At 46.5% G+C, this 576,716-nt stretch overlaps 6 protein-coding genes and 1 long non-coding RNA gene across 9 annotated transcripts; 5 read left to right on the top strand and 2 right to left on the bottom strand.

Annotated features, from left to right (window-relative positions):
* The first annotated feature begins 1,017 nt into the window (after positions 1-1,017).
* SPRYD3 (SPRY domain containing 3) lies at positions 1,018-138,862 on the top strand. Its single transcript, XM_078604164.1, has 11 exons — positions 1,018-1,104; positions 5,207-5,406; positions 8,566-8,641; positions 9,416-9,540; positions 14,761-14,911; positions 34,739-34,924; positions 71,579-71,728; positions 103,077-103,134; positions 131,474-131,593; positions 133,303-133,565; positions 133,863-138,862. The coding sequence occupies exons 2-11, from the start codon at positions 5,243-5,245 to the stop codon at positions 133,995-133,997; spliced, it is 1,428 nt and encodes a 475-aa protein (XP_078460290.1). The 5' UTR covers positions 1,018-1,104; positions 5,207-5,242; the 3' UTR covers positions 133,998-138,862.
* Positions 138,863-151,196: 12,334 nt separating this feature from the next.
* AK9 (adenylate kinase 9) lies at positions 151,197-183,433 on the top strand. Of its 2 annotated transcripts, none has more exons than XM_078604148.1 (37): positions 151,197-151,246; positions 153,054-153,242; positions 155,802-155,865; positions 156,677-156,729; positions 158,128-158,224; positions 158,802-158,914; positions 159,369-159,542; positions 159,839-159,964; positions 160,217-160,291; positions 161,505-161,600; positions 162,436-162,575; positions 163,225-163,405; positions 163,934-164,078; positions 164,472-164,899; positions 165,629-165,785; positions 166,133-166,247; positions 166,889-166,968; positions 167,267-167,356; positions 168,040-168,246; positions 169,039-169,166; positions 169,761-169,979; positions 170,816-171,019; positions 172,630-172,760; positions 173,348-173,567; positions 174,122-174,190; positions 174,786-175,010; positions 175,267-175,488; positions 176,581-176,794; positions 178,347-178,548; positions 179,062-179,208; positions 179,428-179,645; positions 179,974-180,167; positions 181,075-181,244; positions 182,074-182,172; positions 182,302-182,404; positions 182,619-182,733; positions 182,948-183,433. In XM_078604148.1, exons 2-37 carry the CDS (start codon positions 153,117-153,119, stop codon positions 183,184-183,186), a joined length of 5,586 nt encoding a protein of 1,861 aa, XP_078460274.1. In that variant the 5' UTR covers positions 151,197-151,246; positions 153,054-153,116; the 3' UTR covers positions 183,187-183,433. The 2 variants fall into 2 exon arrangements, with proteins under 2 accessions (XP_078460274.1, XP_078460280.1); XM_078604154.1 differs by having other exon boundaries at positions 151,203-151,246; positions 153,070-153,242.
* A 2,271-nt stretch (positions 183,434-185,704) lies between these two features.
* Positions 185,705-375,129, top strand: LOC144724743 (triple functional domain protein-like). The gene is made up of 62 exons (XM_078604129.1): positions 185,705-186,396; positions 237,961-238,035; positions 240,747-240,861; positions 244,926-245,121; positions 245,583-245,756; positions 248,719-248,887; positions 252,040-252,221; positions 253,130-253,252; positions 254,670-254,864; positions 255,573-255,704; positions 256,292-256,519; positions 259,309-259,431; positions 260,548-260,739; positions 261,506-261,675; positions 262,155-262,314; positions 263,332-263,527; positions 263,864-264,030; positions 264,440-264,559; positions 265,486-265,677; positions 266,414-266,563; positions 267,639-267,753; positions 268,734-268,849; positions 270,819-270,932; positions 271,706-271,888; positions 272,232-272,347; positions 273,194-273,260; positions 274,286-274,395; positions 275,121-275,190; positions 276,763-276,852; positions 284,981-285,073; positions 285,991-286,102; positions 286,410-286,600; positions 287,331-287,432; positions 288,416-288,564; positions 289,272-289,377; positions 315,026-315,269; positions 331,054-331,198; positions 333,608-333,779; positions 335,634-335,804; positions 341,218-341,313; positions 342,341-342,489; positions 344,029-344,095; positions 345,775-345,878; positions 348,152-348,221; positions 349,107-349,196; positions 350,658-350,750; positions 351,364-351,414; positions 352,527-352,604; positions 353,485-353,676; positions 355,025-355,205; positions 355,966-356,615; positions 362,251-362,549; positions 363,174-363,309; positions 364,075-364,102; positions 364,812-364,977; positions 365,785-365,894; positions 366,367-366,540; positions 367,040-367,207; positions 368,447-368,525; positions 369,600-369,824; positions 370,798-370,936; positions 371,728-375,129. The coding sequence occupies exons 1-62, from the start codon at positions 186,330-186,332 to the stop codon at positions 372,265-372,267; spliced, it is 9,477 nt and encodes a 3,158-aa protein (XP_078460255.1). The 5' UTR covers positions 185,705-186,329; the 3' UTR covers positions 372,268-375,129.
* On the bottom strand, positions 259,294-261,292 carry LOC144724751 (uncharacterized). The gene is made up of 3 exons (XR_013586574.1): positions 260,557-261,292; positions 259,962-260,084; positions 259,294-259,467 (listed from the first exon to the last, which is right to left on the bottom strand). It is a non-coding gene; the product is annotated as an uncharacterized LOC144724751 (long non-coding RNA).
* A 2,853-nt stretch (positions 375,130-377,982) lies between the features above and the next one.
* Positions 377,983-401,414, top strand: LOC144724737 (transmembrane ascorbate-dependent reductase CYB561-like). 2 transcript variants are annotated; one of them, XM_078604115.1, is made up of 7 exons: positions 377,983-378,118; positions 390,479-390,610; positions 391,790-392,049; positions 392,330-392,428; positions 393,113-393,216; positions 395,236-395,393; positions 396,442-401,414. In XM_078604115.1, exons 3-7 carry the CDS (start codon positions 391,836-391,838, stop codon positions 396,629-396,631), a joined length of 765 nt encoding a protein of 254 aa, XP_078460241.1. In that variant the 5' UTR covers positions 377,983-378,118; positions 390,479-390,610; positions 391,790-391,835; the 3' UTR covers positions 396,632-401,414. The 2 variants fall into 2 exon arrangements, with proteins under 2 accessions (XP_078460241.1, XP_078460232.1); XM_078604106.1 differs by lacking the exon at positions 390,479-390,610.
* A 242-nt stretch (positions 401,415-401,656) lies between these two features.
* On the bottom strand, positions 401,657-409,825 carry LOC144724733 (plasma membrane ascorbate-dependent reductase CYBRD1-like). The gene is made up of 4 exons (XM_078604092.1): positions 408,963-409,825; positions 405,394-405,602; positions 404,147-404,301; positions 401,657-403,451 (listed from the first exon to the last, which is right to left on the bottom strand). Exons 1-4 carry the CDS (start codon positions 409,147-409,149, stop codon positions 403,181-403,183), a joined length of 822 nt encoding a protein of 273 aa, XP_078460218.1. The 5' UTR covers positions 409,150-409,825; the 3' UTR covers positions 401,657-403,180.
* A 109,710-nt stretch (positions 409,826-519,535) lies between these two features.
* LOC144724728 (corticotropin-releasing factor receptor 2-like) lies at positions 519,536-551,133 on the top strand. The gene is made up of 10 exons (XM_078604076.1): positions 519,536-519,620; positions 520,823-520,908; positions 525,398-525,501; positions 526,382-526,502; positions 532,657-532,810; positions 533,832-533,892; positions 534,488-534,560; positions 535,601-535,686; positions 547,646-547,781; positions 548,975-551,133. The coding sequence occupies exons 2-10, from the start codon at positions 520,843-520,845 to the stop codon at positions 549,155-549,157; spliced, it is 984 nt and encodes a 327-aa protein (XP_078460202.1). The 5' UTR covers positions 519,536-519,620; positions 520,823-520,842; the 3' UTR covers positions 549,158-551,133.
* Positions 551,134-576,716: the final 25,583 nt, after the last annotated feature.

Below are 576,716 nucleotides of genomic sequence, written 5' to 3'. Positions count from 1 at the left end.
AAGAGCCGAATGGCTCACAGGGCTATACCTAATATAAATGAAACTGAAAAAAACTGCAATGTCAGAACAGCGGCGCGAGAACTCGCGATGAAAAAAAAACCTCTTAAACAGCGTTTCGGATCATTCCGCCCTGCGGCGTTCAAACTCTCGTTCACTCGATCGTTGTTATAATAAAGCCGGATTGTTTATCACGCCATCGATTCATCGTCATCTCGCGAAGAGAGTCGCTCCTATCGCCCGGGTACCACCTCCTCCTCCTCCCCCCCACCACCACCTCCTCCCACCACCTCCTCCCCCCACCCCCCCCCCACCACCTCCTCCCCCCACCACCACCTCCTCCCACCACAACCTCCTCCCCCCACCACCACCTCCTCCCACCACCACCTCCTCCCCCCACCACCCCCCCACCTCCTCCTCCCCCCACCACCACCTCCTCCCACCATCACCTCCTCCCACCTCCTCCCCCCACCACCACCCCCCACCTCCCCCCCCCCACCACCTCCTCCCCCCCACCACCTCCCCACCCCCACCACCTCCTCCTCCCCCCCACCACCACCTCCTCCCACCATCACCTCCCCCCACCTCCTCCTCCCCCCACCACCACCCCCCACCTCCCCCCCCACCACCTCCTCCCCCCCACCACCTCCCCACCCCCACCACCTCCTCCTCCCCCCACCTCCTCCCCCCACCACCTCCGGGTCTCCCCCCACCACCACCACCTCCCCCCCACCACCTCCCCCCACCACCACCTCCTCCGGGTCTCCCCCCCACCACCACCTCCCCCCCCCACCACCTCCTCCTCCCCCCCACCACCTCCTCCTCCCCCCACCACCACCACCTCCCCCCACCACCACCACCTCCTCCTCCCCCCACCTCCTCCCCCCACCACCTCCGGGTCTCCCCCCACCACCACCACCTCCCCCCCACCACCTCCCCCCACCACCACCTCCTCCGGGTCTCCCCCCACCACCACCTCCCCCCCCCACCACCTCCTCCTCCCCCCACCACCCCACCAGGTCGAGGCGGCGCCGGGAGCAACGAAGGCGGCGTGAGGACGCCGGGACGACTTCTACCTCCCTCCCTACCCCCCCCACCTCACACACAGTGAGTCGCTTGCATCGCCACAATCACTGTCGTCGTCGTCACCATCATCATCATCGTGGTCGTCACGATCATTCATCGCCACTGTAATTCATCACAATTGTACAAGAGCAGCGTGGGTCGGGAGAGGGGGGGGGGGTCTGGGGCAGGGTCGGCTACCGGGGATTCCCCGGCTTCGGCTTCTATCCGAGGTCGGGCGGCCTTGTGTAAAGGCCTACCTCGCTACGCAACCCGCGTCGGTTGTGTGAAATAACAATGCCGTCACGCGGCGACTTAAATTAAAAGTGGCACCCCTGGTAGGTGCGCTAATGATAATGGCAGGGCCAACATTATTGACGTAAGGCGATAAAAGCGCCGAGTTTCGTGTCTGTATCCAAGTGCACGGGCCTAGTGATGGTACTGTACTCTTACAGTACGGTACGAACGACGCTTCTTGTTTGTATTTAACAAACTCGTTGAACGTGTCGACGACTTCTTAAATTTGACTGCTGTAGTTTGTGTTCAAGCCGCCTTATTTACAATGTCGTGAGAGAAAACAAACACGATAACCCACGTATATGTTTATTTGAGCGACCGATGATCGATCCACCACTTCTCAGAGTTGCTAATCCTGAGAGGTGTCCAAGCTCCAGTGCTAATCTGTAGAACGTGTGGGGCTCTAGAGCTAAATAAATGAGTGGGGATGTTTGCCCGAGGTTATAACTGTTAGGTTGCTCACGGCTAGGTTGTCTGGGCCAGGGGTTTATGGGTTCGCATAGCCGGCAACCCATTCGGTTTACCCCGTATTCTTATACAGGGAAATTGAGTGTTCAGGTCCATACGGCGGCATACAGCCGTTTCAATAGGGGCAACAACAATGTTTTTGTCTATTTGTTCGTGTTTCTCCTTTGTGATGGGACTTTGTAGGATGAACGTTGAGATTTATAAGGGCACGGGGTAATGAATAAGGTCGACATGTGTGGGTTAGTTGTGTTAGGTTGTTTCGGCCAACGTGAGTAATTTTCGCACTCGTACCCTAAAACGAATTTAACATGATGATGATGATGTGCCGGGGAAGCACCTTCAAGAGATGAGGAGCAGAAGCTTCAGTAGATTACACTAATTATTTGGTGACACTGCATTGGTTGTCAGTCGTGCACAAGTACTTTACCAGAAAGAAATAAAACCTCAACACATTCATCAATAACACTGCCTCGAAACCAAAACGTTAAACCATGTGACGTTTTGGGCAGTGACCCTTCAAAGCACTTGACAAGATAGTGGGCAGGGAGTTGGGGGCAGCGCCTACTTAAGACGAGGGCAGAACCTTCAATAAATGGGGGAGGGAGGGTGACAGTAACAGCAAAATATAATTTTGTCTGGTTCCGTTCAGGATATGAGGACCAATACTTACAGATGATAGTTGGTGGTTATAATGTTTCAGGCATTGTGGGTAGAACCTGCAGCAGGATACAATGGGGGGGGGGGGGGGGGGTCGTACCAACTGGAGGTAAAGACAGGGCCAGCAGAAAGAGATGGGGGGGGGGGGGGCAGAAGCTGCAGGACAAAATAGGGACAGCAATGGACAGCACTTGTAGGCAATAATAGAGGGGAAGCACCGGTAGAAAACTACGAGGCAGGAGATGAAGCAGAACTTGGCGGTGAGGGATTTTGCCTTCAGCAGGGCAGGGGTCAGCACTTCCAGTGATGGATGTATGAGCATAATTGAGCATCATATTGATTTAATATATCACACTTGCGGTGTGTACCTCCAACAAGAGTGTGTTTGTATCAGCTCCCATGCAAACACAATCAAATTGTGGGAATTTATGACTCTGAGACTAGCCAGAATATGCCATGTGACTGGAGGGCAGTCTAAACAAGGGTGAGTGTGGCAATGTATTTCTTATATATTTTTAAACAAGCACCTGACTGCACTTAACACTAAATCTAGCCCTTACCCCTTGCCCTAACATCTAACCCCCGGTGATTCCTATAAATAACAACCCTTTTAGTTGAAGTATAGCTGGTTCAAATACACGCGAGGCATGGGTGCCACCTGGGGCCAGTTTTTGAACTTATGGAATGAATTTATTTAGTTATGTGTCTTCACAGTCACATACATTGTAACAGCAGTAGTGTATATACAGTCGTTTTGCACTCTTTTGTAATTTTACATGCGGTAGTCTGTGTGGAATCAAGCTTCAATCAACTTCAAATCTGCTCTTATTTGGTTACCTTACACTGTTTATTGCCATATTTAAGTGAGAGCATGGTGCACATTTATGGTTAAAGTTTAATGTACAGAAAATAGATGTAAGAGTTTGATGAAGGATTACATGGCAAAGGTTAATGTATAATCTTGTAGAATGTGGTGAAATGTTTTTATCTAAAAATATATATATTTAGGTGTTTTTACTTTTCTGTTAAAGTACTGGAGAATGTAGCTTATATTTTAAGAGTGGTGGATTAAGTTTTATTTAGTGTGGTATGATGTCATACAATGCTGTTGTTTTCCTTAAGTTTAAACATACCAACAGTATGAGAGTTCAAACTTTTATATTTTGTCTTGATGGTGGCACTTCAGCAGCCTACTCTTTACGAAATATGTCGTGGTATTTTAATGTTTACAACAGACAACGTGCTTTGGTGACGCGTCGTAGTATCACCGGATGGCTGTGGGATTCAAACCTTTGACCCCGTACAAACTGTGGCTGAGTGTCGAGTGTGCTGACCACTTGTTCGTTCTGTCTGCGTGCTATGGAATATGGCCACGGACTATCCCAAAGCCTCTATCAATAGCCCTTTTCCCCGTACCCAAGAAATCTGACACCTGGCCTTTTCAGTGCACACACGGATGCCGCAACAGCTCTCGAAGGGAGCCAGCGGATGCCGCCGGATACTCCCAAATGGATTTTTTTCACTTTTATTTTAGCCCCTTTTAATGGTTGTGCCAATGTGCTTACTTTACTGTGTGCAGAGCAAAGCTTTTTATTTTTCTGGGCCTGGCACACCTGCAAAAGCTTACCTGGAGATGCATCTCCGCTTAAGTTCTTTTGTGTCAGCAGCATGCATAGCAGTGGCTATTGACTTTTAAGTGCTGATGGACCTACCACATTCCAGGATATCACTGTGGGCCATATCCTCAATATGAATCCAGGGTATCAACTGTGTAAGTACACTAAAGACAGTCCACATGGCACAAGTATATTCATTTCTTTTGGATGGAAAATTTGGCGATTCAAGGTTTATGGGAGCTGGAGGTTCAGAAGCACTGATTTTAAGAAAAATAAAAAGTATGAATTTAAGCTATGTGACTGGGCAGATGTGTCGGTGTTTTGTTAAAATTCTCATATCTCACATTCGCCCATTGATACTGTTGTCAGGTTTGGCAATGAAATACCAAGGTTTACCAAGGTCTTTATTTCTTCTCATTAAAACTACTTTCTGGTAGTTTGGATTAAATGTCAAAACTCCTAAACTCATGGCTAGCAGTTAACTTCCAAAGTTGTGTCTTGACTTCATAGGGGTCTCTAAATTATAGTCGGCAGCTTTTTGTTGTCACAAGATGAATATCTGTCCAACGCAACATACAGCACACCAGGTACACAATACCCTTCATTGACCATTGCATTATATGATATTATACAGACGATATCTTAAATAGAGGCTGCACACTAAACTTCATGTATATTCACGTGTAAAAACACCCCGCTTTTTGTAGAAATTATCGGGCAGGATTCTGCTCGTTCGTTCAAATCCCACCATAGCGACTCTTGGCATTTCCATTTTTGTCATGGATCTGACAGAAAAGACTATTCTTATTTGTCAGTGAACCTCTTAATTTAGTTTATTGGTATCTGCTGAAGATGTAAATCATTGGTTTGGAGACCTCAAAAGCATCCACTGTTTTCGTATTTTCTCTTGCATTGGATATGAATACAATTACTAACTCTAAACCTTTTACAACATATGTGGTGGCTATATCCTCAGGCATTGGATAACTATCGTGTTTACAGATGTTCTTGAACCTAATGGGAAGTCGGCGCCACAGAATGCTCGAGTAAGACATATCTATGTGTCTGTGCAACCCCTCCCCCCCCACCCCGCTGGTCCCATTTGGCAGGCATGTGTGCGCGAACGTGAGAGAGTACGTGCGTGCATGTGTACGCGTATATCGGGTGGGATGGATGACTTGGGACTGGGCGAGCGAGGGCTCTTGGCAAGTCTGCGTGGGGGTCGGGGACGCGCCGGCCTCTGGGAACCCCTGCCACCGCGCTTCCGTGCGCGCTTTGAGCACATTCAGGTGGATGGTGACATCCTAAGGTGGGTTTGTGTGGGCTTTAAGGTGCAAGATTAACATGGTGAATCCTTGTCAAAGTCGGTCATAATTTTCTGTTATCTCTACCTCTTCTGGGCTTGCCGTTTATCAACTTTGGTCTTTAGCAAGTTCACTTCTGGTTACATCCACACTGTAGCACGCATTAGATGCGGGCGGCCTGGTGCGGTGCTGCTCATACCACCTTGTCATGTCCCCTGTCAACACTTGCTCTTGCAGTCTATATGGCTTGGTGATGATCATTGTCTTTTTGTTTAGTAGTTCCCTGTGTAAGTTCAGGTTATGCTTTGTATGCCCATTGCTCATATATGTGATTGTGTTACCGATACAAGTGATCATCTGAGTACACTAAACTTTCTGTAACAATTTTTTTTTTGTTCCTGGGTAGTAAGTGTTATTTCATAATTGCTTATTCCTCACAAACTTTGCTTTTGTGACCAGGACAGTGATATTTTGAAGTTTACCTATTTTTCCAGAACATTCCAGATAGATTCAGTGCTGAGTAAACTTGGAGTAACTTCTAGAACATTCCAGAACTTTCCAGTAATATAAATAGGAGTATACATAAGCCCACCAGTTCAGTTAAATTTTTTTTATACAATTTTCAATGTTATTGAAAAAATATGTCATATATGAAAAATGTTGCGAGAATCTCTTACACATTAGTCATGTGTGAAATAAATGTATTTTTGTAGGATGGTACAGAGGGGAAAAGAGAGCTATGAAATTCGCTATCCCAAGAATTTGGCGGGAACCCACTGACTACTCAAGCAACTGCTACTTCTGCATGGTGTAGACCCTTCAAAACGTCGGACTGGCAAGAATGCACCGGCTATCACGTATCCGGACCTTCCTTCATCCATCACCTCGGTGCCACACTGCCATGAGCTCCCCGTACCCACTCCTCTGGAGAGAGAGCAGCCGTCTTTAGAAGAGAGCAGCAAGTCAGAGAGCGAGGAAAACGTTGTAGATCCAGATGGCAATTTCAGAGGTAGAGTTGAGAGAAACCCATACTACCCCAACCAAAAAGACATCAACGACTTGATCAGTGATATTGGTCTCACCAAGTCCAATGCCGAGCTTTTGACATCTAGGCTCAAGCAGTATACCTTGTTGGATAAAAGTGTGCAAGTTGCAGATCAGAGGAAGCGTAACCAACCTTTTTGCATTTTCTTCATCCGTCAAGATGGGCTCTGCTTCTGCCACAATGTTACCGGTCTGTTCGAGGCAATCGAAATCGCCTGTAACCAGAATTAGTCGCACCTCTTCATTGATAGCTCATCCAGGAGCCTCAAAGCCGTACTGCTCCATAATGGTAACAAGTACCCATCTCTTCCCCTGGCTCACTCAGTGCACCTCAAAGAGGATTACAACAGCATCAAGACCTTGCTGGATGCCTTGAAGTATGATGAGTACGGCTGGCAGGTCATCAGAGACTTCAAAATGGTCGCATTCTTGATGGGTCTCCAAGGCGGTTTTACCAAGTTTCCCTGCTATCTTTGCCTTTGGGACAGCGGAGACACCAAGGCGCACTTCCACAGGCGGGACTGGCCACAGCATACCGAGTTATGTGTGGGGAGGAACAGCGTCAAGTGGGAACCACTGGTGGACCCCGGAAGGTGCTGATGCCACCACTGCACATCAAATTTGGCCTTCTTGGTTCTTTCGGTAAAGTCACATAGAAGGGAAATAATAAAATAATAAAAATAAAACATAATAAAATAAAATTATCACGACGTTTCGGCCACAACACAAGCAGCCGTCCTCAGGTGAAGAAACAGAGCTGTCGGAAAGACAGCGCTCCAATGGACACTGCTATGCTTGGCAGCGTATTTAACCTGGGTGGGAGGAGGAGAGCGCCTTGACAAAGGAGTTTAGATATCAACAGAGGAATTTAGCATAGAAGTAGCTATGATAATGTGAGAGATTAGCATGATGTTAAAGTGAGAAATTACCGAAAGAACCAAGAAGATGAATCCCTGCAGTCACGGAAGCTTTAAATCGAAATTTGGCCTTATGAAACAATTTATCGGAGCTGTAGATAAGGAGTCTGCAACCTTCAAGTACCTTCAAGATTTCTTCCCTAAGCTGTCTGAGCAAAGGTCAAAGCCGGTGTCTTCTTCGGACCACAGATAAAGAAGATCCTGGAGTGCAAGGAATTCCCCAAGAAGCTCACTAGTAAGGAGAAGGAGGCTTGGGACAGCTTGGTCGCAGTGGTTCGTAGCTTCCTGGGCAATCACAACGTCGTAAACTATGTGGAGCTGGTTGAGACTCTGTTGAAGAACTACGGCACAATGGGCTGTAGGATTTTCCTCAAAGTCTGTATCCTTGATGCTCATCTTGATAAATTCAAGGAGAACATGGGAGCGTACTCAGAAAAGAAAGGCGAGCGCTTCCACCGGGATATACTGGACTTTGAACGCCGCTACCAAGGACAGTTTCACGAGAACATGATGGGAGACTACATTTGAGGGCTGATTCGTGAAAGTGATTTACAGTATAATCGTAAAACTCGAAAAACTACTCACTTTTAAATCTTTTGTAGTAATTTTTGTATTACTTTAGTAAAAATACATGTTAATTTTGATTAATATGTATTTTTTTCTGACTTTATGTGAACGAAAGGACACAAATTCCCCCGTTTTCTCATTGAAAATAGGTAAATTTCAAAATATCACTGTCCTGGTCACAAAAGCAAAGTTTGTGGGTAATAATAGCCATTTTCTATGCTTTTTAGGCATTAGCAATTAAGAAATAACACTTACTACCCAGGAACAAAAATTGTGTTACATAGTGAATTATCACAGCTTCTTAGAAAAATCATAATCTAGGCATTGTATGGAAATACCTTTGGTTTCAATTGTGTAAATGGAAAGTATTCGGACACACAGATATATTAAAAAAATAAAACACATTTTCAGATGCGTTTTTGCACATATAAATTAGTACAGTAGTGTAAAATTTACTAGATTCAGATAGAGATTAAACTTATCTTCGTAGTTTTTTTAAACATATCTTTTTGATGTTGCTCCATAGCTTCTGCATCTGAATGAAGCACAGGCGCTGATCTGTCATGATTGAATGGAGACCCATCTGCCGCCCATTTTACTTGATGGATTCCTGCACATGTTTTGCGGCGCGTGCAGTTACCACGGAAATTCGGACGACGTGGGATGCTACATTGCAGCGCAGCCACTTGGGAAGGACAACAGCTACTTCGAGGTATAGCAGGCCAGCGGAAAAGCTGGCGAGTCCGCAGTTATCCTTTGCTTACCGACATTGGGTATTTTTGAGCAAGGGACACACATGGCAGTGTTAGACGAAGACTTGCATTTTTGAGGATGCACTGGGTTTTTATGCATTCTTGTCCATCATGGATTTTCTCTTGGATGTGTGCCAAAGCGTCTTGGCCTACAATGAGTACCTGGTGTGGTGCGTGAACATCCGTCAATGGAAAGACAGGCAACATGGTGTCTTAACTGCAAATCCATGGTTTTTGTCTTTCCGTGTGAGTGTGTTAAAAGTTGGTGCATGTAATTTGTTTCTTTGTCTTCCATTTTAGCGTCAACTCTATTGTACAAATACCTTACGCTTATGTGAAGTTGGTTAACATGCTGGACATGTATAAGGCATTCAGACCATATGAAAATCTAAATCTTACCTAAGTTAACTGACATAGAGGTCTGCGCAGGAGTGCTTGCTTGTAACAAAAAATCCAGCCATTTTCCATCTGCCAATGGACGAAGGCCTCCTCATGCTTTGTCAGTCATAGGATTTTATTTCACATGCTTCATCACGCTTGTCAGTGCAGGTTCGTGAATGCGGGAGAAGGGCATGGTTGATATGATTTGCCACCGATGTTAGCTGTGACCGGGAATCGAACCTAGTGGGTCACTAGGTTTATAGCGCACCTCGCTAACCACTGCACCAGTGCTACGCCCGCTTTATATATGTACCATAAAATAGTGTGTGTGTGTGTGCGTGCGCGTTCCAAAGGTGTGCATTATGGATGGTGGTGTACGGGGAAACATCTCAGTGGGACTGGTACCACGGCGGTACCGCCTTGACCTGCCGCCCGGCCTCCTTCCAGGATCTGTGGCATTCCACGCAGAGCACGGAGAGTATGGCACGCACACACACTATCCAATTTCGCACAGGCTGTAGGATCCTCGTACTTTGTTCTTGCTTGCGTTGTGTGAGAGTGATTTTTTTTTTATTGTGATTGAACGTAAATACAGTCTTTGAAAATAACACATTACCGAGTTGCGCCGTTGCTATAATCCCACTCCTAAACTCTGGTAAGCTGTAATCAAGTAACTTTAAGTTTGTGCCCATAATTGAATTAGAAATATATACTTAGGTGATTAGAATTTTACAGATATGTTTGCAGTATTCAGGGAACTTAAATGTGTATCTTTATTTAGTCATATATGTAGCATGGTTAGCCTCTAGATGGTTATCTTGTGTCAAGCAAACAGGGAGAGTGATGCAGGGAGAAATCACAAGGTGGTTTATATAATGTCCAAACTGATAAAAAAAATCTATTACCTTGTCTATATTAATATAAAAGATGACATGATGCATTATTGAAGCTTCATCATAACTAGCAATAGTAAAGGAATTGCATTTTAAGATAGTTCTCCTATGGCATCAGTCTGACAGACAGAAGGCCTCCTTTGCTGGGATGGAGGCTATGTGTCGTCGGCTTACACATCATTGTTTATGCATTCCATTAACTAAAGACTTTTGAATTAAAAAAACCCAGATAAATAAAACATATCAGTGGTAGATGCGCCTTTGTTGGCTGCGTGCTGTATGGCTTGGTTTTGTTTAGCACTCGCTCTAGTCAGTTTGGCCTCCGGTTTATTTTCGTTCCGTTTATCGCGGGGCGAGAGCGACATTGAAATCCCGTCCGCCGCTTGCGGCATTTGCCTGTGTGGTAACTGGCCATCTCTAGGTCACATGCCCCACATGCTTTTAATTATCGACAGATAGTCTAGAGAAATGAATGTCTGACTTTGCAGAGAAAATCTCAGATTTTTTGTGAGGTGGCCTTGATGTGGGCGGAAGAGTGGCGCATGAAGCGACCTTCCCACAGCGAGCATAGGCAGCCGGGTGGCTTCCCACGTAATCGCGGCCGATAGGTCTTGGCAGAGAATATTTTTGGTTGTAGACATTACTGGCACCAGCCTTGGGGTTTATATTTAACAGACCATCTGGAATTGCAATGTTCAGACAAGTGTGGTATTGTGTTGGCAAGGTTTTTATTTAAATATGTGTGTGCACGAATGGATGAACTTTGTATATAAAGTGGTTGTGATGGGTGAAAAGTATGGAAACATTTGCTCTTTCATTTACATATTTGCATCAGTTAATTTGGAGTTAATGTTTGTTATGTTAAAGTAACATTTGAATGCTATGCAGATTTGGTGTGTTTATGAGATACAGGGGTCATATCTGTGGAATTTGTTCTACTTCCCTAGTCTCGCTATGCTCAGTAAATGTGGTGAATGTATAAAAGTGATCCCAAGTCCATGTTGAGGATGGGAAAAAAATCGGAAAAAAATTGTTGCTGTTATATGACAGTAATATTAACCTAAACTGGTAGTATTTGTTATTGCTGACATAATAACCTTCTTTAAATGTGCCTCAATTTACAGGGGAAATAATATTTAACTTCAGATTCTCCGTTTCCTCAGGTTAAGGTTAAGTAGACCGTATTTTGGCAATGGGCTCTCACAATGCTTAGAATGCATGCTCATTTGATTGCAACGGCAAGCTACTAATCGGCATGCAATATGTGAAAAAAAAAAACATTTTACACTATGGGAACCTCATTTGCCAGTAAAAATATGATAATTGGTTTTTTACCCTTCTATCTGGCAACAAAACTGACACCTTTTTACAAGGAGTCATGTTTGCATAGACCGCAATACCTGCAGTCATAATACAAACAAAAGACATAACTCTGATAATGTGCACTGCCCTTGAAGTTGATTGGTCCACACCCGAGACAGCTTTCCTTAGAGCCTAGTCTCACATGGGTTGGACGTGCGCCTTTTGGCGTCATCTGGTCCAACCCATGTGAGACTAGGCTCTAAGGAAAGCTGTCTCGGGTGTGGACCAATCAACTTCAAGGACAGTGCACATTATCAGAGTTATGTATTTTGTTTGTATTATGACTGCAGGTATTGCGGTCTATGCAAACATGACTCCTTGTAAAAAGGTGTCAGTTTTGTTGCCAGATAGAAGGGTAAAAAAACAATTATCAACCATTGTACTGTTAATCACGAACTGCAACATGTAATTTACTTATTGCACGTATTTCTATTCATTATCCAGTTTTTACTGTTGTGCAAAGTGTATGTACATAATCTATGCAATAATATGTTTTTGCATATTTTTTATAATATACAGACCGTATGTGTTGTATATTTTGTGTATTTAAGCATGCACGTGGTGTATTTTCACGCTTGTAATTGTATACTGTATTCGTGTATGTGGGTTTGTGACATTTGAGAAGGAAAATTCAGGCCACGTGCACATTAGTTTTCCAAGGCCGTGAAAGTAATCTGCATATATTCTTTGGCTCTTTCGGTAAAGTCACGTGGATAGGTAACATTTTTAAATTTACGATCGCAACACAAGCGGTCGTCATCAAGTGGAGAATAAAGAGAAGTTAGCCTTTAAAGGCAAACTGTTTAGAAAGGTTTAAAATGGGTGTAGCCCAAGTGTCAGCAGCATGGACGGAGGAGCTTATGTTAATGTTAGGGATTAAAAACGGTGGGCCTCCGCATGTAGGGCGGAGAAGGTTATGTTAATGTGAGGGGTTAAAAAAACTGGTGAGCAACGGACAGTGCTAAAATGGAAACATTACACCCAGTAATGACTTGAACTGGTTGATAACGTCCTTGCAGTGATTGCTGAGTTTGTACCCATCCTCTCGGTTGAAATTGTGTCTATGTCTGTATATATGGATGGCTTCGTGAACGAATCTTTGTTGATAGCCAGTGGGTTTGCAAAGTACCTTCGTCTTAGAGAAATCAATTTCGTGTGAGCCAACTGCATTAAAACAATGATCAGCCACGGCCGAAGTATTGGTCCTACCGTGTTTCAGATCTGGCTTATGCTCATGAACGCGGTCCGAGACATGTGCCTTAGTTTCCCCAATGTAACTACTGCCGCAGACACAGCTTAGTTTTTGGCCACCCCCATAGTGGCTTGCCATCCTTTCCCACCTCCATGTGGCGATGTTCCTTTCCGAGCTCTCTCTAGCTTACATCTACAAGCAAATCTCTTACATTGACATGCTAATCTCTCAATACAATGGCCACCCCCACAGCTTCGTTTATCGAGATTTCTCTTATCTTACATTTACATGCAAATTTCATCTCTAGCCCCGCCCACTGACCCTTGGGCTACACCCATCTCAAACCTTTATAACTCCCTGCCTTAGCAGCGCTCCCACCATATATTCGTTCCTGCTTCAGCAGCTCTCACCTGATAACGATTGCTTGTGTTGCGATCGAAATGTCGTGATATTGTGATTTTTATTTTTTGTATTTTTCTATCTACGCGGATTTACCGAAAGACCCAAAGAATATGAATTCCTGGAGTCACGAAAGCTTTAAGTCAAGATTCATGTACTGTGTTAAATCGAACCTGGATCTTGTGTTTGTGATTTTGGAAATATTTTTGGTGACCCCTGCTATGTATGGCAAGGTGATGGTTTTGATTGGGTCCTCAGATGGTTCTTTCCCAACGGTTGGGGTGATAGCTTTAACTGGCTGTAATGTTTACATTTTAGTACTGTCCATTGCTCACCAGTTTTTTTACTCCTCATATTAACATAACCTCCGCCCGACAAGTGGAGGCCCACCGTTTTTAATCCCTCACATTAACATAAGCTCCTCCGCCCATGCTGCTGACACTTGGGCTAAGCCTATTTTAAACCTTTTTTAAACAGTTTTCCTTTAGAGGCTAACCCCTCTTTTTCTCCACCTGATGACGACCGCTTGTGTTGCGATCGAAACGTCGTAAACATTTTTTTAACCTATCTACGTGACTTTACCGAAAGACCCAAAGAATATGAATTCCTGCAGTCACGAAAGCTTTAAGTCAAGATTCAATGTGCATATAATTGCAATGTTTCGCCAGTCCATTTCATTTGCTTTTACGGTATTTTAATATGGCCTGTGTTTCAAGTAACCATACTTCACGTGTTCAAAATGCTTCCGTGTGGGTTATTTTCAATCTCCCATTTAACACTTCGCCTCTCCTCCTTCAACTTCACTGGCTTACCGTTTAATACACCGCTGACTTTTCAAATACCTTTACACTGTCTTTAAAAATCTAGGATGGTCATACCCCAACGTCGTGATTTAATTTATTTTATTTTATTTTTTACCTATGTGACTTTACCGAAAAAAGAGTATGGTCATACCCCACCTTATCTTGACTTGCTCATCTCTTTTCATGACCCCTCTCGGACCTCTTCGTTCACAATATTCTCTTGTCTCTCTTTCTCCCTCCCTCCCTCCCTCCTCCCTCCTCCCTGTGCCCAATCTCGTTTTAGATCTTTCTTTCTCCTTGCACCTCTCTACTGGAATAAACTTCCCCTATACATTAAGAAATCTGCCTCCTTAATCTCCTTTCGTTCCACTCTTCAAGCCTCACCTCTTCTCCATTGCCCATCGCCTTCCTCTTCCCTAGCCCCTCCACTGCTTCCCATCCCTCCCCTGCCCTTTCATGACACCTGTGTGCCTTCTCTTACGGTCACTCATTCCTAGGCCCTTGTACACCCTTGTCATCAATATCACTCCTGTTTTTGTTACTGCTTTTAAACTATGTAAAGCGCTTTGAGCTAAGGATGCTCTATAAATATAAAGTAAGATATGATGCTGAAATCGCACTGAGATAGAAAGAGGAAAATATGGATAGATGCCCACTATTTACTGTTAAGAAAAGTAAGTAGGCTTATGCAGGACACATCTTTAGAAGGGGTGATTGCCGATTTTTGAGACTAATGATGAAATGGCAGATAAAGGAGGGAACATGCCCGAGAGCATGTCGACAATGGAGATGGAAACAAATAGGCTTGTGTGCAGGAGCTAGTTGGTTTTTGTTTTCGGAGACTGTGAGGTATGGTAACCGCCTGAGGAGGCCTTCATCCAACAATGTATAACTCATGAATAATGATGTTTCAATTGCCGAGTCTCATCTGTGTAAAAAAAAAACATTTTACAGGGAGAAAACTGCAAAATGTGATGAGCTCAATATCAAGCAGATTATCTAACCCCCTGTTCATTTTCCTTCTCATTGTCCTCCCTCATCCTTGCTAGGCTTTACCGTGGACAGGCCGTGGGCCAGCAGTTTGGGCCGCGCTGTGAGGCCGGCGACCGTATTGGCTGTGGTATTCGAACGACCACCGTTGACGGCCGGGGGGTGGCCTACGGGGTTGCACACATCTTCTTTACACGCAACGGCACGGAGGTGAGAGGGGCCCTCGACCGACGGTATCCTGATTGGGAATGGGTGGCATCATTTCTCGGCCAGGTTTATGCCACGTGCTATAGCAATTGCATGATTGTTTCCCACACTGTTGCTTAGTAATAATTATATTTAGCTAATGGTTTATTTTTGTTGAGAAGATTCTCAGTTTAAATATTTTTGGGGGGCAGACATCATTGGGATGTTTGGCCAAGGTTTTATTACGTTTTATTTTTATATCAGAGGGAAACAAACCAGGAATACGAGGGGATAATGCTCACAAACCCATACATTAAAGTTAGATGGGCTAGGTATTTTAGGCACTTCAGTTATGCATGTACCACCAATCCTGCCTCCAGACTGGTGAATTACAGGTCTCTGCCAGCATATCTGGCAAACTCTTCAATGTTGAATGGTTATGTATTGTGCGGTGCCTACCTCGTTCTCATGATTGAGTGAGCTTCATAATTAATTTACTGTTCTGAGATTGGATAATTAATCAAATCGTTATTTATGCACTCGCATATTGTGTCACTGTCACCATCTGATTACTCTTTTAACGTCTTCCTGCCTTTGGTCATATACTTTGTGACTCAACTCTTAAGGTGAGCTTTGTCCCCCCCTCCAACTCCTCCCTTCCAATTTGAAAGCCACTGAACTATTGAAAATGCATCTGGTGTGTAGGCTGGCCCAGGTGCATATGCGTCATCTGGGTGTCTTGCTGTAGAGGGATGGAATGCACAGGCCACCGACTGCGCTCACCGTGGGCAGCTCATAAAAGTGTTTTCTTTTTACATGAACGTAAATTCTCGTCCCCGCAGCTGCCTGGTAATATATGTCTTGCGGCATTCAGCAAACAGAAACTATGGGGCCAGTTTATATACTAACTAATTAAACCTCACTCTGCTCTCCCTATATGACCCAGGGTGGGTACCACGATACGTTTGAATGGCCAATTTTGTATTCGTAAATATGGAAGATCGTAGCATATTGCATAATGTAGTTCAGTATTATCCCGGTGACCCATTCCGAGCCATGATGCATAACAATCGTGACTTTTGTTATCTATACCTGGCCTCTCGTAAGTCAACCCGTCACATAATGAGTACTTAATGCAGTGTGAACAACGTCAGCTTTTGGGATACAAGGGTTGTTGGGTGTGGTGCTGACCCCACCACCCCCTTGTGTGTGATGCTGACCTCAAGTGCTCATGAACAGCTTAATCCCCTGCAGTGTCCCAGGCTCAAAGGGGATCTTTGTCTATTTGTATATAAGTACATACGTGTTAAATATTTGGGTGGTGGCTATACATTTGGGATAACATACCAGCATTGCACGTTTGATTCCTGATCAAGGACATAATCAGCACAGTCATGCACTCTGAAGTTGTCATGGATTGTGAGCTCTCATTCTTTGCTCACATCCCCAACAATTTAGGACATCCTACTTTCACCTATGCAACATCTCCTGTTTCTGTCACTTCCTTTCCCTAGCCACTGCTAAGGTTCTGGGACTCGACTACTGCACCTCCAAATTCCATTTGATTCAAAATGCTGTCGCCAGACTTCGCATCCACAAACGAGCTCCCAATCCAGTCTTAGATTAATTATAACTTCACCTTCACTTTATCAAGATCTTCCATGAACGTGCTCCTCCATTTCTTTGCCATCTCATCTCAATCTACTCCATTCCACCTGTCCTCTGTTCCCTTAACCACATTCGCTTGTCTAAAGTATCAGTCAGCCCCTTTAAACAATTATCGGTTGCTCCTCGGAAGATGATTTTGTAGTTCCTCTAGATATCTGCACTGCAGAGACCCTTCCCAAATCTATGCTTAAGACTCTCCTCTTCTGCCAAAAATTTACTTTAATATATCATATTTCTCTCTCTCTACCATGCTGCTCCGTACTCTCTCCAAAAATAATTTAAAAATACCCTCCTCTCAAGTTTCATATTTGCATTTGCTCTATTTCTGTGCAGTTGCACTTAGATGCTTACAATGTTTATATTATTGTACCAAATAGCATCAATTTTTGCCTGGGGAAACCATCCTAACATGATAATCTTTTGCAAGGATTTAACACCAGCACTGGTTGAGACTAAAACAGCTGTGAGTGAGTCTTGCTGTTGTATCTACCCAACTTTTAGTGTTATGTGCTGTCCACTGTCGGTGCTCACTAACAGTGTGTTGTGCAGCACATAATTTAAACCAACTACACACAAAAGTTGCTCGCCACAAATGAATCACAATACCTTGCTAATCTCTTCAAGGAGCATAAAGCATCGTGCAAACTCCAGTCATCCTCGCATCGGATTTTGGCTAGCCATCGAATGAAGATGGTCTCTCCATAGTGCGCTTTCAGATGGGCTTCTGCGGCCATCTGGAACGCTCTTCCGTCTTATATTAGGAAGCCGCTGGAGCTATGCACTTTTAAATCTAGATTGAAAATTAATTTCTTTAGAACTGTTTTTTGTATTTCTTGTCTTTCCCCCGCACCTCTGATTAGCACAGTTGGCTACGTATGGTGCGAAAGAGGTTCAACATACATACATTACCACCATCAAAGTGTTAAAACATCCTCTTGCACCACCAATATAAACCTACGTGGTAGGTGTGCAGCATATACTTACATGGTGCAGCTTGCATCGTACTGCATTTCGACATAACGTAGTATGCTTGCATTGCAGTCTGTTTTCTCTTTTGCAGAACATTGTTATTTTAAAATTGTCATTGCATGGCTTTTTAATTGATTGTTTACGTTTCGATAAAACCACAGTGTTTTCATTTCACAAGTAATACGAAAATAAAAACAGAACAGTTTGTAACTTCAGCATCCAAGCATGTTTGATATAATCATTTGGCTTTTGTTTATTCTTATATATCCCTCCCTGAACAAAATGCGGGCGCATAGAACACACGGGGGGTTCAAAGAAGTACGTGGGAGAGAAAAGTTTTTTCTTTTAAGAACCCAACCTTCATAACACACTCATTTTCCACTCATCGTACAGGCTTTATAAAGACTAATTCTAGATTTGAAGCTTTCGTGACTGCAAGGATTCATACTCTTAGGTTTTTTCGCTAAAGTCACGTAGGTAAAAAAGACTATGCATTTTGTGCTCTATAACTTCCAGCATATTTCATTTTTCCATCTCTTGTTCATTGCATGGCAGTGGTCCCACGGCCTGTTTTTGGCTACACGGTTTTGGCCGGCGCCTCACTCATAGGCATTTTGACCGACGCCTGCACGAACCCTCCCTCTCGTCGGGTGGGCGTGCTCGATAATGTCCGTGCTCTGGTGTTGTCCTTGTTTCCCTGGTAAACGGGCGCTCGCAAAATGGGCACATAACCCCCCCCCCCCCGTGCAAAGTAAATCATTTCCCTCCCGTGTTCCCACAAATGGTCCACATTCATGTCCGGGAAGACACATGAGTAGTCCAATGTCACGGGATCGAGCAGTGTCACAGAAGGAGGAAGTCCCTTACATTCGTGTGGGATGCCGACCCATTTTAATAACTTCCTGACCTTTCTGGCAACTGGCTTTTTTTATTTATCTAAATATAACTGAACTGAAAACAAACAAATGAAATAAAGCATGCCCTAAAATGTAATTTACTCTAAAATCTAGAGAACAATGAGCTAGCCAGCAGTTTGGCTAGTACCTCTATGGGATATAATTTGACGTTAGCTTCAACATTAGAGCCACTCAAAAAGGGGCCATTGTTTGATCAAATGCTGGTTTGGACGGATGTACTAGAGTGCTTGGGAAACCCTGGCATGGTTGATTTTGCTTTTGCAACCTGTGACTTTAGCGTTGAGTGGTTTTGTAAGTTGTTTTCATCATAAACCAATAACTTGTGGTTGTGTTCTTTGGTATAGATCCCAAACCTTGATTGTTTTATAGTTTCTTTAAACTTGTACCTAAAGTATTCTGTTCAGCTTTTGTGGTACTGTGTTGTATGGCATGGCTTAAGATGTGTGTTTTTTGTTCCTGTCACTTCCCATTACAACACTGTAACATGTGGCATGGCTTTGTGGCAATTTTCTTTATTTGTAATTCTGTTCAGCCCTCTAACACCACACCACGCAGTAGCTGTTATGCAGCGATGATGCTTCAAGGGTCTTTGCAGTCAATGTGTTTCTCCTACAATAATTATGTACGAATGCCAAAAAAGATTGGGCTGCACTTTTTTTTTCTCATGCAACAAAAACAAAAGATGTGAAATTGAGAAATCCCTTTTACTAAAAAAAATATATTGTCATTGTCTATGTAGCGCATTTCCTATCAATGTGTTGAGTTGATGTTAAGTTAGTTTAACACGTAGGCTTATGTTAAGTTGTGGAAGATTGGCCAGGAGATGAGTGTTTGCCATGCGGAAAGGAAGAAAGCTCTGAGTTCCAATCCCACCACGTGTCCTGGGTTTTCCTTGTGAAACGGGGAGTGCAAGTGCAGCTCAATGGGCTCTTAGCTGGTTATAAATAACATTACAAGGTTAGTTGAAAAAGTGCATTGTTTTGTCAGTGTCTGCAAGCATCCAGAGCCATTCTTCATGTCTGAAAATGTTAAGGGTAGCTAAATTGTTGCTTAATGGAAGGCACAGTTCAGATTAACTGTCTGAGACATGATCATTGCATCCTTCCTGTTTGCCCTAAGGGTGTTCTTGTTGTGGACAGTCTTGAGGCAAGGTGCAATAAGTAACAAACCAATTGCACTTCATAACTTTGACATGCTATCACACCCCCATCACCATTCCACTTTTGCTCTGTCCACTTATTTGGCTATTACACAACTCGTAGCATTGACTTGATGCATTCACATACCCATACCACCTCTCCTGTATCCTTGTGTACAATGTACACATGTATTTTGTTCAACCAGGTAAGAACTCAAGAGCAAAGGATAGTCTTAATTTGTAACCTCGGTGTGCTTTTGTGTCTTTGTTCAATATGCCGTGTTGTCTGCTTGCACCTGGCTTCCTCTGCATGGGGACTGTCCATTCTGTAAGTAAATCCATTTGATGGAATGCCACCGTCCAGTTGTGAGGGCTGTGTGCAAAAAGATAGACTTATATTTACCCTTCTGTCACACTCGCCACCCCCAGTGTTGTCCACGTTACCCCTTCCTTCATCCAGCACAAATCGCAGTCTCGTCAACAGTGGTCCAGGTCCCCTCCTGGGAGGGTGGCAGATGGCATACGGGGCCCATTGTACTGCTAGCATAAGGGCAGTACGCTTGTGGGCAGCACACTGGATTACACGATGTCCTTTGAGCTTAGCAGGGGGTAAAGAATGCCATTTTAACAATGGCAAAGGAAGCATTAACTTCAGCAGCTGGGTCCGTTTGGATAAAAATAATAATACAGTTCCCAGCAGCAGGTAGAAGCCATGCACTAAGACAGCAGAAACAAGGGTACATTTAAGATGTTTTTTGACAGTCGGTCGCATTAAAATTGGGTTCCAGGATCCATTATGGAATCATAACCTGCCCCAAACGTGCACTTGCAGATGAATTGAAGCACAGCAGAAACTGACCCCCAATGTGGCCATTGGCCTTTCCATTGCAGACACACTTAGAGCAGCACGTGCTGCAGCACACAGTGTCGCAAGTATCACACAAAGTATACGAGCACATGAGAGCTTTTGGTAAGGAGTTGCAACGGGGAAGCTGACACGGAGGGCAGCACACACGAGCTCTCGCCTTCCCACTTTTATAGGACATGTGCAAACACAGTGGCTGTGTATAAAAAAAATATTTATCCTATGTAAAATTACTGGTTGGGTTTAGAAGCCATCGTGGTCAAGGCTCTTGTCAGCACTCTTTCCCTTCACTTTGATCCTTCTGAGGGATCTCACAGTGCTTGCAAAGTTGACACTTCGCTTCCAAGGACCGCTTTTGTTGTATCCAACCGTATGGCTTCAGGTCTTTCCTTTGGTTACCAACCTCTGGATGCTCACCCGAGTGCCTTTCTCTGTCAGCTGCGCTCTTCCATACTGACTGATATACTTAAACGCCAACGTTTGGGTCAGGCTCCGTGCTATATTAAATGGCATTTTTAGAAAGAGGTAAAGAAAATAACTCCGGAAGTATACAATAAAAAAAGTCCAATAAGCTATCAATCCATTGACTAAAACAGTGACACTACTAATGTCCTGCAGACCTCATTAAGTGTTATATATTCATAAATGCAGAAGAAATGTACTGGTTTTAAGACTATACCGCCACCTAAAGCCCAGACCTTTGGTGGGTGAGGTGATAGATGGGTACTTTGTAAACCACAGATCCCTTGGCACGCTGTAGATGCCCTGCAGCTGCGTGTTTCCTACATCTTTTCAACCGCCCAATGATGGCTGCAGCCCCTCAAGGGCTCCTAAACCACATTTTACATCTCCTGGATGAAGCAATTAAATGTGTTGATTTCGGAATTTTTCACTGCTTTTTTTTTTGCTCTTTACCCCCTCCCTTCACTCTGGTTATATTCATATTGTGCTATTGAAGCCATCTTCTGAGTCGAAAGTGTTTCCATGCGAGACTCTTCACAGCTCAGAGTGTACCACCCTGTTGTGAGAGAACCGCATCGCAAAACGACTTCCGAAATCTTTTTAAAAGGCCTCTTCATCCATGCTAGGGACATACCTTTTATATTCCTAGCAAAGATTGTTCAGAATTTTTTGTCAATCAAACCAAAGTAAAACTTTCTCAGAGGTAAAATTTGCCAAAATATTTAAAAATATATTTTTTCTATATATTTGAAACTATCAATGAATGGGGCTGAGACTGTCAAATCCAACCACTTGAGAAGCCGGTTTCATTGTGTGAGAATCCCAGGGGTGTCAGCCCAGTGCACTGACATGCTATTAGTCCGATGAGCCACCTCCTGTATGCGTAGTTTTTACGACATCTGCCCCTAGGAGTCCCCAGGAGCCAGGATGTGGCTTTTTGCTGCAGCCGGTGGTGAATCTGTATGGGAGCCTTGCGATTGCTCAAATAACCAACCGTGCTGGCCTCACCTGACGCGCGGGATTTGACTCAGCGGTGCCAGACGATGGCTTGTCGCCCATCGGATGTTTGAGAGGCGCCTACGCCCATCTGTGTTTGTTCCTGTTTGCGTATTTTCGTTCGCTTATATTGTGTGTTGAAGGTTTTTGGCAGAAAGTAATGGCGTGTGTTTTTTTGTGTTTATGCGAACGTGCCCACTTGCGTGCGTGCGTGTGCGTGCACGCCCGTGCACGTGTGGCCTTGATAGTGAGAGCAATACTCACCCATTGGACTGTTAGTACACTACTTACTAATAGTTTTGCCAATTAAACGTATTAATTAATGATTGGCAAATCAGAACATGTATAACTCGTACATGTGTTTTGCGGCTGCTTATATTTGGATGTGTGCATGCACATATTGTAAGCATGCATTTTCGGTAAGCAGTGACAACGTATTTAGCACACTACTATCGAGGCTATCCAAATTCGATTCCTGGTTATGCACTTAATTGTAAAATAGACTTCAAACAATATCTGGGGACACTGCCGAGTCAGCCCGGCCTAAAACTAGAACCCAGTGTGGTACTCATGGTCAAAGCCAGCCAGGTATACATACTAATCCCTCACATTAACATAGCCACTTCCGTGCCCTCTAATTTCTCACATTAACATCATGCTAATCTCTCACATTAACATAGCCACTTCCGTGCCCTCGTCCAGGAGGCCACTCTCCTTCTATCTTACAGTTACATGCTCATTTCTCACATTAACATCACTAGCCCCGGCCACTTCTTTATGACCCTTGAGCTACACCCATTTCAAACCTTTTTAAAACAGTCTGCCTCAGCAGCAGACCATGCTTTCCCACCTGATGATGGATTCTTGTGTTGCGCCCGAAACGTCGTGATTTATTTAATTTTATACCTACGTGACTTTACCCAAAGAACCAAAGAGTATAGGTATACATAGTATATGAAGGGAGGTCTCTTAACTGAGCCACTTTACCTGCCTGGCCGCTCTGTGAGCTGAAGGACAGCCATTGCCCGAAATGTTGCCCATTATATATATTTGTAAAACAGTGTTATTGATGAGTGTGTTTTTCAGGTATACATGGTCCTTGCTCCACCATTCCCTTTTTGTATTGCTTCTAATATATGTGTGCTCGCCACGTATGTGCATTTGTATGCATTAACATGCTGTCGGTGTTTTATTTCCTTTGCTATTGCCTGTACGGTGTGCCATGGTCTCAGAAAAAAAAACCCTCCCTACGCGTCTGGAGTGTTCCAGACGAGCTCATTAGCTAACTAATTGGAATTGTTGGAGTTGACATGCAACTTCTGGGCTGGGTGAGGGTCAGAGTGGCAGAGTAGGAGATGGCATGGCAGCTTGGGTTGCAAGGGTTTTCAACAGTGAAGTATAGAAACCTTTATGGTTGTGGTTTCAGTCAACTGTTGTGGACCATGATGCATGTTTAGAGAGCCTTGTTATTGGGTTGCGCTTGTTAGCCGACTGGGTTCAATGGTAATTGTGCAGTGCTTAGTGGTAACAGGCTAGAGGGAAGGGAGAAGGGAAGATTGCGAACTGCTTATACAAAGGTTGAGTAGGATAACCTGCATGCAAATATATTCATAAAATGACATTAGTATGCACGCTTCAACAATAGTCATTAAAACTGATTTTGTCTACATTCTGTGTGCATGGTCTGGAAATTCAGTGTTGCTCTCAATATGAAGACTTCAAATTATTCGTTCGGCAGCAGCCAATCACAAGGCTGCTTCATGCTACAATTGCATTCCGAATTCGAATTTGTTTTGGTTCACAAATAAATACGAGTGTGGCACACGGCTTTTTTTTTTGGCCTCCTGGTTACACATGTGACCACAATCGGTGGCACCACGGTCAGATATGTGGCCAGCGTCGTGAGCCTGTGTGCCGATTGGGCCTCCAGGGCTACAGCTGGGAGGTGGTGGTGAACTGGTTCGTTTGCTGTGGATGGGTTCAGAGAGTGGATGTCGTGTGCAGCAGCAGCAGCATCTAGGCTGATTAATGTGGGATTGCCAGAGGGAGAGGGCTGGAGGGGGGGGGTAAGATGGGGGAATGGGGTGTGGTCGATGTTCCAAAATGAACGCTCTCGTTATTGGCTCTCTTTGCAATTACAAGTAACGAGCAAGGACCTGCTGACCTGTGCGTTGCACTCAAACCAACTGTGCGTTGGTGGCTGCTGTTGAACCCTGTTTTTTTTTAAATGCACCCAGTGCCCATTAAAAAGTAATCAAGTAGAATTCAGGAGGTGCCCAAATGATGTCTCTCTCATAATTTTTCAAGTTGTCGATTACACCCATTTGAATTGTAAAATCAATCTGGCCATTTAATCATGAACACTCAAAAGCGTACATTGAAGGCAGTTTAGGATACTGAGCATAATTTGGAAATAAACACAAAGGGAGGAGAGATATTATAAAAAGTAGGTATCTTGTCATGGCCTCGTCTGCATATCTGCTAATTAAGATGAAAGTGGTGGACAAAAGGCTGCTGTCTCCTTGCTCTGACTCCCATGGCTCCCTATGGAATCTGGCTGGGGTCACTGGCATCAAAATATTTACCTTTTGCGGGCTTGCGATTTCAAGGGGTGCTATGCAAGCAGGCTTTGAAGTGCGGGAGTATTTGTACCGGCCGGAATGCGCGGATGCTTTGAGCCTCCCAGGAGAGGTAGTGAGGCTGCGTGGCTCAGAGACTTGTTGGCTGACGGATATGGATAAGCGAATGTTAACAACGCTGTGCTAATTAAGGCAGTGTCACGATTGAACAACGGTGTTTATTTTGGTCCCTTGATGAACTTCTTGATCTGCCTCGCCATCTTGGGCCTGCTCATCAATTTTTTCCCCCTTTTTCAACGTTCTTGTTGCGCAGGGAAGTGCTGTGGAGCTAAGTGGAGCTCATGTTGATCTGTGTGAGAGAGTTTTTTTAAAATATATATACGTGATTTGTTTATAGAATGAGTGCAATTAATGACCACTGCTCAGAATAAATGGCATTGGCATTTATTTCCATCCTTGAAAAAGATGACGTCCTCTTAAAACACACGGCACACGTTTGTAAAAGAAATTGCCACGGCACATTACTACAGCGGACTTGCAGTCCAGACCAATTGCTAGAATTAAGGTTACCAAATCTGAACCGGAGGATGAGAAATGGACCATGAGACCACCCAATCATGTCTCGATTGCATCTGCTTGGGTTAGGGTGAAGGTGAAGGGTGAAGGTGGAAGGTGAGGATTGGGGTCAGTGTAGGGTGTTGTGTTTTCTGCTGTGTTTTTATTGCTCTGCAGAGCACGTTTAGGGGAGATCTGAAAGGCCAGAAGGTTGTGACTGCCTCAGGGAGCCTGATTTTCTTCTGATAGACCATCAAACCCCACCAATAAGTGCACACCTGGCTCCCGAGTCCCATGTGCGACTTGAGCAGCACTCAGGGATTTATTTATTTTATTTTTCTGACCGGGCCCCAGCTGATAAAGTTTGCTGCTGTTGTAAAAAAGAGCATTCCTTACCTCCTGCTTAGCTCCCAAAGGACCCCCTTGTAATGCCCAAAAAAAACCCAGTGTCCTGCTATGCTGTATGCTGCTTTTGTGAGTCCTGACCTTCCTGGTAACCATCCTGGGTACCAATCGTCTTCTTGTCCACCAATGCTGAACCCCTCATTGTATCTACAACGTACATTGTAGATACAATGATTTTGAGCAATTTTGATCTTGAAATATATGTTTTACTGTGAATGGTGGTCCACGCATCCAGAAAGATTTGGAACCACTGCTGTACCCCGTATGATGCCATCCAGTTGCGGGATGTCGGAAGTTGTTGATGGGGCTGGATCCGGGTGGTGGCTGACACGAGTTATGGGGGGGGGGGGGTGCGTAGGGGTAGCGCGATACTTGGAGCCATCACAAAAAAGCGTATATATCGTCTGTCGGAGATGTGTGCGGCGCCATGTGTCTGCGTACACAAACGCCGTGCAAGGAGTTGGGCTTCGAAGGCTGGAGGAGTGTGTGGTGGACGTCTTGCCCCCTTGTTCTGTCAATGCAATAGGGCCAAATGTTGTTTTATTATGGTTGGAGGGGCTGAGGTGGGGGGAAATGATTCTCGTGTCCAAAACTGCAAGGCCCATACCAAAACACGAGACACACAATTATCGTTAAGGCTGGCTTGTGGTTAATGGCATCAATGCTGTCTCAATGTAATAAACACAGGCTCAAACATTTTAATGATGGCTTTTTAGGAAGTCGTTCGTTGACAGAATTTTACTTTCTGCTGCTTCTGCTCGGAACAATATTATGTAACTTTTATTTTCTTATCTTATGTAGATTTATATAGTGCCCTATTCAATTCGTTATCTAGTTCCCATTCATCTCAGTTTAAGTTATTTTTCTCAAACTTATTTGATGTTGCCAAACAACCCAAATTGTACCCAGAGTTAGTATAAATTGTATGTTCCATTTACATTGTCTTCTGTCCAATGGTTCATCATAACGTGTTTATGTTACTGCCATATTTCTCAACTGGCATGATGGACATTATATTCTGAGGTCGTTTCAACAAGGGTCAGTCATTCACGGCATGTACCTATGTGTACATATACTATGCGACAAGTGTAAATGATATCGAAAATAGGCTAACATTTCCACATCATTTCTAGTGGGGTTAGTTATTTTAGAGGCCCCCTAATTATAACTTAGTACATTTTCAACTTAAAATACCACATTTCCTTGAGAAAGTGCCAGGTGCTCGGGTTTTGCCATCATGAAAAATAATAAGGAGTCAGGATGTAGTCAAGGAAGTATTAAATTCATAACCATGCCCAGGGTTTCACTGGAGAGGAGACGTGCGACTTCCACCGAAGGCACTTTTTACACCCGTGTTCCTCATCACATGATCAAGTGTAGTTCTTAAACGTAGTTAAAAATAAGCTTTTTTTTATAACTACTTGTACAGCTCTTTGTCAATCCACGACTGGATGAGGGCCAACCCAAGCTCCACAATGTCATGGGGGTTATTTCACCCGACTTTGTCTGCATTGGTTTGTGCTGGTTGGTAAAGGCCGAGCATAGTAGCACAGTACAACAATGGATTCTGCTGCAGTGCCCTCTGCTGGTCACCAGATAGCCTTGCAGCAGCCTGTATTAACCTGCTGTGGATGGTGGTCATCCATCGTACAAGCACTCTCCAAGGTCAAATCCTGCTTAGCTTCTTAAGTCTTATGAGATTGGGCATCTTCCATGGGGATTGGGTCAGCGGCTTTTTATAATTTTACGAAATCGTTTTCACTCTTGCATTAAGTTTCAAGTGCGTTAAGAATTCCAAATGGAAATTAAATGGTTTTCTAACGATTGTTCAAATGATGATTAAATAAATCATGGTAAGTATACATTTTACACTGCGCACAGAAGATGAACAGTACGCATAGGTCTAGATGCTGCACAACAAGCTGCACATTTCATATTCACGATTCCAAGTCTGCAAAACGTTTTACTGTGCAGCATCATGTACCAGGGCCTTCACAGATTTTTCCACGCATAGCTCAAAGTACTGCAGTATTCAAAGCCTCGATTACTATCTGCTTCACTATAGACACTGCTTTGAACCGTAATATAACTGTAATCATGACTGTGGCTGATGCCCCGTTTCTGCACTTAGTTTTGGGAATTACCTGGTGCCTCTTGCAAAAGAGACGTGCTGTCTTCGTGGGCTCTGAACAGAAAGAATTAAGTAAAATAAAAGCTTTCGATGTTCATCTGAAATAGAACAGCCCTCCAATTGCTGTCATTTGCAATTTTGTACTTTCATTTTTGATGTTAACATTTTTTCCCATTTTATTCCGTCATTTTATCAGCATCCCCTGGGCTGTAACATCCCTCAACCCTATTATGAGGTTTTCGATCATCGTTAAAATAACTGAACCAGAAGATGAATCCTTTACTCACTTTATTATGGAAGATAAGGTAAAGATAATACAATTTTCACAATGACATGTTTATTTCGATAGTTTTATCCATCTAGTGTTATCTGCCGTGACGTCATTGTCGTTTTGTTCATAAAGCGGGCTTCACAAATGCCTCTAATAACGTGCGTTCTCATGCTGTCACTAGATGTTGCTTGAAATGAGATGCTTTGTCTCGGCTGTGTGTCTTAAACATTGCACACATGCAAGCAAGTCTACACCCACCCTCACAAAAACAACTGCATGTTTAGTTTTATACAGTGTTTCTGTTTGCGAGCACCTAAGATCAACAACATACCATATGACGTGATGGGGCCAATACCATGCCTGGCTGCTTTTGGGTCTCCTCGTGGCTGATGTTGCTGACACAGACTTTGCACCAGATTCATACTTTTAAGGCGGAGTTGACCGTTAGGATGCCCGGGGCAGAATTAGACTGCTATGTCTGACATATTAGGACAGTGTTTTACACACACATATATCCCCACACATGCGTATGTTTGTTTTTGACATTCTTTTGCTAAAATTTGTATTTCTTAAATTGCCTTTTAATTTTGCCAAACATGACCTTTGTTAATTCCATTCTGCAATAGAGCAAATGTCTATTGTGCAATCAGATAAATAATGTGGCTCATTCATTTACCACATTCTGGAGGATTTAGCTGTGTTTTTTCCTGGATTTTTTTGTTTGCTCATAGTTACTTTAAGATGTTTTCTTGTTCATGTTATTGTTTTTTGTTTGTTGCGGTTGCACCCGATTCAAGAGCCAAATGGCTCACAGAGCTATACCAAATAAATTAAACTGAAACATACATTTCTATAAATACCTTTGCATTGCGGCATTAACACTTCAATGGTAATGACGCCGTTGTAATACTGAAAATAAGTACAACTTTAATTGAATGTTCTTTAACATAGCAATAAGTCTCAGCACTTTTAAGTTAAATGCTTTACCTTTTCTGTCCAATTTCATATGATGGAGACATTTAAATGGTTAATTTTTGACAATTGCTTACCTAAATTTTGCCCAGTTTTTGTACCTTTTGGAATCAATGCGGTGGAGTCTCCCGCCATGACTGACAACTTGCAAGAACATTCAACCTTCTGAGATCACACCATGGAAAATGCCAATAGCATATTTTAAGTTTAAATATTATCCAACAAACTTAACCTTGTCAATTTCCCACTGTTTTAACTCCACAATCAAGTTCTCACAGTTTTGGGTCATCATTATAAGTTAGTTTCAACAATAATGTATGTACAACATTTCTTGGAATGCCATCCTTCATTTCAGCTAAGTTGTGTCCCTTTAACTACCAGATTTATGTCATGTTTTGAGCATGTAATGGTTGACAGATGTAATGGCTGTGTAGTATGAAACAGGCAAACATAACTTCACATTTCCTCATTGCTATTGTGAAGGTTTTTTGTGAAAAGATTTGCCCAGCGATGTGACTAATATTATTTTGTATAGTATTGGTATCTTCACACATGTGCAATGGCCGCATCTCCTATTAGCACGGTTGGCTATGTATGGTGTGAAAGAAGTTCAACATACATACAATGTAAACGATACTTTTTTAGTCCCAATTGGGTGTGACATAGTTTTAAGTGAACAAAAACTCAACATGTTCTACATTGGGGCAGGCACACAGCATCCCCATAATGGGTTACCTGCGCTTGGTGCACAGCACATGGCCACTATCGAAGTGGGCATGCTGACACGTCACATCAGCGGAACTCCCTGGCACTGGCCTCTGGCTTGGCACTCACGTATTTCACAAACTGTCGTCTTCTGTTACTCACAGTGGATGGCTCTAACTCTGAAACTAAGCTTGATTGGGCCTAGTCACTGCCTGGATGGTGCTGATAGTCCAGTGGGGAGATCATACTCTCTTTCCACAGCTCAGCTTTTTTCCCATCGATGGAGCAAGTGGGGTCACATTTCTGCTGGAGGTGCTATCTTTCAGTTGAGGCATTAAACCGAGGTCTCGCTTGCTTCGCAGATGGTAAAAGTGACCGTTTTGATATAGAACAGTGTGTCTAATGCTGCTCTCCTGGCTTGAATTATTCCAGCATTATATAGCAATAAAATCCGGTGCTTGGTCATACACCCTCGTTTGCCGAATTAAATTCCTCATTAAAAATCTTAAATGCAAGGGAGGTATCTTGAATGCTCCTTCACCGAGCTTGTTCCGAGCTCGCTTAGTGACAGAAACGTAGATGGCAACCTCGTAGTTCTGCAGTCTTCAGTGTGCCCTATATAAATAAATAAGTACTAAAATTACGCTGAGCTAGAACGCTGTAATTAGCTGGGATTAAGATGCGGCCACCCCGTGAGCACTGTGAAGGCGGCACCCAGTTAGGATTAGGAAGTTGCTGGGCAGAGACTGCCTTATGCAGCCGACATCCTGCACAGCTTTACAGAGGAGGCATCAGCATTTCCCGTTAGGGGCAAAATGAACCGGTCATGATGGAAGCCAAAGGTTCCGCTACTCACAGCCAGTGAAAAGGTGCCCATGTAACAACGGATTCGGAAGTGTGTTTCTACAGCAGAATTTGTAAAGAAAAAACAATATATATGAAAAGATGACACAGGAGGGAGGGAAATCCTTATGGAAACATATTTAAAGAGGAAAAATATATATTGGACATTTTAAGTTGAGTAGTACACTTGGGATGTTTGTGCATGTTTTGCTGGGTGAGCCCACGATTACACAATGTTGCCTACGGTAGTGGATTTCACGTGTCGTAACGCTATCTTTATTAAGTGTGTGTAGCGTGCGAGCGCGCACAGTGACCGCCCGTTACGGCAGAAAAAAAAATCGCAGCTCCAGACTTGTCGTCTCTGCACTCGAGAATAAACAGGGCTGTTTCAGAGCCACGGTAATTCCAGACTCAACCCGAGTGTGAAGCGTGGGTGGCTGGACATTACCTGTGGTACAGTGCGTGTGCGTGCGTGCGTGGGTGTACGCATGGTGCTGGCTACCCAACCACTTCATGTGCCGTGCTGGCCTTTCTCGGTGCTTGCTAACAACACTTGCCCCTACAGCCTGTTAAGGCTATACAGGGGATTTTTGTATTTGTGTATGTGTACATGCGGGCAGTAGTGTAGCAGTTAGCTCGCTGCGCTACGAACCCAGCGACCCGAGTTCGATTCCTGCTCACGGCCAACATCGGTGATGAATATTTGAGCCGGTCCTTGGCCTCCCCTAGGTCGACTCGGCCTCAAATGGTGCTGTGTGTAAACATCGCCACTATGGAACAAGGCGGCTGGGCGTGGTGCTGGCCACCCACCCCTTCGTGTGCCGTGCCAGTCTTCATAGGTGCTTGCTAACAGCAGTTGCCCCAACAGCCTATTAAGGCTATATTGGCGTGTGCACGTTGGCGTGAGAGTCGTGTGCCTTGCTGGCCTTAATAGAGACTTCCTAACAGCTCTTATTCCCCAATAATCTTTTCAGATAAATAGTGGGATTTTTGCCTTTCATGTATGAATGGAGTAAGCACTGTGTATGTGCATGTAGATGGACATTGTGAGTCCATATGTGTGAGAGTGCATTTTAACTTCCCCCGTGTTAGTGTGCACACGTATATGGACAATTGTGTATGCGTGTGTGCGGGTACATTTATGCGTGTGTCTGGGTGTGGTCCTGGCACAACTGTGTGTAGTGTCCTCTGCTGTCTGTGTGTGCACGTGCATACATAGGCGAGGACAGCCTCTGAATATGTATCAGCATCTACAGTATTTGTACCATATGATTGATAACTAGAATTCTCCGGGCTTGGTCAAATGCCCCATTTCCAGGCAGCCAAGCTTAGAACACGGGAAGAGATCACGTGAACTGTATCATCTTTGTGACAAAGCCTAACAGGCCCATTTCTGTCCTTGATGCTTGCCATCCTATTCGGCTAGTTGTGTGCTTAACTCGCATTCTGTTCACCTGTCTATTCATGGGGTGATTATTTAAATGACTTGCATGAGTACAGTCGTGTTGTGTGCTTGAAAAACCCAACTGAGCCTTTATTGAGAAATGCAGCCCCACCATGCTTTGGAGCAGGTTCATTTGAAAATATTGAAAATTAATCTGTTTTTATTTAGTAACTTATTTGATCTGCAGGCTTTTCTTTTTCTTGTGGGATTTTTTGACACGTGCTTTTGATGTCACACGGAGTGTCTGCACTTTTATCTGATGTTGGCGTAATGCGTTTTCGTAATCTCAACCACAATTTTTAGGGTTTAAGTTGGTTTCATTGGAAATTCCTTGGGCTCAAAGGCAATCTGAAGAACCTTGAGAAAAAAACAGAGGTGGTTTTATTACAGCATTTATGGAAGTTACACCATGCATCATTTGATAAACTTGGCTAGTTGATTTGTTTTTTAAATTGAACACATTTTTACTGTGCTCCAACCATTATATTCTCCAAAACACAAAGTCTTATCATGAATAACTGTGTCAGTGTAAATCCTGGAACAGTTGCAATACAATATTGTGATGTTGTACACATTAACCAGTGTGGTATGACATTTAATGTATCCCTGATGCTGCATATCTACCAGTGGGTTATATTTTGACACTGTAATATAATAAACACGATGGGAATTTACTGCACCTCCCTGTTTATACATGCATCCATCTACTCATTGTTCATTCATTCCAATACTTTATTGCATGGAACACATCCACTGAGGTGCAAGCAACTTGCTTCCAGGATTTTACTGCTGGGACTGCAAACAAGTGAGAGATGTTGTACATGTTAAGCAGCTGTTCAAATATTTTTGGTACAAACCAGCTGTGAATCACTGAAAGTGCACAATTTGTGTGTATAGCCTTAACTTATGACTAGATGAGAGAGCATTGCAAATTTATCTTTTGCCATGTAGCTTTTGAGGAAAATGCATTTGAACAATCGAACAAAGATGTCACTGCGTCGCACACTTTCAGATGCGCTTCTGTGGCCGTCTGGAACGCCCCTTTTAATATTAGGAAGCCACCCGAACTATGTACTTTTAAATCATTTAGATTGAAAACGAATTTCTTTAGAACTGATTTTTGGGTTTAGTTTTGTTGTCCTTCCCCCACACCTCTGGTTAGCATGTCAAGGTAGGACAACTACTTGTCGTGCAATTTCAAGAAATTTTAATTTAAACATTTCACTCGGCAGTATTCATGTTAATTTGTGAAAGGGGCCATATCACATCAGATACATGTCCACCACTCACTCGGGGCTCAGGTCCACCAGTGGTGATATGTACTGCCTCCTCCGGTGCATATCTGAGCATGGAGACATTTTCACCTTTACTTGAAAGATGATTTCACTTTGTGTAAAAAAATGTAACCATACCAAGGCGAAAATAATGGCAATGGATGTAATGTTTATGCTGTACCGTTAAATCACGAGTAAGGGGATGCCCTCCAAAAAGTTACATGAAGTTATAGTCTGATAAGATTCCCCTGCCACATGTGCTCGATTATACTAAACAGAAAAACTTAAACTTTTTATTTTACCAGATTAAGCCCACTGAGTTATTAGCTTATTTTTCAGAAGTGACCTGGTCACAAATGATAGCGCGACAAAAGTGGCTTATCATGTGGAAATGTATAGCAGCCAAATACTATAAATGTACGTTTCTAAATGGAGAGGGAAAAACCAAAGGACCCGGAGAAAAATCCACACGACCACGGGGAGAACCTGCAAACTCCCAACATATAGGCATCGGGGTCGGGATCGAATCCACGACCACCATGCATACCAGGTGAGGTAGTTAACATCTCGCCACCGTGGTGCCCCTAAATCACAGTAATCACAGACGGGAACAATGCGAATGGAGCGGACTCCGCCTGAAACATTAAACCCTCTCAAGGGCTTCCAGTGGGGGCACGACCCTGGATTGTGTGTAGGCACACATCCTCTGGGTCATCAAAGCCACCCATCCTCGGGAACGCCGCACTTGGATGAAATCAAAACAAGTCCTTATTATCAAAGGAATGAAATACGCCATTCGTTTAAACTTGATCAAATTTGTAACTGCGGCTTGCTGGAATTCTAAACGCATTTTTTTGGAAACAAATATTACATGTGTATTTATCCCTTTTGTGTTTCGCCCGTGCTCATTTTTCCTCACAACGTCACCGCAACAGCTCTTATTTCGCAGCGAGTTCCCACCTCCTCCACCTCAATTAAAATTAGATCATTCTGCCTCCCTTTAATTTTAAATGTTGAAAGGCTTTGTGAAGTCATCCCTTTCCCTCTTATGTTCAAAGAATATTTATTGTACATTCAAAAGCCACTGAACTCGACTATTCCAAAACACTTAAATGCTACAGTACATATAACTTTTTGTAGACCATGAAGATTAAGTTATTATAGAGGTTTTTTTTTACGTGAACCTCTGCTCTTTGTAATTACAATGCTTATCAAGTGTGTGCAAAATGCTTGCGTGGGTTTCTGTAACAAGACCTGCTTACGTGTGAGTCACCATTTGATACGGGGATAGTAGTAGCAGTCGACCTTTATAGCTTTGTAAGCCCATTGAGACCAGTTGTCTCTTTTTAAAGGGAGACCTGGATTTAAATAGGTTCATGCAATCACCTTATGGGTATGCATGTGGCACGGGGAGCAGTGGCATTGTGATTAGATCACGAAGCTGCGATCCTAGCAGCTCGGGTTTTATCTCTGTGCAGTGATGTGCAGTGAGGCATGTAACTGGGCATATATTGAGGTGTAAAATGAGACAATGCGTGCCTCCGCTCTCAGCGGAGCTCCCTCTGATGACATATGGATGTTCTTGTAATGAGGTGCAAAGCAAGCTGATTAATAATGTATGCATATCTACCCCTGGACTCCCTGCGCTGCCTTTCAGCTGGGCTCCCTGTCGGTGCCAGTTCCAGAGGGGGGCCTCTTTCCAGCGGTGGGGCTGGGCTCGGCGGGCGAGGAGGTGATGCTTGAGCTCACAGCATCGTGGCCGGGCGAGGAGGATGACTCCATGCTGGTCGACAGTCTGGAGGATGAGTGGGGGCGGCTGCATGATGTGCGCATCGCTGGGCCGGTGGGTGATACGGACATGGGTGGAGAGCTCACCCGGCCATGTGCGGGCACACACGGGCACACTTCAACCGCATCTAAATGCACGTGTCCCATATACTTTACAAGCAAATTGGGGCCACATATCCAAAAGGTGACGATCTCAGCTTAAGGAGAGTTTTTCCAAAGTGTACTGACCAGCACCACACTGACCAGCACTATGCAGACCAGCACCACGCTGACCAGCACCATGCTGACAAGCACCATGCTGGTCAGTGCAGGTTGGGCAACGGAGGAGCCGAGGACTCATTCAGGACTCATTCAGATATCAAGTACCACTGATGTCAGCCATGGCAGGGAATCGAATCCTGTTTGCCAGGTTCGTGGTGCAGTATGTGAACCATTGCTTCGCATCACCGCTCCGCAAGCCTGAAGATTGAAATGCCCAAGGTGTAGGACCAATTGGTATCACTCGGAGCATCCCAAGGTCAGGCACGGTCTCTAGTAGATAAGGAAAAACAACGGCGGGAGAAATGTCTGACTTGTGGTGCGTTTCCATGAGCCGCGTTACCTGCGTTTGAGCTCGAGTTGCCATCTCATCAGCGATGCTGTCCCAAAAGGTACATTTCCATGAATATTTTCATCAGTTTGAGTGGTCCTTCAAGTGGAGTTCTGGGAGAAATCAGGCCAACTCAAGTTGACTAGAGTTGACTGTCACATGAGAATAATGTATTCATGAAATCTAAACTATTTCAGAGTTTACCTTATTTAAATATCCCACTGGGATATATGTATGCAGTTGGCCCATTGGACGTTGGGTTAAATATTATTTCACTTTTACCATTAAACCGCCTTACCTGTTTATTTATGCTATATGATCCAATGCTCATTATCGGCATACAATACTCAGTTTGGAGGGGGGGGGAATAAATTAAACCCAGGACGAATATACATTTGTAAACACTTTAGAAAAAAAATATCTTGAGATGTTTCTTATCATTTTAAAACCTGTCAAGGCTGTGACAGCCAAAAATAAAGTGGCAGCAGATGCAGTAAATTCCAACAAGAATAGCCATCTCAGTAATCCACGAGCAGAATTGCAACGCAGCACAGTCCATGTAATCTTTTCATTATGGATTAAGCCATTCATTATTCTTAAGCCAAAAAATGCCTTTTAGCTAGCAAGGCAAGAGTAGCATAACTGAGGTTCCCTATTCTTAAATTGTTCCTGACAGCCCTTTTTCTGTTGTTGCAGGCCAGCATATTTGTTGAAAGTACATATTTAAAAGCACAAGTAACATCTAAAGAGTTCAACATTTTACACAAGTATATTCAGCACTAAAATCGTTAGAATGAAACATTAATTGTATTCAGTTGTGAGTCTAATCAGATCCACATATTCTTAAAAAAGAAAAATGTAGGCAAACTTTGAAGGCCAGCAGCAAAATAAGGCCAATGCAGAGCAGCAGCTCTTAACCCAGTGCACAGCCCACTTGATATGCCAAGGCTCTTAAATTCACAAAGACTTACATTTTGCTAACAATGTTCATGCACTTCCATGCATTCTTGAACAAACTTCAGCACTCATGAGATACACAGGATATTGAACATATTAAACTTATGGCGGTACCCCGGGGTACCATAATACCCCTCGGCTCTCGCATAATGTCCGTGATGCAGTCATTTTTAGTCTGTTGATGGTCGGCGATGCGGCAATCGACTCATCTCGACGAGCTGTACACTACGATGCACCACTATGGTGCGTACCGCGAGCGTTCAGGGTTTCGGCGCAATCGTCCTCGCTGCGTTTCGACATCGCGGAGTGGCACTGATTTCGGATTGATTGGTACCCCAGTCACGGAGTGAAGTACACCCCTGGAAAAAATAGTGTCCCAGAAATAAAGTATTTAATTGCCTCGGCCATTTTGTATTATTTGGTACCCGGGGTACTGACATAAGGATCATATGGCATGAGAAACCCATATTAGCAGCCTCGCAACCTGATAAGCAGTGTAATGGGGCTATGATGAATTATTATTTGTGCTTTTTTAATTCGTGAATTACATCAAATGTGTTACCGGGTTTCGCCATGTAAAGTTATAAGCAGTCTGGTCGATGTTGCATTTTTATCCTGTGTCACTGCCACCTTTGATAATTAATAATATAATTCGAATTAATAATTATTGTATCAAGGATTATGTTTTTTTTAAGTACGCACGTTCATTGGCCCTTGCAGACCTAATGCAGCTTTAAACATAAACTCTAGTCTCAACATTGTGCACATATCATCGCCCTCTGACCAGTGTGAGTGTATTTTGTGTGTACAAGCTCAATCGCCATTGGTGCAGCCTCTCATCTCCTCTGTAGCCCTAAAGCCATACATGGTTATGACTGTTTTCTGGTGACCTCCAGAATAAACTTAAGAAATTTGATGCAGCAAAGAAGGAACAGCTGGCGGCTGGGAAGGGGCACCGTTTTCACCAGCCAGGGAGGAAGAATATTCACCTTCCCGTAAGGGGCCTGACAACCAGTGTGGTGGTAGATCAAAAGAAAAGGGCTTCAGAGTGCAGTGGAAGCAGGTTCGCTGCTTGTTGCAGAGGTTCTAAATTAGTATCCGGCAAGTCGCTCAGATGATTACTGTGGGGTGTAATTAACCATATAATACATGCATTTTGCTTCACAGTGGGCATTAAAGATGCCTTGATCTATTTCGATTTAAAGCTTTCGTGACTGCAGGGATTCTACTTCTTGGTTCTTTCGGTAAAGTCACGTAGAATGGAAATAATAAAATAATAAAAATGAAACGTAATAACATGTTTTATTATTTCCATTCTACGTGACTTTACCGAAAGAACCAAGAAGATGAATCCCTTGATGTGTTTTAACATTAGGAGGATACCTACCGCCAGATTCCAATGGTGCCACCCCAAAGAAAGTTTCGGAAGTTTTGTGTGGGAAGTCGGCAATTTCATTCATTGGAAGTATCGTTGAGGGAGCAAGGAATTAGTGCCGTCCCGTATTTGGAAAATATTCTCATTGGAGCTCCCTCAAGGCCAGCTGGAGCTGTTTGTTGTGCGAGTCTCTGCGAGTTTCTGTCAGAACACAATTTGGTACTTTCATGTTCCAAAATGCCAGTTGGCTCCATCCTCCAGGCCTATTCACTCTCCATTTCCCATAATACCCCAGGTCTTGGCTGAGGAAGGTTCATGGTTCCCAGACCTTCTCGTTGCTGGTTGGTGATTCGTGGTCACTTCCTTGCTGCTGCGATTCCCTGTCTCAGGGAGGCGCCGTCTGGAAGAGGGTTGACTTGTATTACTTAAGTGTGTCGATATTCAGAGACGATTCGCATTCTTGAATGTAATTTTCGGGCATACAGTACTTGCTTCTGAAGTCTGGACATTCGTCAACAACCAAGGTGTATGGCAGCCACTAGCCTTTCTTCACCTGTTGGTGGGTCAGAGGTTCGGTGGACCGAATTGGTTGTTTGATTGGGAAGGTGGCACAGGCTTGAACGCAAATATCTTCCCTTCTAGGTAAGAGCTCTTTGAATGTTCTTATACGGAATTGGCTGGCTATGAAACAGTGGGAAAAATGCTTTTTTCCAGCACTAACATTTGTAAAAACTCGTATTTCACATTAGTCACTGCCACCCTTGTATTCTATCCACTTCTCTCGGGGGGGAGGGCAGGAGTGGGGAGGAGGGAGGGTTCTGGAGGCGCGAGACTGCACCATTTGTTAGTGGCCCCAAAGCGGTCAGGGTATATCTGAATGGTCGTGTGACTAGAATGTAGGTCCAAAAGTGAATTTTTTTCTACATTTATCCATGGCATTTGAACTCATCCAAATTGACGGAGAAGTCGTCTCTTGGAAGTGCATCATGAATGAAATTATCTCTGCTTCATTGCAGAACAAAGGAGTAACTCAGAAATGGTGGCATTCATCCTATTGCTTGCACTTATCTTTTAGATGTCACCTAACTAGAATTGACTGGGAAGTGGTTTCCCAGAAGTTTATCATTTTATTCTAATATCTGCACTCAATCGCAGATAAGAGGTGGAATTAAAGTAGCAGCAAATGCATCCCATTATCCGCATTTCTCCACACTTCTTCGAACATACGAGCAGTAAAATGGGCGGATAATACGGTCCACCATTATTAGCACCCCCGCACACCATCGTGAAGAAGAGACATTTCGCCGTGTTTAAATAATTGTGTTGATGAAACGAGATTTGCTGACAAACATACTGAGACGCTTCGTTAAAAAAGTCTCACAAGATTGGATAAATGACGAGGCTTTTATGGTTAGATCGTGTAAATATAAATTTGACGTTAAACCCACCACTACCCAAAGAAACCTCTTATGGATAATATTGGTCGTGATACCCTTGGATAAATGGGTTGGATCAACGAATGTTAAGAATGGTAGGCATTGAAGGATGGTCAAAAAGTAAAGAATACAAATCATGAATGATCGTAGTGGGTGGAATCAGTGGTTTAAATTAGGGTTGTTGAATATTTTTTAATGAAGACATACAGTACATCTTAAAGCTTAAAAATTGCACAAGCATTGTCAAATACTAAGGCCATATTCTTTAAATAGATACAAATTCTGTGGAGAAGCAATGGCAGACACGAAACAAAGAGTGTTACAGACATGACCTTAGGAACATGTGAATAAGCTTTGAGTACATCCTTGGCTTGGCTGTTAAAGGGGAGATGGAAGAAATGAGATAGGAGTTCAGTCAAATGATTATTTCCAGAACATGGAAAGGTTCTATTCAATAAAATGAGAATGAGAGTTAAATGAAGCTTGGCATGCCGATCTTTTTCCAATCTGTCAAAAGGCAATTGTCAGTGCATAATGAACACAATGAAATGGACACACGATACAATTGCAGAAAAGTAAATTTTCTAGCACTTGCATGCTTGTAAAAATTCTGTTCCCACAGGTGTCACCACTACCCTCGCCAATCCCAGGACAGAAATCGGCCATTTTACTCGCCAGACCTCATGAATGTTTCTTTTTCGACATTACACACATAATCTTGCTACCTCAAGACGAGGATGAATTTACATCGGCTTCTCTGGGTCACTTCTCTTGTCGACGCAAAAACAGATACCTGGCGGAAGATATCTCGACCAATTTGTGGTTTAGATAACAGGAATAGCGAGTAAGAGAGGATGAGCATCGCACGAGTGGAATTTGTAACGAAAAGGGGGTTGCTTGAGTCTAATTTGCGAAGCTGCTGAAACTACGGGAGCCATTGGGGGGCCTGGGGACACTATACTGTGCACGTGAAATTTTGGGGAAGCGTGGGGTAGTTTGTCGGGAGGCGACTCGACATTCAGGATGTTATCTGTGTTATCTCATGCCGAGGAAGGGGGGGGGGCGTTGTTGGTGGGAACGACAAAAACACAGACGGCAGCCAAACACTTCTCTCCCTCTCCTCTGTCGAGTGCTGGGCGACGCGGCGTGACGCAGTGTCTGAGTGTGAGAATAAGTGACAAACACACACTCATCAAATTACCCACTTTACAATTACACGCTCACGCGTGAGTTTACACTCTCATACGCCCGGCACGCTACATTGAGCTGCCAAAACAATTCTTTTTGGCAAACAAAAAAAATTATGCGTGGAAAAGTACACTTTTTTCGACCTGTTTCAATAATATAATTATATAATTATGACATTTTATGAGCTTTATTGATTCCTGTGGCTTTTAGACGTTGAGCCTCTGCTGGCTCTGAGTTCACCATGGGTCTGTGGGGGAAGCTTTACAGAGTTCCACCACGTTAAGGTGAACCCTCGTTTGCTCTCTTAGTTTGCACAGGACACCTCTGGTTAATTTCAACGAGGGGCACCCAACTGACATGATGTGGCTGTGCCTTTTGATGAATTGCCTCTATGTAACATTTTTAGTCTTCATCTTAGAAGCTGCAAAAAAAAGTCTCACTTTATAAATGTTGGCACGCACACGTACACTATGTATATATGGAATACTAGTAAAATGCTCATCTCCCTTCAATAGTTTTTCGCCCTTTGGCTTTTAAAATGCTAAACAGAAATTTCTACTGACATGCAAAGACAAAGACCCCCGTATAGCCTGATCAGACTGTTTGGGGTAAGTGCTGTTAGCGAGCACCTACGAAGGCCAGCATGGCACACGAGGGGATGGGTGGCCAACACCGAGTCCGTCCTGCTTTGTCTGCATAGTGGCGATGTTTACACTTCGCCTTAGGTACTCTTTTAAGGCTGAGTTGACACACACTTTTTCTCTCTCACAAAATGTGTCCCATTGAACCTGACGTGTTTTGTTGAAGCAGTGTCTGTTAGTAACTTTTTGACTGACATAGCAAGTGAAGTGGTGACCACAATACCCAGTCACCTTTGTCTGCCCTGTGCTGATGTTGACCACACCACTGCTGTAGCACATGCCCCTGTTATTGCTGAGTTGACCGAAGTTCAGCCGTGCCTGGTTCTGGCTCGCATTTTTTTTTCTTTCATAAAAAACATTTTACCTGGGTAATGCCTTGAGATGGCATATCTCTGTTTGCCACATGGCCAGGAATTGAGTTTGGATCTGAAGGGATTGTATAACAACTGCACCACGCACGCATGGTCGAGCATGTGCGTGAGGAAGCCCATCTTTTTTCCCGTGTCTTTCATCTGGCATTAGTTCTGTTGCACTCATCCCAAACACCGATAACACTGGCGATTCACTTGAATAAAATAAAACACTGCTGCTGGTTTTCTCTTCATGAAAACCACATTGAATAAATAAATCAAACGAAAACAGATTGCGTGTCACCGCACCTACTCCTTGCCGAGCTGACTCGGCCACCATCACTACCGCCGTCTCCCCCACTGCCTCACAGCCTCCACCACAACCGAGATCCGAGCACCTGACATAACCCGGCGCCCAGTGTGCGCCCCATCCCTCATCTGCGCGATTGCCCCCGAGCGCAGGCAAGGTGATGCCAGCTGGCCGGGTGCCACGAGGTTGGCCGGCTTCGAGGTTTAGTGCAGGTACTGACACGACTCGTTGGCCTTGCGCCAGCCACTCCATTTTAGGACACCCGTGGCTCATGTCACACATGCTCCTACGCTTTAATACGTAAAGGCGCCCAGATCTCCCTTCGAAGAGCTAAAAGCCAAATCAAGGGCAACGCTCGCGGGAGTTTGCGTGCGAGAGGCAGTCGGACAGATCTAGTGGGTGCGTACGGTTATGTTACGCGGTCTGAGATTGAACAGTTTTGCTGCACATGCTACTGAACCAGTTGAGTGTGTGTACACATGCACACACACGTGTGTATGTATACCATGCACTTTTCTGACAGCCATTTTGTGTCCCCACTGGAACCATAGCCTAAGGGCCTTGCTCATTTAAATGTGGTACAGTTACAGGTTACAGAGTTACACCAAGACATGCTGAAATCAGATAGGCAGGGATGCAGCCGCAAAAGTCTGTGCGTAGGAAATATATTCTCACCGTATCTGACTCAACGTCTGTGCTTGTCTATGTGTATGTGTGGGTTTTCCGTGTATCTACCATTTCTCTGTAATTTATCAAATTATACCTTGCTTAATTTTACTATGCTTTGTTCTATTTTGCAAATGCCAGTACATTTGCATGTCTCTGTGTACATATGTCTGTGTGTTGGCCTATGCTTATGTCCATAGATATTTGTGTATCTTATTATGTCCGTGTTGATTCTCTTATATTTAATATGTACATGAGTTAGTGCATGTATGTGTGTATGTATGATTGGCAACAGTAGCGCTGTGGTAGTGCATTGCACTATGAACTCGGCGACCTGAGTTGGATCGCCCGCTCAAACCAATAACAGTGGCGTAAATTTGAACTAGTTTTGGGCCTCTGCTAGGTCGACTCAGCCTTAAATACATATCTGGTGGGGTATCCTCAGCACTGGGGAGACAAAGGCGGCCGGAAATTGTTGTTGGCCACCTACACCTTCGTGTGCCATGCTGGCCTGCATAGGTGCTCGCTAACAGCACTTTCCCTAACAGCATGTTAAAGGCTATACGAGGGATTTTCGTCTTTGTGCATGTTAGTCCATGTGTGTGCACACAAGTAAGAGTTGCCAGTGTGCTGGCACACAATCAAAAGTATACTTGCTCATGTACATGTTAATGCAGTATGTGCATGCATACGTGCATACGTGTATGTGACAGGTTTGTAGTAACATGCGCAAGTTTGTGTGAGCATGCGAGTGTGTGCGCGTGTACGTGATGTTCCTATCAATGGTCTCAGTGTTCCGGTCATGGCTGGCTGACCGCTCTGCAGAGCTGCACGCTCATAATCTTGGCCACACAAGTGTGCTTTATTTGAAACCTGCAATTATATCCGCTTGTATCTGTAATATAGCATAGGCTGGGTTGCTCTTGCATGCTCTGTGTGTTTAATGAAGAGTCCTTTTATCTGTGAGTTGCTTGCGTACTTTAAAGGAGAAGGCAGCATTCAATGTTTTGAGAAAACCACTGACGCTTATTAGGCCCTTTTGCACTTTTCTCGCACCGTTTGTATAAGTTCTTTTGGAAATGTTTTCCAATAAAATATTTATTTTGAAAAAAGCAATGGTTTCCATATATAATAGCATGTTGAACATTGGCACACAGTGGCAAATCGTGTCTCATACCGTGTCTCGTGCATGAACCCTGTGCCATGCCATGCCACGAAAATGTTGTGCTCTTTAATGTGCCACGTGTGTGTGCGTGTTCTGCATTCCTTGCGGTGCCACGAATTTTCCAGCTCGGCAATGTGGCACCATGCCAGTGGGATGGATCATGTTTTGTCACAGGCCTTCTTCCGGGCTTTGAACCTTTACTGTGGCTGGTATGATTCTTTTCCTCTGCCCACAGCCACACCATGGGGTCCTCCTTTCCTCCAAACTACCTTCCCTTTTTCCTCATTTCTTGGAATTTTCTTATCTGCACCTCCAACACTGAAGAGTAGCCCAGTGGTCAACTCACTTGCCACGGAGTTTTTTTTTGTATTCAAAGTTGCTGCTGGTTAATTTCTTGCTGGGAATTACCAAAGTGAACTGGCTCCTCGAAAGGGGATATTTAAGACCCTGTGACATAATTAACGAGACAATCCACAGCTGAATTGTAACGGCAAAAAGTGTAATATTTTTTATGTAACTTCTAATGTCCCTATTTTTTCTTAACGAGAATTTCGGCGGCCTACTTATTCTAGCTCCTGCGGAGGGCTTCTCGCGCCTCGCCCATTGCCCCCACTGTTGTCCTCTTCTCCCCTCCCCCCCCCCCCCCAATGTGAGCAGATACTACTGACTCTATTGTATGTTGGCATATTTTCCAACAAAATACATTTCTTTTTTTTGGCGGGGGGAATGAAACTTTTTTTCTATAACCTTTGGATTCGGGCCTTCTGAAAGGCTCTCATAATTTAGTTGATGGACAAACGGAACGTGGGGCTTTTATCATAGAAAAGTGATCATCTCAAATAATAGTAGTTTAATGACTGCCATCTATTTATCCAGGATAGCTTTGCGGAGTATGAAGACTTTTTTCATGACTGCCCTGCATTTGGATATTTGGCCAGTTTAACTGTTTTATCTTGTTTTGCATATGAGAGGAAATTACAATACCTGATTAAATACCCACGCATACTTTGGAACCCATTCACTCATCTGCCATCTCGTCGTCACCTCGCAGCTTTGGAAGTTTCACAAAACTATATAATCCACCAGTTCATGTCTCCATGGTGCCGTTTTTACAACAATGCGCCACCACACCTGGGGCCCTTATCTGGTGAAATAATGAACAATGGGGTTTTTGTTCGTACTCATGAGCATGCATTCGCGTTCTTTAATTTACGTCTGGGTGCACGCTTTTGTATCTTTGTGCGTCCACCTGCGTGCGCATGTTTACTTGAGTTGCGTCAGTGCCGGCGTGCTAGTGTGTGTCTTTCTGCAGCCCCCTTGCGCTTGCAACAGGGTCAGGTTAAGCTCAGGTCCACCCTCTTGTCTACTCGCCCGTGAAATGGAAACTCACTGATGGAGCTTCTCAATTATCCCTCCCCCATGCTGGCCTTTGGTGCATAGCAAGACCCCCCCCCCCCCCGCTTACTCACCCTAGGGGGGCCATTGTAGATAAACTCGCTATGGACACAACAAACACCTACCCCTATGCTACTGACCTTACAAGGCCTTCCCTTATCCTGTCCCCTGCCACTTATGTTTTTATTTTAAAAGTTCGTATTTTTTAAACTTTTCACGGTGGAGGCAACGCGGCAGGGGCATCATCGTGATAAGTAGAGCCACACGGTGCGACCATAGCCATCCCAGGGAGGCAGTAGTGAGTGGAGCACTGGATTGGATAACTTCAGAATATAGGAGTATCAGATCCAATCGTTAAGCTTTCTCTATTTAGAAGCTAAGTATTCTGCATACTTGCCTTCTTAGTCGGCAAACTCGAGGTTTTCAGGGGGTTGTGACTCAGGTCTGTGGTTGATATGTTGATGTCCCAGATCTTGTGTCATCGCTCACTAGATGAGTCGATTCAAATTCGCTAAATTTAAAGCTTCATGCCAATTTAGTTGTACATTTTCACCATGCAAATTGTGGCACTGTTTCATGTGCATTGATGGATTGTGTAGCTTTCATTATCCTATTTTTGTCAAAAGTTTGTAAGGTACACTATAAATGTGATGGTGACTTTTTATTGTTATGGTTAATAAAATCAGTCGTGGAATTTTTCCACAACATGGGTTATGTGGGAAATCAGTTCCGTAGGATTGTCATTGTTAATGAATGCGGCTTCCAGAGCCACAAAGGCTACTCATGCTTTAATAGAGGTGTAACGATCCACTCCCGCAGAGGTTGAATGAATTGCTCCTATTCATGGGTTCAATTCGATGCGAGATTTGTTTTACTTAATGGTGAATGGTAGCTCCTTTAGTGGCTGCAGGGGTCACAAGAACCAATTTCAACATGCACAAATAAAACATTTTATTGATTCTCACACGTGAAATTTGATGCATATGTTGTTAATGTTACAAATCTTTTTGATTGTTAAATCTCTTGGGTTTAATCACAGAACAACGAAAATCAAATCTTATGGGACCCAATGGGAATGGTTAAACTGGATGGAACTGTCATCTCGTTTTTTCCGCAAACGAGAACAACTTATGGTGAAAGGTGACTATAGCGAGTTATATTTGGTCCCTGTGATAGTTGAGCATTGTTTTGAAAACTCTAAATTAATGAGAGACAGAAAGGTCTGACAGCCACACAAAGTTTTATCGTCTTTAGCTGCAACTACACGACACGGCCTTGCTCCGAATGACACGCAGCGCATCCATCAGCAGTGCTCATCCGCACACTCTGTCACCTCCCCATCAGCTGGCGCTGGAGATTGCGATCGATCGAATCACGCCCAACTAAACACACCGCTCTCATTTCCTCACATCGTTTCCAATGATCCACCTTGGTGTGAGAGTGAAGGGTACATGTTATGGCGTGGCGCAGCTTCGTGTGCAACTTTGCCGTCCTGTAATTGTCCAGCACAGCTGCGCTAATGGGGGCGGGGGTGTGTGCGTGCTGCAAGGCTGCAGCACAGCTGCATTCACGAGTGCGGCATTGGTGCAGTAGTCACACGCATCTGCCCAAGCGAGGCCCTCTTGTGAATGGTGAAGTATGTTCATCGATTCTAGATTTGAAGCTTTCGTGACTGCAATGATTCATATTCTTAGGTTTTTTCGGTAAAGTCACGTAGGTAAAACATTAAAATTAATGAAAGTAAAAAAAAAAATTCACGACGTTGCCTCCGAAACGTCGTGAATTTTTTTATTTTTATTTTTTTACTTTCATTAATTTTAATGTTTTACCTACGTGACTTTACCGAAAAAACCTAAGAATATGTTCATCGAGGCTAGTATGGCACGTCGTGAAGGTCTCTCTCAGCTCTGATAATGAGCGAGGCATACTGCAGGGATTTGGTAAAACCGTGTGGCCTGAACGCCTGTCTTGCAGCTGCGTAGGCAAGCGTGTCGCGCTGAAACAAGCAGGCATGGCAGTGCGGGTGGGTGAGTGTGACTGCGTGTGTGCGTGTGAGGAGCGGTAGTGCTACACACCCGGTGACTCGGGTTCAATTCCCGCTCACGGTCAACACCAGTGACGATTATCTGAACTGGTCCTGGACCTCCCCTAGGTCGACTCATCCTCAATTGAGTACCTGATGCAGTGTGTTTAAACATCGCCACTCAGGAGATAAAGGCAGCCAAGCGTAGTGCTGGCCACCCACCCCCTCGTGTGCCGTGCCGGCCTTCATAGGTGCTATTCGTCAACAGCACTTTCCCCAACGGTCTGTTAAGGCTACACGGGGATCTTTGTTTTGTGTGTGTGCATGAATACGCGTGCTGGCGACCGCGTGCCCGCCGGCCGGCTCCGTGGGATGTGGCCTCTCTCCCAGCGGGATGGCGACATGCTGTCCTCGTGCGTTGCCTAATGGACGGCGGACTGCTGTGATCCTTTCCATCGCGGCAGAGGCGTTGGGGTGCATGCGCTGTGTGAGGCTCAGGCGTTGTGACACGCACTGTCTGTTGTGATGGGGTCATTGTGCAGTGGTTTACTGTGCGTGCGTGTACGTGTGGGTCATGTGCTGTTGTGTGTGGTCTGTGGGTTGTGGTCTGTCTCGTGTATGCATGTTTACATAACCTCTCATGTTTATGTATTTCCAGCTATCATGACTGCTTTGATTTATCTGTGGTATGCTATTTGTACAATGCTCTCAAATCCCCAATACCTCGGTTCAATTTCCAGATGCACGTTTAAGTAGCAACTGATATCTATACTGGTATAAGTTTTCCCTCGGACATCATCTAAAATATAACTATTCAGTACCAATATCATCTCAAGTACTAAGAAATGCATACGGACATCATGAGTGATGCTGGCCCCACAACCAATTGGTGTTTCGTGCTATACATATTCGGTGCTCGCTAACAACGCCTGCTCAACATTCTAACCATACTGTGAGAGTGTGTGTATGGTTGGACATGCTGGGTCCCAATTTCATTTCCTATAGTGTTTCTGCGTCATGAAGGAGAAGTTGCTTCCACAAAACGTCGTTCCATTGGTGGCCGTAACCTCAGCAAGGGCGGAAGGAGCTGGAAGGGCAGGAGATGAAACTTAGTTTTGAGGTTAAGAAGAAACTGGGCAAGAAGAGATGGGAGCATTGCGTGCAAAGGCGTGCGCACGTTGTAACGAAGCATGCAGTTCTCCTGCTGCTTCCCTCCCAGGCCCGTCATCAAGATTTAAGTTTCAATTGAACAAAGTAAATAATTAAAACAGAGCCAGAGCAAGTTAAAAGGGGTTACAGTGGGTTGAAGAAATCGGCATGGGGGGGGGGGGTGATGAGTTGGGAAGGGCACGTGCATCATCCCGCTGTCGGGGGGCCGTGTTTAGAAGGGAACAGGGGGTTCACTTGTACCAGGACAACCCTCCTGGTGGGGCAGAGATGACCTCATTCCGCTGAGACAACTGGCTGGGCACTACACGTTTCGAGTTGTTCACCGCTGCGTGACTCTTCGATGCACATTTTGCACGCCAAGTTGTTGGCGTGCAATGTATGCATTGCCTGAGTTGTAGTCGTGCGTTGCTTTGCATGTCGTATTTGCGCACTGAAGGTTGTACTTTGTGCATTGCATGCCGGGTGCTGGGTGTAAAGTGAGGGTTGGGACACGTTGTTCTGTGATCGTGTGTTACACGCAGCATGTTGTATCGCACATTGCATGTTTCATGTTGGATGCTGCTCGCTGTGCATTGCACATTTTTATTGCGTGTTGCATACATAATGCCTCATGCTGTGTTTGCAAGTTGTGCACTGCATGTCGAGTTCTGCTTGCCACGTATTGCACAGTGCGCGGCGCATGCCATCTTCCTCGTTATATGTGGCTTGTCGCATGTGGCGTGCTGCAGTGTTGTTGCAAAGCGCAGTGCGTTGGCCGTGTAAAGTCTGCGTCTGAGCAAGCTAAGACCCACTGGCTGCACGGCCAAGTGTGACAATGACCGCTTGCCTGACCAGTACACATTGCCCTCTGTGCCCAGCACTGGCATGTCTTGCTGACTCTGAACAATGCAAGCCTGTGGGCTCAGTGGTTTAACTTTGGAAACAACAGTAACTGGGTCAGACTATTGCAACAAACTCGAAGGCTGCGGGATTCCCCAGTGGCTGTGAGGGACCTTTCGATGACCCGCAGAGTTGTATTTAACCATCAAGCCAAATGCTTGTTACACACATTATTTTATTGTACTTATTTTTTGGCAATTATTAATATATTTTTCATAAAGTCAAAGTATTGGTGGCCCTGAGTCGGTGGTGGAAATTCAACAATCCTGTGTTGGGCGACCGTTCTCCCTAGGATGACCACTGTGGAATTCCAACGAAGTGATACTCACTTTATCGACCTCTGGTGGATGGTGGCTTTAGTCGTGGGCCCGACTGATTTTAGCAATCATCTTATTGTGAATAAAGTGCCCTTTCTCACGGCCACTTTGCCAGAGAGCGTTTGACTGGTAATGCCTATGTGGAGATTCATTATAAAGAAGACTTCAGTGTATTTTCAAATGAAACTTCTGCCATGCATAAAACTTTTTTTGGTGGGCGCTCATGCGTAACAAATACCATTTCGCAGCAGAGTAGGCTTGGCTGTCACGAGGCTCGGATTGGTGTTTTGACAGTGGATGCAAGCAGTGTGAATGTGTGTGTGATTGTGAGTCCAATCAGTGTTTCACAGGAACTGTGCAACTCTTGAGCGCCAGCACTGCTTGTGACCTGTAAATTATCCTCGTCGAGAGCTTAACTGCTGGATAAGCACTTTTGTCTTGCAGCAGCCGCGGACGCTTGCATGAATGTGCTGCTTTTTGCATCGTGAGCAAATGTACAAAATAATGTAATCCGCTATGTTTATTTATTATAAAACATGCTTTTTGAAACTAAATCAAGTTGTGGGAAATGCCTCTAAAATGACTTTTTTTTATATATAAACGCTGTCCAAGTGCCAAAACCTCCCCACCCCCCCAAAATTTAAAAATGTTTAAAAGGTAAACTTATGAATGGTATTAATGGGTGCAGGGTACTTGGGCTTGCTTGCTGCTGTCTCATTCTGCGTAAGATTGGAGTGCTGGGTGATACTTGAGCGTGTTCTGTGACTTGAAATTTCTGTAGTTTATATTTGAATCCATCGTGCCTTTGATGAAGCTTCAGTCAGCAGCAGGGTCAAGGTAAAGAATTCATCTCAGCCAAAGGCGATGATATCACCACGATTTACCATTATTTTTAGCTTCATCATAAATCCCTCCGTTGTTACAGATTTCACACGTGACCTCCAAGTTCTCTCTTTCACTCCACCCTACAGTTTTAAACACAAATATACAACTGTGTAAAGCTATGCAATAAACCCGGAGACGTGAATTTGATTCCTTTCCATGGCTAACATTCGTGGTGACGAATACCTGACCCAGTGGTCCTGGACACTTCTCTTCACCAATCTGCAACTGACCACCATGGTGAAGTATCGTAAAATAGTCCGCATGACTGTCGTTGCGTTGGGGAATTTTGTTTATTGGCAAAGGGGTGTAACTAATTTCATTATTATTTAACACTGCTCACTATGATGATTGGGGCCGTGGGTTTCGTAGTGAATTTGATAGCAGTTGCATGTGGCCATCAGTTGATAAAATGTTGATAACCACGTTCTGAGAGAACATCAAGCAACTGAGACATTGCACCAGTATTTAACACAAAGCAGACTTTGAGAAAGCGTACAGCAAGAAAGGTTGACAACTGATAGACCAAACAAGCAATGCAATAGTTGGTGGGATCAATTGCATGCATGAAAGAAGGTCCATATAGTGATTACCTGTCGACACACACCTTATAAAATTAACACCATCAAGTGATCCTCTCCTTCAGCAATCTAAACACACACACACACTCACTCCCAGGGGGCAATATACATCGGTTTTTTTGTTATTTGTGCATTGTCCTAGCTCATCCGTTTAGTCACTTCTGGTCATCACTTTGATTCTTGGGGCCGTTGGCCAGAAATACTCTTTAGTTCCAGTATCAGGAAAGAGATATTTGTGTCGTTTTCATCGGCAGGCCCTGTTTTTTGAATGAGCAAGGTCTGTCAGTGCCCAAGTGCATTCCAGAGGATCGCTAGCATTCACTTGGCGTCCGTCAAATGGAATAAGTTGGTTCAGCAAGGCTCGTGCGATCAGTTTGGCTGCGGAACGAACCTATGAGGACATTGGTCTTTACAACAGATGTTGGCCCGTATATTTTGAATCAGGAATCAAGGACCACCGGCACTGCGGATTGTCACGAGGCGGTTGCTCTGGCAGGATAAGTTCTGGATGCCTTCTTCTCTCAAGATGCCCTTTGAGTGTGGGTGTGGTTTGCATATTCACATGGTGGTCTCTGACATGCTCTGGCTAGACACATTAGAAGAACCATTCCAGTGACCAGCACTCGGGAAACTTAATTAATGTATTAAATCAATATTAATTGAAGTGATACATACGAGCAGGGCAGTTTGCTGTCCTCCCTCCTCTCCAGCTTGGAATTAGCCGAACCGAGCAGAGCCACGGGCAGTGCCCGGTCTCAGAGAAGGGCCTTGAACAGGAGATAAGCGCTGCTACAGAGCACAAACCGTCAGGTGAGGTGCGGACACCCGTCCCAGTTGGGAGAAAACACGTCAGGTGTGTGAGTTCAAGAAACGGTGGGGTATGGCTTCAGGTTGCAGTTGATCATTTTTATTTTTGAGGGTGTGGCATTCTTGAGGGTTCCCATGGAAGAGTGGGGGCTGAGATATTTTTTTCCTTTAGGTTCTTCATGATTCTAAATGTATTGGGAGGCTTAAGAGCAGTACCAGATTTCACAGGCATGAACACATTTCTGCCCCAGAGAATATTCAAAATCAAGTCTCAACTATCTAATGTGGGTGCTGGAGAAAAATCGGACTGGAAAACTTCGGTTGACCTCGGACACCTATCTGTACATTCAAAACTTAGAAAGGCCATTATTGCCACACACACTTTGTATCTCACGTTAGGTGATCAGCACCTACAAATCCACATCTCATGGGTTGTTGAATTCACGCATGCCCCTAGTCGGGGCGCTTTCAAATGCGGAGTTGACATGGATGGTCTCGATGGTGGGCCGTGTGTCAGCTGACCCAGCAATGGGTTATGCTCAACCTTCCCCGGCATCTCACCTGGGGCCGACCGAGAGGCTGAAGTTCTTGAGCATCTTCTTTGACACCGTGTGGTAGGATCGTTTTCTTTCTGCATGAGAAGGGACGGGGAGGGAGATCATAAATTAGCAGGCAAACAAGTGGTTGACTATCATTTGCCTGTTGTTCCTGGCATCGTTATGTGACTGAAGTGACGATGGGTGGAAGTAAAGTCGGGGGGCCTAGCCATGCTCATGCATAATTATCACTCCAGTTAGCGTTGGTGTTTATGTTCTTGGAGCGGTGGGCCCCGCTTTATTGGTGGTGCTCCTATCGTGAGAAACATGTCGACAGCCGCCTCAGGAAGCCAGGCTTAATGTAAGTACTAAAGCCTAGTTTATGAGATCACGGTGCGTGCGGGACTCTTGGACTATGTCCAATATAGCCGCAGCGGGGTGGCTGTCTGCACTTCACATTCAAAATGCTGATATTAATATACAAATAGTGTACCATCATTTATGTACCCTGGAAAGCATCACTTATTCTCAAGCCTCTTGCAGGATTCCTCTGCTGTTTTGGCAGTACATTGGGTTTCTGGGAGAAGACCCTAACACATAATGTTGTTGAACTTCTTTCGCACCGTACGTAGCCAACCAATGGTAATCGGAGGTGCGGGGGCGGGGACAACAAGAAACTGGCATGCAAATAGCCTATTACTTTTTTTGTACTGCCTCCCGCAGGTAACTTGCTGACCAGCCGATGGGTTTCTCACTCGGTTCCATTGCTGGATTACGGAGGCATAGTGCACATCACAGTCACACACACTCAGGTGGCGTGATAATGGTGAAATAGTAGACAGAGTTGTGTAAAAGATGGGGAATTGGCATCGAAAGGGACACTGCTGTGTGTGTGTTTGCTCGCTCTTTACTTGTGTAGTCGGGCGGCATGATTCGCGTGGACAAGCCACGTGGAGGTGATAAGTAATGTCTGGCGTGACGCGCACACAGTCCGCGCATTCCGTCTTGCATGCTGACACCTCCGCTCGTTAGTGTCCGATCGAAGCCACTGGTCGTTAGCTGCTGCCGGGACACATCTACTCAACAAGTGCAACGGTTCTCTCCTTAAAGCGTATTATTTTTACATTCAAACCTCTGTTTAATGCTGTCATATTATTGGGTGGCTTGTGAGCCACGCTTGCTGGTTTAGAAGGGTAACGTTTGCTGTCAAGTGCATTCACTATGATCAATATTGTCTTCATCCAGTCTTGATACGCTTCTTGATGAAGACTTTTCCTTGCTGACGCAGTCAATGATGCGTGGTTACGCCTCTCTGAATGTTGACTTTTGGTTTCTGGCTGGCCACTCATATGATGACATTCTATCATTCAGAATCCTTTATTTTACCAGGTGAGATTCCAAGTATATGACATTTTTTTCCCTTGCAGACCTTTGAAAAATGGATTGCAATGTAGCGTTCACCATATAATGCCGCCTAACACTTGTGCATACACACATGTAAAATCCAAACAAATTGTGTACAGCCTTATGTGAAATAATTCTGAAAATGTTGTTAGTGAGCATCTATTAAGACCAAAATGGGCTGTAAAAGAGGTGTGACCTTCATTCTGCTCATTCACACCCCCCCCCGTAGTAATGTTGACTTTCAAAAGCAGGTATTTATTTTAGGCTGAGTCAACCTAGAAGAAGCTCAGGTCAGGTTCCGATAACACGAACAGCTGGTCTTGTGCATGGCCAGCAATTGAACCTAGAATTCCAGGAATTCTCCATTATGTGTGAACTACTCCACTACTGCTCCCCAAACAAAGACAAAGATCCCCCGTATAGCCTTTAACATACTTTTGGGGCGAGGGCTGTTGGTGATCACCTATGAAGGCCGAAACAGCACACGAGGGGGTGGCCAACACCACGCCTGGCCGCCTTTGTCTTCCCAGTGGCGATATTTTTTAAAGACCGCACCAGGTAATCAATTGAGGCTGAGTCGACCTAGGGGAGGCCCAGGACCTGTTCAGATAATCGTCACCGGTGTTAACCGTGAGTGGGAACTCGGGTCGCCGGGTTCGTAGCGCGGCACGCTAACCGCTAGACCACTGCTCCCAAACACACACACGCAAAAAAGCACGCGGGCTCGCGCTCGTTCACTCCATAGTCCTCCTGGGGGGTGCTGAGCAAGCCACCTATGACTAATTACATAACGCAGTGACCGGCCCGCACTGCACCTATTCTTTTACATTGTACGGAGCCAGCGGCCTGTGTTTATATTTCACATTTTTACAATAACAGTTGGGAACTATTTTTGGGCGCAGCGCATTCCAGAGTGAACCGCTAAACACTTGGTGCTTTTGGAGGAGGCTGAGAAATGTTTTATTGCTCCCTCCTGTGTGACCAGGCTACCGGGTGAAACGTTACACTGCAATGCCTGCGCCTGTGAAAATCACGCCGTGATTAATTTGATTAATTTGCCAAATTAATATGATTTAGAAAGCACTCACTTCTGAGCGTGTTGAGGCTTTCTCTTCTGAGGGAACTATGTGCGTGCTCGTGTGTGTGCTCGTGTGCGTGCTTGTGCGTATGCACACTCACGCGGACGCAGGGGTTCAGGGCTGCATGTGACGTTTCGGGTGTCCGCTGATGCCTTTGTGGTTATCCGTCTTGCTGAGTGCACGCAGTCAATACGGGGGGGGGGGGGGAGGCGTGCTTGTGTATATGCACAAACCCACTGCGTACATGATTTTGCATGTACGTACGTGCCATAGTATAGGTGTGTTCGTGAAACATGAATACCTAGATGTAATGTTCAATGTGCTTATTTGGATGTGTTCGTATTTGTTTGTATACTCATGCGCGTGTTGTGTGTGTTCAGTGTATGGGTGTGGAGGTGTGTGCATTGACTAGCATTCCATCATCTTTGGATAGCCTCATAATAATAATACAGAATATGTAACGCACACAGTTTTCGTTCACTGTCAGAGAGAGAGAATGATACAGAGGTGCGAAAAATCACAGACATGAAGAGAAGGCAGCCAGAACATTCAGCAATGATTGTGAAAGCTCAGTGGTCCTATTTTGGGAATGTGGCCAATTCATCGCTGACTTATATGCGGTGAGTTATTTTCGAATTTTCGAACCTCTGTCCAGCTCGTATTCATGGTTGTACACAATACAAGCAGCCACCGGTGTTGTTGAACTTGACCTTGACATTTGCGTCAAATCATCCTTAAATGAATATTTGGTGCAGTGTTCCGCATTTGATACTGGTGAGAGACAGTGACAACTTTGTCGAATGTGCTCCATAATTTCCTGATATGTTACGCTGACCGCAATGGATGTTTTCTAATAGCTTTGTGATGCTAGTAGGGAATATGTTTGTCTTGTGTGTGTGTGCGTGTGTGTACATAGTTGTGCATACACGTCTGCAGGAAATGTATGCTCGTATTTTTTTTATGGACAAACATAAACCCCCTGTTAATGAAGGTTAAACAAATAGCATGTTTAACCATATGGGGGAAAAAATGCATTTGTATGATTCACATTAACACTTGACATAGTGGGTGTGTGTGTTCGTATGTACGTGTGCACGTATGTGTAACACCTAATGGAGCCAGAAGCTTCCCGGTATTTTTACTCCGCTAGGCACGGACTGTACACGGCTGCAGACTGTAAACTAAATATTGGAGTGGGTCTTGTTATTTTTGGACCGCATTGTGCATCCTTGTTTAACTTTTTGCTTAAGAACCTGAGCGGCCGTGTTTGTGTCTGAGACCTCTCGGCTCAGGAATGCCTCGGAATGTGCAGCGGGCAGGGCGCACAGCACAGGGCTTGAGCGGAGCCACACAGTCATGCCATAGCTGGGCGGCACAGCAAGGAGGTGACAGCACAGAGTGATCCAGCAAGACTCAGCATTTGCTGGGGGGCAGCAAGACATAGGCAAAGCAGAATGTCACGAGGCGTGGAAGTGCGCCACGACTGCGGGACACTGCAGCAGGCTTGTACAACAAGGGTGCACCTTCGATTAATAAGTTGTTGGCTACGTACGGTGCGAAAGAAGTTCAACATATATACATGTAGGGTGGTGGCTCGTGCTGGTGATTGAAAATATTTAAGAGTCTGAATTTCCTGTGGTACTCATGACAATTATTGAAGGCCACCCACAACAGTGCAGAAAGTTGAATAGAAGAACACTAACGACACAGGGAGCTTGGTAGTCTGTGCTCGTCGCCGAGCCACTTTGTGCAGTTGCTGGTTTTGATTTCCACAGTTGTGCAGTAACTGCTGGGATTGATCATTGCACAAATGACTGTAATATTGTTTTCATACGGCAGCCGTCAGCAAGGTACCTTACCCTTTTGCACAGTCTGTTGCCTGGACGGCTCTCAGAAACTTGATAATTGTAGTTTGTGTCCCAGCGTGCTTTACTCGCCATACAGCGCTGAGTCTCAGGATCCTGAGTCATTATTCTCCGAAGCAGGTCATTTTATATCAGAGCCACAGCCAACATTCGCAAAAAAATTATTATATTTAAAATGCTAAATTCTATTATTTTCTTCGCCATTAACAGAGGTCACTCCTACACAAGCAATTTGAAAAATATAACTTTGTCTTTGGAAAGTGGAAAATTTTGCCCTTGCATACCACTTTTCTATTCCCCCCCCCTCTTTAATATATCTATTGTAATAAGCACTGAGGGTCTCCTGGGAACAGCACTCTAGGTGTGTTGGTCCTGTCACAATGATGTGTTTAATGAATATTGATGCTGCAGTCGACGAGTGTTGATGCTGTGTTTATGTCTAGCCCGAGGCGCGATTATGGTGTCAACTTTATGTGATGTATGAGGCAACCATCAGCAGGCATCCGCAAGATATTTTAATGTTAATTTATCCACATCTAGGCTTGCAGAAAGTGGTTTAAGTCTGCCAACGTTGTCCGATACATGAACCTAATAAAGATACTTGTCCGGTCATACCTTCTCGTGCTGTCATCAGCTAGATGCCAGCATACTTTGGAGTGATTCAATAAATAAATAACGAGCTGAAGGAACAGACTACTATCCCCAGGACATGCTCAGAAATGTGCCACTCTCCCTTGGCAGTCCTTAATGCTGGAAAAGCACAGGGCTTTTTTTTTATGTCTTGCCATGATTACAAGTGGTACTTCTTGAGTACGCTGATGTAGCATGCGCTTGTATGTGTGTGTGTATCTGTACCCTTGTGTGAGTGGCTGCCTTATTGTTTGTTTTTAACTATTTCGTTTTTCTTGTCTTGTAGGCGGTATAGTTGCATGGCATCGAGTGCACCACAAATCCACTGGAGCAAGTTTTATAACTTATTGTGCATGCCAGAGACGATTAGTCATTGTGCAAAACAAATATTGTTCTTCGTGGTTATCTCAGCCTGCATTGTGTACCTGATGCGGGTTTTGGAATAGTGATCATTTGGAGGTGGCTTTGGGCTTGTGTACTGCTGGCCAATATAAGCACTCATTGACAACTCTGTCCCCAACAGTCGAGCTTAAGGGAGTGCTCAGTGCAGAGGCGATTATTGGCCTCTTGGGTAAGAGATGCGTATGTGCACGCTTCTTTGTGTGCCGGCGTCTATGCGTGCAAATGTTGCCGTGTGTCTGTGCGAGCGCAAACGTACGCACGAAGTGCTGAGCCCATGCCGTGCTTTCTTTGGCCTCTGCAGGATACAACTGGCACAGCATCGCCTTGCCCCGCCTCACATCACGCCCCCCCCCCCCTCTGCAATAATGGCTTTTTCCGCACTTCCCACACTCTCCCGCTCGCCGTCTTATTTCTTTTTCTTCACTCTTCATTTCTCAGTCTGTTTCATACTTTCCCTTGGCTCACAACAGTTGAATTTGTATCGTTGCAAAATTCAGGAAAGCCTCACTAAGGTTAAGGATTATTTTAATTGTGATGTTTTTGGCAATTCGGATGTTTGGCCAATTCCTGAAATGAATGTTTGGTATGTGGGAGGAAACTGGAGAACCTGGAGAAATCCCACGCACACGAGGAAGATGAGGCTCAATTCTCTGCACAACCAGAGGTTCAATTCGCAAACTCAAATCAGTGAGCGGACCAAACCATCTATGGACTGCATCCATTGCTGTACTGCCACCTCCTGGTACCTTGCAGTGCTTGTAGTCTTCTGCGTACAACACTTGCCTCATACTCTTTGTTTTTTTCGGTAAAGTCACGTAGGTGAAAACAAAATAAAAGAAAAATAAAACAACTAAATTAAATCACAACGTTTCGGAAGCAACACAAGCATCCGTCATCAGGTGTGACTGCTCCAGCAAAATTACTGTAGCGTATGAAGAGTGCTATTTAGAGACACGTGTTTATATACACGTGTTTTATACATATAAACATATATATACACATGTTTATATATATAAACATTTATATATATAAACACGTGTCTCTAAATAGCTCTCTTCATACGCTACAGTAATTTTGCTGGAGCAGTCACACCTGCTGACGGATGCTTGTGTTGCTTCCGAAACATCGCGATTTAATTTAGTTGTTTTATTTTTATTATATTTTATTTAGTTTTCCCCTACTTGACTTTACTGAAATAACAAAGAGTATGGATCCTTGCAGTCACGAACACTTGCCTTACCAGGTTTTTTTTTTATCTTCCTTAGCTTCTGAGATCCGATGGTTATCAGGCACATTCAGGGTTATTTTATCGTAGGTATAAATATATTGGGATGCTGTATAGGAGAGGGAATGTGAATGGCATTCCAGGTGAGGGAGGTATTATAGGGAGATAAATATGGGCACTCGAAGACATGACGATGACATGGCATCAAGCACATTCATCGGGGAGGAGAAGGATACAATAGGCTGGAATGAATAGTAAAACTAAACCAGAGGCAAAGTGTCATTTGCTAAACAAATATTTGCTTTCTCCAGTTTCCTCGCTTTGCTGCCCAGGTTCATGAAGTTGTTTGCATGGCCGTCATTAGATGTTTACCAATTACGAGTCAATAAACTCCCTTCACACCCTTGAATAAAGAGATATTCAATTTCAAGCGATTTTCCAGGTGAAGTATTGAAAGGTGTGCCCTTATAATAATTCGGAATAAATCATACATTTCAAATCGGACCCTCCTCCTCATGACTACTATTAAGTGGCAGCACTGCATAGTGATGTGAGCCTGCTGTCACCAGCCTTTTGGGTTTTGAAAATATCACATTAAACAGAATTAATTGTTGAATTACTTGATAGGAATGCAACGTATTAAAAGTCACAATATCGCCCTCTCTAGCCAACGCACACGAGAGTCCATGTCTGGTGCCGACTGTAATTACGTTTTGTGCGCATCGCAAGGAAGGCTCGCAAGCATGAAAGTTTCCATACTGTGCATATTGGAATGGTATCTTGAATACAAATCTAAGTAAACTAAACTACATCATGGGACATACTCTTAGGTTTTTTCGGTAAAGTCACATAGGTAAAAAATAAAAATAATAATAGAAATATTTTATTTCTATTATTTTCTATTTTTTTTTTTACCTACGTGACTTTACCGGAAAAAACCTAAGAGGTTGAATTCTTGCAGTCACGAAAGCTTACAATCTAGAATACATCATGGGACCTCCTTTGCCAGTACCAAAATATAAGAATAGGTTTTCTCCTTTTTTCTGGCAACAAAACAGGTGTTGAGATGTTAAAACACCAAACTGAAACCTTTTACAAGGAATCATGTCTGCATTAACCACAATACTTGTGGTCAGAATGCAAACCAAAAACATACTCTGATAATATGTGCATTGTCAAAATGCGTCCTCTGGTCTAACACCATTTGATACGAGGCTCCAAAGAAAGCTGTCTCTGGTGTGGACCAATCAGTTTCAAAGACAATGCATATATTATCAGAGTATGTTTTTTGTTTGCATTCTGACCACAAGTATTGTGGTTAATACAGAGATGATTCCTTGTAAAAGGTTTCAGTTTGGTGTTGTAACACCTTAACACCTGTTTTGTTGCCAGAAAAAAGGGGAAAACCTATTCTCATAAACTAAACTATTTTTATTTTACCAGATTAGGCCCACTGAGCTATATAGCTCTTTTTCAGCAGCGACATTGCCACAAATGATAGCCCAACGAAGTGGCTGATCATACGGATGTTGATTCTAAGTGTGGAGGGAAAAACCGGATCTCCTGCAGATAAATCCACGTGACCACGGAGAGAACATGCAAATTCCAAGTATACAGACATCACGGTTGGGATCGCATCCACAACCTCCTGCATACCCGGTGAGGGAGTTAACATCTCGCCACATTTAATAAGGTTCCATGGACAAAGCAGACTAAATTGATTGATGACCCTGAAGGCAGCCTTGTTTTATGAGGTTGCAGTCACTTGCTCCAGGCTTTAGCAGGGAGAAGGATTAACGGAGCTTGCTACCAATACAGTTTCTATCCAGTGTATGTTTAACGAGCACTAACTCTCTCTGAGCTCTCTTGTCCCAGGCTGCCATGCCACCAACTCGAACGTCTGACTCGGCACTAACAGATACCCTTGGGTTTTTTTTAGCAACTTCAGGTGTCTGGTGATATGATCCCTTCGTGTTTCGCCTGCTGATGCTGTTGTTGTTTTGAGTAAAGGGGTGTGGCGATGTGTGTTTCTTTGTGGGGCTTAAGTGCGTGCATATGTAGCGAGGTGGTATGGGGTTTTTGTGTGTCTCGTGAGGAGTATGACATTGTTTACATGTGTTTTTGTAAATGGTGGCATCGTATTTAGCATACTGTGCTATGACCACCTGAGTTTAATTCTTGGCTATGCATATCAGTGGTAAACTTGTATCTCGACCTCGTCTGAGTCTCCCCTTGGTTAACTTAAGCTAAAATGAACCCTTGTTTTGCCATCAACATCCGTAAAGGGAGGAAAAAGTATCTGGCCGTCCATGATACAAGCCTCTTTACCAATGTTTGTGCTCGCCTTTACAGACATTTTGTAATAGCCCAACACCAACAACCTGAAATGTTATAGGGCATCTTTTGTCTTCGTGTGGGTGGAGTGGAGGTATAGGTAATAAAAATAAGGAGTGTATGCAGAGGTAAGCGTGCATTGCCGTGCGAATGCTGGGCATGCAACAAATCACCACCTCGCACAAATTGTTGAACTGTCACGAATTGTATTCAATCATCCATTTTCTTTGTTCCACGTGGACTCTCCTCTTTGTATCGTATCTCTCATACGTTCTGCCACGTTCATTCCGTTTGCCGAAAGGTAACATCGTCATATAATTGTGATAGATATTTTTTTGCAACGTAACTAACTGCTGTGCCACGAATCTTGAGAATGCTTGCATGCGTAGTGGTGCGAGTCATCCTTGGTGTCTCGTGTGCACACGAGTGGCGGATGGGTGCGTGCCGAGAGCCTGTTTGTCAGGAAAGGAGGACCCTGGGATTGCCGGCGTCGGCTGTCTGCCGGGTTACCTAGTTCTCATCTCCAGCTGCCGCACTTCCATTCTGGCTGGCCTGCAAGGCGCTTTCGTTGCTGATTGTGGTCGCCGTTGGGTCTTCATTCACACACCCCTGGCTTGGAGCCTGGTGCTCTTAATCTGTCCATGACCTGCCCAAGTGACTACTGGGCTAAAGGTCAAGCACAAATGAACTGGATGTTTGAGCAATAATCTTATAGCTGTGATAAATGGACATTTGACAGGTGTGTATTCATAGGTAGGCAGTACAAGTATCTTGAGTGTTTGAATCATCCGGTGGATAGCAACATGTAGTGGTTGGTGCAATGCACTATTATCTCAACGGCCTAGGTTTGATTCCTGGCCATGCGCATGAGTGGCTGGATCTCAACCTGGGTGGCATCCTTCATTGGTCATTTGCGTATATGACTGGAGGTCATCGAGTGGCACAACATGGAAAGAGCAGCAAAAGTATAATCAGATTATAATTTCTCAACAATTGTATTCCGCCAAGGTGGACAATTAGATTGGGTAACGTTGCAAGAATGGAGGACGACACTGCAACATGCGGTGGCCTCCGACTGTCCATCCAGAAATAGAGCGGATCAGGTCTGACTCGATCATGGCGCCGTTGAGTTGGCCATCCAAGGGGCTCGTGGTTTCGTCAGATCTGTCGTGATCCCGGCCTAACCTTGCAAGAAGCCTCCTTCTAGAGTGCGGTAAAACGTGGACACTCTGGATGGTGCTACGGGCCTTCGTTGCCTACGCGTTTATAATGATGATGATGATGGATAATTAAAACCAATACTATTGCAGCATGGTCGTCACGGGGTGCTGTAGTACTGGAAGCAAAAAAGTTCATTTTGGACGTGCTTACGTGTTGGGCAGTCATTTGTCCCCACAAATGTCAAACGCTTAACCCATTGACGCAAGTCTGTGGCGGCTAGGCGTCTACCGCTGCATGACCGCATAAAGGTTTTTGTTGCTGTTGGGTGTGCTGTACGGTACCACGCGGTGTGGCTTGACCTCGTGAAGAACGAAAGGTTTGACCGACGGAACGATGACATCGTGCACCGCCCGTCCGGAGCACGGGTGGAAGGGACACATTTTGGCAGGGAATTCAATCCAAGCCCAAGTGATCCACTCCCCTCATCTGCCGATAACATTGTGGACCCACCGGCACTCCTTCCGCGTGTATGCTTTGGTGTGTGAGCACGTTCCTCATTTGACTGTGTCTTTTGGCGCACACCGCATTCTCTTTCCCAAGCGTATGATTGCACATGCGTCTTTGCTGGCGTGTTCACGTGTATGTGTGTTACCCACACACGTGTTCAGAGTTTGCGCACGCAATGTACGTGACGCGTACGTGTGAGCTTTGCAGTTGTACGAGTATATGAGTGTGTATGCGTGTGTGTTCGCGCGTACGCACATACGCAGTACGCTCGTGTGTTTGAACTATACCGGGTGCGCGTGTGCGCACACAGATGAGGTCTCACATTGAATCTCGTCCCACGTTCTCTGGGAACGGTATCATTTCCTCCGACCGGTTCCCAAGGCAGGGGGCCCAGGCAGCCCGCTGACATTCTCGCTGAAAGGTGTTTAAACAATCGCTGGATAAATTGTCAGAAACTGGGAATAAATAAATAATTGCAAACACATCCTCTTCCTTTTCCTGCTGGACTCCTCGGTGAGAAACTCTCCTCTCCCGTTTGCTTATTTATTTGTTTACTCGGGTATATTTTTTTCGACGTGCCATGGCTCACGCTGCGAGAGGAGGAAAAATACACATCGGCTTGCCAGTGATTGTGTTAATGAAGAGCAAGAGTGTCCTCCCTTCAGCACATGCAATCAGGCTGTGATCTAGACGTAGTCGACCCAGCATACCGTTGACCTAATGCAGTGGTTCTCAGAGTGTGCTCCCCGGACCACCGGGGTGGTCCGGGACTGTCCTCCAGGTGGTCAATGGGGCTGCTGATACAAATGCAGATTTATCCGGACAATAATGACAATGTTTATTGTACCTTTTGCCTCGGACAGTAATGAATATTATAGTGATATTTTATTTTTTTTAAATGAAGTTAGGTAAACTACCCTGATTGAACTACCCTAACCCTAGGAAAAACCTTATAACTGCATAAAAAAACATGTTTCGGTAATATGAATGATTTTGTACTACTGGTATTGAGAGAGATAAGTGAATGCGCTTTGTCACCAGGGGTGGGGGCTGAGTGGTCTGCTGGAAATGTTTGCATCGACTGAGAGGTCCGCGGGCCTAACAAGTTTGAGAAACACTGCATTAATATTACGACAATTGAGTACATACCCACGCCACACCTTACCATCACCTGCACACAACCTTGGTTCTGTGGCAAAGTCCCATAGGAATTTTCCCTTAATTAAATTCTTTTAAAAAACATAACGTATTTTCAATTACTACCAGGCTTACAGTGCATCATCGTTTCCATAACCATGTGACTCATGCATGTTATAGGAAATGTGTTGCTGCTATTTCGGTAGTACATATATAAATTACAAAAACTACTAGATTTTTAACTCACCCCAACTGTGACAAAAGTCTCTTGGGGATTGCTTATTATAAATTCCACATTGGCAGTAAGACTTGGAAAACCCTTATTATGCTTATTGGTAAAGTAACAAAATAACATACCAATGCGCCTAAATAAGACAGTTTGTAATCAGTGCAATACTTCCTGCTATGACACGTGGTTCAGAAATGTGGTCATTCACAAAAAATACGGAACAGAAATTTAAAAGCACGCACAGAAGCATGCAGATGCATGCTTGGAATTACATTGAGAGACAGGATTGGAGAACTCATGTAAATTAATGATATCATCCAAACTAATCAAGCAAATTCAGTGGGCTTGTACAGGACACACCGCTAGCTGGGGTGATGGCCGATGCATCCAGCAGCATCATTTACTGTGGCTGATGACAGGTGAGATCATAGTCACTTAGACTCTGGGAGATGTCCTGTGCAGTATTGATTCTGGTTCCCCCGGAACAATGGGATGTTCGCTGTTGCTAGGAGATTCTCATACTGGAAATAAGCTTTTTGTTTGATAAAAATAATAAGTTGTAAAATTGTCAAAAATGTGTACAAGGATAAAGAAAAGGAATGGGATCGTTCACCTCGAGTTAGTCCTGGTGACAAACTTTGCAACTTTTTTTGGCATGGCTGCATGTACATCCTGAAGACTTTTCATTGCGGGACAATGACCTCATGGATTTTACAGAACTAATGAAAAAAAAAGTTAAATTCAAAGTCATTTACTTGGACTGTTTCCAGATTCGCGTTACCAGTAGTTACGTTCCCCAAGTTTTCTCCCATGATGTCAAAAAAGTAACAAAAAAACTGAAGGGATAAATGATGTCGATTACGGGGTAAAATGTTAAAGCAGGAAGTAGGGGAGAAACAAAGAGTGGAAATAAAGTGCCCAAGAGAGCCTTTGCGAGGTTCAAACCGGATCTAAAGTAGCTGCTACTGCCATGAGACTTGCCCTGGGGCCCAGCTGTTGTATGGGTTGCATGAAGCGGTCAAAATGTTCGTGACGGTGATGCTGGTGCCGCCAGGTGTGCTGCGTAAGTCACATTTGCAGTCTGTTCTGGGTCCTGCACGAGCCACTTGTGGGCCAAGCTCCTCCACGTCAGTTTCTCCCGTCAATCAAAAAGAGGAGATGTGCGACACTTTGCTACAACCTCGGCGGTGTTCGATCGAAACAAAAGCTAGTCTTGCGTGTTGATGATTGACAAATGAAAAAGTAATCTGGTCTGCATTGGGGAATTGTTAAAACGGCCAAGTTGAGAATCATTTCGGGGCATGATTAAGCAGAGCGAGGGTTTTTCGTCGAGGTTCCTAGTCTCTGTTGAACGTTTTGGGACTTTAAAGGCACAGTGTTTTTGTTTTTAGCAATTGCACTATGTGGGGGAACTTTGGGTGGCATCATTCATCAGTCTATTCCATGGCTCGAGAGGCAAACAATAGCAATGACATCTGCCAAAGAACGCGCTGTTCTCTGCGAGTTGGGCACACGAAAAAAAACAAGGCACGAATGTCAGTCACCGCAAATTTGGACAGGGCCACGCTTGGCAAACCGGTCGAACACCTTTACACTACAGGGAACCGCACTCGAGGGTTATTCCTAGAAAAGCTCGAGATTTTGGCAAGTTTTGAAATATAGATGTTGAAGCAGAAGCAAGGTCGTTTTAGGAGATTACAAGTTCTCACGACCCAGACAGTGGCGCTTTTTAAGTGCCGAGAGGGTTAAAACGCATGGACAGTTGCTGCCTTCAGACAGTGTCGGCTTTATTTCAAAGACTGGGGCATGTTAGCCGCTGGTTGTTACGACACTGCTGTGCCAACGCGCCGCCATAAGCTGCAGCCGCTACTTCTCTTTGAAGGAAAATGTTTTCCCTTCATTCTTCTGGAATGCACAGCCGCCATCTAGATTGATGTGTTTTAAAGGAAAAATAATATTACAATAATAATAGAAGTTAAAATGCGCTTTATATAAGCTATTTCCTTCGTGTTTTATGATCTGTCAAATTGAAATACATGGACCATTGCCACACTGGGTTTGTGGGGGGTGTGCAAGAGGTTATGTAACGCTGCACCTTATAGGAGGAAATCGGACACTTGTGTCGATCTAAACATGGTGGCTACATAACATGACCCGGTAATCGCTGGGGACTTGCGAGCTTCGTGCCACACAAACAAGTGTAGCCTCGTGTCAGATTTGGAGCCTTTTTGGCCATAGTCGTGGCCAAAAAAAGCGAACACCATCTGTAGATCTGTAAATGGCCTCGAGGGTACGGTGTGGCCACTGGTACACGCCAAGATGTTTTGTGATTGTTGTTTCTCAGCGCATCTTGTGAGCATTAAAGCCTCTAAAAATTTACCAAGCGTTGTTTCGGTCACATTGGCACGAGCACGTCCGATATGTTGTGTTTTGTCGCGAGTGCTTTGTTTCGCGTGCGAGTATTGTATTACCTGGAAGTGTGTGTTGTATTTCTCCCGTGAATGCATGCGATTGAGGGTCGAGAGTGGTCGACTGCTTGAGGTGTGTAGAAAACCCCAGAGCTGTCTGTGTGTGAGGGTTCAGTGATTGTTATTGCAGCGTGTGCGTGTGTGTACGTACCGCAAACATTTTCTTGTAAGCGAGTGACATTGTACGTGTCTGTATACGTGGGTAGAGTGACCAGAGTTCGATCTGTGGCGATTATCTGAACCGTTTCTAAGCCTCCCCTAGGTCACCTAGGCCTTAAATGAGTACCTGAAGCAATCTAACCATCAGAGCTGGCGAGTCAAAGGTGGCCATGTGTGGTACTGGCCACACCACCCCCCCTCATGCTCCGTACATTCATTAATAAGTGCTTGCTAACAGAAACCTGCACCAAGAGTGGATATAGGGGATCTTTGTCTCTGTATGTATGCCCGTGAGCTTGTATGTCTGTGATTATGCTTATGACTGGGTCTGTTAATGCGTGTTTTAGCTTGTGTGTTTAGTGTGCGTTGGTATGTCTGTTAGCTTGTGTATGTTTGTATGTTGAACTTCCATTGCACCGTTCTAATCCGAGGTGTGTGTGCGTAGCGTGTGTGGGGGGGAGTGGTGGTGCAACAGTTAGCACTGCGCTACGAACCTGGCGACCAGAGCTCGATTCTGACTCACGGCCAATACCAGTGACGGTTATCTGAATTGCTCCTGGGCTTTCCCTAGGTCGACTCAGCCTAAGTTGAGTAACTGGTGCGGTGTGTAAATATCGCCACTAGGGAGACAAAGACAGCCAGGAGTGGTGCTGGCCCCCCATCCCTTTCTGTGTCATGCCAGCTTTCATAGGTGCTCGCGAACAGCACTTGCCCCGACAGTCTCGTAAGGCTACATGGAGGATCTTTGTCTTGTGTGTAGTAACTGCATCTTAATGCATTTGTGTTTAGGTCTGTGCGTGAGAGAAAGTGTGAATAGTAATGTTTGTTTGCGTTTGTAAAAGTCCATGGGGAAAGCATGAGGTTGGGGTGTGGGAAGTGTTTAGGTGAGTTTTCAATATCATTGCCAAGTGTTGCTTCTCAACATAATGAATATATTTGCATAAGCATACGCAATAAAACAAATGTATGTAAATAACTATAGCTCTTAATAACCAATTGAAATACAATATATTGCACGTAACATATGACTTTACTAAGCTGTACAAATGCACAGTTTAGCATTACTTCACTAATCGCACCTCCGATTAGCACGATTAGCTACGTACAGTGTGAAAGAAGTTCAACTTACCAACGTACGAAGAACAATTTAAGGCATGCAGCTTGTTTACAAGACTAACAATTTTTGGTTTCAGTGACTTGTACTGATCTCGAATTTGTGCGGTTCAATTGGTTGCCGCACTATCACACAGTTGGCATGCCCTTACAAAGCGCGAGTCGGGCGATCTTTATCGCTGCTGATGGATGATGCACCCCAGTAAGGTTCCTCGAGTGAAGGGGGGCATTGCGGGGTTAGGGTCCGGGACCCGCGGAGAGGAGGGGCCAGCGGGAGAGGAGGCGACGGACGAAGGGAAACCTGGGACCCGTGTAGACCTGCACGCACCGAGATTAAGATGCGGGATTGAATTTCCGTTTGTGCAGGCGCTCTCGTTTCTAATGAAACGGCCGGGGGAGGAAAATGACACCGGGGGGGGGGGGGGGGTTAGACAAATGCAAGGTAGGCCACAGCCAAGCAGTCAGTGGCCCGAAGAATTTCCATAATGAGAACGTCGTGTTTTCCTGCTGTCACGTCGCGCATGCCAGCGAGATGCGAGCACATGCGTGTGCATCTGGAGCTGCTGCAAGGGCAAGTGGGTGAAAAAATCGGTCAGCCCCCAACTCCCATTGTCAGCAGGACCTGCAGCTGCATGGGCCTCTGTGGCTCTAGGTTAGCCAGCATGTGAAGGTTAACTTGTCTATGAAAGAGTCAAATGTCCTGATGCTTCTGAGCCTACATTGGAATTTCCACATATCCTCTAGTTTGGGCTCAATATCTGCATACGTACATGTGCAGCACTGTTATCAAGCCACTGCTGGATAAGGGTATCTCACACACCGTGTATCTGTACATACACGTGTGCCAATGAGTGCATTCGTTACTAAAATACCACTCATTTATTACTGATTCCTGACTTTCAGAATCAGTCATCAATTTTGAAAATGGTTACCGGTCATCGTTTAACAACACTTGTATTTGTCACTTTCATAATTATGTGCACAGACGTGTACGCACAGTCAGGTACATGTCAACCTGTTATAAACATGTATGGTGTGGCCATTGGACCCTTATTTGGTGCACTGTGCAAGCCCCCAAAGTCTTATATTCTATCCAGAGGTGTTAGCGGGTTCTCTGGTTTAGTTTAGGTTGATTTTGGCACAAGTAAGAGCCATTGGGAAAAAAATGCTCATCTTCGATGATGGGAATGACATGGGATTTGGGTCTATGTATGTATACGGCTGTGGTGGTGTGATGGATCTCAAAGTAAGCCCTTGAGTTGAGCCTTGTTAAAAGTTCGCAGCAAATAAGTGGCCATGATTCAGGCTTCAGACAGAAAACGGTGTCATCCGTTTTTTCTTTGTGTTTTTTTAAAGTTATTATTTCAGCATTGTTATCGCCTGTTTAATAATTTTGTTGGCATAACAGTGTGACGTCGGCGCATTTGCCTACGCAGCAGGGAGAGAGAGAGAGAGAAAGTGTGGGCCCCAGTGGGGGGGAGCTGGGCCCATGGCTGGCGGGGGCCTGTGACCGTCATGACGCCACAGGTGCAATGGGCCATCCCACAATTACAGCCATTAGACCCTGAGGGCTTGACGAGAGACTGAGTCCCCCACCCCCAAGCCCTGCTTGAGGCTATTGTTTCAGGGTCTTGTCTAACGATTGTGGTGGAAGGTTAAGGGGGGTGCTGGGGTAAACATAGACACACGCACACACATTCACATACCTACACGCACGTATGCAAGAGCATTCGTGCGCCAGTCCATGCGCGCACACATGTTCTTACGTAAGAAGCAAATATCTCCTCATTCAGAATTACGTACTGTTCGGTTAAGTGCTGTATTGTTGAGCTAGAAACGAGAGTGGTGTGGTCTGTGTCTATGTATGTTGAACTTCTTTGGCACCGGATGTCGCCAACCGTGCAAATTGGAAGTGCGATGGAAGGACAACAAACTAACACACAACAAAAAGCAAGTTCTATGCTGGTGTTGACCACACTCTGAGTTGGGTTCGAATTTTAGGTTAAATCTACCTGGGGTAGGCTCAGGCCATATTCATATTACATGGCCACAGGTGGACATAATAAGGAATTGTGCCCACATCACCATGATCGTAGCGCAGTGGACCACGTCTTCTACACCGGGCTGATTTAGTCGCGAACACCCCGTCGTAGACATGTAGGAGCAGGTACACACACATGATGCACATCGACATGAATTCACCTACCCCTACACGACAATGTCACGAGTGTGCGTGTGTGGCAACAAGATGATGCACGTGCAAATAAAAATACGGCCAAAAGCACATGCCAGTGCACAAATACGTTTCTTACGTTCCAAAGCATAAGTGCACGTGTCCGCACAACATCGGTCACAGATTTGTTTTGTCCATTTGCGTATCATCAGTGTGGTGCAGCTGTGCACTGGCCAAACGAATTATTCCATGACGTCCTTAGACGAAGTGTGACCCTTTAGACAATCAGACACAATGCCTTTCCCACAAGTATGGAAATCAGCATACCGTATTCATAGAGTAGACACGCTCGCACACGAATACTGGGTTATGTAAACATACAAAGTGGTACAAAAGTGATTAAACAGCATTGTGCAAATGTACTTAGATACGATGTTTATTGATATTCAATTAAAGAAGAGTTTATCAGTTATATAATGTGCTGAACTTCATTACAAACGATACAGTAAGATGATTATAATTATTCACCCTTGTTGTTTGGTAGCTGCTGTGTGGCAGAAGTAGTTGCTTGTCAGTGTTTTCACAGTCACCAGAGTTGTCAAACTAAGAGCCTGTGAGTGCTGTGACTAGAAAATAATGGGTGGCTTCACTAACTTGGCACTAATGTTACAGCATCTCTGTTCGTGTGTGCCCTTATGTAAGATTTACAGGGGTTGTGAGAAATGTAAGGTAGATTTTCGCCAAAATTGATTGTTATATTAATTATGATGTAAAATGTGCACAAAGGTGTTTGGCATTTCTTTGGCGGTCGCCTGGGTTTATGTGCGGCTTTCGTGGGTTTTCCCTTCGGTCGACCATTTTCTTTGTTTCGTATTTTATATTTTTATCAACCGTTTTATCATAGTATTGGTTGCCATGGGTTTTGTTATTTTTGTTTTGACATCAAGCGTTATTTTAAAATGCAATTTTTTCCAACAAAGTCCCAATGATTATAACATGACATACTTGGTATAGGCATAATATATAAATATTCCAAGTGGCTTTCAAATTCCAAATGACTGCCGATTAATTCACAATTAATCTGTCTCCTACAAAGGAAGATAGACATGCTAACATATCAGAAAATGTGCTCCACGCTTAGCAAAATATAATCCATATAATCCAATATGGCTACCAAACATTATTTTGCAAAATATAGATGATTATTTGTGTAAAAGACTGGAAGCATTTACCAGAGAATGTTCACGAATGCTGATGCTCACACAATATCAGATGCCTCATGTAACAAGGGCAACGGGACAAAGACACCTGAGCATGGCGATAGCCAGCTCTTCCGCTTGTAATCCACGACAGATTTAATAGGTGCTCGTTAACACCACATAGAATGACAGTCTTATGTATGTTGAACTTATTTTGCACCGTACTTGGCCAACAATGCTAATTGGAGGTGCGGGGGGAAGGCGAAAAGAGCAAGCACAAATAGCAACAAGATCTCGACGCTTTGACAGTCCAGAAGGGTGAATGGGAAACACCTTGCCCTTTGTGCCCGTGCGCAGCTGCTGGAGTATGTGGGGCGAGGCCGGAGCATCATGGATGTGGGGCTGGCTCAGGCGAGGCATCCTCTCAACACCACCGGACACTACTTCGAGGTGGAGATTATCGACCCTGGCGAGAAGTGCTACATCGCCATCGGGGTCGCTCGCAAGGTATCCTAGTCACGTGCACATGTGCGCCTTCAAAGTACAACATGTGCATCACGATCGCCGATCGTGTACGTGCGTGCACGTGTGCGTGCGTGTGTCTTATGTTTTGGGGAACGAAAGTGCAGCGGTTGGCGCATTGTGCTATGAACCCAGTGACCGGAGTTTGGATCCTGCTTACGACCAACAACTGTCCTGGGCCTCCCTCTAGGTCGACTCAGCCTTGAATGAATACCTGATGTGGTGTGTTATCTTCAACATAAATGCGGCCGGGCGAGGTGTTGGCAACCCACCTCCGCATGGGGCATGCTGGCCTTCATAGGCGCTGCTCGCGAACAGCACTTGCCCCGTCAGTCTGTTAAAGGCTATACGAGGGGATCTTTGTCTTTGTGTGTGTATGTTACCAAAAAGAACATATACATGTGATTGAAAATAAATAAATGTTGTAAATAAATAAATGTTGTTAATCTGAGAAGTAGATCTCGACGCTTGGACAAATGGCCTTTGTCAAGTGTGTATATATATGTGTGTGAGTATAATGAGCGGGTGTGTTAGTGAGATGAGAACCATAATGTCGGCTGGGTGGGAGGGAACCATTGCACGAGCCTCCCGGTGCTCGCTGCTAATTTGGGAAGGCGCCAGCGTTCTGCTTGTAACGGATTAATCAGCAGCAGGCCTTGCTGGGCGGCCTCGCTACCTTTGACCAAAATGTTCGTTGTATTTGGAGCGGGAGTCCATTCCCCGGGTGGATTCTGGCCCAGGGAGAGGCGTGCACGCGCTTGTGCGCATTCATCCGCGCGTGTGCACGTGCCCGTGTGTCCACACACCCCCCGACGTGCAGCCTTGATTTCACGGTCTCTGTGTAGGCCCATCACGGCAGTGTTGGAGAAATAAGTGTCGCCATTTGATGAAAGCAGATCCTACAATTATTCCCATTTATTCTCGTACGAGGACGTGTTTAGGGTCATGGGTGTAGTGGCACCAGGCTCTCTCACCTGCCAGTCCTCACCACATGTCCCGGGTACTCGGTGGCCTGACGAGGCCTGTTTGTTGCGGTTGCACCCGACTCAAGAGCCGCATGGCTCACAGGGCTATACCTAATGAATGAAACTTGAAACTTGTATACCCAAACCCGCTTGGCACTTTGGGAGGTTAATGGTACTGCGAGATGTCTTCACAATGTACGTGTGATAATGATGTTGTGTGCCTGCGTGATGTACAGCGCCGTGTGCTGGAATAAATTGTGACGTCACCCTGTGAGCATTGAGGGTGCAGTGGTTATCCTGGTTAACCCTCCAGAACTGCCGAAAGCATACGAACCTAATGGCGGGACCCAGGGATCCCATAAGCCCCCGGCTCTCGCATAAACTGCATTGCGACGTCATTTTATGTCTGTTGAAGGCGAACGATGCGGCACCTATTCCTCTCGACGCGCTCTACACGATGCGCTAATCAAAGTTTCAAAGTTTTGTTTCTTCTGCACATTCGTCCTCGCTGCTGCGCTTGGACGACATGACAACAGAATGATCCTTGCCAGGTGGGTCGCGGTGTTTATGTGTGCGGTGGGACGGAGTCGCCAAAAGTAAATAATTTAATTACGACATTGACTTCCGTTTATTCGGGACCCCGGGGTCCCGCCTTGAGGTTCATATGTAAGTAAAGTGCACATTGATGATAATACTATCCAGAAACACTGATGTGCTTGCGCTCAAGTGTGCTTGTACTTACTGTCGTGAGGAGTGAGCTTTTTTGCATTCTGTGCACGTTGTAAACGTTCCTTGCACGTTGTAAACGTTCCTTGCATGAACCCAAAGACGCGTGTGAATTAGAGGGGCGTCGACCCAGTCTTTATAAATCCATGTCACCTCCACCCCCTAGCCCATAACTCTCAAACATGTGTGCACGGTGGGGAGAGGCTGCGCCCTAGACTGCCTGAGTCATCTCAAACGCAGGTGTCCCATCGGTGTTGCACAAGCCCTGTTTCATTTGGCTTGTGACAAATCTTCTGTCGGGAATGGCACAATCTGACCCGAGTTTTAACGGGATTGTGTTTCTCATCGTTTAAAAAAAAAAGCGACCTCTTTACGACAAATGCGTGCTCGTGGAGAAGGCAAGGCAGGTGGCTTGTGCACAGCAGGTAGATCAACATTGTATCTTGAGAGTCGGGCTTCATTTATTGAACAAAAATTTAAAGCAAAGGTCAAATACATTTGATGATGGCCACTGTGCAGATGGAGCTATGAAGTCAGCCCATGTGCAGGTGCTTGATAGATTATTACATCACAGGATCGTGAGAGGTGGCGACGGTTTAGGGAGGCCTTCCACCAGCAGTGGATTGATCATGGCTGATTATTGGAGGGTGTGGAGGGTGTTTTGTACAGCACTGCACTGGGTTTAGGGTGTATGGCACTTCGAAGAGTGCAGAGTACTGTGCAGGGTGCAGTACATCGTGTAGGGTGCTGTGCATGGTGTACGATGATATGTACAGGGTGATTCGTTGTATGGTGCTGTGCAGAGTACAGGATGTCAGGCAGGGTCTATGTTTCGATTTAAAGCTTTTGTGACTGCAGGGATTCATTTTCTTGGTTCTTTCGGTAAAGTCACGTAGAAGGGAAATAATACGTGACTTTACCAAAAGTCACGTATTATTGTTGTTGTAAAAGGTACATAGTGTTTTTGTAGGGCTTTATTTAGGATATGAAACTCATAGGTTCAGTGCAAGGTGTGGTATATTGTTGGCTGTCGGGTATTCTTTGGGGACGCCACAGTGGCGAGATGTTAACTACCTCGCTAGGTATACAGGAGGTCGTGGTTTCGATCCAGACCCTGACACCTGTGTATTTGGAGTTTGCATGTTTTCCCCGTAGTCGTCCTTTGGATTTTCCCACCACATTTACAAACGTGCGTTTAGAGTATTTGACTGCTAGAAATTTGCACGTGATTATAAGCCACTTCGTTGAGCTATCATTTTTGGCCAGGTCGCTTCTGAAAAAGTGCTATACAACTCAGTGGGAATTTCCTGATTTAAAAAAAAAGTTATTTTCTTATTTTTAGTTTATTGGGCAGAGTGCTGACTTGCATTTTTATTGCCTATGTTAGAAGTTTGCTTTGGAGAGATTATACGCCCCATGGTTTATTTTAACTTTGTTTACATATTTATATTTGTTTGTGCATTAATTAACATGTTTATTTCAAACTGGGTTTGTTGTTCCCGAAGGGAGTCTTAAAGTGTTGATATATATAACTCGTGTCCGGCTAGTCAAGACGCAGAAAGCTGGTGTGCTAGCTACTTTTATTAGTTTGTTCAATAACCGATTTGATTAGCTGGCTTACAAAGACGGGGCTCTTCTGCTTAATATGCTGAAGGGACATAAACAGAATTGATAACTTTCAGCATGATCGCAATCCTCCATTCTTTTATTTCCACTGTTGGATTAGACACTTCACATTTAGGCGGTCAGCCCCGGCTGCCGTGTGCAGCTCAAAACTGTCTCGCACTATTTTTTGTGTTCTGCTGGAATCGGTACGTCTCGTCTTCCCAGCTTCATCCTTCGGCTGCCTCACCGTTGCTTCCAGTGAGCGGATTCTGCCATGTTACTACGCTGAAGAGATGCGTGTGTGCCCTCCAAGCCAGATTCATTTCTGAAGCATGCAGGATTGATGTGGAAGATGAGCACATTCATCTGAGCGTTAACGTAATAAATATTTATTTGTCCAATTTGTATTGATATCCAAGGACAGTCATGAGCAATAATGTATGAGATGTGATGTGTAGACACAGTTTCATGAAAATAAACTGTATAATTTAGAATCCCAAACAGTTTAGTTGTCGCCTGTAATATTTCCACAAAACATCACTTTGATTAAATTACCATCACTTCATTATCCATGGGTAACTCTATTGAGCTGTATTTTCTCATTTTGTAAGTTGACTTGCGTCCCTCTACTGGGTAATTTTAGTAATTGCTTCATTTGGCCACGCTTCTTTGGCCATGACATCGGCACACAATTGGACACCGTACCATTGAAAAGTGTCCTTGCGGCTCTTATGTCCACAAGTCAGTGAATGGAAAACGCGCGCCGGAAAGCAGCATGACCCGACTTGGATAAAAAATTTCCTGCGGAACATTTTGTCAGCGGGAAAGAGATGGGGACACGTTGTGAAGAACTGGTATGGATGCGAGACCTCCAGACCACCTGTTCACGTTTCACACAGCTGGAGCACGTGTGAAACGAGCTTCACAGCGGCCAAGCATGGTTCTTTTGTGTAATGTTTCAAAGAATGACATTTCCCGCATGCTGGGCAGTATCTTCTAAAGGTCAGTGAAGAATTAGCGGATTAGTGAATAAGTGAATTATTTTTTCTTTAAGCGTGTGAGCTTGTCTCGCGTTATTATGTTTCCCTTTGTTAGGCAAACTCGGCTCGGAATATCAAAGGACTATAAGGTGTTAAAGCAGGACAAGATAGCTCAAGTCGCCTGTCTTCGAGACGGTTCTTGTTCCGTGCATAAAGTGTCGGCGTGTTGCGTATACCGAGCCTTTTAATAATGCAGCCGCAATGCCAGTAAAAGCCGGTGGTAATACGATGTCTTCCTGGCTTCACGAAGCGCTCATTAAAGCACCGTCCAAAAAAGTTTGAGGTTATTTGGGGTCGAGGGGAGATGAAGAGGCCCGAGGACATGTGCTCCTATATTTAATTAGACTCAAACTGCTGCACTGAGCTATGGCTAATGCCAAAAAAAAAATCCTACAGTTAAGGAGGAAGCAGGACTTGGGACAAAGATTTGCACTTGGGCTAATATGTACACGTGTCCCTCCTGGAGAACTATGTTAAGTTGCAGCGGACAAGGGCAGGTGAATGTAGCCCATCAAGTGCGAGTCGGCCGCTGAGATGGAAAAGTTATTAAAACGGTGCAGGTGTCTCGTGGTTTTGAACCGACGGACACGCGGACTAGGTTTGGCAATGATCCTGCGTCGGTTTTCCATCGTTAGGCATGCAACAGATGCCTGCTCGTAAAACACACGGACACGTGCGCACGCAGCCTTGCACGCAAAAGCAGCGGACGCACTTGCACGCGAACAGCCGCGTGCACACACACATCCACACGAGCGGCTTTGTGCGCGCACAAAATGTGAACAAAGAATCCCCAATTAGTGTCTTCTACTTCTGGGGGCCAAGTGAACTTGGGGCCAACTCGTTTACCTTGATCACAATGCGGGGTTCGAACATCTCGCCACTGCTTCCTACATATATGAACACTTGGCGCGTAATTCTACGCAGGCCTACAATGCTATTGGCGGCTATTTTTACATCCGTGCGGCCACTCGTGTCAACTTATCAAATGTATAAAAAGTACCACAGTGATATTTATAAACACTGTTTTCACAACATTGCTGCATATTTGTGGCAATATAATCGGCACTTCATGACTTAAAGGACACCGTTGGTGATTGATAGATCAACTTTGGCACCGCGCGACTCGGTGGTGACAGCTCACAAACAGGTCCCACGAGGCGTTTAATTCCCGATAGCCTACAATTCAGCACTGCGGTATGTGGCTTGAGTCAGAGTGTAAAGGTCATTTAAATGCCACGCTAGGAATGCCAGGTCAGAACCTCAAGTGCATTACATCATAATAGAATGCAGTGCCTGCTGGTAACGTGGGGTGCGGTGATGCCAGAAAAGAGGGATCGTTGGCTGGTCCAGACTGGATGGAGATGTGCATTACGATGTGGAGCCTGAAGTGCGATGTTGAAGAATTCCCCGGAATAGGTGACAGAGATTGAAAAGTTATAGGCTACAATGGAGGTGAACAAGTTGATTGAGAAGCTGTTACAGAGATGACGTGTGGAGGTAATACAATTATGTGGTGGCTCATTTAAAGGTGGAGTAGTTGATGGTGAAAATAATAGTGTGGAGGGGGAAGGCATGAGATAAATCGATAGTGGAGGTTGTGATGAAGGAGCTGATGGCCGAGTTTGCTGGATGAGATAGGTGATGAAAATGGATCGGGTTATTTGTGAATGCTAAGGTAGAAGACTGCTGGATAATGAAAAGTGTGATGGAGATTGGTCCAAGAAATGGGGATAGTATTGAAACAGCAAGAGTTAATAAAAAAAAAATGTTACTTGATAAGAACAGTGAGATAAAAAAAAATACTTGATCTTGCACCTCTGTTCAAAAGATAATGTAATACAGCTGATATCATCCAGCCGCGCTAATGAACACTGCGAACAGAAAATCAGTGTCACGGACTCTGATCATGTGTTTCTAAACTAATTCCCCCTTCTGATCCAAGGTACACATGGCTTCATAGCTGTGGATACCTGGCACACAGCTACTGTTTTCCTTCTCATAAAAGCCACTCTTCTTTGCGTCACCGTGGCGGGAGGGGAGCGGCCTCTGTCCCTCTTTTGCCCCCTTTCGGGCGGTGCCCTATGTCTGGTCAGGAGCCCGGCTGGCGGCTGCCCGGCGGATAGGGGTGCGTTTCCTTTTTTTCAGACGAACGCACATGGTTGTACGTGCGCGCGGGTGTCGCTCGTTAAATCTGGGTGTCGCTCGATAATCTGGGTGTGTGTCGCTCGATATTTTCCCCGAGATAAGCTCGCGTCTGTCATCGCCTCGCGGCCTCGCGGCCCGGTCCATGTGCCGCCCTCATCCGCCGCCGCCGCCGTCGCCCTTCACCAGCCGCGGCACGGTCACGCGCGGTGGAGCGCGCCGGTCTTGCCGTCCCACGCCTCGCGTCTCGCACCCCCGAGCCAAAAGTGCGCGAACTTGATGTTTTTTTTTCATATTATTCTTGAGACTTCAGACAACACCTCTGTGACGTGCGTCGGGGTGGGGAGGGTGGAATCAAGAGCGCTGCTGCCACCATTGTCATCGACCCCATCCTCACCCACTCCGCCCCAAATTATCACTGACACATGCAACATCACCTCTGTGCTTCTATGCCTGATCCTGGCCCACCCTTTAATTTAGAAGTGTACCAAATATGCTATAATGCCGAACACTGTGAATGCATTGTATGTGCGTATGTTGAACTTCTTTCACACCGTGTCTAGCCAGGTACTTTGGTTAGGTATCTGGCTGGATACAAATGCTAAGCCAAATAGTTTTGTTCCTGTAATTAGAGTTGAATTACAAACAAATATGGTGAGATAAGATAGCTTACATACGCATGCAAATTAAGAGGGCCGTTAATACAGTGATGTAGTGGTAAGACACTGTCGCGAGAGATGCAGTAATAGCTCCGACGAGATGCAATTATGAGAAAGATGTCGTGGGTTGAGAGATGAAGGCAAGAGAAGGAGATGCTTCGATTTAAAGCTTTCGTGACTGCAGGGATTCATATTCTTGGTTCTTTCGGTAAAATCACGTAGATGATGATTGCTTGTGTTGCAATCGAAACGTCGTGAGAATTGTATCGTTTTATTTTTATTATTTTATTATTTCCCTTATACGTGACTTTACCGAAAGAACCAAGAAGAAGGAGATGCTTTGAGATGATATAAGAAAGTAGTGGATGGGACAGAAATGTAATGAGATGAGAAAGTCCAGCATACATTTATTCAGACAATAAAGAAGAAAGAGAATAGTAGCATTTTCCGGATGAGATAGAAGGAGAGGGCTGGTAGGAGATACACATATTCCTGCATGATAAGAGGTGATTGTAGATGTATCTAAATGGGACAGCAGAAATGCATTCAGATGAGACGGAGGAGCAGAACAAAAGAGGACGTCGTCATTAAAGGATTCACGACCCCGTGTGCCCGCACATCGTGCGGCCACAAAGGCTACATGCCGAGAAAGTCAGTTAAAGGGTGTAGCAAGAAATACTGTGACAATTCTGTTTTTCTACCTTCACTACACATATGCATAACTTCTTGTAACATTTAAGATGTAGATATTTCTAAGTGTTCACTCATTCTGCTGAATCCAATTAGTGGAGAGAAAATTTGTTTGCATGTCTACCAACATGATTCAAATTTCGTATTCTGTGCACGCATTTCATGCAGAGGTTGCGGGAAGAGCCATTGACAGATATTGATGGTGGGGGGGGGTGGTAGTGACTCATGGTTGGAGAGTTTTTAAGGCGAGTCCCGAAGAAACTCGACCATCTGTCCCCAAACCCCTCCGGCCCTACCTGTCCAGTTAGAAAAATGGCTCTGTTTTAACGATGTTTTATTTACTACTCACGCCACGTGCGGCTAATTGAATGCAGGTGAAAACAGTAAAAGGTCCATTCTTCGCGAAGGTAGCATTTCAGTTTGAGGACAATCTGCACGGGGACAAGCAGTGAACGTCAAACGTTGATGCATAGTGACGGAGAAGCCGGTGTGCTGCTGACGAGCTTTTGGAGGAGATGGAGACCAAATATTTTAATTTTTTGAATTGATTAATACTTTTAGAAAATGCCCACTGTCAAGGTGTCTCAATGCCATGCTCTAATCCAGTGTTGGGAATTCCTTCATCACAACAACGACGACCAAAATGTCGTCTCTTGAGCATCATTTATGGCTTACCTGAATAAACAATATAATTCTAGTAACTCCAGAACGATCGTGAGCGCACAGGCAGGTGTGTGAATACGGCACAATAGTTAGATCGTTGCACCAATGTCTCAACAGTCAAAATTCAATTCCTGTCCATGCGCACCAGTGTCGTCTCTCTGTCTGGAGTCCGAACTTGGCTTGGACCAATGTTAGGTTAACTTAGCTTAAAATGAGCTTGTAATAATTATCATCATCAATGCTCCAGACACAAAGGCGGCAGCCGGGCTTGGTACTGCTCGCAATAACCAATCGCGCATCATGCCTGCCTTAATACACGTTCATCTAATGGCAGTTGTGCTCACAGTCTGAACAGCTTCGTGGAAACCTTTGTCTTTGTGAGTTTGTATGCACACATCTTTGCACCCATGTCTCATTACTCGTCCATTGTGACTGTGTTAGTTCTCCTCCCTTAATTTAATATGTGATGTGTCGGCATATTAAGCTAATGATCAGTGAGGGATTACGGAATCTTGGCTACTTTTGTTGCAGACTCTGCATTTTTTTGTTGAACTCCTTCTCACTCACACTCCTCCCTCCCCCTCTTGCCTCTCTCTCTCTCTGTCTCTCTTGCCACTTCCACCAACCAACATACTCTCTCTCTCCCATCACATTTTCTGTTTCTTTAGCTGCCGTTTTTCCTCTCCCTCCCTCCTTCTCTCTTAATCATCCTCTCTGTCTCCATCACCATGCCCATCTCTCCCCAACTCTCCCTGTCTGTCTTCTCCCACTGTGCCCTTTGAAGTACAAGGATTATAATGTGATATTGAGGTGGGTTTAACCTTCCACCGTTGGGGTCACATAATCCTGCATTCCATGACTGGTCAGGGTTTCGGACAACCATGACCCAATGCACAGTGTCCTCTTTCGCTGCTATCGGCAGCGACACAGAAACTTGGCGCCCGCTTGAATAGGTCATTCCCTCTCCTGGGACAATGAGCACCATCCTATGGCAACCTGTAAACACTTGGCCCCACGATACCTTATGTTAAGTGGCAACATGATGCACCTCGCTCAATATTGATGGGTAGCCCATCTGAGCTGGGCAATGCTCGGCACTAAAGAGCAGTGTACATCCACACTGAGCATCAACCCCCCCTCCCCACCAGCACCCGGGCTTGCGTGCCCTCCTCCTCCTTCCCACCCACTCTACCTTCTCCCCCCCCCAACCCAAACCATTCCAGCCCCAGTGGGGGAGGGGGGTTGGGTAGCATTTTAGAGTGTCTCTTTATTAAAATCCCAGAGCGGGGCGCTTGCTGGTTTTGACGGCCAAAGGGCAAGAGGGGGTGACCTAAATGCATAGGTACATTGTCCGTTCATGTGTCCGTGCATCACCTGTCGCTGATAGGCATGCGGTATTGTCCGCAGGCGTCAATACCCCCCCCCTCCCCTTTTTCCCTCTCGCTACATTTCCCACTGGTCCAGCAGGCAGCCTATGATGGCAATGCGTGTGTTCTTCTTGGTTCTTTCGGTAAAGTCACGTAGAAGGGAAGTAATAAAATAATACATTTTATTATGTTTTATTTGTATTATTTTATTACTTCCCTTCTACGTGACTTTACCGAAAGAACCAAGAAGATGAATCCCTGCAGTCACGAAAGCTTTAAATCAAAATTTAATGCGTGTGTTGTATTAGAGCCCAGATAACTCGTTCTGTTGCTATACTCTTCGGGGCATATGTTTTAGTTGCGGCTCGGCTGCTCTGCCTTGGCCTCTCACTGAAGCCCCAAGGCTTGAGCCGCTCATTTGCTTCCAAAGACGTACAATAGGCTCAGCCATGGTCTAGGCTCAGGCTCCGCTACAATAAAAATACTGAGCATGGCTCGGACCGTGTTCGGAGCCAGCTCAATTTAAGCGTGGCTTTGAGCTGGCTCACTTGAGACCGAGCCAAGCCTGAGCTGAGCCATGCCAGAGTACATGCCTCAGTACCGTGTCTTACTCTGGGTGTGCGTTACTGCACAGCATTCATTGCCATCAGGTGGAGATACCCTGCAATTAGTGCATGGCATGTAACGCATTCAGATGTGCCCTGCCCTGTGCATAGTTTGGGCTGTGCCCTGCACTGTTTAGCCGCATTTTGACTTGCTAACCTGAAAATTCCCCCAAGAGCAATACTGTTGCCCAGGTTAGCTGTACGGTGCCCAGTTTGTCTGTGCTCAGCCCAATTTAGCTGTACTTTTCCAGTTTTATCGGTGCCGCGTCCAAGGGTGCTAAAGGTAATATTACACTTGAAGCTTCCCACCCCTGCCTTCCACAACCATGCAGGCACTGTTTGCTATCAAATAACCATCACCCTCGATATAACCCTGTTCCCCAGAACCCTGTCATGCCACCGCTGTGTTGGCATAACTGCGGCTGCTTTAATTGCAGCGCGTGCTGGCCGGCCCGGAGCACTGTTACACAGGCGGCGGCCTTTACCACTCCTCCATTCAGTGGCACGCAAGGACAGGGCACCTGTGAGTGCAGCCATGTTAGCTCTAGGCCTTTTCAGAGTCCGAACTAAAACAGTTGCCTCCCGGCGCGCAATTCGCACGCGGATTTAATAAAGGCGTGGGCATTTAAAACTGATTGGTAAGCAAATGTGCAAATGCAAACAGTTATTTCCGGCGGTAAGTATATGTGTAAATATATATTAAGGGCGAATAATGTGAGTTGTGGACAGCTTGATTTTTTCTGGGTCTTTTTTCCCCCCACCGCTCCATCAATAGACTACCACGACCGCTGACCGAGAGCTCATCTGTTTAATCGATGGGGGGTCACCGCCACCAGCGGTGGTCAGACAAGCCACGGAGCGGCCCTTGGCCTTCGTGTCCATGGCGGCACACGCCTTGCCCACGGCAGTCGCTGCTGGGTGTTTCTTACGAAGCCCTGCAGAGGTCTCTTTTATTTACGGAGGAGGCCAGTGACCTTTTAACCCCACCTCTGTCGCCGATTTGGTGAGTCCCCTCTCGGCTGATTGCTGCCACATGAACTGTAAGGAGGCAGTTAAAATGTGTTTAAAGTTTCATCGCTGTCCTCGCTGAATGGGCTGTGGCTAAGGAGGTCACTGATGAACTCGTCCAGAGGCTCATCTTGCCAATAATTAGTGTACAGTTCTTCACCACTGAAAACACACTGTACCTCCGCAAAACAGCTGCCCTTTGGGAATGCTGATCACAACCCCGATGAAAGCTCTGCTTGCAGTGCCACTTGACACTGCAATTCAGGACCATTTAGAGGCGTCGCAGTGCAGCAGTGTAGAGATCATGTGGTGTAGCACTGTAGATGTGGCACTCTGGATACGGTTTGCATTGATGTATAAGTACGGCGCTGTCCATATATCACGCTGCAGAGATACAGGGTTGTCTTATAAAGCTGTCATGATATAGACATGTCAGACTTGAGAGACGCACAGCTGCATATATGCCAGCTTTTAGAGATAACGAGCCTGTATGTTACTGTACATAGGGGAGCTGTAGACACGGGGAGATGTGGCGCTGAGCGGGTGGGCGAATGGGGGGGGGGGGGGACGCGAAACTGCGGTGCCGTGGGAGCAGCGGCGGCTGCGTTAAAGGCGTCTCTTGTTGGTGCCACCCCGTGCCGCGTGGCCGGGGCCCTGTGAGGCACCCTTTGTGCGGGCGCGCACGCGGTCGCATGCCTCCGCCGCCGACAAACTCGCCCTGTGTCTCGAGCTCTCGGCGCGCGCTCGGTGCCACGCCTCGCCCGCGACGGCCGACACAACGCAGGCAGCGCGCACTACGCTAATGGGACCTGACGTTCCCTTCGAGTGCGTGCGGGCGGGCTGGCGGGCGGGCGAGGGTGAACCGAACGAGCGTGTGCGCACACGTTGGCCATAATTACCGCGTTCAGCCGGCCGGCCGTGTATTTTAGCAGGCACCGCTCACTCCCTTGCTTTCCCGACGCTCATTCTTTCACACACGCTCGTGCCTTCTTGTCTCCGTATTTTTGTGCATCTGTAGTTGCGTGCGTGTGTTTGCAGAGCATTTCTATGAGGTCTTGGGGGGAGGGGAATTTCTTCAGCCCAGATAACATAATTGGGCAAGGTGGGGACGGCCCTGCTGGGGCTGCGGTGCCTCAAATATTGTCAGAAGTTGCCACCCGTTGTGGGTTGCTGGCTGAGGAACCATCTGTGGAGGAAGTACGAGGGGTGATTCGGAGTCTTGAAACAAGGAAAAGTGCCGGGCAGAGATGATCTCCCAAGCGAACTGTTGAGGGAGGGTGGTTTCTGTGTGCAGACTGCCATACATTGACATCATCACAACTGTCTGGGCCACAGGACGGGTTCTGCAGGATTGGAAGGATGCCCTGGTGGTCCCCCTCTTAAAGAAGGGTGGCCGCACAGATTGTCACAACTACAGGGGTAATCCATCTCGATCCTCAATGTGCCGGGAAATGTGCTGAGAAGGATTATTCAATATCGCCTTGCCAAGAACGCAGAGGAGAAGCTTGCTGAGCCCCATTGTGGTTTCAGGGCAGGGCAGTTCTGCACAGACGCTATATTCTCAGTCTGCTACAGTAGAGTTGTAGTGAATTCCAACAGGACCTATATCGCTGCTTTATTAACTTGGTCAAGGCCTATTATACTATCAATAGGTCAGGGCTCTGGGTTGATCTTCGTACTTTTGGAGTCCCTGTATGGAAGCTACCTGGTCTGTCACTCCACACGAAGCTTCGGGTCTTCTCGGCCACAGTCATGCCCTCTCTTCTCTGTGCTTGTGAAACATGGACCCCTTTAATAGAACATCTGCACCAGTTAGAAACTTCAGGCTGGCCTGTCTATGATCAATTCTGGGTTTAACCAGGCTGTATTGTGTGAGGAGCTCACAGATCCTTGAAAGATCTGGACACATTCCCATCCATGAACTCCTCCGGCGGACAAGGCTATGGTGGTTCATTTAGCAGCTTCTGTTTGGTTGGATAGAGGGTGCTAAACGGGCGTGGAAAGGGCTGGAGAAGAGATGGACTAATACGGTGCAGGAGGATGTGGATCTGAGTGGAAATGCCGAAGACTAGTACCAGCGGTGTCAAGATCGCCCTCTATGGAGGAGGCTCGTGAAGGATGCTACTGGTCAGTTGGAGGCAGCCGCCTTCCAGCAACAACGGAGGACAGAGGAGCGATGCTCACAACAACAAACAAAGTGACGGGCCGCTAAAATGCAGCAAGTTGTCACAGTAGGGGGCACAGGTGGTGCATCTTCCCGTCATCTTAGTCAGTCAACCCACAGCACCTGGCTCTGTCCCATGACCTGTCAGCGAGCCTTCGACACTTCACGTGGCTTCGGGAGTGCACCTGGCTTGGCACAAGCGCCGTGGTGACGTCACTGCCACTTAGTGGCGAATGGCGGCCGTTGTTGTGCGCCGCTGGCTTGCGCTGGTGTGACCCCTTCTAGGGGCATTCCGGGATAATGCCCCCTCCGCTACTGCCACGCACCCAAGCAGCAACAGTCACAGTGGGAGCAGTGGCTGCAGCAATAGCGGCAGCAGCAGCAGCAGCAGAGCAAATTGCCTCTAAAAATAATGTTGGATAAATAAACCGAGCATTTCTGGTGCTGTTTATCGAGCTCACAGCCACAGGGTGGAAATCGCCCGCTAGCGTGGCCACTTATGCCAATTGGGCGAAACACATAATGGCAGCATTCACAAAAATAGCCTGTTGACAATTAAAACAAAAGCAACACTCTTATGGCCTGAATTTCTGTAGTTTAACATTCTGCTCTTGAAGAGCATCTGGCACGTAGCCATGGTTCTGCATTGCGGCTTAGCATGGCGCTTCTCTCTATCAGTTCGACATTGAATACATGTTTATGAAATAGATACATTGAATACACAAATTAAAGAAACTTTGTATTCGATGGGCAAAGCTATTTTTCAAAGAATAATCAATATGCTTTTCAGGTGGAAGTGCTGGTATAGTGTCAGGAGTGCATGGAGGGGTTGAGGTGTCGTGTTCTGTTGGGGGAGGTGCGTGCGGAGTGGTGATACTAACCACATGACATGTGGCTATATTTGCATTATCTGGACCACACGTATAAATACGCACCCTCTTGAATGTCTGCAGACTAATGCACACTGTCTAATTCATATAAACCCACAGTGTAGATGTTCTGCATGCCTAGAAAAAATAGATATTGTGCCTCACTGGGCTGTCGGTCGGATGGGTCACCCGTTCACTATCCAGCTTGATGTTCACCCATACAGGCTGCTATACGCAGATGGGTTTACCCCATGGCTATATCAACACACTCTCACCTGCTTATGCATGTAGGAAATTGATGCACACAAAAACAGACGCTCCACTTCAGCTGTGAATGGAGCTCGCATTTCTACGGCCACAACTTTTGACCAGTTAAACTCGATAGAAGCTGAATAGCGGTAAAAAAAAATTATTTGGCTCGGCTTCCCTTGAGAAAAACCTGTCTCTGCAGAATGTGTTATTTTTTTTTCATCAGACGCTTTGTGGTTTGCAATATTAAGCCTCACCGATGGCTGCCCACCGAATTGAAAAGTCTCGAGAGGCTGAGAAGACCCTCCGTCCTTGCCTTGTAGTCGTGTAAGAGTTGACGAGAGACGCCTTTCCTTTCTCCCTGCCCCCACTGTGAGCACCCTCGCGGTGGCCTGCCCTTGCTTTGGACGCCATAAACCTCATTTCCACGTGCCTGCCTTTGGCTGGATTTTGTGCCAGTTGTTATAACTTGGACTAAGCATGCTAGTGCCTGGCCCACAACGTGGAATATCCATTGCTGTTTCAGGACCTATCATGGTAGAAACGCATCGCCCAACACTCATTTTCATTTTGATAAGTATTTATCGCTAACCAGCATTGCTTTTCTTTGGAAAATCATATCTAAGCAACTTTGAAATTACCTTACAGATATTTCCCAAAAATATGACCTTTGGCTGGGTGCAGTTGGCAGAGGTTGACATGTTGGTTAACCTTGAACACAGCAAACAATAAATAGGAATTTTATACCATAAGTAGTAGGGATGAAGGAGGTGGTATCGGGAGGCCCTCTGAAAACGTTTAATCCCAGATGTCTGGTGGTTGGATTACAATTGCAGTGATTTCTAATTCTTGTCAGCCCAGGTCATGGCATCAGAAATGAAAATGTCTTGGCCCCACATTAATTATAACAGGGTGTGAGATACAAGTAAAACGGAACTGAAGATACATGTTATGAAAAAGAAAAGTAATGCAATACAAGTTCGCTGAACAAATTTCAATTATTGTTTGAAAGACAAAACTGAAAACATAACAAGAGTATATATATCCAGGGCAATGAAGGTGGACCAAAATTACAATGATGATATAAACATATGAGAAAGAATAGAATAAAGTGCTTTTGTAAAATTAACCTAAATGAAAAGTGACAACTCAACAAGATACTTAAAAAATAACTTTTAGGTTTGGAAGCATGGACTCTGAGAATGTGCATGAAACAAAAAGCTTCACACAAAGAGTTGCGTGCCGCGAATTACACTTGTAAAAAGAGGAGCATGGAACAAACGCGGATAAGATACATCGCCCTTGACCTTTGAATAAAGTGAACGTGCTTTGACTGGATATACATCGCCAGAGGGGGACGATGGCTGATAGATGAGACTGGTGACATAATGGCATGCCTAAGAGGGCGACCGCCAGTGGAGGTTGAGCGATGGAATCGGCTCAATGGCAGGGTGCATGATAGCTTGTGGCATTGCAGTTTTTTTGCATGTTTAAAACTGTCCTTGATAATGGTATGGAATACCTATTTTACGTTGTCATTTTTAATCCTGTGTGCTGCAGGAGGTTCACTTCATAGTCTGACCCTGTGCGGTGCTGTTTTGACCTTGCAGAACATGCACTGCTTTTGTGACTCGGGCCTTACCTTGAAAATTCGACTTTTGCTCTCAGTGAGCTCTTACCTGACTTCAAGGCAAGAATATTCCTTGATGGATTCCATTGTATTACTGTCATAAATGAGTTGATAATTTTGGGAAATTATGGACAATCACATCGGGCCCCAACTTGCTGAAACGGCCCCTTATAGGCCCTTTAATCTACCCAGTGGATGGTGCCCAGTGCTTGCGTGAGCCTCTGGCTATGTGCGCGTGAGTGTATACATCCGAGTGCGCGCGAGTGTGCTACAGATGAAGCCATTTCCGCTCACATCTGCCCCTTAGCCCATCTCCCTTCAGTGAGTGCTGCTGTGTTGAGGTCATCGCCCTTTGGTAGCTGAGTTGCTTGCTGGCAAGCTATACATCCATCACTCGCCTTAAGTGCCCGGACGTATGTGCACGCGTGTCCATCTCACCCTTACGGACGTGGGTACATGCGTGGGATCGCTCGCACAGTGAGTAGGTAGGTGTGTGTGTGCGCGCATATATCTGGTTTTACTTACATGAATGTGTGTACGTGCATGCGTGTGCGACGGTGTCTCATGGGTGTGTGTGTGTGCGCGTGCGTTCGTGTGTCCTGTCTGGCTCGGATGTGCGCAGCTGTCCTGAGGGCAGGCATGAAAGTTGAGGTGGGGGAGAGGGGGTTGGGGGAAAACCTACAACTGTTGGGGGCTCAGACAGAGAAAAAAAAATCAAGTCACAGACTCTCTTACACCCTCCCTCTATCCCACCATCTTCCTTTCCTCCCACCACAGCCTGCAACAGTATATGTCACTACCGAGAAAGTATGTTATATTACCACTCAGTCAAACACGCAGGAATCTGAAAATGACGCAAAGGAATGAGCATCGCGCGCGCATGAGTCAACGTTTCGGCCTATAGGCTTTCATTGGGAAGTGGAAACGTGGACTATTTTTAGTCTTCTTTATTACCGGATCAGTCCCACTCCGTATTCATTGAACCCTACCACTTATTTCAAAAACATTCCTTAAAAAAAAATCCCCTTTCTTGTCGATGTGAGCACCTCTCGTTTTAGGTTGTTCCGTCACAAATGGCAAACATTTGATTGATGATCGAGGCCACCGGAGCCATATGTTTGGCGTTAGAGTTCTTGCTGTCATTTTGAGTTTATTTATGAAATTATTTGATGGTTGGGTTACGCGAGCCAGGCACAGGCGCAGGGCATCACGTTACGGCCAAAATAGCACGCGAGAGGGTACAATATGGGCAGCAGTGGCTGCCCCTCTGCAAAGAACACTCCTCCTCACCAGGAAGCATCTATAGATAGAGCATATATTGTTGGTTGCTTAGAGCCTGGCATAGCGTTCCATGTGTAAGCGTGCCAGCCCTTGCCACCTTTTGCCCGTGGTGCTACCTTTTTCGTGAACCTTGACTCATCCGTGACCTCACCTGGCATCTCCTCTCTCCCAGCTGACTTTCTCGTGTCGGGGATGATATATTGTTGTGTACCTCGACGAAGCCACATGCCTTGAGGAAACCCACATGAAATTCACAGCTTGGGCCATGGATTGCGCTTCTGAGGTTAATGGTTTAAGTATGCAAAGCATGCAGCCATTACTGGTGTTCTGGCACATGCCTGTAATTCAGTACCTGGGGTTGGTTGACCACATCGACATGATGTGCTTGACACCAAACCTTCTGTGCTATGTGATGGTCCGTTGTATGGAGTGTAGCAAAGTAGGCTGTTAATATGTTTACACATTATTAATCACAACATCGTCGTACGGGAACATGTTTTTCTTTTCCAGGTTACTTGTGTTTCCTCCCATACTTAAGAAAAATGTTCATAAAAACAAGGGGTATGAAACTATCGTTATATCAATACTCATATATGGCTGATTGCTAGGTTATGAGAAATCCATGAAACAAAAATACCAACTGCGGGAATGAGATCGCTCAGAAAAATACTGAGCGTCTCTCGCCTACAGAATATAAGAAATGAAGCTAAAACATAATGACTGGCGCAACGTCATGGTTTGGACATGAGTTTAGAATTTTAGAATGGATCCGGAAAGAATACAACACATGGTGTTACGTACAAAGGTTCACGGAACAGATAATAGAGGATGACCAAATGTGTGCTGGACTGACGCGATGACACGTTACCTCGAACCAAAAAGGGACGACAAGTGAAGGAAGCCGTGAAGCCGCTGCAAGTCAGGAACAGGTAACAGCACCTCACATGTCCCCATCGTCTAAAATGAGACAGAATGGGACTCGAGAAGAAGAAGGAATCGTTTTTAGAGCCACTTGAGACTTTTCCTTGGTGAATAATCAATGTTGTTACATAAGTGGTGACAACCAATTCACAAAACCCTTGACCGAACTGTTAATTTGTTCACGCTGTGCCCGACGAGACAGCGGGGAGATGGTGCCATGACGTTGTGGGATATACAGCAATAAAATGGAATGTAGCTGGTTGGAGCCAGACATGACGGTATGCATCATCACAATGAGGCCCTCAACCAGCAGTGCGCTGAACACGGCCAACATTGGCGATCGCTGATGATGGCAACGAGAATCTGCTGAGTGAAGTGCACAAGCGTGCAGGCTCCACAGGAAGCAGTCTGAGCAAACGCACTCGAGATCTGAAGCTACGCTTGGTCCACTCGGAGGCCTGTCTTGCATCTATCGTCTTGGGTCTTGTTCAATGGAGAGGGCGGCGGGTGTGGAATAGAGCTGGGGAAGCGGGGGCGTCGTGAATTGAGGGCACGGGTTTACAAAGGAAATGGCTCATCTCAGTCCCAGCTGTGTTTACTGGGCGTTTACATGGGTTGTATGGGAATTATTTTTTATTTGCGGGAAGAAAAAAATGTGCCTTTTCAAAAGGGCTTTGGGGTTTTTTTGTTATGTCAGACTTAAAGTTTGCGTTTTTTATTCTTTGTCCAACAATGCCATGTCTTGCCAGGAAACTGACTGTGCCTTGTTATTGCCACCCGGGGCCAGAGGGACCAGGATGCACTGTGGGGTGACGTGAACTGTGCCTTTGTGCCGGACAGGCGCCGTGGCTATTGTGTGCCCATTTCTCCCAGGTCACAGCACCCAACTGAGAGTTAAAAAAAAAATTGGAAGCAACCGGACATACACTGTCGAGGTGGATAAGGTCACCTCCTGCGTTAGAGTTTCTGTGCATGCTTGCCGCATGCACGCACCAGTGCTGGCCGGGTATGCGTGCGTGCGCTCCGCACAGTGTTTTGGAAACCCGGAGTGGCGCCAAGTCTTTAAATGGTGCTTACCATCTGGGCCAGAACAGAATCAAATTATTTCATTGCAGGACACCGCTCTGCATAATGCATAGGTGTACGCACGTACAATATTTTTCCGCTTCCAATCCAGATGGCGTGCAGCCTCCGCTGTGTCTTGTGAAGGTGAAGTGAGGAATAAGGTCTGCGTATCCCTTACCTGATTTCCCATGAGCTGTAAAATTGTCATGAATATTACGTGTCTAGAAATACCCAAAACCACTTGTCTTCTCGTGTTTAAAATCGTGCTCTTTGGTGAAATAATATTGTGTATTTGTTTTCTTTGTTGGTGTTGGTGTCCACATCAGCCCACATTCGTTGCTCTTATTATTTATTCCCCCGTAGCACCAACTGCTTTGGGGGAATATGTTTCCTACGCCCGTGCTTACTCAGAAGCTTTATTTCTCTGCATCAGCCGCACGGCCGCAGAAGGGCATTGTCCTTGCAGCTAGAAATCATTTCTTCGTAATCTTTTCATATTTTCCTTCGCATTTATCTCAATCAGATTTTTTTTTTACGTGTGGTTTCGTAGAGCCTTGCTGGCTCACGCAAAGGCGCAGTGCTTGAAAGTAAAGGAACGCACTATTTACAAGTTAACACACATGTAGCTTGTTTTTTTTATACATATATAAAAACCACATACCAGTTTTTATAACTGCGATATTTCTACCAATTATCTGTCCCCCTAGGTATTTTCCATCACTCAATCCAAAGGATAAATGATTGCTTTTTATCAGGCAGTGGTCTCCCTTTCAGTGGCTCAAAGCAGACTGGCTTGTCAGGCTTGCCAACACTCAGCAAGTTTTGCCCACTGGCCCAAGCAGTTACCGACAAAACTAAATCTAAACAAAGCAAACTTTTAATAGAGCCGAAAAGATGACGGGATGTTTGGTTATGGATTGAGCGAAGGCCACACACGTGGGTTCCGATCTGTTGGTTTCCAGGCCCATGAGTGCCCGACCCACTGCTGTGAGTGTGCTTCTACGTCGTCAGTAGAGATGGAGATTGTTCAGAGTGGTTGGCTTGCATCTTGTTGTTGTAGTGGTTTGTGCTGTCCTGAGTATAGGCTATCTAGAATGTGTTTATTTTATTATTACGGAAGGCCTTGCTGAATCTCAATTTTTTCTTTCAGGAGGGTCCTGCTTGGAATGTTTAACCAATACCTTTCGAGTATTTCTTATAAGGTTGAAGTGGCTGGAAATTGCATTAGTTCAGAGCAGTGTGAGGTGTGGCGAGGGTCATCCATTGGGCTTGGAGATATAATACATGCAACACATATAGTTGTGTGGTGGACATGTCATTGCAATACTGATATGATATCTGTGATGGGTGGCATTGGTAAGTTAGAGCATAGTATCTGCTGCATTTTAGTTCTCCGTGTGTTTGTGATTGTCCACGATTTTCTTCCATTAACGTTCAGTACCCATGCATCCATAATGAGCATATTCTCCCTGGCACTGCAGATAACCCAACATCTTTTCAAGCACTCCCTTGAAGTCGCCGGGCAGCTATCCAAACGGGAGTGTGCGCAGGACCCCGCGGAAAGGCTCCACTCATTTTTTGCACCGAGTCGCATGCAGGCGATCAGAAGTGCTGTTCCGGAGACACATTTCTTTCTGGTGTGACGTTTATTCTTTGTTCGGCAGGCTTGCAGCAGGGGCGACAATGTTAAATCGCAAGCCACACTGAACCCCACAGGCAGGGCTATCGCGGAAGAGTCCAAGTGAAGTTTCACGAAGCCGCAGTCGCGATGAAAATCACCGCCTGCAGTGTCTGCGTGGCTCAAGAGACTTGACAGCTTCGGCTGGGGTTGACGGCTTGCAAGCGCTGTCAGTAACTCGTGCCCACTGGCCAAGCTTTCACTCGACACGAGCCTAGGGCACCCTCTCTCGTTATTGGCCAACGCACGGCGCCTGCGTTTGTCAGCCGGACAATTGTATGGCAGTTCTCGTCCAGCTCTTGTCCTTTCTCCGCATCTCCGATTAGCACGGTTGGCTACGCACGGTGCGAAAGAAGTTCAACGTACATACAAAAGGTCGTCACCCGTCAAGGGTTTCCTCAGAGGTTTCTTCTTTTCGACAAGGACCTTCCCTGAGAGACTGAAGAATGTGGAGGAATGCCCTAAATGAGGGGAATAATCTTTTGTCGCCCGTTTTGCTCCGAATGCTGGGGTGGCCGCCATCAGCGCCACTCGCAGCAGTCAGGATCCTTCACAGATCTCCCCGACGAGAGGTTGCTCACGTGATGAGAGGGGATGGCCGTCAACATCAACAATGCACGGTGGCAACCTCCCAGGACAAACAATCACGATGAGGGGGTTTCGGGTAGCAGTACCAGCCACATCTCTCTCAGTAATAGCTCTGGGGGTCCGTATATAAGACATGTTTCAGATGTCAGGCGTGCGACAACCATAGAGATGCCTGGGTTTTTTTCAGTGCAGGCGACAGGATGCAGGCTCCACTTCCAACACGTCGCCGCAATAGTGGTCACAGGCTGCAATAGTGGTCACGCGCCTACATTCCGACCTGTCGCAGAGAGTGGTGCAACTGTGCAGTGCCCAGGGCAGTGGCCTGCTGTGTTGTATTGTCGAGAAGAAGCTATGAGGTCTGATTCCACTTGCGTGTTTATATCGCTACACGTCAAGCAAAGGGGTGGAAGATACGTTATTAAAAAAGTGGCTCGTCAACGCATGGATCCCACACGCGACGGTTTGGATTGTTGTCTAGGAACCTCGGCGGAGTGCCTGGGAGACTTTGGATTCTCTGCAGTGTGGCAGCAAATGCCATGGAGAAATGGGCTTACATATGTACCCGCATGGGTGACCACATTAATTCGGAAGTGCATCTATTAGGTGAATGAAAATCTTCCTTTCGTGCACGTGAGTGCTCACGAGTATCGTTTTTAGACCGGCTGCCCCCATCCGGCCTCTGGGCCACCCCCTCCAGTAAACACAGCCCTAATAATAGCCTCCCCTTAACTAGCCTGCGAACATGTGGGTGCTAGTGTGTGTGTGCTGTGGCATGCGAGTCAGCGATGGTGTCGCGATTACCGTGCCGCGCTACGAACCCAGCGAGACGAGTTCAATTCCCGCTCTCGGCCAACACCAGTGACAATTATTTAAACTGGTTCTGGACGTCCCCTAGATTCACTCAACCTCCGATTATATTATTTGAGTACCTGGTACGTTGTGTAAACATCGCGACTAGGGAGACAAAGGCGGTAAGGAATGGTGCTGGCCACCCACCCCCTTGTACGCCGTGCCGGCCTTCTTAGGTGTTCGCGAACAGCACTTGGCCCAACAGTCTGTTAAGGCTACACGGAAGTTCTTTGTCTTTCCTGCGGCCTGTGCTTACAAGCTTTCTTGCATGCATGCTGCAACATGTGTGCACATGTAACCTGCATGCATTTGTGCAAATGCATTTTAACGCTTGTACTTGTGTATCTGCTCGTTTCTGCTGTATGAATATGGGACATGTACGTTTTGTGTGTGTGCACACATCGGCTGGTACATGCTTTTGCGCATGTGCGTTGGTCTTGAAGTGTAGATGTGTGTGCACAGCACAGGCATGTCCACTTTTACTGTGAGAGGGAACGGGGGGGGGGTGATAGGAGTTTATTTTGATATTCCCTGTTTATCAGTTGCACTTCTTGGTAAGCCGAGCCAAAGGCACTCAAGAAAATTGGAATTGGTCTCATTGATAAACACATCACGTGCACATTTTCTCTTGCTGCCACAAACCAGTCTAACATGCTCACACTAATGCATACATAATGCACGCACACATACAACAACATGCATCCTCCTCTAGCCGTACACATTTTTTGAGGACATGTGCTGTTTGTGAGCACCTATGAGGAGCTGGCGTGGCGCACGAGGGTAATGTGGCCGGCATGACACCCGGCCACATTTGTCTCGCTAATACTGATGCTTACACATTGCATACGTTACTCGATTAAGGCTCAATCAATATAGAGGAGGCCTAGAAACAACCAGATGTTTGGTTGTGGCTAGAATCGACCCCTTGACTGTTGGAATTTGTAGCGCATGGTGTCAACCACTGTGCCACACCCTAACACTCTGACACACACCGAAGGCTGGGGCAGTGTGCATCCCTCCTCCCCACCCCCTTTGCTCCCATCCCTGTATCCACTGCTGGAAGAAAAAAATTAACTCGGCAGCCCAACCACGCTGTGAGAACGTCTCCCGTGTACGTGACCAGGAGCGAGTGCCATCTCTGGAAGCAATGGGATGGATCCCAGCATTTCCCTGAGGCTTTGTCTGGTGTTGTACAAACATTTACTGAAGCTGACAGATGTATTAAATAAGGCAACTTGTGAATAATTTAATCTGTTTATGTGAATGAATATGGGCACGTATTGTACATTTCATACATGCTTATGCTTGCGGAAATAGAAAGTATGTGTTTGACTTTGCATCTAAATGGTGTGACATCTGAGAGGCCATTGCAATGCTCATCTCTTGTTATAGAGACCTGGTAGAGAAATCAAAGGAATCGAGGCACAACAGTACAAGGATTAAAAATGAAAGGCCCACAACAAAATCTGTTAAAAAATATATATAAGTATTCAGGTACTAAAATACAAACATTGTAGGGGAAATATTACAAAAAACGTACAAATTATGCATATGTGCATGTGCGTCCAAATGAGCGGGCGAGTGGGTGGGAAAGCGGGTGGGTGAGCAGGCGGGTCAGCGAGTGGGATATCGGGTGGGAAAGCGGGTGGGCGAGGGGGTGGGCGAGCGGGCGGGCGTGCGCGCGCAAACGCACGCCGTTGCGCATCTGCTCACAAAGTGTGCTCAGGAGCTGCCTGTCACCACAAATGACCTGCGCCAAGCATGGGGTCTCGGCGCGAGCACGCACGTGTGTCTCCGGGCTCCGCAGCTTCCTGTGCAGCACGCCCTGGCTGCGAGACATTTTAGAGACGAGCGTAGAGTGGGAATAACACTGAAAATATTTAATTAACCGCAGACCTTGCAGATAAAACAAACGGACAGCGCGGGGGCTCGGGGAGAGCAGCGGGCTGCAGGTGGCCGGCCCCTTCGTCCGCCAAGCCCAGCGAGATTTTAAGAGATCGTGTTCCGACTTGGTTTGCTCAGCTGGGCCTGCCGACTGTCACGTGGAATTGATATATGTTCGCGTCAATTAGAGCATCATATGTTTCATCATTTATATAAAAGCTGTGCATTGCATATGTAGATGCTATTAAATATACATAATGGGACCTCCTTTGCCAGTACCAAAATATGAGAATAGGTTTTTCCACTTTTATCTGGCAACAAAACAGCTGTGTTAAGTTGTTAAAACATCAAACTGAAACCTTTTACAAGGAATCATGTCAACATTAACCACAATACTTGTGGTCAAAATGCAAAAAAAACTATTTGATAATATATGTATTGTCTTTGAAACTGATTGGTCCACACCAGAGACAGCTTTCTATTGAGTCTCGTCTCTCATCGAACACCGTTTGAGACGAGGCTCAAAAGAAAGCTGTCTCTGGTGTGGACCAATCAGTTTCAAAGACAATGCATATACTATTAGAGTATGTTTTTTGTTTGAATTTTGACCACAAGTATTGTGGTTAATGTTGACATGATTCCTTGTAAAAGGTTTAAGTTTGGTGTTTTAACAGCTTAACACCTGTTTTGTTGCCAGATAAAAGGGGGAAACCCCTATGCTCACTATTAAATTTGTTTTGCATGCAGTAGACCTTACTTGCATCGGCCGGAACAAACATATGAGTCGCCCAACTCGCCCTTATCATAATTTTGATGCTGCTTCCTTTTTCCTCCTCCACATAAAATTCCACGTTACCGTACTTGAGACCAACATACCAGCCTCAAGGCCACTGAAATGAACATTGGGTGCATGTTTAGCCGTGATGAAGATGACGCAAACGGGTTTCATTATTAAACCCATGGTCACGTCGTGGAAAAGTTCACCACCATCATTGTCATCACTTTGGTATTAACAAAAAAAACGTCGCCACTGTATTCATGACTGTGGATTTCACACACAGTGCTGGGGAACAGGTTGACTAATGCACACAGACGGATAACATATCATTTTAAATACTAATGAAATTGCTACCCTAAAGCAAAAATGTACTTACGCTTGGCCCTTTATATGCTGCATATAATTCGCCACACAATGGGCCCACAATTTAAAACAAATGTTCGATTTATATGAAAGCACAATGACACTTCCTATCTTTTTCTTCTCAAATATGCTATCTCTCAAATGACAATCTGGTTTCGTCTCTGAGTGTACAACCGCTAACTAGCTCAGTAACTCCCTGCCATCAGTCCTTGCTGGGCGCAGGAATCTATTTCCACAGCACTCACCAGTGCCTTGGCATCTCTCAAACAGGCAAGCACTGCAGAACGACCACCATCAAAATCTCGACAATATTCAAGAAATACTTCCCCCCATAACATCCGTACAGAAAAAAACACCATCACAGCCATGCGCAGCAGTCCAATGCGCTCTCCATGCGTTTCACGGAAACATAAATACGTCCAGTAAATGTTCAATTTTCATAGCTTCAGAAGCTATGAGATATAAAAATGAAATGAGAACATTGCTATTACTTTTTTTGTACGTTTTATATTTTACAAAGATCATTGCTTTTTCGGGAAATGTTCCATCTTGGAAAAAGGTGTGGTTTTCGAGGTTTTTTACAGTAAAGTAGTAATCTTTTCCCGATCTTTTATTTATTTTGAAAATGATTTGTGTTTAACTTGTCCGCTGCATGTTGAAGTTATTTTTTATGGATATACATCCCCTGCAGCGGAAGAGTTTTCTTTTCCGTAATTGGTCTTTTATAGCAATATTTGTACAAGTATTTGAACGTTTTTCAGTCCATTGAATTGATACACAATGGACTATTATTTAAAATTTCATTACACAAAGCTCAACATTGAATTATTCATATGGTGGCCACGCTCCGGCTGAAATACAAATGCGTGGAGCGTGCCGGTGACCACCTTATGAAAAGTACTAAAAATAAGAATGGGTTTTACCCTGCATGGCAATTAAACAGGTGTGTTAAGATGTCCAAACAGCAAATAGAAACCTTTTGCAAGAAATCAAGTACCGCATTAAACACACGTACTTGTGGTGAACATGCAAACAAACATGCTCTGATAATAAAATATGGCATTGTCTTTGAAACTGATTGGCTTACATCAGAGACAGCCTTCTTTATGGCCTTGTCTCACCAGTGTCAGACCAGAGAATGCCGAAAGGTGAGACAATGCCCGTATCAGACCATTTATAGCTCTGAGTGAGCAGCCATATCTATTATGTGTTTGAAAATCTAAAGCTCCTGTTTATTGTCAGAAATGGTCAAAATCTATTCTTATTTTTCATACTTTGATACTGGCCTAAAGAGTTCCCATGATAAGTACTAAAATCTATCTTTATTCGAAGCTTTCGTGACTGCAGGAATTCATACTCTTTATTTCTTTCGGTAAAGTCACGTAGGTAGAAAAAATACAGAAATAACTAAGAGTACTAAAATCTAGTTTTGCTGTACTATGCTTTGTTTTTCAGCATAAACGGACAAATGCTGGAATTAAAACTATTGATACTTTGGAAGCTGACTCACTGGTGAATGCATTGACATTCTCTGACTGCCTTTCATTTGATGGGAATTGATGTTTTGAGAATGACCGTGATGCTGTGATTGGATGTGAACGGATTTACACATTTTCAGAAAAATGCAACGTGGCGGTACATGGAAGTTTGTGGTATAAGCTGGCCAGAAGTATAGAAATAAATATAGTATCGTGGATATTAGCGGGTTGCTATGACAACATCCTGTAGGCAAAATTCAAATTATAAATTAGAATTTCCCCACAATAGTTAATTTAAGAGGCTCCTACAAACCTTAAAAAACCTGTTCTCGCTTTTAATAGGGCACTGAATCAGCGACATTCTATTTTGTCTGGTTTGAAAGCCCGTAAAGCCTTGGGCCAAATTCTACTTTTGCATCAAATGGAAAAACCCACAGCTCATTACTTACTTACAGATATCTGAAAATGCTCATGAAAAAAATGGAATCTTGAGCTGCGGAGAGAAAAACCTCTGATCTGTTAATGCTGTGTGACCGACTTGCACTGGCAGGAGCCCGTGGTTTAATGAGAAGGTGGAGGGGACCGGAGGGCAGATTTATGTTCAGCGTGCAGCGTAATGAAGGCGCCATGTGTGTGCTGAGTGTGTGTGTGGGGTTTGTGTGTGTGTGTGGGGGGGGTTCGCGTGTGTGCTGAGTATGGGGTTTGTGTGCATGCTAGGGTTGTGTGTGAGTGCGTGCGTGAGATATTGCAGTCATGTCGACACAGCAGCAGCCAAGCAATAAAGCATGCCCGTTAGCGTGTGCGCATGGCCGGCGTTGGAATAATTCACTTTTACCACAGTATTTACATTACCATCTTAAATAATAAAGCCACGGCCGCAGCCAACACAGGAGCTCGCTGAACGAGGAGCTTTTGGTGAGGCAGCACGTGGCGGTCCCATCAATACGCGCAAAAGCAGCAGCAGGGCGTGGGCCAGCAGGTTGTGTTCAGGATGTTCTCTTCAGAACCTTGATGAATTTTCCATGCAGACTTCAGCTTCTGTTCAAGTAATTTAATTCCCCTTCTTTCACTCTGCCTTGCGTGCTCCCTCGCCATTTCTGACTTTTTCCTCTTTCCACCCCTTCCCCTCTGTAAATCTTTGCCTTACCCCCCTCCATCTCCCTACTCTTCCTTGTCCTGGTTTCTGTCGCCTTGAGCTCATTTCCGTAATCTTCTTTTTTGGACAGGAAACCTTTAGATTTGTTTCAAGAGATCCCTGGTTGAAATTTATGACTAATTCATTTTGAAACCTCCGTGTAACGGGAGGAAACTGGATGCCCTGAAAACCCACGCTTTCAGGGAAGAACTCTCAAACTCTCGACAGAATAGATCCGCTCTGCACTTGCTGTAATGTTTCCTGCAGTCGCTTGCTGTCCTACAGCTGGGTGTTCCTCGCACGTGATTATCCACCGACTACCATCTCCACAGCGGTGCATTGCAGGCTAGAATTGCCACCATACCCTTCGCACGTCCATCTACTGCTCATCTTCCTGTAAAGACAAGCGAATGAAATGGGCACAAATGTAGAAAGTGAGGAGGTGCCAGTGAGAGTGAGGAAGTATGAATGAGGAGTTAGCAAAGCTGCAAAGAGATGGAACAGTCAGGCTATTGGCCTTGATTTGGGGCTTGTCTTGTGCTTTTAGTCACCGTGGCAACAGGGCCTCTGGCCTGGCCCAGACTTGCACTCCAACCGTGGCCACTGCTTCTCACTGGAGCTGTGTTCCACTACTGGGGGGGAGGGAGCGATGGAGAGGTTCTGCATTCTGCCGCCAAGGCAGCGTGTGTTTAATTAGCCGGGTTGAGGTGAAGAGCGCTTGCATTTTGAGGCGGTAGCCTGCACAGGGCCTATTTATTTAGTTGAGTTGAAAAGCTCCTGTGCCATCCGGATTTGCCCACAGATTTTAATTAAAGCTGCCTTTCCGGGGCCCGTCTGCCTGCCGCTATGGTAACCGCTGGGTTGTGGGCCGCGCCGTGCTGGAGCCTGTGGTAAATCTTAGTGTGGAGCCCACGGTAAATATGTCTTGAACTAATAGTAAATTTCGATCTAAAGCTCGTTGTAAATCTGTAACGAGCTAATTGTAAATTAGAGTGTGGAGCCCATAGTGTTTCTATTTCTGGCGTTTGTGGTAAATCTGGATCCAATTTCGTATTTATTTCCCTGAGGGGCAAAATGCCAGGAATGCTTTGCCTCAAGAACCTGCCACATGAGCAACTAATGCTCCAGGTCTGTTGCCCGGCTGTGGCGAATGCGCCATTCTCACTGCTCGTGCAGTCGGACGGAATGACAGGCAGGAGTGACGCAGTGGCTCTCTCTCTCTCGCCTTCTCAACAACCCCCATGCCTGTAAGAATGTTAATTTTTTAACTCAGACAGTGGAATTCATTATTCAGGGTTGTTGGGATTTGCGTGGGAAAAATGTAGATTTGTGCTTTGTTTTTCTTTTGCCGTTTATCGCAACTTGCTCGTGTTAAAGAGAGTGTTTGATTTGATCTTGAGAAATCAAACGAAGTCACTTGTCAAGACCGATAAGGCAAGGAGGAGGTGATGATGGTGTCTGAGCGCGATAGTCATGCTCACGAGTTGGAGGCTTGGTGTTGGGAGTGAGGAAGAAAGAGAGTGGATGGTGATTAGCTTGAGGGTGTGTAACCGATTGCGCCGGGAGGGGGAGGGGGAAGTCAGCAATCCGTACATTTGCTCATAAACTTTCTAGATAAAAATGGCCACACATATCGGTTTATCACCTCTGTTGCAAATTATGCTTCTCACGGGCAGATGCCTGCGGTCCGTGAGCGTGCGCATTGCTCCTTTAGCTTCACTCTTTAACCCTGTCGCCTTTACACGCTGCACAATTGTTTCTCCCCTCTTGCCCCCGCTCCTTTTTTAAGGGAGTCATTAAGCTGCTTATTTCTATGCCTGGGAAGTATTATGTCCCCAAGTCCATCCAAGCACAGTTCATTTGTTTTCACGAAGACTACAAAAGCCTCTTAACCTCCGAACTAATTTGCAAAACCTCTAAGTAAAATAACTGTGAAAATTACCATTTTATCTTGTGCAATTCTCTGTGTAGTTGAAATGCTTTTTTATGCATTAAAATACTTTTAAAATGCATTATTGCAAAATGTTTTATGTTTGGCTGTTTATCAGTGTACTCGGCATGAGTGTGTTATAATTGTGTGTGCATGCCTAACAAAGCCATTCAACAATAAAGACACCCTTCAGTGAGTGACTGGCATACTTAATTCTCCGATTTACCCTCAGTTACCTCCTTCCCTTCCTACCCCCTGACTCTCATGTCAATGCTGCTGAACCAAGCTACCCCTTGTACGTGTAAGATGTACGACTCTTTTGTCAATCCACTGCTGGAAGAGTGGCTCACCCACACCACGTGGACCACGGGGCTTTTTTGACTGTACTGCACCATGATGGTCAGTGTGGGTTGGTTGTAAGCAGGGGGTATAGACGTGGGAGCATAGAAGAAGTACAGCGCAACAAAGGATTTCACAGCATTGCTCTTCGTTGCCCACCACAAAGCTCCCTGAAGCCTATAGCAACCTGCTGTGCATGGTGGTCACCCATTCACGCACCATCCAAGCTCAAGCCTGCTTAGCTTATTAGATCTGACAAGATTGGGCACTTGTCCGGCTGATTTGTTCTGAGGTATACCCCATGGCCTAGCCCAGGGGTCGGCAACCAAAATAACAAGAAGAGCCATTTTGTTGCGAATCCTGTAAATAACTCAATATTTTAAGAGCCGCAATGCGATGTGAATTATGTCAAGAAGCAGTCCTTAAAGAGCCGCATGCGACTTCGGAGCCGTAGGTTTCTGACCCCTGGCCTAGCCCTAAATAGGCTCTGCTGCATCCTGCTGTGGCCCCGCAGCTCACGAGATGCCTTTGTCCGTGGAAGGTGCGCACCACTGCGGCGATGGGGGGGGGATGATGGTGCGGAGCCATGGTGGTGCTGTGTGGGATCGCACATAAGAGGCTGACCACTCTGCCCTGTGTTGTTGTTATTGTTGCTGTTGCAGGATTACCCCAAGCATCGGCACCCAGGCTGGAACCGGGGCTCCATAGCTTACCACGCAGGTACGCAGACACACACACACGGCGTGACGCACGCTCCCCGCGCAATCGACTCGCAGCATGCGTGCTCACAATTGCAAATGCACCGTTGCTGAGCGTGGTGGCGGTTACACACCTGCAGTGGTGAAGTGTGTACAACATTCACGAATCGCGGTGGCGAATTGTTTCTAGATGTAGTACGGTGAGTCGGTTTCTGACCTGTTTATACAAAAGATTTGAGTGTTTTTGCCTCAGTTGAATGGGGGGATTGGTATCTCCATATACTCATGTTCATATCCACAAGCAAATTTGTTCTTTGAAGCAATTACCCAAACACCCTAAGCAGGATTCTTGTGAACATTTATTGACACTCCGTGAGGCTTACCTGCGTGAACAAAAATGAGCCTGACATTGTAAATAGGCATTGTGTTCCAGTGTTATACAGTACACTCACTGAATCTCTTTGAAGTTGGACACAGCATGCAGTTGTTGAAGCATGTAGCGGTTTGCATATGCGCAAGCTACGGAGACACACGTACACTGAGAATTGCACAATTTACTCCATCTATCTTTAAGTTGACATTTTGGAGAAGAACACACGATCACAGATGCTTAATAGTTATGCCGTAAAAATGTGCCATAGAAATTACGAGTCGTAAGTGGGTACATAACGAAAAATCTATGAAGTTGGCTTGAAGGGCCATTTAACTTTCCCTAAGATGTCTGTTTCCACATCACAGTATAATATTACTTACATTTCTTTTCTGCACTGACATAAATACTATTGAGAGTCCGATCAGCCAAACATCATTGACGCTGTCACTTTATAGCTAACAATATTAACATCGAACATTACTATTTATGATTCTCCAGCAAATGCAATCCTTGCGACTAATGAAGTTCTACCATCGGGAAAAAAAACCAGACGTGTACACTCATCTTCCTTACCTCAGTTACTGTCCTTAACAACCAATTGTTGAGACCCCTAACCATCTGCGCTCGTTAAATGTGCCCTTTAAAAGCCGCCTTCGCGCACATACGGCTCCAGTGGGCTGTCCCCCCACATAGTCCCCGCTGATAAGGCAGGAGACGACGGGATGGCAGACGACGGTGCAGCCAGGGGAACTGACAAGGAGGTGGCTGCACGTGTCTGAGCTGCCCGGACCGCTGCATTCCCTTCTCGAACGTGGCCCACGAGGCAGACGGAGTTTATTAATGGGCCGCTCGGCCTAATGTGGAAAAGTTAACGAGGTGGTCTGTGGCCCTCTTCCCAGCCGTGGCTGTTTGTTTGTGAATGGCTGCTGTTTATGGAAATGTGGAAAGCGAGTGGTTTTTGTTGCGGAGAAAGAGGAGGAGGGAGGTGAGCGGCACAATCCACTGGGAACTGGTCTGCGGAGAGAGGCTGTCATATCTGTGCTCCTTGTTAAATCCTAATGCTGTTTAGAAAAATGTCTCCAGTTCTCGTTTTTTTTGTTGTTTACAAAATGCTTTGGCGGCCATGTAGAAACGTGGCTATTTCAGGCTGATGTTATGGTTAATGAGCACTGGTCAAGGTTAGTTAGACTTTGTTTGAAGTTTTGTCGCAGCGTAATTGATTCTCGTTTTGGCTATGTAAATGTTAAGTTTGTTTAGTTGCTCAGTAATTACATTGAGTGTAATTAATTTGTGTAGGGATGACAGCGTGCCTTCGCAAACAAACGTACCAGAAAATATATCTCTCCCCCCAACAGAGATAGCTGAATTGTACGCTGCCTGCTTGATTTGTACAGAGAGTTTAGTAGTGCGTGCATCAGTCAGAAGGGAACTCTTTTATGTCCATAAAGAAGACGTGAAGACAGAGACCACATTCTGTCTTTTTCACAAGATTATTTCATATTCTTTACCGAAAGAACCAAAGAATATGAATTCCTGCAGTCACGAAAGTTTAAAGTCAAAATTTAAGCTTTTGCCTCTTCCTTTTGGACAAAATATGTTTGTATGTTGAACTTTGTTCGCACCGTATTTAGCCAACCGTGCTAATCGGAGGTGCAGTGAAATACTTTTCAACGTGATTTTAATCCAAAAAGCAACGCTTTAAAATCTTCAAATATACGCAGTACATTTTACGCGTCCTGTCTCTTTCACAATGTATTCATCCCACTCGGCGGCACCATAAACATCAGCCAGCAGCACATCATTCACTCCGACTCGTTGCTGGCGATTGAGATTCCTCTGTGAAGGTCGCCACATCCTCGTTTGTCTCGGCTCCACTGCACCCAAGCAAGCCATGTTTCAGCTCAACCTGAGTCCAATCCCCTGCTCAGCCGACCAAGGCACCCTTTGTGGGGAGGGTACCGTCTCTGCTGATAACAGGGTCTATTGTTCATGTCATAGTCTCGCCTTTAAAAAGAATAATCCCGAAAGGAGAAGGCCGCTTAGTAATGTCCTTCGTTTTTTTGCACGACTCTCTGCCACGTTCCAGCCACTGGCATAGCGAGTCATCGAAATGGCCTTGCCAATTGCCCCACTGACTCAGCACACTGGGTGGGCCCTTTGGCCTTCACGAGCCGTTGTCCTTTCGTAAAATACACTTCGTTTTATAGATTTGTTTTCGTATATTTACAACAACAAAAAGCGGTTTAGTTTATTTTCAATAACCTTGACTCTGGGAGAAACACCTTAATGTTTTATCTTGCCCGTAATTTAGTTTCTCTCCCCCCCCCCCCGCTGTAATTTGTTGCGTCAACATTGGTGTTTCAGTGCTCGTAGTTCACAGGCTCCCCTCGCGGGTGTCCCTCTCGAACCTTCTACCCGACGTGCACGAGCGAGTGAGGGGGCCGTTTGAGTCTTGACGGGCAGACACTTGCCTGCGTTTACAACACGCACAAACCTCGCAATCAAGCAGAGATGCCTTCTAGCCTTTGTGGGTTCAACTGCAGCTTGGCAATAGTTGAGAATGATTATGATATCACGGTGTTCCCACTACACGTGTAAGTAGCAAAATGGTGCAATCCATCACATTAGGAACCATTAGGGCACCACCGTTAAAATAATGTATGCAGTCTCCTCTTCCATTAAAGTTTTCATGAAAGCACCTTTTTTACTCCAAAGAAAGGCCATTGCCTGAAACACGAGCTAATGATACATATATATGTTTCAGTTTGTTAATGAGGGTAGTTAAGTTTTATTTTTGTTTCTTAAATGTATACGGCTTATCGAATATGGCATTACATCATTGATGCAGTGTATATATACATATTGTATTTCCTTGAAATGCAATGTAAATCGTTTGCAATAAATCCCATTTGAGTTTGTTATTAAGCAGTATAAACATTGCATTTGTCAGGGCTTAATTTCTGGGAAACTATGTTCCGGTGTATGAAGCTGGTGTGGGGAGGAGGGGGGAAGTGGGAAGCGGGCCTTGAGCCCTGGGGGCTGGGAGAGGTGTGGGAGGAGATGGGCTCAGCCGAGAATGGGGCTAAGATGCTCTGAGCCTCATCTGTGGGAAAATATCGGTCGTTTATGTGTTTACCTTATTGACATAAACACGCAACAACGAAAAAGTCCCTCCCCCCCCCCTATAGCCTTAACAGACTGTTGGGGAAAGTGCTGTTATCGAGCACCCATTAAGGCCGACATGGAAACACAAGGGGGTGGGTGACCAGCACCACGCCCGGCCACCTTTGTCTCCGTAAGTGGCGATGTTTACACACCGCGCCAGGTACTCATTTGAGGCTGAGTCGACCTCGGGGAAGGCCGAGGACCGGTTCAGATAATCGTCACTTGGTGTTGGCCATGAGCGGGAACCAAACTCGGGTCGCTGGGTTCATAGCGCAGCGTAGCGCTAACCACTAGACCACCACTCCCCACTAAACACACAACAAAGACAACACCACACACGCACAAGTGGGTTTATAAGGGTGTGGTGGGGCATGCCTCTAATCCAGCAACTTGGAGGGCAGGTTTGGTGGAGTGGGCTACGGTAAGCCTGAGACTCTGGGCAGCAGTGAAGTGATAACTGTAGATGCAGTACAGAAAGTAGATTTCAGACTCATCTTTGCCTAATTTGAGTGTTCCATGTAGGATTTTGTTTTCTCAAGGTGCTCTTGTTTCCGCTTACTCATAAAAAAAAATATTTTAGTTGTATGTTTTAATATCTCGAGCAGGACTCGTTACGATTGTCTTCATACTCGGGAATTTCTATGTAAATAATTCAGTTATAAGCGTTAATGTACCCTGCATGCTGTCCTTATATTACTTCAAGGCCCCCATCTGTCAATATGCATGTCGGCTAATCTTCTTCGCGAGCCAGATGTGTTGAAAGAGCAGTTCCCCCATCCAAGCAAAATGTGATAAGGTGGGGAGTTGAAGGTGGCTAGGCGTGGCATTAGCCCTCCCAGCTCATAATAGGCGCTCATTCACGGCACTTATCCCAATGCTCTAACCCAACGAACAAAAGGATCTTTGTGTTCACGCATGTGGGTGGGTGTGTTGTGGGTGTGTTTTGAATTGTGTTTTGCATGATATGGTGGCTTGGTACCACTGCATTACATTATCAACTACGTATGCTCCATTCCTGGCTTCGAACATCATCGCCAAATGCTGTGTTTACTTTGTGCGGTCATCTCCTATACGGATCACTTACCTGGTGCGGTGTACGGCTTACCTGCGGTGGGAACGCTGACCTGCCACCCACCAATGCGCTGACCTGGCCATAACATTTGCTTAAATAAACCACGTGGGTATGTAAGCTCAGTGTCACCTAAAAGCCAGGCCAACGATGTGGGACCTCGAAGTGACTCTTAAAATCTGGTGTAGATTGAACGTTGCTGCTGCTGCTGCGAATGTGCAACAGTGCGACGACGATGATGACGATGGGTTCCAGATGACGGGGTCTGCCACGGAGAAACAACGTCCGACAGCGACGGCAGTCTTGGTCCTTGGTGTAGAGAGAGGAGGTTGTGAGTGCCAATGATTGCCGAGAGTTCTGCCATGGGCTGCATGAGTGCAGGCTGACGGGAGCGGAGAAACATACGTTGGACGACCAAAAGTACAGGCGCGGTAGCACAGGCAGGAGATCTTGTGGCTGACCCTGCTGACGATGGTGGGAAGCCAGTGGAGGCAGGAGATCTTGGAGCCGACCCTACTTGCGATGGTGCGAAGCCTGGAGAGGGAGTGGCAGGAGGCGAGGGAATCTAGCCGGGGATGACAGGCGTCGTGAACGCAACCATTGATTGAATGTAATCCTCACGCTTCTGACAACTTCTTCAAATTGGGTGTGTGTGAACCGTTGAGTTTCGACTCGCACGCTATTCCTCATTTAATTCACATGCCCTTGCAGCTACTGAAAATGATTAGTTAATTAAATCACCGGCCCAAATTGTGACATTGCATCGAACCGCAAAGGGGCCGAAACAATACACACGTGCATTTCGCGCACACTTGACCCATCGACGTGCGTAGCGCTGCATTATTTAGGCGTGCAGCAGCAGTGGTGGTAACGATAACCCGCGCGGGTAACACGAACCCGCGCGCCCGCATGTCCCAGCCGCGTGCCCCGGCCTGGTGGCATCTCGACAGTTTTACTGAAAACAAAGGCGGTCGCGAGACTGTGCTCGGGCCACAATGCATCTCACCCCCCCCCCACTCCCCTGTCCGCTCCATCACCTCATCCCCCCTGTAACCCCACCTTCCACCACCACCCTTACAATCAAGCGCACCGCCCAGCCCCCGCCCACGTACCTGGTGCGAGGAGCTACAGCTGCATAAACCACTAAACTGCAGTCCTTTGAAACGTCATCCGTGTGCTCAGCGCTGCGAACGGAGGCGCTGTCTCTTCCCACTAAAACAATATTGGTCTAAAGGTGCCGGGGACGTGGGCCCGGCGCCTCCACCGCGCTCGAGGAGACGACGACCTCGTGCTTGCTTGCTCTCCCGTGACAAAATGATATTAGCTTGGCGCCATGTCGGGCTGAGCTGCGTTATTGTGAAATGTTAAAACGACGATTTCCCCCCGCCCCGCCTCGCCCCCTTCCCTCACCTCCGATTAGCACAGTTGGCAACGTATGGTGCGAAAGAAGTTCACACGGACGTACATCTCCCCCCCCCATAAAAAATACGGCGTTTCCGAACGTTGCCCTGACGTGAATAGGGCGGTGAGCCTAACCAGCTTCCCTCTGCATTGCACCGCGGGCACCTGGCCTCGGGCTTGCCGTCCGCAGAACACCTGCACCCAACTCTCCCCGGTCACTCACACTCTTTACCAGGCTCTTGTTTAATAAATAAATAAAGCAGGACCAAAACAATCTTAATTCTTCCCCTACCTCTGAATGGAAGGAGAAGAATGCAATTGCTACTGCGGGGAAATTTGAAATATTTAAAAGTCAAATCCACAGAGACTCCTCGCAATCCTGCGCATGCATAAAAAGCACCACTGACATTCCTGGTCTTAAATCTCGACTTAAAGAGTGAATTCCTGGCCTTAAATCTCGACTTAAAGAGTGAATTCCTGGTCTTAAATCTCGACTTAAAGAGTGAATTCCTGGTATTAAATCTCAACTTAAAGAGTGAATTCCTGGTCTTGAATCTCAACTTAAAGAGTGAATTCCTGGTCTTGACGTCTGCTCTCGCAAGTCGTGCATTTCTGCATTAATTGCAGAGCTTAGTGATGTCTGCTACAGATGGTTAGCAGGCGTGTAAAGATGCATTAATTCATAGTTTACAATCAATCAATGCTCCCACAATACCTGCATAAATTCATGCTTGTGTGAACACACGTTTTGTTTATGTCACGTGTAATTAGTTGTGTGATCACGCAGCCCACAAGTATTCACTATAATGCACCATAGTATGAAACAAACAAAAGTCTCGAATAATATCACAACCCCGAATCATGACAAATTGACAAATCATCGAATCACGATGTTTGGTGGGGGGGGGTGTTTAGTTAGCTTGCCTGTCTGTGTGGATGTGTTGCATCATGCTTGTCTGTGGTGTTGCACCATCATCTGTCTGAGCCTCAAGCATAAAGATTATTCAAGACTGAATTTGAATTAGGTCAGGAAAAGTCTTAAGCCACCAGTGAGGAGCTTTATTGGTTAAAATGTGATCAGTCATTGGCCACGTATAGGTCGCCTCTTTGTATGCGTCACAATGTTGTTGGGTGGTGTAGGGTTATTGACCACAATTTGTGTACAAAACTACTATGTGGCCTAGCCCAAAACAAATGTGGGTCATTGTATTGGCGAATAAAACCTACATTTTTAAGTTATACGTGTATGCTTTTTAGAGTGTATATCTGCATAGATGTGGATAATATTGATTGCCTATTCCTTTACCATTTAAATGAAATCTTTTCATGATGGGCGATCTCACGTAATTTTTATTTGGGGTCGAATGATTCACCTTCCTGGCAATTTAGGAAAATGAATCATGCCCACAAATAATGTTCTCTGTGTTAAAATATTGAGGTGGGCCTGGCTACGAACCATCCTGGGTTTAAGGAGATTGGGTTGTGGGAGGATCTCACAATTAGATCCTTGAAAGTTGGGCTCCTGTTGCAATCAAGGACACGTTGGTTCATGGAGCCCGAATGTCTAAACGCTACTGGATAGAGGGGGATAAATGGCACGGCATGAGCTAGAGAGGAGATGAATTAATGGGTTAAGGCAGTACTGGAGGACACGGAGTTGAGTGGACTTGCCGACAACTGGTGCCAGTGGTGTCAAGATTAGCCCCTGTGGAGCCGGCTTCTGAAGGAAACCGGGCAGGCAGGTGACTTCCAGCAACATTGGAAGGTGGAGACTCACAATAAAGGACAGAGCGCCGGGTGGATGATACCTCGCAGCGTGGCACGGTGGTGCAGCACCTGCCAGCCATCTCAGCTAACCTATAATACCCGGGTCTGTCCCATGACCTCCTTCCAGAAAGCCTCAAAGTATACCTTGCCTGGCACAGGCACTGTGGTGACATCACTATTACTTAGTGACAAATTGCGGTTGTTTTTTTTTATATGGTCACACACACAACCGTGTTCATACATGGGAACAATAAGCCACAAGTTTCCATAACATCCAAGTGCATGCACCAAACAACATTGAGCAATAATTGATTTCCATTCTATGGACCAGTGGCGCACTGATGGGAGAGAGAAATGTTATGTTTTATTAAATGTCTTTGTTTCTGACTTTCTCAATGTTCATGCCTAATTAGTGGAGGTTGTCTCGGCTCCGTTGCGTTGGGCACGCGGTGTTTATTAAAAGCAAGCGGACCGGGTCCGTGGCATGCAGGCTTTACTTATTCCTCCTTCTATAAATCAAATGGGATGTTGTTGCACTTTGTTCAGCCTTCGGGCCATTCAAGTTTAAATATATATTGAACGGAGAGAGATTCGTGCAAACACATGCGCACACTCGTTCGCAAACCCGCACTCGATGGAGCCGTTGACTCCCATGCAATGTAGTTCAGAGGCAAGTGCGCTGACAATTAGGCTACACAGCTGCCTCTCACACAAACTGAAACGTATTCAGGATTTATGTGAGGAAGCACCTATTAAGGCCAGTTTGGCTCACATGGGGGTAGAGTGGCTAGCACGGCACAATGGGGGGGGGGGTGTGGCCTGGGCGACACCTGGCCGCCTGCATCTCGCCAGTGCTGAGGCTCACACCCCATATCAGGTACTCATTTCAGGCTGAGTCGACCTAGGATATTATCCTAGGCCGGCAATGAAACCCAGGTTACTGGGTTGTAGTAAAGTGTGCAAAGCACTACCACCGCACCCTTACACTTAATTTGGCATCAACAATCATGTTTACAATGATACAAACCTCACATGCACAATGAGATAATGAAAGGCTACAATAGTTTTGGGAGTCGGAGAAAGAAACAGAGGAAGAACGAACTATGTCGATGAGCGAAAATGATGGACGAGGATGAGAGAGGAGACAGCGAGTTGTGAAGTAGAGCATCATGGAATAGCCATGGCCACTGCGACTAGCATCGCACTTGCGCACTTGCGCACTCACCCTCGGCGGAGGTTACGGCGCAGCTCTGGGAATCTCAAATCGAGCCCCTTGACTCCGTGCAACGCAGTTCAGAGGCAAAGTGCGCTGGCCACCTTGCTACCCAGTTGCCCTACTCTATCGTCCTCTATCAATTAGTATTTTAACTCGTGTGACCAGTGCCCCAGGGGCTAGTTTGACGTGGCCTGCTGGTAGTGCAGTGTCTTTTTGATGCAAATCTCTCCACAAATGTAAAGCCTGCAGGGCGGAACAATGGGTCGCAAAGGAAAAGACAACTGTCTTTACTATTTCGTGTTTAAATAATTTTACATCTGTCCCAAAGTGTCAGCTGTTGGTGCTGGGCCAGTGCATGCATACATGCATGCGTGTGTGTATGTATAATTGTTTGTATGTTTCTTTGTTTCTGTACATACAAGTGCGCAGTGCCCATCTGTGAATGCAATAGCGTGCTTCTAAATACTGCAGGTATCTTTGGGGTTTGTCTCTGCTGTGTGTGCATCTCTGCCATTGTATATTCAGACACCTTTTGAGAAAATGACAACTGATGAATATCTGTCGATAAAGTCCCATGAATCACAGCAAGAAACCTGGGAGTTTTCCAGCACGCTGGAAAGATGGAATTGTATGAACCTTAACGCCGCTGACCTATAGCATTGTGTGACCCGTAATATCCTGGCGAGTATCAACTGACCCTCATCGCCATTCCCCCAGTGTCACTAACATGAGCACCACGTGGTGAGCGTGCACCACTTGTTGAAGACAACGAGAACTGTTCTGTGCAGAGACTTGTCCGTGTTGCGTCGGACTTCCACAACATGCTTAGGGCCCCTGTTGGCAAACAGTGCCCATACATAACTCATTAAAGATTGGGGCCGCTGACATTTTCCACATGCCCATTATTGTTAATGATCTATCCACTGCTGGACGACGGCTTTCCCAAGGCCTCGCCATCTCTGACGGTCTCAGATGAGCTGATGTGAATGCTGCACATCTCCGTGGATGGTGATCTCTTGTGCGCGTTTTGCGTGCTCTGGATCCCATTCCATTGTTGATCCCGACCACCGGCCAACATCCCTTCCTGTGACGTGTCCTGCCCAAGCCCACTTTCTTTTCTCAGCAATAAGCATGATGGTTTATATCTCGAGTGTTTTCTCTCTTCATGTTCCTCTTCGTAACGTTGTCTGGCTCACAACCTATGACTTATAGACGTGGGTCATTCGCGTGGATGCTCTGCTAAGTGTGACACCTCATATAGAGGAATAAGTAAAAGCGCAACGAACATACCGAAAGGAATTTCAGACTAAGGATGTTATTTGCGTCCATATATCTGTGTCTGTCATGTAGGAAGCTTCGGAGTATCTTTCACAATAAATATGTCCAATTTGCTGCACGGATGGAGCAGCTGTAGAGAGAGCATGGTAGGGGGGCCACTTTCATTGGGCTGCGTGTGGAGTTGCTTGGGGCCCCTTGTCGTCTGCAAAGAAAAAGACAAAGATCCCCCGTATAGCCTTAAAAGACTCGAGGAGCAAGTGCTGGTAGCGAGCACCTAATGAAGGCACACGAGGGGGTGGGTGGCCAGCACCACGCCCGGCCACATTTGTCTCCCTAGTGGCGATGTTTACACACCGCACCAGGTACTCATTTTAGGCTGAGTCGACCTAGGGGAGCCCCAGGACCGGTTCAGATAATCGTCACTGGTGTTGGCCATGAGTGGGAATCGAACTCGGGTCGCCGTGTTCATAGCTGCAGCACGCTAACCGCTAGACGACCGCTCCCCGGTGCACACACGTGCGCACACAATCGTGGTGTGGGAGCTTGGCACATAGGGTCTATGGCAGCATGGTGTTGAGGCATCTGGCCCCGGGAAAGCGTGCTTGTGGTGGGACATGAACTCGTACCCTCCTAACGTGATGTGATTAATATCTGTATACACACATGCTTGCCGACCGGTAAAATTTTTCCAAAAACTTTGCCTGCCACGAGTTTTTATATACATAAAATCGAAGGATTTGTCTGACTTTGAAAGAGGTATTTTACTCGAAATATTGTTGGGGCCCCAATGACAGGAGTCTCTGTAGTGAATGAAGGTAATGGAACTCGACCTGGAAATTGAATGTTTATACAGCAAAACCTGATGATATTGCAGCAGAATATATTTCCAATGGGAATTTTTTTTTAGATGGGAGGAGATTGATGCCACGGGACAGGGATGGGCTCTGATGGGTGAGGGCTGTGTGGACAAATGGTGCGTGAGCAATGGATGCATGAACATTGTCAATTCACCAAGGGCATTCAATTCAACGTAAAAAATGTTTTTTTTACCAAGTAAGGTCCACTGAGCCATACAGCTCTTTTTCAGAAGCGACCTGGCTATCACAAATGATAGCTCAACAAAGTGCCTTATCATGTGGAAATTCTAGCAGCCAAATACTCTAAAATGCATGTTTCTAAATGCGGACAGATAAACTAGAGGACCCGGAGACAAATCCATGTGACTACAGCGAGAACTCCAAATATACAGCCAGTATCAGTGTCGGGATCGAACCCACGACTTCCTGTATACTAAACGAGGTAGTTAACATCTCTCCGCCACCGTTGCACCCAGCCGTGCATAGGGAACATTCGAGACATAAGATGAGACTGGGATCCCAAGATTATCGGCCAGTCCTTTGTGTGACTGCGTCTGTGTGCATATACATTCGTGTGCAGAGTTGTATAGATGATAGACTCAAGAAATGTGTTGGCAAACGTTTCTTTGTTTTTTTTTATGAATACATGCCACTGTTTCCATTTCCAACATTGAAGCTAATTGCCAAGGCAATGTGTTGGGCATTTTGTCAACATGAGACTCTAGTGCTAAGCACATGTGACTTGTATTTCATGTATATATAAATAACTCGGAATGTTACAAAATGTGAAAAAAATATATGCATATAAAAACTTGTCAATGAGAGACGTGTTGTCACGTCAGTCTTTGGGCCCATTTTAACGAGTTTCATTTATTCATAGAGCAACAGTGCGCTGTAAAAGAAATATCTAAAACAAACAAATATAATGATAAGCTCACGTTGCCCTGTGAAGGCTCGTTCGCAGCGTCAGTAAGTGATCGGTCGGGTCCCACGTTCGTCCCAGCGTGGTGTGGGGGTACCTCCATTCCCTCACTTGTGCCGAGACGTCTGCTGGCATCAGCACCTGCCAGGGAGGGAGATCTCTTATCGTGGTCAGGGTGCGCGCGGGACAGCCCCGGGGGCGATCAGATTCTTATCTCCATCTGCCTGTCTCGGTAGGGTCGTCACTGCCCGCCGCCTCCTCCCCACAAATACCCCCCCCCCTTCACCACTCACCCTTCCCCATGTGAAACTTTAGCCCAAGTAGGCTGTCGTGGTAAAAATGCAAGTCAGCGAGCGCCTATCAGAGCTCGTGTGGCACGCCAGCGGCTCGCGGGGCAAGCACCACAGTGCCGGTTTTGTTAACCGCAGCGTGCCAGGTACTCAATTTTGGCTGAGTTAAACTAGGGAAGGCCCGGGCCAGGTTTGAATACCAAATGCACCGGTGTTGTTCTTGGCCATGAATCAAATCCATATTGCCAGTGTCATAACGGAACACTCACATAAAATATATTATGTGTGCGCACACATTTTACTCGTACTATAAATAATATTTTAGCCTTTTGGCGTTTATATTTGGTACGATTTAATGTCGCGTTCACGTCGACATACTCGGATAGACCTCAAACCTTGTGTCAAAGAAAATTATCCGTGTGCTACTCAATACTGCGGAATTTCTAAACAGCTCAACGGAAATAGTACCGTGCATATAACAAATGGAAGCCATATACATTCAATATATATAATTTAAATGTGAGTTTCAGATATAACTATAATATTACCAGCAGTTATGGGGGTTCCACATGCTATGAACATACCTGGATAGAGCTATCTGCCCCCACAGCCTGCAGGAGATGCTGGCATAAAGTCAAAAAGTGTTGCGGTTTTAATATCTTTAGTCGTTTTTAAGTCATCTATCAAAAGTTATCGTGTTAAGAGTGGCTGAGATTGGTGCCCGCCAATTTCCTCTCTCCCATATCCCTGTCCCTGCTCTGATAACGTAGCTTCGAGCCAGCCACCCTGTGCCAGTCTTATTTTAGGACAGGACCGTGGTGTGCGTCGAGAGGAGGCGCTTTATGAAAAATATTCCCTGTCACACGTTTGGCCCGCAGAGAGGTTTGCCGAACGCGCACGCTGGTGTGTGCGTGCGCGGCGTGACAGCTTGCTGGCTTGTGCAGAACGTGCCAAACTGCCCCCAGGTTCCCACCCTCCCTTTCTCTGCCGCTTCTCATTCCCCAGATCCTTCCCTTACCAATGACAACGAGCGTGTCGCTCGCTCGTAAAATCTTCCTCGCCCCTAATGAATGAACTCTGACTTCATGTTTTGGCTTCCATCGACAAGAAAAAAACCCAGTAAAACTGTGAAATGTGCATAAATCCACGCGCACGTGCGTACGAGCAGATGTGACCACTGCTGGGTCATTAGCGCCCCCCTCTCAACCCCGGCCTCGCTGTAGTACACTCACTACTTACCGCCTGTGCCCATGGCCGGGGCTGAGCCAGGCTGGGCTCCCATATTTTCGGGCCGCCGAGACCTCCGAGGGCCCTCGGCGCGCACATGCCTCTCGGCGCGGTGTAACCGGGACGGAATGCCGATGGGCAGGTGTTGAGCACATGTTCTTAGCATGCTTAGCGTGGTGTGCGTGCTCGGAGAGAAGCGGGGATGAGGGAGATGGGAACACCGGGCGGGCGGGTAGTTGGATGAGTGGTTGGGTGAGTGGGTGGGCGCTGAAGGAATGGTCGCACACGGAGGCCCCCCCTAAATATTGGGCATCGAGCGCGCGGGGTATATAAGGCGGCAGCGCGTGACACTCGTAAACGCTGCGTGCAAATGTTTGCGCCTGCCCCGTGAGCTCTTAACTTCGCCTCTGTTGCGGCATGCCCTTCTTTCAATAATCTTCCCACCTGAGGGTTGAACCTTCATGTCACTAAAGATATAAGTCAAAATTGTGTCGTAGTGTAAATCACTCGCACTAAAAAAAACAAACGTCGCTTTTTTTCCCCCGCTCCCGATTCTTGTCGAACACATTCCAAAATCGATTCTTTATTTATATCGAACCCAGTGTGCTGACTTATATTATTGCTCAATTGAGTGCAGTCGCGTATTTATTTACACAGGATGTGTTTACCTTTGTGGTGGTGGTATTCGCGCGAAGAAAATACCTTGAATGCCACTCAGGTTGTTTTGAAGAACTAGAAATTAAATCCATTTGTGTTGGAAGTGGCTCAACAGACATTTTGTTATTGCACATTTTTCACGCCGCAAGCCCGAGACCAACTTGACTTTTTCTTTTAAATATTGAAAATATTTTAGTCTTATTTTTTCCGCATAGAGATTTAAGGACTATTTATTTATTTACGATCACTGAATAGATCTTCTGAGACACCTTACAATAATGCCCATTACTCATCATATAAGTGCTGATGTTTATATATTTTAAGCAAGGACGTGTCCTTTGCAGGTAATTGTTCAAGATAATGAGATATACACACTCGTTTAATACAAAAAAAACCTGAACACAGCGCTTATAGTTTAGGCAAAAATGTCAGTTTGACATCTCATTCATATCTCGGTTTCCTATTGCCCTGAAAACTAAGCCAGGGATATCAATTGACCGGGAGCGGAGTGCCTGCTCGTGATCCGTCTGGCCATGAACACGTGTTACGTTTTAATGTGCATTACACGTGAGTGGGGAAAGGTTGGTTGTGTGTGGAACAATTGACTTGCGGCTTGCGTGGGTCCCGATGGCCTGGAGTTGCTCAAGCTTGAAAACAGGCAGCGGTCACGGACATTGGAGCGACGAGACAAATTGATTGCCCGCGTTTCCTAATACAAACCCTGCGCCAAGTTGTGTCACACTTGTATCGCATGGGGCTTTTACTTACCTTAAATACGATATGGCCCTCAAGCTGCCGGACACCTGACGTATTTAACTCGGTTGTGGAAATGTTATTGGAACGATAACAAACGTAATAAATGATGTAAAATTCACCAAGGCCCCAACCCCGCTTGATAAAGCACTTTCGCACGTCCTCCGATGTAATCTTCTCCACCGGCTCACATCAACACCGCCATTCACGATGAGCCAACAGGTGTCGGTGGTGATCACTTGCTGCAAATTCAATTGTGTGGGCAGAGTACATCATCAGCATCATCGCCGTCTACAGATACAATCCCCGCCCCCCCCCCCAATCTCATCTAACGAAATGCCGTGCGATTGCCAACGGGAAGCCGGTGCGTTGGGATGCAAAGGCGTCTTGTCCGCGCACGGGATGTTGACCAAAGAGCTCATCTTGCGGCTTTGGGAAATGTCGCGGCCTGGCAGAGGGTGTGGTGTGAAGGTGAGGCAAGGTGGTTGGTGTACGTGGCGTTAGAACTTGAGGAAGGGGCTTGTTTGTGCTTGCACGCATGTCTTTTGTGCACGCACGCAAGGAGTGTGTGTTTGGTGCATGTCCTGAGGGATCGATAAATAATGCTCGCCTGAAAGGTTCTAGGAATCTAGGACATTTCTTAGAAAGAGGGCGGGATGAAGAGCAGATAAATTGTCGAGCCCGAGAGGGTGAACCCAAGTAACCCACATCCAGTGCCCCCCCCCCGCCCCATGCCACTGATGTGTAGCGATAGCCTCGGCAGGGCTTTAAATACATTTTCCATGTTTACCTTGGCCTCATTTCATACATCCTCATTCCTTGACACTTTTTTTATTTGGTAAACTTTCTTGTGTTTATGTTTTTTCAGCTCTTACTTTAAAACGAACCATCTCTTTAATGTCAAGATCAATTTTCCGTGCGTGTGCAAGCTCACTTTCTATGTGGCCCCTTGCTTTGTGAACAGCCAAGTCTGGTACACATATTTGCCGTTTCTCTCCTTCAAAAGGCACTTTTATCTTCCCCAGCCCTGTTCCAATAAAATACGAATGTCCCAATGCTTAAGCAAATGCTGCGCAGTATTAATTTTCATCAGTGGTCTTGAGCCAGCGGTATAAATTCCACATTTCCATTATGGGAGCCAGCCTCTGAAAAGACTTCCCAAAAACCAGCCGTGCTCATTTTGGTGACCCAGCAAGAATGATGACCTGAGTCAACGCTGGCGATGATTTTTTCACCGACTTTTATTATTTGTAGCCGTGTTGGATCAGTCATCTGAGCTAAATCTAGCCCTGACATATGTATAAATGCATAGCAATGAAGAGAAAAAGCAGCCACAACTGCTTAAACCTTCCATGGTGTTCATTGCTACGTGTTCTCTCCCAAATTTTGAGAACGCATGGTTTCTCTCACAAGTATGAATTTTTCGCTGCGTCCGCCCTACTGCAAGATGTGTTTGTGGCTTCCGAAATCCCTTCAATTGCATCCTGGAAGCTAGTTTATTTTCATGATTCGACTTGGGAGTCTGGTTGCATAAAACAACGAAACGACCAGGGCCTGGTGAGAGTGGCCCAGCGCCTGGAGAGGGCATTGGTCTGAGGGTCGCTGCATGAAGGGGAGGGTGTCGGAGCATGTGGCAGGACAAGAGGAAGGAGGTGGAGGGGATGCAAGCGCTGTAAACTGAATGCAGAAGGCCACCGTGTGGTGAATGGTGTTTCTGCCAGATCACCACGTTTTACATGAAGGTTAAAGGCAAACATTTTAGAGGTTTTCATCCCCAGTACTCGTGGCTCTTTCTCTGCCCACAACTGTGGTGATGTCGTCTGCCTGCAGACCAGGCAGTGGCTGATGTACGCAAATCATTCCATGTGCATTCCTAATATATATGTGTAATATATGTAGGGCATGCATCATGTTTAGAATTAATGAATACATTATTTATGGTACGCATATGAATGCTTTTTATCGATTGCATGGATATATGTGTTTGTGTGCACAGCTGTAATAAACATACGAATTACATATGACTGAATCTGTAAAAATATGAAGTGAACGTGCAAAGCACATTTAAATAAGCATCAACAATTAACGTGCAAACATAACATGTGTAATATACGACTGGACCACGATGTCTGGCTCAGTGTCCTTTATTATTCGGTTCGTGCTGTACACCCACACGGCTGTCTTTACTCTGTAGCTTCTCCACGGTGCTGACTCCAATGTCGGCCCGATCCACAACAGCAGCTCCGCTGCTGTTTCTCTCACACAGCCCCCCTTGGCTGTACTCTCTGCTGCTCTTCTCCCTCCGCAGCTCTCACAGCTTCTTGCTCTCTCTCTCTCTCCGCAGCTCCTCCTGGCAGCCACACCGCTGCCTCTACCAAGCAGCCCCCTCTCTCTCTCTCTCCGCAGCTCCTCCTGGCAGCCACACCGCTGCCTCTAACACGCAGCCCTCCTGGCTGTCTCCTCCCCAGCTGCACACCACTCCGCAGCTTCCTCTTATCTTCGGGGTTGGCTCCCGATCGCCGTCGGCGCCCCCCCCTCTCCACACTTGCCCGCGTGGCCTCACTCTTTTCCGCTCACACCCCGACTACCTTCCCCTTCCGGTTTACCCGCTTAAAGCCCCGAACCTTACCCCCACGTCACATGACTCCACCCCCCGTGACGTCACCTCCGGAAGGTCGCTTACGCCCGCATTACACCACCCTCCCCCGTAGAAAAATCCCAGCCGACCTCGGCTGACCAATAGCAAATCGTAATGCGGCGAACCGAGCTTCCCCCCCTAAAGGACACTAAGCATATAATGTAACAGCAAGAACAACAACAACGCAATCAACATCAACGATCGTACAAAAGCATGCAATAAATACAACTGTAAGAAGAAAATAACAAGACAGCAACAATCAACGAAACGTAAGCGATTTGGAACGTGTGCGGGTCGCCGGCCCGTCCCGGACGGTCGGCGGCCCACTCGCAGAACGGGAACGCGATGAAAGTCGAGGAACGACAGGGGGTAATCCCCCTCTCGCAGCTGGAAGTCCACCGCCGTCCCGTGTCTCTAAAGAGTTAGTCTTGGGCTCGTCCTGTGACCGTGCCCGCAGCTGGGTCGGAAGGGCTGCAGGGCTCGAAGGTCCCGCAGACCTGGCAGGCGTCCTCCGAGCAGGGCCCCTCGTCCCCCGCAATGTCACGGCCGGCCTGTCTGGAACAGGTACGACAGGCGCTCTAGCAAAATCAATGGACGCAGGCAGGGGAGAGTCAGCAGCAACAGACCCCGGCAAGGCAACATTGGGGGATGACGCATCATGTAAGGGAGCAACATATGGTTTCAAGCGCGACGTATGCACAACCCAGCGACGAGACCCAATCTGGACGCGTGCTGTCTGTGGGTTGGGAACCGCAATGAGGCGTACGGGACCATGCCAGGGTTTGTGCAATTTCGGCGAGGTCCCCGGACGTACCTGTGGACAATGAAGCCAGGCTAGGTCCCCAACCTTCCAAGGGCACTCCCCCTCAGACCGTCGCGCATATCGCTCGTTCCGGGCCTGGGCTTTGGCCGTAGCCACGCGGGCATTCTCCCGCGCCTCCGTGACTCGGCGAACCGTGTCCTGAATGTATTCAGGAAGTGGTTTCCGAGGTCCCTTCACCCCAGTTCCCAATTGCACATCCACCGGCGGCACGTTTTCCCGACCATACATAAGGTAAAACGGCGAATATCCCGTAGCCGCATGAGGCGTCATCCTGTACGCCGAAAGCACCCCGGGGATGTGCAGATCCCAATCTGATTGTTGTTCACTCACGGTATGGCAAAGCATGGCAGACAATGTCCTGTTCAGCCGTTCAACCATACCATCCGTCTGCGGATGGTATGGGGATGTCCGTACTTTCTTAGTCCCAAGGCCCGCGCACACTTCCGCCAATAATTTAGAAGAGAAATTCCTGCCCTGGTCCGTGAGGAGTCTCTCAGGCGCCCCCTTATCCATAATATACCCAAACAAAAAGGCGTCGGTAATGGCCGCGGCCGACTGATCAGGCAACGGCCAGGCCATCGGCCAACGGGAGAGGTACTCAACCCCCACCAGCAAATATTTATTACCCCTCGCCGATGGTGGAAAAGGTCCCAATATGTCCAGTGCCACCAATTCATTGACTCGAGACACCTGAATCGACTGGAGAGGCGGCACGTAAGGATGTTTCGGCGGCTTACGTTGTGCACACGCAGGGCACGCGCGCACGTGCCCTACGACATCTGTCGCCATGCCGTGCCAAAAATAATGACGTTGCAACGTCAACAAGGTCTTCTGCACCCCTAAATGTAAGAGAGTGTCACAATGGAGGGTTCTAATCAACTCGAACCGCAAGGACGTTGGTACCACCAGGCGCCAACGTTCCTGGAACCCCTCCCGCCACATAAGCAGACCATCTCGGAGAGCGGTTTGCGGCCCCACAGCCGTACTCGGACTCCCATTGTCCTTAGCAGACCGCTTCCGCAAGGACACCAATGACTCATCCATCATCTGTTCCCGGATCCAGACAGACCGCGGCAGATTCAAAACCCCGTCAGCCGGTCCCGGTTCCATCGGAGTGTCCGACTTCTCGACGGCCAACGTGAGCGGCTGAGGGGGGTTTGGAATCGGCGAACACCTATGCGTCCCCGACTCACATTTACAAGGGGCGCGCCGCGGTAATCTGGAAAGTGCGTCAGCGTTCGCATGGCGCACACCCTTCCGATGTTGAATTTGGAAGGAAAATTCCTGTAGCGTGTCCAACCAACGTGCCAACTGTCCGGATGGCTGGTCAATTTTAAGGGCATATTGCAAGGCCGCATGATCCGTACGCACAATAAAAGAACGACCGTAGAGGTATGGTCGAAATTGCCGTAGGAAAAAAACAACCGCCAATAGTTCTCTGCGAGTGACACAGTAGCGGGTTTCCGCAGGAGACAAGACTCGGCTACCATACGCCACGACACGCTCTACACCCCCTTTAGACTGTGATAACACCGCCCCAATACCTGTGTCACTTGCGTCCGTATCAAGAATGAATGGGTGATCGAAATCGGGATAATCCAATGTTGGGGCCGTGGCCAATAGATCACGCAGACTCCGAAAGGCCGCCTCCTCCGGCTGTCCCCAACCAAACTTCCGTCCTTTACCCGTAAGGAGATGCAAAGGCCTCGCAATCGTCGCAAAACCCGGCACGAATCTTCGGTAATACGAGGCAAATCCCAAAAACCGCCGAACATCCCCCACGGTGGCCGGAGTCGGCCAATCCCGGACGCACGCCGTCTTTTCCGGATCCGTGGACACTCCCTCAGCGCTCACAATGTGCCCCAAATAGCGGACGGACCGTTGCAGTAGGTGACATTTCTTTGGTTTGAATTTCAATTTGGCAGAACGCATCCTCGTGAACACTGTCTCCAGCCACGTCAAATGTTCATCGAATGTGCGGCTGAAGACAATGATATCGTCCAAATATATAAGACATGTCTCCCACTGCAACCCCGTCAAAACGAGCTCCATCAATCTTTGAAATGTAGCAGGGGCCGCATTCAATCCCATCGGGAGACAGTTGAATTGAAATAACCCCTGCGGCGTACGGAATGCGGTTTTCTCCCGTGAGGACTCGTCAAGGGGAAGCTGCCAAAATCCCGAAGAGAGGTCCAGTGTGGAAAAGAACTTAGCCCCCGACAATGCGTCGAGGGAGTCATCCATACGCGGCAGGGGGTACGCATCTGCCACCGATATCTTATTCAATTTGCGGAAATCAACACAAAATCGCAATTTGCCATCCTTCTTCTTAACCAAGACGACTGGAGCGCCCCATGGGCTGTTAGATGGCGATATAATGTCCGCAGCCAACATGTCTTCCACTGCCCCCCTTACGTGTTCTCGTTCCGCAGGACTCATCCGATGCGAATTTAATCGAATAGGGGCAGCATCGCCCGTCTCAATGTGATGGTAAAGTAAGGAAGTGCGGCCCAAATCCAAATCATCGGAGCTGAACACATCGGAATATGTCAACAACAATTTACGCAGCGCACCACGTTGCTCCATGGACAGGGAAGAATTTTCGTCACATAATTGAGCAACCCAACGATCATCCGAACTCCTTGGCTCGGAAACCCCAGCAACAACTCCCCGGCTATGTGGACAATCATGGGTCGCAAACGCCGTAGTGGCATGTGCCACAACCGTACCGGCCGGGACACGGACGTTTTCTCCCCCCGCATTAAGCACCTGTAAAAACGGTAATTGATCCGGCCGGACGATGGTCTGTGCCCCCACTAACGCCAACCCGGTTGTTATCGTGGCGGACGGTGACAACAAGACCCCTACTGCTCCTAGCCGATCAGGCAGGGGCTTCCGATACCGCAAGGGTATAAGCATCTGTGTACCAGGTGGAATGTCCACAGATGCGACGGACAGCGCCTGCACTTGTACGGCCGAAGCAGGTCGCCCCCAGGGCGACGGCAGAAACGAGATTTGACGGCCCCCCGGCAGTTCAATACAATTCTCATTGATTTTGATCAAAATGGGCATCTTAGCCAAAAAATCGGTGCCTAACAAACAAGGAACCGCCAAAGATCTCGATATCAACACAACACCCGAGGCCGACACATCCCCAATAGATATCTTAGCATCCACCTGACCCACGATGCCCATGCTACCCCCGTTCGCAGCGACGCACGACCCATAAACCGGACGCACAGCCCCCGACGGAATGCCCAACAGATGGAAAATGACATCCGATATAATAGTCGCAGACGCCCCCGAGTCGACCAAAATGCGCACGTCCACACCTTGTATGGACCCCGGTACAGTGGACGAACCCGTAGCGGCCGCGACAACTCTCCGTGCCAATTTGCGCCACTGCGTAACTGAATGACAAGGCCCCGTCGATGGCCTTTCTTTAACAACAACAATAGGATCGCGCAACACAGGTGGTGGGTGAGGTGGAAAGCCTTGCCGAGTGTCTGGTGCGTGCCGACATGCCTGTTTCGGAGGATCTTTAGCCGACTTGACCGGTGCCGAGGCCTCCTGCTGCGGCGGAGCCGGGAAGCGGGCCCAGCAGTCTCTGGCGTAGTGGCCCCTACGCCCGCAGCGGAAACATTCGGCCTCGTTGCGCCGAAGCGCAGGCCTCGCCTCCTGACGGCCCCGTTCTGGTAGCACCGCGCGCGGTCTCGGCCCGCCGCGTCCCGTCCATGGAGCGGAGGCGGCCGTCAGTTGTTGAGGGCCCCGGTCATCCGGAACATAGACGGCCTGCGCAGGGTTCCACCCCAGCGCATCCCCTTCTTTGACGGGCCCCCCCGTCCACGCCGTCACTTGTTTCCAGCGACGGAGGTTGAATTGCGCATCGAGACACTTAGCAGCCATCCGGGAAGTTAGCTTCTCATGCCCACACACAGGCATGGGGATCCCTAGATCCCGAGACAGCTCCAACATCTTCCCTAATATGAGAGGCTCAAGCAGGTCCTGTGGCGTCTCAGGATAAGCTGCCATGGCCAGCTCCAGCACCGCACCCCTGAACGCCACGGGCGACTCCTCTGGTGCTCGTTGTCGTTGAGCGAATCGCCGATGCGCATCATCTGGTGGCTCATAAGCATCGGCCATTTCTTGAAAAACACCACATAAAGTTGCCTTCTTATCGGTCGCTATGGAACGGAAGAATCGGACAGATTCGTCGTCCAGGAGAGTCGGCAACACCTCCAAAGCCTCCGCATCGATCCATCTTGCTGTGCGTACCGCCGCCAAGAAGCGGCAGGCGAACGCGCTCCAGTCCCCACCGACGGAAAATTCTTTAACTGTTGTAAGGTGGCGACTCCGACTCCTCTTCCCGCCGTCTTCCAATGGTGGTGGTTGTGATGGCAAATTCAAAATGGCGTCGGCCCGCGGCGTGGCCAAGATGGCGGTTTGGCGCCACGGAGCGCGCAAAATGGCGGCCTCTTGCCGCGTGGGCAATGGCGGCGGCAGGACAGGCAACGTGGCGGCCCGCGGAGCACCACTTGCATCATCCATCGTCCCTGGCGCGACGAGATGGCATAGATGCGCCAGGACGTCCTGAAGTGCCTCCAGTTGTACCGCCATCGCTTGCCATCGTTGATCCGCGTCTGATGATGTCGACGGACCCGCCACCGCGCCAACATCCTCCACACCCGTTCCCGTGGTCGCCTCAGCCTGGCTCTCCTCCACCACCCCAACAGGATCCGTGGTTGGAGGGAGTTCGTCGTCGTCGGACGAAGAAGCCGATGCAGGCGCCGGATTAACTTTCTTCCTCACTTGTTTCGACATGCCGTTGCACTTCCGACACCAGTGTAATATACGACTGGACCACGATGTCTGGCTCAGTGTCCTTTATTATTCGGTTCGTGCTGTACACCCACACGGCTGTCTTTACTCTGTAGCTTCTCCACGGTGCTGACTCCAATGTCGGCCCGATCCACAACAGCAGCTCCGCTGCTGTTTCTCTCACACAGCCCCCCTTGGCTGTACTCTCTGCTGCTCTTCTCCCTCCGCAGCTCTCACAGCTTCTTGCTCTCTCTCTCTCTCTCCGCAGCTCCTCCTGGCAGCCACACCGCTGCCTCTACCAAGCAGCCCCCTCTCTCTCTCTCTCCGCAGCTCCTCCTGGCAGCCACACCGCTGCCTCTAACACGCAGCCCTCCTGGCTGTCTCCTCCCCAGCTGCACACCACTCCGCAGCTTCCTCTTATCTTCGGGGTTGGCTCCCGATCGCCGTCGGCGCCCCCCCCTCTCCACACTTGCCCGCGTGGCCTCACTCTTTTCCGCTCACACCCCGACTACCTTCCCCTTCCGGTTTACCCGCTTAAAGCCCCGAACCTTACCCCCACGTCACATGACTCCACCCCCCGTGACGTCACCTCCGGAAGGTCGCTTACGCCCGCATTACACATGTACACACGCATGCACATTGCTACTGGCATGTTAGATTGTTTCTCCGTTATATTTGATGTTAGTCCTAATTGGATTGTGTGTGAACTTCATTTCATGGCCATGCACACTGATGAATCACTTGATTGCGAACGCCTGCATTCATCTTAACATTCCACTGCTCTGCAACTAGTCAAATGCTTGGCTTTCAGTTCTATTCATGTACAACTGCACTGATGCATGTGCATGCAAACAAAGAACCATCACTGACCAATAAGTGGTGGTCTTGTCACCACGGTGCTTGTGCCAGGCTAGGTTCACTTTAAGGCTCGCTGGCAACAGGCCCGGGTGTTGCAGGTTAAATGATTCAGATGATATATACAAAGACAAAGATCCACCCATATCCATAATACACTTTTGGGGCAAGTGCTGTCAGCGAGCATGGATGAAGGCTGTCACAGCACACGAGGGGGTGGTGTGACCAGATCCGTGCATTTGCAGTCGTGGCTCCTGTTCACAAGCCACACCGGATACTGATATACAGCAGTCAACACAAATACAACTCGCGCAGCACATGCTTGTATACACTCAGAGATACAGATGCAGAGTAATCTGGATGAAGGTTGCCTGGGAGGCGTTTAGCGAAAAACCGACAGACAGTCGACTCGTTGCACGCAGTAAGAACGGTGCTGTGTGCTCAGCAGAATGGGTGCGGGCAGATGCCACTTGGGGGGCGAGACAAGTAGGGCAGCTCCCACGAAGGCGACACTCCTGCAATCCTTGCACAAAACCGTGTTTTTTTTTAAGGCTTCAAGAGCCCTCCTCTGTCTTTCTGCTGCGCAGCAGCAACTTCCAAGCGTTTTATTTTATTTGAAAGCTAATTTAAATTATATCGGCTGGCTTCCCTTGAAATTGCCCACTCCACCACAAATTCTCGTGACGTGCATCGGCCGTAAAAGTTGCTTACTCACCACGCTCGTCTTGCTCTATTCAGGCTACGAGTGGGAGATCGTTTCGTCTTTTTGTATGAATCATCGTTATCCTACGCAAGTGCCACACTTGCTCATCCCAAGTGACTCACCTTTTCACATCTGCATTAAAGAGGGAGGGCAATTGAGTGTGTGAGGCACTGAAGAGTCGATGTCTTTGTTGTAAGGGAAATGAGTGATGCGCGCAAGTCAAGTGAGGTTTGTGGGACCACGGTGGGTCACTGGGAGAGGCGTCACAGTGAACTCACGCTCGTGACTAAGAACTTGTGCGTCAATTGTGGCAGTCTTTTGAGACATTAACAGGAGTCACTCTCCCACAGCGAGTAGCTTCTCGACGGCAAATCAACACGTGAAACTTTATTCAGTGGAGACCTTTGCGGTCTGCACAGACGAAGGCAAAGTAAACCCCGTTCATCGGGTACGGATTGTTGGCCTCTTCGCTGTTGTCTCCAGTTAATCCTCTAGCATTGTGCATTTAGCATGGGGCGGAGACCTTGCTTAATCATGGCAATGGATCGGAGCGACTGGGAAAGGATGCCCTTTGTTGAGTCGCCTCCTGTTACGGAAAGAACTCCGCTGGACGCATTGGTGCCCATTGCGTGGTTGGATCGAGCACATTTCACGCCAGCGTGCAGCTGTTTCTTGCAGCTGGCTTGTTAAAGAGAGAGAGAGAGAGACCGAGATGAGCCAATGGCCCCCTTAAGCTTCCTGCAGACTCGCTCTTGTTGCTCGATTGCTGGATGTCCAGCAGGTTGCGGACAGCTGCTCGTTCCGCAGCCACGGGCCATCCGGCGAAGAAGCGTGTCCAGGAGGAGCCGGGGCACTTACAGGCCGTCAACGTCGGCGAGGGCCAACTTAATCTAGGCGCAATTGCTGTAGGACCAGTTTAGACATGACGTTATTATGAACCTATGTTAACTGCAGGAAGGTCTTCAGAATTATGTTGGCCACTTGCATGATTGCAGCAATGGCACGCTTTGCTTGACATACAACAGAAGGGGCATTTCTCTAAACGGCCAACGGAGTTGCATGCCATTGTGAAAAGCTGCCTTGAACTGTGCTTCCATCTCTGCAGAAATCTTTTTTAAAAGTCTCCCAGTTATTTGGCATCACGTGATTAAAACAGCCAATAAGGGCACAGGGACATCCTGTACCACACCCCAGGTTTCCACATCTGCTTCTCTTCTTGTGGGTGAACTTGCTATTTATCAGCCAAATTATATATACATGTTTTATTACATTTATTCCGGTATTACATTTATTCCGACTGGCAAGCTGGGCAATGGAGCATCTCTAAGATTGCAGCGAAGAATAATTTTCCAGGATAATCACGAGGCATGTAACAACGCACACATTTTGTCAAAAAACCCGTGGCGAAAGTGGATGTTTGGTTTAATGGTATTGTGAACCCAAATTGTGACGTTTCTGAAAATTGTTGTGGGGAGGAATGGAGGAGTGAGTACGTGCCTTGTAAAGAACTTGAATGTAACCTTTTGGATATTTCCGTGCATGTATTGATGGATGGTTATATCGAGTGCCAGATAGACGGTGAGCACAATGACAGACAAGCAGATAGGTAGACAGACAGACACCTGAACGTAGGGGTAAGTGGAGATTGTTACGTTGCATCCGGTCAGTGTGATCACCACACACACCACCACCCGTCTCAAGTTGTAAGACATGCCACACAAAGGGTACCATTTGTCTTCCCAGCACTTTCTGTGAGCCTGCAAACGCGATTACCTAAACACGTGTCGTAAATCTGAAAATGACCGTGATTTATGGATTAGCAGCTCGCGCAGGTGCTGGGTTTTCTTCACGTCTCCCCGCACTTCTCCCAGCCGCCTCTCTTATCCACGTGCCACACCCTCGCTCAGCTGCCCACGTTCGGCATGCCCAGCATACATTTTCTCGGATAGCCATCAAACTTTTGGATAGCCATCTAACAACGATGTTCACTGCATCGCGCGCTTCCAGATGCTCTTCCGCGGCCGTCTAAAATCGTTTTCCTTCCAATATTACGAAGCCACTGAAGCTATGCGCTTAAAATCGAGATGGGAAACTAGAGATTGTTGTGTTTAGTTTGTTGTCCTTCCCCTGCACCTCCGATTAGCACTGTTGGTTATGTACGGTGCAAAGGAAGTTCAACATCCATACATCACCTTAACGAATGTTCTGCTGATGAGGCAGATTCCTGGTTGATGATTCGAGGTTGATGATTCGAGGTTGATGAATCACATAGATGAGTGAAACTCGGAAATCCCACTGGGATACGAGTGGTCAAGAAATGAAAGTACAGCAAGTGGGTTCCTGAACCCATCAGTGCTGACCTTTGAGTGAGTGGTATGACGCCCGATGGATGTTAAGGATCCCGTGATGGCATTCGCAAGAGTAGGCCATTGTGTGCCGGCGTTTATGGTCCACATTTTCTGCATATGAAATATCATCCGCATATGAAATATCACCCGCATATTACTCAATTTGGATTATACAAGTCACCGCCTACTGCAAATATTTGGCAGGACCCTCCCTAACAGAGTCATGAGACTCAGTAAGGCTTTCCTGAGCTAAGAAACATAATCATAAATTGTAATATAAGTTGCATGCGTGTGGCCGCCTTCCATGTACCCCGAGTTTCTCCCAAATGCACAACACTCCTTAAAATTCATGGGCTAAACATTCAAATGCAGGATGCTTCTGAGTGTTCGGATTCAGTGAGTCTTAACCTGGGTAAATAAATTACAATTTGTCATGATCGCAACAGGGATGGGAACATTCGCAGCTTTTACGAGCCAGACGGTAATATTTTCCCGGTTGAACAGTCAACAGATGCTTGCAGTTATGCTTTTTGCCCTACCCATAGGCAAGGAGAGATGGATCGGTAAACAGAGACAGATGGCCTGTGTTTGACCCACGATGTCTGGAGTTGCCCATCTTGGATTTATATCAGGGATGATTGGCAGGGAGTATGTTCTGCTTTATAGACAGTTTTGTCAGCTCTTTGTTTCATATAATACCCATCCCAGGTGCAGGTAATTGAATCCTGCTGGAAAGAGTGATTTTTCTTTTTTTATACATTTGCAGTTGTTTCATTCAGCCACATGTGGGCTAATGTGTGCAGCCTTACCTGCTCGGAATCGATTGGGTTCAAGTGCCAGGGATTCACAACACCTGCTTTTTACAGAGGCCCTTGTTACGCCTTGCACGACATCAACTTAATGCTGCAAAATTGAAGGTCATCGGGTCGGGGGTTTGTGTGCGGTGTACATGTGCGTACGCACGCACGTACGTGCTTACGTGAGGAGCAGTGGCGTGCAGTATTTTTTCTCATGTCACGATTGTCTGGGTTTGTGGACTGCTTCGTACATCAGTAACAATTCATAATTGAACCTTGCCTGGTCCTTTCCAAGGCTGACTCGGTCTGAAAGAAATCGCTTCAACAGTCTATAAGGCTAAGACAGATAATCGTCCATGTTTGTGTGCGTCTGTGTGCTACACGTGTGTCTTGCATGTGTCAAGACGATGGTAAAATATTCCACGGGAGTGGCATCGGCGACGCATTTGGGCCCCGCTGCTCCAAGGGTGACGTCATGGGCTGTGGCATCACCTTCCCGCGCGACTACCAGCTGGACAGTGAGGGTAAGCGGTGTTCCCTGACCCTCGCCCCCAAGCAGCTGACCAACGGCGCCATGACGCCATGGACATTGAAACTCTCTCATGAAGGTGGAAAACTGACCAAAGAAGAGGGAGCAATAGAGAAAGAGCAATGTAGGGATAGAGCACGCCATAGACAATAATGCGTGAGGCCAGCATTTTTCAAATTGTTCTTCCAGTTGTTTTTGTGTGTTTTAGGTCCTCTCCCTACATCAATAACTAGTATGAGTATAAATAACTACTTCACGTCGTATTTGCTTGATAGCTACATATTTCTCACTTTTCTTTTTGTACACACACACATACACAATTTTGGTGTCTTTAACCATTCCAGGTCGCTGGAGTCAAGACAAATAGGCAGGCCAGACATGGCAGGGAAAAAGAGGGTACTGACATTTTTGGAGAGATGAGGCAGAGAAGGGCAATTTAAACGGGCCAATGTAAAGACCGGGACAGGAGGCTGACAGATGCATCTTTACAGCCAATGTTGCCTCACAGCAGCGCTGGCAGCTTTTGTTTGCGTCCGCACATCCAGCCCGACGACAGCGCAGGCGATGGCTCTAGCAGAGAAGCTGTGCATTCCTGCTGCCCCCTTCCCTACCCCAACCCCCTTCTCTCTCTATAAAGAGGTACCCCCTTGTTTGCCCCGCCTGCACACAGCCCCAACCCCCTCACCCAGCCGCTCGCCCCGCCACCACCGCTCCCCTATTATGTAGTACCTGATACAGCCGCGGCGCGGTAGCGTCTGCCCCCCATGCCCCGAGGGCCGGGCGGCCGGCGCGCGCTGCGGCCGCAATCGAGCGACTACAGAGCTCGCCTTCATCGCCGTGCCCTCTCGGGATCGTTTAATGGGACCTCGCAAACGGGACATGCCGCCCCCCCTCACCCCCCCCCCACAGCTCTCCCCTCCCCACTCGCCCTCTACACATCTCCCCCCTCCCCTCCACCCACACCAACCGCCCCCCCTGTCCCTGGGGAGACTTTCCCAGTACGCCTGCACGTATGCGCGTGAAGTGACGCCAGTGAACGCACCTAATCGACGCGCGGCTGCCCCCTCTGGTTATTAGCCTTGATGCGAGTCGCACTTGGTGCCGGGAGGTATCCTGAGGGGGCCATTTGACTAAGGCTTCAGGGTTTTGGGGGATATGGGGGGGGCGAATGGGGTGAGTACGAGGAGGGGTGGACCAAAGTGCTTAATTTTTACGGTAATTTTAGCAAAGCGTTCAGCCTAAAGGAATTTAAATCTGGCACAATGAGGCGCCGATCGCGCGCTGTGCTCGTTTTGCAGATAACATAATCTCACGCAATTATGGCCCAAGCGTCGTACCCCCTTGGGGACCGGAGCCCGTCCAGCTTCTCGACCGAACTGGCTGAAGGGATGCTTGGGATCCAGCGTTCCCGCATGTGAGACGCCTCTTCACGGAGTGGAGGTTGCTCCATTGTCTGCATTGCACTGAGAAAACATCCATATACAACACATTTATATAAATGATAAGGTCCCCCCCCACCTTTCCTTGCGGTTCCGCATTTTTGCACGTTTGTGGCGAGACCATGCCACGTTCTTGCTCGTTGTGGCCCACTGTCAGTACAAGGACATCTTGGTTTGTATCTGAGTCCTCACAATGTTCATTATTGTTTTATAACATTCCCAATAAATATTTGTGCATGCTTACGCGTTTGTGCGCCTTTCCCAGGTGACAGCGATGGCACCCCGGAGTGGAACGTGAGTCCCGTGGACCCAGAGCCCGAGGAAGCGGTCGACATCTGGCAGCCCCGACTCCCCCGAGACAACATGACCTTCGGCAGCGACACGGACGAGGAGGAAGAGGACGAGGAGGACGAGGAGGAGGAGCGAGACGGCAGGGACAGGCGGGTCGAGTGGCAGCAGGACGACAAAGGAGATGGAGATGACGGCGAGGGAGACCAGGACCCAGAGCCACCCGGCATTAAGGTCATGGTACGGAAACACAGCGCGGCATTGCTCACGGCTGGCTACGGACTTCAATGTTAAGTGCCACGTATGGAGATGATTCACACTCGGAAATAGTGACTTGAAGGTGGAGTTCAGAATCATAAGCAGAATATTTATTTGTTCTAGAATAATCCGATGAGCTGTGAAGTTATTTTTCACAGATGTCCAATAGGGGCGGGTGAGAGCGTTACAACAACAAACAATACAGCACTTGTCCCAAGAGTCTGTTGAGGCTATATGGGGGTGCGGGGGGATCTTTTATCTTTTTGTTTGTGCGGCCAGGTATTCTTCACGCGGAACGGCAAGGTGGTGGGCAGGCGCGATGCCCGTGTGCCTCCCGGTGGTTTCTTCCCCACCGTGGGCATGCTCAGCTGCCACGAGAAGGTGCGGGTCGACTTGCGGCCGCTCAGCGGATAATCCCGTCGCCACCTCCAAGGCGCGCACTCAGCTTCTCCGCACCGCCACCCCCCACCCCCTCCCGACTCACCTCCCCTCTCGCCTCTGATCTCATGCACTCGCGCCGCCCTTGAGGTCACCGGCTCTCCCATTCCACCCATGTCAATGTTTTAGTTGAATCACTTCGGGCGCTATTCTCGGCGGTAGAGCTCACGTTGCGTGAACCCCTGATCGCGTCGGCTGTGCGCAGCTCCTCGCAGGAGTCGTGTATAAAGAGTTGTAATCCACGTGGTGGAAATTGACCAAAGGGAGGTCGTGAGAATGGTGGCACTTACCCGTTCTTGCATGAACACAGCATATACAGTACAACATATATATATAAAGTATTGCTTTACAGTGAATAATAGCACGATATTTTTTTTTCTTCTGTATAGAGATATAGAGCAATATCTGAAAAAAATATTGTTGCAATTGTAAATGTGTGCATATATAGAATGAAAGTCAATCACTTGTGAGGCACTTCCAGGGAATTATTATATTGTCGATATCACATTGCGAACCTACGGAGGGCATGAGATCACTCTGAATTAAAGAGGTATACAACCAGAGGCCCCGGGGTCACGTGCGCCAATCAGTGCATTTCTGTCGCATGGGCGGGTGTGGTGACGTACTGCGTCCACGGATATGTCGTTGCAAGTGGATGGGGCAGATTAGAAAAGGTAGACTGTGACCCATGCCATCTAAAGTTGCTAAACCCCACTTATATCAGACCAAAACCACAGTGGTCCCTCAACTACTCTGCTCATAACTTCCCCTCGACCCTCAGCTCCACAGTCAAGCTTTGAAGCTACAGCCATCATATTATATAAGACTTGCTGATGGCGTCGTCATTATAACAATCAAGGGCAGTGTACTCCAGAAAACGATTGAAGGACTTCATACGATGGCCGAAAAGTAGTGGGGCTCAAGATGAATGAGACGAAACAAAAGTCACGTGCAACAAGTTTCGTGGAACAAAGGGACAATAGTTGTTGCGGACGACCACAATTGGAAAACGCAACAGAGCGTGTGTACCCAAGGCAATTATCGAAGAGAGGCTGGAATCACTGCACATCGCCTGTCATGGCATGGAATTGTAAACAAGGACTGTGACTAAGAAGATGGTACAAAAGCTGAAAAATAAGTGAAGAGGAGGGATGGAAGGAGAAATGCATTCTGTGAATTATACTGATAGACGGGAAAATAGAACACGTGGTTCAGAGAACAAGTGCAAATTAGGGACTGTTAAAAGAAAGTAAGATTGGGAAGGGCACGTTGCTCAAAGGGATGATAGCCGGTGGTCGAGACTAACAACTGAGTCGCAGCCAAAGGAAGGGATACGCCCCCGGAGATGAGAACTGCGCACATGGGGTGATGAGTTGAGCTCGGCGTAGGAACGGGACGGATCGTGGCATCACACAACCATGAGGTGTGGTGACAAATTGGGGGATGGTGGGGGTCCTTCATCCAGCGGTGGAGAGAACATGGCTGATGATGAAATGTGATTAGTAGCTGTTTCAATCTGAATGATGATGATGGGGTAGTGAAGTGCATAAGAATCTGCATAATGCATGTTATCCAAATCCGTGCTCCAGGTCACAGGGCTGAAGCGGTCCAGCCCAGTTATGAATATGTTAAACAAGTGATTCTCGTGTAAGAAATTACCATAAGTAAAGTTAAGACTTAATCTGCTCTTGTTTTCTACCATCATTTTCTTTATTCCTATCCACGGTTATAGCCTCCCATGCCTTGCCACTCACAATTTTCCACAGTGCAGGTTTCTTATTGGTTACCACGTGGCGTGGGCAACATGCATTCTAAACATCTTGTAGAAGGGAGGAGACAGTGAAAGCGAGGGCCATGGACCTCGGGGGGAGGTCTTGAGGATAGCAGTGAAGAGTCAGAGTCGTTAAGAACTTGCATGCTCTCATTTAGGTTGAATCCACGCAGGCTTGTGGCAACCTATGCAAGGGTTCAGATGATGTTACATGTTACGTGCACTTGCTCTGTGCATATAGACACATGTTTAATTAACAAACACAATGTATATAAGGTACTTGTACGTGCGCGAGCACTTGGTTTGGGAACTTCAAAAATCACGGGCACCACACAAGACCCACTTTGATTTCCCTGCCCTTGCACAGAAGGTACGGTACAACGTTTTGTTCATTTGTGTACGAGCGTGCACATGTAATTGGGTTCTGATGTAGTCGGTTGAATTGGGAGGTGGATTGTTCGTGACCCCTGAAGGCCTGGAGGTCCCGCTGTGGCACTGTTCTTTTGCACAGTGTGAATATAATTGTACTGTATATAAATTGCTCATTTGTTTACAATTGTACAAAACAATGCATTTGCGCACCGACCATCCCCTCCATCTCACGCGATGAAGCTTTACGTATTTCTTTTTTTATCAGCCGAGACATTTCCATGAATCGTGGAAATCTGAACGGCGAGGGATCACAGGTGGTTGTGGATATCTGCTCTAGTGTGCAGGACTCACGTGGAGTGCTGGCCATACAACATGAGTGTGCAGCACAGATACGGCGCTCTCTGTGCATCTGGGGGGAAGGGGTGTGGTGAGGCTTTCCTCTCACCCTTGATCAGTTCCGTAAGTGCTCGGGACAAGACTGCCCTCTTCTTGGCCAAAGGGCCAAACATTGTGTGCCCTATGCAAGACTAACTTTGTGAATGAACATGCATTTACATATTGAAGCTGTCAATAAAAACTTTGCTTTTGGTAGATTTGAAGAAGAAGTTCAGACACGATTCATCTTGCCGCATCAGCCATTCTTATCTGCTTGTTAAGTGGATTGGAAATTACGATTCATTATTGTTTAGTTTTACATTCCATCGAATTGCAGAAGCATCTGGAAACTCTTTACTGTCCTATACAGGGTTACATATATAATGAGGGTGGCATTAATACGAAAATATTTACATGTACAATGACACACAACATAAATAAAGAAATAAGTGTTAGAAGCAGGCTGGCCTAGAGAAGGAATGTGTAACGGGATCAATCGTAATGCAGAGTTCCAGATGGAAAGGATGTGTCTAGTCTTTATTGAACAGTGAGCAAGAGCAGTAAGTGTCACCAGGAAGGAGAAGGTGAACGAGTGCGATGATGGGTGGGGGGGCTTGGAAAGGAATGCCCTGCAGAAGCAATATGATTAAACAGTGTGCCGCAGTATCGCAAATGGACTCGTATATTGATTGACTCACGTGGCTGCTTCATCAGAACATGCCCCTCTTGGGGCCCTTTTGGAAATACCTTTTGCTAACTCTAGGTCATGTAACAACAACAAAGCAGCATACAAATGGTATGCGATTAAGTGAGGTGGAAATGTTGGCCTCACATGAATTTCAGCACTTAGTCTTTTAATGCAATTTTGACTTTGGACAAAAGTGGAACATGTTTGGCCCTTCAGGTCTCGAGTCAGCTGTTGCTTCTCATTCCCATTGATTAACTAACTCGTGAATGAATATGGACATAGTTTGGAGACAGTTCAATAATTTCAAGCGCTGGATTCAGATATAATTTGGTGAAATAAATTGGTGGTGTGGTGTGAAATGGCATGCGACTGTCAAAACCCCAATCTTTTTATATTCGTGCAATTCATAAATTGTTAGGCTTTTATTACATTTGCAACCAGTTACTTTTAAGAATAAGCCATTTTTAATAGCCCAATATTGCTCCAAAGTGTCGGCGGGGGGGAAGCAGCCTGCTGGTCCAGGCGAATGGATGGGCTGGTGGTGAATACATTCTCCATGGAACCCATCTGCACTGTGCCCATGGTCTTATTACGGCAACCACTGGCTAATGCCGGTTGTTGCCACTGCCAGACTGTCGTATATTGCACCATGCAACGTCGCCATGTGTAATCGTTTGGGCATTGTATGTAATGCCAACATACTGCAGTAAAAAAAACTATTATATGCAGCTTAATCACAAAAATATAATTGCAGGACCGTGTGTGGTCTTTGTCTGTACGTTTGCTGAGGTCTTTTTTTTAAGAGGTGTTGTATCTCAGCGGGATGTCAGATGGATTCAAAAAGGGAAATTTGATGATTTCACCGTACAAACTTTATCGCAGCTGCAACAAAAAGTCATCGCCTATGCCAAAACCATGTATCAGTGTGTGCAGAGCTTAGGGGAATCTCTGGTGGGTGCAGCACGTGTCTTGTCCAGACTGAATTCACCCACTGGTCAACAATAGCCAGTGTTGCCAAATCAGATTTGTTTTTAGTTCTTCAGATATCAAAGGTTTTCATGTCATGTCCGGGGAATCTGCATTTCGGAATATTGGCACAGGGTTTGGTTTTCCAGAGGGCTCTCTGCTCGACCAGCGGAACATGATTGGGCCAGTGCCTTGGCTGCATGAAAGGGTTGTTCTTAAAATAGTTTTGGGCCACTGGCAGGAGCCACTGATGACACCCTCAGAGGCAAACCTTGTAACAAACAAAACGCATCCCATTAAAGAGTTGTAGGCTCACATGTTCAACTTCCTCGACTTCGCAGCAGGAGAGCCCAGGATATTCCCGACGAAGGGCTATTCACATTTCTAATAAAGTTGTAATAATTGGGGGGTGGGAGGGGGGTGGATGCTGATTGGAACACGAAGGGCGTTTTTGTTGTTAAACTGATTTGACAGCATCGGCAGACTGCAGTGAACTCGCACTTTGGATTTCCTGGACGTTTTGTGCACCGCTGACCCCTTTCACCCCACGCTCGCATTTTAGGCTCTTCAATGAATGTACTGTAAGTGCATTTGTCATGTACTGTAAGTACTGTAATGTATTTATGCTGGAGGGGGTGGGGGTTAATAAAGTGATGTATAACGCAGAAACCGCCGTTTCATGTCTTTCTTAAGCCCCTTGAAATCGTGACATGCACAAGTGGCTTCATGAATGGCATGGCAGTCGGTTTAATTCATGTGTTGCATTTGCTGTGTGAGCCTCTCTCCCAGCTATCCTTCATTTTGTGAAGGCACTATAGTGTATTTAATCAAGCGTGGATGCCCATTTAATTGGAAGGGTTGATAATTGAATTCGTGCTTGTATGCACGTGAAATACATGAACGATAAACAACTTGGTACGTCCTCTTATTCACCAAGGGCTCTAAACTGCCTTCTTAACTTTAATAAATTACCGTGCTTGGCTGATGTTCGTGGCCCACCACCAGAGCAAAATTAGAACTATAACCGTATATCCCTAGCTTCAAACACTTGAGGCGCTACATTTACATTTTGATGGAGTGACACAAAACAACTACTTGGCGATTTGCCCCTATTGCTACCATCGTGACAATTAGGGGGCTTTTGCCCATGCCTCTGAAATAAACGTCTTCTAAAAAGCCACGGTGCTCAGAAGCGGCAGAGGGCCCGAGACACGCAGATGGGGGAAGGATTGTCCAATGTTTTTTTTGTTTCCCAGGTACTGTGGGCACGTGTCATCCTTTTTACGGTCACTCTGCACGGGAATGCGCCATCCGTTGCTGGGCGCTGCATTTCACTATGAATCGCGCGCGCGCGCTGTGCGTACAGGAGGAATCCCGCACCACGTGTGAACACGCAGACGCCCTCTTATATAACGAGGCCCCGTTGGCTCGATGTCTCCCACAGAATGTAATATATGTAATAAGGGCCCAGAGTGCCGGCGAGTCTGCGGGCCGACACCCGACCCCTCGTGGGTGTTTGTAACTGGGCGAACCCATGATTTTCTGTGGAAAAAAAAAACGCACCCCAATGATGAAATCTTGTCGGGTTCGGGTTACCGCTGAGCCTGTGTGACCTTCGGTGCCCTCGGTGGTGAGGAGGGGGGTGGTTGGAGAGATGAAGGGAGGGTGTTGGGGGGTGAAGACTGGGGGGGGGGGGACTTTAATGGTGCGTGTATGTGTATAGCGTCCTTTGTGAAGACATGTTATTGGGGCTTGGAGGAAGCTGCACGGCATGTGCTCGCTTCGGGAACCGTCATGACATTGCAGCGGAAAATTGCCGTGCGGAATAGCAAGAATAATAATGCACAATGGGGGCACAGGTTGTGTGATTGTGTGATATCCTTGGCAATGCATGTTGAATTAGTCGTCAAAAAAACTGATATGACAGTGTTTTATTGGCATGGTTCCAAACAGATCAGCAAAGGGTTTTGCTTGAGCGAACGAGAGCTAAAGATGGGTAGAGAGGGAAACTCGCATGCGGGTAGCTTGGCTCGGCATCATATCAACTGAGAGTTGTACATGGGAACTGACTTTGAAGACGCCCATGTTTTGGCCGTGAATGGAAAAGCGTGGAGGATCTTAATGCTTGTCCAGTGATGGAAGTGCCAAGGACATTTTATGTTCACCCAGTGAGATCTGAGTGTGGATGGAAGTTAATAACACAAGGAACCTTTTTGATAAACTAACAAAAAATAAACACGACTCGGTTTTGCTAAAAAAAATCTGCATGAGATGATTGCCACAAAACACCAATATACAAAGAATGTGAAGGTAAAATATGTATTTTAGACTACCTAACACCGTATGATATACTCAACATAACGTATTTGCATAAGATAGTACTAAAATTATATAACCAAAAAATCTAATACACATTCAAAATAAAAAATGGGCATTTACAATAATGCAAAATTACAGTTCATTAAAACATCCTGCGTAAATATAATGTATTAGACCTTATTTGAAGTAGAAAAACTTTGCAATCAAAATATTACTCTAATAATAGTAATAATGGTTACATGAAAAATTCCAATGATAATAATAACGTCCCACTGCGCGTGGCCACGAGGTTAAGTGGTGTAGCAGGCCAGCCTGTTATTAGGGTAATAATGCATGGCGCCCCCCGTGAGGTTTCGCAGAGTGGATGGTTAGACTGACTCCCATGCTCGTACACACACATGGATCACGCTTAACCGTGGGGCAGCTGGGGTATTCATAGAGCGAAATGCTTCTGAATCGTTACAAAAAATGCACAATGTTAATACACACATAGGTGTGATCAAACAAAATAGTTGTACTTACGTGCCCGTCAGATGCCTGGTCGACCTCTTCCCCATGTTATCAAGATGTGTTCGACACGAGCTGCAGCTCATTATCTCTTGGGCATCTGCTCATATTGTATCGCTCGACGGAATTGTCTCGATAATTTCTAGGACTTTGACCTGCAAGTCTTCCAGCACTTTGGCGACGCATTTCAGGTTGCACGTCTCGGCGCCACGGTGACGAGATGTCAACTCCCTCGCCTGGTATGCAGGAGGTCGTGGATTCGATCTCGTGGCCGCGTGGATTTTTCTACAGGTACCTTCGGTTATCCCCCTCCACATTTCGAAGCACGTGTTTAGATTGCTCGGCTGCTGTAAATGTCCACACGATAAGCCACTTGGTTGAGCTATCACTTGTGACGGCCAGGTCGCTTCTGAAAAAGTGCCATATCGAGGTAGCTAAGTGGGCCTTACCTGGCAAGGTAAGGTAAAAACAAAAAGCAATCAAGCTCTAGGGAACATGCCGTGGGTTTTTTTGGGTTGCAATTTGGTGTCATTGACATCCTAGATTTGAAGTTTTCGTGACTGCAAGGATCCATACCCTTTGGGTCTTTCGGTAAAGTCACGTAGGTAAAAATAAATATAAAGAAAAAATAAATAAAGAAAGTGGATTTAATCACGACATTTCGATTGCAACACAAGCAATCATCATCAGGTGTGAAAATCACAGCTAGAATTTTTTTAGAAAAAATTAGTAAAACATTTCTAGCTGTGATTTTCACACCTGATGATGATTGCTTGTGTTGCAATCGAAACGTCGTGATTTAATACACTTTTTTCTATATTTATTTATTTTACCTACGTGACTTTACCGAAAGAGTCATTGACATCGTTGGCACTCGCGCAGCTTCTCAGCTTGGACGCACGTGCAGCTAAGACGTAAAAAAAAAGATGTTGTGCTCGCATAAACAAAAAAAAGCGGGTTGTTAAATGAAACGCGTTCGGCGTGACCAATGTCATGATTAATCATGTGTGTCTTTTTTTGTGTGTGGGTCAGATCGCGTAAGTAAAATGCGCGCCGTCAACTCGCCTTGAACCGACGCAGCCAACTAATGAAGTTGTCGCGTGCATTCATGGCAACTGCCTGATGATGCGAAACGTCGTCCTTCGACGACTACGACGAGGACCCATTGTGTTGAAATGTCGCGAGATTGCTCTCCGACAACACAGCGGTGCGCCCAAGCAGTAGTACATTGGCACCTTTGTTCACGTGACAACTGCATTCATTGACTAACCACAAATCTAGACGCTGTGCAGAGCAACCGACGTCAACACAAAACCGCAAAAGCATCAACAACAAAAGCAATGTTAATCATTAAGATCTTTTCTTTTTCTTCTCAAGGATGATGCTGAGTGCCGTGTTTGGTCAATTACATCTGCAGGTAGCGTTTCGTGTAAGGGGCCGTCCATAAATGACGTCACGCGATTTTGGACGATTTTTGACTCCCCCCCCCCCCGTCACACGGCGTCACAAAAAGTCAGACCCCCCTAAAATATGACGTCACAAAGCTTTGCCCCCCCACAAAAAAATATCTAAAACATGCTTCAAATCGCTTTAAACTATTGTCATTGTAGCGCGTATTTAATGTGGCGCTGCACTCTGATGTTGTAGGAGAAAACATTTATTAAAAAGTATGTTTAATTAAGTAGAACGTGTTGTCTATATCTATTTAAAGTTGCGCATTTTGATGTGACATCACATATCGTCACACATGTCTCCTAGGTGCGTGACGTCATTTATGGATGGCCCCTATTCAAAGTCCGCTGCTTTGTGGCAGGGGACTCGCTGCCATCATCGCCCGCGCAATGTCTTCTTGGCTGCGTTCAGTTGCAAAAAACGCCGCGAAAGGCTCCGGCAACGAAGCCCCCTTTGCCCCTGACCGCCTCCTCCTGGCCAAGCCACGTGGCAACGGCCATTGTCGTCTTCGTGGTGGTGGTGGTGAAGGACTGGCGAGCCCGGCCATCCTGCGTCGCGATTCACGACCGCGGACAAACAATCCGCCTCGCGAATATATATGTAGCGGTCCTGTGGCTCCTCTAGGTCGACTCGGCCTTGAGGGGGGCCGCGGTGCTGGCCACACGCCCACGCTCTCTTTGCTCGCCCACCCCGACAGTCCGTGCAGGAGGCCCCTACGATGAGCGCGGTCGGCTACGTACGGTGCGAAAGAAGTCCAACACACTGTACATAGGGGCCGTCCGTTAATGACGTCACGCGATTTTTTGGACGATTTTTTACCCCCCTCCCCCCTCGTCACACGGCGTCACAAAAAGTCAGAACCCTCCTCAATTATGACGTCACATAGCTCTGCCCACACCCGCAAATAAAACATGCTTCAAATCGCTATAAACTATTGTCATTGTAGTGCGTATTTAATGTGGCGCTGCACTCTGTTGTTGTAGGAGAAAACATTTATTAAAAAGTATGTTTAATTAAGTAGAACGTGTTGTCAATATTTATTGAAAGTTGCGCATTTTGACGTGACGTCACATTTCTCACCCCCCCCCCCCCCTCGTCACACATCGTCACAAATGTCTGAACCCCCCCTAGGTGCGTGACGTCATTTATGGACGGCCTCATACACACAATAGAACGGATTTGTTAAGACGGTTGCTGAACACGTGGCCAACGTCTCAGGCAGCCACGTTCATTTGCTAACTTGAGGAATCCGTCAGACGAGTCGGCGCGTGGCTCATTCTATAGTGAGCTGGCGTAACAATTCAGTTTTTTTTCCCTTTGTACAGCCTGGCAGCACGCACAGTCGCAACGAAAGCCATCGCGATCGTGAACAATTCATGCATTGGAATGAATAATGCATCGCGAACATGAATGAGTAACGAACAATAGCAAAGATGTCGATGAATAATGAATGAATACAATTGTTCCATATGCAATCTATGAAACCAACGAATGTATCATCACGACCATCCCTTCCTGCGTGCCGCGGCACAGAGGGGAGATGTGACCAAGAGGACGAAGCCACCAAATACAAAGATCCCTCGTATAGTCTCATCAGACTTGGGGAAAGTGCTGTTGGCGAGCACCTATGAATGCCGAGGGGATGGGTGGTCAGCACCACCACTCGCTACCGTCTTTGTCTTCCCAGTGGCGATGTTTAACACATCCCCACCGGGTAGTCATTTGAGGCTGAGTTGACCTAGGGGAGGCCCCAGGATCGGTTCAGATAATTATCACTGGTGTTGTGCCGCGAGCGGGAATCGAACTCGGGGTTTGCCTGGTTCCTACCGTTCCATCATCACCACCACCACCTTTCCCACCCCTCCCTCCTCCCCTCTTCTCCATCTATCTCCATCCTCCACTCGCGTTCACGCCCCGTGCACTCGACCACCTTAAGCCACGTCGAGCAGCCGCGCGAGTTCAAACGCCCCGGTGGGGGGGCACACCTGCTACTTTACCCTGGGCGAGCGATGAGTGATGCAACGGACGATCCTTGAAAGGGGACTCAAAAGGCGAGGATGTGTCACTGATGACCACCTGGGTTTAGCCCTTCTGAAGTGACCTCCGAAATTATACAAAATCGTATGTTTTTCCAGCTGAACACTAAGAAATATATATATAAAGGGTTGGTCCTATCCCTCCCTGGGGGAGCAGGGAGAGAGAGAGGATGGGGCCTGAGCTGAATTGGAGTGGTGTGGGAGCCAGAGCCCTCGAGTTACTGAAGAAGTCTGCGAAGATGAATGCGGATCTTCACCCGCCATCATCATCGACAGCAGCAGCAACATCATCATCATCAGCATGCCCACGGCGGTGGACAGGGACGATATCGCCATTCGTCGTGAGCAGAAAACCGCCCAGGTCGCGTTTGCAAAAAAACGCGGTGCTGCTTCTTGCGTCTCGAATGGGTTTTACTTCATCTCCAGGTTCGATAAAGGATGTTATACCTCCGATTAGCACGGTTGGCTGCGTACGGTGCGAAAGAAGGTCAACATACATACGTCAACAACAAGTAGAGATTTCTAAAGTCTGATGAATGCTTGCCTTCGTTAGAACGATCGCCTCTCGTCTTGGTTGTCATCCATACCTTGACGTGTACAGTCTATGCACGGCACGTTTGTCAGTCCATCGCTGAATGAAGGCATCCACGCGTGAAGTTTATTTGACCATACTTCACCACGTTTAGTCAGTGCGGGTAGGTAGCGGTAGTTTTTTTCTTCTTCTGCACTATCCTCAGCAGCCCACAACGCACATATCCAAGCTCCAACCTGCTTAGCTTCCGTGGTCTGATGGCATCGGGGGCATTCTGGGTGATGTTGTTTAATGGTGCGTACCAGCCAGTGCCGGATTATCCCAGTAGCAAAAGTAGCTACATATGCTACGGGCCGCGCTAAACGCTTTTAAGCTATCAATCCCGGTTCAGTGATTCTGCACTTGTTCTATTACTGTAGTACTATACTGCCTTCAACTTTTATGAACGACCGGGTGTTTTAAGGTTAGCGATTTGTCGTATTATCTGGCTGTATACCAAATGAAAAAATAAAATTACTTTGCTATGCCAGTTAAAAATGTATGTTTTTAATATGTACGTGTTTTTTTTTATTCAGGCCCCCTTTATAACATATGCTACAGGCCTCGCACGAGCTTAATCTTGTACTAGTACCCGCCACGCGTGATTGCCTGCGGGGCGACATTGTGAACAGCTGAGAACAGTCCCACAAATCCATTCTTGAACTGTCCTGTGCCTTCACCAACCCGCACTGACCAACGCGTGGTGAAATATGGTCAAAGAACCCCTACGACACGCAGGCTGGTGGCGAGGCCCCGCTCATCAAGAAATGAATTAAGATATTTTTTTAATGTCAGTGCATTGTTCACACGATGCATATGTTTCTAGTTTTTTTTCCTCTCTGCAGGATCCTACTCGGAATATTCGGCCACTCTTCGGCGATTTTTTGTTTCGCATGTGAGAGGAAATGGCGTGCCAAGAGAAATTCAAAGCATGCGAGTAAAACACTCCAGAATCCGCACAGATGCGCGCCACAGCCTACTTGCTCTACTGGATCCCACCGGCGGTCGCATTGTCGGCCCCCAGTCGGGTAGCTGGAACACATGCTCCCTCGACGTTATTCTCCAGCGCCCAGTCTCCAAATTGCTGAAATTGAAGGCATGCTCCGTCCACCATGCCAATGGTACATTCTTGTGGGCCACGTGACTCATTGTTCCACACTCCCCTTCGTTCGTCGCTCCAGAGCGGCTGTCATACCTTGGCTGCCAATCAGTCGCCATGGCTGGGTTCCTTGTTTACACACACAACCAGACACACACACACACACATTTTTCAATTTCAACATTGGGTTTTCACACCGTGGCATGATTAACATTCTTACCAACGCCCCAGGAACACTTGTTTTTTTAATTGCGCCTATTATCATTTTACGTATTAATAAATCATTGGCTACCATAACCCAATTCCAAAAGTCATATCGTGTTCGGAGTGTGGCTACCGGGGGCACACTTGGGGTGACATTCCATGACTCGGCCACTCAAACCGCCACACAACCACACACCGTATATATATCACGCATAGCTTATAAGCCGCAAATAGTTTTACTTTTTTACAGAAAACCGACACGGCGAAAAATAGACGCGTGTCTGGCACTGCTTTACGCAGTCGACCTGACGCAGGGATTTTTTTCTTCAGACGGCGTAATAATGGGAAACGTGATGGGAGGCACTGAGGCAGTGATTTTTCCCGAAGAAACGCTCTCGACGCCACTTAATTGTACCGCAAACACGTGGCGGCCTTGTTCAGTGTTCGTGCTCGTTTCGTGACATCGTGAAGACGCGACGCACAGACTGCACACACCAAAGATAACGATACCGCCCCCCCCCCCCCCCGTATAGCATTCTGTTGGGGCAAGTGCTGTTAGCGACCAACCTGTATGAAAGATCGGCACAGCACGCGAGGCTGTGAGTGGTCAGCACCACGCCCGGCCGCATTTGTCTCCCGAGTGGCGATGTAAACACATCGCACCAAGTACTCATTTGCCGCTGAGTCGACCTAGGGGAGGCCCAGGACCGGTTCAAATAATCGGTACAAGTGTTGGCATTCAGCGGGAATGGAACTCGGGACCCCGGGTTCGCGGCGTGCTAACCGCTGCACCTCCGATTAGCACGGTTGGCAAAGTACGGTGCGAAAGAAGGTCAACATACGTACACACCACCCGCTCCCCACAAACACACGTACGCACGCACGCACACACACTATGTTGGGCAGTGTGTAACTTGCTTAGGGGCCGTCCATAAATGACGTCACGCACCTGGGGGGGGAGGTCAGACATTTGTGACGATGTGTGACGAGGGGGGGTTTGAGAAATGTGACGTCACATCAAAATGCGCAACTTTCAATAAATATAAACAACACGTTCCACTATGGGAACCTCATTTGCCAGTACAAATATGATAATTGGTTCTTTACCCTTCTATCTGGCAACAAAACTGACACCTTTTTACGTTCCAATTAATTAAATTGACTTTTTGATGTTTTCTCCTACAACATCAGAGTGCAGCGCCACATTAAATACGCACTACAATGACAATAGTTTAAAGCGATTTGAAGCATGTTCCTCTCAACAGGGGATTGAATGTGGAGAAATGGATAGTTCTGAATCGTACACTGGATAGTATTAAACGACGATGTGATAAGCGTTCATTGGGATCGTAAATACATTTCCTCTGTAATGTGCCCCATTATTTTAGCCAGGAAATCTACGAATGAATCTTTCTGTAGCGTTACATGTCTGCATAAAACTCCCATGCCAACGACGTATACACAGGGTTTACCGGGCCAGACAAATCTGTTGTTGCACTTCGCTCCTATTCCACGACGTATGTGCTCCCTGCCTCCACCAAATCCCCGATGACCAGCGTGGTGAAGTATGGCCAAATGAATCCCCGCACGACCACGCAGTGGCGTGTGGAAGAAGGCTCTCATCCAGCCATGAGGATTGACAGAGGCTGTGCGCACGTGTTCCGATTCACTCCCACATTGCGCTCATTCATAACAAGTGGTCAACCATCCCTATAGGTGAATGAATCGCCTGATGTTATGTAAGTGTTCCCGACATGCACGCGAGCACGTACATGTCGTTCTTGTTCGTGGCTATGATGCAACTGTGAATGCCGTACATCTCGCTTCGCCAATCTTGCAGAGTTACACGAACTCCACGCCATTCACACTGCCCTTTAAAACTACTCATAATTAAAACAAATATATTCATTATTAAGATCAAGATTTGGACAACAAAGCCCTCTTCGGAGTAAGCAACAGAGGGTAGGGATGCTTACTGCACTCACCACTTTAAAATGCGTTACTTCATGTACGGTACGTACGTCTTGACCTATGACCAATAGATGCTCCCTGCCTTCAGTAATCCGCAGTGACCAGCGTGGTGAAGTATGGTCAAGCAGCTGCCACGGTCCGCCACGTCACGGTTACAGCCGACATCCAGCAGAGCAGTGACACCGCAGGATGTGCGTGCGATTTAATGATTCCACAAACGGATGGGCGAGGAGGGTCAAAGAATGGATTGTAAGTTCCACCACGGCTTAGGTTTTCACTCGACATTTTCCCTAGGACGTTGGTATTAAGACTGGCTTGGAGTGTGGATTACTGGCGTAAGGCACTACCACTAGAGTACAAGGTACGCCTATACATAATCCAGTAATCTTACATTAATGTACAACATCTTTGGTGAAGCTGCGTTGGGGTAGTGGTGCACAAGCACAAACAGCACGAAAATATGTGTGCTATGAAGAAGGGCCATTGCTCGAAACGTCGCCTGTTATATATATTTTTAGGCAGTGTCATTGATGAATGTGTTGAGTTATATTATTGCACCGTATGTTCCCAAAATCCTCAGAACAAGTTTACAAGGCGAGTTGGATGCGGCGTGCCAAAACAAGTCGGGGAACAGCGTTCCCCCGGACACTGCTCCGGCCGATTTCCACCACTGCGTCACCACCCAGCGAAGGAAGACAAGAAGATACTGGAATGACGCCTCCTCTGGAAAATGTTGATGCGGTGAGATTTGGAGAGGGGGGGTGGGGGGCGGAACTGAGTGTGGTACCTCCGATTTTGAATGTACCCCCACCCACAAACCCTCGTTACCTGCAATCCCGTAGCGTGGGGTAATTAATTAAACGTGAACTCCCCCCCCACCCACGCGCCTGCCCGCCCCCCCATAGCTTGATTAATTGCACGTGAACTCGGGGGAGCCGCAAGAGTGGGCCGGGCTTGCGGGGCTGGCGTGAGCCCCCTGTATGCACGAGGAAGCTATTATAGGCGCTCTACAGTTCTTCATGTGCACTCATTACCGTGGGGTATGCGCGCTATGCGAGAAACACGTGTGTGTTTACACGCGTGCGCGCGTATGTGTGCGCGCGCCTGAGTGTGTATGTATGTATGTAAGAGTGTTGGTGTGATGGGGAGAACGTGGTGATGTGGGTTTGGTGGTTGGCGCTACGTCTAACCCGTCGACCTGGGTTTGGGGTCCTGGCCACGGTCAACATCAGCGGCGAATATTTGAACCGGTCCTGGGCCTCCTCCACTAGGTCGGCTCAGCCTTCAATGAGTACCTGGGTTTGCCATGTGTAAACATTGGGGAGGCAAAAGCGGCCGGGCGTGGTGTTCATAGGTCCTGGCCAACAGTCTGTTAAAGGCTATACGGGGCATATTTGTCTTTGTGCTCATGTGGGGAGACGTGGCGTAGTGGTTAGAGCATCGCGCTACACCGAACCCGCCCGCCTGAGTTGAATTCCCAGCGGCGAATATCTGACCCGGCCCTGGGTCCCCCTCCTCCTCTCGGTCGATGACCTAAGCGTACATGGGCAAGTAGGCGCGATGTGTGTAACATCAACACCAGCAAGACAAAGGCGGTCCGATCGAGTTTCCGCTCACACCGCACTCGCATACATGCTCGCCTCATCAGCCTATGCGTGCTACATGGGATAATCGTTGTCCTGTCTGACTGCGGGACTGTAATGTGAAGACAGAAACCTGAGTTGGATTTCTGGCCATGGGCTCGAATGAGTGGCGAACCGATAGGGAGACGCTCTCCATCACCGACCCGTACTGACACAGTGGGGTGAAGTATGGATAACAGACAAACACGGTGTTGTCCAGCGGTTGATTGACACCGGTGTATGTGAATGACAATGGTGTTAATGAAGGCGGTGTTGATTCTGACGGTGATGATGACGCCAATAACAGTACCAATAGCTTGTGATGATAACGACGGTGTTGAAGATCATGATTGGGGCTGATTCGTGAACGTGATTTACAGTATAATCGTAAATCTCGAAAAACTACTCATTTCTAAATCTGTTGTAGTCATTGTTGCGTTACTTTAGTATAAATACATGTTAATTTTGATTCATATGTGTTTTTTATGACTTCATGTGAACGAAAAGACGCGAATTCGTCCGTTTTCTCATTGAAAATAGGCACATTTCAAAATATCACTGTCCTGGTCACAAAAGCAAAGTTTGTGGGGAATAATATCAATTTTCTATACTTTTTAAGCATAAGCAATTACGAAATAACACTTACTACCCAGGAACAAAAATTGTGTTACATAGTGTTATGATGTAGATGGTAATGATGATTAATATTCTGAAGTTCATGGTAATAATAATGATTATGTTGATGATGGCATATCTGAAGATGGTAATGATTTTGATGATGATGGTAACGATGGTGTTGATAGTAACGATTATGCTAATGGTAATAATGATGTAGATGGCAATGATGATTAATATTATTCAGTTGATTGTAATAATGATTATGATGATGGGCAATGATGTAGATGGTAATGATATTGATGATGATGGTAACGATGGTGTTGATGGTAACGATGATGCTGATGGTAATACTGATGTAGATGGCAATTATGATTAATATTATTCAGTTGATGGTAATAATAATGATTATCATGATGATGGCCAATGAAGATGATGATATCGACGATGATGAAAGTGCTGACGGCTCAAGTCCACGCGGGGGCGCGCGCACGTGCTCAGCTCCAATGGCGACGTGCCGCCACCACGTGACGCAATCCCAGCCAATCCCAGCCGAGTCCGCAACTTCTCGACGCCCCCCCTCCCCCCTTAGTTACGCCGTTGCCACGGGCAACGCGCGGCAACCTTAGCAACGACGCTGCTCAGACCGACCGAGAGGTAAAAACTCCCAACTTCAAAAGAGACTTTTAAACCAACAAAAACAACTAATACGCATTTTTTAAAGAAACAAATACGAGCAACAGCGATTGTAATCGTGTCATAAACGTTTTTTTTGTTTAAATCTTTTCTGGCGGAGGTCTCGAACTCTTGTGGATGATGATGATGTGATCTCGACATCTCCCCCATTCGCTGTAGGTGTCTTAACAAGTAATGGTTCTTATTGCTGCTGCTGCTGTTTGTTGTTGTGGTTGTGATTGTTGAGGCTGATCCGTTTATGCATTCGTCGTCGTTGTTGTTGTTGTCGTGCCTTGTGTTACGTGTGAGGCTCTTTAATTAGCGAGTGCTGGCGAAACCAGAAACTCTCCATTGGGCCGAATGTCCAGAACACTTGAATTTTTGTGACCTTTTTTGGCAGTATCAAAGTTTGATCAAATAGGAACAGCTTTTACCCTTCCCGGCAATAAAACAGGAGCCGGTAAGATGTTCAAACGCCAAATGGAAACGTTGTGCAAGGCACCATGTGTGCATTAACCACACACACAATTCCCTGCAAAAGGTTTAAATTTGGTGCTTGAACATCTAAACACCACCTGATTTATTTCCAGATAGGGTAAAACCTATGCTTGTTTTTTCATACTTAATTTAAACAAAACATATTTCCCCCTTAACGTTTACGAAACAAATAGGACCCCTGCATGCCAGGCGTTGCGTGTTGGCAATGGCTGGCGTGGTGAAGTATTGTCAAAACAGCACCCACTCTTTCGGCTAGAATCCTGCTTTAACAACCAAAAGCAATCAGTAGACACGCTGGCTTATTAATTATAAAGCAACTTTAGATACAACCCAAAGAACACATCACCTCAGCTCTTATCTTGGGTATGTGGTTCCCAAACTGTGTGTTCCGGTCTGTCTAATACTAAAATAACCAAAATTGCAGTAAGAGACTTTTTTAGAATTCGGTAAAATAAACTATTTTAAGGGCCGAAATGCATGTAATGTGTGCTTAATAAATAAGGTTCACGGAAGCTTAGTTGATGAAAACAATAGAGAAAGTATGTCGCAGTGATGTCCACAGAGGTGTGCATTTATAACTACCATAACTACCACTTTTAAATGTTTCGTCCCCTTTGTACAGTACTTCTTGACAAATTGGGACAATATTTTTTTTCACAATTTCAGCATCAACCCAAAGCGGTCTTTTTGCCAACCACGCAGCTAAAACGTGGGATTAGCATTACAGACAGAGCAACGTTTGCAATTAATTTAACACGAGAGTAGTCGAGTGAATACGAAACACAGAGGTTGGTGTAAGTTGAGTGCGACCGTGTGCAGATGTGCGGGCCTTCGTGGGGAGCGGTGGCACAGTGGTTAGTGCACTCTGCTACATAACCCGACGATCCGCGTTCAATTCCCGCTCACGGCCAATAACAGTGGCGAATATATTAATCCTGTTCTGGGTCTCCCTGAGGTCGACTCAGCCTTAAATGAGTACCTCGTGCGGTTGTGTAGACATCAGCACTGGGAAGACAAAGGCCGCCGGGCGTGGTGTTGGCCACCCATGCCGGCCTTTCATAGGTGATCTTTATTAGAATCTTTATTTAGACTGGAGGAATCCGATGAGCTATGAAGCTCGTTTTCACAGATGCCCAATCGGGGCAGGTCAGCATTTGCTGTCAGCACTTGTCCCAACAGTCTGTTAATGGCTATATACGGGGAGAATTTTGTCTTTGTGTGGACCTTCAAGTGAAAAGCCTTAGCTCCCTACCCCCCTCCCCATGACCATCTGTCTGGTATGTTTGAGGAGTCATCATCTTGAACAGGTGCTGCAGTGTGGTGGGGTGACGGACGAGAGGTGGCAGAGGACCTGATGAGTGCCCCACTGCAGAAGCCCGGGGACACCGCCATGGGCCTTCTTGGCCCCTTCGATGAGGATGACGCAGAGATGCAGATGCTGCTATCAAAGCCACTTTGCTTGCTTGTCCTTGGAAAGCCGGTACCGATGGCCCTTGTCTGTATGTTGAGTCGTGAATAGTGGCGCGGCTCTGACGTGCAGGCAACGTCACTCTTAAGTCTCACATTTTAATATCTGTCATGTGATTAGTTAAAGACACCACCAAAACAAGAAATATCTCATATTGGCACCTTCGTACCTAGGCTGTGTCCCAGGATGTCTCACGAGTTTGAAGTTTTTTGCATGAAAATTAACTCAGGTGCTCCATTTAGTTTACATCAGTTCAATGTGACTTCATACATTTCAAAATAGCAGTCAAAGGAGTGGCGTCGATAATATGCTACGATCGAATGCCTGTGATTTAAAATATTTTTGTTGATAGTCTGACAAATAGTCAAGGTACATCTGTAATATTGCACGTAATAAAGGTTTTTAGGTTACATCGCGTAAGTATAAATGTGTCGTAACCCTCCACCACCCGACACAGCCAATTAGTAAGGGATTTGTCACGTAAAAGAACGCCAATTAGTTACTACTTCAGCCCACCGGTGTGTTGGAGAGTAAATCCACAACATTTACAATTTGAGTACACGACGTTTCGCTTGTAATTACATCCAGCATCATCGGGCGATTTGCCAGAATAATATTGCAGTTACTCTATGTGTTGTTTGGATTGCATAATCGCGTGGCTTTGCATGAATGGATATGATAGTTTGTAGGTTAAAGTGACTGCAATTATACGACTTATGATATTCAATTTCATTATAATCCTGCATTCAAATGTTACACGGATAATGTGGCCAACATGTAATTGGATTGCAGCAACAAAGAGAGAATGCGTAATTATAGGGAGACCATAGGGAGAATGGAGCTATAGTATATAGTTTAGCTTTTACAGTGTCCATACCTGTCAACCCGTATGATTTACCCGTATTCTTCTGCAGGGAAATTGAGTTTACAGGTCCATATGGCGTCCAGCCGTTTCAATACGGTCAACACATGTTCTATTTGTTTGTGTTTCTCCCTTGTGATGGGACTTTATGGATGAGCGTTGAGATTTATAATGGCACGGGCTGACCAATAAGGTTTGAATTGGTCTGCAAAAATGTAGGCACTGATGAGGGGTTGATAGGTCTTAGTGTCAAAATTATTTGTGTTGTGTTACAATAATGAAGCAACAGCGCCATCGCGCGTTCTGTTATGTGCAACATTGTTTTTCTCTTATTTTGTCCCGCTTGTACTTCCAGACATTTGACGAAAGTTGCATTGAGAATGCTTGTACACTGGCGCTCGTCATGTTAGAGGACGGTTCCGCAAAAGCGGCTCCCACGAAACGATTTCTGAGATCACTTCAAGTGACTTAGAATCCGCACTTTCACTCCCGTCATACAGATAAGCCGACATTTAGTCAATTTAGGTGCAGAACCAAGTGTAATGTTTTTTTATCAGTCATTAGTTTCCATGCCTGAGACCATCAGCTCACTACACATGAGTTGCCAGTTTAATTGCGAGTGCCTGCTCGAATTCGAACCCAAGATTTTGGCTGTGCCAGCTGGACACGCTGACCTCTGAGCCACTCAGCTGACATGAAGTGGTTTTAACAATACCGTACCCGCTCTTAACATTACGAATGCATTAACTTGAAGTAGCTCAAGGATTGATTCTATGAATTGGGATCAATATCTGGTATATTATATTTACATTACATAAAAATTTTGGTCGTTTCGACGACATAATTTCCTTACTTAGACATTATATTATGGAAGTGTTATTTTGTTTCATTCAGTAACAAAAGGAAGCCCTCCAATGCTTGCACAAAGTTCCAATATTATGCAAAAACAGTAACGATTGGGTTGACTCTTTCTTTAAAGAAAAATATTGGTGCAGGCATATTAAGGATGATTTTACTAAAATCACATGTGTACACCCAACCAATAGAAGAGCAAACCACTTTAATGTCAGAAGTTCTACAATGCTCCCAGAGGCCAGTAGAGGGAACACGCTTTCTTCTATATAAAGGAAGCTGAATGACAGTCTTTTAAAATGTAGCAGTTATCATCACGTGGCTGTCATGTGAGTGGGTATTCTTATTTTGCCAAACTTTATGACATTTCTTTGGGAAAACTTCTCATGTGATGTTCAGCAGTGTTACAGACAAAGTTAACTGTAATTTAAATAGAAATGGCTGCATTTATACCTCCCATTACACGTATGGCGTGAAAGAAGTTCAACATGCATACAGACAAATGTAGTTCACTATTGCTCTTCCTTAGGAATTGTTATTTTACTTGATGATTGAGTTACAACTATTAATCTTGTATACCCCATTTTCTAGCATTTGTTTCTCTCACAATCTAGTGTTGTGTTTATACCCAGTTTCCCTGACAAAAGATTCACTGTATCTCCACAGGCTCACATCTGGTTCTATTTATAGTGCATGACAAAATTGTATATTTTTTAGTCCTGTGCAATGTGCGCTTAGCATGTCTTGTTAGATTGTGCATGTGTTTGCAAAGTGCACCGAGCATGGCACGCGCGCCGTGGTGACATCACCGCCACTTAGTGATGAACGGCGGTTGTTGTGTCTGCATGCTTTCATAGGGAGTGGGGAAGGCCACCCTGGCTAGGAGACTGACCAAGGTGTGGAAATGTGTCCTGGTTGAAGGTATTGATTGTTTTTATTTTATCTGACCTTAACGTAATAAGTTCTAATTTAAAATGACCACGGTTAAACAGACATTGTGTACTTGCTGTCCCATACAGTTATTTATTAATATTGTATTACAGTATACAAATTTTACATTATTTTATGATACCAGACAGTAGCATGAAAGTACGTAACTATTGCATGTAAAACATTTTTAAATAAATGTAGCCATAATTGTGCGTGAAAATTGGCGTTGGCGCTTTATTTCCGTTCGCATCCCTGTATTTTAAAATAATGAATATGGTGCCACCCTGTCGCCATAATTGTATGTCAAATCTTACATTTCCATGAAAATCTCATCTCAATAAACACCCTGTTACATTATGATTATGATTCTGTTACACAATCAGCTTCACTCTGAGATCAGAGTATACCAGATTTAAGGATTTGGAATCATAGTAATTCTACATGCAGCCTACTGTTTTCGTTACTTATAAGTGTAAATATTTCTAAATCACACTTTAATGTGGAACTAAGAGGTGGTAATTAATATATTTTGCAATGATGTATTGTGCAACTGTAAATTAATAAAAATACATTTTCTGTGGTCATGAATAATATATGTGAAAGTACTTTGCTAATGTGCATGATGTAGTTAATGCATTTTTTAGAAGCAATAAAGTTGGTATATTCAACATGTCATGTTGCAGATAACATAAGATTGTAACACGGATTTGTATTCACAAGTAAAGGTGAACTTATTGATTGAGGGAAGGTCAACCTTTCCTTGGCTCTGGCAAGTCTGACGAGAGTATCTCTCTTCTCTTAGGTGTGGATGTAATTCAGCAACATATTGATGCACAAACGGAGACTGGAATCATGGTATTGTTGACGTTACATTTTGCTGTATGAATTGTTAATAGTAAAAAATAAATCACGTACGTTTACAGAGCCCAGTATATATTAGCGGTGAGTGTACCTACCTCTGAGTATACAGTTTCCCCGTCCTCATCTGTCATTTCTCATTATAATGTTCAGAATGGCCCTCATCATTTGTTTGACTTTTTAAGATCACAGAACATTTTTCCTTTGTCAATGTCATTTTATGTTGTGATCAATTCTGTATTTTCATAATTATCCAATGTTTTTTATTTACCAGATGGTAGCTTCGTAATTCAATTGAGCTGAACTGGGAAATTGATCCTGTCGGGCCAAATTTATTTTATAAAGTGCTTGACTTTTAGTTTTTATAATTGTTGATGATCATGTAAAGGTGAATTGAGTCAATAATAAAAAAGACATAAAATATTACTCATGATGTATAAGGTGGCAATGTGGCACAGTGGTAAAACCTGTGCGTCACAGCAAAAAAGGATCTTGGTTCGACTCCCGATTTCGGCGGTTTTATGTGTGGAGCTTCGATGTGCTTCCCTTGTTCTGCATGGATTTCCTCTGGGTTCTCCGGTTCCTTCCATAGCAAAAAAAAACATACAATGTAACTGATATTGGCAATACATCCCAATGATGAAATGTTGTCTGCAAATTGCTCAGTTGCGATTATACACAGCAACATCACCACCTATTGAACAAACTTTGCAGGACCCTCATGAAAAATAGTATTCAAACTCAGTGAGGCTTTTCTAAATGAAAAAAATTGTATATAACAATTACATACATTAAATTGCATATTTTAGAATAATTTTCAATGTGTTAAAATATATTCGAAGTGTATGCGAACATGTCTTAAGAATAACGGAGAGAAGTGGACAATAGAAATACGTGTTTTCATTAAAATTTCATAATATGATTAATGGTTCATTGTTATTTGTAAGTGATGTTGTCAAACATATAAGGTATATGTTCCGAGATTAGTGATGACATGATTGCGAACAGACTTTAATGGAATAATCTCTGGAGGGCAATTCAATAACAATTCCTGCCTGTAAATAACATGTATGCAAATGAATCATGCTGTTTCACAAAGAGATGTCAAATAGAACAAACAAGCTTTCGTGGTTAACAAGATGCATACAGATGAATGGAACTGCCCTATGTTCAATAAAACAAATGGGGCATACTCGTAAATAATCTGTACGCATCTCAATGGAGACACACTACATACAATACATTCAATAAATTCAATAGCCATTCTGGTTAGCAAGTTATATACAGCTCTGTGAAGCTTGTCGCAATGCACGTGCCCAGTAGCTCATTCAGAGCACCATTCTTGACTCGATACCCGATGGGCGGTTGTCGTGGGGAATTTGTCGGTGGTTAAAGCTGCAGGAACGGCTGGTGAAGGGGGAGATGATCTCGGAGGAGATGGTCACCAGCCTGCTGCTGGAGAAGTTGGCCTCTCCACAGGTGGCACACTACGGTGAGGCCCTCCCTCAATTCGCCCTTCTCTCTCTGCCTTCTTCTTTCTAAAATGTCATCACTCGCTCACACTTCATCTCTCCACTCCTTTGAGTGAAGTGTCAAGCATAAAAGTATTACGATTTCATTGAATTCTCAGTAACGTGTCTCTGCTGGTTGCAGGGGGCAGTTTCCAGATTTCCAACAGTGTGTTAATGGAGTTATTTGAAACAGACATTTAGATAGCACTTGGTGTTTCCAATCAATAGCACGCACTACACCACCTGAATACCTGACCTGGACTTGATCTCACATAATACCCTGTAGATGAAATTGTAAGCTATTTTATATTGCATTAATGAAGATTTGGTAAATTACGTGATAATGGTATTACACATTTTTTTGTTCCATGTAACTTTTAATGCCATAATAATATGATATAGTGCCTACTTAAAATTGGCAGCACATGTGGACTTAATTACACACCACAATTTGCTTATGTTGTAATGAATCATTTTGTCTAGACTGTGTGTTGTAATTTTGTCGCTGTAAAAATTATTGTCATCATTGTGGTCTGAAAAACCTGTTTTTGTCTGCAGGATATGTGCTCTGTGGCTTTCCATCTCTTAGCGAAGAAAACCTCACAATTCCTCAGCAAATAGAGCTGATCAAAAGTTGGAGCTTGAAGCCTGATGTTATTATAAATATTAAGGTAAAATACACTTGTGGTCTTTGATTGAGAGTGAAAGGAGGTTGGTTTTTGCCAGGAAATATCCTCAGAAGCACTAACCTACTTTAACATAATTGTGTTAATGCTCTTGAAAAAGTATCTTGGCAGATGAACACTCGGTTTAAATATGTAGTTTTTGTTTTAATTTCATGGCCACAATTGCAAAAACTAACAAAACTTTGTATATATACTTTATTAGTACCACATGTTAACTATGGCAAGGGATGCAAGGTGGTCCAATTTTTTTAAAGGATTGCAGCAATGTTTATATCAATGACTTTGCATGAATAAATACATGATCCGAATGCATGATGAACATCCGTAAATTATATTTACTTGTAGAATTGTTGGGAGCTCGAGTTTTATGCTGTGCCGTTTCAAGATATGTGCATACATCCTTAGCTTTGAGGCTTGACCAATGATCATTACGCTGCAGTGTCCCAATGACGACCTGCACAAGCGGCGGACGCGGCAGCGTGAGGACCCACTCACGGGGCAGGTGTACGCGCTGGATGAACTGGGCCGGGAGGCAGCGCGCGACGGCAAGAATCCACAGGCGGACGATGCCACCGAGCGAGAGGAGGAGGGCGAGGAGATGGAAGAGAAAGAGGCAAGACTGCTTCGTCCTCTAACAGTGGCGTTTAACCGTGTGCAAAAACAGCTCTAACGTTAAACACCACTCGAGGACTATGTGGACAATAGTCTCCTCTGATGGGCTCAACCGTGACAGCGTTAGGCTGGTAAAAAAAAATAGAGTGGCATACTTTAATTGAAAAAATATTTCAGCTGGTTTTATACGATTGAAATATTGAATCACGTGCGCATGATGTTGTCGTACGTTTATACTTTTGTGCATACGGGCTGTGGTGTATGGTGTGGTGACATGTTGCGGTTATGTGATGGCAGGAGGAGGCAGAGGCTGGGCTGGATAAGGGGCTACTATCCCGGCTTGTGCGGAGACCGGGTGACTCTCCAGAGGACGTCATGCGTGTCATTACGCTCTACAACGACACTCTATTGCGTCCACTGGAGGTGCTCACACCTGTCAGGACACACATAATAAGATTGTTGGTTTTGATATCCAGTGAGACAATTTGGTTACCTGGCCTTAGCTTGCCACTAATGCATTGTTTTTTGCAGTGACACATCCGGAGGTCAGTTTATTATGAAACGTATGAGCTTAAATTATTATGTACTTGAGTTTGTTATGTTGTCAAACTTGAGAATGTTGTTGATTTTGTTCCACTGCTCCATATAACCACAGTATTGCTTTTTCGTTTACAGGATTTAATGGCAGATCATGACCCACGTTACTTGATTGAGCTGGATGGCAATGACAGCCCAAATGCACTCTTGGGTGTGAGTTTTTATTTTTGTTTATAATTTTTCACGTACTATTCTTCTGAAACTCTTTTTACGAAAGGGCAGATGCCCTTGTCACACAAAGTCATATTAAGAGTGCTCTGAGTTTTGATGCCGGACAGCATATCAGGCACATGCACATCCCCTGCTACCCTTAATTCCTTTCTATGGTTTCTGCATCACCCGGCCATAGTGGATGTGGCTCACTTGGATCTTTGTCCAGTGCTCAACCGCGCGATCTTAGCGAGAAGTTTGAAACCTTTGGATTTTAGACATCAAAAGGTTTCAGCGAATATACAGAAACTTTCCACCATCATACGCAAACTTGTCATTCATGCTTTAGTGTGTACCCTGTATGGAAAGTCCTGAGGGCATAGTGGTCACCATCATTATTTTCTCCATCTTTATACAATCATCATCACCATTATCATTACGGTATTGTCATCAACCATTATAAAATAAATTATACCATCATAATCTTTAACTTCATCTACATCTTGTTTGAAGTGGTTAAGCCTGCTTTGTCTTGGAGCACAAATCATCACCTTGGCGAATATTGGAGCAACACTGGCACAACGAGCCTGACTGATTCAAGTGCAGAAGGACCTTTGCCTGAAACTTTGCCCATTATAAATGTTTCCTTTTAAGGCAGTGTTTTGGATGGAAGTGCTGCGGTTTTTTTTTCTATTGGTGGTTAGCTCGGTCCGTCTGAGAGTGCTGAAAACAACACGCGTAATTAACATTTTCGTTGACACTCCCCAGCCACTGATTGGCTGCGAGTTTTTGTTGTTGTTGTGGAATGGACCTCCACCCATTCTGCAGGTTGAATTGGGCCAAAAAACTGTTGTATGAATTTGGCAAAATTACTTTTTCATAATTTCCAACTGTCAATAGACAGCTGCGTGTGTGGTGGGAACAATGTCGTGACATATCATTTTAAATGTTCTTACAACATGAACAGTTGGTTGCAAATGATCCAAAACATGCAATGATTTTTATTTAATTCTGTCCTACTTAAGTAGTGCGTTATTGTGAGTCTCACTCACCCATGTGCACTGCTGATGATACCTGTACCTCAGTGAGCCCTCCCCACAGCTGGACTCTTAGGCATGGCATTGTGTTTAGCACCCCCAATTAGCACGGCTGGCTACGTATGGTGCGAAAGAAGTTCAACATACATACATACATTGCCAGTGTATTTAATCGGCAGGGGGTGCTTGCACGGCTGAAGATGCTGGGCCTGCAGGAAGCCGCCGTGCCTATGCACCTCCAGGGAGAGGACGACCTGCCAAGTGACCTGGACCCGGTGAGTTTTACTTTAAAACGTCGACTGCATGATAGTTTAATTCTATTTTTTTATCATTTATAAGTCAAGGGTTAATTTGCTGACCATTATTATGTTCTTTAAAAATAATTTGAGATAGAAAACACTTACTTGACTTTGTGAATTTTAATTTTACATACATTTTTAATCATGCACATGTCATCATGAAATACATAATGGAACATCTGCGTTGAATAGAAACATTCAGACTGGCCTGCCTACGATCCATCCTGGGTTTAACCAGGCTGGATTGTGTGAGGTGCTCACAAATCCTTGAAAGATCTGGACACATTCCTATCAGTGAGCTCCTCCAGCGGGCAAGGTTGCCATGGCTGGGTCATGTAGACTGCATACCCAGCCACCGCATGCCCAAAAGCTTCTGTTTGGCCGGATAGAGGGGGCTAATGGACTGATACGGTACAGGAGGATGTGGAGCTGAGTGGACTTGCCGAAGACTGGTACCAGCGGTGTCAAGTTTGGCCTCTATGGAGGAGGCTCGTGAAGGATGCTACTGGGCAGTTAGAGGCAGTCACCCTCCAACAGCAAAGGATGGCAGAGGAGCGATGCTCACAACAACTTGCGGCTAAAATGCAGCAAGTTGGTACAATAGGGGGCACAGCTGGTGCATCTGCTAGTCATCTGCTAGTCATCTCAGTCAGACTTCCTGTTAGTGAGCCTTCGACACTTCACGTAGCCTCAAAGTGTATCCGGCCTGGCACAAGCGCCGTTGTTGTATATGTGTGTGCTTGGCTCAGTCAGTGTGTATGCGTGGATCATGATGGGTTGTGCTGTGGATTGATTGCACACGTCTCAATAGGATGAAGTTCTGCGTGCCGTGTCAGGCTGGCAGCGGCCCGGGGCTCGACACCGCTGGCGACGGAGCCGCTGGGGTGCTGTGTGCCCGGTGGCGCTGCAGCAGGGGAATCTGAAAATCGGCAAGGCCGAGTTCGCTATCAGGTGCTTTGTGATGAGGATGGTGTGGCAGGGGTGTTGTGATGAAAATGATGAGTCAACTAGTATAATGAATGCTTTGGTTTACTGGTTGCCATGTAAATTCACTAGTGAGCAGGCATTCTCAATGTTTGAATTTAGGGACAGAGCAAAGGCCAGTATGCTCAGGTTAGGGTAAGGGACTTTTACAGAATAATAAAAGCAGAGTCTGGTGGACAAGGTATACTTAACGTGACTGAATTTGTAGGGACGTGGTTAAATGTATACATAATTCATGTACAGAAACATGTCAACCACTATACCTGCTGTTAACATATCATGGTTTAGCAGCACAGTTGTCTTATGATAAAGTGTGTTTCAGCAGCAACTTGTTTACAAACACAGCACTACCTTTTCCATGTGAGTCATGCTCAATGTCCAGGACTACACAGTTGTGGCTTATTCTTGGATTAAAGCTATGTTATGGGTTTAAAAAAAACTACTTTTAAGAAAGATCTCTGATCAATTTTCTTTGACCTATTTATGGGTGCATTTGACCACTCTTATTCTTGTTAAACAGAAAAAGTTAACGACAGATATTTGATTGATCAATTCATTTTATATTGCTTTGAGCATAAGTTAATTCTCTTACATTACTTTTGTGCACGTGTTTCAGTTTTCTCGACAAGATGTACCTGCTGTCATCTGAGGAAGCTCAGGCGAAATTCTGTGCCAACCCACGAAGCTATCTGATGCCCCCACAGCCAAAGCCACCGTGCCATGTGGTGGTGATGGGACCAGGCACTGCTGGAAAAACCACGCTGTGTCACCTGCTGGCAGACCACTACGGAACTCGGGTACTGTGTGGGATCGCTCCGACCATTTAATACCTCCTATTAAGTGACCTCATATTATATTCCCTTAAAAGAACAGCAGCCAGGAACATAAGATTCATATACAAAAAAAAATCAGGCTAGACTTGGCACTTTCTCTTCACATATCATTTCAGTATGGTGTGTCATAATCAAACAAAATCACACAAAACACGGGGCGGTTTATGTCCGCTTCCTTGCAATTATTCTTTATGTTTATTCTTTGCACCGTGATATTTTTTTTTCAAACACTGCTTTTGAATTAAGAAAACTTGGCGCAACTGTCTTGAATTATAGTCTACTTTTTTCGTAAAAATGAAGTGTTTTTTTTGGTTACTTCCCTGGCTCTAACAAGAAACACAGTATCGGTGCCAACCAGCCCACGGGTCTACTGGAGTTTATTGTGTAGATGTGTTTGTGTACAGCTCGTATGCGTGAACCATGTGGATGCTGGTTTGGTGGCATAAATGTGTTGGTAAAAACGTCGGGGGTGCTCGCTTGCGCATCGTGTAGGTGGTTAACGTGGCAGAGCTAGTGCGGCCGGCAGTCGAGGAGGAGAAGCAACGTTCAGTGGAGTTGGCACGGGCAGAGGCGCTGGCTGTTGCGCTGGAAACAGTACGGAGTCGGAAGCAACAGGAGAAGCTAGAGAGGATGCAGGGTAAGTGAGGGTCCATGTTTAATGAGGGTGGGAGGTGAGTGATATTCGGTGTTGCAAGAAATCACAAAATGAGGATGAACCACCTAGCAGTAAGCCCAAGGGAAATCCCAAATATCAACAGTTTACTTGATGCCATACCATCTTGTTGGATTTTAACTGCTATAGTTTGATCATGCAAACTTGTGCCTTGTGCAGTAACAGTGCAGTATGGACAAGGTATGTTTTAATCTGGTTTTAGTAAAAAGGTTTTAAATATTGCAGTATACATAGCAAGTGCAAAGTTTTAAACAAATTTGGAAGCAGTAGCAAAGATGGAGGGACCTTCTTGGGGTTGTGGATGTTGTGCTGAAACATTGTACAATCAGTACTCTACCCCCTGCAATTCTATCTCAGCACTCGCAGAAAAAGCTGAGCCAGAAGACGAGGTGGCTAAAGAGGGGCAGGCAGCAACCGAGGAAGAGGAGCATAAGCCTGGCGTAGCAGCCACAGCGACAGAAGAAATGGAAATCTCTGGTGACGAAGTCGAGGAGGATTTCGTGGTCGCTGAGCCTGGAGACTCAGGTCTGACAGAGGCTGGCGAGAGAGAGGCTGGAGTGCTCGGTGAGGGTGTGGGAATGGGTAGTGAGTTGGAGGGTGGTGAGGAGGAGGACGGTGGTGAGGAGGGTGGCGAGGTGGAGGCTGGTGACGAGGAGGGTGACGTGACGGCGGAGCACCCCGAGGTGCGAGCACTTGTGGCGGAGGCGGCTCTCCGAGCGGAGCAGGCTGCTGAGGGACTGCCTGCTGAGGCCTACGTAGACGTGCTGGTGAAGGCTCTGTCCGATGTGCGTACGCATCGCCATCATAAGCATGCAATCCACAAACATGATAGTCCAACGGTGTTACGGATTAATTTGTTCAAGTGAATATTGGAATGAAACATTACTTTCATTATTGAGGAGTAGATAAATGTATGTTTGTAACTCTTTAGCACACAGGAAAGTATCAGGGGCCTTTGCATTCTCTGTGAGTATGTTTTAAAATGACCAGTGTAACTGTATGTGTGATGTGAATGAATCATACTCTCAAGAGCATGCACTGAGAACAGTTCTCTCACATTGTATCGTTCGCTACATATTTTATTCATCGCCCAAACCAGTTGCTGGTGTGTAATGGGTAACAGTTGAACTTTTACTGCACTAGTATTTCAAAGAACTATTGAATAGACCCTTTTCTGAAATATACAAAGTGGTACAAATGACATTCATTGCCTATCTAAGCTAGATTTACAACAAGCAGCTGTCTGAACTTAGCTGAGTTGTACTCACTATATCAATGTTGTGAGAGATGTGGTTACACTGACAGGCAATGCCAAAGTGTATTCAGCTCAACCGCAATGCAGTAAAATCAACGACAAGGTAACATAATACAACAGTTTTATGGTTAGGTGCAATATTTCAAGTTTATTACATTAGGGCCACATATAGCAATATCACGACATGAAATAACACCTAATCAGGAGACGCAAACAATTTGTTTCGTAAAAAAACAACAACAACCCATGTGCGGTTTAGATGCGCAGGGAGACGGATGATGTGGAGGGTGCGGGAGTGGTGGCACAGGGCTGGGTGCTCGATGACTTCCCTGCTGACCAGGAGCTCTGGGCCACGCTGCTGGCAAAGGGGCCGTGCCCAGACGAAGTCTTCTGCCTCGTGGACCCCAGTGCAAAAAGCAAGTCAAGATTTTAAAACACACGCCTGCTTGACAACGTTTTTAAACATAATTTAAGTCACTAATTGATCACGTGTATGGCTGTATTGGCTAAAAGGGTCCTGTTCTCTAAGCACAGGGGATTTTCTTTCTTTGGCACCCACAATAGACTGAAATAAGACCACAACAGTGCCCCGTGTTTACCACCGGTCTTGCAACGAGGCCACAGAACAAGATAGCACAGGGATGTTCGGTGCTTTATCCTTAGTTTTTCTTGGCGAGCGCTCATTTGGGTGTCGCCCCTGAAAATAAGTAAGTTTGTACTGTTCTCTGCTGACCATGATGCCCTGTGCCCTCTGTGGGTGCAGGTGAGTTGCTGCTCTCCAGGATGTACTCTAAGCACAAAGAGGAGGTGGATGCCAAGAGGAAGCAGAGGAGAGTGCAGCAGCTAGAGCAGGAGAGACAAGAAGCCAATGCAAGGCGGTGAGCCTGAGTGTGGAACACTTGCATGCAATCGTACTTGTAACGAGTAAGCACATACATGGACCTGTACGCTTGCTCATACTTGCACTTGCAGATTAGGGAGATCTGTGGCGCAAGATTTCATAACCATGCCTATATGTTGACGATTGAATACACACTTCTCCAATTCGTACAGTGCAAAAGAAGTTCAACATACATACATTCAAATGCACATACTAATTCGCCCAGAATTGCAATTACCATGTCTTATGTACACCCTTAAATAAATCTTATATATTTTTGAATGTATGCCAACAAACACAGACACGATTATATTTCAACCTTTTGAATGTTTCGAGCATAGTGCAGTTGTGCTTGGGCCAAACTAAACATTCCATGCATGACACCTCTATATCAAGACGTGACCTGGTACATAATGAGAACCTGAGATTAAAATTATAATTGCTTTATCACCATTTTGGTGACTGAAAAACGATCTCATAACCACGCACACATAGCAAGGAGCAGCCCTGTAGAATAATAATATTACACAACAATACTCGATACTCTGGAAGCTCAGTTGACCTTTCTCGATAACATATGTTTCTAACTACGTGCGGGAGCTGATCTCATGACCTGTGCACTGCTGTAACCATTTGAAGGCAAGAAGAGTTGGAAGCTCTAAGGGAACAGCAGAAAGAGAAGTTGGAGCAGCCTGAGGGTATCCACGACAGCGGCAGAGGTAGCTACTCTGTGCTGTGTGACCTTTAAGTGTGAGTTGCTGCTTATAATTAGAAAGAAGGTCCACTGAGTGAAATATCAGAGACTCAGAAGTTTGGTAATGAAGAGATCACCCTGACATCTTTATACGATGTTGACATTGTCTAATTATTTTGTTAACTTTTATGGTTTTTATCTCAAATATGTGTGCAAGTTTTGTACAAATTTCCATGCTATTCCTTTAAACATTAATAGTTACGTTTTGACATATATTTCATGTTGGCATGCTGATTTAAAAAAAACCTGAAATATGTTTGCAGAAGAAAATGCTGACCAGAGCGGTGTTATTGAAACAATTTTGGAAGAACCGCTGGAGAGTAGTACTGACCTGATCATGGAGGTTGAACCAGGTATGACTGGAATAAAGCATTATTATGTCATCCCAACATTCTACTCCAGGTACTATGCTTGATTACCCACGAGACCCTCACTGAGTCTCATGACCTTTGCAGGATGATTGCCAAGTTTTGGCAATTTAAGATTAACGTTTGCTGTGTATATTTCAATTCAGTAACTCAGAATCAGAAGTTTATTATCCGAGTAAATTACCCATTGAGCTACGCAGCTCTTTTTCAAAGGTAACTCACCCTCTGTAGTCGCCACCGCCTGCTATGGCGATAATTTTGGATGGAAATTTCAAGCTCGCACACGCAAGACAAGACCTCCCCATACAGCCTGCACAGACTGCTGGGGCAAGTGCTATTAACCAGCAGCTATGAAGGCCGGCACGGTACACAAGGGGATGGGTGGCCAGCACCATGCCCGACCGCCTTTGTCTCCCGAGTGGCGATGTTTACACACCACACCAGGTACTCATCTGAGGCTGAGTCGACCTAGGGGAGGCCCAGGACCGGTTAAAATATTCGTCACTGTTATTGGTTGTGAGCGGGATTCGAACTCGGGTCGCTGGGTTCGTAGCTCAGTGCGCTAACCGCTGCGCCACCGCTCCCCACTGCACCACCACACATGCACACACATACGTACATACTCATGCCCTTATCCCCACTTCACATGCTGTTGCTACTTTTGACAGATCCTGCCCTGGAGGATGTCCCTGAGGGCGGGTTCCCGGCGGGACCAGAGATGGAGCGGTATTACGAGGAGGTGGTGACTTTCAAATCCGCATGGCAGCACTGCTCGGCGATCATTGCTTCAAAGACTTCCTTGCAGCCACTCGTGATAAACATCACCGAGAAGGCTCCCCGAGAGATTCTGAAGCAAGCGACCACCACCATGGAGCGTGCGTGCAACGAGGAATGGAAGGGGGTGGCAGTGGTGTTGTTAGACGGAGCAGCTGTGAGGGCAGGCTCAATTTAGTCATTTTAAAGGGGGTGGCTGATGCAATTCTAAATTCAGCTGCGTGGTGGTAAATCAGCTTGCAAGTGCTACGGAGGCAGATTCAATTAGCTCATTGAGGAAGCAAAGGGGTTGTTTATTTGTTTTAAATCTATTTTTGATGGACAAATCCAGCTCATTTATAGACATGTCTAGCTTTCACAGGGAATAATGGCATGCATTATTATGGAGTAATGGTCCAAAGGAGTTTGTGGGATTTCCTGTAATTTAAAATTTGGCTCTCAACTCTTAGGTCTCGATGACATACATTTAGTGGCTCCAAATACCAGTCCTTATGCTTTCCTGTTGGTCTTAGTTTCTCCTGTTTATAAACGCACTGTATAATTTATTAAGTATAATTATTAACTCGCATGCATATATGAATCGGTAAAAATCACAATCTTGGGCACACAGATTAGGGTTTAAGATCTTCGAACCTATTGTAATGACATTGGGGGACGATATTAAATAGGTGTTTCAGAACAAAATGAACAAAAAGAAAGTATTTCTAAATTTCACTAGTTATGATCTTCAGCAATTATAGCAATTGCTGGCTTATTGGTATAGAACAATAACCGTAAGGAAACATTTTGCAGGGAGGAACATTTTGCCCCATGGTGATAATGCTGATTAAACACTGTATTAATAATAATGTTGCTTTGCCAAGGCTGCTGCCAAAGCTTTGTTGTTTTTGCAGGGCTGCTTTGGTACCGCGCAACAGAAGTGACAGGGGTGGACCTGGATGAGGAGGAGGAGGATGCTCGAGCAGAAATGGAGGAGGTTGAAGCAGAAGGGGAAGAGGAGGGAAAAGAAGAGGAGGAGCAGGTGCGTAATCAGAGGGTTGCGTGATGTTGTGGTCTTTAAGGTGCGACAATCACACGAGAGATGTGGTGGTCTTTCCATGGTGTATTCAGTTCAGTTTCATTTATTAGGGAGAGCCCTGTGAGCCATGCAGCTTTTGACTTGGGTGCAACCGCAACAAACAAAAACGTGAACAAACCACATCTTAAAGTGACGACACGCAACAGAAACATCCAGGAAAAGCCATGGTGGTCTCACCGTGGGATCTGTAGTAACCTCTCATTGTGGTGTGCTTACTTTACATTTTCATTATGATCGGCTAATATTTGTTCGAACCACATAGCTCGCAGCCATCACTGTGCATCAACACATTTATTTGCTTTTCAACCATTCTGTTCACGCAACTTTTTCAAATGCTTGAAATGTTTAAATTATGAAGGGTAATTTATGGTTGTATGACACATCGATACATAAAAAAAATAGATTGTGAATTGTCAAGAGTTCATCTCACCAGTGTGGTGGACCATACTTAAATATTTATCTCACTTGAGATGAAATCAATGGAATGTAGTTCCATTAGCCACAGAGTTGTGCCGTACTCATGTTCCCTTGCTTCAGGAGGAGCAGAACGACGACAAGCATAAAACTAAAAGGCAGCTGGGTGACAGCAGCCATTTCTGCCCCGTGGCACTGAAGCAGAGGTTTGTTCTGGCACCGGGAAACCCAGAGGTGGCTGCCAAATACCGCGAACGCGTTTACTACTTGACGAGCCCGGAGGCTCGCACTCAGTTCTGCGAAAGCCCGAAGGAGTTTATCGCTCACATGGAGCCTCTGCAGGTAAGAGTTGTTTATTTACCAATTTATTATATTTATACGAAAATGTTTCTCCAGGATGTTTGGCCAGAGGTAGAGAAACATAGTTTGCAGTGTGCTTGCCGCTGGATGACTTTGATTCAGACAAATCAAAGTTTACAATGTCCTCATTAGTTTAAAAACAAACATTTGTAATATGTTCCATTTTAATTCGAATTAGTAATGTTTCTTTGCTATTCGGATCTCATAATTGATGGTGATAGTAAACAAGAAAATAATTAGTGCAAGGAAAAGAAGAAGCGGATTTCTTAGAGGCTGAATAAGTTAGTGTAATCATTTCTGAGTGACTGAAAAGCTTCGAAAGGATGTTATAAAAGCCGTCAGTGTTGTGTACGGTATGGCCATATTCATGAATCTGGCCACCCATTGAGGTAAAAAGGCTTGGACCTCTTGTGTTGGCTTAGGGCCAGCTTGTTCATCAGCAAAACCTACGAATGCCAGGGACTACATAGCTGTGAGGTCCCTGGTGATGTCTATAAACTGATCAATTTGTTATTTCCTATACCACTTTTGAACTGTTATAATCATTAGGATTAGGGTTAGTATAATGGCTAGGCTTGTTAACATGAAACCTGATTCCTTCCATAAGATCATTTTTAACACCATATGTGCTTTTTTTTAGGGACCCGCAAACCGAAAGACCTTGCCAGCTATTTTTCAGAATTATCCCAGGAGTTTATAGAGGAATTTACGGTTATACTGTGCATTAACTCACTGCACAGTTTCACCATTTACTCTTTATTTGCACTGCAATTCCACTCGACTTTGCTCCGTGTTTTTGTAACCACGTTCTCCCTCAGGCTCCTCCACTCCGCATTGTGATGCTGGGACCTCGGGGTGCAGGAAAGAGCATGTGCGCACGCTGGCTGGCCGAGAAGCTGGAGATCTTCCACATCCAGTTCCGGGAAAGGCTGCGGGAGCTGGTGACAACTGGGGACAAGCAAGCTGTGCCACAAGAGCCCAGTTCCGACAAAAAGCCACCAGAGGACAACCAACCTCAACAGGTATGCTCACACTTGTATACGCACATGCATGTATGTGTGTATGTTGAACTTCTTTCGCACCATACGTAGCCAACCGTGCTAATCGGAGGTGCAGGCTAAGGTCAACAAACTGTATCTGCATGGTGAAATTTCACCATATATATGGATTAAAGTATACAACAGATGCCATTGGGGAGGGGTGTATATGGGGTTAATTAAAACTATCAAGTCTCAACAGATCCCCAATGGTTTGTAATTGCATACTTTGGACATTGAAACTAATAGATTAACAGTTAACATGGGTTAAAAATCCAAACCAAACATGGAACATTTTGAAACATTGCATATAAACTATTGCAAAGTTAGAGTGTATCGTGATATATTCTGTTATAAGCATCAATCTACCTATTTTATGTAGCAATTGAGGTAAACTAAATTGTATTTTTAAGTGAACTACAGTACATTTAAATGCAGTGCCTATTAAATGGTTAGTTAAACTATTTGTCCTTTGTAAACGTGACACATTTTTTTACTGTTTGGCCATGTCGGGTGGTGGAGGGTTACGACACATTTATAAATAACGCGATCTAACCCCAAAACCTTTATTATGAATAATATTGTTCGCGAAAGCCTACGTGTTAAACTAAACTGTGATGTTGGACACATGTTTAACTTTATGATATAAATTCTGGGGACTCGAGAGGCTTAGGGAGTGCACCACTGCCTTGCAGCAGTGGTTCTGGACCCGCGATCTCTCCTTGATTGCTTCCAAAATTCGAGGCCGTCATGATCAGCACCAGAAAGCAACTCGCCATATTCATGTTGCCTTCTAGCATATTAACAGTTAGGCTCCACTATCCATGTTTCTGACCACATCAAGTGCCTCGATGTTCCTCTCGACTCCACATTGACCTTTGATAGCTCCACCAACCACATCATCATATCTTGCAACTTCCGTCAATTACGTTCACTCATCACCACTGAAGTCGCCAATACCTTTGCCTGCTGGATAGTTGGGTCACACCTCACCTATTGCAACTCCATCCTTGTTCGATCTTCACCCAGTCACCTTAAAATAAACTCCCCATGTTTTCAAAACAATCTCACCCGCGTCATCCCTGATGCCTGTCATCCTCTGCTAGATTTACTCACCTCCTTCCACTCCCTCCACTGGCTTCCCATCACCAGCAGGGTCGGAATTTATATGGGCCTGCCTCTGCCACCGTGGTGCCTCTGCTTTTGGTTGTTCACCATGTTTTTATTCGCTCCTATCCCACCGCACTACAGCTCATGGTAGAGCTCTCCTCTTTATACCAGGAACAAGGACTGTCACTGTTACGCGTCGTTTCTCCATGGCAGCCCCCTCCATCTGGAACGCCATCCCGCAGCACATTCGCAGCATTCAATCTACACCTACTTTAAGAAACACTTAAGTTCCACCTCTCTTGCCTGGCTTTTGAGTGACACCAAGCTTGACTCCGTGCCTCAGATTCATTGTCATTTATGTATATGAAAATATTGCGCACAATATAAATTGCATTATTATGAGTATGAATAGGAAATGGATATATAGTGAGTAGCTGTAAACACGTGGCTTCTCTGAATAATGTCTTGTTTCCATGTGAGAGTAGCAGCAAGAGGTGGAGGGCGACTGGCAGAAGCATGCGGAGGCCGTGGAGGCTTACCTCTCAGACAGCGAGCCACTGCCAGCACAACTGCTCGATAAACTCCTCCTTTCCTGGTGGAACGAGGAGCCCTTCAGGTGCAAAATCATTCTTGCTGAAATGTGCTGAATGGTCCCAAGTTGTTCATGGATGACGATTGCCTCTAACACCAGGCAACCAAGCAGCACTTGTTTAAAGGGGCTACACCTTGCTTATGAGAGTCAGAGATGTAGAAATTAAAAGAAGTTGAAATGTTAACAGAGCGTTACAGCTCTCGTGACATCTGTATTGGACATCCCAGGATACAGCCTAGTACAGATCATTGGCATCAAAACATTCGTCTTCTGGGTTGCATATAAACATATGCCAATTGAACACATTAGTCTCGAAGGTTCATTGGTTGATGACTTCAATGCTAGTTATGAATTGTTTGCAATGACAGAGAGCCTTTCCATTTATTAATTATTGTATTAGAATAACCGTATTCGATACAGAAATGTAATTAAGTGGGACATCTCTGTACTCGTAGAAGGCAGTACAGTACAGTATGCAGGAATCTCATTAAGTCTAACAATTATCTTACGATTGACAGGCATTCCATATTCAGCGTCCACTTGCAACAGTTGACCAGAGTCGTGGCAGTGTGTGTGGAGCTGACCGCTTCCCCTCCCTCCGTTTTGCACAGGTCACGAGGTTTCCTTTTGGAGGGCTTCCCCAGCACCCCAGATGAAGTGCAGTACCTGGCTGAGAGGGCACTGTTCCCGGAGGTGGCTGTCCTCCTCAATGTCATGGAGGGAGATGTCATCAAGCGGCTGTTGCCTCCACAGCTCGACAAGTGGAGACTTGAGAATAATCGGAAGTTGGAGGAGCTCGCAAATAAGAAGGCTCTCAAAAAGCAGCTGCAGGTGCGTTGCACCGAGTGCTGCAGCCATTCTTTATTGCACGCGGAATTTCTCTGCAGTTTACAAGTGGTATATGTTTAAAACCTATGTAGTTATGAGCAAAATTGAGTGACGTAGTAGATATGAACTTTTAATTGAAATTTATGGAGAACGTGGAGCAAACCTTGGATAACAGCCCTGAGCAATTATCTCGATTCACGATATAAACAATCTTAATGGATCGTTAAATATTGCCGCAATTAATTGTTGTAATAATCAGTTATTTAAGTCTGGTTCGCTTGATCTATGGTTGTTGTGCTTACTGATAAGACATTCTACTGATGCGATTGCAGTCAGCCAGGTACTCTGATTATTTAACAAAAAATTGTACAGTATTTTTTAAAGTGGTCTTTTGTCAATAAAAAATAAAGCACTCTACGGTATTATCATATTTTAGAGACATTGAATTGTATTCATATTTTTTAAAGCCATGTTAATTTGCTCTGTGGAACAATATGCTTTGGACGGCTTTGGGCTTATTAAAATTTAAATGTGTTCTGTATATAATTCTATCACAGGAGGAGAAGCTTTCTAAAAGGACAGCCAACCGTCTGGCCCGTCAAGCAGAGAGAAGAGCTGAAAGGCTTGTGAGTGCACGCTCTATTAAGTTGCTTTATATGATTCATTACATTGTCACAATTGAGGGTCGCAATTCAGGTATATTTGTTGTCGCTTATACCCTCTTTGTTGTGTTTTCTGTCGTCTTTGTCGCATTAATCTAATTTTACAGAAGCATATAATTTGCATTAATCTTTAATTATTCTTCTACATGTATGATTATTTGCATATAGTATGAATAACATAATAGATTGTAATCAATTGATAGATGCTTAATTACATCTCTAGTGCACATAGGTCGAACACAAGAAATACACACAACAATAACCGCAATTCGCAACTAAGTGGTGGTGATGTCATCACGGCGTTTGTGCCAGGCTATGTGCACTTTAAGGCCATGTGAAGTGTCGAACGGCCGCTGCCAGGTCATGGGACAGACCCAGCAGGTGCCATGGGTTGACTCACTGAGATGACTGGCAGATGCATCACCTGTGCCCCCTACTGTGCCAACTTGCAGTGTTTTAGCCGGAACACATACATCATACATTCAGAAAACGATGAGCTTTAACAAATGTACAGTACTCAACAGAAGAGACCTTAGCTGGGAAATATGTGCTTGTACAGGAGAGACGAAGAGCAAGAGAACGGGAAATGGAGATGAGCGATGAGGAGAGTCAGGGGAGCGATCCTGAGGAGGAGCCTGATGATGATGATGATGAGGAGGAGAATGAAGAGGAGGGCGAGGAGGAAGTGGAAGAGTTGGAAGAGGAATCGGATGTGGCAGAACGTATAAAAACTGAGCTCGGAGAGAAATTTGACGCTGATACGAATGCCTTGCAGAATTTGAAGGTTTGTCTGTATGCTATTGGAAACATCTACGGTATATGCAGAAGAGTGCTTTATATCTTGTGTTCAGTGTGCACCACTCCACATGGCTCACTGTTTTGTAATTAAAACCGTTAATGGATATATAAATATATATATACATACACAGGCAATGCTAACATTGAGTGAGAGAAAACTGCCGGATATCAAACATGTGAAAATGACGCCGCCGGTGTGAAATGAGAGCAAAGCGGGAACCCGTGTGACTGCGAACCAACAGGAGAGTTTGGAGAACGTGTTGGTGGACATCCTGGAGGTGGATGGGAGTCGCAGGCGTCACATTGTACAGCACAAGTTGTGGGAGCGGCTGGGACCTCATCTCCCCGCTAACCGAGGGTCCCTGCTCCAGTCGTGTATCCCCGTCTCGGCCCGCCTCGCTCAGCGGATGCTTCAGCTTTCCTACAAACAGCTGAGCTGCTTTGGGTACCGTGATCCTGTCAAGGTGCGGGCCTGTGCCACTGTGAAATGCCAACAATGGGGAGCAACGCTTCTCCCAACAGCTTTATAAAGTTCCCATTATTCACGGAATTGTCAGGCATGTGTAATGAGCCATTTATCAAATCGTTATCCCTGCCAATATTTACAATGCCCTGTCACTTGTACTGTTAAGCATGCACTGCATCCCATCAGCAGTGTGGTATGTTGTTGCAAGTGCGCATGCCGCAAATGAGACTAATGTAACATATTTAAAAGAAACCATGGTAATGTGAACGTAATTTTATATTCTGGGTAAATGGAGTAAATTGCATATTTTGACATGCATTCTTAATCACCAATGAGATATGATTTTTAGTTTTAATTATATAGTAGACATTTTTCTGTGCCAGATATTTTAGTTATGTCGAGTGGCATATCAGCTTGGAAACTGAAGTAAAAAACCCCGACTCATAATAACAAATTGCTTTTATTGTGTAATTTACGCAACTGCATCACAATGCTGCGCATTCCGCAACCACGGAGGTGCATAGATTGAGCTATTTTGAGCCCAATTAATGGGTGTTTACATATGTGGGAGGATGCCAGAGCACCCATAGGAAACCCACAGATGCGAAGGGGCAACACGCTATCCCATACAGGTAGGACAGGTGACATTAGTCCGCGTTTACTGTACCACCCTCTTCTGGTGAGCCACGGTACGGCACCTCAATGTTTGCGATTCGCCAACCCTCGCGTGCACAAGGATGATTACTGGCACACGCCACCACCCTCACCAGATTTAAAGTGTCACAGGGTAGACAGGTGCTTCCTATATACATTACCTCCTTAGTGCTGGGCAGGAAACTGGTTGAGCTTCACCTCAGAGAACCGAGTGCCTCCAACAAAGCAACCAACATGATTTCCTCCAGGAAGCCTAGATTTTCCTCAGTGGTCTGTAATATAAGTGCTGAACATGCCTAGTGCAGCTTTACTCTAAGATCTCCAGAACTGGGGCAGGTCCCCAGTGGTGAGGTTGGAAATGCCACACTCTTTTATTTATATGTAATGCTTAATATTTAAACGGTGCATGCATTTAACTTTGTGGTTTCCCATACAGATGTATGAAGGAGATGTCCTTTCAAAAAGCCGGAGCACTGCAGAAGTGTCATACCAAGTCATCTATCGGCAACACATCTACTTTTTCTCTAGCAAGGCTTCCCAAGACAAGTTTACAGCAAATCCTGTGCTGTACACATTTCAGCCACCACCTAAGCCAGCCATTCCTATTAGGCTGGCTGTTTTGGGCCCTCCAAAATCTGGAAAAACCACAAGTAAGGTCAAGATATTACTTTAGTCATGTTTAGGTTTTTGAAATACATTTTCCATGAAAAAATGAAGTGCATGGAAATGTAACGGGGAGCATGAAGAGCCTGGAATTCATGCTGTTCATTTCTGGAATTTGTCTGAATAAATCTGGAAATGGTTCGGATTTGAACTCTAATTGTACTGCCGGAAGCATTCATTGCAACATAAGTTGTAGAAAAAAGTTCTAACCTGGCATCGTTGTTTATGGATCTTCATGGCTGAGAAGCTCACTTCCGCTCCAAGGCTATGTTTTTCGATGCAATCTACCCTCAAGCTTATGTCAGTTGTCATGTGACAGCATATAAAAGTGCACTTAATTTGTTTAATTTGTGATGATGCGTTGATGTCTGATTTGATGCTTCAACAGATTGGTGGCATTATGGTATGCCTCCATTGGCTTCTGCTCTAATTAGGGGTGCCACAGTGGCTAAGAGATGTTAACTGCCTCGCCTGGCATGCAGGAGGTCGTGGGTTTGACCCTGACGCCGATTTTTTGGAGTTTTTTTTAATTTTCGCCCCATGATTGCGTGGATTTTTTTTTATCAAAGCCCTCCAGATTTTCCCTCCACATTTAGAAACATGTGTTTAGAGTACTTAGGTGCTAGAAATTTCTACATGATAAGCCACTTTGTTGAACTATCATTGGTAAATGTATTTAAACCAATGTAATATTACATGAATGACACCTACCTGTACTCGTAACTTGACATCTATAACTGTATGAGCAAACATGTAAATCATCAAAACCAGATATCACAGCCCTTTATACTCTGCCTTGGCTCTCATTCAACCCAGAATGCTTAATGAGAATAATGATGAAGTATGGTGGAAAAATCATTATTTTACCCTCGTTCACAAACATGTAATGATGCATCATCACCCATCAGACAGCTGTCCCCTCATCCCCTCCTGCTTCCGCTCCTTGTCCATGCTATGCTCGTTAAAATACTGGTGATAATCACGGTTAACAGATGACATAGGCACATTTGTATTAAATAGGCAAGGTTTTATGGGGGTGTTTTTTCCAAAGAATTTCAGAGTTCTAAATAAAAAAACGCAATAAAAATTAAATCGAGATACACCTCTGCCAAGCATCCCTTTCAGGTTAAAAAAAAATAACATTTTGAATGAGATACACCTTGAAATAATTTTGCAGAGCATCTTCACTCTGTTCTGCTCCTTACAGGAACTACGTTTACCTCCTGCTTCAAACAACTTCCAGCTTAGCCAAGCCTCCCCTAACAAATGCCAGCCCTGCTTCACGTTTTTCCTCTGTCCCCCATTAGGATTTCCTTCAGTTCATGCACGTTGCGTAATATTTGTTTTGAATTGCATTGCAGTTTGCCGTATTGGGGGGGCGGGGGGGGCGATCGGCTTCCTCCAAACCCGTGATGCTTTGGGGCTGCTGCATGGCAATTGTGGAATGATGCATTGCATCAAGTTGCATTGCACTGTATACATCCTGTGGCGCTGACAGCATTCAAACGACCACAGTCATGAGCGGATCACTGGTTGCAGTTGCAGGCCGGCTGGCGCAGGAGTACGGGGTGCTGCGGCTGTCGGCAGGGGAGGCGGTGCGCACTGTGCTGGCTACCCAGCCTGGCACGGCCCTAGCAGCACAGCTCACGGCTGTCCTGCTATCTGGGCAGGCTGTGCCTGACGAGCTGACCACCCGGTGCTTGGACGTAGTACTCATGCAGCCAATCTGCCATACGCACGGGTACAATGCATTACAGCGCAGTTATATTAGGGCGCATGTTATACAACACACGATATCACTTATATGAGCACTTACGCAGAGCCGATAGGCACGTGTTTGGTCTCCTGCATCGAGTGTGATTCACATTCAGGAGCTGATGTACATGTGCACATGAAGTGAACGCTGCCACACGTGTGTGTAGTTGTGTCCGAAGAGTCAACTATAAGATATTTCCTGTGCTTCATACTCATAGCATTTACAGTAAAACTATCCTTTCAGGTTCAAGACAATGTATGAAGGGAAATGCACGTGATGATAAAAATCACACAAAGCTCACGCGTGGCTGCAAATTATACGTAATGACTCGCTTACCTGCAGTCTAATGGCCACCTATTAATTCAGATAATAAACCTAATCACTACCAATTCAGCCAAAAACGGCTGCAAATAGTAACATAGTGAGGTGTTCAGTCACATTGTTTCAGTGTTTTTCTGAAGTTAGTTCATAAGGTCACCTTGTCTGGCTGTCATTCAGGTTTGTGCTCGATGGCTATCCCTTGACGCAGAGGCAGGTACGCCTGCTGGATGCTCGCGGGATTGTGCCGGTGATCGTTGTCGCAATGCAGCTGGCGAGTTCGGAGGTGCTACAGAGAGGATTCCAAGATTGCAAGGGGCCTGGGAGGTAGATGTCCTTATTGCTGATAACATTTATTTTTGGACCCAGGTGTATATTTTTCGTGGATTATACATGGTCAGTGTTCCTATAAGCTGGTGTTTGTCCAAGGACACGCAATTTTGTTGGTTATGGCTGTCAGATTTGTGCCTAAAGAGTCTAAATAACATGCACTGCAAATTACAGCCTTTGTGATGCAACTCAGATTTAATGTTATTGTCTGGGCAGGTCTTACCCGCAGCTCGACAGCCCCCAGGCACTGGCTGTAAAGATGTCTCATCATCAGAGAGAAGTGGCTGCTGTGCAGGACTTTTACAAGCGTCAACACCAGAATTGGATTCTCATGGATGGCACCCGGAGCAAGTGGTGGCTGTGGACTGAGATGCTGCGCCATGTGGCAGTGAGTGTGCGGCAGATCCAGGACTATCTGCATGACATTGGCCGAGGTACGAAGCATTCACACCAATACTTTTTGAATGTGCCGTTGCCCATCACAATACGTGCAGCACAGTACAACGTCACATGTCCAACTCACTGGAGACCGAGCGGTAGATGGAATATGTGCAAAGGTAGAATAAGCGAACGTATTTAGAAAATGTCAGTTCCCCTTGAATAAATACTGCACTGAGTGTGGACGTTAATTGGTTAGGGCAAATATGTAATGGTCAGATATGGGACGCACTGGAATTTATTAAGCTTCAAAAGCAGACAGATTCGTACTTAGCTCATTCTTCACTCGTGTTCGTGTCTATGTTGCCCATTTGAAATGCTCAGGATGGGCGGCCCGGATTGAGGGTCTGTGCGTGACTCCGGAGGAGTGTGCAGTGCGGCTGGGTGAGTTCAAGGAGTACTGCCCAGTCAGCTTGGCACTCCGCGGGGAGTACGTCTGCTGTGACGCTCCCTCCTTGCGGTGGACTGCAGAGTTCTGCGGACACTACTACAAAATGGCTTCAGAGACTGATCTGCAGGTGGGATTGTGCTTGTGTTGTCTATTCCCTCGATGTTGTCTTTTTTAATATACAGCTCTTATAACCTTGCTCAATTCAAGAAATGTGTTAACTCGTACTCATTACACGTTTCACAGTGCTGTCTGCTGCTGGCCCAATTACATTTTGGGCCATTGGGCCTGTGCTTAGAAATTGTAAAATAATGTTTTACAAGTCATTTGTCTTATGGAAACACAAAGTCAGTGTCTACTTGTCTCAAATGAGCATTGGTCAGTGCTTATCTGTTGGTGGCCTTGAGAAAATGATAAATATTTAACATGTTAAATTATTTACTGTATCTAAAACTTACCTTTCTCATGTGTTATATATGTGTATGCAATATACATGTAATGGCTGTGTAATAACACAATAAAAAACTGTTATTAAATAATTGCACTTTGAATCAATCAAAACTTTAATTATAACTATGAGATCCCATCAAGAAAAGTCACTTGCAAGGCAGACTTGGTAGGAAATTCAATAATTTTGTACATAGGTAAACAATTGCAGGGAATTGTGCAAAGTAAAATCATTTCAAAAATATTGTTTCAAATGTTGTGATAATAAAACTAAAATATGCCTTTTTGTTGTCATTCTCTGATGTATTGTTATTTTTTGCTCTCCATACTTAAGTGTGATGTCTGATCTATGTGTTACTTGTGCCTATTTCAACTAATACTTATCTTGTGTCTTTTAAATGTACCTTTGCATTTGCATATTTGTTCTCTGCTCTTGGACAAGGTGCACACAATCATGATCACTGTAACTCGGGCTACAGAATATGTGATGGGCTGAACCAGGCAATTACATCCATACAAAAAATATATAATATATGCAAGTGCGACATTTGGCTGTAACTAAGCACTGGCACATTTCACCCCCTGCCCAGATTTTCCTTAAAAGTCCCGAGCAGTTCACGGCTCCGCTGGCACCGCGTGCTCTGCCTCCAAGCGACGCACTGCCCCATCCCCTCACACCGGCACAAGTAAAGCAGATGTTCCCCAAGCAGGTGGAGCTTCAGGGCTACTGCCCTGTCACCTACCTGGACGGTCAGCTCAGGTAAACCCACCTCATCCTCAATCTCAATTGTGTTTCTGTTCTATATTTCATCATGGGATCTCCTTTACCAGTACCAAAATATGAGAATAGGTTTTCCCCTTTTTTCTGGCAACAAAACAGGTGTTAATATGTTAAAACACCAAACTGAAACCTTTTACAAGGAATCATGTCTGCATTAACCACAATACTTGTGGTCAAGAATGCAAACAAAAAACATACTCGCCAAAAGGCATCCTCTGAAATAACACCGTTTGAGACGAGGCTCCAAAGAAAGCTGTCTCTGGTGTGGACCAATCAGTTTCAAAGACAATGCATATACTATCAGAGTATGTTTTTTGTTTGCATTCTGACCACAAGTATTGTGGTTAATGCAGACATGATTCCTTGTAAAAGGTTTCAGTTTGGTGTTTTAACATCTGAACACAACTGTTTTGTTGCCAGGAAAAATGGGAAAACCTATTCTCAATATTCTATATTTATTTTGTCTTGTTAAATGAGTATGCCTTATTGCAGCCTAACGAGCATCGGGCACTGAACTTAATCCTAAGAATATGTAACAAAATTAACTAGCCTGTTAAATAAATGTTGGCAGTGTTGTTCAATAACATTGAATGTGTGCAGAAAGTGTAATTTTTCACTTGCCACATCTTGTGTTGGTAATAATGATCCACTTAAAACGTGATACTGGTAGTGACTATACGGCTGTGATGGTAAACACTTCTAGACAGGATGGGTATAGAGAAATGCACATCTTTAGATATGCCTAAATCATTCAAGGAGTCCATAAGGTAGATGTTTCCACTCCAATGGAAAGCCTAATTTATTTCAGCTATGACTGCTTGGTGAATGGGAGTATGGAATTTGCTGCAGAATACAGAGGAAAGGTTTACACTTGCCTGTCGGAAGCTGCACGGCAATCATTTTTGAAGTAAGTGCCTTTTTAAATTTAATGTCCATCATATATTTTTTTCACACATCATATGCGTATCATGTATATATGTATTACACTGGAATTGTAATAACGTGAAATAATTTGTGTTATGCTTTTTTCCTGTAGGTTGCCAGAAAAATATTCAGATATTAAACTCCCCAAAAAACTTCCACCAAAGAGAGTGCCGATATCATTGACCTCACTTCCAATGTTGGGCTACCTGGAGCAGGTATTGCTGTTCATACATTTTCCAGCATAAAAACGCACATTTTCTACTGACTTGTATACGCAAAGAGCAGGCAGGGTATATTTAAGTAAAGGAATATAACCGGGTGTTTGTGTATTTTCTGAAGTACTGATTTAAAATGTATATATACAAAGGAACCTCTAGGCACATTGGTAAGAAGACTGTGTGGGTGGCTGTGGTTTTCTTTCCTGCTCAGGGCTTGTCAACTGCGTTGGTGAAAGCCTTGAGTGCAGTGGGGTGCCTCAAGCCTAAATACCCCTTCCTCTCTCTGCACCGCTCCGCCCTTCTGCTCGTCGCATTCCATCTCAAGAGTAAGTTCACTCACCGTTAAACCTTGGCCTTTCATTTTGAAACAGTGAACTGCGGGCAGGCAAGCGCAACTAAGCTTTGTTGTGGCTTTGCACAGCTATAAACTCATCACCATGGGTCTCCTTTAAAACTGAGTTACCGTGAGCAGTGTTTGGTGGGGGGGGGGGAGGTGCTTTGAATGCAGCAGATCCTGTATATTGAATGTGCATGTGGCAGCCTTGAACCCTAGGAGTTCTGAGCACGTGAAGACCGAGTACAAGCAGCGACTGCGGAGCTTTGAGGAGTGCTGTGAACTCCTGGTGCACCTGGGTTCCACCATGCCACGCGCCTTCCAGCCTATCGACCAGCGCCCACCTGCACTGGAGCACAGTATGCAGACCTTCCTGGCCATTGAGAAGTGTGGGTCAAAAGATCTAGACAAATCTGCAGGGATGACCCAGGTAGGGCTTGTATAACGGACAAGCGAATGTCAAATAACATTGATCAATCTGGAGTAAATGGCCATATATTCAACTTTGTAAAATTTTCATAACATATTGAAGAGTACTTAAAGTTGTGTGATGGATATATAAGCAGAACTCTCTTGTGTGACTCCACACATACATTAAATATGTTTAGTCTATTGGCCTATTGACTTTTTGTTCATTGAATTCTCTTGCACGTGTGCTGAACCAATTTTGCAAATAAAAAGCTTTAAACTATCCTGTTTTTTTCCTCAATGTTTTTTTTTTATTCTGGGATGCCTCTGGGAACCATTGCTCTATATCATTCGAGGGATTGGTTTAGAAATCTATTACATGAATGCTTTTTGCAATGATGCAATTTCTGCTTGCCTAAGTCTGCCACCTGTCAATCAACTGCTGGATGAAGACCTTTAAATGCCATGTCAGTCTTGGGGATCGTTTTTTTTAATGAAACTTAACCACAGTTGTCAGTGCGGGTTGGTGAAGGGGTTAGGAGGCCCAGAGCTGCTTTATATATCACTTGCCATGGATGTTAGCTGTTGTTGGGAATCTAAATCAGGTCGCTGGATTCATGGTACAATGCGCTAATTACTCTTCCACCACTTCGACGTATAAAAAGACAGGTTAAATATTACAAACAATTGAATTTCGTGTATTGAAATCGTATACATCAATATATTCCAGTGTATTCGAGAAAAGTTTTTCTGACTGGCGTCCTGGCTGGATGACTAGTGACGTCACTGCGCACACCTGCTTGATGACAACCCCTGCATCCCCACCCACCTTCCACCTCGGCCGCATCTTTTGATTGATTTTCTATGTTTATGCGGGTAAGAAACATTCAGCCTCAAGCTGATTTACAGGAACGACCCGCTGAGGACAGTGGTAAAACAAAAACAATTTGAAGTTACAGCAAATAACTCAGAAGCATTGCAGACATTTGAGGAGAAGCAAACATTCGAGGAAGACAAAATGAAAGTGATGCACCATTCAAGTAATACCGGCAGGTAAGATAAATAAATTGTAACATCAAATCGCACTCCATTCGCTCACCACCTGTGCAAGAAAAATGATGTCTTTCACTGTGCTATGATAAAAAATAAATAAAGAAAATGATGCGTAAATGTTACATTAAGGTGAATACAAATAAATAAAGCAATATTTCATACTATGTTCGAAAAAAATGTTTTGCTGGCTGACAGGGCGTCACGTCTGCAGCGAGGTTAGGGACGAACAGTCACGTCCAAACGACGTGCGGTTTGCGAGTATTAATAATGAATACGTTTACCATACTCAAATGAAGATGGTGATCAATAATGACGTGGGCTCGGATAAAATAAATAGACATCAGATGAAAGTGGAGGAATTTCAGTTTTATTTTTGTGCACGGCACAGCCAAAGCACATTCATTGTTGACATATTGGTGAAGGGTGAGCAGGACGACAAACTTAAATTAAATGTAGATTACCGATGTATTATGATAGAGGCACATATTGTATTTATCTAGATCCACATACGAGTTAGATGATAAGCTTAATGAACTGCCATAGAGGTGTACATTGGAATGCTACAGCCAATCTCGCAGATAATAACGATAGGTAGGCAGGAATGCAAATGACAAAACGCCGAGAGTAATGACAGCACCAGAACACACATTTAATGATCTAACCCTATCAAAAATTGCAACCACAAAAAAGAGCACTCAAAGGGGCCTGGCACAGGAGACGTTAATAAGATGGGACAGAGGGCCTCAACGTGGCCGCAGAATCTGCTCAATGAAGGCGAATCCCATCGGTGCACCCCCGTGACCCGAAGCCATCATCATCATCTCGATGGAGTCCCAAGCCGAGCAAAACGACGGGGGTGACATCACCCTCCGGAGAGAAAGAGATTTCCCCATCGCAGCCACACCGGGGCAGCACAGAGCAGGGCAACGTGGATATATTTAAATAACGAAACGACGCTGCGCGCACACGCACCACACACACACGCGAGAAAAAAAAATCAAAACCCAGAAGAAGAAAAAAAAACCCTCCCTGGCCAGGGATTCGGCAATCTCCGTCTCACCCCGCCCGGGCCGCTCGGCTCTTTCCGTTCATTCTCCTCTTCCCCCCCCACCCCTACCCCTCCATCGTCCGCAGCTCCGTTCTCCTTCACCGCCGCCGCTGCCGCTGCTCCTTCATCATCACCACCACCAACCACCTCCTCCTCCATCATCTTCATCATCAGCGGCGGCGGCAACCTCGTTCAGGAGAACATGGAGGCCCTCCTCCTCCTCCTCGCCGCCGTCTCCGATGCCTCCGATGCCGTGGGGTCGCTCCATTGATTCCGCCGTTGCCCGGTCGGAGCTGCAGAGGAGAAGAGGGGAGGGAGGGGAGGGAGGCGACGGAGCGGATTTAATCGCAATATTTATTCGGTTTTATCTTATTTTATTGTTTTTTTTTAGGGGGGTGGGTGGGCGGCGGCGGGGGGGGGGGTGCCCGGGGGGGTGGGGGGTTGTCGGCGGGTAATTAAAGCCGTGAGGGCGACGATATTAATTATTGTTACAGAAATTAAGACGACAACGGCGGCGGTGGAGCGAGGCAAAGCGCCGCGGCTGGAAGAGGGGAAGGGGCTCGGAGGGTTCGGAGGAAGCCGATGGTCGCGTCGGATTTCCTTTTGCCGTCAAGACGCCACTACGGCATCGGCAGCCGCAGCAGTAACAACAACGACGACATAATAATAACGGTGCAATCGCAACAGAAAACAACAGCGTCCGTGCGTCGACGATAGCGAAGGGAGCAAATCGGCGCCCGCTGCCTTGTCTAGCCGATCATGACAGCGGGGCCGTGGTGAGGTAGCGGTGGTGGTGGTGGTGAGACGGTGGTGGTGCTGAGGTTGTAGCGGTGGTGAGGTGGTGGTGGTGAGGTGGTGGTCAGGCCGTGGTGGTGGTGAGGCGGTGGTGGTGGTGCTGAGATTGTAGCGACGCTTGACAATAGCGCGAATCAAACAACGACGTTTAAACGCCGCGTACCCGGCAAATCGTAAACGCCGCGGACAATAACCAACGAGCAATAGTCCCGGGCTCACGACGACCCTCTCGCTTTAAAAAAAAAACCACTGTGGTCCACGATTTTATCAACGCAAGAGAAGACATGAATTCCACGGAGGTCGCCGACGACTCGTCCAACGACGCGGACATCGTGGCCTTCTTCAAGTCAGGTGAGAAGGCGGCTCCTGGGATGAACCCCACGTCCACAGAGATCTCCACAGATCTCTCCCTTTGCGTGCGTGCAGATCCACGGGCCCCCCACCCACCCCCAGATCTGATCTCACGTCACTCGGATCACAGGGTCGGTCACCCTTCTTAATTGATTTGATTTTTCAGGTCACCCAGATATTGTGGTCTCGTGTAGCCGCTTGATCACAGGGCCCAGGTAAAAGCCCTCAAGTTTCGTGATCGCATGTCCCAGATTGAGTGGTTCCAGTGTCTCCTGGATGCGTTCCCAAGTTCTCGACTTTCAGGGAAATCCCCGTTTTGTAAATCTCCTGTTCCCAGATCCGAGTTCGTAGGTCTCTTGACCCTAGGCCCTCTGGTTGCGTTGCCAAATTCCTAAGGTTGTGTTTTCAGGTCTCCTCCTGACCCCAGGTCTCGGGGTGCGATTCAAGGTGCGATGTCTTTTGGGTCCATCTGATCCCAGGTTCCTGTTTGTGGTTTCAGATCTGCCGACCCCGTGTATGTGATCCTCGCCTTATTTCCTGATCTTGGTGGTAGGTTCTCACCTCTAAGATCTCAGGTTGTGTGTTGGGTTTTTATTTCGTCACGATCCTGGTTCTAGGGTCCCTTATCCATTGGTAGTGGTCGCCAGAGTCCCTGATCTCAGTTCCCCTGTTAATTGGGTTCCACGATGGGCATTGGTGGGGAAGGTCTCGTTTTCCTCGTTTTTTTTGCAGGTTCCAACATTGTTGCACGGGTCATTCATTTATCACCAGGTTGTTGTCTCAGGTCCCATGGTGTCTTGATTTTTGCTCTGAAATCCCATGTTCAGGTCTAACCATGTATTTCAGTGGCAAATTGCATAAAATGTCTCTTGTGATTATTTTCCAACTTTAAGCAATACTTAAAATGGCAAACTACATTATGTGTAAATTTACACTTGAAGTGTTTAATGCAACTGGCCACTCGTCCTTTACCTAGGCTCTGAGTCATTGGGCTTCTGGGAGCTCTGAAATGCTCAGGTTTCAGGTCTTGATCCCAGACTGCATTCCCTGAGTGTCATGCAACGTCCACCGTTCCGCAAGTCTGGACATGTCTCGGGAGTTCCATGGTTTCTAGGCCTTAGGTTCCCAAATGTTCGGTGCCAAATTTAATATCTGTGCCATGGCCCCAGGTCCGGGTCCTATGCCTACATAAAGGTCCTAGATTCGGGTCACTCGTCATCATGTAGTAACTAGCACGTTCAGATCGCAGGCTGCTAGATGAGTGGTGATGTCATGAGTCTTAGAGACAGAGAGAATGATGCTGCTGCCTCGTTCGCCCTGGGAAATTAGATTTGCTGGAGGGTTCTGTTTCTTTGGATTTCGTGCGTTTAGTGCTTAAGCCGGTGTCCAATGTCCTGAAGTCCGCAGCGGTTCGGTTTAGTTCCTAACTGTTCAGTTTGATGTCGTGTTCTTATTGGTGATGGTTGTATTCATTTAGGTTTGGCTCTGTGTATCTCCCTGTGGTGTGGTTCCTTTAGGGGCTTGCTTTGAATGCAGTGCGTGTTCGGCAGATATGGGTTCAATTACTATTGCAATTGTGCAATTCGTTATACATTGTAATCACATTGTAATTGTGATTTCAGCTAACGATGCTGCTATGCCTAATTATAATTGATCTCAGGCCTAGTGTTCAGAGCTTCCACTACTGTACTCTTTAATAAACCCTGCTGGTGAGGGACTGGGATGGAATCATGTAAGAGAAAGAGCGAGAGAAGGATGCCTGACGTGTGCGCTAACAGATATAACGGCACGGTGGGAAATGCAAGAATGATGTTGTGTTTACCGGTATTGTCAGTGTGTTCAGACGTAACCAGGATGTTTACATTTATATTTTTGTCAATGAGAAAAATGTTGATGGGGGTGGTTATTACAATGGTGCTAGGCAGTGTTAGTGTTGGTGGTGCTGGCAGTGTTAGTGATGGTGGTGGTGTTAGTGATGGTGGTGCTGGTGGTGTTAGTGATGGTGGTGCTGGCAGTGTTAGTGCTGGTGGTGTTAGTGATGGTGGTGCTAGGCAGTGTGAGTGGTGGTGGTGCTGGTGGTGTTAGTGATGGTGGTGCTAGGCAGTGTGAGTGGTGGTGGTGCTGGTGGTGTAAGTGATGGTGGTGTTAGTGATGGTGGTGCTGGCGGTGTTAGTGATGGTGGTGCTGGTGGTGTTAGTGATGGTGGTGCTGGCGGTGTAATTGATGGTGGTGCTGGCAGTGTTAGTGATGGTGGTGCTGGCGGTGTTAGTGATGGTGGTGCTGGTGGTGTTAGTGATGGTGGTGCTGGCAGTGTTAGTGATGGTGGTGTTGGCAGTGTTAGTGATGGTGGTGCTGGTGGTGTTAGTGATGGTGGTGCTGGTGGTGTTAGTGATGGTGGTGCTGGTGGTGTTAGTGATGGTGGTGCTGGCAGTGTAATTGATGGTGGTGCTGGCAGTGTTAGTGATGGTGGTGCTGGCGGTGTTAGTGATGGTGGTGCTGGCGGTGTAATTGATGGTGGTGCTGGCAGTGTTAGTGATGGTGGTGCTGGTGGTGTTAGTGATGGTGGTGCTGGCAGTGTTAGTGATGGTGGTGCTGGTGGTGTTAGTGATGGTGGTGCTGGTGGTGTTAGTGATGGTGGTGCTGGCGGTGTTAGTGATGGTGGTGCTGGCGGTGTAATTGATGGTGGTGCTGGCAGTGTTAGTGATGGTGGTGCTGGTGGTGTTAGTGATGGTGGTGCTGGCGGTGTAATTGATGGTGGTGCTGGCAGTGTTAGTGATGGTGGTGCTGGTGGTGTTAGTGATGGTGGTGCTGGCGGTGTAATTGATGGTGGTGCTGGCAGTGTTAGTGGTGGTGGTGCTGGCAGTGTTAGTGGTGGTGGTGCTGGTGGTGTAATTGATGGTGGTGCTGGCAGTGTTAGTGATGGTGGTGCTGGCGGTGTTAGTGGTGGTGGTGTTAGTGATGGTGGTGCTGGTGGTGTTAGTGATGGTGGTGCTGGCGGTGTAATTGATGGTGGTGCTGGCAGTGTTAGTGATGGTGGTGCTGGCAGTGTTAGTGGTGGTGGTGCTGGTGGTGTTAGTGATGGTGGTGCTGGCGGTGTTAGTGATGGTGGTGCTGGTGGTGTTAGTGATGGTGGTGCTGGTGGTGTTAGTGATGGTGGTGCTGGTGGTGTTAGTGATGGTGGTGCTGGTGGTGTTAGTGATGGTGGTGCTGGTGGTGTTAGTGATGGTGGTGCTGGCAGTGTTGGTGATGGTGGTGCTGGTGGTGTTAGTGATGATGGTGCTGGTGGTGTTAGTGATGGTGATGCTGGTGGTGTTAGTGATGGTGGTGTTGGCAGTGTTAGTGATGGTGATGCTGGTGGTGTTGGTGATGCTGGTGGTGTTAGTGATGGTGGTGCTGGTGGTGTTAGTGATGGTGGTGATGGTGGTGCTGGCAGTGTTAGTGATGGTGATGCTGGTGGTGTTAGTGATGGTGATGCTGGTGGTGTTAGTGATGGTGGTGCTGGCAGTGTTAGTGATGGTGATGCTGGTGGTGTTAGTGATGGTGGTGCTGGCGGTGTTAGTGATGGTGGTGCTGGCGGTGTTAGTGATGGTGGTGCTGGCAGTGTTAGTGATGGTGGTGCTGGCGGTGTTAGTGATGGTGGTGCTGGTGGTGTTAGTGATGGTGGTGCTGGCAGTGTTAGTGATGGTGGTGCTGGCGGTGTTAGTGATGGTGGTGCTGGCGGTGTTAGTGATGGTGGTGTTGGCAGTGTTAGTGATGGTGGTTGCTGGTGGTGTTAGTGATGGTGGTGTTGGCAGTGTTAGTTATGGTGGTGCTGGCGGTGTTAGTGGTGGTGGTGTTAGTGATGGTGGTGTTGGCAGTGTTAGTGATGGTGGTGCTGGTGGTGTTAGTGATGGTGGTGTTGGCAGTGTTAGTGATGGTGATGCTGGTGGTGTTAGTGATGGTGGTGCTGGCGTTGTTAGTGATGGTGATGCTGGTGGTGTTAGTGATGGTGGTGCTGGCGGTGTTAGTGATGGTGGTGCTGGTGGTGGTAGTGATGGTGGTGCTGGTGGTGGTAGTGATGGTGGTGCTGGTGGTGGTAGTGATGGTGGTGCTGGCGGTGGTAGTGATGGTGGTGCTGGCGGTGGTAGTGATGGTGGTGCTGGCGGTGTTAGTGATGGTGGTGCTGGCAGTGTTAGTGATGGTGGTGCTGGTGGTGTTAGTGATGGTGGTGTTAGTGATGGTGGTGCTGACAGTGTAAGTGATGGTGGTGCTGGCGGTGTTAGTGATGGTGGTGCTGACAGTGTAGGTGATGGTGGCGCCAGCGGTGTCCACTGATCGTGGTTTTGGATGGTTAAATTTCAGGCTGAGCACAAGCCCCAAGCACATGCTGCGTGCCCGGTTTGTACAGTAACGCACCTCCCCATCACCCCCTCTCCCACCCTCCTTTGTTACGGGATCTGCGAGACTGTGAGTGCGCGGCTTGTGCGCTGGGGTTGACGGTGCCCGTGATTCATGCACCAGAATTGCCATTAAGCGTCTGCGCGTGCGACGGCCTCTCTCGTGAGCGTGGGCACTCCATGTAAGGGTGACTGAGGTTGGATGGTTTTGGTGGGGGCAGCGGGCCGTGACAGCTTTGCTCTCCCCTCTCCTCCTTCCAGGAGGGGGGCGGGAGGGGTGATGGAAATGCTGAGAGAGCGGGAAGGGGTGCGCACCAGCCGCATGCATCAGCTTGACCCCGTGACCCCATGCACCCTGACCCCGAGGTGGTGGACGTCAGCCCGCGCCCTCCTGGGGGCTTCCCCGAGGGGATTGCGTGAGATGACGTCATCACGCTTGGCCGGTGCATGAAGAATGTATAATCCGCTTCCAATCGAGACGAGGAGGGATTCATTATCGCCCGTGATTGTTGTTTTTATTTATAATTTTGGTTCGGGAATGCACAGTTAGTTGGAAGGCCACCGTGTGATTGTGTCGTGTAGGGTGGCGAGTCACCTCACTTGTTTGTGCATCAGCAATGTTGGTATTTTGGTCGGTCAATATTTATCTGTTAAATTGAGCCAAAGCAAATGGATTGCAGTATACACACGAATATATCTGGTCCTTCTTTTTGATTCCAGTGCCCTTGGTGCTCTTTTCAGACCCAACTTTCGTTTATATATTTATTATCCATTGGATCCAAAATGTGTGAGTCAAAGGCCACCTTGATAGCTTAAGGTGTTGTAGATTTCAGCCTGAATGCTTCGTGCTCAGCACAAGTACCCCCAGTGATCTAGTCAAGACCCCAGTCTGTTCAACAAAAGACTGCCCTCTTTACAGCCCATACGCCTTCCTGCCCATCCCAAGGGCCTTTAATGTTTTGGCAATTGGACCTCCAAGGAACCAAAATTTCCCGCCCACCACCCCACCCTTTTCCTTTTACCCACATGTGGGTTTATGCTGAAGGTGTGTTAACAAGGCATAGACGGGCAACTACTGGTACCGACCTGTGTGAGTACGAGAGAGTCCTTGCCTTTGGCATCTGCCAGTTCACCAACATTGCAAAAGGGCAGCCCTAACTCCCTTGCCAAAACCGGGCCAGAGTCTTGCTTGTTCAGAATCAAGACTGCTGATATAATTTACTCCTAGAGAGCCGTATGGCCAATGGGTTGTGTAAAGAATACTTCTATATTTTTTTTTATTTGGTTGACAGATCTGACAGCCCATTTGTCATTCCACTGCTGGATGAGAGCCACCTCATTCCATGCAGACTGTGGGATTTGTTTTTGCCACATTGGTCAGCATAGGCTGGTGGTGGGAGGAGGATTTTTTTCACAAATCTGGCTGTCGCCTGATGAAGCTAGTTGTAATTACTCGCGAAATGTCTTACTCTGATTGTAAATGTTGTGGCTTTGCTCTCCAACACACCGGTGTGCTGTGCTCGTAATGAACTTGCATGTCCTGTTTACATGACAAACCTTACTAATTGGCTGTGTCGGGTGGTGCCGGGTTTAACGAGACATTTACATATTTATGCGATCTAACTCAAAAAAACTTGTATTATGGATGATATTGGTCGTGAAAGCCTGTGTGTTAAACTGGGAGGAAGATAGTACAATTAATTCTGCTGCACTGCCCTCGCAAATTGCGTACAACACCTGCTACTAGGCATGGGGGTTGCCCATATAAACACTATCCAGGCTCAAACCTGCTGAGCTTCTGTGGTCTGATAGGATCAGGTGCACTCCGGGTGAGTGGTCATAGGTCACACATCATTATTTAAATGTAATTGTCTGCTTTGGTTTGAATTTAATTGAACATAGTCTTGATAGATCACCATTTAGAGTTGAGCCATTTATCACGCAAATGGCATACACTGTAAACAGCTGTACCCTTGTCACCGACATAACAGCAGCCTCAATAGGTCAACAAACTTGAGAGCATGACCACAAGAAGGATAAGGATTGGAACAGTAAACATCGGTGACCCAGCTGTAAGCATCAAAACTGAGAGTTGTAATGAATCTGAGTGACAGTGTCATGATCCCATCAGTGAGCATCACGGATTTACAGCTATAGTATGATTTGTAGCCGTAAGCCCATGTGATGTGAGGACAGTTTTCCATTGATGTGGATAACACCACATTTCATATCCCTCGAGCTTTGTGTGTAATTACTGGATGGGACTCCACCAATCCCTTCCTTCTGGATGCCAATGTCCCTTAAGAGGATTCGGCAAGTCCACTGTTTTAAGTATGTCATTGTGTTTGATGCATTGTTTGCCATGGGACTTTGAAGGTCATTTGCAAACTCAAACCATCCTTGCAGAATGTCCTGCAGATTGTAATGAACAAAAAATAAGGAAGATTGTTGGAGGCTATCCCTGTTTCAAATTCAACAGCACTTCCTACCCAATGTTGCAACTGGAGCTAGGCAAGCTGTGTTTTGTACGCTATTTTATTTTTATTGTTTTTGCAGGATTTATCTGTGGAGATGCATACATCTTGTTTACAAGGTTGTCAAAGCTTTCACCGGGGAACGCTTAATTTTATTATTCAAAATTCACCAAGTGCAAAAAATGTGGTCATACCAATAGTTTTATTGGCGTATGGTGGAATTTCTTACCAAGGACGCTGGGATTAACACTCCAACTGCTGCTTATTCGAAGAGTATCCTGGGGTCTTTAATGTCCATATATTAAGGCCCTCCGATTGACACACTGTATGAAATACAGCGTCTTCTGCAGTCCACGTACTTAACAGCCCGGGCTGGAGCTTTGTCCTGTTCTGTGGCCCAACTAGAGGATTACCTATTCTGTTGAACAACCAACACCGATTTTCGATGCACCTTCACCTCTCTAAGTGTGTCGCGGAGATTCGAATAGCTCTTTTTTCCACCGGACAACTGAGCCGCGCCAGGACCGATACGAGCCAGTGAGGGTCAGCAAGCACCCGGTTACTCTTCCATTGCAGGAGCCGAGCAGCGCCGCTGATGTCACATTCCCGTTGGCGGGTCGAAACGCGTTTAGGTGACACGGGGACACTGTTGTTGGGTCGTACTGACGGAGGTCAGTGGACACGACTGAGGTCAGTGAATGCGTCATGAGACCTGACCCTAGCCCTGCATGGCCCCGAACCAGAACTGAGAACACATTTCCTCTTGCCTCAGCAGTCCGCCTGCTGTATTGTTTCACCTGAGGACGATGACTTGTGTTGCTATCGAAACGTCGTGATCTATTATTTTTCTACCTACGTGACTTTACTGAAAGACCCAAAGAGTATGGATTCCTGCGGTCACGAATGCTTAAAATCAAGACAGAACTGAGATGTTTTGTGAGGCATTCGTATTACGGGTTGGTTCTGGCAAGTAACCAGTGGATAACCCCCCCCCCATACCATTCTGGCTCCGCTCGGATGTGCTAGTGGAAAATGGGTAGTATTGACCAATCATCTCCCGGTGTTCTTCAAACGTCTGATGAGGAGGTCGCTAGGTTTTTTAACTCCAGACTGATGGTCTTTGAACCATCGACCCAAAAATGGCTTTTTGGTACGATCGAGGGTGGCAGATACATCCAATGATTTTAGTGAAATATTTTATCTCTAGATCACAAATAGGCCTGAAAGGAAGTTAAACGCCGGTAAACTATTTTACGAGAGTAAAAAAAAAATGCATTTCAGTATGTTCCATAGATTATATTGTTTTGTAAAATTTAGATGTGTTTCGATTTAAAGCTTTCGTGACTGCAGAGATTCATCTTCTTGGTTCTTTCGGTAAAGTCACGTAGAAGGGAAGTAATAAAATAATAAAAATAAACATAATAAAACAATTCTCACGACGTTTCGACAGACCTGGTTTTCACCTGAGGACGGCTGCTTGCGTTGTGGCCGAAACGTCGTTAGAATAGTTTTATTATGTTTTATTTTTATTATTTTATTACTTCCCTTCTACGTGACTTTACTGAAAGAACCAAGAAGATTAGATGTGTTTGCCACCCCAGGTGGTACCAATCGACTCCCCCCCCCCCCCCTTAGCTGGGGGGCTACGAGTGTAGCGGTGGTTAGTGTGTTGTAGGCCATCGGCCTGTTGCTCACATTTCACAGACCACATTTTTCGCTTCCCATTAACGTATCACGTTTCAAGTTTCACACCTGCAGAGTATTGGCTGTAATAAACCATATCACCCCTTTTAATCCGTCTGAAGTGTAATTTTATATGACACGGTTATGAAGTAATAGAAAAAGGCACTGGAAAGTAGATCATGCTCAGCAAAGATGACTTTGGCTATCATTGTCGTCGTAATTATCATCTTCGTCACCATCATCATCATATGGATTGCAGTCAAAATAGTCTTTAGGCATATACTGGCTACCTTCCTTAGTGCCACGATGAATTGTCATGCTTCATGGTTGTAATTTTATCAAGAATTGCTTCATGTTTGAGCCTCCTATACCGTATTATTTGTGTAGTCTCATTTTCTATCTTGTATTTACAATTTTTTGTTCTTCTATTCGGGTAAATGTAACATTAGCATGTCAAATTTCGATTTAAAGCTTTCGTGACTGCAGTAATTCATATTCTTGGTTCTTTCGGTAAAGTCACGTAGAAGGGAAATAATAAAATAATAAAAATAAACCATAATAAAATAAAATTCTCTAGCATGTCACTTAGACGTAATTTTCATAAATCATAAATACAGTAAGCATATTTCACTTGCTCGATCCAATGTATGTATCATGGGGGTATGAATCGATACTAATTTATGATTCTACATTTTGTTACATGACAAGGACCACATAATAGCCTTTGTTTACATGACGGTAAAGAAACACTGCAATTGTTTCGGTTTTATTTTCGCTCTGCACAACATCGACCGGACCCAAAATATTTAGGAAAGGCCGCACTCGTTCACCGCAAATGTGGCTATGACACCGGCGGTGGGTGCCCTCTGCTGTGAATGACACAGCAGCTCGCGAGTCCATGGAAATTAATGGTCGGTGTGCCCGTTCGGTAATGCCCCCCCCGCCACCTTTTCCTGGTGGGCTTAACGTTGAAGTCGACCTTGCTGACCTTGACCTTAAATGCGCGCCGCGTGCTGACCGCGAGTTACAATGGCCGTCCCAGCTGCAGACATTAAACCATCAAAATGGCAAATACGGAAACAAATGAAGCAAATGAAGTGAGGATAATGAAGTGACAGGTGGGGGGGGTGGCGGAGTTGAGGCGTGGGGCCGCATACTAAAGCGGCGCGGTGACCGGAGGCAGGGAGGTTACTGAGGGCGTAGGGTTCATTGTGGGGTCCGGGAGTCCCCGCTGTTTCACTTTTAGGAGGAGGAAATTAAAAATGCTGTGGGTCAGCTTCCCCCCCTCCTTGAGCATCCCCTGTCCCGTGGTGACCTCCGGCCCCCGCTAATGCCAAGCCTATGCGAGAAGAGGAAAGCGGCATTGGTAGGGGCTCTCTGCAAGGATTAAGTGAAGATCGTGTGTGGCAGCAGCGGAGGATGGAGCAAATTGAGGAGAGACACAGGCATATGGCCTTGAACACGACCGGAGTGGCCGTGGAGGTGAAAAAGTGCAGACGTTGACTGGACTGTAAAGAGAAGAGAGCCGAAGATATGCACGGTATTGGCATTAACAGAGATGGTTAATTCTTGACTTAAAGCTTTCGTGACTGCAGGAATTAATTATCTTTGGGTCTTTCGGTAAAGTCGCGTAGATAGGTTCAAATTAATACAAATAAATATAAAATAAACAAAAAACTACGACGTTTCGATCACAACACATAGAGATGGTTAATGCATACACATGGCCAGGAATGCACGCATTTTAAAGGACAATGGCATTGGGCAATTTCAGGCGAGAGATATAGATGCGAAGAATTTGGGGAAATGCACCAAACTACACAGTACACGAACAGGAATATGCATGGACAGGTACAGACACGTGCACGTCGGCAAAAAAACGCAGCAACGGCCGTGGGGACGACGGCATAGACAGAGACAAAATCTGTAGGAAAACTGAAGAGAATTTTACAAAATGCTGTACAACAGATGCACTCGAAACATCCGAATGCACTAGCGGGAAGTGATGCGTTGTCATTCCCTGCCGTTATTTGACGTTCCACCGTTCGCTCGGCAGGAGTTCTGTCGTTATCACGCAGCCTCCGCGAGCCTCTTCTGGACTTGCCATTAATGGAGCACCGCCTGACAGCCAGCCTTGTGCAAGGCTGACGGCATGACCACTAAACACTTTCGTTAATCGGCGCTGCGTGTGCATCTGCAAGGACACGCGCGTGCGCGCGGTGTCATTTCCACGCTCAGGTCGCATCTCAGCGAGATTACTTTCTGCCGGAGCGTTGGGCGCCACTTCTTGGGTGGTAATGGCCGAATAATAAGATTGACGGGGACATTTTATGGCATATCCATGATGCCGAAGAACGACGCCGCGTGTGCCCGCGTGTGCCCGCGTGTTCCCGCGTGTGCCCGCGTGTGCCCGCGTGCGCGCATGCTGCAGCGACGTCACTTTAACTCCCCGCTGCCCAGGTGGTGCCAGCCCTCGCCGTCATGCACGAGGGGCGCTGCAGCTAAATTGGCGGAGGAGAGGTTAAAGTGCGCGACGGAGGGGCGCGAGCAGTGCTGCTCTCATAAATAATGCAGGGGGCGGCACGCCAGCGCTGCCTCATCCATCCTGCGTGGCTTGCCTGCAGATTGCCTATTGATCATGGCCGGCCGCTGGCTTGCGTCTCTACGGCCCGCATCGCTTTACTTCTCGTCATGGGGTTGCCGTGGTTTGGAGGCTGGGACGCCCGTGTGGCCCGTACGCGCTGCGTTAAGATTTCTAAATCAAGGCTGTCGACTTAATTTCTTCATCCATGTTGTCTGTTCGCGCAGCGGTAACGTGGGTAATCTGATTAAAGTCGACTGGTGGAACCCTCTCATCATGGGGTAAAGATGGTAATGCTGTCCCTTGTAAAAGCAATCTGGCCAGCATGGCGGAGTAAGCACAATGCCCTTTACTAAGCACCCCGCTACCATCGGTTTGCATCACTTCACTCGTCATCTGGGTGCACGGTATTGCACAGGGTTGTAGCAGAGGAATATGTCAGTTTTTTTAAATGACATTTTTGAAAAAAAAACTATTCTTGCAAGTTCTTCTCTTGACTGTAAAATTCTGTGGAATCTGCAGCGATGTACCCGCCGCCTTTTTGTCGTTCCACGAAGGCCCCCGCCTCCCGTGCCGTCCGTCAAGTCTTACAGCTTGCCACTCTGCTTATTCGATCGCACATAAAAGGCTCGAGTTTTGGCGAAAAATATGATGGTGCACCATTAGTAATACTGATGATGATCACAATGGTCGAACGAGCTCTTCGGAAACGATCAATTCCGGAGCGACTGCGTGCAGTTCGGCACATTCGCACCAGGCACGAACCATCGATGGCGCCAAAAGCGTGCGGTGACTTTTTGCACCCATGCAGTTTCCATGCCAATGCTCGTTGCTAAACCATAACTGCATCCAGATGCTTCCCGTACGAGCGAGCTTGTTTTCAAGGAGTACCGCGCACCGCGTGCGTTTCTGCGCCGCTCTTGAGGTCGCATGTCCGTCCCTAACGCAAAACGAGGCCACCGTTGCTCGATTGGGAACCGTCGCCGAAAAATGACGACTTGGGTTAACGCGGTTGGAGCCGAGTCGATTTACCCATGGGTGCCCCCAGTTCAGTTGCCGCGGTGACACGCATCCGTTGCGAACAAGCGGTTGCACCGACGGGCAGCACTTCACCACGTCGACGTGAATTCCGTATTACGATTGAAGTCGGCATAAGAGGATTACCACCACCAAGAGATGGAGCAAACAGGGTCAGTTGATACAAAGGAATGGGAATAAGTTTGGCGTTTGCAGGATCGCGAGGGATGATGATGGCGTGGGGGAGGCCTTCTGCATCCAGAAGTCCATAGCCAGTGCTTGTTGATGATATGGTTATAAGGCAGTGATAATGGCTTAGGGGCACGGTATTTGCAGCACATACTTTATTCACCACTGCCATCACGATCGCTCAAGATTTATTTAACGTTGGTTATGATGAAATCACCCTCAATGTGCCTGATCTAGTAAAAGCTTGGAAGCTAAGCGGGTGGGAGCATGATTAGTTCTTGGATGGGAGACTTGACAATACACAGTGGGAAAAATATGCCAGGACGGCAGTTTATTCTTCAATCTATCTTTGCAGAGCTTTGAGAGTTACCCCCTCACATGCATGGGTTTTCTCACGTTAATCTCGCTTCCTCCACATTCCAAACACGTTAATAGAATTTACCAAGACTCCCAAAGGAGGACCCTCCTGAAAGTTTATCTTCAGACACTGAGGATTTCCTGCGTAAATAAAGAGCATTGTCATTACACTGTTACCAATGAGTTCCGTCTGCCACGAAGTGAATGTTTCTACGACATCACTAAATGATCCTGCGACATAATTCACAAGAGCGCACCATAACGTGCGGCGGAATAAAATTCCAGATTTTCAAATGCGCTAACAATCTGCCCTTGTAAAAGTAAATCACTGTCTCCTTGTGCTTGCTCGAAATTTGACGTTAACGTCACCATTGTAAATAACATGTTGATGATCTTAGTGGTCGCTCAGCCAGTTGGCGAGGACGTGCATCGATTGCGACGGCCCGATTTGGCGAGGGGAAGGCGTTGGGATCGCGCTTCCCCCGAGTTGGCACCGAAGCCGCCGTGGCAGCGCCGGGGCCGTGGCGACACCGAGTCTCCCGGAAGCACAGCTGAGCGCCCGCCACCAGCTGCCAGAGCACCTGGAGATCTCCATCAAGCGAGCACGAGACCAGATCGTTTTCATTTCGCAACAGCGATACGTCCAAATGAGCAGCGCGCATTCACAGAAAGAGCGCCTCCGTTGACGTGTATCAACCGCTGCCAACGTTGGACATGATTAATCACAAACGGGTAGCGTATACGTACGAAGCTGTTCACTGTCACACATGGTGTTGGGTACGGTCAAGGCTTTGTGATCGATGTGTCTGTCTTATAGAGGTAAATACAGTCATTCCTGGGGTATCTTGTTCTTCTAGGTCCACCCTGCAAGTGACCTGTGCTGTTGTGCTAGTGAAGTGAATTATTGAATGTATTGATAGAAAACATCATTGCACTTTCTCGTGTTATTTTGGGCCGTACCACGCGGTGTTTGGCGCGATGTCTGATGTCTCACTCCATGAGCTTGGAGCTTCTTCAGGGACTGAGCACCAATATTCATGCACATTTCTTTTTTTCTGAAATGCATCGTTCATTATATAAGTAGCAATATTTTTCTTTAAAGGATATTGATCAAATATTGAGGAATTTAGCATTGAGCCAAACATTGAAAATCATCCGATGAATGAAAATGTCGCACTTGAACGGGTGAAACAACATTCTGGTCTCGTCACTGAAATGCGACTGAGAATTCTGTGTGCAGTCTTACAGTGGCTGCGGGTTGTGAGTGCGGTGGTGAAAGCAGTGTTCACCTTGGAAGTGCTTCTGCTGCACATTTGTCTAATGGATCCCACTGCAATTTGAATTTGCACTTCATACATTTTGTATATTTTTTACCCATCTTCATCTCTGTATGTCCGCTTGTATGATGATGCAATTCTCTTTTTGTGTCAACGAATCTTCACTTAAAAGATTCATTTTTGCAAATTTGAAAATATGGAGCAATAAAACATGGGTTATTTATCGTGTCTGCAAACTGGGATTGCAATGTCCACTGCATTATTCTGCCAAGCACAGTCTCGCTTATAAACATGACATGACACTGCTGTGTGCATCTGTGTCGTCATTTCACCTTTGTGGGTAAACTTATCGTTAACATTTTAATCTGACAGATTAACACGTAGGCTTTCGCGACCAATATTATTCATTATAAGCGTTTTTGGGTTATATCGCGTTATTTATAAGCGTGTCGTAACCCCTCCACCACTCGACACGGCCAAACATTAAAATTGTGTCACGTTTACAAAAGACAAATAGTTCACTACTTTAGCCCACGGGTGTGTTGAAGAGTGATTCAACATTATTTCCAATTTTTTATTACGACGTTTCGCTGGTAATTACATCCAGCATCATCGGGCAATTTGCCAGAATAGTGAAGCCCTCCACTTGCTCCCGGTCTTAAATAGAGCAGCAGCAGGGTGACGTCATCATTGAACCCAATCTGGTCCAGTTATTTGAGGCGGAGAGGGTATTGCAATTATATAATAGATTGATAATCATTCAATTGTTATTATAATTTGTTTCCCCTATAAGGAATTGTAATTGTAATATATATATTATTTAATAATACGCTTCCAGGCCGCACTTAGCCTGTAGCTGTCAGAGCGATTAAAGTTATTTGTATTTCTCTCAATTTCAATGGATTCTCTAATTAGTCTTGGCCAGTAATAATTAGTCTTACACAACACTTCAACGTTATCAAAATCAATTGAGTGTCCTTGTTGACAAGTATGTTCTGCCACTGCCGACAATTGTATTTGAGATAATTTCACATTTCTTTGGTGTTCTTTTTACTGTTAACGCTTAGTATGATTTTAATCTGACGTTTAATCACTCAGAATAAAAAATAAAGATATCGCACTGTGATTTGATTTTTATTGCCCAAATTGTTACATAGCCATTTGAAAGAAAAAAAAATCCACCCAAATATATTTCACATTTTCATTGTCAACACTTTTTAGTGGAGCGCACATTTATTGCAATGAAAGTGGCGGCGACGCACACGCACCCAAGTTTGTTTTCAAATCAAAGCACAACGTGTAATGGGCAGTTTCCTAGACAAAGCTTTCGCACTACAGCTGGCGAGGGCTGCGCCAGTGTTCTACAATGGACAATAACCAGGGATTCATTTCAGAAGAATCTGTCTGGCGATTGGCGGTGGTGGGGGGGGATAGAGCTGGCAGATGGTGAATCACTGTTGAGGGGGGGGGGTGTGGCAGGGTCTGTAAGGTTGGGGGACCCCAGAAAATAATCCATTGGATATTAAGCCCTGACAATAACTCTGCTACCTTTATTGTACTGTTTGAGACAAAGTTATTGCTCCCTCCAGCCAGCGAAACGTTTTATTAAAATCGTATGATACCATCGCAAGATGTGATAATCTGTGCACAGCCCAAAGGAGTAATTAGCCGTTTCTCTCCGCACAGAGTGTGTTCTGTTTTAAGCGACCACAGTACAATAGAGCACTCACCACGCCAGACTTTTGGTCTAATCAAAAACCCATTACAAATTACTAATAACCAAAACCTGGTGTCTGTGATGTGAGGCCAACACATGTAATGCGCATGTAGAGATGAACCACTTGAGTACCATGTGGAGCACCCTCGTGCGTGTGTGTCTTTGTATAACTGTGGAGCGGTAGTGTAGCGGTTAGCGCACTTCGCTACGAACCTGGCGACGCGGGTTCGATGCCCGCTCACGGCCAACAACAGTGACGATTATCTGAACTGGTCCTTGGCCTCCCCTAGGTCGACCTTGTGTGCCGTGCTGGCCTTTATAGGTTCTCGCTAACAGCACTTGTCCCAACAGTCTATTAAGGCTAAACGGGGAGTCTTTGTCTTTGTGTTTTCAAGAGTAACAGCATCCACCCTCCGGCACCTCCAACCCCGACGGTCCCTCCTCGAAAATCCCTTCCTATGCCCAAGTCTCGACAGTAACGGTCCATCTGATGCAGCCACAGAGCCTGTGGCTGATCCCTCCGCCTCCTTCCACCCACGAGGATTTCGGGGACAAAGATTCACGGAGAATGGAGCCACGTGCCCTAGTTGCTATTCCCCATGTCATGCATCTAGCAAGCTTAATGATGGGTTAGACACAATGTCATCCCATCATGACCTCAAGTTTCAGCTCAATTGTGCCCACTTCTCAGCTCTATATCTAGAGCAAAAACAGGAAGCACATGAACCTTGAATAAACGGGTGGCATTGCGGTTCTGACTGTCGCCCGTGCCGTTTACAGACAGGCAACGCAAGGCCTGCGCCCCCAGTTTGCTGGGACGATATCAAACTGCCGTACAGCACACACACAACCGTATGTAGTTTGTCAGTCTTATCACAGACTGCGGTAGCTTTCCCGTTCTTCCATCTGCACACCAACATTCGAGTTTACTCGATTGAGGGTGGGAGATCAATGATTGGCGGGTTATCAGTCAGAAAGGCAACATCATTGGCGTCCGGCCCCAGAAACAGGCGGCGCAGACGCAAGCAGCTGCTCGGAGAGCACTTGGCCCAACGGGTCCTGCAGGATCAGACCGCATTTGCGCTGCGAAGAGAGAAAATAGAAAAAAACCCTTACATTTTTAAACATGCATAGCTCGGCAGTATGTGAAAAAATGTGCATTTGTGTTGCAAAAATGTACAATTAGGAGCATGTGTTGCTTTTCTTTTAATGTTCTGTAGCCTTAGTGTAGTGTGCACAGATGAGACCCCTTGTATTGCTTGGGTGAGCGGCAGCCGAATTGGATATTCAATTGTGCCGCGGGCTCCGTGCATGCATTGTGAATCTGTAACGGTCTTTGTTTTCCTTATTGAATCCAACAGATTTATTTCACCCCCTCCCTCACCCCCATATTACATTCCATTTGTGATATTGGTGTCGCGCCATGAGCAACGTTTCCATTCAGAACTCCCACAGCTAGCAGTGCATCACCCTGTGTTGGAGTGATGTCACTTGAGTGAGGCCTCTTTATCCATGCGAGGCATACTTCGTTCATATGCTTTTGCAAAGAGTGTTTGTTACAATGTAATAAACCATATTCTCTCGGCTCCTTTTTTGCCAAATTGACTGATAACAAAATTCTAATAGAATTGGTTTTCTTAAATTTCGATTTAAAGCTTTCGTGACTGCAGGGATTCATCTTCTTGGTTCTTTCGGTAAAGTCACGTAGAAGGGAAATAATAAATAATAAAAATAAAACATAATAAAATAATTCTCACGACGTTTCGGCCACAACGCAAGCAGCCGTCCTCAGGTCCTCAGGTGAAGACCAGGTCTGTTGGGGAAACAGCGTCTGAATGAGACGCTGTCTCCCCGACAGACCTGGTCTTCACCTGAGGACAGCTGCATGCGTTGTGGCCGAAACGTCGTGAGAATTATTTTATTATGTTTTATTTTTATTATTTTATTATTTCCCTTCTACGTGACTTTACCGAAAGAACCAAGAAGATTGGTTTTCTTGTGCAGTTATTGGCGATAGGGCTGAAACCATCAGCTCTCTCCACTCGAGAACCCTGTGTACAGGTGGCTGCTCAGCTCTGAACCCAGAAACTCTGTGCTAGCGTCTCATGCTCTGACCTCCGAGCCATCTGTGGCCACCTCATCGCAACCTCATTGTGAGCCCCGCCACGACAGTGACAGCGCCACGAGAGGACTTGCTCATGATTCGCTTCCCATTGACGGTGTCATCGGTTCCCTTTCAAAATCAAGGCGAGATGGACCTCGCCCTGCCGTTATATTATCACGCACATCGCCTTCATATCGAACGTCCCTTAGTGATGAGGAAAGGTGTCACGATTTATCATGTAAACCGATCAGCCAGTCAATCATGCAGGCGTTGCGGAAACGGGAGGGTTGACAGTTAAAGTATCTTTGGAATTTGCACAGAACTGGCTTCGTACAACAATGCATTGACTTGCATGGACTTGCGCACGAAGGTGACAATTAAAATCCCGCGTTCCTCGGAAGACACCCCCAATTTAAGTACAGTACGATAACATTTGGCAGGTACGGCAAAATATCCACTAGGATGAGGCTTTCATCATAAAATACTCGGGGGGAGGGAGGGGGATTTTTTTTTTTCTGTGAACGGATGAGTGGTCTTGGGTTGTGGGGCGTGAGGAATGGCGTTGAAGTAAGTGCTGCTCATTAATTAATAAATGGGAGGCGAGTGTCCTCGCGTTCCATGGCGGCTTGGAGAGTATCGTGCACGGTGCTCGTGAATAGGAAGTGAATGACGAAGCTTGTGTTGGCTGCCCATCTGCACCATGTCCTGTCCTCTTGCCTCATCTGTCGACTGGTTTAGTCGATGAGAATTGCGATCTCCCAGTTTGACCTCATTTTAGAGTCGTAATGCGCCAAAGCCTCTCGAATGAATAAAGCGGTCAACTTCGTCTTCGCTGCTCAATTGTGCTACGTTTCCACAGTCATTAGAAACCAGACCCCAGGCGTGCCCAGGGCATTCTTGGTATGGCTCGTCACGGATTGTCTCCTGTCCCAACACTTTTCTGCTCTGTGGGCTTGGGGCCCTCCCATCCATTTCTCTCATTCCTCACCCTTTGCTCTGTGGTTGGAGGTAAGTGATCAAAATATCTTTTAACAAGGGGTTAACGCATGCTTCGTTCCACCATCCCAAGCAAAAGTTTTTAATTTTTGTATTTTTCTGCCTTTTTTTTATTTCACGAAAAAACATGGTCCTCTAGTTGACTAACGCGAGAGACACCGTCGATGGCGCACCTCTCTCCTACGCTAACCCCATGACATTAAGAAATGTTTCCAAAGGCAGCCTTGGCTAAAAGGGTTTTGGTCCCCTTTGGGAAGCAAGCCACATGGCCCAGGAATAGTGATCTGAGTGGCCTGGTTACAGCTCATTTCTTTCCGATAAGGTTGCCTTTGGAATCCAAGATGAGCTCGCTTGCCCGGTACATGAACCGGGGCCGGCCTGCTTTTAAGTGGTCATGGGAACGTGGCATCAAGTTTAAGTTTCAAGTTTATTTAGCTTAAGCAGGTGAGAATATCAGACCGTGAGTCTAAATTGTGACCTGGGGCATTAGTCTGTCATTAGGGGCCAATGATTGCTGCGTCTAATCCGAATAGAGTCATTTGTGGGTCATTTTCAAACTTTGCAAATTTGGGCCTGTAACGGCCGCACACAATGGTCTACTGTTGCGAAGAACGCCGGGGCAACTTGAATGTCCACCCCGAGCAAAGTGGACGAGGTGTTATTCTGGTTATTTCACGCCACAGTATTAATCGGGGTGGCCGTTGAATCACAACCACGAACCTCTGCAACAAGCGGGCGAGCGCCCTCACGTCATGGCCATGTCGCTTCCCAGCCCCGAAGTGTTTTGGACGTAGACGATGGCTTTTGCCGTGGGGCAAAATCCTCATCACAAACTCGTTTGCGTGTCCGCTGGAGCGATGATCATGGGGCTCTGGTGGCACTGTGGTGCTCTTGTGGTGATCTGTGCGTGTGCAGAGGGGTTTGTGTGTCGTGGGTGTGCCTGTTTGCAGTGGCCACTCACCACCTGAGGTTTAAACAAGCAAAAAAAACCACGGGTTGCCGAGCAAAGGCCCTCTCCAGATGCCAAACGGCCAGCAACAAACAGCCCTATTAATGTTGTAATACAGCAGTTAAGAGTTAATCCATTTTTTTGATTTATTGAGCAAGGTCATGAGACATTTGGGAAAAGAGACGATGGAAGGGAATCCCAAGGTGTCGTGACGTGCGGCGTGGTGGATGAACACAGTGTGGATGTGTCGAAACAGTCAGTCTGGTCGACCGAGCCCTGATCTTGGTTGGAGGGAATCAATGCGCGATGCTTACAGGGAACAGTAACCATTGTAGTAGCGAAAGGCGAGTGACAAAGGAGGCGCCGGACTGCCGGTGAGCCGAGTGAGTCCGTGAGTGCTGGGTCATCAATCAACCTGTTTTACGCGGAGGTTGATCTGGGAGGACGTGGTGGGAGGGTGGCACCTGGCAGGTTTTTGAAAGGAGCTCCAATGTGGAATGTTGAGTTTTTGGTTTTTACTGCTATTTGTACAAAAGATTCCTCAGGAATATAAAGTTTGGTATGTTTTTATTTTTTACATCAACTTTTATATGAAGATACTGCCTAGGTTTTGTGAGGATGTTGTAGTTTCATACCGATTTTGAAGGCGGTGTTTAACTTGCGTGTAAATGAAGCGTGTTCTTTGACAGCAACACAGGTAATCATTTGTGACCTGAAGGCCGTTGCTGATACCTCACCACGCTCGGTGTCTCAAGCCAGCGAGGAGGATGGGAAACTGCTGCAGCATCGCGGGCAGCAAGCGGTCCAGTCGGAATGCAGGGGCTCACCGTGTGTGGCTGCAGCTTCGGATCTCGTATCGATATGTCTATTGACTACACACGACTTGGGAATCCCTTCAGGGCTTACAAAATACCTCTGCTGCCGTCCTGCTGCAGGCTAAAAATACTGAACGTTGTTTTGTTTGAAATGTCAGGTGTTGACATGGGCAGGAGTGTCTGCAGTGTGTTTAGCGCCGTGTCACGTGAACCCTGCACTGTGTGTTCAGAGGTATTTTGTTGCGTGCCGTGTCTTCGGCGCCCCCATATACCCGCTCACCTTTGCCATGTTGTACGGCATTCGTACGTGCGTGGTGATGTTGACGGCTGTAACGATAGGTAGTGTTTCAATGTGACTGCATCTGTGAGACGCTGTACAGAAACGATTAGAGTTTTATTCTTATGGAGAGGCAGAGGGAAAAAAGGAAAGTCTTGACCCTCCTCGACTTGAATAGGGTGCAGGGAGTCGACAGCACGGGTCGCTGGGGGAAGGGAGTTCCAGATTGTGTGGTGCTATGATGAGCATAGTATTTGCAGCATCCTATACTGCTTTGGTAAACCCTGTGAAATCCATACTGTCTTTCACGAATGGTACCGTATAAATTGCTGGGACAATGCAAGCCTCGCTTATGAGGACGACTAGATTTGTAGAATTGCATGCAATAATGGAACTGGGTCAGTGGTGTTGTGTTGAGGAATGTGCTGACAATTGGTAGATGATGGGAAATTCCCTGGATAGTGCAGTGGTGCTGTGGGAATGCCTTAAAAATAGAAAAGTGTACAAATGGCTAACCTTTTGGGCAATGACCCTGCTCTGAAGAAGGCTTTTTCTAAAGGCCGGTTGGCTGAATGAGAAGAGAGTTATTTCATTGAGTAATTTTCTTTCAGGAACTTTGTTGTCTTGCCACAGGCACGCAGTGCCCGTCGTTCCACATGCAATGATTCACGCCGATGGGCCCTTTATCGGTAGGATCGCCCTCTCTGAGCCATAAAACAATTGGGATGCATCATGGGAAGAACAATTTGGTATCTCACAATACCAGCAGTGGGGAGATCTACAATTAAATACATCGTCTTGGGTGGTGCTATTATTATTATTATATAATTGTGCAACTGACAAGAATTGTGACTCTTAACGTCCCGTAGAAGACTTACAGATTTCCCAGCCACAGCCACTTCAAAAAGCAGACCATTCTGGGAAAACCAGGGCAGGTGGCAACCCCAATTACAGGTGTGCGTGCCAGGCACACCGGCGTGGACATGGGCACCGCTCTCGGTTTTGGTGGCGGTGGTGGCGGTGGTGGCGGTGGCGCCGGCGGAGCCCCCCTCCTGCTTGTACAGCTGCTGCTTCGCCCCGGCCGCTCCCGCACACTGACCTCGCATTCCTGCGCGCGGCTGTGCTCCGTGATGGAGAGCGTATTGATGTGCGATCTCGTGGTGCGCCGCCCCGAGCCGGGCACGCCCCCCCCCACACACGCACCACGCACAGACGTACCACGGGCCATGGGGCATATCTTTTACTCCAGATAATAGGGCTTATTGTAGAGGGAGTGATGGAGGGTTAAAGGAGGCACTTGCGCACACACGTTAATACACAGAGCGGTGTACCACCCTCTTTGGATTAAATTACCGCACTGCCCTTTATCTCTGGAGAGGCAAACTGCATCAGTGAGTGCTCATTTAAAAGGCGGGCTACTCCAAAAAAAAGCATGAAGCATCTTCTGGTGAAAAAAACAAGAGCGCGTGATGCCCAGCATCGAGGTGATGAAAATAAAAGATGGTAACGTTACCCAGATATAGTCAATACGGACACTGTGCATGTGTAGCTCACGCAGTACAATTTGACAGACTGCACTGATTTGTCGATGCACACAGCAGACACTGTCAAAAGAGAGGGTGGCCGATTTTGGGCACAGCTCCCTATGTGTGTTGGCAGCTTTATAGTTCAAAACGATACTTGACTGCGGTCGAATATCAGGGTGCCAAGCCAGCAGAACCCAGGATCTTGAGTTCAAGCCCTTGGGGGGGGGGGGGGAGCAGAGCAGAGAAGCAAATAATGAGTTTGGCTGCCTCGGAGAATGGCTTTGCGTGTGTTAGTCAGCTCAATGGCTCCGTGTTTGTGTTTACTATCGCCTTGTTGTTCTCACTTCCTAAAATGTACCAGAAAAAAATGCTTGCGGGGGGTGGTCGGGGTGACAAGGAGTTAAAAGTAACTTAGTTCTGCAGATAAAAATGTAACTTTGTTATAATGCATATAATGCCGACTTGAGCATTTTCTTGCTGTGGTTGTCCCACCTGATGAAGATCGCTTGTTTTGCGATCGAAACGTCGTGATTTTTTAAATTTTATTTCTACCTACGTGATTTTATCGAAAGAACCAAAGAGTATGGATTCCTGCAGTCACGAAAGCTTCAAATCAAGATTTATTATTATTGCTGCTGATTTTGCTGGAAACGTGTGTACTGTCCTACTAACGAATTGGCATGTTCTGTTTACGTGACAAACCTTACTAATTGTCTGTGTTGGGTGGTGGCGGATTTAACGACACATATTTACACGATATAACCCAAAAAAACCTATATTATGGATAAAGAGGCTTTTTTCATTTACATTGTTTACAGAAGGGAAAGACGTGTGCCTCAGAGGTAGGATTGAGACAAAATTAGCGTAAAGAAGCGCATTTGAAGACGCTTGGTAGAGATAGTCATATGCAGAAGTGACGTGGAATATCTCGAGCCTGGATTTGAACTGGAGGAGGCTCAGCAGGTTGGGCGTCCAGAGGAAAGGAATTCCACATGTAGCAGCAGCAGCAGTAAAGAAAGAGTGACCTCTGCTAAATGTTACGTCACCTCTATTAACTTTAATTGTGAATATTGGTCATCATTAAAGGGTGGCGTAGCGAGGTGGATGTGTGAGGAATATGTTGCAGAATCTCAGTCCACACTCATTCTGCTTTGTTGGGTCAGGCATTATTTTTCTCAGTGCCACATCCTGGTTGCACCGTCCACTAACACCCCACTGGTCAGGACCTCAGTAGTCAACTACACAAACTATTACACTTAGCCCTGGAGTGTAAGACTCCCCCACCAACCAAGTTGAGAATTAAGAACGGCACGGCAAATGCGCTGGTAATAATTGTGCGGCAACTGACAATTACGTGCGACATACGACACTAGACCACCAGCTGTAGAGCCATCAGCCACGGGCCTTTTCGTAAAGGGTGGTGGTTCCTGTACGGCACGCTTTGTAAACGACTTGGGTAATATGGCCATGACAGCGTTTACAAGGGAGTTTCGATGAGGGTATGAATGGGGGCAGGGTTCACACACCACGTGTGCTGAGACCCCCCTCGATCGAGGCCCAGAGGGAGCCTCACACTCGCAGAGTAGTGTGGCCTGGGCCCCTCAACAGCACCCCCCCCCGCCCTTTGGTAAACTTTGGGTCCCTTCATTCAAGGCCGCTGGGCTCCTGAAAGAGGCAGGTTCTGGGACCACTTGTCAAGTTGTCATTATAGGCACCCCACTCAAATGCCCTGCTCAGTCTTCTTCTCGTGGCGATGTTTGTTTGCAGTGTGCAATGTTTGATCTTTTAGCGTTGAGCAGGTGCGCGTAAATGCGCACTTACGAAAGATGCATCGCAGAACTAATGTAGTCCTTGTACCGTACTCAGCGTGGTGCTTTGTGTGCACAACTACAAACGTTCATAAAACATTCCACTCAGGATGCCTGCGCGGCCCACTAAGGCCACTTGTGTGCGGTGTCTTTGCTTCACTGCACCCAACCACTGGCCGGTAATCTTGCCAGGAAATTAACAAAGCACTCTGCCTGCTGTAAAGCTAATGTTAACGACCGACCCCGTGACATCACTTGTAACCTTGAGTGGGCTCCTGTAATAAAGGTGCTCCGTGCACAGTGGTTTTGGAATTACAACGGTAGTGGTGGTGGCGTTATGGCCTGGTTGCCGAAATGAGGCCACAGCAATGCCTTTTCTAACACATTTCTATATTTTTCAACCCCTTTTCAGTGCAAACCTTATTCATACCAATTCAGACCATATTGGTCACCCCGTGCCCTTATAAATCTCAACGTTCATCCTACAAAGTCACCAGGATGAAAACAAGGGTCGACCTGATCAAGAAACTGGCAAGTTGCAGACCATCGGCATTGGTGCTACAGACATCAGAGATGGCCCTTCTGTACTCCGCAGGCGAATTACTGTGTGAGCACCGGTGCTGACCAGATGTAGCCACACTCGACTTGTTGACGATGCAATGTGGTGGCGCATCGCTCGAACCCTCAAGTCGACTCCAACTCCCTGACTTCCCGTGTCGTCGCGCATCGCTCCCCCATCCATTTCGCCGCAACGCTCCGGGAAGTCCGGCGAATCGTGGGAAATGTACGTCTCTCTCCCCAGTCACCAGGATTTCACTACCGTTTGAAGTCACGCAAGCCCTTTCGGACCCATGTGTTTAACTTTCAACAATGCATTTTCAACACGGATGGTGATGCTTGGAAAGCTGAGTTCACAAGAAGTCACAAACACGTCGTGAAAGACCCGACGCAGAAGATCCCCGGCGTCGATCATCTGCAAAGCTTTACGGTGCCACAACTCCCTAACCGCATCTACTGCACAAACCATGGCAGCAGCAGATGCGGATAATTGATTATGATGCACCAACAGTGGTTACACAGAAGAACAGACCATTGAATATTTGACGACTCAATGCCCGATTCACAAATACGAAGGGGGGGGCATCATTGCGGCGATGCACTTTGCTACTCCTGACACAGTTATCTGGCTAAACCACCTCTGTGTTAAATTACAGTTGATGCTCTACATCAACAGTAGCCATGCGAAGAATAATAATAAGAAGTGTGTTAATTTGCGCGCTGTCCTTTAGGCTAAAGTTCCGCCATCTTAAGCTTTTGTGTCATTTAAAATTTTAACGGGCCTGAAACCACTCAAGGCAATCCTAATGTAGTACTTAAGAGTATTGATTATGTAATATTGTACTTGATTAATCAGAAACGTTCCATTATCCCAAAGTGTTAAATCCCCTCAAATGTTAATACTATACAGTATTGTAACAGTGGCAACTGCTTGCAATGTATTAATAAGCAGGCTTATTGTAGTCTTTTCTTGTCTTGACAAAACTACAATGTGTTGATATTAAGCAGAACTCTTAATTACGAGGCAGAATATATTTAGCACGACCTCAACTGAAGTACAGGATACTGAACAGTGCAGGCGTAGTGCAGCAATAGAGTGCAGCAATAGAGCATTGGCGGCATTTCAGTTGGTTACGGACTCCTCCGCCAATGACCAAATTACCCAGGGTGCATCCAATCTCGTCGGATCACAGAAGCTAAGCGAGTTTGAGCCTGGATAGTACTTAGGTGACAAGCGTGGTTATTATAGGTGGCTCTGGGCTGTACCACATGGTGATCAACGGAGCGCATTGCAGCAAAATCCGTGGCACTGTTTTTCTATGCTCCCGTGTCTGCTCACCTCCTTCACCAACGTCACGTTGCCCAGCCTGGTGAAGTATGGTCAAATAATTCCCACGACCCACGTGGTACGTGGAGGCTGCCATCAAGCTGTGGAGTGCTACACAACGTGCACGTCATTGTACTCCAGCTGGGAAACTTTCTGCAGCTCGGGTCAAACGTGCACTGTTTATTCATCATATAGGTTCTTTGGGTTAGATCGGGTAAATATAAATGTGTCGTTAAACCCACCACCACCTGACACAGCCAACATTTACAACCTTGTAAATGTTGTGGATTTGCTCTCCAACACACCCGTGTGCTGTAGTAGTAATGGATTGGCATCTTCTGTTTACGTGACAAACCTTACTAATTGGCTGTGTCGGGTGGTGGCGGGTTTCACGACACATTCATATATTTACGCGATCTAACCCAAAAAAACCTATATTATGGATTATATTGGTCACGAAAGTCTTCGTGTTAAACGTACACTTTAATTTCAGTTTCCAGAGCCTTCTTCAATGATGCGCTCCGACTTCAAAACATACTTTTGATTGCCACCAGAACTATGGATTCAATTAATATATAATATATTCTAGTACTGTACAATGACACACTGATGTATGAAATTGGGGGCACTGTTGGTGAGTAGTGGTCTCATTCTGATGGCGGCCCTGCCCGCTACGACAGTATTCCTGCCTTTTGCCCATATGGTGTGTTGAGCATGACGCCCAAAAGTTTACATTTGGCATAAAATCCATATCTTTGCAAAATTGTTGGGGACGCTATCAACAAATTGTGCTTGATACCTCAATAGGAGTGCTGCAAAAATAACAGCAACAAAAAAACTCAACATATTTCGCCATTAACACTGTGGCCTGAAAAGAAATAAGTAATATATAAAAAAAAAACTTTTTTTAAAACACGCTTTAATGAAATGTACCCTACTAGTAATGGAAGAACTCCACGACTGCAGGAAGTGGCCCTGAAGCTTGCCATAACGTAAGAGATTGTGGCGATTTACAGCCAACGTAAGTTGGGCGTGGACAATTAGACCCAAGCCGAAACATAACATGTAAAAAATAATGTTTAAAAAATATATTTTAAAAATTTTTTTTTATGGAATATAGTATTGTAATCAGTATGACATAAGAATACATAGTTTGCAGTCAATACCACATTGGGAAGTGGGTAAAAATTTAGTTACAAATTTTGAGGATACAAAAGACAGAGTGAGTTAATAAAAAGCATGTTAAAAAAAAATATAAGCAACGTTTCGGGCAATGGCCCTTCTTCATGGTGCTGTGCTTTGCGACACAGCCTTTCTGAATCAGGGATTGCCCTGGCCAAACTGGGGACGTTGTTGTAGCCTCGTACACTTTACGGCACCGTACGCCTACGGTACATTATGTAGCATGAACGAACCCCAATGTGTTTGTATAAAACGCACAGTGCGTGGCAGTCCACCTCAGTATATACTATTATTGTATCACACTAGAGCAGCGATACAGTACAGCAAATTACTTTTAATTAGAATCGACAAGAACTCTAAATGGCTGCATGTTGTTGTGGTTTTGTTTCTTAGCTTGTTCAATCGTGCGCACGCTCTGCTCATACCGCTCACCCGGTTGGGCTAATCTCTCAAACTATTGTGGAAGTCGCATGAGAGTGAAAAGATCGCTTGTCAGATTACAAAGAAACATTTGCCTATTTTTCCAGTTTTCAACACGAGTTATCGTCAAATTCAAAATGTCATCGCTGACGTTTTCGTGGTTGTTCCAGTGGATATTTGCGTAAAATATTCGAAGGTGTTCATAATTGCACAATACAAACTCTTGGCGTGGGATTTTGTAATTATTATATTGGTGATGCCACCCACTTAACTTTCCTATGGGTTTTTAGCTGTCACAAACATTGGCAAAAATATTGATGCCCACGTACGCAATTGTAGCGTGGAATATTGACCACTTTTCAGTATTTTAGTATGGTAGTATATGGCATCGTATTACCGTCGTGAGGTATTTAGCTATCTTGCGGTTCTGTCTTTGTGCAGGATTATTACGTGGAATTTTTCAAAAGAGCTTGCGTATAATTTCGCTGTCAGTGGTGGGGACCTGCCCTTGGGCAATGGGGATCTCAAGACTTCAATCTTGTGTGCACGGCTCCATCTCCATCCCTTCGTGTTTACCAATCAACGTGCCGTGCATACGAAGCTTACCTACTTTACACGTGAAATGAAACAAAGTGAAGACCACGGGGGGAGTCGTGGCAGTCGTAAGGTCAAGAAATTCTGCTATTAAGTGTTGCGGGAGAGTTAACGCGCAAGAATGAACGCGTGAGAATAATGAATGCGACACGCATTGCAAATTGTGTACATGCCGCTGGCACAAATGTATACAGTAGATGGGAAAGATTATAAATCCACCGAGCAAAGGGGTCGGTATTAGCGATATCTGACATATAAGCACGCACGCTATCGCATCCTACAATGTGGCCACATGCTTGCCTCTGCAAAGGAATATGGCGTGGTGGCTGTACGTGACTGATATAAGCTCCAGGTGCACCCAGAGTTGTGGGATAGAGCTTTGCTTAAATGCACACGATGAGAGGTAGATTCATATTCTTGGTAGATTGTTATACCTTTTTATCAGCTATGGGCACAAAGTATACAAACTCTGGTAAAAAAAAAAGAAACTTGATTTCAAGGAATGGGTTTACAAACTTTATATTAATGGTACATTCTTTTTTTCTTTTTTTTTCTAACATACTATAGAAGAAAAGTGAAGTGAAAAAGAAATTGGGGACAAGTCGAATGGTGGAACAAAATTACAGTTTTTATCGCAATTTTTTGCCAAAATTGATATCCTGTTAAAAACCCAACGGTACAACAGATGGTTTATCGGTAGCGATTCGTGTGTGCGGTGGTGAAAGACGTTCACTGGAGAACAGATGACACTGCATGTTGTATTTGTTGTTGTTTATCAAACAGAAATTTCAGCGAAATGTTATTTTAATTGTCTCTTTTTGCCGAGACTTACTACTACTGGGTGAATGCCTCTCCACGCCACGTCGGTCATGAGTTTTTTTGACCATACTTCACCAGGCTGTGTATTGCAGGTTGATGAATGTGGGCAGCACAAAACAGCGCAACAAAAAATTTGTGTTTCTGCTGCACTGGCCTCTGATGCCCACTCCGCGGCGGTTAGCCTGTGTCCGAATATTCTCATTTGTAGCCGGTGCACGTGTGGCCATACCCACGGCTCTACCGCATGGCTGATGATAAGCTGCATTGTGTGTTCCGGCACCGTACGGAAAGCCTGAGCACCTTAATGTGCCCCTGAGATAAGTAAAAACCACAGGCCGGAAGACACCTGCACAGGCACCGATATAGAGGTAGTCATCAGCACAGGATCTTGTTCATGCCTGCGTTCACAAAGGCCATCATCATTAAGGTGAATTTGATTATTGGTTTGCACCTACGGGAAGACAGTTTTGTGCTCCTGGCTCTGAATTAGTTTGGCAACACAAATGTTTTGTGTGCGGCAAAACGTGTGTGCGTTTCTTAATGTCGCTCAACTGCGGTGCATGTTGTAATGTGGAACGTGTACAGCATAACTGCTGATAGTGTACTGTTTGTCGCTAGGTTCATGTGGTTGCTGATGGCGCACTTTTTAAGCATGGTTTGTCTGGCCTTGGCAAAGCATCAGGAGCACATTTGTGCACGTTTCGCATTCTTAATGATCAACATTAATAAATCATACGTGACGTGTTGGTTTTTATTCCTTCTGCTATGCTTACATTTTTATTACAGTCGACCATTATCAATCCACTGCTGGATGAAGGGCACCCTGAACCGCTACGATCTCATGATGTTACAATCCACTCACACAGCACCCGCGCTGATTGTATACGCTCCATCTCCCAGTCCTTTTCAGCCAATCTGTCGCTACAGTTTTCTATTTATTGTAAAGAATTGTGTACAATTTTCAATTCCTGATTTAGTTTTTTAATTAATTCTCAAACTACATAATACAGCACACAGTATCATGTTCCATCAATGGATAGAGCATGGATGATGATGATGATGATCAAATATCATTGTAGAGTGTACGAGATGCAGCATATGGGCACGGCGATCTCTACACATGGGCCACGTTTTATTCTTTATACCCATAAGCCACCGAATTGACTTTGATGTGCAACAGCACATTCGGAAGGTTTCAGTCCAATTAGTAATGGACCTGTGTGTATCCTGATCTTTTTGACCAACCCTTGACCCTGACAGACCAGAACGTTTCCGTCCAAGACACCATTATTGTTTTGTTGGAAGCCAGGGAGGCATCTGTCCTCCTCCCAGTGGCCATTGCAGGTATTGGAATATTTTTTTCTTTACTAAAACATTGAGAGACCTTCATCCAGAATTGGAAGGACAAAAGTGCTCTACGTACGTGTACTGAAATGTTTTGGGTGCATTAATGAGCTGTCTTTATAACGGGTGTTCTATACAACGTTATTACAGTACAGTGTACTTAGCAGTAACTCTCTTGGGTTGTGGTGTTTCTAGGATATTTTTTTTATGTTTCAGAATTCCAGGTGACGGTTTAATGGTGGTTTTATAGGTACGATCATATTATGCATCAATCAAGTCCACTACTTCCTGTATACTGTGATAGTGCTGGCCTTTGCGATTTTTAAAATAATTGAGTAACGTGCATATTATCGGTTCAGTTATTAAATACAGGTTGTTTGGGAGAAAACAAAAGTAACTTGTGTACCCACGTACGCTGCGGGATGAGAGACAGCTCTTGAAGATGTCATCATTGGCATCATGAGACGTGCCATCCTGGACCTGCCTTCTTTGGGGTTTCCCTCCTTCAGGAGGCAGGGCATGTGGCGGTGGCCACCATTATAAAGGGTCCCAAATAATAAAATAAAAAATATGTCGCCGATTATCATTTGTGTTCTGTTTAGTAAATGACCGTCCCAGCCCAACCTCATGTCCCCTCGTGCTGTGTTATACAAACCAATTTAAAGAGTTGCACATTTGTATTTATTAAACCCGATTTCAATGAAGGCATCTCCTTGCTATTGCAGATTTAAAACGTCTACGAAATGTGATTTAATTACTTTTATGTAACTTTTATGGTTAACCTTCACCCAGGTTTTGTTTTACTTTACATTTTACAATTTAGCTCCGTGAAACAGAGTTTAAGACCTGGGAGCTGTTATTTCAACGTCTACTATGAACGCGGAACTGTTATTTTAACTGCCTTGGTAATAGCCACATTCACCACCAATGACCGTGTATATTAAAGCACACACATATTCATGTTGATACACATTTGTTGTACAATTTCAGTGCACACCAATGTTACTCTTTGGACAAAATGCTCTACCATTGACCCATCAACTATTCAGCCAAAAAAATTAAGCCATGCCCGATGGGGAAAAAAAAACCACTCATCACCTGCTTTGTGCTTGGAGTCAACATTGATGCCACTTACTGGCAGACTAGTGCCCATTGCTCAGTTATCTTGTGCTGCACAGGGACAGCTGCCATTGGGCAGTAGGGCGGAAGGGAAGCTCGTTTGAATTGGTTGAGTTTCTGATCTAAGCCACTTTGAGATGCTGAATAATTTATGCGCCGTGAAAATGCAAAGACTTTGTTTTACATTTTCGCAGTTGTATGTCTTAATGAATTATTTCGTATCTTAAAACAGTAACCAGTGATTGCATATTTTTAGTTTGACTTGTGAAACTATTATCGTATTGTTAATCACAACCAAAACAAGACAGCACTGTGCTGTATCACACACTGTTTAATCACATGCTTTAATGTGTCCACTGTGCATGGCGTCAGTGTGCACTGATCCATGCAGACATGAACTGCATAATGATATATGCCAAATGCATAATTTGCATGGATGACATCCTACAGACGTCATTGCATTTCCCTTCCGCAGCTAGTCACGTCACACATCACGACTGCTATTGCTAAGCACCCAGGAGATTGTCTACGTTAAAAATATGTAATTTTAGTGTCGTGGAATATTTACCTGTACAGTACACATCTTGGCTAGGCTATTGCACTTACAGTACTCTATTAATAGCTAGTCCAATGTGCACACATCAGGAAGCCTTTTTGTTATTTCCATGAACATTTGCATCAAACAAAAATAGTGAGAACTCCTTATCTGCGACCCTGCTGTCCGCAGAAACTGCAGTGACCGCTCAAACCCGTATTATCCGTGGCCCTATTAATCCTATAATGGCCTATCTACATTTATTTTTTCCTGCGGATCGGGTATGATCACGGATAATCCCATGCATAATAGGAGCGGCGATCATTATCCCCACCCGTACCTCTTATAAGCACGGTTGGCTACGTACGGTGCGAAAGAAGTTCAACATACGTACATTGCCACGGATTAGGGCTATTTCCGTACTTTATATGAAACGGTGAAAGCCAGTTAACGTGCAGCATATGCAAATTTTTGTACATGTCTAGCACTTTTGATAATCCGCTGCTGGATGAGGGCCTCCCCATGGGGTTTTGGTCCTGGCAGTGATTTGACTATACCTTACCGCGTGGGTTGATGAAGGTGCTGGACATGTATTTGTATATACAGTCCTGTAACTGGCCCTCGCTTTTTCAAATGAAGTACAGAACTGCTCTTTTGTATTATTTCTTTGACATATTCATTGCTACATAATTTAGAATGGACTATTTTGACGATGACTCTGGGACAGTGTCTCCCCCTGGATATTTGGAAATTCACCTGCCAGAAATTAGCGGATGAAGGAAGGCAATAAATGAATCAACCCCTCAATTCCGTGAAAAGTGCCTGGGTTGCGAGCACATGGACCACAAGACCACAACAACTACTGGACATCTGTGAAAAAGAGCTTCATGGCTCATATATTTCCTCCAGTCTAAATCAATACAGATTCTGAAGGCCAGAATCCAGCCTCTGGATATCTCAAGTAAGAGTGTTTTTTTGTTAACCTACTTTACATTAGATACCGAGATAACTGCAATTGTAAAAGCACACACCGTGTGGGTGCACAGTTGCGTGTCCCTTCAGCGCGGTGCCCTAGCAGTGGCGCATTCGCTCGCAGATTTTAGAATTCAACAGCCGCCCTGAGAAATACTTGACGGCTCCTGCGGTTCTATTAACCTTGACAATACGCGCCGTCTGCTTCTTCGCAGTGGAAGTTACGGATCCCGCGATGTCATTCGCAAGAGCTAGGCCATTGTGTGCCGACGTCATGGTCCACGTTCGCCGACTTTGAACAATTTTGCAGCAAATGACCAAATTGTAATAAAAATACGGAGCAACCAACGCCCCCCCCCCTCACCGACTGCGATAAGGTGGCAGGAACCTCCTGAAAAAGTCACGAGACGACTTTGTGAGGCGTTCCCGGGTAAACAAGCGCTATTAATCTTCTTTCATATGGCTGATGTAGATGCAGAACAACAGCTACAATTTCACATGCAGGTGGTCAAGCCAGATGACGGCGTAAGGTGCAGCGACGTGCATCGCTGTGATGTCTCCTTCATATTTGTGGATCGGGCATTGCGTCGTCATTATGTTGTATGGTCTGTCCTGGATGACCACAGTCGTACACTGGAAAGTTTTTAACTTAACGTTTGTGCATCAGGTATCCGCATCTGCCATGGTTTGTGCGGATGCGATTTAGCGGTGGACCATGGGCTTTGTGGCAGATCAAACCCAAGGGTTTTCTGTGTTGGTGTTTGTTCGTGAGTTCTTTTGAACTCCATTTAGCTCTCCGAGCTTCATCGTGGGTTGAATTAGCAAGCACGGTAATAACACCACGGAGCAAAGCATCCACTTTGAAAAGACCCTCGCAATGTATCTTTGCACACCGTGTGTGTATTCACCCACGTCCCTTGTGTATACCCCCACACACACACGCCATTGTACAGTTGTTCGTTCCTGTGTGTACACGTGTGAGAAGCTAGCGGGGACTGAGGCTGCATGATCCCAAACAAAAGACTTCCTGCATCGCCAAACCACACACTGCACACACCTCTCAAATTCAATACATCTCCCGAGTAAATCAACCACACTGACTGGCCCTGCATACATTCACTGCGGAGGTAACAGGGCAGCACTGAGAGCCTCAGCACTCTACGTTTGCACTCCTATCGTGTTTTTGTATTGTTGTTGTGACGTTCTGCCCCCGTTCCCCGACTGGATATTTGTGAAGAGCTTTGCAGCTCATCGGATTCCTCCAGTATGAGTACAGATTCTGATGCTCTAGTACAGTAGTTGTTTGGCATACCCATCCACAACTTGTCTTGGCAAGAGGTGGAAACACCCACACTTTACCCCACCATTACTCCCAAGGGTGGAGTGGGTGTGGGTTGTGTGGGTTGTGTGGGTGGTGTGGGTGGTGTGGGTGGTGTGGGTGGTGTGGGGGGCAGATCGTGATGCCAGCACGTAGGAGCCCGGCCCAACACCGTGGGATGCGGACAATCAACGCAGACGCACCAGCCAGCAAAACTTTTTTGTTATCCAATTCTGTATATAACATAGTATGAAAAGTAATGCAGTAGTACGGCGTTCAAGTACGATGTTACGGCACTATTATTATTCTCCCCCAGGACGATGACACCCAAAGGGGCGGGTGGGGGACTGGGTTGGAAAAGCATTCCCAAAGATGCGAGCGCTGCTGTGATTGCAGGCGCTGGGTGTCCCCCCAGGGCCCTGACGTGCGGCAGCAGCAGCAGCAGCCACCAGCTGCAGCTGTTGCCCTTTAGGGCACCGCACAGCCCATTGTTGTCGCACACTTTTCGGCGTCGCCTCTGTCTGACGGAGGCCCGAAGCCTCCGTTTTGGTTTTTTTAAAGCTCCGTCCTTCGCCGTGTGGCCGAGCGTGCACGAAGGGCAAGTTGGTTCTTCATAGCGGCCGGTCTGACCGTGCGATTTTTCTGGCACGAGCGGCATTTTGCATTTCGAAGCAATTCATCTAAGTGTTTCATGTGTGCTGCCCACGGCTTCCTGAGTGGAGGGATGCCCCCTTGCCATTCCATCCCCTTCCTCCTCCCTCGGCTGCCCCCTTCCCACCTCCACGCCCTCCCTCCACTCTGCAGCACAAGCAACCATGGTGTTGTTGCCTTGATATTTCTCACGTTTCCTTGGGCTCCTGAATCTCTGGTGCAACGCAATAACATCCTCTCCAGTCGTTGAGAAACACCCCCCCCCGCCCCAAAAAAAATAAAGCAAATAGTGTACTGCATTTCGTCAAGGAGAGTAAACCATCACGCGAACTCTGGTCATCCCCGCAGCGGATTTTGGCTGCCCATCGCACAAAGACGGTCACCGCATCTCCCTCCGCGCTTTGTCAGATGCACGTCTGTGACCGCTCATCCGTTGTTAGGAATCCGCTATGGCACTTTTACATCCATGTTTAAAACTCATTCATCTTGAACTCCGTTGTGTGTCGAGTTTGTTGTCCTTCCCCCCCGCCCGCACCTATGATGAGCGCGATGGGTCACATGGCGGTGCGAAAGAAGTTCAACGTTGTCAGGAAAGGACGCATCGAGACTCAATTTCTACAAGACTGAATGACAAACTCCCCATTGAAATCCATGCTCGTAATCTTGAGAACCGTGACGGTTCTGTCACGGTATAAGCGACACGTGATATTAAAGTACGGTGATGGAAATACCCGTTCAGTACAATCAATGCCCTCTGTTGGTGTCCAAGGGAATAGCTTCCTCATCTGAGTTGAGCTTCATCTCGGATTTTTGGGACTTGATAACAATGCCCCTTTATGCACCTCGTGGCAAAAAGGCTGAGCAAAATCGCATATAACAAACCAAAAAAACAACGTGGGAATCTGGATTAAGTTTACAAGCCCCGTAACACACTGCTCCACTTTTTTTGTTACATGTAATTGCACACTCGCTGTTCCGTCATTGTTTTCGTTACGGCGTGAATTTGGACTCATTCACCCACACAGTAAAGCCCTGTTGGCCAATTAGTGCATACATTGTAAGCGTGTTTTCCCAGTAGAAGAAAAAAAACCCAAACCAATATTTCTTTGTCTTATGTCATCATCTGTTAAATGATGGTCCCAACTTTTGTTGCGTGTACAGTGGAGGTGTTCGGCATGGCCTGAGAGAGGGCTTTGTTTGTGTGGCCTCTACAGGGCCAGCTGTGTTGGCTGTGTCTGTGCTACATCTTTGTGTGGTCTGCAGTTTTCTCTCGGTCCGCCTGTATGTTGAACATGCGTGTGTTTACGCGCATGGATGCGTGTTTACGCGTACTCGTACATGCGAGTGCCGGTGTGTTTGCCCGAGTTTCTGTGTGCGTTGTGTACGTGTGTGGGGGCTCAATTAGCCTTGGGTGTCTATCCACCAGCGAACATCTGTCGTTGGGATTATTGCATGCTAGACTGTTGGAGCCCCTAGTTCTTAGATAAATTATAGGATTACAGTTTCTAGCGCAGGGGTCGGGCAAGCAAAATAACAAGCAGAGCCATTTTATTCGAATTCGGCAGGGAAAAACGAAATATGCCAAGAACCGCGGTGCATGTGATGAAAACGAGACGGTGGTCCTTCATAAATAACGTCACGAAGCGGTCCTTAAAGAGCCGCACGCGCCTCGCGGGGGGGGGGGGGGGTCTCTGTGGGTGTTGTCCTCTCAGGTATGTCCCCTCCTTGTGCTGCCACTCCGTCGTCGGTCTTGACCAAGGGCCGTCATCCCTTCCAGCGATGTGGTCCACCCAAGCCCACGTAACATTCAATTTGATGCCTTCAATTTGCATTTGTTCTCCGATCCGTGTGTTCTTCTTTCGATCTATGTGGAATCCCAAGCATGTCTCTCCGTGCCTTTTTTTAACCTACTTTATGACATTCGTTGCAATTTCCTCATCGGTGTCCACGATTCCAATGCATCTTATCGCAAATAAGTAAGTGCATTTGGTATTGGCGCTATTTTTGCAGGACAAAGGCTATCACGAAGGAATTCTATACTCTTTGGTTCTTTCGGTAAAGTCACGTAGGTATAAAATAAAATAGATCACAACGTTTCGGGCGCAACACAAGCGTCCGTCATCATTGTGTTGCGCCCGAAACGTCGTGATCTATTTTATTTTATACCTACGTGACTTTACTGAAAGAACCAAAGAGTATGGATTCCTGCAGTCACGAAAGCTTCAAATCAAGATTGAAGGCATTCTAGTTATCCTTTGTAAGCAGTGCCCTAAGGTAGCCGATTCTGCTTTAGAATATAATACGGTAATTGAGACAATGTAAAACGGACACTCAAGGCAACACGTGCAGCATAAATGTTAGAGGTGGGAGTGTTAGGAAGGCGGGTTATTGTGGGCGGGCGTATTGTGCTTAGAGGATGCATGTGGAATGGGAAACGTTGAGGTTGGACCCTCTGAATGAGTGATCAATGGAGTGGCCGTTGGAAAGTGTAGACATGTTGACATGCCGGACGGCAGTGTTTAATGGTTAGCACACTGGACTGACTGAGCAATAACCTGTACACTGGTAATCGTTTTCAGAAGTCAGGAGTCGGTACTCTATTGCGATGTAATTTTAGTAATGAATGCACTAATTGGCACGCGAAAGTGTAAACCACATGGCGATAGGCCTGGGTCACCGCATGATACATCTGCCTTCGTTTCTCAGTTAAAAGGTAAAGGTGCGGCCCTGCTATTGCTCGCTCACGCCACCGCTTGCGGTCATGAACTTCCTCGACTGGAGGACCTTCCACCTGTAGTGGTGTGTACGTATGTGTCTTGAACTTTCGCACCGTACGTAGCAAACCGTGCTAATCGGAGGTGTGTTGTGAGCAGGCAAATTGCAGGCTGAACCTTTCCTTTTTCTGCAGTAAAAAAAGCAATTTAAAACAAGTCTCTTGAAAAAAAATAATGGCCAACTTGTGGTGTCATTGTGTGTGGGCCACAGTGTTGGAATTCGAGCAGATTTGAAACCTGTTTTACAATAATTTGATGCTTTTAATGTGTTTTAATCTTCTTGAAATAAGCATAGAACTCCAACTGGTTTGTGTAACAAAAAAAAATCAACATTTCCAAATTTCCTCTTGGGTACACAAACACGGAAAAGTAATTTACTGTATCGGCCTGCATTGGGCTTGTCACGTCGTATGTAAATGTGTTTATTTCCTGTTTGCATCTTAATGTCTTGAAGCTTTAGGAAAGCTTGACGCACAGAGTTGTAGTGTAGTATGTGCAGCACTTGCAGCTATACTATATGTGCAATTCTGTTTTCAATTTTAATACAGAATATAATCTGTTTAGTTATTATCTAGTCTTATTTGATGCCACCCAAAATCTATATTTGCTAAATCTTTTTACCGACACAATGAATCTCCATCATGGGACCTCCTTTGCCAGTACCAAAATATGAGGATAGGGTTTTCCCCTTTTAAATGGCAACAAAAAAACACCTTTTACGAGGAATCATGTCTGCATTAACCACAATACTTGTGGTCAGAATGCAAAAAAAAACATACTCTGATATTATATGCAACCTCCCTATTATCCTAGCCTTTACAACAACAAGAGGATTAACCAAGAAGTCTTGGCAAAACCATCCTAGTCCAGCCATTATGCAGAAAATTCACCTGGACGTGGTTTTTTGGAAGTGCTGAATTCAACCCATTGCTGTACTGCACTTCTATGCTTCCCGCCTTCACCAACCTCACTGGCCAGCGTGATAAAGAATTGTAAAATAAACCACCGTTACCTGCGGAGTGTGGGGAAGCCATAATCCAGCAGTGGATTAACGAAAGGGCTGTACGTGTGCACATGTGTGTACAATGCCGAGAACACTAATGTTCTAACGGACGACTTGTAATCTGCAGCATGAAGCCCAGAACAAATCTCTTTTAATACCACAGTCTGCAGAGGTGAATTCCAAAGCGCCAAGGGCTAATACGCATTGTTTATAATGTCCATTTCTCTCCTGATAGAACGGTCAAGATGACCACATTTATAATGGCCTACATGGGGCCCGCTAACTAGCACCAAGAGGAAGGCATTAATCAACTAGCTGATGTTTGTTTAGTGCTGTAATTTTAAAACGAGACAAAAGCAAATGATTTACAAACTTTAACAAACTGCAGGCTCGCCCGCACGGGGAGTGCGACAGGCGATTCCGTCCGGTGCTTTACTGTTACATGTGGTCAACCTTCATAACGAGACTGCAGTAAGATGAATCACCACCACGTGTGTCAGCCACTTGTACATTCTCACCGAGGGGAGAGAGAGGCAGAGGGCAGGGAGAGTAGGGGCCGGGGGAGCAGGAGAGATTGAAACGCAAAGCAGTGGGTAGGGAGAGACAGTGAATACATCTTCTCTTATCTGCCACAACATTAAAAACACTCATTGATGGAACCGGCCAAAATTCCTAATGTATGACTTTTCGGAAAAAAAGTTTTCAGACTCAGCGAGGCTTTTCTGGATAAACGGCACGATAATATATTGCCCTATTAACCGCTCTTCCTCTTGTTTATACGATCCCTCCCCTGATACGCCTGTTATTAGTGTTCATATGTAGAACACGGAGAACGTTGAAGTGAAATTCCACACAATAGCGTAATGTTTCTTTTTGCAGAAAATAATTATCACCCGGAAGCACAAAATGTATCCTGCTGTTGTATAATGTTGTGGAAAAGAGGAGTGAGTAACCTATCAAATTCATCATGTTTATTATCTGCATTTATCCACACTAAATTATCTGCCGCTTCCCCACGGATAACAGGAGTAATCTGAAAGTGGCGGAAATGTAATTCTATTATGCACGCTTTTGTGCGGATTTGACCCAATGTCAATTGACCTGGAAGTTGTCTTTCAGAAAGTATGTCACTCATCCGATTAGCATGCAGTGACACGGATGTGGTGCCAGGATAATAGTTTTCTACCAAATTTAAACCACGCTTCACGCAGATAAGAGGAGGAATATACACGATAAGCGCGAAAAATGGGATCTTTAAATCGCACCCCCCCCCCCCCCCCCATCGGCAAGAGTGGACAAGGGGTTCTACTGTGTTGGGGAAAGTTTGGGGGCGAAAAGAGGAGAGAAGAAAGAGAGCATTTCTGTGTTAACACGAATGCATCATCCAACGGTGGCGGGATTAGAGAATGGAAGGGATGTCAGGTGACGGTGGTGGGAGAAGTAACGGAGTGGAGCGAGCGTTAGGGGGTAAGGGGAAATTACAGGCAAGAGGGGAGAACCCAGGTTGAGTCCTGTCATGTGATGTGAGGGGAAGGGGGGAGAAGCGTAAAAGCATAGGGGATGGAGCAGCATCACCACTGTGAAGGGGCAAGCGGAGGTCTCCTGGATGGAACTCGCAGTGCCTGGCGGGCGTCAGGTGACGCGACTTACATATTGCCTCCCGTGCACCATTGGCCTTTATTTTTTTTATTGGCTCTTGTAGAACTGTTAACCAAGTGAGAGAGAGGATTTCTGTCTTGATCTAAAAATGTTCTCTTTCACATTCAGAGATGTTTGAAGACAAAACGGATGTCGTGGTTTTTTTTTTTACGTACTGCACTGTATGTAGTATTTTACTGTTCAGTACGCACACAAATAAAAAACTGAATTTGATCAAAAGTATTTTTTCCCAAGTCGAACCATAGCTCAGCACAGAAATGCTGAGTGCTGACAAGCGTTCAGGTTGGGGCACATCTAATTTTGTATGTACTGCGAATTCTACTCATGTGGCACGGCTGTTTAAATATTCAAATTCTATCGTGTTTAGTTTTGCCGTCTGAGTGCTGTTTATGAAAGTTTCCAGATTTTCTCAAATGATTACAGAAGGTACGGTACTACTTTGTAGATTTTTGTGGTGGTGCTTTATCGCTCTCTGACGTGTGCTGTGTATATATCTCGGATTGTCCCACCTTGTGTGTCGTACCACGGCACGAAGTTCCCGGCACCTGGAGCGAAACTACGGACATCGTGCCGAAGGACTTTTAAAGTGTGCCCTTTCCTGATTTCTCCGCGAACGGCCAACGCCGGCACAGCGTGCGGCTCAGGATGGGCGGCTGTGCACAGCACGCCGGGGGCAGCTGAACCCCCGAGAGGCTCGTACTGCCATCCGACGAGTGCATACCATCGCAATCCCCGGCTGTCACATCAGCTGACCCCCCCGAATGAAAGCTACCCATTGTGGAGCCACGGCGCATCTTGCACCGTCTCCCATCTCACCCTGAGCCTCCTGGCACCCCCCGGCACCACCAAACCACCCCCCACCCCCACATGGGACAGTTAAGCTTCCCTTAGAACACATGAGATAACTGCATAGCTGAGATAATCACGTTGATCTGCGAGGAATATTTAGCTTTTCCTTTACCATACCAATGGCGTTAACAAGTATGTGCAGGCATGGCTGTTGTCTATTAGCCGAAGGAGCAGCAGTGGACAAACTCGGTTTGGTTTATTGGTTTGCGTAGTCAGGAGTGGGACGTCGTGGGTATGGGAGCGGGGAGGGAGGGGTAGATCGTACAATCACGATTTGCTCTACGTAGCATGGCGTTTTGACAGTTTCCATAATTTATTTGGATAATAACTGGTTGTTAGGAGGTCGTGCAATCTCGTGATGAGCTCCGTAATGGCGAAGGAGGGAAATTGACTTCCCTCGAAGAACATGACCGATTGAGATAGGCTCTCGGCGGCACGGTGCTCGCAAGATGCACATCTGCAGTCTGCCGACGCACACCCCCATGCCATTCTACTGCACACATACACCTTCTCATTCCCAGTGATGTGAGTGATTGCATTGTACGGTATGGGTATGTTAGGTGTGGTTTGTGCCCATAGGCATCGGGTACGTATATTCTCTTGTTGTTCTTAAATACGTTTTTGTGGGGGGGTCTGATAATTTTTTTTCATTATATTTAATAAATATTTTTAAAAAAAATTCATGTGCAAACATGACAGCGCCGATGTTGCCTCCTATAGAGCACGTGGTGGACTGATGCACCCAAGGGCACGCACAGGTTCACTCCCAAAGTCAGGCTTCAAGATTTTTTTTTTACCTGAAAATGACTCTACAGGACTTGATTCGGATTACACAGAGCAGCAACATTGCCCCCGGCTGCGAAAACTAGAGCTGGACCCTCGAGAAAAAAATGGTTTTGAGACTTTGTGATCCTTTCCTGGGTAAACACGCAGAATTATGATAACAATTTGCATGAAAGCTCGTGTCATAGCTATGAATAAGTTACGATTGATGGTGAGCAAATGGCCAATTAATTTCCTATGCATAGCATGGCATCGTACTGAAATATTGACTGCTGTGTTCACTGTATTTAATTCAACAAGGTGCCATACTGTACGGTTTTAAAACGTTTTCCAAGGCAGCACCATCGAGGCATACAATGGACAGCAGTGTCTCGATTGTTTGGAAAGTTGCAGAACTTCCCCATTAAAACGTCTCCATAACGCTGCAATTTTGGCACTCGGATTGTGGTGTCAACTACGGTGCAGTACCATAGAAGTCAAACATCAGGGCCACATTTACACATTTTACAAAACGGCTGAAACACATCAACCCAGACGAAATTGTCCCTTTGTAAATGAGCACAACATCGTACTTTGACAAAAGTAGGATGATTCGGAAAATTTCGCCAACTCGTGAATTTGCCATCCAGCAAAGGAGTGTTGTTATTGCATGAGTGAACATGGAGCATGCTCGTTCCAACGCGGTAGCCATGAGCCAAGAATGGGGAATTCCACATTCCTATTGCAGTGGTCAGTCAGTTCCTGCCAATGTTGACTTTCCACCAAGCGGTAGTAATTTTATAGGCCACAGAGGGATGATGGGATGAGTTGAAGCCAAACGGCAAGATGACTCACAACGAAACAGTGATTGAGCTACGCTTTGATCGTACAGAACACTGCACGCGATACCCATACTGATTTTGTGTGACATTGTGGCTATGGTGCAGTGTTTTTTTTATTTCTGTAGTGTACAGTATCACGACAAAAGTTTGGCAGCAGAGCAGTTTGGTAAGGCAATTTGCACGGTTGGTTTATGTGAGCTCACAGCGGTACGCGGGTGTGATGCCGTACTTCCCAAGTGTCACCCGTTCGTTGTGACACGCGCACGTTTGTCCGGCTTCTCGCACTCTTTTGCCGAGGCTTCGCCTCTGTTCGCGAGTCTCACGTGCGTGAGAGTTTATATATGTTAGATACCGTAGAGCGAATAGGGATATCGTGATTTATCAGGAGTAATAAGTAATTCTTCCGCGAACGATGCTCGCATTGAATTGTGCATGTGCGAACAGATTGCTCCGCTGTATTTTCTTGGGTCCCCTCGCACTATATTTTACATGCTTGCTTGATGAAAACCCTGGATTTTCGACAGATTTCTACACATATTGGCCTGCGCATCCTAATAAGTTCACCGAGTAAGAAGAGGGATGAATGTTACATCCCCAATTGCACATATGGGGATTTTCCACCACTTTTTTTGGCAAGTTTGAAAACAAAATCTTCTATTTACTCAATTCGAATTATAATTAGCAATCATGGCACCCCCGCCCCCCCCTATTGCAATACCTTGGCAGCAGCCTCCTGTAAAAGAGTCACAAGACTCGGTGAGCCTTTCTGGGCTAAACAAGCATAATAAAATAAAACGATACCTTGGTATAGTACTATAGTATTGTAATACAGCAACACATGTATCATAGCTCTGACTAATGGGTATGGCACATCGATACAGAACCAACAGCACTATGGATGAACTTGCATCACTATCAACGGACCAACATCACGTCAGATGGACCATCGCAACAGATGGACAAACAACATGACGGATGAGCCATGCACTTTCTAGGCTACTTAGACTACACACTAGACACAATACTGGATTGTAAAGTTTAATAACAAAGTACAATAAAATACAAGACTTGTGCTCTGAAGCATTTCAGGCTTCACAAACAATACAGTGCTGTGCAATAAGCAATACGACGTGAATTCATGTATCGTCTAAACGTGACTGCACCTCAAGAAGGCGTACAAAAGGAGTGCGAATATTTATTCTGCAGAGCGGCAGTCAGTCATAGGGGCAGAGGCAAACATGGAAGGTCTTGAGCCTCTACCTGAACAGGGAGTTGACAGCACGGATGGATGGAGAGGGAAGGGGAGTCTGCCAACGACAGTGCATGTAGAGCTCGCAAGTCCCACGCTCTTTGTCGTGATTATCGTGGTCTCAAGGCGACAGACCCTAATCTCGTGAATTTCCGGACTGGAAATCGTGTACGGTGAACAGCAAATGTGCCCATTTCCTCTTTGCCTCGGCATTAAATGCGGTCCGCAAATGCATAACAGCAGCCCCCCCCCTCCCTCCTCCTCGCACCGCTGGCGACCGATCAATCGGTTCTTACGCTGGGATTAAGACCAGGGCCCCTCCACACCATGCTCCCCCTCCTCCCCCTCCTCCTCCCCTGTGCCACTCGCTTCTGTTCATTTGACTCACGCAGAGACTTTTCCATCTAGCACCCTCCACTGGCCCTGCTCACTCATTGCCCATCGCCCAGATGGAGGAGGAGGAGGAGGTCATGCTGCGATGACTCACGTTATGACTCAAGTCCATTCGCCCCGTAATGTTGCGTACGCAGGACTTGGGCACAGCGCTTTGCGTTACACGGTGCACGCCGTGCACGCAGTGTGCGTGCACGGCGGTGGAGGTTGTAAACGATTCGGCTTGTCCGTGGCTTCCAGGCATCGACAGCTTCTAAAACCAACAACCGAGCCGTGAATGCCTCTGATTTGGCACGGAACCCCACGTGTGGTGCATTAACAAGACCCGCGGTCCCCACAGGCAGCAGTGCATGCGCGCGGTGCCTCTAGCTTTGGGATCAGTGGGCAAGTGTGCTTACGTGCACGGCCTCCCCTCCGGGTTTGGAAGCTGGAAGTCTCAAGTTTCTCTTCCCTCGACTGCAGTCCGGCTGGGAACAGCTGCTCCTGGGTTGGGTTTCCAGTGTGACACGCACACGTGCGCGCTCGTACAAGGGTGCGCACAGGCGCTTGACGCGCACGCTCGCACGCACGCAGTCACACAGAATTGCGCACAGAGACACTGCGGTCATCCCTGAATGAAAGAGGGTTTGTCACTGCGTTCAGGAAGGTGTCCTGGGTTCGCATCGCCAACGAGTATTAGTGGTGTATGGATTTTGCGTATGCATGGGGGTTTTGTCCGCGCGTTTTCAAGTTTTTTTTCAGAATTGCAAATACTGTCATTTCACTCAGCAATTGGCCAACAATATTGAGCAGGGCCTTTCCGAAAAATTGTCTCTTTGAGAAGTTCCCCGGTAAATAAAGGGTATTATTTAACGTCACACGCAAAAAAGACAAAGATCCCTTGTATAGCCTTAACAGACTGTAGGGGCAAGTGCTGTTAGCGAGCGCCTATGAAGGCCGGGACGGTACACGAGGAGGTGGGTGGGCAGCACCACGCCCGACCGCCTTTGTCTCTCTAGTGGCAATGTTTACACACTGCACCGGGTACTAATTTGAGGCTGAGTCGACCTAGGGGAGGCCCGGGACCGGTTCAGATAATCGCCACCGGTGTTGGCCGTGAGCGGAAATCGAACCCGGGTCGCCGGGTTCATAGCGCAGCGCGCTAACCGCTCCACCACCGCTCCTACACACAGCACACACACACGCACCATGTTCATAATGCCGGCACAAATCACATTCACACTGAACTCCCTTTGCACGCATGACGCACTCCACGCGCACACACGCACGGTCTGCACACAGCTGCTGCCCCATTTACCTCCTTGCTTTACAGTACCCTGACGAGTTATTGCACTGCGGAACAACAAAAGGAGGCCTTTCGGTACTTTGTTAAGATTTACCATAAACAATTCCTCGATTGCAATGTGTGCCCTGCTGCCCAGGCTGCAAGAGCACGGCCTTGTGGATGAATGGCTGTTACAAGAATTATTACGCAATAAAGAGACTTTGCCTTCGAAGGTTATCGTATTGTGGTAATCGACGACCTCTTTGTCAATTTACTAGCGGGTCAAAAGTTATCCCCACACCAATATCGGTCATGGGGGTCGTTTGACCATACTTCACCGTGCAGGTCCGTGCGGGTTTGGTGAAAGGAGAGAGCACGAATTTCGGCACCAGTTCAGGAGCCAAGAATTTAATTTGGGGTCGCCAGTGTCATAAGCACATTGCGCGCACCACAATGCCACCCCTTTCAAAGTTTATAACGGGTTTTGATATAAAATTCAAGGAAATGCACAGTTTAGAAATCGTCTGTGGTATTTTACAATGTTGGGGGAAAGTGGTGGCATGAAGAATTCTGCAAGACAGCAATAAGATGGAAAATACACTCCAGATTAACTTACACATTTTTTTTTATTGTGAACACCCCATGTGTAGCAAAACCATCAGAGTTGTATAGCAAATCTCGCTGGGGGATATAATGTCCCTGTTTAGACTCCCCTCAGATTAAATCTGTCACGATAAAGCAACATTTAAAAAGGATCACTTTTGTAAGTACTCTGAAGATGTTTTTTTTAACTCCACGATTTACAGCATTTCGATGCTATCCTAGTTCCTCATCTGGAAAACCAGGCCGTGTTATGTGTCCAGCCATCGCACAAAGGCGACTTCTTGTGTTCCACGTGTGATTTTGCTCGTTGATTGCAGCTCCCCATGTTCTGCCACTAAATGCATCATCCCACAACGCTGCCAAAGCGGGGGGAATCTTTGTTGAGTTGGGTTGAGGTGAACGTACATCGGTGAACGTACATCGGTGAACGATGCAAATGGCTCGTGAAAGAAGCAAATCAGTTCACGTTGTTGGGTAACGGCAGCGAGTCTGTACATTTCGCTTGTGGGCGAGTACACAACAAAGACAAATGTCCCCCGTATAGCCTGTACCACACTGTTGGGACAAGTGCTGTTATCAAGCACCTTGAAAGGTGCTGCACGGCACACGAGGGGGTGGGTTGCCAGCATCGCACCCTACCGCCTTTGTCTCCCCAGTGGCGATGTTTACACATCGTACCAGGTACTCATTTGAGGCTGAGTCGACCTAGGGGAGGCCCAGTTTAGGTTCAAATAATCGTAACAGGTGTTGGCCGTGGCCGGGAATCGAACTCGGGTGGCCGGGTTCGTAGCACAGCGCGCTAACCGCTGCACCACCGCTCCCCACACACGCTAACACGCTGCAAGTACACCCGTTGATTAAAGTTAGTGCACGGCGAGGCTTTGTTTGGATACGGAACAAAAGTGACCGCCCGCTTTTTTGGTACGCGATTAGCACGTGTCCTTGTGGGCCCTACACTTTTACGAGGCAGGAAAAAAGCGTCTCACTGTGGGCTACAGTTGTCATGACAGCCACGCATACATGGGCACACACACACTACTAACTCGTGCAAATCGGTTTACGAAAGTTTAGACGGTTAGCTTGCCTATGTCGACGGGAATTGTCGTCGGGGTTTGTGTGCGTAAACCGTGTTGGCTTTAAAGCGTACATTGGCACCATGGGAGCTGCGTTTGAGCCACGGCGTGTGCAGGGAATTATAGAGGGGTCCTGTGGGGAGTGCCACCATCCTCAGCATCGCGTTGTGTGTCTATGAATGCGTGCTGCCAGAAATCTAGTGCTGTCTTTTGCCGGTCAGTAGCGGGAGGTGGTGGCAGGCAGGGGCGGAGATCTTGCAGGGCAAAGTGTCTCCCGAATCACGTGAGCAAAAAAAATGAGGGCAGCCCTGCTCTGCAGAGGTAGAGCAAGGGCTGCTTTAAATAATTCTTATCCAGCTTCTCCCCCCATTAATTTTGTATGAATAGATACATGGATAAAGAAGTGTGTGATGTACATCATTAGACCTCTTTTGCTAGTGCCAAAATATAATAATAGGGGTTTTCCTCTTTTTTCTGGCAACAAAATTGAAACCATTTTACGATGAATCATGTGTGCATGATTGTGGTCAAAATGCAAACAAAAAACACTCTTAATAGATGCATGGTCTAGCACCAATTGAGACGAGGCTCAAAAGAAAGCCATCTCTGGTGAGGACCAATCAGTTTCAAGGGCAATGCATATATTATCTGTGTTTTTTTTTGCATTTTGACCACAAGTATTGTGGTTAATGCACACATGATTCATCGTAAAAAGGTTTGAGTCTTGTTGGCAGAAAAAAGGGGGGGAAACGCTATTATTAAGTGTGTGATGATTCGCTACATCCTCCTTTGCCCACGACCCAGCAATTTAACACACTCCTCCATGTATGGGTTGTGGTTCAGTTTAAGAATCAAGTCAATTATTTTTGTGGTGACTTGTCACGCTGCAACATTGTAGCGGCCTCTAGTGGTTGCAGAGGGGTCACATGATCCCATTGTGTACATCATAAAAAAAAATTATTCTTACACATGATTCAATGCATATATAGCCTGCTTAAAATATCAATACAACATTTTTTTATTTATGTTTCGTTACACATCTGATAGATAACCTTTATAAACAGGGAAGATACGAGTGTGCGGGTGGAGTGGTGGTACAGTGGTTTGCACAAAGCGTTGTGAACTTGGCAACCTGAGTTTGACTCCCGGCCACAGCTAACATCAGCGGCAAATGGTGTCCGAACCATATTTGAACCGTTCCTGGGCAACCCACTTCACCATGCTGGCCAGTATGGTGAAGTATGGTGAAGTATGGTTAAATAACCCCCATGACCCACACAGTGAGGGGAGGCCTTTATCCATTCGTGCATTGAAAGAGGAATGATTTTTTTAATCTCAATGTATAAATAAACGCTTTTTTTATTGGAAGTCTTGTATCTATCGAAATAGATACATCATAAAGCAAACCAATTTCAGTGAAAACAAAACCGTATTGCAAAAAAAAATCAAATGCTACAAGATCCATAGATAAGTACACTGCCACATTCTCGATGTAAACAAAACACACACAGCATGAAGGCACGTGGGGGATACAATTTGTTTTTATCAAGTGTGGCCTGTTCATTCTACTTCTTTAGCTTTTCTTTTTATCACGAAGTGTAACACGGCATTTAGCAGTCGTTTACTGCCTTACAGCGAAGTGCATTTCGAGATATTAATAGTAATGACTACATTTGCAAGGCTGTCACCAAGGGGATGTTTCACAGACATAGACTGCAGCAGTTTCCCAGTAGGGGGCGCTGTTGCTGCGCATAATTCCAATTTAATAATTTGCAGGTAATTTTTCAAATTTTGGCAAATGTTGAACCACGACGCCGGTACACACTGGCCCATTCTTTACGTGTGACATCACACTGGACCTTGAGTGTAAACTCACAAGCAGCCGACGTCTTGTTTGGAGTGAATTGCACCCACGGGTAATAACCGGGGTGACCTTCCCTATCTGAACGCCGAACCCTCTGCAATAAGCGATAACTGTGCCTACCGTGGAGCCATGCCGCCACCCTGCTCGGCTGCGTGGGCGTTTGTGCCTCTCCCTGCGCCTCTAACCTGTAACACCTGTGTAGACTGCGCCGCACTGGCGTGTCATTATCTAGCCGCAGATAGGTCCTATTTCAAAGCAATTGTCATGAAAAAAAATGAAGTCTCAAACTGTAATATTTTTTTGACGGAAAGTAATTCCAGTTTCTGTTTCGTTTTGGGATTTCTTTTAAATCATATTTTTTCAATTGTAGGTAACAGAGCCAGCTTACTGCTTTTCAGTTCATGGTCATTTCAGTATCGGATTTAATGCGAGTAACAATGCACACATGTTGGGGTTAACCAGCGGAGTCAATGCGAGCGCTACGACACACCGCACGTAATTCACTTTGCCGTGTAGGGCAATCTGTAAAACACCCGAGCTGACGGGTGTTGCTGCTGAGTGGCACCCACAGTATTACAAGGACCACGTTACACCGGGCTGCGCCGGTAGCCGTTTTGCAGCCTTGGTAGAGAGAGAGCGAGCGAGCGAAAGCGGCTTGTGTCACAAACTCTGTGTCCTCAGGTCCTGGAGAAGCTCCCAGCGCATGGAGCGAAACTTTGGACAATACACTGAATAACACGCGGTAAACCGGTTAGATTACCGCAGACAAAGGCAAGAGCCTCTGCATCACGACGAGCCTGCAGGGCAGAGGGCGTGCGGCCAGGCGCGAACGAGAAACCCTTCATCTCGGGGCCCCGGGGGCGACGGTGCAGCAGCGCTGTCCTGCGGCGTCTGCGGAGAGAGAGGAGGGTCGCAGTCGAAGGAAAGTGAGGACGGAGGGCAGGCGAGGGATGAAGGGAGAAGGGGAGGGCGGCCAGTGCTCCAGATCAGAGTAGGGGAAACGATGTGTCTGGTCGCGGCAGGGCGGCTTGTTTGGATCAAACGGTAGCGCTGGCCCCGCTGGTTGCGTGCAGCCGTGCGCGCACAAAGTGTCCGCACACGTGCGGGGCAAAACCTCCAAATGGGTGTCTGGAGCCTGCAGTAAATATGCCGTGGGATATCCGGACAAGGCGAGCGCTTGGCAGGTTTTTTTGTATTTTCCTAACGGCTTTTTTTTAAATATAACGAATGTTTTAGAGAATCTGTACTAAAAAAGAAATGCAGTGAGTAACAGGAGTTTTTCATGGAATACGTTGGCTCGTAAACCACGAAGGAGTCATGGACTGTTATGAACTGCCAGTCCCCATTGTCTGCCAGATGCAAAGGTTGGTTTAGAGTGGAGTTGAACTCGTTTGCCTTGTTAGACGTTAAGTTGGTTTCTAACGGCTGTAACATAATATATTTTGCGTGGTGTCTAAACGTTCGGATTGGTGACAAATGCCGTGCACTGTCTTACAGCAGGCATTTTGGGCTCCTCACAATTTACGGCTTTCTTGTTCACAAATAGTGACCTAATTTCTGTTGGAATAAATAATGTTAGAGAATACGGAAATATGGAACAAAGGGCATGGGGGTCCTTGTTTGAGAAATTATGCCCTGTAGGAACTGCCAGTGACAGCACTAAGTGCTTTCAGCCCCAAAAACATCACCCCACCAATATCAGTTTTCGATCAATTAACTCATTTTACCTGCTCTCTAGAGATCAGGCTGCTGTCAGCAGGTAGCAATTTCCACGTTCTTCAACCCCTTATTTGGATTTGGTTTTTTGTGGCCATGATGTGGCCATTTACCCTGAGCCACATGTGTTTATCCTGTGTGTGTAGAAAAAGATCCCCCCTATAGCCTCTTACAGGCTGTGGTGGAAAGTGCTGTTAGCAAGGCCCAATGAAGGCCGCCACTGCACAGGAGTGGGTCGTGTGACAAACACCACCTATGGCCACCTTTGTCTCTCCACTACATATGTTTACACATTACACCAGGCACTCACTTAATGCTGAGTCAACCTAGGGGAGGCCCAGGACTGGTTCGGATATTCACCACGGTAGCAATCGAGCTTGGGTTTCTGGGTCTCGTAGCAGAGTGCGCTACCAACTGAGCAACCACTCCCCACTGTGTAGTTGCTCATGAACAGTGCTTTCTTTCCCTGACAGTCTGTATGGCTATACAGGGGGGGCCTTATCTTTGTCTTTGTACGCTGTGTTTCAGGGTATCGCAAGACGGATGGACTGAAGGCAGCTGATCTGCTGCCCATTCTCAAGGAGAAGGTGGCATATGTGTCCGGTGTGTACATTGGCATTTAAACATTTCGATTTTCTGAATGTTTTATATGATTGAAAAAGTGTCGGAGAACAAATAGGTATACTGTTGGGGTGTGTTCCTGGTTTTCAGTTTAATTGGAAAATCGGGCCAAAATTCAACATTTTGGATGATTCTATGTTTTTGTTGGTCTCGGATTGATTTTAAAACCGGAAGTGAAGTCACTTTCTTAAAGTGCCGGCTGACATCATGTTTGTCACGTGGCATTGGGTGACCTCACTGTTGTCAATATGAAGATGTTACACATGAGCACGTAATGGAAATCCTCAAAAATTCAAAAAATATTCCAAAGTTGTTCTTAAAAACGCTTCTCTCATACATTATGCTGATTATTACTGTGAGTGTATCAACCGCAATAATAGGCATCATCTGCTTCGCAGTGGACGTCAAAGATCTCGTGATGTCTTTCTCAAGAATAGGCCGCAGTTTGCCGGCGTCACGGTTCAAATTGATCAAAATATGAAAATTGCACCCGAAAATTACTCAACTGGAGTATAGATAGCAAAAGCTGTGCGCAATCCTCCTGAAAAAGCAATCACACTCTTGTGAGGCTTTCCTGGGAAAACAAGCGTAGTAGAAATAATAATAGAGGCTTTGACGGCTCAGAGACTGATATGCAAGGCATGTAACAGTATGTCAGATCATTATTTAAAAGAAAATGTTCAAGAATAGAATCGCATCGCAAACCTCCAAGAGGGTGAAACTCTGTACGCCCATGGCATATTGAGTCACCATTGTGTAAGAATGCACTAGATTTATTCCTTTGGTTATTACATATAAATTACTCTACAATAATGTATAATTAATATAATAACATGTCACTAATAATGTCACTCCATTGCCGGATGAAGGCCTTGCCATGCTATGTCAGTCGTTTGGGTTATTTGACCATACTTCACCACGCTGGTCACTGCGCGATGGTGAAGAGGGGGCCCAGGACCAGTTTAGATATCACTCGCCACTGACATTGCCCGTGGCTGGGAATCGAACTCGGGTTGGTGGGTTCATAGTTCATTTTGCTAATGGCTACGCCACCTCTCTCCCCCAACTCTTGTATAGTAAGCGAGTTTTTATGGTTTCGCTTTAGTCGCTAATGACTGCACAAACGCCCCATCGTAATAACTTTGTGTGTACAATTAATTCAGCACGCTCAGTTCTCGCATTAAACACCATGTCGGATACGGCATGAATCGCATGGGGATGGCTAGACTGTGCCATTTAATGGATGCTTTAACGATGCCATCTGAATGGTCTGTTGGATGATGTCCTGCGGTCCATCCTACCACGCGTTTCCCTCGTCAGATGTTTCACTCTGCCGTCAGATGAGTGTACCAGATGCAGCCGGTTTTCGCCACGTAGCGTAATGTGTCATTGTTGCTATATACTGTGCTGTAGTTGGGAGAGAAAATACTTCATAGGCAAGGAAATATGCTGGTATCTCTACCCTATTCCCATTCCCCTTTATCTCCACGCGTGAAAAAGTGAGGCTTGGATAGCGAGCCTCGTTTGCGAAAGTGCTTTTAGGGTTGCCGGTGGCGAAGGGGACTTAATAAAGCACGGCTTAAGAAAGAAACTCGAAGGCCCGCTAAAAGGGGGAGTGGTCGTCTATCACTGGGTGCATTTATCCGTGCGTGCGGGTGGTCCGATTCAGCTTGTGAAATGCGCGTGCGGGACGATGCACTGCGCGTTTTGCTTCCTGCAATTAAGGTTGGCATTGCCAGCCGGACGTCTACTGTGCCAGGCGTAGGGCGGCTTCCAAGGCGGCGTGCAAATTGTTAATCAATCGGCAATTAAGAGTAATCGCTTGGAGATGCCGTTACTGCTCGAGCTAAGTTCTTCCTGCGCTTGCTTGTTGAATTCCACGCTTGTGCTGCCGCTGCTGTGGCATATGCGTCTTTGATGTGATGCATTCTACAGATCATTACATTTTGTATTTGGCCCGAATCGATATGGTGCTCTAAGGCACCGTTGTGCAGTGTTATGGGAATCTTGCTGAAGAAATATTGCCATATTCTCACCCTGTAAATACAGCGCTGTACTCTCACAAGCAAAGCCACGTCAATGGCGCCCCAGCATAAAGGGCGTAACATAAAAAAAATTGTTATTATTACAACTAAACCGAAAGCGGTGGTGCTCGTTTCTTTTGGCCGTGCCGAGTCAGAAGCGTATATTCCACGTTACCGTGGCAGAGGCAGGCGTAAGACAACCACTGTTTACTTCACACTAAGTTATACAGCCTCGATAGACAGCACACATTTTACCCAACCTGCATAGTTGATGACGGACTGGCTGCAGGAGGACACTTTACTCACCGTTGTAGTTTTGCCAGTTGAAATCCTCGTTGGGGGTTTACTCAGGCAATTAATAACTCTCTGTGGTTGTTTAAACAAGTCACAAGAAAGTTCTTATACGGTAAAGACTTGTCCCTGCCATAGAAATGTAGAATATTCACTGCAGACTCAATATTCACCAGCAAAGATGAGCTTTGTCCCATGCCTGTTTGAGAAGGGACACATTTTACCTTCATGACATTGATTATCATTAAGATACTGTTCAGTCATTCCCTCTTTCGAGATAGCAGGTATTCCTTCGCCAGAGGTAAATCTGTGTGGGCGCAGAGCTGCGAGCGATGAGACTGGAGCCGCCCGTGTGCGTTGGTCGGTCGTGGCGAGCAGGTGGACGTGACAGGCGCGGCGGACCCATCCTCACCTTTCCCGCACGCAGCAACCACGACAGAATAAAGCAGGAGGACCTGCGCAGACTCATCACCTACCTGGCCAGTGTACCCTGGTGAGCACGCACACTCAAACGAGGGGGCGACGCGCACCCCGATTGTAGATCCAGCACCCGCGAATTCACTCCAGTCACGCGCTCACCGGCGGTCAGTTGCCTCCTTATCACTCTACTATCGCTGACACCATGGTTACCGCTCCTGTGGACTTCACGCATTGATTCCTTTACCCTTGTTGAAGATTTGGCCTCCTGGACACTGACTGTTTTTACACGCTTTTTATTATCTCACTCTGTTGTTGTTGTTGTTGTCGTTGTTGTTTCCTCAAATCTTGTAACAAAATTTTTACCCACTTCCCAATGTGGTATCGACTGTAAACTTTGTATACTTATGTCATACTGATGACAATACTATATTCTATTAAAAAAAACACATCTTTTAAAACATTCTTTTTTATACGTTATGTTTCGGCTTGGCTCTAATTGTCTACGGTAAACCGACGTTGGCTGTAAATGACCACGGCCCCTCACGTTATGGCAAGCCTCGGGGCCACTTCTTATCCAGTCAGTGTTCATCTACCACACTGCAGGTCATAACACTTTGGACCTCCGATTATCATAATTCAACATTCATACATACAACACTTATCTCTCTGCTTCTTGACTCGCACTGCTTTACTTTAGAATTCCCTGCCTGAGTCTCATTTTCAAAGCTCTAGGAACAATAATAACCTTTCACAGTTCAAGAAACGTGTGACACACTCTTATCAATTAAAACTTGACGGTGCTATTTGTTGCTGGCCGCTTGACGTGTTGAGCGTTTCCGTCTCTGCGCAGAGAGCAGCGATGTTAATAAATGGAATACAAATGAACAACTTGCGCGCGATTTCGCGCGTTCACGTGCTAGTACGGTCATGCTGTTTCACTTTTTGGATGTTCGTTCACACGCGTGCTCCATTGGCCAGTCTTTCATCTTTCAGCCGCAAATGCACTTTGAGGCACGCACGCACGTGATTTCTGCAGGTATCGCTGGTCTTTGATGGGAGATTCCCATGTTAAAATTCAACATTCCTATGAATTGTATTCCAAGAGTGATTATACCATGGAAGAGTCATCCAATTTTATTTCATTCTGGTGCAATTTTATTGTAATTCTAGGTTGGTGTAGCTTCAGGATATGCTTCGCCTGGTTGAACATTGCCAATTCTAGCCAACCAAAACAGTGAGTCCAGGTGGTCACAATTGCCATTGAATTATATTTCCTATGCCTAGAGTGCTGAATTTGCCCTCTTCTACCCTGAGTTTCGGTATGGCAATCAGGCAAGGAGGGAGGGCCTGTGCCTGTGGGGCCTGGGCAGCCTCGTGGGAGCTAGCCTATGCACAGCCAATGTATATGAAGCAGCTATGTGCATAGCCTTGGCTACATGTAGGTGCCCCATGTATATGCTAGGCGGTTCCATTCAACCCGGCTGTACATTGATGCGGCCTCCACGAGGCTAGGCCGTCCAGGCCCCAAGGGCCCTCCCGTCTCGCCTGAACGCCATGCAGGAATTGTGGTAGAATTCCGCCAATTCTCCTCGCGCAGCATCGACCGTACATCGCAACGGTAATGACCGTGTAATACATTTCAATGACAATTCCGTGGTGATGCTGGGCAGCTGGAGTCAGGGTCGATATCAGCCGACCGGTATCTCCATTGAAACTTTTTACAAAGGCATTTTAATGGAAATTCCCCCGAGGTCGGTCAGACTGCACTGGGGTGGGGTGACCTCCCCTTCCCCTTCTTGGCTGAACGCCACACCAGGCTGCAACACAGCCAGTCTGTTCCTGCCGCGAGATTCCACAAACTTTCATAGGAATCGTATTTGATTATGAAGATGGAAATGCCGCTCCAGGCTTTGGAATCATGAGAATTCGCCCGGCTCTCTCGCGCAAGAATGAGGAGGGGGTGCGAGTGCTGGCTCGGGCGTGGTGGTGCACTCGGAGATCCACGTGGGTTAGTCGCAATATATATGTCATGTGTGCCATAAAAGCACCACACTCCGAAGCAGAATGTTCCTGTAAAACGAGCCTATTTCTGGTCAAAACATATTTATCATTATTGCAATTAATTTACATTTGAAGACCCACTTCCTACTTGCCGTGCTAGCCGTTGTGCGTTGCTGCTGCGTTCTTGCGCACATTTCCACGCGAGTGCTAACAGGGGCGGCTTCCTTTGCACTGCCGCTACCCTTGCTCGAAGGGCAGAGGATCCCAAGCACAGCATGCCTAGTGGGCAGCTTCCTCCCCCCGCCTCACTGCTTGCTGTTATTTTGATAGTTTTTCCCTGCACAAAACAAACAAACATGATGCTCTGATGCACACAAGCTCATTACACATTACATCACGTCTACTTAATTGCAGGCCTTCATAAATGGTGTAATTAAGTGCCATTTTGCAAAAGTACGATCTAATATTTATTGAGGGCATTCTATTATACACAAGATACATTTTCAGTTAGCCGTATGTTGACAAGCATAAGGCTACTCGTACCTTGGTTGTCTTTTTTTTTGCTCATACAAATGAGAGGTGTTTATTTATTTATTTATTAATGTTGTACCCAGGTGCTTTGTCTGTGGGTTAGACGGACCGATAAAAGGCGGGCATTTAGACGCGCAGGATGCGGAACCGCAGCTTCCAGCTGTAATGGGTTGGCTCTGAAATATGCATGAGTGTGATGGGAAGCTTATAGCTGCAGGGATTTACAGCGGCGTGGCAGGCGGCAGTGGGAGGCACGCCGTGGCCTGGGTGGTGGATGCTGGGTTGCAGAGGGGAGTCTGCAGAATGATGGTGGTCAGTTGTCATGGGTCGGCAAGTGAACCCGTGCCGTATACATTACATCCGTTTTTGGATGGCTATGCTTATGTCAGAGGGAAAAAAAGGTTAACAGTGTTTGGGGATGGCTTGCGAATTTGGTTGAATTGAGTTACATAATGCCATTCATTCCAGTTTTTGGTTTTAGTGTCCTTAGCTTTGGCGATGCCAGCTACCCGACAGTTTCGGGATTAATTGCCGACACAAGGAGATGATGTGGTTGTACGGAGGTCACTGGGAGTGGTAAAACGTCTGGGTGGGAGTCAGGGGTAACTATTCGAAGGTTAGCGGTTGGAGATGATAAAGGGCCTTAGAATTGCCTCTTGCATACTATTTGCTCGAAGCACTTTAAACAGCACGTTTAAGTCTCTAGGGGTGCGAACTTGAGTGCTCGATTTTGTGTTGTTATTTCAGTGTTATCACGTGCAAGTGTATCACCACCAGATGTTGTGTTAGCCTGGGCGGACGAGTAGAAGAGGTACGTGTTTGTGAGGCTTTATATGAGCCATTTGGTTTTTCAGAGCACTTGGAAAAAATGGAGATGTCATTGGAAAATCAATGGTTGTGAAAAATGTAAAAAAAACATATCAGTACAGTACAGTATAGCACTCTACAAAAAGCAATCTTGATTAACAGATTTTTAGATAATGGCATTTCCCGTAATTTTCACCGTGGTTGAATCAAAATTGTAGTCCGGTACAGTGCTGAGATCAGGAATGGGGGGGGCCAGTGAGTGACATCTGAGCTTTAATCCTGGATTCACCATCTCGCCAAACAATGGCGTGGTATCATCAAAACTAGAAAGAGGCTGCAGTGGCACAGCTTGAAGGTGCCCTGACCGTTCACAATGAGTAAAGGGATTCTAGAACCCTGTGCCACAGATCCAAGACACCCTAACCAGCGCTCTCCATTTGAGCTCATTTGAGCAGGAGTCTGGCTCCGGCCTCCAAGCAACAAAGGGGTCGGGTTCCACATTATGTCGTCATGATCATCATTCGCCATGATCAGTTCACTGCTGGATGAAGGCCTCCCCAAGTCGTCACCTCCCGCCCACGAGTTTGCGATGCGACAATCCGCTCGGCGCCTGCACGCGTGCTGGTTTCATTGCTACGTCACAAGAGTCGCATCCTATTTCGTCTTTTCCTCGTTCATGTGGCACGTTATGACGATGGGTCCCGGCCGCCCAATTTTTGCCGTGGTTGTCGATGACGATAATAATGATGACGACGACGATGATGACGTAGTTGTGTGCGCACGGTGGTGGCGCTCCAGCAGTGAGGAGAGTGCCAAGAAGGGCTTCACGGTGGTGATAGACATGCGTGGCTCCAAGTGGGACTCCATCAAGCCACTGCTCAAGACGCTCCAGGAGTCCTTCCCGGCGAGCATCCACGTGGCGCTTATCATCAAACCCGACAACTTCTGGCAGAAGCAGAAGACCAACTTTGGTTCCTCAAAGTTTGAGTTCGAGGTGAGGAATTCTGACTCGTGGTTCGCAGAGCAAGGTGTGTGTCGGACATTGTCCAAGGAACTCTTAGCACGGCTAAGGAGAAGAGTCGAGAGAATTGGATCTTACAGAGAATGTTAGTGTTCGGGGTTTTGTGTTAGTCTATACGGTTATAGCACAAGGAATTAAAAGATGGGATTAAGGGCTATAGCTTGGATAAGGCATTCGTTTTTCGGCTCGGTCTTCAGGTATAACGGTAGGGTTTTTTGTTCGCGATAGGCATAGCATTTGAGGTTGAAGTTAGCTGTAAGTCGTAGTGGTTGGGTTGATGTAGTATTTAAGTTAGAATTAGCGTTCGTTATTAATGTTGGCATACGTGATGTATTGATGTTAAAATGTTCAGAATCATTTGACGTCAGCCTGCGTGTTTTCGTTAGTCGCCCATGGGCTAAATGTTCATCGTTTGGGTGCATTGTGGCTGCCAGACCTCGCTGGTGTCTATCGAGGGCTTGTGCCGCCTGGTGGACCCGAGCCAGCTGACGGCCGAGCTGGACGGCTCCTTCCCCTACGAGCACGAGGAGTGGCTCTCCCTGCGGCTGGCGCTCGAGGAGTTTGTGACGGCCGCATCGCACCTCCTCTCTCGCCTGGAGGAGCTGCAGGTGAGTTGCGGGCACGCCTCGTGGACGGCTCGCGGGGGTTCGTGCCGTTGTTAGAGGGTGCATGGTACGGCGGTGGTGTAGCGCTCGGCGCTCTGCACTGCGAATCCGGCGACCCGAGTTCGATTCCCGCTTATGGCCACCAACACCAGTGACGGTTATATGAACCGCTCATGGGCCTCCCCTAGGTCGGCTCGGCCTCAAATTAGTAACTGGTGTGGTGTGTAAACATCACCACTGAAGAGACAAAGGCGGCCGGGCGTGGTGTTGTCCACCCACCCCCTCGTGTGCCGTGCCGGCCTTCATAGGTGCTTGCCAACAGCACTTGCCCCTAACTGTCCTTTCAGGCTATGCGGGGGATCTTTGTCTATGGCGGAGGCCTGGTTGTTGGATGCTGCTTCTTCACTTGTCCTGCCACCACAGTCACATGATTATCCAGTATCGGGCACGTGATGATGATGATGCGGCCCGGTTTATAGCCTTGGCGTGGTTTCTCTTACTGTGCATGGCTCCCAGAGGTCGCAATCGGGTACCCGATACCCGTACCCTACCCGATACCCGGCTACCCATACCCGGCTACCCGTACCCGGCCGGGTACGGGTACCCGTTTGCGACCCTACTGCGGCCGAGTACGGGTACGGGTAGGCCGTGAGTCACTGGTGAGTAACCGTTTGCCACTCATTTCCCAACGTCTTGTCTCTTCTCACAATTCAAGTTCCTTGAATCAACCCACCCACGCCTGCAACATGGCTTCATCCCAGAGGTCGCAATCAGGTACCCGATACCCGTACCCTACTCGATACCCGGCCGGGTACGGGTAGCCGGGTATCGGGAAGGGTACGGGTACCCGATTGCGACCCTGGTGTGGCCGGGTACGGGTAAGGAATCAAAACCCGTTTGTGACCTATGATGGCTCCTCGTGGAGCCGACCGATAGACGCTCCTCCACAGTCTGCGTTTCGCCGCGGTCACGCGCGTCTCAGTGTCGTTCAAGTAGACCTGCTTGATGGTTGGGAGCGCATGGCAACATCATTGTTGTTATGATCGTGGTTATTTCTATTGTTATTCTTCTTTACATACAAGTTTGTGTGCTCATCATAATTATCATCATAATCACCACCATTTATCAACATCCAATCCAATTACTAATGTTGTAATTTAAATGTTTCACTCGTAATATAAATTATCCTTTCTGTGACACATTTATTCCCATCTCACTGGAATACCCACTATGTCACCGGGAGAGATGGCAATGACGTGGGGGGAGACCTTAATCCAGCAGTGGATAGATCATAGCTGCTGATAATGATGATGATGAAGAATCTAAAATGAATCCTGTTTATCTTCAAACATTGGCCTCTGCTGCTACATTCATGTCCAGTGCTAATCCATTCCGCAGGCTGGTGGGAATGCTTCCGACCAGCAGCAGCATTTGACCAGCGGACCGTAACGTCTTGCTCGGTTGATGCAATAATTGTGCGTGTCGCACGCTTTGCGCGTCGCATGCAGCCACGCACGCCCTTGTGTTTTCGGGTTGTTTTCGCGAAATGTCTGACACCGAAACAACGCGCGCAGTCACGTCGGGAGAAATATTTTCTAACGTCGATCACGAATTGCATCAGAGTGCAATTAATAGCACGGTGTCTGAAGACAATCTCACAAAGTCATCTGACGTGCAGCACACAAAGGGAAATGAGCCACCGTTTTTTAATGTAATTCACGTGTTTTTTTTGTACTCAAATTACTTCACCTGGATTCGCTTTTCGAGAACGGAAAACATCCCGCGTTGCAGGGGCGTCCGACATATCAATTGACGCGCGCACTCGGCAAAAAAACTCATTGTGGACACGTGCATAGACGTTTAAAATCTGTAGCTCGGACGAATTCTGGTCGACGGGCATCACGCCCAAATTGTCACCCTCACAGGGTTATACCTCGTAAATGAAACTGAAGTATTGTGGTTAATGCAGACATGATTCCTTGTAAAATGTTTCAGTTTGGTGTTAACCGTTGCACCGCTGGCGGCGTGCGCTCGCGTGTCGCCGCGCAGCAGCAGCTCGCCCCCCGAAGCAATATGCTCGCTGGTGCCGCGTGCGCACGACCAGTTGCACGGAGCGCCGCTCCCGTCCTCTCGCGTTAACGTCACCTCCCTCCCCCAACCCCCCCCCCCCCCCCCCCGTCGTTCGAGACGCGGCACCGTAATGCGTCGACGTCGTTCACCGTGACGCGATACGGTCGGACCTGTGACCCCCGCAACCGCTTCGTCTGCCCCAGTCGGTCCTCCCAGCACGGCTCAATTTAAGATTTGCAAAACTCGTGATTGGTTAAGTTGATTTTTTTTGTTGGCTAAAGAAACCAAACCGGATTATAAATAGAAACTATCGTATACCTATAATTCACACAACTTAAATTGTGATTTCCGTATGTAAAAATGTATTGCAGAGATGTCTATTGGTAACTAGAAATAAGATGAGGGTTGTCGTTTTGTTGGTGGTAACGGTGTTGATAATGGCGCGACAATCCATTGTTTGAGTAGTGCTGGTGATGGCATTAATGGTGACATTACTAGTCGTGTTGGTGGTGCTTCTGGTATTGATGGTGATGTGGCAATGTGGGTTTTTTTTTTTGCTAGTGGCATTGGTGTTGATTGCAAGTTTTTCAATGTTGCTATCAAATTTGGCATAGGTATAGTGTATGCGAGTGTTGGTGGTGTTGTTAGAGCCCCCTTTGTGGATGATAGTGTGCACGCCTGGGTTGGCAGTGTCGTCGGCTATCTTGAGGTTGGCGGTGTTGACAGTGTTGCTGGTGTTGGCGGTGGCGGTGTTGACGGTTTTATTGGTAGTGACGTTGTCGGTGGTGCTGGTCGTGTCGGTGCCATCGATGGCATCGATGGCATCTGCTTTGCCACTGTTGGCGGTGTTGTTGGCGGTTGACGGGCACTTGCGTTGGTCGCTGCGCGCCCACAGGAGCTGCTGTCGCGCCGAGACTTCCCGCTGGACCTGGAAGGGGCTCGCCGACTCATCGAGGAGCACGCGCAGCTGAAGCGCCGCGTGCTGCGCGCGCCCATCGAGGAGCTCGACCGCGAGGGGCAGGCGCTGCTGCAGCGCATCCAGGGCAGCGCCGGCAACGCGGGCGGCAAGTGGTGCCACCAACAACAACATCCTTGCAATTTTTTACGGCTCGCAGTGTCCCGATGTGATCACACGTGTTGAACTTCTTTCGCACCGTATGCAGCCAGCCGTGCTGATCGGAGGTGCAGACACGAACACATCCCAACATGATCACACTCGCCAGTACACACCTCGACACCTCCTAACATGATCGTACAAAGACAGATTCCCTGTAGATGATTGTCACTGGCGGTGGCCGTGAGTGGGAATCGAACTCGGGCCACACCCTAACATGATCATCCACACCTGCCATCTTAATACACCTGTAGTAGTACCGAATTAGGTGCACACACACGCAGCTTGGAGGCAACACTATTTATTAAACGGTAAGTAATATAACACTGTACATAAGGTGGTGACCACCTTCCTCAACTCACTAACACTCTGGAACACGACACAGACTGGACCAGGCAGGCAACGGCCTGCCTGGCCCAGGACGACGACTCGGGACTTGACGACCGAAGATGTCTTCACCTTGGAGTACAGTACAACAGCAGCCTCGCTCTGCGTTCACACCACGCTTATATTTGGTTTGGCGTGGCTGGCTCCGCCCCGGCGTGGCTGGCTCTCTTCAGGCCACGCCTCCCTTCCCAGGACACGCCTCACTTCCCCCACCTCTGGGAGGGTCCGGATCCCTCCACCACGTGACCCCCCAGGCACCCCCTTGGGGCCCCCAGCCTTCGTACGGGCCGACACAGTAGTGACCTTTCTCTGTCACTACACATTCATTAAATATTGCTGCACACCCATACTCGCCTTTAGAAACTCGGTGTGTGATGTTTCATCGATAAAAACAAATGAATTCTCACGTTCACAAAGCATGCATGATGCACGTGACAATACATTAACGTCAATGTATGCAAATGTGTGCATTTTATGTACAAATTACATGCAAATGTTACATTTAGGATCAATGAATCAGACTACAAACGAGACCGCACAGATGAGAAGCTATGTAATTGAGGCACGAAAAAAATAATAGATGAAAGGATTGACTCTTCAATGGATCTAAACTAAATTATAAATGAAATTGTTTTATTTTACCAGTTAAGAGCCACAGAGCTATATAGTTATTTTTCAGCAGCGACCTGGCCACAATGACAGCCCAACAAAGTGGCTTATCACGTGGACATTTATTGCAGCCAAAACCTATGAACGCACGTTGAATCTAAATGTGGAGAGGACCCGGGGAAAAATCCACGCGACCACAGGGAGGACACATACTCCAAATATACAACTGGCATCAAGGTCGAGGTCGAACCCACGACATCCTGTATACCAGGCGAGGTGGTTAACATGATCGACAACCTACACATCCGTGACAATTCACGTGACCGCAGGTGGGATGAGCTGCCACGTACTGCTTCTCACACCGATGCCTCCCTCCCACACCCATCCCCACTACCCCCTGAGTTAGCCCTGTGACTACGCGACCCGCGTGGGCTTGACAACTCGTTGCGCCCCGTTCTCTCCTCCGCACATCAAAGCGGTCTTGCGTACCCCTGGCCAAACTCTCAATACGAGAGCGGAGAAAACGCACGTGGGCTTCGTCGATGTGCCAAATGGTTGGGGTTGAAATGGTTAATGAGCGATTTGCGAGTGATCTCGCCTTCACATTGCGAAAGTTGACACTTACTTTCGGGAGTGTTAATTTCGTTGGAATTGTGTTACGTAACGGGGGGGGGGGGGGGTGTGCAGTGTGCGAGCGATTGACTTGTGAGGGCGGTAATCGCTTGTGTCGTGGGTTTTTCATTTATAGTTCCCCCTTTCTACGATTCTGACATTATTTTAATGAAATGACGCATCGGCTTGTTCGATGCACGGTTGACAGCTTGTAAATTAAGATGTTAGTGCATCTATTTGTGTCTGGTTAAATTTATTTCCCTTGGATGAATGTGACAGCGAGTCGATATTAATTCCTCCCTTGTCGGAAGAGCCGGACGAAGGAAAGACTGATCGCTGTCAAACTTTAATAATTAAAATTTGTCGGGAACTCTCAAATGCTGGATTTTGGCCCGAATGCACGGAAGCTTTCTTTTGCAAACTATAGGACAGGAGCTTTAATGTCGATCAGATAGCTCACTTTAGAAATCCCCCACGCATCATCACCTGACATCTGTGAGAATACAAACTGCCAACGGCCTGCAGACCGACTCAACCCTAACCGCCAGTCTGCTCTTCCGCCTTGCAGCCAAACAGCACATTCCCTGCTCAGTACGTAAACAGACGGACATGAATACATGAGCGTGTAAATTATGGTATGAACCCCTCGGCACTCCGCACCGAATCTTCCCCTCGCCTGTTTTAGCTCGACACTCACCTCCTGTCCGTTACTTTTGGTTAGCCTCCCACTTGCTTCCGTTGACTCTACTTTGTCATCTTAAAAACCCGTTGTAATATTTAAACTCGCCCTCCAATATGCAATTGAGATTTAATTGATAAATCTTAGTGGTGCACGTGTTTTTGTCGGCTTGGTTTTACAGCGTTTTGAAGTGCACGTGCATATAGATGCGCTCTGCTTATGCGTACCTACCCAGGCTGTGTGACTCATTGGAATGTAACTTTTCGCGCATCTGAGCATTTTTATGAATTTTGTTGCAAGCCGAGCACCCTGGGGCTTTCCATTCTGTGCTTGAAGCTTCGTTCTTGAAAACAAATAACACGAAGTCACTGATGTGTGATGTATTAAAACGTTGCAGGAGTGACATCCTCATCACTGCATTGGTGCAAACTTGGCCGTAACATTATGTTTTCCCCACTTACAGACATTTAACCTCAGTGCTGAGTAGCCTAGGACATCGCAGCCTATTTACGTAGACAGCCTATCAGCCATGTCTTATTTTTGTTGTTTCTTCCCAAAACTGCATGGGTTTTCACAGCTGTGCTGCGCAGCTCTCCGATGTGTTTTCTGGTCGCTCAGCGTGACGTCCGACGTTTCGCTCCACTTCGCCGGGAACCTCGGGGAAACTCCAGCACCTGGAGCGACGTGGCGAGCGTCGCGTCCCCCAACAGCCACGCCGCGCCACTAACCTGCGGGCCCGTTTTGGGAGAGCCCAATTCTTGGCTTTTATCGGAATTGTGAATCGCGACTCCCGCGTTTGGCGTGCCGGCGAGCAGGCGGCGGCGTGAGCGGGGAGGCGGGAGGCAATGCGGACTTCCAGAGCCTCGTGCCGCGCATCTCGGGGTTACTGGACAAGCTGCACTCGACGCGGCAGCACCTGCACCAGATGTGGCACGGGCGCAAGCTCAAGCTCGACCAGTGTTTCCAGCTGCGTCTGTTTGAGCAGGATGCTGAGAAGGTGGGTCCCCCGCGTGAAGTTCACACCAGGGGGAAGTGCCACGGTGGCTAGCAGATGTTAACTACTTCGCCTGGAATGAAGAAGGTCGTGGGTTTTATTCCGACGCTGACGCCTGCTGCTGTATATTTGGACTCTGGGTGTCCTCCCCATGCGCGTGCTGATTTTTTTCGGGTTCTCCAGTTTTTCCCTCCTACATTTAGAAATGTGCGTTTAAAGTATTTGGCTGCTATAAATTTCCACATTGTAAGCCACTTCGTGCGCTATCATTTGTGTCCAGGTCGCTTCTGAAAAGAGCTACATAGCTCAGTTGGGCCTTACCTGGTCAGATCAAAAAATAGTTTAGTTTAGAAGTTTTAGAAGTCTGGTCGAGAGCTGCACAGGAATAGGCCCCGAGAATGGAGGTAGGCCCCCGTGTCGTGCTTGTGATTAAGTAAAAAAAAAGATATTTTGCACCTGGTTAGTTTTATTTCACCTGCTACCCTAATTGGCTCAGATGCGCCCAATCTTGTCAGTTCTTTGGAAGTTAAGCAGGATTGAGCCTAGTTAGTACTGGGATGGGGTGCTACGAGGGAGGATTTGGCAGTACAGCAATGGATTCCTGAATATATCTGCGCGAGATTTCTCTGGGCACTCTGGTTTCTTCCAACAAACATCTAAATGTAGGACCCTCCTTGAAAAGTTGTAATACTCAACGAAGTTTACCTGGATAAATGGCATCATTTTAGTCTTTTTTCTTTGAAATAAATCGAAAGAATTGACTTTGTTGCTGCGCATGTAGTAGCCGTGCTTAGTGACCGCCTTGCCGCTGTCTCCTGTTTATTGCAGGGTGTACGCACACCGTGCGTGTGACCTTACCCATGCTGCGCGTGTACCTTTCTCCTTTTGCCACGCGGGCGCTTGCGCCGCAGATGTTCGAGTGGATCAGCCACAACAAGGCGCTGTTCCTGGAAGGATACACGGAGATCGGGCCCAGCCACCAGCAGGCTGTCGAGCTGCAGGCGCAGCACGCTCACTTCGCTCGCAACTCAATGGTCAGTTGCCCCTCGTGGGAGTAGGGTTTCCCCCCCCCCCCCAACGCATCTCCGCCGCGCAGTGCTCGCCAATCGCTCGGCAATGGCGTCGTGCGAGTAGAAAATGTAAATTCATGTAATTATCTGGCAAATTAATTTCTCTTCGGTGGTGCTGAGGGAACGTTGTTTTTTTAATGTGCCTGTCGTTACCAGTCGATAAAATGCACGCAAGTAGCAGGTGCTTTTTACACCCCCGCAATAAACACGCTTTCTGGACATTTCATTGCATCTTAGCTAACAAAACGCTGTTTCCCCAAAAACACACCGACCGACGGAGCGGGACCTGTCTCGGTCATTTCAGGTTCGAGGCATTTTTGTTCCCTTACCATCGACCCTTTCTTTAATCCATAAAATCAACTGCCCCAGTTGTGTGTTTTTTTATTCCTTCACCAACGTCCATTACGGAGAATTATCCCTCCGCTACGTTAATACCGACCGACAACAAACGCACACGACCTGGCAGGGGGTGGCTCCAGACCGGGACATCACGTGGGCTTTACCCCGGCTGACTCTTTAATGAGCTCCTATTACCTGCCCATAGCTGGCGCTGTCCAGCTGCTGCAGCAATTCATTTCACTTCATTTATAACCATCACTGCTGGGCACGGCTCAGTGAAGTGCCAATGTCAGTTTGTAGTGGGGGTGTGGGTGGGGTGTTATTGTGCAGTTGCCTCCGAGTGGATCGCCACAGTCAAAACTCGTATTGCATGGGAGAGCCTTCGGCAGCTAAAAATTGTTCCTGAAGTCCCCTTTACATGGCTGTTTCACAGAAGCCTTTGTAAGCAGTTTTCTGAAACCTTATCATTCAAGTTGTCTTTTCTACAGTTGCCAATTATGAACTCCCTTTGAAAAATAAATGTGAAAATCAATGTCGTTTATTTTGATGGGTTTTAACTGGCAAAGGATGACAAAAGGAAATCTGCGTGGGTTGGAGCAACATGCTCATGCAAGACGCGCAGCGCCAGTAGCAAACACGTGTCGAAAATGAGAGGTTTATCTCGTAAACGGATTGAGAACGGCTTCTGTTGCTAATGCTGCTGATGTTGATGGTGATGATTAGGCTTTGCAGTGTGCTGGGTCACAGGTAGTGGTGGTCGGATTAGAATGTGCCAGTTCAATGGATATTGCGTTGGAGTGTTCACTTTTGGGGTTATTGGGTCAAACTGTGCAATCGGAATCATAGCTACGAGTAACAACGTACCCCTTGGTTCAGCTTGTGGATAAATGGGTGAAAGAGTGTGCGGGATTTTAGGGGTCGGTGTTATCGGGTCAAATCGATTTTCGAAGGCCGCCGTTGTTGCGGTCAACGGGGGACTGGGCTCGCGGCGATCAGGGTCAGGGTTATGGGGCTGTGGCGTGTGCCGATTGCGCGCGGGCAGCAGAACGTTTACGTCAACATCAGCCGCATCATGTCGGTCGGGTCGCGGCTCACGGAGGCCGGCCACTACGCGGCGCAGCAGATCAAGCAGATCGCGTCGCACCTGGACCAGGAGTGGAAGTGCTTCGCCGCGGCGCTCGACGAACGCAGCACCCTGCTCTCCATGTCGGCGCTCTTCCACCTCAAGGCCGAGCAGGTGCCACGCCGGGCCATGCCCACGGCGCGCGGTTGTGCACGCGTGCGAGCCTCGCTCGCGGCGGCGTGCGGTGTTTCTATTGCGAGTGAGCCGCGGGAGCCGTCTGTGGATGCGCGTGCACGCTATGGGGAGCGCTGGTGCAGCGGTTAGCGCGCTGAGCTACGAACCCGACCCATCGGAGTTTGATTCCCGCTCACGGCCAACACCGGTGACGATTGTCTAAACCGGTCCTCCCCTAGGTCGACTCAGCCTCAAATGAGTACCTGGTGTGGTGTGTAAACATCGCCACTCGGGAGACAAAGGCGGTAGGGCGTGGTGCTGGCCACCCATCCCCTCGTGTACTGTTCCGGCCTTCATAAGTGCTCTCTAAAAGCACTTGCCCCAACAGTCTGTTCAGGCTTTACAGGGGATCTTTGTCTTTGTTTTTTTGCTTGGATGACGCATCCGAGAGTCCACCGTAGTTTGTTCTCTTGTAACACGTGGATCTTATCCGTGAGTCGCCTGCCAGCAAGCGTTTGCGCACCTCCACGTGGCGTCAAGGCGCACGTAAGCCTGGCACGAGCGTTGCATTGAAGTCGCCCCTGTCGACTGACGAATGGCGGTTATTTTGTCGTGTTGGCGGTTCGCCGGCGGCGGGTTGTGTGGCCTTCGGCTCGCGAATTAGACCCGCGTGACTCGAGTTGGCGCTGCTGTTGTTCACGCGCGTAGTACCTGTCCAGCGTGGACGCCTGGTACAAAGCGTGTGGGGATGGGGACCTTCCCACGGAGCTGCCGGACCTGGAGGACGCGATCCACCACCACCAGGGCCTCTACGAGCAGATCGCCACCGCCTACGCCGAGGCAGGTCCCCCCCCACGGTGCCCCCCCATCAACGTGTTCCCACATGTGACGGTGATGGATATGACGGGGTATTTACTTAACTGGAGATGCCACACAGAATGATAAGAGGTCTTGCTTTGGGATGTTGGACCGACTCACTGCTCGCAAATGTATTTCTTGTGAGTGTAAGTTAGCGTGCCTGATGAAAGGTCACATTTATGAGTGAATTAGAAATCTAAACTGAAGTGGCCATCGTTTTGAATAAACTTAGTTATCATCTCTATCATTCCCATAATATTCCTAAGCTCCTTTTAGTCAAAAAATAAGAATAGGTTTTACCCTTTCTGGCAATAAAATAGTTGTGTTAAGATGTTCAAACACTAAATAGATACCTTTTGCAAGGAATCAAGTCTGCATTAACCACACGTACTTGTGGACATGCACACAAACATCTTCTGAAAATATATGCATTGTCTTTGAAACTCATTGGCCTACACCATTGTTTTAAAACGTCTATTTCGAGAGCAATAATTGGAGAGTAATAATTGTAGACCAAATGGGCACAACTTTGAGTTGCCCCCCCCTCCCCGTCATTCATGAACCCTTAGCTGAGCACGGACGGGAAGGCGCTTCTGGACAAACTGCAGAGGCCCCTGAGCCCCGGCGCCGACTCGCTGACGGCCACGGCCAACTACTCGAAAGCCGTGCGGCAAGTGCTGGACTTGGTGCACGAGGTGCTGCATCACCAGCGCCAACTGGAGACCATCTGCCAGCACCGCAAGGTCCGCCTGCACCAGCGCCTGCAGCTCTGCGTGTTCCAGCAGGACGTGCAGCAGGTGCGTAGCTTGTTCGCGCGCTACGTGCGCGCGCTCGCGGTGAGCGATGGATTTTGCGGTTCGTTCGTTGCGCTGGAGCTCGTGCTTACCCCTGCGGACTTTATCCAAACCAAACCTGAGCCTCTCCAAGGCCGACTCTTTTAAGAATCGCTCCCAAAAACGTTTGCGTTGATAAGCAATCGTTGGAGTCTGTGTGTGTCCACCCACGCATGTCTCATGGAGATGTGCAGCAGGTAAGTGGATGTAAATGTGGCTTTCACGAGCCCTCCTATGTACTTGTAGGGCTCTTTGTGGTTGATTTGAACATCTTAGGCCCACTTGTAATTGTTAAGGGCTTGTTACGTCCTCTCTTTGTAGCCTTTTGTCTGCACTAAATGAGCCGCTGTGTGTGTTGATATGACTAATTAAGCGATATTTCACACCCTCCCACCAAGATTTGACACTTTGTTTGGATCCAGCGATGTGAATTGGTTAATGGAAAGGGTGGCTTAACGAGGATTGCATTTCTATAAACCATAATTCGAGATTCCAAATCCGAGGCAAAAAAACATCGACACTTTTTTATTAAAATGCACATGTATACACGTACACGCCCATATAATTCGCATTAGCAGCGTTTTTATTTCATTATTTGAAGGCAACCTTTGACCTGCACTCTTGTTTAAAATCGTCCACTTCAAATTGGCGCCATGATTTGATGTCACAGCTTGCCGCCAACTCGTGACGTTGCTGACTTTGCTGTGTGACCAGAACACTTTACGCTTTTAGAGAGAGAGAGATTATTTTCGTCAAATGTGGTCATTCGCTCGTTGCGTTAGGCTTGTGGCACACGAGACGATCTTGACCACAGAGCCAGGCAATGAGTCCCTTGACACAGGACTCGTCTTCAATTAAGTTTTGGTGAAATATTGAAAACAAGCAAACAAGGCATAAACTAGTTCGGTCTCCAAATGTGGTGCAGTGTTGCAACTTATGTAACTCTAGGAAGCATCACGGGGGTGATGGTGTAATAAACATTCGCAATGCAGTGTTATATATCTATAGAGGTATAGAGGTAAACTTGCAAAAAACTTTTTTTTTTATTGATGAATGATGAACTTGATTAAGTGACTGTGGTTGCAGTCCCTTCATCGTGCTCAGATGTGCATTAAAATGCTTAGCGTGCCTGGGAATTTAATGTTGTAAATGAGAGAGTCGTTTTTTAAACGTTATTTTCGTAATTTTACAACTGAAGTTAAACTTTTTTTTTATCAAAGTTAACCACGGGAGATATGTGGTTTATTTTGAGAGCTTGTCACCACTCCCATAAATTATGGAAGGGGTTGTGGGGGTCTTTAGGTCTCGGTGGATAATGACATTATGTTTACAAGGCTTCCAAAGCACGGGTTCACGATAGATGTTCACGGAGGTCAGAGGTCAGGTTGCCATGGCGGTGCCAGTTCCTCCATGCACCGTCGTCGACAGTTTATCTCTTCTGATTCTTCTGATACGACGCTCGCACACGCACACACACGTCCTGGGCTGTTACCACTTATCAACAACACTGCGGCCATAAAACATCATGCCTATATATTTACCGTGAATGCGAGCGTTCACTCTTATGTGAATAACAGTGTGGAATGTAGACCCTTGGTAGCTAGGGATGAATGAAGTCCATATGTGCAGTTAAATTGAAGTAGGCATGAGACATAAATGATAAATTACCTGCTCATGGGATGTCAGAGCCATTATTTAAAGTTTGTGTCTGTGTTTCCATGGTCATGGAATTGACACTACTGGATACTAAATACATTTAATGTGTTTTTCTTGAACACATTTTCAAATACTAGGTTGGTGCACACACAATGCTTTGATTTTATTATTTTCCTCTTGCTTTGTGGGCACCACATCGTGATCGCTTTACGAGAGCACATGTCTGCGTACGTATGTTGAACCTCTTTCGCGCCGTACATAGCCGACCATGCTAATCAGAGGTGCGGGGGAAGGACAACAAATTAAACACAAAAAATCAGTTCTAAAGAAATGAGGTGCAGCTAGGCGCAGAGAGGGGGTGTGTGCGATGAGCAAAACCCAAGCTCGCCAATATTTGATGCTAACTGATGGCGCAGCCAACGACGCAGATGAGAATGCAAATTTGGTTGAAATGACATAAGACGCCATTTCGAATCGCTCTAGTTTTAGGAATGCATGGAGCCGCATAACTTTTATCAGGGCATCTGTCCTCACTGCATCACTTTCTGGCCAAGTTGCTTCCTTCATTGATTCGTTTTCCCAAAACATCCCGAGCAAAATTAAACAAACTGTAACCAATCGCCCTTTACCAGCCTTACAAATGACAACGTGGTGTAGATTAACACAGCTGTCCTGCTAATCATAGTTCACAAATCCTAATGCTCATCCCCAGAACGCTCATTCAGTCCACCTGTTTGCCATGTTTGTAGCTGGCATGAGTCCTTACACAGATTTCAACAACACGTAAAAAACTGCACATTGTACAGAAAGTTCTCAGCTTAGGCATTATGCAAAACCACCAGCTCCTGAAGAACTGCATAGTTTGGCAACTGCATTTGGTTCCCTTACATCAGCAACCTGACAAGACAGCCGTGAGTGGCTCTAAATCTCTGACTGGCTGTAAAACAAAAGTTGTGCTCGACAAACAGCATGCAAACATGAGAGTTTAACCAAAATGGCTAACAATTGTGATGTCTCCTGCGCATGTATATGAGTGTCTACATTTCTGTGTCCGCGTGTGTCTGCATGTACACATGTTGTGTGCCGCAACGGCGCAGGTTTTGGACTGGATTGAGAATCACGGGGAGGCCTTCCTCAGCAAACACACGGGCATCGGCAAGTCGCTGCACCGCGCACGTGCCCTGCAGAAACGCCACGAGGACTTTGAGGAGGTGGCACAGGTAGGGGGCGCTTGCACAGATGGGAGGTGTGCATCCCTACGGGAGGCGGCACAGGTTACACGTATGCCGGCGTGAGGGAGTTGTGTCATATCAGTTACAATTCAGAATTACTGCTGCTGCTTATGATTATTGTTAAAATATTGTTTTATTTTATTTTAACAGTAAAGGCCCACTGAGCTATGTAGCTATTTTTTAGAAGCGACCTGGCTATCACAAATTATATCTCAACGAATTGGCTTATCACGTGGAAATTTATAACAGCAAATACTGTAAACGCACGTTGATTCTAAATGTGGAGGGAAAAACTGGAGGACCCGGAGAAAAATCTACGCGACCACGGGGAGAGCGAGAGAGACATGCAAACTCCAAATATACGGGCATCAGGGTTTGGATCGAACCCACGACCTCCTGTCTACCAGACAAGGTAGTTAACATCTCGCCACCGCAGCATAATAGGGATGATAAATTAATTGTGAGCCTTTGTGATGGCGTGCGTGTGCTATGCGTGGAAATACTAGGAACCATGATACCATTCCAGCGGTCGCAGGTGCTTCCTTGCTGCGCTGCGCTTTCGGCCGGTGACATAAGAGCAAACGTTCTTGGTTTCAGCGCCCATGTCCTGTCTCGCGCCGCCCCGCTGATCGCTGGTGTCACTGGCGCAGCAGTAAAAAAAAATGCAGAAGTCCCGTGAGCTCGCGCAGCGTCGAGTGCGGTGCCGTGTCGGGTTGTAGAGAGGGGCACACGCCAAATGGTCCGTGTGAAAATCGGAGCAGTAACAGGGACAGCAAAAACAATTTCGCACAGCGGTGCTCGGCAGGAGCAAGCAACGTCTGACACTGGGGCTCGTTTTTTTATTTGCTGAAAATTTTTTTTTTTTAAAGGACAGTGTTGGGAAGTTGAAGGAAGTACGACTTTGAGACGTCACGCTTTGTGGTGTGATGTGGGCAAGAGTGGAAGTGCGCTGGGGAGCAGTAGAATGCAATTTGTGGTGTCAACATACGACCGTATCTGTAGGACACCGCGCGATAGGCAAACACTCGTCCAGAGCGGGTCCAGAATGACGCGCGTGTGGTGCTCGTAGCGGAGCAGCAGTGGTGTCCCGCGTGCCGCCCGCAGAACACGTACACAAACGCGGACAAGCTGCTGGAAGCGGCGGAGCAGCTGGCGCAGACGGGCGAGTGTGACCCCGAGGAGATCTTCCAAGCCGCCCATGCGCTGGAGGACCGCATCCAGGACTTTGTGCGGCGCGTGGAGCAGCGCAAGCTGCTGCTCGACATGTCCGTGTCCTTCCACACGCACACCAAGGAGGTGCGCGGCCTCGCACGCACGCATAGCTACACCGCACGCACCGCCCGTACCGCCCGTAAGACGGCTCGTTGACACCACACAACAACAACCGCCGGAACTCGCCACTAAGTGGCGGTGACGTCACCACAGCCTAGATGCACTCTACACAACGTGCTGACTCATGCGCGCACTCACTCCGGACACTTGTTGTCGCTTGCGCTCGCACCGCACGCGAGCTCACACACGCTGCTCTGTGCACATTAACATTCGCATATTGAACATTCACACATACACACACCAACACACAACAACAACAACAACCGCCATTCGCCACTAAGTGGCGGTGATGTCACCACGACACACAACACACCAGCACACAAACACCCATTTACTAACATGCGCTCACACTCTAAATTATAACAAGTAATAATTCCTCCCATGTAATACCAATACTCACTCGTGACACACACAGGACACGTGCCACAGATACACACTCACACCACCTGCTTACACTAGCACATGCACATGCAAGTCATGCTCTAAACAAATACAAGAATTCAGTGAATGCCCAATGATCGCTGATGTTGTGTAACTAAGTTTGAACAACGATCATGAAGAGGATGGTCATGATAAAGGTCGGCGATAATGATTGCGAGTGATAATGATGATTGTGCTGATAATGTTTGATGAAGACGATGAATCCCGTAGTGATTTTGATGATGACAAGAGTGGTGATGATGACGGTGATGACGTCTTTTTGCCTCCCTTCCCCCCACCTCCTATGCAGCTGTGGTCCTGGCTGGAGGAGCTGCAGAAGGAGCTGCTGGACGATGTGTACGCCGAGTCCGTGGTGGCCGTGCAGGAGCTCATCTCGCGCTTCCAGCAGCAGCAGCAGACCATGCTGCAGGCGACCGTCAATGTCATCAAGGAGGGGGAGGACCTCATCCAGCAGCTCAGGTTGGGACGAGCGAGCAAGCGTTCATCGAAATCGTCTCGTGGTTGCAGGTGCTAGGTGGTGCATCTGCCAGTCGTCTCAGTCCGTCAAAGCAAGGCACGTGGGTCTGTCCCGTGACCTCCTGTCAGCGAGCCTTCGACACTTCACGTGGCCTCAGTGCACCTAGCCTGGCACAGTCGTCGTGGTGACATCACTGTCAATTAGTGGCGAATTAAAGGTATTGCTTTAAAAAAAAAAACATCGCTTTCATCTAGCAGTGAATTAATTATGGCTGATGATGATGATGATGCAGGCATTTTCTCATGAGTCTTAGCAGGATGGAGGCCTCCTTTGGCCAGAATCGACCATGACCTCCGTCGCTCGAATTGCACCCAATTCACTCTGGCAAGTTCCTTTGCCAGTTGTCGTAATTGAGGTGCTCATCGAGCGAACCGCTCGTGTGTGTGCCTGCCCCTTGCCCCCACCATGCCTCGCCCCCCAGGGAGTGCATGGTGAGCGGGAACAGCTCGATAGCGCACGTCGAGGGGGTGCTGCACCAGCTGGACGAGGCGCAGGCGCAGATGGAGGAGATCTTCCAGGAGCGCAAGATCAAGCTCGACCTCTTCCTGCAGCTGCGGATGTTCGAGCGCGATGCCGTCGAGGTCAGCTGCCCGGAGGAGCTTCCTCCTGAAATGTTATGACGTGGAGGTGGCCGCGAGTGCGCGCGGTTCAGGGATTGGTGGGAGCACTGAGCTGGCACCGACGAGACTTGGGGTCGAATGTGGGCAGCTACCCCTGATTAAACCGAGTTGTACGTATGTGTGTTTGTGTGTGTATGTTGAACTTCTTTCACACCGTACGTAGCCAACCGCGCTAATGGGAGGTGTGAGGGAAGGACAACAAACTAAACACAAAAAGCAGTTGTAGGCAAATGAGTTTTCAATCTAGATGATTTCGAAGTGCATAGCTCCGGTGGCTTCCTAAAATCGGAAGGAAGAGCGTTCCAGATGGCCGCAGAAGCGCATCTGAAAGCGCGCGATGCATTGACCGTCTTTGTTCGATGGTTGGCCAAAAGCCGCTGCGAGGATGACCAGAGATTGCATGATGATTTCTGCTCCTTGACGAGGTCAGCAAGGTATTGTCGTTTGCATGTATGTCAAACGTCTCTCGCACCATACGTAGCCATCCATGCTAATCGAAGGTGCGGGAATTAGACTAAGTAGATGGACAGCCACCAATGATGCACAATAGAATCCTCTCTTTTTACTTGTTGTTTTAACTTCATTTGGCTGAATTCTTGCTCTAATAATTTATATGTAATTGACTGTCATGTTATCAGTATACCTGTTTAGTGGGGCATGCGGGATCGTGAGCGCCCCCTAGTGTGTGAATTAAAAAGGTTGCTTGTAGAGGTCCTGGAAGTAGCTCTGTGAAAGCTGCTTCCTTCCCACTGGTCGTTTTCTAACACGAGGTGTTCAGAATGGAAAACCTCAATCTCCTAATACAGTTGTTGTCTAATTTGGCAAAATAATAAAAACAAGAAAACTCTTAATTTCCACGTTCTAATGCAGGGTGTCATGGGCACTTAACTACTCGGTATTTGTCAGTGCCCGAGGGCGATCGAGTTCTGTCCTCCACACCCAGTGGGACGCGTTGGTGTCTGCGTGCGGGGCGACCAGGTGCTGTCGGACCTGGAGGCTTGGAACGACGAGCTGGTGAGGCAGCTCAGCGAGTTCGACTCGGACGACCTGACGCTCGCCGAACAGCGGCTGCAGCGCCACGCGGACAAGTCCCTGACCATGAACAACCTGGTGTTCGACGTCATCCGCCAGGGCCAGGAGCTCTACCAGTTTGTCACCGACGTGCAGGCCACGGGTGAGCGCCGCCCGTCGCACGGCCGTGCGTCGACGCCCACGTGTGCCGTCGCCTACCGGGCGGCGTTCACACGCGGCGGCGATATCGTGGAGCTGGAGGTCGTTTGACCCCGCGGCGCTCGGTGGCATTTCAAAATCCACCCCGCGAAGGTGGCCTTGGCTTGGGACGCTGCGTCTGTGAATGTCGCGGACTGAAGTTCCCCCCACGTGATAACGTGTTCATCACCGTGGTCGTTTATCATAGTCGCGATCGGCGGCATCACCGACGTCATAATCGTCATCGGCTGACCGTTCGCCCGACTCGCGTGCCCCCCCCCCCCCCCCCCCACACGTGTAGGCATAGAGGTGACTTGCGACAAGGACGTGGACATGGGCACACGCGTGCAAGAGCTGCTGGAGTTCCTCCACGACAAGCAGCAGGAGCTGGAGCTGAATGCCGAGCAGCATCGCAAGCGCCTGGAGCAGTGCCTGCAGCTGCGCCACCTGCAGACGGAAGTGAAACAGGTACCGCGCCGACTTCAGCGCCGAGACCCGAGCTCTGCGTGTGCCCGCGTCGGCCTGCACGCACGTCGCTGCGTTGGCACGTTTGCACCTCCACTACACGCACCTGCGTTGATCGTCGTGTTTTTGGCCTGTCCTCATCTTCCCACGATGACGCGAATGGACATTGTCGTTGTTGACGTCTTTCTGTACGATCTTCAGAGCACTTTGCATGCAACCAGAAGCCTAATGTGCCTCTGTAGTGGAGTCAATTGATAAATTCACTTTTTCTTCAACAATTTTAATCCGTGTGTGTTTTGCGCCAGAGACGGTGTACTTTTCCAACCTTTAGTAGGTACTAGTTGACAGTAATTGTTCTGATAGTGTGTGTGTGTGTGTGTTACCGGGCGCACGTTTATATTTGTATTGTTAGGTGCTGGGCTGGATTCGTAATGGGGAGTCCATGCTGAGCGCCAGCCTCATCAATGCCTGCTCCCTGTCTGAGGCCGAGCAGCTTCAGCGAGAGCACGAGCAGTTCCAGCACGCCATCGAGGTACGTACGTGCGTGTGTGTGCCTGTGTGTGTGGGCGCAGTCAAAAGTGCACTTGGCCTGGTACAAGTGCTGTGGTGACGTCACCGCCACTTAGTGGAAATGGCGGCTTTTGTTGTGTGTGTGGGGAGTGGTTCGCGCTACGCTGCGCTACGAACCCGGTGACCCGATTTTGATTCCTGCTCACGGCCAGCACCAGTGATGACGATCTGAACTGGTCCTGGGCCTCCCCTAGGCTGAGCCAGCCTTAAATGGATACCTAACACGGTGTGTAAACAATTGCACTGGCAAGACAAAAGCGGCTGGGTGGGGTGCCATGTGTAAGTTGAGGTTGTGCATATCTGTGTTTAGTCTGTGTGTGTTTGTGTGCATCAGTCTGCAGTCTGCAGGTATTTGTCTCTCTGCAATGTGTATGGTTTATTGTGTCTGAATGTGTTGGGGGGGACGTATTGAATTTTTGCAGGAGGGGTGGGTATTTTTTAAAAACATAGCTTTGTACATATGTATGTTGAACTTCTTTAGCACCATACGTAGCCAACCGTGCGAATTCAGTACAATTGCAATGTGTCAAATTTGGCAGCAGCTAAAGTAATAACCACACATTTGAAAACCACACTTCCTTACTTTGTATAAAACACGAAGTTTGTATAATAATAACAATAAACTAGGTTTTCTCATCACGCGATTCGCACAAAGCCTCAGCATGCCAATCAGCCGTTTATATAACAACAAAGGTGTAAAGAGCCCACTTAGGTAAAATATATCTTCGTGCAAATTAGGCATATTTGATGCCATGACAACCACTGGCTCACAACAAGCACTCGGGAAGGGAGGAAGGGAGGGGGGTGGGAGGAAGAAGGGTAATCGCGCGTCACAGTGTCTCCGCTCGAGCCTTACCCGCCTGGCCACGTGCTCTCTCTCGCCAGCAGAAAACGCATCAGAGCGCCCTGCAGGTGCAGCAGAAGGCCGAGTCGCTGCTGGGCAGCGTGCACTACGCGCCCGACACGATCCGCGAGTGCGCAGAGCGCGTCGCCGCGCACTGGCAGCAGCTCATGCTCAAGATGGAGGACCGCCTGAAGCTCGTCAACGCCTCCGTCGCTTTTTACAAGACGTCCGAGCAGGCGAGTGCACGTGCGCGTTGCCCGTGCGTACGTGTTGCTCGCGTTTCGCGCTCGCCTGCCGCTACGAACTTGGGAAACACGAGGTCGATTCCTGGCGGCAGGCAGCAGTTGGTGGCGAGTGGTGTCGGATCCTGTCCTTGTTCTCATTTAGGTCAGCTCGGCGATAAATAAGTGCCCGGTAAAGTGTGCAAACGTCGAGCACTAGAGAGATAAAGGTGGTTGGGCGTAGCGTGGGCATTACCAGTTTCTTTTGTACTGTGCCGGCCGGTCTTAATAGTTGCTCATTAATGGAACTTTATCGAACAATCTGAACCTCTATTATGGAGAGTTGATTCATCTTTGAATCTAAGGAGGAAATCTGTGCATGTCACAACTTTAACTTTTTGTACTTTTAGGTATATATTATGATTAGTACTACTACTACGCATGTGTGTGCGTCTGAAGAAAGAAACTGCAATGACACCCTGATGACAATGCATTCAATTCCTGACATTAACAGCAACTCACACTTGAACTTTTTCTGACCCACCACAAAGTTGAATTGACCTCAAGATGAATGCATTTTGCATCGTCTACTGAAGTGCGTACATGAGTAGAGGGAACGCGAAATCAGATTGGCAGCATAATCTAAACTAACTTCAGAAATGAGCAAGAAGCAGAGCACGAGGCTTTGGCCTCACTGTCATCTCCTCGTTTCTCCCGCGTCACCCTTCACGCCGTGCGTGCCACCCTGCAGGTGTGCTCGGTGCTCGAGTCCCTGGAGCAGGAGTACAAGCGCGAGGAGGACTGGTGCGGCGGCGGGGACAAGCTGGGCCCCGGCTCGGACAGCGACCACGTCACGCCCATGATCAACAAACACCTCGAGCAGAAGGAGGCCTTCCTCAAGGTGCTGCCTCCTGACCCCTCCTGGGTCAAGGACTTGGGAATACCCACAATGCACCTACAGATTGACAAACTGTGGTGTGCCAATTTATATTCCTGCGTGGACCGAGCCGGGAAGATTTAAGACACTTGTTCCATTGTTTTTAACTGCCATGCCAGGAGACAGGATGGAACCAGGCACCTTTGGATTGCAAGTCTAGTTTGCGGGCCATTACACCACAGCAGCATCCCTCGGTGTAGATGCATTCATAAATCTAAGCTACCGTTTTGAACGAGTCCTTGTTCAAGTCTTTATCCTCATGAGTCCTTTGTGTTAAGCAGCTGGACACATTATGATGATCATAAGCTCATTTGCATGGTGTTTGACTATTAGCAGCAGGCTTATGTAATTATAAACAGACTTGTGCGCGCAGAAGATGTTTAGCATTATTAAATTGTCTGTTATTGGTATTTAACGAAGTGCCCTCTAAGATACAAGCACGAGTTCACTTGGGTTGTGCGGTTTCGGGGAATTTTAATTGCGATCACGTGGCCCAGATCGTACAAAAAGCAAATTCAATTAATTGAATTGTCATGATTCTGGGTCATGGTTCAATTCAGCAGCCGATAATTTTTTGCCTCACCGGTTTGTCTCACCGGGTACGTCTAATTTGTCTTGTTTATGCCTTTTCTGGGTACACGATTGCCCCATGAGCCTTCATGTTACATAATGAACGTGCAATTTGCATATAAGTTCGCGAGAGTAATGTATTATTGATTTTTACGCGACTTGATGCGCGTATCAAGAGCATAATAATCGATTTTAACTGGTTAATCGATGCATTGTTGCATGCCCAATGTTAACCATCGATCAAAGTTACATTTCTCATCCATACAAATCCACACTGTCAGTTGTAAGTGAAACTGAGCAAGCTTACGTGCTCACAACTATGACTAAACCTTCCAAGGTGATTGTCCTGCATCTGGCTCTATGTGCCGTTGTCACTGATTGTTGTGTTTGTGCCAATCCCCACCTAACCCTGCTGTGGATCACAAACCTTGTCCTCTCTCACCCCCAACTCTCACCGTGCCTGGCGCAGGCCTGCACGCTGGCTCGCAGAAACGCGGAGGTGTTCCTCAAGTACATCCACCGCAACAACGTCAGCATGCCCGGCATGACCAGTCACACTCGTGGGGCCGAGCAGCAGGTCAAAAGTACGTCATCCACCGCCCCCCCCACCACCACCATGACCTCCCATGAGCCGTTTAGGCAGGTATGTTATGGCTGGCACAGTAGGGGGCACAGGTGGTGCATCTGCCAGTCATCTCAGCCAGTCAACCCATCGCACCTGAGTCTGTCCTGTGGTGAAGTCACGGCCACTTAGTGGCGAATGGCGGTTGTTTTTATGGTATAGAAGTCTGTAGTTATGTGGGTGGCTGATAGGAATGGGACTTGTATGCAGCTTTGTAGGTGCGTGGGTTGTTAGGTGGGTAGGTGAATGAGTAGATAGGTATTTGGATGGGTGGGTGGATGGCTGATAGGATGTGAGTAAATCATTGGTGAGTATGTGGGTTGGTAAATTCCTGGGTGTGCAAGTGGGAACAGTGGCTACATGAACAAGTAGATGAGCAGGAAAATAGGTGAATGAGTAAAAAAGGCATATTCAGTGAAATTGTGGTTGGATAAGTGTGTGAGTGGTGAAGGGGATAGGCAAATAGGCGTGTGGGTAAGCAGTTGGGCGAATGGGTAGGTTGGGTATTTTTAGGTGGTTAAGTGGGTGGCTAAAATGGTGGATAGGTAGGAAAAAAGAGGTTAATACATCTTCATTATTTAAAAGGGAGACCCGGGATACGTTTTGGTAGCAATATTAGTATTATGTTGATAAATACAATATTATTTGTAAACAAAATTAATTAACGACCTTAACAATATGTAATACATGTACTACATATACAGTGCAGATGACAATATTTGCAATGAACAAGGAAAATACATACGAATTTAAGGCCAAAATAGAGTGTACAGTGTATGTATATATATATAATTTAGATTTTGAATATAACACAAAACCTATCGGTTCAATTATTGTGACATTTACATTGTGACATTCACATGCCCCATGAGCTTGCTTATCTGCATTTAATAGGAGTCGGCGTGGACTCAAGGGGTTGTTGCTTTTATCTCTGTTGTGCAGCCATCCTGAGCGAGCTTCTGCAGCGGGAGAACCGCGTACTGCACTTCTGGACGATGCGTAAGCGCCGGCTGGACCAGTGTCAGCAGTATGTGGTGTTTGAGCGTAGTGCCAAGCAGGTGAGCAGACCGTTACGCAACTCGACCATCTGTCCGTTGTACCGGTGCAGAAATTCAAATTTGTAAATGTCGAGAAAACCCAAATCGTAACATAAACATTCACGCGGGCTTGGAAACGAGTCGATTTAACAGCGCACACATTTGTGCAGCATTGCATGTGCAAAGACTCCTGAGCCCTGGGTAGGCCAGATTTTCTGAACTTTTTAAGTTGGTGGTCAAAATGACGAAATGGCCGCACATTCAGTTCTTTTGAGCCGGTGGTCTGGATAAGGCTAAGAGCTTTTTTTGTAATGTGCGAAGTGTGCTTTTATGTGTGTTATTAAATTCGCCGGTGCATCAATAGCAGCAGCAGCAGCAGCAGAGCTCGCTCCCACAATGCATTTGTGCACGTGTGTACATCGCTGTATGGCCGCACGGTACGGCGTTTCACAGGGTTTTTACGAGAGCAGTTCCACGCGGACATTCGAGGCCAAAACGCCTTTTGGCGTCCTCTGGTCTCACACCGTTTGAGACGAGGCTCAAAAGAAAGCTGTTTCGGATGTGGACCAATCAACTTCAAGGACAGTGCACATTATCAGAGTTATGTTTTTTGTTTGCATTATGACCGCAGGTATTGTGGTCTATGTAAACATAACTCCTTGTAAAAAAGGTGTCAGTTTTGTTGCCAGATAGAAGGGTAAAAAACCAATTATCATATTTTTGACTGGCAAATAAGGTTCCAATGGTGTAAATGCATATATTATCAGTGTGTTTTTTGTTTGCATTCTGACCACAGGTATTGTGATTAATGCAGACATGATTCCTTGTAAAAGGTTTCAGTTTGGTGTTTTAATATCTTAATCTGTTTTGTTGCCAGGAAAAATGGGAAAAACCTATTCTTATATTATGATCAACCATTTACATAATCGGCAAAAAGGAAAATACTTTGTTTACTTGGCTTTCTTAAGCACAGTTATTATTGTCCCAGCCTTTCATTAATCAACACCATTTCCATTGAGGTACTTAACAAATATATTATAATTGGGATTTTGAGAATCTCATGATTTTCGTGGCTCAAACTTTTCAGCTGTGTTATTTGTGGCTAACACAAACATTGACCTCATATTTACACAAATAAGTAAACAGAGAAGCACTTTCATGGTTATGTATTCAGGTAATAATAATAATAATCTCATCATCCTGCCAGACAGTTTCAATTACAATGAGACAAGGTAATGTAGTGGAGGCGATGACCTTGTGTTCTTCTGCACGCGCGCGCGTGCGCGTGCGCGCTACGCTCACTGCACGCGCGTAGAGTGCGTGTCGTGTAGCGGTCAGCGCTACGCTGCGCTACGAACCCAGGGACCCGAGTTCGGTTCCTGCTCACGGCCAATACCGGTGACGATTATCTGAACCGGTCCTCGGACTCCCCTAGGGCGACTCGGCCTCAAATGAGTACCTGGTGTGGTGTGTAAAGATCGCCACTAGGGAGACAAAGGTGGCCGTTTGTGGTGCTGGCCACCCAACCTTTTACTGGACATTTCCGAAAAAGAGCTGTAGAACTCATTGGATTCGTCCAGTATAAATAAATATTATGATTTTGATTTCTCGTGTGCCATGCCGGCCTTCATAGGTGCCCGCTAACAGCACTTGCCCCAACAGTTTGTTAAAACGAGATGTTAATTACCTCTTCTGTTATACAAGAGGTTGTGGGTTTGATCCTGTTTCTGACTCCCCGTGGTGGTGTGGATTTTTCTCTGGGTCCCCTGGTTTTTCCCTCCACAATTAGAATCAACGTCACGTCTTTTCGAGGATTTGGCTGCTATAAACTTTCACATGACAAGCCACTTCGTTGAGCTAACATATGTGTCCAGGTTGCTTCTTAAAAAAGCGCTTACCTGCTAAAATAAAAATAGTTGATTGTTTTTATAGTTTCATACAGGAGTTATTTTTTTGTGTGTGTGTGTACGTGCGCTTGGTGACAACCGAGGCCGTGGACTGGATCCAGGGCACGGGCGAGACGTACCTTTGCGCGCGCACGGAGAGCGGCCAATTCACGCACGAGCTCCTGCGCGAGCACAACGAGTTCACGCTCGCAGCCAAGGTGTGACGCGCGGCTCGCCCCTGAGTCTCGCCGGGTCACACGAGGCAAATGTGCACGCAAAATGTCCCCTGCTGCAGTAGACCACAATGTGACGCTTGAAAGGAACAAATCTCAGTCGGGGTTAATATGGGTTAATGCAAATATGTTGTGTGTGTTTGTTTATGTGTATTGCCCTTTGTGTGCGTGTGTGTGCCTGTGCGCTTGCATGCCTGCGTTTGTGTACCATTGGGATTAGGGGTGGCCCCTGCACCATTCCATAAACTCACCCAAGTTCGATTCGTGTCAGTGCACATAATTGTACGACGGGAGTAGTACCACACATTCACCCCAATCACCCCTGTTCGCAGCTGAGCTAGGCATCTCAGTGAATGTAGGTATCTTTACTTGGCACGGTCTTTCCTAGGCCAACTCAGTCTGAAAAATGAGTACCATCTGCAGTACATGCCAACAGTATCAGGGTTGAGGATGTATATGTCCAGCCAAATATTTTCCACAATAGGTGATCACTACGAACACTGTTTGCAATATTACACATCATGTGGTGGCTTCACCTGATTGTATCATCACCGTAGAATGTTCTATAAGGGCTGCTTTGAACTTTCGCCACTGATTGTGCTGTACCTGTAAATTGAACGACAATTGGTTGCTCGCGTATAAATCTGTCCATGATATTCGCGTGGGTGGCAGCATGCTCGAGCTCCAGTGTCCCGTCGATCGCGCTGACCTGCGGCGTACGTGCGGGGTCGGTGCGTGTGTGCGTGTGCCGACATCAGCAAACGAAGGAGCGCGTGAAGCTGCTGATCCAGCTGGCCGACAGCTTCGTGGAGAAGGGCCACGCGCACGCCGGGGACATCAAGAAGTGGGTGTCGCTGGTGGACAAGCAGTACCGCGACTTCGCCAGCGGCATGGCCAAGTACCGCGCCGCCCTGGAGAAGGCCCTCGGCGTCCCCTCCGACGTACGGCACTCGCACGCCGCACGCTCGCACGGCAGAAACTGTGCGTGAAATGGGATTAAGGCGATGAATCCTTCTCGAGAAATCTTGGACAGCGTTCCTTCTTAAAAATGTATATCTGTCCAAATTCTAATGCGCGGTATTTGTCGACGGGTTTGTAAATTTTAAGTTTTCGGACGTCACCGTGCGACAGGTTTCTCATGATGAATATTTCACTTGAAATAAGGGCTCAGTTTGTAAACGTTCATGTGGTAATTTGGGGGGGTCAAGATTGGGCATTTTGTGTACGACACGTTGATGGTGTGTGCGCGTGTGGTGTTTGCGCGCGTGGTGTTTGCGCGTGCAGAAAGAGCGCGAGCTGCAGCTGGACACAATCCCGGCCAGCCTGGCCGAGCAAGTGAAGCTGCGCGAGGTCAGCAACCACACGGACGAGGAACGCCGCAAGTCGGCACGGCGCAAGGAGTGAGTGTCCAGGCACACCGGCGTTTGCTCACTGGTCCACGCCGCCTGCATGGCAGCACAACCTCTGCCGATTTGTGACTGATCTTTATTGTGACCACCAGTCAACATTGCCCACAATGCATCTGGAACTGATCCACCTTACCTACAGCGCATTACGACTACCAAATAACATGACACCATGGTCTGTGCATCATGACTACCATTGCAAATCATCTGCAATGCAGGTGACCAATGCATTGACTACCAGTAAACATCATCCACAATGCATCATGAACTCTGCTACACCATACACATGATACATTTTGACCACTATTCCAACTCATCTACAATCCATCATGATTACCAATCATCACCCCCCATGCATCACACTCTCTGCTCCACCTGACCCACCATAAGTACACATCACTGTTTTACTTCATCTGAAATTCGCTACAGTCTCTTGTCAAACCCCACCCAGAATGCATTATTATCTCCGCTCCAGCTCACCCACACGGCATGACCACAAGTTGGTATCACTCAATATATTTCATTATTGCCACTCAATATTTCCCACAATGCATCATTACTAAAGTTGTTCTTATTCCTCACCACCCACAATGCTGCATTGCACAACAAGGAATAAACAAAAACGACTACCCTTTTTTTTAATGTCTCCTTTAATCACAGGGCAGGGGTTACGCTTGTGTGAATGTCAGTAGTGAGCGGACGTTCTCTTTCTTGTGTTATCCCTCGGATATCAAAGCCAGAGCTCCTGTTTGTGAAGTTTAATTGTCCTTTATATCTCTTTCATACTTTGAAAGGTTCTTTTTTTTAAAGGTGTGGGTAACCATCTGCTCAATGTTACAGGTTCATCATGGCTGAGCTGCTGCAGACAGAGAAGGCATATGTACGCGATCTACACGAGTGTTTGGAAGTAAGGCTATTGTTTGTGTTTGTGCATTGTGTATTTTTTAGTGTATGCGCATGCACGCTCATTTGCAAGAGTTAACGGGGGGGGGGGGGGGGGGGGGGGAACTCGTCAACTGCAATGTCTCTGAACATCATTACTAAGCACGTGTGTGTGTGTGTGTGCCAACCTTTGGGGTGCGGTATTGTTGCGGTTCGCACACATTGCCACGAACCTGGTCATCCGAGTTCGATTCCCGTTCACGAACAATAACTTTTGGCGAATATATCTGAACTGGTCCCGGGCATCCCCTGATTCGACTCGGCCTTAAAAATGACTACCTGGTGCATTGTGTGAACATCAGCACTGGGGAGGCAAAGGTTGCCAAGCGTGGTGTTGGCCACCCAATGCCCCCGTGTGCCGTGGGGACCTCAATAGGGTAGTTGGATTTGTAGCACGGTGCGCTAACCACTGTGCCACTGCTCCCCGCTGGGTAGATGCTCACGAACAGTGCTTTCCCCAACAGTCTGTTTAAGCTGTACACAGGGGATCTTTGTGTTGCTCCAAACTTAATTGCATCATCCCACCATCCCAACAGTGGATGATGAAATAAATACCGCTTTGGGGGAAATCAGCAGTGGTTTTCCTATGGATAGAATGGAATATCGACCTCTGACTCCAGCCAAAGGAGATGAGCAACACCCCATCTTTGGGCATGGCTTGTCTGCCGAGTGTATACATAGTAAAGAGGGTTATTTGTCATTTTATATTTGTGTGTGTGTGGAGGGGAGCCGTGACGTAGTGGTTCGCCCACTGCTCTGTGAACCCATTGACCTGAATTCCTCCTGGGCCTCCCCTAGGTCGACTCTGCCTTCTATGAGTGTCTAGTGCAGTGTGTATACATCACTACGAGGGAGAGACAAAGTTGGCTGGGCATGGTGCTACTTCTATGCCTCCCGATTGTGCCGTGCCAGCCTTCATAGCTGTTAACTAATCGCGCTTGCAGCAACAGCCTGTTAAGGCTTTACGGCGGGGATCTTTGTCTTTGTAAGATCTATCTGTGGGAGATGACGAGTGGTGTGGAGGAGATCCCTCCTGGCATCATAAACAAAGAGGACACCATCTTCGGTAACATGCAGGAGATCTTTGACTTCCACAACAAGTACGTGCACGCACGCACACTCGCGCGCGGCTGCTCATGGGGTACACGCAGTCCAGCAGCAATTACCCACTCGCACTGCAATGCACAGATGCACGGAGCACTGACTCTGAAGCACATTATCTTCAACTAGGTCTGTAATCATTCGACACCTCTTAGCATTTAGATGAATGTCACGATTCTGCATCGCAATTTGAATCAATGTTTTTGCATTGTGGTTTGTTGTAGCACCGGTTAGTTGTTGCGAGGGGTCACGTGAATTAATTACATACAATGTATATGATTTGGAAATGGTGCATTCTCTCATTCACAATATATGCGACAAATGGCGCGTGGAAGAACTCGTGTATATGTGCATTATATGTAAATGATATGCGAGTGTTACATGCATAACCTTCAGATTCATACACATTTCCTGTACCACAACACTCCATTTGATATGCATTGTATGCTCTTAACACAACGCATTAGCAATGCGTATTAACTCTTTAGGCACTGTTTTTAGGTGTGTAGGTTTAAAATACTATTCAGGAGGGCTTTTTCCTGGCATGTTGGGATATTGTGTTTTTTTTTATTCTGAAATATGATTGCTGCGAATTATTTTCTGTTTCTGCACAAGGTGCGTGCGTGATTTTTAATGTAAATGTTGGCAGACTAAACAAACTTGCAAAATAAGGGGCCGTTGAAATGATCGTTTCCTCTCATGTCGTCATATGTTTGCCTTGCAGCATCTTCCTCAAGGAGTTGGAGAAGTATGAGCAGCTTCCTGAGGACGTCGGTCACTGCTTTGTTACTTGGGTCAGTGCCCGCTCTTAAGTTTTCTTCTTTACACGGTACATAGTGCTCGTGTATGTATGCACGTTGAACCTCTTTCGCACCGTCCGTAGCCAACCATGCTGATCAGAGGTACGAGGGACGGACAACAAACTAAACACAAAAGCAGTTCTAAAGAAATTAGTTTTCGATGTAGATTTAAAAGTGCATGGCTCCAGTCAGCTTCCTAATATCGGAAGGAAAAGCGTTCCAGACGGCCGCAGAAGCCCGTCTGAAAGCGCGCGATGCGGTGACCGTCTTTGTTCTGTGGCTTGCCAAAAGCCGCTGCGAGGATGAACCAGAGTTCGCGTAATGCTTTATGCTCCTTGACGAGATCAGCAAGGTATTGTGGTTAATTTGTGTCCCGAAGCACTTTGTGTGTAATGAGTTTCAAGGTCCGCACTTTACAAATTGACATTTCGTGAGAAATGACGGAATGATTACTGCCAGGTGTTAATGGGCTTGGATTTGGCAATAATGTTAGATCGGTAAGGTGGCTGGAACTTGGGCAACTGAAGGCGAAACGAGTATGAACGTTGCAATTAAACTTAGACTTATGGTTACGGAAATAGTGATGAATACAGTACCTTTCGTTATTTTATTGTAATAACATGAATGTATTTTATCTAGGAAAGCTTCACTTGAGTCTCAGCACTAGTAATTAAGTATGCTTCTGCTTGGTAATTGTTGCCTTATTTAGTATGAATTTATTGGTCTTTATTATAACTTCGGTGTCTCTTATAATCATTTAATTGTGATGGCAACTGTTTTCATACGAGTTGGCCATTGTGGGGTAGTGCTTTTACCAGACTTTACCAGATAAAATTTAGACTTAAAGCTTTCGTGACTGCAGGAATTCATATTCTTTGGGTCTTTCGGTAAAGTCACGTAGATAGGTAGAAATTATTAAAAATAATCAATATAAAATTAACAAAACTTATAGTTTGTACGTAAATGCATGCCAATTCAAGTGCAACATAAACGCGAGGAAATAATCGGTTAAAAAATTATGTGGGTACGATGAGATGTATCGTGTGTGTCGCCGCATCGTCCTGGTAATGGCTTCGGGGTTATATGCCATTACAGATGCACATTGCAGTGGCTTCATAGCTGCATGTGACCCAGCCGACAATAATTAGAGACTTGAACTTTTCATGATTAATGATTTCACATTTTTAAATGCACCATTTGCTCCCTCTCTACACATGCCTTATCATCGTGGACAGTGTTTATATCATTCACTGGCTTATCTATTTTTGTAGAATCATGAACAACAAACATTCCAGTCCTTTGCAAATACGATTATTTATTTTTGCAAAAGTAACCTTTACAAATCCACGAATCCTTATATGGGACATGTTGGTATTAAAAGGTCTTAATGGAGCTAATGGATGGACAGGAGGACTTTATATCTTTGTGTTAGTGCCATCTTCTCTGAAACATGAATACTCGAGTGATGATCGGTTACACTGTAAGGAGTCTCGCGAAGCCTAACGAGAGGGCCTCGTGGGAGTGCCGGAGTTCACAGTGCGTCTGTGACCCCTTGTCTGCTCGCAGGCGGACAAGTTCCAGATGTACGTGTCCTACTGCAAGAACAAGCCCGACTCCACGCAGCTCATCATGGACCACGCCGGCACATTCTTTGATGTGAGTAATGCCTGCAGAATGCTTCCTCCCTACATCGACGCCGCAACCCCTGCACTTATAGATTCATTGAGTTATTTTTATATACTTATCTTATCTCCCATGTGCTGAGATAATCACGCCCCCCAATTTTCCTAGATTTTTTTTTACAAAAGAAACAGTCGTGCTTTGTACCATTTACACCTTCAGTGGCAACAAAACCACATTGTGGCCGTCTGGTATCTTAGAAACATAAACAATTGTATACCTGGTGGTGATGCGAGTCTGCATGTGTGCCTGTCAACGCCAACACAATAGATCGTTTGAACACTGTGCCGCCGCGCAGCTGAACTACGTAGAGTACACGTTAAATTTATCATTTTGTGTTCTGTGTCTTCACGTAACTATTAGTCTATTGACCTATTGGACCACCAGATTTATGGTAATCAACAGCATTTGTGGTGCTCACACACTACAGATCTTCCTTGTAAAATAGCCAGGCAACTGCCTTAAACGCGACCATCCATGTAACAAATCAAATAAACTCAAACTCTGATTTATACAAATGTGTGCAGTGTGTGTGTAGTGAGCATTGGGTCGTCTAAATTATGGTGCTCCAAGCCAGCGGTTTTTAAACCCAAGCTATGCGGTGTTTTATAAGTTTATCAATGATTTTCATTGCCATGTGCCTCAGTAAATGTCAACAAGAACATAATCCAAAGCTTTAGGCATCTGAAAATTGGTAGTTATGGAAAGGCATTATGTTTAAGGGTCTGTGTGCTTTGATGTTGAGAACCCACAGCTTTTGACGTTTGGAACTTAGTGGAACGAGGTGCTACAAATAAAATATGGAGTTCGTTAAGTCATTCGTTGACACTGCAGTGACTACACAAGTTGGAAAAAAATAAGCGTTGTAAATAAACCTGATCAAGCGAAAAGATTTGTCCTGATTGGGCCTCAACCATAAGAATAAAAGCCCTTGGTAGTTTCTGAAATAAGAAAAGGCTCTTTAACCCTGCTGTCACACTTCGTCATGCACCGGCCATAACCACACGATTCCTAAATACCTGTAGGGCTGTTACAGAGAGCCCGTTATGCATGGCAGCCTATGGTAAACAAGCACAGTGGGCGGGGCTACGTCAGTGCACGGGCAGGTGCCCTCTACGACGTCCGCGCTTCGGACGTTACGATCCCCCGGGGCCCCACCCCTCAGGGAGGGGGGTGTATAAAAGGGGAATGTATCGGGGGGCTCGGGAGTGATGTTTAGCTAAAGAAGAGGAGGCGGAAGACGTCTGAGATAGAGCCCTGGACTCCCCCTGGTACGCCGTCCTTATCAGGACCGCGCAGGCTCGAGCCAGTGGCGTGGTACCAGAGCCAGAGCCAGTGCTGGTCTGGACTCTGGGTACCGGGCCCGACTGACCAGTGTCGGGCCAAGATAGCCTCCCCTAGCCCATTAGTGGAGGACTCAGAGGCAGGCTAAGGTTAGCCTAGAGGTGTGTCCTCAGATAGACGGGTGAGGGGGCCGATACCCCCTCAATTGTGTATGTCACAAAGTTGGTATTCAAATAAACAAGTGTGCCTCCAACTCCGGTGTCAACGAGTCATAAGCGTTACTACATCTGGCGTCAGAAGTGAAACAAAGTACGAACATGGATACACGCCGGACGACTCGAGTCGGAGTACCTTGGGCGGAGGACACCGCTGCAGTTGGAGAGCCCGAGACGGCTGAAGATGCCATCGAGCAGCCGGGGCTGGGTGCATCCACGCCACAGCAGCTGGAGGAAGGGGAGCCGTCGACGGAGGGGCTGAGGCAGGCGCACACGAAGCTGGCCGAGCTGCTGTACGCCGCAGCCGCCATGCTCGATAACATCACACGGCTGGGGGCTGCGGGACCGCCACGAGGCGACAGCAGCCAACGACCACAGCGCCTTCCCGCCATTTCAACGGAGCAACATTTTGAAACTCCCGCCATCGCCGCAGCTGCTGTTGAGGGCGTGGCCGCTCTAAGCATCGCGTCCAACGGCGGGAGTACAGTACCTGCCGCGTCACCACGGGTGCGACCGGCGATGCCATCGCTGCTTCGGGCCGACGCTGAGTCGAGTGAGGGAGACGAGGGAGCGCGATCGTCCTCTGCAGCCGCTGCCTTACATCAGCGACTGCCGCCGCTCAAAGAATTTGTGGGCGAGGAGGGCGACTGGGGCGGCTTCCAGCGGCGCTTCCTCGCTCACCAGGAGATGGCACAGTGGACAGACGCCGAGGCTCTCCGAGCACTGCCAGCACTCCTCGACAGCGACGCCCTCGCCACACTAACATCGGCAACGAAGGAGAGGCGTTCCACGCTGCGGAAGGCGATGCAAGTGCTGTCCGCTGTGTATGGGCCACCATCGGACTGTCGTCAACTCTTTTACGATCGCCAGCGGGGGACGAAGGAGTCGCCCCTGGCGTACCGTACAAGCCTCCTGGCGCTGGCAAAGGAAGCCTTTCCACGAATGGACGACGAGGGGATCGACGCCATGGTGACAGAAAAGATACTTTTGCTGGCGGACGACTTAGACATCGTCATTGTCGCACAGGACGATGCAGAAATGTGCTCCCTCCAAGCGGCCCGTCTCCTCCACGCAAACCTGTCCTCTCAACGACGGAAGGCCAGCAAGGCGGCGAGCGGGCGCGCCGTCGCTGCGGCCACCCTCCCGGCGGAAGAGGTTTGCGCCATCAACCATCGACGGCAGCACGGAGCGGGAGCGCGGGGGGACCGGGCCGGTTCAAGCCATCTACAACGTCCATCGTCGCCACCAGCGCTTCCACGCTGCTACAACTGCGGCATCCGGGGCCACGTCGCCTCGGGGTGCCGCTCTCCTCGGCAGCGCGGGACGACACCTCAACGGGACGCCGGCCCTCGTCACAAGCTCCACCATCATAATCCGGCGAGTCGCGGCACCCCTCACGTTTGGCCCACGCACACGCCCGTCGCACACTTAAACACCGCAGCGAAGGGGGGGCCAATATCGCGTACCATGGCACCAACACGCACCGCTCTGGGTACTCACATTGAACCCAGCCAGTGGTCCGTGTTGGCCCATCGGGTTGTAGCCGCGTCGTCGGGGTCGTCGGCCGTTGTGGGTCACATCGATGGGGTGGAGGTTCGCATCTTGGTCGATACAGGAGCATCGGCGACCATTATTTCGGAGTTGATTTATAACATTCTCCCTGCCCAGAGCCGTCCTTTGATGCCTGTTAATGTGCCATTCTTTGCTGCTAACGGGGGTTCACTTGGCATCATCGGACAAATTCGAGCCCAAATTTGTGTCGGGGATATTAAATTATCTGGGCCGATTTTTGTTTCCTCCTCGCTGGCGGTTCCGTGCCTGCTGGGGACGGATTTCCTGGCCAAAATGCCGATTAGGATATTAATCGACCAGGGATGCATTGAGCTCCCATCGGGCCGACGCATGGCGTTTTTGCCATCCCCCGCTACGAGCCGGACGGCGTTCGCGACGGTGCCGGCGTTCGTAGATAGAACGGTGCGCGTTCCTCCGGGGGCGCAAATGTTAATTCCTTTGAGACTTCGGCGGCCCTTCGCTAAGGGCATTGGGGCTCAAGGGGTTTTGCTGGGACCGTCTAGGGCCGGGGTCAGTGGACCTAATTTACTCCCGGCCCAGACCATAGTGAGAGGGGATGGAGAACCCTTCATCGCGGTCCTCAATGTGGGCTCGCAGACGGTGGTGGTCCCACAGGGGACCGTGCTTGCTCACGCAACGCCGGTGCCCTGTGAGGAACCCGTCGCGAGTCATGTCGGCGCTGCCCCTGCACCGCGACCACATTCAGACAGCGATGAAGGGTGGCTCGAGGCGCTTTGCGCGGGATCGACGGACCTGTCAAATTTAGAGCGCCAACGTCTTAAGACACTACTGAGGGAATTTTCCGACGTTTTCAGTCGGGATAAATACGATTTGGGCTGCACTCATCTGCTGCGTCACCATATTGATACGGGTGACAGCGCGCCAATACGCCAAAATCCTTTTCGGTTGAGTCCCGCCGAAAAGGACCATGTCAAATCGGCTGTTGATGACATGCTAGCCGCCGACATAATTTCTCCCTCCAACAGCCCTTGGGGAGCGCCGATCGTCCTGGTTAAGAAGCAGGACGGTTCGTTGCGGTTTTGCGTTGACTTTCGGCGCCTTAATAAAATTACGGTTGCCGACGCATACCCGCTCCCACGGATGGACGAATCGCTTGACGCCTTGGCGGGAGCGCGATTCTTCTCCACATTGGACTTACTTTCGGGATTCTGGCAGCTTCCTCTGGACGATGATTCAAAGCCTAAAACTGCTTTCCGTACTCCGCACGGCCTGTTTCAATTCAACCGGTTGCCGATGGGCTTACACTCAGCGCCGGCAACTTTCCAGCGGTTGATGGAATTGGTTTTGGCTGGATTGCAATGGGAGTCGTGCCTGATTTATTTGGATGACGTCATTGTCTTTGGCAAAACTTTTGAGGAACATCTCCAGAGGTTGCGGGCGGTTTTCCTTAAGATGCGGGCTGCTAATTTGAAATTTAAGCCCCAAAAATGCCATTTGTTACGCGAGTCGGTGCGTTATTTGGGGCACATCGTGGGGCGCTCAGGTATTTCTACCGATCCCGCCAAAACGCAGTGTGTAAGCTCCTGGCCGACTCCCACCTCAGTGGGAGAGGTTAGGAGTTTTATTGGGTTTGCGTCGTATTATAGACGCTTCGTCGCTAATTTTGCGACTATCGCCAAACCCCTACATGCTTTAACATCTAAAGGGGTTCGGTTTTGCTGGGGTCAGGAGGAGGAGGCTGCTTTTTGCTCCCTTCGGGATGCTTTGGTAAACGCTCCTCCCCTGATTTACCCTGATTTTTCAAAACCGTTCTTGCTCGACACCGATGCGAGCAACACGGGTATTGGGGGCGTGCTCTCCCAGGTGGTTGACGGCGTGGAACATGTGGTTGCGTACGGCAGTCGGGTGTTGTCTCCAGCGGAGCAACGGTATTGTGTCACCCGTAGGGAACTGTTGGCAATTGTCCATTTCGTCCAACAGTATCGCCCATATCTGTACGGTCGGCATTTCACCGTCCGCACAGATCATGCGGCACTGCAGTACGCCCTGAGGGTCCAACAGCCATCGGGACAATTGTCCCGATGGTTGGAGGTCCTCCAGGATTACGATTTCCAAACCACATACCGTAAGGGCGTTCGCCACACCAACGCGGACGCTCTGTCACGCTTGCCAACCACCTCCGAGTGTGCATGCCTCCTGGGGTCTGGACGTTGCAGGCCTCCAGGGGACACATCGGTACCTGTCTTGGCGGCCGCCAACGACGACGATGCAATGGTTCTTAATTCGATCGAACAACAGGGCAAAGATTCCCTGTTGGGGTTGCCCGTCATTGAATGGGGGCGCCTCCAGATGGAGGATGTCTCCCTCCTCGGGTGGCGACGTCGCGTTGGCGGTGCGGCGGGGGGAAAAAGAGGTGGTTCCGACGCATGGGAAATGTGCCAAGGTCTGCTAATGCATTGGGACGGGAAGTCACGTCGACATCGGCTGGTTGTCCCTACTGGGTTGCGGGGTAGGGTGGTATGGGCCGCTCATGAGCGCCTCCTACACCTGGGGACCCAAAAGACTCTCGCCTTGCTGCAACTTGATTTTTACTGGCCTGGCATGACGAGGGATGTGGGGGATTTGTTGGGATCGTGCCCTCAATGTGCACAACGCAAACCGCCGGCACGGGAGTCTAACCCGCCCTTGCAATCGATCAAAGTGTCCAGGATAAACGAGCTGGTCGCTCTGGACATTTTGGGACCATTCCCCGCCACCCCCAGAGGGAATAGATATTTGTTGACGGGTGTCGAGTATTTTACACGCTGGCCTATGGCCTGGCCTTTGGCCAACCAGTCGGCAGCAGCCATCGTGGAGGCCTTTGTTCAGGGTTATGTCCTGGACAAAGGTGCTCCGGAGAGGCTGCTGACCGACCAGGGCAGAAATTTTTCCGATAAACTACTCAGACAAGTCTGCGATCTCCTGGGCACAAAGAAAATTCGGACCTCCCCATATCACCCACAAACTGACGGGATGGTCGAACGTTTGCATCGCACCATCTCGTCCATGTTATCACAACAAGTTTCGGACTCGCAAACGGATTGGGACCTACAAATTCAGGGGGTCTTGGCGGCGTACCGGATGGCACCCCATGCGGCTACGGGGTTTTCTCCCTTTTACCTCATGTACGGCCGAGAACCAGACCCGCCTGTTCGTGCCCAGTTGCGGATCCCCGTGCCGCAGGGAAAAACTAATCTGGCTGACCACGTTAAATTTAATCTGGACAAATTGACCGAGGCACGGGATGCTGCAATGCAAAACTCTGACCTCCGTCAGAAGGCAAATGAGCGCCTCAGATTGAGTCGAGCGCACATGCTGCAGTGGAAGCCGGGGGACAAGGCATGGTTGCACTGCCCCCAGGTGCCACTGGCAACCTCCTCTAAACTTGTGCGGCCGTGGCGGGGCCCTGTGGAAGTGGTGGAGGTGTTACGTCCGCAGTGCGTGCGCATCAAGTGGGGGAAGCGGCGATGGTTCGTGCACCCCTCCAGATTAAAACCCTTCGCTGCGGTACACGACCCCACTTCACACGCGCGTGGCCAAACATGTGGGGGGTCGGCCGACTTGCTGGGTCCGTCTCTGTCGCTCTCACCTGATGCCTTGCCGGCTGTGCCACCTTCAGGAGCATCAGGAGTGACGGGCTCACGCCCGATCACCCCTCCTGCGGATACCGAGGGTCACGCGGAGTCAGAGGAATGCTCACCTCAAGACGGACAGTCGCCACCTGATGGTCCGCCACGCGGGGTTACCCCGTGTGAGGGGCCCGCTGCAAGGACGCGCGCTAAAATGCGCAAACTGTTGTGAGGCCGGAAAATGTGTACATAGCTGTTGTGTTTATTGGCTGTTGTGTGGATGGTGTGTTTCCCGCTCCTCGGATGTACATATGTTGGGTTCACCGTTTGTTGTGTGTGCGGGGTGGGTTCCCTGCTGGTTGTATATAAGCTGTTTTTTTTACGGAATTCGTATTTTTTCGGGGGGGTGCGACGGGTTGTTTCTCATCTTGTTGTTGTGTCTTGTTCTGGTTCCTGTTATGGTTCAAAAATAGTGAGGCACACGTCAGGGGGTGAAGGCACCTTTATTGTCAAATTTTGTATGTTGGCAGCCGGGACGGCTGCATGCTATGTGGGGGGGAGTGATGTAGGGCTGTTACAGAGAGCCCGTTATGCATGGCAGCCTATGGTAAACAAGCACAGTGGGCGGGGCTACGTCAGTGCACGGGCAGGTGCCCTCTACGACGTCCGCGCTTCGGACGTTACGATCCCCCGGGGCCCCACCCCTCAGGGAGGGGGGTGTATAAAAGGGGAATGTATCGGGGGGCTCGGGAGTGATGTTTAGCTAAAGAAGAGGAGGCGGAAGACGTCTGAGATAGAGCCCTGGACTCCCCCTGGTACGCCGTCCTTATCAGGACCGCGCAGGCTCGAGCCAGTGGCGTGGTACCAGAGCCAGAGCCAGTGCTGGTCTGGACTCTGGGTACCGGGCCCGACTGACCAGTGTCGGGCCAAGATAGCCTCCCCTAGCCCATTAGTGGAGGACTCAGAGGCAGGCTAAGGTTAGCCTAGAGGTGTGTCCTCAGATAGACGGGTGAGGGGGCCGATACCCCCTCAATTGTGTATGTCACAAAGTTGGTATTCAAATAAACAAGTGTGCCTCCAACTCCGGTGTCAACGAGTCATAAGCGTTACTACATACCCTCATGTGTCATTTTTTCCTCTTCCGAGTCGATGTCCGTAAAATTCCTTCGCGATGCGTTTCTTTGCCTCTCGAAGTACGCGACTTATAGCTTGTAGGTCTATTTTTAAATGTCATATGAAAGGTGTGCACCAGATGGCCCTAAAACAATTACACACTGGGAAGTGCAAATTCGATTCAGAAGGTGGTCTTTATCCACCTCCACGGGATGCCTGAGCCAAATACGCCAGATGAGCTGTGCACCCACGTGGACCGTGCGCCACTTGCCCCGTCTCCGGACGCTTGCTCGTTCTTACCTCGCTTGCCTTCTCTGATTCGCGTGCTGCCTGCCCGACTCTCACCCACAGGAGATCCAACAGCGGCACGGCCTGGCCAACACCATCTCCTCCTACCTCATTAAGCCCGTGCAGCGAATCACCAAGTACCAGCTGCTGCTCAAGGTGGGTGGCCGCGTGGTGCACGCTGCGGTGCGGTGTGGAGTCGTGGTGGTGGTTTGTGTGAATGGTGCTTGTGTAGTGACATCGCTGGATGTCACCATGATGTGGTTGCAGTTACCGGCCCTAGAGGGGCACGGAGCGACATCGCCGGATACCACGGTGTGCGCTGAATAATAGCGCTGGATGACACCACGCTTGAAGTGCAGTGCCGACCCTACAGGACAGGTTGTGTAGGTGCCGACCGAAGGATGGGGGTTGTGTGAGGCCATGGCACTCTGGTTGACCCGGGAGGACACGTGACCGGTTAAGTTGACGGAGGGGCTCCAAGAGGGGGCTAGGGGGAGTCACGTGATTGGGACCATATCTTTCCCGAGGATTCTGGAAGGTGGACGGGGCCAAGGGCAGAACCGGCCACGGCAGAGAGAGAATATCAGCCGGGTCCCGAGAGGGACCAGGTTGTCGTGCATCCGGGAAGAAACCCTTCATCTACCATCTCCGAAGTCATTGGTCCCGGTTCGTAGTAGTAATTAGTGTAGTTACCCTGGTGGTCACCACCTTAGGTTGTTATTCTGTTAAGGGGAAGTTACCCCGTGTGCTGGAACTGAACATATGTGTTGCCTTCAAAGTCTACATCTGCGACTCAGTTGAACCCATTACACTTGTAATGGCTGTAGTTGTGATGACGATGATATCGCTGTTTGTGGTGTGCGTTGTCACAGTGGTGGTTGTGGTGGAATGCTCATGGATGGATTTGATCTTGATATTCTCTCGGTGACAAAAACTAAAGCGGACACTTTATACTTAAAATTTGATCACGAGCAGAAACTTGCCGCAACAGTCATTGACAGCTGAATGTGAGATTTTGCTCCTCGTTGCGGGGGTGTGGTCATTGCTTTCATCATGAATGGGATCTCGCGCAGGAGCTGCTCACGTGTTGCGACGAGCGAACGGGCGAGCTTAAGGAGGCGTTGGAGGTGATGCTAAGTGTCCCCAAGAGAGCCAACGATGCCATGCACCTCAGCATGCTGGAGGGTGAGTGCGGACCAACCGTTAGCATAAGCCATCTTAACCGACCAGACCCCTGCACTGTACAACACTTTTTTTTTGTCAATACACTGTTTGACGGGGACTTCCCTACACCTGTTTTTGTTTGTTTAGTTTTTTGTCCTTCCCCCACACCTCTGTTGAACACGGTTGGCTACGTATGGTACGAAATAAGTTCTACATATATACATACACACATACATACGTGCCGTCCATCGTGGTCATGTGATCAGGCTTTGTTGAACAATGGTCACTGTATATGTATACGCCTCTCTCTGCCCGCGTGCGCGGACAGGTTTCGACGAGAACCTCGATGCGCAGGGCGAGCTGATCCTGCAGGAGTCCTTCCAGGTGTGGGACCCCAAGACGCTCATCCGCAAGGGTCGCGAGCGCCACCTCTTCCTCTTCGAGCTCGCGCTCATCTTCAGCAAGGAAGTGCGCGACTCGTCGGGGAACAGCAAGTACCTCTACAAGCATAAGCTGCTGGTGAGTGCATGCGTGTGTTCGTGCGTTCGTGCGTGCGCGCGCACAGCTGGGGGAAGTGGGGGCAGGGGGGCGGGGGGCCGTGTGCGTGCGAGTGGGTGGATGGAAGTTGGAGGTGCTGCTAGTTGGCTCATTTCCACGCAGTCCCTTCCTGCGATCAAGTGCAGGTCGTGCCCTTTGATGCTAATTGCTGTCCAATGGTTTGCGTGGGCTTCCATTGGGGCTGCTTGGCCCAAAGTGAGTACTGGGTGCATAATGTGCCAGCATTGATGTTTGGAAGATTAACCTGACACCCCATATGGTGGTGGGCACCATCCGTAACATTTGAGCACTGCCTGTGATAATAGTTGCTCGCAAAGCAACTCCTAATTATGATCCTTGTCACTTTTTCAATAAGTGTAATTAAGATATAACCTGCATGTATTGTACAAGTGGGTGTTGTGGAGGGCATATTTTGTGCGGTTAATGGCCATTCCCAAATGGTAAACTTAAACTACCTGCATCTGTCGCGCGACCTCCGCCTTCATCATTAATGCACGGGTCTGTCCTGTGACCTCACATCATCATCCTCCACTCCATCATTAACGCCTGGGTGTTCGACGTGCCCTCCAGGGAACCAACTTTTATCACTGCATGTGATCTTTGCTGTGCTTAAGACCTGACGGACGACGGCCCACCATGATGAATGAGGGTTGCATTTTGGTTGTGCGCACGTATGTGTGTATACGTGCAGACGTCAGAGCTTGGGGTATCTGACCACGTGGAGGGCGATGCCTGTAAATTCACCCTGTGGGTTGGTCGCACTCCGACATCTGACAACAAGCTCGTGCTGAAGGTAACCCCTAACCTTGGAACTATGCATCTGTTCTGCTTGATATAATACCTCCGATGAGTTGTTCGATTATCATCACATTCAAGGCAGCTTGTGTGAAAGCATCATTAGATCAATAGCATAATAATATGCATTAAAAATGGTAGTCTAAGAAACTTGGACTTATAGTCATACATTTGTTTAAATTATCAATCATATTACTCAAATGCACTCGCATACACACCTATATACAACATCCTTGTCACGCTTATTTACATTATGTCACAGAATCGCCAAATGTGTATTGGGTGAATGACATCACCGCAATTGTCCATCATGGAATACTCGCAGAGTGACGAAGATCACAATCTCTTGAAAGCTGCTTTTCGAGCTGTAAGCTATGGTCTTGGTCTTGTTCCCAGAGTTGTTCTGAGCTCCACTGCCCACACAGCGGTCGGAGGACCCATGATGCATCATTCTGCATGGCATCTGTGTGTCTTTGTCTGTGTGTCTTTGCCTTGTGCACGGTTGAGATTGCATTGGTCGTGTTCCCACACTTCCCCCCCCCCCAATAATTTTTCCCAGCGGTAGTGGCTGCCGCGTGGTTTGCTTTTGGAAATGTAGCCATTTTGTCAAGGGTTCAAAGTCAGGGTTGAGAGTCTATACTAAAAAATATCATAGGAATCTTGTGTATGCAGTCATTATTTTACAATCATTAACACATGCCGCTTGTGTCCAAAGCACATGAAATGAGCAGATGGAATTTTCCCCTTTGCAAATTACCATGCTGTTAGGCTACCAATGGGTGGGGGGGCCCGCTCAAGTGCGGTGGTGTCAAGGAAGTTTAAAGGTCACACGACACAACAACAGAAAAGGTCACCACCCTTTAAACAATTACAAAAAAAATGTTTAGGAATAAGGAGCGGCACGAACGCGAGCCTCGTGTGACGCAGAGCATCCGTCATGCTCCCCCCACCCCCCTCGCCGCCACCCTCCGCGTGTTCCAGGCGTCCAGCATCGACACCAAGCAAGACTGGATAAAGCACATCCGTGAAGCCATCCAGGAGCGCACCATCCACCTCAAGGGGGCGCTCAAGGAGCCCATCCACCTGCCCAAGTCCACAGCCGGCATGAAGCACAAGGCTTCCTCCAAGAGGTGTCCGCTGCTCTCATCCCCGATGCCCTGTCGATTTTGTCGACTCTCTCATTCGGTTTGCTTTCCCTACCTCGCGGCAGTCTTGTGTGTTCCGTACTCAATGCTTGATGATACCGGCTGATACTTGGAGGATGAGCGAACACTACCCTTGGTAGTCTGTGCTTCCTCCCACATCTCCCCTCTGTCCACCACTCAACAGTCTTCACCTCTATCTTCCGTGTCCTTAATATTTCACGATTTCACTCCATATTTTTCTTAGTCGGCCCCACCATCCCTTCGATGGGATACGAATCCAATTTGTATCACATTGTGTATGCGTGCCATGTGCATGATACATTTGCATAGAGCAAATCATCCGTGTGTGTGTGTGTGTCACCCGTGTGTGTGTGCTCGTGTAGGGAGGGGTAGTCTAGTGGTTAGCGTGCTGCGCTACGAACCCGGCGACCCGAGTTCGATTTCTGCTCATGAACTGGTTCTGGGCCTCTCCTATATCGACTCAGCCTCAAAATGAGCACCAAACGCGGTGTGAACACATTGCCACTCAGGGGAAAACGTGGCCGAGCGTGGCGCTGGCCACCCACCCCCTCTTGTGCTGTGCCGGGTTTCATAGGTGCTCGCAAACAGCACTTGGCCCAACAGTGTGTTAAGGCTGAGGATCTTTGTCACACATCGCAGCGGCGAATAGCTTGTGCTCTTTTGCGTGACAGGGATAGCGGAGGGGAGGACGGGGACAGCCAGGGCGATGGGAGTTCCCAGCCCGACACCATCTCCATCACCTCGCGCACCTCCCAGAACACGCTGGACAGCGACAAGGTGAGCGGGCTCTCGCAGGTGCGCAGGTTGAGTTGACCAGTGCACAGGAAAACGGGAGAAGAGACGCAGCGATGACAATCCTGACAAGGTGGGAGCCGCGTGCTTGCGGGGCTGTGTGAACAGCAACTGGTTCATGGTGACAACAGATAAACTGCTCTACATTTCCACGTGATTAGCCACTTCATTGGGCTATCATTTGTGGTCAGGTCGCTTCTGAAAAAGAGCTCTTGCTCAGTGGGCCTTACCTGGTAAAAATAAAATAGTTTATACTTTATAAATGACATCTTGCCAGTTAGTATAGCGAGCTTTTTCATTTTGACTCCAAACAGAAAATAATAAAAAAAAAATTGGCTACGTATGACACGAAAGAAGTTCTACATACATACATGTTGACCTGAATATGATAAAGAATAATCAGTTCAACTGACACACATAAGTAGTATACCTGTATTATGAACTGATCAAAAAAACAACTCGAATCTAAATTTTCAAAGCAGGACGGGTAGATTCTACTTTCATTCGTTCATAAGTGCGTGTGAACATGTGTGTGCGTTAACACAGCGGCACGCAGTTTGGCATAGACCAGCAGTTGCAGGACCGTAAGCCTGCGTGAGTGTACGCGAGTAACTAATCCGTGTGTGTGTGTTTCAGCAGCGCCGGTTAATGTTTCAAATCTGTAAATAACGAAGAAACCCATCACTACAGAATAACATTTGGGCAGGCCGGGAAAAAACAACAAGTTTCCACAACATGCAAAAAATGAGCATGCGAGTGTGTACAAAAAGCATTGAGCAAAACCACCAGTTCCTGCAGAACTGCATTTGTTGACATCTTGTCTTTAAGTCACCATCAATTGAGTTTGTTGTTCTTCCCCCGCACTTCCGATTAGCACGGTTGGCTACAAACAGTGCGAAAGGAGTTCAACATGCTTCAATAAATTGAGCAAAATATAACTTACAGGTCAAATTGGCTCAATTTATTGATGGTGAATTAAGACGAGACGACCACAATGCAGTTCTTCAGATAACTGGTGGTTTTTCATAATGCTTAAGGCCAAGAGCTTTTTGTCATGAATCTCAGACTGGCCATTGTATGTTGAACTTCTTTCGCACCATACGCAGCCAACCTTGCTGCACACAAAGCCCACCTGCGTTGTGTGGAGTAGACGATCATGTTGAGTTCACGTTGGCACACGAGCGATATCCGGCGCGAGCTGGCAGGTCAGTCAGTCGTCGTGCGTGTGACTTGCGTAATTTTGCGTTTTCCACACCCGAATTTGGCAGCGCGTCAAACAACAGCTTATTTTAAGCCGTAGGCTTTCATGCCCTGCTCTGTTCATTCTTAGGTAAGAGTTTATTTTGCGTATTCGCTTGCCACATTTGCTATGCACGTGTGCTCCAGCAACGTCTTCTTCACGACAAATAATCATGCGACACGTACGACAGTCTGTGTCGCACAAATTAGTTTGGACACTTGATTTCATTATTGTTTCTCACACTGCTTTAACCTTTACATGGTTACCTTATTTATCTGTGATGGTTATAACTGACGATTTATCAATTGTTTACAAAATGAACGCAAATTCCACGGAAATAAAATACGAAGTGTATTTGTTCGAGCGATTATGTAATTCTGATACATAGTTCAGTGCGTAATGACAGCTTGCCCGAAGCAAATATATAAAGGCATTTGATGTGTGTTGCAATGGGAAATTTGTCATAAGATAAAAATAAACTGCGAGCCTGAGCATGCTTGGGGAGCAAGATGAATGTTCACCTGCATCTTGCAATTCCCCCTTTGTTTTTCTGGCAGTTCATGAGATTAACGCTAAATAAGGTCCTTAGTTGATTCATAATAAATGTTTTTGGGTTGGGTCGCGTAAGCATTCGTGTGTCGTAACCCTCCAGCACCCAACACAGCCAGTAAGGTTTGTCGCGTAAACAAAACGCCAATGAGTTGCTACTTCAGCCGGTGTGTTGGAGAGTAAATCCCCAACATTTAAAATTTGACTGCGACGTTTTGCTGGTAATTACATCCAGCATCAGCGGGCGATTTCCCAGAATAGTGAAGCAATCCATCTGCTTCCGGTCTTAAATAGTGCAAGATGACGTCATCACTGCGAACCCATCATGTGCAGAGATCAGAGGGGGAGGAGGGTTTATTGTAATTATATAATATATTAGTTAGTTAGCATATGTTTCCTTTTTTCAGGAATACAGTTGTAATAATACGCTTCCAGGCCACACAAAGCCTATAGTTATCAGAGCGGTTAAAATTATTTGTATTTCTCTCAGTTTCAATAGATTGTCAAATCAGTCTCGGCCAGTAATAATTAGTTTTACACAACAATTTAACGTTATCAAATTGAGTGTCCTTGTTGGCAGGCATGTTCTGCAACTGTCGGCAGTTGCGTTTGTGAGTATTTAATATTTCTTTGGTATTCTTTTACTCTTACACTAATGTCACGTCCCGTCTGTCCAATATAGCATCTGCCACGTACGAAGGGGTTGATGGCCGATGGTCATGAAGAGTTACGGAGTGGCAGCTGAGGAATTGAACGTGTCGGAGAGTCCAACTTTCGTGGAGATGGAGCGATGAAATTGGTTTGTCTGCAGGTGCTAGGTTGATTTTCATCATGCAGTGGATTGATCGTGGCTAATGGTGAAAATGATTTGTAATCTGGTGAGGGCATGTTCAGTCGTATTCAAGGGAGACATGGCAACCTATACAAGCAAGGTAGTGTTGGGATTGATTTAATAAATTTATTTCATTGCAAAGAATGTGGGATTTGAGTGTTTACTTGGGAAATGAATCCAAAATCTGCAGCGAATGGCTCTCATGAACGATGTTACATTCATACCCACGTCTGTAGACGGCTGTTTTGAGAGCGCACCATGGAGTTGCCTGTAGGAATGTGACAACTCACCATTGCCATACTGCCATGAATTGTCGAGATTCAAGGTCACGTTCCAAGTCAAGAATGTATCCGGTTATTTCGTCTTGTTTGTACCATCTCATATGTTCTTGAGTTTGTTCAGCAGTATTACATTAACCTATTAAAGAGGTAGCATTTGCAGTTGATGGGGCTTTTCAATGTAAACAATGAATTCCTACGTACACGATTTTATGCAGGTGTCATGAGCATAAGAATGATTTCAAACTATATCAGTGAATCGTTACATGTCTAGGGAGCAAGGCATGCTGGGATTCTCACTGCCCGAACCTGTGCACACTGATTCAGCCTCAAACTGATCACTATAGTACTTGGTCTATTCAGTCCCCAAATAGAAATGTGGTAGTCTCATGAAACCCACGCTACGTTCCCATAATATGGAAAAGTAACCCTAAATTTTGATTTAAAGCATTCGTGACTGCAGGGATTCATCTTCTTGGTTCTTTCGGTAAAGTCACGAGAATTTACCGAAAGAACCAAGAAGATGAAAGGTAACCCCCTTGAACATATATGGAAAATGGGAACCTCCATTACGCAATGTTTGAAATCCCCTGGTTGAGATTTAGAAATTACACTGGTGGGGATTTGTGACTTTGTCGATGCGGTTGCATTGTTCGCCTGCTGCAGAGGAGTCTGCAAAACGTTTCAGAGCCCCGAGATTCACGGTTGCATTCGGTGAAATCTCGTTGCATCTAATGCATGCGCTGAAATTTACTCTCGCATCGATTGCACTTTGTGAAGTGTTTTTAACGATTGCACGCGTGAGCATTTTCAGCCTGAGCGTACTGCAAAGCTGTGCCTGCAGAGGTATATACAGTGTACGTAGCTACGCGCCTGTTTTAGGCTGGGCACGAGCACTTATCAGCGAGCGACATATCGTTTTGTGTATCACCACCACCACGACTGATATGGGACACGCATTTAGCACTTAAAAGCCCAGCGCTGTGCCAGCTCCGTGAACCGTGCATAAATCCCAATTAGGAAAAACCGGCTCAAAAGACGGTCATTAATTCACTGCAAAAGTAAGTTGGAGTTTGCAGCGTGCGCAGTGTAAGTGCAGGGCGGCGTGAAACTGCACAGTGCCTTGAGCTGGACCGAGAGGCTGGGTTTCATGAGCTCTGAAATGGGGGGTGGGGGAGTGTTGTGGCATGCAGGATGGGGGTGGCTGGGACTGGCAGGGGGTTATGCTGCAGAGCTCTTAGTGTGGACAATGGTGGTGGGATGAAGGTAAGTTGAGTGGGGGAGGTGGATGTGGATTTGAATGTGAGAGATATCGCTCAGCTCCACTGCTAACAACCCTCCACAAAACCCAGCTGTCATGTTCTCTTAATGAGCAGAAACGTGGAGCGTAATATGGAACACACCACCAAACTCGCATCAACGAAATCTTTGTCTCTGGCACGAGTGAAGAAAAATTGGCAGCGACTAAAAACAGAGGACTGTGGGTGGAACTGAAGGGGGACTCGTGCTGAACACCAGCGCTCTCGTGGCGATAGAAAGGAGGGATGTGAGCGGTGCTCGTCTGCAAAGCAAAGGAGGAGGGGTGGCTTGGGAGAGAGAGAGGGAACTAGATTTGAGTGGGTGGGGTGGTGGTCTCTGGTGTGTTTGTGGAGGGGGGGGTGGTAGTTTAAAGGATGGAGGGCGTGGGGAGGTGCATGGGAGTAGAGAGTATACATTGAACATGGGGAATTGAGGTTTGGGGGGAGGGTGGGAGGTCGTTTTGGGGGAGGGGTTCTTGCCTGGCCTGCGATGGTTTGGGAAACTTGCAGATGGGGTTGGACGGGGTAGAGGGCCTTTCGGGGTTAACGTCTGGCTGGGCCTGGGGAGGGAGAGATACAAGGCGTGTGTGTACACGCGCATGAGCCTTGGGGTTTCTCAGGAATTATTCTGCGCAGCCGCTCGCGAAAAAATGTGGCTTTGGCGGCAACAACATGGGCGCCTTGTTGATGTAGCCCGAGTGATAACTTACTGCTTTGGAAAGTGTCCCCATTAGACATTGTTTTGGAAAGGATGAAGGACAAGGGAAAAAAAACTGGGGAAACTGTGGCACTCTGACAATGCATTTTATGGGGTTGATTTGTTGATTAGCGTTGTGCGGACGTTTCTGTTGTGGAGTAAAACATTCCCGGTGTAATTAGTGAGTTGTTTATAGGTGCGCAGAGACATTTTTATGGTGCCTAAACTATTGCGTGACTGGTGCCATTGGTTATGTTATTCCGTGTGAGTAGCTTATTGCTTGCAACAAATCTAAAATACACTCTTTTTAAAACCACATTCATTATTAAAACAGTACTTTACAATAAACAGTTTGGTGGGTAAGGTCTTTCACGTACAGCGACGTGCTGCATGCACGAGTCGTGGTTTTTTTTAAAGTCCATTTTCCTGCACGTAGTTTTTTTTCTTTCTTGAACATGAATAAGAAGTGGAGAGGGAGTTTGAATGGAAAAAAATACAAAGCTGTAAAATATCGTCCTAACCACCAATAGCCCAATGATGGACAAGAGTCATTTAGACATTGGGGAGGTCGCACAAATTATCCTCCTGGGACACATCTACAGAGTGGTTTTTATGTGGAATATGATATATATTTATGGGCAGACTCGTGTGCCTAATCATTGTGGATTGCAGCGTTTCCTGGCATGGAGCACATGCCTGGCGTGTGTCTGGCTCGCTCAGCTGAAGTCAGATGGGGTGGGGGGGGCATTTGTTGGGGTTTGGAGATGGGAAGGGGAGAGGAGGGAGGAGGGGTGAGGAGTGTTTGGTGGAACGCAGCGGGGATCCTTGGGATGTGAGGGGAAGAGGAGGGGAGGGGGGAACTTGTGGAGGGAAAGAGAGGAGAGAGGTGGGGCTGCCGGTGTGTGGCTGTGTGCCGCCACCTCATTCATGGGACCGCTCGCTGAGAGAGACGTGACTTTCTTTGGCTTGCAAAGTAGCGTGGAGCAAGCTCGGCACGGTAACTCGCCACGCAAGCGGCTCGCGAGATGCGCTGGGAGTCTCCTCCGCCTGCTTCCGTTACACCCAACTCGGCTGCGCTAAGGCAGATGTGCGGAGTGTCAGGCAGGCGTACGGAGCGGGAGACCGACAGACCGCAGTGAGGGCTTTGGCACACAGCGAAGAGTTTAGCTTTTTTTTATTTACACTCGGTTGTTTTTATAATTTTTTGTTACGTTTTAGAAAAAATTGTCCTGCGGCCAACAGCTAGTGTGTGAGCTCAGAGGTCGTCATTGCCTCACTCGGTTTTCCCTGGAAGACAGGTAAGGATCGATGTAATCGGCAATTGCCAAAAATTAAGTACACAAAGGGTAATTGGGCAGGGTTGCACTGCAGCGTGTGTGTGCGACGGGCGTCGCAGTAGCAGCAGCGGCAGGGGTGGTGCTGCCTTGGGCGGTGCCGTGAGGCTCTGTGCGTATAGGGGCCGACCCGTCGAGTCGAAAATCTCTTGAGGTGGCAGCGAGTTACTCCCACGGCGCTCATTGATTTTAGTGAGCTGCGGCACGAGGATACTTTTTGCTTGGTGTGGTACCATTAGCGAGTGAAGGTGTGTGGCACCAGTGGCAAGCGTTCGCAGCAACAGTCTGTATTAGCGGTAAGCACTTTAAGCTGGTGGGTTTTAGCGGAGCCAGTTTTGAGCGAGTTTGCCACAGTATAGTGGTTGGCACCAGCAGTGTTGCACTCTTGGCTGGTGAGCGCTTACGGCGGATTATTTTTAGTGCTCTAGCAGTTCACACTTTGAGCTGGTTCATGCTATATTCCTACTTTTGCATAGGTCTCAAGCGGTTTGCGTTGGCATAGCGTGCTGCTGTCGAGGTGGTGAGCGTCAAAGCATCCTCCTCCGCTTGGTTGAATTTTCACGAGCGGCACAAATCGCTTAGTCGGCGTCGTTCGCTGGTGCCGAGCGAGTTCGGAGGCGGCGAGGTTGGGGGGGTGCTCCTTGTCATGGAGTTGAGCACGTCGAGTGGAGCGGCAGAGTTGGGGGGCGGCCGCGGGAAGACGGTGCGCACCCTCGGGGCCATGGCGGACTTCCTGGGCTCCCTGGCCGCCCCGCACACCGCCATGGTACGTGACCTCGCTCGCTCGCTCACTCTCGTGCCCCTTGCGCATTTGCTGTACAAAAAATATATTTTTTAAATGGTACAGACCCATGGATGAAATACGCGTGTCACGTTCGTCGGTGACACCGCCCCGTAGCAGTAAGGTATGTCGTCGGTTGACGTGTTTGAGCACTGGCCATTCCTTCGGAGCAGCGGTGTTGAAGGGCGTGTTGCCCGAAATGTCGGCCTACTCGAAGGTTTCCTGTTCCAAGGCGATATCCAAAAGGTAAACATGTCGAGGGTTGATGGCTTTTCGTTTTGGCACTCTGTTGTGTAACTCTTCACACATCGTCCGAAGTCACGTTCGCGGCATCATCGCTGCACCTTTATAAACATGCTAAGCCGTGTAAAACAGGGGTGTCAAAACGTACGGGGGTCACAGGCCATTGGCAGCCTCCTGGAAACTTTTGCACAGCCTCTTGAAATACACCCCTGGGTATGACATTTCTTCGTCGGGTTATTATTTTTTTTAGCAGCATTCATTGCAAGGTTAATTTACGGAATCCTGCGTTTTACAGTGTTATTTCGGTTGCAAATCAAACACTACCTTTTTGTCTTGGAACCAATGCGTATTATGCAAACAGGTATTACAAAAGACATTAGTGTGTTGTTATTCATGAAGGTCCAGTGCACCCAACTGATTTTTGGATGAAATGTCTCCCCGAGGCTGGAAGGGCGTGACACCTGGCCATAAAGCATCCTTAAAGGCAGCAGGAAAATATTTGACTCTCACAGTAATGTGTGCAAGCTTAGAACATTTTAAGTGAGTAAGATGTGTGACTTGTTTGTGACCTAAGTTTTGAGTTAAACTTGCTTAATATTATTGAAGGATATCAAATTAAAATGCGGTCAATAAATGTAGCTCTGTGTGTGTGCACGCCTTTTGTGGCGTGCGATTGTGGGTTTGTGTGTGGGTGCTGGAAAGGGGGAGGGTGGACGGGGGTGGGTGTACGGGGGTCTGCTTTGTGAATGTTTTTGGCTCATGGGTGTGTGCATGGCTGTTTATGCGGGCACGTTTGCTTGTGTTATTTGTCTGAAAGTATGGGTATGTGGATAAGTGTGTGTGTGTGTTTGTATGTGTCTGTGTTGGCACAGTAGGGGGCCCAGGTGGTGCATTGGCCAGTCATCTCAGTCAGTAAACCCATGGCACCTGAGTCTGTCCTGTGACCTCCTGCCAGCGGGCGTTCGACATTTCACGTGGCCTTGAAGTGCACATTGCCTGGTACAAGCGCCGTGGTGTCGTCGCTGCCACTTCGTGGTGAATGGCGGTTGTTGTTTGTGGAGGTGTAGTGGGAGTGGTGGCCGAGTGGTTAATGCACTGCACTGTGGACTGGGCTATCCAAGTTAGATTCCCGCTCGTGACCAATCATCGTGGTGAATATTTGAACAGGTCCCGGGCCCTCCCCTAGGTCAAACCAGCTTTAAAAATTAGCATCTGGTACGGTGTGTAAACATCAGCGCTCGGGAGACAAAGGTATGTGGGTAGTATATGGTTGTTTGTGTGGGGATGTGTGTATCTGGCTGTCAATGTATGGGTATTTGTTTTTTGTGTAATGGGTGTTTAGGCATTTATTGTGGGGAGAAGTGTGGTGCATCGCTAACCCAGAGAACCTGAATTTGATTCCCAGCCACTGCTAACAACAGTGGAGAGTAGAGTCGTATCATGAATTGGCTTGGGTCTCCCTTAGGTCAATTAAACATGAAATGAGTACCCCATGTAGTTTATGAGCATCATAACTTGGGAGACGAAGGCAGTTGGGTATGTTGGTTGGCCACACCACCCACTCGTGTGCAGTTACCGATCTAAATAGGTGCTCACCAACAGCACTTGCCCCAACGGTCTATATGGCTATACGTGGGATCTTTGCACGCACGTTTGTCAGTGTAATCCATCTGTTCCAGGTCAGCCTGTCCATGTGCTCCCAGGTTCTTGGGTTCAATGAAAATGTAATGTAACTCGGAACAGAGCTTTGAAGTCAATGAAAGGCTTACATACAAACATTCGTCAGCCTGTGGTGCTTTCTCATTTTATTTCATCTGACTCCAATCATTGACAAATGTTAACAACTTTATGTTGTGGGCTAAATGGATTTTGATGGCCATTAGATTATTATTTTTTGTTAGTACCGTGTTTGCTTTTTTATCAAGTGTTATGGATAGTTTGTTCCGTCTTCCTGACGCTATACGAAAGCCCCATTGATCTGTCGAGTCTCGTAGTACCGTTTGTGCCAGTTGTTCCTGCTCTTGCTCCTATTTTCATGACGTGGCTTACTTCAACCCCACTCCCCCCGCCTCCCCCCGCTCCCCCCACAATGCATGGCGGCTAAAGGAGAACAGAGCCTCTCCAGACCCAGTTGAACCCGAAAACAGTAAAGTGAATTCACACTCGAATCTTGCAGAAGACCTCTGTGTTAAGCCCAAAATGGCAAAACGCGTTTATTAATTGATATGGTCAGCCAGACTGTAGTTACCAAATTAAACATGACATGACTGCTTTCGGGACGTCCTTAGAGTTTTTTCCACATATCTGACGTGAGAATCCTCTTCGGCATTGAATACACACTGTTCCCTCTTTAGATTTGAATCATTATGAGAGTTCATTCTCACGAGTGTTGTAATATTCAGACCCTTTCATGGTGTAGAGCAAGTATTTTCCTTTGGTAATTATTATGCTTGCTGTGGCCTTCCTTATTTGGAAGTTGATCCCTCTGTGTTTTCCCCCCCTTGCTTGCCAGTCCATGTGTCATTACGCCCGGTCCCTATTGCCTGTCTGTCTCGGCCACGTTGTTTGTTTCCCTGCCCGTTAAAACAATCAGACCTTTATTATGGTTACAAGCATTTTCTCATCGACTCGGGATTTTCATTGCGAACACAAGCACCGCTTGGTTGACATCTGTTAACAGGTTTTTTGAGATGTGCTTTCAGGTTCTTTTCGTTTTTTTTCTTTGTTGACTTTAACCATTCAGCATCCGCATCGTTGACATTCGTGAACATTGGGGATCGACCCTCACGGATGCTGCTGGTCTGGTCGGTGTCCTTGTACCTGAGTTGTAAAAATGCCCCTCGTTTTTGTGTAGAACGCAGCAAGGAAGGATACAATTTCCTCTTAGCACGTAGGTTTTCGTGGCCAATGTTACGGCCGAAAATGTTACGTTTGGTACATGTGACAATCAATTTGTGTGGCTTCATCGGGTGATGGAGGATTTGTAATAGTATACATTTGGTGAGATCATTATATGGCCTAACCTAAAATAAACACCTCTGCAGAACTTCAGCTTCAGCTCAATGCCATGAAGATTTCCATTTCCCTGGGCTTCACTTTTGAATGATTCACTTCACGTAATGTTGATTTGGTGCATCGCTTATTCACGCTGATGTGGGAGGCACGACTGGTGGAACCTATTATCCACGTTTTTCCATGGAATTTATTGATGTTATCCACGCAGGCTATCAAGGGATGATGAGCACCGCTAATGATATGAATGTGACTTATCTGCAGAAAGATACACCAGAGGATTAATTTAGCACTCATGGAAAACCACTTTCAGGTGACTTTTCTGTGGACAAATTAATATTTAAAAAAGCATGATAGGGACTGATCCATTGATAAAGGGAGTATCACCTAATCGTCTGGATGCAGGGAAAATGTTGTAGTGTTAATTGGGCCATGAATAAGGGGATTGTTTTACTGTATTCTTGGGAACTTTTCACATTCAAGAAGCTCAAAAAATGTATCTGTCCATCTGTTTTTAATTCCACCAACAGTAGTGCTTTTTAATACGTCTTTTATCAACATAACTGATTACGCATTTCTAAGCATGTCACTTTTATCAGGATATAACAGAAATCTTTAGATGTCCTTTTGCCTCCCGGCTTAGTTAGATTATCACCACATATTTCTTTTTAACCGTCTGGCAGTGCCATTTTGTTTTTTGCTGCATATGATGATGGTACAGTACTCGTTTTCGGTTTGTGGAGATTCGGCGCGAGACAGTTCGCAATGTCAATGCATTCAAACGGCGTCGCTGTTAGCAATTATTCTAAATAATTCTTTCTGGAGAGTAAAGCCTGCACACGGTAGTTCTGCTCGTTTAAATTGCTTTCCGGTTGCAGAGCTCCATCTGAGATTACTGCCCCTGCACCAACGCCTGCTCCTTCTCAATGGAGCGAAAAAAATTACTTTGCTGATTCTTTTTTTCTAATCCAAAAGCAACAAAAAAAACCTCATCCCTTTCAAGAAATGAATAACTGTGTTACTGTAGCCTGTTTTTATTAATAATTTTGATTGTTTTTTTTTTATGGTGACATGTTTAAATTAAATTACAGCAAGGAAGAAAAAAAATAGCAGAGCATTTAAGAGTGTTAAAATCACCTCAGACAGCATATCTTCATGTGCAGATTATACAATCCACTGACTTGCTTTAGAGTTCTGCTTGCTCAACGTGACCATATGGGAAATTAACAACAACCTTATTTCCACATGCATGAAAAAAAATGTGGTTTGACAAGCTGAGACTTCCAAAATGGTGGTAACAGAATCTCATCTCACTGGCGCCAAGATGGCCGACCTCATTGCGTTTTACAAGAGAATGTGAATCGTAGGGGAATTCGTGTCCCTGAGAAGCCCATGTGCGTGAAACCAAGACAAGTGGCTTCAATTCAATTGCCACGTCGCTGCCTTTACACATTTTCATTTAATATTTCTTGCCATGCACATATTCTCACGATTTAAACTGGATTTTTTGTCATTCGGCCTGATGCGATTGCGTGTCAAAACACGGTCATTGTTATGTAATGTTGTTGGTTATTGGCACGAGCAGAGTTTGCACATCATGGATGCACGGTGTTAGCAATGTGTAGGCGTGGGGGTCCCTGGCAGCATGGAGAGAATTGGGAGTATCTTTTGCCAATGGACACTCCAGTGAAGTCCAGTCCCATGCTGAGAGGAAAAAAACCCACATATTTGTATGTTAGTGAGTTTTTATTATTTGTATTGTGGTTTTTGCTCTTGATTTATTTATTCAAAGTTTAGTTTTGTTGGCATTTATGATATGCGTGTCTCAGTTTGGGTTTTCTGGGTGTGTTTTTCTGCTGGTAGCTGCCTCCATCTGCTCTGGGTTTGTTTCCCTAAGGCACCAGAGTGGGGGTGTATATTGTTACAGCTCGCCAGTGCCCTCATGAAGAATCATAAGCACCATTGGGTTGTTCAGTTTGTAATTTCGGTCTCATGCTTAGCAATGATTACAAATATTGAGGGGACGCTTAAGAAAAAGGATCCGGCGTTAAAATTGTGCAGCTAAAATGCGGAGCGGCCTCAAGTATTGTGGGGCGGGAGTTTGATGGGGTCAGCTCCTCGCAGCCCGAAGTCGGCCGGCGAGTGTAATTACGGCGCTGTCCGTAAATGGCGTGCGCTGCCATGCTGGAAGAACCCAGAGGCTGCCCTCTCGCGTGGTCATTCTGCTGACTAAGCCTAAGGCCGGCGGGCCCGAGGGGCCATGGCTTCCCACCGCTTCCTACCTCGCCAGGCAAACTGGGGGCGAGCCCGTGCATTGACGTCGACCAGCGCGCGCTCACAGCCACGCGGTTGATTTTTTGTGTGGAGAAAGGGCAGGCAGCGCCCCTTAATATTTACATCAATGTAAACGGTGACGGTTACAACCGGGAGGTTGAAACATTTGTGAGTTGTAAAATGTGAAATTTGAATCCTGTTAATGAACGTGAAGGAATCGCAAGAGCTGGCGGTGGAATGGGGAGGCCTTGTTCATCCAGCGGTGGGATTGACCATGCCCAAAGTTGAATGACCGAGTGGGTTCCACACTCGTCAGGCAGCACACACCCCACCGCCGCACGCTGCCACTAACGGACATGTTGGTCCCTCGAGCAGAAGTCTTAGCTGAACACTGAGAGTGTGTGCGAGTGTGTGTGTGTAGCTGGTGCATCTGCCAATCATCTCAGTCGGTCAACGCATGGCACCTGGGTCTGTTCCATGACCTGTCAGCGAGCCTTCGACACTTCACGTGGCCTCGGTGCACCTGGCCTGGCACAGGCACCGTGGTTACGTCACTGCCACTTAGCAGCGAATGGCGGTGGCTTTTTTGTTAATCACACACAGGTTAAAGTTTTTCTGCTTACCAAGTATATATTTCATAGCAATATATACTTTACACAGAATAGTTTAAAGTATAGACACCGTACGATATATTAGGTATGTAATGATTCCCGGCCCTTTATGACATGAATATTCATGATTTGATTGAAGATAATATTTGTTGTTACCTTGTAGTGGATGTAGCGCCTCTGTGGATTTGTTACCAAGTTGCGTGCACAGTGTGTGTGAATAAAACGTCGTTGATTCATGCGCGCACAATTTAATGCATGTGCAGGTATAATGTAGTTTTTTTTGGGTTAGATCGCCTGAATATAAATGTGTCGTGAAACCCGCCACCACCCGACACAGCCAATTAGTAAGGGTTGTCACGTAAACAGAAAATGCCAGATCGTTACTAGTACAGCACATTTCGTTACTAGTACACCGTACCAGTAATGAATTGGCATGTTCTTTTAAGTGACAAACCTTAGTAATTGGCTGTGTCGGGTGGTGGCGGGTGTTTAATGACACATTAATATTCAGGCGATTTAACCCAAAAAATATATTATGGATGATATTGGTCGCGAAAGCCTACGTGTTAAACATGTACAGGGAGCATAAAAACAATGTAATTGATTAATTGATGCGTTGTTAGATGCGCCCTCCCTCCTTCCCTTCAGCCAGCAAAACTTTTTCCCCAAATATTGCATGCCATGCATTTGCGTGGGATACACCAGCCGCTTGCCCGAGCGTCAGGAATCCAGCCAGAAAACGTTTTCCCGTATCGTATGACTTCTTCTTCTCAAACACTTTCTGACTATGCTTGTACGCGGTTTCCAGCTAGACTATGTTTTGTCTACAATCAAAAACGTGTGTGTGTGTGCTCGTGAGCCTGAATTTTTGCCACAACGAACCCATTTATTTTATGGTGTGCAGAATGAGTGTTACCACTCGCCGCCCCAGTCTGCCCCACACAAGATACCGATCGACAGCGGTGCCTCTCTCAGCATTAGACCATGCTTATCGTGGAATTTCTAGTTTAGCCTTCATGACAGTATCTTATATGAAATTGCCTTGCAGGTTTAAATATCAAAGGTCAAGGTCTGACGGCTCTGCAGACGTATCTTTCTCGCGGGTCTGATGACCGCACGCTTTTGACTCGAGAGCTTCTGCAAATCATCACCAGTAAAGAAGGGCATTCTGTAAGCATGTTCCAGAGTAGTTTTAACAAAGTAAATACAAAAATAATCTGGCCTTTGAGTAGGCGAGAGGCATTCAACAGCAGGATTAAGGTTGTTCACTCGCAAAATTAGGAATAGGATAAAAAGTGACAAAAATAGATAACTCGAAAGAAAAGGGTTCACATTGGTTGGGACACTTGTGTGGGATGGATGTGTGGGTACAGTTACAGCGGCAGGCATTGGAGTAGCACCGAGGGATTGGCGATCTCGAGCAGACCTCTTGGAGGAGGGTGGTGTGTCGCGGTCAAAAAGTGATGGTGAGGTGTGGTGGCATCGGTGGCGTTGGCTGTGTTGACCTCCTAACTTTTAATCACCTTAATTTATGATACTTTCAATTTATATTGCGACATTCATGCTAATAGTGTAGTTTGTTGCCCTTCCCCCGCACTTCCGATGAGCATGGTTGGCAATGTACGGCGGAAAAGAAGTTCAACATACATAACGCTGTACATGAATTATATATGAGGACCAAATCCCATATACAGCCACGACCAAGTAAATGAAAACCTTGCTACCAAGCAAAATCCAAAATAAATATGAACAAAGAAATAAATGCTCATTTTCCAAACAGACTATGCCAGGGATACAAGTGCCTCTAGAAATAGGTGGACAACACTTGAATATGTTTAAAATAGGCTGAAGCGGAAAAAATATAGAAAAGAGCTTTTTCACTGTTTTCCCCCCGGCAATATTCGTTCCTGACTTGTTGAGATAAATTGTCATAAAACAAGAATGCGACTAAACCTGAACTCAACTGTCATCACTTAATTATTCTTGAAATCCTTTAAATAAGTAGATTGTTCCTCTTAAAACAAAACCCCTTCCAAACACCGAGTTGTGTTTTTTTTTAATGAAAAATATCTGCCGCTAACCATTAATATGAATCATAACGAATAGTGACAATTTATAATGCGGGTTTAATGACATGTCTGTTTGAAAAGTATAATTGTGTGGTAGAGAACAAGGCAAAGAGAATGTTTAAATCTGAGTGAGTGGATGATCTTGGCAGACCGGGGGGTGCCCTGTGCGCTGGGTGACCTCTGTGCGGCTGTGTTTAATTGCTGCGAGGTGACGGACAGGAAACCCATAGGCAATGTAATTGAATTGCGTAATTTATATCTTGCCGCCACTATCATGTCTACGGCAAGAAGGTTTGCGTGGAAGGGACGTGGCGCCTGGGCGACCATTTGCAAAGATCGCGAGCGCGAGCTTTTACACCGACTTGTTCAGCCGCGGATGGAATTGCGCGCACACATATTCCTTTACGTTATACCTCCGTGAAACACTGGGGACAAAATTAGAGTGGGGCAAATTTAAATCGACGGACGTGCAAAGGTTGCATTGACGTTGCCCCTCGGCAAGTGGATATCTTACCGACCGCGCAGCGGCAACGAGCAGAAAGTGAATGTACGCTCGCGAGTAACGATTTGAGTCTTTGTTAAAGACTGTGTGTTGAGTTGGTTCATATCAACACTTTCACATCACAAGTTAGAGGCAATCCATGACTCAAAATGCAGGTAATAGATTACCCTCCTTGCAAGTGAATTGTTTAACTGATTAAAACATTTAGATTTTTTATATTACTTCAATCACTGTATTGTACTGTTATACTGTACAATAATTAAAAAAAATGATGCTGTACAAACACGTGCAGCAATATCAGTATTACACATCACATACTGTAATACAAGTCTTGAGTAATTTCCTGTACAAACTAGCTCGGGGTACCTGCTTCTCCTGCTTACTACCCTGGGTCATTGGTGGAAATTCCACATTCCCATGGCAGGAACAGGTCTATCCATAACATACACTTTTAGCTTCTCACAAAGTGGTACTCGTTTTATTAACCTTGGAGTGATGAATGGCTGAGTTATAACCTCACGACTGAGTGTATTGTCAGGGGCCGCTCTAAAGGCCACCGGGGGCCGCCAGTGGCCCGCGGGCCTTGCAATGAAGAACAGCGCACTAACACTTTACGATTGACTTTGTTTATGCATATCTTTACAGTAGTTATGGTCTAAGTAACAGAGCGCTCCATGGCTGTGTGAGCCAGTGCAAAAGTCAAACTCGGACACACTCTTGATGCCTTCCAGGGCCCTTTTGACCCCCACTTTTTTACAAGAGCCGCCGCTGCGTAGCTTCACAGCCCCGTTAAGAGTCGATGGTTAACACGAGGATCCACACCGTGAAGCGAGCAGAGGGGGGTGGCCTCTTGTTGGTGGTGGGGGTGGCGGCGGTTGTAAAGCGGATCTGGACCTGGACCTTTAAAAGAGGCAGCAGAGGGGAGAGGCTCATCGGACAGTTTTTGTTGCGAGCAAACCCGGGACCCCCTCTTCGTTCCAGAGTTGACGTTTGTTGAGTAACAATTGGTAAGTTTTGTGTGAGTAATGAGGCAAACCGGCTATTGGTTGATAAAGCGGTATTACATAGTGTTTTAAGAACGACTTTGTAGCTTGCAATTGTTTTCAATGTTCTTTAAAGCTGTAAAATGTAATCTTGCACAGTACTGCATGCGCGGTGTTTGTCAACGTCTTGCATGAATTGTGGTATTGTTTTATGCCTGCACCTGAATTCTTCCCTGCCTTGTCCATGTAGCGTTTCTCGTGGAAGGGGGACGCGTTGTCTTTTGTCTTGTGTTTTTGAAAGTGAATTTCCTTTTAGTCCTCCTACAGTCCTTTTCTGCTGCTCGGGCCAAAACACGCACAGCTTGCCGTGGTCGGTTTTCAAACAGTGAAGTGATTTCACCATTAACTCTAAAAGTGTACGCGAATGTTGCCACTGAAATTGGCAAGTATCCCAAACACCCCCTCGACGCCAGACTTGTATGGGGAAAGAGTCTCCTGTAGCGGCATCTTTCTAGATGCAGTTTTGCATGTCGGCGCTCGATGGATCCAGATCTGTAAAGCGCCACATTTTTACCTTTAAAAGATTGACTTTCAAAGTCACTGAAATAGAAAAGATGAATCTGCACCTGATTTGCTTCGTTGCTTTTTTTTACACGCGTTATTACAAATGTATATTGAAATACTGTAAAAAAAAAATGAGGCCAAGTCCAAACAACGTTACCGTAAGTTGAAATTGCCCCAAAACCCTCAGTGGAGAAAGTTTGGGGTTGTTGAGAGCGGGTGGGCGGAGTGGCTGAAGCGAGTTAATCAGTAAGTTAGTTTAACACGTAGGCTTTCGCAACCAATATTATCCATTAGAGGTTTTTTTTGGGTTAAATCGCGTAAATATAATTGTGTCGTTAAACCCGCCACCACCCGACACAGCAAATTAGTAAGGTTTGTCACAAACAAAACATGTCAATTTGTTACTAGTACAGCACACCAGTGTGTTGTAGGGTAAACCCACAACATTGTAAAAATATTGTAAATGTGGGTTTACTCTTCAACACATTAGTGTGCTGTACTCGTAATCAAATTGAAACATTTTGTTTCCGTGACAAACCTTACGAATTGGCTGCGTCGGGTGCGTTCCCTGAAACATTGACATCTCTCCTAATTTCACCACACACCTTGTAGGAGTGAGCCCTTGAGCTGCAGTGAACCAATGATTATGCCGATTAGATGTATTCATTGCACCCAGTAAAAAAAAAACCGACATGTACTGCATTCTCTTTGGTTCTTTCGGTAAAGTCACGTAGGTGAAAATAAAAATAAATACAAATAAAGAATAAAAATAACTAAATTAAATCACAACGTTTTGGAGGCAACACAAGCTTCTGTCATCAGGTGGGACAACCACAGCAAAAAACAGAATTACTGTAGTGGGCAGAGAGAGCTGTATGTGACAAGCGATTATATAGGGTAAGAAGGGGGGGGGGGGAGCCAGGAAGGAGGGATTCAAATCTAAAATTCACTGCATTCTACCAGATTATTTAGCTCCGTCTCTTCGTTGTATTTTAAAGCAAATGACAGCGGTGTGTCTCATAATCCAGGCGTGTGTGCGCGTGATTGTGACCAAATTTGTAAAACTCTATTGACACCGGGCGTAAATTTGGGTTGCGTCTTACCTGCTGGAGAATACGGTGCATGTGGGTTATCAAGCTTTCGCAGGACATTCCTCAGTTCTGCAGTGTGCCTCGCATCGTATTCACGAGAGCACGCAAGTTCTTTTTTTTCGGGTGAAACTGATATTGAGAGGAGTAAATTCCTGGCGTTGTCCAGAGATACCGTGGGTTGAGTTCTTGAGAGGAAATGTGCAGGCTGGGGTCACACACCGGGAGGTCATCAAGGGTGCCTCGCTGACCTGTATCAACAAACACGGCAATGGTCGTTACACGTTGTTAGCAAAGACACTGCCATGAGTCGGCCGCGTCAATATTGGCCGTGTACAGCGGGACCACGTTGACATTTACCACGAAGGATGGGGAGTAGCTCGTACGTTTGCATTGCTTTGCAGTGGCTTAAAGATCCTACAATTACGGCTCCAGTCTGTGTCTTTGCTTTTGTTATTTTGCACTGTTTTGCTGAGAAAATCGGTTTTGTAACTTGACCAAAGACACTGTGTCAGGAAATTAGGCATGTAACATTTAATCGATTAAGATCTTTTTTTAATTTGACTTCATTATCCACACATCAAGATGTGCGTGTAAGGATTGCTTATTTGAGGTTGTTAATAGCGGTGTGCAAATAATAGATTTTAGGCTAATGGAACGAACAAGGTCGTATGAATGAGAAGTACTTGAAATGAGACGGAGCAAACCCACCAAAACGATACATTCTCGAATCAAATCACACCTCCGAATTGTGACCATTCCTCAACTCCTGGGTGTTGTAAATCACGCCATCGAAAATACACACTGTTTGAAGATCTTACAATTGGACAAATTACCTGAAGTCCATTTTGCATGAGATTCTGTGATAGGTCTGGATGTGTTGCATCATTTGGACTCACCCCAAATCACCCTGGCTCACTTTGTCTCCCTATTCACCTTAACGCATGGCTGGGCCATGTTTTCTCAGCTGCGGGGACATCCAACAAACCTTGCCCAACTCACATCGGATTAGTCATCGGGGATCCATGCGACCGTCACAGCAGACTGCAGGCCTGAAGTGCGCTCACCAAAAAAAAAAAACTGCTCAAATTTTACACCAGTTTAGGTGTACAGTACAAGTAGAGATATGGTAGATTATATTTGGGTGCACTTCATCTTGACCAGAATGGAGATGAATTATGGGGTGGTCTGGCAAGCTTAAGCACCCTTATTAGAGATAATCCCTGCTTGTGTAAGGGAATAGACACAACTGCGAGGGACAATCCTATTATTGAAAGCGGTGATAACTAACAGACCACTTGTAAAAGCTTTGCTAAGTGCTGCGGACATTTCTCGAGCCCAGATTCCAGTCGGGCAGAAGTAGCACCCCTTTAGTAGGTCTCAAAATAGCATGTTTATGAACGCGTTTGTAGAGCCATCCATAATATCTGACGGGAGGTTTTTTTTTTTGGTACAGCAAAGTAGATTAAAATCCATGAGATGTGGTCAAAATGTTTAAAAAACGTTCAAGTACACAGGGGCACTCAGAGTAGTTATATTTACAATGACACCACACCACAAGTAATACATCTATTCAATGCTATTGTTATAAATATGACCAATAATGAGGTACAGAATTCATGAATACTTAAGTTTTATATGCTGTACGTGATAATAACGAGGGATGAAACAATTTGTCTCCCCATTTAATTGAACGTTTTTTCCCATTCTGGGCCTCGATCAATTCAATAATCATTTATTTCTGGCAATTCTATTGGCTGCATGGTTCAAAAGAACCAAATATACGATGCCCACGAGTCAGATGTGAATTAGAAGTAATCCATTTTGAACTTAAACTCAAGATTTGAAGCAGGTATCATGCTCCTAAGAATATATATATTTTTTTTTAAGCCACGAATTCATGTGTCTTAAAATGCACCCTGGACGTGTAAAATATCCATACAAAAAAACTCAGAAACCCCCCATATTGCTTTCACGGGCTGTTGGGGCAAGTGCTTGAGCTACCTAGGAAGCCCGGTATGTTGCACTCGGGGGCGCTGTGGCCAGATCCAGGCCCAGCCACCTTTGTTCCGCCAGTGCGACGTTTGCACGCTGTACCGTGTACTCGTTTCAGGCTTTAATTGACCGAGGAAAGTCACAAAAACTGTGTGAGATTTTCACCACTGATATTGGCCGTCACGTGAAACGAACTAAGGTCGCTGGGTCCGTAGCGCAGTGTCCTAACCGCTGCACCACTATTCCACCCATGTCTCTAGTATCTGTACAAAGGCAAAGATGCCCCGTATGTCCTCAACAGACTCTTGGGGCAAGCGCGATTAGCGAACAGTGATGAAGGCCGGCACGGCACACGAAGGGGTGGGTGGGCAGCACCACACCCGGCTGCCTTTGTTTTTTTCATGGCGATGTTCACACATCGCATCAGGTACTCTTAGAGGCTGAGTCGACCGAGGAGAAGCCCAGGGCTAGTTCAGATAATCGTTACTGGTGTTGACCGTTCGTAACAGAGCGCGCTAACCACTGTGCTACCTCTCCCCTGCACACGCACACACACGCACACGTACTGGGATGGTTCATGTGTTTCACATCATCCCTAAGTATTCCACTGCATACGTACACACTTGGGTTTCGTGGGAGTGAGAGAGAGAGAGACTGTTCGTGACAGCACAGTACTTGCTCAAACTCATTCACCAGTTGACAGTCATGCTATCTGGGGATGCGGCTGCAGCACTAAAGTGGAGCTGGGTGGTGGGAGGTAGTGGTGGGGTTAGTACAGGCTGGTTGGCCCCCATGTTTACGTCCCTGAATGTGCGAGTGTTAGGGGAACATGTGGGGAGCGGTAGTAGTGTCGCAGTTAGTGGCCCACGCTACGAATCCGGCGACCCAAGTTCGAATCCCGCTCACTCATGGCCAACACCAGTGACGATTATATCTGAACCGGTCTTGGGCCTCCTCTAGGTCGACTCAGCCTTAAAATGAGTACCTGGTACGGTGGGGAGACAAAGGCGGCCGGGCGTGGTGTTGTCCACCCACCCCCTCGTGTGCAGTGCCGGCCTTCATAGGTGCTACTCGCTAACAGCACTTGCCCCGACAGTCTGTTAAGGCTATACGGGGGATTTTTGTCTATGTTCGGGGAAGGGGAGCATAGGGCAGGGAGGAGAGCTGAGCGGGTTGGAGGGATTGCCGTGCGTGGGTTGGCTGGTGAGAACGTGAACATTTTAGTTGTTGAAATCGAAGCCGACACTGGGGCATTGGAAGGAATGCTCAACTCCATCACACAGCGGATCCCCATTCCCCCTGACGGGCTCCTACTGAAACGTAGAAGGAATTAAATGTTTAAATTAAAAAGGATTACACGAAATTCTTAGTTTTCTGTTTGACCCTTTTGTATTATTTCTCTAACGTGGCAGTGTGCAATTTATAGTCCGGCCAACTTCACGTCACGGCTACCAAACACAGCTGTACAAGTACATTTTGGGTAGTGGCTCTTTATCAGACCAGTCTGTCGCAATCGCGAGTGCACTGCGCACTCTAGAGTCTTCTCCCGTCTATAATTAAAACGCGACGCTTAGAATTAATGACGTTTTTTTGTTTGTTATCACAATCTTTAACACTGGTGCCTTGCAGCTCCTAGGGATTTACACAAATTAAATGTTGCGTTTTATATGGGTTCTCTCACTTGTATTTACATCAGGTTCTGACGTGCCAAGGTGTCTGCATCATAAATATAGCGATATCCAATATAGCTCTGTCGTTGATGAAAATTTGCATTTTAAATCGTATTTATGGCTGTGTTATGTTTCATAGATACCATTGTACTTATTTTATATTCAATGTGCATTCACAGTAACATTTCGCAAGGCGAATTAAAAACACATTGTTTACCAATTTTTATTCAGTTGTACAGCCTTACGTGCTTAAGTTAGGTTTTCTAATTTCTGCATTGTCTTTTCTCAACCACCTTTAGTTGCATATCATATTCGGCCTACTTTTGTTTCTGCGCCACTACTTAAGCCCACGTTGTAAATGACACCCACATCCTTTACCGAATGCATTTTACAGTTTGTGCAGATGACGTATGGGTACTTTGTGCGGTGTGCGTGCGGCGGTTAAAATGCGCCGCTTGCTGCCCGCAAGCTGTCCACAGTATCTCCACAGTGTTGGGCTTGATGCGATGGCTTTGTCTGAAAGTGGCAATAATGAGTGGTTCTGTAGCAGCCGTCGTGTGTCTCGGAGTTCAGCTGAGCGCTGCCGGTGTAGATGTTGTCGTACCTGTCTGTTTTTTCACCGACACACGCACACGCAATGCCCCCTTGAGTGTGCACGTGCACACCTTGAGTCGACACTGCCCCGTGTGGCATGCCAGCGTTTCGAGTCTGTGTGCGTGCGCGCAGCCTGTAGCTCCGCTCCTGGATCGAAGCGCAGAAATCAGGAATGGAAAAATGTGCGTGCAGACGTGCTTTTATGAGAGCTGTGAGTTCACCGACGCGGTGGCTGTGAGCCAATTGCACAGAACTCATGGTCTCACTGCCCAGTTGCTGATAGAGACTCGTAAAAAAAATAGCCATCATTATTGAGCTTTATTTGTTTTTGGGTTCGGCCACGTGGTAGTTTTATGCAAATATTATCGTAATTAACCCCTCCACCATTTGACACGCTTGTCATGTTTACATATATGTTATTTATATGTGGTAATATATTGATCAAATTCCTATCAATAATGCTTTTCACCGGTGGCTTAAGCCTTGGCACGACTGAACTTAACAGCAACATATTACCAAGTTTCTCTCACTGATATGAGCTTCATCGGGTAGCAAACCTATGATGAAATGAGAGAATTTGATCGACACATTGGCATGTAGAATAATATATTCGTAAATGTGACAATCTTGTCGGGGAGGAGGGTTAATGACAGGAGTTATGACATCAAACTACCACATGGCCTCACCCAAAAACAAACATGGCATCGTTGTATTGGGTAACCTCCACTTTAACTTAGTGTTCAGTTTTCTTCATTTAAGTCGGTTCTGAATGTGAAAAATGTGCACGGAATTCTCTTCACATTTGATTATTTCACATGAAGAAAATGGAATCGCAACTGAGTAAAATATTCTCTTTGTTGCATTTGAACGTTCCCATCGCTCATAGCCCATTTGTGCTGTGGAACTTGAGCCACAGGAGAAATTGATTCCTCGAATCGCGGCACTCGTTCTAGAAGGGAGAGCCTGGCGTCGCGCAGCGCTGCCCCTCAAGGAGCAATGTCGGGGCACCTCTCTTGTATACTCACTAGGCCTCTTATAACAACCGATCAGTGGTGATCACACCGCTGTGTAGGTTGAGTGGTTCACTCATAGTCAATCGCACAAAGGGGAATCATATTACGCATTTTAATATGAGCTGTAACAATCCCTGCCCCACACCCCCCCCCCCCCTCCAGTAGTGATTCAATTAACTGTTGTGATTCAGGGTTAACTTGAAAACAAATATCAAATTGTCCTACATTGTGGGGAATGTAGTGGGTGGCCTCTAGCGGCTGGAGAGGTCAACGTGAACCCACTGCGCACAACGCGCGGATGAAAAAAAAACATCGATTCTTACACATAATTTGATGTGGGTATCACGGGCCAGAATAATCAATATTAATTGATGAATCAATGCATCATTACACCCGTAACATTAATAAGCATTGTTTCTCAATCTATATTCAATCCTTAGAGCCGACACAAATCAAATAAATTGCTGGAACTGGCTGAGCCCCTTAAACTTGATGTTTGTAAAAATACCAAACAACGCCAGGTCCTCAAGATCGACGTAGAGGCCGGCACGAGTGGTCGATTTTGGGACCAGAGACGAAGAAGGGATGTCATCGTGTTCGATTTTAAACACAATCCTTCTCCTGCAGCCGTTTTTTTTCCTCCAGGATTTGCGAACCGCTAACCAAAATCACCACTTTCTCCTAGTGGGCCCAATGACTATAGTAAAGCATTGTGATGGGGGGGGGGGAATGAGCAAAGAAATGAACTGCCATCGTTCTGCAAATGAAATTGTTCGCCAAAGAACTCACTTCACTTTGTGTGTGTCTCTGTGCCTGCTTGCACGTGTGCACGTGTGCATTTGCACGCATGCCTGAATACAATGCTTTCTTGAGCGTGTATCTGGTTTTCGGTGGCAGTGTGAATTCATTCGAAGTTTGATATGCACAGCTGTGACAGTGTTATAAGCCATCTTTAGAACATTACGCAAAACTTGGTTTGTGCTGATATTTGAAATACTGTGTGCCTGGAACTTTTTTAATAGGGAGCGGCAAATGTTACAGAACTCGGAATCAGTTGGCTCGGGGGGCGGGGGAGGCTGATACCACGTCAAAGCACTGAGTTGGCACTGCCAAGGTCCTGTGTTTAAATCCGTGCAGCCAACTGTGATTAAACCAGGTTCTCGCAAGTGTGTAGTGAGCCTCGTCTCAAGCGAAGGAGCACAACAACACATCAACTAGAATGTCATTTTGCACTTTATTTGGCTTATTTCAGATCAAAATATGTAATTTTTTCATCTGACGGACACTTTGCAGGGCATACAATCGGTATTCCTTTGATGTGTAAAAAAAAGAGGCTGATTTTAATAATTTTCAGAAGCAGTTGTACAATGTGTTTTTATGTGGCCAATTTCTGACACAAGCTGATGCACTGCTTGCTGCGAAATTTCCAAAAGAAGATTTCTTAATGTTACGGCACGATGTAATTTCATCGTGAGAGGCCGCCACACCTCAGTGTGTGTGTCAGTGAGGAAGTACTTTGCTTATGAGCCAAGGCTTTGTATGCTCCTTTGGACACACACAGCCTAAAGGGGCAGCATTTAGCCCTGAAAGATGCAGACAACCGGTGTAAAAATACACACCCACGCAACACTTTACACCGTAGGTTAATGACAAAACTTACATTGTTTGTTTGCACACTCCACCACAGTTCCAGCCACCACAATGTCATTGTTACATTCTCGATGTCGCCCTTACACCCAATTGTTTGCTACGCTTGACGTGGAGGAGCTCTTGTGGGGCAACCCGACACGAAAATGAATCCCTCGGTGATTGCATTGAAAACAGCGTAGGGGGTGGTCAGAGGTGGTCATCAATATAATGTCGCAAGACCTACACCACCCCCACACTCTGTGCTCGCTTATTGCAACGTCGTTATCAGGTGACTTAACGCCGTGACATCTTTGCCCCCCCGCCCCTCCTTTTGTGCACGTGCGCGCGATTGTGTTTGCGCGCGTCAACACCGACAGCTGTCCGGCGGCTGCGAGCTCACGGTGGCGATAGCCGACCACGTGGCGGTTGCGGCGGGCGAGCTGAACGTGCGACGAGGCCAGACGGTGGAGGTGCTGGAGCGTGCTGCGGAGCGGCCAGACTGGTGCCTCGTGCGCACCACGGACCGCACGCCGGCCGCCGAGGGCCTGGTGCCGTGCAGCACCCTGTGCATCGCTCACTCGCGCAGCAGCGTGGAGATGGAGGGCTTCTTCAACCACCGCGGTGAGAGCGAGCGCGGGCACCCCGAGCGCGAGCGCGGGCACCCCGAGCGCGAGCGCGAGCGCGGGCACCCCGAGCGCGAGCGCGGGCACCCCGAGCGCGAGCGCGCGCGCGCACGCACGCACGCACGCACGCACGCGGGGATCCCTCCCACGAGAGCCCGGAGTGCAGGTGGATGGGATTCGCTTGTCGAGGATCCGATGTTGGAACTGAATGACTAATCGGGGGGATATATATGTAGGCGGCAGTGGGTTTTGAAGTGCACGCCACTGTCGCTTGGACAGAGATTCTCAAATCCCATTCCTTGCTGTGGTTATTACATGTCATACATTTTCAAGTTGTACATTGAATACCTTTGCAGATGAATACAATATTTAATTGGTGAGGGGGAGAGAGCAGTGGCACAGTACATTTCTCAGTAGCCCAGTTTATTTTTTTACTCTATCATTCATCAAATAAGCACAGTGTATTATCTGTAAATGACATATGAATTTGAGAACCATGACATCAGAGCGGTGGATGTGGGAATTTCCATCGACTGCTGTTTGAGAACGTATTGCTAAGAAGGCGGACGGCTAAAGCCCGACTCCTTTTTTTTGACGTTCAGTTTGCTCCAGAGATGAAGCGCAGGGCCCTACTGGCCCATAAGCAATGGCCGGCTCCCCGGGGAGTTAAAAGATTGCCAGGCTGTACTCCTGCATAGATAAGTTAACACGGTGTGGGGGGGGGGTGAAGGACTTTGTGCGTAGTTTTTGGAAGAAAACTTGTTGCAAAGGAGCACTCAATTTTCAATTAGCGTAGCCACGTTCTTCAGCATTCTTTGGCCAACGCCGGCAGTGTCTGAGGAGAATAAACGAACTGTATTCTGACATGCAACAGGTCCGCATGGCACTTGAGGCTTTGTGTGAAGATTGTGTTTTTTTTTCAGGAACGGGGCTGCATATACACAAGCCTTGTTTGAAGGCTCGAAAAAGCCACCACTAGGATTGATTTTCATACAAAAAAATTCCAACAGAAATGTTCTCTGTTTTCTCTCCATCACCTCTCTCTCCTGCATTACCACCCAAACACGTTTGACCGTTTTCCCACCTCATTCATTCGGGCACTCCCTCTCCCCTCCCTCGCTTTTCTCTCAACTTTGCACCATTTAACATTTGCCGATTTCAACCCACACCCACGTAAACGACCACCCCTAAACGACGCCCTTGTTCACGTGCCTATTCCTATTGCACCCATCACGTGGGACCTGTTTGGCTACACCAGTATCCGAAGCGCCACGTCTTGCCCAAGGGCACCGGGGTGAGAACCGTGAGGCAACGTCACGTGCCCAAAGACTTCCAACCGGGCCTATTTGCCGCCACCTCACTGTGTATATGATGGTAGGCGTTTTAATGATGCACTGGTTTCTATACACTGACATCAATGTTTACACTGAAGATATATGCTTTGAATTGTGGTTTGTGTATGAATCGGTTATTTATGATTCGTGCAAATTATATGCTGCGTCACATTGAGGCTAATGGAGTAAAATAGGCCAGTACAGATACGGGGACAAAAACAAACCAGACGAGATGGAATAGAAGACAAAAATAATCAACTCTTGCGTCAAATTGTGATTACCAATCATGACAATTCCTGGACTTTGTGGGAAGCGCGAGTCTTTAAAATGTGTTTCGTGTTGGTAGATGTGGACATTTAATAGCTGCGCAAAACTTATTATTTAATACATGAAAGTCTTAATTGGTGTAGAGGGTCTTGCTGCTTGGTAAATTGACCGTTCGCATTTGGTCATTTCTCTGCACATGGGACAAAACCGGTTTGCCCGGAGAAAATCCATTACATGGGAGAGGACAAACACTCGGACTTTGGGTGGAAAAAACCGACTTGACATACTGACTTCCAGAGGCACAAGGTCATTCATCACCAGGCCCCATGTCTGCACGATCCATCAACCCTGTCTCCAAAGGTTGTTGAGTAAGAGGTGTGCACCTCCACATACTTGTGCCCAAAGTGCAATGGACGCCTTCTGCCCCAGGTTTTGAGTCGTTTGCTATTTTACGCCCTGCTCCCACGCGCGAGGGGGGGGGGCGCGGAGGGTTGCTCTGATTTACAACGTGGGGCGGGGGGGCGAAACACACATTTCTGTGCTTTCGGACTTGGATCGAGAAACACTTTTGGGTCAGCGTGACCACCGTGCGGCTCCAGAACAGTTCTAGACTGTTGAAGATAAGAGTGCATTGTTGGCCCAAAGGAGGGAATGGCGGGTGGGTGTGGAGTGGGGGGGAGAACGTGATGGTGGATGAGAGGCCCGAAGGGTGAGCAGTGGGGGGGGTCGCGTTTCCCCATCTGGCTGCGAGGACCGTGGTGCCCCCGTGGCGACGACGGTGTGCGGGCAGCGGCAGCGGCGGCCTTATCCACCTTGGCTCCTCGTGAGGCACTTGTTGTCGCACAAGGGCGAGTTTTGGCAGACAGCGGAGTGACCGTTTAAATAAGAGTTGAGCGCCAATTTCGTACAGTCCGTGGGGAGGGGAAGGTGCTGCTCTGTGAAGCGTATTTTTTGTCCGTAAAATTGGGGTCCGTGGATTAAAAAAACGCAAGTCAAATCTGTTGTGAATAATATGAGTACATTTTACACACTCCAATTTTTTTGTTAATTGTGTAGAAATGTAAAGCTGTTTTTTTTTCCCTCTGTGTGTTAGAAAGTATATATTTGTTATTCGGGGCACAACCAGTTGCCTCACCGAGAACATTTCAGCTCCGTCTTTATGAGAACATTTTTTGTTATTAAATGTGCGTACAGTGCACATGGAAACCAAACCGACATATTTCTACGAAGTGACAAATGTTACGTCGACACGTCATTAATTATGAACCGTGAGTTCATGAATACGTAACACACTAGTTCACCAGGCGCGTTCACACCGCTTCATCCAGTGCACAACTGGCTCATGTGTTGAATTCGCTTTGCGTAAAAAAAATCACCTGATGACTGTACAGTACTCGCCGTTGTCAAAGGATTCTCATCACGGCACGCCAAGCGCTCTGATCACCCAAAACCGCTGGCTCGCCGCAGTAACCAAAGAGGACTGAGAAAATTCACCGTTACATTTTCACGATTGGCTTCATTCATGCATTCACATACCAAAGAAACAAAGGTTTTTCATTTGGCCAAACAGGCTCTTGGGGCAAGCGCAGTTTGGCGAGCAATTTGTTGAGTCTGAGAGCATTTATTCGTTTGCTGTGGCCATCACACAATGCCTGACCACCGTCGTCTGCCCGGTCATGATGATGAGGTGTCGTCGTGATAGCCGCACATTTTTTGCAAAGCCGACATGTGTGGTAGGTCCAGGTCAAGTTCAGATAATGTTTGCCCTGGCGTGTTTAGACACAGATTGTACCGAGGTCAGCAGGATTGCGAAGCAAATTGTAAACTACTGATGCCAACAATATGCATATGAAAAACACGTGTGTACCCACCTATATACTCACACATGCATATTGATTTAAATGATGGCTTTTTAAAGTGAACCAACCCATTTACAGCCCATTTCCAGCTTAATTCTGGGATACATGAGTGTAATCAATGATTAAATCATTGTAGCACTTTACCACCTATTATTCTATGCTATCTACATTGTCTCTAATGCAGACAAGAGTGACATTTAAAAAAAATGTGCAGATTGTGTCGTATGCAAACATCAATCCGTTCTAAGTGCATGACTCACGTGGTGTGTGTATCAGATCTCGGCCATCAAGCACTGGCAGTGACAGGTGTGTTGCAACCTGTGCTCTGACTTAAAAATCGATCAGACCAACAGCAGCCTCGATGCTTAATATTTGAACAGTCCTTGTGAACGGTGACCAGGTCTGTGTACCATAGCTTAACCGTGAGCCAAATCTGTAGACATGTTTAAACAATCATGGAGTCATCCTGCTTAATTATGTTTTTTTTTCAATAAGGATTTTTCAAAGTTTCTCTTTCGTGTGATTGTATAGCGAGAATGTGTGCAGCTAATGGAGATGGTCTGGAAGGGACATATGATCATGAGGACAAGGGGTGACCAGAACAATTTACAGATTATTCAGTCTCTTTGTAAGTTTGGGTTATAGATTGATAATACATACTACGGTGCAGGAAAGCACAGAATGGCATGTAAGATAGATACAACTCAGGATAATATGGAAAATTTACTAAGAGTATTTACAAGATGTTTTAATTGTTCCATGAAATGCCATTGTTATTTTTGACCATATAGCAGCCATTTTTGCAAGTGTGGCCTTATAATGGTCATCTTGATCTGATGGATGTGTCAACGGGACAGTTCTAATTCATGTATTAATAATGGGATGGTTTTTAATTGATGAATTCTTGAACAGTATTTTAAATATATGGCCTTTGTAATGATTTTATTAGGATTGATGGCTTCAGTAATGACATGTCTTGGGTTGCTTAAATAAATAATATTTTTTTATTAACCAGGGCACAAGACACACCTCGCTATCAGTAACGCTACCTTAAATAGTTATAATAATAAAAAATACTTGTACTTGCAACGCGCCGCGCAGCGTTCGCTGGCTTTAGAAGAGAGTGGGAGATGGACTTGGAGGTCGGGGAGGAAGGTAGCAACCATTCGGCGAGCTGGCGCCAAATTCCCCCACATCTTCCTGCGCTCCTCTGTGTGTGTACGTGCGTTGAACTTCTTTCGCACCGTACGTAGCCAACCGTGCTTATCGTAGGTGCGGTGGAAGGGACAAACGAACTAAACAGAAAAAAGCAGTTCTATGGAGAAATGAGTTTTCAATCCCTTTAATTTAAAAGTGCACAGCTTCAGTGGCGTTCTGGAAGGCTGCCGCAGAAGCGCACCTGGAAGCGCGCGATGCGGTGCCCGTCTTTGTTCGATGGCCCGCCAACAGCCGCTGGGAGGATGACCCGAGTTCGCGTGATGGTTTATGCCCCTTGACGATGTTATCGGCCAATTGTCGAGTGCTTACATGTGGAAGGAAACCGAAGCACCTGGAGAGAACCCACGCGTGCGAGGGGGCAACCACTCTCCGTCCCATACAGATGGAACAAATGCATATTAGTCCACACTTGCTGTGCCACCTCAACTGGCGAGTCAGTGTATGGCACCTCAACCCCCCACGGGAAGGGAGTTGCACAAAATGCGTGCGATCCGCCAATGGTCGCCTCCCCGAGGGCTGCCGTGCGCGGTCGATCCTGCGGCGCACGCTCGCGACAAGGGTGCTTGTGAGGACACCTCCTGTGTATTATTTTGAGACATTGTGATATCTAAATTGAGAGTGAAGGCCGTGGTGTTGTTGTTGTGCCTTCTTTTATCCGTTGCTGCCGTCGTGCATTTGCATGAAGAGCGTTTGTGTTAGTTTTCATTCCGTTCACGGGGTCATGAGAGAGGGGGGCGGGCGGGCGGGGGGACGGCGAGGTGGGGGGCAGGAGACAGAGAGAGAGAGGGGGGGGGAAGAGGAGGGAGCATTGGGGGGGGGGGAGGAGCAGTGTTGGTGAAGAGCTGCAGTGCACGTAGCAAACCTTCGCCCGCCCACCAGAGCACCGCCCCATTTGCCTGCACATGCTCAAAATGGCAGGTAGCTTGCGTGCCTCCGTGTGGCTGCGAGCGGAATGTGGTGATGTCCTCCTATAAGAGGGTGCGGCTGGTGGCACGGGCCGGGCAGGCATGACCGCGCAACGGAGCTCGCGCCGCCGGCCTGTCAGCGCGAGAGGACTTGCGGAATGAGGAGAGGACGTGCGCACGACTCTGTCGGCTGCTGCTGTTTCTGCCGCTCAGCGCTCGGCCAATTGTGTTGCCTCCGCAGAGGTGTGTGTCTGCGTGTCTGTGTGTGTGTGTTCTGTGTGTGTTTTGTGTGTGTGTTCTGTGTGTGTGTGTGCGCGCGCAGGGCACTCCTCTGGTGTGCACATGGACACGCGCGCGTGCACATTGGTGATGCCGGGCTGCCTCGCGATGCACGCTTTCACGCGCCCTCTCTCTCTCTCCCGCTCGCTCGCTCTCTCTTTTCGCTCCGTGGTGCAATCTCACGGGGCTCGGTCAAGGCCATGAGGCGTGCAGCAGCGGCGGCGACGGCTGCAGCAGCAGCTGGGCGATTGACAGCAGCAGATGCCGACTGCCAATCCAGCAAGCTTTCCTTTTCTGCTGCCTGCGTGACATTGTATCTTTATCTCCCGCGGCCCGGTTAATTCTGCGCTCACCGAGTCGCTGACCGGCTTGAGTGCTTCATCGTCAAGCTGGTCAACTGCCCGAATGAATGACTGGTTGGTTGGGTGGCGGTGGTGGTGTTGATGAAGCTTGTTTTGTCTCACTAATGGGGGTGTCGCGCACCCCACTCATCGTTGTCATCATCATCTCCAAACAGAGTGCCCCGAAGGGGGCCATAGTTTGGTAGGCGAGTTGCCACGGCGGTTTTCTTCTATTAGTTTTGGCTTTATAACAACCCTTGCTTGCTTCGCGCACAACAGGTTTTGAACTGTGGTTTTTTTTGCCCCACCGTATTTGATATTGCGTGCGATCGTAGTACCCGTGCTCTGATGTAAATTGGGTCGGAAATCATGCATAGGGTGCCGATTTGAAATCAACTTTCCCGTTGTTTACATTTTAACTGCGGTTGAGTAGTGTGCGTTGCGGATGGTTGTAAGCGTAATTATAGCTTAAAGGAAATCTCAAGGTTTAACGAATGCCCGCCAAATGTCAGACTTTTGTGCCTGCTGCTCAGAGTTGTTGAGAGAGAAAAAAAACAAGAATATGTTCTCATTGCGACACGAGCAGTAGCTGTGGATTTGGGGCTCGTGCTCAAAAAAAATATGAAACGAGAGTTGGGCATAAACTCAAAAAGTTTCGTGCCAGTTCAAATATCTGCAAACAGGTGCAGGTTCAGAACGATTAAAGCAAGACCTCTTAATATTCCACGCAAATTTATAATTCTCAAAAGTTATAGTACAATAAAAAAAAAATCTTCTCTCAAACTTAACGAGGCGTTAACATTCATCGACACGTCTGAAAAGTATTGCTTGGACTTGAGAGTCGTTAAATGAGCTCGCCTCTTAAGGACAAACTGCAGCAGGTAAAGAGAATAAATGAACTGCGGTGGTGACGGCATTGCGAATAGAACCGCCGTCGGCATTTTAAGCGACCTTACAGAACTGGAGTTTTGGGTTTTGAGATGTTAATTTGAAAGTTTGCCACCTTTCAAGAAGAGTGCAGTTTGGTCGGGGTGTATGATCTGTCTTTTTATTTAGGTCCTGTGCCTGCGTGTGGTTAACATCTGTGTGTGGGCACCGACTTGTAACTCGTTTGTGTGTTTATTTATTTTTATCTTCATACGTATTCTGCTACGTTGTGAGGGATTTTAATTGATGCTGGAGAAACATATTTTGGTTGATGATGAATCCTCACGCGGCTAAGAATGATTACCTCGTAAGAACGGGATTTGCTTTCTGAAACGGCACATTTTCCCGTCGCTTCTCAACGTGACCCTCTTGAACACGCGTCATTACCGAATCGCCTTCCGTCTTTTAAGTTGCAAATGAACAAAAATGGGTCGTTTGGTGAAGTGTTTATTATCTTGGTTGTAAGAATGCTTTTTTACGCTTCAGAAATGTCCAAATCTATTCACTGAAAACACGATCACCTAATTGCATAAAGATGCCCGCCCTGTCAGACCGCTAATGGCTTAGTTACTTGCATCAGCATGCAGTGCGTGTAAATGCGAGATGCATTTTGCCTGTTTCAATTTCACATCACGAGTGCGATCTGGCCGTGATTGAAGCGACTGAAGCTCTTACTTCACCGAAACATTTCAGAATGTGTGGTGCCTCTTCAGGGTGCCCTGCAATGGCAGCTGTTGGTTGAAAACATATTTATAGTGTCGCCAGGTTTTTTTTAGATGCGTATTTCACTCGTGTATTTTACTGAGAGACTATCATCGAATGATGTTCTAACCATTACAAAAAAAATGTAGATTTGTTTTTGTACAAATCAGGGACGGGCTGTTCGAAAAATATAAAATATATATGGATGCTATGTCAGCGTGCATTTATGGTTGGCAACAAAGCAAGGGAAATGAAATGACACGGTGAAAGGAAAAATTACGTGCGAATCAATTATTTTTGGAACCAGTGGGATCGCTATAAGATTTATTAATTACAATTTTTGTTTGTTTTTACATTGTTCTCATGCGAGGTCTTGCCTCTTGTTGAGCGATGGCTTCGCGTCTGAACCCCTGAGCACAACCAATGTTATGCAAGGAATAACGTGAGCTTTGATGACCCCAGTGGCAGGGGTCTGTGATGCTCTCACACTGGGTCTAAATAATACACCAACAGCAGCCGCTTAGGAAGCACGTTACGCGGTGGACGCGCTGAGTAATGAGGGGCTGGGATGCAGTGATTATTCATTTACCGAATAATTGGAAACTGGTGTAATGAACTAGGTGCAGCTGTATAGACTGCACACGACACTTAAGGGTGGATATGTAGAGCATTCATACCAGAGGATTCATATCTTCTTGAAAAAGTGAGATGTTTTGGCGACAACAAGGAGATGGTCGTTGTCAGTCTGATTATTTTAACGACCGTCAGTCATTCTAATGATGTTCAGCATTGCCAGCTGTCCCGGTTTTCCCAGGATCGTGTTCGTTTTCAGATTTCACTATCCTGGGAAATCTCTCAATCCTCCCGGGACATTGGAAGTCCTGGTTTTTGTCAGTCGCAGAATAATAATAATACTACACCAGTCAATCTCGATTTGAAGCTTTCGTGACTGCAGGAATCCATACTCTTTGGTTCTTTCGGTAAAGTCACGTAGGTATAAAATAAAATAAATCACGAAACGTCGTGATAAAAAAAAAATCACGACGTTTCGTGATTTATTTTATTTTATACTTACGTGACTTTACCGAAAGAACCAAAGAGAATACACCACTCAAGACAATAAATTGACGATTAGATCTGACCTCTTGTGGTATTGTGAGATATTCTCCCTATTCCCATGATACGGCCTGTTTTTTTGTACCTTAGAGGTGGCACCTCTGATTAGCACGGTTGGCTACGTACGTTGCAAAAGAAGTTCAACATCCATACATAACAACCGTGATGATGACTTTGTTTACATCATCAGTCAGATGACAAATTCCACCCCCTGACCCCACCTTGTTCCCACCTCACTTCAGCGGTCCTTATTTAAGGCCATTGGAGCTAACTTTACGCATGTATTTATTACACTTGTTTACCCAGGAAAGCCTCACTGAGTCCCAAGACTCTTTTTCAGCAGGGCCCTGCCAAGTTTTTTGCAGTAAGGGGTAATGGTTTCCGTGTGTGACTTAGTTTCATAACTAATTAATTTGCGAATCATTTTTCTAATTTGGACCATCACACGGGCACACAATGGTCTACTCTACTTCGAAAGATGTCGCAACATCTCTTAACGTCTACTGTTAAACAATGTATACACCCGCAGCATTAACCAGGGCAGACTTTCGAGTACGAATCACGACCGCCCCCCCCCCCCGTATCAGGTGGTGAACGTCCAGTGCCACTGCCCCGATGTTGGTAGCGGGGAATTTCAGACTGAAGACGAATGTTATCCCCCTTGCAGTCGAGTAAATGTCTCGCTCGTTGAGGCCGCTGTTTCTCAACGTGGTACCGTGAGATTTCGTATTCCCAGCCACCCTATGCAAACTTGCACAGGTATTGTGTGCATGCAACATGTGCATCGCACGTCTCATCCATCACAGCCTACAGATTTGCACAACGATTCGCGTGTCAGACTTCAGGCTATTGCATAGGTTTCAGTGGGCACAGTCTTCAGCGTTTGTTTCCACTGAGATCTGAGAATATTTACTGCCCCACCCCTAGCAAAGGAGACAGGAACAGAGATGCTAATCTCCGTAAAGACACATTTACGTATTGTGCCTAATTATTTTAGTTGTAAGTTGTGGAACTCAGGCCCAGTAATCACTTGCTGGCACAGTGGACATGCTTTATGACTGAATGTAAACAACGCTAATAGCCGCAGGACATCTTCAAAGCTTAGTTGCTTAGGCTTGTTGCAAAAACAAATGCCACCGGATATCCAAGTAGAAATTTAGTTTATGCATACACCGCACATGTTCAGCACATAAACAACACAAACTCTAATAGCATATGTATGGTCTTTTAGGGAAAATGTTGTTCACGATCAATTATAAAGTTCAACACTATGTGTCAAAAGGCTGGTAGAATTAGCATCATCACCGGATGCATTGGTCACTGAATTGACCCATGTGAGACCCGGGCCTGGTTTAGATACGCTTATCCACTGGTATGTCTGACCAGAAATTTAACTCAAAGTTGTCAATATCACAGTAGGAAGGATTTACGATGTTACCACTTTCTGCAAACACAGGTTGCTGGATTAAATTTTGTCGCATTTCAGAGTCCTGAAATTATTCAGCAGAGCGACACCGAGTGCCAGCACCCTTCCAGGAAGTTGTGAACTTATATATTTGGCCAAACACACCAAGTTCATGCAGATGAGAGGACGCTATTCAACGGTCCGCACAGCATGGTACTTTAGCCCATAAAATCTGTAAACCACCAAGCCCTGCCTTCCAAAATCTCTGAATTGCAGGCATGCACCACCGTAACCTGGAATTAAAATGACAACTGCATGGTTTGTTATCGGTGTGTGTAGTATTTGAATGTTTTTTTTTTATAAATCAACAATGCTAAGCAACATGATACCATAATTATGACCCAGCCCAAGCAGTTAGTGTAAATATTTGTAGAGTTAAATGTAGATTGATAGACTTATATGGCACACACACACAGGTAATGCGTTTATCCGGTATTACACATACGCTTGTGCACACAGACATAAACACAGAGATAAGACAGCTCAACCCACGCACACGCAAAGCATGTGTAGCATATACAGCAGTAGCCTTATTCGACTTGTGAACACAAAGGTCCCCTATATAGCCTTCAACAGTCTGTTGGGACAAGTGTTGTTCGCATGCACCTATTAAGGCTTGCACCGTACACACAGCAACAGATACTCATGTTAATGGTGAGTTGACCTCGGGAAGGGGCCTAGGACCCGTTTAGATATTCGTCACTGATGTTGTCCGAGTGAGAATTAAACTCAGGTCAGTTTTATAGTGCAGTGCGGTAATTACTACTCTACAGCTCCCAACTGTTTATGTGTGCACGTGCACATGTATTAATGCATATGTATACATGCATACACAAAAATACAGGTAGCTACAGATGCCACGCGTCCTGGTATAACTGGGACAGTCTCAGTTTAAGAAATGTTATCCTGATGTCCCGAAGCGTTTGTGACAATCGTGGTTTTCTCCCAGTTTAACATTTTCTGACCTCATGTCTCACTCACGATCGGGGAAAACAGGGTTGGGGCTACCTGGGTTGTGGGTTGGGTTGGCATAGAGGTAGGCAGGGCCTATGAGCAGTGGCGGGATATATTAACTACCTTGCATGGTATACAGGAGATCGTGGGTTCGATCTCAGACACTGACGCCTGTATATTTGGAGTTGGCATGTCCTCCCCGTGGTCGTGTGGATTTTTGTTTGGGTCCTCCGGTTTAGAAAAATGAGACTCCACTTTGTTGATGTTTCAGTTGTGGCCAGGTCGTTTATAAAAAAAAAGAGGTATCTAGTTCAGTGGGCCTTACCTGGTAAAATAAAAATTAGTTTAGCTTTTAAGAGGGAAAATATTAGAGCAGGGAGGCCATTCACTTTGAAAGGCATGGCTAATGATTTAATTATCACAATCTTGTCGAGGTGTCTGTGGTGCTGGAGGAGAAGAGAGGCTGATCCTCCAAGACATTTGGTAGCTTTTAAAGTGTGTATTAGTGCTAACGTGCACCAATACCACTCTCAGTTGGGTGCGCTGCATGCCAAATCATAGGCTCTGCTGGATAATTTAATATTACATGGACTTCAAACACTGGGCCAGGGTTGGGGCCTTTGATACAGATGCCTGTTTAGAAGTGCAATACTGCACGAGGTTGGAGTTCCTTGTTAAGCTGTGGTTAAACATCATTGCAGCACTGAGCGAGAGGCTCTATTGAAGCCCCAGCTCCCCAGTTGGGGTAGGATGGCCGTCGCACCTCCGATTAGCTAAAAAAAATGGGTGAAGACGCTCCTTGAGAAGGTGTTGAGAAGTCTCGACGTTTTTTTCCAGAGGTTGCCACCACCACCACCACCACCACGAAAAACGTGTCTAGAAAGGATGCCTCACTGTGTCCTTGACGCCGATCACACATCTGGCGTTCTCTCATTTAAACGCTGCCCCGTAAAAAGACACATGTAAAAATAATAATAGCCGACTGCTGCTGTTGCATTATTAATAATTACAGCTTATTTTTAGCGCCTTTCATTCATTTCTAAAGGCTGTTTACATCCGTGAACAATGGGAACGGTTTGGCTAAGAAGTTTCTAAGTTATAAATAGGAGAGATACCTTCTGAAAGAGAAATGTTTTTAGGCAGGACTCCCTGACAGCCTTTGGCAGAGAGTCCCACAGTCCGGGTGCCCAGACATCGCCCATGAGACTTGGGCTTTGTTCTTGGGATGCAGAGGAGAGATCCCTCATTGTGTATCTATACATTAAGATTTCAAGCTTTCGTGACTGCAGGGATTCATATTCTTGGTTCTTTCGGTAAAGTCACGTAGAAGGGAAACATTAAAATAATACAAAAATAAAACAATAACATTCTCACGACGTTTCGACTGCAACACAAGCAACGCTGAGCCATTCTAGATTTGATTCACAAACCGTAGCTCTCCATAACAAAGGCTCACCCTCTTAAGCCTCACCTTACTATATTAATAAAAAGTATGCGGCCCTTGCCCCACCACCTTCTCCAACCATTATATAAACGGAGTGGTAGCTCCTGCAATCTCTCATTTACTTGATACAGCTGTCGTGGCTGTGACGGTTCCACCTGAAGACGGAAGCTTGTGTTGCCTCCGAAACGTCGTGATTTTTATTTTATTTAACTTTTATAAATTTGAATGTTTTACCTACGTGACTTTACCGAAAAAACCTAAGAATATGAACGCTGAGCCAGCGTTGCACCGGCCAGATTAAGACGAAGCAACGTTTTTGCACAGCGCCAATGTCCCCCTCTTGACCAAGCGACTCAACGTCGCGCCCCCCCCCCCCCCCCCCCGTTCACAGCCGTCACAGGGGAAAGGTGGCCATTGGCAAGTAACCAATTCTTTGCATCGCATTCGCAGCTGATCCCGAGCCACACTTATTCCGCCTGGGGGGGTCGAAGTATTGAGTCAGAAATTACCTTCGGGGTTGCGTAATACACCCAGCAGTGATTACCACATTGGTCACTTTGGAGACTTAACTGAGTTTCCAGTGGGCATGGTGCCACACCGCTCTGAGACACAAGTGGCACGTACAGCCCAGCGTGCACTCATTTCCAGTGGTCACTGTCGATTTCAAAGATGTTTTCTCCACTCTGGAATTTTCCACAGCCTTGGTGTTATGTTCTCACGCTGTAAAGTTATCATAGAAATGCTTGCGGTGAATATGTCTGTGCCATAACCGTGCGTCGTTGTGTCCGTGACGGACGCGCCCGCCCTTTAGGCTCTCGTTCATGGCTGGTGTCTGCCATGAAGGAGGGCCATAGGCTAATATGTCACTTATTGTTTAGTCTTTTTCCTCTTTGGGTCTGTGCCATGGACTATTTTTGATCTTTCCGTGTGCACCGCTGGTAGTGCTGTATCACACACAAAAAAGGTGCCCATTAGGGTTCGATCATCTTGCGTTTGTGCGCATTCTTCTTGGTCAGCTGCAGCTTTCGCGATGAGATTTCGTCATCCTCCATACGCCATGAAATGTGCCCTATCCAAAGTCACCTATGATGCCTCCGCTTGCCGCTTTGAGGCCTAATATGTCTCCGCCGTTCCTTCAAACATTTAGGAACAAGTCCTGGAGTCAAGTTTTCAGGAATTAGTTTTGCCTCCTTGAGTCATCGTCGTTGTCGTCGCACACAGGCCGTTTGTGCAATCGTTTGAACTTTGTGTTTATATGATGCGTAGCCAAACTGCGTTTAAATATAGGAATGGAAACTAATTTGAGCCGCCTGACGTTGGACGCTGCACTCCTGTGGTGCGTTGGCAATGGAGGCTCTAAGGGGTGGCGCTCCGTCCGCTTCTTTGCCTCTTTCTCAACTACCAGACTAACATTATTGACGGTCCTTATAGTATGTTTTTAAAGGGTGGGGTATGGACAGAAACATGCCTGTGTGTCGTGACACCATTGGCTAGCGCTGTAACTATTCGCTGGCCCTCACAATTCGATTAACAGGCACGATTTGGGATTGTGAGGTTTTGTCTTATAAGTCGATTCTTGTCATTTCTTCGTGGTAGATTTTAGCACGTATGTTGGCTGTAGCAGTCACGAGAACCAATCGCATTCAACATGCACACGAATCTAAATCGATTCTTCCATACAAGTGTTTTTTTTCTGAGCAAGTCGTGTGCTTATGGATCATTGTTTATTGAACTGATGTAACGTTACAGGATTACCATCAAACCGCTGTTGAATGAGCTCGGATTACAGTCTTGTTTCTGGTCTCCATCCTAAGAAAAGTATTTGTAAACATTGAACAGATGGCCTTAAACGTAAAGTAACAATACACTAAACGCATTTGTCAATAACACTGTGGCCTTAAAAGGAAAACATATATAATAGTAAATTTGGGGCAATGGCCGATCATCTATCAAGAGAAGGGCTTTGTTGTTATGTATACGTGTGTACCACTGCCAACACAGCATCACCAACTAATTTGTTCAATACATAGTAGCTTTGACAATTATGGAAGCCATGATATACTATCGTCATAACATTCAAGATTTATACCTAATGTTAAGCTTACATTGATGTATATTTTTTATGGCAACTTTTTTGAGACATCCTCTTGTCAGTGTATTGACTCAAACTTTCATGGGGGGTAATATTAGATTTACTTTAATGCCGGTGGAGTAACTGTTGAAAAACCACTTCGCAGGTGCGAGTCAGAACATCATCATCATCAGCAGCCACGATCTATCCACTGCTCTATGAAGGCCTCCTCGCGCCATCATTACCAACCCTCACATTCTTGCGATGTCACAGTCCACCAAGCTAATCTAACCGTTCCATCTGGTCGTCCTCTCGGACACGCTGTCTTCTTTGGCCGCCCGTCTAATTCTCACAACTTGCACTGCACAGCTCTGCTGCTGTGTATTTATTTCTGCCTTGCCTCGGTCGTTATATATTTAGCCGTGGCTCGACTGTAGTAATATTAGGGCCGTTGCCGTCCTCTTGGATGGGCGACCTGGCCTCGTTTTTATGGCTGTGACTCTGGGCTGACGCGCAGGAGAAGTTGCGCGTTCACTCTTGTGGCGCACAGCCAGGTGAAAACAAACGACGACAAAATATTTATTAGAATTTTTTTTTATCTAATTAGTTTTTTTGGAAAACATTCATAAATTAAGCAACAACATAAAATGTCCTCATCTGTACACATTGAACCTCTGCCAGGGAATATTTTCTTACTCCACAATTGAACAAAGTTTTAGTTGCGGAAATTAGTCTTTTCTTCGCACTTTTTGGCTCTCACCGGTTATGCATGGCGACACGAATGTTCTGTTTATACACTGGGAATGGGTCTACATGTGTTAATGTGGTTTGTCTGGCACGTGTGTGTGTGCGTGCGCGCGTGCATTTGTGTCTGCGCGGATTTGTCGTCTGCGTGCGTAGACTCCCTGTCGGCGTCGAGTGGCGACGCTAGCCCCTCCACGGGCTCCCTGCATCCCCACCCCCTGGTGCCGCCCCTCCAGAGCTCGCCGGGACCCAAGAGGCCTGGGAACACCCTGCGCAAGTGGCTGACCAGTCCTGTCCGCAGGTAACCGTGGCACACCTGCATAGGGGGGGGATCAGACTGGTTTCTCTCCTTTACAACTCCTCCTCGTCTTCTTCTTGTCATACGGCTGCCGATGTAGATGCAGAGCAACAATTACCATCTCACATTCAGGTGGTCAAGCCAGACAACCACAGAGGGCATCATCGCTGTGATGTCTCCTTCGTATTTGTGGATCGGGCATTGCGTCATTATATGTTCTATGGTTTGTTCTGGATGACCACAGTCACCAAGAATGTGCAAATACATTTCAGAAGATTAGATTGAGTGTAGCCCATGTGTATATTTCTTTCAAATTATTCGATACATTTTATAGTTTTAATATGCTTTCAACTATTAAGAAAAGGAGAAGTAATGGGCATTGGCAGGACATGTCACGGAACATGTCACGAGAATTGATGATGGCGGAAGATCAACAGTAGTGATGGATTAGCAGCCATGAAATGGAACACGTCTGAGTGGACGTCCATCGGGGAGATGGAGCGATGATTTCATCTCAAGTGAAGGTGTTGGCTGGATTGCCGCTTCGCATAACCGTGAGAGATGGCGACGGCTGGAGGAGGCTTTATACAGCTGCAGATTGATAATGGCTAATGACCATGATGGAGTAGATATTGGATTTTTTTTTTTTATAAACTCATGTCCTCATGCTTTCAGATACTTTTGATTGGATGCTGACAATAGCAGTGCTCTTAGGCTTTTTGCAAACACTGATAAGAAAATGTTGAAATAAAATAACATTGTTGTCGAGCATTTTACGGAAATAAACTCCCAGGGCGGTTCATATAATAAACAACAAGAGATTAAATAACGATGACGCATTTTGTTTCATGCCCATTAGCACATTATCCGTACGTGTTCAGGCAAGGCAAGACACAGCACACATGGTACACACGTGAGCGTGAGTTTCCCTTGTCGTATTAAAGCTGCGAAAGGCGCAGCTGCGCTGTGGCGTCGAATACAGACACGGCTCACGCGCGTTTAGCATTGGTAATGAGAGCGACGGTGGAAGGCGCCGAGGGAACAGTCGTAACACTACTGCAGGGCCTTCCTGAGATTGCTATTCAGTTCCGGGTGCCAGTGATTGACTAATAATTGTAATGGGTAGACCAAGGTGGCCGGGCATTGTGCTGGCGGCCCATGTATCACGGGAGTGTTGGTTTGATTTTGTTTCTAATGGGACCTTTATCCTTGGAGATGTCCACTTCTTGCGGTCCTCAGATTTCTGGTGTAAGAGTATTAGGAGGGCCTCTTAGGCTAGCTATTATCTTGTGGCCAATAGGGGCTTTCTATAAGGGTCATGAGGGTGTTTCTCTCTCATCCAATGAGATTGTCCGTGGCTTTTTGAAGGAGGTGCAGCTTAAAGGGTCCATGTTGTAGGGAGTCTGTTATCGCTGGGACCTACCCTCTAGTTCTGGATGCTTTGCGTGACAAGTTTATCTGAGGCTCAACATCAGTTAATCATTTGAAACTATAACTTAAAAGTGGCATTGAATGAGCTGATTGGTGAGTACGTGTTTGAAACATCCACGCACAAGGATACAATAGGAAATGGGCCTACGTTGTACACTCATTTTTTAAAAGTAAAAATGTAGGCGAATGGATTGGTCAACAATGCTGCATGAAATCGTCAACTCTTGGTTATATAATAAAAAATAAATAATGCAAATTCAAATGCAAATTATATTATTATTTCTTTTCGGCTAATGGGGCCAACAAAACTATACAAACAATGCAGATTGATCACATTTCTGGGGGATTGGAGTGAATAATCACATGATTCTACGAAGTATATCTTTCCCATCAAGTGCCCCTTGCTGCTGTTCATGCTCGTGCGCGTGCGTGTACGTGCATGTGCGTGTACGTGCATTTGCGTGTACGTGCATGTGCGTGTACGTGCGTGTGCGTGTGCGTGTTCGTGCGTGTGCGTGTAAGTGCGTGTACGTGCGTGTGCGTGTACGCGCACGTGCGTGCGTGTGCGTGCATGTGCGTGCGTGTGCGTGCATGTGCGTGCGTGTGCATGTGCGTGCGCGTGCATGTGCGTGTGCGTGCATGTGCGTGTACGTGCATGTGCGTGCGTGCATGTGCGTGCGTGGGGAGCAGTGGCACAGCGGCTTGCCACGCTGCACTACGAACCCAGCAACACCATGCGGTACCGGCGGCGATTATCTCAACCAGTTCTGGGCCTCCCCTAGGTTGACTCGGCCTCAAATGAGCACCTGGTGCGATGTGTAAACAGCAGCACTGGGGAAATCAAAGGCAAGCCGGGCATGGCATTGGCCACACACCTCCCTCGTGTGCCGTGACGGCCTTCAAAGTTGCTCGTTAACAGCACTTGCCTCAACAGTGTATGTAAAGGCTACACGGGGAATGTGCGTACGGGCATGTGTGCAGGCTCAGCAGCGGCAAGGCGGAGGCCGGCTCGCACCAGACCAAGAAGCTGACGGCGCACAAGCACAACAAGAAGGGCGGCCGCAAGAGCGTGGACCTGGGGGCCGCGCGTGACGCCGAGGATGGGGCGCTGGTCGCATCGTCCGCCACCCCGCTCGAAGACGCGCACGACGAGGTGAGGGGATTGTCGGCACAAGTCGCCCGCTGACTTTGTTCAGCAGTCACGACTAAGCTCCTTGACGGGGCATTTGTCATTATCAGAGTCGTCATTGGGCCTGTAATAATTATCCCCCTTGTGAGTCAAGGAGTTGTTATGATTCGGGATTGCGATTCAATTCAAGCATACTTTTAAATATATGTATGTTCCATGATTTAGTGCGGCCTCCGTGGCCCAATCAAATGAATTGCATACAACACGTAATAATAAAATTCTCAGTTATCAAACGCCTGATTTATTGCGGGTACTGTCAGCATGAGAATCGGTTTTAGTTGATGAATCGATGCTTCGTTAAAATGCCTAGCCGTCATCGTCACCACTGGTACGTCATCCTTGTCATTTGTCATCAGTGTCCTGAGATGCAGTCTCATTGAGAAGCTTTGTGAATTCAAATTGTACTGGTTTTTTTATTAAATCATCACCCACGGTAACGTGTTTTGGGATAGATCGCGTTAACGTGTCTGTACACCCACGTCCAACCGACATCCAATTGGTTAAGGTTTGTCGACACATTTACACTTACGCGATCGAACCCAAAAAACGTTCTCATGATTAATATTGATCGCAAAAGGCTTACGTGTTAAATAAATCATCACCGTCATCATACATTGTATTTGTTAGTGCCTTGCACAACAAACACCACCCCAAAGAGTGTCGGGTGGCTGCTGAGTGGGGCTAATGATGGAACGCTATCTGCTGTAACATGGACGTTAACAGCCCTGCTGCAACAGATCATTCTGTCTCTGCGTAAAAAGTATTGACGAATGTTTTGAGCTCTCTGTTTTGTGTGTCATTGCGCAAAACCCAAACTATAATTTAGTTGTTTTACCTGTGCGATTACCATGTCCCAGATCTTGCGAAAGAGATGGTGTGCTTTCAGTAGGGCCCACACCTAGATGAATATAAGACATTGATTCATTGTGGTGGGAGTCTGCCACCGCCCTTGGTGATTTCCCCAGAGGTTCGGAGTAGCCCTTTTGTGGCCCTCCGGCGTTCTGTGCCGCGGGTCTTGGCGAGCGCGTTTGTCACCCGTGTTCATCGCCGCACACGCCGGCTCCGTGGGAGCGTTATCCAACCTTCGCAGGGTTACGCGTATTTTGGCGGGTACTGTGGAGCACCTCTGGAATCGGTGAATTGCGCGGACCTTCGTGATTCGCCCAGCGGCAAATTTACTATTTGGATGGTAATAGGGCTGTACAACAACTAGGCTGCTGATTTATGTGTGTGGGTTTAAAAATTGTTTTAACCCTGCTGTACGTGTGGGATTTCATTCGATGCTCTGGATTTCATCTTCACACAAACATTTGCCGATAAAACAAAGTATTGGCCAGACATTCGAAGTAGAAAGCCTCCTAAAAAAGTACGTATTAAGGTTTTGTTGGATAAATAAATTACATAATTATAGTTATTATTGGTGTGTCTGCATTTCGGGAGTGGTGGCGTGTGGTCATCCTACTGTGCTATGAATCCAGCAGCCTGAATTTTATTCTCGGCCATGGCCAACATCAATGGTGATTCTTTGAACATGTCCTGGGCTACCCCTAGGGCGACTCAGCCTTAAATCAAATCAAACTTCACATATATACACAATTTGGGCATAAAATGCATTACAAAGTGCTTTACACGACAAATTAAAAGCGACTATCAACAATAACAAAAAAATAAGGGTAATGCGTTAAAAAAGACGTAACATTATAATGAACTAAAAGTATAATAAAAAGCATAATAAGCACAATCAGGGCATCCTTATTAAAAGCCAATTTTAAAATGTGTGTTTTACGGGGGACATTTGTCCTTGTTTGTGTGCGGCAGCGCGTGCGCCGCGACGGCTCTGGAAGCGGCACGCTGTCCAAGTCGTCGTCGTCCGGCATGCAAAGCTGCGGCGAGGAGGAGGGCGAGGAGGTGGCGGAAGTGCTGCCCCTCCCGCCGCCCATGCAGATCCAGCAGCACAGCCTCCTGCAGGCCGAGCGCGCTGACGACAAGGTGAGCCCCGCCGCCCATCGCTTCGCGATCGGCTTCAACGCCGCCCACGCTCGCGCCTCCCGCTCACTCGTTGAGCTCGGTCCACACGTGTCTTTTACACAGAGCGACTCACGGAGTGACCGTCACCGCGAACTTCGCTCACTCATCGCGCCCGTGACCCTTGCTCACAAATGTCCACGTCACGATAAGGGTGCGTTGCTGTGTCAACGTGCCAATCGGAGATGACTATATGGCGTCTTATCAGGCCCGATGCCGTGTCTCCAGGAAAGCATTCGATCTCTCGGGAAGTGACATCCAAGGAATTGCGTCACATCCATTTCAACCAATTCTGCTCCGGGATTGCTCAATTGTCTCGCGGCATGGCTCGCAGTAAATCGCTGGTTCAGTCGGGCGACGATTGAATTGCCCTTTGACCACTCCGTGTCGCTTTTGTAAAATAAAAACAACACGGGTGGATCGAGCGTTGAGCTCACAGCTTGCCAGCCTCACCTGCGCCGTCGACGACGACAAGGTGAGTGCGGTTCTCACTCGAACGCTCACCAGCCTTCGGCCACGCCTCACAACAACTTTACGCTCCAACGCTCACCGCGCACTCTCCAGCTCTTGCTTTAGAGAAATCTTACCGTCTGCGACGAGGTGAGCACGGTTTCCCGCTCAGCACTTGGCAATATGACACCACCGTTGTTCGCCGCAGCAGAGCACCTTGGCAACTGTTGACCGCTTACCGCTGAGCACATGGCACACACCGACTGTGGCCGCTGCACACCAACCCCTCACCGACGGCTGAGCTGCTCCTCCATCCCTGCCCTGCGTACCATTGACCGCTTACTTGCCAACCCACCCGCCGCTGCTCGTGTTGTATGTACCATTGTTGTACGACAGCCCTCTTGCGCGATTACTAACATGGCTTTCAAAGTGTAGCCTCCGTGCCTTGCTCGCATTAACCGCTGCTTATCAAAACACGCGACACTCGCTAACTCTGCCGTCGGTTGCAATAAAAACGCTCTTTTTGCGCGCGCGTATACACGTACATGCCTGTGCATCTGAACAGCATGCACAACTGCTGGTTTGTTATGTTAACATTATTTTTTCTTTTTTTTTGTTCCCATTCCATTAGTTTTCCTTTTGTCGTGGTCCTTAGATCTTGTATCCCTCCCCACAAGCTGCAATAGCAACTCCCCCCCACCCTTACCCTCACCAGCACCGGTCCCCTGTCCACTTTCCCTCCGGGCAATGGCATTCTCGTTATGGCGAAGTTTCTCTCTCTCTCTTGAGTATTAAGTACCCTAAACGACTCGACATTGTATTATGGGCAATAGCTCGTAAAAAAAAAAAATAGGTATTAGCCTAATTGGAAAGACATGTACGTGCTGACACTTTTGGCCCTAACACCCGTGAACCCCCAAAAAGAACAATGGACATTTTTTGCGCGACACTTCTAATGAGAGTTTTGCAAAACAAAAATTACCATTGTGCCGAAAGTGGCCTCTCCACCGTTATCGAAGCCAGTCTTCAAATGGTTGAGGGCGGCGTACACCGCAGGCCTTCATGTTCGGGATACAATTTGGCACGTGCTTTGCATGGGCGGCTTCTGCGGTTCATGCTCGCCAAAAAAATAATACCGAATCGCATTCGTGCTCGTGAGCGAATGTAATCGTGGTCAAATCGGGGTCCTCACCCCCCTGTACGTTGTTTTCGAAGGGATTTTTCCGGCTTTGTATATCATTTATGGATATAGCACCCCCCGAGGAGCACGGTTGGCTACGTATGGTGCGAAATAAGTTCAACAAAGGAGTTCAACATATATAAGTAGCACGTCAATGAGAAATTTGGTGATGTCGGGTTTTTTTATTCGTAATTTTTTTACAGTTAGCTAACATATGTCTTGTAAATCTATCACAGGGTCGATTGAACCAGGTACAATGAGCGATTCGGAGACGCCGTGTATTTTAGTATTAAACTACACGCCCAATCATTTGTAATTTTCACCACTGTTTTTACTCGTTTGGGGTCCTGTGTTGGCTCTGCGCACGAAGCGCATACCCCGTAGACCCTGCCCGCTGCCTTGGCGTAGTGTCCTGTCAGTGCGCTGCCGCACGGATGGCTATCCCTGCCACCACCCCGTTCTAACATGCCGCCATGCACACCGCGAGCTCCGCTGACCTTTCACAGCGCAGCGTCCCGCGCATCGGTAGAGCTGCTGCTGCTTTTTACCCTCTCCAAATGCGATCCCCACATTTGCCTTCTCCAAACCACCCAGCCTGCGCACATCCCTTCCACCGAGGCACCCTCCCTCTCTCTTGGCCGAGCGTCTTCCTCTCACTCCCAGCCCTGCCGCCTACCCCTGGGCTAGTCAGTGCCTTCGTGCGCCGCACAGTCGCTGCACGCTCCCCTCACCCCTCACCTACCCCTGTCTAGTCAGTGCTTGTGTCCTACCTCCAGCCACTCCCCCCCCCTCCCTGCCATCAGTGCCTGTATGCGGAGCATCGCCTGCAGGTGAGCACTGGCTGCTTCGGGTGTGGACTCGATCAGCTGCGAGGCTAACCGACGCACTCCCCGTCTCTTTAGCGAGCAGCCATGCGCGCGCTGCTACCAGTCACGCGCACGCACGCACGAGTGTACACGCTCGAGGGTGCAGCTAGGCACACGTGCATGCAGGTACGTACATGTGCACGTACATTTGCACGCATGCACCGGCCCATGCACGCGTGCTCACCTCTTCGTATGCCCCTTTACGCAAAGATTCAGAACTCTGGGCGTGAGTGCCGATAGCAAATGGGTCAAGGCAGATTGTTTCCTGGCCATGCCGCACTCAAGTTGCTTCAATCCATCCGATGCGTCACTCTATAGATGCAGCGGATCAGCACAGGTGTCCCGTTACTGCTACCCACTCGGCTTCTAACAAATCACCCCCCCCCACCCCCCTTTCAATGCAATGAATTGCCAAGATGAGTTGTTTCCTGTTTTCTCTCCCAGTGTATGGCACTCTTATCGTATCAACCCCTTATTTTCCCGACGTAGGGTAGTTGGCCTAAACATCACAATCTTACCACCTTTCTCATTCACGGGAGTACAGTTTCATGTAACGCGTTGTTCATCATGTAACATTTACTGAAAACAACACCTTAACCCTCGTACAATTAACTGGCACAGTGTGGGGAGGCCTTCATCTCGTAATATGTTGAGAATAGGTTGAGTATTGCTATTATTAATTCGGCATGTACCCCAGCGATAATCCACACAACCCAGGGAAAAACGAGGCCCAGTCCTCGTGAAGTTCTATCCGGTTAGTTGAACACATAGGCTTTCGCGACCAATGTTATCTATAAAATAATTTTTTTTATTTAAGATCATAACAGGAGGATTTCTCCACAACTCTGGCTGTCGCCTGATGATGATGGTTGTAATTACCGGCGAAAGGTCATACCCAAATTGTAAATGTTGTGGGTTTACTCTCAAACACACCGGTGTGCTGAACTAGTCACGAATTGGCATGTTCTGTTTACGTGACAAACTTTACCAATTGGCTGTGTCGAGTTGTGGCCGGTTTTACGACACATTCCCATCCGGTTGTCTGCCCGTTCGTTCACCTCCGAGGACATCACCGAGGCTTTGCATCCACGCGGCTGTCTCGGAGGCGAGCGACAGCACCCTGTGCTTGACGAGGTGACTGGTCGTCGCTTGATTGCGCAAGTCCCCATTTGGCCTTGGAGCGGCAGGGTTTATGATAGTGGACACCTCCATGTCCATTTAGACATTGGCCAGTCAAAACAGACGGGGAGTGGTCCGTGAAGGGGTAATGGCTATATAATTAAATCAATGCAGGACATTATATGAAACCTGCGTGGGCTGACAAAGCAGTTGGCCTCTATGCTGCTGCAATGTAAACAACAGAGATTGCAACGTTCATCATCATCAGTCCATGATCTATCCACTACTGGATGAAGGCCTCCGCACGCCATGGCCATTTCCCAATGACTTGATATGCAATGCTCCATCTTGCTCCTGCGCAATTAAGCTTTTATAGTGGGAGCTGCTATCAATATCAGCAAGCTAATACGAAGCAATTTCCTTTAATCTACCCCCTCACCAGACGAACACCAACTAACCTCACCCCTATATCAGGATCCCAGCCCTCCAGCGTCACCTCCCACGCATGTCATCCAACCACTCTCTGGCTCCTGTTGCTGGCCTGCTACCCCACCCTGGGGCCCTACTTGGCTGCCCGGCCACTCCTCTTGTGTCTTGGTGGGGGGTGGGGGTCACCGGCACGGGGTGGAGGTGATATTGGTCTGGGGTCGTTCAGGGCCGTGGCACCACGCAACGCTTGACAAATGCCACTCCCATCAGTGACAGCACCGCTCCCACTCCGCGCACGCGTATAATAGTGCACAATAGGCCTAAATCGGTATTCAAGTACATGCGTGCGTGCGTTGTATCCACTTTCTCCTGTGTAGTATATACACGCACGGTTACAACGGTGTACATGGACACTGATGTTTCACCGTGTCTTTGCGCACATTGGGCCACACGCATTTACAGCTGCTGCTGCAAATTTTCGTGCACATGCAAGGACATCGGTCGAGAAGGCAGCTAAGCTTCCTGTTCCATCCGGGAGTCTACCTGCTGTGTGTTATTACCCGGGATTTGCGTTCACCCCCCATTAGCGGGAGTGGTGCCCTTGGTGGACATTACCGAAATGCTTAAAGTTGGTGTTCGGAACAGAAGACGAAGCAAGCGATGAATCTGTTTTTGCAGGACTTCACATTTAAATGGTTTCATTAGATTTTTGTCCACCGCCAATATTGATATTTATCATGCAGTAGTAGGTAAGTCAAGGTTTAGAGAGGTTTACCATGTGTGCCGTACTCCGTAATGTTTTGGACACATTATCCATGCCACACGTGCATCAAATGCTTGCACGCCTTCTGTTGACGTCACCCCGCGCTGCGTATTTGCCAAGTGTGTGGGTGATGCGTGTGCCGTGACCGGTGTGTGAGCAGATTGTGTATATTGTGCGAGTATAGTGTATGCTGTGTTTGTGCTGTGATGCTGTTTGTTGTGCTGTGCCTGCTGGACGGGCCACTGTTTATTAAACTCTGCATTCCTTGTTCTTACTCTTAAGTGCTTTGCGTACTTCTGTACTTTGTGCGAACTCTGTAAGCACCGACTGTCGCTCTCCCCCCCCACCCGAATTTCTAAGCACCGCTGGCCTACGCCCGTCTCGGCACCACTTTTGACCGTGCGTTTGCCGCTGCCTGTTGCGTATTCACGCTGATGCTGTTGCGTGCTCCGGGAGCGCCGTCACGTCCTGACTCTACGCTCCCCTTCCCTCACTGCCCACCCCTGCCCCCCCCCGCCCCTAACTCCTTTACCCCCCCCCTCCTTTCCTCTCCTGCTTGAACCTTGGAAGCCGGCGTCCCTGCTGGCTACGCGTGTCGGTGCGTCCGAAATCCCGACCACGGCCGAGCTGGTCAGTGCCATTGAGAACCTCGTCAAGAGCAAGATGGTGAGCGGTGCTTGTCCGTCCCCCCCCGGTGCCTTCACGATTGCGAGTGTTGTTCGTGCACGTGCGACTGCTTGTGTATGGGAAGCTGTTATGCACCGGTTTATTTACTGTGCTACAAACCCATTTGACCCGAGTTCCATTCCCACTCGAGGCCTTCTTTTGTTCGACTAAGTCTTAAATGCGTACCTGCTGCAGTGTATAAACGTCAGCTTTTGGAGAGACAAAGGTGGCCTTGTGTGTTATTCTGGCCTTAATAGGCGTTAACTTATAGCACTGGCCTCAACAGTCTGTTAAAGGTTATATGGGGTCTTTGTTCATGTATTTGTATGTGTCGATGCCTTCGTGCTCTGCGTTGCTTAGATGCAAACGTTGCGAGCTCTGAAAGCCTTTGCACAATTGACGACAGTGTTTTCTGCACGTTTGCATTGTATATTGTGGTAGGATTGTTTTTAACTAACCGGATATTTCCAAATGACTCTTCATTGGCGTCTGGGTTGCAGATGATTGTATGCTCACGATAGCGACAGAGCTGGTGGTCGTGGCTGTGAATGTGAATGAACTATCGTTGTAGCTATTGCGGTTGCATTAATCAACTGTGGCGATGGTGATCGTACATTTTAGTGAATTACAATGTCATAACGTTAATCATTGTCATTGTGATATTGATCATGAATTATACGTTGTGTTTTAGCAATGATTGTGGTCATTATTGTGACTGTGGAAAGTAGTTGTAAATCGTAGAGATTTGGGATGCGTGATTGTAATTACGATTCTCGATTTAGTTGTGATAATGATTTTGAATTGTAGCTTCGATGTGGCTACGAGTGGGAATCGTTGCTGCGCCCGTTATTTATTAGTGCTCTTGAGTTGTGCAAAGCTTTTTACGATGGGTGGTTATGATCACTGTGACGATGATCGCAACAGCAAATCTGTGTTCATGATCACAGTGCTTAAATGGGGACGTGCGCTGACGCCGAGCGATCGTGAACGCGCGCGGTTGCGGTTTCTGCCGTCTTCGTGGCCACAGGCGCTAGACGAGCGGCCGTGCTCCTTGCCGGTCGGGGAGAGCAGCAGCCCGACGGTGACGTCGTCCGACGGTTCGGCGCTTGCCCCTTCCTCCTCCTCGCCGGCCGACGAGCCCGACGAGCGCCGGGCCGGCACGCTCCGACGCAGGCAGTGAGCCACCACCGGCGTCGCTACGCCCCCGCGGCACAACCAGCACAACCGACACACACCCACCTCCATACACCACACGGCCGCCATTCGCCACTAAGTGGCGGTGACGTCACCACGACGCTTATGCCAGGCAATGTGCACCTTGAGGCCACGTGAAGTGTCGAACGCCCGCCGGCAGGAGGTCACGGGGCAGACCCAGGTGCCACGGGTTGACTGACTGAGGTGACTGAGATGACTGGCTGATGCACCAGCTGTGCCCCCTACTGTGCCAACTCCATACACCGCACAGCCAGATACACACCCATCTCCATCTACACAGCCACCTCCATCTACACAGCCACCTCCATCTACACAGCCACCTCCATACACGTCACGGCCAGATAATGCTCCCCAGATGTTCCTCCGCACAGCCGGATACAAAGACAAAGATTCCCCCGTATAACGCGAACACTACCGCTCCCCGCACAGTCGGATACACACTCCCTAGATTATACAGCACACAACTATTATGCACCTACCAGGTAAACCGCACAGCCGGTATACACTGCCCTGATGCATCGCATTGCCAAATATACTTGTCCCTAGATTCACCACAAAGTCGATACACAACTCAACCAATTCAGTATACAGCAAGAAAGCTGCTTTACTCTAGATTAGTTGCTTGTATGAAGAGCCAGTGTGCTTTCCAACTTTGCTTGGGTCTGCATTGGTCGACGGTTGGATTCCTGCGCTAGCCGCCGAGTTTAGTTTTTAAAGTGCGGTCCCTGGCTCTAAAGTGGTTGCTTCAGACCCTGCAACGTTGCCACCTTTCGCCACATGTAAGCCAATGTTTGTCAGTGTCACTCCCCAATCCCAGATTTAAAAAAAATAGAAGCTCAATATCTCGTTTGTAAGTAGAATAGCTGGAAACTCCCCTATAAAGAGATAATGGTCTCTCACTTGCTTACGAGACATTCATCCGGCTGTCTCTCATGTACAAGACACACTGACTCTTAATGGGCTTTCGTGTGTGTAAATAGAGCACATCAATCCAATTCAGCCGTGTGAAGGAGGTAATGAGTCTCAATGGGCTTTGTTCCAGCTTAATTAAAGGATATCCATCATATCAAAGACCACCTCTTTGCCTTACGCAACTGGCACTGTTTGTGCATATGATGTTTTGTGTGCACTCTGGTACTCACCTCTTGTGTGTGGATGTGTGCACATGTGTACGTGTATGCGCGTGTGTGTATCTGTGTGTGTATGTGCGCACGTGCGTGTTTGTGTGCTTTGGGGAACGGTAGTGCAATGGTTAGCATGCTGCACTACGAACTTAGCAACCTGAGCTCAATTCCCACTCAAAACCAGTGATGATTATCTGAACCGGTTCTGATGCGGTGTGTAAGCATCGCCACGTGGGAGACAATGGCGGCCGGGTGTCGTGTTGGCCACCCACCCCCTCATGTGCCGTGTCGGCCTTCATAGGTGCTGCTCGCTAACAGCATTTTCTCCAACAGTCTGTTAAGGCTATACGGGGGATCTTTGTCTTTGTGCACTCAGGTACGTGTTTCAGGAGCTGGTGGAAACAGAGCGAGACTACGTGCGTGACCTAGGCTACGTGGTGGAGGTGAGAGGTCTCCGTCCCTCGCGCCCCTCTGCATCCGCCCGCACGCACGTTGCAGCACTCGGGCCACAGCAAGCGATGATTGCATTGAGGTTTCTTCCAGCCCTCGCATACTCTCAATGCCCCAAAGCCGCCCCAGGTCTTACGAATTGCCATCGGGGCTCTGGGAAAATGTCTGAAGCTAAGCAGAGTTGAGCGTGGATAGTGCTTGGATGAGCGACTACCATGCATACTAGTTGGTATCGGCCCCGGGGCTACGTGGTGGGCAGCAGAGGGCAGTGCACCACTGCTCTCTACTTCTACGCGACCATGCCTGTGTTCCTCACCTTGACCAACCCACACTAACCAGCCTGGTGAAGTATGGTCCAATAACCTCCACGACCCGTAAGGTGTGGAGGGAGGCCTTCGTCCAGTCAGCGGAATGACAAAGTACTACCCACCGCTATGTTAGATGTCTGTTTTCGTTGCCATATTGTTACGCGCTTTCTGCATTGCCTTGCACCATAGCTGGTGCTTTACATGTACAACAGCGTGCGGGCAGCTGTCGGGGTGAAGCTGGAAGTTAGTTGAGTGCAGCATGACGCAGGGTGACCACTGGAGCCGAGCCAGCGTGCACGGGTTCGCCGGGCTGGGCTCCTTCACCCAAGTGTTAGTGCTGCTGGGGCATTCTTGTCTGCAGCATGTCCGTATATGTATTTTGAATTTATTTTCGCACCGTCGGTAGCCAACTGTGCCAATCAGAGGGGCGGGGGAAGGACAACATTGAAGACACCGTGACATTCTCAAGAGTAGTACATTGTGTCACCAGCTGTCACCTTGCAATTTAGCCAAACTTCACAATTATCTATATTGCAATTAAAGCACATTTGTCTCCGTGTAGGCTGTTGACAGCCTCGTAAATGAGACTTAGCTTCACACTGGCACATATAATGACCGTGAAAAAAATCTAATAAATAAATGCATAACCTTGGTTCACCTGTGCAATACATGAATACACGAGTGTGTGTGTGCGCGTGTCGCGTCTTTTGTTTGCAAGCTTGTGCCTATGTGTGTGGCTGTACCACGCCTGTATGCGTAATGATTCTTTCCACGTGACGCGCTGGTACGAGCGTCTTGTCTTCGTCAGCCTCGTCCTCTGGCTACGCGGTGCCAGCTGCCTTTCATAGAAGTGAACATGTGTCCTTGGTGTGAATGTGCACATGTGCAGCAGTGCATGTTTACTCCTTTTGCGTTCAACTCGCAAGCACTCGTTTTGTCTGGCGAAGCTCGTGAACACGCATCGACTGTCCCCGCGGGGGCTCGTTCGCCACTTGCCGCAGAGCTTTGTGGTTCGACTCCGTCAGGCAGCCCTGGTTATTACCGCGGGTGTACTCATTCACCATTCACATGCACGCCGACTGCTTCACATTTAAAGAAGAGGAGGCCATTGTGTGCTGCCGGCGTTATGGTCCTAAATTTGTAAAATTACCCTCAAATTAACTCGGTTGGGATGGCACATACACGTCGCTTCCGAACTTGCAAACTATACGCGTCTGTGAAACACAGCGCCTTTGTGATGGCCCTGCACGAAATCCAAATGTACTAAGTCGATTTGTTTACTAATTAGAATCCTCTCCTGTTTATTTGCATGTGTGTGTGTGTGTGTGCGTGCGTGCGTGTGCGCTACCCGTGCCCACGTGCAGGGCTACATGGCGGTGATGCGGGAGGACTGGGTGCCCGACGATCTGAAGGGGAAAGACAAGATGGTGTTTGGCAACATCCACCAGATCCACGACTGGCATCGCGAGTGAGCATTCCGACGCATCTTGCCACGGGCACAAATCGGGAACTAGGGGAAAAGTACAAAGTACACGCAGGAACGCTCGCCTCTCGCCAAATTACAATGACTAGTTCAAGTTCATTTGCTTAAGCGGGTGAGAACTCCACACACGAGAAAAGTATTATTTTCAACAGCCACATCAGTCACTCAGTGACAAAAGCATCACAAATCAAATGCATTTTGACACGTCAATGTGATGAGGCTGGTTGTAATCACCGGCAAAGTGTCGTTAGCTCAAATTGTAAATGTTCTCGGTTTACTCGCCAATACACCGGTGTGCTGAAGTAGTGACTAATTGGCACGTTTTGTTCAAGTGACAAACTTCACTTATCGGCTTTGTCGCGTGGAGGTGGATCTACGACACATTTTATTATTGACGCGATTCTAACCCAAAAATCGTTATCAATAAATAAAGTACACACATTAAGCCAATTAGAAACCAGAATGTGTCCAATCCCATCGGATGTCGGAAGCTAAGGTGGGTTGAGCCTGTTTAGTACTTGGACAGGGGACTGGTGTCATAGACTTGCGTTGCTCGGTGGCCAGGACACGACAGGACCTCAATGGGTACTTTAATCTCTCTTTGTGGAGCTTTGTGTGTTTTATGTGTGTGTGGGTTTTCTGTATGTATGTATTTACGTATGTACAGAGAACTCTACTTAACGACAGAAATTGGTTCCACGAAACCGGTCATTAAGTTATTTGTACATTAAGCAAGTATAGGAAATGCATGTTTTGAAGGCTTAATTTGTTCCGATAGCATCGAAAGTTACCCTTTTGCGCCCAAAAACGTACTTTCTCATATTTAAACAATGGCTATTAATATATAAAGGTACCCACACCATGATAAACGCATATTAAAAGAAGCATGATTAATCAATGCATTGATTCATATTTACTGTACCTACAACATCCCGTCATTAACAGGGGAATGGTCGGTAAGTGAACACATCGGGCTCTATGGAGGCCCCTCGTTGGGTGATTAGTCGTTAACAGGGGTGGTCATTGAAGGCATTGACCACACCTCCCAATGCTGACGCTACAACAATTCCCAACGGTGCTAAAGAGGGAAAAAAAGTTATTGTTGCAGGAGCAGCAGTAAATTGAATCTCTTTGTCAACGATTACATTAGACTAAGGCTAACCCAGCATTGCATATTGAATGGAGCATTTGTCAGGATCTCACTTCATGAAGGTTAACACTTGGCTTTCGTTAAAGTGGAGCGGCGTTGAAATGACACCAAGGGACGTGTTCGTCACGACGTGGGAAAGTGGCTCTGGAAGCTATTGTAAGGGTCAGTTGTGCCTTTAGCGAATGCCTGATTCATTGGCCATTTTAGTAAATCTTTTCACCAGGGGTGTGTCCTTGGCCATCTGAAGATAAGCGGAGCCAAATATAGACCCCACCCCACCCATCAATGTTGGGAGCCAAGGATGGTGCCGAGTGTTGCTCTCTTATATAATAATAATAATTTACGATTACAGTGCACATATCTACAACTTACTCAAGGCACTGTACATCACGCAAAAAAATATATCGTAGGCCAAGGTGAGGAAAAACTAAGAAGACAAGCTAATTCGGCGAACCGAAAGCAAGAGACGATAAATGCATCTTGAGGCTGAAGCTTTCGTGACTGCAGGAATCCATACTCTTTGGTTCTTTCGGTAAAGTCACGTAGGTAGAAAAATAATAGATCACGACGATTGCTTGTGTTGTGATCGAAACGTCGTGATCTATTATTCTTCTTCTACCTACGTGACTTTACTGAAATAACCAAAGAGTATGGATAACTGCATCTTTGAGGCTGGTTTTCAACACCGCCTTTGGACCGGTTCACTTGTATGTATGTATGTTGAACCTCTTTCGCACCGTACGTGGGCCAACTGTGCTAATTGGAGGTGCACGGGGGGGGGAAGGACAACGAACTAAACACAAAAAGCAGGTCGAAATGAGTTTTCAATCTCGAGTTACCTCTCGCGTGTGAACCCGTGTGCACATTTCAGCACTGGTGTGTGATGACCAAACTGGATTCGCCCTCAGAATGCAACACCGCCAACATGTGGCGTTGCATGAAGTGATTTGATTTTTTTAAAAACGTGGTTTAATTTATTCCACGTACCAATATATTAAGTGTCTTCTTTCAGGTAACTTAATCACATGATGATATTAATAATAATAGCATATCCATCTATCTATCTATTGGAGAAGTCACTGATGTTTCTGGCGCATGCGTGTTTCAGCTTCTTCTTAGGGGAGCTGGAGAAGTGCCTGGAGGAACCAGACCGACTGGCGCCACTGTTTATCAAACATGTGGGTGCATGCGCTCGCACACATGCACACGTACACAGGCGCACGCACGCACGCACGCACACACGCGGAACAGCTTTTATAGGGTCCTTAACCGTCTGGAACAGAAATGAAGTGGCTGGCTGCCTAAACACTTTCAACCCATATTAGAGCATATGGGTCCCGGAGAAAATATGACCAAACACCTTGGCAATTTAGCGATTCGTGTCAATGTAGAGAATCGGGGCGATTGCGGTCCGAGGTGTTTAGTTGTTGGGTCACCATCTTTAGTTTAGTTCCTGTGTGTTACGTGGACGCAGCAAACTGCATCACAAATGGAAGCACTTTGTTTGTGTCACGCCCTGGAGGGTACTGTCTGGCGGGCAGATAACAAGAGATGTTGTTTTGCGGTTGTTCTCTGTCGAGAGTCGGCATTCTGCTGTCATTGGAAATGTGCGGATAAAAAGCGAGGAGCGTGCTCTCTACCCAGTCCCGGGCACCACATTTTATTTAAAATATGGAAACTTCCCATCACGTCCACAAAAATGGGCACGCAAGCTCACGCTTTTTGGAAATTGTTTATAAGAAAAAAACCTTTGTTGGCTTTCATTATTAGTTTATACAAAATATTTAACATTGGGTCTCATCACTTGTTGTGTTGCTATGCGGTGGTTTTAAACAATTCTTTATCACCGATCTTGTACATTTACTGACTGCCATGCCATCTGTTCATCTGCCTTGTGTCATTTGCACACTCTTTGACCTTCTTCCCACCACCCGTCCTGCGGCTTTCAGTTCCCATCGCCGTCACCGCCGCACCTTTGCAAGCACTATTCTAAAAAAAGGAATCGGCGTTGACACGTCGATGATGGCTCACCGAGACACGCTGCTCCTGTTGTCTCCCTGTAGGAGCGCCGGTTGCACATGTACATCGTCTACTGTCAGAACAAGCCCAAGTCCGAGCACATCGTGTCGGAGTACATCGACACCTACTTCGAGGTCAGTCTCGGACCAAAAACGGTGCTTGAGTATCGTGACCGTGTCGCGCGGCGCTTACGCACACGGTGCTCGCCACAAATGAACCACCACAGTACCTTTGCTGATCTTGTCAAGGAGCATAAACCATCACGCAAATTCCGGTCATCCTCGCAGCGGCTTTTGGCTGTTGGCCATCGAACAAAGACGGTCACCACATCGCGAACTCTCAGATACGTTTATGCGGCCGTCTGGAACGCTCTTCCGACATTAGGAACCCAATGAGAGCTATGAATTTTTTCATCTAGATCAAATACTAATATCTTTAGAAATATTTTTCGTGTTTAGTTTGTTGTCCTTGTATCTATCTACATACTTGAATAAAATCCCTTCCCAGGTGTTGTTTTGCTTATTATTATACACATGAAATATTTCTCTATTGAATCGCTGACCAATATTTTGTTACATATTGACTAAGATTCTGGCTCACAATGGGCGACCATTGTGAATCACAAGGTATTTTAACATCCTGCTTTGTACAGCCATAATTTATTTGGTGATGCGATACAGCAGGTGGTTCTCTGATATAAAATATGGCTTCTCTGAAAATATCCCTGCTGTCATTTGGCAGCCCTGACTCTATCCCGAGCTGTAACAGCTTCCATCTTCTTGCCAGACATGCTTATTGTGCTTTGATTAAACAAACTCGTTACCATTCTTTTTAACTAACTACTTAACTTAATTTTTTACCAGGCAAGGCCCAGTGAGCTATATAGCGCTTTTTTCAGAAGCGACCTGGCCACAAATGATAGCTCAACAAAGTGGCTTATCATGTGGAAATGTATAGCCGCCAAAAACGCACGTTGATTCTAAAGGTGGAGGGAAAAACCAGAGAACCCGGAGCAAATTTTACGCGAGCACAGGGAGAGAGAACACGTCAACTAGCAAATACACAGGGGTCAGGGTCGGGATCGAACCCACGACCGCCTGTCCATCAGGCGAGGTAGTTAACATCTCGCCACCCTGGCCCCTAAAGCAAAATCGTATATTGAATAAAATCTAGTATTTTTCAGAGCAGTGGTATTTTCCACTACAGCGCTGTGATTCGAAGCATTCAAACACTTGCTAATTGCCTTCTTGGCAAGTGTACAAATTATTTGGCTTATCAAGCTGCCTGAATTTGCATGCGTCACAAATCAACAGTGAAAAAAAAAATGCCTTGGCAAATGTTGAACTTTGTTGACACCGATGTCTTTGTAGGTTTCAAGGTTAACACTGACTACTGCTGCAAAAAATAGCACGTTCGTCATAAGTTCACCCGTACTCGCATGGAAAGATAAGCTTTGTTGGTCTGCTTGGCGCACGCGTGGTGTTTTTGGCCGAATTGCCGTCTGACGTTGGTGTGAGGATGCGAGTGCGGAGTTACACATCTGCGTGTTTTGTGCGGTTTTGTGTTTGCGCGCGCCTGCGCGTGTGTGTGCACAGGAGCTGAAGCAGCGCATGGGCCACAGGTTACAGCTCACCGATCTGCTCATCAAGCCCGTACAGCGCATCATGAAGTACCAGCTGCTTCTCAAGGTGTCGACTCGCACTGCTCGCATGCCGTGAAAGGAGGTTTACCCTCCGTATACCAAGTACAGCACACTGCTGGGATAGGTGCTGTTAGCAAGCACATATATATAGCTGTTTACAAGGCGGTGCTGTTCCAAAGTTGCTGTGTGTGATGCTCTGTACCAATTACTCCTTTAAGACTGAGCACCAGACAGATGTTTGTGCGCGTGAAGCAAGGAGATATACATTTGAATTGATATGCTTGGTGAGAAATTGAGCCCGAGTTGCTATGGTTCTACGTTGATGACCAGGTGTATACTGAAAGGACAACTCTTTATTCAAATCTATAAACACCCACTCAGCCCTTAATGTCAAAAGTCTGCAACGGGAATATCACTTGGCGCTTGTGAATGAAGCAACAGCAACAGTGGTACATTAGCACTTTGATAGTTGCGTAAGGTGGATAATATCCAATAACAAAACAAAACACGAGACATAGTGAAAGATAATTGTCGTGGTGTCCTTTTGGTACTTTGGTAGTGAGCTTTTGTTTTGTCATTGCGGTATGCAGTGCACAATTGCTCGTTTCAACTGCAAAGCATGCTGACGTATGTGTGTGTGTAAATTAATTGTTCGATAGGACATCTTGAAGTTCACGAGGAAAGCCGGCCTGGACAGCAGTGACCTGGAGGTATGACCACAACGACACCCCTTGCCCCCACCACCTTATTCCGCACAGCAGCACAAATTAACTAAAACATCAATGTAAAGCAGACCAAGTAAATACATACACGTTTAAAATCAGTGTTTTGTTTTATTTTCATGAAAGTGTTCCAGATTTTCTAATGTACATTGAATGAAATAGTTCACCATGATTGGTGTTGGCCTCCCTAAATGGCCTCTCATCTGTTTAGAAATGAAAGAATTGAATGAATAAATTAACGTGCGTATTGGATCCAAGTTCCATCATTATGAAGCTGATTTAGTGGAATATTTACACGTGTGCATGTTGGTGCATGTCTGCGATCTATTACTTTGAACTTGTGGATTACAGATTTGTAAAACTCAAATCCCCTGGGTTGCAAGTGTCCAGAATATGGCCACACATCAATTATGTAATTTTTTTCACCTACGTGGATTTGACGAAACGTCTCAACGCAATATCATCCTGAAAAAAAGTGTGCTGAGACTCGGCGAAGCTTTGCGAAATGAGTAATGGGCATTTATGGTTGTCAAGGAATCTTGTTCGACATGATCTCCGATGTTCCGCTGCACGTTCTGGGAGCTTATTCAGGAACTGACCACAACTAGAAAACCCATCGGATAGCTTTAAGGCCCTGTTGCAAACACCTGCGCAGCAGTAGTGAATTCTCATTCATTGAAAAATTTTATTTTCTTGGAAATGGAATATCTTCTATGATTTTTATTTCGATGTTAATAAAGCACGAATGGTGGAAAAGGAATAGAAATGTACAAATGACTAAATGTAAAAAAAAACTGCAGTGAATGCAATCAAAATATAAACTATTTGTCTAACTAACGAACTCAACAAAACCTTTCATTTTACCGGGTAAGGCCCACTGAGCCCTTTTTCAAAAGTGACCTGGCTACAAACGATAGCTCAACAAAGTGGCTTATCACGTGGAAATTTATAGCAGCCAAATACTCTAAACGCACGTTTATAACTGTGGAGGGAAAAACCAGAGCCAAGACCTTCTGTATACCGGGCGACGTAGTTTTGGATGGCCACATACCCATCGAGTTGCTTGTGACCACGTGGCGTGTGGCGGGCGCGGTGTGCAGAGGGCCGTGGAGGTGATGTGCGTGGTGCCCAAGCAGTGCAACGACATGATGAACGTGGGCCGCCTGCAGGGCTTCGAGGTAAGTACGCGGCACACACGCCGTACGCCGCCCCACCACGCCCCGCGACGTCACAAAGTCGACGCTCGCTGCCGCGGCGTGGATGCCTCTGGTGCTGCTAACCTCATTTCCATGAAGGCTTTGATCAACCAGGGCATTTTTAGGGCACTCGTCGCCCGCATACGTCACTGTGAAAGTGCATCAGCAATGAGAACCTCCGATTTATCTCGGTTGGCTACGTACAGTGCGAAAGAAGTTCAACATACATACAGACATACACCAATGGCTATAGGGTCTACACCAATGGCATAGGATTATCGAGTACAGACTGCATCTCTGGGCAGGCAAATAACCTCTGGTTCCGATTGAAAGTTTCTGTCTCATTTGCTCATTGAGTGGTGGGGCTGAAATCACATTTGTTCAGCGGTCGTTGTGCCCGGTGAAAACATCATGGGGCTGCCCTAGCTCAGCTCGGCATTCAATGAGTACCTGGCGTGATGCGTAATTGGCAGCATTTGGGAGATGAAGGCGGCCAAGTGGTGGTGCTGGCCACGCCACTCCCTCGTGTGCCATGCAGGTCTTTCATTCGTCCATAATAGATTTTTTTGGGTTGGATCGCTTAAATATAAACGTGTTGTTACACCTGTCACCACCCGACACAGCCAATTAGTAAGATTTGTCATGTAAACAAAACATCTCAATTAGTTAGTAGTTCAGCATACCGGTGTGTTGGAGAGTAAATCCACAAGATTTACAATTCTAGTACGACGTTTTTTTATTACAACCAGCCTCATAGGGCGACAGCCAGAATTCATAGGTGCTCTCAGCACTTGGGCCCCTACAGGCTGTGAGCCCGAACGAGAGCATGGCCTCCTGCCTCTGCGTGCACACGCGTGCGCAGGGCAAGATCACGGCGCAGGGCAAGCTGCTGCTGCAGGACGTGCTGCTGGTCACGGAGCCGGACGGCGGTCTGCTGGCGCGCAGCAAGGAGCGCCGCCTCTTCCTCTTCGAGCAGATCCTCATCTTCAGCGAGCCGCTCGACCGCAAGAAGGGCTTCTCCTCGCCCACCTACCTCTTCAAGAACAGCATCAAGGTGGGCTTGTGTGGAGCCGAATGCGGCTCAGCCTGTCGTGTGTGTGTGCGTACGTACGTAGAATTTCTTTCGCACTGTACGTATCCAGCCGTGATAATTGGAGGTACGATTCACCGCGCTTAGGATGTGACGAATTGTCACGTTTCGGGATCACGGTGTGATTCTTAAATATATTTGTTTTGTAATTGTGGACAATGTAGCGCTTCCAGTGGCTGCAGGTTTCGCATGAGCAATTACATGCAACGCACTGTGTATGTGCAAATGTAGTATTTCTATGCTCGCGATTACATACATTTTCGTGCGAGTAACAATTTATTTTAATCAATACATCAATGCCATTCCATAGCGGTGGGGGGTATTTTGTTTCATATGTATTATGCGTGAAGGGATCATTTGACTCGATAATATTTAATGGCCATTGAACGGTTCATCAATTCAATGAATTCTAATATTCTCCTGAGACTTGCATAGAAATCGCGTGTCTAAGAATGTTTTGCGTTCTGAAAAGTATAGGCAAATGTGATAATCAGACTAATGGAGCTCATGCGATGGCAAACAAGGCAGACATTGCAAATAAAATTGAACAAATGACAATGAAAATGATTGATTATAAAATTGAATTGCGACCCATAATCGTGACAAACATGAAATATGCTCCTCTGTCTCTGTCCTGCTCTCTCTGTTTCTCTGTCTGTATATTCTTCTCTCTCCATACCACACTCCTGCTAGTTTTTTTTTTACTTTTCATATTCAAATGTATTTTATTGATCCTGTACCATTTGTGTATTTGTAGCATTTTAGAATCTTGTTTTGCTGTCTTACGTCATGGATTTAATTTGTAGCACTCTAAAACCTCTTATTCTTACAATATTTATCTCTGCATTTGAATTTGTTGCACTTTAACCTGTTTGCTGTTTATGACGCAAAATTCTGTGATTAAATGTGTTGCGCTGTAACAGTCTTGCCATGACGATGTTTGCTGTTATGATGTTTACCTCGGCATTTTAATATGTTCCACAGGGACCTTTTTGCTTTTATGACATTTATTTCCATCGGGTCTCTTTTCAAACAGACGTCTGGTCTCAATGTGTATAAACACACCTCCGTTCTGTGTTTTTCCACATATGAAACTAAAAATGTTTTGAGTCATCAGCCCCATCGGCTTTCCAGACCAAATATTACGCAGCAGAATTTAAGTGAGGAAACCGCTCGACCTTCTGCGGTTTTTGACCTTCTGCGTCATCTCATCGGCAACGTCAGTCTTGTTAGAAGCATTTCTGCCGGGCGTACCGGATGGAGCTCTTCGCTGGTGCTAAGACGAAGGAACGTTTTTGTGTCGTTGTGCCAGTTGAGCTGCCTGGGGCTCGAGGAAGCCTGCGAGGGAGACCCGTGCCGCCTGGTCGTGAACTCGCGCGGAGCCGACGGCTCCACGGAGCGCTTCGTGCTGCAGGCCTCCAGCGCCGAGCAGCGGCAGGCCTGGGCCCTCGCCCTGGGCCAGATCCTGGAGAACCAGCGCAACTTCCTCAACGGTAGCGCCCATCTCACCGAGTCGCAAAAACTACCTCTCGAGCGCCGCCGCCACCCCTGCTGTCACGCAAAAGCGGTGGCATGGGGGGGGGGGGGGAGTGGCCGGATTGGATGTTTACGCTGCCCAATGATTGTGTCAAAATGCATGACGGTTATTTGTAGGCATGCAACGATTCGTCACGTGTGAAAGTCTCTTCTTGTGTGGTCACGATGTATTCGGCATTTAATTGTGTGTGTGTGTGTAAGAATGTATTATTTGCAATTCGTGTACATTTATTATTGAGAGTTAAAGGGCGGAACAAACGAGACATAACAAATCAGATAGAGAATACAAATTCGATAAAGAGAACATATGACAGTAGAGTAATGCATAAATGAGACCTAAAATAGAAGGGGTACAATTTTTTTAAATTAATCAATTTGTGACCCCAGATTGTGAAAGTTTATCAGATGACAAGGAGCAGAATCATTACATTCTCATGGTTTGGAGCATGTGATGAGTCCAGGAGACCTCATGCTTCTCTTCCCTCGGACCTTTCCACACATAATTTTAACCCCATTCAATTGACCTGTGTGCCTGATAGTGTCAAGCTCATTTTACAGCAGCTATCAAACATAGCCCCACCATCTTAGCAGCTCTGGTGCCCAGACCCAGTGTTTTAGAATCGTACAATTTCAATGTAATTGATACCCAACGCATAATTCTAGGCCTTGGGTGGCATAAGTGACACTTCATTCATAACCCGACACCCTCTGTTGCAGCGTTGGCCTCTCCCATCGAGTACCAGCGGAACCACATCTCGGGTGGCGGAGGTGGCGGCGCCGGCGTCGGTGGCGGCAGTGGCAACAGTGGCGGTGGCGGCCGCACCCGGCCCTCGCGCATCCCCCAGCCCATTCACCCCGGCCTGCGCTCCCACTCGGCCACAGCCGTGGAGGTAGAGCGGCCGAGTACGGGGCCGCCCGCTACGGGACGCAAGATCTCCATGCCGACGCTCAGCTCGTCAAGCTCGTTCAGTGGCGGCGCCGCCAGCCCCGGTGGCGGTGCGGACAAACACCGCGGAGAGGCGGGAGAGAGGACCTCGCGCTCGGCGGAGCGGGCTCGCAAGGCCGACGGGGCCGCCGAGACGGCGCAGCAGGGCCCAGGCCCAGTGGCCGAGGAAGCCGGCAAGGGCCCGCGCGGCGTCTGCTATCGCGGAGGGGCCGGTGGAAGCGGGGGCGGCGGCTCCTTCCCTTCATCGCCGTACGCAAAGGACGGGCGACATCGGGCGGGCGCCGGACGAGACGCCGCCTCTCCCACGCGCCTGACCCACAACCACCCCGCCGCCGGCGCGCTCGACCGGGAAGCGACGGACCGGCTCAGCAGTTGCTCGTCGGCCAGCGATCACTCGCTGCAGTCGGCGCAGAGCAACGGGGTAAGGGTAGGACCGGGGACGGTGGGGTCGGTGGGCTCGGCGGCCCCCAGGGGATACCCACCGCCCCCACCGCCCGCGCGCAACGCCTGCATCGTGCCGCAGCACCACGCGGGCCACTGACGCTGGGACTGCGTTGACGCCACACGCGGCGTGGAGTGAGGGGCGGGAGTGGGGGGGGAGTTGCAGCCGGGGGTTAGGGGAAGGGCGATGAGACCGCGCGGTTGTTTTAAACTGTGAACTGCGTACGGTTGAACCGTCGCCACGCAGAGACGTTCTGGAAGCTAGGCCAAGCAAGCCGGCCCTGCCTACTAATTGCTCAAAACTCACAGCTGCCAATCCATCTGTTGCCATCTCTGAACTCTTGACTTCTGTGCGACCTCCTGTGATGTCAACGCGGTGACGCCAGCCTAATACAGATCCATGCAAGCTAACGGTGCGAACTAACACCTGCTCCGCTCAACTCGGTGTCTTCTTCTGCGGGGTGAGGCTGAGTGGGGGCAAACTGCTGTTCTCTGCAGTGACTAACAGCGTGTGAAACACTCTCTTCTTGCTCCGTCCCTAACCCCCATGTTCCTCGCTTCATGTTTGTCCAACAACTCCAATGTGTAGCACCTCCAGACGGTAGGAAAGACGAAACGACTCTCGCTTTAAAACGCAAAGACAAAAAAACAAACAAAACCCCCACACGTTAATCGAGGAACAAGTTCTTACTTTTTGCCGCTTGTTTAGACTTCTTACAACCCTGCACGTGTTTTGTAATTGTTTGCGCGGTAGTTCACGCTCCAGGGTCGTCACATCAGGCGGGAGTGGCACCTGGTTAGTGTTTTTTGCTCTTGGTATTGTAACGTGTAGCAGATCCTGTGTTGGTGTGCGTTTTAACGAACATGTTTAGGCGACACGATTACAACTCGGAGAATATTTCCCTCATTCTGGAAAAAAAGAAAAAAAATGCTTATCACTTAAATAACAATACTATTCTTGACGATTTCCGATATCCCGCAACCCACTCACAGTAGGAATCCGTTGTGATTGTACATTTTTTAAGTAAGTTATCGCCGAGAACGGGGGAAGTCGCACGTCGCAACGAGACCATCTCCACGCCAGTGTTGAGCATTGCTTGTCCCGTGTCGACGCTGCTTCCGCTGTTAGTGAGGAGACATCGTAAGTGTATTTAAACTATTTATTAATCTCTCCCTTTTTACGACTTTATTTTGATCAATAGCACACCGTTGAAAAATGTGAAAACGTACAGCGGCAATATTGTCCCCCACTATATACGTACCGCCACAGCTTTAAGCGCATTTAAAATAAGAGTGTAAACCTTATAGCAACGGGAAATAAAATCAACACTTGGAAGCGTGGAGGGACGATCGCGGCTTTGCAGAGGAATCCCATTACGTATCGGGGCCCCGTCTTGAGGCCTAGTGGCTGAGGCTGCACGAGTCTTAATGCCCGGCCATGTATTTAAACACTTGCATTCGCATGGTTGTCGTGTAAGTCTTAGGACAATAATCACCATTTATTATTATTGTACATATTCATTGAGTTGTATTAATTAATATGTTTTTAAAATGGTCTGCATTATTTATAATATTCCAATGATAACTCCTGTATCCTGTAGAGTGTCATGGCTCCACCATACTTGCTCTCTCCTCCATTATCCTGCATCCCCTTGCACCCTCCTTTTATCTCCCCTCCTCGCGACCTCTTCCCCTCTCTCCAGCCCCATCTGTCTGATCGTTTTTGTTACAATCTCAATCAAACTCAGTTCTGTTAACCGTCTTCTTAACAAACCTCATGCCTCACACACTCCTACTTCCACCATCTCCTTATCTTTTCCCTTGGGGCTTTTCCCTCGCCTCTGCTCATCCAGTTTCTCCATGTCATCACACTCTTCTCCATAATTTTCAACCAGATGGCGAGGGCAGCACATCCAGGTGTTGGGGGGAGCACACATCGATTTGATCGGGGCTCTCACGATTTAATTCCCGCATGAAGCCACCTGTACGGGTGATGAAGCGAACACTTCATAACCCGAGCGATTCCGTCGCTTAACAAGCGCTCGAATCTCGCTTGCAGAGGACACAATGGTGAAAACTTCCTGACCTGGAGTGCTGCCCGCGCATCTCCGCACCTCGACTAACTCGGACTCTCACAGTCACAACCAGTTCTTCTCCTCCTCCTCCTCCACGCTTTCCCCCCCACACCTGTCCCCGTTAGTGTCTCGCTGTGCCTTCTCTAAGCGGATGTAGCTCGTTAGGGATGTTTGTGCCCCTCTCCCCCCAGCTCTGCCCCTAGTAGGCGCTGTGTACAACTGCTTTCGACCCATGTCTGCCCTCAACATCGTCATCATCATCATCATCTCTGATTTATAATAAAATGTCAAGTGGTCTCTGAGGCTGTGCAGGCTCTTGCTACGTTTCTGCGCATCACGCAAATCACACGAGATCGGTATTTCACGCGACTGCTGGAGCACACTGTTGCTCGGGAAATGTACACAATATATATTCAGGATCGGCACGTAATGATTCACCATTTAATTAATTGTAATGTATTCACTAAGCTCGTCAAACACGCATTGAATCGCGCATGTGAAAATCGGTTCTTTATAATTTTATAACAATTATATGCGAATGCTACATATAGGATAATGAAACAAACAGCTTTCCAAGTGACCTGGCACTTAATGAGAAACAATACTCACGATATTGTAAAAACGAGACAAAAACCACCATTGACTCTGGAATAAAATGTTGATGCCAATTCCTCATAATTAATAACATTTGTTGCAGGGTGAATCGTTACATGTCAAATGTACATTGTGTGTGTGTACGTATGTGTGTGTATGTATGTGTGTGTGTACGTATGCACATGGCATTGTAAAACAAATTGTTGCTGCATTAGGAAATGTACAAAAAAATTAGTTGACAACATTTCTAAAAATCCTTATAAATGGGAAACATTAATAGATTATAAATGAGATAATTTAACAAACTGTAATGTGTCGATGGATATTCCATCTGTAAAAATGTTCCAGTTGAACGTTAATATTTCATTCCATGCAGGGCAATATGAATTATACGCATGCTAATTTACGTTTAATGTCTATGGCGGCAACAATTTATTTTTGCGTAGGTGCTAAGCCCTCTGGGATTTGGTTTCTCTGAGCCAACTTGCGTCGTCACTGTCTGTAGCAGTACTAACCCTATCCGTAGCCCTAACTCTCATTGGCCAAGCTTTCAGAAGAAACCCAATTGAGGATGTGCGTGTCTATATAGAAACGGTATTTTACTTATAACTGCTGTGATTTGGTCAAATGCTGACAGCAGCCATTGCAAGCCTATCTTCCAAGTATCGATGCTACTGAATGAAGACACTACAATAGAGTTATACGGACAGGTAAATAATTATAAATGAAGAGGATTAAGGATCACACGAGTACTACATCAGGCTCGTACTGTTATGTCACATAACAGAACATCCACATAGATTTTTCTGTATACTGAGAAATGCGTATACCTTTATCAAAATGTTCCCAACATCACGCATATAATACTGCATCCAGGAAAGGCTCTCTGAGCCTCAAGACTTTTTCCCCAGATGTGTCCATATTGGGATATATGGGGGCCTATTCAATGACATTTTAAGCAGTGTTTTGCATTTGGATGGAACCTATGAGCCTCAAATAACCCACGCACAAGAAAGGATAAACACTGAAACGTTCACAAAGATGGGATCATGACCACCTCTGCTTCACTACCATCTACTGGCCACCTTACATCCCAGAAAAAAATTGAGAGTAATGTAAATCTACGTTATCCACCAATGACTCCAAAGTGATGTATTTCAGACGTGCAGCATTACACCCACCACATGTATAAATATCGGGTATGTGAAATCCAATTGTATGATTAAACAGGAAGCTGACCTTTACAGTTTTACAGCGCGCAAACACAGAGGTGGCATTTACACATCTACTGGGTAAATTTCATCAAACGCCTATTGGGCAAATATTTATATCAGAAGAGTCTGAAAGTGTTCAACATATAAGTCGGCTATTGTCGGTGGGGAGTTTGAGATGAGCCCATTGTGGACGTAGGAATGCAATGTTTTGCCGCAGTTAAAATTAGAGAGGGACACCGAGTGAGTGACCAATGGGAGACTTTTGCCGGGCGTGCCCGCCCATCGGTGTGTGCCACCTTCCGGCATGTGATTGTCCACGGGGTGGTGGTAGATCTCGGTGGCCCCGTCAGGAGAGAGAGGGGGCGGGGGGCATCGCCCAGGACGACCTATGCTGTGTGCCCGAGACACAGCTCCAAACACAGCTCCAATTTCAGTGGCCCCTCCAGCAGCCACGAGCAGTATCTTCTCTGGAAAGTGGCACGTACGTGGTGGTGCAGTGTGAAAGTCAGAGCCGGTAAACGTGGATCGTTAGGCCAATATGGCCCAACGGTTGCAGCTACATGCGAAAGTTGGACCGACGTTGCACGTTTACTGGCGGGGAGTTGGCCCATGGTCCCTTTAAGCAGAACATGGGAGGCATGTTGACAGTTATGTTGTCAATGTGGAATTTGACCGCCCGTGTTCACATGATGTTTTAAGTAAATAAATCGGACCAGATGAAATGTTTCGCGTTTAGATTATCGGTGAGCAAAGCTGGCTCATTTCATCAGCTGCCAGTGTTTACATCTCGAGTTAGCGCGTGATGTTTTATCGCAACCACGAACATTTTGGGAGTGCATTTTTACTCCAGTATTTCATGTGAATGCCACTGTACACTTCATATATATTTTATGAGTTAGATATTTAATTTGGTTCCTACGTGTTACATATATACAACACATTTTGCCAACCTCAGGCAAACACACAAGCACTCGTGGGTTCTGATAACGGCACATTCAAGGAACAATAAAACAGGATTTTGTTGTCTTTTCCTGGGAGGCTATGAAAACAATTATAAATGTAGACTGGCTGACTTTCTTCAGCAAAACAGAGGTGAGTCTTACATTTGCTAGGATTTGGGATGCAATCAAGTAGGGGACACTTGCAGAATGCAAACAAAAAACACTCGCCAAAAAGCGTCCTCTGGTCTAGCACCGTTTGAGACTAGGCTCGAAAGAAAGCTGTCTCTGGTGTGGACCAATCAGTTTCAAAGACAATGCATATATTATCAGAGTACGTTTTTTTGTTTGCATTCCGACCACACGTATTGTGGTTAATACAGACATGATTCCTTGTAAAAGGTTTCAGTTTGGTGTTTTAACATTTTAACACCTGTTTTGTTGCCAGAAAAAAGGGGAAAACCTATTCTCACATTTTGGTACTGGCAAAGGAGGTCCCATGATACACTTTAAGCATGTTGAATGAACCTACGGAGACGTGTACAGGTGCGTGTCTTGCGTAGACAGACCTCACGGTTGGTCTCGTCATACCACATGGCTTACGCATCCGCCACTGCGGCATGTGCCGTACACACGGTCACGCCACCCCCATTATCCGTGCAGCTGGGTTCTAACATTCAAGCGTGCGCGCTTGTTGCCCATCCTCTGGACGGAATTCGCTGGCTGCTCCGTGACGGCCGGCCTTCACGTGCGTCCGAGCGTTTCAGCCGTCTCCTTTCTCTCTCTCTCCGTAGTCCCAGGGCGAGGAGGGGGGTGGTGGCGCAGCCGCCGCGGGATGCTCCGGCGGGGTGGGGGCCACCATGCTGGTGACGCAGGACTACGCGGCGGTGCGGGAGGACGAGGTGTCGCTGGCGCGGGGCGACACCGTGCAGGTGCTCGCCACCAACCAGCAGCACATGTTCCTGGTGCACCGCGGTGCCAGCGAGCAGGGCCCCGCGGCCGAGGGCTGGATCCCCGCGCACGTGCTGGGCCACACCAGCACGGGAGGGCCGCCGCCGTCGACCGACTCGCCGGACGCCGCCGCGGCGGATCGGTGAGAGCAGCGTGGGTTGTGACCCCCCCCGCCCCCTTCCCGCCAATGCGGCACGCCGTGGCACAAGGAAGTCGAAGGGAGATTGAGAGAGATTGGATTTTGATTGGGTTTTGTTGGAGGTTTATAGTGGACAGGAGGGGGGGGGGATTTTATTGCACCACCACCACAGAGCGAGAGCTTTTAAGTCGCTTGAAATTGCACAATTTCAAACGGTGCACAGTGCTCGATTCGCGTGCAATTAGAGCACAATTGGCGCACAATGCGTGGTGCGCTGCTGACGGCGCCCCCACACGGGTGAGCGCATAACTTGTGCATTTCTCACTCGATCGAGGAGCGACAGTGACGAACATTGCGACAACGACGTATTCTTTCTGGTTACGTCACTTTGCGTGGTTAGACCGAGTTTCTATGTATTGGCTGATAATAACGCCCGGATGGAAACAATTTCGCCCAGAGAAAAACTGGCTTTACCGGGTGAGCAGACCAACCCTCAAGGGAGCGAGGCCACACAATCACGGCTGCACTGCGATCTCTTGCGCCGAGCCGGTAAGAGGAGTACTGGTAGGGGTGGGGGGGCGCTCCTGACCGCTCGGTTTGCGTCTCCGCGTGCTTCGGGCGGTCCAGGAAGACCAGCTCGTGGCACTCGGCCCTGCGCTTTAAGAAGCGGGGAGCGGTGAGGGACAAGGACGCGTCAAGGCACGAGAACGGGCCGCGGCGAGCACGGGAGGCCAACATGCCGAGCGGGAAGGTGTCCGTGAAGGTGCGGGGGATGAAACCGTCTCACTCGCCGACCTGCCCCCACTCTCTACTGCCTGCTCACACAAACTCCTGTTTGGTTCATCAACCATCCACCTGCCTGCACACACAATCACGTACACAACCCACTCACGCAACTTCTTGCACACACAACCACACAGCCACTAAATTGACCCATTCCTCACAAACTCACTCCATCTATTCTGGCACTCGACCACACACGCGTACAACTGCCTTGCACCACACACAACCACCCATTCACTTACTCAACCAACTACTTACTCATTCTTCAATCACTCACTGAAGTAGCTCCTTAGCATGTACTCTCTTACACAACAATAATGTGCAAACTCAGTCACTCGCTCACAACATCACCTACTCGCACGCAATTACTCATCCACTCACTGAACTACCTACAAACACAACCACCTGTTCGCGCACACAACCCATTCGCTCAACCTCGCATACACAACCACCCCTTACACTCTGTGAACATCCTACTGAAACAACCACGCAGTCAATCAACAGAAGCCACCTTACCCACTCACCTACTCACTCTACACTCACCACTCTTCCACTCACTTGTCACAGTCGCTGACCCACATAAGCACCTGATATTATTCATTCACTTAGGATGTACTCGCTCTCTAAACAAGAATAATGTATAAACTCGATCACCTTGACACTGTCGTTTGTGACATTGAGCTCACACCTGCTGTGGTTTGGCTCCGTGAGTGGAGAACCTCATCTGTCATATTTGTCATTGCAGCTTCAGAACCAAAAGGTGGCCCATGAAGGTATGTTGAATGCAAGATATGTTATACTAAAATAAATGCAATAGTCTGCTATAATAACTTAAAACGGCAACACTTGGAGAGATTGGACACTCACTTGTGTAAAGGAGATTAACAGATCATGTGCCGTCTCTAAAAGATACATTTTAGTTGGTTGTAGTTGTTCAACTTTATTTGTAACCAGGTGAGAACTGACGAGACGGGGATTGTCCCATTTACACGAGTGACCTGAGTCACCTAAAATGACAAAAGCAAAACGGATAAAACAAAGTGCAGCAATGTAGCAAATATAAATGAGAATAAAAAGCAACTGTGGTCACATTCAAAATGGAAAATTGCACAAACATAAATCCAGTGTTCAACAATAAATTCCCTTTCGCGTTAACCTGGCTCCAGCATATTTATTTGACCAGGTGAAGCCCACTGAGCTACGTAGCTCTTTTTCAGACGCGACCTGGCCACGAATGATAGCTCGACAAAGTGGCTTATCACGTGGAAACGTATCGCAGCCAGATACTCTAAAACGCACGATTCTAAACGTAGAGGGAAAAACCGGAGGACCCGGGAAAAAAAATCCACACGACCACGGGGAGAAAAACTCCAAATAGACAGAATGCGTCGGGGTCGGGATCGAACCCACGACCGACCTGTATAATCAGGCGAGGTAGTTAACATCTCGCCGCAACTGATCATAGCGCAATTGTCGGTGCAGCGGCCCCGCAGGTGGTGGCCCCGCTGCTGGACGTGGTTTGTGCCGCGGGCTGCGAGGCGGCGTTCCGCTGCACAGTGCGCGGCGGCGACGCGGCCCTGCCGGCCACGTGGACGGGGCCTGCGGGGGAAGCCCTCGCCACCGGGGGGCGCTTCGCCGTGCACAGCGGGTGAGGCTGGCCAGCGCGTCGCTCATTCCACCCGTCCAGGCCGAACGTCCGTTTCCACACACTCGGCTCTCTGTGTGTTGCTGACGTGTCTCGTCTTCGATCTACCATCCATACATCTGTACATCCGTTCGCGCCGTAATCATTATCTTCTATCCACTGCTATATGAAGGCTTTCGATTAGCACGGTTGGCTACGTTACGGTGCGAAAGAGGTTTAACATACATACATTTCGATTTAAAGCTTTCGTGACTGCAGGGATTCATCTTCTTGGTTCTTTCGGTAAAGTCACGTAGAAGGGAAATAATAAAAGAAAACAAATACAACAAGATTATTCTCACGACGTTTCGGCCACAACGCAAGCAGCCGTCCTCAGGTCTTCCCGAAGACGCCGTCTTCCCGACAGACCTGTTCTTCACCTGAGGACGGCTGCTTGCGTTGTGGCCGAAACGTCGTGAGAATGATTTTATTATGTTTTATTTTTATAATTTTATTATTTCCCTTCTACGTGACTTTACCGAAAGAACCAAGAAGATATACATTTCCAAAGCCATAACAATAGCTCACGGCCATGCCATGCATCAACCCGCTTAGCACCTGAGCTGATTTTATCTCTCCATCTTGTCTGGTGGACATCCTCTCGAGAGTCTTCCTTTTCTTGCATGTAAAAATCAGCACCGGAGAGACAGAGACGGCCAGGCGTAGTGCTGGCCAACCACCCCCTCCCTCACCTCGTGTAGCGTGCCGGCACTTCATAGGTTCGTCAAAAGTTATACGGGCGGGATCCTTTGTCTTTGTGTGTACACGCAGCGAGGGCGGGGAGCGCTGCCTGCGGATCTGCGGCGTGTGCGAGCAGGACGCCGGCAAGTACACGTGCGGGCTCGGCACCGCCACCACCGCTGCCACGCTCACCGTGCAAGGTAACTCAGAGCCACCACCCCAATCGCTGCAGGCGTGCGAGTGCGATTTATACTTGCATGACAGCGTGCGGATTGGCCAAGCCCATCTCAAGCGACCGAGAGGTGGGGTTGGCGAATCATGTCGGGATTGCAGCGGTGTGGTGTGCGAGGTACCCAGCTCCGTGACAGTGAGCTGTCTGTAAGAAAGCAGCAGAGCAAACAAGTTTCTGACCAGCTGTTCTGAAACTTGGATAATAATGCAGGACTATAGGCAGATGGACTTATACATATGTATGTTGAACTAACTTCGCACCATGCGTAGCCACCCTTGCTAATTGGAGGCACAGGAATTTTAGTTTTACATGGAGAGACTAATAGAAGTCTGGTTAGTCATCATTTAGATACATCACTATAGAGATGTGAGTGTTTCCCGCGTGTGCCATTGCCTGTGAGCATCTGCCTCTACCCGTGCACCTTCTCCCAACTGTTCCAGGTGTGTCGGGTGCCCCAGGCCGGCCCCAGGTGCAGGAGGTGAGCAGCACGTCGGTGCTGCTCACCTGGGAGCCGGCGGGGCCACTGGGGCCCCCAAGTCGGTCGGCCGGCACGGACTGCTCCCCTCCTCCCGCGACTCCCCCCACCGGCTACACCGTCGAGTTCCAGGCCGAGGGTGAGCACCTCCGCTTGGACGTCACTGACGAGGACCGATTCATATTCGCTGCGTGGCCGAAGACCTTCCTCCACCAGGCTGTACTGTTAACCTATTTGCAGAAATGCAGAACAGATTTTATTTTTCTGTAGGAAATGTAAGCAGCTTGCCTTGCCGCAAAACATTGTGGTTTGTGAGATGCCCTTGTGCTAATGTTGCACTATTTGAATCAAGATTATTTCAAAATACTTTACGGCCTGTTGTCAATCCCCTGTGAGATGAAGGCCTTCCCACTCGCATGAGGTCATACGGGTTGTGAAGGGCATCCCAGAACCAGTTCAGCTATCCGCTCGCCACTGACGTTAGACATGACCAGGAATCAAACTCAAAGACGCTGTGCTCTTATCACAGTGCGCCAACCACTCCTCCACAAACCATTCATTATTATGTGCCTGGTTAATTATGTTGCGATGTCTGTGTGTGTGTATGCGCTTGCTTGCGTATGCTGTCTCTGGATCAGGGGAGAGCGGCTGGCAGAAGTGTGTGACGGCATCGGCGGAGCCCGGGCTGCTGCTGGACGAGTTGGTGCCGGGGTCCACCTACTGCTTCCGCGCTGGCGCGAGCTACACGTGGGGCAGCGGCCCGCTCAGCGCCATCTCCCAGCCCGTCGCTCTGCCCTCCCTCGCTCGTGAGCAAATAACGAGGCCTCGCACCCTGACCGAACTAACCCCCTGTTGGGCAACACCCTGGTATCATTGGTGCACGCGCCTGCTGGATGACCGCTCTTTCTGTGCTGGACTCCCCCGGAGGTCATCTCCACCAAAGTGCTGCCGACTCCGAGGCCACTGGATGACTCGAGAGAATTTGCCTTTATTTTAGTATTTTGCACCTCTCGTTTATCTTGTCCACGAGCAATTGGGCGGTGATATGGTCCAGCGGTAGCGCATTCACCGCTTGCTCCACATTCCTGGTTCGAATCTGGAAAGCTGCCCTGGTAAATAATAGAATGTATTAACCATAGAATGTGTAATGTCTGCTTCACAGTGGATGTTAATGATCCCGTGATGCCATTTGAAGATGGACATAGGCCATCGTGTGCTGGCATTATGGTCAAATTTTGAAAGGTTACGCACAGTTGACTTTATTGGTAAATAAACACGGCGATTGTCGCCCCCTATTGTGAACAGCTTAGCATGATCCTCATGAAACAGTCTTGGAACTTGGTGATGCTCTCCTGGGTGAACAAGCGTAATCGTAAAAATATTGCAAATATTGTAGTAAAATTTTGGAACATGTTCTGCAGCTGCCCAAAAACGATGGAGGGAGCAGCTTCCAGAAACACTGAGCACCTAATTTGTCCAGACATAACAGGTAGCATTGCCATAATTATTTAGTGTCCATTAATTATGCTGACAATTCCCTGGCACAAGAGATTGTCCGCACCTTTCAGAGCTGTCATATTTGTAGGTGGCCAGTGCCATAGACGGACCACTGGGGGGCCTGATAGGGGCTAGATTGCAACATTGTTTAACATAAAGATTTATATTTCTTGAGGTTTGCCACTTTCATTGTGAGGACCCCGAATGCATGACTTGTATGGGTCGCAGACGAGTTTGGCCCCTGTCAATTATCTTTGCCATTAATCCCGTGGAGAAATCATCACCATCATGGTGGCGGCTTTCAACTTCGTATTCTCAAGCTTCAAATGCACGTGTAAAAAATATTCTAAAGTATGGTAAAACGTAATCGACGAATAATTAAACTTGTCTTTAGCCATCTAATGTAATCGGTGATACAGCTAGTGTTATGGGAATATTTAAATCGGATTGTATATTGCAGTCGTGGATTCTGCCGACTGAACACATGCTGCTGGGAGAAAGGGAATGTGAGCGTTCTCACCCCAGGTCACGAAATGTTTTTATTGCAGATTCTGAGAACGAGGACATGCAAATTGAATTCAAGGAGGGCTTCGACTCGTGCTTCGTGGAGCTGGCCGAAATTGGCAGGTTGGTATCTCTTAAAACATCAATCTCTTGCAGTACCTTGTTTGCTAATGCTGCATCAGTTACGTCAGCAGTAGCACTTGGTACTAATGTGCCAAATTGTGAGGGTTTCACAGGTTTTCCTTGTAATAAGAGAGGTATTTTCCATCTCCCAAAAGGTTCTTACATGGATGATAATCGTATCAATCAGTCACTCAAACCCAACTGATGCTGTGCTCTACTCATTCTAATGATGACAGTACATTAGACATGCTATGTTATGCCTTAGTAATCCAGAAACGATGCACATTTTTTTGCAAATGATAATCATCGTAATGTATTGTTTTTATCGTGCCTTGGATGCAGTATATCTTGAGGCACCATACCTAAGATGATTACGAAGGAAGTGATTGCAGACCAAATGCAAATTTAAAAAACAACATAGCATAGATAATATACACAACAAATAGGAAACAATTTAAAAGCTGATCTGTACTTGAGACTACCCCCAATGCCGGATCTCACAATATAGCAGCCTTTAGATGCGACCACATTTAGATGCTATGTCAATAAAAAGACGTGTGTCACATCTCCTTATGGTGCCTCGCCTGACTCCAGGCGAGGAAACTCGCCAAAGGCACATTGAACAGTTGGGATTGTGTAAAGCGGCTTTGTGAATTGAAGGGCCATGTGCGTGGATCTCCCTCCCCACTCTCCCTCCCGCTTGGGGGGACGCGGCCACCACAGGGCAAAGGTCGCAACCGGGTACCCGATACCCGTACCCTACCCGATACCTGGCTACCCGTACCCAGCCGGGTACCCGTTTGCGACCCTGGTGCGGCCGGGTACGGGTAGACCGTGAGTCACTGGTGAGTAACTGTTTGTCACTCATTTCCTAACCTCTTGTCTCTTCTCACAATTCAAGTTACTAGAATCAACCCACCCGCGCCTGCAACATGGCTTCATCCCAGAGGTCGCAATCAGGTACCCGATACCCGTACCCTACCCGATATCCGGCCGGGTACGGGTAGGGTACGGGTACGGCCGGGTACGGGTACCCATTTGCGAATCAAAACCCGTTTCCGACCTCTGCTACAGGGGCCGCTTCTCGACGGTGCGGCGCTGCCGGAGCGTGGCAGGTGGTGGCGGGGACGGCGGTGACATGGAGCCGGAGCTCGCGGTGAAGGTGATCGGCAAGCAGCTGCGCGGGCGGGACGAGGTGTGCCGCGAGGCGTGCGTGCTGCGCTCGCTCTCCCACCCGCAGGTGCCCCGGCTCCTGCACGCCTTCGAGGGACCGGCCGCCTTCATGCTCGTGCAGGAGCTGTGAGTGATCGCATGCCCGCCAACCCCCCCCCCCCCTCCAATCGCCGCTCCTAAGCTGCGGCTACATTCCAGGTTCACTTAATCAGCAAGCGCACAGAAGAACTCCTGCCCAGTTTCGATTTACCCCCGCAAACAGCGGTATGTCTTGAACCACATCAGAACATCGCTCGGCAGATAGAAAGCTCCCTCCCGCACTAATAGACAATTACCAAGTGCACCCAGTGCAACTGGTCAACAACCTCAAACCTTGGACCACATGGTAACACCACTGCATGCTTCGATCATGTATGGGTCTCTATGCGAGTCTATGGGCATGTATGCTAGACTATGGGTGTGTATATGTGCGTCTATGGGTCTCTATACAAGTCTGTACCTCAAACAATGGACCACATCGTAGCACCACTGCCTGCTTCCATCAATTGCTGGCAGCATTTCACATTCACCAGGCTACAGCTGAAGCCCATCTTCATGGCTCACACACCAACCTCAACATGAACATAGAAACATTGCTGATCAACCTCCCACCGTACAAAATAATAACATACCAGGTCCAAATGTGTTTCAGTGTGTTAAGAGTGTGATCGTTGTATTTGGTGCTTGTGTGTGTTGCTAGCTCTGTGGGGCGCGGTGGTGTAGTGGTTAGAGCGCTTCGCTACAAACCGGGTGACCCGAGTTTGATTCCTGCTCACGGCGAACACCAGTGGTGATTATCTGAACCGGTCCTGGGTCTCCCCTAGGTCGACTCAGCCGTAAATGAGTATCTTGTGCGGTGTGTAAACATCCACACCTGGGAGACAAAGGCGGCCGGGCGTGGTGCTGGCCACCCACCCCCTCGTGTGCCGTGCCGGCCTTTCATAGGTGCTCACCAACAGAACTTGTCCCAATAGTCTGTTAAGGATATACGGGGGATATTTGTCTTTGTTGAAAGCTCTGTGTGATTGGAGATGCATGTGCGCTGCTCGCGGACGTGCAGTGTGGAGGGGCCCCGCCTGCTCGATTACCTGGTGAAGCAGGGGTTGGCGACAGAGCGGAAGGTGGCTGGCTATGTGCGCGACACGCTGGGCATCCTGAGCTACCTACACTCGTGCAACGTGGCTCACCTGGATGTCAAGGTGACGCCGATGCCCACTCGCATTGCCTTTCACGTAATAATGCGATGAAATCTCCCCGAATGCACGCGATCTTTTCAGATGTCGTAAGCCAAGCATTGTTGTACCGGTGCTTGGATAGAAACTGCCTGGTAATACCTGGTGTTGTAGGTTTTGGCTGCAAAAATAAGCAGGTGACTTTTGTTAGATGTGAGATCTGGAATAAATGAAAAACATGTAGCATCCACGTATAGAATAAAAAAAACTTATAAAAAATGCAAGTATAAAATGTCAAAGTTAGCCAGTCACAAAAGCACGTCTAACATATTTGCTATACATCTTTCAAACATGTTAACTTGCAAAATATACCTTTCATATTAAATTTAAAAGTATTTAACATCCCATTATTGATGCTCTCAATGGGCTCTGACTTGGCCTAAATAAGGGTTACCAACTTATCTCCATGACATTTCAAACCTCTATTGTTGCACTTATTATCAGCCTCTAAAACATTTACACTCAAATGACCAATGAACCATTGTGTGGATATAAACTCCTTAAAGACAAGACTTAATGTACAAACACAACTGGCCTTCATGAATAATTAACAGAAATTCAGTGCATTCGGTATTCATGCCATTCTTATCGTGCAAAGCTATCACAAAGGTGCTATGTTTAACAGATCTCATAGTCTGCCAGTAGGGGGTGATTTTGAATATCATGCAACAGGATTTGTGCACGATTATAATAGCCATCATCATCATCATCTTGACCTTTAACCCCAATAAATGTATCTTCCGTCCCTCCCGGTGCAGCCTGAGAACCTGCTGCTGGAGTGCCGGGCCTCTCCGCCGTCCGTGCGACTCGTCGATTTTGGCGACTGCTTGCGCGTGTCGCACCAGCGGCGCACGCGCCAGCCGTGCGGCGTGCCCGAGTTCTCTGCGCCGGAACTGGTGCTCGGCGAGAGCGTGGGGCCGGCGGCGGACGTGTGGAGCGTGGGCGTCCTCACGTACGTCATGTTGAGCGGCGTGTCGCCCTTCCTGGAGGACAGCGCCGAGGAGACCTGCCTCAACATCTCCCGGCTCGACTACTGCTTCCCCGAGCACTACTTCGCTGACGTCAGCGCGCAGGCCAAGGAATTCATCACGGCGCTGCTCCGGGGCAGCCCCGGCAAGCGACCGCGTGCGCAGGCCTGCCTCAAGCAGGCGTGGCTCGCTTCGCCCACGAAGGAGGACCCCCTGCTCGACACATCGCGCCTGGCCTCGTTTGTGGAACGCAGGCAGCACCAGAACGACGCGCGGCCGCTCTCCGGCATCAAGGCCCGGCACGGAAAGCCTCCAGTCATAAGACGTTGAATCCAAGGGGAAGCCACCTCACCGGTGCTGTGTCGAGGGATATTGAGTGGTCTAATGTGACAGCGAACTATGAAGTACTCTTTAGCTTATGCACTGGTAGCACTGGGCAGCTGTGTCCATGTTAAAAGGTGCCAAGTTGTTTCAGGAAAAATAATGTATTTAGCCAACAAGCCATCTTAATCATTTAAACAACAGCATCAACTATAGATACGAGGCCAAGCATTAATGGCCCTGGTATACCTGTTAAATAGCTTTGTATTTAGTTTGGCATAAATGTAATTGTGAATGACGCTGCAGTTTTAGCATTTGAGGCCATTATCGGGGCCAGCGGTTTGCACGATGTCGGCGATTGTGTTTACTGCAGTAAAATGACAAATATTGCCGTATTGGTCTTGAGCCAAGCAATGAGAGGCGACATATCTAATGCAGTTGAGTCTCTGTGTCGTTGCTGGCTACAAGGGTTTCCCTCAGGAGTGGGCACGTGTCGGCCCACACAAGGAACTCAGTCCCTTGCCGACTTCTCTCGTGTGGTTGTGAGGATTCATGCCTGAAATGGTTTGCCCACGTGGATACCAATTTAACAGCGAACTGCTGTCCTTAATTTGAGCCCTTCAATTTGAATTTACAAATCAGTTAGGCTCAATCATGTTTCAGGAACGCATTAGTGTAGATTTAAAAGTCATGTAATGCTAATGAAATTAGGGTTATTAGATGGTTAGGGTTATACAGAATAGGAATTACTATATTAGGATTATGGGATTTAAACCTCATGCCTGTGGTTGTGTGTTAAGGTTGAATTTATTGGATTTTGATTATGGTTACCACTTTTGGATTAGGGCTGTAGGTAGGGTTTAAGTCTCACCGAATATTCTCTGGGTCGCTAGTAGGCAGGGTGGTGGCACGTGATTAGGAGTAGCTACAGCCATAGCAAGGGGTATACTGGATGTGGTATGCCAGAGGCAGAAATATTTTCTGGTTTGCCGACCTGGACAAACCTGGCAGAAATTAAGCCTTGGTTGTAGTCACATTTTTTTTATTGAAGGATGGCAATCTATCCATGGTGTTAAGTTCATGAAACAAGAGATTAAGTTGGAGGATAAAGATGAGTACATTATTAATAATGCCATTGCAGTCATATGGGTTTGAGAGTTAGTGATTGATGGGTAAATAAAGATTATGGTGATAAAATAATGTAAATTCTGTATTGTATTAAGGTTTTTAGATGTAGGTTGCGCTTATTATATTGCATAGTTTATATTTAGATGATTGAGGTGGGATTGTGGTAATTATGTTAAGACTGGTTTTGTTCATTGGGTTAGAGGTTAGGGCTAAGTCTGGGGGGCCATTTCCTTCATAAGTGATCGGATTTGAGGCTTTGGCAGAAAGGGGCCATGGTTTGGACTGAGGCTCCAACTTAAGCCTGAAGTTGAGCAGTGCACTTGAGTCAGTGGGAATTGATTTTTACTTCATTTATGAAAACCAATCTTTATGCACTTCACCTTTGTTCGCATATAAAGTGCAATGGAGTTTTAATCTAGGTATTTTTTTTCATGTTGAAAACAAAACCACTTGTTTTTATTTAAAATATGTACAAGTGCCAGAATTAATGATTGTGGAGTGTATAGGTTAGGAATGTGGAGATTTATGGCCAGCAGTGGCACAGTCCGTATTTACACCTTCATAAACTGTTTAATCTCCGCATAAAATGCTTGTTTGTACCTAAATGCGATTGAAGTGGTTTACTTGCACGCCACGTGTATATTAGGTCTGTATTATACTGTGTCGTTGTAAATTTTTTACATTTATTTATAATATTGTCTCGTAGCTTAATCAAATTCTTATGCCATGCTTGCTTTGTGGCTTCATCAATATTTATATGGTTTGTGTTTGGATTTAATACAATATTTAGATTTTTTTTGATTGACAAGCGGTTGTTTCGGGGGCGGGGGGAGGAATGGCGCTTGCTGTTTAAGCTTTACGGATTTGATATTTTGAGAATGGCTGTGTGTGTGTTGGGGCTTTTGTTTTTTTATACAAATGTTTAAATTGAGCCAGGTACGCGTGCTCTTGTCACCATGTCCACAAGTCATCTACTGTATGTTAACGCAATACAGGAGACTTCCCGCTGGTCTGGACCAATTGGACTGTCAACGCCAAAAGTGAAATGCCGACAAAAAGCAAATATGGTGCCTGGGAAAATGCCAGAGGTGGGCCTGATGCTAGAGACTGGTTGGCTACTTCGGGATAAGTATAGGGATAGTGTGCTTGCTCTGTAGCTCTCCAATGTTTTTGGGTTGTACCATGCGTTGTTGGGCTTTATGTTTAACAGTTTTGCTCCACGTGCTGGGAGCTCTATTCTTCAGGAAATAAAGTTTTTTTTTTTAACTGAAGAAACTCCATGTACCGTGTGAAACGTCGGACATCATGCGGTACAGCCCAAAAACGTATCAGAGCTATGTTGCACAATTGTAACAACCTAACGGCAGGCTAATATACTCTCTCCTTGCCAGCATTCACTATTCGTTTCAGTGCTGGTGGTTACAATGCCTGTGCACTCTGTTGTCCATCGCCAAGAAATCCACATCAGTAGGCATTCCAACAAAGAAGTCACAGCTCAAAACACATGTACAGGTTTGTGTACATCAAGCAAGGTGTACGCACAACACAGCTGCAATCTGGTGTTTCTCTTCCTTATTAACTGAATTTGTCATTAAGCTCCATATCAAGATACATTCGGGCCTAATGGCCAGATCCGTGGGAGTCAACTGATCAATTACGAAAGCATGTGTTTACATCACAGCCATCCCAGCCAATCGTAACTGCAGCATTTTGCAATAAAGTTGGTATCATGTTTGAAAGTCATCCAAGTTTCTTCATCCTGTCGTCTGTCCACCCACGGGTACATTTTGCACACACTGTTATGTCGAATGACGCATATTTAGCAGGAAGTACACGCAGTTCTTCCAGCCTTGTGGCTATTAAAGGAGATTTGGGCCAAACATAGACTCTTTTAGAAGCAGTGTGACGGTCCTGTACGTACTATGAACTCTCACGTGCATGAAACAAGTCATGGGTTACTTTTTGGCAGTGTTGAATTATATCGGCATGACATTTTAATGGAGGCAAATGCAGTGATCGCTCAAAAAACAAAGTTCATCTTTTGATTGGGACATAATAAACCAGCGTACAGTATCGTAGGTTTTGTTGAGTTTCAAGCGGCCAGCGACAAACATCACGATCAAAGTTGTAATTGACGAGTCGTGGATGAAGCATTCTTAGTATAGCAAACCTGACCACAGCAGTATTCAAATCATCACTGCAATGCCTACTTCAGGTATTCATGCTATATGAAGTGTAATTGCAATTTGATGCTACATATTTTATCCATCGTCAAATTTTGCAGGAATTCATATTCTTTGGTCCTTTCGGTGAAGTCACGTAGATAGAAAAATAAAAAAAAATAAACATAAAAAACTAATGTAGACTCTAGCTAGGTTCTTAACCTGAGTGAGCCTACTGGCAGTCTATAATGTAGACTTATTCTAGTTCTTTCAGTCATTTAAATATAAAAAATATAAATAAAAACTACGACGTTTCGATCGCAACACAAGCGGTCGTCATCAGGAAAAGGGGGGTTAGCCTCTAAAGGCAAACTGTTTATAAAGGTTTAGAGATGGGCGTAGCCCAAGTGTGTCAGCAGCAAGGGCAGGGCAGCTAATGTTAATGCGGGATAAAGCAACGCCAAAGCAGTGGGTCTACATCAATCAAAGGGCCGCCAGGCAATCATTACACCTCGCTCCACATACCCACACTGCTGACGGTGGATGTTGACAAGAAAACACAAATCAAGTCATGACCCAAAGTGGTTGATGACATCTTTCCAATGATTGCCAAGTGTATAACCATCCTCTCGGTTGAAATTGTGTCTGTGTCTTATTCTTGGATCTTTCGGTAAAGTCACGTAGAAGGGAAATAATAAAAGAATAAAAAAATTCTCACGACGTTTTGGCCACAACACAAGCAGCCGTCCTCAGGTGAAGAACAGCTGTTGGAAAGACAGCGTCCTAATGAAACTGCTAAGCTTGGCAGCGTATTTTAAGCTGGGTGGGAGGAGCAGAGCGCCTTGACAAATAAGTTTACATATCAACAGAGGAATTTAGCACATCAAATGTGTCTGTCTGTAAATATGGATGGCTTCATGAACGAATCTGGTGATGGCCAGTAGGCTTGCAAAGTACCATCATCTTAGAGAAATCAATTTCGTGTGAACCAGCTGCATTAAAATAATGATCAGCCACGGCAGAAGTATTGGTCCTACCGCATTTAAAATCTGCCTTATGCTCACGAAAACGGTCCGAGACGTGTCTCCCCAATGTAACTGCTGCTGCAGATGCAGCTTAGTTGGTAGACGCCGGGATATTGCATGTCAGGAATCTTGTCCTTCACAGATGGGATCAGATCACAAATGTTATGTACTGTGTTAAATCGGACCTGGATCTTGTGTTTGTGCATGATTTTGGAAATATTTTTGGTTACACCTATGTATGGCATGGTGATGGTTTTGATTGGATCCTCAGATGGCTCCTTCCTCATGGTTGGGGCGATTAAGAACCAGGCTACAGTCTACATTAGTGGTTGAAATTTCCTATTTATTTATTTATTTAAAAATAATTCATTCATTTTTACAATTATTTTTCTATCCACGTGACTTTACCGAGAGAACCAAAGACTCCAGTTGTAGTGTTTAACACGGAGGCACACGCTGGGAGGCAACACTTTTATTTAACAACTTCCCCAGCGGGTAACACTGAACGCAGAGATCGCAACCGGGTACCCGATACCCGTACCTTACCCGATACCCGGCTACCCGTACCCGGCCGGGTACGGGTAGCCGTTTGCGACCCTGGTGCGGCCGGGTACGGGTAAGGAATCAAAACCCTTTTGCGACCTCTGACTGAACGTAACTCGGGTTCTGTAGTAGGTGATGTGGCTAACTACGTAAGTAGCGAGTTAACTCGAGACGAAGACCCGGAGACGACGCGACACCCAGGTTTGACTCCACAGACGAGCCAAGAACACTCGGGACCGCCCCTTGATGCCCCTGGGCGTGGCCTCGCTCCGTCTTAGGCCACACCCCCTTCGAGACCTTTCCCGAAGGATGTCGACCGAGCATCACGTGCCCCTCAAGCCCCCCTCGGGCCCCCCTCACTACCCTGTCCCGGTCACGTGCCCTCTGCGTGTGTCTCTCTGTGTGCCTCTCCCCCATGTGGGTGTCTCTCTCTGTGTGTCTCTCTCCGAGCTTGCATTCGTTTGCACCTGATGACGGTTGCTTGTGTTGCAATCAAAACGTCGTGTATTCTATTATTTATTTTATTTCTACGTGACTTGGATGTTACCCCGTGCCCCGACTGGACATATGTGGGGGAAAAAAATAGTTTTACAGTTCATCTGATTCCTCCCGCGGTATAAATACAGATTCTTATAAACGCGATGGTGACGTCACGCCGATTAGTGCGCGATAACGTAATGCAACCGTTACGCGGTGACGTAACGCTGCGATCGGGGGCGCGCGCTCAGCGGCCTGTACGCGGTGACAGCGCGATGTCGTCACGCTCGCCTCGCGCACGCGTGAAGAGCGCGCTACACCAGCATCCGTGCGATGACGTCACGCCAGCACGAGGCCTCGCAAGCGGCCTCTACGTCATCGCGCGTGCTCTGGCCCGCGCGATTACGTCACGCCAGCACGAGCCCCAGCTGTGTGCGTGATGATGTCATCGTCAACGCACGCCATGCCGCTTTGAGCGCGTTGCGTTGCCGTCTCTCTGTGACTTGATCTGGTGGCGTTTGGGAGGTAAATATCCGTGTGTGTGTTTGTGTGTCTTTGTGCGTCTTTTGTGTGTGTGCGTGTCATGCCACTGTGCACTACAGACCCAGCAACAACGCGGGTTCGAATCCCCGTCACGGATATGGCAACAGCGGGCGGTGTAGTTGCCGCAATTTGTAACCTCCGCTAAGCTGGACTCGCTCCTCAATGTGGAGTGGAGTAACCTTCATTCACTCGACGTGTTGAGTCCGCGTTCCGAGTGTGCTACACATTGTATCGTTGGGAGGGAGACGAAGACGGCCTTGCCTCTCGCACATGAACCCCCCACCGCTCACTGACCGCACCCGCTTCAACAATGCGCTTCTAGGATATGTGGGAAGTTGTATGGACGTTTGTCGTGTTACTAAACAAAACTCGTATCACTGCGTACAAGTAAGTTGTTCGGCCGCTGCCAGTGATGAGTTTGTGTTGTGTCTCTCGGGTCGACGAGGTCGCCACGGCCTTGAGAACGAACGCTGGCGTACTTCCATTATTGACGGGGTTTTTTGGGGTTAAATCACGTAAGTACAGTATATAAATGTTGTGTCGTTAAAGCCGCCACCACACGACACGGACAACTAGTAAGGGTTGTCACGTAAACAGAACGTGCCAATTCGTTACGAGTACAGCACCACACCGGTGTGTTGAAGAGCAAATCCACGACATTTACAATCGACACATTAACGACACTTAGATTTTTGATTTAAAGCTTTCGTGACTGCAGAGATTCATATTCTTGGTTCTTTCGGTAAGTCACGTAGAAGAGAAACAATACAATAATAAAAATATAAAATATATAATTCTCACGATTGCTTGTGTTGCAGTCGAAACGTCGTGAGAATGTTATTGTTTTGACACTTTTATATTGAACCGCGATCAAATCTCCCCCCCAAAACTCACCTGTATTATGGATGATATTGGTCGCGAAAGCCTAGTTTAATGTTTGATTGAGTGATTGGTTTGTGGTTATGATTACGATTGACATGACTTTTGCTTGTTTAGCCTAGAAAAGCCTCACTGAGTCTCTATCATTTTTCAGGAGCGTCCTGACATTTTCATAGCAGGAGGCTGTATTGTCATGCGTAATGCATCATTAGCAGGTTTGTTAATTGCATGATTGCTGCTTAATTGGTTGAGTAATTGTTTGAGTGGCTAGTGTTGGTTAATGGAATTGTTGGTTACTCCAGTGGGTGTTTGATGGCCTGCTTAATTGGCCCAGGAATTCGTGCGGAGTAATACGTTGAGCGCGTTGGTTTTTGGTTGAATAAATAATTGAGTGGATTTATGAGCAGTTTTTTTTATTTATTTGGTTCAGTGGTTGAACTGTCAAGTGATTTCATAATTGGTTTGAATTATGTGGCGATACGATGCTGCATGGGCATTGCTACACAACAACAAAAAGCTAAATTTGCACTCAATTGCCAATAAAGTGTGTTCCTTGTGAGACCAACGTGTTATTGACGAATGTGTTGAGATTTTTCTTAATTGGTTTCGGTGGCTCATGGCCTACTGTGTATGCGAGATGGCAGTGATTGGGTTTTTTATATGTTTGATGTATTATATAGTAATTTAGTCAAACATTGCCAGACGTCTATAAACGTGCGTCCTTTTTACGAAAAATTTGGAGATGAAACATTACACGTGTTTGTCCAGTATGTGTGTGCGTCATGTATTATGTTTGTGAATAATCTATGAATGTATGTGCATGTACGTACTGTAGCTCAGGTAAATAAAATAGTAATCATTTACGGCATTCATGAAGAGTCCTACTTCACCTCACTGGTGAATGCGGCGTATTGAAGGGGAGGGGGCTCAAGTTTCGTTCAAATATTACTCACCACCGATGTTAGCCGTGGCCAGGAATCCAACTTAGGTTACCAGATTCATAGCGCAGTGTGCTAATCACCGTGCCACCCTTACCTTGTAGTTACGTTAATACATATATGCATGTTTACACGGTTGTGTGTATCACGCTCGGTTGTGTATGTATTAAGTAGACGGCCCCAAATGACTACCTGGTGCGGTGTATGAACATCACCACTCGGGAGACAAAGGCGGTCGGGCGTGTGGTTCGCCACTCACCCTCTCGTGTGCCGTGCTGCCTTGGTCTTTGAACGTATCACGGACGTGTATGAACCCAGCATGTTCATCGTCTGTCCATGATGCATATATCTATAGCAAGTTGTATTTCATCCTGAAATGAGTACTGCGCCTTTCACATTGTAGTCAACATCAGCAACACGGAGACCAAGGTTGCATTGCCTTGCATGGCTATTGGTGGCACAAATCAGCTTGTGTGCAGCACTGGCCCTTAATAGGTGACAGTTATTGGCGCAGGGGATTTGGTCAAAGGGGTAGATACCCCCTGCCTTATCCATAGGATCTTTAAAGCCTGTCAGGCTAATTTTGGGGAGGGATTTGTGTGTGTGTTGTTGATAATGATTGCGTGCTTCCCTTTGTGAGAACGGTTAGTGCAGCTGTGCTTGGCACGCGCAGTTGCCAAATTGTTAAATCCCATGCGTGGTATTCCTCAGTGTCGAAGTCAACCTGTTGCAGATGTTTGCATTGAATGTGAAGACATGCGCTTAATATCAAACTTCCATTTCATGGCATGGGACCATCTGGAAAATAATGTATAGAGTACATGTTGGTATGGAAAATTGGCAATTGCACATCAATAAACAGCCGTCATGTTTGTGGTCGCTATGCACAGACGCAGAGCTTATTGTTATGATAGACAAATTACTAATTGTATTGTCTTGTCAATTGTTATTATCATTAAGGATGTATCTGCATGTCCTGGTATAATGCAAAGCTTGGCCCAGTGGAAAGCAATCCATGCGAAATGGCGTTTGTGGTTTTTTTTTGGTATGTGTATTTGTTCAACCTGATTTGAGTTGTTTTATCTTGGGCACACATTTTCTGTTTTTGCATTAAACAGCGATCCTCGGATTCCCCACCCACACCCGCGTATGGGGAAATCGCCCAAAAGCGGGAAAAGTTTGTAAAACGTTTCCACGGATCATTAAGAAATAATTTGTTGCATAAAAACTTAAGGGAAGTTATAGTATTTTACGATATTAAATTACAATAAATTATATTATTACAATACCGTGTATGGTTAAACATTTCTTTGACACATTGTGTATCTTGACTACAACATTGACCTCGTTTTGCCCAGGCACGTGATGTTTTTAACAGTGCAATGACAGACATGTCAGCTGTTTATGCTCAGAGCAGGTCAGGATTGCACCTTAATTTTTTATTTCTTCGTCTCAAATAACTTAAATTCGTAATACAGCAGTAGGTTTTTTTATTGTTTGCTCATATTTTGTAAACATTTATATATATACACACAAACGATAACATGATCCTCATCCTTTGTACACTGGTTGGCTGTTTTGCTCAAATAAGTGTTTTTTTTATTCCAGTAATGAGTGTTTGTAAAACTTGTTATGACAACAGGGGGGGAGTCTTGCATTACCAATACCCAAACTTGACACCACGAGCTTAATTAATCTTACTAACGTATGTAAGATGCGGTTATTGAGAAGGAGAAATGTGTTTAATCATTACCGTGTGGTAGCCCGGTGGCCTACTTGTGAGGGCGTGATTATTGTGGCTGGAATGAATGGCACACAAGGGGGCTGCCTGGTCATTCTGTAACTTTCCAGCGCCGATCTTAACACACTTGACATGGTACTCATTTTACGCTTGGTCGACTTAGGGGAAGCGCCACACACGGATAAAGCGTTGTCATAAGATTTGGATTTAAAATTGTCAATGATCGGAATGCTAAGAAGAACAAGCATAGGTTTTAACCCTTTCAATAAAATAGGTGTTGAGATGTTCAAACACCAAATAGATAGCTTTTGCCAGGAATCCTGTCTGCATTAACCACCCGTACTTGTGGTGAACATGCCAACAACATACTTTGATAATATATGCATTGTGGTTAATGCTGACTTGATTCCTTGCAACCGGTATCTTTTTGGTGTTTGAACTCCTTATTTTTTCATACTTTGCTACTGGCAAAAAAGGTCCCATGATCCAAATGTCTTGAAACCAACCTGGATTGCTCGTTTCATGAGACATGTTAATTGCTCAAATGCTAAAGATAAAAAAAAACATTCCCAGATAGCCATACAGACTGTTGAGGAAAGTACCCTTTGAGAGCGACGATAAGGGCTGGAAGGGTGCACGTGGGTGAGGTGGTGTCGCAGCACAACCTCGCCCTGTCGCCTTCATCTCCTGATTCGTGATACTCATGTAAAGCCTAAGGAAGGCCCAGGACCGATTCGGATAATCAACAATGATGTTAGCTGAGGCCAGGAATTGACGCTAGGTTTTCTGGATTCACATCAAAGTGTGCTAACCACTGCGCCACCACTCAACACATAAAAAAGACAAATACCCCCCATATAGCCTCTAACAGGCTGTTGGGGCATGTGCGGTTAGCAAGCACCTATGAAGGTCGATATGGCACATGCATGGAGGGGATGGGTGGCCAGCACCATGCCCAGCCAAATTTTATCCCCATTCCTAATGTTACACACCACACCAGGTACTCATTTAAGGTTGAGTCGAACTCGGGGAGGCCCAGCACCGATTCACATATTTTTCACCGATATTAACCTTAAGGAGGAATTTAACGAGGGTCACTGGGTTCGCTCACCACTACACTGCCGCTCGCACGCACGCATACATACACCCGATGTGAGTAAATAATAGGAGTAATCTTGCCTGACTTGGTCTCTCATACAAACCCTGCCTGCCCAAGTCATGTTTTGTCTTGTCATTTAGTACACCCTCCCCGCTCTACTTATGCAATTAATTTGAAATACATGGAGTCTTTTAGCAGCAGTCCCTCCAGAATAACCAGATGCTAGCACTTCCAGTGACAGTTTTAGCCCTGAGGATTATGCGTATGATTAATGATTCTGTGCCGTGACTCTGTTTTATTCAGATTTTAGAAATATTGCTGTAGGCTTGTCATGTTAGCACACTGGCCCGTTTGACAATGTGGAGGTGGAATTTGGGTGTTAAACTGATGTGGGATAAAACTTGTTGCTGATAACAATGTCGTTTTTCAGGAACAAGCCAAATGACACTTGGCTCTGGAGTATATGTTCTCTGTGCATCTTTGTTTCGCATTTTTTGGAGCTTTGTCTTTTTATAAATATTGTATGTTTACAAAAACACCGTCCTGGCACATGAGATCCATAGGATCAGGTAAACAAAAAGCTATTGTGTATCTACTACTGGATGAAATGTGCCACATTTTGCTACCATAAGTGCAATATTTTTCATACATGTGCGTCTTCATGCGTCCTGGTTTCTAAATAAATAATGAATCGAACACCTATTAAAACAGTATTGTATAGACATGTATAATTATAAATTGTGCCAGTTATGTAATCATCATCAGCCATTGTCTGTCCACCACCGTTAGAAGGAGACCTTCCCACGGCATCACCATTTCTTATGGTCCTGCAATGCCATAATCATTACGCTCATTACACTTTGAATCATATAATCACTCCAATCTTGCAGTAGATTTTCCTCTCAAGTGCCTACTCTTCTTTGGCTGCAATTACATCATCAGTCTCATCCATCTGCAATCATCCCTTACATGCATCCTGCCCACGCCCGCTTGCCGTCTTTTGAAATAATAATATCTGTCATTTGCATTTTTCTTGCTGATCCATGTGTTCCTCTTTATGATTCCCAATATATATTCAAAGCATGTTTTCCTGTACACTTTCAGTTTGCTCCATTCTATTTTGCTGTGTTTGTGTTTTCGATACATGCACTGGCTGCTCATAGATGATATGAAAAAAATCAACAATATGCAAATTAGAATAGGTGTCAGACATGGAGATACACTTCCAGCAGTGCTAATCAGAGCAGCATTTGAACATTTAAAACACATGGATTTTAGATATAAAGCATAAACACAAGTGGAGAAAATATCATCCATCTCAGATTTGATGACAACATAGTAATGATAATACATTTTATAAGAGTTACAGGAAATAATTGTCGAACTTAACAAAGAGGGCTGCAAAGTTTAACTCAATATCCAATTGATGTAGGGGCACTGTTGAAAACAGCAAAATTGATAAAGGGCTGTAAAAAAACAATTCTTCCAAATGACAGATATGATTTTGGTTAGATATGGTTTCTGCTAAGAATCTTTTAGCATTTGTGTTAATGAGTTTGTTTGGCAATTGAACCTTATGGCGGGACCCCGGGGTTTCAAATAAACGGAAGGCCAAATCGTAATTAATAAAAAAAAATTGCCGACTCCGTTCCACCGAGCACATAAACGCCGCGACCCACCTGGCACGGATCATTCTGTTGTCATGTCGTCCAAGCACAGCGAGGATAAATGCGCAGAAGAAACAAAACTTTGAAACTTGGATTAGCGCATCGTGTAGAGCTCGTCGAGAGGAATAGATCGCCGTACTGTTCGCCTTCAACAGACATAAAATGATGTCGCCACGCAGTTTATGCGAGAGCCGGGGGCTTCTGGGACCCCGGGGGTTCCGCCATAAGTTTCAATTGCAAAATGAATATATCATTTATGAACTTAAAAAAAAAAATTTAGTTCTTTTTCTTCGAGAATGCTTAATGCATTTTGTTACCATGACCTTGTTAGTGATGTAACACGGTTACCTTTTATTGTATGTGATGGTTGTAGGTGCACATCACATTACTGTCAAGGATGCCACTAACTGCACAGGAAAAGATGCAGAGGTACAGAACCAAACTGAATATGAACACAGAGAAGGCTGATCTCATGAGAAAGAAGGACAGGGAGAGGAAGAGAGTACAGAAGGCTACAATGTCAGAGAAGGAAAAACTTCAGGCTCTGAAGAAAAACAGAGAGCGAGTCCAGCGACATCGGGAAAGGAAATTCTCATGTGTGGCATCGGTAGCTGCTGGTCCTTCTAAGTCCATGAGAAAGGTCTTCACAACACCACAGTCACTGGAGAAAGCTAAGCAACGAGTACTTCGAAGTTTGCCAAAGTCTCCAAAAAAGAGAAAGGCGATTTTAAAGCTGCTTGCAGATGAAGCTGGCATTGATTTTCCAAAACCAAAAAGGAAACAAAGCAGTGTCAGCAAAGATTTTAGTTCTAAAAACGACATAGACGGTTGAGCACTTTACTGAACTATATCCTGGATGTGTCTTGCGCTAAAGGATTTGGGTTCCCTTTTTGAAGATGAATGCAAGAAGAAAGTGAATAAACAGTGGCTTGTGAGGCATCCCGCAAAGTGTTCCAGATTTCCTCTGCTAGCACCATGGACATATATGTATCTCTTCACTTGGCACTCAACAATGCTGCAATGGATATTTAAACTGACTTAAGAGACTTCATAAGCACGGAGTATGGATGAACAGTTGCTCTGGTGACGATGCAAATGACAGAGGCAGATGTAAACGATTGATTTGAAGAGATGAACAAGTCAATGGCATTCTCCATAAGCTACACCTATATCAAGATAGCTGAAGCAAACGCTTTCTAACACGGAAATGAACGTTTGAAGCACATCATCCAAGGTAGGCATTCAACTTGCCCACTGAGCCTTATCAAGTCACACCTTTCACTGCATTTACCTGGAACCATAATGGGGCCACTTTGGTTGCCAGACTATTCTAACTAATAGCAATTGTCAACTATGTATTAACCAAGAACATCCATGTTATTCTAGGTGACCTTGAGCAGCCACTGCATTCATTAGATTTTAGTATTCTGGTGGCACTTTTGAACCAATTTAATCCAAAATTTCGTCTTGCCAATAAGTTGCATGAACAGTGAGAGATAGAGCCACCGGGAGCAACAGATGTCCCGAATGGCAGAATCTGCATGCAAACTGCAGAAGAGTTACTGCATCTTTTAGAAAAATCAGAAAAGATGGCTGTCAAATGCTGCTCCAAGGAAGAACTTGAAAATAAGTGTCAGCATCTAATCAATTCTGAAGAGGAATCGAGAGCCTGCTATGTGGGGACTGCTGCTAGAAGCTTCCATGATGATTTGTTTTACACACTGATGCTGTCGGTGAAGCCACCTTGCATCACTTTCTGCAAGGAGCTGGTGGCTCCTCTAGCCCTTGCATCAGACTCCTAAGGACACACAACGCTGCAGCAGCTGGCCCTGTCTGAGCAGCCAGGGAGAAACAAATGGGACTTGCGTCATGGGAAGTAGGTCTTGGGACACACAACAGCAACAACAGCAGCATCAGCAACAATAGCAATAACAGAAGCAACAACAGTAACAACAGCAGCAACAACAGCAGCAACAATAGAAAAAGCAGCAACAACAACAGCAGCAACAGCAGCAACAACACCTTCCGATGGCGACGCTGCAACTTTTGCTGTTGCTGCCCGGCTGCTTGCGGCCAGGCCTTGCTCTGCGGGACAGTGGCTGAGCGAGCTGAGCGGTGTGGTCAAGCAATGCCTCCCCTCCTCCCTGGAGAATGGGGGGCCATACCGGGAACTTCTCTTGATCGACAAACCAATTGTATCTCACCAAAACGTCGCCGATACTGTGGTGGAACTCGCCAGCAGACTTGGCCCAGCATCCAACGTGCAGAAGGGAGTGCTATGATCGCTGTGGAAATGCTGACCTCTACCCGACCGTGTTCATCACTTGTTGCAATGCCTCGCACATGGTTGTGCTGGAGCCCTAGTCAGTTCGTCTTCTGCCCTGCATCCAGACGATTAGGGAAGAGCACCTTCATCGCCATACTACTGCTGACGTCAGGTATCGAGCCAAACCCTGGACCAGGGCTCCTCAACTTTGGATTGGTGAACGCAACAAGATGTCGCTGATCCACGATCTGATCAACAATTGTGGACTCAACAATTGTTGTCATTACTGAAACCTGAGTATATGATGACTCAACGGACGTAATTAAGCGTGAGGCTGCACCTAACGAATTCGCTATTGTACATCTTCACCATCTCAGGGAGCCTGGCACCAGCAGCCTGAATGGTGGTGGGATCGCACTGATTCACCGTGAAGACATCTGCGTGAAAGTCCTGAGAGACTCATTAACAATCACATAATTCGAGCTGCTGCTTGTGAAAATAACGAAAGAGCATGCGTGGGCTTCCGATTGCTTCCATCTATCGATCACTGTCTTCACTGCTGTCGGATTTATTTTCTGAGCTTCTGGTCCTCTGGACTGTGGGTCACTTGGCTCTCGCTACATCATCTGTGGTGACTTGAACTATCCCGGATTGACTGGTACTTGTGGTAAAATCAACAGTGATCTCGCCGAGATTATTGACAGTCACAGTTTCACCCAGCACGCCAGCGTCGCAATATGTAGCTCGGAAAATATACTGGTCACATCTTCACATCCGCGGATGCCTTAACTGTCACAGACATTATTATTGAAGACGTAGGTATTTCAGATGAGTCACGTGACGTGCAAAGTGGCATAACCTATTATTCACCCACTCGTCACAACGATATCATACAGAGACTGGAAACGAGTGAACCATAATGCTCTCTGTTAGAAAGTTTGGTTATTATCGGCGTGTCTCAATCCTGCATTGATGGTTGATTCATTTGCATCTCAATTAGGAAATTACATCACTACTGTTCTTGATGAATTCATGCCCATCCGAACAAGCACAAAGTTAATAGGGAAAACGTGCAGTAACTGGCTGTCACCAGAGGCGATCTCCACGAAGCAGACATGGAGGAGGCTGGAGTGTCTTGGGAAGAAAATTGGTTTCGAGACTGACTCGCTTATAGAGCCACCTGCAGATCTGCCCACCGACTCATTATTGAGTCTCACAGATCGTTGTATGCTCTGCACGTCTGATTCGCACGGTTGGCTATGTACGGTGTGGTGCAGTGCACTGACAAACGGTGTATCCAGCACTATGTGGGGCCCTCTGCTTATCAATGATGATGACATGGTTGGGGTTAACTGCTTGAATAAAAGCGATAAAGTAACAAGTTAAAGTGGACAGATCATTTTCACATGCTGTGTGTATCTTGTGCTTGTGTTACTACTGTCTAAGCTACAGATTGGACAGACAGGGCACGATGGATTTCTCACACAACGTCTCTTTATTACATCAACAAATATACTGTGTGAGAACACATGTTAACAATTTACTGGTAATATCCAAGACTTGTTGTTATGTATACTTTGTTTCGGAACATTGTCTTGGTGTTGTGTCCATACTTTCATGGTAGTTGTATCATCTTTAATTACACACTTATGGCCTTTGGTCGACCTGACAGTTTGTTACACAGTTTGTTTTTTCCTATCTTTGTTGTACGAATTCCTGTCTTGATTCTCGTTTGTAAAAGAACAAAACAACACAATTCATTTACATGTGCAGGGTCCCATCTCCGTGAAAACGAATGGTGTTATGTTCTGACAGTTAAGTACACGTATTGCCTATCTTATACCTGATAGTTAAACATACAGCTTAAAATAAATCCTGCTGCTTTCTAACTCCACTGAAGTTTGGGTCTGGTTCTTCTGTTTGCATATTTCATGTTGGTGTCATGTGATTCTGTCATCCGCTCCATTTATTTGATCGTTTATTTTGCTGGAGCTGGGGTATGAAACTAAACTGTCTCAATGCTTACACCCCCTTGCACAGAGGGAATGCAACCATGCATTGATTAAATAATTTGATAGAAATAGATTTTTGTTCGCATGTATCGCATCATGCACGTAACAGTTGATTTGAATATTATTTATGAAAATTATATGCTGTTGAATTTATGCCAGTGGACCAAAACAAAAATATACATTTGAGGCCGAGAACACGGTCCATAATACGCGTGTTCTTGTAAATCTTGAACGATTTTTTGTGTGTGCTCGCATCAAGTCACAACCGCAAATTATGACAATCGATTTGCTGATCGAGTCGCGGTGCACCATTATGTCCGTTACACAGGGCGTCACGGGTTCCTGCACGTCCGCAAGGGCGGCAGACGAGGCAGCCGCCGACTTGATACCCACGCTTTGAAACGATCGGCCCATTGATAAAAAACGTCAGCGCCAAAGTCGGGGGGGCTCCAAGCCAGTGAACTGATTATGCAGAAACGACAGACCCACTTAGCTCGGCTGCGGGAACAGGCGCCCCCCCGCCACTTTTGCGTAATGGGGAGGGTGGTTCTGGTTAAGCGGGCCAGTGGCCAAGTGACCGGAGCAAGGCAATTGCAGGATGAGTGTGGTCTGGCGTGAAAGATGGCTTGAGCCAGCCACCCCCCTGGGCAAGCAGCACAACTTGTAATCGGATGATCCAGGCAGCGGAAGCCATCTGTCAGCTGCTGTAATGTAATTGAGCGGAACTTAATAAGCGTCGCACGGACATTGCAGATGGTGGTTGTTTGCGGTTTGCATTCCTGTTTTTTTTATTCCGGTAAGGCCACTGAATAACCTGATGTTTAATGGTGGCATTTAAACATTAGAGCCCGGTTACATAAAAGGCATGTAGTTGTGTCAAACCTGAGCTCAGCGTGGGTTATGGTTTCATAATTTTTGCCTCGCATTTATAAATAACATGTACGTTTGACAGTGCCTCCTTAACGCTTTCTTTTAAATGAGGAACTCTGCAAATTGTGCTTTAAAAAACAAATACCTGATAAGTTTGGATAATAAAATATTGTCCTGCAGCGCTACCATGATATTAAGATCTGGAACACAACTTAAGAAGTACAAGCGATAAATACACTAGTTTTAATCAAATAGAAATGCAAGGTGTCAGGCATTGTACTTATTGCCACTAACAATTTCAAGCAGAATGTGGCAGCATACATCACTGAGGTGAACAATATTTGATAAACAAACAATAGCAAAATTGGGCAGCATACATAACTATTTTGGCAATGAAATAACCGAATATTACTCTTAAAATCTGTCACAATAGGGGGGTAGTTATATGTAACTGCACGTGCATGAGTAAGATGACTCATTGCATATCTTGACCCTTCAGCAATAAATAATGTCAATTCCCTTCCGCTCACATGAGCATTGCACTCCTCTGTTATAAATCTTACATCAATGTAAAGATTCCACTGTTGACTTCCACTCAGAGCGCTGCCTCCCTCACAGGCGGCGCTAATCTGACCAACCCTGTAGGAGCAATGAGCTTCAGCCAGCAGTAAATTGAGAATGAAGGACAACTGATTATCCTTCGGCCTCTGGGCGTTTCCCCCCATGCCCCGGCTGCTTCGGCAAACCTCCCGGCGATGTTTCCACCAAAACGCGAGCTCCTTTATCGCCTCCGCTAACGTGACGTCTGGACCAGTTTCCACGGCAACCGTCGGTATAGCTGCTGACGCATCGCGCTTGCGCGACCGGCAGATCGACGCCGGACACCGCGCTGAGCACAGCGTGCCGCAAGTCAAGCGCACAATCACGGCGCGGCCCCTCTCGTTCTTACCTGCCGCTGCTCCGTCCGGCGAGAGGCTCTCGTTTATTACTCCCACCTGGAGGGTGAGTTTTTACTCGTTATTTATCGTGGGGAGTATTACGACGGTCTGTGTGTGTGCGTGACCTGAGATTTACAGGTGTCTTGTCACGCGCGCGTTGTTGACCTGTGCTCGTGCGCCCCGTGCGTGCACGTCCTGGCTCAGGTTCGTTCTCGTGGCTCTGCGGCGATGTTGTTATGCAGCAGTCAGGGATGGCTCCTTGTGAGGCTGGCTTCACTGCGCCCCCGGCGTGGCAGCGTCAAATTATGGAGGCGTTTTCGGTCTGCTGGTTCTTCTGCCACCGTGACGCCAAGAGGGAGCAAATTTACTTGGCATCACTTATCCATGTCTAATCGTCTTTTATCTTACCTGTGTTGTTTTTCAGGTTATGCGAGCGCTTATTTTGTTTCAAGATCCATTGCAATTGGTCTTCCTGTTTTTCTGTTGGATTTTTGTATCGCAGTGATCAGATTAATTTGCAGTGATATGTTGCAGCAAATGTGGTATTTGCAGTAAGCTGTATGTGTAGTAACGAATGTGACATTTTCCAAGTCCTAGCCGTGTGTGTTAAAAAAACATGCCCTTGTATGTCATGTTTTACTTATTAACTTGCAAATTATACAAAAAAAAACCTCGTTTTAATTTAACACCCTAGGTTTTCTCGACCAATATGGCTCGTAAACAAAATACGGTTAGATCACATGTATGAAGGAAAATATTTTGTTCACGTGACAACTTGATTTGTTTGGCTGTGTTTGATAGAGGGGGGGCGAATGGCACCATTGACGTTATACTTACGCGATCTAACTGTGAATCCCTGTTTTATTGACCATTATTTCAAACTGCAAAACGAGAAGTCCAGGTAACTGTCATAACATTACATCATGACAACAGTTGTCCAAATTTAGGTTTTAAAAACCGTCTTTAAATATAAAATCCGACAACATTGTTTTATAGGCATAGCTGGTGTCAAAAAAAGGTGAAAACTATAAATAAGTAATATTGTTTGGGTCTTAAATCATCAAGCTCTTTGGGTGCCATTCCCTCCTTACCCTATTTCGGGTATTATTATTCTGTATAAATGTGGGCAACGTCTCCCCATTGGTTGGCTCTGGAGATGTCGGCATGGGAAGGGAATGCCCGCTGCCACGACGGGCCAAGATTGACTCGCGTCGTTCCGCGCGCACGCACGCACGCACGACAGGAACGACGGTGACATCGGCGCCTGCGACGCGGCGGAGGTGTGCACGATGTCGAGCCCCGATGAAGAGAGCTCCTCGAGCAGCCTCAAGCAGCTGCCCTGGTTCGTGGCGAGCTCGCAGGTGCTGGGCCTCGCCGCCGTCATCGTGGTGGGCGTGTGGATGGGCCACTACCGCGGGGGCTTCTCCTGGGACCACGGCGTCTTGGAGTTCAACATCCACCCCCTCTGCATGGTCATCGGCATGGTGTTCTTATATGGAGATGGTACGTCATCCTGACACGATGGGCGTGAAAGTAATCTGCGCCGAGCCAACTTGCGCTGCACAGGGAATTTATGATTTAACACTGGTTTGTGTTTGTGCAATATATTAGATTTTTTTACTTTGGTCACTTTGATGGCCCAGATCACTAATGAGGCTATCCCAGTCTCTTAGAGTTCTCACCTAGGTTAAACAAACCATATAACCCTCATTGGCCTACAGAGGTTCCAGTGTATGCTGCTGTTTGCTACGTTCACCAGATTGCCTTTCTGTATCTTTTCCAGCAATTTTGGTGTACCGCGTTTTCCGTGAAGAGAACAAGAAATGCATTAAGATTATCCACGCCACCCTGCATATGTGTGCGCTGATCTCCTCTGTGATCGGTGAGTTCTTGCTTGAGTGAGCGTGAGCAATACAGTGGCGTGGGGGGGCTTATATAATTGATTATTGCTCAGGGTCCCTGTAATCATCGCTCGACTGTACGTCCACCAAACCTCCACGTTCCCTCCCCCCATCGGTTCATGCCGAGCCAACATGTCGTCATTATCTTCACACCATCATTATCCTGCCTCCGTGCTGCCTGACACCACACCTCCACTGCAACTCGATCCCATGTCCGGTTCATCTTGGCCTGAGATTGTTTATAAGCCACCAAATGCTTTTGTTATTCAGTTCGTTCAAGCTTGAAATGAGTTGCACTTTGCCATAAACATATGTTATTTGCATGTAATAGCTAACAGTAAATAACACAGGAACACTTCACGGTTTTATGTTTGCTTGAACACATTGAGGACATTTTTATTATTTACATCCGTATGCATTTTTTTTATATTCACAGTGAAAGCTGTGTTACTTGCAATAGAAAAAACAAGTACATCATTCCAAAACTGCAAAATTTAACAAAATTGTTTCTACGTGACAATGGGACGCCCTTTTGCAAAGGTGATGGCGCAAAAAACAAAGCGCGGTTTAGATGTTGGTGTTTCCAGCGAAATTCTCCCTTCTAATTCTCAGTGTATGGTGGCTCTTCCTGATCAATCTGTTGCCTTGTGGTTTTTTCTGTGTAGGGCTTGTCGCCGTGTTTGACTTTCACAACAGCCTGAACATCCCCAACCTCTACAGCCTGCACAGTTGGCTGGGAATCATAACCATCATGCTGTTTGCAATGCAGGTGAGGAGCCGCTCTTTCACAACACTGCACCTCCCTCAGCCTCTCTCTGTTAACTCCTCTGCCGCCGCTTCCTTTCTCACTCGCAGGTAAGTTTCATTTTTTAAACCATTGTTCCCTTTGGCGTAGTAGCGTGTTGGAACCTTTGACCCCCAAGTGCAGCTACCCCACCGTGGGTGCAAGGTGGGGTGGTGAGATGTTCACCTTCAGGAGGTTGTGGGTTCGATGCCGACCCTGACGTTTGCATAGTTGGAGTTTGCATGCTCTCCCCGTGGTCGCATGGGTTATTCTCCGGCTCTTCTGGTTTTTTCCTCCACATTTAGAAACGTGTGTGTAGAATATTTGGCTGCTATACATTTCTACATCATAAGCCACTTTGGTGAGCTATCATTTGTGGGCAGGTTGCTTCTGAAAAATAGCTGTGGGCATTACCTGGCAAGATAAAAAAACATCTTTAGTTTAGTTTGATGAGACCCAAAAATGTCAAAACACATCTTTGATGGCTGCTATTTTAAACCAATTATGTGAATTGGCCACAATGCCGCGTGAGTCAGAGTGCTGTGCCCACCACCCCAGATATCCTGGATTCAACTACTAGGAAGTAACCTGTGAGTAAACCAGATTCTCAAGTGACTCCACAAAAAAAAAACCCCACACTTAAAATTGTAGTTTAACTTACATTTTGGGAATGTCAAGATCTAAATAAATGAACAAATGGTTGCTTTCATTTCCATGGAACTAACATCTCTTTAGCAGGGCACACCGGAAGTGCAATGCCCTGATACAGATTAGAGGTGACGAATGGATCTCGGACGTAGTTCTGTGATTAACTCTTTTTGGACCCTTCTCTAACACAGGGTAGCGATGAAACTGCTCTGCAAGAGTTGAAAATTGGCACTGTCTCAGGACATGATGCCGATTGCACAATAAAAATACATTTTCTTGAGTAGAGTATATTTGATGATAAGTTTTTTTTGTCCAATACATGTATCAGTGTGTATCTTCTTCTTTTGTATTGCCATAAGAAAGAAGTAGTGTGTGTATATATATGAATAAATACAACATCTAATAACCCTTACAACCCGAAATTAAATTCCAGCAGGAAATCAAGCTTGGGTTTTAGACAGCCTTATCAATCCATTTCCTCAAATAGCTGAAAAGCAAACACTGCACTTGGCTAACAGAGGAGGTACTAATTGCATTGAAAGTAAATTCCTGCTTTGAATAGGAATTTAATTGATTTTCCAAGTGCGCTTTGCAGTCCTCGTTCACTTAATTTACAAAACAGATTTACTTATTTTGTCCTGCCTGGTAAAACAAAGCAATGAATTGTAACCAGTGCCCCAGATGCATGTAATCTGGTTATATTTCCATGAATATATATTTTTAGCTAACCTTTTCTGAGGCTTCCATATACACGTATCGAGTCTGTGGTCCCAGATCACCGAGGGTAGCCAGATTTATTTGTATTATTTGGAAAAGTCTATGACCACGGATGGCATTTGGAGGTGATACCTATTGAAAAGGTTATCACATGAATTATCTTTTAATAGCGAAATACTATAAAAAATAACATCCTTTGTTTACCCAGGAAAAAAAGCCTCACCGAGTCGTCAGATCCCTTTTCCGGATGGTTCTCCATAGGGATGTTTTGCCAATTATATTAATGAGTGTTTGGCATGTTGGAGGAAACTGAAGCGCCTGGAGTAAACCCATGCATTTCAGGGGATAACACTTAAAGTTCTATCCAACTCGATTGAACCCCGTTGTTGTGTTGCCATCTCCTGTGCACCATGTAGCCCAAGCCTTCAGCACCTGCTATTCCCAGGCAGTATCCCATCAAAGTTCTAACCAGACCCAACACTGCTTAGCTTCCAAGCTGTGATGAGATCAGTCGTCAACAAATGTGTACCACCGAAGCGTTTCCACTTCGCTTGCTGACAATTTCGGACTTGTCTCATTACGCTGGAAGAGAGGTGGGGCTGAAAGAGCTTTGACCCCATCCGTCTGCCCCTTCCCCAGTGGCTGCTCGGCTTCATCATCTTCCTGTTCCCGGGTGGCACGTCCGCCCTGCGAGCGTGGTACCTGCCCCTGCACTCCTTCTTCGGCGTGACCATTTTCGGCATGGCAGTAGCTGCATCGCTCACCGGCATCACCGAGAAGCTGCTGTTCAGCATCAAGTACGTTGGCCAGGCCACACCCCCCAGTGCCCGCGTGTGAAGCTGTCCCCTTTCGGCTGTCTTTTAATTTATTTTTCGCTATGACGATTTTATGAAACAACATTGGCCCGCAACAATGCTTTAGGTGACAAAAAAAAAACGGACGGGGACAAACTCTGGGACCTCGGACCCAATGCAACTGGTCTGTCTATATAAGACGGGAGAACTTAACCGCGGGTGTAGGGCGCGGGGAATACATCTATCACCTCTTTCACACAAAGGAATCGCGTTCGGGAGTCAATGTGATTTCATCTGGAGGGAGAAGGGATGGTAAGGGAAGAAGAGGGGGGGGGGACATTCAACTTACGGAGGGGTAGTCCCAGGCCCGCAGGGGAAACAAGGATTGGAGGTGTGAAAGGAGGGGGGAGGGAGCACTGGGGATCTCTCATCGGTAGTCTTAAAACGTGTCGCTTGAAGGCCTTGCTGCTTTGTCATAGTTTAATTGGCCCCCGAACAAATTATCGTCATTCATGTGCAGCCTCGTGTCAAATAGACCTGGGTGCCAGTGGCATCTTGTGGCTTTTATTTTGAGAGGCGACATGCACTCGTCTTACATTTTCAGGTGACGATTGCAAGTGGTTTTAGTCTCATACCTGCAATGCAATGGCAGCACGTGTTTTTTGTTGCATAGGAAAAACATGGTGTCGGCAAACGTGGCGTCGTCGGCTGCTGAGCATACTGGTGTAACGAGACCTGTCACACTGATCAGTGGTGCAGTTCGTGTGATTTTGCAACATTCAACAAGACTGGATGCAATTATCGAATCAAACCTCTCGTTTGTTCTCCGCCTGATAACATTGAGCTGTTCTTTTATTTATATGTTACAGTTGATTAAATGAGGCTCAAATTGCTTTGCGATACTAATTCGGAGGCCATGTCTTCTGTCAGAGCACGCTCACATTTATTATAGAGATATATTGTTTTAAGCGTACGAATGTAATTATTTGGCTAGGCACATTCTTGTCCAGGAGTGAGCGAATGTCATGCCCCCCCCCGCCGCTCCATGCAGAGATACATACAGCAAGTTTCCACCAGAGGGCATCTTGGCCAACGCACTGGGTCTCCTGCTGGTGGCGTTTGCGGCGTGCGTGGCGTACGTCGTGACCCGGCACGAGTGGAAACGGCCGGGCAACCCCGAGGAGGAGGCACTGAGCCTGCACTTCCACCGCATCACGCGCGGCGACGAAGAGGAGGACTGAAGCGGCGCCGTGGCCTGCTTCGGGACGTGAGGACGACTGCAAACGCGGCCTTCCCCTCGACGTAGCCGTTTACTGATTAGGTCCCGACTTAATGACCAGGAGTCGGGTGAAGGGGTGCGATGATGAGCACCCTCAATCAATGCTCTGGTGAATAGGTGGTGGGGAACTGCCTTCACCTTTATTGTGGGTGACTGGCGAGGCACAGGTTTACATTGGGGAGGTGATGTGTCCGTCTTGCGTGCTATTTCTTACCCATGCCAGGTGGGTTTAATCGAGTTGGAAAAAAAAACATGCTGTTTCATGCGGAAGTAATTTGTTGCACCTGGAGTGAGTGAGAAATAAACCACTTGAGCGGAGAATAGCATTTCCCCAAATGGGACTTGGCACCTTGCTGATATTGTTAGAGAAATTATATACATCAAACTGACATCAGACTTTTAGCCGTTGTCTGAATCAAACTACTTATACATTTTTCAACTTGTTTCATCACCTCCCCTGAGCTTTACCATTTCAAACAGCCATAGTATCCCGATGATTACACCTATTGGTTACAACATATTTAATTTAATTTTGACTTGGAGATACTTGGTTCGTAATGAAATAAAACGTTCCTTCTTTTCCCAGCATGCTCGTGTCCCACTCTTCTATGTCGCGTCTTGCGATGTGGTTGCGTTTAGACGCCGTTTGAGTTCAATATGCGTCGTGATGACTATTCTGCTTGTCGTAGTTGGAAGTAGAATTGTCATGCAAGATTCCTTCTTCAGGGATTGCACCAAAATTATTTATAGGTTGGCTAATGCCTAAACTAAAATTTAACTAGGCTTGGCCTTAAGATGTAAGCGCTTACATCACTTGCAGTCTAGATTTATACACGCCACGGGTTGCATATCACTGTCGATATTTTAATCCTCAGTTCGGTCCAACCCATGTTGTGAAATATGTTGTTTTTGCATTCTGCTTTCAGAGTAAGATTTCTGCTGTTGTGCCATAAAAAGTGTACTGCTGCTGAGTGGATAATGATCACGTTACTTGCTCAAAGCAAATGGCCTTTCAATGCTATAATTGCAGACATATCGACATAAGTGTAATTCGGGCTAAGAGCTATTCGCTTGTGTCGTGTGCCGATTGTGATTGACACGTGATTACATTTTAAAATAGTTTTCTTGGAATGGTTTTCTGCCTTTACGGTCACCATGTTATGCTTCTGCAGGAGCAGTTTGCCCCGTGTCCTGTGAAAGCCATACACTGAAATATTAAACTTGTCTTAGCTGTTATGCCAGGGAGAAACCATCATGCCTTGGGAGGCTGCTCATATCCTGTGGCCTACATAACCTCTCAAAGTGTTTCAACAAAGTGAGCACAGTAGGGGTCGATTCATCATTCTCCACACTGCCTTCTCTTCTTGATAATTAATGGGTCTTTAGGCTCAGGCTTGATAGCTAGACTGTTACCTTACTGCAAGTTAACTATTTAAAAAATGCAGGAAAAAGGGTTACAATTATAGTCTTGTGGGAGACGATGCTCGGAGGAGGAGATTGCTTGTTGGTGGGAGGGAGAAAGTAGATGGAGCAGGTTTCGGCAACTGAAAGTTGGCACACTGGTGCATTCTCAACGAAATTCATGTAAGGTCACGGCTTCAGGAAAATACAGCCAAACAGTACTTTCTAAAAGTCTTAATTCTGCCGTGCCATGTAATTGTTTGGTTAGAACATGCAACGATGGCGGCATGTTGCCTGCATTTGTGAGAGATGTACATGGGAGGGGAAACATTGCATTGATTGTCATCTCAGCCATCAAGCGCAAATTGAGCACACGTGACGAGGTTTGCAAGTGCCTCGGCATGGCCGTGTGTGTGCGGACATTCTCACACCGATGAGCTCCCAGCGTTCCACCCTCGTTCACCGTCTGCGCCGTTGTTTAAAGTATTATCATGCTTTGTGATGTAATGCTGATTTTGAATTGGTTCATGATTATATGTTTTTCAGTGTAGGGATGCATTGATTGCAAAGTGTTGATATTGAATTCAGAATCTTTATTGAATTAAAATGGGGTTTAAAATATCTAGATAAATCATCGCGCTGCGCTGAAACGTGAGTGTGTGTGTGTGTGTCTGTGCGCATTCCTGGTCCGGGGAGAAATAAAAACAAGCTGTTGAATAAATTACAGCAGCAACGGCTTTGACAAATAGAGCTGCCACCTTGAGCTTCTACAAACGAGGCTTGGAGCCCTTTGTGTGTCTCTCTCCATTCTATTCTCTCTTTCACTCTTCTCCGTTGCTCATTCACCTCAATGAGCCAGAATATGCCAGATATTTCAACGTTCCATGTTTCGATAGAGTTCTCTCGTTATTTTGTTTCATGAAATCACGTGCATTGTATTTTTATTCATGAAACCTGAATGAAAATCCCCGTGAAATTATATTTACAAATTCCGAGTGATGAACGGGACCAGTAGCCAAGGTTACGCCGGTTACAGTCGAGGTTTACAGCAGACGCTGCACGCTTGCCGATAATTCCGCATTCGCCAGTTGGCAAGACGCAATCCAAACTTGTACCCGGTGATGATAAAATTATACAAATTTTGTCACACACCTACTGGATTGTAAGGTGCCCCCCCCCCCAACTTTTGCTACATAATACTGGGGGAAAGGTGTCTTATAATCTGGAGAATACGGTATAACAGTTTACAGCCATGTGTCAAATCGCTGTCGAATGACGACCCCCCCATACTGTGTCGGCGATATGGGGGTTGTTTGACCATACTTCATTGCAGGTTGAAGGGGGTCCCAAGACAAGTCCAGGCACTGCTCGCCACTCATGTTAACCGTGGCCAGGAACCGAATTCGGGTCGCTGGGTTCATAGTGCAGGCAATTAACTGCCCTGCCATCGCTCCAAAGCCATGCTTAACTTTACGGCGTTTTAATTCTGTTTCACTCGGCAAGAGTTATTCATTACGGTGAGTGCATATCCAGTTACAAAGCAGGAATATATTCCTAGGATTGCAAGAAACGTCTGGTTTGTGTCATCATGAATGTGATGTCACATTGAATAAACTCTAAACTGTGCAGTGATAAGAGTGTGACACAATCAAAATATAGGATTAAACTTCAATGAAAAAAAATCCCACCCATAAGAATCTGCAGTGTAAAGTCAGATGGACCATGAGCAAAAAATGACCCTCAACATTTTTTTTCGTGGATTTTCACTCTAGAATGTAAACTTTAAAGCCTTTCAGCTCCTCATTTTTTAATCTCAAGACCAAAACCTGGGGGTGACGTCAGATCAGCCATGGCGAGTGGTGGCACTCGCCAATTTAGCCGCAAGCCGAGATTGTGCCAATTTCTGCCAGGGCAGATAGAGCAGCCAGCTGTCTCAAACATTGGACTTATATGATTGCATCAAAAGTGTGGTGTCACGTAATAGGCTTAAGGGGAGATGCATTTTAATATATTTAAATTACTGTGGTGTAATCAAACTGTGATTAATTGTGTGATATCAGCTTAAAGTAAAAATGAATGAGAAACAAAAAACTACTTAAGTATCTCAAACTAAGAACATGTGTTGCTGTCACACCTTTTGGTGATTTGCAAATGTGGTAAAGTGGCTGGATTTGGAGTCAGCGGTATAGTTTGTGACAATTTCAGAGTACGGGGAACAACTTTGTGGCATGCAATTTAGGTTTAGAAGAGTATCAAGTCTTCGTGCGGATGGAGTAGGGATGGTTGTGGAAATGTCTCGATCGGTCAAAAATGTGGCATTGTATATTCGAATGTTCCTTTGGTTCACCATTACTGCAGTGCAGCAACACCTCGGTGTCTTTTGAAATGTTTAAACGTATACAGTTGGACTTTACATTCCATTAAATTTAGTATTTCGTAAAATGACACGAGGTTGGACGTAACACATTCTGACTTCACAGCTGTAAATCATTACAATAACAATAGGCGTTAATTTCAAGGTAACCTCTTGAAACATTGTTGGCTGAAACGGGGACAGGTTCTTGTGACTTTACACCAAACAGTGAACTGATGTTGATCCACATGAGGCCTGGAAACTCATCTCTTTGAAGCCGTTTTTCAAGCTGCAGCCTGAACATGTAGCTTCGTGTTCCCACGGCCTCGCTCGGCCAGCTGGGTTCCACGACGATTCCAATAGTTCAAGACCACATCGCATTTCAGTAACAATTGAATGTTTGAAATGTTGATGCCACTCCGAGGTGAATGATAAAAATGCATGTAAATACACGAGAAATCTAGTGTAATAATATAATAATATATTGACTATGGAAGGCGTAATGTATAGCTTAGTAGTAATTAAAAGTTTAGTCGTAAATTATGTTCACCAAAGTCTAGTGCCATCATCGTGGTCATTATCAACTCGATTGTTGCTGTCATTTGGCCGACAGGGCCCTGCTGTAATTGTTGTCCTGTCATGCGCAGTGCAAGGAATGCATCCTTACAGCATCGCCACAGTAGTTGAGAAGGGGGACTTCATTGCGTGCCCGGGGCTCCTAAACATGAATTGACGCCAGCAAATGTAAGAGCCTAACAAACGTAAAGGGTCTAAATATTTCGTGGAATTACCTGAGATAGAATGTTGGAGTATTAGCGAGTAGGATTGATTGTAGGTGTACAGCTGTGGCTTAGAGGAATTGTGTGCAACTGTCGCCTCCAAATCCACCCTTTCCATTTGTTCTGTTGATGTGAGTACATGTTGACGTGTGATTTATTGCTTGTGATTGTGAATACAAATTCGCTTTTATTAAAGCATTTGTGATATATAATTGCGCGAGCGTTGTGATTTATACAAATACAGAAGCGACGTTGACTTGAGATATCGTCATGGCATTCTTGATAGATCTTGTCAAAAGAAAATTATAATGCATTTTCTTAGCTCTGCACAAGGCTTTTTATAAAGTTAACATGTCTGGTAAATATGCCCTAACCACAAGCCTTTGGAAGTCTTAATGACAGTTTTGCAATAATCCATTGACATGTTGAAGAACATTGCACTTTGAAACATAAATACATTTCAAAAGGTTTTAATCAAAATAATGACGTCATTAATTGAACTAATCCACACACAGCTGAAGTCACTGGTATAAAAACACATTCACCGATTAAAAAAAAAATTGCGCATTTGAACAGAGCAGGCAACATTCTGATGCAGGAAAGCTGATGTGTAGTTATTTGCTGATAACTGGACTATTTTTTGGGCCCTCAATGAATTTCTCATATTGGTGTGACATTGTTTTGCACAGTTCGGCTTTATTTCGAGGATATATAGCAAAGAGATACAAAAAAAAACATTTAAAAAAAAGTAAAGCATTTAATATTTATTTTATCTGTAAAAAAAAAGCTTGGTACATTCAACAATGTTTCATTTTAATTTTAGTACCGGTACGTTAAATATTATACTCTGGTTCTTTTGGTAAAGTCACGTAGAAAAAAAAGAACTGCTCCAACTCCCTTCCCCCCCCGTGCCTATATAAAGCCACAACAGCAGATCATCACTTCTTTCCAGATCATTATTTCTCACCTGACGACGGACGCTTGTGTTGCGACCGAAACGTGTTCTTTTATTCTTTTTTCTATCTACGTGACTTTACCGAAAGAACCAGATAGTATGGATTCCTGCACTCACGAAAGCTTCAAATCACGTAAAATATTGATAAAAAGTATTATCTTGTGTGCTCCAGCGCTGAAACATTGTTTTGTTAACTAAATATCAGAGCAAGTTGTTAAATGTAAAGATTATTGTAAAACATCAAGCAGGTATTTTTTTTTAAAAAATAGCCAAGGTCTAATGGGGTTATGCAATGCCTCTCCTACTTTATTCATAGTGCAAGTTATACAACATAACCAACGCTTATTAATTCATGCAATTATAAACATTGCGTGTTTTACAAAATCCTGTGTAACGCTACTAACAATGTCTAATCGTATAACCACTATGATAATACATTATAAAACTGCTACGCCTCGGTTTAGTATCCTAAAACAGGACAAAATGTTTTTTGTACGATTTTTCACAATTTTTGTTTTAAAGCCATCGGATAAAAAAAGCAGCCCCTTTGGTTAAGTCGCTCAACACTGTGATCCTCACCGTCAAATGGAAAGTTACGAAGCAAGTCTGCCAGTTCTCCATTTCTCCCTGTATAAGATTTAACTGTCCGTACCTTTATCCCGCAGCGCGACGGCGATGTTACCACATGTCACCACATCACTGCCGGCTCGTCCACACTGCAACTCGTGACCCCCTCGGTGTGGCGTCGACGCGTAACAACATCTCGTAGATAGAAAAAATAATAAGGGAACACGACGTTTCGGGCACAACACAAGCATCCGTCATCAGGTGTTGAGTGACTTAGACGAACGCTTGTGGTGTTGCGACCGAAACGTCGTGTTCTTTATGATTTTCTATCTACGTGACTTTTACCGAAAGAACCAGAGAGTATGGGGATTCCTGCAGTCACGAAAGCTTCAAATGAAGATTCGTAACAACATCGTCGGCACCGACCGCCCCTTGTTCCCTTGCTCACGCGCTCGACTAAAGGGTGCAGCGCTGACTGCCCTCCTCCTCGATGCGGAAGGGCAGTCGCTTGCTGGTGCCCTGCTCGCTGTTATTGTCCCCACCGGGCCAGAGGGTGACGTCTCCTGCCAACTCGCTCGCGGCCAGCTCCGGTGGACGCTGCCACTCGGGACGTACGACGATGTAGACGACGCAGCCTCCGAACGCCAGCAGGAGCATGCCCAGCGTGTTGACGAACACCCCTTCTGCCGGCAGTTCGGAATACGCCTTCGTGTTGTTTCCAGGCTTCCTGTGAGACACGGTGGGGGGTTGGGGGGGGGGATCACAATTCATCTATTTTGTATCCTCTGTTGTAATAAACGTTGTTTGTCTGTTTCGACCCGAGTCTGTCAGCCAACAGCATGTATCTGAGTAGATTGAATCGTGCAGAGAAGAGTAAGGGGTCATTCGGACCAGAAGGGACTCGTGACCTATGGATATTAAAGCGCTATGTACAACCTATATTCATAGTTTTTTTTCCATCTCAGTTAACTCTATTTGCTGAAAAAAAACGAATATGTTTTGTATTGTCAATGTTACGTACTCGCGATGGAGGTCAAGCCAAAATGTAATGTTTCACCTATATGTAAAGAGCATTATGTAATGTCTGGTCCACACGTTTTTAACGTGACCTCGCCGTTGCTGCCAAGGCTGTTGATGTGCAGCCTTAGCTGTTAGAGTTCTTGTTCAAGTGCCACTGGGACAGCCCTCACCTGATAAAACGTAGCTTTTCACTGATTTTCTATTTTAAGCGTTGCCATGCACTGAAGCTGAGCCTCTAACCAATGATCAGTTGAGCAGCAGCCAAAAACGTTACTTATTTTTTTACTTGACTAAACTGAAAAACAGTGTACCAGTAAGAGACCAATAAACCCTTTGCAAACACTTACATTGCAATGACCCGTAACACTGTGTCGTGTGCGTGTGTTAAGGATACCAACTCACAGAGAAAAAATGAGCTTCTCTGTGATGCCCGTGAGAGCAGCAGCCAGGAATGCGATGAAGATGAATAGGCCCAGGTAGGCGTGGATTGGTTTGGAAAATGCCCTGAGAGAGGCAGGCGACCCAGGGAACAGGAAAATGGCGAGACCCAGAGCCCACTGCAAGATAAGACACATTTTACAGATCATCAAGGTCATCAAGATCGATAATTATAACCACCATCATCCATCACCTTTGTCAAGCAGATATTAAGGATGCATCTCTCCTATTGGGAATGTAGTCTTTGTTGATACAGTGTGTTTTCACAAATTATGCTGTAACTAAAGCCCATTGCTACAAATGACTGTGTGCTATTTTACATCTACAACACTACGCGTTAAAGAGAAGGTGCATGCCTTTCGGCAATGTGACGTTTCCACAATTTACCATGGAGCTGTTTTGACTTGAACCAGCATTTACTTTGTTATTAATGCAGATATGGTGCTACATTATAGAAGCCACAAAATGGAATTTGGAATTACGAATATGCGGAATGACTAAGAAGCATGGTGAAAAACTCATCAAGCGGAGTGAAGAAAATCACGAAATATGGTGACTACAAAGACGAGGAAATTTGAGGTAGATGTGGGCTATCAAGGACAATACCTGAGATGAAAGTGAGATGTAATGATAGGCATGAAAGGATGCTTGCAAATGGATTGATCAAATAATGAAATCGGCACAAATATAAGTTAGACTGTAGCTATTCATAGACATTCAGTAATTATCAACATTCATGCCATAGAGCATTGGTGCAGCTGATTATGATGATGTGAAGATTGTGCTTGTGATGGAGTAGTGATTGTTACAGTTTTCAACGTACATTTGTCTTCTGAAGTATTTCGTTAGCAGTATGAATGCATTTGCATATTTCCAAAGAGCCCTTTTTGCTTTTCACCGTGTGTTCAAGTTTTTGGACAACCCTTTTTTACAATTGGCCGGTTTGCAAAAGGGTTTAATAACAATGCAACTTTATGAGAAGAAGTTTTCCCATTTGTTTTGGCAACAGAAAAAATGGGAAAACCTATTCTCATATTTTGGTACTGGCAAAGGAGATCCCATGAAATACAACTTCATGTTCCTTTTGGAACATCTCTAAGAGAGTCGCCATGCCCCCACCCACAGTTAACAAATGAAAGGATGGACGCACCTAATCGTTGGAAAATGCTTGAGCAGAAACAAAAGCATGCCATCCCACCCCATATGTGTACCTGCATACAGAAGAGCAGAACAGCGGTGAGTCCCACCCAGCTATGGAGGCTGTACATGTTGGGAATGTTCTTGACGTTGTGGAAGTCGAACACGGCCACGAGCGCCACCACGACGAGCAGGAACGAGAAGGTCTGCAGGCCCGCGTGGACGCACTTCAGCAGCATCTTACTGCTGCCCAGTGTCCAGGGGATTCTGTAGAGGACCATCGCTGCGGGGCATAAACAACAGTGGTGTCAGTGAAGGCAACATTGTACATGCAACAACCCTTCTCAATCCACCGCTGGATTAAGGGGCCTCCCCACGCCATGCGGATCTTCGGGGTTATCCGATCATATTTCACCGCACTGGTCAGTGAGGGCTTCATCTTCTTGGTTCTTTCGGTAAAGTCACGTAGAAGGGAAGTAATAAAATAATAAAAATAAAACATAATAAAATAATTCTCACGACGTTTCGGCCACAACGCAAGCAGCCGTCCTCAGGTGAAGAACAGGTCTGTCAGAAAGACACCTGAGGACGGCTGCTTGCGTTGTGGCGAAACGTCGTGAGAATTATTTTATTATGTTTTATTTTTATTATTTTATTTTTCCCTTCTACGTGACTTTACCGAAAGAACCAAGAAGATGAATCCCTGCAGTCACGAAAGCTTTACATCGAAAAATCAGTGAGGGCTTGTGAATGTGTAGAGCACTGACGTGGGAGCATAGAAGTACAATGCAATGGCTTTTGCTGCACTGCCCCCTTGCAGTCCATAAACGGAGTTCCACGGCTGCCTTCAAACTCATGCCATTCCACGGTGGTCACCCATCCAGGCTCCTCGCTGCTTAGCTTCTGAGGTCTGATGAGATGTATTTGCATTCCCGGTGATTTTATCATAGGCCGTAGGGGTATCATTAAACTCCACAATCACAGTTGGTAGCAGGGCCAGTGCTAGGTAGGTACTGGGGTGAGCCTTGTACCGCCAAATGTGCCTTTGCCCCCCCCCACCCAAGTTCACTTTGCCTCGTGATTAACCACTGTTACGGTGGCCCATGCGAGAGGAACTGGAGCAGGGTGTGCTAGGTCTTATGAAGAATGATTTTTTTTGTATGAATGTCATCCTGCAAACCTCCACACATGCCCACCATGGCGTTGGGGACGCACATCGTGCTGAGATTAGGACAGTCCCACGTGTTTGCGAATGTTTCAAATTGCAATGCTATCTAGCACTCAGGTTCAGTGAAAAAAGGTATAAAGGTTAACAATTTAACATGGCAGTTCCAACTTATGGATAATTTATCATTCTTTAATAATGGTCAATATCTTTACGGAGACCTTGTAAAATATATTTGTGTTATTCAGAAGAGCCCTCTTCAGGTTAGTTATCAAACATTCATTGCTTTTTCTTTCTAATGAAATACTGAGGATCACACCATTCCTGAATTTACCCTTCCATTTACGTTTCATAAACGTACCTCCAAATCTATAAATGCCAGGTCTAAAATTCTAATTTTATTTTCAATATATTCCATATTTTGAAGTATTGTTTGTAGTATTTGCATTTCAATCATATGCACCAGAATGATTTATCCCTCTAAAGAAAATTACCTCTCTGACACCAACAATTTAAACGTGGGGTTTTCCTGCTTTATTAAGAACACATTACAGTGTTCATATCCTTCCAACGGAATTCGGAGCATTTAAAAAAATGTAATCTTATAACTATTGGCGGATTGTCTTTCACTAAAGTCCCTGCCTTGTACGCATTCAAAATAAAAGTACTGTACATGATCCTCAATTCATCAGCCTCACAGAATGCACAATTCCAACAACACTGGTTTGATACAAACTCTGGTTTCAACATGCAGTGTCTCGTCAGCAGTCAGGCTCGCTTAAACGCCTGTAGTGAACTTCGCAATGTTTACACGCAAGGACCCTGTTAGAAACGAGTCCTAGTTGGACGAAAAACTATGCAACATAATTGACCATTGAGCGTCGTGTTGTGGATGCATTTATGTTGTTGATTGTAATGTTTTCTCCACAGTGACGGCCAGCGGCTACATTTGAGCAAAACGCCTGGCTTCCGTTCGCCTTGTAGAGCCGTCTGGGTGCTCCTGACTCGAGCGCAAAGGGCAACACACAACACATGCCCACTGGCTCCATCCAGCCCAGCGGGAGCTGCATCAATATTAAACACACATCCTGGGGCGTGCTGCGAGGGGCGCGGAGGTGTGGTGATGGGGTGGTTGAGTTGGGAAAACGTCAGCAACTCGCCCAGCTTCGAGTCGCGCCGTTGGACTCTGTGATGAATATTTTACAGCCTCCATTGTCAATTGTGAAACGTAATTGGCAATGTGGCAATTAATCTCATGCAGGACGCCATACAGGGGTCTATCTAAGAGAAGTGGCTGGCTCGGTGCCTCGGGCAACTGGTACCAAAGTCATGGCAACGTCGCGACACCGCTGAAAATTGGAGTTTGACTCCAAATACCTGTACTGTATAAAGCCACCTTTGACTAAATCGCTTTCCCGAGGCCATCATCAATTTCTCTGCACTATGAGTCACTGCCTCCCTCTATGAAATAAATATGTCCTACTTGTTGACTGTACAGCGTCTTGATTTGCGGTCGCATTTACACGCTAAAGACTGTACATCCACATCACAAAAAACAAATTTTCTCAAATCAGTATTTCATCATCAGCCATGATCAATCCACTGCTGGATGAAGGCCTCCACCCACCAAGCCGACTGCATCCCTCTCAGTGAGTCGCGGTGTCACAATCCATCTCGCATCTTGCACACGAGATCATTCCCATCTCCGGCGATGAACAACCCTCTCTCGTGCGTAGTTGCCTCCTTTGCCTCCCACTCCGTCATTAGCCTCGACCGCCTGTCAAACCATCCCTTCTAGCCAGGCGTCCTACCAAAGCTCGCTTAGCCCGTATTAACAGACGCCTGGCTAGCGCGGAGGAGTAGGCCAAATACAATTTTAAAAATAGCTAACGGAGGCCCCCTTCTTCCAGCAATGGCACGGGCAAGCAGCTTGCAGGGCTGCCCCTTTACAACGTCGTAGTCGTCTCCATCACCTGCTAATCACGAACCCAGGTGGGGGGTCGGCCACCTTGCGGCGCCTGATGAGTGTGGAGGGCCACCATCACAACGCATTGTGGCTCTTGAAATATTGACGGGGGCGGGCGAAGGTGTTAATTATTGTTTTACCCAATTCGAAACAAAAAAAATCTCTCTCCTTTGTTATTTTGGTTGTCGACCCACCCACCCCCGCTGGATCTCACCCAACTTATCCACCCTACACACACAGACATCGTGGTGGTGGTGGGTGGTTAGAGTCGTATTATTTGGGTCTTTCGGTAAAGTCACGCAGACAGGTTCAAAGAAAATAACAAAAAAATGCTAAATTAATATAATTTTGTTGTAATTTTCTTTGAACCTACCTACAAATATTTATTTCCAATTTTTGTGTTATTTTCATTGAACCTATCTTTACCGAAAGACCCACATTATATAAATTCCTGCAAGTCACGAAAGCTCGAAGCTCAATCAGATTTGGTGACTGTCGTGTTTGGGTCTGACCGAGGCCGTTGAGAACCACGGGTCCCAGGATCATGAGCAGCGGGTGCCAGTTGAAGTGCTGTGCGCCTCCGTCCCACGCCACTCCGCCCCTCCAGCCCCACTGCCACGCGGCCACCAACGCAGCGGCCAGGAGCCCGAGCACCGCCGATGTGCCCAGCGCAGCGCGCAGCACCACCCCGTCCCGCATCGCTCCACAGAACCACCGCCCCCTCGAGCTCTCCTCTCGCGCTCTCGGAGATCTCCTCTTGTCCGTTCCACGTGGAGCGGTCGTCTCGTCGGTGGGTTGTCCGCCCGACCACTTGAGACGTCTCCTCGCCTCGCCGTCCCTCTCTCTCTGCTACTTCGTCTTCCCGTCCGCGTGTCTTCTCCTGTCCCTCTGTGTTGTTAATCTTCACCTTGGATTTCTCGCCGCCTTCTTGTTTGCAGCTCTGTCGCTCACTGCCCCTTGTCCCCGATACAGTAATTTCCCCAATCTGTCTCGCAGTCCGTCTACCACTCCAGTTGGCTCTCTCTCTCTCTCTCTTTTTCGTGTTACCCGTCTGTCTCTGTCGGCCTCTGTTCCCCCGCGTATCTGAATGTCCGTCTGGCACTTTGTTACCTCGATCGGTGCGTAGCCTCGGTGAAGTTTACCACTCAAGTCTCCCGCGCAGTGAGTCCGTGTCTCTCTCTCGTCTCTGTGCCTCCATCCGTCGGGACTCCCGTCCAATCGTCTACCCGCAACCCTCCCTCGTCTGTCAAGAACCCCCGGGGCACCTCCGTGTCCCCCTTATTCTGTTTGTGCGGCTCGCGGGCCTCAAAGGTGACCTGGAAACTGATCCGCGAGCCCGCTAACCCGGCCCTCCACCCCAGAAGGAGCCCTCTCTCTCTCGCTTGGCATCGCTCCAGCTTCCGTTATAAATAGTGGCTGCTTTTGGCCAGGAGACATTAAGAGTGGGGGGTTTTGCAGCGATTTGATTCGCCTCTGGGTATGTGGGCGATTTAAACTGCCTTTGGGAAGAATTAAGGCCCCTTTTGGAAGGGTAGCTGAAGGTGACACCGACAAGTTGAAGTTTTGCTGTTGTGAATTCCAATAATAATAATAATTGCATCTATCCATGAGAGCCTCTCTGCGTCTCAAGAAAGTGAGGCTCGGTGCGTTTCGTTTACCATGAATCACCCTGAATGCACCCCATATCCCGGAATTTCGGAGGCTAAGCCTGGCCGGTATTATTGACTGTGTCACAACGCCCCGTATCCGCATATTTCCAGATGTGCCTGAGATGTTTGGAAATATTTGGCAAAATTCCTTTTTAAGGAGGGGGATACTACGGGGATAGTGTCCGGGCAAATATGAACCCACTTGCTGTGCTGCCATCTCCTGCCAGCTCGCAGTTGGGCGGTTGTTGGCAGGTGATAACACGAACGTGATCCACCAACACAAATTGCTTCTAAAGCGGCGTCACGTGGTGACGAGAATGACAACACAAACTCGTGACGCGACTGTCGGAAGCACGTTGGCAATGTTTGTTCTAAAAAAAGTGGTGGGGGCGGGGCATACTGGCCTCCGTCATAGGACCGTGGAATTCGCACGACCGGATATGAGACAATACTCGTGAAATGTCTGAGCAATTATTTTAGCAACGGTCCAAACCTGCACTACACTCCTGCACAATGGTCGGTGTTTTAAATCGCAGATCTCCTTTCTTTCCAGCAGATGGCAATGCAGGATTAATATATTTAATTGTGCAGCCACGGTCAATCCACTGCATTTTAACACGTAGGCTTTCGCGATCAATATCATCCACAATATAGGTTTTTTGGGTTAGATCGTGTAATTATATAAATATGTTCTGTTTACGTGACAACCCTCACTAATTAGCTGTGTCGGGTGGTGGCGGGTTTAACGACACAATGATATATTTTCGCGATGTATCCCAAAAAACCTGTATTACGGACAAATTCCCTTTGCGTGAAAAAATATATAATGGAACTCCTTGAACAGCTCCGTGGTATGCCCTCCATTCTCAGCGCAGCTGGATTCGTAACCCAAGTTGTCCAGCTTTTTCGAGTTCTTCAGTATTAAGTGTGAAGTGTTCTTTACAAAGGGAATTGTCAAAAAAGAGCATGTCCCAGCTTCAGATCGGCCACGTCATACCAGACCCTATCCCAAGCCATCCACTGAATTCATGATTCAAATATTCCCGAATTGCGAAGGAATTTTGATTTAAAGCTTTCGTGACTGCAAGGATTCATATTCTTGGTTTTTTCGGTAAAGTCACGTAGAAGGGAAACAATAAAATAAAAACAATTCTCACGACGTTTCGACTGCAACACAAGCAATCGTCATCAGGTGTGAAAAACACAGCAATAAAATTTGAAAACCGCCACTTTTAAAAAATGTTCTTGCTGTGTTTTTCACACCTGATGATGATTGCTTGTGTTGTAATCGAAACGTCGTGAGAATTTTATTGTTTCCCTTTTACGTGACTTTACCGAAAGAACCAAGAATATGCGAAGGGATTGTATAGCCACCCTGTACAATGTAGTGTAAACATTCGTGTGTAAGTAACTACGCATACCTCAAGAGGATGCAATTATCACGGAATCATCACGGTCATTACAGTATTACCGTCAAGCAATTAGTGACATTTAAGTTTGCATCGCCTATGTATATATTAGAATGTAATCGCAACGCAGATGAACAAGTAACAGTCTCCACCAGAATATTGTTTAAAATTTAAATATTGTATATGATTTATGAATAACAATGACCCGAGTCATAGATTATAATAAAAAAATCCATGATTGTTAAATTCTTGATAATTAATTTCAACGTGAAGCTAAACATTTGCATTTAAATGAAAATCGGCATTTCATTATAATTAGCCCGATAGCCAGAAGACAGGTCAAACATTTTATCTCACTTTTAATTAAAATAATAACTTCAAGCAATTTTTCAATCCTGTTGGATGAAAGCCATCCCTAGCAGTGATTTTACACTCTTCAGTTTTTTTAAACCACGCTTCACGGTGGTCAGCGTGGGTTAGTGAGGTGTGGCGAGGTGTGGCGAGGTGTGGCGAGGTGTGGTAGGTGATGGGGAGGCAAGAACCAGTTTGGATATCATTCATCACTGATGTTACCAGTGGCCGGGAATTGAACCCATGTCTCTGGGTTAATATCCAAGTACGCTAGTCACAGTGGAAGCACTCCATCCCTTCCGTCTAATAACCCTCCTTATCGTAACATATAAACAGTCGGTCGATTCGACGATTTAGCAGTTTTCACAACGAGGCCCTTGTATGATAGAACAGCTCTATTCACGAGCTGACAGCTTATCGGTACGTAACCAAGTCACTCTTAAGGGACAAATGGACCACATTGCACATTCGCTGCGTTAGCTTTGTGAGATCTGACAGGGGACACGCCGGGCCTCAGCATTATTTATTTATTTCGCCTGTTCAACCATAAAAGCCTCGCTGAGTCTCATCGATCTTTTTTCAGGAGGTCAATGTTTGCAACGCATATTCCAATTGAATAAATTCTACGTCGTTTGATCACATTCGGAGTTTGGCGCCAGCACACAATGGCCTGCTCTTGCAAATTACGTCACAGGATCCTTCACGTCTACTATTTATATTGATTCATTAACCCGAAGTAATAATCGGGGCAGCCCGCTGGATTCGAACCGTGACCATCTGCCACCGATAGGCCACGTCACCGCCCAAATGATCGATCGCACGACGCGGAGTTCCCACGTTGCGTGCGGCACGCCGACGTGGCACCTCGGTGACCTCCTGCCGACCAGACGAGGGAGGTGAAGTGTTACCACCGCGGTGCCAGCTCGCTCAACAACGGAAGATATCTGACGGAGGGAAATAAAAACTTGGAAACTCATCAGGGTACTCGTACATAGGGCAGGTACTGATGGTGGGCTGGGATCAAAATAATGCGTGAAAAGGAAGACCATAACAGGCTGGTGCTTTTTTTAGAAAAATGTACATTTGAAATATCTGGTTTTGGAAATTGGAACTTGATAATGAAAATCAACCTAACATGCAGCGTGCATAACCAAGAACGTTTTAAGCCGCGTCTATTATCGACGACATTTGGATCGGAAACATGGACATTGATGCAGAAATACAACACAAGCTTGAGAGTGAACGGAGAAACATCTTGCATGCCTGTTGCATGCTTGGAATGACACTGAAAGACAGGAAAAAGATAGGAATGACACCGTTATGTTGACTGTCAATGAAAAGTTTATTGGCTCGGGCAGAACATGTTGCTCGGAGGGTGGTCTCACAAAGTAGGGAAGGATATGCACCTTGAAGATGAAGTGATGGAATCTTGGGTGCGGGAGCTAGATAGAAGTTTACACCTCAATATTTTGAGAAACGGCAACGGTTTGGGGAGTCCATTTTGCATTGGGATAGATTATAACCGATGATAGGCCCCTATATACTGCCGGTTGAAGACCTTCCCCGACACCATGTTAGTCGTTGGGGTTGTTTGACCATTACTTGAGACTACGCTGGTTATTACTGGCTGGTCAATGAGAGTGCACAGGCCGGCTAAAGCATCACTCGTCACCGATGCGTGCTGTGGCTGGGTATCAAACCCAGGTTTCAGGATATCATTATTAATGTTAATATGCAAGGTGAAGTTGCAACGTATGCATGTTGAACTTTTTTCGCGCCGTACGTAGCCAACCCTGCCTCCCGGAGGTGCGGGGAAAGGACAACATAATTAAATACAAAAATCAGCAACCCCGCAAACACTCCTGGCAGAAGGGCTTCCATGAGAAATTCCCTCTCGAGAGCATGCCTAGAGGGTATAATGAATAGTTATAATAAACAAAATAGTCCAAAAATAAAACTTCTTCCATTGATGTTTCTAAAATACATTTTAATAAATGTCCCGCATTAGAAGAGGCATATTCGGTCATGGTGTAAGGAATCAGAATGAAGAGCTCTCGTTAAGAGTGGGCCACAGTAACACCTCTCCCTGTTTGAAGTAAAAGGCAAATAAGGGTTATCTCAACGAGCAAGTGCCTTGACAGGAGCCGTCTTTGATGTGTTTAAATGCAGGGCACGAACAACTCTCTCTTCGAAAACTGCACTTTAAAAAGAAAGTGTGTCCTTTATAAAGCCAGGGGTGTGTTTGAGACATTTTAAGAAGGATGACTCATTCGGCCTTGTCTACATTTGCGTGGGACGGTTTGTGAACTAAATTGGCACAATCGTCGAGTGAGCATTGAAGGGGAGATAGTGGCCAGTTGCTTATACGAATATAATATTAGCACGGCGATCCCTTCATAGATACCCCCACACAAAATAAAAACACTTGAAACGCATAGAAAACAACAAGTCTCGAAAAGCCTGCCACCAGTCTTAAATACACATACCGCATCTTTTAAACACTCTCCTCTGTAAAATGTGGAACTTTTGCTTTCACAATTTTTATTTACCTGTTGGAAAGAAAGAGATGTCAATAGAGGAAATCAATCTACAAATGGGTCCCTCTAATTAGCATGGGAGGGGGAGATAACGTGCAGTGATTGTGTGATGGGGAGGTGGGTTAGGAGGTAATCATTGAATATAGTTGCTGCTTCACTGTCATGTTTTTTCTATCACTGGGAGGCAGTGAAGATCGTGACATTTTGGCCAACTGGCTTTCTTCAGAAAGTCTCAAATGTCCACAGAGTTCACAGGCACAATGGTATGTTAGTTGTGTTGATAATGAAAAGTAACACACCCGTTTATCAATGTATTTTTCAAATCAGTGTGTACTACTTGCTAGAATATGGATACAAACAACATCGTTCTTTGGTGAATATAGCTGAACATAAACTGAAAAGTGCTCAAATAAGCGTGGAGAGAGAGGCATCCTTGCAATATGTTGGGAGATAGAGAAACACGGATTAGAAAACACACGCAGGTTAAAGACATTAGTAAGGTGGTGGTAGTGGTGCACTTGGGCTACAATCCAGCACTATGGAGAAGACGACTGGTGCATCACACAAATGTTGTGAAATTCCCTTCCCATGAGAGTCAAGGTGCCATACCCTGACTTGCCAGGAGAAGGCAGAAAAGCAAAAATGTGGACTCTACCTGCTCCATCGGTGTGGGATAGAGTGCTTCCCCTTCGCACGTGCGTGGGTTTTCTCCAGGTGCTCCAGTTTCCTCCTCCAGGCACATGTTAATTGGCCGATAACAGCTGCAGAGATTGAGGACCGTAGAGCGACGGCAATTGTCACTGGCTTGCGGCGTGGCTGCCTCCCTGCTCAGCTGTATGTATGTGTGTTGAACTTCTTTCGTACCGTACGTAGCCAACCGTGCTATTCGGAGACCTGTGGTTTCTCCTAGTGTGCGAGTGTTTATCTCTCTGCTAGAGTGAACGAATGTTGTGGACACCACAAGTTTCAATTGTTACTCGTTAAATTATTTATCTAACTTATAAGAAATTGAAATGGGCTGGGCACGTAGCTATGAGGGATGATGGCCAATGATCAAAAATAATGAACGACATCCAAAGGGATGGAGCGCGTGTGTCCGAGACGTCGATCCAGGAGATGTTGCAAAATGTTGAGTTTTCATAAACTTAGCGGTCATCGGAAGCACAAGCCACTTGCCTTCCAAAAGTTAACTTCTGTCCAAAGAAATGATAATTGGTTGTTAAACATGGATTTTTTGGGGGGGATAAATATTTCCTTTTTTTAATTTCTGGCATTGAAAAAATTGCCTACTCTAGATGTGCCAAAGTGCTGGTCCATGAGTGGCCTGGTTGGGTATTATAAGGGGTGCAGCCCTCAGCCTGTGCCTGGCAAACGCATCAGTACTCTGCGGCGACATTGGACAACATGTTTGCACTGAATTGCCAAACTTTCCACTTAAAATTGCCTGTTTAGCAATTTAAACATTGCATGGCATGCTGCAACCCTGAGTTTGTAATCTGCTACCAAGATTAAACTTTCCATCATGCAAATATCAGCTAATTTACGCCTATTTCCAACCGAAAAGTTCTTGAGGTACTTGATTCAAAGCCAGATTTTTTTTTATGTTCCAAATATTTAATGACTTGCCTATCACACTTATGATTTTTTTATATTATTTGAAAGCTATTTAATTCAGTAGTAATAGGCTTTTTTCTGTTAAATTGTATGACTGCACTGTTTGGTTATTCCATGTCATGCCTTGCCATATTGTGTACATGCAGCTGCTTATTCTCATAACTTTGCTTGGAATTGTAAAGATGTAAAAACTAATCTACACAACTGATTCTCATAATTCTAGATTTGAAGCTTTCGTGACTGCAAGGATTCATACTCTTAGTTTTTTCGGTAAAGTCACGTAGGTAAAAAATGAGATTAAAATTAATAAAAGTAATTTTTATTATTATTATTATTATTATTATTTTATTTCTATTATTACTTTTATTAATTTTAATTACATTTTTTACCTACGTGACTTTACCGAAAAAACTAAGAGTATGATTCTCATAACTTTGCTTGGAATTGTAAAGATGTCAAAACTAATCTATGCAATTGTGTTCTGCTTGGTAATCTAATTATTACTATGAAATTGACATTGCTATGCCTGTGGCATGAGAAGGAAGGGTACCATAATTAAACTATTGATGACTTTTGGAATGTCTTTCACACGAGATCTGAGCTCTTGGCTGTCCAATGCCCATGTATTATGGAGTTTATTCATCCTCTGCAGCCTAACATCACAGGGTTGAAATCTGTAAGTATTTCTGACTTGGCCTGCATATTGAGCATTTTTTTATTTCCAGTTGTTGCCGCCCAGGAACTACTGAACTTTACTCTCATGCAGAACAGGGGGCTGGAGTTAAAAGCCACCGGCCATAGACAAGCAAGGTGGCCTGAAGCCCGATTTTAAGTGGTCACACTAGATACAAAGTCGATGGCAGGTTTGTTTCACTTGCAGCGAGGTCCAATGTGCTTTTATATTGATCTCAATGTGGGAAGCAAATCTGCAAACCATCCTATTGTAATCAATTAATTTCAGCTGTGCCTATGAGCTAGTTAAGAACTTTTCTACAATAAGCTCGTGTTGTTTCAACAGTGTCTGGATTCGAAGTAATGTATACGGTGTGTTTGTTAGGCATGCAATGACGTAAAATCAATTATTGTACTCGAGAATTGATTATTTAAATGTCTTATCATCGTCATCAGCGACCCGTATCTCGTGTTGGATGAAGGCCACCCCAGCCCTGAGATGCCACACTCCATCTCGCTCCTGCACATCAACTGATCTCATTACTCCATCTCTGCCATGGCAGTCCGCATGAGGTTGTTTTCTTCCACAACACATACAGTATATGCCGATTCATATACGTTGCGGAATTCGTATAATGCAAATTCAGAAAAATTGAAGTTCGCTACATTTGCCATGACGTCCCAATTTTTTTTTGAGATTTTTTTTATTTCGACCATTAATTGTAATTATTCCTCAGATGAAGCAGGTGGCATATTCTTACATGCCCCCACTATAAGAAGTTCAACATACATATATGTGGAATGAAAGTAAACCGATGAAATCAGTTTAAAAATGCAAATTATAATGTACGCAGTGTTGGTAAAATGAACCCTTACGTTCAAAGTCACTGTAGCTCAGATAATGTAAATGAACTCTGTCCCCATTATAGATGTTTAATGAGGTAACGTTGTTGGCCAGGGTCACCAACGCTCCACCTCCCGCCGCCGCTGTCCTGTGTGGCCGTTGTTCTCATCGTCTTCATTACAACAGGGCCGTCAGGGCCGTCAGGACCACGGGAAGGGGTCGCCCAACTCTCCAGCAACCCCCCCCCCCCCCCCCCCCATTAGTGGACATCCCATGTTGAATACACCGAGAGATGTTCGGATTAGTTTGTGACAATTTCAGATGTGCCTTCCTGCTGGCGATCATTTCCACATGCCACTCACGGTCGGTTCAATTTGATTTCGCTCACCACAAACCTGCACCACCCCCCCCCCCCTTCCTACTTCCATCACAGATTTGGGCCATTTTCAATTGCAAGCGAGCAGGAACAAATCATGCACATTTGCATTGCAACTTTTCGGGATATTACTTTGGTGTGATGTTCAATGAGTGGCGATGTATATGCCAATGAGTAATGTTTTTGACAAGTTTCGCATGGTTGTGAATTGATTAATGATTATTATTTTTTACCTAGGACAGCCTCGCTGAATCTCAAGTTTCATTTTCAGGAGGGTCCTGCCAAATGTCCGCAGCAGTGCACGATGTTGTTCTGTGTAATGCCAATTGAGTAATTTTCAGTTGATTGTTTTGCCAATGCCAGTTATATTGTATGTTTTTTTGTTTTTGCGATGGGAGGAAACCAGAGAACCTTGAGGAAACACATTCGGAACAGGGGGAGAACGTACACACTGTATACAGAAAGGCACCCAAGTCAGGAATCGAACGTAGGCGCTTGTTCTTAGAAGACGTAAATGTTACCAATGTGCCACCCTGCTGCCCAACGAGGAGTTCTGGAGCTAAGCTGATGGCAGGTTTTCTAACGTGGCTTACTCCTTCCCTTGCCTCCCACAATCTCCCCACAGCGTAATGCGTCCTATCTCTGGCATTCATCTCCTCCAACCGTTCCCATCCTTTATACCAATTCACCACCTCATAACACGATGTCCATGGGAAATGGTCAAGTAAGTTATCGTGCTGCCACAGAATTTAGGACATTTATTAAATTGCCCTTAAAATTAAGTAAAGAATAAAACAAACCTGCCCGTTCAATTTTGTGGAGCTGAGTGTAGAGTTTTATGCTGATTGCTTGGGTTTAAAATTTTTTTGCTGCCCATTTATTTTCAAAGATTGTCCATTGGGTACGGAACACATCGTCCTGGTTGTAATGTTTTGGTGATTTTGCTCAGTCCTCCTTGTGTCGGCGACAGCGTGCGCGTGGCTGTGGCCAAGAAAGGACTCATTATCAGCGCATTCAGCAATCCCAAGACCCATACCCCCTCTAAAGCCACCCACCATCCAGCCATCATCCAGACACCATACATCACCAAATGATCCATAATTCCGTATCCCTTGAGGCACCGCTCATTATAAACTGCTATTCATCCTTTTGGATGAGGGAAATTGGCTGGAGAGAAATGAAAGGTTTTTTTTGTGTTTAAAATGATCAGAGCGATGGGGAGTAGCATTAGCACGCTTGCAATGGCTCTGCAGGTCACGCCGCTGGTGGTGCTGTCACGCACCAATTGCTCCCTTGCAGGAGACAAATGCCAAAGGTCACCGATTCGGTAATGGGTTTCATTCTTCTTGTTAAATTATGTTGTCTTGCCACAATGGACATGTGATTGCTCGGGACTTTGAGGAATTTGCAAAACAATAGCGTCCAGTAAATATTGCTAATCATGTTCTAATGAAGGCGTAAACCACTAATTCAGCTTTTAATGACGAGTTTACGGTACATCCAACTGGCCCTGCTGAGCAGTGAAAGGATGTCACAAGGGTTAATCCAAGCATACACAAATCACGGAGGCTATTCGTGTCATCGTGTGCATATGTGTATTATATAACAGGGTCTGGAGCAGTTGGTTAGCGCACTGCACCAAGAACCACAAACTTAATTCAATTCCCAGCCACAGCTAACATCGATGGAAAGTAGTTATTTCAACTTGTGCTGGGTCTAGCTGAGGTTAATTTAGCCTTAAATTATTGTCTGGTGTGGTGTGGTGTTTGACAATATCACTCTGTCCAGTTCTGTGCAGGCCCTATAAGGTGCTCGCTAACTGTTCCGTCGTCAATAATATGTCGTCAATTGTTGCCAATAATGTGGTCAGCATCTAAGATTGCAATACTTTGTCAATAACAGCTCAATTTAATTGGGAAAAAAATATTAAATAAATATTCACATTCAAATGGTTTTGGAGCAAAATAGGTGCTGTTACTGAAAATTGTAGAAGATGACTATCCATTTCCATCAATTCTCCAATTCTGAGTTTCAACCTGTGTACTTGCACATTATATTACACATGCTTGTAGAATATATGGAACGTATTCGAAATGTAACATATTTGAATTGGACCAATTTGCAAATAATTGCACGGTGTTGTAGGAGCCAAGACGAATGGCCCTGAATGCTCAATCATCATGCACCCCTTACATTTCCAGACGGAACAGAGGCAAACGATTACGAGACTCATTGGTTCACCCCGCCATGAGAGCAGTGTTCTTCATGAATTTTCAGAGAGGGCCCACTTTCGCCGTTTAGACATCAGCAGTGCGAGGGCCGCCACAGATTTTCAAACCATCGGGAGTTTGACAGCAGCACGATGATGATGGGAGGTGTTGTCACGTGTCGTGTATTGTCGAGGGCCACACGTTAGGGGGCCGCACTCGAGGCCACCGTGGGCTACTAGTGGCCCGCTGGGCCTTGCAATGAAGAACCACTGCATAAGAGCATCAGTAAATGCGTCTAAACTGAGTCTGAACATAATTTTGAACAGAGGTCATCATACAATATTGTAACCTACACAGCTCGTTCCCGTGGCAAGTGGCAGCTCGTCACGTGCAAGCGCTCCCTCAAAGGTGATTGAGAGAAAGCACGGCTCACTTGAGATGCAGGACGAACGCTCGCCGCCCGGAAGCTTTTGCCTCTCATCGGCATTTTTGCTCCAATGCGGCGCTGCAACTTTTAATCCAGCTCATCGGGGGCCGGCCGTTTTGTACACTTGGCAAGCAGCGGACGCAAGCCGAGGATCTTGGACCGACTGGCTGATGTGGTCAATATTTGAGATTGCATATTGTCGGGCGGGGTGAGATAAAGGGTTGTGGGCGGAAGAGGGGAGATTCGGTGCTGCTTTGCAAGTGAAGGCTGTCAGCGTGGAATTAGTGGAGTGCGTGTGGTGCGTGTGATTGTGTGCGTACACGAGCGTGTGTGTATGTGTGTGTGTGTGGGGAGCGGTAGTGTAGTGGTTAGTGCACTGCATTATGAGCCCGGCGACCCGGGTTCGATCCCCGCTCACGGCCAACACCAGTCATGGGCCTCCCCTAGGTCGACTCAACCTCAAATGAGTACCTGGTATAATGTGTAAAAATTAACACTGGGGAGACAAAGGCGGCCAGGCATGGTGTTGGCCACCGACCCCCTCGTGTGCCGTGCTGGCTTTCATTGTTGCTCGCTAACAGCACTTGCCTTAAAAGTCTGTTAAGTCTGTTAATGCTATACGGGAGATCTTTGTGTATATGCATGAGTGTGTGCCATTCTAAATTCCAAGCGTGCAGACTGCAAGTGTTGGGGTCAGGTCGCTCGTCTCGTTGTTTTGGATTAAAAAAGGCTTCAGCAAAATCCGGTTTCAAATAAAAATTAGTGAAAGTCAATTTGACAGGAGACGTTTAAAGCTACAACAACATGCAATGCGTGACATGCTATCCAATGTCGCTGTGGGATTGGGGCGGTGCGGGGGGCTGTGTAGAGAAAATAAAACCGAGCTCGAGATGCGAGGAGAATTTTGATTCAGTTGATTCTTTTTTTTTTTAAAGATGCAACGCCGTCGCGGGACACGAATTTATAACAGATACATAACCACGTGGGGTACTTTCTCAAGCGGAGTTGAGGATGAAAATGACGACGATGCGTGCTTTGCGTTTGCGTGAGCTGAGCACGCCGCCTCTGTCGAGGCTGTGCTCGCTTCGTGAATGATTCTCGAAAGCAATTCTGGGACTAACAACGGATGCATTGATCACGGGGAAGCAGTGCGTCTACTGGGTGTTTAGTTGTCGATTTAGAGGAAGACCATGGCGCTTATTTTGGGAACCAAGCTGGATAGAACATTTCCGTGTTTTCCCCCCTTTTTTAATATGACATTCCAGTGAAGTCAGCTTCAAAGCATTTTCGCTTCTTAACAGTTGGGTTTCTGTTTTAGAGAAAAATACTGTATTGTTAAAACGATTACAGTCGGTATCCTGCGTTTGTTGAATCTATCTAGGTGTGCAATGTGTGCCGTATAAGAAAATGCTTCAGCTTCAAAAGTCCATACGCAATATTTAATGGATATTGGCCTTACATAACCAAAGATATTTATTTTTATTTTTGCTCTGTTAATTAAGTGTATGCAGCGGTTTCTGGATAGCTGCTGAGCAAGTTGAAAATAAAGCTTGTGATATTAACACATTCTTTCAACTAAGACGTCTTCACTCGGGTAGAACTATATTCACTCGGCTTAATTAATTTAACATTTTGTGACATTTTCCTCAGTGTTGTTGGAAAGAAGTCTAGGGCAGCAGAAATGCCTTTCGTTTTAATGAGGGCACGGATATCGGCTTTGCGCTCAACTCTTTTTCAGAAGTGGATTTTTTTTATGCTGTTTCAACATCGTCTTCATTTAATAAAACGTGGAAAATTGCAATAACTTCTAAACATTGCAAAAAGTTTGAATTGGCATCAATTCTCTGACAAACAAAAAAGTTCGGGTGCACGATGGCCTCAAGTTTCGACCCTTTTTTCGCATCAAAGAAGCGTCCTATCAGCGTTGGACGAAGTCCTCCACCTCAGAGGGCTCCTCCGGCAGGCGAGGCTGCGTTGGGCCGGGTCATGGAGCCCGCGTGCCTTACCACCGCGTGCCCAAGCGCTTCTGTTTGGCCGCATGGAGGGGGGCTAAACGAGCGTGGCGCGGGCTAGATAAAATGTGTGCTGTGGCACAGGAGGATGTGGAGCTGCGTGGACTTGCCGAAGACCGCTGCCAGCGGTGTCAAGATGGGCCGCCTGTGAAGGACGCGACTGGGCGGTGCCCGGCTAGGTGCATTTTGCCGCTATTGGGAGGCGGTCACCTTCCAGCAACAACGGAGGGCGGAGGAGCAATGGTCACAACGAGCGGAGCGCTGCGCGGGTTTAAACATCAAGGTGGCACAGTGGGGAGCACAGGAGTTGCATCTGTCGTTCACCTCGATTAGTCGACCCATAACACCTGGATCTGTCCCGTGACCTGCCAGCAGCGAACCTGACCCAGGACAGCTGAGTCAGTGGGTACAGTTTTAATAAACACGCCGTGCACGCTCTCGATCATTGTATTTAATAAGGTGCACTCGCACTGCATATACCCGTGGACTAGCTGGTGGCAGGGTGAGAGAAGTTCCATGTTCACTGTCCTGCTGGTGCCCACGATAGCCCTCTTGTAACCAACCGCCTCCCCGCGTTCATACTATCTTTCTCTCCCCATTTCCATTGGCCCAACTCCCCTACTCCCTCATTCTCACAATGCTGCCCAGTTAGGTGCCCTATTTTGACCTTGGGGTGGTAACTGCCCACTGATGGAGCGCCCCTCCAGTTGACGTGGGTCGATGTCAAAGCGAACAGTGGGACCGCTGTCACCGCTGGAGGCGGTGCGACTGTCCCGATAACGCCGCGATGTGGTGAGTGTGCGCGGGTTTCATGAGAGATTAATAAAGAGAGAGAGAGAGAGTGTGAATAATGTGTATCCTATGTGCTGACACTACGCTTGGCACCTGTTTACTCTCTTAACCCAGCCACAATCCATGAGTCCAATTTGTGCCTTCGCTGTGGGCAAGAGTTGGTAATTTGTTGTTGTTGGCCTGCGTGAACTTCTGGACGAGTTGTGGGGACCTTTAACAAATTGCTTGGCTGCAAATGTTGACAAGTCCTCGGTGCGTCTTAGTCTCTCCGTGCATTCTGAAGCATGTCTGGGTCATCTGGCATGAAATAAGTGGTAATATGACTGCAGGTTTAGTGTCACACCTATTAGGTCCACATCATGGTGCTGTAAACTACTGATCATAACCAAAGAATAGGCAGACAATTACGCAACCTCATACCTTTCCTTCTGCATGAAAAGCAAAAGTATTGTTTTAATGCATCCAAATATTCACATTGCCTTCTGGGTGTGCATCATTTAGGCAGACTTGGTTCAACACTATACAACTCTGGACGTGCCTTGACGTTCAGTATCTCATGAGCAGTCAGGCTTTTTTTAACCAACGCTGAACTGCTAGATGTCTACAAGCAAAGACCTCGGTTAGATATGAGTCTAAGGTCGACTCAAAACTATTGAATACATATAATCAATTATTTGTTTGATGCAATTGATTGTTTGACATTGACGCTTGTTATGATTTTGTGATGATGGCATAAATTTGAAAAGCAATCCTCTGGCTGGCACTAACGCGACATTGCATCATTGCACCCCTAACGACAAACGAACAGAACCCCAAGGCAGAAGACCATGGAACGTTCTGGTTTGTCTAATCAAGAGGCAGTGTCGAGCTCACTCGATATGGAGAAAGAGGGCTACGAATCATGCCCTTGCTTAGGACCAGGGGTTTGTGTTTACTGTGTTGTGTTTGTGGTCCTTCGATTAGCAAGCCTCGCTACGTACGGTATGAAAGAAGTTCAACATACATACAGGGGGTCATTTCACAGGGAATATTTTCCGGGGCTCCCGAACCCCCCCCCCATCTCCCCACCCCCAGGTGTCCCCCCCGTTCGTGCATGGAAACCCCCATCCCCTCCCCCTTCGTGCGTGGCAACCCCCAGCCCCCCCCACCCCTCCCGCAGCTTTGCGTTGTGTGCCCCTTTGACCTCTGGGTCCACAGATTGATGAGTTACGTGAAAATGCACGTTGGATCAAACTTTTGTTTAAATTCTAACTACTATAATCGCTGATGTGACTTATACTTATTTTTACAGGTGTTGCTCGTCAGTAACCTATTTAACTGATTTACGTAAAATTGAATGTTAAGTTGTTTCCTTTAAAGTTGAATATCTCAGAGTGATGCAGGGGATTAAAAAAAAAACAATTTAGTGAAACACATGTATGTCAGAGGGATAGAGAGTGGATTGGATGACCACAGCGTTCATAGGGGACCACCTGCACAGCATTCCATCTCCACTCATGACATGAATCTGCGGAAGAAAAAAAATCCTGAAATTGATCTGTGTCAGACAAATCTGAAAGCACTTTTCAACTTGTTATCCAGCAGCATAGGTGTGAATTTCTGAGCCTTATGTTATTAGGCCCCCGAGGGCAACATAAAATGCGGCTGTACGTTTGGATGGTTTTGTTGGTGATGAGATGTACATGATTTTAGGCAATGGTGTATCCAGTAGCGAAGAGCAAATGACAACTGATGCTGCTGCTGATGTTTTCTTCCTAATTATTCTGATGATGATGATGATGAAGATAATTATTACTATGGTACTGTTATAGCAAAATAAAATAAAAGCAAACAATTTTTCAGCCAAGGAGGAACGAGGACATCGGAGCGAAGCGAGTGTTATGTTGGGTGCGTGCGTGGTTCTCTCTCTGTGTGTTGAGAGTCTTTGTCTCTCGAGGGGTGTTAGAGAAAGAGTGAAAGCACAGCAGTCGCTTGTTGAGAAGGATTGGGTTGTCACGGCATGCTTCAAGAGTGGGGGCCCGGGCTCGCAGCGGCTGTTGTTAATCGGGATGATAAATTCGAGAGCCCGAGAAATTCATGGGAATAACCACCCCATTTAACATAGGTCATGCGAGTTATTAATGGTTACCGACGTTTTATAAATGCTGGGCTATGCACAAAGTCAAATAGAGTTATTGTTTGTTTAAGTAGGGCCCTAACCATTTAAAGAATGGACATTTCATTGCGGGAAAATGTGTATTTTACAACGAACATTTATATAAACAAATACAGCGTGCATCTTTGTGGCATATTAATGTGGAAAAATAATTCCTACCCTCCAACTACTTTATGGGTTAATGGTTTATTGTGGTACTTTTGGTTAAGTAATTCTGATGCTACACTTTTACGAGCTTTGCTTAACAAACTTTAAAAGCTGATTATATAAACGTCCAAATATTACGGCTATTGATATGCCGAGCGTTAACTTCATCTAAAACCCTGCGAGAATATAACACAGGCGCCGCGGTGTCTCATTGATTAAAACGTTTATAACAACTTTATGTATATCTCATTAAACACATGAATGAATTGTATAACAATAAGGGGCATAGTGATTCATCCCTCCGACCCAGCTGGGATTTTTAAAAATGCATTTCGTGGGTCAGGGTCTGAAAGTATTGTTTCCATTGTTTTTGTCCGTCTCGTGTGAATTGCTGTTTGTGTTTGTTGTCCCCTTTATCCTGAAAGTAATACGAGCACGAGATGTGTGTGTGTATGAACAAAAACACATATGAACTATTACACGTGTCATTCGATGCGTATATCGTGAGCCTCAAGGATCGATATGAATTACAATCACCTTGTCACCTTGTGCCGTCCGGTCGAGCACGACCTCTGGGTGACATGCGCGAGTAGCCCTCCGCTGCCTCTCGAAGCTGCGTCAGTGTACTTGATGCGGTCCATCTACCTCGTCCGAGGTCGACCTGTGCCCCATGCTAACTTCTCCACGCACAAGCGAGACCGATTTCGCTCGTCCTCATAACCTGACTTAAAATAATTACGAGCATGCTAATTTGCGCCTCTCAACGTGTGCGTACTGTTGGATGAAGTCACGTGCATGCTCGTATCTAAATGGTTAAAACTCAAGAGCTGAGACATGAAAGAGACTTGGATAAAGGAATAAATACGGAGATGCATTAAAATGCATGCAAATTGTAAATCCCGTGGTGGTTTCTAAGGGTTGATGAACAAGGGTGATGGACGTTGTGTGTTTTAATGTTTTATTCAGCCTTATTTGAAGGCAACCAGAAGAGGACATAATTTAAATGAACAGATGCTTTTTAAATGCACTTGAAAATAATGTCAACGGGTTCACACAAACAAGCCTGGCATGAATAATATATGCACATGAACCCTGTTTGTGTACGATTTTAACACATTGCATCAGTATGAATTATACTCTCGGAGTTCAAAGATTCACTCTTCCACCAGCACCCCACAGATTTGATGAATTTGAGCGATGCCATGCTGTGATGCGGTTTAACATTGAAACGAAAATGTTTCCATTATGTCAGCATCACTTTTTAGTTTTCTCGTTTTTTTCCCCCTCGCCCCACCGTTTTCATTGCCACATTAGACTCAGCGTTAGAGCATAATGTCTTCATACAGGTTGTATAAATATAAAAAAAAACATCAAAAGCTTGCACGTACGATTCTATTCGTGTCTCAATATACATGAATCGGTTAACAATCAAGCTAATGAATTTCGATTTAAAGCTTTCGTGACTGCAGGGATTCATCTTCTTGGTTCTTTCGGTAAAGTCACGTGACTTTACCGAAAGAACCAAGAAAATAAAGCTAATACTAATACTTATGGCCTTGACACATGTTTACATCCTTGGCCATGGTGACTGCTGGATGGAAAGCCAACCGACTCTCACGATTCTGCGATGTAGTGATCCACCTTGCGCACGACAGCTGATTGTATCGCTCCATCTTCCCAGTGGATGTCCTCTTTGAATGCATTCCGCTCCTTGGCTTGAATCTATGTCGAAAATAAACTGCACGGTAGCTGCTCTAAAATTAAATTCCAGCCGAGGACTCTTTCCCCCTTCTTGAAAGCACGACTATGGAGGGTTTTTTTATTGAATTGATTTCAAAGAAACGTTTCATGGGTTTCTTGGCGGCGAGATCGTGACTCTGTAGGTGTTAAGAACAGTTTTATTAACGTCATTTTATAAACCCCCTAATAACATGAACAGAAAGCACATGTGCATACTCATTAAACAAATTATGGATATGGAATGAAAAATGAAGAAGCTGAATACCATAAACATTTTGCACATGTGAGTTTATTATTTTTGTGATGTATTTTGTTTCCGAGGCAACACAAGCTTCCGTCATCAGGTGGGACAACCACAGCTGATGACGGAAGCTTGTGTTGCCTCCGAAACGTCGTGATTTAATTTAGTTATTTTTATTCTTTATTTTTATTTTTTATTTTCACCTACGTGATTTTACCGAAAGGTGGGACAACCACAGCTGATGACGGAAGCTTGTGTTGACTCCGAAACGTCGTGATTTAATTTAGTAATTTTTATTCTTAATTTTTTCACCTACGTGACTTTACCGAAATAACCAAAGAGTGTAGAATACAACCTGATTCTCAAGCGCAGCGAGTTGGCTGTCTCAGCCCGACCACCAATGGCTTGCAGACACATAAAACCATCATATTAAATTGGACTTTGTGTATAGTGTGGCTATATTTAAACTCTCTCAAAACTAAAATCTATTTTTTACAAATCGATTCTTTAGCTCATGACATAATGAGATATCACAAATGGATTAACATTGGAAAAAATACCCCAAATTCTATATATTTTTTTAATAAATCAAATATTTTATTTGGACTGCAAGAAGAATTCGATTCGCTATGAAGCTCTTCATCAAAGATGTCCAGTAGGGGCAGGTCAACAAGTTACATCAACAATACACACAAAAAAATAGAGAAAGAGAGAAAAGGTAAGAAAGTCACTAAAAATAAATATTAAACAAATAAATAAAGTACGAGTCCAAATTTCATGTAAATTCTTGCTGATTTTTCAACACAATGCAAGCTTGGTCAAGGCAGCAAGAGAACAACCAAAACATCCCCAGGCCACACCAAGAGAACGCACAGTAGTTCCTCAATTAAATTCCACATGAAAATTGAACTATCGACACATGGGCAAGCATCAAAGTTACAAATCACATTTGTCAATGTGGTTGTATCCAGCACCGATCTTCTGCTTCAGGATATGTTTTGTTAAAGGACGATCTAAAATGTTAAGGGAGAAAACAAGAGGGTCCTCTGTTGCCATTGGCATTAATTCAGCTCTTCTATCTCACGTGGAAATCACCGTAGGGCTTTGGGAATGAATAGAACAAGTGATAATTCCGTGCCAATGATGCCATGGCCAGTCGCACCATTCAGACCACTCGAAGAAAAATTGTGCCATCACAAAGGTCGACAATGTCAGACGAAAATATATTGAAAAAAAAAAGACGAATGCTGTACTGCACCTCATCCCACCCGCTGTCCCGAAAATTGCCGTTTCAGTAAAACAATCTGCACAAATGGGAAATGTGGAACGTTATGTGTCTCCACCCACTCCACCCACGTCGCTCCTAGTAGCACGATAGCACTGCGCATGGCTGAGATCCCTCACGGAATACAAGACGGGGATCAGGAGGGAGGCTTGTGGAGAGGTGAAGGCGTTGGGAGTTGTTGGGGGGGGGGGGGCTTGTGAATAGATGAGGGATTGTTAAGAGTTGTCAGTGGGATGGTGGGTGAGGAGGGAGCTGTGAGGGGGGGGGGGCTTGTGAATAGATGAGGGATTGTTAAGAGTTGTCAGTGGGATGGTGGGTGAGGAGGGAGCTGTGAGGGGGGGGGGGGTGAGGAGGGGGAGCTAGGGCTGATGGATCAGGATTAATGTTGCTTGTGGAGTGCTCCCTGTGGTCGTGTTATGCATTCAAGATGAGTTCCTCGTTATTGTAGCTATAGGAAATATACGTATTTGTGTTGCTAATCCAAGGCCCCCAATATTCAAATATGCTCAAAATGTCTCCCCCAATATTTTGGTATAAAAAATTGTATTGCTATGCTATGTAAAGAAAACAACAATTTGCTAAACCTTGGCCACAATATCTGGAATTGTCTTCATATAAATCAATGCATAGATTTATGTTCATATGATTCTGGTTATGGTTGTACTAATCTCTGCCATGACATACAATGAAGCAAAAAATGGTAAAAAAGTAAAAACAGAACAATGTAATACAATACACGATTCGACATTATTGTAAATAAGTCCATCCCATGAGTTAGTGAATTTTTAAACATTTTAAGCAGGAAATTATTTTTCAAATTTAGATTTTTTTTCTGGGTTTGGGACCCCCAGACACCCTGGAAGATTTAGTCCCCCCCAATGTTGACTCCATGGCTACGGCCTTGTGGTAATCTACGATGCTTTCACAACTTGAAAGTGTGTCCATTTGTGTTTTGTTAGGAAAATCTCATCAATGCAACCATGGACAAACACGATTGTGTATTGACATTAGTGGAATAAGTTTGAGCTTTGTTCAGTAGTGATTGTGTGGTGTGGTAGTGTAGTGGTCATTGGAGGTGTATTGAGTTAGCCAACCAGCAATTTAATGTCATGCTTCGATTCCATAATATATATTTTACATTATGGTGAATTTAGCGGCCACTATTGGCACCAGATATCCTGTAAACCCATTATATTCAGCATATACCAATTTAAACACACTTGTTATTGCACACTTGATTGCGTACATTTATCGTGAGATTCATTATTTATTTCAATCTATTAATTCTGTATCGTTAGTGTTGAGATCTGCAAATTAGATCAATTGTTGGCGACGATGCAGAACGCACCCGGTATCCGAAGTTCGATTCTCTGCCACAGATGAAATTTTTGGTGAATAATGCCTCAATCAGTCCTGGGTCGACCTTACATTCATCATCATAATCATCATCAAATGAGTAACCTGGTGCAGTGCCGGATTAAGCTAGTGCGGAGCCTGTAGCATATCTTATAAAGGGTCTCTAAATAAAAAAAACCCGTAAATATTAAACCACATACATTTCTCACTTGCATAGTTAAGTAATTGTATTTTTTCATTTGCTATACAGCCAGGTAATACGAAAAATCGCTAACCCTAAACACCCAGTCGTTCATAAAAGTTGAAGGCAGTATAGTACTATAGTGATAGAGCAAGTGCAGAATCACTGAACCGGAATTGATTGCTTGAAAGCATTTAGTACGAGGCCCTTGAAAGTGCGGGGCCCGTAGCATTTGTAGCTCCTCTTGCTACTGGGATAATCCGGCACTAATCTGGTGCAGCGTGTTAACATCAGCGCTGGAGAGACAGAGCCCAGCCAGGCGCGCTTCTGGCCACATCGCCCCCTCAAGCGCCACGTCGGCCTCAGTAGGCACTCACAACATTTGCTCCAACGCTCTATTGTAGGTTGTCTGAGGGGGATCTTTATCTTTGGTGTGTTGACTGAAAATCCACGTCATTTTTTGGAAGCTATCTTTCGCGGGGTTTTTCACCTGTTAAGGAGTCACAAATGAAACCTTCATACTAATTTATTAAAACCGTTCAACTTCAGCCTTTGTTATTCATAAGAGGTTGCAGCAATAGTTTATTTATATTTTTACTACACAAGTAATATTTACAAGGGATAAATAAGCGATGCCAATGAAGCATAATAAGTCAAACAGATTGACTTTCAAGAATTCCAGTCCCACATGAATGCTTGAATGTTGCCACATGTATTCTTGGAGATTGTGCTTGGTAGGAATGTATCTCCTGACTCGGTCTGTTTAAAACCCCCAGAGGAACCCACAGGCTGCAGTTAATTTATACAAATTGTACACTTAGCAATTGTGGCTCAAGCATGATTGTAAATCCAATTGCAGATACAATACTTGGAAGCAATGTTTACTCGACAGTAAGCTGTTAGCATCCCCTTAAAGTTGTGCACAGAGAGTTAGTGGGGACGCTTCAAGTTTGTCAACAAAGTGCGAATTTATAGAACAAAGAATCATAAAGTATATTTGAGGAAAGATGGCTTTGAGTAATTGCTCTGTCAGAAAATGCATTTGCTAAATGTTACCTTTGAGGTAGTGTAAAGCTTCAAACTGGGTCAGCAGTTATTGGCTGTGTAGCGCAACACAGAAGAACACAACGACAGTGTTCAACGTAAAACAATATTCATAAACACATATCATCACATCTTCTTAGGTTTTTTCGGTAAAGTCACGTAGATATCATCACAATTGCCATCTATAGTTGCAACAACATTTAATTGTAATATATATTCAGGGTAGAGTAATGAAGGATAACATTTGGAGCTGGTTTCTACGTGGGAAAATATTTTTTCCATATTCAGGATGTTTCCATCCAATAATTCCGTTCGCTATTTAAATTTAAACTTCTCCCCATTGCGCCTTAATTGCATTATGGGTATCGGGTTGTCGTTTGGAACGCTCACAGGAACAGTGCACCAGCTAGTGTCAAAGAATGGCCGTGGGAGGAAGAAGACCACAACCTCCAAAGCCTCTTCAATATGCCTCGTTATCGACACTCAAAGATGCGTATTTTAAATGCACTGCTAAGAGTACAGCAGATGTCACATCGCCCTCAAACCAACACTTTAATCGCTCTTCTCAGCGGTTGATCGTACTTACGGTGGTGCACACAACAGCTCTACTGGTGACCCCCCCCCCCTTATCTGAGAGGAGCTGGAGCCGGGCCTGGTGAAACCCCACGTGTAATATCATGCTTTATGCACGGTCGGTCATCGATGACTGGGCTATAACCAGAGGTGTGGACTCGAGTCATGTGACTTGGACTCGAGTTAGACTCGAGTCATGAATTTGACGACTTGCGACTCGACTTGGACTTGCATAACAATGACTTTGTCCCACCTCTGAGATGTGGACTCGAGTCATGTGACTTGGACTCGAGTCAGACTCGAGTCATGAATTTGATGACTTGCGACTCGACTTGGACTTGCATAACAATGACTTTGTCCCACCTCTGGCTATAACCACCAAATAGTTCACTTGAGACTTCAATTTAATCAACTGCCTGGGTACAAACCCAGAACCCCAATGGTGCCAGCTCATTGCTCCATTGCAGTATTCGCAACTCCCCCCACTCCCATCAGAGCTACTGGGGCCACCTCGTCATTTATTGTGTTTGTTGTCCTTCCCCCGCACCTCCGATGAGCACGGTTGACTACGCGTGGAAGAAGTTCAACGTACATAAGACATTCTCGATTCATTGCGAACGTGCCACTCTTGAAAACGATAGGTCTCATGATTGAGTATTTCATATCGTGTCCTAATAATGTCACATGATTACTCCACAATACAAATGCACCTTTCAGCATCATCTGTGTGCATGGGGCAGCCACTAATCCTCCCCGTGGTGCAGCTGGCTCGCTGAGATTTTGGCAATGTGCTCCAAGCCCTGAAATTCCGTTGACCATGTCCGATTTGCGTGGCGAGTTACAAATGCCAGGCGCGAAAAGCGGTGGTGAAACGCGTGTGAGAAGAGGTGACAGGACAAAACAAAGAGACGTGAGCGATTGATTGATTGATGCCGTGCAAAAAAAGTATTAGATCTATTGCGTGTCTGCATTTCCGCCCTGGGAACAGTGTCAGTCTTCGTGAAAGTGGTCCACGTGACATGACACCAACCGCTGCCTGTAAAAAAGTGCATTTGCAAGAGTTATCTGGCACAAACCAGGCTCTGCTGACGTGTGTGATATAATGGTGGGTAAGGACGTTGAAGTGTGTTTTGGAGTTAACTGGCCGTGCACATGATTAACTCCATAGGCTGGTGCAGCGGGTGTGATGATAAAATCCCTATCAACCACTGACTCGAGTCAAATTTTGCGATCACGCTGGGACGTTCCATAGATTTTCCGCTTTTCGCTGCCACGCATTTTCTAAGCTGACTCTAATCGGTGCCCGGCAGATTTTGTGCCGTGTTTCTGCACTCCAACCCCAGGTTCTACATAAAGAACATTGCGAATGTTGCCTTTGAATATGTTACGTGCATGTGCGTGCAATGTTTTAAGTGGAAATAAATTATTTGTATGAATATGTTCTAGTGTAGAAAAAAACGTACAAATTTGTTTCCTATCTCTGAACTAAATCTGAACTGTCACATCCAATTATATATTCATACATTTAATTACAATATTTCTATTCTGTCATGTTTTTAATAGTAAAAATTAGCTTTTGTGTACAGCCATGATGTTTGACTTGAAGCAAAAATTACAAAACTGTACCACTTTTGCCAAATATTCACAGTATTCCAATCTCCCCATTTATCTGATTTAATCTATTTTTTAAAATTATACTTTCATGGGTGTTGAATTGCTGTCTGTTGTAAGTAGCGGTGCACATGTTTTTTTGTTATCTTGACAGGGCCCATTTGGCCTGATGCTCGCCTAATAATTAAAAACAGGTGAAGTACAGTAAAACAAACGAAACAACATCAAACTGAAACGTAAAACTGCTTAAAGTTAAGTAAACATTTCTCTGTCGGAGTAAACATACGAGGAGGCATATCACAACCAGAAAAATAGAATTGAGTGAATGATAATTACACCTCCGGTAATGCTTTGTTTTTTTTATGGAAGGGCAATTTCGACGAAAATTTATATCAAAAACAACTAAGTAATGGAAAATTATTTTTAGCCAATAAATGAATCAGACCCCAAGTCTCATGTTCTCTTCTACTTAAGAGCAGCTGCGCTCATAATGATCCTCAACTCCTGAGCCAGGGCCTCCAAAAAAGGTTGCCAATTTGTCCACGAATATATTATTAGTAACAAAAAATTGGTATGTTGACGTATTATATATTATGCGTGTCTGATTTTTAATGTTTCCAAAATGTATATGCTTAAGTCAAACATCTGACAGACAAGTGAAATGTTGTCTCTTCTACTCACAAAAGGAGTAAGAATTTGATGATATCAGCCGTAATCTTACCACGCACTTAAATACAGGGAGACATTTCAGCCAGATACCTAATGAGAATAATTGCTTGTCCAAGTCCGGCGACTTCATTGGCTGCTCCACTCCAATGTGCACAGTTAGCTACGTACGGTGCGAAAGAAGTTCAACGTACGTGAATACGTGAACAGCCACTTCGTTGAGCTGTCATTTGTGGCCAGGTCGTTTCCACAAAAATAGATAAATAACTCAGTCGGCCTTACCTGGTATAATAATAATAGTAGTAGTATAGTTTAGTATTTAGTTTGTTTAAATGCACCGAGCCTGGCACAAGCGCCTTGGTGACGTCAGCATTACTTAGTGGCGAATGGTGGTCGTTGTTTAGTTTTCTCAGCCTGGTTGCGCCAACTTTTCCACACCAGCTCCAGCACTCCATCACTTTATTCTTCTTCGTCTTCTCGCTTTCTCCCCATGTGTAAAACATGTGCATGGGGCACCCTGTGCTGAAAGAAAACAGTCGTGAATTCCAAAACACCCACAGTGTCCGCACGTCGCAGTTCACATACACATATATCATTTGTTCAAATGCATCCCAGGAGTGTGCATATGTGAGCCGGGGACATACACGCTGCTTTGCTTGTGGTCAACACGGATGCGATTTCCGAGTTAAGAAGAAGCTCTGACATGTAATGGTTTCAGATGCAACGTAATTTCGGGTTTCTGAAAATCACAACCAGAACACTGCGGTTCAGATCTTCAGCCAAAGGGCCAGACTCGCAATGTGATGCATGCTTTGTTTTGAATGCTCTTTTTTAAAATGAAAACACCCCCAAGGCTCCTTCCACAACCATGGCGGAAATGAATATGGTGAGTCTCATACATTTCTGCGAAATGTTCATCTGGCCCTAAATCACTACCCGAGCTGGAAACTGGACTCTTCCCCATCCTTTTCACGTTTTCTTTTAGATCGTTCCCCATTGTTGTCCTGATTGTGCTATGGACGTCCTGTCAAGAGATGGAAGAATCTATTTCGATCTCTAGCAGTGCGGTGCGGTCTTTCGAGAACAGTCCATGGAAGCAGATCATCAAGTGCAGAATTAAGTTGAAAGCGATGGGTTTTTGAATCCAACAACGCATTAGAGTCGACAACGCAGAATCTCAGTGATGCCACCCGGCTCAATCATAACACTATGTAACACAATTTTTGTTCCTGGGTAGTAAGTGTTATTTCGTAATTGCTTATGCCTAAAAAGTATACGAAAATGGCTATTATTCCCCACAAACTTTGCTTTTGAAATTGACCAATTTTCTCCTTGAATTTATCAAGACGAGCATCAAGGATATGGACTTTGAGGGACATCCTACAGCCCTTTGTGCCGTAGTTCTTCACCAACAATTGTCCATCTTACCTTCCAGAGTTTTTTTTGCATTGCTCGCAGGTCAAATGAGGTGCCCAGGGTTTGTCTTGATCCCCGACAGGCATGCCGAAATATGCCTTGTAGGCCTCACACATCTTAGCAGATGCTTCCACAGAGTACTTTTTCGCTCTTGTCTTGATACATTGGCCGCAGACATAGAAAAATGCGTCTGCCAGATGCTTGCAGCCGCTTGATGCCATCTCAGAAAAATACGGACATGTATCCACTTGGGCAGCTGGAACTAAACTGAACTGGTGGGCTTAAGGCCCCTGAATTTATACTCCTATTTATATTACTGGAAAGTTATAGAATGTTTTAGAAGTCACATCAAGTTTACTCAGCACTGAATCTATCTAGGATGTTCTGGAAAATAGGTAAATTTTAAAATATCAATGTTCTGGTCACAAAAGGAAAGTTTGTGGGGAATAATATTCATTTTATGTACTTTTGAGGCATAAGCAATTAGGAAATAACACTTACTACCCAGAAACAATTGATTAAATTCAGATATAATTGTATTCACCAAATGTGACTTGATAGAATCAAATGGTGCATCATGTTTGCACTCTGCTCATAACATGTATTCAGGTCCATTCTTCTAAGTCTATACTTATCATTAATACAAAGGTAACTCTATGCATAATAAAAACGCGTATATACCCTTCTAAACATGATCAAGTAGTACGGACAAAGACTAATTGTTGGCACGGCACATTATGGCAAATAATATGTAATATGTAGAACAACAATTTAATTTGCGAAGGCATTGGGCGGGCAAGGGCAGATAAAGGCACTCGAGATGAAAATGGCAAACAAAGAGCTCCTCTCTGGCTGCATGCGGGGACGGCGGGTTTCATCATGCGGGCAGCAAATCACGTGGGCATTCACTTAATGCACGTGGGCTCAAGTTTTCACATGAGCATTCGACAACGAGTGTGCGGTTCTTAATGCGATGCGCGCCATGAAGCTGGTGACCCGAATTTGATTCCCAATCATGACTGACGTGGACGGTGAGTGGCGCGTCTCTGCACCAGCTTACAGTTCTTTGATTGACAACGTTTGTATTGGCATAGTAACATACACAATCACAGTCATTTGTTTACAAAAACAACCGTGAAAGCAACCTATGTTTACGATAATAGTCATCATAATGCTCTTCTCTATCACTCATTCCTCTGGAAATGTTTCTGCATAGTGAAACATTTTTGTTTTCTTAAAAAAGCAGAGGAGCTGATGCCAAAACCCACAACAATCTAAGCATGGATTTAGTACATAAAACAAACCTTACTGATATAAAAACCATTTGTTAACCCAAAACACATATTTGTAAAGATTTATATCAGGTAGAATGTGAAAAGGAGAGTTGTGAGACTGAGCTAGAGATACAAATGGATGAAGAAGTAAAAAATGACGATGAAGCAGTTCTAAGCATCGCAAGTTTTGATTCTGTCTTACTCTACCTTATAGATGTTGTGAGAAATGGTCAAGGAAGATTCCGTTGGTTTAGAGTCATTTAATTAAATGAAGCAGAACCACCGTCATTGTTCAATTACTAAGTCATCACGCCTGACACATCGGTGAAAAACCTCACTCAACAGGAGTGGAAACAAATCATGGCCGTATTTATTTAAGGTAAAATATTTACACATTATGGTAATGATGGATGCATATATTCATCACGCAATTTCCGTTCTTATGCTCATGATATACGCATTGAATTGTGTGCTAACACGGTCATAAATTATTTACAATGTATGCAAAATACAGAAAAATCCACGTAAAAAGCTTATGCAAATTCCACCTTTAGCTTAATGGCAATATAACCAGGCAACATGCGAGATACATAATTAAAGAATCGGGGACAGTTTCACACGATACGATAGAAACAGCACAATTGTCAAATCGAATCACAGGAGCATTGCGTGACGATTCATCCGTGGACGAGCGCAATGGGCCTTGGATCCTTGGGCTCCTAAATGGCAGTCGGAGAGTGCTCGATTGTAACCGCAGGATGGAGCAAGCGGATCTTCTACGCTTTAGTGATTTTGCAGCTGCTCCAGGGCATGAAAGTTAACCAATTGCATTTCACTGCCGTACGGTGCCGTGGTGGGAGGGGGGGAGGGAGGAGGTTACCATGGTGTGAACACCTGCAGGTGGGCTCACAGTTGAGAAAACGTTAAGAGTGGAAAATGCCAACGTGAAGTGAATGGTGACCGCTGTGATAAATTCTGATTTGTGATGAGTGCACGACCTTTAATCGGACGGTGGTTGTGGGTGGTGGGTGGTTGCAGGTGGCGTGACGCGAGGAACTGCGATCGTTTTTGGTTTGTGTGTGTGAATGTGCGTGCAGCTATGTAGATGGAGAGCCGGTGGCACAGTGGTTCCCGCACAGCGCTACTCATCTGCTGGCCTCAGTTCGATTCCCATCAGTGGCAAATGAAGCTCAACTTTACCTGCGAGTCCCTCTCCCCCCAAGTTAGCTCAGCTTTGTGTGTAAAAGTCAACGCTGGGTGGCAAGAGGAAGGTGGCCCTGGTGTGGTGATGGTCATACACGGCTCTTCTGTGCCATGGGCGGGGGGTCAGGCATGAGGCCAGTGTCAAGGCGCAGTCCAGGCCAGTTCTGTGACTGAGGTCAACGTCAAGGACGATAATTGAGAGAAAGAGAGGAAAAGAATACCACCCGTTCTGGATGACAAAATATCTCCAGGACCCAAAACTCACGGCAGCATCGATTACTTTTTGTGGCTTAAACTGACATTGCTTCCATGGGGTGCGCACACACTGTGCATGTGCTTACCACGGAAATGCTTTTTTGTTTTGGCAAAGGTAAGAAACATGTACAGGTACTCCTCTACTTACGAACATTCGACTTACGAACCTTTCGAGATACGAACAAACCTGTCCATATGTCCAGTTGCCCGTTCGGACCGAGAGTTGTAAGTTCAACCGCCTCGCAATAGATGGCAGTGGTGGCATCTACATATGCGGAACATGAAGAACCAGTGGCATCTACATCTACAGGAGATTTTACAACGTGTGAAGCCATTCCCCGTGTTTAGCGTACATGCCGTACAGCATGCTTGGAATTTACAGGAGTAAAGTTGGAGTTTAAAAAAAATCGACTTACGAACAGCACTCTGGAATGCTTGTATATGTTTATCGTTCCGCGACAGGCAGTCACTTCAACAGCAAAAACACCTCGCTGTGCACTGTTAGCCAGCATCGGCTCACAGAGTCTGAACAGAGCCTGAACCAGATGCAGGATAAGATCTGAAGGTGGTGACACCCAGGGAGGCTAACAAGGTGCCTGGCAAAAATAATAATAATAATGGCATTACAACCTCAGCAGATGCCTTTGTTTGTTTGTTTGGACTTGTGCCACCTCTGAGGTACAAGAAACCAAAAAAACCCTACAACATCTTGGGGGAACTGCACGTAAATGTATCGTCTTCAATGTCTGGTTCGTGTGAAACTGTCAAACACCGGAACTTGCGTCCCAGTCTAGCATGTAATTTGCACTTTCCGATCGTCCATACTCGTGTAATATCCACTCCCACGGTGGTTATTCCAAACGTATCATCCACTCCAGATAACGGATGTAGGGAAAACCCTAACCTTTGCAAATGTCACGAAAGTTTAACCCTTCTAAATGTACATAAATAATTAATATACACGTATTACTTTGCATGAATATTATATATATATGAATTATGCAACATAAAGGCCGTATTTCAACATTAATAAATATAACAAACTGACAAACCTGGTTAATTGGCACATCTTTGCATCGCATATGCTAAATCCAGTCACTCCTCCCCTAAAGTTCACCTTTCCTCCCTTGCTTGAGTCCTTTGTGGGTCGGACTTAGTTCCTACCTGACAATCACAACCAATCAATCAACCAACAATTAACTCCGATTGTTAAACTGGTTCACCTGCAGGGCTGTTCTGATGTTGTCAAGGCACCTACTTAGGGACCAGGATGGGGGGGGGGGGAGCTCTTTCACCTGATGATGCTGAATGTAATCTCCAGAGAAACGTTGTACAACAGTGTAAAACATTTTGCTTGCATTCGACGCCCCTCTGGTTTTCTGACAAAACAACTGGCGTGTTTGCCCACGTGGCCACTTGATTTGATTGACTCTGTCGGGTGGTGGAGGTTAATATAGTAAAACAAAAATTTCACGTTATAACTCCACGATCTAACCCAAAATAAACAAATTATGAACATTGGCCGTGAAAAACCTACATATCAAACGAAACCCCCGCCAAAGCAGTGCCAAGAGGCCTTGGTTAGCCTCTTGTGGCCAAACCGCCATCTTGGCCGGCCACAATTTCCTGAACGAGTGCGTCGTCTTCACACAGACGTCCGCCCGATATTTTATAACCCGTTGAGTCATTACTAAGCGGACAGAAGAAGATGGAAAGACTTTCACTGTGCCCATATCTTGGCAGAGCCGGCACCGTTAATCTTCAAAGCAAGTGCTGCTTTCTAACATTCGGTGCAATTTACTGGAGCAGTGCCCCTGTGCTGTCTGGGCAATGAGTGGGTGGCTCGGCTGAGATGGTTACAGGCGATTGTGTGCGCACCCTGCGTTGTGGAGAAGTGATGGCAGCAGAGTTTGCAATAAATAAGTAATATTTAAAAATACATTTTTTCAAAACGCGCTTTAATGAAATGTACCCTACTCGTAATGGCAGGACTCCACGACTCCAGGAAGTGGCCGCAAAGCTTGCCATAACGTAAGGGGCCGTGGTGATTTACAGCCAACGTTAGTTGAGCGTGGACAATTAGACCCAAGCCGAAATATAACATATAAAAATTAATGTTTAAAAATACTTTTTTATTTGTGTTGATAGAATATAATATTGTCATCAGTATGACATAAGTATACCAAGTTTTGCAGTCGATACCACATTGGGAAAGTGGGTTAAAATTGAGTTACAAGATTTGAGGATACGACAACAACAACAGACAGAGTGAGTTCATAGAAAGCGTGTAAAAAGATAGTTTAAAAGTTTTGATTTTTTTTATGATAGAATATGGTATTGTCATAAGTATGACATAAGTATCCAAAGTTTGCAGTTGATACCACATTGGTAAGTGGGTTAAATTTGAGTTACAATATTTGAGGATACAACGACAACAACAACAGAGTGAGTTAAATAAAAGTGTGTAATAAAAATAACTTCTCTTTCATGTTATGTAACGTTCACGAAATCATATACATTTGTATGATTTACAGTTATTTCCATATTCTACAGTTGTGTTTTCATCTTGGCAAAGTTACACTCTTTGGGCTAAGAATTACATTTTGGACAAAATAACCATATTTTTATTTTATCTCACTTTTCACTCAGTGGACACAATTGCACATTTTCACGAATGAAAATGTCCGATGTTAAGGAACATTCGCCAACATTTTAATTAGGTACCATACTTGAAAAAAGAAAAACTGTCAAAGTAATTGGATATAACACAAAGAAAAATGCAGCATGGTAATTAAAGAACAGTGCATTGATGTAAGGAGTAACTAACCCAGAATGTAAATAGCGTAAAGTTGCCCTTTGCGCCCGCTTATTGAATATATTTTCCTTTTTTCCACCGCGTGACAACCTCTTGTGATAATACTTTTATTTTGCAAGGCAAACCAGAATGAAGGACACAGAAGCAACCATTTCATAAGATATCAGTATAGGCGACAGGTACTTCTCGAATTGTTTTCATGATAGTTTTATTAGGCAACGTTAATGTGAAGAAGAAAAAAAATCCATTACATTGATAATGTGGCTCTAATTGAGGTCTATAGGTCTAACCAATTAGGGTTATAAAGCACAGTGCAATCTTCTACCCTAGCCACATGGATCTCAGGTCAACGTATTCAATGTACTCATTTCATTCACTAACTATCCATGAAACTTTTAAAACAATAAAGCAACTCTTGCCGGGACCTCGGTGCACAGTGACTGCTGCTGGCCATGTAATATAGGCTGCTTCGGTTACAGGTCACGTAATATGAATTCTGCATTACATTGTGTCACAATGAAACTAACACTATTGCTGTACTGTAAAGTGGCACACAATATGTTTTTTTGACGACCTGGATCCCATTTGATATATTTAACCTGGATTCCAATTCATGCATTTGACCATGTGTTGATGTCACTTCAGCACGAGAGAAAATGTCAATAGATTGCACTGCAATTTGAACATGGCGATCTGAGTTCAATTCCAAGCCAAGATTACCATCAGTGTTGAGTGACATCTAAACCAGTCCTGGGCATTGCCTCCTCACACCAAACCACACTGAGAAGCGTGGTGAAGTATGACCGACACGGCACATGGATGCCTTCGACCAGTAGTTAATAAAAGAGCTGCAACGATGTGTTATGTTGACGAACAGGCTCTGCAACGCCATTCCGTGTGAAAACGTGTTTAAGAACTATCAGGCTAAAGTAACATAATTGTTTATTCTCACATATGCATCCTCGTGTCTATATGTGAATTTAGCCGTGGGGTCGGCAACCAAACCATATTTTTCGAATTTGGGAAAAAAAGTGAAAACCCCCCTCGATATTTGAAGAGCCACAATGCACTTTGCGTGGTGAAGACGATACGGTGGTCCTGAACCAAACGACGTCACGAAGCAGTCCTTTAAAGAGCCGCACGCCGCAGCTTTCCGACCCCCCCCCCCCTCTGATTGATATTCTAGCCCAGTGGTTCTTAACCTTTACTGCAGCCATGCACCCATTTGGTTCTGTATCTTAAAAAAAAAGTATAATGTTAAGCAATACATCGGGGCTTGGTGAAATAAAGTAGTTGTACCTACGTGCTCGTGCTTAATTTTCGTTTCGATTATTTATCTTCTAAAAAAATAAAAAAAGTCCATGTCTCGCATTCCCAGAAAGGGCATCTCGCACCCTCAAGGGGTTGCGGTGCACCCCAGGGTGAAGAAGAACCCCTTGGACTGGGCCACGGATGCAGTGAGCAACAGCGCCACCCGCAGTCGGCCAAGCGAAGCAGGCTCACAACTCTGTTGAGCAGAAGCCGTGGTCCAACCCAGCTTATATATATGCTCCAAGCACGTGTGCTGTTTCTTTCAGACGCTGTCGCCTCGACAGATCTGGTTTTCACCTGATGACGGCTGCTTGCGTTGTGGCCGAAACGTCGTGAGAATTGTTTTATTATGTTTTATTTTTATTATTTTATTACTTCCCTTCTACGTGACTTTACCGAAAGAACCAAGAAGAAAAAAACGTTTATATATATTTTTTTAGAGAATCAGAGTGGTAATTAAATTATTAAGTCAAGTATTTGGAGGGAGATGAAGTGCGTGCTATTTCTCAAGTTACCAGTGGAGATGGATTGTAAGTCACTGGGGACTGGGAAGAAAGGACTTCTCGAAAAGAGAAGATGTATCCTCTCGTTGCTGCAAATTATACACATTCCCACTGGATGTTGATATGGATGAAGAATTACATTAATTTATCGACTGCTCAACCTCGTTGAGGCACCGCTGCAGGCCATGGCACCGGCAGACTTCATTTAATTTGTTTTGACATTTTTTTATGAATATGGATAGAGAACGAAAAGCAGCAGCATTATGATTCATTCGCTTGGATTCAAAGTTGTAAAGAAGAAAACAGACGCGAACACCGTTTAACATAAAACACACACACAGCATGCATGTAAAACAGACAAAGATCCCCCGTGTAGCCTTAACAGTCTGTTGGGGCAAGTGCTGTTCGCAAGCACCTATGAAGGCCGGCACGGCACACGAGGGGATGGGTGGACAGCACCAAGCCCGACCGCTTTTGTCTCCCCAGTGGCGATGTTTACACACCGCACCAGGTACTCCCTTGAGGCTGAGTCGACCTAGGGGAGGAGGCCCAGGACCGGTTCAGATAATCGTCAGTGGTGGTGTTGGCCGTGAGCGGGAATCGAACTCGGGTCGCCGGGTTCGTAGCGCAGCGCGCTAACAGCTACACTACCGCTCCCCACACGCAAGACACAACACGCACGCTCACGCACACACGGCGTGCCGTCACGACGAGTACTAAACATGCCCAGAACTCACTTGCACTGCATTGTGTGCAACTTTCACAGTCACGTCAATATCACGAGAAAAGCGGGCCACGCCATTGGTCACGCCAAATCACAGTCGGTGAACCTATCTCGGTGACCGAACGAACCAAAGAATACGTTGACAATGTGTTTACGCGCGGACCACAAACACATCCTCGGTGTAACGAAGTTGCATGCATATTGACCCTCGTTAAAACGGAATTCATCGTTTTAATCCATGTCCTATGCCCTTGAGTGTAGAGACAACGGAAGCACTCAATGACTCGTCGAAGGCCACCGTCGCTTTTCAATGATCACAAGCAAGGTTACATAAAGTTTTGCAGCACACAGAGTCGCAGGCCGAGGCAGCCACCACCTTCTTCATGAGGCAAGCGCTATTTTGATCCCTCTCGAGAGGAGCTCATATGAATGGGATGAGGCACACATACGCATGGCACACATTAGTGCCCTAATACACCGCAAGCAGTTTGTCTGACTCGGTATCGGGCCCAGGGAATAAGCTGCTGCCGCTGCTGGTGGTGGTGGTGCTGTTAGGAAGGATAAAGGTTACGGAAGAGAGGGGCAGCCCTCATGTGCAGCATTGACCCGAGCAGGGGTGCAACAATCACTCTCCGACTATCTCTCTGATCGCATCCACCAACTCTGACTCACGAGTCTCAACTCTAAAACACATTCCCCATGTGTTTCCCATCAGCACACACGCGATTTCAGATCGCAACTGCGTAACAAAAAATAACGTCCGGTTTTGTGGCAGCTGAAAAGGATGAGACGTGGCGCACGAGACAAGACAGCCGAATATTCAACCCCGATGGAGGTGACACCACTGCTACGGTGTTCGACTTCCGGTCATATTCATCTTCTTGCTTCTTCTGGTTCTCCTAACCACGTGATGATGATGGCTTTGTGGACTGCTACTGCCAAGCAAGCCTTGGGCCTGTTGCTTCTCACCCCCAACCTTTCCCATGCACAGAAGTTTTACTCCATGCCCCCCCCCCCTCTTTTCCCACAATCCCTAGTGGCCTCAACTGCTTATTTCTCAGACCTTGCACAAGCAAAGTCGCATTTCACTTTATTCCCGTGGGCTTATTTTAGCTGTGCAATACGAAAAAGAAACAATCTTGCAATCAGGCCAGCATGTAAATCAGTGTTTTTTTTTATTGTTGCAAAATTGCTCCAGGGACCCCAAAAGATTGTGTGCTTTGTAGACAAATGCAATTTGGCTCAACGCGTGAGTCTGTTTGCGACGTCCCATTTTGGACGAGCACCCTTTCTCAAGCAGCGGCACGCACTTTACGTTCGCATGAAGCGTTTACTCAAATTATTTTAGTTCTTAATGGGGTAGTATCCAAGAACCCTTTTCGTGGCTTATCCACTTACGCACGATGCAAATCCAGTACGTGTGACCCACAGCGAGCAATCGACGTCAGCTGATTCGTTTCTAGTCACGAATAAATCACCGAACACGTGTCATGTGGGGTTCACTACTTATTTGTATCTATCACGTGCAGTGGAGGGAATTGCGTTCAGATAATAAAGGTGACAATTTACGGGAGTGGAGAGATCAAGAAGGAGGTAATAACCTCATTATACAGTAATTAATAGCATTGATAATATAAAGAAAAGAAGGTTTAGTGATGGTACATTGGTTAACACCGAGCGCTATTCGGCCACTGACCCAAGTTTGATTCCCGGCCATGGCTAATGTCGGGCGAGTGAGAACTCAACTTGTTCTGCTTCCCTCAACCCTGACGAACCAACACAATCCAGCATTGGCCAAGTATGGTCCAACAATTGCCACGACCGACATAGCACGAGGGGGCCTTCATCTCATTGTGGATTGACAAAATGCCTCTCTAACATCATTGTAATAATGGGAGTTTGGTCGAACCAAAAACCACATAGTACCGTCGTGTCGCAGTACTGTGTTCATTTACTCATCACAGTCAGTCGCAGACTGCTAATTTGAAACATTATGCAACTTCTTTCCCGCGGGATATGTGCGCGTTATTCGGTGACTTTAAATCAGTTAGCAACAACAACACAATGCCATAAAATGTTAAACGAATTGGAGGGGTGAAGTGTGACCTCTTGACTAGTCATGATAAAACACTGTAATAAAAAAAACCTCCCAGATATTTTTAGTAAATATAACTCCTATTATTCCACTTAAGTAGATGCGTTGCTTATTCCTCCTCTTTTAAAGGCAATTATGTTAATTACGCAAAATCTTTCTCGAGTAATTATTTTTTCCTTCATGATGGTCTACTGTGGTCTTCATTGCAGAGATGACCTCCACAGGATAAGAACAGAGTCCCCAGGGCTTCGGGAGTGAGAGAGCAGCAGACATCGCAGTGACATGCATACCATACTGTAAGGACAGCGCCAAGATGAATTTACAAATCCAGAACGCCAAGTTCCACCAAAAACGAAGAATCGAAAATATCACTGAGACGGGACTGCTGAGACCCTGAGTTCAGATGTGGGATTTAACTGCCTGTGATAGAGCCACGTGCTCAAGTGTAGCGAGTTGCTGTCTCAACCCAGATCTCAGAAGAAGAATAATCTGAAATCTAATTTCGATGACTGCGTAGGTTTTCGCGGTTGTTCAGCATGATGTCCGACGTTTTGCTCGATGTGCTGGGACCTTCAGTTCATGTTAAGTCATTGGATAAATCCCATCATTTAACTTTTTTTTTATCTGCACACTAGGATGTGCACTATCCCACATGCCCTGCTATGGAGACATGTTTGTCGCATGGCGGTCAAACTGACATATTTCCATGCTGAAGAAATTACATTTTCCATGCTCAAGAAATGTAATTCAACCAAATTCGGATACAAATTGAATGTCATTGTCTAATGTGTTTTCAAGTTGTAACCACACTCTGTTAGAGTTCCAGTAGGATACTTTCGTCTCACGATATGTTGATCGCACAATTGGAATAACATTGCGAAAAATATACATCTTATTAAAACTATGTTTTTCAGGAGGCACACATTCACAACTAGTTTTAGTGGTGTGAAATGTGCCACGATGTACCATCCGTGAGATATGGCAATGGCAAAAAAAACTTTTATTTTGCAAAAAGAGGAGGTGAGCATTTTGCTTTGTGTTCGTCTTCACTATCTACGTATCGCTAGTTTATCTTCGAATGGGCCGTGTGACCGTGTGTGATGGACTTCCATAAATAATGGCTCATGTCACTTTGAAGAGTGTGAGTTTCAAGTGCAGCTGGGTAGCCCAGCAGTCAGCGTGCTTACGTTTGAGTCGGAATGCACAGGATTCGGGATCTGAATCTTGCAGTTTCCCAGTGGCACTGTGCATACTACACCTTATAACTTTTCTCTAGAACCAGATATTGAAGACCCTATGGCGTCATCTGAAAATGGAGGCCAATGCATGCTGCTGCCAGAGTGCGAGTCCCAAATCTTAAACGGAGCAGTGAATAAATAAATAAATACTGCGAGTGATCCCTCTCCTGTTGTGGCATCTACCATGCTACATAATATTGTATCTCAAGAGGCTTTAACGCGCTTAAAAAAAGGGGAAACATTAAGTTAACGACAGTATTCACTCTTGCAATGCGATGAAGTTAAACAGTAATTTGCCCGAGCAATTCAAGAAGATCCCTGTAATGCCAATTATTGAATAATTAATAACATTAACACGTCTTGAGACTCGCTGAGTCTCAAATTCTTCTTCTGGAGGATCTCGAAAATGGCAAACTGGGCTGATATCATGAATTGGGGTTTTAGCATGTGGAGAGGAAACTGGAGAACTCCAGAATTCCATCACTCATAACAAGGGGGTAATGCTCAACCATGCAATCTACTGACTACCTTGCAGCCCCACACCTACAAAGCCTAGCAAGCCTCGGTGATTGCCCGTCCAAGTACAAACCAGGCTGAAACCTGCTCAAGTTCTAAGATACGATTCGATCACGTACATTCAAGGTAAATTTTTTTTTAAACTGTATATAACCACGTGAGAGGCCAATGAAGTTCAACTTTCTTTTTAAAGGATCTTCGTCTAGGACACTGTGCGTACCTTGTAAATGAGGCGGAGGCAATAACCGACAGACTTGTAAAATGGGAAAAAATAATTAAAGAATAGTAATCAAATGCACAGGTGATTATACAATGCACGTATAAAGGAAAACAGAGCACACACTATTAAAACCAGTGAAATATTGCAACTAGTTATTCGTAAAGGTTGTGCAATGATTAAACACCGTATAAAACAATTAACATCTCATCAAACTGGGGACGTTTTAAAGGGCAGATTTGACAACTTGATAAGTGAATTAACATGCGAATGGTACCATCCTGATTTTTAGAGTCATCTTCACAGCACAGAAATAACGGGCATCGAAATGTCATTGCCCTTTGGTATTTTGCATCGATTGAGTTCTTATTTGATACCTTCCACGGTTTCTCACCCAGGCCAGAAGTTGTAGTCCTGCTGTTTTCTTTGTATGGCTGGGGTGTGGTGAAGTTGGCTGAGCCTTTCTTTTAAAATCTGCATGGTTGAGAGTTAATATCCCAGCATGGATCATTTCTGCTCCATCATCGTCATAATTTTGCTGCGGGGGCAGTAAAGTGAATACCGTCTTGTGAGATTTCACCACTTAGGTGAAGTCAATGGTGGTCATGCTGCTATGGGAAGGTTGGTTCCTGTCATTGGAATGTCGAATTTCCGTGGCTGACTTAGAAGTGCAAATAGAAAAGAGCATCACCCAACTATCATGATTTGAGCAAGGGGACATTTTTCTTGGCGACACAAATTGTTGAGATATATATATCTGTCCTTGAATACCCAACTTTAAATGCAGCGGGGGTATGATTTGCCAAATTATATGTATGAGTAAAACTTCAACACGCACTTGGCTGTGTGCAGAAAGTGGGTTTCATGAACCCACATGTGCAGGCATTTTTATTCAGCTACTATGATATCCTCCCACATGTGAAAAAAATAATGATTAACATATCATTTTAAAATCCACTACCGGAGTAAGGCCTTGGAAGTCATGCCGGTTAATGTGAGTTGGTGAATGACGGGGAGGTCCAGAACGTATTATATACTATGCACCACTGATATTAGCCGTGGCCAGGCATCCAACGGCGTGGGGAGACCTTCATCCAGCAGTGGACTGACAAAGGGTCACAATTTGCGATACTTATCTTACGTATCAGAAACGGCCAGGATCACGTGTGCATATGTAGTGACACCGGGGATGTCACTGTATGGTGCCGGCCCGGAAGGGTCGTGCCGTTCGATGTCCCTACATCGTGGACAGCACCGTGTGGGTGGCTGTGTGTAACACCAGCCCTAGCGGGGCTTGGCGAGCACTGGGATAGTGCGGGCACCACGCACAGCGTGTGGTGGGGGGCTCCCCCCACCCCCCGAGGGGGAGGGGTGAGTGTCAGCCCAGGGGCAGGGTTGCCCCGGGCCATGGCACTCTGGTTGACCCCGTAGACACGTGGTCCGGAATATCCACACGGGGGGCCCCAGGTGGGGGGGCTAGTGGGTGATCACGTGTCCGGAGAGAGCTCTTGAAAATGATCGAGAGGGAACGAGAATGTTCGGGCAGGCGGGCGGGGCCGAGGGCGGAGTGGCCCCGACCAGAGAGGGATATAAGGCGGGTTCCTGAGAGGGACCGGGTCGCTGCATTCTACAAGCTGGAAGCTCAACATCTACAAGCTGGAAGCTCAACATCTACAAGCTGGAAGCTCAACATCTACAAGCTGGAAGCTCAACAGCTACAAGCTGGAAGCTCAACATCTACAAGCTGGAAGCTCAACAGCTACAAGCTGGAAGCTCAACATCTACAAGCTGGAAGCTCAACATCTACAAGCTGGAAGCTCAACATCTACAAGCTGGAAGCTCAACAGCTACAAGCTGGAAGCTCAACATCTACAAGCTGGAAGCTCAACAGCTACAAGCTGGAAGCTCAACATCTACAAGCTGGAAGCTCAACATCTACAAGCTGGAAGCTCAACAGCTACAAGCTGGAAGCTCAACATCTACAAGCTGGAAGCTCAACATCTACAAGCTGGAAGCTCAACAGCTACAAGCTGGAAGTTCAACATCTACAAGCTGGAAGCTCAACATCTACAAGCTGGAAGCTCAACACCTACAAGCTGGAAGCTCAACATCTACAAGCTGGAAGTTCAACATCTACAAGCTGGAAGCTCAACATCTACAAGCTGGAAGCTCAACATCTACACGCTGGAAGCTCAACATCTACAAGCTGGAAGCTCAACATCTACAAGCTGGAAGCTCAACAGCTACAAGCTGGAAGCTCAACATCTACACGCTGGAAGCTCAACATCTACAAGCTGGAAGCTCAACATCTACAAGCTGGAAGCTCAACATCTACACGCTGGAAGTTCAACACCTACAAGCTGGAAGCTCAACACCTACAAGCTGGAAGCTCAACATCTACACGCTGGAAGCTCAACATCTACAAGCTGGAAGCTCAACATCTACAAGCGGGAAGCTCAACATCTACACGCTGGAAGCTCAACATCTACACGCTGGAAGCTCAACATCTACAAGCTGGAAGCTCAACATCTACAAGCGGGAAGCTCAACATCTACACGCTGGAAGCTCAACATCTACAAGCTGGAAGCTCAACACCTACAAGCTGGAAGCTCAACATCTACAAGCGGGAAGGTCAACATCTACAAGCTGGAAGCTCAACATCTACAAGCTGGAAGCTCAACATCTACAAGCGGGAAGGTCAACATCTACAAGCTGGAAGCTCAACAGCTACAAGCTGGAAGCTCAACATCTACAAACTGGAAGCTCAACATCTACAAGCTGGAAGCTCTTCGTCCTACGAGGGAGCACGTGGTCGGAGACCCGAGTGAGGGTCCAACCCTTCGTAGCAGTAACTCCCCTGTATAGTGTAGTTAGCTGGGTGGTCACCACCCTGGGTTGTATCTGGTAAAGGGGCAGTTACCCCTTGGTGTTACGGTGTTACAAATATAAGTGTTGCCTCTAAAAGGGACAACGTCTGTGACTCAGTTGGACCCACTACACATGTGTAGACATTGCTTATGCACGTGCGTGTGACAGGGCGTATGTCGAATGTTCTCAGCACGCCGGTGTGAACTATCCATCATCACCGCAGCTTTGTCCTTGCCGATGCGTGGCCCCGTAGCCAAGCGGACGCATCGACGTTCTTGCTCGTGTGCGTGGGAGATCACGCACGAGCGCGTTGGGTCGCACGCTTGCTTGCGAGCAATTTGATCATTGCGACCTCCTTGATGCTGCTCGTTATTATTAAACCAAATCCACTCCGGTCACATTTGATGCAAGGGCAGCGTATTCTCCAGCAGGCGTCCTTGCCGTGACTCGGGGGAGCGATTTATTTAGCAGGCGCTCGTGCAATGCGTCTGGAGGACGTTGACTGACAACAAATACAATGCAGAGCCACGCAATCCACATGAAAGCCCAGCGTCAAATTTGCATTTCAATGCAATCCATTAATGTTTCTTTTTAAGTCTAATGAGCGGCCCGGGAAGGTGCCTGGAGCACGTCAAACATCATGACTCGGAGACACGAGAGCTGATGCCGCACTGCGATCGTGCTCATGGAGTGAACCTGATGGTGGTCATGTCGTTTGGGCTGGCATCACTCAAGTCCTGTTGAGGGCACTGGGCCAGTTGTAGGAACTCCATATTCCCATGGCGAGGGCGAGTCAGCGTGTTGCACAACCACTGCAGACTGCCACACAATGTGGCATTTGTGTTATTGATCGCGAAAGGATGAAGGTCTGCGTTTTAACCACCTTAGCAGGATTTAAACTGGCAAACTTCAGATAGAGTGAACTGCACATTCTATTGCTGTACCGACCAGATACATTTAAGTAAACACATTGAGAATAAATAAACATGTTTAATATGTTTTTTTGTTAATTCTTAGGAATACAACCTCTTCTATTTTTCATCAGTGGATACATTCACTATTTATTTTTTGTCCCCCAAAAGGAATTCAAATTAAATGTTTATATGTAGACGTTTTACAGTAAGTTTTTTTTATCATCATTATATAGCTCACAGACTGGGACGATATTCATCATGAGTGCACAATCTGCACACTAGGGTCCCTTTTGGAATTCCCAGCTTCACGTTTCACCTGTGCCACTTACGAAGAGGTGCGTTTGGCAGGTAATTCCCACTGCTTTAATGTACGTCAATATTTTGAACTTCTTTCGCACCGTACGTAGCCAATAGTGCTAAGCGGAGGTGCAGGGGAAGGACAACAAACTAAACACAAAACGCAGTTCGAAAGAAATTAATTTTCAATCTCGGCAATGAACGCGTGTGCGCTGGAAGCCAATGCTCATCTCAAGGGGGGTGGTTATTACTCGCCCCACGGCTGTTCTACTCCACCGCAGAACCCGCACTATATAGTCAAACAAAAATGAACGTTGCACTTAAATTGTTCTAGTGCTGGACATCGCCGTCAATTTTTTTGTTCAGCTTCATCACGTTCACATCAGCCCGCCCAATGTAAAACCAGAATAACAAGCCCCCTAGTTATTTTTGACGGTCCAGCCTCTCTTGCTCCTCTCTCTCCTCCGTGCCATCCCTCATGCACAATGCATCTTGCTATTATTAGTTTCATCCTCTCCATATAACTCATCTCTGTGTTGTTTTCCCATCGTGGGAGTTCGGGCTTCATTATACTGGGATAAGATGTACCCTGAACATTTCCTCTCAATATAATGCCATTTCTAGATCCTCGTACTCACACGAGCATACGGAATCCTTGACATTGTAGGCTTATGCATCCTAACAGGAAGAGATTGTTCGAGACAAGCTCTCCATGCTTTCTCCGTCTTACCTCGGCTGCAGCACCAACAAGGTTCACTCCATTTCGCGGCCATCTCCTTGACAGTCATCATGCGGATCCGGCGAATGTTTCAAAATGCTTGCTTAATGTAATCCTCCTTGTACCCGTGACTCCAGGTCGCACCGTTGCTTCCAGGGTGTCTCCTGATTTGCCGCTGCTACGTGAGGAGCAGCGGCTGTGATTTAACGAGGGGTCATATCGCCCGAACACCGAGAAGTCCCGCAGGTGATGAAATACCCCGGATGCCCGGCTGTCACATTACTTTGAAACGTGAACCAAGATAAAGGCCTTTTCAGTGAACCCGTGTCAGAAAAGGCGTACGAGATTACAGCAGCTTGCATTCCATGTGCTGAGGCTGTCGCCTGATGAAGCTAGTTGTAATTACTGGCCAAACGTCGTACTCAGATTGTAAATGTTGCGGCTTTGCTCTCCAACACACCGGTGTGCTGTACTAGTAACGAATTGGCCACGTTCTGTTAACGTGACAAACCTTACTAATTGTCTGTGTCGGGTGGTGGCGGGTTTAACGACACGTTGATATATTTACGCGATCTAACCCTAAAAAAACCTCTATTATGGCCTAGGTGTGTCTCTTATCAATGCGTTCTCGGGGTGTACAGCGCGTCATGACGCCTGTCGTTTTGCTCCACGCGCTAGGAGCCTGTTCAGCAACTGTATTTATTCGTACCTCAATGCGTAATTTGCAAGGTGAAAGCGTGTGTCCTTATAGTTGGCGTGAAGACTGTATGCCTGGAGAGAGACCGGCCTCTCCGTCACATTCGAGCGGGCCAGCTTGTCTTTGGCATGCATACAGATGGAGGAGGGAGTGGTAGAAATGGAATTGTTTGCATCGGTCATTGCTGAGGAGCATTCAGCCGGGGTCTGAATACTCGGGGCTCGGATTGTTGTTCCCTGTTTTGCTCTACTACAGGGGGCACTGAAAGGTCACCTTGACGGGGGAGGGCTGGGCCAAGGGGATGGGGGGGGGGGTAAGGCCAGGTAACATCAGCATGAAGTAGATCCGAGCGGGAGCTGACAAGGGAAAATGAAACATGGAAGCACACGTTGGTAGGAATGCCAAGCCATCTGGCCCTGTCTCTATGAATAGCAGATATTCAAAAACACATTCTTGGTTACATGAAACAAATTGAAGCACTTTCACAAGATGAAGAGGCAAGTCAACAACCAGAAAAATATATATTTGTGCAGGGTGTAAAAAATGATATTTGGAAAAATGTTACTTTAACTGGATGTGATACATAATCTTGCTGTTATGTTCTATCTTGTGTTGTTGTTGAAAGCTTTTTGATGCACATTATAATTTGTATTGTCAAAGTGTGCAGGCGTTATCACCTACCCTGAAAAACAGGGCTACACAGCATTTCACTGTTACTTCAGATCCTGTGCCTGGCATTGAGGACCTTTTGAAGTTCTGCATGAGTAATGGGAAACAGATTTTTTTTTCGGACTATTTAAGCAAAGTAAGAGAAACAAATATCACTTGTCAACTTTACATTAGATAAAAGACTGCTTTAATCTTAATTAATTCGATTTAATTGCGGGAGAATCTGCCAGTAATGTATTTATAATTCAGATATATTCTGCACTTAGCAGCTTCATGTTCAGTTTGTCTGTAATCCACTCTGAGTTGTTCACCGTTTTTAAAGCTTTAATCAGGTTTTGCAATGTTTTTCAAGTGGGCTCATATCGCTTTTCTTACCCTTGATTTGTAAAAAGGTATTTGTGTTTTTTTCCTCATTATTGTTGATAAATAATGTGAAGTGGATGCTGTGTATATCGGTTGTGCCATGAAAAATATATTTTCTTAGTAATGCAATGATTTTGTTTCTATATTTTAGTAAAGAAATTATAAATAACAATCCTTGTTTAACACACCATTTGGTTATTTTTCTTAGTAGGATGTGGTGAAATCGGTAAAGATTAACGCAGTGCTGCCGTTTACTTACCCACGAAAGCTTGACTGAGTCTCAAATAATATTTCTCAGGAATGTCTTGAATTGTCATGCTTGATCAATTCCTTTCAATTAACATTTAGCATCTTGACTTAAAGCTTTCGTGACTGCAGGAAGTCATATTCTTTGTGTCTTTCGGTAAAGTCACGTAGATAGGTTCAAAGAAAATAACAAAAAAGAACGCTTGTGTTGCGATCGAAACGTCGTAGTTTTTCCTTATTTTTGTGATTTTCTTTGATCCTATGTACGTGACTTTACCGAAAGACCCAAAGAATATAACATTTAGCATGTTGGAGAAAACCAGAGTTTGCAGAGGAAGCTCTCATATTTGAGAGACTCAAGACGCGTAAACCTCCACACAGATAAATTCAATAATCAAGAATCTATTGCAGCACTGCAATATCTTGTAGGCCAAGCTTACAATACCTGTGAATTCCCAGGCAATCTCCCGTACAAATACTAACCAGGCTCGAATCTGCTTAGCTTCTGATGTCTGGCAAAATTGGAACACATTACTGGCAGGTCTCAGATTGTGCTAATATCACTTGCTGTATTAGAGCTCACGTCTCAGATATCTGGGCTCCAAGCCGCCTGAGCACTGCCTTCACGACAGCGAGCGGCACTCAGGAGCGGCTGTGCGCGTGCGTGTGTGTGGGATTTAATGAGAAGGGCAGAATGAAACTGGGGCTGAGACTGGAAATAGCACCTTGCTTTTTATTGTTTTATTTGAGCGCTTTAATTTGACCTACTGAACCCGGCGCCTTCAGCACCACAACCTCGAGCTAAGCCGCGGGGTCATGCGAGCGCACACAGAATATTTATTGACGGCTCAAGAGGCCAAGTTTCGACGGCGTTGCGTAAATCTTGTAAACACCCAATTCTAAATTTCATTTGCAGGCTCCGGCAACTGGATATAACCAAACGTGTGGGACTGTTTGCCTCTGTATTTTTTTTTTCAGAGAAAAAAACAAGTTTTGAGCAACCCTTTCTAAAACATCTATTTCCCCGATTTTCTAGAGTGTAAGTCCATAATAGGGACGCACCTTGGAAATAAAATGTATTTGCATTGAAGTATTTTGATCGAGGTATCGAAAAATATAAAAATATCAACTATTTTCTATTTTACCAGGTAAGGCCCACTGAGCTATATAGCTCTTTTTCAGAAGCGAACTGGTTATCACAAATGATAGCTCAACAAAGTGGCTTATCACGTGCACATTTATAGCAGCCAAATACTCTAAACGCACGTTTCTAAATATGGAGGGAAAACCCGGAGGACCCTGAAAAAAAATCCACGCGACCACGGGGAGAACATGCAAACTCCAAATATACAGCAGCAGGCGTCAGGGTCGGGGTCGAACCCACGACCTCCTGCATACCAGGCAAGGTAGTCAACATCTCGCCACCGTGGCACCCAAATAAAATCAAGACCCCCCCCACGTTAAGCGCAGATATATACGCACAGGCAGACAGACGGACAGAGCTCGTTAGCATTGACGCTTTCAACCCTACTTGGAAGAGCGTTCCCAAACAAACGGAGACATTTCAGCGGCCGAAAGTAACGCGGTGGCGTTCGCCCGAGCGCTGTCGTGAGCCTGAGAGAGAGAGCGATCTTGCTGGCTGGGCGCTCTTCACCTGATTTGCAATTTCCTGGCTGCTCTTGATGAGCCACGCGACCTCTGGCCGTGCCCCCGCGAGGCAGAATTGTGCGCGAGCACGCACGCGTGGGCTGAGCCCACAGAGCGACACGCGTGTGTTGCGGGCGTTTGGTTGTTGTGGTGGTGCTGTGGTGGTGGTGTGCGGGGAAGCGGTAGTTGTGGCTGGTTGCGAACTGATCTACGAACGCGGCGTATATGTGAACGTGTTCTGGACGTCACAAAGCTCTGCCCCCCGCCCCAAATAAAACATGCTTCAAATCGCTTTAAACTATTGTCATTGTAGTGCGTATTTAATGTGGCGCTGCACTCTGATGTTGTAGGAGAAAACATTTATTAAAAATAATTTTTTATTAAGTAGAACGTGTTGTCTATATTTATTTTAAGTTGCGCATTTTGATGTGACGTCACATTTCTCAAACTCCCTCCTCGTCACACATCGTCACAAATGTCTGACCCCCCCCCCCACTAGGTGCGTGACGTCATTTATGGACGGCCCCTATGTGTGTGTGTGCTATGCTCATGTGAAGAGTGGTAGCATTGATCGGTACCTGACCTATACAATCTACGATCAGGCCACCCGAAATGTGACGGATCTTCTAAGATCTCATTAACTAAGCAGCATGAGCTTGCTATAGTGACCACTTGCTCTTATCAAGCACGGAGCTGTAAGGTGGTTCAGGATACGGCGATGCTGATTGTTACTTTCTCAGATGAATGGGGTTTCTCTGCATACCCCAGTTTCCTCTGTAATGCATTTGGCTACATGCTATTGAGACACAGTGAGGCTATTCTGGCTATTTAATTGGCATTATTGGGAGATGGCAGCTTCGCATTAATCGCATGCACATAACACCCATAATGCGATTTTTATTAAAAAATAGGCACCTCCGAAGGTGCTACAGCTTAATTGTGCACGTGAACCATCATTTGCATTCATGCGCGTGCGCGGGGTTGCATGCGACCAGCAAAAGCATGGCGAGTGCGCGCGCCGAAGCGCCTCCGTGAGCGCGCGCGCGTCTGCTCGTCCGTGTCACGAGCGCCCTTGGCAAGAGACGCCGGCTTCTCCGCGGAAGGAAGCAAGCCCCGGGTGTTGCCGAGATGGTGCCCGTGGCTGCCCGGGCTCGCGTTCGTGAGCCCAGCTGCGCGAGGTGTCGGGACAGCGGGCCGCGATGTCCCCACGTTGGCTCCATTCGTTGCTCCGCTTTTGCCTCCGACGCAATTGCCCTCCCGTGCAACGGCTCTGCTGTAGACGCTAAACCCTTGTGGGTCGGCGTCACGGTATTAATAGCCACAATTGCCTTGCTGCTTCGAGGTTGTTCCAGTAAACTTCGTGTATTTGCAATCTAGTTCGTGGGGGGGGAGAAAAAACACACGCAAAATAAATACCCACTTTTAAAGATTAAACTGCAGCAATGGAGGGGAGGGAGGGTTGGTTTCGCCAGTAAAATTATGGTAAAAACATTAAATGACCAAATTGATCTAGCAGAAGAGCAATTCATGTTTGCCACGGTGAACCGGAATGCGGTAAAGCAGCTGAGTTCGTGAATGTAAGAACATAACGTTTGTGTCCTTTTACTTGGGACAAGGGGTCATGGGAACACCAAGCCTGCTCCAGGCCAGTCCATAAACGGGCATCTCCTGATTGTCCTGTGTGGATCACGTGCTGTGCTCCTGTATTAGGACCCATATTTAAACGTTGCCCGAACACCATGTGCTCCTCATCTTAAAGGCAAGGTTTTTGCCACGTTCATTGGAGCGCTGGGAAGTATGTATCCCTGTTGGTGGTCCTGGCACACGGCATCACACCATCCTCTCCGGGTGGTGCTCATTTTGCACAGCTCGGAGGAATAGTGCTGATGAAGGGGCTGTAAAACATCGCCTGGGATTTTAACAAACGCTTATAGAAGTGAGAGCCATACGCCAGCCAGGAGAGATGTTACAATGGTTTTTCGAGTTTTACAATGAAATGAAAAAAGTAACTTTCAGCCGTTCTCACTTTACCAATGGATGAAAGGCCTCCTCACGCCGTGTCAGTGATGGGAGGGGGTGAGGGGGGGGGGGTTGGTGATACTTCACCATACTGGTCAGTGTGTGTTGGTGAAGGGCTGGAGGACTGGACGAGTTCCCATATCACTTTCCACTGATCGGGAATCAAACCCAGGTCGTTGGTTCATAGCGCAGCACGGTAACCACCGTACACCCCCCCCGCCGCCCCCCCACTTACAATGCATGTATCTCTTTGTGTGTTTATACATCGGTATTTTCAAATGTACATACGTGTTTACGTATTGGGTTCATGTAAACACTGGTAGAATCTAGAAGTAACTAGAGCCGCCACATTGTTGAAAAATAATAATTTATCGAATGGGCCCTTAACCACAAATTATGAAAATTAATTCAATTCTGAGGGTCATTCCACCCCAGCTTGCCAGCTTATTCCACCGATCATCTGAGCCAATGTAGATGGACATTGTTCTGGAAATGTATCAGAATCATTATTGTTTTTCTCACTTTCTTTTGAAGTATTCTTAATGCCTTTTTAATATTTTAAGTTGTTATTGTTAAGCAGCACAGCGATTAATGCATTCTTTCACTGCTTTGTACTTTACATGGAAACATGGTCGTCGTCAGTTTAACACGTAGCGTTCCGCAGCCAATATTATCCATAATAGAGGTGTTTTGGGTTAGACCGCGTAAACAGTTATGCTATCTGATGATCGTCATCCCCTTACCCTTCGCGATGATATGAATCACCACAATTTGGGATCGTGATTCAAGAATGTATTCCTTTTTCTTGCCATTACGGGGCATGCAAAGCCTCCCTGGTGGCTGCGAGGTTTATGTGAAGCACTTAAGCACGGCATGTGCGAATGTTAAATCATAAATTCCCTCACACACCACACGGTTTGATGCACGTATTGTGAGTGTAAAGCAGATTTGCTTCTCTCGTACTTTGTGGCTTCGCTCCCAATTATAATATAATAATGCTATGGGGTTCACGGCATTAGACAAAGGCGTTTCCATGTTTGAATTCGGTAGAGGGCAGTTCGTTACCCTGTGTCACAGAATGACTAAAGACAACAACAACAATAGTCCTCTTTAGCCACACGATGGGCAAACCTTTAATGGCCCTCTAGGAAGGTTTATTTCGTGCCATTCCAACTGATAATTGTTAATCTCAGAGCAGGAATGCGGTGAAGAGGAAACACAAATCTGAGTTTGATCTCATACCGAGCTGGGACGATAAAATCACGGCAGTTGAGAAACACATTTAATCAGGGGCAGTTCATATTAGAGAAGAATATTACTCCTCTGTCGCGAAGTGATGGCGTGCACTGCACTATGAACCCAGCCATCAGGAAAAGGTGGCCGTTTTTATCGACACTATTATTACGCTTGTTTAGCCATCTCTGATGTTGCCATGATGTGTGTAATCCTATTTCAGTAATTTGCAAGTGATGTTTCAGCATTGGGATATTTGGCAAAAATACAGCGATATATTTGTTGTATCTATGGGAGGAACCCGGTGAATCAGAAGGAATCCCGTGCAGAACAGGGGGAGAGCGAACGTACAAACTCCACTCACACACACTCGGCAGAACAGGGGGAGAGGGAACGTACAAACTCCACTCACACACACTCGGCAGAACAGGGGGAGAGCGAACGTACAAACTCCACTCACACACACTCTGCAGAACAGGGGGAGAGCGAACGTACAAACTCCACTCACACACACTCGGCAGAACAGGGGGAGAGGTAACGTACAAACTCCACTCACACACACTCTGCAGAACAGGGGGAGAGGGAACGTACAAACTCCACTCACACACACTCTGCAGAACAGGGGGAGAGGGAACGTACAAACTCCACTCACACACACTCTGCAGAACAGGGGGAGAGCGAACGTACAAACTCCACTCACACACACACACTCTGCAGAACAGGGGGAGAGGGAACGTACGAACTCCACTCACACACACTCTGCAGAACAGGGGGAGAGGTAACGTACCAACTCCACTCACACACACTCTGCAGAACAGAGGGAGAGGGAACGTACAAAACTCCACTCACACACACTCTGCAGAACAGGGGGAGAGGTAACGTACCAACTCCACTCACACACACTCTGCAGAACAGGGGGAGAGCGAACGTACAAACTCCACTCACACAAACTCTGCAGAACAGGGGGATAAAATGCAAAGTCCACACAGAAAAGCGCTCGCGTAAGGGTTCAAACCCAGGCCCCTGTCTGTGAGGCACAAGTGTGACCACTGCGCTACCCTGATCCCAAAGGGGTAAATAATTAAAATTACTATTATAACGTCTCAGAACAGCCATTCCAGATGTCGTTATTTGCACAACCTTTACTCTTTCCATGTGTAATGCGGGCGAAAGCGACCTTCCGGATGTGACGTCACGAGGAGGCGGAGCCAGGTGACGTGGGTGAAAGGTAGGGGGTCCTTAAGCGCGTAAACCGGAAGGAGAAGTCAGTCGGGGTGTGAGCGGAAAAGAGTGAGGCCACGCGGGCGAGTGTGGAGAGGGGGGGCGCCGACGGCCATCGGGAGCCAACCCCGAAGATAAGAGGAAGCTGCGGAGTGGTGTGCAGCTGCAGAGGAGACAGCCAGGAGGGCTGCGTGTTAGAGGCAGCGGTGTGGCTGCCAGGAAGAGCTGCGGAGAGAGAGAGAGAGGGCTGCTTGTTAGAGGCAGCGGTGTGGCTGCCAGGAGGAGCTGCGGAGAGAGAGAGAGAGAGCAAGAAGCTGTCAGAGCTGCGGAGGGAGAAGAGCAGCAGCGAGTACAGCCAAGGGGGGCTGTGTGAAAGAAACAGCAGCAGAGCTGCTGTTGTGGATCGGGCCGACATTGGAGTCAGCACCGTGGAGAAGCTACAGAGTAAAGACAGCCGTGTGGGTGTACAGCACGAACCGAATAATAAAGGACACTGAGCCAGACATCGTGGTCCAGTCGTTTATTACACTGGTGTCGGAAGTGCAACGGCATGTCGAAACAAGTGAGGAAGAAAGTTAATCCGGCGCCTGCATCGGCTTCTTCGTCCGACGACGACGAACTCCCTCCAACCACGGATCCTGTTGGGGTGGTGGAGGAGAGCCCGGCTGAGGCGACCACGGGAACGGGAGTGGAGGATGTTGGCGCGGTGGCGGGTCCGTCGACATCATCAGACGCGGATCAACGATGGCAAGCGATGGCGGTACAACTGGAGGCACTTAAGGACGTCCTGGCGCATCTATGCCATCTCGTCGCGCCAGGGATGATGGATGATGCAAGTGGTGCTCCGCGGGCCGCCACGTTGCCTGTCCTGCCGCCGCCATTGCCCACGCGGCAGGAGGCCGCCATTTTGCGCGCTCCGTGGCGCCAAACCGCCATCTTGGCCACGCCGCGGGCCGACGCCATTTTGAATTTGCCACCACAACCACCACCATTGGAAGACGGCGGGAAGAGGAGTCGGAGTCGCCACCTTACAACGGTTAAAGAATTTTCCGTCGGTGGGGACTGGAGCGCGTTCGCCTGCCGCTTCTTGGCGGCGGTACGCACAGCAAGATGGACCGATGCGGAGGCTTTGGAGGTGTTGCCGACTCTCCTGGACGACGAATCTGTCCGATTCTTCCGTTCCATAACGACCGATAAGAAGGCAACTTTACGTGGTGTTTTTCAAGAAATGGCCGATGCTTATGAGCCACCAGATGATGCGCATCGGCGATTCGCTCAACGACAACGAGCACCAGAGGAGTCGCCCGTGGCGTTCAGGGGTGCGGTGCTGGAGCTGGCCATGGCAGCTTATCCTGAGACGCCACAGGACCTGCTCGAGCCTCTCATATTAGGGAAAATGTTGGAGCTGTCTCGGGATCTAGGGATCCCCATGCCTGTGTGTGGGCATGAGAAGCTAACTTCCCGGACGGCTGCTAAGTGTCTCGATGCGCAATTCAACCTCCGTCGCTGGAAACAAGTGACGGCGTGGACGGGGGGGCCCGTCAAAGAAGGGGATGCGCTGGGGTGGAACCCTGCGCAGGCCGTCTATGTTCCGGATGACCGGGGCCCTCAACAACTGACGGCCGCCTCCGCTCCATGGACGGGACGCGGCGGGCCGAGACCGCGCGCGGTGCTACCAGAACGGGGCCGTCAGGAGGCGAGGCCTGCGCTTCGGCGCAACGAGGCCGAATGTTTCCGCTGCGGGCGTAGGGGCCACTACGCCAGAGACTGCTGGGCCCGCTTCCCGGCTCCGCCGCAGCAGGAGGCCTCGGCACCGGTCAAGTCGGCTAAAGATCCTCCGAAACAGGCATGTCGGCACGCACCAGACACTCGGCAAGGCTTTCCACCTCACCCACCACCTGTGTTGCGCGATCCTATTGTTGTTGTTAAAGAAAGGCCATCGACGGGGCCTTGTCATTCAGTTACGCAGTGGCGCAAATTGGCACGGAGAGTTGTCGCGGCCGCTACGGGTTCGTCCACTGTACCGGGGTCCATACAAGGTGTGGACGTGCGCATTTTGGTCGACTCGGGGGCGTCTGCGACTATTATATCGGATGTCATTTTCCATCTGTTGGGCATCCCGCCGGGGGCTGTGCGTCCGGTTTATGGGTCGTGCGTCGCTGCCAACGGGGGTAGCATGGGTATCGTGGGTCAGGTGGATGCTAAGATATCTATTGGGGATGTGTCGGCCTCGGGTGTTGTGTTGATATCGAGATCTTTGGCGGTTCCTTGTTTGTTAGGCACCGATTTTTTGGCTAAGATGCCCATTTTGATCAAAATCAATGAGAATTGTATTGAACTGCCGGGGGGCCGTCAAATCTCGTTTCTGCCGTCGCCCTGGGGGCGACCTGCTTCGGCCGTACAAGTGCAGGCGCTGTCCGTCGCATCTGTGGACATCCCACCTGGTACACAGATGCTTATACCCTTGCGGTATCGGAAGCCCCTGCCTGATCGGCTAGGAGCAGTAGGGGTCTTGTTATCACCGTCCGCCGCGATAACAACCGGGTTGGCGTTAGTGGGGGCACAGACCATCGTCCGGCCGGATCAATTACCGTTTTTACAGGTGCTTAATGCGGGGGGAGAAAACGTCCGTGTCCCGGCCGGTACGGTTGTGGCACATGCCACTACGGCGTTTGCGACCCACGATTGTCCACATAGCCGGGGAGTTGTTGCTGGGGTTTCCGAGCCAAGGAGTTCGGATGATCGTTGGGTTGCTCATTTATGTGACGAAAATTCTTCCCTGTCCATGGAGCAACGTGGTGAGCTGCGTAAATTGTTGTTGACATATTCCGATGTGTTCAGCTCCGATGATTTGGATTTGGGCCGCACTTCGTTGCTTTACCATCACATTGAGACGGGCGATGCTGCCCCTATTCGATTAAATTCGCATCGGATGAGTCCTGCGGAGCGAGAACACGTACGGGGGGCAGTGGAAGACATGTTGGCTGCGGACATTATATCGCCATCTAACAGCCCATGGGGCGCTCCAGTCGTCTTGGTTAAGAAGAAGGATGGCAAATTGCGATTTTGTGTTGATTTCCGCAAATTGAATAAGATATCGGTGGCAGATGCGTACCCCCTGCCGCGTATGGATGACTCCCTCGACGCATTGTCGGGGGCTAAGTTCTTTTCCACACTGGACCTCTCTTCGGGATTTTGGCAGCTTCCCCTTGACGAGTCCTCACGGGAGAAAACCGCATTCCGTACGCCGCAGGGGTTATTTCAATTCAACTGTCTCCCGATGGGATTGAATGCGGCCCCTGCTACATTTCAAAGATTGATGGAGCTCGTTTTGACGGGGTTGCAGTGGGAGACATGTCTTATATATTTGGACGATATCATTGTCTTCAGCCGCACATTCGATGAACATTTGACGCGGCTGGAGACAGTGTTCACGAGGATGCGTTCTGCCAAATTGAAATTCAAACCAAAGAAATGTCACCTACTGCAACGGTCCGTCCGCTATTTGGGGCACATTGTGAGCGCTGAGGGAGTGTCCACGGATCCGGAAAAGACGGCGTGCGTCCGGGATTGGCCGACTCCGGCCACCGTGGGGGATGTTCGGCGGTTTTTGGGATTTGCCTCGTATTACCGAAGATTTGTGCCGGGTTTTGCGACGATTGCGAGGCCTTTGCATCTCCTTACGGGTAAAGGACGGAAGTTTGTTTGGGGACAGCCGGAGGAGGCGGCCTTTCGGAGTCTGCGTGATCTATTGGCCATGGCCCCAACATTGGATTATCCCGATTTCGATCACCCATTCATTCTTGATATGGACGCGAGTGACACAGGTATTGGGGCGGTGTTATCACAGTCTAAAGGGGGTGTAGAGCGTGTCGTGGCGTATGGTAGCCGAGTCTTGTCTCCTGCGGAAACCCGCTACTGTGTCACTCGCAGAGAACTATTGGCGGTTGTTTTTTTCCTACGGCAATTTCGACCATACCTCTACGGTCGTTCTTTTATTGTGCGTACGGATCATGCGGCCTTGCAATATGCCCTTAAAATTGACCAGCCATCCGGACAGTTGGCACGTTGGTTGGACACGCTACAGGAATTTTCCTTCCAAATTCAACATCGGAAGGGAGTGCGCCATGCGAACGCTGACGCACTTTCCAGATTACCGCGGCGCGCCCCTTGTAAATGTGAGTCGGGGACGCATAGGTGTTCGCCGATTCCAAACCCCCCTCAGCCGCTTACGTTGGCCGTCGAGAAGTCGGACACTCCGATGGAACCGGGACCGGCTGACGGGGTTTTGAATCTGCCGCGGTCTGTCTGGATCCGGGAACAGATGATGGATGAGTCATTGGTGTCCTTGCGGAAGCGGTCTGCTAAGGACAATGGGAGTCCGAGTACGGCTGTGGGGCCGCAAACCGCTCTCCGAGATGGTCTGCTTATGTGGCGGGAGGGGTTCCAGGAACGTTGGCGCCTGGTGGTACCAACGTCCTTGCGATTCGAGTTGATTAGAACCCTCCATTGTGACACTCTCTTACATTTAGGGGTGCAGAAGACCTTGTTGACGTTACAACGTCATTATTTTTGGCACGGCATGGCGACAGATGTCGTAGGGCACGTGCGCGCGTGCCCTGAATGCGCCCGGCGTAAGCCGCCTAAACATCCTTACGTGCCGCCTCTCCAGTCGATTCAGGTGTCTCGAGTCAATGAATTGGTGGCACTGGACATATTGGGACCCTTCCCACCATCGGCGAGGGGAAATAAATATTTGCTGGTAGGGGTTGAGTATCTCTCCCGTTGGCCGATGGCCTGGCCGTTGCCCGATCAGTCGGCCGCGGCCATCACCGACGCCTTTTTGTTTGGGTACATTATGGATAAGGGGGCGCCGGAGAGACTCCTCACGGACCAGGGCCGAAATTTCTCTTCTAGATTATTGGCTGAAGTGTGCGCAGGCCTTGGGACTAAGAAGATACGGACATCTCCATACCATCCGCAGACGGATGGTATGGTTGAGCGGCTGAACAGGACATTGTCTGCCATGCTTTGCCATACCGTGAGTGAACAGCAATCGGATTGGGATCTGCACATCCCCGGAGTGCTTTCGGCGTACAGGATGACGCCCCATGCGGCTACAGGGTATTCGCCGTTTTACCTTATGTATGGTCGGGAAAACGTGCCTCCAGTGGATGTGCAATTGGGTACTGGGGTGAAGGGACCTCGTAAACCACTCCCTGAATACATTCAGGACACGGTTCGCCGGGTTACGGAGGCGCGGGAAAACGCCCGCGTGGCTACGGCCAAAGCCCAGGCCCGGAACGAGCGGTATGCTCGGCGGTCTGAGGGGGAGTGCCCCTGGAAGGTGGGAGACCTGGCCTGGCTCCATTGCCCGCAGGTGCGGCCGGGGACCTCTCCTAAATTGCACAAACCTTGGCATGGTCCTGTGCGCCTCATTGAGGTTCCCAATCCACAGTCGGCGCGCGTTCTGTTTGGTTCTCGCCGTTGGTTTGTTCATACGTCGCGGTTGAAACCATATGTTGCTCCCCTACGTGATGCGTCATCTCCCAATGTTGCCTTGCCGGGGTCTGTTGCTGCTGACTCTGACTCTTCCCCGCCTGCGTCCATTGATCTTGCTGGAGCGCCTGTCATACCTGTTCCAGACAGGCCGACCGTGACACCGCGGGGGAGGAGTGGGCCTGTTCGGAGGGCGCCTGCCAAGGCTGCGGGACCTTCTAGCCCGGCGACCCTTCCGACCCCGCTGCAGGCGCATTCGCGGAATATGACCAAAACTGATTCGTCAGGGACACGAGATGTCGGTGGACTTCCAATCGCAGCAGGGGAATTACCCCCTGTCATTTCTCATGTTCCATCGCGTCCCCGTTCTACAAGCGGGCCGCCGACCGTCCGGGACGGGCCGGCGACCCGCACTCGTTCCAAATCGCTTACGTTTCGTTGATTGTATGTTGTTATTGTTCTTGTTCTTGCCGTCGTATTTATCGCATGCTTCCGTACGTTCGTCGATGTTACTTGTGTGTTGTTCTTGTTGTTATATTGCATGCTTAGTGTCCTTTAAGGGGGAAGGTCGGTTCACCGCATTACGCTTTGGTGTTGTTCAGCCGAGGTCGGCTGGGTTTTTTCTATGGGGGAGGGTGGTGTAATGCGGGCGAAAGCGACCTTCCGGATGTGACGTCACGAGGAGGCGGAGCCAGGTGACGTGGGTGAAAGGTAGGGGGTCCTTAAGCGCGTAAACCGGAAGGAGAAGTCAGTCGGGGTGTGAGCGGAAAAGAGTGAGGCCACGCGGGCGAGTGTGGAGAGGGGGGGCGCCGACGGCCATCGGGAGCCAACCCCGAAGATAAGAGGAAGCTGCGGAGTGGTGTGCAGCTGCAGAGGAGACAGCCAGGAGGGCTGCGTGTTAGAGGCAGCGGTGTGGCTGCCAGGAAGAGCTGCGGAGAGAGAGAGAGAGGGCTGCTTGTTAGAGGCAGCGGTGTGGCTGCCAGGAGGAGCTGCGGAGAGAGAGAGAGAGAGCAAGAAGCTGTCAGAGCTGCGGAGGGAGAAGAGCAGCAGCGAGTACAGCCAAGGGGGGCTGTGTGAGAGAAACAGCAGCAGAGCTGCTGTTGTGGATCGGGCCGACATTGGAGTCAGCACCGTGGAGAAGCTACAGAGTAAAGACAGCCGTGTGGGTGTACAGCACGAACCGAATAATAAAGGACACTGAGCCAGACATCGTGGTCCAGTCGTTTATTACACATGCACAACGAGCATTGTACAGCGTGCAGAGTTTACCGACAAAAATGCGCATCCAGTGGAAGGTAATTGGCGACGTGTAAATTTGCTTTGTGCAAGGTGCGTGATTAATTGCGTTTGGGAAATGCGGACTTGGATGATGGGTCCGCTACTGTAGAACTTCATCCATTGTTTAGTCACATGACCCAGCCGGCTCGTCAGCTGTGCCGTGCGGTGAGCCAATCAGCCGGTGACTGCATCGTCGAGGATCGGTCACCGTCCTGGTTTTCCCAGCATCTGTCCTCTCTTTCACGCAACTGTCTTGGGTAAATCTTCCAAGGACATTAAAAGTCCCAGTTATTTTTGTTTGTCAATTGCGTAATACACCACTCAGGACAATGAATGTTCACACAATCCCTCCCTCCACCACCCCCAGATATTTTTGTTCTCACAATATGCTCCGGTTGTTTTGTTGTACCCCTGAAGTGGCAACCCGAAGTCGTTGCCAGCACCAGGTGCTGCAATTGCGGCAGCGAGGCTGTGTACATTTGATTCCACGGCGCTTCAGATTTCAATCGACCCCCATTGCCTGTGCCTGAATGGGCAACTATGGCACGTTTGTTTGGGCCTGTGTCTTCGCTGGCAACAAACTCATTGCGATTGCAAATCCGGCCCAGGAAGCTTTGTGAGCTGAATTTCTATTGTCGTTTTCCAGTGGAGGAGGTGTGAAACGAGGGGGAGGGGGGGTGTGAGGCACGGGCGGAATGGCAGTGAGAAAGGGGACAGCAGGAAGAGAACGATGGCCGTTGTAGCTGTGGCTGTGCATGCTCGAGTGCGTGAGTGTATTTATTTGTGTTCTACCGCGTGCGATTCAACAATCAATTCTGGTTGAACGTTGCAGCGAATGTAGCAGCGCCTTGTGCCTCCGAGTGGTCACGTGGGTCCATTGCATAGGAACGAACAATACGGACGTCAACACACCACACACGCAATTCAACTTGTCGTGGGCTTAAGAATCGATATCGATAAATGAATCAATTCATGGTTATACCTCGAGTGCACGTGTGTTGATGAGGTGGCGTGTGAATGATGCAGTGAGGTGACCACTTGCAGCAACAACAAGTGAGATAGCAACATTCACAGCAACAACAAGCCCATTGGCAGACAAAACACACACAGAGTTCATTTGCACGGTGGCCGTGTATGTGATGACGCGTGTGTCAGTCACTCCGGTCAATTAACCCATGACATTTTGGTTTCCCTAGAACCTAAACTGAACTGTACACTGAGATATGTTTAATTTTATTTTACCAGGTCAAAGCCACTGAGCTATCGAGCTCTTTGTTAGAAGCGACCTGGTCGTAAATTATTGCTCAACGAAGTGGCTTGTCATCATGTACACATGTTGCACAGCCAAATACTCAAAACGCATGTTGATTATAAATTTAGAGGGAAAACTAGAGGACCCGGAAAAAATGCCATGCGACCACGGGGAGAGAGACATTTAAACTCAAAATATACAGCTGGGGTCAGGGTCGGGATCGAAGCAACGCCACGACCTCCTGTAAACCAGGCGACACTGTGGCACCCAGCTGCCAGCAAGTCTTGCCTCTCCACGAGGCTTTAAAATTTACCTCATCATCACCATCATCAGTTTCGTCACATGTTCAGAAAGAGGACAGATGTCACATACAGATGGGAATGAAAAGCGAAAGATCGAATACTGAGAATGCTGCAAAATAATGAGGAAAATAATGGAGAGAAAGAAATTGTAGAACAGAACACACACAAAGTGAGCCTAGCCTGGCTCAAACACTCTCATGCCTTAACCTGCACCTTCTAGGGCAAAACACAGCCTGTGTACTATGTGACCACAAAGCTGACGCGTAAACAGTAAACCATCCAATGTTTGTTAACACGGAAACCAAGCAACCTTAACCACAAGTAGATACTGGTTTACTGCCTTCAATCTCACCTGTAAGCACTAATGCCGCTTCCTTATTACGCATCCGTTATAAATCTCCATTACCGTACTAGTTTATATTTTTTTTTGGACAGTTATTGTTTTTGCATGGCGTCAAAGCCCCCCCCCTACCCATCCCCCTTCCCAACATATTTGCTGTTTTACCACCACTGTCCCATTTTCCCTGGAGTGTTTTTTGTTTCACTGACACTCGGATTTTAAACCTGGTGATTGCGGATTGTTCTTGTTGGCCATGAGTGAAGGTTGTGGCGACAGTTGAACACGTGTGCTCCTATTCAGTCGCAGCGACAGCCATTGATACCGTTCGTTGATGTTGACCGGCCGACATAGAATAAATATACCAATATCTCTTTAATATTTTTTTCATGTAATACCGGTCATCATTACATTTTGTGGTGTATTTTTTTCTCTGCGGTGAGTCGACCAGGTGTTGCATTTAATGAAAAGTAATGTTTTAGTATGATCGTAAACATAAGGCAATCATTCTGGCCTGTTTTTCGCGGGACTTGCGCAAGTAACTCAGAAATCATTCTTCTGCTGGAACCAGCCACGTTTGTACCATTCGTGTTGCTTCCATGGTGCAGCATACAATAAATATGTTAGATTTCAGCCCGCAAGGCCGGTTGTACTGGCCACTAATTTACATTAAGTAATGTGATGTTGTGAAAAATGTTGAAAGCAAATGATTCTGTGTGATTGATTGCATTATCTTGATGACATTATCTCGAAGCAAGCTCGTTGCTTTAAGGCCGTGATACGTTAGACAAGGAATTAAGATAATTTATAAATTATACAATGCTAAAGATGCCTTAATGCAAACGGGCCTGCTGTGTTTTCCTTTTTGCGTATCATGTTAGAACATCGGCGTTGGGATGGCATCGTTAAATGCAGTCTGCAGGGCCCGTCATCTCAGGCTACAAACCAAACATGTCATTGACACGCTGCACACACACCAAACAATAAAATGATCCTATTTTTTATTGGTTTCATCCAACAATAGATACAGTAGTGCGTTTCCATTCCAGTTTGTGCAAGAGACGGTACCTGCAAACAAGAACCCCTTGAGTTCCATGACAAATCCACATTGGATAATTTAACATTGGTTTTGAATGTTTGTATGGTATTGCTTATTGTAATTGATCATTAATGCTCTTTTGCCATTGGCTACCGAAGAACCAACCAGGCTCTCTAGCAAGTTGGCTGTCAGTGCTCTCTCCTCTTATTAACATCTCATTAGCAGCGTCAAAAGGCACCGCGGAATGTCTCTCCATACTCTTTGGTTCTTTCGGTAAAGTCACGTAAGTATAAAATAAAATAAATCACGACGTTTCGATCGCAACACAAGCGGTCGTTCTCAGGCGGAAAAAATATAATCCAACAGTTCAGCAGTTCCACTGCTGGATTATATTTTTCCCACCTGAGGACGACCGCTTGTGTTGCGATCGAAACGTCGTGATTCATTTTATTTTATACCTACGTGACTTTACCGAAAGAACCAAAAAGTATGGATTTCTGCAGTCACAAAAGCTTCAAATCAAGATAGAATGTCTCTCATTGTCCATTCCTAGGCCCAGTTCACCTCACCTCCTGCAAGACTGCCAATTTCACTCCAACACATTGTTCTTTATTTCACCAGGTGAGGGCCCACGTGATGCCACGCATATCGCACACATAAAATCACAGAGAACCAGATTGATTTGAGTGTATTTTTTGAGAGTCGCGGTTTTTTTGCACGTGAGTTATGAGGACGTAGCCCGTTGTCACAAACGATTATGTCAAACATGTTTAGATTGTCAACATTACAGCATTATTCTCAGAACGGAGTGACAGATGCATGACTAAATAACATGCGGAGACACAGTCTATACTTATTTACTTTGGCTAAATTAATATTCCAATAGCAATAAAATATTCTCGAATTACTTGCAGCATTTGCTGACTTTTCATTAACTAGAACTGGCCGTGCCAATATCTGCATGATGATTGAGAGGTCACTAAGGGTAAAATAAAGGACCTAGATGAAAATTAGATGAATATTCATTTGAGTCTCAGATGCATTCCCAGGCACAGTGGATGAGACTTATCTTGAAAGTGTATTTATGTTTAACTTCTTTCGCACCGTACGTAGCCACCCGTGCTAATTGGAGGTGCGGGGGAAGGACAACAAACGAAACACGAACATCAGTTCTAATGAAATGAGTTTGTCAACCTAGATGATTTAAAAATGCATCGCTCCAGTGGCTTCCTCATTTCAGAAGGAAGAGCGTTCCAGACGGCCGCAGAAGCGCATCTGAAAGCACCGCGCGACACGGTGACCGCCGTATTTGTTCCATGGCCAGCCAAAATCCGCTGCTGGGATGACTGGAATTTGCGTGATGTGTCCTCATGTGTTACTCATTGCAGGACACTGTTACCTTCGTGAGCAGAGACAGAGAGTAAGAGACAAGCAAAGGAGAAAATCCAGATTCTGGCATCTTAGAAGTGGCATAAGTGCCTAGGACTTTGTATAATGCAGCAGACACCTCTAGGCGGGTTATTCCATTAATTGCTGCTGCGTTAACATCAATTGAATAGCTCCACTGGGTCTTACCTATGAGTGACAGTCATGTGCGCACAACATGGCTATCAGCGTCGCTATTATTACCACTGCACTCGTGTACTCAGGGAGGTAGTGTACTTGCCAACTCGATTGCTTTCAGCGGTAGCCTGCGGATTTTTAAATGCCTTTAAACCCTTTGAGAGATTTTCACAGCGAATCATACCACTTTATAAAATGTCGTGAAAATAATTAAGCATTTCGCTTTTAATTCGGGATGAAGCAGAGGGGTTTATAAGTTGGCAGCCTACCATTTAAATATTTTAATGTGTACGAGTTTATTTAGTACTTTTTGATGATCATTTACTACTTTTGATTAGTGAAGTGTTTGTCTTATACCAAATAGCTACTATTAGGTAACTATTCCGACGTCATATTTAAAATTGGTAATCAGAAAACATTTCGTAGTGTCATACTCATCAGGCATCCTATTTATGTGCTATGAAGAATGGCAATTGCACAGCATATCACCTCTTATATATATTTTTTGAAGGCCCATAGAGTATTGTTGACTAATCTGTTGAGTTTGTTTATATATATATTTATAATTGTGCTTGTGCACCGCTGTCAATGGAACAGCATCACTAAATAATGTGTTTAGATCGGTAGGGTTGACAATGTACGTATGTATGTTGAACTTCTTTCGCACCGTACGTCACCAACCTGCTAATCGGAGATGCGAATGCATTGGAAACTCCTATTATTTGCGGATCATTCCTGCTATCCGTGTTTTTCCTCGTCCTAGTTTTTCCAGAACAGCTTCCTATTATCTGCACATTGTTTGCAGATGTGAGCAGTTCATTGGCTAATGTATCCAATTATTTACCATTATTTTAGTCAAGTGGATAAGCGGAGCAAATTCACAGATAGTAGTGCACTCCGGCGTCTGTCCCTTATGTCACCGCGGATTTTTTTTGTTTACTAATATGGGGGACAACTCACCCTGACACCCACTCACAGCTCTCATGTATGTATCGTAAACTTATTTTGTGCCGTGCGTAGCCTAACCGCACTAATTTGATGCGCGATCATATTTTCCGGCACAATATATATTTTTTGCACCCGGCATATAGTTGGGTGCAAACACAAAAGGCTCCTCCATCACGCCCCCCTCTTCTGACACGGCGTGCGGTGCACTCAGCAGCTGCTGCTGCTGCAGCTGCCGCTGCTGCCGCTGCTACTGCTGCTGCTGCTGCGAGTATAACAGGGGAGTAATTTGTGATAATGAGACGAGAATTGAGGTCGCCTACACCACCCAGCCACTCGGGATCGCTTTGCGAGGGTGAAAGTGCTTATTGGCCCCTCACTGTTTCACCTTTTAAAATGCCGCCTCCTTTCATAAGGCCCGAGACACACGGGTATTTTTAGTATTTTGAATAGTTAATAATATTGGCATCCTAATTACTGTTCTATCACTACGCTGCAGGATCACTAGCGATGGCGGGAAGCTCGGGGATGATTTCATCCAGCAGTGGATTGAGTCAGACTGATGTCGATGGTGAAATTACCGTACTATTGTACGACTGTAATTCAGCGATATTGAACAAAGAACAAAAAATGTATGGCTCAAATGAAAAAAAAAACGCGTTGCATTCATGAATTCAGCACCGGTTGGTTAGACATTCTCAAGTGTAATTTCTGAGCTCGGTTACCTCAGAGCGATAAAGCGAATTCAAATCATTGTCCAGGAGCTGTTTGTAGGCGCACCAGAGAAGTGAAGTAAGCAGCTGTAGGCCACATTGCACTCACTGTAGCCACGCCGATGATGTATTCCCTTCCTGCCACCACCGATGGAGTTATACAATCTACTGTAACAAATCTAAAATCTTTAATTTAATCATCGTGTCCTTTGATGTATGCGCACTGTGACTAAAATGCCCCTCGTGTTATGCTCGGAGAAATTCCTCGGAGCCAAACTGCCTCAAGGCAAACATTTGGCATATGGATGATGAATATTTATAAGCCTATATTTTATGAAGCATTATTTTTGCGTTACCTTGCTTGCTTTCTCTTGCACGCATGAAAGACCCACTGGTTGAGATGCAGCCTCTGGTTATCAGCCCAGGCTCACATTGCATTGGATGTGCTAATTGCTATGGTCCATCGAATGAAAAGTTTAACTTTGTAGAGGGAAATAATGAAGCCTCATGAACCATGCATTTGGTTAAACTATTTGCCGAGGTTCTCTGACTGGTGTCCAGGGAAATGGTGCTTCACAAGCAGACTGAGTTGTTTCTAATGTCCCAATACCTCCACTGCCTCACAGCACAATCCAGAATCAACTTCAAGATCGCGCTCACCATCTTTAAAAGCCTTTGTGGACTTTCCCCTGGCGAGTTCTCTTCCTCTCACCTCGCTGTACTCCCCTCCACTCACTCTTCGCTCCAAGAGCCAATGCCTTTTATCCAAGCATCCAGTTGGAGGCTGCTCTTTCTCAATCTCCTCTGTTGCCCCCATAATCTGGAACTCCCATTCCTCAGCTATCCATGCTACCAATTCGTCTGTCCCTGTTCAAATCCAGGTGCAAGACCCTCCTCTTATCCTCTGCCTATGACTGATTGCCTCGTTCTGTTGATACGATAAACATGTCTCCTTTCCCCAGGATAACCGTATATCACTGTTTCTGTGCAGGATCTTGAGATGCAGTTGTATTTAGGAGATGTTATATAATTCCCAGCTGCATAAATGTATGGAGCACGTGCTTGGCAGCGTGCGTTATTACCGAAACATGACATCTCATACTAAAATACAAGCAATGTAATCAAGTCGATACAAGCTTAATTACACATTAAAGCAAATTGAAGATTAAAACCAAACAGAGTGAACATTATTTTTTAAATAATGATGAATTTTAAGTGTTCTTTTTGTATACTGTAATCGGATTGTTTATTAGATTACAAAATTCATGAACTTGTTGCAAAGTACGTATTTTTCCCAGTCGTAAAACTGCTTAACATCTCTAAAAGATCATTGGTTATTGGAACTATCAATTGATGACCGCAATCATGTTTTCGTGGCAATATATTTCATTTACATGTCCAGACAACGGTTTGGAGCGCCTCCGAGTGGAGCGTGTATCGTGACCAGTGGTGCTGCGATGGTGCATTCATTTGCACCTTATTCACAACCGCTCTTCAAACCTGCGCAGGTCTTCCTTTGGTCAACTCAGCCTCAAATGAGTGCCTGATACAAATGTCTCTTCGTCCCTGGTGCACGATGCGTGGACATTTGCACGTGGCACTCAGCCAGTCGTGGTAGCGGCCACACCACTTCCCATGTCTGGCCTGCCCCCCTCAACAGATGCTAAAATAGAAGATTTATATCATTGTACTGTCGGAAGTGCGTAAGTTTGTGTCTGGAACAAAGGTCAAGGAGCTTATATAAATTATTTGGTGATGTTTCGTCGTAAAATGGTACACAAGAACAATTAGTTATTTTATTTACTTCTTTGTTTGATTTACTTCTGTGTGTCTATGTTGTGTGTCTCTCTCTGTGTTGTCTCTTTCTCTGCTTGTGTGTCTGTCCGTGTGTCTCCGTGTCTGTGTTTTGTCTCTCTCTCAAATTTAGTTCGACCTGATGACGACTGCTTGTGTTGCAATCGAAACGTCGTGTTCTATTATTTAACTCATTTTCTTTCCACGTGACTTTACCGAAAGAACCAAAGAGTAATTCCTGCAGTCACGAAAGCTTCAAATTAGAACACGGTGGGGTGTTGATCCCCTCAGAGCTTGCCTCGCGTGCCTCCAAAACACGAACATATCGGTGACATGCAGCATTTTTATATTACTCTTTGGTTCTTTCGGTAAAGTCACGTAGATAGAAAAATCGTCACCCTGCTGATTGACGATCGCTTGTGTTGTGATCGAGACGTCGTAGTTTTTATTCTATTAACTTTTATTTTTTATTTTATTTATTTTTTATTTATTTACTTGTATTTTTTCTATCTACGTGACTTTACCGAAAGAACCAAATAATATAAATTCCTTTCAGTCACGAAAGTTGTAAGTAAAAAATGCAGTACTTCTTACGACGGTTATGAGGGAAATGACATATTTGCACGAAAAGCGGCGCTTGTTTTCAGGGAACGTAAAAACAACAACGACAACAACGACAACAAAAACTCCCAAGAGCGATGTCTCGAGGTCCTGGTTCATCCCCGCGTGCCCCCCCCCATCTCCCTCCCATGCTACCGATCTCCGCTCGTTCAACAAGAAGCTTGACACGCTCGCTCAGCCATGGAGCCCGAGCATCCAGCGAGGAGACAAAGCAAGGAGCAGCTCCCCCCGTGGGTCACCGCAACACGCAAATGAAGACAAATGCGCGTTGTGTCTCGTGCGCGTCCGTGATACGTTGCACGCAGTGTGCGCGTAATGCGTCCGTGTCTGTGCGAGTGTCCGCGAATCGTGTGTCACTCCTGCTCGGTTGATCCCAGCGTAGGTCTATTACCAGAATACGGAGGAGGAGGAGAAGAAATCCCACTCGATGAGAAAGGAGCAAATGCCAATGTGTTGGATTTTTGCCGTTATTGTTGTAAAGTGTCCTTTCTATCCTTAACAAAGGGTTTTGGGTTGTCACGTGACAAATCCTTTATTGATTGGCCGTGTTGGGTGTTGGAGGGTTTCGACACATTTATACCGCCGCGATCTAACCCAAAAACCTTTATTATGAATAATATTGGTCGCGAAAGCCCACGTGTCATTTCTATCGTTTAGAACAGGGCTCCCCAATCCCCGGGCCTGTTAGGAACCGGGCCGCACAGCAGCAGCAGGAGGTGTGGGCGGTGAGTCCGCGCGTGGAACCCGCCCCCATTGTTTCATTATTCACCACTTCCATCCGCGCCTCTTTCCCGCACTGCGCACTTGTCTCAGTCACGGTGTTGGTGAGCCCACAAGCTGCTAGCCCCTAGTAGCCACAATGAGTCAAACACAAACACAAGCTGCTAACCCCGAGTAGCCACAATGAGTAGAAAACAAACGTCGCTGGAGAGCTTCTTTGAAAAGGGGGAAAGACCCAATGATGACCCCCCCCCTCTCCCGGTCCGTGAAAAAAAATTGTCTTCCACGAAACCGGTCCCTGGTGCCAAAAAGGTTGGGGACCGCTGGTTTAGAAATGATTATGTAATTTCACCCTGACAGCCATGCGGGAAATGATGTGCATGCTCAGAGAGACAGACAGAGCAGTGTTTATTAGCACATGGCGCTTTGCTGTTGTTTCGTGTGCTCCGAGTGGAGGAAGGCTCGCTTGCAATACCCGGGACCGTGTACGTCTTTGTTGACGGAGGCTATCCCTTCAAATCACCGGTGCGATGTCACTCAAAGGGCTCGGGAAGAAAAATGTCTCCGAGGAGGAGGGGGAATCCAATTCATCGTACGAAAAATCGTAACTTCAAACGTGCAACGCTTGGACAGGCGAGCGTGATAGCCTCAGGGTTGCTGAAGACTCTGAACCGGAGTCATTCGCGTTCTAGTGATAACTGCTCACAGGGGAAGTATTTACAGCACTTTCTCTTTTAAGTTGAAATAAGCCAGACCATGACATTTTCCACAGGAGACTTCGATAACCACCGTTCTCTGATACAGCCCATCTCCTGAGCTCTTATGTTTGTTCACCATGTGGAATAGATACTCTTTGGTTCTTTCGGTAAAGTAACGTAGGTATAAAATAAAATAAATCACGACGTTTCGGGCGCAACACAAGCCAAAGCTTTCACACCTGATGACGGATGCTTGTTGTAAGGTATCAGACAGAAATTGGGCCAGTTTGTAGGTGAGCGAGTCAATGGTGGAGACGATAGGACGAAGGGGTGTTCCTTCTTTATGGATTTTTGGTAAGCCATACAATCTGGGTGGTCTAGCAGCAGAGGGTTTTAAGGAAAACCGCTTGGTTGGTTCGATCGAAGATGTCGAATCAGTGATGATATTGTTGGTTTTCGTAACGAGGCGGTTGGTGGGATCTCTTTAAATTTTGGTATAACCACCATCAATAAGTAGGTCCTGAATTTTGTTATTTGTATGTAGTTTTGTCCATGATGACTGTGGCATTGCCCTTGTCGGCTGAGAGGATGACGATGTCATCTGTTTTTTTTTTAATTGAGAAAGCGCACAGCGCTCATCTTTACTGATGTTGCTAATAGGTGTCTTAGCGTTTTCGTAGTTTTTTTGTTATTTTTTTTGTCATTTTCTTTGAACCTATCTACGTGACTTTACCGAAAGACCCACGAATATCTCATCTTAATGCCAACCAGAATTTGGACGATCAATATACGTGGTGTTTCGTGCATACAAAAAACATAGATGTAATACAAGAAACTCATACTAATTGCACATTTCATGGGAGCTAAACATGTGGTTTAAACGTTTATACTTGTATGTTGATATTTATAGAAGCACTAATAAAAAGCGAACAGTATAAGGGCAAGCACACAGCCTGCGTGAAAGTTCTTCAGGAATGAGATGTTGAGAGCAAGGCTGATGAGAGAATGTCACAGCAGTCCCATAGGGAAAATTTTTTACGTAGAAAGTTGTAATACTTTATTTACAGCCACAACAATATCTTAAAACAAAATATATCCTTAAAGGGAAGCGATGGTGTTGGTTTGTACACTTCGTGATGAATCCGGTGACTTAAGCTTGCTTTCCAGCCACGGCAAACATCAGTCGTGAGTGATATATGCTCCAGTATGCTATAAACAGAGTGGTGAACCATGATAAAAACAAGTCCCATGACTGACACAGTGAGGGGTAGGTCATAATTTAGCAGGGGATTGACCAAGGGCTACATACGATTTCAATTTCATTGAATAACTTATCATAGCTGTCAACAAACATTTAGATGTTTATTCAGAATATAAGTTAAGGTAATATTTTGTTGATTATGACATTGGTTACATGGAAGGAATGAGATGCATAAAACATAAGCGATATAATTATAGCTTTGATGTGCTTGCTGGAAGATTTGCTTGCTCATGTTCCAAGGATTTGCGAGCTCTTTCCTCGCCACTATACACAAAACTCCGTCTCTCAACTCATGAATCCCTCCCTCTCAGAGGATTAATTATTTTCTTTTGAAATTTTCATAGATATATCTCGATTTGTGGGAAAGATCTAACGTTGAAATTTAACTCTATTATAACCGTGTCTTGTAACATCAAACTGTTACTGATAATAAATGGTGGCAATGTCAAGGCACACTTTCCCATACAATTATAATATGCTTTTTTTACCTACACGGATAAACTTTTCATGTATTTAATTTATTGCTAAGGGGGTTATCTGGGTTATGTGGAAGATACATGAGAGGGTGCACACATCAGACAACTTGCAAGTTATAAAGCTTAAATGAATAATGTAATATAGCATATTAACATTCCTGTTGGTGGAAACTAACAAAATACAAAAACAACCGACAGGAACTGGTATCCTCAGCTACAAGAATAAGACCCTTGAACACTGAACCAGCATATTATTGAGATCCTGGGTCTGGGCTAACACCACGCACAGCCTCAGCTGCTCTCAGATTGGGGGGGGGGCATAAAACTCTTGTGTGGGGGGCACCGTAAGTAACGTTGATTCACCGCAAAGGAGCGTGACCTTGGGTGAGGGGTCAAAGCGACATTTGGTGGTGCAGGGCTCAAGCCCAGCACCTCCCACCACCCGCCCCTCGTGTTAGGCCTGGTTCACACACAGGCGAAATGTGCTGATGTATCATAAGGCCGTAATTTTGTGGTTACGTAAATCGTAAATTTGGATGGTCGTCGGTCAAACGTTGGAAGTGCCTCTAGAAACACAGGACAGGAGGCTTTGCCTTGATTTCTTTTCGAAAATTCCGTAAGTCACCTGCTGTATATCAGGCAGGAGCGGCATAGTTGAAGTATATATATATATTTTACTATTAAATGGTTTATTTTAACAGTTATTTTTCTACTTTATAATTAAGCACATTTTTATACCTCTGTAAATTATTGCTTCCCCCCCCCCAACACCCCGTGAATTCCGAATATTGCTTATAATCACCGTGCCAAAATCATCGCCTGAATTACGAGTCTATGTTACTGGATGGGTTCTGCGTGCGTGAGCAAGTTCGACAAAGTTTCATTCTCCAGCACCATTGGTCACACGGACTGGTGAGGCGATGTTGCCCCGATGACTTCGCTCATGTTCGATTCTGAGAGAAAAGGACGAACTTACAAATGCACAACAGAAGTCTATCTTTGGAGATTGCAGTACTTAGTAGTAATAATAATTCAGATTTAAAATCCGCATTCCATTCTAGGAACCCAATGTGTATTGTATGAAAATCAGGAAACAAAAACATAACCAGGGCAACCGACCAAACTAAAGAGGGACGGTTCAGTTTATAGAGATGGGGTTTCAAAGCAGACTTAAATATATCTAGCGACTCTGATTGCCTGATTTCAAGTGGCGAGGCGTTCCATAGCTTGGGTGCCACATTAACAAAATCCTGATCACCAAAAGAGCTCAACCTAGACCTGGGAGTGCTGAGCAGTTGGAGATCACAAGATCTTAAGGACCTTGATGGAATGTATAAATGTATTTGTTCCTGCACGTAATGTGGGGTGTTCCCTTTTAAAGCCAGATAGGTTAATAGCATATTCTATGGGTCTTTCGGTAAAGCCACGTAGATAGAAAAATAATTAAAAAAATATCACGACGTTTCGATCGCAACACAAGCAATCGTCTTCAGTAGCTTAAATCCACTCGGAATTTGGCTGGTAGCTAATGAAGAGATAGATTTCACAGGGTCCCCAGTGGGAGGCCTTCATCGTACACTCGGTCATGAAAGACCGATTACACTTGTAGGTCACTTGTGCCTGATAACTATGCATGTGTGAGTATCATAATGATGATACATTTACCTAAGATTATGTAATCGTCCCTAAGTCTCAAGACTTTGACAAATCTTGCCCAATCACCCCATGCAAAGCAAGATCATAATACTTACATACAAGGTATGATGGCCGATGATGAAGAATATTCATCGAGTTGTAGGCAAGGAACGGATCCTGTGAAAGAGGACGCCCAGCTGGGAGATTAAGCGATGAAATCAGCTCGTGTACAGGCGCTGGGTGAATGATTGTTGCACGATTGTAAAAGTTACAGAGGAATGCGGAGGCTTTCATCCAGCCGTGTATTGACCATTGCTCATGGCTGATGATAACGACGATGATGAATAAAGTGCAGGAGCAGATCTCCATTGAGGGGGTGGAGCAATGAAATGAGCTTCTTTGCCGGAGCTACGTGTGTAGTGACGTAAATGATGTCACTACGGCGTTGTAGTGTCACCACGGTGTTAGCGCCAGCCACTATCACAGGAGTGCTGCAGGGCGTCGGGGACCTCCCTCGGGGGCTCGAGGGACACGTGGCAGGGAGTCGGGAGCTCCTGGCATGATCCAGAGGGGGGCGGGGCGAGGGCGGGGGGATAAAGGGGAAGCCCCGACAGGGATCGGGGCTCGTTCTGTGGAATCATCCTGGGTCCCACGTCTCGTCGTCTCTTTGGGTCTACGGACTTCGCTCGGCATTGTGGGTCAGGCAGTGTACTTGGCTGACTGAACCGTTCGTGTAGCTAAACTTGCTAATTCACATCGTTAACAGCGTAGCTACGCCTAACTGTAGAACCCGTACGCGTTTAGAGTTCGTCAGAGAGGGACAGTTGTTAATAAACGTGTTGCCTCCAACTCCAGAATGTGTGTCTCAGTGAACACCACTACACGTGGATTATCATTAATATTATTGTTATATTGCAGGACCATGAAAACTGGCAGTGGGTTGTGGGGGCCTTCCTTAATTCAGCAGTGGATAGACCGTGGCTGATGATGATGATGACGAGCATAAAGCTAAGTTTAAAGAAAAATTACGAAATGATGAACGAAGCAAAGTGCCGAATACACCGAGCATATTCTTGTTTCCACTGATCGTAAAAAAAAAGATGATGACGAGCGAAGTGTGTGCTCGGCCAGGGGACGGTGGGTGGGGAGGAGTCACGGTGGGTGGGGGGAGGAGTCACGGTGGGTGGGGGGAGGAGCCACGGTGGTTGGGGGGAGGAGCCACGGTGGGTGGGGAGGAGCCACGGTGGGTGGGGAGGAGTCACGGTGGGTGGGGGGAGGAGCCACGGTGGGTGGGGGGAGGAGCCACGGTGGGTGGGGAGGAGCGACTTCGATATGAGAGGGACATTTAATTATCCCAGGCGGTGCTCGTGTCACTGAGAGGGCTCCAAGTGGCCGCCTCGCGTGCGCGCGCCCTGAGCAGCTGCCACCGGGAGTGGCAGCCGCTTGTTAATGCAACACAAACGTGCAAATTGAATTGTGCAACAAATGATTCGCCGAAGACGTTGGGCGTCTTACATTTGTGATTGAACAAACGCATTCAACATGCTGATGATGGAGCTTTGTAAAAAAAAAAAATCCATTCAGCTCTGGTGTTATCAATGCATGGGCTCAACTAAACCCGTCATTCCCCCGGGGTTAATCAAAACAGAGAGGCTAGCCTTCATATGTTTTTGTCTTCCAATGCGTTAGAGCAACGCTCATTTGAGCACATACGCGTACAAAACACGTTGGCTTCAGACTGACCATCATCATCTCATGCCAATGCAAAACTACAAATTGCAGTCCAGGTTGAGCATGCAGGCGCCCTTCGTGAGTTAAGGTCTCAGAGGAGCCCGTGGATACTGATTGCATGTGTCGCACATAACACGATTACTCGTGACGTGCAGCTCTCTGTCATAGCGAACACTTGCAGGATTACGCAAGTCCACTGTGCATGGCGTCGGTTGTGCTCGAGTGATGTCTGTGCAGAGCTTGTAGAACCACCAACCACGCAATGTAATTCTACACACCGTAATTTAAAACTCTCCGTCAAGCCATTGTTTTGCGAAGGGCTCCCCATGCTGTTTCAGCCATGGGAGTTGTTTGAGCAGACTTCCTCATGTTGTCCGGGACGAGTTGATGAAGGGGGAAAGGCAGGAATAGGTTTGAACCCTTTCTGGCAATAAAAACAAGAGGTGTTAAGATGTTAAAACACCAAAACAGAAACCCTTTGCAAGGAATCATGTCAGTATTAACCACACTTACTTGTGGTGAACATACGAACAATAACATGCTCAGGTTGTATATGATGATGCATTGTCTTTGAAACTGATTGGTCCACACCAGAGACAGCTTTCTTTAGAGCCTCGTCTGCATGCTCACCACAGGTTCGTGGTGTGGTTAATGCAGACATGATTGCTTGTTAAAGGTTTCTGTTTGGCGTTTTAACATCTCAGTCACGAAAGCTTTAAATCGAAATCTTAACATGTGTTTTATTGCCAGAAAGGGTAAAACCTATTCTTATACTTTGATACTGGCAAGGGCGGCCCCATGAATAGGCGAAAATTGCAACTGATTCTAGATTTGAAGTTTTCGTGACTGCAAGGATCCATACTCTTTGTTTTTTTTTGGTAAAGTCACGTGACTTTACCCAAAAAAAACAAAGAGTATTGATTGCCACTGATGTTCGCTCTGGCCAGGAATTGGACTCGGTTGCCAAGTTCAACGTAAAGTGCGCTCATCAGTGCGCCACCGCTCCACCCAACAAGGGTGCCATACACTTTACTGTGAATATCTACGCCGTAAAGAGGATGCTAAATATATGCGCGATCATTTGCAGGAGCAGGCCATGATGTTCCATTGTCAGCGCCAGGGTGAAATGGGATATCCTCATCTGGTAATTAATTACACCATTAGCAACAGGTGAGAGTGCACTTAGTCCACAACTCTATTTTTCGTGGGAGACCTGGGTCACTGAATCAACTGATGCAACAGATATATAACAATGGCAAACATACACCAACATTTGTTTTTAAATAAAAACATTATTCATGTTATAGTGTATCGCTTTGAAAACAGAAGTGTAACACATTAACGCAAGTTGATAATAGAAACAAAATGATGATTAAATAAGGTAGAGGGCAATAATCTAAAGCATTTACATTCAGATTGTTCACATAGCTACCATAGGCAATCGATTTAACGGAAGCTGTTGTTAAGTGTATAATAGATGCAATATTTTTTTCTAGGGTCATGAAGCGTTGTGGATGAAGGATCATTCTCACCGTTTAGTATTAATAAATAATGGCAGCCACTTTACAGTTTCCCATCTTTATATAAAAAAGACAATTTGTATTTTAATGTTTCATCGCTGCTTCTCAGTTATGGAATGTATTGATTGACCAGCACTGAAAAATCTGACTATTTCTCTGCAACTCATTCATGTGCAGCCTCCATCGATCCACTGCTGGGTGTATTTATGTTGAACTTCTTTCATACCCTACGTAGCCAACCGTGCTAATCGGAGGTGCGGGATGAGAACATCAAATGAAACACACAAACAGCAGTTCTAAATAAATGAGTTTGTCAATCTGAATGCTTTCAAAGCGCCATAGCTCCAGTGGCTTCCTAATATCGGAAGGGAAGATCGCTTTCCAGACGGGCCGCAGAAGCAGCGTCATCTGAAAGTGCCGCGCGACGATTCGGTGTCAGCCGTCTTTGTTGGATGGCGAGCAGCCAAAAGCGGCCGCCGCCGCCGCTGCTGCTGCTACTGCGAGGATGATCGGCGTTGGCGTGATGGTGGTTTGTGCGCCTTGACGAGATCACGTCCTCTCTGTGCCTTTGTCAGCCGTGGAGGCTGTTTGGCCAGAAGTCACCGTGCTGCTAAGAGTGCGATGGTAAACGGGGCGCTGAGGAACAGCTCAGATATCACTCGGCACTGGCATTAGCCCTGGCAACAAATTGAACTCAGATCGCTGGGTTTATATCGTAGCACGCTAACCACTGCATCGGCGCTTGCTTCATCCAGATGACCATTACCATGCGTATATATATAAATACATACAACGTCGAACAACGTTAGATCCGCACCACAATTACATCGTAAAAACAACAGTCATTAGTGGTTTCCAAGCAATTTCATTTGATATTAAGGGATACTGGATTTGGCTATGAGTTCGTGGGTAGGAGGCGCGCGAAAGAGCCAGGGCTGCCTAACCGGTTACGCAGCAGATCAGATCGCAAGTTCAAACCCTGCTCAGGGCAAGCGCAACCCACCGTCACCATTAACTAGTGCTTTAGTGACAATCTAACAGTGGACGTGTGCGAAAGAGCCCTGATTCTCGCCATGGGGAGATATGGACCGTAAACCGTGGCTAGAAGTGGCGACGAGTGACCGTTTGATAAGAGTCAAAGAATCACCTAAAAATCCTCAAATTGATGTTTGCAGGGAGGGCATTGACTCCTGAGGTCTCTGCGGTAAGAAGGCGCTTTCAATTAGCGCGGTTGGCTACGTGCGGTGCGAAATAAGTTCAACGCACACACATGTACCTTGCAATGTGGCGGGGATGTCGGAGACTCAAACGCAAGGCAAGGGCCAACTCGCTCATAATTGGGCTGCTGACATGAAAATCAGCCCCCCCCCCCCTGACCCCCTTACCCCCACTGTCTGCAACCCCGATGCTAAATAAAATAGCTGAAGGTAAACAAAGCGTCCTGGCCTCTGTGTTGAACCGAATCACTGTGGAATTGAAGTTGCAGCGTGTATAGTGCAACATAAGCTGTGGAGGAGAGCACGCAAACTCCACGCGTAGTGGTATGTTATAAACCTACTTGCTGCACGCCCCCTAGTTCCTCTACTGGCACTGTCTCTTTTGCCTGTGAAGTATCTGTTTCATGCATCTCATAATCACAACGTTTGCCTGGGCAGGCGATTTCATCCATCAACCGTGGTCTAAGCCGCCCGATTAACCGTCTGGATTGCCTTGAAATGTGATAGAATATTTCAAACAAGTGGAATTTACAGTGTAGCACAGCAAATCATAAACCATTTTTTTTGGTTTAATCAATGCGGCAAATCCACGCCAGATCTCTCCCTCTGCCTCCCAACGAAGGGGGCACGCATTGTAGACACACAGCTCCTGCCTGCAGCCATCGCCGAGTGAAGAACGCTAGTCGCTTGGAGACACACCCCCTGGCTGTGTGGTTATTTATACGGAAATAGACGCGCACGCTCGATCGCATTACCAAACCAAAAAAAGTAACATCCTTCTTGCCTACTTATAGCCACCGGCATTTTGTTGGACGGCTATTTAAAAAAAAAACCCTAAAAAGCCGCACGTGCATTAGGCCATCGGCTTGAAGCCAATTGTATAATGCCCTGGGTAACCAGCATTACTTGATTGGTGACAATCAGGCAAATCCATTCCCAGTGAAGGCCGCTGTTGGATGCAGTCTACATCTGTCGACCGCAGGCTCGGGCGGCGCTCGCACGCTGCAAGGGAACTCGTGCGGCGTTGCCCGCTGATCGTAATTGCAGTCGCACAGTCGCGTTCTCCCGCTTGTGTAAGAGGCAGTCAAGACCATCGGTCGGTTGGGGGTTGTTTTCACAAAATAATAATAGAAACCGAGAGCGATATCGTACCGTGAAATACAATGAGAGCAATGTTGATAATTGTTTTTTTACCCATCTATCTGGCAACAGAACTGACACCTTTTTACAAGGAGTCATGTTTGCATAGACCACAATACCTGCAGTCATAATGCAAACAAAAAACATAACTCTGTATGCACTGTCCTTGAAGTTGATTGGTCCACCCCCGAGACAGCTTTTCTTAGAGCCTAGTCTCACATGGGAGAGAAATGTTGTTCAGTTTCATATCGATGAGGAGCAATAGTCAAGCTGGAAAGCAGACAGGTGACGAGCATGTGGCAACAATTGCCCAATGTCTGTAGTCATCCAGATATTAAGATGTATTCAGCCGATTAATGAGTGTTTATACAAGTGGGATGAAACTGGAGCACCTGGAAAAACCGACGCTTGCGAGGAGGCAACACACTATCCCATACAGAAGGGGCAAATGATATTAGTCCACCATTCGCTGTACCGCGTTCTCCTGGCAAGCCAGGATATGGCACCTTGAAGCACCACAGGAAGGGAGTTAGCGTCATTTGTGTGATTCGTGAGGTCCTCACCTCGAAAACTGCTGGGTTACAGGGGGGCCTCACCACTGCACAACTTATTAGCGGTCATGGGTGCCATCTGTCCATATCGGCATTATTCCCCACTCCCCCATTATACTTCTTGACATCTGTTCAGGTGCAAATGCCGAGACGCAGCATTACAAATGGAATGACACGAATAAACACCAACACATTTCAGTTTGCTGTCAATCCACCGCAGAAAGAAGGTCTCCCGCGGCCATGTCAGTCGTGACCATACTTCACCACACTGCGCAGTGAGAGCTGATTAAAGGACCCATTCGGATACAACTTGCTCGAATGATGTCAGCCATTGCCGGTTTCACGGCGCAGTGTGCCAACCACTGCGTCACCGCTCCATATTACGTAACATACACAGCACACGCTACATAACCGGCTGGACCACGGCCCGGTTTCGTACCACGTTGGGGTCACGAATTCAAATCCTGACCACGGTTATCTTTGGCTTCTCATCGCTGTCATCGTCGTCGTCGTCGTGTTCACGAATCTCCGAGCGCTGACGTGGCCCAGCGGCCGCGCTTCTGCCACTGGTTACAGAGGTTCGTCGTTCTAATCCAGCGGCCGTCTTCATTAGCACTGCGGTGTCTAATAACCATATATATTTTGCAACATTTGCTTCAAAGTGGATGTTCAATATCCCCTGAGGAAGCCCAAATATGTGTTGTCGTGAGGCTCCACAATTTGTCAATTTGAAAATTATTCAGAGTACTCAAATTACTCGGTAAATATGAGACATTGCCCCCCCCTACTGGCAAACCAATGCCCCAGGTTACTGTTGCAAAGGACACTAGAGTATCCTGGTCTCTGGAGTTCTCACCCGGTTCAACAAAATAAACTTGAAACTTTGGGGTCAGAAAAGTCACACCCCTTGCGGTGAGAAGATTAACGACTGTGGTGTTCGGGAAACCCGACATCGCTGCCATCGGACTGTTGCATTTACATCACTGGCTCTCAGGACTGTCAACAACAACAACAATAAGCCTCACCTTACCATATTAATAATAAAAAGTGTGCCGTTCCTGCCCCTTCCCCCCACAACCATTATATATACGGGGTGGTATTTCTTGTGATCTTGTGATCTCTCATTTACTTGATACAGCTGTCGTGGCTGTGACGGTTCCACCTGAAGACGGAGGCTTGTGTTGCTTCCGAAACGTCGTGATTTTTTCTTTTGTTTTATTTTACTTTTATTAATTTAAAATGTTTACCTACGTGACTTTACCGAAAAAAACTAAGAATATGAAACCTTGCAGTCACGAAAGCTTAAAATCTAGAAACAACAGTAACATTGTAGAACACTTTTTGAACTTAAAAAAAAACTGATTAACATCGTCATTATTATTTGAGTGGTGTGGTGGTGCAGCAGTTATCACACTTCACCATGAACCCCAGTGACCGGAGTTCGATTCCTTTACACGGCTGATATCAGAACGGGGAAGAATGGCCAAACAACTCACAAGACATGCGCTAGGGCCTTTGTCAGGCAGTGGATTAGCAAACGGCAGTAAACTTGTGACTGTCGTTATTATTGGCATGACAATGGAAGATCCCGTTTACGGTCGTAGTTCAACTCACGGAGAGATTTTCGCAGTTCAAGACACAGACAAAGATTCGCCGTTTCGCCGGTAATAGACTTTAGGGGCAAGTGCTGTTAGCGAGCACCTATGAATTCCGGAACGGTGCACAAGGGGGGTGGGTGGCCAGCACCATGTCCGACCACCTTTGTCTCCCCAGAAGTGATGCTTACACATCACCGCACCAAGTACTCATTTGAGGCTGAGTCGACCTAGGGGAGGCCCAGGACCGGTTCAGATAATCGTCACCGATGTTGACCGTGAGCCGACTCGAACTCGGGTCGCCGGGTTCGTAGCGCAGCGTGCTAACCGCTGCACCGCCGCTCCCCACTTCACATTATACATATACAGACATCCCTGCCTCGCGTATACAGCAACATTGCCGTATAAGGGAGCTCTTGTTTTCATTCTAAGCAGCACATCTCCGAGACACAGAATTTCACACGGACAGGAGCCGGCAGCTGCTTTGACCGTTGGGCACGTCAGTCTGCCCGAGCTCGTGGACATTACATCAGCATAAGGTCACCTTAAAACAACACACATATACACAGCATGTATACCTACCACTTGGTCAGAATCAATCAGAATATGTATTGATATACTGGAGGAATCCGATGAGCTATAAAGCTCTTTTTCACAGACGTCCAAGAGGGGTGGGTCACAACGTTACAACAACAAACAAAAAAAACACGATAGGAGGGCAAAGTATAGAAAAGGTAAACAAATCACTTTAAAAAAATATACAAATAAAACTAAACCATTTTTGTTTATCTCACCAGGAAAAGCCCACTGACGTATTCGCTTATTTTTCAGAAGCGACTTGGCCATCAATGATAGCTCAACAAAGTGGCTTATCACGTGGACATTTATAGCAGCTAACTAAACTAAGTAATCTACTTACATGTTTCTAAAACGCAAAGGTTTTAACAGACATATTGTGTTTGTTTTTCTTGGGAAGCCTCAACGAGTCTCATGCCTTTTGTTTTTCCATGAGAGTCCTGCTTGGGATGTTTGGTCAATTCATTCTCGACTATATATTTATATATGTTTATAAATGCCATGAAAGCAACATTGATGGAGAAACTCACCCACAGAAGAGGACTCTCAACACCCCATACAGAGAGGTGAGAATTCCTTTCGCATGGCTGATGTAGATGCAGAGCAGGGGCTACAATTTCATATTCAGGTGCTCCAGCTAGCCTCAATGTTCAGCACTTGACTGACAATGGGAAGGTGGCAAGAGAGGACTGGCCTCACTATGGTAATGTGGAATTTCCATAACTGTCCCAGAGCCACTGATTGAGTTGAAGGTCACCTAACGGAAGAATAGAAATACCCTTGCATTGCTAAACAAATTACCCCAACATTCATTGTGTCCTCACTGTTTGACAGAAGAATATGCAGACTCAACATCACATTGTTTGGACGTGCAACTAGGACGGCGTTACATTTAATGACATTCGTGCCCACAGAATTACAGCCAGATGAATATAAGAGGCAGCTGTCGCAGGCAGAGGCAGGGATTACACCGAGCGAATGAAGCAATTAAAAGTTCTTGTTATCACCCAGTCTGCCTGCTTACCCGAGCCTTTACATGTGCTCCCGTGACATTTAATAACTACCCTTTGCCCACGATGTCTGCATGCAGCTCGATTGCTTGTTAAATGTGGTCCAGGTGGGAGGATAATTTAATTAGGGCACTTATGGCAGCTTTGATTTGAATGCGCTGCGGTCAGCAACGGGTGCCAGGTCCCATTGTGAGTAGCGACGCCACGGCGGCGAACTACGCGGTCGTAAATCGAAGTTTGTTTTTTCATGGGTTCGACCTTCACATCACATTACAGTGAAGTCGACATGCCGACACCGAAAGCTCCATACGGAGAGAATCCAGAATCCATCGCTGCGCTTCCATCTCCTAGCCACCTCTCAAACCCAAGACCTGGCATTTACAGGCAGTCTCACGTGCAATTACTAATGATTGTGAAAATAATTATGCTTCGAGTAATCAAGTAATATTCATTATTAGGCACACAAGAAATGCTTAGAATAACTGTTTTTAAATTTGCATACGCCCTACGTAATTGGTTTACGCGAATCGTGAAACAAATTGGGGCTGCTACATTCACCGTAATATTACAAAATAAATATATATTTGTTCCTGAAATCGAATCATGACCATGAACCGTGACAATTATTCTGCTCATCAGCGGTGTAGGGGGAGGGGTGGCTGAATTTTACAGCTCAATTCAGCAGCGTCAGTCCAGTTTCGCTTGCGAGATCTCACAAGAGCAGGCGCCATCAGTGTGAAACAGTCGTTTAACAAGACCACCGACTCACGCAAACACTTTCTCCCCGTGCAGGAAAATACTTCTCACACGTCTCCTAGCCTGCGTCGTGATCCAACGTTACGATCAGGACACCACCCACTCTCGACCCCCCCCCCCTCCATGCAGATGCCACAGGCCGCACAGCCTGCTCTGGCTACGGGGTAATTAATCAGATGGACGTGAGCTCCAGGCTCGTCACAGTCAGCATTGGCGGCGAATACTTTCCTGCGGTGCAGTTCCCTTAGACGCGAACAGCTCGGCGAGTTACCCCCCAATGTGTGTATATCTGGCAGAGCCGCAAACTCCAGGGCTGGCTGGCTGGCTGCCGTGAGAAGGAATGCAAAACCCTGACATCTGAGTGTGCGATTGCCACGCGAAATGTTCCCGTGCGAAGCTCCCCCCGTGGTGGTGGGCGTCGTTGCCTTCGCGATGATTGTATTGTTCCACATTATTGTTCCAAAGAATTGTTCCACAACATTGTTCCACAGAATTGTTCCACAGAATTGTTCTACAGTATTGTTCCACAGAATTGTTCCAAAGCATTGTTCCACAGAATTGTTCCACAACATTGTTCCACAGTATTGTTCCACTTAATTGTTCCACAGCATTTTTCCACAGTATTGTTTCACAGAATTGTTCTACAGCATTGTTCCATAGTATTGTTCCACATAATTGTTCCACAGCATTGTTCTACAGCATTGTTCCACAGTATTATTCCACAGCATTGTTCCACAGAATTGTTCCACAGTATTGTTCTACAGTATTGTTCCACAGTATTGTTCCACAACATTGTTCCACAGTATTGTTCCACAGTATTGTTCCACAGAATTGTTCCACAGCATTGTTCCATAGTATTGTTCTACAGCATTGTTCCACAGTATTTTTCCACAGCATTGTTCCACAGCATTGTTCCATAGTATTGTTCCGCAGTCTGTGTTGTACAGACTGTGGAACAATAACAGAGAGAGCTAACTTCACGTTTAAAACTCAGCTCTTTCTTTTGTTTGCATTTTTCTGGAAACCCGAGCACAAAACTGTATTTAAAAACAAACCCATAAAACAGGTAAACAAAAACAAGCCTGCACCTATTCATTGGAGTAAAATATTTGCTTCAGTCAATTAATCTATGGCTCTTCAAAAATCTGTATTAAACATCGTAATTTGATTACGTGGACAAAATCTTGGACTGGTGTTGACCTTCTCAGTCTCATTATCAGAGTGACACGGGTGCTGCAAGTATTGCCAGGTTGATCGATAAAGTAAAAAAAAGTGAGAATATATTCAAATTCGAAGTCTCTTTTTTAAGGGTGACCTGGCTTATTAACACGTGGTGACCAACTAGATGCCATCTGTGGATGTCATCTGTGGATGTCATTTATGGATGTCATTAACCATGTGGATGGCTCCAGTGCAACACCGGTCAACCCTGGTCCTGAATTGGCCTCCTTAATCGCATGCTGGTGTTTAACATTAATGCAGGTCTGTAGGCTAATGGACCGAAACATAATTCTCATTGATGCGGAGACAAATGTGTGTCCTTATTTATTTATACTTCTATTTATTTATTTAATATAGTTCTACAACAGCGCAAAATGAGATTTTACAGCTTTGAATGTCATTATGCAGTGGGCTTGGAAGCTGGGGTTAATGCACGGAGTCACATTCATCATCCACCCTTCTTCTGAAAAAGTTAATTAGCACTCTGTTGAGGTCATGACGCCAACGCGCTTGCCAATCAGTTCATTTAAAAATTTCAACAGCAACGTTTGCAAGAGCTGTCCGTGGTAGGGTAGGAGCAATGTCGCGTGGTAGGGTGCAAGGAATGAAAGGGGCCACCCCCTATGCAATGCTGCTCGCTCTATCGTAACCCCTCTGGCTCAAGGGTTCCGGTGGCAGTTGCACCGCCTGCACACTCGATAGCTACGCCGCCACTGGTTTAGTGGCACAACCTGTAACAATTACAACACATGGCATTGCATTTGAAAATTTACAAAGTGCTCATTTGATAAAATACCACACCAAGTATCCACGTGGGCAGACTGGCCCCCATCATAGGCATGTGGAAATTCCACCAATGACTCGTGTCCCCCAAAAGAGATGAACACCACGCCAATACTCACTTGATGAGAAACAGTGGGATTTTGAATGTCGGACGCCGCTTCGAAAATGATCACATGCAGATGGCAACATTGAACTGCCGCAAGGCAATTCCTGGCTCATCGTTGTCGCCGGCGATTATTTAGCGCATTGACTCCCGCACTCCAGTCCTCGCGACTCCACACGATGTGCCCCTCCAGGTGTACCCCCTTCTTGTTCCATTCGTGTGTAATTTAACCCACCGGACGCTGCACTCAGCAAATGATTGGTAAACTGGCACTGGAGTTTGAGAATCACTCGTGTGATTTTATGCGCCACTGGCAGCTGGTGGCTGCAAAGTGTCACGTACGTACCTCCAGCCGGGTCGGGACACACCCCGCGTGCGGAACATCGCGCGCATTCGCGTGGATCAGAAGGAATCTCTGCGCGGAGTTTTTCAAGCTGCAGCTGTGATCGCGGGAGAGGTCGCCGGAGGAGGGAGGGAGGGAGTGAGTGAGGGAAGAGGAGGGGGGGAGGCAGTAGGGCGGGGTGGTTTGCTTGGTGGGGTGGGCGGTGTATCCCACTCCCAGGGTTCCACATTGCCCCCTCGTGCACGCGGTGTCTGTATGTGTGTGTGCGTGCGAGCGCGCATGTGAATCGCTCAGTTACCACGGTGTCGCCGAGCTGCCGGTGTCCGTGCTGGGTCGCTCCGCGCTCGTAAAGAGTCTGTGACCAGCATGCGGTTTTGCGAGGTCTCTTATAGCCCAGGAATCTAAGCGAACCGATGTTGTGGTTAATAATAGCCTACCTACGTGCGATGGGAGTTGAGCATTAGGTGCGAGGCGACGCGCTGAAACTTGTCCCGGTTGACGAAGCAATTCTGTTTTTACCCTTGAAGTTAAAGTTGGCACAGCATATGGGTCCGCAGCATGTAGCTCGCTTCTCCTATACGTTTGCATAATCCAATTAAGCGACTGCAGGACAGACAACCGCGCAGATAGAGGCCTCGCGTGAGTTCCAGGCGAAGACGAACCTTGCCGCAGTTTATAAATAGCGATGGGCCTGCGCGTCGTTGCGCATTTCGGATGCATCTGGCGCGCTCTGCGCCGTGCCGCGATCGGCAGTGGCCTCGCTGGCCGCGAGTGGCAGTGCGCGCACGGGAGGTGAACGGGGGTCCATCGCTACAGCAAAGCCACGTGGACTGAATGCGCAGTCGCGCTCCACTCACCAATCCGCGAGTGCGCGCTCAGCTCAGTCGAAACTCGTCAAGGCAACTCGTCGCACTCGTTCGTGCAACTCACTTGCGTAGCTCTCAATTTGCTCACCGTGCGTGTGCGCGCGTGCGCGTGCGAGGTTACACGCACGTGCCTGCCGTGCCAAGAGAGCAGCGCGCTTAGTTATGCGATGCGCGATAACTATCTTCGTACACAGCGCTGATGCCAATTTTAATTTTAATTTTACGCAGCGCGCTGAAGTCCACAACACGCGCACACGCGTGCGTTGACAGGTAGACAACGAGTTAAATACGCGGACTCACTGCGAGTCTCTGAAAAGGCGCTATCACTCCACCAGTAGCAGCAGCAGCAACGCCCCCGCATAGATGACCAGCACATCGGTTTCGCTTCCAGCAGATTCTTCGTGACTCTACGTCGAGGTCGTTCCGTCCCGAAGACGTCGCGATAGGTAACGAGTAGGTGAGTAAGGGGGGGGGGGGTAGATGGGTGGACGGCGCTGATTGCACCAGGCCCGTTCAGGTGCGCGAGAGGCGAAGTGAGCGGAGGAGTCGGGGGCCGTGGGTGGCGGTTGTGCGAGTAAGCTGGTTCCTGTGCAGAGAGCAGCCGCTGCTGTGATCAAAGCTCGAGTTATTGTCCTGGTTTTCGGCTCACGCGGACCACAATCTCATCACCGTCTTCTCCACCTCGACGTGCGACAGAGAGAGCGAGCGAGCGTGCGCCGATTGAAGAAATCTTGAAATAATCCAACAAATATCAGCAGCGGCACCGTCGTCGTCATCGCGGGGGAAGAGCGGAGGAGCCTCGTAGCGACCTCCCGCCGCAAGGAGCTGCACGGGCCCGGACGAATTCGTCGTGAATTTTTTGTTTGTTTGTTTCGTCGAGGCAAGAGCGTGCACCGAACACGCGCGGGCTACAATGGGCAGACGTGGAGTGCTGGTGGTCGAGGTGAGTGAGCGAGCGAGCGTTCCCTTCGCGTGCGCACGTGCGCCAGCTTTCACGCGCGCGTCGTTAAAGTCGTCTGGGGTACAACTCCACGCGCGTGTATGCAACGCTGTCCGTCTACCGATCTGTTATCGTTAACAACTGTTATTGCTGCTGCTGCTGATGGTGATGATGATACTGCAGTACTCCGAATAATACCCCGGCAACGGCGAATAGACGCTCCGTTTGCGTTGCAACGGGATGCGTTTGGTCCCGTGTTGCCGCACGCTAAACGGAGAGCGCGCGTTACGCATTGAACGTGCGCAGCGGCGAGAGGCGTTTGGTGTTCCCATCGACGGGTTCAGCGCGGATAACCGAAGAGCACTGGGGGCCTGGTGGGGCGCTAGGGCGCAGCTCAGGCGCCACTTGTGCCCCCGTAGCTCCCTGTATCGGCAGCGCGCCGCACAACCGCGAGTTAGAAACCAAACTCACACTGTTGCTAAACTTCATCAACCTTGAGGTGAAGCTTTCGTGACTGCAGGAATTACTCTTTGGTTCTTTCGGTAAAGTCACGTAGAAAGAAAATAGATTGAATGATATAGTACGACGTTTCGATTGCAACACAAGCAACCGTCATCAGGTAGAACTAAATTTGAGAGAGAGACAAAACACAGACACGGAGACACACAGACACTGTCTGTGTGTCTCCGTGTCTGTGTTTTGTCTCTCTCTCAAGCTTCATCAGCCTGTCGAGTTGTATTGGCTGTCTGCTGGCTGGGCTCCTCACCGCACCCCAACGGTAACTCTTGTTGTTGTTAGTGGCTTCTGGGGGCCCTCGCCACAACGACACTAGATGGGGCTGCACGGGACGATTCTCCGCCTAGCAGACACTACACATTGAATTGAAGTGAAATAGCGGAAGAAGTTAGGAAGAATTCGTCCGACAGTATATATAGCGACGCGCAACAGGAGATGGGAGTAAGGAATGTTGAAGAATGACGCGGTTCACTTAAATTTGCTGTAAACTCTTCAATGTGTGCTTCTGTTAATGTAGTTCTTTCCGCCAGAATGTAAAAAAAAAATCAACATCGAATATTTTAAAAAAAATAATTATTTTATTATTGTTCTTTTAGTGGTCCGAGTACATGATTGCGAGAAGAATATCACAAAGGCGGCTGTCTCTTATTTTCTGGTGCGGAGAAGCGGGCTCTCTACGAGAAATCGTAACAACAATAACCCAGAGCGCCCTTCCTTTGCGAATCTCCTGCCTGCTCGCAGCCCTCCTCCTCACGCCATGGCGTCAGTCACGGGATTCTATTTTTAAATCCTTTATATTAAGTTCGCTTGCTTGCTTGCGTGCTTGCGTGCTTGCTTGCTTGCTTACGACCGTGCAAATCTTTCGGTCGTTTTTTAACCCACTTCCCGTGATCCAATAGAGCTGACATTTTCCACACAGACTCGTTGTGCGTGACAATTAATTTTCGTGAAATTTTTTTTCCAAAATTTTACACTGTTTAGGGAAAAATAAATAAATATTTAATTACCAATTGCTTAATGCTGGCAGACAATCATCTGACCCATAGGTGGCAGCCACCTCAAGCCAGAGGACGAGAGGACTCTAGCCGCCACGCATATAAAGGATTTAGAGTGAAAAACTTTGTTTTGACGGGTTAATTTTTTATTAAACCCTTTATATTAAGTTCGCTTGCTTGCTTAGGACCGTGCAAATCTTTCGGTCGTTTTTTTAACCCACTTCCCGTGATCCAATCGAGCTGACATTTTGCACACAGACTCGTTGTGCGTGACAATAAATTTTCGTGAAAAAAAATTCACAAATTTTACACTGTTTAGGGAAAAATAAATATGTATTTACCAATTGCTTAATGGTGGCAGACAATCATCTGACCCATAGGTGGCAGCCATCTCAAGCCAGAGGACGAGAGGACTCTAGCCGCCCCGATGCCACGCATTTAAAGAATTTTTTATTGTTGAATATTTCACCGGAGCGAAGGGGGGAGGGGGGGGGACTCGACCGTTAGCCGTGGCCTGGAATCGAACTTAGACTGGCGGCTTCACAGCGCATTGGCTGCGTTGTGTATAAGATTAACGTGCGCGTGCATCATGCGTAGTGCATAATCACGATAAGCACTGCATTGCCTCTGATCATTACTTTTGATGTAAATATGCAACCCCCGCTGGTTCGTCTTACAGAGCTGCCTCGAGCGCCAAGGATAATGACGCAATTTAATGTAATTGTGAATCATTTTCATAAACAGTGCAGTGTTTAGACTGCATATGCTGTAATGTTCTATTAGAAACCGCGATCCGACTATGCCAGGCTCTTACGTCGGATTTTGCGTCCAACTCCAAACCGCAGGTGAGTTCACCGATGATGACGATACCGATGGAGCAGGTTTACATGTTCGGCAGAAGGTCTTAAGGTGAAGCGATGGAGAATGTTCGGCTAAGCCTGCCGTGTCCGTGAATCCAGTCAACTTCCGAGCAGTTTTGATGCCAAATGTAAGCTTTCTAACCCATCTAGAAGCTTCTAATCTATTCCAGTTGCGACGCGTATGCGTCTGGAACGTATCATTTACACGCAGTTTGTATTCGCTTATGCACAGTACGATAAGTATGACTTACAACAATGAATACGCATTCACTAACATCTTTGTGTCAAACCGTGTCACGATTGAAGGCTGCCTGACAGTCCGCACTTCCACGTTGAAGGGATAGGGGCTCATTCACCGGTTAAGATATCGCGACGCCGCTGATGTTGACCGTGGCCAGAACTCGGGTAGTAAACAAAAACAACCAGGCTCAAAGCGCAGCGTGCAAAGCGATAGGCCACCGGCTCTAATACCGTGACTACCTACGAAATTATATTTTGGCGATGGCACTAACGTTGTTGGTGGTGGTGGTGCATAAGCAGAGGGAGAAAGAGAGAAAAAAAAAATCGGAGCACATTCGCCAATAATGTACGCGTAGAATATTGCCCCGAAATCACGAGCTTCCCACTCGACGCTGGGTTAGGGGAGCAGCAGCAGGTGGGCACCTCGTGCTCATCCAGAGATCACTCCACCGCCTCGGGGTCAAACTGCCGCCAAGGCAATAGCTGGCGCATGGGGTGAGCATAGTTGGTGGAAATGTTGGGTGCTGGCTCGCAGTGGCGCCTACCTCGACTTGGCTCCACATCCATCATATGCTCGCCTTTATCGGAATGCTATTAATAGTTTTCACACGTGTAGTAAGACAACATGTGAATGTGTCCGGCCGTCTCGGGAACATTTAGAGTGTAGAAGATGTGTGTGTGTGTGTGTCTGTGTGTGTTTTAAACGGTAACTCAGAAATCATTGTTAATTTTCAGCAGGGATAAGAGAAAAAACATCCATAGTTTTTGACCGACATCGTGTTCTAGAGGCTTCATCGTGATTGTAAAGGTGTGTGTGTTCGTACGTATTACACGTTTATTGTGTAGAGTGGTTGTCTAATTATGTATTTCGGGGGTTGGCGCACTGCACTGTGAACACACAGACGAGGCTTAGGCTGCACTGTATACCAGTGTCCTGTTGATATCTTCAACGATTTTCTCGCCCCTTCACTTCACCAAGCCGTCTGGACAGGCGCGGTGAAGTATGGTCAAACAGCCCCCGTAACCAACACGCCTTGTGGAGAGGCCTTCATCCAGCATTGGCTTGACATCGACAATATTTTTCTCATTGAATTGTCGTCAAAAATGAGTCGCATGCCATTGTAAAATGGCACGCGTGGTGTGCACGGTGTATGTGTCTGTATATGGGATATATACCCTGCATACAACGCATTCATTCGATATGTTCATAAGCATATTATTAGGTCTCTGTCAGCGTTTTTAAAGAGCATGATGCTTCAAAACAATAATGTATAATACAGTATACGTCTTAAAGTATACCAGTGAAATAAAACGACACATTTTAGCTGCTACTTATAGGCTGTAGACCATTGTGTTTTATAAGCGAGCACCTATTAAGGCTGTAATGACACACGCAGAGGTTTCGTGATCATCATCAGATCCCGGCCGCCTTTGTCTCCCCATAAACGGATGTGCAAACACAAACCACAGAAACAGTTATTCATTTGAGGTCGAGCCGACCTAGGAGATTCCCATTACAGGCTGAGATACGACTTGTGACTAGTGTGGGTGGCGGGGCCAGAAACCGCCCTTCCCCGGCCGCCTTTGTCTCCCCAGTGCTGACGTTTACACACCACACCGGTTACTCGTTTAAGGCTGAGTGGACCTAATAGGGAGACCAAAGACCAGTTCAGATAATCGTTTCTGGTGTTTGGCCGTGAGCGGGAATCGAACTCAGGTGGCCGGGTTCGTAGTGCAGCGCGCTAACCGCTACACCACCGCTCCCCACTGGCATATAACACACACATATATATAACACACACAGATTTTCACACAGCTGCCAGGCGTGCTGAGCAGTAACCCCCAGAGAGGGATCAGCTTCTGCAGAGGCGTTCAGCTTTAATCGACAACAAGCGGAGCACGTGGCGGGCGAGAGGCACTCCCGCCGCTGAACGCGCTAATTGCACGTGCCAGTGATGTATTAAACGTAAGGAGCTTGTAATTACTACGAGACGAACCCCCCAACACCCCGTCCCACCACTCCACCCCCCTCAATACATATTCGCGCCTGTCGCTTTCTTGTTCGCATGGTTGATGTTGATGAAGAAGAGCACCCCAACAACTGCAATTGTACGGTGATACCACGATTTATGTCTGCCCCTTTAACGCCGTTCCGCAACTACGTCGTCACTGGATGATTATATTATCAACGCCACCGCCACCACCAGCTGACTTGCGTCGCCGCAACCCACACGGACGTCGCTGACAGCATCGTCCGTGCTTTACTTTGGTGTCCATTGCCTCAGGCTTCGCCACCCACCCTGCACATTGCTTCGATTTGCACCTTCTTGGTTCTATCGGTAAAGTCACGTAGAAGGGAAGTAATAAAATAATAAAAATAAAACATAATAAAATAATTATTGTATTTATTATTATTATATTACTTCCCTTCTACGTGACTTTACCGAAAGAACCAAGAAGATGAATCCCTGCAGTCACGAAAGCTTTACATCGAAATTTGATTTGCACCGTTTCGATATTCGTTACACCTTTCAGGTAAACCGGGATACCACTCTACATTGAGGTGGTTGAGCCACAACGATTGCGTCAGGAGGAGCGGAGGGAATCACCGCGATGGTGTCTCCTTCGTATTTGTGAATCATGCATTGATTGAGTGGTTATATACCAGAGCGTTTTACATTTTCCAGTTGTGCATCATCATGATGATCATCATCATCATCATCAGATATTCGTATCGGCTGCTGCAATGGTTTGTGCGGTCGATGCGATTCGGGAGGAGGTCTTCTGCGTCGGCTCTCTCACGAGGTGCTTGCGACTTCTTGTGATCTCCACTTGGCTTTCCAAGCACCACCACCGGGGCACCTCCGCGTGGACCCAGCACACTATTTAGTGAATCACGCAGAGATTTGTGAAACCACAAACCCGTTTGGCTGCGAGGTGGCCTGGCCGGGAGATGGCAGTACAGCAAGTTTCATTGATGTATTTATCGTGAACCCATCAATGCGCCAGCTTTGCGGTGTTATCCCCTCGGATGCGGGTGGTGGAATTGGCAAAATATCTCACTGCAGAACCCTCCTGGGAAAAAAAAGCATTAAGTGCATTTATAAACGTGCAACTGCTGTAACCAAGGTTATCACGAATGTGGTTTCCCTGGATTAACAGAGTGCATTGTTCATGAATATTCTTCGCAGTCTTTCTACAATTCCAAGATATCTGCAACATCCTATGTATAGGGTGATCCTTTTATAGATAACCCTCAGCCGTTTGGTTACGTGATTCAACATCGAATATGTGAACATTGATCTTAAGAGGGTAGGCAAAGCAACATTTCATTTCAAAGCCTTCCACACATCGATCACAAATGTTAAGACACACACACCAATCGCTGCCACTGCACACAACCACCGGTTGAGAGGAAAGTTAAGAGGGCATTTTAAAACCAACGGGATATCAAGAAATGGATCACCGTGTGTAACGGTCACAACAGAGCTGGCTCGGAAAATGCCATCAGCCCACTCTGCCGCTCGGCACACCTGGGGGCCACGCTGAAATCCTTTTGAGGAACGCACGGTCACCATGAATTTCAATCACGTGAGAATCCATCTTTGTTCGTCTGCGTGTTGAACTTCTTTCGCACCGTACGTGGCCAACCGTGGCCAATCTTCACGTCTGTCCAGACAGCGCACAACTGCCAAGGAGACCGACGGAACGTGTCACATTTCACCATCGATGCTGCCTCACAACGTGATACACGCAATCGATGTATATCCCTACCCGTTGTCGGGCAGTGTTCATGACAAATGCATTAGACGTGAACGTTCGTGCGCTTCGGCACCGCTGCCGATGAAGACCCTTCCACATCTATCTGCTGAAGAAAGCAATGGTTGCTTGGTGCGCGCGCGCTAATGGGAGCTCAGTGGCGAGCAGTATGCTGGCGTTGTTGGAAGTGAGAATGCCCGCATCTTGATAAGACGTTCTCGAACGTTAAGGACGTGGGCCCGGAATGGCTCGTGCATCAATAGGGAGGCATGCGGACAGGCTAAGTGGGGGTACAACAATGAGCCGGCGGTTTGGGAAAGCATGCCGTGTTCCCGAGGATCTTCAGTCCCAGCAATTCATTGCCAGTCATTTGCCGTGGGTGGCCGTGGCGTGGCTATTCATGCACGCACGCGCGTGCGCCGTTTGGCATGGTCGACGCGCGTGCGTGCGTGTGCGTGATTGTGGGGAGCGGTGCCGTGGCGGTTAGCGCTGCGCTGCGCTAAGAACCCGGCGACCAGAGTTCGATTCCCGCTCACGGCCAAAATCGGTGACGATTTTCTGAACCTGGTCCTGGGCCTCCCCTATAGGTCGACTCAGCCTCAAATGGGTCCGTGGTGCGGTGTGTAAGCATCGACACTGGGGAGACAAAGGCAGCCGGGCGTCGTGTTGGCCACCCACCCCCCTCGTGCGCCCTGTCGGCCTTTATAGGTGCTCGCTAACAGCACTTGCCCCTACAGTCTGTTACAGGCTATACGGGGGATCTTTGTTTTTTGTGCGTGTTATTTTGGGGAGCGGTGGCGCATTGCAGGGTTGGCTACGTACGGCGCGAAAGAAGTTGAGCATACACACGCCGCGCTACGAATCTGCCGACTTCAGTTCGATTCCCGCTCACGGCCAATAACAGTGGCGGATATTTGAACTGGTCCCGGTGGGCCTCCCCTAGGTCGACTCAGCCTTAAAATGACTACCTGGTGCAGTGTGTAAACATCACAATTGTGGAAACTAAGGCGGCCAGGCGCGGTGGTGGTCAGCCACTCCCCTCGTGTGCCGTGCCGGTCTTCATCGGTGCTCACTAACAGGACTTGCCCCAACAGTCTGTTAAAGGTTGAGGGGTATTTGGTTGTATTCTCGTGGGTAGTGGGGAGGAGACGGTTTGTGCAATGCGCCATGGACACCCAGGTAATTAAATTACGTTCAGTTCCCAGTCACAGCCAACGTCTCGTCTTGCTTTTAAAGGAGTACCTGGTGCAGTGTGTGAACATCAGATTTGGGGGGAGTTAAAGGTGGCTGGCCATGATGATGACGACACCACCTCGTCATGTGCCATTCAGGCCTTGTTCGGTGCTCAACAACAATAACAACAGTCGTCTTTGTCTTTGTAAGTGCTATGCAGGCATTGTGCTGAGATGTGCGTTGTTTTCCTTTAATAGGTGTGGACTCTACCTGCCGGGAATTATGTATGTTTGTACGTATGTTGGACTTCTTTCTCACCGTACATAGCTCGTAAACACGACAATTAACAACACAGATGGAACGAGAGTTTTAAAAGTGCGCAATGAACCACGGAGAGTTGACATGCTTGGAATCGCATTGAGCGACAGAGAAAGAGGAACGCGTGGATTCGAGGACGCACACTCACAGGTGAATGACTCACCCATCCAAACTAGCACGACAACCGAGTGGCCGTGGGCAGGAGCGTGCCCAGGAGGGACGGTGACCGAGGAGACGGAGCTCGTGCGCACTGTCCTATGTGGACTAGTACGTGGCAGGATGGTGACAGACGGCGATTCATACGGCAGTTAATGAACCGAGTTCCTAGCACGATGTTGACGATGTGTTTCCCATGCGAGGTGAACTCTGATTGTCGTCGTTCTGCGTGTGTGTGTGCGTGCTGTGCACGCGGTGGCAGGCGCTGTGTGTCGTGTTGGGGTGCTCCATCACGAGGATCCTGAGCGAGCAGGGATGCGAGGTTACCATCGTCGATGCCAACGCCACGGGTAATGCGTCCACGCCGTCGCGAAACCCGTCGCAGGGGCCCTCACGGCTCACAGCTCTGTTACACCCCCCCCACACCCAACACCCCTCCCCCGCGCCACGGTGAGAACGGACACCCACACATCACGAATTATAATCTGGCTGCTGCTGTGCTGGCCTGTTTATTCCATCGTTAATTTTGTTGTTTTTATTCGGTGAACACACGCAACAACAACAACAACAAAAAAACACCTTCGGAGCTTCACGTTTTTTCCTTCTCGCCTTCGATCACGTTCGGCGCTGGAGTTTGCCGAATCACGTGTAACACACCAAAGCGGACCGCGCCTGGCATGCCATTGCGTTCGCGTTGACGCGGACAAATCGTTTGCTGACTCCACGTGTACATCGTTTCGCTGCGATCGGTAAGGCTGCCGAGAAAAAGAGTCGGGCGGGTGATGCCAATGTCCCGATTAGCAATGTGCACAGCGCGTGACATCAGCGCAGTGAGTGTTACGAAGAGCGAGCCGGTGGCGTAAGGTTCGGTGCCATCAACACAATTGATTGGACCCGAGTTGCTTCGCGATGAAGGTTTCATACCGGACGCTTTGCTATTGAATAACGCGCAATAGAGTTGGTGATTGTACACGGTGACCTGTGACTTATTATTATCAAAGTAATCCATGGTGTTCTAGATTTGAAGTTTTCGTGACTGCAAGGATCCATACTCTTTGGTTTTTTCGGTTAAGTCACGTAGGTGAAAACTAAATAAAATAAATTAAAATGATTTTTTTTTTAAATCACTACGTTTCGGAAGCAACACAAGCAACCGTCATCACGTGTTGATTGCTCCAGACGCCTCAGCAATTTTTGCTGGAGCAGTCAACACCTGATGACGGTTGCATGTATTGCTTCCGAAACGTCGTGATTTCATTTTATTTGTTTTCATTTTAATTTATTTTATATTTTTTACCTACGTGACTTAACCGGAAAAAACAAAGAGTATAATACCATGGTGCACAATTGTTCAGGTGCACAGAAAAGTCTCACTAAGTTCGCAAGACCCTTTTTTTCAGGATGGTTCGGTTAAGTATATTTGGCCAGTGCCGTGAAACGTATGTTTGTTATTGGAAGGAAACTGGAATTCCCAGAGAAAAGCAAGCATATGGGAAAATGATATTCATATTCTGCACGACAGTTCAAATCGCTGTTGGCTGTGCTGACTCTTCCAGGAGACATTATTTCCCTGCCTGCGGGTGTCTCAAACTGGCTCCATCTCTGTTTGATCCACCAACCCCACTTGAAAGTAACTGGATGACATAATCACACTAAGGTTAGAAACGTACAAAAATTTCCAAGCCAAATATTGCCTCTTGACAGTTTTCTTTTATAGCAAGCCTGTGAAAATAATAAATTAGGTTATCCACTTTTATTTATGGCTTTTTCGCTGTCCCTTTGGTAATTTTTCTGAATGACAGGTTACATATTTTATTTTGTGCTGGTTTTCACTGAAAACAAATGTGAAATAATTATTATAAAACATTTTAAGGTGAATTTTCGCCCTTAAATGTACCTTTTGTGACGACCATCATTTTAACTTGAAAAATGTATTAAACATATGATTTCCGGCTTTTGGATTTCAAAACAGAGTCCAATACATCCAGGGTTATTAAAATTTACGATCTGGAAGTTGTTATTGCAACATCCACTATAAGTGCCTGCTTTTATAACTTGCAGAGTTTGAATTTTTCTCGAAGCAAAAATGGATACGAAAATACGATACAAAGCACTGTGGTATTTCGTTGCGAGGTAAAGCTATTTTTGACAAAATGATATTTTTCTTCCCGTAAGAGTTGCTTCCGCTTGGTTTGAACGGTTTTTGACGCTTTACGAAATTGGTGAAATACCTTCAGAAATATTCCCTTTTTTACACATGAAGTCAAACATTTTTGTAAACTCTAACCGACAGATGACACTCAGAAGTGAGCGGCCAAGAAACATCGGCTGACAGCCGTGTTGGCAGAGGGACAATTGAAGTGTCACACCACTAGCGATGTCAGTGCACCCAGGTCTTTCTGCTCGGGTCTCGTCGCACGCTCCACGATCTTTCTGGTTGACTTCAAGAACCATGTAAACGTGAAACCAGGCATTTATTGTGCCCATGAAATAAGGGACTATATCACTGGCAGTTTAAAATGCCTCACTGCAAATCCCGCCTTGACCTGGGGAGGTTAAGTGCTGAACTCTTTTCTCATGCGAACGCGATATCTACTGTATGTAAGCTAAACTGTGAAAAGATTTCACACGCTTTGCTCGATGTCCCCATGCCCATAAAGTGTGCTCAGTTATCCCGTCCCCTCATACCCCCCCCCCCTTCCCGGAACACCCTGCAAGCAGCCTCTTCTCAGCCAACTCCTTGCCCACCTTCACACGACTCACCCTCACCCACAGTCCCTCCTCGGTGTAGACGTAGAACAGTGAAAGCATTTTGTGCGGCGTAACCACAGGGGGTCACTTGTGGAATGAATGGCAGAAATGCAACACAAATGATTCACATACACACGCACACGCTCTCTGTAATATTGCGTGGGTTTGGCTGTGACGCAGCGGCTAATGCACGGTGAGTGGCGAGCGATATCTGAATTGGTTCGTCTATGACCCCCACCGCCCCTTCGACCAGCCCACACTAACCAGCGTGGTGAAGTGTGGTCAAACAACCGACCATTACTGACATGGACCGGTGGAAGCCTTCATCCAGCAGTGGATTGACTAAGAACTGCATCGCATGGCGTCGTCTCATATTCCAGTGGATGATTTGCTCAGTGTGACACCAACGTCTCAATGACCGTTATCTCCGTCCACAGAACCTGGTTCTTGAAATCTTTTCCCACTCATGCACTGATCAGGCTCAGTCCTGCTTGGCTTCCTGGAGTCCTTTAAGCGAAACATTGGGATCCTTCGGGGTGAACATGCCCAGCTGAGATACGAGCACACATACTCGCGTGCAAACAAATGCACATATGTGCAAAATATTGGAAGGAGGTAGTGAAAAATTGGATATTAAAAACACACACGCACTCTCCTCCCACACACCGCTTTTTTTAGTTATTAGCAACATAACCATTAAGCTTGCTGACTATTTTAATAATCAGCATATAAATATGGGACTTAACAAAAAATCCCATGGTTAGTTTGGTTTTATAATTTGCCGATTTATTTTTAACCTCCTCCCACTCGTTACACGCGCACGCAGCGAGAAGGGCATTCCTGCTCATTGGTCATACAGCCGGCATCGTCTGTAAGTTCATCATCGTCATCGTCGTGACGTTGAGCGTTTTACATCGTGCCGTCTCACGGGGGAGCTTTGTAGCTCTGCCGTGCCATCGCTCGCCCTGCATGTGCCGGGCGGGGCGGGCGGGGCGGGGGCGGGGCGGGCGGGCGGGGGGGGGTGCGGGGCGGGCGGGGGGGGGTGCGGGGCGGGCGGGGGAGGGGTGCGGGGCGGGCAGGGCGGGGCGGGCGTGAGGGGGGGGGGCGGGCCGGGCGGGGGGGAGGGCATCCCGGGCTCTGGGTTCTGGCGCCAGGGCCGGGATGGGGCTTCTCCCCCTCGTGGCTCTGCCGGGGGGGAGGGTCGGGGGGGGGGGCATCAGCAGGCCAGCTCTGGTGTCAGCGTGGGGGTTGCCTCCCCTCCCCCCTCGCCCCTCCCCCCGCCCAGCTGGTGCAGGATTGTGGAATCCGAAGACGAAATCGCCCTGAATTCTGGCGGCCTCCTATCTCTGACGTGAATCCGGGGCTGAGTGTAATTTGTAATGGATGAAGAATCAAACGCCGCATTCGGCAGTGCTCGTTTCAATTGACGGCTCTGAGACTCGTCGTGTAACTTACACATTCCTGTGCAAGGGTGGGTGGGGGGTGTAATTGAGAGTACGTCGCGCTGAATGTTTTTTTTCATCTCAGAAGTATCAGCAGGGTTGAACTTGCTTATCACTTGAATGGGAGATCACCTGGGCATTGCAGGTGTTGTAGGCTTGGGCTGCGAGGTGGCTAGGAGATTTCAAGTTCAAGTGCATTTATTAGGTATAGCTCTGTGAGCCATTCGGCTCTTGAATCGGGTGCAAACGCAGCAAACAAAAAACAAAAACAAGAAAACCTCTTAAAGTGACTATGTGTAGATGGCTGCACAGCGATGGATTCCTGAATCTATCTGGGTCGAGCTTTGCGTGTTACTTGCTCGCACGTGTGGGATTCCCCTTCATATGCGTGGGCGTTCTTCGGTTTCCTCCCGCGTGCCAAACTCTCAATAATGGAATGGACCAAATATCATAATACATAGCGGGGCCCTCCTCCTGACAAAAAGGTGTTCCTGGCTAAACGAATATGGGGCAGCTGGGTGGCTCCGGACTCGACTGCCATATCAGCCCTGAGCTGCTACCACTTAACTCCTTGGTGTAAACATGGGTCTCAACCAGCCGTGCTTAGCCTGGGTTCTCACGTGCAGAGACTGCATGATGGTGACAGCTTAGTCACCAGCTACTGCAACATACAACGATCGTAATATAAAATTTAGTTCCTTGATTTTATTGTGCTTTTGTTGCAGCTGGGCTAATAAAACAACAAAAAATTGTGCGGGGAATTCGAGCGGTGTGTCCCGGGTGATTGTAGGAAATTCGAAAAGGAATTAAATCATCATAATCATCATCATCTTGTGGGACCATTCTGTGATACAGTGCGCTGCATTGGCAGCTGCCAGAGTTCTCAATGGAAATGTTTCCATCTGGTGACATGCAAATATCACAGCGTTAATTATAATTGGGGGTAAATATGTTAAACTAGCTGTTCACTTAGATACCCACCTAACTTTATCATGATTCCCTTGCCGACGCGAGTTTGATTTTTTTCATGAGAAGAAAAAAATACTTTTAAATCGGTCAAAATCACTCGAAAGAGTGACGTCGCTGCAGTTATGAGCGCGCAAGGCACAACGTGCGTGAGTGACTCCGCAGTTATGTCACTCGACTGCTCACGGTCGCAACTTCCAGTGCTTTATTTTCGATCAACGAAGCTCGAAACTGGCGTCGGAGGGCCAGGAGACGACGCAGCCTCGGTCGTGCATCGACAAGACAGGAGCGGGTTTGTTATATTGGATTGTGTCCTTTGCACAGTCACAGAGGGTACAATTATGCCTATGGGATCCAATTTAATGAGCACGATCCTGGCCTTACGGAATCCGGTTTCATGTTAATGACACAATGCCTTTTGAAATTCAGCCACTTGTTGACAAGCCGAGCTCTGTGGAATATATGCTGTGGCCACTTTCTCTGGTTTTCGCTGTGTAAATCCCCACGTAAATGAATAAATAGTGTTAATTCTGCTTTCTTTGTTCTTAGGCCTATCCTATGGATTAACGTAAGGATGTAGTTACCCGTAAACAGCGAGCTCTACGTGTTTTACCCTTTCAAAGGGACCCCTGAACTAAATGCGAACTCATATTACGAAGGGTGGGTGGGTGGTGACAAATGAGACAATACATTTGTTGACATGCAGCCAACTTCTTTATGAGTAGCCAAAGAAAGCGTAAACATTCCACGGAGCACGGACACCGTGGAGATGGAGCGACGAAATCAGTCAATGTGTAGATGCTGGATAGATCCTTGCATCCCCCAGACTGAGATATGGCGACAGCTTGCTAAGGCCTTCATACGGCAGTGGATTGATCGTGGCTGATGATGATGACGAAATACTATCTTGCAAGTGATTTCGTTTTGGCATGAAAGTGTATCTGAAAAAAAATCCCCGCACGTTAACCGTATTTTAGAGCACTCCTTAGAGACCCGCAGTGTTATGCGAACGGTAATTGTTAACATAATATCATTCGCGCACAGTGTCCCATTAATGCACGCACACAGGGCACGCAATTCTTAAATTGTGCACGTCAACAAATTAAGCACCGAAGCTCTAATGAGCGTGGTAATCGAGGTCATTAATGTGCCACGAATTACACAACAACGCGATGCGCTTTCCGCTCCGAGTTCTGTGCGACCGCTAACCGCTCACGTCCAGGTCATCGGCGCATGAAATGCCGCGCGCAGAAGTCGTCTCCCGGGGTGAACATTATCCTCGTGACCAGCGTCGCGAGACGAGCGCGGTTATTTAATGGGTCGTGGTGGGGGGGGGGGAGGTTTCCACCAGCCAACAGCGCTTATTTAATGTTTTGATTTCCACTCGTCGTTTCGTTTGTTGTTCCCTTCCCCCGCTCCTCCGATTAGCACGGCGCGAGATAAGTTCAACGTAGTACATTCATTCCACGCGCTCGCCGTCAAGTGCCACGTGTCATTCTCTGCAACAGTCAAATAAATTATGGGGAGAGCCTTTGAGGCTAGCGAAGGAGCAAACTCATGTTTATTGTAAATATTGTCCAGATATGTTGAACGTGCATTATTGTCAGCACGGGACAATTGCGGTGTGAAATTGAGGCGGCCATGCAAACAAGCACTGGCACAATTTAACAATTAAGTACCAGTAATCTATCTTTGAAGTGCTTTTGGCATTAAATATCCATGTGCGTTGCTGAGGCAATCTCTCACAAGCATTATTGGTTGAGCTGGTTTTGATTTCCTCACTTGAAGGACACCTTTTATAATCAGCCACTGCGCTTTAAAGAGATTCCACACCTTGATTCCCCGAATGTTGCAAACAAACAAAAACGTTTCATATCTGGAGGAGGCGCGTGTGATGTCGCATTGCATTTGTTTGTGGTAGCCGGGTGTTCGGCAGGACTGTCTCGTCTTACCTTCCTCCCTCATCGGCCAAGCCAGGCAGAGCTGGCCTTCCTCCGCATCCCATCCACAACCACCGGCACAGAACTTCAATTCGATCAATGGCATCGATCCCTCGGCGCTGATAGGTGCATTGATATGTTTACGGTAATGACCATCTCCGTGCCCGCGGTGTCATGAACCTGCCTTCCCACTTATTAAATCCCTATCAAGGCCGCCAGAGCGGATGAGCACACGCGTGCTCTGATTAATGTTCGCTGCAGGGAAGCTGTGCTCATCGCGGGACATCGATCACGCCCTCCCGTCGTCAGGGCCGGCTGGGGCTGGTGGGCAGTCCGACGGTCTGGCTGGATGGCTGGTGGGCTGACTGGCTGGGTGGCTGGTGGGCTGACTGGCTGGGTGGCTGGTAGGCTGACTGGCTGACTGGCTGGTGGGCTGGGTGGCTGGGTGGCTGCTGTGCTGACTGGCTGGGTGGCTGGTGGGCTGACTGGCTGGGTGGCTGGTGGGCTCACTGGCTGGGTGGCTGGTGGGCTGACTGGCTGGGTGGCTGGTGGGCTCACTGGCTGACTGGTTGGTGGGCTGACTGGCTGGGTGGCTGGTGGGCTCACTGGCTGGGTGGCTGGTGGGCTGACTGGCTGGGTGGCTGGTGTGCTGACTGGCTGGGTGGCTGGTGGGCTGACTGGCTGGGTGGCTGGTGGGCTCACTGGCTGGGTGGCTGGTGGGCTCACTGGCTGGGTGGCTGGTGGGCTCACTGGCTGACTGGCTGGTGGGCTGACTGGCTGGGTGGCTGGTGGGCTGACTGGCTGGGTGGCTGGTGGGCTGACTGGCTGATGGGTGGGCAGTCGGGCGGTCTGACTGATGGGCGAGCGGGCGGGCGCATGGACGCGAACGATGCCACCTCGAGCCGTCCCTCGCTCTGCTTAATTGGGTTGAAATAAATACGCAATAAGTGCGTCGACAGTTGCCAGCGAGATGGAAGCGATCCTTTGTTTGGTTTCTTCAAAAAGGTTTAGTTGCCTTTAGAGTCCTCTGTAAAATAATAGATGCACTGGTTGTAATAATAATAGTCGTTTATTTATCCAGTAAAGTCTCCTGACTCTTTGTCGACCCATCCTGGACTGAGATGTTTGTATGTCAGAAAAAATAACACTCGAGCACCCAGGTAAAATAGACTCGCACGAGGAGATCATGGCCCAAAACAAATTTGGGAAGAGGTGGGCAACATGCAATTCTTGCTTCACAGCATTCTACTATCCGCCTGGTAGCCTGGTTGGTTGAGCATTCCTTTATGTGTTCTGTTTTAAAAGGGCAAAGGTGCAGCCCTGCAATGACTTACTCACACCACTGTTGACGGAAAAGCCTTCGCTAAAAGGTGATCAAAGAGGAGACCCCCCCCTACCCCACCCCCGGACGGTGTTTTATCCTCCTCGTCCAGGCTCGCCAAGACGTCTTGGCAGGGGCAGCTATATACTAATGCAGAACAATTTGAGGTTGTGTAACTTTAAATCAGTGGTTCTTCTTAACCTGGGGTGCACGCACCCCCTGGGGGTGCGAGACACGGCCAGATTTATTTCGAAGGTAGATAATCGAAACACAAATTACGCACGGGCACGAAAGTACAACTACTTTGTTTCATCAAACCCTACGTGTTTATTAACATACATTTTTTAAGCGATTATAACCAAAGGGGTGCAAGGCTAGAGTAAAGGTTATAAGAACCACTGCATTAAATTAAAGTACTCCCCGTAGGTGCCCTGCGGAGCGGTTGACAGCTTGGGCACAGCGTGTCGAGAACCTGGGGGTGGACGCAATGGCCGAGGGCGTGGACGGCGTGGGCGTGACATTTTGAGTGGTGGGGCAGCTGCTGCTACTGCTGCTGCTGGCTGCCATCTGTGCAAATGAGCGATGATCGGCACAAAGTGTGAGCTAATTTGCGATCGCTGCAGGTCATGAAAGAGATTGCCGTTTGTGGAGAATAACTTTCGTTAACTGAAAGAACCACAGGTCACATAAGGGTCGTTATCCGAAATGCTTCAGGATAATTGGGCAAGTAGCGAGCGCGATTACGGCTCGTCGTGGCAACGCGTGGCAGGGGTTCGTCTCGAATGCGCGTGGATGTTCTAACGAAATTTGGGGAAATCGAATTAATGTGTGCCGTACGTTGTACACGTAGTCAAGGTATCGATTCCAAGAACACAGGATGAGATGTTACTATCCTTTGTGCAAGCACTTCCAAGAGTTCATGAACAGTGAGCCTGGTGAAATTTGGGGAGCGCATCGTCAGTAGTGAACCTTTGGTTCCTAGGGTGTTTGGGCCTTTCACACTATACACCCTCCCCAAAGGCGGCCAGCGACAGGGTGATCAATCCTACGCTTGCGTCCCATTCCCAATTAGTCATAGGAGTTGCCTTGTTGTTGATAGCCAACACGTAGTCAAGGTATCGACAGTTACATAACACAAATTGGGCTTATTTGCTGTGAAAATATAAGACTTTTCTAGATGAAACAGATGGTAATGATGATGATCAGTTCTTTGATTATCCACTGTTGGATAAATATTTTTTCCCCACATTGTCTTACATGTGGATTGTTTAACCATACTTCACCTATCTGGTAAAATGGGGGTTCAGGACCGGTCCAGGTATCGCCACAAATAGCGAGGAATTACACTCACTGGGTTTAACGGAGCAGTGCATGCACCGTTGTGTGCCACCGCTCTCACGGATGAAATAAAAAATATCTTCTTTTTATACCCGACAGAGCGATCACTGCATTCTGAATGGGGGCGAAGCTAAGGCCAGGCAGACATAGAACAGTGTGCACGATATCCACCGCAGTGGCCACCATACTTCAGGACAGGGAGGCGGCTAGAATTCACGGTGCCATCACCTTCTCACTCGTGACAAATAGGACAGACATCGGTCCTCGGTCTAGACTGGGAGAGTAGCGGGAAGTTTGCACAGTTGGGCAAAATTTGCTCTCGATTATGGGAGCAACAGAAGACAGAGGTTGTCCTCCTTTCACAAGGGGATTGATGAGCAGTCTACGAAGGAGGCCATGTCATCGTCATCATCATCACCACCCCCCACCCCTCCCTATTTAAACCGTGTAAAGTAGATGAACATAACCATGTTATTATAACGTGTTGTTATAGCATAAGCGCTTGCCGAATAACATCATTTCCGTTGATAAATAAGTATGTTTGGAAGGTGATGTCTACGTTACACACGTCACTGTTGGGAAGAAGCGAGTTCGAGTTAAGGAGCCACTGCTGGTGGTGTGGTGAGTGCCGATATGGATGTATACTGAACTTCTTTCGCACCGTACGTAGCCAACCGTGCTAATCGGAGGTGCGATCAAAGTGTCGAGATTGCTGCGAGCTGCGCTTTGGATGCTTCGGGCACACGAGTGACTTTGAAGCGGCAGCTTTGAAGTGGGAGGAAGTGGGGACGAGGCGAGTTGCTGCATGGACGAGAGGCACCACGGTGGTCCAGGAGATGTTAACTCCCTCGCCTGGTATGCAGGAGGTCGTGGGTTCGATCCCAACCCTGACGCCTGCTGTTGTATATTTGGAGTTTGCGTGACCTCTCTCTTTCTCCATCATCATCACGGTGGCTAGGAGATGTTGACTACCTCGCCTGGTATGCAGGAGGTCGTCGGTTCGATCCTGACCCTGACGCCTGCTGTTGTATATTTGGAGTTTGCGTGTGTGTCTCTCTCTCTCTCTCTCACCATCATTATCACGGTGGCTAGGAGATGTTGACTACCTCGCCTGGTATGCAGGAGGTTGTCGGTTCGATCCTGACCCTGACGCCTGCTGTTGTATATTTGGAGTTTGCGTGTGTCTCTCTCTCTCTCTCACCATCATCATCACTGTGGCTAGGATGTGTTAACTCCCTCGCCTGGTATGCAGGAGGTCGTGGGTTCGACCCTGACGCTTGCTGTATATTTCGAGTTGGCATGTTTCTCCCCATGGTCGTGTGGATTTTTCTCCGGGTCCTCCGGTTTTTTTCCTCCACGTTTAGAAAATGCATTTAGAGTATCTGGCTGCTATAAATGTCCACATTATAAGCCACTACGTTGAAATATCATTCGTGATAGCCAGGTTGCTTCTGAAAAAGAGCTATATATCACAGCGGGCCTTCCCTGGTAAAATGAAAAAGTTCCGCTTTGTAGTTTCCAGTTAACGGTGGGTAATTAACCTGGGATGAACAGCGGTAAGAGCGGGCAATCTCCTTTTTGCTTCTTGAAAGTCAACGTCACCGTGAATACCCTCTGGGCCACATTAAGGTGGCGGTAGTGACAGCTTCTTCCTGATTTGGTTCATTGAAACATCTACGAACACAGAGTGTCAAGATTTTGAACCTTAAAAAAGAAAGCCTATACATTATTAAGCAGCGGTGATGTCATCTTCAGTATAAGGCGAGGGCCATGTCTACTGCAGAATAATATGACGCTTGCTTTTATAATTGAAACGCAAAAGATCTGTGGCTGATGCATGCCTTTGGAAAACAATTGGAAATCAAGGTCAAGCTTCTCTTGAAAGAAGCCAATTTGCAACAAAACTTCACTCTTTAGATGAAAACTGCAAATTGCTTGAGGGGTTTGAGAGATTCATCCCTTATGGATTCAGAGATTTGTCCACACGGCAGATGCAAGAGGTGTTTTCGCCGCCCACAGTGTATTAATTGTGAAAGTGAAGGCTCCTCTCGAGGCTATAAAAATAAAAGTTTCGATGTGCACAGAGAAGCATGGAGAGATGCACCGAGAGATTAAAGGTGGACCACATGGATAAGCTAACAAACACAAACCAGAGGCATCACATGGACTGCTGAGAAGAGTCGCTGTGCTTGGGCAGGATGCGTCTCGTAGAATACGCGATGGCCAATGAATGAGGCTCGTGACAGAATGGCAGCCAAAATCAAGGAGAGAACTTGCCGGAGAGGATGACCCCCACCACGGAGATGGAGCAATGAGATCAGTTCACGTGCCGGAGTAAGACGGATTGTGGCGTCGCAGGATCACGTGTGATGGATACCAACAGTACGGGGAGGCCTTCATCCAGCAGTGGATAGTCGGTGACTCATGATGGCCAATGTCAAGGAGAACTAACATTGAGGCCTTGAAATAAGTTGAGTCTTGCACTCTTAGCAAATATTACAGGGACACACTGTTAAAGCATTAAAAAAAACCCGGGTGTAAATCTTGTGCGAGCACAGGCAGATCAAGGTGCGTTTATTTGTCCTGGTGTCAAAATTGGTAATGGATGTGGCTAAAAATAGATTAGCGCAGGGAGATGATCCATGCGCTGCTTGTGTATGGACGTTTCGCGAACAATATTATCTATGAGAAGTGTTTTTTTTTGGGATAGATTGCGTAAATATATAAAAGTGTCGTTAAACCCGCCACCACCCAACACAGCCAGGTGGTGGGTTAGATCGCGTGATTATAAACGTGTACGTTCAAGCCGCCACCACCCAACACGGACAATTAGTAAGATTTGTCACGTAAACAGAACATGGCAATTCGTTACTAGTTCAACACACCGGTGTGCTGTACTAGTAACCTTACTAATTGGCTGTGTCGGTGGTGGGTTTGACGACACATTTATATCTACGCGATATAACCCAATACAACCTATATTATCGAATTGTAAATGTTGTGGGTTTACTCTCCAACACACCGGTGTGCTGAGCTAGTAACTAATTGGCACTTTATTTAGGTGACAAACCTTCGTAATTAGCTGTGTCGGGTAGTGGCAGGTTTAACGACGCATTTATATTTACGCGATCGGACCCAATCCACCTCTATTATTGTGGATGTATGTGGAACTTCTTTCGCACCATACATAGCCAACCGTGCTAATCAGACGTGTGAAAAGTTAAGACCTTGAGAGGGGATGCCATGCGCATGCAGACGGCAGTCGAGACGTCTGAAAATATTGATTTATAGTACATTACACATTTTAAATGATCAGAATAATAATCTTCATTTAGACTGGAAGAATCCGATGAGCTATGGAGCTGTTTTCCACAGACGTCCAGTAAAGTATGAACTCCACACGGCTCTAATCTACAGCTGTTTGCAACCTTTACGCAGATTTTTCGAAGCGTCGATGTTCAGGACGGTTTGCTATTATCGCCGTTTTGCAACGGTGGCACAAACAGTTTAGTCGTATTTACCATCACGAGGTTCAAAAGGCATACATATTCGGCATGTGCACAAATGAAGAATCAGATTGACGGACAACTCATGCCAGAGGGAAAGGCAAGCTTTTTGGAGATTACAAAAAATAACCCGAAACACCTTCGGTTGCCGATGGGCTGCTCGGTAAGTGGAATATCTGGTCAATACGGGGCAGCGTGGCTGTATTTAAGCGTAATTGATTTGAGTGCCGTGGGGACAGAGGAGTCAGAAGAGTGCAGCTGGTGAGCTTTTTTTGCCGAGATGGCCCTGAAATTGTATGTCGTAGCAAATCAGCCCCCCTCGTGTGTGCCAGACAGGGGCTTTGTCTGTGTGCTGACGATTGAGTGCACGTGATGGGCAGAGGCGATTGGAGTAATTAACTAAACTCATTTTTTCATGAGCAGGTGAGAGGCTGATGAGAGACCAATGCGTCCTTTGCAAAGGAAATGTCCACGCGTTCTGTGGAGGCCAATCGGTGCATCAAGACGCTTGTGGAACGGGAGCAGAATGAGCTACAAGTGAAAGCAATATTTTTTAGATAATTTTTTTATTCATTCAAATCTTGCAAACGAACGAGGCATTGTACGGAAATCAGCGAAACAGGCAATTATGGTTACATAGTGAATTTGTGGAACAATAAATAGTACGAGCGATAAATCGAGCGGGCTCTGCAATTGAAATTGTCAAATGAGGCCAACCACGTGAGATGAGAGCAGGAGGATAACACCGCAACACGTACACCGTTAAAAAAGCAGACGGTGAAGTGTAACTTCAATTCAATAAAAATGCAATTTTAATTTAAAGCTTTCGTGACTGCAGGGATTCATATTCTTGGTTCTTTCGGTAAAGTCACGTAGAAGGGAAATAATAAAATAATATAGATATAAAACAATACAAATTCTCACGACGTTTCGACTGCAACACAAGCAATCATCATCAAGTGTGAAATCCACAGCAAGAAAATTTAAAATTCAAAAAATGTATTGCTGTGGATTTCACACCGGATGATGATTGCTTGTGTTGCAGTCGAAACGTCGTGAGAATTTTTATTGTTTTATATTTCTATTATTTTATTATTTCCCTTCTACGTGACTTTACCGAAAGAACCAATAATAAAAATGCAATTGTTTCATGAAAAGAACATACCGCTATTGTAAATCCCATCTCGTTTACGGAAAGGCGTATTATGTACGAGTAAACACTTCGTGTGTATATCGATGTGTAATTCCGTCATCTGAATAAATAACAAATATCAGAGCGATAAAACCGCGGGGCAGAGGTCGCAATCTGGTACCCGATACCCGTACCCTACCCGATACCCGGCTATCCGTACCCGGCCGGGTACGGGTACGGGCACCCGTTTGCGACCCTGGTGCGGCCGGGTACGGGTACGGGTAAGGAATCAAAACCCGTTTGCGACCTCTGCCGCGGGGTCAATCGTCGACGCGTCATTGTCGCTCGCGTGGCGGTGGTAGCGGCGGCGACGCGCGGACCGCGGCGTGCCCTCGTGACTTCCTAGCGCCTCGAATCGGTGTCTTTGACTCCTGCGGAAAATGATTATAATGACAAATTCAGGAAGTTATTGTACTTAAAATAAATGCGAACGGGGATTTTTTGTATTGTTTATCCACTTTGATTATTTTTTGGTTAGCGCACCGAGCTAGGAGCCAGGTGACCCGAATTACGTTTTGACTCTGCCTGACATCAGTGGCAAGCGATATATCTGATCCAGTTAAAGAACCAACCACCCCACCGGCCCCCTCCTCAGCACCTTCACCAACCCCTCACTTGCCAGTGTGGTGAAGTATGGTCAAACAACCCCGATAACCAAAAGGACCACGGAGAGGCCTTCATGAAACATTTGAAATTCAGTCAATTATTATACGTTTCAATATAAGTTTCAAGTGGATTTTAGTATATTTTTTAATATATATGATGTTCATGTTCATATGATTTAAATTGCGTGGTTTATTGAGATGCATTTGTACGTGTACCTGCTTTACACATTCAGTTATGATTTCTCTCCCGCTAAATCACAGTCTTCTTGAAGGAAGCGAACCAGGCCAAATGTTGAGATATGTTCTTTTCCTTTCATCAAAAAACATTCCTCTTTAAAATGTGTTTCTTAACTCTGCTGCGTTAGTGGGAGTTTTGTAGGTTTAAGAAAACGAAGGGAGACCTTAGGCTCCAAACATGTTCAAGGGGTCCTCGATCAGTGAAATAAATCACCAAATTTCAGCTCGAGTTCAGATCCTAATCAACATAGAAATCTCATAATTCTCAAAACACGACGACAACGTGTGTTATTGTTATTAGTCTATCAATGTCACGATTGTAACACAACTACTGATATAACTAGGTTACGTAGCTTGTTCAGCGAATAATAGTTTGTGGTCAAGCAACGTTCCCAAACATTATTTCTGTTTGGAGCCTTCAATGGGCCAGCAACACCACCACCGAAACCATACAACGTACACACGAGACAACCGCTTGGTATTGTTAAACTAAAGTAAACCATTCTTATGTTACCACGTAATGCACACTGAGCTATATAGCTCTTTTTCAAAAGCAACCTATCACAAATGATAGCTCAACGAAGTGACTTATCACGTGGAAATGTATCGCAGCCAAATACTCTGAACGAATGTTGATTCTAAATGTGGAGGGGAAAACCAGAGGACTCGGCGATAAATCCACGCGACCACGAGGAGACAGACACGCAAACTCCCAATATACAGCAGGCGTCAGGGTCGGACTCGAAGCCACGACCTCCTGCACACCAGGCGATGGAGTTAACATCTCGCCACCGCGACCTGCCTTGCGACGAAACACACGCCGATAACCGCCTTGATCGACGGCGAGGGCGATGGGTTGATCCCCCCCCTCTCTCTCTCTCCTACCGTGCCGCACGCAGGCCCCTTCTGCAATGCGACCCGGGATGAGATCGGGACGTGCTGGCCCAGCAGCGAGTCGAGTCGCGTCGTCGTGAGACCCTGCCCGGATCGGTTCAACGGCGTGCAATACGACACCAGCAGTACGCACGCAACAGATAAAGATCCCCCGTATAGCCTTCATAGACAGTTTTTTTGGGGCAAGTGCTGTTAGCAAGCACCTATGAAGGCCGGCACGGCACACGAGAGGAAAGGTAGCTAGCACCACGCCCGGCCGCCTTTGTCTCCCTAGTGGCTATGATTAGACACCGCATTGGGTACACATTGGAGGCTGAGTCGATCTAGAGGAGTCCCAGGATCAGCTCAGATAATCTATCACTGGTATTGGCCGCGAGCGGGAATCGAACTCGGTTCGCCCGGTTCGTAGCGCAGCGCACACACGCTAATGCACACACACGCGTGGGCTCGCGCGTGTGCGCACGTACACACACCGCACGCGTGTGCGCACGTACACACACACACGCACGTGTGTGTGTGTAGTTTCCGCCGAGCTGCCATGCCACGCGGTGCCTGTCACTCACGCCGCAGCATGTTCCAGAAGGCAGGTGTGGCAGGGGGCATACAGACTTCATGCTGCGAAAGAATGCCAGCACTAATATTTATATACGGGGGTGACGCGATTGCCTTTGGGCCCGTTGACCAATTAGAGTTCTCAATAGGCCTTGACACAGGGTTGTAGGGATTTTCCAGCCAGGCAGCTTGTGCATTGGAATTGTATTGCAGGTGCTGTGTATTCAAAGAAAGCAAATTGCACTGAAATTATTTGGCAAATTGCAGATGGCTGTAACATTTTAAGTGTGTAGGTAACGAGACTTTTCACATCACAAAAAATAAAACTTTAAACTCTCTTGGGCTATGCGCCTCCTTCCACAATAGTGCCTCCCAGACATGTGTTTATCAACCATGCCGGCCTTGAGCTGGATTCAACTTCACATGTTATCAGCAAGACGTGATGGTCTATCTGAGCGTGCCCCAAGAGGCCCTGGCCATTGGTACGGGACACCCAGTGCATGATTTCACCCAGAACAGCACGCAGAGCTGTTTCGGGAATTATCTTGGCACTCCACATTCACCCATCCTTATTTTAGCCTCATTATACTGCAGTGGTGGGTATGCTGGTGGCAATATAGGGTACAATAATACATGCTTATTATAGATATTTAAGTAGTTCGTGTTCTACACTGACAATCACTCATCCATGCCAGCCTAGCTGCATCCCCTACGACATGGGGTGAGAAATTAAGCCGTGATAACCACAGAACGACCGTTGTGTTTGTGTGGACAGAGAGCGTGTACCGCGAGTGCATGGCGGATGCCACGTGGGCACGACGCTCCAACTACTCGCTGTGCGAGGCAATCATCCTGAGCAAAGTGAGTTTGCCTCGACGCGTACGACATGTAATACATTACACGTATACACATCGAGAGTGGAGGCAACGCACAGCGCTAACGATACAGGAGGCTACGCTCACATCAGCGACAGACACAACAGAAATGTTTGATTTTTGATTTAAAGCTTTCGTGACTGCAGGGATTCATATTCTTGGTTCTTTCGGTAAAGTCACGTAGAAGGGAAATAATAAAATGCTACAAATATAAAACAATACAATTCTCACGACGTTTTGACTGATTGCTTGTGTTGCAGCCGAAACGTCGAGAGAATTTTATTGTTTAATATTTTTATTCTTTTATTATTTCCTTCTACGTGACTTTACCGAAAGAACCAAGAATATAAATGTTTTGAGTCTTTTTTCTTTTACAAACGACGCCCAGGCGTGTTCCTGGTGAATTACTTAAAGCTGTGGACGCCGTGCGAGAGAGACGCTCCCGCCGCTGGGTGAGAGATGCCACCCCGGGCCCTCGGAGTGTGAACTGTCGCACTGCGCAAAACTCCTCGCAGGAGGTGCGACTTCTCGATTGTTGTCCTTCCCCCGCAACTTCGATTAGCACGGTTGGCTACGTACGGTGCGGGAGAAGCGCATACATACGAGCGCAGATGGTGCGTGTGTCTTGAAGCGAAAAATAGCTTGGGTCCTCGGTGGGCCTGCGATGATTCACGGCTGTTGCGCGTGGCACCAAGCTGTCGTGAGCGAGGCGGCGAGCGAACGGCAAGGCCGGCCGCGCCGTGTGGAGTTCGTGTCGTCTTCAGCCGACTGCATGCATCCACGTGCTCCAGAGCCGCAGTCGAGGGAGAGCGAGGAAACAATCTGCTACACGTTAACGAGATCGGAGCGATTGCTCTGACAGTGGAGAATAGTCATCCACGTGTACCCTTCCATCTGCGAGAGGAATGATGAAGTCACATTTGGCACTGACAGAAATTCAGGCCTCTTCAAAAGTGCAGAGACACTTTCATCGTAGGCTACTGCATGTGGGTTAGTAAGAAGGCAGACACACATTTTAAGGAGTTGGGTTTAAATCTACCCCTGGGATGTCTCGTTCACCAGTGATGCTCATCAGCCATGCTCAATCCACTGCTGGATGAAGGCCTTCCCAAACTGTCACTAAACTTCTTGGTCCTCAACAATCGATCAGCTCCTGCACATGCATATCTAGTTTGTAAACAATGTTAAACGATTACTTAAAAAAAAAAATTCCATCACTTGGGCCCACCAGTAGACACCCTCTCGGATTAAAAAAAAAGTAATCGTTTAACATTGTTTACAAACTAGATATGCATGGGGATATTTTTCCTGTCACCGTTTTCACTAAATCCCATTGCACCAATATTGACAAACTTGTCAAGTGGAAAATGTCAAGCTTGACAGGAGACAACGTCACATCTCTTTGAGGCCAAATAGTGTCCAATGCCTGCGTATTGTGGGCAATATCTCAATGTGGAAACGTTTTGGCCAATACTGTTTCATGAGCCTATATCCTCAAAATCACGTGGTTGGGTTGAGTATTCACAACGCGCGGGTGGCCAACATATTTGTTCAGCTCGCGCAACTCAAATTCTGTTCTGCCACAGCCTGCGCCATAGAACATTTGCGGTGGCGTTAAGTTTTGCAGTCGAGATGTGTGCTTTGCCAAGAAAATAATTTTCAACGGACATAAGCACCAAGGTTGTTTGACGAGTGAGCTTGAGTAAAATGCTTAATTACTTTTTGTTTTGTGTCAACTTTCATGTGGCTCAACCTGTTGCAAGTCACGGCCATAGAGACCATTTGCATAGGGCCTATTTTAAACAGCAAGTGCAGCGCAAAGAGATGTGGAATTCCATAGCCACAGGGGTCTCGCAGCTCTCACATGCTCGACCCCCATCTAGTTCTGCACTGTGTCGCTTTAATAACAGACACACGGGGGGCGCTAACTTGGAAAAAATGATCAACTAAACATGAATGCATTTAAATAAATATAATACAAATTGGATTTACAGGGCATTGATCAAAATGCATTCGCATCTCAGGATGCTGCAGAAGTAGTGGCACGTTTGTATAATGGTGAATAAGAAGACGGCATAAATACCATCAATCATCATCATCATCACTGGCCATGATCTACACACTGCTGGATTAAGGCCCCCCTGCATCGTCCATAACCCTCATGTACTTGTGGTGCTACAATCCATCTGGCTCCCGCGCATGAGCTAATCTCATCGCTCCACTCTCGTGCCCTTGTTTACCTCATTTTGTCTCACGATGGAGGCCACGGTGTCTCTCATCTGCGTTCGTTCTCTGATCCATTTGCTCGTCTTTCTGCCTCTCAGCATCATTCCAAGCGCGCACCTCCACGCAGCTTCATGCACATTACAGTTTTTATTCCAATTTCTTTTTCCGCGTCAATGCTTTCCCCAATCCATTCATCGTAGCAGGAAATATGCGCTGACTTGAGGTACAATGACATTCAAATCTCCAAAGCACTCCAGCATACCCTCACTTCACATCTATAGTTCATCATCTTCATCCCAATTCACCTTCAACAATAACCCTGAATATTCATACTCTGTTATTTTCCAGTCGTTTCCTTCCCAACAATAATTATCTTTTGCTCAGAAAACTTGTTGCATGTAACTTTTGTGTTGCTCTTACGCATTCCTTGGCCCGCATTTGCAACATTTTTTTGTTGACTTCAAATTTTCTTGTAGTTGAATTCCTACTGATTCAGCATGTACATGAGAAGAGGCGCTGCCAGTTATAGGCAGTGGCAGAATAGAATGTCTCGATCAAGGGCAAGGTGTCATTCGCATAGATGGCAAGTGAGAGGAAGTCCACGACTGTTGGGGGCAGCAGAGGAGAAGAAGAAACCTCCCACATGAGCGACGGTTGACTTACAATATCAGCAGGAAGAGAAACAGTGAAGCTGACACACTTCCCATTTCACTCCTGTGACCGGCATTTCTGGAGAGTGATTCGAAGGCTCGCAGTGATAGGCAAAGTTGAGTTTTCCCAGATGTATTCTTATCCGAGGTTCCATGTCCATCACTATCAGTTACGGGTGAATTGACCCACTCAATCCCAATGCAGTGACCTAGCAACGTACACGATGGCACAGGTACTGATAACGGCTAAACCTTTCCAACCAAGTCCTCCAAACTTTATCAGGGTTTTCGTTACACAAATTGAAAATGTTTTCCCCTTCTTGATTGTGTGCCAGTCATGTCCCCGTCTGTCACAGGGATAAGAATCACGATGCTCATGGAAAACTCTCCGTGCTGAGGACAGAGCTACCTCACCTGACACGGGAGGAACTCTGATGTCTCATGGTTTATCCACCTTGATTAACAGTCCGTTGAAGCCTTGGCGTGTTCTATTAGGAGGCGCACTTTAACCCTGTGGGTATTATGCTTCGCTGTGCCACAGATGCAGTCACAATCACACCCTTATGGTTGGAGGGGAGTAAAATTATTGACGATAATTATTTAAAATGCAGCTGTGCAGTGGAAAAGTGCCGATCTCATAATCGGCAGGACATAAGCGCGGTGGATGACTCGGCCCATCATCCTTCTGGGATTAATAACACAAGAAAAACTTTGCGGAAAGTAAAAAGTGCTCGTCCTTAATTCCACCAGAGGAATGTGTAATTCCCATGCTTTGCCCAGGAGTGCCAATGGACATGTTTGTATGTCGAACCTATTTAGTAGCCAACTGCGCTAATCGGAGGTGCTGCAGAAGGACAACAAACTAAACACACAAAAAAAACTGTGTTAAAGAAATGAGGTTTCAGTCGAGGTTTAAAAGTGCATAGCTCCAGTGGCTTCCTAATATCAGAAGAATGAACATTGCAGACAGCTGTAGAAGTGCATCGGAAGGCGCACAATGCAGTGCCCGTCTTTGTTGATGTGAGCATCAAGGTACACTAATCCGAGCATGTTATTAGGTGATACTGCATTTGCAGTGGTATATGCTGTGCAGAAGGGCCACATGGTGATTGATGAATATATGGAGTATTTTGTTGGTCTGAGCGTGGATCACTCTGTGACTTTGTCTTCCACAATCGTGGGTCACAGGTCCAGTGCTGCACGTATCACAAGTACAGAAAAGGAACCCAACAGAATAATTTTGGGTTCGCCCTTAATTTGGCTCATGTTTAGATCTGAGATCAACAATATTATTTGCCTGTCACGTGACATTTTTTTTATTCTCTCCATGTTGCATGGTAGATTGGATTGTGCTGTCCCTAGTAATGACAAGAGATGACTTGAAACATTTAATAAGCAGCGTTGTGATATCTCCCTCCATAGGCCGTTCTCTAAGGCAGAGTGATCCGCCGCTCTGGGAGAGTTCTGTACGGATTCTTCATCTCTTGGCTTGAATGCCGATATAAAAATCGGCATGAAGTTGAGAAAAAAAGACGATACGTTTTTTTATCAAAAGGCCCTACTGACTCTCCCCCCTGTTGCTGTTGGCCATGTGTGCAGAAGAACAGCCAACACTACAAGGTGGCGCTTGTTGTGAACTACTTGGGCCACTGTGTCTCCCTTCTTGCACTCATGACGGCCTTCACCATCTTCTGGTGCCTCCGGTAAGGCGACACCAAAGTTCTCCATCAGCCATCACATACAAATCACGCAAGACAAGGCGGTGCCAGCAGTAGCTTTGCAGCTAGAATTGGCAGTGAGGTGGCAGATTGCAAGTCAGGTGGGTGAAATCCTACCTCTTCCTGGTATCATTAATGGAACAGTTCTGATGAAAATTCGGCATCTGAATCCTGGTTTCTGCTACCTATAATTAAAGTGGGTTCTCAGGTGCAGTGAGTTATGTTGTTAGCCCGGTCACCAATAACTGCACGAAAAAAAAACCCCATCATTAATTTGGCAAAATGTCATAGCTGAGAATTTAAAAAGTTAGTTTGGCCTGCAAAAAGTATTTTATTCAGAGCATATAAAAGGTGTGTACCCACTATGGATAGATAAACTAAGTGAAAGGACTTCAGAAGTACATTAACTCGTTGGTAACATCACCTGGGCCAGGTCTTGACACAAGGTGGTGCATTGCTACCTGCAAGACTTACAAATACAAAACACATTTCTTCATCTCTTGACACGAAGCCAATGTCAACATTTGAAAAACCGAAAAATAAGAGGCGAAAGGTACATGGTGCAGCCTTGCCATTGGTTGTTCACGCCACTGCTAGCGGAAGGTCCTCCATTCGAGGGAGTTCTAGAGAGCCTCGCTGGAGATGAAAATCGGGCGAAAACCAAATCCGAGCATTCACACTTGCGCATCACAAACCCTAACGACGTTGGCGCAAGCAGCTTGTCGCGCGATGCCACCGCCCGCACGAGCGGCCGTGCGGATCGGTTTGCCGCACGCGAGGTGAGAGAGAGAGAGCGCGCCAGCGGTCGCCGCTGTCGGCATCGGAAGTTAATGCTGTGGGCCCGTGCGCATGTTGGCGCGTGCAGCAGGAGCATCCGTTGCCTCCGAAACGCGATCCACTGGAACCTCATGACCACGTTCATCCTGCGCAACGCCACCTGGTTCCTGCTGCAGCTCATCGACCTGAGCACGCAGGAGCGCAACGAGGTGAGGACACTGCTCCGTCACGCACGTTCCGCCCGATGCGTGCACACGTGGGGCGCGCGTGCGTCCGTGCGCGCAACTCCGCGTGTGTCCACGCGCTGTTCTCGAGTGCTGCTGTTGTTGTTGTTGTTGGCCGCGTGTAACGTCCCACTGTTGGTTAATGCCTCCCCCATTTTATTACATTCCTATTATTTGTTGTTCCTGTCCGGTAGTCGCCTGTGCATTCTTGGATTTCGTTTCGCTGCTGCCATCTCTTCCGCTGTTTCCCTCTGCTTCTTTTGCCTTCTCTGGGTCTCTCCTCCGTAGTTAAAAATATTGATCACGAGTTGTTTTTGACATAGCGCTGCCCTATATGCTGGGATGGCTCGGAGTGCCTCACATCACATCGCATCAAACAGTTGAAAGGGGATCACCAGTGGCAGTTGTCCTTGTGCGCACACTGTGACACGGCAATGGCTTGGAAATGGGAATGCGTCGGCCAGTGTGGGGCAATGATTGCTCTCTGTAATCCCGATTGAGCAATTTGCTGGCTGTTCTTGAATCTGGAAAATGTAGACGCTGTTGCTGGCACACAGATGGCATACTCTTTGTCAGGGGATCTTTAACCTCGACGCGTATTTCTTACGATTAATGCACTTGCAGTATTTACCTGGGCAGCCGCTTGATTCTAAGCGTGAACCAGTTTTTCTCATGATGTGGCCTGCCCATTTTCCTTAGATTTTTTTTGCCTTCTCTAATGCACATACAAATAAAGCTAAAGATTTTCCTTCAACAAATGCAGATATTAAGTCGTGATTTAGCTCACAATGGCAAGCTTGAGCCTTGTGTGACCAGTACCACGCATTCCCGACCACCTTTATCTCCCTAGCATTGATATTGACCTATTACAGTTTGTATTTCGTTCTAAGGCTGAGCTGACTTCGCGGAGGATGAGGCCAGATTCAGAATATGATTGCTAAAGGTTTTAAGCTTGACTACGAATCAAAGCCAGGTCACTGAAATCCCAGTGCAGTGCACAAACAGCTGCGGCCCCACTCTCACAACAGGCGGACACAGACGAAGACAAAGATCCTCCGTATAGCCGTAACAGACTGTTGGGCCAAATGCTTTTAGCGAGCACAGATGCACACACACACATAGCCACGTGTGTTGGCATTCCCCCGAGATATAACTAGATTCAGGAAGCTCAGGTACCCGAGTTACAGGTCGTTTAATTTCACGCTTACCGGTCCGTGGAAGTAAGGGGTCTGTAGCCAACGGGTATCGAATTGGAGTTACTATCGTTTAGGGCCGCTTTAGTTTCCACAGGAGGTTGTGCGGCAATGCACGCAGGGGTACGAACGCGCGCAGAAGACAAAGCGATGTAAATTACAGTGACTCGCGGAGATCGTGGCTGGGCAAGCGTGCGTGGCATTTACGTTCAACTTGCATGTGTCTCGAGGCAGCCAACTCAGCTTAGCAGTAAAATCCTGACATTCACCCAGTCATGAACCACATTTATCCCCGACCCTGGCTTCCAAAGCAGTCTGGTCAGAGAAATAAAACATTTATTTTGCTCGTAAAGCATCTGAACACACGGGTGGTGCGTCTGTACTTTGCCGAGATATTGATGACAAAGCACCCGACTGGCGTTCAGGTATTCTAAATGTTAGGTCACGTGGCTGCATGCCTGCGGGAATGCGTAGAGGTGAATTTTTGCCGCTTGATGAATCGTTCCATGGATTGAGGGCTCGATCAATGCCCTCCATGACACGGAGTTTGGTTAGATTACAGGTATTATAGCCATGCGGGCGAGAATCCCTTGAAGCCTCAATTAAGCCCAGGACAACAGGATGCTGCTTATTGTGCACTGTTACATGAGCCGTCCATATTCACGTCGATATAGTATTGCTTTTGTTACAAAAAATTTACATGTTATTTTCACGGCGTTTGCAGGAAAACAACAACAACAATCAGCTGTAATGGAAGTGGTTTCAGTTCACAGCTGAAAGCATGCAGTTTCCGCCAGTAGAGTTAAAACATCTTTTTTTGATATATTTTTTTGTGCGAGCAGGGAATTTTACAGCAATGCTTTTTGTCCGTGATATCATGCCGGATCAAGATCTCTTTAACACAAAAAAAAATACCTGTTGTGCATCGGACTTTTTTCGACAACAACATTCTCTCAATGTATACAGCACCCTTTAACGTACCTTTTTTTTGGTATTACTTTGTTGAAGAAGCAGCAATGCCTTGTTTACGTTTTAAAATGTTCGTGAATAAATAGAGGTCCTCGACTTCGGAATATGAAGCTTGATTGTGGGGCTATCTTTATGGTACTAGATTTGAAGCTTTCGTGACTGCAAGGATTCATATTCTTAGGTTTTTTCGGTAAAGTCACGTAGGTAAAAAATAAAAATTAATAAAAGTAAAATAAAAAATAAAAATCACGACGTTTCGGAGGCAACACAAGCTTCCGTCTTCAGGTGGAACAGTCACAGCACGATAGCTGTATCAAGTCAGAAAAATCCCAAGAAACGTCGTGATTTTTATTTTTATTTTACTTTTATTAATTTAAATTTTTTTACCTACGTTACTTTACCGAAAAAACCTAAGAATATCTTCATGGTACACAACGTCGTCGTTATCACGAACCATGCCCAGAATGGTCCCCCGTTTATGATGAGCGAAATTGCAGGAATGCGTTTCTCTTTGTCTGACTCCTACCTCCATCGAGCGATCATGTTAAGTCAGTAACCCCTTGCATGACGTGCTGCCAAAAGTCCAATGATGATCGTATTTGGGGTTTTGTTTTCTACATCATACTGTGAAGTAAACTCTACTGAATGGTGAATAGTGTACACGCTATCAATGTTGTCATTGTCTTTCTCCAAAGGCCCAGGTAAAATTGTCATGAAACCTGTTAGATGGGAACACCCTGTATACAGTACAGATGTGTACGTTGAACTTCTTTCGCACTGTATGTAGCTAACCGTGCTAATCAGAGATGTGGGAGAGGGAGACATCAAACTAAATATAAAAATCAGTTTTACAGAAATACATTTTTCAACCTAGAAGATTTAAACGTGTCTAGCTCCAGTGGTTTCCTAATATCGGAAGGAAGAGCGTTCCAGACGGCCGCAGAAGCGCATCTGAAAGAGTGCGATGCAGTGGCCGTCTGTTTTCGATCGCTCGCCATACTTTGTCTCTATTTATCACGTGTTGTCACTTTCTCCCCTTGGGTTATGCACGCATTGACTGCTGCCTTCAAATCAATCCTTAGGCTCATTATACAACCATCGAAGGTTGCCCGTAAGCGACAGTTATTTGAGGCTTTTTTATGACATGCAAATTATGCTGATGTGCTCTGTATGCAGTGGTGAAACAAATTGCACATATGACACCTAAATGAACAAGGGGAAATAAAAATGAGATGATGCGAGTTAAGAAATAAAAATAATTGATGATTGAATAAAGTCACGACCCCCAAGGCATGACGAGTCTAACAAATCTCTGTGGAGAGAAATCTGAGCGCGCCTACATAATACATGTTAAATTTCGATTTAAAGCTTTCATGACTGCAGAGATTCATCTTCTTAGTTCTTTCGGTGAAGTCACGTAGAAGGCAAATAATAAAATAATTAAAACAGAACATAATAACATACAATGCTCACGACGTTTCGGTCACAACGCAAGCAGCCGTCCTCAGGTGAAGAACAGGACCTGTTCTTCACCTGCGGACGGCTACTTGCGTTGTGTATTGTGGATAATACATGTTATAAAACCCACGTGCTAATTGGAACCTACTTAAATAGCAAAAGCTAGTGCTTCGGGTGGCAAATTTGTGCCAGAAAGGCACCACGTGCTTTAGGAAAATTTAAATTAAACTTGACTTGAGTTTTAAGCGGGGGCTTGTGTGTTTAATTGGGCATTCAAAAGACAATACGGTACTGCAAAAGTGTTCACTCCGCCCCTCCCTCCCCTCTTTGGCTGCTCTGAACGGTGAAATATTTCACAAACGCACGGTGGCGAGATGTTAACTACCTCGTCTGGTATACAAGACGGTCGTGGGTTCGATACCGACCTGGTCGCCTGGATTTTTCTCCGTGACCTCCGGTTTTTCCCACCACATTTATAAACAACGTGCATTTTGAGTATTTAGCTGCTATAAATATCCACGTGATGAGCCACTTCGTTGAGTTATCATTTGCATGCACGTGTAGTGAATCACTCGGAGACACTAATTGTAGGAGGCACTCTATTTATTACAGCCTTCACAGGCACAAGGGTTAACTCCATTAAGGTCAGCACAGCTAACAGGCTGCGCGAGAAGGTGAAGGCGGTGACGAAGACTCCAACAGCTTGACGGTTCTCCTCCAACAACAGCCCTGAACTTTCGCTAGCGGTCCCCCTTTTATCCACCTCGCGTGGCTCCGCCTTCGGCCACGCCCCCCTTTCTTGAACCCACTAGAAGGTTCCCGGGCTTGACCACACCCCCCCCTTATCCCCCTCGCGTCCCTCTCCCCCGGCTCGAGACCTCTGTTGGCAGACAGGGCTACGTCACTTGCCGATCTCCCTCTGTGCCAGCAACCAGTGCCAGTCCACGTCACTACATATGTGTAACTTCTTGCGCACTGTACCTAGACGACCGTGGTGTTAATCGGAGGTGCCAGGTCGCTTCTCAGTAAAAGAGCTATATACTCTTTGTTTTTTTCGGTAAAGTCACGTAGGTAAAAAAGATAAAATAAATGAAAACAACTAAATTGAATCACGACGTTTCGGGCGCAACACAAGCGTCCGTCGTCAGGTGGGAAAGCGTGGCCTACTGCTGATGCAGCGTATGAATCCTTGCAGTCACGATAGCTTCAGAGCAAGAGCTATATACCTCAGTGGGCCTTACTTGGTGAAATAAAAAATAATAGTTTTAGTTTAAACGCCGCTTCAATATGAGCACCTCCCACAGGTCCCTGCGTCGTAGCCAGCACAGCGGGGCGGGAAGCGCCGCTGCGAGGGTTTCGGTGCTCCGCCGGTCATCAACGCCGCTAGAGCGCAAAATGAGCGTTGGGGTTGCATTTGTGAAATCGCTCATGTGTCGAAACGGCTCCAGAGATACGGATGGAAATGTATTGGCGCGTTAGGATGACGGACGGAAGGAAGGAGCTGGGTAACTTCAGCAGTGTGAGGTGTTGTATTAACGCGCGGCGTGCCATATCAGTGTGTTTTTGTAATCACATTTTATACGCTCCTGCCGTATAATTTACCAGATGCCTGATCACGATGGTATGTGATGAGCATCAATATGCCACAGGTGGCATCATTGATACGTAGTAATGCGATGCAGTCATTTACCAACTGCATTTCTTTTTACTTACACACTGAGTTAACACATTATAATAAGAATGCGTTTTATTTATGTGGTGCTTTTCCCACGCTCAAATAACTGAACACTAAAACGTATTGAATATTATACATACTGAAAAAAACTATTACATGAAAAAAAACAGTGGCATATGTATAAAGCATAGTAGCATAGAAACCGAGTGTCATCGCTTTGGTAATCATCCCAATTTATATTTGAGCTGTATTTTACAGGCCACATTTACAGTCGTAGTAAATTGTAATCAGGGGTGATCCGGTGCTTCAGGGGTCAAAGCTCTAAGCTGGCCCGAGCAAAATCCTGGGTTCAAATCTGCATTTCTGCCGCTCGCGACGAAAGTGTGTTCTCGAGTGTAGCGAGTTGATGGTTTCGGCCCACCCGCCAGCGAATACGCAACAAAAACAACCCCACGACATGCATGTAACTCTTCACGCAATGTGCCTAAATTCCAGCTCTGATAATTCCAAAACATTGGCCTGGCTCCCTCACTAAAAACACATCTCTGGCTGAAGCAGGGTGTGTGGATCACAGAGGTCATTTGGAGACGCCTCAAAAGAAGTTCTCTGAAATCTATTTACGTGGGCACTTCTCCAGCACAATGGGTTACACTTTTCCGCAAGCATTCCAATGGGTACTTCACCTTGTGGCATTACTCCACAAGCACAGTTGGAATAACATTTGAAAAAAGACAATACATTATAATTTTTATTTTCAAAGAAGTCCTTCATTAATAGAATGTCTGACATGAATGTATAGGCCTACATATGACCTGCTTGTGTGTGTGTGTGTGCGCGTACACAGCCCTGGTGCTGCGTCATCATCACCATCTTCAACTACTTCCAGGTGACCAACTTCTTCTGGATGTTTGTCGAGGGCTGCTACCTCCATACAGCCATAGTCATGACCTACTCCACCGACAAGCTGCGCAAGTGGATCTTCATATGCATCGGCTGGGGTGGGTGTGACGGTTGATTGGCATACCCGCACGCGACACGTGGAGTATGTACATATGGATGTTGAACTTCTTTCGCACCGTACGTAGCCAACCGTGCTAATCAGGAGGTGCGGGGAAAGGACAAGAAACTATACACAAAAAAAAACAGTTCTAAATAAATGAGTTTTTAATTTACATTTAAAAGCGTAAAGCTCCAGTGGCTTTCCGAGTATCGAAAAGAAGAGCGTTCCAGACGGCCGCAGAAGCGCATCTGAATACGCGCGATGCGGTGATTGTCTTTGTTCGATGGCTGAGCCAGAAGCCGCTGCGAGAATGACCGGGGTTCGCGTGATGGTCGTTTATGAGTGAAGCACATGTGGGCCATCCTCAGAATAGCTGCCAAAGCACACGCTGCTACTCATAACTTTCGCGTACAGGATGCCCGCGATACATTCGCCCAAATCACCCTGAATATGCCCTATCTCGTCAGATAACACAACAAAGCTGAGCAGTATGTGTGTTGAACTTATTTTGCTCCGTACAGAGCCAACCGCGCTCATTGGAGGTGCTGAGTATATTGACGAGAGAATCTCTGGCAGTAGAAATTATAAGATGCTCAGTACGCACGTATCATTGGAGAAACGTGTCACTTTTAATGAGATGTTGATGGTGTTAAACAAAGGTAGGCGCAACGCAGCACCAATTTGCTCTCGGTTTGGCAGAACTGCATTCATTGCCCCAGGACTCGACCGAACATTCCATCCAGCACAACCGATCTATCTCAAGCCCTCACGTTTACATAATTGCAACTCATAAAACGAAATGTGTCACTGTGAAAACTCATTAATGTTTAGCTCGTAAAATCGTTTTCCCCTTGCCTCCTTTTCCCAGGCTATTAAGTGTGTAATATGTTACGAATCCGAAACGCCATTACTTTTTCTTTCTTCAATTTGTATTTTTGCGCGGGGGGTAAAAAAAAAAACATTGCTTGACTAATGGACCGTCTGTGTGTTTTGTGCCCCCACTAATGATCATTTTTCAGTGATACCCGCGCCGATAATCATAATCTGGGCCATGGTGAAGCTGCATTTCGAAGATGAAAAGTAAGTTGCTCATCTGTGCGGTGCGGCATTGGAAGGGTCGCGGCCGTCGCTCGCGCCAGCGATTGATGCACGGCGCTCCTCTGTCTCGCCAAAGCCTCCTTGTCCACGCGGCTGTGATGCGTGCGTCGCATTGAACGCGCTCTGTTTAATGACACAAAGCATCATCCTCCTGCACCGCTCCGCCAATCTTTTCAAGCCGCTCCATTCATCACTTAAGCACTCTGAAACCTTGCTCTGATACAAGCGTTGCAAGCAATAATTAACGATGATTATGATGATATTACAGTTTAACACATTGGCTTTCGCGACCATAATAGAGTTTGTTTTGGGTTAGATTGCGTGAATATTACAACTTCATTTGCTTAATTAAGCCCTTTTGAAACTGTCAGCAACTCCATTACCAGATGGATTGAGTTAAATACATCGGATTTTCTGAGAGACCTGACCTATGACACATCTTTCAAGAATTACATTTTATTGGAGTGCCATTTCGCCTTGATGACAATAATGGTGGCAATTTAATGACGAGAGAGGCACGACAAATAATTTGGCAGTTCTCCCTTAATGGTTTAATTTGTTCCGTCTCTTTCTCGAGGTGCTGGTTTGGGAAAACGCCCGGGAAGTACATCGACTACATCTACCAAGGGCCCATTATTCTCGTGCTGCTGGTGAGGGAAGCACTCGCGAGCCACTTGACGGCCAGCGCCCACCATGGCATCGCCACTTGATGCGTGCGGAGTAGAGCGGGCCACATAATAGTGGCCCATTACTTGGCCGCATACGAGGAGCTGCACCCGCAAATAATTCTGTAATGCCTGAAGCCATTCGGTGGCTTTCGAACCAAACCATTGCTGCGACGCGTGACGTGTGCAATAAAGTGGCAACACTCGAAGCCAAATGCGTGAGTGGTGAGTCGGCAGTGGTGTGAGTGCCCCTTGCTCTCAACCCAACGACGCCAGTGAGATTATCATCGGCGAGCGTCATTGGCGAGTGACATCTGAGCCGGTTTATGCCTCCCTCGTTCAACTGCACCATGCCGCACTGACCAATTTGGCGAGGTGCGGTCAAATAACTCGCACGGACAACACGGTGTGGAAAGGCCTTAATTCGACAATGGATCAAAAAAAGGAGGCGCTTACTGGGCGATGTTATAATCCACTCATTAAATGTAACTTTAGACCGATGAAAAACAATATCAATGAGGTGTGGTACAAACTCAACAAACAAAATAAGACGCAATTCTTGATTCTAATCGTGAGCTCGATTCTGGAGAATGCACGGAATCACGGGAGAGGTCGATTGTCACATGGCTATCATCATCCGCGAACATGGCTGAGGGCCGCCCTTGACGAAAAGCACTTTCGTCACCTGCCTCTATCTCACTTCTGATTTAATAACGCCTGCTCACGGCAGGTCAGCACGCCTACAGATAGGACTGAATATATTGGGGCCACTTCGCCAGAACGGAATTGCAAGAACAATGTCGACCATTGGGATGTGGTAGTTAAGTGGCACTTATGCATTGGACCAACCCAATGTGATGAGAACGTTTATCCTCGTGTCATATTTTGCGACTATCGGGTTTCATGTCCCAAGCTATAATTCCATTGCTGCAGAATAAATCGCCTGAGTTCCGTTGCACATGCAAGAACCAACTGCTTTAGCCAGCTTCTGACACCGTTTAACATTCTGTTGTTTCCCTGAACAGATCAATTTCATTTTTCTCTTCAACATCGTGACGATTTTGATGACCAAACTACGAGCATCGACAACCTCGGAGACCATCCAGTACAGGTGATGTACTTCCCGCTTATAACACGAAGTCCTTTCCACTTGCGATCGTTGTTTAGTTTTCCTTACTCTCGATCCATAACAACAACAACAAGTTTTAATAAAAAAAACAATGGAACATTCTGACCAAATAGCTCCATTAGTCAGCAGAAGCTTTCAAATTACAAAAATTTTAATTTTAGAACTTTCGTGACTGCAGGAATTATTATTTGGTTCTTTCGGTTAAGTCACGTCTAAAGATAAAATAATAAATTAAATTAAATAATAGAATACGACGTTGTGTTGCAATCGAAACGTCGTATTCTATTATTTAATTTTATTTATTATTTTATCTTTAGACGTGACTTAACCGAAAGAACCAAATAATAAATTACAAAAATACAACGGACGAGGTCTCACATCAGAAGTGATGTCATCTCCCCTGATAAACTTTCTGTCTCACGACTCGGCACATCTCCCCAATTCTCAATTTTCAAATCCTTTCACTTGTCCCCAGTTTGATCTAAGATCAGCAACAAGAGCGCCCTCGCCGGCTTTATGGTCCTAATATGGACTTGCTCCAGCCTGCCTCTTCCCCTCTCATCGCACCCTCCACTCCCATTCCTTCACTTTAGTCTTAACAGCCTTAGCCACTTGGTCAAACCCAAAATCAACCTCGAAACTACGGGGGGTTGCTCCTTCTCTTCTGCTGCTACTGTTGGTTGAAATTCTCTCTCCTTAGTTATCCGCACCATTGAGTAATTTTCCCTCTTTAAGTCCAAAGTTAAGATCATCCTTCTCTCCTCTGCGTTTGACTCGTTTTACAGTACTTTCCCAGGAACATGTTTGTCTTGTATTTCCATCGTTTCACCTTTTAATCCAAATAATTATTCATTTCCTCAATCCTTTGGCTGTGCCTGCATGGCATTGAATGCACACCACGGGTCGAGCGGCAGTTGTGCGTGGGGGTGGCGGTACTTGAGACGGTTCTGTGTAGCGTCGCGTGCTGCTACTGCTGCTGCTGCTCCATCTGCCCAACGGGTGGTTTTGCTTTTATGAAAAAATATATATATAAAATCTGCATGTAATGTTTATGTTTCTATGGGCTGCCTTGTACAGCCTCTTGAAATGTGTCCGTATTTGACACATTATATTCATGGTGATATAGAGCAATGGACATTTTTTTTATTTTAAGACCTGTCTCTCATATCAATGGCGTCATTTCAAAAGGTCCCAACTGGTAAAATATTACCAAGTTTAGACACCTTACATCTCTGTTCCAGCGTATTTTGCACTTTCATTGCTTGGGATTTCACAGGACCACAATCCACTTCTTCAGGAACTGCGGGTGGTTTTAGCATAATGTGTAAATGGCTGTGTGATTTTTTGTTGTTGTTACATGTTTCTGTGTGTTGGTTTTCTGGCCGGCGCTATAATTATGTCCTCTGATAATTTTCAGATTCGATTGTTGTCACTGGGTGCAGCCTTTGGATGCTGCTGTTTGTGTGGGGCTTTTTGATTTTAGAATCATTGTTCATACGTCATTGGTAGCAACACGTCTCTGCCAGAAATGTATTCAACAATAAGTGACAGAGACAGAGAGGTGAAGGGAAGAGAGGTGAAGGGAAGAGAGGTGAAGGGAAGATAAGGGAGCAATGAAGAAGAGTCTGAGCCATCATGCTGCTGAGCAGGTTTCTACCATCGTGCTGTGTCGCCCTCCGATGCGCTTTCAGGTTGCGCCGTGGGTCGGTCGGCGCGATGTCCGACGTTTTTCTCCGCGTGCTGAAGGAGGATCCAGCACGCAGAACGAAATATCGGGCACCGTGCCGACCAACGAACGAGGGAACGAACAGCGCGACACAAAACACAACGGGGAGGAGGGTGGTGGAGACGCAATGTCAGAACTCTGCAGGCAATCGGCCATCATCTCACGGAAACTGCCGAGCGAGTTGCCGAATGAGGCCAGGCTGCGGGGGGGGGGGGGGGGGTAGCCAGCACCACGCCCCAACCGCCTTTGTCTCCCCAGTGGCGATGTTTACATGCTGCACCAAATGAGCACCAGGTACTAATTTGAGGCTGAGTCGACCTATCTGATGCTCCCAGAGGAGCATTCGCAAGCTTTTAAACATTCTGCCGAATGAATTGCCTTAACAGATGGTGATATAGTGTAGCCGTTCTACGGGGAATCGGGGAGGAAGCTCAGGAAGGGAAGGAGGAGGAGGCAGTGGCCGGGAGGGTGAAAGTAGGATTCGTCACGCTCGGCTGCTTCTGATGTCAGAGTTCTACAGTCGTTTGCGACACTTTGAAACAGTCAGCCAAATATGTTGTAGGCAATTAAATCGGTGGACATATTATGGCAGAGCTATTCCCAAACTCGTTAAGTACGATCGTCTCCTGGCGGCCATTCTGTAAAAAAAAAATGTTTCCTTCATACCAAGTTAGTAGAACTTTTCTAAAAAAAAAAGTTGTTAAAATGAGAAAATACATTTTTAACTACTTCGATTGCCACTTTTACAATAACAAATTAAGTAGTTATTTGTAAGGAATTCAAATCCAGCATCTTCAACGCTAATGGCTCTGGTCCATTTGTGAAGCGATGTGATTCCTATGCAATGTTAACGACCACTTTCATACAAATACAACAATTTGAAAGTGTGTTAACACATGCAAAAAAAAAACTCCGACTGAAATGTTTTTGCCAAATAATCCTACATTAGTTTGAATATCCCTTACTTTCCTGTATTACTCAAAATAAACAGATGGTCTTGTTCAAGTATAAGCCGAAGAGCGATGCGCATCTCATACGCACCCACCCAAGCGATCTTAAAGCAATGAAACACAAGTGGCCACACAACATTCCCCGTACCACGTAGCTCCAACGACGTTGAAAGTTGAGGTGGCTTAACATTGGACGATTACTTACGTGTTGTCTGTCACACGAGTGGACATAGCTTTGAAGGTGGTATCAAAATTAAAGCTCTTTTACCCGAATACCATTTTAAACCTCGGTCGCATTCAACATTATATTGAGATTGTGATAGAAATATACGGCCCAGTCATGATTTTATTCATGACCCAGTGCACACAGGGATGACCCTAATCTGTAGGCGGAGAAGCCACAGGATCCGTTATGGCCATGGGAGGCCCCTGAATGGTTCCGTGGGCTGTGCGAAGGCGGGCTCCAAGACGGCGCTGTCATCGCAGTGATTCTTTTGGGCAGGGGAGTCAATTATTGTTACTTAACCCCTTGGAAGTTCTTCCCCATTATCAAATGAGGCATCACATCGTTTGCATGCGGAAGCTTGTTTCCCTGCTGGGAGCTGATGTTTTTTTCTGACTTCAGTGATGCGTTTTACATCGTGAATGCTTGAAAGCTGTCCAGCTTTTTTTTCTTTGCAAGAAACTACATACTGCGTGTGGCAAAGTAGTCAGCTTATGATCGGTCATAAACTCAAATGATGACATTGGACTCGCATTCCTGATTAGAACATTTGTTTTATTGTGTGTTGCTTTAGCTATCCCCATTCTGTGATGCGCACGGCCCACCAGCTGCTCTGCTGCATTCCTCTATTCTGTACCCCGCTGCTGTTTGCTCTGCTGCTGCTGCTGCTGAGTCCAATGCCCCGGGCCTTTACTGGAGTGTAACGATGCATTGAATCATCGATTAGTATCGACTCCTAAGCTTCATACACGTTCTTGAGTTGCACATTGTCGCTTGTGTCATGGGCTCACTGTGGCCCCTCCAGCCCCTTGATAGGTTTAAAATGACGCGCACACACACACAAAAACCACGTGTGGATGTAGCCCCGTTAAGCGCGAGTACTTCGCCGCAATGGAAAGGACGAAAAGTTATTGAATTCCTCTGCAGCCCTCGCTTGTGATGATGACCCATTACATTGTGACAGAGCGAGAACGATTACGCCCTCAATATTATATGGGGATCAGTCTGGGTTGCATGAAGATGATCGTGGAGTCGGTATTTCTACCTTCGCCGTGGCCCAAAGCAAGCAGTTCCGTGCGCGCGCAAGAATAGCGTGGCCTTGTTGTGCAGTGAGCATGTATGTATGGTGTATGTATGTTGAACCTCTTTCGCATCGTACGTAGCCAACCGTGCTAATTGGAGGTGGGGGGGAAGGAGAACAAATTAAGCATAAAAAGCTGTTCTAAGAAATGTAGTTTTTAATCTACATTTAAAAGTGACAAAGTTGTAGTAGCTTCCTAATCTCGGAAGAGCGTTGGAGATGGCTGAACACGGAGCAGCAGTAGGAAAGGGACGTTGTATCACTGAAAAAGTATTCATACCGCTTGCGAAGTGTGCTGCGAATCGCGCTTGTGAGAATGGATTATAGACAATGTGAGTACATTGCATGGAATGAGTTTGTGTGACCTCTGGAGCCACTTATTGGCTTTTTAACATTAGCAGTGCAATGTAAAAAAAAAACTATTAGATTATTGGAGGGCATTGTCACCCAGAGCTATGACAATTCACCATGTCGACGGGTGTGATGGCAGTTCAGAACCGCCAAAGGTCTTGTAATTAGTCTGTGTTTCTCCTGTTAATCACGGATTACTTTTGGACAACCCCTCTTCCCAGGGAGTCTGGCAAACGAGGAGGCACCAGAGATGCTGTCCAAGGTGCTTCGCAATAAAAATGCATCTTTAACGATCGGTATCTTTAAATATCTCAGATTTTCCAATTCCCAGAATTCCGCTCGGAGGCCAAGATTCCATTCTGACAGAAACGCCGCCGCGCCGCCAAACGCAGCAGCTGTGCCTGCTCATTCAGACTAATCTCCCTATAATTAGCACAACGTTTCTAAAACGTTCATGCCGTATATATATATCTTTTGTTTAAAGGAACTGTTTTTTTTTATATAAGCACTTAGAAATTAAAGTGCACTTTGCTTTCAATTTTAACGAGGCATAGAAGGAAAAATTATAATGGCGCGTTACGAAAATATAGACGTCCGACGGTGGCCGTCCATGTGTTTCAAACGTTGTTGTGCAAACACGGCGGAGGAAAAGGCCTCATCTCGCAGAAGCCCGAGATCTATACCACAGAGCGGGGGGGGGGAGGTCAGCGCGTCGTGCCACAAACCCGGCGACCCGAGTTTAGTTCCCGCTCATGGCCAACACCGGTGACGATTATTTTCCCCGGTCCTGGGCCTCCTCCCCTAGGTTGACTCAGCCTCAAATGAGTACCTGGTAGGGCGGTGTAAACATTGCTATTGGGGAGACAAAGGCGGTCAGGCGTGGTGCTGGCCAACCCACCCCTTCGTCTACTGTGCCAGCCTTCACAGGTGCTACTTGCTAACAGCACTTTCCCCAACAGTCTGTTAAGGCTATACGGGGGATCTTTGTCTTTGGTGGGAGTGTGTGGGGGGGGGGGGTAAAGGTGCAGCTGCCCCCCCCCGCAACCACCACCTTAAGATTTTTTTTAGACGGCCGTTTTATGCCATACACCATATTTTATGAATGGCAAGAATGTGAAATAGGAAATATATATATTTTCTCTTTGCCGACATATTTTCCGGATGAATTCGTAAAGAGCTCGCACTGATGTCACAGGATCCCGGTGAGCAGAGGCGTTGAGCTTCCCCACGAGTCGGTAACACGGGACGGACCGATGATTTATATTTATCTATTTAGATACATTACATATTTATATAATGAAAGCATTACTTATACGCAACACATTTTGTATCCCGAAATGAGTCACCCCTCCCCAAGGTTTAGCTGGGTGCAGTGCTAGCAAAGATACGGGTTAGCGCAAACCTTGTCACACAATTTTTTACTCGCCAACATTTGTTTTTTCCCTCTCTGATTTTTTCAAATCTCATCTGGGATCACCAAACTCGCAGATAACCACGCTTTTTATACTTTCACCTCCTCTGCAGTCTCGGCAAAGATTCCCTGCCACGGGGCAGACCTAGAAATGAAAACGAACTTCTCTGCGTACAGATGGTGACTGGTCTGACAGCGGCTTGTTGTGCCAAAAATGCACGGCTCGCTCGCTCGCTCTCAAATCCCCGGGCGTATTTTCGTGACAAAGCAACCCGGTGTTCGTATTCCATCTGTGTCATTTCATTAATCTCCCCGCATATTTAATACGGAGATGAGCAACGGGAATTGTTCGCGGACGCTAGAGTTGAGCTGGACACCTCGAGGGAATCGGGAGGAGGAATCGATTGAGATGTGGGCTCAGAACAGAGGGCAGCACCAAAGAATCCGAATCTTTATCTCGACTGGAGGAATGATTTGTGCCCAGCGCTATCAGGGTCAGTACCTCCCGCATAAGTACACACGGAACCCTGTAAGCTCCGTGGTATATTTTAATCTTTTAATTTGTTTCATTGTTGTTATCCTAGTTTTGTGGAAGCAGAATATATCAAAGTAAAAAAAAAAGTCAAAAGTCACTTTATTGTCAAGTGTGTTACATGCATGACATACAACACAGATAAAATTACAGTCCTCTCTCTTGGTCCCACGGTGCAACCAAGCAATTAAAAAATGAATCACAATTAACAGACATAAATAAACAATAAACAATCGGCGATCAACACAAGATAAATAATCAAAAATGTAATAGACTTAAAATAAACAACAGTCAAGAATTATAAAATGTAAAATATTATTTAAATAAAATAATTAAAGAAATAAGATATTTAAACCGGTGTGGTAGTGTGATGTAGTTCAATGTGCAGTCCAGAGATCAGGATGTACGAGTGAATGTGTGTGTGGGGGTCGGGGTCAGGGGGCAAAGGGGGGAGGGTGGGCAGAGGGGGGGAGTGATGGTAGAGCAGGGAGGGAGTTGAGTCTCCTGACAGCCTGGTGAAAGAAACTGTCTTTGAGCCTGCTGGTCTTGGCCCGAAGACTCCGCAATCTCCTCCCTGACGGCAGCAGGCTGAAGAGGCTGTGAGATGGGTGGGTGGGATCACCTGCAATCTTGATTGCTTTGCTGGTGATGCGGGTGTTATAAATGTCCAGAAGAGGGGGGAGAGAGACACCAATGATCCTCTCAGCTGCTCTCACTATGCGCTGCAGAGTCTTGCGGCAGGACACGGTGCAGGTGCCGTACCACACGGTGATGCAGCTCGTCAAGATGCTCTCAACGGTGCCTCTGTAGAAGGTGTGCATGATGGGGGGCGGGGCTCCTGCTCTTCTCAGTTTGCGGAGAAAGCACAGGCGCTGTTGGGCTTTTTTGGCCAGTGATGCAGTGTTGTGACTCCACGACAGGTCTTCAGAGATGTGCACACCCAGGAACTTGGTGCATCTCACCCTCTCCACTGCAGCACCGTTGATGGTTAGCGGAGTATGCTGGGTGTGCACTCTCCTGAAGTCCACAACAATCTCCTTCGTCTTCTCAACATTCAAGTGGAGATTGTTGTCCTTGCACCACGTGGCCAGCCTGCTCACCTCACTCCTGTAGTTTGTCTCATCCCCGTTTTTGATGGCACCCACCACAGTTGTGTCATCCGCAAACTTAATGAAGAGGTTGGAGCTGAATGATGGTGTGCAGCCGTGGGTCAGCAAAGTGAAGAGGAGGGGGCTCAGCACACATCCTTGGGGGACCCCTGTGTTCAGTGTGATGGTGCCGGAGGTGTTGCTGCCAACTCGAACTGCCTGTGGTCTCCCTGTCAGGAAGTCCAACAGCCAGTTGCACAGGGAGGTGTTGAGCCCCAGGTGGTCTAGTTTGTGGATGAGCTGCTGGGGGATGATTGTGTTGAATGCTGAGCTAAAGTCGATGAACAGCATTCTGACGTAGGAGTCTTTAGTCTCCAGATGGGTGAGAGCTGAGTGGAGGGTAGCGGAGATGGCGTCATCGGTCGAGCGGTTAGACCGATACGCAAACTGGAAAGGGTCCAGGGCGGGGGGAAGGACAGACTTGATGTGTTGTAGGACTAGCCGCTCGAAGCACTTCATAAGGATTGGGAGTGAGTGCGACCGGGCGGTAGTCATTGTTGCAGGAGGGTGATGACTTCTTCGGGACCGGGATGATGGTGGTAGCTTTGAGGCACGTAGGTACAACAGCCTGTCTCAGCGAGGTGTTAAAGATGTCGGTGAAGACATCTGTGAGCTCCTCCGCACAGTCTCTGAGGACACGACCCGGAATGTTGTCAGGGCCCTGGGCTTTCCCTGGGTTCGTCCTTCTGAGGGATCCCCTCACGCTATCTGGGGATAGCGTCAGCACCTGGTCGCCGGGAGGCGGTGGAGTCTTCTGTGCTGGGGTGCTGTTGTCTGCCTCAAAGCGAGCGAAGAAATCCTTCAGCTGGTTCAGCAGAGAGGTGGAGCTGTCACAGGTCTGCGGAGAGGGTTTATAGTCCGTGATGGTCTGCATCCCTCGCCACAGGTTCCGGGTGTCTCTGCTGTCATTGAAGCGGTCGGCGATCCTCCTGGAGTACTGCCTCTTGGCCAATCTGATGCCTCGCGACAGGTTGGCCCTGGCTGTCTTCAGGCCCATCTCCTCGCCAGCTTTGAAGGCGGCGTTCCGAGCCCTCAGGAGCCTATGGACTTCCCCTGTCAGCCATGGCTTCTGGTTGGCCCGAATGGAGATGGTTCTGGTGACCGTGACATCCTCCATGCACTTCCTCATGTAGGAAGTGACGGTCTCCGTGTTCTCCTGGAGGTCTACGGTGTTGTTGTAGGTGGCTGCCTTTCTGAACATGTTCCAGTCGGTGGTGGAGAAGCAGTCCTGGAGTGCCTCTGAAGACCCCTCAGGCCACACGCAGATCCGCTTTATAACTGGTTTAGTGACTTTAACCAGCGGCCTGTATGCTGACGTTAGCAGAACAGTGGTGTGATCTGAGGCCCCAAGGTGGGGGAGGGGACGAGCTGTGTAGGCACCTTTGTGTGTAGTGTAGACATTGTCCAGGATATTGTTTCCTCGTGTGGGAAAGTTGATGTGTCCCTGGAGTTGTGGAAACACGCTCTTGGGGTTGGCATGGTTGAAATCCCCAGCCAGAATGAGGAAGGCATCTGGGTGGGCTGTCTGCTGGTCACCGATGTGCTGATGGAGTTCATACAGTGCCTCGTTCCTGTTGTTTTCGGAGCCAGGGAGGATGTATAGTGCCACCAGCAATATGGCACTAAATTCCCTCGGCAGGTAGAATGGCCGGCATTTAATTACCATAAACTCCACCAATGATGAGCAGTGTTGGCAGACCACAACAGCGTCGCGGCACCAGGCATCGGTGATGTAAACACAGAGTCCCCCGCCGCGAGTCTTCCCCCCATCGACGAGCGCTCTGTCCGCCCGGTAACATGTTAGCCCGGCTAGCTGAATGGCATGGTCCGGGACGTTATCGTTAAGCCATGTTTCCACAAACACAAGGACACAGCACTCACTCAGTCCTGGAAGTTGTACGAAGAAGGCGGATATAGTCCAGTTTGTTTTCCAGCGAGCGTACGTTGGCCAGTGTGATGGTAGGGATAGCCGGCCGGTGAGGGCTAGCCGCTCGCCTAGCCTCGATACCTCCGCGCTTTCCCCTCTTCTGCTTCCTCATACACCGCCTGTGGCGCTTCCACTGTAGGCTGGTTGCAGTAGTGGGGGTCGGTGGTAGAGCAGGCCTCTGGAGCAGACCGCAGTCGCGTAGCTCTTCCGCGTCTGCCGGGTTTATATCCATGAGTGTGGTTCTGCCGATGGCGATCAGAAATTCGCGAGAGTATGTGCGCCTTACGTTTAATCGACGTGATGATGACGAACAAATGCACGTAGATGGATAACACAAAAAACATAAAAACACCGATCTAATGGGAGAGAGAGGAGCCGCTGCATGTGTACGCGCCGCCATCAGTATTGTATATGTTGCATTTATCACCAGAGTAAGGAATGCACGTTATACATGTGTATTTAAAATGTACAACTGCATTTCGCAGTCAAATTAAACAATATCACGTCAATTCAGATATAAATGTATATTTTATTTGAAGGTTAGTCTGCTGCAGATATATAATTGCTATTTTGTTATTGCGTTAAAAACAACCGTGTGATTTCCACACCGACCTACATCAACTGAAAATGCCCATATGTGTGTGCGTGTCGCACTTTCCCTAAAAGTCTGTTGAGGCTATATGGGGGATATTTGTCTTTGTGTTGGTGAGGGGTGGATTTAGATGTTTAATAGTGACAGAGTGGTTCGCATATAATTATACGACCCCTGAAAACCTCCCACTCGTCCCACCCTCCATTCTCTATCATAGAAAACATCAGCGGCCAGTGTAATTTGAATCTGTCCTGGGCCTCACCAAGATTAACTCAGCCTAAAATAGCACTTGGTGCAATGTGTAACCATCGGGAAAGTGGCTGGGCGTGGTGGTGCCCACACCAGCCCGTCATGTGTGCTCGCAAATAGCACTTGCCCCAACAGTCTGCTGGGGCTATACGGGAGATATTTGTCTTTGTGCGTGTATCTATGTGTCTGGGGAGCGGTGGCGTCGTAGTTAGCACGCTGTGCTACGAACCCGGCGACCCGAGTTCGATTCTCGCTCACGGCCAATGCTGTACCGGTCCTGAGCCTCCCCGAGGTTGAAATGAGTACCCGGTGCGGTGTGTAAACATCGCCACTGGGGAGACAAAGGCGGTCAGTCGTTGTGCTGGCCACCCACCCCTCGTGTGCCTTGTCGCCCTCCATAGATGCTCGCTAACAGCACTTGCCCCAACATTCTCTTAACGTTATACGGGGGATCTTTGTCTTTGCATTTGACTGGGCTGAGAAGATAATGCCGTGTCTGCTGGCGCTGGCCCAAAGGCCCCAGAGATGTTTCTCTCTTTCTCTATTCTTTTAAAAATAGCCAGGCCGCCACCACCTCGATGCATTATCTTGTTGCCAACTATGGTCCGTACCATCGCGATGTCACGCCATTACGCACAGGATGTATACGTAATGGTTGTATATATGAACACATTCTCCGATAAAAGGCGGCATATTTTCTCTGATAGAATTGGACGCCGTGTGGAGGAATCGATAGTGGATTATACGCGCGCACCCTCTCCATCTCTCTTTGTCCTCGTCCCCACTCCCCCCCCCCCCCATTTTTTGCCACGTTCCGTACGCGCGTACAAACGACCTGCCACCTCCATACCTCACCTGAACGCCACGGAAAACGCATTCCCATTAACTCGCAATTTATCATTCTTCCCTGCCTCTATGGCCAACTCTCTTGCTCTGTCCCCCCCCCACCTCCTGCATCCGCACGTCCTCTTCCAACCCGGCGGTGATTTCCGCAACTCTGCAGCTGCGTCTCGCATTTGTCCCTCACTCCGCCCTCTGCAACCTCTGTGGCCACCCACTCTCCAATAACGATGGTAACAATGCCCATCGTAAGGAAGACTTGCTGAGCCTCACGACTTTTTTCTGTGAAGAGGGCACCGCGTTCTTTTGCTGTTGAGCCAATTCCATGAACGGCAATGTTTCGCGCGCGGGGGTGGGCGGGGGGGGGGGTGGAGGTGTGCCTGACGAAAACCCCACATCAAGCGAAGCGGGGTGACACTCGAAGCTACGCACAGAGAGATTCAGCACACAGCTCTCATGTCATCTTCCCGTCACCTCGCAGTCCGGGGTCTACAAGCATCGATTTGTATTCCTCGGCGTCCTCTTCCCTCTAACCTCTGACAAGCCTGCAGCGTGACCTCTGAGATAATGGGAGGGTCATACGAGAACTGAGGGCGAGCCACACCACCACAGTGGACGTTAAACAAAACCTTCGCCGCTGAGCAGAGCGAGTAACGATACGATCTGCTCGTTGTCTACCGCGTGTTCTGCCCGAGCCCTCACCCCCTGTGTATACAAGAAAAGGCTGTGGCACTCACCTCTTAATTATGCTCACTTTTGTACCGACGCTTTTTTTGTCACTTGGCTGTAAGAGCCGTTTGGAGGGTGGCGGGGGGTGGGGGTGCGCGTTGAGGCTGGTACTCGGGCAGCCTTTCCCTCGTCCGCCGGCGCTAAGGGGCTAACCTCTGACCCTCCGCCCTGCTACGCTGCAGGAAGGCCGTGAAGGCCACGCTGGTGCTGCTGCCGCTGCTCGGCATCACCTACATGCTGTTCTTCGTGAACCCAGGCGAGGACGAGATCTCGCAGGTCATCTTCCTCTACGTCAACTCCTTCCTCATGTCCTTCCAGGTCGGTGTGCGTTGCCGCGTGCCCCGCGGCGCCCGTGCCACTTTAGTCTGTTCGTTTCATCGCAGCCTCGTCAAGAAGCAGGCAATTGCAGTCTGCTCGGTGGTTCTGTTGGTGTCGAGTAACCGACGCAAGATTGGCGGGGGGGGGGGGTTGAATAAAAATTCTGGTCACGGGTTGATTAGGGCAATTATCTCTTCAGGGTCGATAAAATATGCCATTTTGTGGGAAGTCCTGTGCACAAACTGGGAGTAAGAAGAGCATATGAGTGAACGTTGGTATTTCTCTAAGACTCCACATTACACGGGTCCACACTTATACATTCTAGAGAGAGCGGCTTGATCAAATCCAGTGGTCATCATTTTGACCAGGTCACAGAACATGAAAGGAAGATTGCAAAATGCTCGATTTCAGTACTCTTCTGCCACTGCGGTGAGAAGTCAGCTTTTTGTTGTTGTTGCGAGAAGCAACAACAATAGTAAAAATATATATATATATATCTGTGCGTGGCTGCCTGTATTATTTATACATTGGGTTAGCTGGGTGGTCTGCTGAAAATACCGATCGCTCCCACCGCAGCCACTGTGCAAAGGTTCAGTGGCTCAAATTGGCTCGGCTGTCTACATTGCCCAGTCATCGGCGGTCTCACACCGAGTCGATTTGCATAAAGTGGGTGGCATAGTTGAGACAGCCAGACCGTGATTTCTGCAGGGAATTTCCAAAGTGGGCTCTCTTATGAAGTGAACATTAAAGACGCTGTTGCATTATTAACAACAAAGGTTCTGCTTCGCCACTAATTTTTTTAAAAAGCGGAATAACATTTTAGTCCATCAACCTATGCGGGAGAGAAGCTGGCCTACCGAATAGAAAACCCGCACACACAACAAGGATAACACTCAGAACTCCACACAGATACACTCAGGAATATACAGATGCACTGCCATCTCTTGTCCACATCGTAGCCCAGACCTACAACACGCAATATTCCTAGGCAGTCTTCCCGTCCACTTATTAGCCAGGCTCAACCCCTCTCAGCTTCCCAGATGTGACAAGATCGGGAGCATCCAAGTGAAATCTTGATTTGAAGCTGTCGTGACTGCAGGAATCCATACTCTTTGGTTATTTCGGTAAAGTTGAGCGGCCGCCGCGCTGTGAATCGACGTCCGTCTCATGCGCAGGTTGTTGTTTGTCGCCAGGGCTTCTTCGTGTCGGTGTTCTACTGCTTCTTGAACGGCGAGGTGCGCTCTGCAATCCGCAAGCGGTGGCACCGCTGGCTGGACAACCACGCGATCAGGGCGCGGGTGACGAGGGCAATGTCCATCCCCACGTCGCCCACCCGCATCAGCTTCCACAGTTTCAAGCGCACCACCTCCGTGTGAGAGAAACGCAGCCAATATATGCCCTGGCCCCTTCCCATTCATCTCCCCACCTCTGCCAAAACACTTCATATTGTATTTTTTTTTACCGCCACCAAAATGTAATAATTGTACATTAGCCACTTGAGCAGCCGGATGGACATGCGCGGATAGCCTTGTGAACGCCCGGGCGGACAAGCATCAGTGTACCATCGAAACATATAACAACACACCCACCCCTGATATCGGTACGGAACAATACAAAGACATGGAATGCCCTATATGGTCGTTTTGAATACCTGGTCAGTGGCTAGTTAGCGAGGAACAGTCTATTATTGGCATATAGCCAATAATAGACTGTTAGGGCAAGTGCTGTTAGTGAGCATCTATGAAGGGCGGCACAGCACACAAGGGGGTGAGTGGCCAGCACCGTGCCCGACCGCCTTTGTCTCCCTAGTGGTGATGTTTATACACCGCACCAGGTACTCATCTGAGGTTGAGTCGAATCAGGGGAGGCCAGGATCGGTTCAGATAATCGCAATCACCGATGTTTGCCGTGAGCAAGAATCCAACTCAGGTCACTGGGTTCGTGACGCCGCAACGCGCCAACCACTAGAACACAACCGATCACAAAACAGTTGCACAAATGTGCGTCGTCTTACGGGGCTCACGCTCATCACGCGCAAAGTTGACACCCACCGCGCGCACTCGGTAGGCACGCACGCCAGACGCACACACTACCGCTGTGGTGCCTGCCGCCTCGCCGCATTTGGTGGAGGATTGAGGATGGGGGCTGGCTGGAGGAGCGCCGGCGATGGGGAGAATTGTTTCCCCGCGGGATGTACGGCCCACTCAAGACGCCGGGGGGAATTGGCGGGCGCGGATTGTCGAGACCCGTTGGTTTACTTGAAAAGAGAGAGAAGAGAAAGTCGCACGGACACAAGCGCCACGCGGCGTTCGGAGCAGGAGGCCCTAGGAATCCGCGAGGGTGAAAGGAGGAGGAGGCGGAAGAAGAGGAGGTGTTCAAACAAAGTTGACTCTTTGAGTAGCTGGCCGTGTTTCAGCCGCTTGATTTTCTTTTTCACGTGGAAAACAAACGAAAAACAGCAACAACAACAACAAAGAGAGCTGAGACGAGAGGGCAAGAGGACTCGTCACGAAGGCGTTGACATGTTTTCGGTTATTCAATTTTTTTTAACGTAATATTGTTTTGATTTCCTTGGTTGTTATTTGTAACTTATCTATAATTAAATAATTCCATGGGAAGAGGAAAAAAAGACACACGCACACGTCGTGAGTCAGCCCACGTTGCTTTTCTTTCCACGACAGCGCACGTATTGACGTAGCGTACGAAAACGGCGTGTCAAGTTCCAGATAGTATTGCCATAATTTGTGTAATTATTGTAACTGTAACAGCTTATTTATTATTCAGCTCGAGCTTAAGATGATTTATATTGTTAGGTGGCTATACAAGAGATGTACAGTCCTGTTCATTGTATAGTGCTGTAATGTCCTGTACATGTAACATTATTATGATATGAATTTTTTTTTTAAATACACGGGAGCTTTGATATTGTTGGCGTTGGCTACCACCCAGTGAGTACAGCAGTTTAAAGCGGCTCATCCACGGTATGGTGAAGGTGAACGTTGTGCATTCAGGCACCGCTTCAGTGGTAAGTAAAACAAATATATAAACCCGCATTCGAGTGACCATCTTATCACGTTGACTTTCACCCACCAATCGTAAACTGTCCAACGCATAGACACGCATGCCAATGTAAGGCAAAACATGTCGGGAGCGGGGGGGGGCTTTAACGAGGTCGTTTATGACTAGAAAAGCAAAACCTGTAGTTGATATGCCGCAGTATATTATTGTAATTTGTTTAGAGTGTATTAAATAGGCGCAAGGAGTAACGTTGTCTCAGTGTCATTGGCTCTGTATCGTGATGTGCCCAGTTCAATGTTATCTTTTTACGAATAAAGGTTCGTTTACATGACAGAAATGTAGTTTGAGCAATGCGCGTGACAGTCAAAGCCAATGCGGGAATAATAACAATAAATGTTTATTTTATATCTCAAACATTCGTGCAAATATTCTCACCTTCCCCAACGAGCGGCTGAGAGGTGTCACGTCCACGCTGATTCTCACGCACGCCCACTCGCCACCTACACCCACGCCATTGGCAGTCTGAGCACGCGGTTTTGTTTCTTTGGCGTTCAATATAAATGTCACCGAATGATATGAATGATACAATCCTCCACACCGGGTTCGGGGGAGGGAGAGAGAGAGAGAGGGGGGAGGGGGGTAAAGTTTGCCATCTCGTTACGGTGTAAGCCAGTTTTTTTGGCTTGGTAACAACATTGAATTACACACCCTGGCAATGTTGCTCCATTTGAACACATTGTGGTTACCGAGCAAAGAAACTACGATTTGCTGCAGTAAGATGTTAAATCTGAAACGAGATAATTTGCACCAGTTAAGAACAAGTTCGTGTTAGGAGTTACACTATTGATAAGCAAGTAGGTATGGCGAATGTGCACGTACTCAATAGACCATCGTGAAACACATGTTACCCATGTATATCACAAATGGTACATTATTATTCTGTAGATAAATAGTAATCTCATAAAATGATTGTATTATAATGTATGGATGGGCTGTAGGTACTTTTTAAACGTGTAGTAAACTATTAATTGATTCAGCAATTATAAGCGATTGTCTTGTTCATCCATAAGAATTAATAATTGACATTGTAAGCAAATGATATGTAAATAAACATTTAAGCAAATGTAGTGAATAAGACTGAAAACACGATAGAATGTGTTAGAATCAAATAGTAAAAAAGTATATGATTCATCATTGCTTTGTGGGTTAGACCACATCATGGTCTGGCCGAATTAGTTGTCACGCTTGCACACGTGACAACCCATTCGTTGGACTCCTGTCGGGTGGTGGAGGGTCTCGATGATACAAATGTGGTCAGATCATTACGGGACCTCACCAAAGAAAACGAATGGTGATTCACAATGTTGGCTGTGCAAATCGATCGCAGAGACAGGTGCCACGTGTTCAGCTAATGAATATGTAACTGGATTGTATAACACCGTGTAGCCATGCACCATAGTGTTGAAGAAAATCGATTTTTTTAATCGGATAGCGACCTGTGGCAAATTCAGCGACTCGACAGGGGGGTGAATGGTTACCCGTATTTGATTTGTATACGTGATACTTTTACAGAAATGTCAGTTTTTTTATATCACCACTTGCAGAACGTGTCAGTCATGCTTTTACAGTTAAGGAATGAGGCAAAATGACATTCATATGATGGGCAATTCTCCTCACAGGGAACCACCCTGGAAAATTCACAACAGAACTACATATCGTGTTGCAAACGACAACAACTCATAGCATGGCCACTGTGTAAAGGTAGCTTTCATCATCTGTGGTGCAAAAAAAACCTAATAAATGCAAGATTATCTCTCAAAGTTGGCCAAAGCCAAATGTATTTAACCATCTAGTTGAAATGTTGCACCTGTTATTATGATTGGGCTGATGTCACAAATCTTGTTAAAATCGAAAATACCATTTCTGTCTTGAGTGCCGAGGCTGGAATCCGTACCGAGGATCTCATTGTTGCTCACCCCAAGCTGACACTGCTCTGCCTCGAGCCATTCCACGTCAAAATGCTTTAGCTTCAACCGAGACTGAGTGATCTGGGCCGATTGCCTGTAATGCCTGGGTGGCACAACCACAACTGGCACCTGTCTCCACGGCCATCTCCCCACGGAGATTTCACACGAGGCCTCATTACCCCCGGCTTTCTCACGCTCGTATGTCTCCTGTAATTGCGTGCGCGCCGTGCCTTTGCCAGAGTCCGCTACCACTTCATTATCTGCCTAAGCAGCTGGAATCCGACAACTCCGACCTCCCAGAGATGTCGGGCGAGCTCCGTGCCGTGGCCCAGGGATAGGGGTTGCCACCAGAAAAAAAGATATGTCTTCGTTGCCACTGGGGAACTAAAGCAGGGCGCGTGGGTGTATGAAGGCATCGATTTCAATTGCGCACATCAACAATCCCATCGTATCTCTTGTGGCAGAACTGTGTGTATCATTTCACACGTGTCATACGTTGTGTACATATATAGAATACACAGTAAATTGGACGTGGAAGGCCCTTTAAATCTCCAGGTTTGAGTATTATGTGCAGAACTGACCTTCTTCTTGGTTCTTTCGGTAAAGTCAGGTAGAATAATAAAAATAAAACATAATAATAAAATAATTATTTTAAATAAAATAATTATTTTAAATAAAATAATTATTTTATTATGTTTTATTTTTATTATCTTATTACTTCCCTTCTACATGACTTTACCGAAAGAACCAAGAAGATGAATCCCTGCAGTCACGAAAGCTTTAAATAGAACTGACCTTTTTTAAACATGTGCCGTAGTGTATGTGTGTTGATAGGCTTCCGTAGGGCTTCATGTATCACAACTGTGCCCTGCGCACGTATCGCAGTTAACGCTGTGCTGCTTCGGGCATGTATCACAGGAGCACTCTGCTGCCGTGTGAATGGGCAATGAACCCTTGCGATTCTGTGGTCCTGTCCGGAGTGCCGAGGCTTGCAGGGCAGGCGGCGTGGGCTCATGAACACGGAGATTGACGGTTGGCGTTATGACGCAATATTTACAGTTAAGGACACGGGGCGAAGGGCAGACGAGTCGGCTCACCATCCGCGGCAGAGGCAGGGGAGCAGCGAGATTGACAAGGAATACAAGGGGCATGCGGGAGAGAGAGAGTGAGAGAAATAAGAGTTATAGTCATGTAAAGTAGGTATAATTCAGCAATCAAGATGGGAAGTCCGTAGAAAGTTGAGCATGATAGTCTTATTCAAAACAATAATGCTGAAGGCAAGTTCCATCTGCCTTTGTTTCTGAAATCAGCATATTTTCAACGCACTGGAGCGGTACATAAATGAACATTGAATTTCACTTCACGGCAACGATTAACATTCTAACATTAAACACACATCCCAGTGAAGTGTCAAATCAGCCCATCATCTTACTGAGACCATTGAAATGACAAGGATGTGCTGTGGTTGCCCGTTCAAAAAACTGACCTCTGTCATCGAAATGTGGAATTTATACCACTGCTTCGGGGGCCTGCCAATGAACGCTGGAGACACTGTGACTTAAGAAGAACATGTTTTAGCATCCTACCTAACTTCTGTGTAATTAATTTGAATTTAAATGTACTGATATTGAGTGACTGCTGGCATAAGCATGCACATTCACTGCTAGATGAGAGCCTCTCCACACCGTGGCAGCTGTGGAATATTAGGGCTATTTGACCATACTTCACCACACTGGTTAAGCGAGGAAAGCACGAAATAACAATTCAAATCGCTGCACTGCTCTTCTGCTGCCCACAATGGCTACAGCGCCCGTTGTTGTGCATGGCGGACTCCGCCCCCTTTAAAGCGCTGTGCAGGTTCGAATCCTGCTTAGCTTCTTCTGATGTCTGACAATCTCGGGGAGTCACAGTCTGCGTGATTTGTTCAGTCTGGCACAAAACGCCTTTCAACACAGGATCGATCAGGAACTCCCCATCGCAGGCTTGTGTGGAGCAATGTGTGCGACACCATCGATTGCCTGGTGAGAACATTTACCGTGGTCTATAATTGTCTAATGGTCAATCATCGAACAGAGACGGTCACTGCGCTTTCAGATGCGCTTCTGTGGCCGTCTGGAACGCTCTTCCTTCCGATATCAGGAAACCACTGGAGCTACGCACTTCTAAGTGTACATTGAAAACACATTTCTTTAGAACTGCTTGTTGTGTTAAGTTTGTTGTCCTTTCTCAGCACCTCAGGTTAACAAGGCTGGCTACGTATTGTGCGAAAGAAGTTAAACATACATACAATGGGCCCCATTGCAAAACCTTTCAGAAGTTGTTCCTTCAAAACGTTTCTACGATGTTAAGTAAATTCGACGGTCAACAAATACGGCTGTGACGTGGCCCAGCGGTTGCGCGTTCGCCCGCTTGGTGCAGAGCTTCACGGTTCCTCTCAAGCGGCCGCCCTGGTTAATACTGCGGGTGTGTTAACCGTTAAAATACGTTTCTTTCACAGTGGATGTTAAAGATCCCGTGGTGTCATTCGCAAGAGTAGGCCATCGTGTGCCGGCATCGCGGTCCAAATGCGGAAAGTAAAAAAAAATGCAGAAAAATTACTCAATTGGAATTTACGTACCAATCATTGCCCCTTGCAGAAAAAGAGGCAAGACACGTGGTGATGTTTTTCTGGGGAGAAAAAAAATGGAAAATCTAACAACCTTTCACTTTTTAAAGGTCGTTAGAATCTTGTCTGTGTCAAAACAGTGTGGTGTTATTTTAGGGTATTTCACTAATATTGCTAATGGTAACATAGTTAAGTTGATGGTAGACAAACTAACACTTTCTGACAACTACTGGTTTTCTAAATATCGTCATGACCTTGTTACACGTGACTTTCTCACTATAATTTGCAGTTAAGTAGGTGGGAATATTTAATGTCCAAACAAAATCACCCTTGTTATGCCTTCGCAATGACAATGACTGATGTTTAAATAGGATTAGTTTTTTTTTTTATCCAAGCTCTCAAGACAATGTTTCATTTATCTGGCACAAAACTGATTGCGTGTTGTCTGCATGGTTTCCCAACGGGGAAGCTTCTCCATCATCTCCGCTTGGAAACCGTCCAGTTTCAATTTTCGGCGTTACTTTCCTCCCTCAATTTCTCTCCGGCTCCTCGGGCCTGACCTCCCTCCCTCCCACAAGTACCCGTAAAGTCGTCCACAAGCACACCTTTCGCTGCCTGCAGGTGTATGTTGTGCGCGTGGAGCGAAACGTCGGACATCGTGCTAGACAACACACGTGGTACAACTCGAAAACACGTGGCAAAGCTGCACAGCACAACTGTGAAAAACCTACGGAGTGGTCGTAGTAGTAATCCTCCCAATTGTCCAGCAACTATGTAACACGATCACCTGTTTTACTGATGCATGCACCTTTTGATGAAAGTCATCGTGGGCTCTAAGCCAGGACTATATCAATAATAATACTTTCTTGACTTAAAGCTTTCGTGACAGCAGCTTTTCGATCGAAACGTCGTGATTTATTTTTTATTTTTCTATCTACGTGACTTTACCGAATGACCCAAAGAGCATTAATTCCTGCAGTCGCGAAAGCTTTAAGTCAAGATTTAACCGATTATATTATTTGTCATCATAACAACTTTTGGTCATATCAATAAGGCCGTTACTAAGCGCAGTTCCATAATAAATATGTTTACTAATATGTTTAGTACATTAATAACACGGAATTCTTGTGTAACGCGACGTTCGTTCTTCATCAACATGTTGGGCATTCACAATTTTTCTGGCCCCACGATCCATACCTCCAGATACCGTAACACAGTGCATTATGGTCAAGGCAGATGCTATAGAGTTTCTCCCATCTATTCCGAATGATACAATAGCATACAGGGTTAAATGTATCTACACACAGGAGTGTATCGGGCTTCGAACAGCCTCCTAACGGTTCTTTGCATTGTTGTGGAATACAACTGCCACATTTCACATTCATTACCCAAGATATTTCACAGTTTTCAATATTGGTAGCTTATCCAGCCACCGTCATAAATAGATAATTTAATAATTTATCAACTCGTAAAAATGTGCAAATAAAATATATCCGTTGAGAAAAAAGTACATTATTGTTACTATTTAGACTTTTACCCAACTCATCATCACCCTCCATCATCTGTTCCACGCTTTGCCTTCTCTCTGTGTCTCGCCCCCACTGTCTGTCCTTTTCCTGAGCTCAGATATATCAAGTTTCACATGTTGATTTATATTTCTGTGCTTTGCTAACACCTGATGGGACGCGGGCCACTGTCAACCAACAAAATATGGTGGGCGGGATCCATGCCCGCCACTCTGCCTGTTCCATGGTATTCAGTTGCATGGCCTAGTCTCCGGCAAGGCCGCCGACTGTACTGCACACCACTGCATCGTGTGGTATAACATCATTTACTTTCCCTCTCGAGTGAGGGAGAATGTTGGCGCGCGTAATACCGTGTGTGTACGCATTATTATGATTATTATTTAAGTACAGAGAACACATAACACCTTGCGTGGTGTGAGAATGTTTACCGTGTGGCGTACCAATTGGTGGTGGGACTACATGACATACATCTTCATTTTGCCTGTACTCCAAAAATCTGTGTGCTCGCGTTTAAAACGAAACTTTGGAAAATAATTATCCCGGATAAAACATCTGGCTCAAAGACAAGAGGCAGTTTGTGGGTCTAATAAGAAATTGACTGTCTTCTTTAAATGAACAATATCTGTCAAACGGATTTCTTGAATACTGCAATGAAGAAGCTTTATTTTGTTGTTGTCAATCTACTCAGCCACATTTCTTTGAGGCCAAAGGCATTTTTTCCCCAACGTCTATGGCTCCATTTTTTTGTACAACGTAAAAATAAATCTGAATACATCACAGCCACTTGTCAATCCACTGCTGGGCGAAGGGAATGGGGCAGGGGTAGCAGGGCTGGGCCAGGCAACATTTAGCATCACTCCGCCGCTGATGTTCACCATGTCCAGGAATTGAGTTCACAGCGCCGGGTTAAGAGAGCAGTGCACGAGACCACCGGCTGCATTCTCTCCACGACGCACGTATCCGTGCTGTCTTGTCCAGCATCGAGAGATGCGGATGCACGTTTACGCGGCGCAAAGTATGTTGGAGGTGAAGGAAAGCAGTAAGCAAATAGGACACTGCTACGCGAATACTTTCCCGCATTAAGAGGCAAAACTGGAGGAAATATATGCTGGTGGTAATCATTTGTAACACCGACTGTAAAACACAACTCGAGTGAAACCCTCCTGTTTAATGATGTGTGCGCGCCCATCGCCAGAATTTGAACAATGCACACTGGCAAGAGTGAAAATAGCTGAGGGTATTTCTTTACTTTTTCTTTTTAACAATGAATTGTCCTTGGCAGCCCTGACAGCCTCCTCATTATGGCTACGGCAGAATGGTGGAAGCAGGGATTTTTGTTGTTGATGTTATTCGTCTCCCTAACGACCCACACCGACTCCGAGATAATTCATCCCCTCGCTCTTTATGACCCGACAACTCCTGGGTGGCCTGCTGCCATTTGTCACAAATAGCAACCGGTGCCAATCAGTGGAAGGAATAATCTCATTTAGCCACCAATGTGTTCTTGGTTTTCGGAGGCAGGGCGATGCGGTGTCCCATTATTGTGTTTTTTATTTCAGCGATGTAATTATTTTAAATTGTGAGTGTCGCCAAGGTATGTCATGGAGCATTCGTTTTTGAAAGGCATTCCTCATTGTCACGACTAAGATAATCAATGATCACATTCATATTTGAAATGTTGCTTTTATTGATCAATATCTTCATCATCATATCGTCATCACGCTTAGCAGTGTTGTTTGTACTCGGGCTATAACCATTTGCCTCTCATGTTTCATTGAGATGTCACAATTTAAAGTTCACCATTACAATAAATACCTCCCTGAGCGCCACTTAGCTCTCCTCAGCTCATTATATGCGTACATATTTATACGTATAAAAAAAAACACATCGATTCTTACCACACACAATTCGATGCATGTATCATGAGCTCAAACATCGATATGAATCGATGCGTTCATCCTAACGTCTCGTTTCTTAGCGATGTGCAAAGTGTTACCTGGCAGAGCACCCCACTTTAGTCCAGACCACCAACATTCCCTACGTCTTGCCGTGTCTGTCCACGTGACTGTCACTCTCCGTGTCTCTCTGAGTCTGTGGTCTGCCCCCTCTATTGCCCTGTGTGCGACTATTCGTCTCTTTACGTCTCTCTGTCTCGAGTGCCCCTCTTTTACCCATCTGCACCAGGGCTCCTGTCTCTGTCTGTCTGTCTCGTTGTGTGTCTTATCTCTCTCCCTCAGTGTCTATCTTGATGACCCATCTTCTGTCCATCTGCACAGCGCCCCAGTTAATATTAAAATGAGTCTCATCATCAGTCAACGTAGTTGAGGACCATTTTAGTGAGAGCATTATAAATCAAATGATCAACATAAATTCACAAAAAATATAACACGCCATGGCCAAACTTCACAATCCGCAACCTTGGTCATGGCAGTGACACGGTGACCTTCTCTGTACAATTATTGGGTCTTTCACGTAAATTTTACAAGAGGTGTCCACTATGGCAATGCCAATGTACGTGTATGTTGAACTTCTTTCGCATCGTACGTAGCCAACGGCGCTAATCAGAGGTGTAGTGGAAATATTTGAATTGCTAAAATCCATACAAACTGCTTGAAATCCACACAGTAAAGAGTGGTAACGATCACTGTTCTCCAGTGCTCAACGTGAGAAGTGCTGACCCAAAACTACAAAACTAGGGAACACCTGACATTTGGCTCATCACGCTTCACATCAGTTGTGCCAAACAATGAGTATAAACTGAGAAAATAAAAGTGAAATGGAAAATGAGTAACACAATGAAATCCAAAATAAATAATTGTTAACTCAGAACGAGTGCAATGAAAATAAAATACGACTTAACTGTGACAGAATTTAAATTCAGGTGCATGTTTATAGCCCATAGTGCACGTTTATCGCCTATAGCACAATCACAGATGTGGTTACAAAGGGGTAAACAGACTTGTTAACTGTAATGGTGCAGCCAACCTTCGCCATGTGGGAGGTCGCTCCTTCTCCTCTGCTGTGCCTGGGGTCCAGCCATCTGTGCTGTTGACCGCTCGCCTCTGTTCAAACCCAAGTCCAAGACGATTATTCTCTGCCTATTAAAACTCATGCCCAGTCCTCCCCATGAAGTTGAGTTGCATCTTGAGGTGCAGTTGCATGTTGTTATACGCTGTACACCAGAAATACAAATATCCGAGTGTCATAAATACCGTGAAGGGCCACAAGTTAATGCCTGCCACTGGCATAAATAACTGCACAGTACCCATTTTGAGCATGGGGGAGTGAGTCAGTGTAATACAGAGATGTATAAATGTACGAGAGTGTGCGTGTAGTGTCATGGTTAGCGTACCGGTCTACAAGCAACGTTAATTTCATCTATATCTGAACGTGTCCTGAACGTCCCCTCAGTTTATGCAGCTTTATAATGAGTACCTGACACTATACTCTTTGGTGCTTTCGGTAAAGTCACGTAGGTATAAAAAATAAAAATAAAAATGTTTTATACCTGCAGTCACGAAAACTTCTAATCTAGATTAGTACCTAACACTGTAGAGACATCAAACATTGGGGGACAAAGATGGCCGACCCTAGTGCTGACAACACCATCCACTTCATCACCCTATTGGCTTTCTTAGGCGCTCACTAAGGACACTTTCGCCAACATTCTGCTCAGGCTATGAGGGGAAATCTTTGTCTTTGTACGTAGTGTGTCCCGGTGTACGCACCCATAAACCACTTTCTTCAGACTGTGAGCATGACAAAGGACCTGGTTGCACATATTGATTTTTGCCAAATAAGACCTGGCTCCTGTCGTGACTGCGACCCACTTGCTTTATTTACACATCTCTCTCTCTCTGAGCCCTGGGGGGGTGTGGGGGATACGGGGCTCACTGCTGCATGCAGCTCACAGTCACCAACTACCAAAACATTCTCCTGAACCTGACATCCGCACACACACACAGACACACAAAAACTCTTACAGACGACCGCGCAGATTATCGCGGTTTGCTGCTCGGCTCTCCCGGTGCCCTTTTCGGGGTTGGTGGCCGTCTCGCTCCTCGATTGGGCACGACAGCCGATGTTTCTCTCCACGTGCTTCTTGGGGAGCTTCTTCAGGACAACAACAACAACAATTCGGGAACGTTTTGGTTCAGTTCATTTGAAGCAGCTCCCAGCACGTGGCAAACAAAAAACAACAACGGCATGCGGTACAAACCGAAAAGATCGCAAGGAACAAACTGGACAGAGTTCAAGCGTTTACAGGAAAGCCCTCGGGTTGACAACACGCAAATGTTTCCTGACACTCAACACTTGGTAAAAGTTACTGAGGCCTGATGGAACGACAACACATTTTAAGCGGGCTTTGTTCGGCCTGATACCTTTTAATCGAAGACGTTATGGAGAGCGTAAGATATATATACTGTATATAGCTTTCCATATAAACTTAACGTTCGTTTGTAGTTCTATGTTCATAGATTTGCAACCGGTGTCGTCACCTTCAACACGGCGACTTTATATACGTCGGTTGCAGGCAGTCATCGGAAGGCCGCTGCAAGCCTGCGAAACCTCTACAGGATTGACCTGGCTGCATCCATTATGCTATCTCTACACGATGCCTGGGCCTCAGTGTCGTCTCAGTGCATCTACCGAGATCCACAATCGACGAGGCTTGCACGATGCCACCAGTCCGACAGTGCACGGTGCCAAGACGTGGACCTTCCTGCAGACTCGAAACAGGCTTGCAGGCCTGCCATACGTGGGTGTCTGGCAATGGACTCCTTGGCAACAAGACGCCGCGATTTTGTTTCGCAACAACAATAACGTCTTGACGCCAAGGCCCGAGTCTTCCTGACATCGACGGCATCGTCTGCTCGAGACGTCTCCGTCCGGACGGCCACGTCGTGAGAATGGGGGAGGATGACGCTGCCGCACAGGAGGCCTTCTACCATAATTCATTGGTCGATCAAATGTATCGGCTACAAAGCTAAGTCCGTATAGGCGTACCTGTCAACCCATGCGGTTTACCCCGTATTCTTGTACAGGGAAATTTAGTTTTTAGGGTCCATACTGCGTACAGCCGTTTTAATGCGGGCAACAACATTTTTTTCGTCTATTTGTTCGTGTTTCTCCCTTGTGATGGGACTTTGTAGGATGAACGTTGAGATTGATATAGGGCACGGGGTGACCAATAAGGTCAGAATTGGTCTGTTATAAGGTACTGATAAGGGGTTGACAGGTATGTATAGGCAACAGCTTTCTTAAACAGCCTTCTAAAAATATATGCGTATGCAGCCCTTGTAGAGATACCACGATATAACAACAATTAAGCCTAAATAGAGCAGCCACGCAACTTTGTTATGATTATGCGTTTTTACCCAAGGAAGCCACAATGATTCCGAGGACTCTTTTTTCATAAGGGTCCTGCCAAGTTTTCACAGTAGGGAGGCGATGCTGCTGTGAGTAATACCAATTGAGTTATTTGCAGTTAATTTTGGAATGTGTGGTCAATACAAGCAGTTTTTCTAAGCTCTGGGATGAAAGTGGAGAAACCCGGAGGAAACCCATTTAAAACAGGAGGAAAATATGAAAACACGACGCAGAAAGATGCCCCATTAGGGGATCAAATTCAGGGACTTGTTGCTGTGAGGTAAAAGTGTTATCACTGCGCCATCCCCCCAGGCCCACACTAAAGCCAGCGCTTGGCCCCGTTACGTAGCGTGAGACGCGATAGATTGAGGGTTGTGTAGAGTGATGGCCTTCTCTTCTACCGATAGACAAAGATTCGCCATATTGCCTTTAGCAAGCAGACTGTTGGGGCAAGTGCTGTTAGTGAGCAGCACCTATGAAGGCCGGTACGGCACACGAGGGGGGTGGGTGACCAGCACCACACCCGGCCGCCTTTGTCTCCCTCTTGGCGATGTTTTATACACCGCACCAGGTACTCATTTGAGGCTGATCGACCCAGGAGATGCCCAGGCCTGGTGTGGATTATCGTCACTGGGTGTTGGCCGTGAGTCGAGAATTGAACTCGGGTCGCCGAGTTCATAGCGCGGCACGCAAACTACTACACTACCGACAACACACAAACCAGGTCTTTCCACCTCATTTTCTGCGCCTCCGTAGACTCCGTCTACCACACGCCGCTTGCACCGACCCCTCGACAAGCAGAACGAGTGAAATACGAATGCTGTAATAGCGCAGCAAAACGAACGTGTTGCATAGGGCATTGACTGTTGCAAATACAGTACCACCAAAGTGGTAAAAACTTGTTGTATAAGGAGTGGTCTGTTATTCGAATGTATGTGTGTGGCATGTACAGTGCATGCTATGCTTGCCGTTATTATTCCTTCGTAACATTAATGTGTTACGTCTCAGTTTCATTCGGCGAGTGTTTTGGAGCTCTCTTGGCACGAAGGCCACTCCAGGGTATAAGCTTTTTAGAGTTTCGTGCAATGCCTCCCGTTTTCAGAGAAGTGTGGATATTTTCTTGGTTCTTTCGGTAAAGTCACGTAGAAGGGAAATAATGTTTTATTTGTATTATTATTTTATTATTTCCCTTCTACGTGACTTTACCGAAAGAACCAAGAAGATGAATCTCTGCGGTCACGAAAGCTTTAAATCGAAATTTAAGTGTAGATATTGTTCGCCCACACGTCCCCTTGCGCATTTGCGCGAGGGGACGTGTGGACAAAGGGGTCCCAGAACTTCAGATATCACTCAGCACTGATGAAAACCGTGACCGGGAAATCGCATTCAGATCGTGAACGCACAGTGCATTCACCCTTTGCGCCATCTCTTCACCCCAAAAGCACCCTTTTTAGATAATAACACTATGTAACAAAATTTTTGTTCCTGGGTAGTAAGTGTTGTTTTGTAATTGCTTATGCCTAAAAAGTATAGAAAATGGCTATTATTCCCCATAAACTTTGCTTTTGTGACCAGGACAGTGATATTTTGAAATTCACTTATTTTAAATGAGAAAACGGGTGAATTTGTGTCTTTTCGTTCACATAAAGTCAGAAAAAAACAACATATGAATCAAAATTAACACGTATTTATACTAAAGTGATACAAAAAATGACTACAAAAGATTTAGAAGTGAGTAGTTTTTTGAGATTTACGATTATAATGTAAATCACTTTCACGAATCAGACCCCAAATGTAGTCTCCCATCATGTTCTCGTTATACTGTCCTTGGTAGCGGCGTTCAAAGTCCGGTATATCCTGGTGGAAGTGCTCCCCTTGCTCCTCCGAGTACGCTCCCATGTTCTCCTTGAATTTATCAAGATGAGCATCAAGGATATGAACTTTGAGGGACATCTTATTGTGCTGTAGTTTTTCACCAGAGTCTCAACCAGCTCCACATAGTTTTTGACCTTCTAATTGCCCAGGAAGCCACGAACCACTGCGACAAAGCTGTTCCAAGCCGCTTTCTCCTTACTAGTGAGCTTCTTGGGGAATTCATTGCACTCCAGGATCTTCTTTATCTGTGGTCCGACGAAGACACCGGCTTTGACGTTTGCCTCAGACAGCTTAGATAAGAAATCTTGAAGGTACTTGAAGGCTGCGGACTCCTTATCTACAGTTCTGAAAAATGGTTTCATGAGGCCCAATTTGATGTGCAGTGGTGGCATCAGCACCTTCCACCAGTGGCTCCCACTTGACGTTGTTCCTCCCCACAGAGAACTCGGTCCGCTGTGGCTAGTCCCACTTGTGTTAGTGTGCCTTGGTGTCCCTGTTGTCCCAAAGGCAAAGATAGCAGGGAAACTTGGTAAAACCGCCTTGGAGACCCATCAGGAATGCCACCATTTTCAAGTCTCCAATGACCTCCCAGCCAAACTCATCATTCTTCAAAGCGTCCAGCAATGTCGTGATTCTGTTGTAATTCTCTTTGAGGTGCACTGAGTGAGCCAGGCGACGAGACGGGTTCTTGTTACCATTATGGAGCAGCACGGCTTTGAGGCTCCTGGATGAGCTGTCAATTAAGAGGCGCCACTCATTCAGGTTACAGGTGATTCTGATTGCCTCGAACAGACTGGTCACATTGTGGTAGAAGCAGAGCCCATCTTGACGGGTGAAGAAGCTGAAAAAATGTTTGTGACACTTCCTCTGATCTGCCTATATGTTCAAAGCTCAGCATTGGAGTTTGTGAGATCAAGATCTCTGATAAAGTCGTTGAGGTCTTTTTGGTTGTAGTAGTATGGGTTTCTCTCCTCAGCTCCACCTCTGAAATTGTCATCTGGATCTACGACGTCTTCCTCGCTCTCTGACTTGCTGCTCTCTTCCAAAGATGGCTGCTCTCTCTCCGGAGGAGTGGGTATGGGGAGCTCATAGCAGTGTGGCACGTGGGCGATGGATGAAGGAAGGTCCGGATACGTGATAGCAGGTGCATTTTTGACAGTCCGACGTTTGGAAGAGTCCACCATACAGAAGTAGCAGTTGCTTGAGTGGTCAGTGGGTTCCCACCAAATTCTTGGGATAGCGAACTTCATGGCTCTCTTTTCCCCTTTGTACCATCGTACAAAAATACATTTATTTCACCCATGACTAACGTGTAAGAGATTCTCGCAACGTTTTTCATATATGATATATTTGTTCAATAACATTGAAAATTGTAAAACATTAAACATTTTAAAATTTAACAATTTTAAAAATTGTAACAAATTTTATAACATAAAATTTCAAGCAACAATTGTCCATTGTACCTTCCATAGTTGTTTTGCATTGATCGCAAGTGAAATGAGGTGCCCAGGGGTTGTCTTGATCCCCGACAGGCATGCCGAAATATGCCTTGTAGGCCTCACACATCTGAGCAGATGCTTCCACAGAGTACTTTTTCGCTCTTGTCTTGATACATTGGCCGCAGACATAGAAAAATGCGTCTGCCAGATGCTTGCATCCTCATGATGCCATCTCAGAAAAATGCAAATATGTATCCACTTAGGCAGCTGGAACTAAACTGAACTGGTGGGCTTAAGGCCCCTGAATTTATACTCCTATTTATATTACTGGAAAGTTCTAGAATGTTCTAGAAGTTACTCCAAGTTTACTCAGCACTGAATCTTTCTGGAATGTTCTGGAAAATAGGTAGATTTCAAAATATCAATGTCATGGTCACAAAAGCAAAGTTTGTCGGGAATACAGTGTAATGCGTGGGCAACCAAGTTGCGCACAACAGTGAAACATTGCTGGAATCCCAGCATGCTTTGCACGATGAGATGACACAACCGTCTCTGCGCATATTCTGCACTCAAACTTGTAAGAAACACGAGATAAAAATATCCAAGATTGCGGCGCTATTTATTTAGGCAGCAACTCGCCAAGGCAACTGCCTCGTGGTTTCTTCATCACTGGGACTCATCGGTACGGTACGACCATCCACTTGCCGATCGCAACAATTTGTGCCGAAGGGAAGTAAGACTTAAGAGTCTGACAGGTGCTAATAGAGGCTTGTGTACAGCAGTACGAGTGTGGACTATGCCTGGAGGAAAGAGCAAGCACTACTCCATATATGGGGCTGCCTTCCCCTTCCCTGCTGAAGTGCAACACATTCGTCATTAACACTGCTTTTAAAGGAAACATATATCACGTGATGTTTCAGGCAATATCTCTTCTGCATTTCGCAGGATGACCTTGTAGTTTCTAATAAGAGACTTTTATGATCACAAGGAAATCCACCAACTCTGGGATGGCTGACATTAATGTGCCTGCACAACCAACAGGGCCTGTCAAGAGACACTCAATATCCCATGCACAGCACTCCTGCATGCTTCTGGCTGATGCAATGCACGCAAGCTGCACAATCCGCAGTTAAAAACCAAGGATTAAAAGTGACCGCAATCTTTACGCATCGCTGAGATAATTACTGCATTGTGCACACATTGTTATATTCCGTTCTTATGTCAGCGTCCCAATGAAGGAAATGTATAGTTATGTACTCTTCCACCTTCAGCGTGGTAAATTATCGTCCAATAACCTTCACTGCCTGCACGGAGTTGGTAGGGCCTCATCCAGCAGTGGGTTGACAAATGGGCTGTACATGTCCATTGCTCGAGACTTGGCCTGCGAAAGTGCAAGAACCCCACCTTAACCCTAACCTTTTCGCCTCTGCGGTCGGTAGACAGCACGGCTTGATAGCAGGATGATGCTCTCAATGCTAATGAAATATCGCAGAGGATACTGGCTCACTTTTCGGTGCGGATAATTTTACTCACAAGACTACACATTTCCAGTCAGTCCTGTAGCATCTCTTTATTTGCACAGAGCATGATCATCATCATCATCTCTTCGGAACTGTGGCTCGTCTGAAAAAGGGATGGCTGCATCTCCCTCTGAAGGAAATTTGAGCAAAGCCCATTTAACATAATGCGATGAACCTGATTAGATTACTTGCGGTACATCTGCAGGTCGCAGCTGACTGTGCAACTGCTGCCGCCAGATCGATTTACACAGTGGACTGTCGAGAGACGCGAATGGTATGCGTTAAGTGGCGAGCGAAAACAACGCTGCAAAGTTAACAGTTTACATTTTAGTGTTTTGAAATACTCCAGCGAGTGGGTTAACACGCCGTCGTGTCACGTCACTCATTAATCAGCTCCAATATCGCAAGAAAAAATATATAAAGAAAAAATAACAGAGGTGGCCGGATAGCCAGGTTAAAGCGCTCCTCCGGCATGGTTGGTATCTTGGTTTTGAATCCAGGCGAGCACCTATGATTAAACTGGATTCTCAAGTGAAGTGAGCTCACAGATTGTAATAAAAGTCGCGATAATTTTTTCCTATCCGCAAAGAATTTGGTTGAACTCAACCAAACAGACTTTAAAACATCGGTTTGATGGCCAAGCAGCAAACAATAACTCGTGGTGGTGGTGGCGTGGTTGGGAAAGTGCCACTCCTACTGCGTCGACCAGAGGTCAATTTAATTTATCTCAGAGGTGGCTCCGTGATGCAGTACAACCTCGCTAAAGTGAAGATTTGCACTGCTCTGCAAGGGGTCCAAATTGAATCTTCACGTTCTGATATGACGCCTTTGCACACGGTGAGGGAAAAACCTACACGACAACTGAGGCTGCCAGTGTTCAACTAGCACGGTTGGCTATGCACCGTGCGAAAGAAGTTCAACGTACATACATGTGAGTGTACGTACGTTGAACCGAGGGGGTCAGTACCCCAATGACCCCTCGGTCTCCTTGGAGCTCTGGCTTCGCTGGGCGTTAACTTAACCTCGGCGAGCCTTAGGAAAGTAGTAGAGGGATGCGTATTTTAATCATCACGCCGAGAGATAATGATGTAACATTTTTCATTTTGCGCGAGTGACATTTATGGCCCAGATGGTGTAAATTATTCACGATGCTGGAAACATCGCCGTAATTTTTTTTACCTCCAAGTCTCGGAGAACTATTTCATGATGTCAGGACGGCTTGGCGCAAGGTAATATAACCAGCCTTTTTGGCCAATATATCAACACCGATGAAGGAAGGGGAAAAAAACAGTGTGCAGTTCTAAAAATATACTGCTAATGGATGAAAATCTATACAACAAAGTAAAGTCCTTTGCTCGGTGCCATGATATATTCACCAGGCCCACATCGACTTTAGACGGAGCACAGTAAAGAATGCAGAGTTGACCCCTTGGGGGCTGCAGGCACCATTGCTCCCTTTCCTTGTGTAGGTCATTGCCTCCTATTCAAACCTGCCAGGGCACTGAAAGAGCAGGTTCTAATTATTAGGCGCAGTGGCAAAGGTGCAGCACTGCAATTGCTTGCACAAACCCCTTGCCGGTGCAAGGTCCTCCATTAGAGGGAATTCTTGAGGAGCCCCCGTTAGGAGGGTGTTTGGCCTACTTTTCCCGGCTGGACAGACGTCTTGGAAGAGATGGAGCATGCACACTTCACCCTATCCCGTGCGGCCCACCGATTGCACGGCGTCAGGCACAACAGCGGCCATTGTTTTACAATTGATATTCCCTCTTGGAAAAGCCAATGTCAAGAGCTTTACGTTTGGATCGGGTGTCCAAAACAGTGGGCCTTAGCCTAAGAAAGTTAATGGTGCAGTGTTGAGTCTTAAAATTGGTTTTGCTTTTTGATGATTTGCTCACAGCTATATAAATGTCATTAAAACAAAACACAGCTACGGCAAATTTTACTGGCAAGTATTTCAAAGATGTTGGAAATTCTTTCGTGCCAAGAATTCTGTGAAAGTTGCTCAGCATTCTTGATTTATCCGTTGCATAACTTTGTTTATTTGGTTTAAACGGATTTCAAATTCGTGATTATTTCGTCACGATTTTTTACGTTAAAAAATATCGCACGCAGGGAGGTAAGGGGGGGGGCACATATGTGGGTACCTTAATGAGGGATTCTCTTGTGCTGGGCTTTACACGGTCGTATAAAATAATTTCCGCCTCGCCATTCAGTTGACCGTCACTCTCTGGAATAAGTAAACCGTTGGCCAGGAGAGCTGTAGAGCAGGGTGGAATGTTACGCATACCACCTTCCATGTGAACCAACGCCTGTTTGATCCGCCTGCTCGTTGACAACAACTCAAAAGTCAAAGTAGTTTCCCCGCTCATTTGCCACTTACAGCCCTAAGCTGGTGGTTGAAATTCCACATTCCTATGGCGGAGGCCAGGTTGTCCATAGGACCGTGGCTCGTGACTAAATTGTACCACCAACCGGGATTTGAGTTCCCCCAATCGTACTATTATGAGTTGCGCACTCTACCACTGTGCCATCAAGATAGTCAAACATATACGTCCACAATAGAGATTGTTGGTTTAAATCGCGTAAATATTAATGCGTCGTTAGACCCGGCACCACCCGACACAGCCAATTAGTAAGATTTGTCACGTTAACAAAACATGCCAGTTAGTTGCTAGTTAAGCACACCGGTCGCTTTGGAGAGTACACCCACAACGTCAGGAGGAATCCTCCACAATTCTGGCTATCGCCTGATGAGGTCGGTTGAAATTATCGGCGAAACGTACACGGGCAACAGGACCTTAATTCACAATTCACGTAAAAATCCGTGCGATTTTCAACTGCGCGCTTTGACATTGACGTGTGCCATTGCGGTCGACTCTTGTAAAGATCCACCACCCGGAGCGCAGCGGGTGACATGCGTAAACGATGTCGTGCAAATAATTCTGGGTGGCCACAGCGCACGGACCATTGCCCTTGCGGGGAGCGCACCGACTATAAAGCTCCGCTTGTGGTGGCTTTTGAAAGGCGCGCGCGCCTCCATATATATTCTGGCATGCGCGGAGTTAAAAAAGAAAGTGCAATAAGCGTGTCCCTCTAAATTTATTGACATCTCAAACAAAAAGGAAGGGCCTGCCGCACAAGAATGGGATGCACAATAAGTTAACTTTTCCGTTCTTTACTGCTCGCTGTCAGCGATCCACCTCTGCACGCCAAGGCATGTCAGGCAGGCGGAGCGCGGATTTACCACCGGCCACAATAGGATGTGCTTTGAGAGGTGGGGGGCTGGTAATTCCTAACGGTCATTAGCAGGCAGCCGTGCTGGGAATCAAACCCCTTGACTCTGTGCAGACCGGCTCTGGTGGAAGTGTTCACCGCGAAAACATACTCCCCAATGATTTACGCAAGAAAGCCTCGTTGAGGCTCAACATAATTTTTTCAGGAGGGTCCCAATGTCGTGATGTTCGGCTAATTCCATTAACGAGCAGTCTGGCATGCGGGAAGAAACTGGCTTGGCGAGGTAACGCTCAGAATTTTGCTATCTCTGTGTCACCTCGCAGGTCAAGCCGATGACGCCTGCCAATGCTGAGTGGTCACGCACCCAGCTATGGCTGCAGGGTTTGGTGGTGCATGTTGTTTATGTCGTTTACTGTGAAAGTCGGTCACAGTTCCTATGATCACTGTTACATTGCTTTTATGGCTTTATTTTGGTGATTTCGAAAAGTTTTTTGGTTTGGCCATGTTTGTTTGTTGTAGTACGGAGTTAGACTGATGGCCTTAATCTAAGTTGTCTTGTGGCTGTTGTTGTTTGACTTGCATCCCACTGAGATTTTTGCACACAGCGTTGGTGTACGGTGCCTTTTCTGCAAAATGTAGCTGTTTTTTCTTGGATTTTCTGTTTGCACATAGTCACATAGTCACTTTAAAATGTTTTCTTGTTCATGTTTGTGTTTTTTGTTTGTTGCAGTTGCACTCGATTCAATGGCCGAATGGCTCACAGAGCTATACCAAATAAATGAAAGTGAAACTGAAGTACTAACCAGACTTAAAAAAAAATCCTGATTAGTTTCTGTGGTCGAGCGAGATTGAGTAAAATGAAGGTGACTTGGTCATAAGTTTCCTGGTCTGGTAAATTTCTCATGCTTGTGATGGTATCACGAGAGCCAAAAGCAAATGAGTGCAGCTAATGATGAAGAAGACTAACGTGTAGTAATAGGTTTTTACGCTTTCAACTGGTACAAAAACTGACACCTTTATACAAGGCATCATGTTTGCAATAGCCACAACACAAGCAGTCAAAATGCAAACAAAAAGAAACAACTCTGATGATGATGATGATAATGATATGCACTGTCCTTGAAGTTGATTGGTCCACACCCGAGGCAGCTTTTCTTAGAGCCTAGTCTCTATTGGTGTTGGACCAGATGACGCCAAAAGGCGTGCATATCATTATCATTATCAGAGTTGTTTTTTTTGTTTGCATTTTGACTGCTTGTTTTGTGGTTATAGCAAACATGATGCCTTGTATAAAGGTGTCAGTTTTTGTACCAGTTGAAAGCGTAAAACCCTATTACTATATTTTGCCACTGGTAAAGGAGATGTCTCATAGTGTAAAGACTGACGTTTTTAAACTCTGCGTGGCTTGACGCATCACTGTTGCATATACCGGCAATTCCCTCCTGGTGAGCAGGGTACGGGGCTGGAGCAGTATGAGAAATAAGAAGAGGTTTTACCCTTTTTGGCAACATAAAACAGGTGTTAAGATATTATTGGTTCTTTCGGTAAAGTCACGTAGAAGGGAAAACAATAAAATAATTAAAATAAAACAATAAAATTCTCACGACAGCAAGAAAAAGTTTTGCTGTGGTATTTCACACCTGATGATGATTGCTTGTGTTGCAATCGAAACGTCGTGAGAATTTTGTTTATTGTTTTCCCCTCTACGTGACTTTACCGAAAGAACCAAGAATATGAATCCCTGCAGTCACTAAAGCTTTAAATAGGTGTTAAGATGTTAAAACACCAAATAGATACGTTTTGCAAGGAATCTGGTCTGCATTGATCACACGTGCTTGCGGTTGAACATGAAAAAAAACATGCTGTGACAATATATAGAGTATTGTCTTTGACAGTGATTGGCCTACACCAGAGACAGCTTTCTTCATGTCCTTGTCTCACCAATGTCAGACCAGAGAACCCCCGAAGGCGAACAGCACAAAAACAATGCCACTATCAGAGCAATTATAGCCATTCAAAAGGCGCCAATACTTGAATGGTTGCGATGATTAACACACTGCTTTGTATATTACGTTTACCTCGTGAATAATACTCATCCGTCTCAACGGCACTGGCTTTGATTTTGAAGGTCTTGGCAGGATTATTGCTCCGATTAGTAATGCGGGATATAAATGAGAAACGTGTCACGACATGAGAAATTTTCACATTCAGACTGGACACTTTGTGATGTTTATTGTTTAAGGCGACTTGTAAAAAGTTTTTACGAAGTAGGAAACTCTGACGCAGGAATTGTGTTCGGCTTGGAGACGTAAACAGGGAGTGTAGCAACAGTCCGGGCTGTTATTTTGTACTCACTCAAGGCACGCGTGCTATGCTGCTTTATGAGATTTTCCCCATATAAATATTTTATCCAATTTTTTTCTGCTGATAAAGTTAAACAGTTAAGTGATCCTCATGGCGGGATCCTAGGGTACCAAAGAATACTAAATGGCCGAGGCAATTAAATATTTTATTTCTGGGACACTATTTTTTCTAGGGGTGTACTTCACTCCGAGACTGGGGTACCAATCAATCCGAAATCAGTGCCACACTCCGCGATGTCGAAACGCAGCGAGGACGATTGCGCTGAAACCCTGAACACTCGTACGCACCGTAGTGGTGCATCGTGTCCAGCTCGTCGAGATGAGTCGATTCCCGCATCGTCGACCATCAACAGACTAAAAATGACTGCATCATGGACATTATGCGAGAGCCGGGCTACTATGGTATCTCGGGGTAGTGCCATAAGGTTTCAAGTGAAGAAATCAATTTTTTTCAAGTAGACCATTACCTCTGTACTTGGGGAGAGCAGGGGGTCAATTAAAATCAAATGATTTGTTAGAAGTCAGATTCAAAGCTTAACCTGAGTATGATGTACTTACTCTGTGGTTCCTTCGGTAAAGTCACGTAGGTATAAAAATTAAAACAAAAAAGAATATATCACGACGTTTCGATCGCAACACCTCGCTGGTTCAGCAGTTCCACTGCTGGATAAAAAAAATTCCGCCTGAGGACGACCGCTTGTGTTGCGATCGAAACGTCGTGATAAATTATGTTTTGTTTTGTTTTGATACCTACGTGACTTTACCGAAAGAACCAAAGAGTATGGATTCCTGCAGTCACGAAAGCTTCAAATCAAGATGTAATATACTTGTTGACTTGTATCTATTATACATGCAGTAATCTATATTATTACTACACGTATGTATGTTGAATATCTTTCACACTGCACGCAGCCAACCGCGCTAATTGGAGGTTGCGAGCGAAAGACAACAAACTAAACACAAAAAGCAGTTTAAAAAAAAGTGTTCAATTTAGATTTAAAAGTGCCATAGCTCCAGTGGCTCTAAGAGGGGTTAAGATTGGGCATGATCATGGAGTCCCTCATCCTTACCCTTACTATTCCTGCCCACCACTACCAAAACAAGCTCAACCCTGGGTCCACAGGAAAAGGGCCAGGTCCTAAAGAGGAAGAGGCAGGGCCTATAGAGGGTACACGTCTCTGTTGAGTTAAGTTAATAAAGCGTAGAAACAAATAACTGCAGCGAGCAGCAGCAATCAATACCTATAGTGCCGTAGATGTAGCCACAGGCCAACTAATGCAATATGTAATGCGTAAGTCCATTGAGTTGTGTTATTCAAATTCCCATTCAACCAATATCTTATTGTGGTCAAATTTGAACCAGTGGAGAGGCAGTTGTGAGACGACTATCTAGCAAGGGAAATACGGGTTTGTTACAAACACGAAGAAATGCAAGGTGCACATTCAGTGAGGAAAATAAAAATAAAATTACATTTGTATGTATATATAAATTTTTTCGCGAACATGGAAAATGTGAATAAAAAAAACACCTGAAATATTTATATTGTAATATCAAAAAGCCAAAACAATTTCACAGTCTGAAGCAAAACATAACCCCAACTTTGTTATTAACACCGACGCATTGCATTAAAGATGAAAATCTCATTCATTTAAAGTGGGCGTAGCTGATACAGTTGCCTGAATTCGTTTGCAAACAAGACAAAACATTGGCCTTCTCGACTTACAACTTCGTGGCTCGAGCTACTCAACGCAGATACGCATTTGTGTCCCACTCATAAAATTGTTATGTTATCCATCACAGCACAAGATACATTCGTGTTTACAGCCAGGCAGTCTCGTTAGATATTGCTCCTTTGGAGACTGTAATCGGATTTTAATATAATAGAATGAATGCGACGATTAAACAATTAATTCTGACAGCTCTAAATGTTTGAGGAATTAATGTGAAAAAGTAATTTCTCAAATTGAATCTGTGTTCTTGGATAAATCGTGATATAAAGGTGTCACTGACGCCATGCCGACCGCCTACGGTAATTTAATAGCCTTTGGTCCCTTTTAAAACACAAACCCCAGACCATTTATTATTTGACTGCATAATATATTATTAAACAGAGCAGACATGATGGTAAAAATTCTAGAAATAATGTACGGGAGGGCTATAAAAGTTGTTTCACACTATTAATCTCATCATTTATTCTGCGTTTGCAGTGGGGGGGGGGGGGGGGGGGGGCTATGTGGAGGAAGGGGAAATTGAGATGAATAATGAATTCTGGCTGACCTCGTGATTGCTTCTATTTCCGGCACTGACCATCCATCTAGCCGTAGGCCTTGATGGATTGTTGGACGTACCTCTGGCTCGCCGTGCGCCCGCCCGTGACCTAAGCACAGTAAGTTGGCCGAAGCCACTGTTGAGTTATTTTTTTGGCAACCGCATTCAGGCTAGGTGCCTGGAAGACCAATAAAGTAAGTTCATAAAACATCGCAAAGGCACCCGAGCGCTTCACTTTCGCCGGCCAGAATGGGGCGACGGATCATCGCGGGAGCGGGAAATTTATTTCCGAGCCCCAACGCTGCCCATTAAACAAAACATTCACAAAATACAAATTTCAGGATGTGCAGTTCAACAGAAACACATCGTGTTGTATGAAATAAAAATAAAATATGATTTAAAAAATGAAATATTGACTGCGATCAGAGTTTCAGCATTCTGGTTATCTTCGTACGATTGGCAATTTTCAGGAGAAATTGATGTCATCAGCGTTCCCTCGGGAGCACCACACTCCGTCGCGCTCCTATGATGGGTCCAGTTCGTTGGTGGAGGATATTTTAATCTCTGCGCACGATAATCTTGGTCTATCAGTGGTGCAATCTCAAGGTCTCCGACTGTAGGGAACCATAAATCCGGCTTTTTCTTTGTGTAATTTTATTGATTTAAGCCATCGTGTATTTTTCTTCTTCTACAGTGTACAAGCTATTTTAGCAAAGTTTATTACCATATTTGGCATACGACCAAATTCACCAGAATGTGCCCAGGTCTGAGTCTGCATATCGCTTGGTTGAGCATCCACCATGAAAACAGGCGTTACAGGCTGGCTACATACGACGTCGAAATAAGTTCAACAATCGTGCATACAAAATCTGTTGTACTGTATGTCTATGCTCCCACGTCTATGCTCCCCACCTTCACCAACCCGAACTAACCCCGCGACGCTGCTGCACTTTGTTTAGTTTTGCTTCTGTCGTTTCGCTGACCCAAGTCATGCTTGCACATGGGACGCGATCCTTGCCTCTAGAGCTCTCATCGAGTTAAACAAATAAACTTTGAACTCGACGGCGTGGTGAAGTCATGCTTACATGACCCCCTTTGATGCACAAGTTGTGGGGAGGCTCTCTCATTCAGCAATGGACTGACAAAGGGCTGGACACGTACACCACAGCGGGTTCTCATGATATTGTTTTCTCCGATACCAAAGTTCTCTGCAAACCTCCCGGATACTACCAAAGATTTGTCCACGAAGCCATCCAGATATACAAACATAGACACAACTTCAACCGAGAGGATGGTTTAAAATTTAGCAATCATTGGAAAGATGTCATCAACCAAGTCAAACTTTAGCTGCCTTATAAGTGTACAGCCATTTCCATTTCTTCCAGTTGGTCGCTCTCGTTTTCGACAACCGCTCGCCATCGCCTCTCCGTCGCCCTAACCCCCTGCAGCATAACAAAAGGCGGCTTAACTTAGCCCCTCCCCCCCAAGGCCCCTTCCTGCCCCCCCCTTAACCTGTATATGATCTCGGGTGTCTTAGAGCTCTCTTCACTTGATACAGCAATTTTGCTGTGACGGTTTCCACCTGAAGACGGAAGCTTGTGTTGCCTCCGAAACGTCGTGATTTAATGTAGTAGGACATATTTAGTTATTTATTTTTTACCTACGTGACTTTACCGAAAAAAACAGAGTATGAATCCTTGCAGTCACGAAAGCTTCAAATCTGGAACGCACATGGTTATTTTCCTAAACG

The sequence above is a fragment of the Lampetra planeri genome, chromosome 2 (genome assembly GCF_965212315.1).
Source record: "Lampetra planeri chromosome 2, kcLamPlan1.2.h2, whole genome shotgun sequence".
Taxonomy (NCBI): Eukaryota; Metazoa; Chordata; class Hyperoartia; order Petromyzontiformes; family Petromyzontidae; genus Lampetra; species Lampetra planeri.
The sequence above is the reverse complement of the archived record's forward strand: the minus strand, read 5'-3'. Positions and strand labels throughout refer to the sequence as shown.

Excerpts from the sequence above, each read along its gene's own strand:
- SPRYD3 (XM_078604164.1), top strand. The coding sequence starts at position 5,243 with ATGTGTACGCGTATATCGGGTGGGATGGATGACTTGGGACTGGGCGAG. Across the intron at positions 71,729-103,076 it reads CCATCGGGGTCGCTCGCAAG|GATTACCCCAAGCATCGGCA; the intron begins GTATCCTAGTCA and ends TTGCTGTTGCAG. Across the intron at positions 133,566-133,862 it reads CACCCGGCATTAAGGTCATG|GTATTCTTCACGCGGAACGG; the intron begins GTACGGAAACAC and ends TTGTGCGGCCAG.
- AK9 (XM_078604148.1), top strand. The coding sequence starts at position 153,117 with ATGAGTGCCCCACTGCAGAAGCCCGGGGACACCGCCATGGGCCTTCTT. Across the intron at positions 168,247-169,038 it reads AGCGACCACCACCATGGAGC|GGCTGCTTTGGTACCGCGCA; the intron begins GTGCGTGCAACG and ends TTGTTTTTGCAG. Across the intron at positions 171,020-172,629 it reads AGGACAACCAACCTCAACAG|CAGCAAGAGGTGGAGGGCGA; the intron begins GTATGCTCACAC and ends ATGTGAGAGTAG.
- LOC144724743 (XM_078604129.1), top strand. The coding sequence starts at position 186,330 with ATGAATTCCACGGAGGTCGCCGACGACTCGTCCAACGACGCGGACATC. Across the intron at positions 240,862-244,925 it reads TACCTGGCCAGTGTACCCTG|CAGTGAGGAGAGTGCCAAGA; the intron begins GTGAGCACGCAC and ends GTGGCGCTCCAG. Across the intron at positions 352,605-353,484 it reads GCCGCCTGCAGGGCTTCGAG|GGCAAGATCACGGCGCAGGG; the intron begins GTAAGTACGCGG and ends ACGCGTGCGCAG.
- LOC144724737 (XM_078604106.1), top strand. The coding sequence starts at position 391,836 with ATGTCGAGCCCCGATGAAGAGAGCTCCTCGAGCAGCCTCAAGCAGCTG. Across the intron at positions 392,429-393,112 it reads GCTGATCTCCTCTGTGATCG|GGCTTGTCGCCGTGTTTGAC; the intron begins GTGAGTTCTTGC and ends TTTTCTGTGTAG. Across the intron at positions 395,394-396,441 it reads AAGCTGCTGTTCAGCATCAA|AGATACATACAGCAAGTTTC; the intron begins GTACGTTGGCCA and ends CGCTCCATGCAG.
- LOC144724733 (XM_078604092.1), bottom strand. The coding sequence starts at position 409,149 with ATGCGGGACGGGGTGGTGCTGCGCGCTGCGCTGGGCACATCGGCGGTG. Across the intron at positions 404,302-405,393 it reads TTCTGCTCTTCTGTATGCAG|TGGGCTCTGGGTCTCGCCAT; the intron begins GTACACATATGG and ends CTTATCTTGCAG. Across the intron at positions 403,452-404,146 it reads GAGAAGCTCATTTTTTCTCT|GAAGCCTGGAAACAACACGA; the intron begins GTGAGTTGGTAT and ends CGTGTCTCACAG.
- LOC144724728 (XM_078604076.1), top strand. The coding sequence starts at position 520,843 with ATGGCGGATGCCACGTGGGCACGACGCTCCAACTACTCGCTGTGCGAG. Across the intron at positions 532,811-533,831 it reads CTTCATATGCATCGGCTGGG|TGATACCCGCGCCGATAATC; the intron begins GTGGGTGTGACG and ends ATCATTTTTCAG. Across the intron at positions 547,782-548,974 it reads CCTTCCTCATGTCCTTCCAG|GGCTTCTTCGTGTCGGTGTT; the intron begins GTCGGTGTGCGT and ends GTTTGTCGCCAG.